Below are 576716 nucleotides of genomic sequence, written 5' to 3'. Positions count from 1 at the left end.
TTGATACCTATTGATAGTGAGGATCCTGGATTTTCATGCAACCAGAACCCAAGAAGTGTCCTGATATGTGTAAAGTGCCTCAGGCTTCTTAATAAGGCCACTTCTCCTCTCATTCACTACTGCTGCTAATGCCAGGACTTTGTTGATTGCTCTGTAGAACATATTTGGATACCATGTTACCAAGCTACTTGTGTAAAGCAACCCATTAATATTGCTGCAGTTCTACTATGTATTAATGGTAATTTCCGGAGAAGCAGATGAGTGTCTTCATTAGTTTCTACTTATTTGTCATTTGAGCGGAGGACTGGGGGTTGTTAAACTGGCCACGTCATGAAATAGCAGCTGCAGAGCGGAATAAAATATATTTTAATTTTTTAATTGCACATCTTTGTTGTCCAGATATTAGCTTGTAAAGTTTAGATTCTAATTTATGCTAAACCCAAGAGGATATTAGCAGGGATTTGTCTCTGCGGGGCAGTGACTATTTTTTTTTGGAATGACGTTGACCAATCATAAGCAGGTGTCAAGCTATGGAAGCTTGCTCTCCTCCAGGATGTCAGAGCATTGTAGAGCTTTGTGTCATTAGAAACATCTCCAGCTTTCATTTCACAGCAGTTAGTGTGGTTGGAATAAGAGTACCATTATGTGGCCAGTTTAACATGCTGAAACTGGTAAAGGTCCATTATAACAACAGATGCTATTGAATGTGCCACTGATCACTGGCCAATGTAAAATGTATTCTGATATAACATCCTTGTAAAACAAAACAGAATACATACTACAACCATGGCATTTAGTCATGATACTAGTTCCAGTGATGCATGGCACTATAGGACAGCATTTTACCAATGAACTTCATTCACAACTGCTTTCTTCATTTTGTTTTCCAAGCAGAACAATCATAACAGAGCCCAATGGAACCCGTCAGATCTCCACATTGTTGCTAGCACTTTAAAATCATACGTTATCATCATGCTTTTACTGATTTGGATCATCACTATATATGATAAATTCGCTTTATAATATCTGTATTTATTGATATCAACTATTATTAGATTTTTTTACATTCATTTTAACATCATATGGACAGATCATGGTTGTGTTGAGATTGTCTGAATTGTTGTGGCATTGGCACAATAGTGACACTCCTTTCTGGATTTTGCGACAGCACTTCTGTTCCTCTAGTCCTTCTTTCTTCTCTTGCTGACCTCCTTCTAGTTTTATTTATTGTAAAGGGAATGTGTCACCAGGTATTTGCTGCCTAATCTGAGAGCAGCATAACATAGAGGCAGGGATCCTGATTCCGGCAATGTGTCACTTATTGGGCTGCTTAGTGTAGTTTGATAAAATCACTAGTGATGAGCGAGTACTAAAAAGCTCGGGTGCTCGAAGCTCGGGCCGAGCCTCCCAAGATACTCGTGTACTCGGCCCGAGCAACGAGCCCAATGTTATCCTATGGGAGACCCGAGTATTTTTGTGAAATGACCCCCCGGCAGCATGGAGAAACCCTAAAAATGTCACAAAAGTCTCAGAAGAGTGCTCAAATGACATGGCAACAGCATGGGGAAGACCCCTTGAAGCATTTATCACTGAAAAGTCACAGCTGTGAACAATTTTGTCCGCGTTTTACGCCATTTTTACGGACTCACCAGAAAACCTTCCAAAATGACCCCAAAATGATTTTTCATGGCGGAAATGTTAAGGGCACATACCCAATAGTGAGATAGAGCTGGTGTATGTTACTTTTTGAGATTAATACATGAAAGATTTTACGTGAAAACATTGTGTGGCACTCCGATGTCCCTGAGAAGAGACGTACATGAAGGCCTCTTGAGTCTAATGTGCCCATTTTGAGGAACTGAGTCTTTGTAGTATTTTCCTTTGCCAGGGCAGTCCAAAATTGTGAGGTTCACCAATGCCCCTGCATACAGACGTGCATGAGGGCCTCAAAACATTAAGTGTCCATTGTCAGGAAGTGGGTGTATTATAGTATAGCCCTTAGGCAGGGCAGCCAAAAATTGGGAGTCTCCACATTGTCCCTGGATAGAGACGTGCATGATGGCCTGTAAACCTGAAGTGCCCATTGTAAGGAAGTGGGTCTATTGTAGTATAGCCCTTAGGCAGGGCAGCCAAAAAATTGGGAGGCTCCACGTTGTCCCTGGATAGAGACGTGCATGAGGGCCTGTAAACCTGAAGTGCCCATTGTAAGGAAGTGGGTGTATTATAGTATAGCCCTTAGGCAGGGCAGCCAAAAATTGGGAGGCTCCACGTTGTCCCTGGATAGAGACGTGCATGAGGGCCTGTAAACCTGAAGTGCCCATTGTAAGGAAGTGGGTCTATTGTAGTATAGCCCTTAGGCAGGGCAGCCAAAAATTGGGAGGCTCCACGTTGTCCCTGGATAGAGACGTGCATGAGGGCCTGTAAACCTGAAGTGCCCATTGTAAGGAAGTGGGTGTATTATAGTATAGCCCTTAGGCAGGGCAGCCAAAAATTGGGAGGCTCCACATTGTCCCTGGATAGAGACGTGCATGATGGCCTGTAAACCTGAAGTGCCCATTGTAAGGAAGTGGGTCTATTGTAGTATAGCCCTTAGGCAGGGCAGCCAAAAATTGGGAGGCGCCACGTTGTCCCTGGATAGAGACGTGCATGAGGGCCTGTAAACCTGAAGTGCCCATTGTAAGGAAGTGGGTGTATTATAGTATAGCCCTTAGGCAGGGCAGCCAAAAATTGGGAGGCTCCACATTGTCCCTGGATAGAGACGTGCATGATGGCCTGTAAACCTGAAGTGCCCATTGTAAGGAAGTGGGTCTATTGTAGTATAGCCCTTAGGCAGGGCAGCCAAAAATTGGGAGGCTCCACGTTGTCCCTGGATAGAGACGTGCATGAGGGCCTGTAAACCTGAAGTGCCCATTGTAAGGAAGTGGGTGTATTATAGTATAGCCCTTAGGCAGGGCAGCCAAAAATTGGGAGGCTCCACGTTGTCCCTGGATAGAGACGTGCATGAGGGCCTGTAAACCTGAAGTGCCCATTGTAAGGAAGTGGGTCTATTGTAGTATAGCCCTTAGGCAGGGCAGCCAAAAATTGGGAGGCTCCACGTTGTCCCTGGATAGAGACGTGCATGAGGGCCTGTAAACCTGAAGTGCCCATTGTAAGGAAGTGGGTCTATTGTAGTATAGCCCTTAGGCAGGGCAGCCAAAAATTGGGAGGCTCCACGTTGTCCCTGGATAGAGACGTGCATGAGGGCCTGTAAACCTGAAGTGCCCATTGTAAGGAAGTGGGTGTATTATAGTATAGCCCTTAGGCAGGGCAGCCAAAAATTGGGAGGCTCCACATTGTCCCTGGATAGAGACGTGCATGATGGCCTGTAAACCTGAAGTGCCCATTGTAAGGAAGTGGGTGTATTATAGTATAGCCCTTAGGCAGGGCAGCCAAAAATTGGGAGGCTCCACATTGTCCCTGGATAGAGACGTGCATGATGGCCTGTAAACCTGAAGTGCCCATTGTAAGGAAGTGGGTCTATTGTAGTATAGCCCTTAGGCAGGGCAGCCAGAAATTGGGAGGCTCCACGTTGTCCCTGGATAGAGACGTGCATGATGGCCTGTAAACCTGAAGTGCCCATTGTAAGGAAGTGGGTCTATTGTAGTATAGCCCTTAGGCAGGGCAGCCAAAAATTGGGAGGCTCCACGTTGTCCCTGGATAGAGACCTGTTAGGTTCTTAGTGCCTCCGTGCTTGCATTTAAAAACCGCACGTGTGTGCCTGTTGGTGGCAGCTTTCCGCTGCATTTGTGTGAGTTTTGCAAAAACTTGGATATAACGCACAAGTCTAGTGAATACACGTCAGCACAGCATTGCAAAATGCGCAAGGGCGTTGTCAACGAACAAGGAAGTGGACGTGATGGTGGTGCAGGCAGAGACCGAGGTTGTGTGCAAGCTCTAATTTCGCCACAACAAAGGGCCACATCTAGTCGCTCGCATGTCCTGTCCCAAATTCTTGGGGACCGCAGCAGTACACCGCTCTTGAACCAAGACCAGTGTCAACAGGTTGTTAGTTGGATAGCGGATAATGCTTCCAGTCAGATTGGCACCACCACAAACACTCTGTCTTCCACACGGTCAAGTGTCAGTAGCCGTGATACTGCACCGCACATTTCAGAACCTGATCCTCCTTCCTACCACCAGGCCGAGTACACGTCCACGCTCCACGGACATTACTGATCCCACACTTGGACACTCGGAAGAGCTGTTCGTTCACGTTTCCATTCACAAATTCTGGCCTCTCGCCAGCTCCTGTTGAAGTGGGCCATGACGAGATTGTATGTACAGATGCCCAAATATTTGAGCAGCCACGTTCTCACGAAGTTGGCAACGTGTCTCAACAAGGGGTGGACGATGATGAGACACAATTGTCAGGAAGTCAGGAGGAGGAGCAGGGTGCGGAAGAGGAAGACGACGTGGTGGATGATCCAGTAACTGACCCAACCTGGCAGGAGGATATGCAGAGCGAGGACAGCAGTGCACAGGGGGAGGGAGGCGTAGCATCACAACAGGCAGTAAGAAGCAGAGTGGTGGCCCCAGGCAGACGTCAGGCAACTGTTCCCCGGAACAACACGACACAAGGTGCCTGTACAAATGTTAGGTCTTCCCGAGTCTGGCTGTAATACTATTGTATGTATTGAGGATTTCGATTGCGTTAGGGCAATGACAACCAGAGACGAGTTCTTGGTGCAAGACGTTTATAATATGCAACCAGCAAATATGTACATAAACGGAACAAAAACACAGTAGAACATAAATACAGGAAATACCTTCCAGGGACGGAGCGAAAGGGAATTCCCGGGACCGCGCACCGGACTCCCCCAGGGAGACCACCAAGAGCGAACCCCTATACAGGGACTGTCTGGCAATCACCCCAGAAGCCCTAAATGCGCAGCAGCCGGGACACAAAAGGGCAATAGGTAAGTCCAAAAATGTCCGTACGTGATGTGAGTCCAGAGTGGTATTAAACGGAAGGAACCGGGCAGAAGTGCCGACCAAAGACGGCAAACGGAGTCCGGGCACAGCTAGATGATACCAGATGAAGTCCAGAGTCGGTGTCGGTTGTTTTCCAAGAGGATCCGAATAACAATCAGGAACCAAAAGCAGCAGGGCAGGAGCACACAGGAAGCAGTATACTCAGGCACTGGACTAAGCTTTAGGGGCGGCTTTTAAACAGATGGACAGGAAGTAGGGCAACAGAACAGAAAACTCCATGTTAACAAAGGGCAAGCTCTTTCAAAAGAAAACTGGAAAACCCGGAACTCTGACACTGGCAGTTTTTTAAGTTGGCTCCAGATGATTCTAAAAAGGCCATTTGCAACACCTGCCATGCCAGCATCAGCAGGGGTACCAAAACTAGCAGCCTGACCACCACCAGCATGATCAGGCACATGTCAGCCAAGCACCCGACTTTGTGGGAAGTACAACAGAGTCGAGGAGCAGTGCTTGCTGATGTCACTGCTACGTCTTCGCTGGTTGTGCATGCGAGCCAATCCCCTGTCCATGCTGCCTGCGAACAAGCCTCCTCCACTCCTGCACCTGCAGTTGCCTACGCAGAAAGAACACCATCATCAAGCACGTCCTTGTCCCAGCGCAACGTTCAGTTATCCATTCAGCAAACCTTTGAACGCAGGCGCAAATACACTGCCAACACCCCACATGCCACAGTTCTAAATGCTAACATTTCGCGACTGCTTGCGCTGGAAATGTTGCCTTTTAGGCTGGTTGAGACAGAAGCATTCCGCGACCTGATGGTGGCAGCTGTCCCACGTTACTCGGTCCACAGCCGCCACTATTTCTCCCGGTGTGCCGTCCCCGCATTGCATAACCACGTGTCACAAAACATCACACGTGCCCTGAACAACGCTGTTTCAGCCAAAGTCCACCTAACCACAGACACGTGGACAAGTGCATGTGGGCAAGGCCGCTACATCTCGTTGACGTCACACTGGGTTAATATTGTGCAAGCTGGGACCCAGTCTGAGCGAGGGACGGAACACGTCCTTCACACACCAAGTTTTGCAGGCCCTACCTCAGTCAGGGTTTCACACACACTCTACAGCTCCGGAATGTCATGCTCCTCAGCCTCCTCCTCCTCCTGCGCATCCTGATCCACTTTACCCTCCACACCAGTCCCAAGCTGGAAGTGTCGCGGGCGGAGGAGGGGACGGTGCGCTCTCCCACTGCTCGGGTCCGGCTGACGCTGCTCTACGGCTGCTGCTCGTTGGCTCGAGCGATGGCCGGATCCCGGGGACTCGAGCGGCGCTACTCGCCCGTGAGTGAAAAGGGGTGGTTTGGGTTTTGGGGATATTGTCCGTGACGCCACCCACGGTTGTGGTGATTGTGTGGACACCACCGCTGCTCTGGACGGGGATCCCGGGAGCCTGTGACAGGGAGCAGCTTTGTTGTTATTTCTCCCCTCCGTGGGTAGGGGGGTTGGTTGTCCCGGGGCCTGGTGATGGGGTAGACATGGATGACAGGCGGGTTGCGGGGCCTGATGAGGTGCAGGGTCGCAGGGGCAGCGCTGTGCTGCACGGCACGGAGGTACTCACTCAGCCCAATGATGATGACACAGTTCACGGTAAAACAAGTGGCTGGATGGATGGGTCACTCGGACGGCTGCGGTTGTTCCTCCCTGCAGGTTAGTGATGACTGTCTCTCCCTGCACCTAAGTTAAGTGTTGGTAGTGATGGTTTCCCAACGGTAACCCGCTCCCCGACCTGGATATGGGCCGGAGGAGCCCCTTTTGCCCACAGGCGCTGGCCCTGGGAGACGGTTGCCCTTGGCGGTGGCTGTGTCTCCCCTTCACGGTTGTACGGTTGCCTTCTATCTGGACTTGGCTGTTTGGAAACCCTGAGGTTCCCTTCAGTAACGGATTTGTCAAATTCACGGCGACACCAAGCCTTGCCGGGATCCGAAAGTCCTCTGCCAATGGTGCTGGCTTCTCTTTGTATACCGGTCCGGTACGGCCGGGTCACCACCCGTCCACGGTCCTTACGGCAGACTCCAATCGGCCTCCACTGCAGACGGTCACCACATCCTGCCAACCTTGCTGTCCTGTCCGGGCCACACACCCGGACCAACTTCAGGCTCTTTGCTGTCACTTTTCTCCTCTCTACTACTTTCCTCCTTCCACTTCCTTAGCTTAACTCTCACTGCCTGTGTTTTCCCTCCTCCTCGGTGGGTGGAGACCAACCGCCTGGCTCCACACCCTGGTGTGGACAACAGCCCCTGGGGAAGGCAACAAGGATTTTGTGTTTTGACTATGATATGCCTGCAGGGAGTGTGGGGTGTTTAAGTGTTGTGCTCTGTGGCCCCTGGCTTGTCCAGGGCGACACAGAAGCACTGCAGCACTGCCTCGGCGAAGCGGCAACAGGCAGTGCTGAAGCTAATCTGCATAGGTGACAAACCCCACAATGCAGAAGAGGTGTGGACAGCTCTGAAACAGCAGGCAGATCACTGGCTTACAACTCTGAACCTAAAGCCAGGAAAGGTCGTGTGTGACAATGGCCGGAACCTGGTGGCGGCTTTGAGGTGAGGCCAGCTGACACATGTTCCATGCGTGGCCCATGTGCTCAACCTCGTGGTTCAGCGGTTTCTAAAGTCATACTCAGAGCTGTCTGATCTGCTGGTAAAAGTTCGCCGCCTGTCTGCACATTTTCGAAAGTCACCTACTGCTTCAGCCGGCCTTGCCGGCTTAAGACGCCGTTTGCATCTTCCGGCACACAGACTGGTGTGTGATGTCCCCACGCGTTGGAATTCAACTCTGCACAAGTTGGTCAGGATATGTGAGCAGAAGAGGGCAGTTGTTGAGTACCTGCATCACCTAAGCCGTCGGGAAATGGGTCAAACTCCACACATAACACCTGAGGAGTGGAGATGGATGTCCGACCTATGCACCATCCGCCAAAACTTTGAGGACTCCACCAAGATGGTGAGCGGCGATGACGACATTATTAGCATCACCATACCGCTTCTCTGCCTTCTAAAATGGTCTCTGCTCAAAAAACAACCATGATGCATTGCAGGCGGAGCGCGATGAGTTTGAGCAAGAAACAGTAGTGGGTGTGGGTGATGATAACACACAGCCCAGCCTCGTCTCATCACAACGTGCAGTGGAGGACTATGACGAGGAGGAGGATGAAGACATGGAGCAACTCTCTGGCCAAATTGAGGATATGACATGCAGTCATATCCTCGGTTCAGCGTGGCTGGCCAGAGGACAGGGTAGATGATGAGGAGGAGGAGGAGGAGGACAGCATGTTCAGTCATCGTGTTGGTCAGGATACTGAAGTGATGGCTGTTAAGAGTCTGGCACACATGGCTGACTTTATGGTAAGCTGCCTGTCTCGTGACCCTCGCGTTAAGAACATCTTGGCCGACAATCATTACTGGTTGGTAACACTGTTAGACCCACGCTAAAAGGAGAACTTTATGTCTCTTATTCCCGAGGCGGAGAGGTCAGGCAAAATGCAGCAGTTCCAGAAGGCCATAGTCACGGAAGTAGGCAAAGCATTCCCCTCACAAAACGCTAGCGGCATAGGTCATGAATCAGTGGACAACCGAGGCGTACAGCCGAGAGAGGCACAAGTCCAATCCGCCAGAGGTAGGGGAACAGTCTTTAAGATGTGGGACAGTTTTCTCAGCCCCTCACGTACCACAGCCCCTGAGGTGCGGGGTAGTGCCACAAGAAATCCTAAGTTTGCCCAGATGCTGAAGGAGTACCTTGCAGATCGGAGAACTGTACTCCGACATTCCTCTGTGCCTTACAATTATTGGGTATCCAAGCTGGACACGTGGCATGAATTGGCTCTCTACGCCTTGGAAGTCCTGGCCTGCCCTGCTGCTAGCGTTTTGTCAGAGCGTGTTTTTAGTGCCGCAGGTGGAATCATTACAGATAAACGCACCCGCCTGTCAACTGAAAATGCTGACAGGCTGACTCTGATCAAGATGAACAAGGGTTGGATTGGGCCAGACTTCACCACACCACCAGCAAATGAGAGCGGAATTTAAAGTTTGCCATGTACCTCCACTCACCCATGGGTACACACTTCTGGACTTTGGATAATCGCTGGACTGCTCCTCCTTCTCCTCATGCGCAACCATGATGATGACCGTTACAAATTGCAATACTTAGGCCTTTGTTTCAGGTATACCCCCAGTGGTAAATTTTTTCGCCCATTCTTTGCAGAATGGACATTACAACGACAGGAGACCCGCTCCTTTGCAATGGGAACAATGTTTTGAGGCCCTCATGCACGTCTCTACCCAGGGACAACGTGGAGCCTCCCAATTTTTGGCTGCCCTGCCTAAGGGCTATACTACAATAGACCCACTTCCTTACAATGGGCACTTCAGGTTTACAGGCCCTCATGCACGTCTCTACCCAGGGACAACGTGGAGCCTCCCAATTTTTGGCTGCCCTGCCTAAGGGCTATACAACAATAGACCCACTTCCTTCCAATGGGCACTTCAGGTTTACAGGCCCTCATGCACGTCTCTATCCAGGGACAACGTGGAGCCTCCCAATTTTTGGCTGCCCTGCCTAAGGGCTATACTACAATAGACCCACTTCCTTACAATGGGCACTTCATGTTTACAGGCCATCATGCACGTCTCTATCCAGGGACAATATGGAGCCTGACGCTGCCACCGACTGCCACACACATGCTGTTTTTAAATGCAAGCACGGACGCAATAAGAACCTAACTGGTTTTTAGGAGCGACAATTACTGAGAAGTCTGACACTATCAGACACTGCTAACTGACGTGTATTATACACTAGACTTGTGCGTTATATAATAGTTTGTGCAAAACGCGCACCTGTACCCTGCCACCGACTGCCACACACGTGCTGTTTTTAAATGCAAGCACGGACGCAATAAGAACCTAACTGGTTTTTAGGAGCGACAATTACTGAGAAGTCTGACACTATCAGACACTGCTGACTGACGTGTATTATTATACACTAGACTTGTGCGTTATATAATAGTTTGTGCAAAACGCGCACCTGTACCCTGCCACCGACTGCCACACACGTGCTGTTTTTAAATGCAAGCACGGACGCAATAAGAACCTAACTGGTTTTTCGGAGCGACAATTACTGAGAAGTCTGACACTTTCAGACACTGCTGACTGACGTGTATTATACACTAGACTTGTGCGTTATATAATAGTTTGTGCAAAACGCGCACCTGTACGCTGCCACTGACTGCCACACACGTGCTGTTTTTAAATGCAAGCACGGACGCAATAAGAACCTAACTGGTTTTTAGGAGCGACAATTACTGAGAAGTCTGACACTTTCAGACACTGCTGACTGACGTGTATTATACACTAGACTTGTGCGTTATATAATAGTTTGTGCAAAACGCGCACCTGTACGCTGCCACTGACTGCCACACACGTGCTGTTTTTAAATGCAAGCACGGACGCAATAAGAACCTAACTGGTTTTTAGGAGCGACAATTACTGAGAAGTCTGACACTATCAGACACTGCTGACTGACGTGTATTATACACTAGACTTGTGCGTTATATAATAGTTTGTGCAAAACGCGCACCTGTACGCTGCCACCGACAGGCACACACGTGCTGTTTTTAAATGCAAGCACGGACGCAATAAGAACCTAACTGGTTTTTAGGAGCGACAATTACTGAGAAGTCTGACACTTTCAGACACTGCTGACTGACGTGTATTATACACTAGACTTGTGCGTTATATAATAGTTTGTGCAAAACGCGCACCTGTACGCTGCCACTGACTGCCACACACGTGCTGTTTTTAAATGCAAGCACGGACGCAATAAGAACCTAACTGGTTTTTAGGAGCGACAATTACTGAGAAGTCTGACACTTTCAGACACTGCTGACTGACGTGTATTATACACTAGACTTGTGCGTTATATAATAGTTTGTGCAAAACGCGCACCTGTACGCTGCCACTGACTGCCACACACGTGCTGTTTTTAAATGCAAGCACGGACGCAATAAGAACCTAACTGGTTTTTAGGAGCGACAATTACTGAGAAGTCTGACACTTTCAGACACTGCTGACTGACGTGTATTATACACTAGACTTGTGCGTTATATAATAGTTTGTGCAAAACGCGCACCTGTACCCTGCCACCGACTGCCACACACGTGCTGTTTTTAAATGCAAGCACGGACGCAATAAGAACCTAACTGGTTTTTAGGAGCGACAATTACTGAGAAGTCTGACACTATCAGACACTGCTGACTGACGTGTATTATTATACACTAGACTTGTGCGTTATATAATAGTTTGTGCAAAACGCGCACCTGTACCCTGCCACCGACTGCCACACACGTGCTGTTTTTAAATGCAAGCACGGACGCAATAAGAACCTAACTGGTTTTTCGGAGCGACAATTACTGAGAAGTCTGACACTATCAGACACTGCTGACTGACGTGTATTATTATACACTAGACTTGTGCGTTATATAATAGTTTGTGCAAAACGCGCACCTGTACCCTGCCACCGACTGCCACACACGTGCTGTTTTTAAATGCAAGCACGGACGCAATAAGAACCTAACTGGTTTTTAGGAGCGACAATTACTGAGAAGTCTGACACTATCAGACACTGCTGACTGACGTGTATTATACACTAGACTTGTGCGTTATATAATAGTTTGTGCAAAACGCGCACCTGTACGCTGCCACTGACTGCCACACACGTGCTGTTTTTAAATGCAAGCACGGACGCAATAAGAACCTAACTGGTTTTTAGGAGCGACAATTACTGAGAAGTCTGACACTATCAGACACTGCTGACTGACGTGTATTATACACTAGACTTGTGCGTTATATAATAGTTTGTGCAAAACGCGCACCTGTACGCTGCCACTGACTGCCACACACGTGCTGTTTTTAAATGCAAGCACGGACGCAATAAGAACCTAACTGGTTTTTCGGAGCGACAATTACTGAGAAGTCTGACACTATCAGACACTGCTGACTGACGTGTATTATTATACACTAGACTTGTGCGTTATATAATAGTTTGTGCAAAACGCGCACCTGTACCCTGCCACCGACTGCCACACACGTGCTGTTTTTAAATGCAAGCACGGACGCAATAAGAACCTAACTGGTTTTTCGGAGCGACAATTACTGAGAAGTCTGACACTATCAGACACTGCTGACTGACGTGTATTATTATACACTAGACTTGTGCGTTATATAATAGTTTGTGCAAAACGCGCACCTGTACCCTGCCACCGACTGCCACACACGTGCTGTTTTTAAATGCAAGCACGGACGCAATAAGAACCTAACTGGTTTTTAGGAGCGACAATTACTGAGAAGTCTGACACTATCTGGACTGTTTTACACTGTGTACACCAGCCCCAGATATGATGAAGGCTGGTATACGGTCACCACTACCCTGCCTGCCTGCCTGCCTGTATACTGCTACAATAGTCCTGACAAGGACTCTTCTGGTCACTAGCCTGTATTCCGACCTGGCTATACCCTGCCTGTATATAGCAACAATAGTCCTGAGAAGGACTCTGCTACTGTACTCCGACCTGGCTATACCCTGCCTGCCTGTATACAACTAGAATAGTCCTGAGAAGGACTTCTGGTCACACTGTTTGCAGCCCTGCTCCGGAACTAACTATAAAGGGCCGCAAAGCTTTCCCTGAATCAGCGACACTCTCCCTGCACTGACTGTCTGGATAGTTGTGAGCAGAGCACAGCGCGCCGGCCGATATAAAGGCTCGGTCACGCTGTGCAGGCCGGCCAATCACTGCAATTCCACAACTAACAGGGCTGTGGCATTGCAGTGGTCTGCCAGCCAATCCCTGCATGAGGGCTGGCTCTCAAAAGAGCGCCAACATGCAGAAATGAAGACCACGAGTAAAGCACGAGTATCGCGAGATTACTCGGTCCCCGCCGAGCAGCCCGAGTACAGCGATACTCGTGCGAGTACCGAGTAGTGACAAGCATGCTCGCTCATCACTAAAAATCACGTATTAATCAGCAGGAGATTATCATTAGACAATTACTTGGCGTCCTGCGGTAGTCCAACATATTTATGAGCTCTGTATAACTCCACCTACACCACTGATAACAGTTTACACAGAAACCTGCCAATCAGTATTGTGGGCGGGGTTACAGAGCTCAACATTCAAATAACTGCTAGATCTGCAGCAGAGAAAACAGTAATTTTATGAAAATGACAGGAAACAGCCCAGTAAGGGACACATCATTGGAATCAGGGTCTCTGTCTCGACGTTATGCTGCTCTCAGATAAGGTAGCAAAAACCTGGTGAAAGATTCCCTTTAAATATAATTTTCAACAAAATATTGTATGTTATTATTATTTAGTGGGTGATTTTGTGTTTATCCAATTGTTCTCTTACACATTCTCTATGTTATCTTGAGTACTTCACCTTGTTACTTTATTAACTACTTATGGGGAAACTCTGTATTCAATTTATGTTTCCAGCCGATAACAATGATATGTGCTATGACTATTTTCTGATTATTATAAAACACAATATTGGGTTTTCACCATAATGAACCAACACTATTTCAATCTAAAACTCCCTCTCATATGTATGCAAACTAATAAACCTGCCTTATTCCCAAGCACAGGGGGGACATATCATTGGTGGACCTGTGCAGCTGCACAGGAGTCCGAGAGGTAAGAAGCCCACTTCTACATCCAAAGCAGGAGGAATTGTGCATTATGACAAACTAAGGGCCCATATATTGTTCTTACACAGGGGCCCTCGTCTGTCAGTGTCCGCCAGTGAGCCCATATATTGTTCTCGCACAGGGGCCCTCTTCTGTCTGTGTCTGCCACTGGTCCCATATATTGTTCTCACACAGGGGCCCTCGTCTGTCAGTGTCCACTAGTGGTCCCATATATTGTTGTCGCACAGGGGCCCTCTTCTGTCTGTCTGCCAGTGGGCCCATATATTGTTCTCGCACAGGGGCCCTCTTCTGTCTGTGTCTGCCACTGGTCCCATATATTGTTCTCACACAGGGGCCCTCGTCTGTCAGTGTCCACTAGTGGGCCCATATATTGTTCTAACACAGGGGCTCTCTTCTGTCTGTCTGCCAGTGGTCCCATATATTGTTCTCGCACAGGGGCCCTCTTCTGTCAGTGTCCGCCAGTGCACCCATATATTGTTTCCGCACATGGGCCCCCTTCTGTCAGTGTCCACCAGTGCGCCCATATATTGTTTTCGCACACGGGCCCTCTTCTGTCAGTGTCCGCCAGTGCACTCATATATTGTTTCCGCACATGGCCCTCTTCTGTCTGTGTCTGCCAGTGCGCCCATATATTGTTCTCACACAGGGGCCCTCTTCTGTCAGTGTCCGCCAGTGCACCCATATATTGTTTCCGCACATGGGCCCTCTTCTCTCTGTGTCTGCCAGTGCACCCATATATTGTTTCCGCACATGGCCCTCTTCTGTCTGTGTCTGCCAGAGGGCCCATATATTGTTCTCACACAGGGGCCCTCTTCTGTCAGTGTCCAGCAGTGGGCCCATATATTGTTTCCGTACATGGGCCCTCTTCAGTCTGTGTCCGCCAGTGCACCCATATATTGTTCTCGTACAGGGGCCCTCTTCTTTTTCTGTCCACCAGTGGGCCCATATATTGTTCTCACACATGGGTCATCTCCTGTCTGTGTCCACCAGTGCACACATATTTTGTTCTCGTACAGGGGCCCTCTTCTTTCTCTGTCCACCAGTGGGCCCACATATTGTTTCCGCACATGGGCTCCCTTCTCTCTGTGTCCGCCAGTGGGCCCATATATTGTTTTCGCACATGGGCCCTCTTCAGTCTGTGTCTGCCTGTGGGCCCATATATTGTTTTCGCACACGGGCCCTCTTCTCTCTGTGTCCGCCAGTGGGCCCATATATTGTTTCCGCACACGGGCCCTCTTCTGTCTGTGTCTGCCAGTGGGCCCATATATTGTTCTCACACAGGGGCCCTCTTCTGTCAGTGTCCACCAGTGGGCCCATATATTGTTTCCGTACATGGGCCCTCTTCAGTCTGTGTCCGCCAGTGCATCCATATATTGTTCTCGTACAGGGGCCCTCTTCTTTTTCTGTCCACCAGTGGGCCCGTATATTGTTCTCACACATGGGTCATCTCCTGTCTGTGTTCACCAGTGCACACATATATTGTTCTCGTACAGGGCCCCTCTTCTTTCTCTGTCCGCCAGTGCACCCATATATTGTTCTCGCACACGGGCCCTCTTCTTTCTCTGTCCACCAGTGGGCCCATATATTGTTCTCACACACGGGCCCTGGGCCCTCTTCTTTCTCTGTCCACCAGTGCGCCCATATATTGTTCTCGCACACGGGCCCTCTTCTTTCTCTGTCCACCAGTGCGCCCATATATTGTTCTCGCACACGGGCCCTCTTCTTTCTCTGTCCACCAGTGCGGCCATATATTGTTCTCGCACACGGGCCCTCTTCTTTCTCTGTCCACCAGTGCGCCCATATATTGTTCTCGCACACGGGCCCTCTTCTTTCTCTGTCCACCAGTGCGCCCATATATTGTTCTCGCACACGGGCCCTCTTCTTTCTCTGTTCACCAGTGGGCCCATATATTGTTTTTGCACACGGGCCCTCTTCGGTCTGTGTCCGCCACTGCCCTTGCACCATGATGCTCTCCCTTTCCGTTCATACAGGTGTTTCCCCTCTCTGTACTTCCTTGGCTTGATATCATTAGGCTGTTACTGTTTTGGATGCATTCTGCATTGGATCCTGTGCTGAAAGCAGCAGCCCCTTCTCCCCACCTCTTATGACCTCAGCAGCTCCAGTGAGATGGGGAGAATAGTGCCCAGCACTTACTAGATAGAGAAGCTGGCACAGCATGCTGAATCTGCACTCCACCACACATGTAGGCATCCAGTAACACAGGGCAGGCACATGAACAGATCTGCATGCCTTCATGCTGTGCCCCCAGCCTGGCACACTCATCAGGAGCCTGCCACCCTGCTGACAGCTTCCTGAGATGCTGCTGCTATAATCCTCCTGATTGGGATCTGCACTGGGTCGTCCTGCATTGTGGAGACAAAGACTAGGAGGGGATCTCATGGTCTGTCATTACTGTAATCTCACTGGAGGGAGGGGAGACATTCACTATTCCATGCAGCAGAGAGGAGGTGGGGAATTAGAGGAATGGGGGATCCACAAGGCTGATCTCATCTATCCAGGAGCTCCGCATCTACAAGGGGCACATCTGCTTATTCTGAGGCCATCCTGCAAGATCACAAAGGTGAGAAAGAACATAGTCATCCATGTGATGATCCATGGACAGTGGGGCTATTGATGGCAGATTCATCTGCTGCAGCCATTTGTTGCTATCTCATACATGAGGGGGCTGTGTGCCTGCAATGCCACTCTGCACATACCAACATGGGCAGGGTACCCTGTGATATGTGTGCATGAAGGAGGGGGGATCTCTGCTAGATTTATTGTATGTATACTGTATTATGTGGATTACTGTCCCCATAATGGAAGAGGCACTGCATACTGTGCTGTGTGCATGATACCTAGCTGTAAATGAAGGGACATTCATCCCTGTGTAATGTGGTACTGTTCTGGGAACACTGGCATATAAGGATTGTGCCCTGTCCTATCTGCATGTGGGCATATGTATGTGTATACTACAGTGGGCATAAATGAAGGGACATGGTACTCCTTGGTATATTGCCATGTGTAATGTGGTACTGTTTTGTGAGCACAGGACAGCATATAAGGACTGTGCCCTATCCTATATACATGTGAACATATGTATGTATACACTACAGTGGGCATATATGGGCGGACATGGTATTCCCTGGTATGTTGACATATGTATGTATGTATGTATACACTACAGTGGGCATCTATGGGCGGACATGGTATTCCCTGGTATGTTGACATATGTATGTATACACTACAGTGGGCATATATGGGCGGACATGGTATTCCCTGGTATGTTGACATATGTATGTATACACTACAGTGGGCATATATGGGCGGACATGGTATTCCCTGGTATGTTGACATATGTATGTATACACTACAGTGGGCATATATGGGCGGACATGGTATTCCCTGGTATGTTGACATATGTATGTATACACTACAGTGGGCATCTATGGGTGGACATGGTATTCCCTGGTATGTTGACATATGTATGTATACACTACAGTGGGCATATATGGGCGGACATGATATTCCCTGGTATGTTGACATATGTATGTATACACTACAGTGGGCATATATGGGCGGACATGGTATTCCATGGTATGTGGACATATGTATGTATACACTACAGTGGGCATATATGGGCGGACATGGTATTCCCTGGTATGTGGACATATGTATGTATACACTACAGTGGGCATATATGGGCGGACATGGTATTCCCTGGTATGTTGACATATGTATGTATACACTACAGTGGGCATATATGGGCGGACATGATATTCCCTGGTATGTTGACATATGTATGTATACACTACAGTGGGCATATATGGGCGGACATGGTATTCCCTGGTATGTGGACATATGTATGTATACACTACAGTGGGCATATATGGGCGGACATGGTATTCCCTGGTATGTTGACATATGTATGTATACACTACAGTGGGCATATATGGGCGGACATGGTATTCCCTGGTATGTGGACATATGTATGTATACACTACAGTGGGCATCTATGGGCGGACATGGTATTCCCTGGTATGTGGACATATGTATGTATACACTACAGTGGGCATATATGGGCTGACATGGTATTCTCTGGTATGTGGACATACGTAATGTAGTACTGTTCTGAGAACATTGGCATATAAGGCCTGTTCCCTGTGCTATATACATTTGAACATATCTGTGTATACACTACAGTGGGCATATATGGGGCGACATGTATTCCCTGGTATCTGGACACACAGTATTTATGTATATACTACAGTGGGTATAAATAAAGGGACGTGGTATTCCCTGGTATATGGTCATGTCTAATGTGGTACTGTTCTGTGAACCCTGGCATATAAGGACTGTTGCCTGTCCTATATACATATGGATATATGTATGTATATAGTACCCTGGGCATAAATGAAGGTGCAGGATATTTGGTGTCATGCCCATGTTATGTCTTCTGCACATAGGAAGGGGCAGGATATCCTGTGCGTGGTAATAACTTCACGGCCTCCATGCAGAATAGTCCTATATTGTTCTCCACCTCCATTCTGTTGTTTTCTCAGCTCATCTGCGATGGATTCCCCTGCTGGGCAGGCTTCAGTGACTGTTCTTGTATCAGGCAATATGATTTGTGCCAGTCACTCAGCTGTATACCCAGACCTGAGGCATGCCAGGCTGTGCCCACGAAGGAGATACACGATGTGACAGGCCATACCCACTGGTGATACACGTGCTCCATGATGCTTGTAAATACATATATAACCTAATAACACACAGTCTGTTGTAGTTAGATGGATACGTTACATGTAGACAATAAACAACACGTGGCAATTGTAACGTGGCCTTGTTTATCATCACTTGTTACATAACACTTCATCTGCCTTTAATCTATTGCTTTAAATGAGGGAATATTTACAATAATCAGTTCCATCAAATCCGTTCCATACGTAGCAATGGGATTATTTCTGAAGCTTGTGCATGGATTCCACAGTGTGAATATACCCGAATAGTAGTGGCCATTAGTAATCACTTTTTCCAGACAGAGGAGGCTATAGGTCATATAAATGGTGTATTCATTTGGCCAAACAATACAAATGGCCATTTTATTAGTTTAGGGTAGGACCAGAGTGCGAAGCGCGGAGATGTTTTTCATTTCGTAGTAGAAGATTAACTAGAAATGCACATTTCAATAGAAAGCAATCATTTCCATGGTAATGTGATGCCTCTTCACCGAGTGACACAGACTCTTCTTGCGGTAGCTGTCAGGGGGTGGGTTACCACGGCAACCGCAGAACATTGAAATGAACAATTCCAACTACGTTGTTAAAATTCTGAAGGATCCCACAAAATAATTGATATGTGGGGACAGATATGGTGCAAACGGAATTTTTTCAGAGCTTTCTCTCACTAATGATCTAGTTTAAATATAGCTAGGGAAAGATATTGTATAAGATAGTAAGCAGGTTTGTTATAATCATCTTCTAGTGAATACGTCAGGCCTTTGTAATTTGTAGTGTTTTGCGTTGTGTAATGTCCAAAAATACTGGTCAGTGTCAGGCCAGTAACAAGTGCGGATCAAGTACATTCCAGGCATTCAGCACTTGTTTACAGGCCTTTATACTCAGGACAATGTGCACTAATGTGGACGGAATGATTTCTTTTACATTCTTTTTGACCCATATACAGCACATTTTATTAGTAGCTGATATTGATTATTTTTTGGCTGGCATACACTGTCTCATCACCCAGCCAATGAAAATTTGGATCATTCAACAGGTGATTGCCTACATGTTTTCATAGGCCCGTAATTGGGACAAGCTTTCCTATGAATGCTTGTCATTGGCTTGGGTAAAAGGTTGTGGTGGGATGCATTCAGACCTACGCGCGTGTGAAGCACAACAATAAACACCAGAAATGGGGGGGGGGCACCAGGGACACACAAACAACTGGCCCTGGAACTAGTGAGAGGGGTAGGTGGGCACCTCCTAACCTCACTTGTAACTGTCCCTTCTCTCTTCACCAGTCCCTATACAGTCTCCACAACTGGCGCAAAGCAGGAACCTGGGACCCTATAAAGGCCTTATGGTAACTCTGACTAGTGAGGGGCAGGTGGGGTTCACTATCCTCACGGCTACACTAACAACACAACAACACAGGGAAACAAAGACAAACAGGGAAAAAGATAACAACAAAAGGATATAGCCTGAACTCAGAAACCAAACTAGTAGAACCTTTCTCAGAGGCAACCAGGATACAGATTTTGTATCTTCAGCAGGGAATGCTGGGATACATCACCATTTAAAGCTGAAGGGCATGACTACTGAGTAAGTGCAGCTGATCACTTAGCAAGGAGCTGCTTAGGAAAAGCAGCACTGATCCTGTTTACACAGGGACATGTGCTGCCGAGAACGTTACTTTTTAAGTAAGCTTAAAAATAATTTTACCCTATGATTAAGTGATTTACTCATTTGTTGGGTTATTGCCAGCCTGTTTACATAGGCCAGATATCAGGAAACAAGCATCCCTGAGAATCCTTGTTCACAATAATCATGCAGTGTAAGTGTACCATAGTTAGTTAAGTCTTTTGTTTGTAATATATTGACACATTTTTTAAAAACGATTTGTAGCTTGGTTAACAACTTTAACTCTTCAGTTTTGTAGTATAATTTTCCCTTTCTGTTAACCTTATGTTTCAGCAAACCTGCAACAGTTACTTTTTGACGCTGGAAAGAAAATAATAAAATGATCCTAAACATGCACTACTTTTCCGGAAGGCTTGTAATCGACATCTTCCCATTAACAACAGTCAAAGCTGCCGTGTAAAACATGGGGCAATTTGCATAATCAAGAGCTTTCTGTTAGGCAAAGGTGACTTTCCGTTTATGGTTGACTCCTTTAATACACTTTAGGCCTCGGTTCCACTTGCACATAGCTTCCAAAGCTAGAGCATCAAAAGCGATATGCTAATGATCCTCTGCTCCGAGTATGATCCGAGGGTCATGCGACTGTGATCTGATCACAACTGCGGAGAAGAAGGGGAGGGAGGACTTTCTCCCTCTCCTCCACTGACTGTCTCTGCGTACGTTGCACTGCGGTTTCAATGACATGCAAGTGCAGTGCAATATTTCACATGCACCCATAGACTTGTATGGGTACGTGTGAGCCAAGACTCTGACAAACGCAGCGTGCTGCGATTCATTTCTCATGCCGCTATGGCATGAGAAATCAATCGCAGATGGACACTCGCCCATAGTTTTGCACTGGTCTGATGTTTTATCGGATTGCACTCGTCTGTGCAAAATGCAGATGGAACTGAGGCCTTATGCTGAGTTCAATGTCTTGAAAAACATCGGAGTTATCATGTTTTCAGGTTTCATCAATTCTTCTATCCCAGTGTTTTCCAAGCTCAAGTCCTCCCGTCCACCCCACTCCCTGACAGATCATGTTTTCAGGATTTCCTTAGTATTGCACAGGTGATGGAATTATTTATTATCAAAGCCTGGAAATTGTCCCAGGTTCTCTCTCCTGTGCAATACTATGGAAATCCTGAAAACATGATCTGTTTGCGATTGGTGGGGGACGTGAGGACTAGACCTTGGGTAACATTGGTCTAGGAAAACAATGCAATGATCTATACACACGTTTTGAATTTTACAAGGATTTCGGGGCAGATTCTGTGTACTGATAGCCGAGTCAATGTGAGGACAGTCTGCACCCCATACATAGGATTGGTCTTCCTGCTACCCCACCCACATGCAGTGGCAAAAAACATGGCCATGAAGTGGTAATGCATGTGCATCGAATTGGTGCATGTGGTTCACAAAGTTTTTTCAAAGTATAAAAATGTTATTTTTACCATCACATTTTTTGATGGCTTTTTAAGAGTATTGGGATAGCTGAGTCGTAATGTGAGGGTTGTTTTTTACCTTTTGCCGGCCCTCTATGATTCAGCAAAATGGTGGCCAGCTGTGCTTTTGTTGACTTTGCACAGAGCGAATTGCAAAAAAAACCCATATTCTAGAAATTGCAAACTTTGGTAAAATTCGAGAAGAACAATAATATATGGGTTATATTCTGTCCAATAACTCATCATAATGCACAATTCCATCTGCTTTGGACCTGGACATGGGCCCCCTTATCGCTTGGGCCTCCGTGGGCTGCACAGGTTGCACCGATGATATGTCCACCCTGGTACACACATGTATACAGTACAGACCAAAAGTTTGGACACACCTTCTCATTCAAAGAGTTTTCTTTATTTTCAGGACTCTGAAAATTGTAGATTCACATTGAAGGCATCAAAACTATGAATTAAAACATGTACAATGAAATACTTAAAAAAAGTGTGAAACAACTGAAAATATGTCTTATATTCTAGTTTCTTCAAAGTAGCCACCTTTGATTTCTGCTTTGCACACTCTTGGCATACTCTTGATGAACTTCAAGAGGTAGTCACCGGAAATGGTTTTCCAACAGTCTTGAAGGAGTTCCCAGAGATGTTTAGCACTTGTTGGCCCTTTTGCCTTCACGCTGCGGTCCAGCTCACCCCAAACCATCTCAATTGGGTTCAGGCCTGGTGACTGTGGAGGCCAGGTCATCTGGCATAGCACCCCATCACTCTCCTTCTTAGTCAAATAGCCCATACACAGCCTGGAGGTGTGTTTGGGGTCATTGTCCTGTTGAAAAATAAATGATGGTCCTACTAAACGCAAACCGGATGGAATAGCACGCCGCTGCAAGATGCTGTGGTAGGCATGCTGGTTCTGTATGCCTTCAATTTTGAATAAATCCCCAACAGTGTCACCAGCAAAGCACCCCTACACCATCACACCTCCTCCTCCATGCTTCACGGTGGAAACCAGGCATGTAGAGTCCATCCGTTCACCTTTTCTACAAAGACACGGTATTTGGATCCTAAGATCTCAAATTTGGACTCATCAGACCAAAGCACAGATTTCCACTGGTCTAATGTCCATTCCTTGTGTTCTTTAGCCCAAACAAGTCTCTTCTGCTTGTTGCCTGTCCTTAGCAGTTGTTTCCTAGCAGCTATTTTACCATGAAGGCCTGCTGCACAAAGTCTCCTCTTAATAGATGTTCTAGAGATGAGATGGTGTGTCCAAACTTTTGGTTTGTACTGTATACATACTGTATATAGTTATTGCTATATATCTGTGTGTGTTCTCTAAGAATCCTAAGATGATCTAATTAAGTGAAATTACAATTATGATATAACAATAGGTTTCCTAGAGAAGAAAGCTGTGAGATCTCTGCAGTTACAATAGCGTTTATACAAATGATTATCATGACACTTTATTACTGACTGAAATAAATATAGCTCTTGCCTTCTCTCAGCTGGAATAGTTTTGAGTTCAGCTATAGATTATAGTGTACGGCCTGGCAATCTCCATGCAGGGAAGGTCTGATTCACACATGTATAAATGTGTAATGTGATACGCGGCTCATACGGCTTTAGCTACGTAAACTAGAAGCTCTATTCATTTTCAGCATAAATCTCTTAGTTCACACTTTATAAAATACCAATATGTGAAAGTATAATAATACTGACTCATTGACTGCAGGCAGGGTGCAATTTATATATTAAAATAACACTTATGCTTTTTCTTCTGAGTTCATTATGCAACCAACCATTGGTAAATTTCGAGGCATGAAACATGTGGTTGAGAGAACAGGAAAAGTAGATTTTTAGCTATCCCCTGTATCTTGGTACAGTATCTGTGTGTGGCGGACATGTTCTCTGATGTTCTATGAAGTCTCAAAAGGAAGCTAATGGATCCAAGGTTTCGGCACCAAAAAAAGTGCAAGCTAATGGTTATCCTGGCCTTGATAGACAACGGTGGGGAGATAAGGTATGCACACCAGTGACTATGTAAGGGGAATACATGAAATAGCAGAAACTGCTGTGTGAATACTGACTTGAAAAATCCAATAGCTATATGTAAGAGTGAAAATGTGAAAATGGAATCTGCATTACTGCCATGAACATATGAATCAAGAGAAATTTAGCTACTGAATTGATCAATGCAATAGAGCCCCAACACTACGCCAAAGTATTTCTCTACGTTGGGGTCCCTAGCTTGTGTGTGTCCTCTCATGCAGTTAAAAAACTTACCGTGTATGGGAAGCTGAGACCCAGGCTATTTGTGCGTATGATATGGATTGGCAATAGGTGTGGTTGGGGAGGGTTCACAAACGAAAAACTACTAACAAATAAGGAATAACGTTTGGAACACCATTCTAAGTCTGAACTGGGTGCAAAAACCTAAAAAAACATCACTATGGGGAGATAAGGTATGCACACCAGTGACTATGTAAGGGGAATACTTGAAATAGCAGAAACTGCTGTGTGAATACTGACTTGAAAAATTCAATAGCTATATGTAAGAGTGAAAATGTGAAAAATGGAATCTGCATTACTGCCATGAACATATGAATCAAGAGAAATTTAGCTACTGAATTGATCAATGCAATAGAGCCCCAACACTACGCCAAAGTATTTCTCTTGATTCATATGTTCATGGCAGTAATGCAGATTCCATTTTTCACATTTTCACTCTTACATATAGCTATTGGATTTTTCAAGACAGTATTCACACAGCAGTTTCTGCTATTCCATGTATTCCCCTTACATAGTCACTGGTGTGCATACCTTATCTCCCCATAGTGATGGGGTTTTATTTTAGGTTTTTGCACCCAGTTCAGACTTAGAATGGTGTTCCAAACGTTATTCCTTATTTGATAGACCATGGGGCAGTGCAACCATCAGAGCTACAGAGATAATATTTATTAAACTAACACATAAGTACAATATCAGGATGTAGAAGTTTATTTTTTCACACTTTACATAACAAAATTCATTGAATTTGTATAGTTAGGCATTGAGTTAAGCTTTTATGCTTTGACATATGTTTCTGCATTGTGATCATTGTCCTTTTAGAAATGGTTAAATCTGACGATTTAAAGGCCAAGCCCTTTTTATCTAGCATTAGTAGTTGTGTTTTCCTAACATTATTGTCCTCGGGTCTATAATTTAATTGACAAAGTTTTCACATTAACAGTTTGTGTTTACTTAGTACTCCATGGGATCTATTTAGCATACTTTGTATGTAGGGGATCAGTGGTAGATCTTGTACTTGATCCTTGCTTGAAAACTTTCTTACTAACGTGTCATTCGTGGACGGTTTTTAAAAGTTGACCTTCTGGACGACAATGCCATAATTATTTGTCTGACTATAGTCAGATTAACTCCATTGCCATTTTAGTTTTTTTTCATTTCAGTTTATTTCCTCCCTGTTTTCCAAGAGTTATCATTATTTTTAATTTACCGTCCATATAACCTATAAGGATTTGTTTTTATGGGATGAGTTGTACCTTTGAATGACACCATTCATTTTACTTGTACTTTAAAGGCACTGGAAAATGGGGGAAAAAAATTCCAATTGCGGAAACATTACAAAAAAAGTGCAATTCCCAATTTTTTTTTTTTTTAAATTTACCATGTTGACTATATGGTAAAACATTCTCCAGGTCAGTACGAGTACGCAATAGCAAACTTATATATATTTTTTTACATTTAAGTGCTAAAAAAAATTCTGAAATTTAAAAAGAAATTAATTTTGCTTTTGTCATCTTTCTTCGATACTCATAGCTTTTTCATTTTTCGGCATTTGAGGTTATGTGAGGGCTTAATTTTCGGATGTTGAGCTAATGTTTTTACTGATACCATTTTGGGTACAGTGTTTTGATCGCCTCTTCTTGTATTTTATTGCAATTTTGCAGCAACCTAATAAACGTTATACTGGTGTTTTTAATTATTTTTTGTTACGCTGTTTACTAATCAGATGAATGTATTTTATATTTTGATAGATCGGACATTTATAAACTCAGCAATACTAAATATGTGTATGTTTATATTTTGTAACTGTTTTATTTGCAATGGGGTAAAAGGGGGGTGATTAGAATATTTGTGTTTTTTTTATTTGTTTCATATTTTTTAAAAAGTGTTTTCATTTTTTTACTGGATTTAATTATTAAGAGGTCTTGAACCTGCAATCATCGGATGATCACTTGTGCTATACAGAGCGGTACATTAGCTCTACAATGTACAGCAGAAATCATGATTTCCTATTAATGCTGGTTCGCAGCCAGTGTTCACAGGTGGCTCTTAATAACAGACACAGGGGTCATCAGCTGACCCCTGGCTGTAATGACAACCCATCAGCCCCTGCAGTCACATCATGGCGTGCACTGACGACCACATGGAATGATGGCCACCCATGCCAGTGCTTCTTAAATCCCGCTATCAAAGATTGACAGCGAGATTTAACCTGTGAACAGCTGTGGATGGATCTCTGATCCACTCTTGGCTGTTAGAGGCACATGGTGGCTGAATAAATCAGATGTCATGTATGGGAAAAGATGCAGGCTCGGTGTGCAAGCTCTCATCTAAGGCAGGGATAGGACATATGACGTACGTTTGGGTCATATGTTGTGAAGACGTTGATCACTGATTTCTGTTGATGCTGTCATGTAGTTAAAGGGGTTATTTGGGTCTTTAACATTGATGACCTATCATTAGAAAAGGCCTGGTTGTTGAGGGGGTGACACCTGGCACATCTCCGATAATCTGTTCCCGGTGCCGCAGGTGGCTGGAACTGCTCGGTTGTGGAGCTACGCAGCACAGCTCCGTCAAATATATAGTTCTGTAGAAGCACTATGCCTTGACTATGCAGTGGTAATGGTAGGCATCATGGTGCGGTGGTATTATTTTAGCCTAGCAAAGTGGTATTATTTGTAATAATGGTCTTTGTATAGTGTGTTTTGTATGTAACAGTGTGTACAGTACCTTGAAAAAACATTCATACCATGTGAACTTTTCCACATTATTTCACGTTACACCTGCAAACTTAAATAGTAACAGTCATTTTAATTTTTATTTCATAAATCAACAGTACACATGAAAATAAAAAACTTTATAATATATCTTATCAGACACATGCTTCTTTCTCTGCCAGAATGGATCAGTCATTATCAAAATTCTCAATTCTGAGGTAAAATCTGTATTCAGTGAAGACTTTCCCATTACTGAGATAGGAGATGGCAGCTGGTACTGATTAGATTCTATGAGGACAGGAGGAGGGAGGAGCTAGAATCAGAGGGAGGAGCTACAGGCAGAGGGATGAGCTATAGGCAGGGGAGGAGCTAGAGGCAGAGGTCCTCCTCCCTCTTCTATCTACATTGTGGGTATAACGTGAAATAATGTGGAAGTGTTCACGGGTATAAATACTTTTTCAAGATACTGTAGATAATATTCAGTCCTGGTGTAGCTACAGCTATGTTCTATGATAAAATAAAATGATATACATATAAGTTAAAGGAAATCTGTCAGCTTGGAAATGCAGTGCAATCCTCCAGCAGCAGGTTCTAGAAGAGAAGCTTGAGCAGAATTATGTATAGTTTTGTGGGAATATATTCAGTATAACTTGTATTTTATGCAATTAAATCTTTCTGTTTCTGTACACTAAAGGCCACGTCTCACTAAGCAACATCGCTAGCAACATCGCTGCTGAGGCACGACTTGCTAGCGCTGTTGCTGTGTGTGACATCCAGCAACAACCTGGCCCCTGCTGTGAGGTCGCTGGTTGTTGCTGAATGTCCTGGGCCATTTTTTAGTTGTTGCTCTCCCGCTGTGAAGCACACATCGCTGTGTGTGACAGCGACAGAGCAACAACTGAATGAGCAGTGAGCAGGGAGCCGGCTTCTGCGGACGCTGGTAACCAATGTAAATATCGGGTAACCAAGAAGCCCTTTCCTTGGTTATCCGATATTTACATTCGTTACCAGCGTCCGCCGCTCTCACGCTGTCAGTGCCGGCTCCCTGCTCCCTGCACACATAGCCAGACTACACATCGGGTAATTAACCCGATGTGTACTCTGGCTAGGAGTGCAGGGAGCCAGCGCTAAGCGGTGTGCGCTGGTAACCAAGGTAAATATCGGGTTCGTTACCCGATATTTACCAAGCGCAGCACTTCCACGCGTCGCTGCTGGCTGGGGGCTGGTCACTGGTTGCTGGTGAGATCTGCCTGTGTGACAGCTCACCAGCAACCCGTGTAGCGACGCTCCAGCGATCCCTGCCAGGTCAGGTGGCTGGTGGGATCGCTGGAGCGTCGCTTAGTGTGACGGTACCTTTCCTGTAGGTCTAGTGGGAGATCCTAATCAGTGATTGACAGGCTTCCCTTTGTAAGTGTACAGATCTAGTCATTGATAGAACCGAAAACTGGACCTGAGTGCAAAGAAAGAGCAGATTTCATTAATAAAACACAAGTATTCGCACAAAAACTGTATATCAATCTGTTCAGCTCTTCTCCTTGTATAATATTCTGCTATCACATTGCACTGCATTTCTAAGCTGATAGGTGCCCAGAATGTCAAGGGTCAGTCATCAGGTGCCCTAGTGTTTCCAGCAAAGTCGCCACAAGGTTACATAGAAGAGAAGACCTTACTCAATAAGCCATTTTTATTAAAGGGGATTTCCATTTCTTGGACAGCCTTTCTCATGGCTCATGTGTGGCCCCATTAAAATAAAAATACTTATACTTACCTATGAAGCCGCAGCTCTCACTTCCTGTTGATTAATAATTTGTGCAAAGGTGGGGAGAGAGAAGCTGGCAGTGATTGGGCGCTTGGCTCGCTTGACGTCATAACCTCACTTGGGCCTCGGGAATACGAGCGCCAACACCATTGGAATTATGCCGGCCCGATAGGTGAGTATAAGATTTTTTTTTTTTTTAATGGGGACAAACATATTCAATGAGAAGAGTTTGTCTCCGAGTAGTGGACAACTCCTTTAAACAAAAATGAATGAGGCTTATCATCAATATATCCTTTTTCTAATCAAGGAATGCTGCTACCTGCCAAAAATAAGGACAAACACATAGCATTGCAATAAAAAACAAGAAGTTGTTCTGTACATGCACAAACTTAGTCCTAAAGAATAGAGGTGAGCGAACCCGAGGTTCCGTGTTCGTACCAAACACAGACTTTACAAAAATAACAGATTTCAGGTTCAGAGTTCAGGTGCTTTACGTATGCAAACCACTCGCGCCAGCATCGCTGTACTCGGGTACACTAGGTGTTTGGTCCCGCCGCTTGCGGTGTTTGAACTGGTCGCACTGGGGTAACAACAGCATGATTGGATATAGTATGCACCTAAAAGAAAAAAATGGAAATACCTCGCTCACCCGCCCCTGGAAGTTATCTGTTTATGGCTGGCTGCATGTATGAGGAGACCTGAACTGCCAATCAGTGACTTCCATTGGGGTTCAGGTCAAGTCCGGGCCCTAAACCGAAGGTTATCTAAAGTCTGGCTGAACCCGCCAATTGAACTTCCATGGGTCCGCTCATGTCTACTGAAGAATAGTCATGATCATCGACTTCCACCAACACAATGTTCATTTCAGCAACATTGTCCGCAGTCACACATTACAAATCCAAGTATGAAAAATTGATTCTGGTTCTCATGGGCTTGTCTGAAACACAAGCTCTTTTACATATTCTGGAGACTCCATTAACGTAGACATTTCCCTTCATCTGCAGAAAACTGCTGCTTATATTAAGTGATTGGTCAGCACTGGATACCAGGAGCACAGGAGCCGCGGAGGTATTGGAATTTGAACCCCCCTCGATAAAACATTTTGTGATACAATTTAGTGAGTTGCTTTCTGGGTTATTTCCTCGGCTATTGTGCGACTTGAAAAGTCTGCTATTCACAGTAGGTGGACAATAAACAGAGGCTCTCTGTTTCCCATAAAGAAGTGGGTACATGGCCTTGGCTCCGACTATAAGACAGTATTTTACTTTATTGAAAACGAAAACAATTCTATCTCTTGCAAACATTATTGTTACAACCTAATTTATGAGACAATGTGAAAGATCTTAACTATTAGATCATGAAAAGGACATTAATTATAGCTCCGCGTACAGTTAATATAAAGAGGTCAATGCTGTCTAGCAAAGTTTACATCATCTTGTAGATTCAGATATAGTCAGCATCTAAAGGCCACTTTACACGCAGAGATAAATCTGCGGCAGATCTGTGGTTGCAGTGAAATTGTGGACAATCAGTGTCAGGTTTGTGGCTGTGTACAAATGGAACAATATGTCCATGATTTCACTGCAACCACAGATCTGCCAAAGATTTATCTCTGCGTGTAAAGTGGCCTTTACTCTAAGAATCAATTCTAGATTTAGAATTAGAAAATGTCACCTTGTTACCCAATAGATTCATTCAGTATGCTATATACATTCAGTATGCTCTACAGTCATATGAAAAAGTTTGGGCACCCCTATTAATGTTAACCTTTTTTCTTTATAACAATTTGGGTTTTTGCAACAGCTATTTCAGTTTCATATATCTAATAACTGATGGACTCGGTAATATTTCTGGATTGAAATGAGGTTTATTGTACTAACAGAAAATGTGCAATCCGCATTTAAACAAAATTTGACCTGTGCAAAAGTATGGGCACTTCAACATAAAAGTGACATTAATATTTTGTAGATCCTCCTTCTGCAAAAATAACAGCCTCTAGTCGCTTCCTGTAGCTTTTAATGAGTTCCTGGATCCTGGATCAAAGGTATATTTGACCATTCTTGTTTACAAAACAATTCCAGTTCAGTTTGATGGTGGCCGAGCATGGACAGCACGCTTCAAATCACCCCACAGATTTTCAATGATATTCAGGTCTGGGGACTGGGATGGCCATTCCAGAACATTGTAATTGTTCCTCTGCATGAATGCCTGAGTAGATTTGGAGCGGTGTTTTGGATCATTGTCTTGCTGAAATATCCATCCCCTGCGTAACTTCAACTTCGTCACTGATTCTTGCACATTATTGTCAAGAATCTGCTGATACTGAGTTGAATCCATGTGACCCTCAACTTTAACAAGATTCCCGGTGCCGGCATTGGCCACACAGCCCCAAAGCATGATGGAACCTCCACCAAATTTTACTGTGGGTAGCAAGTGCTTTTCTTGGAATGCCGTGTTTTTTTGCCTCCATGCATAACGCCTTTTTGTATGGCCAAACAACTCAATCTTTGTTTCATCAGTCCACAGGACCTTCTTCCAAAATGTAACTGGCTTGTCCAAATGTGCTTTTGCATACCTCAGGCGACTGTTTGTGGCGTGCTTGCAGAAATGGCTTCTTTCGCATCACTCTCCCATACAGCTTCTCCTTGTGCAATGTGTGCTGTATTGTTGACCGATGTACATTGACACCATCTGCAGCAAGATGAAGCTGCAGGTCTTTGGAGGTGGTGTGTGGATTGTCCTTGACTGTTCTCACCATTCTCATTCTTCTTCTCTGCCTTTCTGATATTTTTCTTGGCCTGTCACTTCTGGGCTTAACAAGAACTGTACCTGTGTTCTTCCATTTCCTTACTATGTTCCTCACAGTGGAAACTGACAGTTTAAATCTCTAAGACAACTTTTTGTATCCTTCCCCTGAACAACTATGTTGAATAATCTTTGTTTTCAGATCATTTGAGAGTTGTTTTGAGGAGCCCATGATGCCACTCTTCATAGGAGATTCAAATAGGAGAACAACTTGCAAGTGGCCACCTTAAATACCTTTTCTCATGATTGGATACACCTGCCTATGAAGTTCAAAGCTCAATGAGGTTACAAAACCAATTTAGTGCTTCAGTAAGTCAGTAAAAAGTAGTTAGGAGTGTTCAAATCAAGAAATTGATAAGGGTGCGCATACTTTTGCACCGGTCAAATTTTGTTTAAATGCGGATTGCACATTTTCTGTTAGTACAATAAACCTCATTTCAATCCAGAAATATTACTCAGTCCATCAGTTATTAGATATATGAATCTGAAATAGCTGTTGCAAAAACCCAAATTGTTATAAAGAAAAAAGGTTAACATTAATAGGGGTGCCCAAACTTTTTCATATGACTGTATATGGCCACAGTGAACTGACTCCAACCCTATCTTTTGTATTAAAATGTCTGAGTGTGTGAAAGGTCATTGTGAAGGGAGAGGGAGCAGGGTCAGCTGTAATATAGCTTTCAATTAATGGAGGAACCTCATGTTGTCAGCTGTGTTTAGAGGTGTTACCTGTCACTGTAGTCCTGCCTCTGATAATAACGAGCCTATATAAAACTCCTCCTGAAAGACAGGAAGTATGAGTCTAAAAAAGCCCCATTGGCCAGTGTGAAAATTGTAAGATTGCAAATTTTGTTTTTCAACAAACATCTAATATATAAAGCTCAGTGTATGTGTGTATGTATGTGTGTGTGTGTGTGTGTATGTCCGCCAAAGGAATCCGCACCGTCGCATTTACAATCATGACATTTTGCACAGACACCCCATGTGACCCAGGAAATGTCATAGACTATGTTTTGACGAGAAAATTAACCCCGAGCTTTACAGTTACTCTCAAAAATCCTGCCTCCATTAATCTGAATGGAGCTGGGAGATACGGGCTATTAATAGCAACTGTCAGTGGTTGCTATAGGAACAAAATAAACTGTTAGTATAAGAAGCTTATGTGTGAGTGAGAGACAGAAAAAGACAGACAGACAGAGACACAGACAGAGACAGACAGGGAAAGAGACAGAGAGATAGAGACAGACACAGCCTTGGAAAGAGACAGCCTTGGAAAGAGACAGCCGTGCAAAGAGACAGCCCGGGAAAGAGACAGCCCGGGAAAGAGACAGTCCTGGAAAGAGACAGCTGGGCAAAGAGACAGCCCTGGAAAAAGACGGATCTGGAAAGAGACAGCCTTGGAAAGAGGCAGCCCTGGAAAGAGTCAGCCGGGCAGAGAGAAAGCCCTGGAAAGAGACAGCCGGGCAAAGAGACAGCCCTGAAAAAGACAGCCCTGGAAAGAGACAGCCCTGGAAAGAGACAGCCCGGGAAAGAGACAGCCCGGGAAAGAGACAGCCCGGGAAAGAGACATCCCTGGAAAGAGACAGCCCTGGAAAAGAGACAGCCATGGAAGACAGACAGCCCTGGAAAAGAGACAGCCCTGGAAAAGAGACAGACAGACACAGAAAGAGAGAGACACAGAGATAGAGACAGAGAAACTGATACAGACAGAGACAGACACACAGAGACAGACAGAAACTCGAAGGAAGATAGTTACTATCCCGGGCAACGCCCGGGTACTACAGCTAATTTATTATATTTTTAAGCTGTTTTGAAGATCATTAAGTAAACCAGTCCCATGCTTTAGCTGAATGCCAATGATGTCCCTTTTTCTGATGGAGTAGCCATGATAGAGCCATACAGACAACTCCCTTCAACATATAATGAATGATACACAGAGGAGGAACATAAGGAAAGGGAAGATAGGAATAATATGTGAATAATAATTTTATTTTATTAGTTCAAGTTTTTTTTTGTGTATAAGAGGATGTATAAATGGTGATTGAGTTCCTCCCCCTGGATACACCAACCATGTTGTTTTACAGCATATAGAGTGTGCCATATAGAGTGTAATAAGCATAATGATGCATAGTGTTATATATAAGGTATGGCGTATAATGTAGTGTATATTATTCTAAGCAATTTAGAAATGTTTAAGAAGTAGCAGTATTGATGATGTAATGTATGTGTATTGGTATAAGGTGTAAGGTTATGTAGTATATAATGTAGGATGCTTAAAAAGGTATGTGTTAAAGTACGCGCCCATGATCCGGAGATACATCGTTTAAGATGCAATCTCTTCCCTCCTCTGTAGAGGCGAATGCTCTCCGTAGGAGAACGTAGTGTTCATGTCCATGATCAGGATTCTTTCGCTGTGTTCTCCCCCTGAAAACACTCATGCCTCTGCAAGCATAATTTAACAAACTATGGCTCAGAAATCCACGTCGCATGTCATTTTAAGCTGCGGAAAAAAGAAGCACAGTGGGCATGGGATTTCTATGAATCCCATCCACTATGCCTTTACTATACAATGCAGCGTTTTGGACTCAGGGAAAACATACTGGGCCCAAAATGCTGCTAACCCTGATCGTGGGCACATATCCTTATAGGTATGCAGGGGAAAGGTTAAATCTGCACGGCAGCACACAATTGAGAGTTGGGATTAGCTTATAGGGGAGGAGCTAGTGGTGAGGGAGGGAGACAGTTTCAGTGGGAAAGTGAGATAGGGCCCAGCCTGTGACAGGGACAGACTTGAGGTCTGAGGAGCTGCAAAGCCGCATGTTATGGGTGACCTGTAACAGGAGAGAAAACCGTGAGTCATGAAGGCAAGATTCTGACAGATGAAAGAGCCATCTACAATACAGAGGGACTGGAGTTGAGTCTGAATCCACTGAGTGAGTGACTGAGAGTGAGTGATCCCTTAGAGAGATGCTCAGCATTATGGCCCTTAATGGCTTATAGCTCAAGAAGGGATGGGCCTAGAAGAAACAGTACGCAAGTCGAATAGAAAGTCCTGGCCAGCATATCCGAAAACATCAGGAGGTGATTAGCCTGATTCAGCCATATTGGCACAATCTCTACGGGAGAGGAATATGACGCAGAACCGCAGTGAGGATAGAGCGACTCTAGAGGACTGTGATGTCAGGTTGAGCTGGGTGGTGTTGAATTGCTCAGACATATGTGAAAGTGTAAAGACATATGAGAATGAACACGCTTGAGTTAAGGGTACTTTACACACTGCGATATTGGTACCGATATCGCTAGCGAGTGTACCCGCCCCCGTCGGTTGTGCGACACGGGCAAATTGCTGCCCGTGGCGCACAACATCGGTTACACCCGTTACACATACTTACCCGTCTAGCGACATCGTTGTGACCGGTGAATCGCCTCCTTTCTAAGGGGGCGGTTCGATCGGCGTCATAGCGACGTCACTAAGTGGCCGCCCAATAGCAGAGGAGGGGCGGGCGGAGTCGAGCGTGCGTAACATCCCGCCCACCTCCTTCCTTCCTCATTGCTGGTGGACGCAGATACGGGGAGTTTCCTCGTTCCTGCGGTGTCACAAATAGCGATGTGTGTTGCCGCAGGAACGACAAACAACCTCGCTACTCACCTGTCAACGATTTTTGGTGTTGGAGTGACCTCTCCAATACCAACGATTTTTACCTCTTTTGCGATCGTTTTAGGTCGCTCAGAGGTGTTACATGCTGCGATGTCGCTAACAACGCCGGATGTGCGTCACAAACACTGTGACCCCGACGATATATCTTTAGCGATGTCGCAGCGTTTAAAGCACCCTTAATTCTTTAATGGATATGAAACATCTGATAAGCAATGTGCCCGCTATTGTGTGTGTAGAGTTATCATCAGCCATCTGTTCAGTAAAGACTTTGTGTTTCTAGCGGAGTGGTGGCTTAATTTCTGAAGTGAAGCAACAACTAGTCTTGGCAAGCCAACATGCGGCCTGCACCGGCGTACCATCCACACTACACAAACTCACACACCCAGCCAGGACAACATCTTTAATGTACTGTGCCAGGGCGACTAGAATCAATCCGTCGCCCACGACTACCGTCCCGTTCATCGCTACACTTACATCAATCATAAAATTAGACGCTATATCCTAGAAAAGCTTTTTTGAAAATGCAGGACATTTGAGGATAACATAATAAAATAATCTATATTCAAAGTCTCTAACCTCCAGCCAAATTGCTGTGATGGTCTCTGCTGGAACATGAAGCCATAATTTTCCTTCCTTGAGTCAACTGACCCCTGAAGTCTGTGATTGGCTGTAGTGTTCAGGGGACTGGAACAGATGGTCATCAAATGTGCCTAGGATGGTCTCACATTCTGTCACTTGACCACTGCAGACAATCACAGGCCTAAGCAGTCAGGTACTGAAGAATGGGACATCATTGCTTCCTTTCCCATCAATCTGCTAGAGCCTGAACTGAAACCACCAAAGTTACAACAGGTGAATATAGCTTCTTTTAGGCTATGTGCCCACAGGACTCTGTATCCGCGGATTTTTCTGCAGCTAAATCCGCAGCATTCCCCTGGAAACCGCACCTTTGCATAGGTGCGGATTTGGTGCGGATTTGACGCTGATTTGACGCGGATTTCGTTGCGGATTTTGCTTTTTTTGACATTCACTTACATGGGCAAAATCCGCAGGTAAATCCGCAGGAATAATTGACATGCTGCTGATTTTTCCGCAGGGAAATCCGCATTATTTCCGCTGCGGAAAAAAACACAGCGTGGGCACAGCAGTTCCCAAATGCCATAGAAATCGCTGGGGAGTAGCTGTGCTGCAGATTGTTGAAAAATCCGCTGAATTTCCGCAACAAATTCCACACATTTTCCGCAGCATGGGCACATAGCCTTACAATTTTATCACATGCCCTGCCTCTTTAAAGTTATTTGTCTTTGTATATGCTGCTACAATTAAACTGTCAGTGTTAACCAATAAAAGCCTTGAAAAGAGCAGCTCTGAGATCTGCATTCATTGTCTTCGCTCTTGAAAGTAAATATTTTGTAACTAGAGAACTGACAGATAGGGAAGTGATAGTTTTTCTCTTTTCGGAGATTATGCAATTCTTCCTGACAAGGTGAAGATGTTATATATTTGAATGACAATGCAAAACTGGCTCATATGCTGCCATAGCAACAGCAGCATGCTGCGAGCCATGGGAGAGAGCGAGCTGCTGCAGCACTCATTTAACCACCTATTTAAGTGAAAAGTATATTTAGGCTGGTTTAATAATGATAATTATAATATAGCACCAGAGTTATTTGTAGGTAAATAAGACCGGGTTCATACCTATTCTAACATACTCTTAAAACGTAATGTTTTTAGTTATGCAAATGTATCATGGAAACTGGATGCAACAGGACACAAAACTGATGTAGCCTGTATTTCTATGCCTAATGGATCCTGGTTTTAGATAATAGAAGTCAATGTCAACAAGAGGTAATAGAGTAAAGGCTGTTTTACATGCAACGACATATCTAACGATATGTCGTCGGGTCACGAAATTCGTGACGCACATCAGGCATCTTTAGCGACGTCGTTGTGTGTGACACCTACAAACGAGTGCTAACGATCAGAAATACTCACCTAATCGTTGATCGTTGACACGTCGTTCATTTTCAAAAGATCGTTGCTCATTCTGGACGCAGGTTGTTCGTCGTTCCTGAGGCAGCACACATTGCTATGTGTGACACCCCGGGAACGACAAACAACACCGTACTTGTGTCCTCCGGCAACGAGGTGGGCGTGATGTTAATGCGGCTTCTCTCCACCCCTCTGCTTCTATTGGTGGCCCGCTGTGTGACGTCGCTGTGACGCCGCACGAACCTCCCCATTAAAAAAGTGGTTGTTTGCCGGAAACAGCGACGTCGTTAGGATTGTAAGTACTTGTGACGCTTCCTAGCAATATTGTTCGCCACGGGCAGCGATTTGCCCTTGACGCACAAACAACGGGGGCGGATGTGATCGCTAGCAGCATCGCTAGCGATGTCGCAGCATGTAAAGTGGCCTTAAGACTAAAGCGGGCTTTACACGCTACGATATATCAAACGATATGTCGTCGGGGTCACGTCGTAAGTGACGCACATCTGGCCTCGTTTGACATATCCTAGCGTGTGACAGCTACGAGCGAGTGTGAATGAGCAAAAATACTCACCTTATCGTTGCTCGTTGACACGTCACTCATTTTCTATAAATCGAACGTCCGGTTGTTCGTCGTTCCCCAGGCAGCACACGTCGCTCCATGTGACACCCCGGGAACGATAAACACAGCTTACCTACATCGCGCCGGCAATGCGGAGGGAAGGAGGTGGGCGGGATGTTACGTCCCGCTCATCTCTGCCCCTCCGCTTCTATTGGCCGGCCGCTGTGTGACGTCGCTGTGACGCCGAACGTCCCTCCCCCTTCAGGAAGAGGATGTTCGCTGCCCACAGCGACGTCGCAGGGCAGGTAAGTACGTGTGACGGGGGGTTACGACTTTGTGCGACACGGGCAAAACATTGCCCGTGCCGCACAAACGATGGGGGCGGGTGCGATCGCAAATGATCAGATATAGACGCATGTAAAGCAGCCTTAACAATGTATTCCTGTATTTTTCATGCACTTTTTTTAAATCTTCAAATAACACAGTACCTTGCAAAAAAAAAGTGGTGTGAACAGGGCCTTAAATGGCCTCTGTCCTTTCTATAAACTCTGTATAAATCAATAGTACCCGCAATATAATTTAGTGTAGATAATGTATGTAACAAACTTTGTATTACATCTTATCAGAGATGTTTGTTTCTTTCTCCACTTATGAAACACTTCTTTCACTCCCTTCAGTCTCTTGATCATACTGAAAATAGCTTAAATTCCTTTGTTCTAAGGAAGAATGGCTGCCAGTTGAGTTGTCAGGTGAGTTGTCAGGTGATAAAGTATATTGAGGTCTTTGGAGAGGAAAGAGAGGGTAGGGGATCATCAGCACAGTCAGGTTGAGAGATAGACAGATTGTACTGCAGCTTCTAGCAAATTTATTTTACTTGAGTGTTAGAGTCACAGCAGCACAGCTCAGTTCATGCATGTTTTTCTGTCTGTGTGCTAAAGAAAAAGATAAAAAAAAAATCAAAACTCAAATTTTTATTTTTATATAGTGCTAACATATTCCGCAGCGCTTTACATACATCAGGAACACTGTCCCCATTGGGGCTCACAATCCAAAGCCCTTATCTGCATGTCTTTGAAGTGTGGGAGGAAACTCAAACATGGGGAGAACATACAGACTCCTTGCAGATGGTGTCCTTGGTGGGATTTGAACCCAGGACCCCAGTGCTGCAAGACTGTAGTGCTAACCACTGAGCCACCATGCCACCCGATGGACAGTAATCTATCTCTTTGTACTGTATTTCGGAAACATAAGCTGCTAGTGTCCACTGACCAGGTTATATACAGTCAAAAATTACAGATGGAGCATGCAGAGGGGAAAACTTTTGAAAATGCAGGATACAAGCTATCTGAAAGGTCAGGTACATTTTAGAATATCTATTAAGTACTTTAATAGGTGAGTATATAAAGAAGATGATAATATACAGGCACTGTGACTCTCCCAGGATATCTTCACATATGAGAGGAATCTCAAACCAGATAGGTTCCTTTATTGTAACATCAGTTATCCATTTTTGGGACTATATGTCCTTCATATTCAGAATATACAGATTGCTTTGGTATATACACTCAGTCTGATGAAGAGAATATATCAATGAAATGAAGAACTCATTTAACATTAAAGAAAAAACCTTTTTAGATTAAAGTAAACCTGTCAGGCATTGTGTACCCAGAACCATGAGCAGTTCTGGGTGCATATTGCTAATTCCTGCCTATCCGTCCCTGTATCTAGTAGCATATGACGCGCCCACGAGGTCGGGGGGGGTTTCTTGTTACCGGGCCGCGGTGCTTCTGCTGGGTCGCCGCGGTGGCCTTGCCCGGTTCCGTGACCCCGGCTGTGTTAATAAAGATGGGGATGGAGGATGATGGGGTAGTTGTTCGTGACGCCACTTGTGGTGTGCGGCCAATATTAGCCGCCTCTGTAGGTGCTTTCTCTGCTGGGACGGTTGGAGAAGCATCTCGTGTGTTGCAGCTCTCCACAGGTAGAGCTAAGCCCCAGGAAGAATGAGGGTGGTTGTAATCTCTCAGGCGCTGTTAGCGGCGCTGGGGGCTCGATAGTGTGGGTGTCAGCAGTAACGGGACGACACAAGTGGTGTAGTTCAAGGTCTCTTTACTCACTGCTCACGCATGCAGTCGTTGAAAGTGCCGATCCCCGCTGTGATGGGCTCCAGCTGATCCCGGATACTTCGGAGGTCGCGATCGAAGGTCCCTTCCATTAGTCTCCTTTCAATGGTCTCCCTCCACCCAAGCTCCTGGGCTGTGGAAAGGGTCACGGGTTCCTGCTGCACTCCCCGCGAACCCTGGGATTCCCCTTATCTTCCTAAGAGCCCGGATCGAGCCTCCAGCTCCTGACCTCAGGCTCCGAACTGTTCATTGTCTGCCTGATCCTCCAAAGTGTGACCTCACACGGACACTGTCCGGTGCTGACTGCTCAGTGTGTGTAGGATGACTCATAACTTCCCCTGTGGGTGCCCCGCCTCCCGAGTTCCTGACTAGTGGGCATTAGGTCCCATACCTCATGATGGCCACCCCAGCACCTACCCTAGCCCGGTCCCAGTGACAGAACCCCCCCGTGTTGGTTGAGTCTGGTTGTTACCGGTGACGACCTCCTCTGCATCCAAGATGAATACTGCACCTTAAGTGAGGTGCAGTACCCTGTTGCGCCTGAAGCCGCAAGAGCGCCACACATACATAAAGAAAAAATATTTCTAAAGATCTTTTATCATATGCTAGTGAGGCCAGCGACTAGTCGCAAGGGTTTAATCTTCCCATGGGTAATCGACTCCCTTAGCACATAAGCACACCCCTTTGGGCATGCTGACATGCTAATGAATGCGCAGTGTCAGAGGCATGATTGATCTCACTGCTCTCTGTTGCTAATGCGCCCAACGCTGGATTTCGGCTCAGTGCGCATGATCAGAAATCCCGGACTTCCAGTCATGTGTACTATGAAGCTTGGTGTATGCGTCCCGGCTTCAAACTGGTGTAGTGCGCATGACTGGAATTTGGAAGTCTGGGGACATTCTGATCATGCACACTGAGTCGAAAACCAGCGGTGACAACAGAGTTGAGGAAAGCGACCATATCTCTGATGCTGGGCATTCATTAGCATGTTTGTACGCCCACAGGGGCGTGCTTACATTCTAAGGGTGCCAACTAGCCAAGGGGTAATGCTCTTGCAACTAGTCGCTGGCTTCATTAGCGCATTAAAAAGGATCTTTACAAATATTTTTTCTAAAAATCTCTTTATGTGTGCTACTAGATATAGGGACGGTTAGGCAGGGATTAGCAATATGCACCCAGGACTGCTCGTGGTTCTGAATGTATATTGCACCGGACAGGTTCCCTTTAAACTTCCCATTGGTGAAGATATTCCCTTAGGATTGGCACTGCTGAAAAGCATCATCTTCATTTAATTTTTCATTAGTATGTAATGAAGACGATGCTGTGTTTCTTCAATGTAACTTGGCCTCAAATGCTTTGGATGAGTGAACCTCACCAGGACACGGGTCATAAGCAGCTGAATTCAAATTCTCCGCTCTAGTGGGATTCATACTTGGATATCTTCACAACCAGTTGACGACCCCCTTGGCATACCTTGAGTGGGAGCGATCATTCACCTAAACATACATTATGAGGCACTGTCCTTGTCTCTTATTTTATCGAATAAGGTACTATAAGACATTGAGAACCATCAAAATACAAAGCTGATCTTGTATTTTGGCTTTATGCTCCATGATCAGTGCCCCCAGTGGTTTCCTACATTGCTGCAGGCTCACCATGAGCATAGTGAGCCTGCAGCAACTCATCAGCATGATTGTCAGGACAATTTTTCCTTGCACCAGTGTGAAAAAAAAATATTTTTTTAATTAACATTATTTTTTTTTTTTAAGCCATTTGATGATATGGAAAAGAAAAAAAAAAAACCATTTAACTCTAAGACCCGATTTAAACAATAAGTCATGTTGTAATAGCTTCCCCTTAACATATTGTACACATCTTAGAGTACTCATTATTCTATTGGAGATTAGCTGCAAGTCCTCATTAAATACTTTTTTACTTGCTGTCTTTAACAATAAGGACAGGAATGGACACACTGAGTCATGCTCCAGACCATTAACTGTGGAGCACAAAAGCGAAATTCTCTTAATGGTTACAAAATATGAGTAATAGCAAAGTCACTTCCTAATATGTGAGCTCTTCCAATGAAACCAGCAGGAGAAGAGAACTCCTACCCATTGTGTCCGCGGGAATTACAGGGTCTCAATGAGTAGAAGTCACAACCAATTTAGTCAGAGCTTTGTTTATTGCTCGCCCCCCTCTTCTATTGTATGAAGAACTTGTCACAGAACAGTGGGGGTTATTCGGAGGTGGACACCCTTATTAAAGGGAAAAATCCTGGGCTCTTTGTACATTCTGTTCTGCATCAGTAAATTGGGCCGAGACTGATGTCACATACACTGCAGGAAAGCAAGTGATGGGTGAATTGTCCCATCTAATGATATTTCTGGAGGCTAATGTATAAATTAGGGTGGAGGTCTTCGACAGGCCTTTTAATGCCATACCACTCATAATCTAAAGTACAGAAAACAGTATGACCTTCAGCGGAGTTTACTCATTGGAGATAAAGATTATATTCCAGATAAAGTACAGTAATTGTATCACAGTGGCTCATATGAATATTTGGCACATCTTTAGACTAGGAAGTTTAAAGGGGTATTCCCATCTCCAAAATCCTATCCCAATATCTAGTAGGTATAATAATAATAATTTCAAATTCCTCCAATTAGAAATGTAGGATAATTCTTCTGATATAGCAATGTTTCTTACATCATGTGCAGGGCATTGCAGCTTAGGTATCCATGGTCAAGACCAGAAGCAACTAACTGTCACTGTATGAGTGGACGTAACCATGGATACCTAAGCTGCAATTCCCTGCACATGAGGTAAGAGATATGGTTATACGACATTTCTAATTGGAGGTATTTGCTAATATTATTATTATATCTACTACATATTGGGATTGGATCCAGGAACTCGGAATACCCCTTTAACTTTGCACCACATATTAGTTGGTTTACTTTGTGCCATTAGTTGGTTTTCTTTGTGCCACTGATCTGCAACAGTTTTTTGGTGTATCCATGATGTCGCACCTATTTTCCCAAGGGCACAAAATCATTTAAAGGGAATCTGCGGACATCATGAATCACAGCCCTGCTACATGATTACAGCCAGGTATATTACTCTATGAAACGGTTCTGAGTCTCGGAGGAAATAGACTTTGAAGATCCTTCCAGGGACTGGAGACTAGACTAATCTGGCGCCATCCCTGGCCGGCTATTCCCGCTGCAGGTGATTGACAGGACTCTCATTTGCATGTACATAGGGAGAGACTTATCAATCAGCTGCAGCAGTCCTGGGAAGATCTAGCCAAGAATTGTGCCGGAATAGTCCAGCTGTGATTGAAGTGTATTTCCTTTAAAAATGTTAGATCATTTCAGAGACTGATATACCGGGCTACAATCATGCAGCCAGAAAAAAACGCAGGTGAACACATGTTGACGCGAGTCCATTGCAAATGCATTGAAATGAAAACGCATTTGCACTGGATCCGTTTTTGCGTTAAAAAAATGTTCAGGACGCATGTTAAAAAAACGTAGTGTGAAAGCAGCCTTACATGTCAGAGTATTTAAATCTTGGGATACATTGAAGGAAATTACTAAATTTAAAGCTAAATGTGCCAGAACTTTGTCCTAATTTGTGCCACAAAGCTATTTACCTTGCATTACATTTATTAAAGAGAACTTGTAAGGTGATTCATGCTGCCCAAACATCAAGAAACCGGAATCGCAGCCTGGCTGCATGATTGTACTTATAGCAGGATAAGGCACAGCCACAGTGTAGGAGATGTTGAGGTGCACTCGTAGGTTTCCACACCATATGTCCAGAGAATTAGAAACAAGGCACTCTCAAATGGTGATACAAACAAAGAATTTATTCCATAAGTCTTAGGCTATGTGTCCACGCTGCGGAAAATGCGCGGATTTTGCTGCGGATTTCTCGCGGAAAAGCCGCAGATTTTCCGAAAATCTGCAGCAGCGGCACTTCCAAGCCATTTCAATGGCATTTTGGAAATGCTGTGTCCATGCTGCGGATTTTTCCGCGGCGGATTTGCCGCGGATTTTGATCCGGAAAAATCTGCAGCATGTCAATTATTGTTGCGGATTTTGATCCGGATTTTGGCTATAGAATGGGGAAAAAAAAAAAATCCGCATCAAAATCCGCGGCAATTCCGCGGTAAATCCGCGGCAAAAATAAGGTGCGGATTTGCCGCGAAAGTCGCGGATTTTCATGCAGAAAAATCCGCAGCAACATTCTACCGTGGACACATAGCCTTAAAGCAGCATGTGATGTTTTGGCCAGGTGGCCTTCATCAGCCAATTTGTTATTAAGACTGTCAGGGTAGTGGTAAAGCACACCAATGACTATGTAAGGGGAATAAATGAAAAGCAGAAACTGCTGTGTGAATACTGACATGAAAAATCCAATAGCTATATGTAAGAGTGAAAGTATGAAAAGTGGAATCTGCATTACTGCCATGAACATATAAATAAAGAGAAATGTAGCTACTGAATTGATCAATACAGCAGAGCCCCAACACTACGCCAAAGTATTTCTCTACGTTGGGGTCCCTAGCTAGTGTGTGTCCTCTCAAGCAGTTAAAAAACTTACCGTGTATGGGAAGCTGAGACCCAGGCTATATATGCGTATAATGTGGACTGGCAATAGGTGTGGTTGGGGAGGGTTCACAAACGAAAAACTACAAATCAATCAAGAAATAACGTCTGGAACACCATACTGCGTCTGAACTGGGTGTAAAAACCTAAATAATCTATACTATATGGAGAGACGGTATGCACACTAGTTCACTGGTTCATCTGGATTGATTTGTAGTCTTTCGTTTGTGAACCCGGCCCCACCCACACCTATTGCCAGTCCACATTATACGCATATATAGCCTGGGTCTCAGCTTCCCATAAACGGTAAGTTTTTTAACTGCATGAGAGGACACACACTAGCTTCACTGGTGTGCATACCTTCTCTCCATTTAGTGTAGATTTTTTAGGTTTTTGCACCCAGTTCAGACTCAGAATGGTGTTCCAGACGCTATTTCTTGATTGATTTGTAGTCTTTCGTTTGTGAACAAGGTTCAAAGTTCTGGCACATTTAGCTTTAAATTTAGTAATCTCCTTCAATGTATCCCAAGATTTAAATACTCTGACATGTAAGACTGCTTTCACACTACGTTTTTTTAACATGCGTCATGAACGTTTTTTTTAATGCAAAAACGGATCCAGTGCAAATGCGTTTTCATTTCAATGCATTTGCAATGGACTCGCGTCAATATGCGTTCACCTGCGTTTGTGTGCGTTATAGTAAGGATACAGCGACTTGCAGTTTTTTTACTTTTTTCAAAAACGCTACTTGTAGCGTTTTTGAGCTGCGTCCAAATACTGAAAATTGCTGGATCCTGACTATACTGCATGCAAACGTATGTGAACACTGGCATGCTGATAGACAGGATTCTGCTTGCTCTACTGAGCATGCCCAGAAACCAGCCTCGCGTGATCATTCTCTCTCCCCCCTCCCTCTCTCCCCCTTCCTCTCTCTCCTCTCTCCCCCGCCTGAGAGTGGAGGACGCTCGTAACCAAGGTAAATATCGTGTAACCGCGGGCTTAGTTACCCGATGTTTACCTTGGTTACGTATGCAGGGAGCAGGCAGCCCTGCTCCTAGCAGCTGCAGATGCTTGTAACCAAGGTAAATATCAGGTATCCAAGCAAGTTACCCGATGTATACCTTGGTTACGAGCCTCCGCAGCTGTCAGATGTCGGCTCCCAGTCTTTCACGTTCAGTTCCCCTCACTCCCGATCACATGACTCCAATGCTCGCCCATAAACTTAAAGTGACAGAATCCTGCAAAATAACACATGCGTTTGCATGCGTTTTTCTTTGCAAAAACAGGATCCACTTTTGCAGCAAAAAAACGTTCATGACGCATGACTAAAAAAACGTAGTGTGAACGCAGCCTAATGTAGTCGTTTCAGAAGTTTATAATGGTAACCGATGAGCTCAGAACTGTATTGTTACCTATAGTTAAGGGTCTAAAGAGCTATACATTTTTACTTTGATAAGTGCTAGCTTTGAAAAGTCTTTTTTACTCCACATGTTCATCCCTAGCACTAAATCACATCCATAGGGATCGCTTTGTTTGGAGAGGTCTTAGCCTCCTTTGTTTTGCACATTGGTGGGGGGCCCAGCTCCCATTACAAAGAAAATGGGGTTTTACCCATATTTTATATTTATTGCATATCCTTACAAAAGGCCATCAATGTAGAACCCCGGAAACAATAAAACTTATAAACTCCCTTCATTACTACATCTTTATGTCTTTACTGGAGGTTTAGTTGTTAATTTATAGGAGCTAGAAAATAACATTTAGGCCCTGTGCTCACGCTGCGGTTTTTTTTTTTTGCTGCGTTTTTGCGTGTTTTTCGGGTGCAGTTTTGGTCTCAAAACTGCATGAATTTCCTTCCCCAGCAAAGTCTGTGAGGTTTCATTTTTGCTGTGCACACGTTGCAGCTTTTTTTTTTGGCTGCGTCCTTGTGGTGACCATAAAGATGCAGCATGTCAATTCTTTATGTGTTTTTTTGCCAGTGTTTTTGAGCCCTTCCAGTCAATAGATTTGACTTAAAAAACGCATTAGGCAAAAACGCGGTAAAAAAACCAGCATCAAAACGCATGCATTTTTTATGTGTTTTTGACAAAAACACTGCATCTTTGTGATCATCACAAAAATGCAGCGTGCACCCATAGCCTAACTGTAGTTATTCAGAATAGTAGAAGGTAATTCAATTAGATACAACAATCCCCAAAGTGATCTTATATTTCTTATAAAATTCAGAATAGGCTGCTGTCATCAGCATTAGAATATTTGATAAAGTGCACATTAATTAATACGATTTCAATCTTATATATATTTCTGTACTTGAAGAAAATGTAACATGAACAGAAATGTTAAGGGACTTGGCAGTAGGGTGGTACAAATTGGAGATTGAGGAACTTAAATATTGATAATAATATCAACTAATAGATGTGTTTGTCAAATTTGTTGATTAAGTGGAACCTATCAAGTTTAATAGCACTACAGACCTGCAAATATCCCGTGTTTCCCCGAACATAAGACACTGTCCTATATTATTTTTATTATATTTTCAGTGTAAGGCTTATTCCTGGGGAAACACGGTTGAGGGTAAGTTTATCCCCCAAAAAAGGCAGAACCACCCCAGGAGAATCATACTTACCAGACCCCAGACGTCTGCATCTCTCCCAGGTCCTCCTGCAATCCTCGGTGGATGCTCTCAGCAGGTATGCTCCACAGTGATCCTCCCCTGCTTCTGGCTGACACTCACACACATCAGATCACACACACACACACACACACACACAAACACACACACACACACACACACATCAGATCACACACACATCAGATCGTGCACACACACACACACATCAGATCGTGCACACACACACACACATCAGATCACATACACATCAGATCACACACACATCAGATCACACACACATCAGATCACACACACATCAGATCGTGCACACACACATCAGATCACACACACACACACACACACACACAACATCTGGTAATAGAGTTATGAAGATGCCCGGCCGAAGTACTGAAAGCACAGCACTCAGGAAAAAATTAATTTTATTCCTGCTGGGAGCCGCCAGCTTTCAGTTATGCATGTGAACACAGCGCAGCTACAGACACTGCTCATAGCACTTAGAGTGGAGGCTTTAAGCACTCTCCGGCACTTTGACTAATAGCCAGCTCGGCACTGATGCACTGCAGAACAAGGTGTCAGTCAGTGCTAGCGCGCGCTTAGTCGCCATTCATAGTGTTTTTCAAAATAAAGCATGACTTTTTGTGTCATTAAAAATGATATATATATATATATATATATATATATATGTACAGTCAGGGCCAGAAATATTTGGACAGTGACACAAGTTTTGTTATTTTAGCTGTTTACAAAAACATGTTCAGAAATACAATTATATATATAATATGGGCTGAAAGTGCACACTCCCAGCTGCAATATGAGAGTTTTCACATCCAAATCGGAGAAAGGGTTTAGGAATCATAGCTCTGTAATGCATAGCCTCCTCTTTTTCAAGGGACCAAAAGTAATTGGACAAGGGACTCTAAGGGCTGCAATTAACTCTGAAGGCGTCTCCCTCATTAACCTGTAATCAATGAAGTAGTTAAAAGGTCTGGGGTTGATTACAGGTGTGTGGTTTTGCATTTGGAAGCTGTTGCTGTGACCAGACAACATGCGGTCTAAGGAACTCTCAATTGAGGTGAAGCAGAACATCCTGAGGCTGAACAAAAAGAAAAAATCCATCAGAGAGATAGCAGACATGCTTGGAGTAGCAAAATCAACAGTCGGGTACATTCTGAGAAAAAAGGAATTGACTGGTGAGCTTGGGAACTCAAAAAGGCCTGGGCGTCCACGGATGACAATAGTGGTGGATGATCGCCGCATACTTTCTTTGGTGAAGAAGAACCCGTTCACAACATCAACTGAAGTCCAGAACACTCTCAGTGAAGTAGGTGTATCTGTCTCTAAGTCAACAGTAAAGAGAAGACTCCATGAAAGTAAATACAAAGGGTTCACATCTAGATGCAAACCATTCATCAATTCCAAAAATAGACAGGCCAGAGTTAAATTTGCTGAAAAACACCTCATGAAGCCAGCTCAGTTCTGGAAAAGTATTCTATGGACAGATGAGACAAAGATCAACCTGTACCAGAATGATGGGAAGAAAAAAGTTTGGAGAAGAAAGGGAACGGCACATGATCCAAGGCACACCACATCCTCTGTAAAACATGGTGGAGGCAACGTGATGGCATGGGCATGCATGGCTTTCAATGGCACTGGGTCACTTGTGTTTATTGATGACATAACAGCAGACAAGAGTAGCCGGATGAATTCTGAAGTGTACCGGGATATACTTTCAGCCCAGATTCAGCCAAATGCCGCAAAGGTGATCGGACGGCGCTTCATTGTACAGATGGACAATGACCCCAAGCATACAGCCAAAGCTACCCAGGAGTTCATGAGTGCAAAAAAGTGGAACATTCTGCAATGGCCAAGTCAATCACCAGATCTTAACCCAATTGAGCATGCATTTCACTTGCTCAAATCCAGACTTAAGACGGAAAGACCCACAAACAAGCAAGACCTGAAGGCTGCGGCTGTAAAGGCCTGGCAAAGCATTAAGAAGGAGGAAACCCAGCGTTTGGTGATGTCCATGGGTTCCAGACTTAAGGCAGTGATTGCCTCCAAAGGATTCGCAACAAAATATTGAAAATAAAAATATTTTGTTTGGGTTTGGTTTATTTGTCCAATTACTTTTGACCTCCTAAAATGTGGAGTGTTTGTAAAGAAATGTGTACAATTCCTACAATTTCTATCAGATATTTTTGTTCAAACCTTCAAATTAAACGTTACAATCTGCACTTGAATTCTGTTGTAGAGGTTTCATTTCAAATCCAATGTGGTGGCATGCAGAGCCCAACTCGCGAAAATTGTGTCACTGTCCAAATATTTCTGGACCTAACTGTATATAACTGTAAAAATGTTCAAAATAGTGATCCAAAGGTGTATAGAAAAAAAACATTGAATCATTAAAAATGTCACTTCACAGAATGCGGCCCCCCTCAATTTTTTTTCTATGTGCGGACCATTCCCCCAGCTGAGTTTGAGACCCCTGCTCTAACCTCTGTGAGTCCAGTGTTAGGGGCACTTTGCACGCTGCGACATCGCAGGTGCGATGTCAGTGGGTCATGTCGAAAGTGACGCACTTCCTGCGTCGCTCTCGACATCGTAGTGTGTAAATCCTAGATGATACGATTAACGAGCGCAAAAGCGTCGTAATCGTATCATCGGTGTAGCGTCGGCGAATTCCATAATTACGCTGATGCGACTGTCCGATGTTGTTCCTCGCTCCAGCGGCAGCACACATCGCTGTGTGTGAAGTCGCAGGAGCGAGGAACATCTCTACCTGCGTCACCGCGGCTCCCGTTGGCTATGCGGAAGGAAGGAGGTGGGCGGGATGTTTACATCCCGCTCATCTCCGCCCCTCCGCACCTATTGGCCGCCTGCCGTGTGACGTCGCAGTGACGCCGCACGACCCGCCCCCTTATTAAGGAGGCGGTTCGCCGGCCAGAGCGACGTCGCACGACAGGTGAGTGCATGTGAAGCAGCCGTAGCGATAATATTCGCTACGGCAGCTATCACAGTAATATCGCAGCTGCGACGGGGGCGGGGACTATCGCGCTCGGCATCACATCATCGGCTTGCGATGTCGTAGTGTGCAAAGTACCCCTTAGGCGGGCTTTGCACGTTGCAACATCGGTAACAATGTGTTACCGATGCTGCAGCGATAGTCCCGCCCCCGTCGCACGTTCGATATATAGTGAAAGCTGCCGTAGCGATTATTATCGCTACGGCAGCTTTACACGCACATACCTGCCGTGCGACGTCCCTCTGGCCGGCGACCCGCCTCCTTCCTAAGGGGGCGGGTCGTGCGGCGTCACAGTGACGTCACACGGCAGGCAGCCAATTGAAGTGGAGGGGCGGAGATGAGCAGGATGTAAACATCCCGCCCACCTCCGTCCTTCTCATTGCAGCCGGGAGGCAGGTAAGGTGAAAGTCCTCTCTCCTGCGGCTTCACACACAGCGATGTGTGCGGCCGCAGGAACGAGGAACTACATTGTACCTGTCGCTCCCCCGGCATTATGGAAATGTCGGAGGCTGCAGCGATGATACGATGACGACGATTTTGCGCTCGTTCATCGTATCATCTAGGATTTACACACTACGACATCGCAAGTGACGCCGGATGTGCGTCACTTTCGATTTGACCCCACCGACATCGCACCTGCGATGTCGTAGTGTGCAAAGCCCGCCTTAGAGTCAGCATGTAGTAATGTGTACCTCTTGACACTTTGCAGCTTTCTACCAGACAAACAGTTATTCCCATTTTTTCTGTAGCGCTGATTTACCTCTGCCCTAAATTCTTTGACATTGACAGAGGGAACAGTTAGTGATATTGTGGAATTGCAGTGTCACATCATGGCCTTCAGTTGTGTCTGGTCTGGTGTGATTATTATGTTAACATTTAGTTTTTAAATTATTGTTTGGAAATAATTCAGGGAAGACAATTTGCAAATTTCTAGTTCTATTAAACCATGTTCCCACAAGGAGTATTTGGTGAGTTTTTGATGTTACAGATTTTCTGCAGTATTTTTGCACCTATTAGGTAAATTAGGTTACTCACGTTGTCCTTTGCATTTTTTTATCTGCATTTTTTACGCTGTGGTTTTTGTTTCTTTTTGTTTTGTCATGTTTTAAATAAAGCTGCTTTGTTTTAGATACATCCTGGTATTTGGTTTTGACAAAACTTTGATATACTTATGTGTAGATCACATGCGGTTTTTACCTGATTTTCTGCTTCTAATTCAAGTCTATAGGGAAAATCTGCAGAAAAATTCAGTGTACCCACAGGAGACATTAACATGTTGCGGGTTCCAAACAAGCACAGCAGGTTAATTTCCGCTGCGTAATAAAAAAGCACACTGGGCAGGAGATTTCTATAAATCACAGTCACTTTTCTGGAACTGTAAGTTGCTGCAATTTTTGCACATCAAAAATATGCAACTTCAAAAACTCACCAACAACTCATCGTGGGAACATAGTCTTACAGACATACACACGTGGTCAAAATTGTTGGTACACCTCGTTTAAAAGAAAAATCCACAATGGTCACAGAAATAACTTGAATCTGACAAAAGTAATAAAAAAAAAATCTATGAAAATGACCAAATGAAAGTCAGACATTGCTTTTCAACCATGCTTCCACAGAATTAAAAAAAAAACAAAAAACAAAAACACGTGAAATGATGGTACCCCTGAAAATAATGTGACAAAAGGGACATGTTAAATCAAGATGTGTCCACTAATTAGCATCACAGGTGACTATAATCTTGTAATCAGTCAGTGGACCTGTACATAGGGCGACAGATACTCAATGTGCTGTTTGGTGACATGGTGTTTCCCCAGTGCGGACTGGCTACTGGAGGAACCGCCAGTAATACCAGTCCTGGCTGCAGTTACTATTGATATTTAAGTGAACTTTTCAGTGGGGATATTCATCCTTTATTATTGGTGGTTATGCACTTGGTCCACTGCATTGTATGGTTGTTGTTACTTAAAAGGAACCTGTCAGGTGCAGTATGCACCCAGAATCAGGAGCAGTTCTGGGTGCATATTGCTAATCCCTACCTAACTGTCCCTGTAATTAGTAGCATACATAAAGAGATCTTTAGAAAAAGTATTTCTAAAGATCTTTTATCATATGCTAATGAGCGCAGGGACTAGTCACCAAGGTATCCGCTGTGACCGCTGATCTGAACTCACTTCTGATCATGTGCAGTATGAAGCTTGGTGTGAGCGTCTTGGCTTCAGAGAGGTCTAGTGCGCATCACCAGAAGTGCCAGGGACTTCTGGTCAGCAGTCACAGCAGACACAGGTACCCGCTGGCGATGTTGCATTGAATAGCATGTTAGCACACCTTTCTGGGCGTGCTACCATGCTAAGAGGGCAGAATGAGTGCAGCAACTAATGCCCTGGTCACTAGTCCATGGCCTTAGTAGCATGTCATAAACGATCTTTATAAATACTTTTTATAAAGATCTCTTTATCTATGCTAGAGTATACAGGGACAGTTAGGCAGGGATTAGTAATATGTACCCAGAACTGCTCGTGGTTCTGGGTGCTTATTGCACCTGGCAGGTTCCCTTTAACTCTTTCACTATCTCTGTTACTCCAGGCTATGTATGGGTCTCCTCTTAGGAAGTTTTCCCTATTTTTCAGTTTTTATTTGTATGCATTTTTGCAAAGAGTTTCTATTTACCTAATGATTATTCACATATCCTGAGGTTGTGGTGTATAATATTTTATAAATGTCTCAGATCATAATACAGCTTTAGTTTTTATTGCTGCTTGTCCAATTGATTCAATGTGACATTGTAGCCCTTGGATCTGATTGTGCATCCTTGCATTAGACTATATTCCAATCGTTTGATATTTTTTTGGACAACTTTAGTTATGAGACATTCTGGCCACCTAATAGTTAAGCAGTGGCAACCTAGTAACAGGTGTATTTTTATTACAACCATTATTGAACCTGTCAACAGTGTTCTGAAGCACCAACCCGAGGTAGAAATGTATGGGTCATCATTGTTCAACAATTACAAGGATACCTATTGCTGCATTGCAGAAAATTCCTTTGAAACACATAAATTTAAGTACACTTGGCTTTGCAGTCACCTTTACCTTTACAGAAACTCTTGGTGAAAGATAACTTGCCGGAGAGATCACTTACTAGCATTGCATTACCTTTCCACTTTACTATGTTAACCTGTCACATAAGGCCCTATTAGACAGGAAACATTTTGATGAGAGAATAGTTATCACGTTATCGTGCAATCAAGCTCATTATTACACAAACAAATGTTAACTCAAAAGATCACTGTTGCAGTCAATGGAAAGTTTCTAGTCTTTCATGAGTAGAAGCACCCTTTTGAACTAGTACAGCCACAAGTCTTCTTGGGAATGATGTAACAAGTTTTTCACACCCGGATTTGGGGATCCTCTGCCATTCTTCCTTAAAGATCCTCTCCAGATCCGTCAGGTTGGATGTTGAATGTTCGTGAACAGCCATTTTCAGGTCTCTTCAGAGCTGCTTAATTGGGTTCAGGTCAGGACTCTGGCTGGGCCAGTCAAGAATGGTCACAGAGTTGTTCTGAAGCCACTTCCATGTTATTTTAGCTGTGTGCTTAGGGTCATTGTCTTGTGGGAAGGTGAACCTTCGGCCAAGTCTGAGGTGCAAAGCACTCTGGAAGAGGTTTTCTTCCAGGATATCTCTGTACTTGGCTGCATTCATCTTTCCTTCAGTTGCAACCAGTCGTCCTGTCCCTGCCGCTGAAAAACACCCCCATAGCATGATGCTGCCACCACCATGTTTCACTGTTGGGATTGTATTGGGCAAGTGATGAGCAGTGCCTGTTTTATTCTACACATACCACTTAGAATTATCAGCAAAAAGTTTTATCTTCGTCTCATCAGACCAAGAGTCTTATTTCTCATAGTCTGGGAGTCCTTCATGTGTTTTTTTGCAAACTCTATGCTGGCTTTCATATGTCTTGCACTGAGGAGAGGCTTCCATCGGGTCACTCTGCCATAAAGGGCCAACTGGTGGAGGGCTGCAGTGATAGTTGACTTTGTGGAACTTTTTCCCTACTGCATCTCTGGGGCTCAGCCACAGTGATCTTGGGGTTCTTCTTTACCTCTCTCACCAAAGCACTTCTCCCATGCTTGCTCAGTTTGGGTGGACGGCCAGGTCTGGGAACAGTTCTGGTGGTCCCAATCTTCTTCCATTTAAGGATTATGGAGGCCACTGTGCTCTTAGGAGCCTTGAGTACTGCAGAAATTCCTTTGTAACCTTGGTTAGATCTGTGCCTTGCCACAATTCTGTCTCTGAGCTCCTTGGGCAGTTCCTTTGACCTCATGATTCTGATTTGGTCTGACATGCACTGTGAGGTCTTATATAGACAGGTGTGACTTTCCAAATCAAGTCCTGTCCGTTTAATTAACCACAGCTGGACTCCAATGAAGGAGTAGAACCATCGAAGGAGGATCACAAGTAAATGGACAGCATGTGGTCTGAATACTTATGACCATGTGATATTTCAGGTTTTCTTGTTTAATAATTTTGCAAAAATTTCTACATTTCTGGTTTTTTTTTGTTAGGATGGGGTGCACAGTGTACATTAATAAGAAAAAAATGAACTTTTTTCGAATTTTCCAAATGGCTGCAAAGAATCAAAGAGTGAAAAATTTAAAGGGGTCTGAATACTTTCCGTACTCACTGTAACCTCTAATAATTCAGCAAAGGATGACACATTGTAATTTAGTAGGCACACCATTTTTCACGCCTACAAAGAGGAATCCACTCCTTTAGTGCAATGTGTTGATGAGGTGGCACGTGACTCATTACACCGTGAAATTTTATGCCGACAAGCGATAATTTTTAAGCAAGTTGAAAGATCTGGTTTCGTAATAATCCAACAATATTATGATCTCTAGCAGCTATTACACACTGCGGATATCACTCTGCTTTGAACCATATTGGGATTTTCCACTTCATTTTTGCCCTGTTTAATAAAGGCTTTAGCGCTTGGACTTTATTTTACTGGAATGCTTCCTATTTGAGCCTTGGAGAGTGAGTTGACATATCTTGTGTACCTATTTTTAAAGGGTTGTCACATGTTTAAAACATTTTTTTTTGTAAGCATATATGTTTTCCAACAGACTGCGGGCTCTGGAAGTGATGCATGTGCTGCCATGAGATGTTTCTTGGATGATGTTCTCTTATAGTCTCCTTATTGCTGCAGGCTTCAGAAGTCCAGATAGCATCTGTACGGCGCAGACGTTGCTTCTGGAGTCATCGCAGCCTCCAGAGCAACCTGTACTGGGGTTAAGAAAAGCGAGTTTGTCACTTTTTATTATTTTTAAAACATCTCTGTGTGCTTACACATTACTTTACGTGTTCAATAAGACCTTCAAGCTGGCAATATGATTTATTGATACTGCAGACGATGGCACACAATATTGCCCAAATCTATTGCTCATAGGAGATATAGGTTTCAATATCTCTTTTCAATTATAGGAAATTATTTTGTAAATTTATTAGGTTGTGTGACGCATAATAAATTTCTTATATTTCACTCCCTATCATTTTAGATAAAACTCTCCTTCTGCCCTCTCCTTTAATATCTCCCACAGTGAAAATATATTTCCAAAAAGAATCATAGAATCATAAAATGGTAGAATTGTAAGGGACCTCAAGGGTCATGGGTCCAACCTCCTGCGAGTGCAGGTTTTCCTAAATCATCTCAGTTATTTGTTTATCCAGGCTCCGCTTGAAGATTTCCATTGCTGAAGAGCTCACTACTTCCAGTGGTAGCTTGTTCCACTCCCTGACTGCCCTCACTGTCAGAAAGTTTTTTTCCTAATGTCTAATCTGAATCTCCTTCCCTTTAGTTTCATTCCATTGCTTCTTGTACTTCCTTGTGCTAATGAGAATAGGCTATTTCCCTCTGCACTGTGACATCCTTTCAGATATTTGGAGACCACTATTAAGTCTCCTCTCAACCTTCTCTTTTGCAAACTAAACATTCCTAGTTCTTTTAGCCGTTCTTCATGTGACATGGTTTTTCAGAACTTCTACCAACTTGGTTGCTCTTCTCTGGACTTGCTCCAATATATCGATATCTTTCTTGAATTAGGGCACCCAGAACTGTACACAGTATTCCAGGTGGGGTCTGATCAGGGCAGAGTATAGGGGAATTATTACCTCTCTTGATCTAGATTAAATGCTTGTCTTCATACATGCCAAAATGTTTGCTTTTTACCTGCAGCACCACACTGTTGGCTCATGTTGAATCTGGGATTTACTATTATGCCCAAATCCTTTTCCCCTGTGCTACTGCTTAGTTCTATTGTTCGAGTGTGTTTAGATCCTTTTGAATACGCTCATTTTCCTCTGTAGTGTTGGCTATTCCTCCTATCTTAGTATCATCTGCAAATTTTATGAGTACCCCAATAATTCCGTTTTGCAGATTATTTATAAAGATATGAAACAGTACTGGATCTAGGACAGAGCCTTGCGGCACCCCGCTTTTGACTTTCCTCCAGTTTGATGTGCAGTCATTTAGTATTACTCATTGTGCATGATCATTAACCTAGTTTTGAATCCATCTAACTGATATGCTTGATCATTTTTTCAATGAGGATGTCATGTGATACTTTATCGAATGCCTTACTGAAGTCACAGCACTCCCTGGGTCCGACCATTCAGTGGCTTTGTTGTAGAAGGAAATCAGGTTTGTCTGACAAGATTTATTGGTCATACGATCATGCTGGCTAATTGATGCCTTCACATCCAAGTACCTAAGTGTAGTTCCTTCACAATTTGCTCAAAGATTTTTCCTGCTATGAAGGTCAGCCTTACTGGCCTGTAATTCCCTGGATCTTCCTTTTTCCCCGGACACGAGCGTGCAGCTGCATAGAAATACATGCAGATGCATGCTCCTGTCAGGAGAGTGTGTGGTTGCCAGGTGATGCAATCTGATACTTGTGAGAGTCATAGGCTCCTATGAGCGCATTGTAAAGCCGGAGTCACACTTGCGTGAGTCTCGCATCTCATCACCCGGCAGCCGCACACTCTCCTGACAGGAGTGGGTCGGCTGCACGTATTTCTATGCAGCTGCACGTTCCTGTCTGGAGAGCCTTATTTTGATACACAGCCACGATAAAGCCCGACAGCTGGCTGCAGCCGTGGGCTTTATTGGTGCTGGTATTAGAATACGGGACCCTGCGCTGATTGTTTTATTTATTCATTTATTTTTACACCACCATACTGACCCACAGAGACTTGCACTGCTTTCCCCAGCCACGGGCCATTCTGGTGCCTGTGATTGGTTACAGTCAGCTGACACGCTGACACTCAGGGTGGGAGCGTGTCTAACTGCAACCAATTACACACTTCGGTGGGCGGGGAATGTGAGCTAATTGTCGGCTCCAAAAGGGAAAATGTGACCTGGAAGCAACTTGCCGCTATGACAGAGCATCAGTGAGTACACCGCACGCGCTTCTACCTCCCTATCGTTTCCACCAACACTTTTAATCTACAGATTCAGGTTCCCATGGACTTATATGGGTACCAGATTCCGTACCGGGTCCATTTTGTTCTTAAAATTTAGCAGGGACCCGCCGGTCTCGGTTTTCTGCGAGTCCGCCCAGCTCTATTCCCTAGGTATAATCCCCATGTTCTACTTGTTGCATGTTTCCATTTTGTTAGTTTTTTTTTTGCTGTTGATGTAATATTTTAGTCATCTATCCTGGTTTGTTCTGGTCTTTCCCATTTTTCTTCCTTTTAGGTGGTGTTAGTTTTTCTGCATTAGTCATTTCCTTAAAGGATTCTCATACTTTCTGTGCACTTTTGCGCTTAAGAATTGTGTGCCCTGGAATTTTACCAAATGTTGTCTTCAGGTCTTTGAAGTCTGATGTGCTAAAGTCAAGCCTAGAGTCTGTGTTTTCTCAGGTCTTCTTTCTCTTGCAACCCCAAATTCAAATATAGCATGATCACTGAGTCCCAGTGTCCCTGCTACCCTTAGTCCCTTAATCATATTCTCTTTGTTGGTTAGGACTAGATCCAAGATGGCTGTTCCCCTCTTATTTTCTTCATCAGCTGGGAGATTAAGTTCTCTACAAGATAGGATAAAAATTGGATGGAGAATTTACTCTTACCTGTGAGAGTTTCCCAATGAATGCCCAGGTAGTTGAAATCGTTCATGATCACTATTTCTTGTATTTTTTGAGAACGTAGCCATTTAGTGTTAAAATTCCCATCCATATCCTCTATTTGACCCAGTGGTCTATTATAAACGCCTATTAGGATGTCCTTCCCGTTGTATACCAAATATTTTCTAATAGATTCTCATTCTCTGAAACTTTAATTTCTGTGGAGATGTGTTTTTTTTTAACATACAATGCAACTCCTCATCCTCTTTTGTTACTTTTATTCTTTTTGAATAAGTTGTATCCTTCCTTCTGTATGTTCCAATCGTGTGTGTCACTCCACCAGGTTTCTGTGATTCCAATAATGTCGTAGTTTTCATACTGTATTACTAGATCTAGTTCTCCTTGTTTGTTTCCCATACTTTGCACGTTTGTGTAAAAACATTTTAGTTTGTGCTCTGTTGCTCCCCTTTTCTTATATTCCTTCTGAGTATCCTTTCCAGGGTCCTCTTTACCACATCTAGTATCCTTGTGTAGTATGTCCTTCAGCTGCACGATCTTGTCTGGCATTTTTCTTCCTATCTCTTGTTCCAGTTTAAAGCCCTCCTGATGAGTGTGTCAAGTCTTCTGGAAAAGGTGTGTTTTACAGGTTTTGTGAGGTGTAACCCATCGCTAGCGAGGAGTCCATTGTAGAGGTAATTTACGCCATTGTCCAAAAATCTGAATCCTTGCTGTCTGTACCACCGTTGTGGCCAGTTGTTCACTTCTAGTATCCTATTCCATCTCCTGATGCCATGACCATCAACTGGGAGGATTGATGAGAAAACTACCTAGAAATCCAGTTCCTTCACCTTCTTCCCCAGATTTTTAAAGTCTTTGCAGATAGTTCGTAGGTCATTTTTTGCGGGGTCGTTTCTGCCTGCAGGTATCAGTAGGCGTGGGTAGTCTTCCTTGTAACTTAGGAGGTTTGGAGGTTTGGAATCCTGTTGGTTACATCATTGATTTTTTGCTCCTGGGAGGCTGTATACCTCTTTTGCGGATAAGTCCGGCTTGTAGACAGCTGCCTCCCTGCCTTTTAGTAGTGAGTCGCTCACAACTACCACTCTTCTTTTCTTCCTGGAACACTATTTTTTGACACTCCTGAGTGTTTCTGGGTGACTTTTGTTTCTTCTTTTGGTCTCATCTTGAGATGTGCCATTTTCGTCCTTCTGCATAACGGTATCTTATTTGTGTGGGTGGTGCTGGCCTTGTGATCTGCTGGCTTCTTTTGGTCATGTGTATCCATTTTTCTACCTCTGCCACGTGTAACCTAATTGTACTGTTTTTTTTTGTAGAACTGAATGAGATGACACTCTGGTGGAGCATCAACTGTGCACTCTGTTTCCATTACATTTATGGCCTCCATTTACCCTCTATATACTTTATAGCACTCCAATTGATGGCATATAGGGGTATACATCATCAAAGGGTTTCACTGTTCAAAAAAAACCCCAAAAGACTATGGATGTGGTTTTTTTTATATATATGTCAGCAGCTTTCTCTGCTTCAACGCTTAATGTACTTGTTATGTAAGCATAGTCTTACTTACCACCTTCTTCTTTTACATACTTAGATAATCCTTCTCACCTGTGCATTTAATGGGTTTATTACCTCCATTTGTGTTTGAATACCACTGTGTGAAAATTGATTGCTTGACATCCCATTGCTAGTATGACCATTGATTCTTAAAACTGTGCAGTAAAATAAATAGTTGAAATGGAACAGTGGTGTCAATATACAACATACTCAGCTATCTCTGGTAGTCGAGCATGCAGTGGGGAATTTTTGTTTTTGGGTTCCAACTAGGTTCGTTGGTATTAAATAGCTACTGTTTGTTGGATTCAGACCCCTTCACATTTCAGACAAATTAACTAGAGTAGCCATTTTTTCCATTTTGTTATCTATTCAATTGGTCAAAAAAGTTTAATAGATCTATTAACAATAATTGTCCAATAACTGTCTGTGTATTCACCTAGAGCTTTTTTTTGTGAGGCTAGGGTTTTCTATAATTTGGTATTTGACAAGTATCCATGTGCATGTGAAAAATACAGTATATGACAGTACAGTTCACTATGTAGGCATGTAAATTATGCAACGTGATAAGTTCTACATTTCTGTTAGTGATAACAGCTTACTAAGGCCAAGCTAAATCTATACCTGGTCGATAGGGGCAATGTTCTGACCTGTAAATCAAATTTTTTCTTGATAACGTATCTGGTTAGGATTGCGTGTATGTGGCGCAATATATTACCACTTCATTAACCTGTCAATTTTATCTTGCATGTACGAATGTACCAATAGTTTGGCTCTGGGAGGGTGTGTAAGCTAATAATGACCTTGCCTTTGGATCATTAACATAAACTATTCCTCATCAGTATAACATGAGTTAATCAGATTAATGTTATTTTAGTCTGTTTCCACGTAATAAATCTTTTTTTTTTTTTCTATTACAGACCGGAGCCAATAACTGAAAAATGAATAAAGTCAAATAAAAGACAAATATTTTACCAGCGTGATGCATCTTGTACATTGGAATAGATGTGATGAACTCTCTAATTGAAAGCTGCTTAACCTCCAAAGGGAATTATATCCGTCCTTCTAGTGTCACCTTAAAGATAATCAAATGTGACTGGTGTGAGATTTCTTCAGCTGAAAGATGCATGCATAACATACATTGATCTAATAATCAGCAGTTCTGAGTCTAGAAGATACTGAATACTCCTCGATGAAATATCCCAGCCATGTGGATTAAAGCTGAGTCACTTTCCTAAGAATTTGCAGAACATGACTAGTTAACTGTGAACTGTAATTTTTCTATATTGTGGAGCTGAAGGCATTTTTGAGAGGAGAATTCTGATGCAGTATGAGACTAACTCTGCTCTAATTGGAGTTGGAAAGTAATAAAAATAAAGCAATCCTCTCTGAGCAAACATTAGAGGTTGAACATACCGAGAAGTTCAAGAGTTCAATCTTATGTGAAACTGGTGCAGTTCCGACACACCTCTCAGCTCTCAGAATCTAGATCAGCAGTTTGTGATAGGCGCAGTGTTGAAACAAACCGTATCTGGTGTAATGCCAGAATAACAACAGTGACACAACATAATCGACAGCAGAAGCCCAGAGGTTATGTGACTTCAGTCTCAAGACACCACGAATATGGATACCTCATTGTCGATTGCTCCTTATCCCAGTGATTTAAAAGGAAATGATGGGAACACCGGGATTTCTGCAAAGAGGACATGTGAGTACAGTGTGGGCACTAGAGATGGATTGGAGGCAAGTGGAAGCTCTGGAAAGCATGAACATGGTGGAGAAAAAGACAGCTTACCCCACTCTAATGGTGGCTACAATATTCAATCTGACACTGTTGTGCAGCCTATGCATAGTTTGGAAATTTCAAGACCAGTAACTTATAATGATGCTGAGGATGTGTCAGTTTCTGAACCAATAAGTGAAGGCAGCATAGCGCTGGGTGGAAGTCAATGGGATATGAACAATGTCTCAGAATTGGAAGAGGATGGTGAAGAGCGAAGTTTATCTGAATCCATCTCAATCAGTGAGTATCTGCAATCTCACACAACACAACCCAACACAGACTTAGAGAGAAATATTTTACCTGAACCCCTGGGTGAACCAGACCTGGTGATTGAAGTAACTGGAGGGCAAAGAATTAAAGCACATAAGTCCATGTTAGCTGAAAAAAGTGATTATTTTAGGGCTCGATCATCAAGAGACATTCTTAAAATTAAGGGTGTAAGTTATCAGACTTTGCAGTTGCTTGTGGATTATATTTACAGCTCACAGCTGGAAGTGAAGCAGGAAAATGTTGTAGAAGTAATAAGTGGAGCAAAGTTCCTACAGATTCCATGTGCTGTGCAGTGTGCCATGGATAGTATGAGGTCTCAGATATCACTCAAGAACTGCTATCAAGTACTCTATATTGCAAAAAAGCAAAGACTGAATGAGCTCAAGGAAGCTGCCTACAAATTTATGAGTGACCATTTTCTACAGGTTCTTAGAGATCCAAATGTCTACGGCAGACTAACAGGTGCAGAGAGAGACTTAATTTTACAACGCAGAATGGATGGTAAACAGTGTTTGGTGGTGGCGGAAATCAATGATGCTTTTGAACGAATGACCAGTAGTAGTAGACCTCAAAGCCGAGAGAGCAGTAGACCCCAGAGTCCTTCATCAATTGTGTCTACTGAAGATGATGGAACTACTTACCAGGTACATTGCTTTACTGAATCCGCCAGGGGATGGCGGTCTTTAACAAAGATTCCAGAAGAAGCAAATACTAAAGGTTGTGGGGTCTGTGTTCTATATAACTATTTGTTCATTGCAGGGGGCATTAAAGGTAGTGGAGAAAAAGCAAAACTTTCCGACCAGGTATTTTGTTACAACCCTTTGACTGACACCTGGGATAAAGTTCGGCCCCTCTCCCAGGCACGCTCTCAGATGAAATTAGTAGCTCTTGATGGATATTTATATGCTATTGGTGGAGAGTGCCTCTTTACCGTGGAAAAATATGATCCTCGTCTGGACCGTTGGACCTCAGTAGCATCATTACTTAAGGGTGCTTTTGCAGTGGCCCATGAAGCTACAACATGTAATGATGAGATATATGTATCCGGTGGAACGCTTTTTTACCGGCTACTCAAATATGATCCCAAACATAATGAATGGCAAGAATGCCCTTACAACAACAGCCGCCGACGCTCTGCTGGTATGGTATCCCACAAGGGCTGCATCTACAGATTTGATGTCAGTCGTGAGCATGGCCTTAGTGTTTTCACTTACAACTCAATGGCCAGACACTGGAGTGAGGGAGTCAACCTACGTCCTGGTACAGGGCCTACACCTCCCAGTTTGCCATTTCGCTGCACTGTCATGGGAGGCAACATCTATTGCTTGAACAGAGCTGTAACACTGAAAGTGCCACTACCACCAGAAGGAACTGGAGGAGAAATGGCTAGCTGTGAGCTTGACCTCTTTCCTTCCCCAGAAGACGTAAAAGGAGTCTTATTTCCATTCGTTCTCTCTTTACCTGAGAATAAGTCATAACATTGAGACCAAGGTTATATTCCATATGTGTTTTACTTTACTGGCATGTTTTTAAATGTCTGTTCGTTTCAATGACTAAAAATACATCGATGTCGGGTTCACAATATTTCCCCACATGCATGTCTATCACTGTACTAAAATGGATATGTGAATCCTCATATTATGTGCATTTATTTTCTGGAAATGCTCTTGTAAATTAGAACCAGCCTACAGGCCTTTACCGAGGAAAATTTTGCATGTAATAGTTATTGTTATGTGTTTACAATATAATGACATCCAATATGGTGAAGACAACAGGAGTCACCAAGGATAAGTTCAATCGCATCTCAAAACTGCTAAAATTTAGAACTCAATCCTAATATAAATAGTAATACAGTTCAGTTACCAGCGTAATGTTATATATATATATATATATATATATATATATACACACACACACACACATAATGAGACTGAAGAGTGTAGGTGAGAAACAATAGTGCAGCGATCATCATCGGTGAAGGCTTAACCTGTAGAGTGACGGTGACTATGAATGTTTGCCATAGACAACATGAATGTTGTTATGCGTTTCTATTCAGTACTTTATTATATAGTCTCATGACACTACTGTAGTTCTTAAATTAGAATGATTACATATTACAATACTGAATGTATACTTATGAAAACGAGACAGAATCCCTTTTTCTTACCCTCATAACTTGACGCCCACTGTTCATGCGTCTGTCCTCTTCTGTGGTTTTAGACCTCCCTTAGGCACGGGGACCAGGGAGCCATTGCTGCCTCTACACCACCTCTTACTCTTCTAATCTGAGTTGTTTCTCAGTTATGTGCAGCACTATTGTTTCTTCTTTACAGTTTTATATACATGACCCATAGTACATTTTTATTATCAGAGCATGTGAATTGGAAGCATGCTTCTTCTAATGCCCTGTACCACAGAACAGACTGAATGGATCATGTTTCATTGTCTTGTAACCTCCATGCATGTTATTTAATGCCTTCATTAGGACGTGTTCACACCCTGCTTTTGTCTTTTGTCAGACTAGATCATTCTATGCTTAAGGCCTTGTTCCCATTGGGCATAAATGCTTCATTTTTTTCTGCAGAAAATCTGCTGCGTTTATCTGTCCATGCAAAATGGATGTTATTTCTTAAAAATTCATGCCCATTGTTCATCTAAGGGTATGTCGTTTTTACTGCGTTTTTTTATGCAATGTATTTGGTGTGTAAAATAGGCAGCATTTTACAGTTACAACATAATCAATGAGATTTCTGACATTTAATGCACACGCTGTTTTTTTTCCCTTGAGTAATTTCAGCTCTAATGACAGACATACCCTAAGGATGTCATTGAGTTTCAAGTTTTTTTATGCCTTTTTTTATCTTTAGAGTTCTATCTGCGAACCTGACAACAAGCACGTACAACTTAATATAACTAATGCATGTAAGAAAAAAAAACCTCAAGTTCAGAATGAAAGATTTTCTGTACTAAAAATCATATTCATCAATGAGCTTTAAATCTGCACCAGAAATGCATTAAATAAAGAGGAAAACGAATAAAAAACACAGCAAAAACGCAATAATCACAGAAAATTGCTATTGCTTAGTTTAGTATGGACTCCTTCAAAAAATATGCGGATAAAAAGCAGCAGAAAAAAGTGCAGCATTTACTCTACTTGTGAACGCAGCCTTAGATTTTGGCATTCGTTTTGTAGGTTGATATCCTCATTCCTTTCTCTATAAAGTGGTGTAAACCACATAGATCTAGCGTTTTCTAAGCATATTTTTGCGCTATGTAGTTTGTGTAGGCAATCTATGGTTATTTGGGCACGGGGTGTTTTTTGCGGCATTTTTGCACGTTTTTTGGGTGCGTTACTGTGCGTTTTTGGGGTCAAACTTGCATGACTTTGCTGCCCCAGCAAAGTCTATGAGTTTTCATTTTTGCTGTCTGCACACAACTTTTTTTTTTTAGCTGTGCTTTTAAGCTTAAAAAAAAGGGACATGTCAATTCTTTCTTGCGTTTTACTGCGTTTTTCACCCATGCAATGCATTGGAAAAACGTAGCAAAACACAATGATCAAAAACGCAGCAAAAAGCAGCCAAAAACGTACTGAAACGCAGTAAAAACGCATGCATTTTTTACTGGTGCGTTTTTGCCGCTGGTGCGTTTTTTGCGTTTTTGCGCATTTTTTGAGGCCAAAAATGCACAAAATAACGTAGTGTCAAAAAAATGCTGTGTGCACACATAGCTTAAAGGCCCCGTCACACGCAGCGACGTATCTAACGGTATATCGCCGGGGTCACGGATTACGTGACGCACATCCAGCATCGTTAGCGACGTCGTTGCGTGTGACAGCAAGGAACAACCGTTAACGATGGAAAATACTCGCCTTATCGTCCATCGTTGACACGTCGTTCCTTTTTTTAAAAAAATCGTTGATTGTTGAGCACGCAGGTTGTTCGTCGTTCCTGAGGCAGCACATATCGCTACGTGTGACACTTTGGGAACGACGAACTACAGCTTACCTGCGGTCGCCGGAAATGAGGAAGGAAGGAGGTGGGCGGGATGTTACGTCCCGCTCATCTCCGCCCCTCCGCTTCTATTGGGCGGCCGCTGAGTGACGCCACTGTGACGCCACACGAAACGCCCCCTAGAAAGGAGGTGGTTCGCCGGCAACAGCGACGTTGCTAGGCAGGTAAGTACGTGTGACGGCTCCAAACGATTTTGTGCGCCACAGGCAGCGAATTGCCCGTGACGCACAAACGACGGGGGCGGGTGCTTTCACCAGCAATATCACTGCGTGTAACACCCCCTTTAGTCTGGCACATGGTGGATCTTTATGTGATTTGCATCGGTGCACCGAACCTTTGCTCGTGGCCTGATACATCTGTAGGTTATGAGGATTTTCTGAAGAAAGACAGCCAATGATTTCCCATTTCAATAAACTATTAACTCAATATATATGTAAGTTGTATAGTACAAACATATTTTCATTGCCATATTTCCATGCATTTGAAGTGACAATTTTATGGTAGTCGGTCTCCAGAATTGTTCTGCACAAATCAATTATCCAATTCTCATTTTATATGCATTTGCTAACATTGACAATTACTGCAGCCCTGTAATTCAATTGTGCTTATATTATTTTTTAATGAATAGTGAGTACGTAACTGTATTAGTACCATCATCATTTGACAGAATAGTCATTTTTGTAACGGTGAATTCTTCCTGTTTTCCTGGCATTGCCTCCTGTCCTTTTTGACCCTATTGCAATGACTGAGATAACTGGATTCCTTGGATTAGGTATAACTATGGTAAATTCCTTTAATGTCATGTTCCGCAGTCTTCAAACATTTATTTTTCCTGTTTCCCTCGTGACTAGTATAACATGTGAAGTTACCGCAGGGAATACTTATCTTTTGTTGGGAAATTTCTAAATGCCTTTATGGTAATGGAAATGTAATGAAAAGCTCTCTCCATGGAAAACAAATATAATGGAAAGTCAATTTACCATTACATTACAACGAGATTTTCTTTAATGTGCGCTTTGATGATATTGGAAAAACACAACATAGGTACAATAGCATAAATAGCGTCTTAACGTTAAACATCAGCTGTGTTCATTCCATGAGAAATGGTGTCTGTAATAAATGTTTGGGGATAGATTTGTATGAAAATATTAATTATTGTGATTTCATCCGAACCAAAAGGTGTTTTGGTCAAAGTCTTTCTAAAGTTTAGCTTGCACTTACTAAGACCGGTATATAATCAGCCGGCTAAGAATGGAGACAGTTGGAGTGATTGCAGTGAAATTTATTAAGAGGCACATGCCTTCTCACAAATTTGGTGCCTTTGATGTTGTCTAAAAGATAGAAAATTAAAGCTATGTTTACACCAAAATTTGTGCTATTAACAGACTTTGAGAAAATATTTGGCCATACTCACCTAAGATTTCAAGTCAAAATTCATAATTTTGAATCAAAGTTGCTATATGTCATGATTGTTTTGGGGGTGTAGATTATGTTAAATGTATTATAAATTGCTTGGTAAATGTGGGCCTTTGTGTTTTTCCAATCTGGTTATATGCAAAAGAGCAAATCGGTTGAGCTAGACCAATGATCTATTGTGTATATGGACCTACTGCTTCTACTGCGACAGCAAATAGTTAACAGTGAGCGCAGAAGTTGGTTTTGAACATGTCCCATCCTTTTTTCCGACAGGAGAAAAACACTAAGTCAGCAATTTATTCCTTTCTCTTTGATAAAAAAAAACTATTTACAGAAGGAACCAGAATGTCAGTGTTTGTTCTCCTTGGACACGTGTGGTCTTCAGAGGAAGAGCTGTATATTACTCAGGTTTACCTAATAGACAGGGAGCCTGAATCCCTTTTTTTAAATAGAAACTAAGGAGAAATTGTTTACAGTGTCTAATTGTGGTATTATATGTAGTAAAATGACCTGGTAGGCAGACAATAAGGCATGTAGACCCAGTACCAGAGTGGAAAAGAAATGTTATCCATACATCTGATCAGTGCTAATAGACCATTGGAAACAAAGTCTGAATGTAATTTTTAAAAAATTCTGTTTTAGTAACATATATCAGGAAGACAAAATAGAAAAGAATGCCGGTCAAGTTCTAACAGAACGGAGTCTTGGAAAGTCTCACTTTTCCTGCACAAACTGGCTTTTTATTCTGCAGTGCTGTAGGCAAGCCACAGTTCATGTATTGCATAACTTAATGGATCAGCAGCACACCCATGATCCCTCCATCATTATGTGTTTAAAGCTTTTAAACTGCGGCCAAGAACATTTTATGATTTGACAAGAAATCCCTTCCGTACATTTCTTTCTGCTGTGAACCGGTGAATGCCATCATTGATAGTTTATATTACAGACTATTATGGCCTTTGTGCATTACATAAGCTGTGCTTTATATTCCTAATAATAATCTAGATGTATTTTATCCCTACTTACAGCCCTGATATACCTCTGTAACCCGTTGTGATGTACGGTCTCCCACTCTTCCAACACAATAATGAGGGTCTTGGGAATTGTGAAAATGAAAGCTGCATTATTTTGAGAATCTATGCTCTGATGAACACTATTCATCATTATCCAATTGTATTTGTCTTTATATACCTGTATCACTGCTATCAGGCTATTCTTCGTATTTCCATTGAGAATCCTGCGCTTTTGAAGAGAACAGATCAGTGTTAGGTAATCATTAAATTTAACATCTTATGTGTCATCTTTTTATTGTTTTTTATATTAGTATCGACATGTATAGTTATGTCCTTATTTATCAAGAGCAACCATAGCTTGACTTGCACATTCCATAAGATTTCCTACTACCAGTAGAGATGAGCGGATCAATTTGCGGGACTCCGGTCCAAGTCAGTGATATCCGGTGGCTAACAGGGTGGCTCACAAATCTCTTACTTTCCAGCTTTTGATTATCCAGGGGTCTCACAACATCATCTTTGCATCACTGATGATGTCATGTCAGCCCTGACATATAAAATACCGCTCTGGGGATGCCGGAAGGTAAGAAATTCAGTGGCCTCCCATTTAGCCACCACTGACCTGGACCAGAGTCCCGCAAATTGATCCACTCATCTCTAGCAGAGAAGTAACATAGAAAATATCATTTAAAGTACTGTAACATGCTTGAAGATACCAGGCACACTTTCAGCTACCTTCTCCTACTTTCACTACCTAATGTAGATGGAATCAGCAAAGAGTGAGCAAAACACTCTCATTATAGCCAGTATGTAAGTGGTGAGTACAGGAGCAAGTGTGCATGGTGCAGCCTCCGCCAGTAGCTCCAGAGCAGATAGAACCTGAGCCAATAGCTCCAAAGCAGCAAGTGTGCATGGTGCAGCCTCATCCAATAGCTCCAGAGCAGAAAGTGTGCATAGTGCAGCCTCTGCCAATAGCTCCAGAGCAGATAGTGTTCGTTGTGCAGCCTCAGCCAAAGGCTCCAAAGTAGCAAGTGTGCATGCTGCAGTCTCATCCAATAGCTCCAGAACAAAAAGTGCATGGTGCAACCTCCGCCAATAGCTCCTGAGCAGAAAGTGTGCATGGCGCAGCCTCAGCCAATAGCTCCAAAGTAGCAAGTGTGTGAATTGCAGCTTCACCCAATAACTCCAGAGTAGAGTGCATGGTGCAGCCTCAATCAGTGGCTCCCGAGCAGAGACTGTGCATGGTGCAGCCTCAGCCAATAGGTGATGATCAGAAAGTGATGTCAGAGAAGTGAGCATTGTTTTAAAAACTTGTGTACAGTTCCATCAGATGTAGAATTTCCATTTTGTTATTTTCTGTAGTTGTGAGGGCCGATACTTTAAAGAGCACCTTAGAAACTTGAGTTCGAGCAACGAGAATTAAAGAATTAGTGGGCTAGCCTGTCTTATATTGTTGTGTGGTGGTGGCAAAGCCATTGATGTATGAGTTATGTTTGATGATGATAATGAATCTGTGAAGACATTTCAGTAAAAAATGTAAGTAGTAACTATCATTTTAGTTTAATATATCAATAGTTTACATGAAAATAAGAAACTTTGTAATATATCTTAGCAGAGAAATCTGTTTCTTTGTTCTCCTGGAATGATTTTTCACTCTCAATTCATGGGTATAATCCATAATAGGCGAAAACAGATTTTCCCATTACTGAGATAGAAGATGATGTTTGGTGCTAATGATATTTATTGCAGAGGGAAGGAACATGGAGGTAGAAGCAGACATAGACATTCTGTTGCAAGTTCTACTAAAACAACAGTTTACACTTCTCCATAGAATTTTATGAGCACTAACGTTCATCTCTTAACTGCATAATGTGAAAATTTGTATTCACTGGAAACAAATTTTACCCATAGCTTAAACATTTTGAGAATTAATAATCAGTCCTCGAGGAGTAAAAAACAGAAATTACAAATTTCTTAGTTTTAAAGGTCTATTGATTTATTAAAAAAACAAAAATAAAATGACATACTGTTTAAATGAACAAAAATCAACTTATCTCCCTCATACATCGGCCAATTCTTGCTGATTATTTTAAGGGAGTCTGAGCTGGCGTTGTATGTCCATTATCTAAGTCTACTATTTTAAAAGTCATTAGATCAACATTAAGATCTATATTGGATAAGGCTGACAAATATCCATCATTTTTTTGACAATACAATAGGTGTTGTTTGCATGTGGTGTACATGTTTGCACTGCCATATTCCATGTTTGCTTATTTGTTGTGGTCCAAACCAGGAGTGCACAACCTGAGGCTGATTGACTACTAGTCACTTTCATGTTATGAGTCTCTTGGCATTCGTGAACACAGATGCTTGAGAAAAAAATCCAAGCAAAGCTATGACAACTCTATACATCATGCAGACCTGAGGGGCAAAGAATAATTGATATTATCTCTCATGAATCCTTGTTGTGCTCAACCCCTCAGGGCCTCAATTTAATAGACACAGTGAGTTTTGATTGTTTGAATGATTTATGCCATGCTCACATAGTTGGTGGGGACACCATCTCTGTGACCCCTACATTTTTAAAGAATGAAGATCCTTCTGATATAATGAGATACAATGGACAGTTGGCAGTACATGTGTGTAACCCTCTCTGGTGGTTTGTGGGAAATGTGAATCTCTCTTGTATTTCCATAGCTTCCATAAACTACTTTGGTCAGGGCTATTGTGGGAGTTCCAGAAGTGGAATTCCCCTATTACGCCTACTTGACCTATCCTGTGGATATGCTAGAACTATCTTAAATTAGAACTCCCCATTCATGTTTTGCCATTGGAAATAATGCAGTCTGACAATTTGGTCTTGGCTAAGTAGCGGTTGAGCACTTAAAGGGGTATTACCATCTCCAAGATCTTATCCCAATATGTAGTAGGTGTCAATCATGATATTAGCAAATACCTCCAATTAGAAATGTAGTATAGTTCTTGTGATTCACTATGTTGTTTACCTCATGTTAATTGCATTGTAGGACCTTAGGTATCCATGGTTATGACCATGAGGAACTAACTGTGACTATATGCGTGGTCACAACCATAGATACCTTAGGTCCTGAAATGACCCGATCATGAGGTAAGTGACATTGTGAATCAGAAGAACTATACTACATTGTTAGTTAGAGGTGTTTATATTCTTATTATTACACGTACTACATATTAGGATAGTATTTTGGATATGGGAATACCCCTTTAACCTTCTGCTATCACCTTGAATTTCTGTGACTCCCACCAGCATTTATATCAATTCTATAGTCTGCTGTTAAAATCTTAATATTTTTCTTTTTAATGCATAATTTACTAAATCAAACTCAACCAATTATTTTGTTAAAAATAATCTTTCAGTTTTTCCGCTTTAGGCTTCATTTTGGGTAGATTTGGCCAATTAAGAAATGAAAGCTCTCTATTTTTCACAGCAAAATTGCACATTTCCATTGATAAAGAGAGTCACTGAAGACCGTAAGGGATTCTGTCAAGTCGTTTTGATTTTCCCGAAACTTGGCTCACAAGACTTCATTTATTCGGAAGTATTGGGCAATATCTTTTGGGTCAAAAAGGAATTTGTTACTCCAATCAGTAAATACTACACATGAAGAAAAATGTTTTATTCATGCTAGAAAAATAAGTAATGCAAATAAGATATATAATCTATGCTCGGCAGAAGATGTAATAGTCAACAAAATTATATATGGGCACTTTAACCGCAAGTAATTTAGTCCGTCTTCTGAAATATATAACAAATATATAACTGTGTATTAAGATATTTTTATACACAAGTAACTACTAATACTATACGCACTTTCACTGGCAAGAGATAATACCGGTCGCAATTCCTTCCAGTGATGAGCATTTGGGAATTTTATGCCTACAAAAATTGAGATTTAGATAAGCCAATATTTTGTATTGTCTTCCCATCTGACACAGCATTGGTAGATATGATATGACTCTGAGGTTTCTTTAGCTTCATACCTCAGCACAAGGTAGAACAATTCAGATATGTTCTTTGCCTCACCACCTAGGCAAAGCAATTCTCATTTACTGCTTATCACTATGTATTGTGTAAATAATCGTAGATAGGTTTTGATCTTGTGTTTGCTGTCCATGTCCATCATGCTAGTATTCCACAGTTATAATGCTATTGTTTACGCCGATGCATTCAAATTGTTCAACAAAATCAATTTTTTACACTCTAATAATGTACATTTTTGAAAAATGGAATTTTAATACTAATTTAGTTCAATGAAACTGGAGATATTTAGGTAATTTTCGATAATTATTTAATTCAGTTGATGAGTTGATTTGGCCATTTCTTGGCATGTTTTGTATTTTTACTGTTCTGTGTAGCTGCACAATGCTATGCATTTAATACTGGTTGAGCATTTTAATATGCATTGTATATTCTCTTTGTACCTGCTTTTGCACTTATTAACTTTTCCTTGGAATTCTTAAAATGTTTCTGCTAATTTCCAACCTTAGAGGTTAAAAAAGCTAAGTATTCAGTCTTTGTAACTGACAGCTAAGCTGTCGTTGCCATTACAGAAGTCACCTATTTGCACATTATTTTACATTCCAAGAATTGTTAAACTGAGTATTACTTTATATGTGGATTATAGCAATCAATATGTACATGACTCGTTGAACATGAATTTTAGCAAATCTGAAATATGTTTCTGCGCTTTTTTCTCTGTATCTTAAATTTGATGGGATTCTGATAAATGTTATTACAGATTAAAGATGAACTTGTACTATTAAAAAGTAGTGTTATAAAACAAGTCTCAAGTTGCTTTTTTTATGTCTTGAAGTTTCACACACAAACTTATTTCATTATTTATATATCTGGAAGGTTTACAACTCCACGTATTTTTTCACTGCAGTTAGTAAACCTCAATTGGCTCAATAAATAAAATATGTAAAATATGAGGCATAAAGGGAATCTGTCAGTAGGATCAACTTTCGTCCATATGAACATTCAAGTCCTAGAAAGTTGAATAAAATAATACCTTGATAGCTTTACTCTGATGTTTTGTTCCAGAGAAAATCTTGATTTTCTTATATAAAAATGAGTTATTAAGATATATGGACTTGTGCTGCCCCCGCGTCAGCAACCGGGCTGCTTGAATACGGATCTGCGCTGGCTCAAGGGGCGTCCCCCGGGTCAGGGTCGTGCGGCCACTCAAATAAAAGGGGGTATTTACATGGGGCTGTTTGGTTAAAGTTCGTGACGCCACCTGTGGTGTGTGCTAAGATGGAGTACCATTGCTGCAGCTGGGGAGTACCCGATGGCGATGGAGTGGGCAGCTAGGTGTTTAACCCCTCCACGGGTAGGGGGAATGCCCCGGGACTCGGTGATGGTAACGGGGACGTGGCGTTGGGGAGGTAAGGGTCACTTGCGTACTCACTCAGTCCATAAAGCTGACACCGACAACTTAGTATACCAAAGTTCTGAACACCACTGCCGCTGAAGGGAGCACATTTGGGTCCCGTTCCCTCTGGTGTTGCCTGATGATCTGTGACCTTTCCCTTGGCAAATTGTTCTCTTCTTAGTTGGCCCCTATAGCTTGAAACTAATCGGGTCCCGCTCCCCAGTATGGCTAACTGAGGGAGCTTGCTCTCAGGGTTCACGCTTGGGATTTCCTGGACCGTTTCAGTGGAAATTCCTATCCCCCTCGTTGCGCTAGTACCCCGATTTTGGAGCGGGTGGAGAGCGGATCTTGAAGGCTTCGTTCTCGTCGGGTCAATTGTCAGGTTGCCTGAAGCTACTCCCTGACCTAGGGTCCATGTACCCCGTCGTGCCCTGGTCCCAGCCCGGTGAAGGTACAAGGCCACTGGCTGTCCTCGACAATACCGTGCCTCTTGTCACGATCCCCTGCGACCGGGGGTCCAGCTCCTACCAGGTCCAGACCACCGTCTGCTACCTAGTACTTCCAAGGAGCCCGGCTCCTGACCTCCTCTCTCCTTCACTTCCTACACTTCACTGACTTACTCCTGACACTCCTTACCTCCCCTTAAACAACCCCCCAAGTGGGTAAACCTATTCCACTTAGGCCGTCTACTGGTGTGTCTGGTGGGTGTGCAGAGTGTTCCTAGGATTTTAATTAGCTGCTGTTGGTAACACCATTGGTTGGGGACCTGTAACCAAGGAGGAGATGGATATTGCACAGAAGGGCAGATTGCACAATATCCTGTGACGACCTGATAGGCCAGGGTGTCACAGACTGCAGATCTCCTCAAAAATCTGTCTTCAGAACTTATTATAAATGAAAGGAGGAATACCAGTATGAGATATGTAATGCCAGACAGGCAGACGGTGTTGCCAATTTAATCATTGGGATCAGCTGTAGTTGAATTAAAGTTGCCACTGATCTATGCCTTATTTATTGTGACAAATGCTGTTTTTTTCAAACAGGCAACCTGGTCCCTTGGGTGTGACAAAAAAACAAGCTGGGCTGAATACTCTCTGACGTTACATTAGAGGCTAGACCTGACAATATGCCAATAGCAAATTGAGCCAGTTTTTGCCACTGGTCCAATCTGCTGATCCAGATGCCCCTAGAATTAGGGCTTAGGATATATGCCTGACAAAAGTACTGGTTCATCTCAGTTTGCTGAAGTATTTCATGTTGTCACAATGAAAAATAAAACATCTGGCCTATCATGACAAAGAAACTGTAGCTGTTGCTGTTTCTTTAGCTGTTTGCAGTAGATCTAGCAAAGGTGTGAGAGCATTGGATCTGTAGAGATCACAGAGGGGTGTGTTCGAAGGTTTTGTGGTTAGCATGTGTCCATTAGATTAAAGCTATTAAACCTTTGCAGAGCAGGTAAGACAGCTTTTCCTGGTAGTAAACCAATTTGGACTATGTTTTGGAAGCCAAAAAAAATCCTTCATTTTACTTTATAATGAGGGTCTAAAAGTATGGTTATCCAATAGTCATCTCTTTGGTTAATGGTAACAGTATACGTCTTCCAACAAGCATTCTGACATTCAACTTGGCAAGCTGACCAGCATGACAGGAGCCCTTGTTGGTTAATTTACATCATGCTGCTGCAATGGTTGATTGTCATTGCTAGCATAATTTTCCCTATGACTATCAGCCTCATCCCTTGCCTAAACAAACTTTATTGCAGCAAAAAGTGAACAAGTCCTGCACCGCCTGCCCTCAGATTACCTCCAGGTCCAGTGGCTCACGTGCTGATGTTTGCCAAATAGCGCTGGTTGCAGGCGCAGCGTGCTGGTCGGTAGTGAGCAGCTAGGAGATCCAACAACAGGGAGATGAATAATCGACCGCAAACAGCTGCTATGCCAAACAAATTCTTTTTTATTCAAACGTTCTTTTCATCGGTGCAGATAAAATTGCGGGAGGTGGCTTGGATGCGAGTCCCTCCAAAGGACCTTGCGGTCGATTTTTCATCTCCTTGTTGTCTAAACAAACTTTATGTCCTCTTCCATGTTCACCTGCTGCTGTTCTTCTTCCTTCTCCTCATCTTCCTCCAAATCCTGCTGCATTTAACATGGACCTTGAAGGTCCCAAACAGACACAGAGTGGCGGAGAACATATGCAAGTTGCTGTTCTTCCTTCTTCCCTTCTTGCAATCTGGTAAGTAGTTTTTCAATGATAAATAAGAGGGTGATGACAGTCACCTCTTAAATGGGCTTCAGGAGGTGATATGCATCAGTTGGCAATGGTGTGTCTCAAAGTAAACATTGCTTCAGTTTGGCTGCTGCATGAAATACTCTGTCATCGATTTACGCTGCTCATGCAAATGCTCCAACATTTGCAGTGTCATATTACAGTGTGTTGTGATGTTACAAATCATGTGTCTCTCTTTCAAACTGTCCGTTTTTTGTAGAGCCATAGACAACACCTCAAGTAGGAGGACATCTGTCATGCAAGTAATAACATGAGTGGCTTTGCCCAACTGTAAGGCAGTCAGAATGTTCTGGGCATTGTTGTTTATTTATGTATGGCTTTTGTCCCTCAAGCTTTCAATCTATAAAACTGCTTGGCAGCTCTGTACCTTGCATGAGTGAAATGAGCAAGGCCAGGGGATTAGCTTTTGGGGATGAGGCCATGACTGGTGATTACGCAGTGTCCCCTAGGCTTTCAAACTGTAAAATTGCTTGGCAACACTGTACCTTGCATGAGGAAAAGGAGAGAGGATAGTGTGTGGAATGAACGCTGTACTCTGTGGTTCTTGGGTATTAGATCATGACTGCTGATTAGGAGATGTAGGAGGAAACACCAAATCACCATTTGTTCTGATTGTAGTGGTAGCATACCAATATTCATGTATTATCCTTACACACAGTTCTCCAAGTGTCTATGGTACAGTGGACTTTGGAGCTCAAAAACAAACAAGAAAGCAGCTGACATTCTCCTCATTGTCAAAGCAGAGAGCGAGCACCCTGCATGAGAAAAAGTCATCAATATATTCTCCATTATGCAGAACATACACCATAATTTCTGGAAAGACAGCTGACTCCACAAGGTGGTATGTCATCAGCTGCACTACCAGCAACTTGACCAAGTAAGAGTTTAGTTGGCAACTGAGCAAACTCGGAGAGTATGCCTATTTCCTTGACACACAATCAGGAATGTGTAATTGCAGGGGCAAAGGAGAAGGAGGTATATTGTGACAATGATAAACAGCAGTAGTGGATGATAATGGTAATAATGACAATGACCAGGTACTACACAGGGGTGTGGCCTGTGGTGTCAAGAAGAGGATAATGACAACTTTAGGCTACATTACTTTTCCTGAATGAGCAGCTGATGTCACTTCATGTGCTGAGGACTATCATGGTATAAAAATAAACAAATTGGCATAGGTTGCCCACGTATTATGATACCCAGCACAGATAAAGCATACGGCTACAGGTTCCAGCCCCCAGCTGTGTGCTTATCTTGGCTGTGTATCAAAATAAGAGCAACTGCATGTGTTTTTTTAAATATTATAATAAATAAGTAATAAAAAAACGGCATGCAGTCCCTCGCCATTTTGATACCCAGCCATGATAAAGCCCGACAGCTGGTGGCTGGTATTCTCAGGTTGAGGAGACCCATGCTTATTGGGCCACCCCAGCCTAAAAATAGCAGCGTGCAGCTGACCAGGATTGTCGCATCTATTAGATCCGACAATCAGAGAACTTTACTTGGTTCTTCCCAATTGCCCTTGTGCAGTGGCAATCAGGGTAACAAGGAGTTATAACAGCTCACAGCTACCACTAAGCCCTAGATTAGTAATGGGAGGTGTCTATGAGACATTACTAATCTATAAGTGAAAAGAAATAAACACAAACACTGAAAAAATCCTTTATTGAAATAAAATACAAAAAAAACACCCTCTTTCACTAATTTATTAACCACCAAAGCACCCAGGTCCAATGTAATCCACACAGGTCCTATGACGATTACAGCTCTGCTACATCTGATGTGACAGCGGGTGGCCATAGAACATGACCACGCGCTGTGGGCTTCAGACAGAGAATTATTGAACCACATGATCAGTGGTGATATCACTCAGGTTATTTGCGGTAACAGCTGGAGGTTCTCACAGTCCTCCACCTCCACCTGTGATCGCAAGTAACCTGAACTCAGGCGACCTCAGTAAAGTCAGTGACCTCATCTCAGTGACCTCAGGTGAGGTCACTGAGTTCACAGACCTGAATCTCCTTGTAGAAAACCTCAGGGTTTTTGCCAAGAGATGCAGATTTTGTGTGGACAGTTCAACAGTCTACTCCGGTACCCAATCTACACGTCCTGGCAAAAAACATTACTACCACATGCAGTAAGATGCAGTAGTGATGACATTTTTTTTGCCAGGAGGTATAAAATGTTTGCAAGAATATGGTGTGAAAATTACATAACCAAATTTGCATCTCTTGGCCCAAAAATGCAAAAAAAAAAGGTTTGATGCCGTTTCAGTGCAGTTTTCTGCAAGGAGGTGCACATTTGGTGCTGAAATCTGGTGCAGACATTTGAGCACCAAATGTTCACCTCTTGGCAGAAAACCGCACTCAAATGGCATCAAACCGTGGGTTTTTTACATTTTTGGGCCAAGAGATGCAAATTTGGTGATTACATTTTTTTACACCCTATTCATGCACCCGATTTACATCTGGCAAAAAAACTGCATGAAAACCACACGCTTTATGATCGGGTAGCAATACAATTTTTTGCCAGGAGGTGTAGATTGGGTGCAGGAAAATTTCAGCACCAAATCTGCATCTCTTTTATGGGGACCGGTATCCAGACAAATATCTGGGAACACTTCTGGGCCAAACGCGGGGGTTTTCTTAAGTCCAGTTAGTCCCACCGATCCCAAATATCTACAAGTTCACCCATCACTAGTCACCACACATCTATATACGTTCATTGAGGGGTCTAGTTTCCAAAATGGGGTCACTTGTGTGAATTTCCACTGTTTAGGCACATCAGGAGCTCTCCAAATGTGACATGGTGCTTGCTAATGATTTCAGCCAATTTTGCGTTCCAAAAGTAAATGGTGCTCCTTCCCTTTGGAGCCCTGCTGTGCGCCCAAATAGTACTTTAACATTACATATAGGGTGTCAGGGTACTCAGAAGAAATCACACATTAAAATGTAAGGTGTATTTTCTCCTGTTACCCTTATGAAAATGAAAAAAAATTGGAGCTAAAATAAAATGTTTGTGTGAAAAATGAGCCAGATCAGACACCCCATACTTTGCACTGACGAGGGGCAAGCACTCCGAAACACCGTGTCTGCAAATTGGGATTCTGATCTGGCTCGTATATCCTAGGTCATATGCAAAGGATTGTTAAAAATCCACATTTAACTTTTAGGATCGCTCCTTCCAATAGGTGGCGCTGCGCTAGAGTTTGTCTCCTTTGCTGGAGAGACAATTTGTGTGAAAAATGTAATTTTTTTATTTTCACAGCTCAACGTTTTAAAATTCTGTGAAGCGCCTGGGGGTTCAAAGTGTTCATCACACATCTAGATAAGTTCTTTGAGGGGGTCTAGTTTCCAATATATAGTCACTTGTGTGGTTTCCACGGTTTAGGCACATCAGGGACTTGACAAACGCGACATGTCGTCTGCTATCAATTCCAAACAATTTTGCCTTCCAAAATTCAAATAGTGCTCCTTTCTTTCCAAGCCATGCCATGCTCTCAGAAAGTAGTTTTCCACCACATATGGAGCATTCTTGCTCAATTTTCTGGTGAAATTTTGTGGAAAAAATGTGATTTCTTATTTTCTTTGCTCAAAGTTATAAGATTCTGTGAAGCACCTGGAGGTTCAAGGTACTTACCACAGATCTAGATATATTCCTTGAGGGATCTAGTTTCTAAAATGGGGTCACTTGGTTGGGGGAGTTCCTTTATTTAGGCATATCTGAAGCTCTGAAAATGTGACATGGCGTCTGCTATTGACGCCAGACAATTTCGAGTTCCAAAATTCAAATAGTGCTCCTTTCCTTCTGAACCCTGCCATGCGCCAAAACTGTAGTTTTTCACAACTTGTGGGGCATCAGCATATTCAGTTGCAAAACAAATTGTATGGTCCACTTTCTTCTGTTACCCTACTGAAAATAAAAATGTGCAACATTTTAATGCTAAAAATGTATTTTTTCATTGTCACGCCTTAACGTTATAATCTGTGAAACACCTGTGGGTTCAAGGTGCTCACCACACAGCTGGTATTCCTTAAGAGGTATAGGTTCCAAAATGGGGTGACCTGTGGGGGATTTCCACTATTTAGGCACATAAGGGGCTCTGCAAACATGACATGGTGTCTGCTATCAATTCCAGCCACTTTTGGGCTCCAAAATTCAAGTAGTTCTCCACTTCACATTGGGTATTTTTTTTACTCAGGAGAAATTGCACAACATATTGAATGCTCTATTTTCTCCTGTTAAGCTTGCAAATATGCAAAATTTGGGGCTAATGTAATATTTTTTCTAAGTAAAATAAAAATTTTCACTTTTTCCTTCCACATTGTTTTAGTTCCTGTAAAGCACCGGAAAAGGTTAATAAACTTCTTGGAGTTGGTTTGATGAGTGCAGTTTTTAGAATGGTGTCACTTTTGGGTATTTTCTTTCACATAGGCCTTGGAAAGTCACTTAAAATGTGATGTTGTTCCTAAAAAATGGTTTTGTAAACTTTATTTGAAAATTGAGAACTTGCTGATAAACATTTAAGGCCGGTTTCAAACATCTGGCATTTCGCTGCTTTGCGGGATCTGTCACACTCCAGTACAGTGCAATACAGTACAATCTCATTGCGGCAAGCTCCGGTCACATGCTGTCATTTGAACTAGACTGAGGACGGACAGTCCGAAACACGTATCCTATGATACACACTGTTTTAGGATTTTAATGGATTGAATAAATTTGGATTTTTATTTTTCTGGATGCTGTGCTGGATATCCTTCCTTTTTTCTTTTGTGCTCCATGTGAACTTGGCCGTTACATCTTATCCCTGCACCGTCTGGAGACTACAGGCTTCCTGGAGTTGGTGAGCTGGTTCCTTGTTTTTTTCTGTATCTTAATATATATGTATACAGAAATCAATAGACGTACCTAGGTGGCTTTATATAATGTACTGTACTTATTCATATAAGATTAGCATATTACACTTCATGATAGCAATAAATATTTAAAATACAATCCCATTTTGGTAGACAATAATTTAATTTTCTACCCACTACATGTCGAGACTTTAAGTGGATCATAGCTGGGCAACAATAAATTAATTCTGTTTGGTGCATAACAGTGATCCATGACATATTTAGTCACTCACTGACATATAGTGCTAAATTTTAATTTTATATGAGCGTACTATTTTTAACATAATTAGTAAAAGTTATATTTTATCCACATAATACCTCAACTTTCCACTTCCTCCATACTGACAGCCCTACATCTTGATAATATAAAATACTCTTATAATTGTCAGTGATGGGTACATTATCACATATATGTGATTTCACCTCCTGGCCTTAAATACAGTTAGGTCCAGAAATATATTGACATTGAGACAGGTTTTGGTATTTTTGTTGTTTACCAAAACATATTCAAGATGCAGTTATACAATTAATATAACTTTAATTAATTTATTATTATTAATTATTATTAGTATTATTAGTAATAATTAATAAAACTATGCTTAACGTGCATCCTAATTGAAAGTAAGGGTTTAGGGAATTACAGCTTTTTAATTTGTAGCTTCTTCTTAATCAAGGGACCAAAAGTAATTGGACAGTTATCTAAAAAGCTTTTTAATGGCTGCATGGGCTATTGCCTTGCTAATCCTTCATCAATTAACACTAGAACTACTGGACTCGTGACACCTATATAGAAATACATGGTTCAAAGTAGTCAAAATGACTACCTCAGTAGTTCTAGTGTTAAGCAGGTAAAAGGTCTGGAGCTGATTCCAGGTGTGGGACTTGTATTTCGAAGCTGTTGCTGTTAATGCACAACATGCGGTCAAAGGAGCTCTCCATGCAAAGATACAGACCATCATAGGTTGAAAAAAAAAAACAAATCCATCGGAGAGATAGCAGAAAAGTTAGGAGTGGACAAATCAACAGTTTTGTACATTCAATAAAAAAGTGCACTGGTGAGCTTGGGAACTAAAAAAGGTCTGGACGTCGATGGAAGAAAATAGTGGTGGATAATCATGGAATCCTTTCCATGGTGAAGAAAAAGACCTTCAAAACATCTATCCAAGTGAAAAAACTAAATCCAGGAAGTATGTGTTTCAGCATTTAAGTCTACCATAAAGATAAGATATCATGAGAGCAAATACAGACGGTTCTCCACAAGGGGCAAAACATTAATCAGTAGTGATGACACTGATGAGTGAACTCGTGGATATTCCAGTTTGCCAAACCATCACGGACTAAAAAAAAAAAAAAATCAGATTTGGCATCAGAACTTGACCCTGGGCAGTGACCCCATACAAGTCAATGGGGATGAGAAGTTGTGGGCTGTAAAATGGCTTTAGTGAGTCGCAACAAATAGAAGTTAAATTGTAGTAATAGCAGGATAGTTATACATAGCGTGTTTTCCGGAGGATCACACTGCAGTCAGACTCTTTTCTGGGCCCACTTATTAAGGTTCATCAATATTCACTGCTTCCCCTGCCCACCCTCTGTGCCAATGTCTGTGATTTGCCAGTGTCTGCGATTGGTTACAGACTGCTATACACATCCCCCACCCTATGTCCACGTCTGGGATTGGTTGCAGTCAGTTTGCTGTATGGTAGTGTAAAAAGCAATAGATAAATCATTTTAAAAAATGACGTGGACTCTCGCCATATTATCATAGCCAGCACAGGTAAAACCTACAGCCTTCATACACCACCTTTGAGCTTTACTGGGGCTGGATATTAAAGTAGAGGGGATCCTACGGTGTTTTTTTTAATTATTTAAATTAATAATTTAAAAAAAATGTGTATGCCTCCCCCCATTTTTGATAACCAGCCACAGTAAAGTAGACAGGGGGGAGCTGCTATTATCAGTTTGGGAGAAGCCATGGATATTGCCCCCAGCCTAAAAATCCCAGCCCAGAATTGGCACATCACATTAAATGTTCCAATCCTGGTGCTTTACCCGGCTCATCCCAATTGCCCAGCTCAGATAAAGCATGCAGCTACAGGATGCAGCCCCCAGCCTTGCGCTTTTCTTGGCTGTGTATCAAATAAGAGAGACTGGATGCGGCTTTTTAAACATTATTTAAATAAATAATTTTTAAAATCGCATCGTTATATGTGACAATCCTGGCACTTTACCCGGCTCATCCCAATTGCCCTGCTGCGATGCTAATAAGGGATTGATGACAGCTCACAGCTGCCTCTAAGCCTTAGGGGTACTTTACACACTGCAACATCGCTAGCATCGGCTAGCGATGCCGAGCGCGATAGTACCTGCCCCCGTCGCACATGCAATATGTGGTGATTGCTGCCGTAGCGAACATTATCTCTACGGCAGCTTCACACGCAAATACCTGGTCGGCGACGTCGCTGTGACCGCCGAACAATCCCTCCTTCAAGGGGGAGGTGTGTTCGGCGTCACAGCGACGTCACTAATCTGCCGGCCAATAGAAGCGGAGGAGCGGAGATGAGTGGGACATAACATCCCGCCCACCTTCTTCCTTCCGCATTGCCGTCGTGACGCAGGTAAGGAGATGTTTGTTGCTCCTGCGGGTTTACACACAGCGATGTGTGGAGCTGCAGGAACGACAAACAACATCGTACCTGCGGTCGACCCGACATTATGGAAATATACAATGCTTCACAGATCACCGATTTGCGACGTTTTGCGTTTATCGTCGCACCTAGGATTTACACTTTGCGATGTTGCTACCAGCACCGGATGTGCGTCACTAACGACCCCAACGATATTTCGGAAGCGATGTTGCAACGTGTAATGCCCCCCGTAGATTAGTAATGGAAGATGTCTTTTTTCACTAATCTATAAGGGAAAAGAAATAAAACACAAATCAGAAAAAATCCTTTATTTTAAATAGAATAGAAAAAACACCCTCTTTCTCCCCTTTATTAACCCCCAAAACAATCAGTTCCGACGTAATCCACATGAAATCCCATGACAATTGCAGCTCTGCTACATAATGAAGTCACAGCACGTGGGCACAGAACATGTCTGCACGTTGTGGCTTCAGGCAGGGACTGAGCCACAGGGATGAGCGGTGACTTCACTAAGTGTTTTTGCAGTCACAGCTGGAGGTTCCCACAGTCCTCCACCTTGCTCTAATCCCCCTATCCCTTCTACCACCATTTTAAAGAGCCAGATTCTGGATCATAAAGAGTTATATGGGGACTGTAAACCAATTTCAATTTATAAAAAAGAGGATCACCTGAAAACCAAAATATACTCTCTAAAACGTAACATTTAATGATTCCATTAAAATACTAAACCAATACTGAAAACTGGAATAATACCCAAATATATAAAAGAGGACATCAACAAGTCGTGATTTGTGATAATTCAGTGAGGTCCTGATATAGGGCAGTGGGCAAAGGGTGTACACCACCTGTTGTATTAAAACGGGTATTATAATGATGAAATAGGGGGATCTAAAATTCCCTGATGTTAACCCTACCTGGCAATGGAGGTCAAATACACCTTAATTTTTTGGGTGCCCCCCGTTCCTCGGCGGCTATCCCTAATTGCCCCTGTCACTATTGCTGACCTTAACCCACCACCAGGTGCAAAGTGCTGGAGTGCAACCTCAGTCATGTGTCATGAGTCATAATCATAATGGTAATGACAATTAAGCCCAAATTTCATGTAATTATTTAGAATTTCAATTCTCAGTTTCTAAAAATTACCTATATGGCTATTTAACTGGGAACATACATGAATTAAAGGTCTATGCAAAAGATGATGGACCTGTGGTCCTAGTACTTATCCTGCCAGGACTAACTTGATATATGGGGACTGGCATCTGGGCAGAAATCCAAGATCAATTCCATTTTTTTATAAACCCAGTTGTAACCGCCGATCCCGGGTATCTGGGGGTAAAAGTCTGTGTTTGAGTCCGGTATCAGGACACCTGGTGTTCTCTGCGAACCTCTAACATTTCAATTTGGGTTCCCTCATCCCTATTAATCAGCATTAAAGATGAAAAATTTGAATTTTCCCAAAAAAAATTTCACAGTTATGAAAAAGCATTTTTTGGACAAATGAAACTAAGATCAACCTTCACCAGAATCATAGGAAGAAGAAAGTATGGAGAATATTTGAAATGGCTTATGATCCATTGCACACTATATCCTCTGTAAAACATGGTGGAGGCAGTATGATGGCATGGGCGTGCATGACTTTCAAAGGCAAGAAGTCACCAGTGTTTATTGATGATGTGACTGAAAACAGAAGCAGTTGGATGACTTCTGAAGTTTAGAAGCCTAAACTTTCTGCTCAGATTCAAACAAATGCAGCAAGGTTAATTAGACGGCACTTCATGGTACAGATGGACAATGACCCAAAACATGCTGCGAAAGCAACCCAGGAGTTTTTAACCCATTAATGACCAATAACGTACTGGTACACCCTTGTTCGCCTACCTCCGGTTACTGTGGGCTCTGGCGGCGAACCCATGGTATTCCCTGCCCATGTCTGCTAATCTGATCAGCAGACATATTTGGCTAACAGGCGCAGGTTGATTTCCAATCCACCCGCACCTGTTAACCCCTTAGATTGAGCTGTTAAACACTGACAGCACAATTTAAATGGGCGCAAATAGGATTGTGCAATCACGGGGGCGCCAATGTGTTGCCATGGTATCGCGGGCTCAGCTGATGACCCCTGATGCTGCCGTGATTCACATCCTTTGAGAGCCAACTGAGCATCGGCACTCACAGTAGAAGAGCATTTCTCTACAGTATCGCTCTGATCAGCAGAAACGATTGGAGTGTTGAGTCCTAAAGTCCACTAAGGGGACTAGTAAAATCAATAAAGAATGTTAAAAAAACCTCTAAAAGTTCAAACCATCCCCTTTTGCTCCATTGAAAATAAAACAATTAAAAAATAAAACAAATACACATTTGGTACCGCCGCATTCAGAATTGCCCACTTTATCAAAATATAAAATTAATCTGATCGGTACACAGCGTCCCAAGAATTAAAAATGTCGGCTCAAGATGCAAAAAATAACCTGTCACTGAGCCCTAGATCCTAAAAAATGAGACTGCTACAGGTCTCGATAAATGGTGACAAAAGCGCTATTCTTTTTTGGACAAACTTCTGAATTTTTTTTTCGCGACTTAGATAAAAGTAAAAGTACGAATGGTTGGTATTTACGAAATTCATACTGATGTGAGTCATCTTATTGATATGTCCGTTTTACCATATAGCGAACGTGGTAAATAAAAAACCCCAAAACAATTGTGCAATTGCACTTTTTTGCAATTTCACCGCACTTCAAATGTTTTCCCCATTTTTAGTACACTATTTGGTAAAACTAACGGTTTCATTCAAAAGTACAACTTGTCCTGCAAAAAACAAGCCCTTTTATGGTAATATTGACAGAAAAATAAAAAAGTTATGTCTCTTAAAAGGGGAGGAAAAAATTAAAATGGAAAATGGAAAATCCCCTGGAGGTGAAAGGGTTAAGGAAAAGAAGTTTAATATTTTGCAATGGCCAAATCAATCACTACATCTCAACCCCATCAAACACGCATTTCATATGCTTAAGGCCTCTTTGACACGTCAGTGAAAAAATAAATGTTTTTCACTGACATGTTAAAAACGCGTATGTCCCTCCGTGTGCCGTGATTTCACGGCACACATGTGTTCTCCGTGTGCTATCCGTGATCCGTGATAGCACATGGAGATGAGGTATTCCAAACTCACCTATCCCCGCTCCTGCTCTCCGTGGTGCCGAATCTCCTGCTCTCCAGTGACCGGCCGCCGCTGTCTCCCCTCTGCAGCTACTTCCGGGTCGGCTGTGCAGTGCATAACTGCATATTGATGAGCATAATTAGCCGGCCTGGAAGTAGAGACAGCAGCTTCTTAAGACAGCATCGTTGGAGAAAGGTGAGTATAAAATGCTTTTTATTTTAAATGTAAGTGTTTTTCCTGGTACGTGTTTCACACATCACACCATAGTGTGGTCCATGGGACATCAGTGATGCCAGAAAAAATGGACATGTCTCCGTGTGGAAACACGGACACGAGTGTATGCCACACAGAGACACAGTCAGTGAAAAATCACTGATGTGTGCGCAGACCCATTGATTTTAATGGAGCTGTGTATGTCCGTGATTCTGGTACATATAAAAACTGTCACATACATACCAGAATAACTGACGTGTGAAAGAGGCCTAACACAAAACTTAAGATAGAAAGACCCACAAACAAGCAACAACTGAAGTCACCCATCGTAAATACCCAGCAAAGCATCACAAAGGAGGAAATCCAGTGTTTGGTGATGTCCATGAATCTAGACTTCAGTCAGCCATTGCCTGCAAAGTATTCTCTATGAAGAATTAAAAATGAACATTTTATTAATGTTAAGTAAATTTGTCCTGTTACGTTTGAGCCCCTGAAATGAGGAGGGTTTGTAGAAAAATGGTTGCAATTCCTATACTTTTCACAGGATATTAATAATAATAATAATAATAATAATAATTATTATTATTATTATTTTTATTCACTAATATAGTGCCATTAATTCCACAGTGCTTTACATACATCAAAAAACTATCCCCACTGGGGTTCACAATCTAAAGTCCCTATCTTTTATTTAACCCTTTTAATTAAACCTGAAAGTCTACACTTCAATTGCATCTCAGTTGTTTCATTTTAACTTATAAATAGTGGCATACAGAGGCCAAATCACGAAGATTCAGTCACTGTCCAAATATTTCTGGACCTGGAACTGCTGATTGGCTACTTTGCTGATCAGTGGTAATTTAATAGCCTATTTAGACAGGCAGAACACATTTTCTTTTGTTGCACAGAACAAACAATAAAAGCTGATCGTTCTGTGCATAGAGACTACCATGTTTATTGGCAGCACAGGTCCTGTTTTTACTACACAATGTGGTGCTGATAATGATGATTTTGTCAGCCTGAACGATCATTTTGCTTGTTTATCGAGTGATGGACAGCCCATTTTATACTGTTTGATTATTGTTTAATGAGCATTCCTAAGAACGATCGTTCACAATATTCGGCCAGTGTAAATCCATCTTTGGTCTCTGTATTGTACCAAAGCCATCTTTACAAGAACCGATATAAAATGGAACAAAGATAAAATACTACAGAACTCCATTCTGGAGGACAGCACGCTGAGCAGATGGTGTAATTATGTGATTAATCCTTCTGTTTAACTAGTGATTAGTCTTTTTCGTTAACATTCAGTTGTATTGGTAATAAAATAATGTTTTTGTGACTAATGCACAGCCAGAAATTAAAACTGCTTCAATATGACAGTGCAGATGAGTCAGACACCCCAAATCTGTTTTATTCTACACCACTGAAAAGGAGATTTTATCGCAGATAAAGAAAAGTAAGACAGCCAATAAAAAAGCATATTAAAGAGTAAGACATCAAAAAGTAAGTGCATAAAGTATATTTTTAGGAGTTAAGGAAAATAAAGCAGATTGTAATGTGTGCATTGTGGTTTATGCTGTGTGCCCTAGTAAATTGTAGATGGATGCAATTACTAAAATACACTGCGGCAGACGTAGAAAGCAAAATGCACGACAATCGGGGCTCATATATTATGTGTCAGATTTATTACGAGGTTTAGAAAAGAAGACTTAGCTTTTTTAAAGGGGTTATCCTGTGGGACACAGCTGAAACGCTAGTTGGCATGTGACCACAAGTATGCAAAACGGTTACAAATTCTAACAGTGTGTGCATTACATACCCTTAGGATTCCGCCAGTTGCTGTACTTGCTGAAGATGGATTAGCAGCAACAGTCATACTGTGTGGAGGGTTGTGCTAACCATCATAATGTTTGGAGGCTTGTACTGTGACATTCATACTGTGTGGAGGGTTGTACTGACAATCATATTGTGTGGAGTGCTGTGATGACCATCATACTGTGTGGAGGCTTGTACTGACAATGATATTGTGTGGAGTGTTGTGATGACCATCATACTGTGTGGGAGGTTGTGCTGACTATCCCATCATACTGTGTAGAGCCTTGCGATGACCATCATACTGTGTGGAGGGTTGTTTTGCCCATCATACTGTGTGGGGGACTGAGGTGACATCACACTGTGTGGAGGGTTGTGCTGGCCATCACATTGTATGGGGGACTAAGGTGACCATCATACTGTGTGGAGGGTTCTGCTAGCCATCATGCTGTGTGGGGGGCTGAGGGGACCATCATACAGTTGGGGGGGAGTAGTTTAAATTCCAGGGGTGAATTTTAGTCCCAATCCACCCCTAGTTGTGAGGTATACAGCACATTGGGAATACTTTTTAGCTTTGTGAAGTAGCTCAGCAAATTGTGCTTTTCCATACAGAGCCACCCAGTTAAAAAGTAACATATGATATATATTTTATTCTAACATGAGAGCCAATGAGGGAGGAAGGTGTAGAACCCACGGGGCAAGGGGTTAAACGTACTCGTCGCCGGGCCGGTGATGTCGGGTTAGGGGGATGTCACGGGTGGCCATTACCCGGTTTTGTGGTGTACAATAAAAGGAATGAGGATGGGAGGATGGGTGATGATGAGGATGATAGGAGTTTGTCTCATGACGCCACCTGTGGTACGCGGCCAGGGATTAGCCGCTGCTGCAGGTGATTTCCTCAAACGCTGGTGGTGTCACAGCAAGGATGGTTTTGCTCCCCACAGTTGGAGCGGCCGTTGGCGCCAAAGCGCGGGGCGCCGCTGCTGGCAATAAGAGGCTGAGTCAGCTGCTGCGGTTCCAGGTCTTTTTACTAACAGTTCAAGTGCTGCCTCAGGGTACTGGTCTCTGCTGTGATGGACCCCAGCCAATCCCGGATAAGTTGAAGATAGCCACTGGTATTTGGAAATGTGCTTTCCTAAGGGTTGTCCCTGTGGAAGTGAGGAACCCGGGCTGAGCTTTTCGCTTCAAGCCACAGGCCCTGTGACAAAGAAAGAAGGAAGAAGTTGGTGTCATGTTGCCAGAAATATAGTCCTGACTTGACTGAAGTTTGTGTCAGAGTTGCTCCTACTTCTACCCCAAGTGGTGCCTGCCCCCCAGGTGGTTGTCCTAGTGACTGGGAAAGTATGATGCATCGTGATGACCACCCCCCAGCCTACCCTAGTCCAATCCCCAGTGGGAAGGTACCTAAGCTGCATGTAAGGTGAAATGTGGAACCACCGGTGATTAACCCCCCCCTTACCCGAGATGAATACTGCACCTTAAGTGAGATGCAGTACCCTGTGGCGACTGAAGCCTCGGGGGGGGCCACAAAGGACAATCAGTAGTATCTAACAGCACTGATATTTTTTGTATTTTCGCTACAATGTTTCTGTTCCGCTAATTTGTTTCTTTTTATTATATTTCTCAGGATAAGTTTTAGTTTGGAATGGCGCCATTTAATTTACTGTATAGTGCTTTGATATAATGTTGGAGCTGTGTAAGGGCGTGTTTTTGTGGAGCAAGTTATAGTTTTATTGGTGCCATATTAATGTGCTTACATGTTTTCTATCTCGTTTTATTAAATTTTTTTATGAAACAAGGTGGCATTTTACTTAAGTTGTTCAATGTACAGACTAAATCACTAAGTTTTGTGATATTCAGGTTTTTTCAGACTTAGCAATGTCCATTAGTAATTTTTATATATGTTAAAATTGCAAAAAGAGTCATTTGAATATTTATATTTTATGGGACTTTTTTTTATATACGGTACGTATATTTTCCATTTTTAAAGCTATTTTAAAGCTATTTTTTACTTTTTCTTAAGTCCGCTAAAGGAATTGAACACGCAGTCATCAAAGCTCAGGCCTCTCTCTGTGTTACTGTCAGGTTTGCCAACTTGACTTATTATTTTTTCTGGACAGCTAAAAAAAAAATCACAGACAGACAAAATACTTTACGTGTCATCTTTATATTTGTAAAAAATTTGGACCGGAGCTCCATCTTCTATAACAATGTATTAAGAAATATATCAGCTCATAAATTTGAACGTATTGAAATAAAAATGTAAAATTATGCTAAAGAAATACATACAATATTAAAGGGAATCTGTCAGCAGGGTTTTGCTATGTAAGCTGAAACCAACAAGCTGTAAGGGTTAACACAGAAAATTCAGGGCTGCCTGTTTTGTCACAGTTTGATCTGTTGTTTATTTGCTGTTTGTTTAAGCATCAGGACTTATCATTGCTCGAACTACAAAGTCACAGACATGACAGTCTGACACCCCCCCTCTGATTGACACTTCACTGTCAATGTACAATCTCTACTGAGAGCCTGGTATGGGCGGGAACAGCTCTCTCTGCTCTGCTGAATGACTAAAGCTAAAATACTGATTGTGTCAGAATGGCTACACCCAGTAATCTAAGTCATACATCAGTGGATTCAGGATCTCTTTGCTAACATAATGCTGGTTTCAGATTAGATAAAAACCTGCTGACAGATTGCTTTTAAGTCGGTCACTTAGATATGATTAGGCCAGTGTGCTTACTTTTAAAAGTTATGTCAGAATGCCTGTATAATCTTTTATGAATGTATAACCTTGAACTTCATCTATCTAACTTGACAGGCTGCTTAGTATCTCTCCTTCCTGCTACTACGAGTTCTCAACCTGCTCAGTACAAGCCTCAACTATAAGGATGGGTGGCTGGAGATTAAAGTGGTTTTCCACTACTTTTACATTAATGCTCTATCTTTAGGATAGGTCATCAATGTCTGATTGGTCGGGGTCCAACACCCCGCACTCCCGCTGATCAGCTGTTTTCGGTGCTGGTAGGGGCAGCAGGTAGCCGGAAATACTCAGTTCCGGAGTCACCTCATTTTCTGATAGTGGCCAAATACTGCACATCAGCTTCCTATTGATTTGAATTGGAGGCAGATGTGCAGTACCTATGGCTGCTATCAGAAGACAGGGCAGATCTGGAACTGAGCATTTCTGTCTGCCTGCGGCTGTAATGAGAGTAACTGATCAGCGGGGGTGCCAGCTGTCGGACTCCGGCTGATCATACATTGATGACTTATCCTAAGGATAGGCCATCAGTGTAAAAGTAGTGGACAATCTCTTTCAATACACTTGCACTCATGAGTTCTCTTTCTTTTTCTATACTTATAAAAGGTTTATTTTAATGTCAGAATCATACAAACACAGCCATTGTAAAATGGATTTTCTAACTAAGTGCATCTGTGACGCCCTGGCAAAACCAGGTAGGTCACACAGTTTTAGGCCCCCGCACAACACCTCTTCCACACAGTGTTAAAGCAGCCGACCTGAAATCCGAGTCACCCCCTCAGGGTAGGACAGAAACACCAGTGGGTGGGACCAGGCAGATGGAGAATGCCCACCCAGGGGTCTGGAGAACCCGGGGCGGGAAAAGCAGGGAGTTGAAGCCGAGTTCAAGTTGAGTGAAGGTGGAGCTCAGGCAGTCAAGGTCTGAAGTTCAAGCTGACAGGCATCGGGGTTGGAGCCCCGGCGTGCTGGCTAGGTGGCAGACGATGACCAGTGGCAAGACGAGACGGGAAGACGGCTGCCGGAGATCCGAGTTGGACCAGGGCAGGGTTGTAGCCCGCTGGTACCGACACCGGAGAACCGACCCGGAAACCATGCACACAAGTGGGTACTGGGACCATGAAGCCAGGACCGGCACCAATGGCATAGCTAATTAACCAATTGAGGGCAGGATTATAGGTCCTGTCCCAACCTAAGTCTCGAAAAGTAGACAACCACCCACAGAGAGGGATAGGGCATCCACCAAGGCCCGGTAGATCCCACAGGTCAGCGTCAGATGGGCACGGCTCCCAACCAACACACCAGGAAGTCCACCACAGAAAATACAGAGTGCAGAGGAAAGAGTCATTGATCACCAGCCCAGGTGTGGGACCAGATACACCCGTCTGCGGAGGCCGGCCACCATCACCTTGGTTTACCAAAAGAACTATATGTTTATTGACTCCACACATCAGTGCAACCTCATTCAACACCAGGACAACCGAACTGTAAGTGTGCTGATCCCTGCAACCCTGCACAACACTTGGCCCCAGGGCATCCACCCCTACCCATGGAGGGGGTTAACATCCAGCTGCCATCACATCTTCCCCGGGTGTCCCATAACAGCAGCGGTGGTGCCACAGCTCACCACACACCATGGGTGGTGTCACAGACAGTTTACAGCAAGTCCCGTAAAATTACGTCCCCTTTTTATTCGAAGTGTCCGCGGGTCCGATAGAGTCCCTCGAGCCATACCGCAGATCTGAATCCGAGCAGCACTGGCTACTGGCACAGGGGCGGCACACATCAGCCTCATCAGAAGTTAGTTCAATATATTTCAAAATCTGGTAACAGAATGCCTTTAGCTAGGGTCACACCAGTGTATATACAGACAATGGGATCGATTATGCAAATTACACTTTGACCTTATGCTGATGCGACCTGATTATCTCAGATGAGGAGAAGATGGAGAAATAAAATGTCTCCCACTTCTCCATTTTGTCAGTCTGTGTTACCCAAGTGTGGTGCAATGTTTTCCACAGACTCATTGACTTGCATAGCCGAGTTCAATTGTATAATCGGATCAAGCTTGGACATGCTACAATTTTTTCCTCGGACTGTGCACGACCCCATATAATAATATTGGTCTGAGTGCTACCCATGCCCTAGGTCATGCAAATTCACTTTAAGCAATAACATCAGATATAACTTTACTGCTTTATTTTCCAGTGTAGCTAGCTCTCAATATGGAATAAGTATACAAAAATACTGTAGAATTATCTTGAACTTATTACTTCAGTGTTAATGTCATCCTGCCTGGTAATTTTTATCAGACAATAAAAATGTGAGAGAGTTATTATATAACAGGAGGTCAGTGGAGGTGCTCACTGAACACTACACAGGGGACCGCTGCATCAAAAGAAGAAGTAATGAGTGGGCAGATCAGACACTCAGTAGCGGAATTAAAGAAAACTAAAAATTGTCTGAAGGGGATTGGAAAATACCCCAAGCTTTGTGCTTTTGAAGTAAGGCTCAAGTGAGAAAAATGAACAATCAATTATTCAGTTATTGGCTACAGATGTGTCCTCCTTTCACTGTCTGAGTTTTATTAAGGATTCAAATTTCTCAAAATACAAATTTACTGCAATATTGTGACAAACTAGTAGTGATGAGCGAGTACTACCCTGCTCGGGTGCTCGATACTCGAAACGATCGTCTGGATAAAAGCTTACTGTCGAGCTGCCACCAGGGGGAGCCGGAGCTCTGCAGCAGAAGACACTACACGGAGCAACAAGAACCAGGAAGTAGATACACAATGTGTGCTTGTACACTATCTCACAGCACAGCTGGGGAGCAGAGCTGCGGGGCATGCGAGGAATGGTCAGGTGGGCCGGGTCAAGCACAGTACAGACAGAAGGAAGACTGGAGGAAAGAGCAGAAGCGGAGTCAAGGTCAGGCCGAGGTCACTACCAGAGGAAGAAACCAAGTGGGGAGGTAGAAAAGGGGACAGAGGACTGGGGGGGACGACTAGGGGACGGAACACAGACAGGGCACGGGTGCACAGACGGATCAGGATAACACTTACAGGACCAGCAATCACAGGCAAAGCAGCGCTAAGCTTATAGCTGACGCTGGTTCAATGGAGATGTCAGTATTTAAAGCATCCAAGCTCCGGAAGTGAGGCCCGGGAGAAGGCTCCGCCCCCTAGCCATGTGGACGGGGAGGCGGAACCGTGACACTTACGTTTTCCATTGACTTCCATTATACTCGGTACATCAGTCAAGCCTATCCGAGTGTCCTATTTGCTTGTTTCCAGTACTGAGTCACCAAGCATGGTAGTGTTCGCTCGTCACTACATGCTAGCAAAACTCCTGACAGTATGCAATTCAATAACACTGCCAGGTGGCCACACCGAGGTAACATAGCACATACAACATATGGGCAGCACATACAACATATGGACAAAGTAACGTGACAACTTTTGGGCTAAGTTCTCACAATGGGTTTTTTGTAGTTTTTGACAATGTGTACGGTATATTCACTGTGCAAAACACACTTTGCCTTACAGTTCCAGAAAAAGTGAATGGTATCATATAAAACTTATGTCCATTCTCCTTTTTTTGTAAATTAACTGGTGGTGAGTTTTTTAAATATGTAATGCCAATTTGTCTTTGGTTAATATGTGGTTTATTTATATATTTACCCTATGGATGTGAATTAAATGAGGAAAATTGAGAGGTAAAAATGCATATGTGCTTTTTGTGCATTTCTGCAGTAGAAACACACTAAATCTCATGTAATCTGAACATGATTTTATCGGTTTATTAAGACCAAGTAACAAAAAGTATCAAAAACAAAGCATTTTTATTTTAAATATGACTTATGAAAACCAGACAAAAAGCAGAGTCAAAAATATGATAAAAATGCATGTAAAAAAGCACTTAAAAACGCAACGAAAAAATGTAAGTAATAGTAGGTGTGGAACTGCTGCATAAACGCTTGTATGCAAATTTGAACAGGCCATGCAATTCCCCCCAAATAATACTCACCTCATTACTCATCTCTCACTGGTTGCTGCTCATTGGGCAGAACACATCTTTTTGCTGTAACGCACCACATCTCTGGCCTCATTTCACTCATCAAACTATTTATATGCAAATGTAGCTCTTTCAAAGACAAATCCAGTAATTCAATTACATGGCCAGTTCGTTCTTTTATTACTGAAAAATAAGTGTTTGACTTGATTTGCAAATGAGTTTGTAGATCTTAAGCCTTAGGTGGGCTTTACATGCTGCGACATTGCTAGCATCGGATAGTGATGTCCAGCGCGATAGCACCCGCCCCCGTCGCACATCCAATATGTGGTGATTGCTGCCATAGCGAACATTATCGCTACGGCAGCTTCACATGCACATACCTGGTCGGCGACGTCGCTGTGACTGCCGAACAATTCCTCCTTCAAAGGGCAGGTGCGTTCGGCGTCACAGCGACGTCACCGCGACGTCACCAAATGGCCGGCCAATAGCAGCAGAGGGGCAGAGATGAGCGGGACATAACATCCCGCCCACCTCCTTCCTTCCGCATAGCTGGTGGACGCAGGTAAGGAGATGTTTGTCGTTCCTGCGGCTTCACACAGCAATGTGTGGTGCTGCAGGAACGACAAACAACATCGTATCTGCAGCAGGAGCGACATTATGAAAATTAACGACGTGACACAAATCAGTGATTTTTGTCACTTTTGCGCTCATTCATCGTCGCACCTAGGCTTTACACATTGCAATGTCGCTACCGGCGCCGGATGTGCGTCACTAACGATGTGACCCCAACGATATATCAGTAGCGATGTCGCAACATGTAAAGCCCTCCTTAGTCACTCTAATTCTATTCCCCACCCAACACCGCCTCCTCGTGCTTGGCTGACAGCCTCTATGCTGTGTGACTTCAGACAAAGGAGCTGTAACAGGGCAATTAATAGAGCTGGAGTGACAGAGGCTTAGATCTATAGCTCCATTGGCATAATAATTCATACTCTGATTTCTCAGTAATGGCCATACTAAGGCATATAATGGCCATATTAAAGCTATCTGGACTTGTCTTTGAAAGTGCTACATGCACATATACTTAGGTTGGAGTGGGAAATCCTGATGACAGATTCTCTTTAATAGTTTATTTTTGTCAATTAATTTGCCAAGTGACTGAACAAAAGAGAAATCTAAGTCAAATCAAACCATCAAGTCGGGAGTTTTTGAAGGAACTCTGTAGGAAGGTTGTATCAAACATCTTGGAGACCTAACCACAGATCTTCTGTGGATGTAGGCTTGTGTAAATTCAAATCCTTCTGTCTTTTTATGTAATGATGTTGAGATACGGGCTCTGTGGGGGCTTTATCATCACTTCCTAGACTCCTTGTTCTTCTTTCCATGGAAGATCATTCTTAATGACAGTGGCTGTATGTTTGAGGTGTTTGTCCTGCTGCTGAATAAATTTGAGCCTATCAGATGCTTTAGTGATGGAATTAAATGATGAATGTAATTTGTGGAATCCTAACTCTTTTCCGACAACAGATGTCTAGAAAAAGAAGGATTGTGGACATTAGATTTCCACATAACTGATTATGTGTTCTTACAGTAGATACAGTGTCAAGGGAGAAATTTGGGTAAGACTGCTAATGGAGTCTTCATACAGGGTATCCAGAGACTGGTGCCGTATTAGCTGTATATCAGTGCCGATATTAATGAATCAGACAATGAACACATGAGACATGTTCTCTCTTTGAGTCAGCGTCACCAACTGAAAGTCGTGTATTGGATACATTAAATTATACAGTATGCATCATTAACCTTGGTACTAAAACACAGAGTCTAGGGAGGATTCCACTCCCCAATTTCTCCCAGCATGTTATGAAATACATCTCTTGTTCGTTATACATTCTTTCTGTGTGAAAACTACTGATAAGACTTTTGCTCATCATTATAAAAACTTCCATGTTTGTACATCTGTTCACTTATCCTTGGTAACCCCTTCAAGACTATACAGCTTAGAATCATATTATAGGTCTGTGCAATTGCTATATAGACACACAGATAATTATGCAACTACATCTACATTTTGATTATTTACATACACAGATATTCTTATTACGTTTGAACAAACAAGCTATAGCTCAGGCCACCTCCACAGTCCCCCCCTTAATAAGATATCTGTGAATGTTGTCAACCTTACATTTTAAAATTTTTCCCATTTAGATATATATTTTATTTGGAGCTTATTTGTGACCTACCCCCCTTGGGACTTTAATTACATATATATATATATATATATATATATATATGGGCCTTAGATTATTGTTTAATTTAACACTACAGGCTTTAGCTCCCCCCTAAGTACTTATTCTATTTATTAAAAATAACTTCATGATTTATATGGGCTATTAGGATTGGCGTTATTACTTTCATTAGGGCACATTATCCTGACCAAGGAAAATTGAATTTAGATCTTATCTTAAAATTAGCATATAACTAAAAAAAACATTTCCTGCAGATTGTCTGTGGTTCTTTTTCCGGATATGAAACAAAAAGGAGGATGCTTGGTCAGTGCTAGTCCGCTTAGGGCCACTTCGTGAACCTGGATGATCTGTTCTTGATAAAAAAAACAAAACATGATGAGGCTTCATGTAAACAGTTTGTGGCGCTGAATTGGAGAAATCTTCTGGGATAATGGGTAGAATAGCAGGCGCTTTCTGCTTCAGTTGTTTCAGGTCTGTTGGTTTCTGAGATGTGACGTTAACTCACATGACACTGCCAGTGCTCAGCAGACTAGGCCGGGGAGACATCAGCCTGATGGGATAGGCTCTTCCAAAACTTTTCCCGAGATGAGAGAGTCCATAGCTAGCATTTTGTATTAAGGAAAATCACTGAATATATTCATGAGTTAGTAGGAGAGAAAAACATTTATAAATTGTTAGGCTACATTAACCAAACTACATTTTTGGATCTATGAAATGGCTTAATTAAGTATTTTAGATTACTCAATTCGTACCCTCAACAGTCCCACCTTTGACTCACTTCTGACATTTCCAAATACCAAGGGTACTGTGTTCCCTTAGGAGGAAAAGAGGAAGAAAGATCTGTTGGGAAAGCCTGCCTGACTGAACGTTGAGGCATGGGTGGAGAGGGGAAAGAGGTTTCTTCACCGGTTTGAGACCAAGGACCCTTAGGCGAGTCCTTACCCTTTGTAGTTAGACTTTCCCATGTCTCAAGGCTCTCTAAGTCCTCTCTTCTAACTGTTTTGGCAATGATGGTCTGAGACTGTACAGGTCTTTTTGAAAAGGAAAAATATGAGCAGGACGCTCAGTGCAGCTCCGGTGGATCGACCCTTCTGCAATGCGAGGCATGAATCCATGTTGTCCTGCCATTGAGCTTTATCAAAATTTCTGTGGTGGGGACAAGCTGGATCAACTCATCTAATCTTGACTCATGGCTCTTTCTCGCTTGTCCTTTTAGGATCAATCAGTCTTCTGACTGAAAACCATATACTACTAACTCTGATTTAGAATCTGAAATTAGAAAATACACTTGTTTATTTCACTATTTAGTCAATCATATGAAAATTGTACGTGCTTTGTGCTAAACCAAAAAACATTTTACATAGAAACCTGTTTGTTACTAAAGAGAAAGAAAACACGCATTGGTTCACAACTTGTTAGTTTTTTTTATTACATACCACTTGCGTTATGTGGATTTTCAGCAATGACGTCGTTTTCTGCACTGGAATACCTCTGACCAAACCTGGAAAGAAATCTACACAACACGCACAGACTTGCACACAACGTGCTTATGATATACATCTATAATCAGTTTGCAGTCTCTAAAAATGGGTAGAGCAGGTGCAGTGTGTTTCTGCAGAGTCTTTACAGGTTTTTCCTTTTTCCCTTCACACATTGGTTTTAAGAACGTGTTTTACAAGACTGGGTGAGTTTGCCTACCTAGGTACTGAACCCTGGCGTCACCAAAGCACACACTGATATTCGTCTTTCACAGATTTTAGTTCATAAGTTACTTGGGCCATCATTAAGAAGAGATCTCATGGCAGAGAAAGCTTACCGCCCTTTATCCACAGACCTTCCTCAGTCACTGGCTCCCTGTGTCTCGCACTCCACTCCTCATTGATTCGCTTGTTCCTGTAGGGATTTAAGAACACAAGGAGTGACAGAAGTCAGTGATGTGACAGGTGTCACCGAGGTATGGTACTGGTCTGCATTGGTAAAGGACTACTCAAACCTAGGCCCGTTCACTGCTTCTTGGTCAGCTGCACCTGGGCGGGAATCTCCATCCGATTCCATCAGCTCAGCTCTAGACTTTATCTTCAGCATACCTAGCTCATTTGATAACAGGAAAGATCTATATTCTTCATACACATTTTGACTCTTCAATGAAGAAAAAACAAAAAGCCAGCACTAAATGTGGACTTCAGCACTAAACATTCCAAACTGTACTTATTATAAAAATTTTGAGATTTTTGGCAAAAAATTGCAATTTCTTGAGCTGCCTCGCCACGTCACGGCAAATCTCATTAGAGGCAGTCCTACACTAAAATATTTTTATAAAATGTGCCATACGGCCTCACATATGAATAGTAGAACTGCTCTTAGCAGCACTCACCTGGTCTATTTCAATCCCGTACCCATGACTGAGTCATGGCTGTGGGCGGGACAGGTCCAAGCAAATGCTGCATGAAGTAAATAGCCTGTGGACAAGGCCTGATGACTTAATGTGAACAGTCACCAACCGCCAAAATCTAGACAGATGGAATACATCCCAACTTGGGGTGCATAGCAAGGTGGAGGTCAACCACCGACCAATTCAATGAAGAAAAAACAAAAAGCCAGCACTAAATGTGCACTTCAGCACTAAACATTCCAAACTGTACTTATTATAAAAAAATTTTTTGAGATTTTTGGCAAAAAATTGCAATTTCTTGAGCTGCCTCGCCACGTCGCGGCAAATCTCATTTGAGGCAGTCCTACACTAAAATATTTTTATAAAATGTGCCATACGGCCTCACATATGAATAGTAGAACTGCTCTTAGCAGCACTCACCTGGTCTATTTCAATCCCGTACCCATGACTGAGTCATGGCTGTGGGCGGGACAGGTCCAAGCAAATGCTGCATGAAGTAAATAGCCTGTGGACAAGGCCTGATGACTTAATGTGAACAGTCACCAACCGCCAAAATCTAGACAGATGGAATACATCCCAAATTGGGGTGCATAGCAAGGTGGAGGTCAACCACCGACCAATTCAATGAAGAAAAAACAAAAAGCCAGCACTAAATGTGCACTTCAGCACTAAACATTCCAAACTGTACTTATTATAAAAATTTTGAGATTTTTGGCAAAAAATTGCAATTTCTTGAACTGCCTCGCCACGTCACGGCAAATCTCATTTGAGGCAGTCATACACTAAAATATTTTTATAAAATGTGCCATACGGCCTCACATATGAATAGTAGAACTGCTCTTAGCAGCACTCACCTGGTCTATTTCAATCCCGTACCCATGACTGAGTCATGGCTGTGGGCGGGACAGGTCCAAGCAAATGCTGCATGAAGTAAATAGCCTGTGGACAAGGCCTGATGACTTAATGTGAACAGTCACCAACCGCCAAAATCTAGACAGATGGAATACATCCCAAATTGGGGTGCATAGCAAGGTGGAGGTCAACCACCGACCAATTCAATGAAGAAAAAACAAAAAGCCAGCACTAAATGTGCACTTCAGCACTACACATTCCAAACTGTACTTATTATAAAAATTTTGAGATTTTTGGCAAAAAATTGCAATTTCTTGAGCTGCCTCGCCACGTGACGGCAAATCTCATTTGAGGCAGTCCTACACTAAAATATTTTTATAAAATGTGCCATACGGCCTCACATATGAATAGTAGAACTGCTCTTAGCAGCACTCACCTGGTCTATTTCAATCCCGTACCCATGACTGAGTCATGGCTGTGGGCGGGACAGGTCCAAGCAAATGCTGCATGAAGTAAATAGCCTGTGGACAAGGCCAGATGACTTAATGTGAACAGTCACCAACCGCCAAAATCTAGACAGATGGAATACATCCCAAATTGGGGTGCATAGCAAGGTGGAGGTCAACCACCGACCAATTCAATGAAGAAAAAACAAAAAGCCAGCACTAAATGTGCACTTCAGCACTAAACATTCCAAACTGTACTTATTATAATTTTTTTTTTTTTTTTTATGAGATTTTTGGCAAAAAATTGCAATTTCTTGAGCTGCCTCGCCACGTCACGGCAAATCTCATTTGAGGCAGTCCTACACTAAAATATTTTTATAAAATGTGCCATACGGCCTCACATATGAATAGTAGAACTGCTCTTAGCAGCACTCACCTGGTCTATTTCAATCCCGTACCCGTGACTGAGTCATGGCTGTGGGCGGGACAGGTCCAAGCAAATGCTGCATGAAGTAAATAGCCTGTGGACAAAGCCTGATGACTCAATGTGAACAGTCACCAACCGCCAAAATCTAGACAGATGGAATACATCCCAAATTAAGATGCATAGCAAGGTGGAGGTCAACCACCGACCAATTCAATGAAGAAAAAACAAAAAGCCAGCACTAAATGTGCACTTCAGCACTAAACATTCCAAACTGTACTTATTATAAAAAATTTTTTGAGATTTTTGGCAAAAAATTGCAATTTCTTGAGCTGCCTCGCCACGTCACGGCAAATCTCATTTGAGGCAGTCCTACACTAAAATATTTTTATAAAATGTGCCATACGGCCTCACATATGAATAGTAGAACTGCTCTTAGCAGCACTCACCTGGTCTATTTCAATCCCGTACCCGTGACTGAGTCATGGCTGTGGGCGGGACAGGTCCAAGCAAATGCTGCATGAAGTAAATAGCCTGTGGACAAGGCCTGATGACTTAATATGAACAGTTACCAACCACCAAAATCTAGACAGATGGAATACATCCCAAATTGGGGTGCATAGCAAGGTGGAGGTCAACCACCGACCAATTCAATGAAGAAAAAACAAAAAGCCAGCACTAAATATGCACTTCAGCACTAAACATTCCAAACTGTACTTATTTTTTTTTATAATAAGTACAGTTTGGAATGTTTAGTGCTGAAGTGCACATTTGGTGCTGGCTTTTTGTTTTTTCTTCATTGAATTGGTCGGTGGTTGACCTCCACCTTGCTATGCACCCCAATTTGGGATGTATTCCATCTGTCTAGATTTTGGCGGTTGGTGACTGTTCACATTGAGTCATCAGGCTTTGTCCACAGGCTATTTACTTCATGCAGCATTTGCTTGGACCTGTCCCGCCCACAGCCATGACTCAGTCATGGGTACGGGATTGAAATAGACCAGGTGAGTGCTGCTGAGAGCAGTTCTACTATTCATATGTGAGGCCGTATGGCACATTTTATAAAAATATTTTAGTGTAGGACTGCCTCTAATGAGATTTGCCGTGACGTGGCGAGGCAGCTCAAGAAATTGCAATTTTTTGCCAAAAATCTCAAAAATTTTTTTTATAATAAGTACAGTTTGGAATGTTTAGTGCTGAAGTGCACATTTGGTGCTGGCTTTTTGTTTTTTCTTCATTGAATTGGTCGGTGGTTGACCTCCACCTTGCTATGCACCCCAATTTGGGATGTATTCCATCTGTCTAGATTTTGGCGGTTGGTGACTGTTCACATTGAGTCATCAGGCTTTGTCCACAGGCTATTTACTTCATGCAGCATTTGCTTGGACCTGTCCCGCCCACAGCCATGACTCAGTCATGGGTACGGGATTGAAATAGACCAGGTGAGTGCTGCTGAGAGCAGTTCTACTATTCATATGTGAGGCCGTATGGCACATTTTATAAAAATATTTTAGTGTAGGACTGCCTCTAATGAGATTTGCCGTGACGTGGCGAGGCAGCTCAAGAAATTGCAATTTTTTGCCAAAAATCTCAAAAAATTTTTTTATAATAAGTACAGTTTGGAATGTTTAGTGCTGAAGTGCACATTTGGTGCTGGCTTTTTGTTTTTTCTTCATTGAATTGGTCGGTGGTTGACCTCCACCTTGCTATGCACCCCAATTTGGGATGTATTCCATCTGTCTAGATTTTGGCGGTTGGTGACTGTTCACATTGAGTCATCAGGCTTTGTCCACAGGCTATTTACTTCATGCAGCATTTGCTTGGACCTGTCCCGCCCACAGCCATGACTCAGTCATGGGTACGGGATTGAAATAGACCAGGTGAGTGCTGCTGAGAGCAGTTCTACTATTCATATGTGAGGCCGTATGGCACATTTTATAAAAATATTTTAGTGTAGGACTTCCTCTAATGAGATTTGCCGTGACGTGGCGAGGCAGCTCAAGAAATTGCAATTTTTTGCCAAAAATCTCAAAAATTTTTTTTATAATAAGTACAGTTTGGAATGTTTAGTGCTGAAGTGCACATTTGGTGCTGGCTTTTTGTTTTTTCTTCATTGAATTGGTCGGTGGTTGACCTCCACCTTGCTATGCACCCCAATTTGGGATGTATTCCATCTGTCTAGATTTTGGCGGTTGGTGACTGTTCACATTGAGTCATCAGGCTTTGTCCACAGGCTATTTACTTCATGCAGCATTTGCTTGGACCTGTCCCGCCCACAGCCATGACTCAGTCATGGGTACGGGATTGAAATAGACCAGGTGAGTGCTGCTGAGAGCAGTTCTACTATTCATATGTGAGGCCGTATGGCACATTTTATAAAAATATTTTAGTGTAGGACTGCCTCTAATGAGATTTGCCGTGACGTGGCGAGGCAGCTCAAGAAATTGCAATTTTTTGCCAAAAATCTCAAAAAATTTTTTTACAATAAGTACAGTTTGGAATGTTTAGTGCTGAAGTGCACATTTGGTGCTGGCTTTTTGTTTTTTCTTCATTGAATTGGTCGGTGGTTGACCTCCACCTTGCTATGCACCCCAATTTGGGATGTATTCCATCTGTCTAGATTTTGGCGGTTGGTAACTGGTCACATTGAGTCATCAGGCTTTGTCCACAGGCTATTTACTTCATGCAGCATTTGCTTGGACCTGTCCCGCCCACAGCCATGACTCAGTCATGGGTACGGGATTGAAATAGACCAGGTGAGTGCTGCTGAGAGCAGTTCTACTATTCATATGTGAGGCCGTATGGCACATTTTATAAAAATATTTTAGTGTAGGACTGCCTCTAATGAGATTTGCCGTGACGTGGCGAGGCAGCTCAAGAAATTGCAATTTTTTGCCAAAAATCTCAAAAAATTTTTTTATAATAAGTACAGTTTGGAATGTTTAGTGCTGAAGTGCACATTTGGTGCTGGCTTTTTGTTTTTTCTTCATTGAATTGGTCGGTGGTTGACCTCCACCTTGCTATGCACCCCAATTTGGGATGTATTCCATCTGTCTAGATTTTGGCGGTTGGTGACTGTTCACATTGAGTCATCAGGCTTTGTCCACAGGCTATTTACTTCATGCAGCATTTGCTTGGACCTGTCCCGCCCACAGCCATGACTCAGTCATGGGTACGGGATTGAAATAGACCAGGTGAGTGCTGCTGAGAGCAGTTCTACTATTCATAGGTGAGGCCGTATGGCACATTTTATAAAAATATTTTAGTGTAGGACTGCCTCTAATGAGATTTGCCGTGATGTGGCGAGGCAGCTCAAGAAATTGCAATTTTTTGCCAAAAATCTCAAAAATGTTTTTTATAATAAGTACAGTTTGGAATGTTTAGTGCTGAAGTGCACATTTGGTGCTGGCTTTTTGTTTTTTCTTCATTGAATTGGTCGGTGGTTGACCTCCACCTTGCTATGCACCCCAATTTGGGATGTATTCCATCTGTCTAGATTTTGGCGGTTGGTGACTGTTCACATTGAGTCATCAGGCTTTGTCCACAGGCTATTTACTTCATGCAGCATTTGCTTGGACCTGTCCCGCCCACAGCCATGACTCAGTCATGGGTACGGGATTGAAATAGGCCAGGTGAGTGCTGCTGAGAGCAGTTCTACTATTCATATGTGAGGCCGTATGGCACATTTTATAAAAATATTTTAGTGTAGGACTGCCTCTAATGAGATTTGCCGTGACGTGGCGAGGCAGCTCAAGAAATTGCAATTTTTTGCCAAAAATCTCAAAATTTTTATAAGTACAGTTTGGAATGTTTAGTGCTGAAGTGCACATTTGGTGCTGGCTTTTTGTTTTTTCTTCATTGAATTGGTCGGTGGTTGACCTCCACCTTGCTATGCACCCCAATTTGGGATGTATTCCATCTGTCTAGATTTTGGCGGTTGGTGACTGTTCACATTGAGTCATCAGGCTTTGTCCACAGGCTATTTACTTCATGCAGCATTTGCTTGGACCTGTCCCGCCCACAGCCATGACTCAGTCATGGGCACGGGATTGAAATAGACCAGGTGAGTGCTGCTGAGAGCAGTTCTACTATTCATATGTGAGGCCGTATGGCAAATTTTATAAAAATATTTTAGTGTAGGACTGCCTCTAATGAGATTTGCCGTGACGTGGCGAGGCAGCTCAAGAAATTGCAATTTTTTGCCAAAAATCTCAAAAATTTTTTTTATAATAAGTACAGTTTGGAATGTTTAGTGCTGAAGTGCACATTTGGTGCTGGCTTTTTGTTTTTTCTTCATTGAATTGGTCGGTGGTTGACCTCCACCTTGCTATGCACCCCAATTTGGGATGTATTCCATCTGTCTAGATTTTGGCGGTTGGTGACTGTTCACATTGAGTCATCAGGCTTTGTCCACAGGCTATTTACTTCATGCAGCATTTGCTTGGACCTGTCCCGCCCACAGCCATGACTCAGTCATGGGTACGGGATTGAAATAGGCCAGGTGAGTGCTGCTGAGAGCAGTTCTACTATTCATATGTGAGGCCGTATGGCACATTTTATAAAAATATTTTAGTGTAGGACTGCCTCTAATGAGATTTGCCGTGACGTGGCGAGGCAGCTCAAGAAATTGCAATTTTTTGCCAAAAATCTCAAAATTTTTATAAGTACAGTTTGGAATGTTTAGTGCTGAAGTGCACATTTGGTGCTGGCTTTTTGTTTTTTCTTCATTGAATTGGTCGGTGGTTGACCTCCACCTTGCTATGCACCCCAATTTGGGATGTATTCCATCTGTCTAGATTTTGGCGGTTGGTGACTGTTCACATTGAGTCATCAGGCTTTGTCCACAGGCTATTTACTTCATGCAGCATTTGCTTGGACCTGTCCCGCCCACAGCCATGACTCAGTCATGGGCACGGGATTGAAATAGACCAGGTGAGTGCTGCTGAGAGCAGTTCTACTATTCATATGTGAGGCCGTATGGCAAATTTTATAAAAATATTTTAGTGTAGGACTGCCTCTAATGAGATTTGCCGTGACGTGGCGAGGCAGCTCAAGAAATTGCAATTTTTTGCCAAAAATCTCAAAAATTTTTTTTATAATAAGTACAGTTTGGAATGTTTAGTGCTGAAGTGCACATTTGGTGCTGGCTTTTTGTTTTTTCTTCATTGAATTGGTCGGTGGTTGACCTCCACCTTGCTATGCACCCCAATTTGGGATGTATTCCATCTGTCTAGATTTTGGCGGTTGGTGACTGTTCACATTGAGTCATCAGGCTTTGTCCACAGGCTATTTACTTCATGCAGCATTTGCTTGGACCTGTCCCGCCCACAGCCATGACTCAGTCATGGGTATGGGATTGAAATAGACCAGGTGAGTGCTGCTGAGAGCAGTTCTACTATTCATAGGTGAGGCCGTATGGCACATTTTATAAAAATATTTTAGTGTAGGACTGCCTCTAATGAGATTTGCCGTGATGTGGCGAGGCAGCTCAAGAAATTGCAATTTTTTGCCAAAAATCTCAAAAATTTTTTTTATAATAAGTACAGTTTGGAATGTTTAGTGCTGAAGTGCACATTTGGTGCTGGCTTTTTGTTTTTTCTTCATTGAATTGGTCGGTGGTTGACCTCCACCTTGCTATGCACCCCAATTTGGGATGTATTCCATCTGTCTAGATTTTGGCGGTTGGTGACTGTTCACATTGAGTCATCAGGCTTTGTCCACAGGCTATTTACTTCATGCAGCATTTGCTTGGACCTGTCCCGCCCACAGCCATGACTCAGTCATGGGTACGGGATTGAAATAGGCCAGGTGAGTGCTGCTGAGAGCAGTTCTACTATTCATATGTGAGGCCGTATGGCACATTTTATAAAAATATTTTAGTGTAGGACTGCCTCTAATGAGATTTGCCGTGACGTGGCGAGGCAGCTCAAGAAATTGCAATTTTTTGCCAAAAATCTCAAAATTTTTATAAGTACAGTTTGGAATGTTTAGTGCTGAAGTGCACATTTGGTGCTGGCTTTTTGTTTTTTCTTCATTGAATTGGTCGGTGGTTGACCTCCACCTTGCTATGCACCCCAATTTGGGATGTATTCCATCTGTCTAGATTTTGGCGGTTGGTGACTGTTCACATTGAGTCATCAGGCTTTGTCCACAGGCTATTTACTTCATGCAGCATTTGCTTGGACCTGTCCCGCCCACAGCCATGACTCAGTCATGGGCACGGGATTGAAATAGACCAGGTGAGTGCTGCTGAGAGCAGTTCTACTATTCATATGTGAGGCCGTATGGCAAATTTTATAAAAATATTTTAGTGTAGGACTGCCTCTAATGAGATTTGCCGTGACGTGGCGAGGCAGCTCAAGAAATTGCAATTTTTTGCCAAAAATCTCAAAAATTTTTTTTATAATAAGTACAGTTTGGAATGTTTAGTGCTGAAGTGCACATTTGGTGCTGGCTTTTTGTTTTTTCTTCATTGAATTGGTCGGTGGTTGACCTCCACCTTGCTATGCACCCCAATTTGGGATGTATTCCATCTGTCTAGATTTTGGCGGTTGGTGACTGTTCACATTGAGTCATCAGGCTTTGTCCACAGGCTATTTACTTCATGCAGCATTTGCTTGGACCTGTCCCGCCCACAGCCATGACTCAGTCATGGGTACGGGATTGAAATAGACCAGGTGAGTGCTGCTGAGAGCAGTTCTACTATTCATATGTGAGGCCGTATGGCACATTTTATAAAAATATTTTAGTGTAGGACTGCCTCTAATGAGATTTGCCGTGACGTGGCGAGGCAGCTCAAGAAATTGCAATTTTTTGCCAAAAATCTCAAAAAATTTTTTTATAATAAGTACAGTTTGGAATGTTTAGTGCTGAAGTGCACATTTGGTGCTGGCTTTTTGTTTTTTCTTCATTGAATTGGTCGGTGGTTGACCTCCACCTTGCTATGCACCCCAATTTGGGATGTATTCCATCTGTCTAGATTTTGGCGGTTGGTGACTGTTCACATTGAGTCATCAGGCTTTGTCCACAGGCTATTTACTTCATGCAGCATTTGCTTGGACCTGTCCCGCCCACAGCCATGACTCAGTCATGGGTACGGGATTGAAATAGACCAGGTGAGTGCTGCTGAGAGCAGTTCTACTATTCATATGTGAGGCCGTATGGCACATTTTATAAAAATATTTTAGTGTAGGACTGCCTCTAATGAGATTTGCCGTGACGTGGCGAGGCAGCTCAAGAAATTGCAATTTTTTGCCAAAAATCTCAAAAAATTTTTTTACAATAAGTACAGTTTGGAATGTTTAGTGCTGAAGTGCACATTTGGTGCTGGCTTTTTGTTTTTTCTTCATTGAATTGGTCGGTGGTTGACCTCCACCTTGCTATGCACCCCAATTTGGGATGTATTCCATCTGTCTAGATTTTGGCGGTTGGTGACTGTTCACATTGAGTCATCAGGCTTTGTCCACAGGCTATTTACTTCATGCAGCATTTGCTTGGACCTGTCCCGCCCACAGCCATGACTCAGTCATGGGTACGGGATTGAAATAGACCAGGTGAGTGCTGCTGAGAGCAGTTCTACTATTCATATGTGAGGCCGTATGGCACATTTTATAAAAATATTTTAGTGTAGGACTGCCTCTAATGAGATTTGCCGTGACGTGGCGAGGCAGCTCAAGAAATTGCAATTTTTTGCCAAAAATCTCAAAAAAAATTTTTATAATAAGTACAGTTTGGAATGTTTAGTGCTGAAGTGCACATTTGGTGCTGGCTTTTTGTTTTTTCTTCATTGAATTGGTCGGTGGTTGACCTCCACCTTGCTATGCACCCCAATTTGGGATGTATTCCATCTGTCTAGATTTTGGCGGTTGGTGACTGTTCACATTGAGTCATCAGGCTTTGTCCACAGGCTATTTACTTCATGCAGCATTTGCTTGGACCTGTCCCGCCCACAGCCATGACTCAGTCATGGGTACGGGATTGAAATAGACCAGGTGAGTGCTGCTGAGAGCAGTTCTACTATTCATATGTGAGGCCGTATGGCACATTTTATAAAAATATTTTAGTGTAGGACTGCCTCTAATGAGATTTGCCGTGACGTGGCGAGGCAGCTCAAGAAATTGCAATTTTTTGCCAAAAATCTCAAAAAATTTTTTTATAATAAGTACAGTTTGGAATGTTTAGTGCTGAAGTGCACATTTGGTGCTGGCTTTTTGTTTTTTCTTCATTGAATTGGTCGGTGGTTGACCTCCACCTTGCTATGCACCCCAATTTGGGATGTATTCCATCTGTCTAGATTTTGGCGGTTGGTGACTGTTCACATTGAGTCATCAGGCTTTGTCCACAGGCTATTTACTTCATGCAGCATTTGCTTGGACCTGTCCCGCCCACAGCCATGACTCAGTCATGGGTACGGGATTGAAATAGACCAGGTGAGTGCTGCTGAGAGCAGTTCTACTATTCATATGTGAGGCCGTATGGCACATTTTATAAAAATATTTTAGTGTAGGACTGCCTCTAATGAGATTTGCCGTGATGTGGCGAGGCAGCTCAAGAAATTGCAATTTTTTGCCAAAAATCTCAAAAAATTTTTTTATAATAAGTACAGTTTGGAATGTTTAGTGCTGAAGTGCACATTTGGTGCTGGCTTTTTGTTTTTTCTTCATTGAATTGGTCGGTGGTTGACCTCCACCTTGCTATGCACCCCAATTTGGGATGTATTCCATCTGTCTAGATTTTGGCGGTTGGTGACTGTTCACATTGAGTCATCAGGCTTTGTCCACAGGCTATTTACTTCATGCAGCATTTGCTTGGACCTGTCCCGCCCACAGCCATGACTCAGTCATGGGTACGGGATTGAAATAGGCCAGGTGAGTGCTGCTGAGAGCAGTTCTACTATTCATATGTGAGGCCGTATGGCACATTTTATAAAAATATTTTAGTGTAGGACTGCCTCTAATGAGATTTGCCGTGACGTGGCGAGGCAGCTCAAGAAATTGCAATTTTTTGCCAAAAATCTCAAAATTTTTATAAGTACAGTTTGGAATGTTTAGTGCTGAAGTGCACATTTGGTGCTGGCTTTTTGTTTTTTCTTCATTGAATTGGTCGGTGGTTGACCTCCACCTTGCTATGCACCCCAATTTGGGATGTATTCCATCTGTCTAGATTTTGGCGGTTGGTGACTGTTCACATTGAGTCATCAGGCTTTGTCCACAGGCTATTTACTTCATGCAGCATTTGCTTGGACCTGTCCCGCCCACAGCCATGACTCAGTCATGGGCACGGGATTGAAATAGACCAGGTGAGTGCTGCTGAGAGCAGTTCTACTATTCATATGTGAGGCCGTATGGCAAATTTTATAAAAATATTTTAGTGTAGGACTGCCTCTAATGAGATTTGCCGTGACGTGGCGAGGCAGCTCAAGAAATTGCAATTTTTTGCCAAAAATCTCAAAAATTTTTTTTATAATAAGTACAGTTTGGAATGTTTAGTGCTGAAGTGCACATTTGGTGCTGGCTTTTTGTTTTTTCTTCATTGAATTGGTCGGTGGTTGACCTCCACCTTGCTATGCACCCCAATTTGGGATGTATTCCATCTGTCTAGATTTTGGCGGTTGGTGACTGTTCACATTGAGTCATCAGGCTTTGTCCACAGGCTATTTACTTCATGCAGCATTTGCTTGGACCTGTCCCGCCCACAGCCATGACTCAGTCATGGGTACGGGATTGAAATAGACCAGGTGAGTGCTGCTGAGAGCAGTTCTACTATTCATATGTGAGGCCGTATGGCACATTTTATAAAAATATTTTAGTGTAGGACTGCCTCTAATGAGATTTGCCGTGACGTGGCGAGGCAGCTCAAGAAATTGCAATTTTTTGCCAAAAATCTCAAAAATTTTTTTTATAATAAGTACAGTTTGGAATGTTTAGTGCTGAAGTGCACATTTGGTGCTGGCTTTTTGTTTTTTCTTCATTGAATTGGTCGGTGGTTGACCTCCACCTTGCTATGCACCCCAATTTGGGATGTATTCCATCTGTCTAGATTTTGGCAGTTGGTGACTGTTCACATTGAGTCATCAGGCTTTGTCCACAGGCTATTTACTTCATGCAGCATTTGCTTGGACCTGTCCCGCCCACAGCCATGACTCAGTCATGGGCACGGGATTGAAATAGACCAGGTGAGTGCTGCTGAGAGCAGTTCTACTATTCATATGTGAGGCCGTATGGCACATTTTATAAAAATATTTTAGTGTAGGACTGCCTCTAATGAGATTTGCCGTGACGTGGCGAGGCAGCTCAAGAAATTGCAATTTTTTGCCAAAAATCTCAAAAAATTTTTTTATAATAAGTACAGTTTGGAATGTTTAGTGCTGAAGTGCACAATTGGTGCTGGCTTTTTGTTTTTTCTTCATTGAATTGGTCGGTGGTTGACCTCCACCTTGCTATGCACCCCAATTTGGGATGTATTCCATCTGTCTAGATTTTGGCAGTTGGTGACTGTTCACATTGAGTCATCAGGCTTTGTCCACAGGCTATTTACTTCATGCAGCATTTGCTTGGACCTGTCCCGCCCACAGCCATGACTCAGTCATGGGCACGGGATTGAAATAGACCAGGTGAGTGCTGCTGAGAGCAGTTCTACTATTCATATGTGAGGCCGTATGGCACATTTTATAAAAATATTTTAGTGTAGGACTGCCTCTAATGAGATTTGCCGTGACGTGGCGAGGCAGCTCAAGAAATTGCAATTTTTTGCCAAAAATCTCAAAAATTTTTTTTATAATAAGTACAGGTTGGAATGTTTAGTGCTGAAGTGCTCATTTGGTGCTGGCTTTTTGTTTTTTCTTCATTGAATTGGTCGGTGGTTGACCTCCACCTTGCTATGCACCCCAATTTGGGATGTATTCCATCTGTCTAGATTTTGGCGGTTGGTGAATGTTCACATTGAGTCATCAGGCTTTGTCCACAGGCTATTTACTTCATGCAGCATTTGCTTGGACCTGTCCCGCCCACAGCCATGACTCAGTCATGGGTACGGGATTGAAATAGACCAGGTGAGTGCTGCTGAGAGCAGTTCTACTATTCATATGTGAGGCCGTATGGCACATTTTATAAAAATATTTTAGTGTAGGACTGCCTCTAATGAGATTTGCCGTGACGTGGCGAGGCAGCTCAAGAAATTGCAATTTTTTGCCAAAAATCTCAAAAAATTTTTTTATAATAAGTACAGTTTGGAATGTTTAGTGCTGAAGTGCACATTTTGTGCTGGCTTTTTGTTTTTTCTTCATTGAATTGGTCGGTGGTTGACCTCCACCTTGCTATGCACCCCAATTTGGGATGTATTCCATCTGTCTAGATTTTGGCGGTTGGTGACTGTTCACATTGAGTCATCAGGCTTTGTCCACAGGCTATTTACTTCATGCAGCATTTGCTTGGACCTGTCCCGCCCACAGCCATGACTCAGTCATGGGTACGGGATTGAAATAGACCAGGTGAGTGCTGCTGAGAGCAGTTCTACTATTCATATGTGAGGCCGTATGGCACATTTTATAAAAATATTTTAGTGTAGGACTGCCTCTAATGAGATTTGCCGTGACGTGGCGAGGCAGCTCAAGAAATTGCAATTTTTTGCCAAAAATCTCAAAAAATTTTTTTATAATAAGTACAGGTTGGAATGTTTAGTGCTGAAGTGCACATTTGGTGCTGGCTTTTTGTTTTTTCTTCATTGAATTGGTCGGTGGTTGACCTCCACCTTGCTATGCACCCCAATTTGGGATGTATTCCATCTGTCTAGATTTTGGCGGTTGGTGACTGTTCACATTGAGTCATCAGGCTTTGTCCACAGGCTATTTACTTCATGCAGCATTTGCTTGGACCTGTCCCGCCCACAGCCATGACTCAGTCATGGGTACGGGATTGAAATAGACCAGGTGAGTGCTGCTGAGAGCAGTTCTACTATTCATATGTGAGGCCGTATGGCACATTTTATAAAAATATTTTAGTGTAGGACTGCCTCTAATGAGATTTGCCGTGACGTGGCGAGGCAGCTCAAGAAATTGCAATTTTTTGCCAAAAATCTCAAAAAATTTTTTTATAATAAGTACAGGTTGGAATGTTTAGTGCTGAAGTGCACATTTGGTGCTGGCTTTTTGTTTTTTCTTCATTGAATTGGTCGGTGGTTGACCTCCACCTTGCTATGCACCCCAATTTGGGATGTATTCCATCTGTCTAGATTTTGGCGGTTGGTGACTGTTCACATTGAGTCATCAGGCTTTGTCCACAGGCTATTTACTTCATGCAGCATTTGCTTGGACCTGTCCCGCCCACAGCCATGACTCTGTCATGGGTACGGGATTGAAATAGACCAGGTGAGTGCTGCTGAGAGCAGTTCTACTATTCATATGTGAGGCCGTATGGCACATTTTATAAAAATATTTTAGTGTAGGACTGCCTCTAATGAGATTTGCCGTGACGTGGCGAGGCAGCTCAAGAAATTGCAATTTTTTGCCAAAAATCTCAAATTTTTTTTTATAATAAGTACAGTTTGGAATGTTTAGTGCTGAAGTGCACATTTGGTGCTGGCTTTTTGTTTTTTCTTCATTGAATTGGTCGGTGGTTGACCTCCACCTTGCTATGCACCCCAATTTGGGATGTATTCCATCTGTCTAGATTTTGGCGGTTGGTGACTGTTCACATTGAGTCATCAGGCTTTGTCCACAGGCTATTTACTTCATGCAGCATTTGCTTGGACCTGTCCCGCCCACAGCCATGACTCAGTCATGGGTACGGGATTGAAATAGACCAGGTGAGTGCTGCTGAGAGCAGTTCTACTATTCATATGTGAGGCCGTATGGCACATTTTATAAAAATATTTTAGTGTAGGACTGCCTCTAATGAGATTTGCCGTGACGTGGCGAGGCAGCTCAAGAAATTGCAATTTTTTGCCAAAAATCTCAAAAAATTTTTTTATAATAAGTACAGTTTGGAATGTTTAGTGCTGAAGTGCTCATTTGGTGCTGGCTTTTTGTTTTTTCTTCATTGAATTGGTCGGTGGTTGACCTCCACCTTGCTATGCACCCCAATTTGGGATGTATTCCATTTGTCTAGATTTTGGCGGTTGGTGACTGTTCACATTGAGTCATCAGGCTTTGTCCACAGGCTATTTACTTCATGCAGCATTTGCTTGGACCTGTCCCGCCCACAGCCATGACTCAGTCATGGGTACGGGATTGAAATAGACCAGGTGAGTGCTGCTGAGAGCAGTTCTACTATTCATATGTGAGGCCGTATGGCACATTTTATAAAAATATTTTAGTGTAGGACTGCCTCTAATGAGATTTGCCGTGACGTGGCGAGGCAGCTCAAGAAATTGCAATTTTTTGCCAAAAATCTCAAAAATTTTTTTTATAATAAGTACAGTTTGGAATGTTTAGTGCTGAAGTGCACATTTGGTGCTGGCTTTTTGTTTTTTCTTCATTGAATTGGTCGGTGGTTGACCTCCACCTTGCTATGCACCCCAATTTGGGATGTATTCCATCTGTCTAGATTTTGGCGGTTGGTGACTGTTCACATTGAGTCATCAGGCTTTGTCCACAGGCTATTTACTTCATGCAGCATTTGCTTGGACCTGTCCCGCCCACAGCCATGACTCAGTCATGGGTACGGGATTGAAATAGACCAGGTGAGTGCTGCTGAGAGTAGTTCTACTATTCATATGTGAGGCCGTATAGCACATTTTATAAAAATATTTTAGTGTAGGACTGCCTCTAATGAGATTTGCCGTGACGTGGCGAGGCAGCTCAAGAAATTGCAATTTTTTGCCAAAAATCTCAAAATTTTTTTTATAATAAGTACAGTTTGGAATGTTTAGTGCTGAAGTGCACATTTGGTGCTGGCTTTTTGTTTTTTCTTCATTGAATTGGTCGGTGGTTGACCTCCACCTTGCTATGCACCCCAATTTGGGATGTATTCCATCTGTCTAGATTTTGGCGGTTGGTGACTGTTCACATTGAGTCATCAGGCTTTGTCCACAGGCTATTTACTTCATGCAGCATTTGCTTGGACCTGTCCCGCCCACAGCCATGACTCAGTCATGGGTACGGGATTGAAATAGACCAGGTGAGTGCTGCTGAGAGCAGTTCTACTATTCATATGTGAGGCCGTATGGCACATTTTATAAAAATATTTTAGTGTAGGACTGCCTCTAATGAGATTTGCCGTCACGTGGCGAGGCAGCTCAAGAAATTGCAATTTTTTGCCAAAAATCTCAAAAAATTTTTTTATAATAAGTACAGTTTGGAATGTTTAGTGCTGAAGTGCACATTTGGTGCTGGCTTTTTGTTTTTTCTACATTTTGACTCTTACCTACTACTGCTCCACCCATCTAGAGAGGCATTAATACATCACTTCCTCCTGTACCGATAGGAGGGGAGGGAGTGGTTCAAATTTAGACTACCTCATGTTGTGTAAACCTTAGCATGTCCAGTGCAGAATCGACCAGCATCTGGTTTCATCTATAAAAACAAAAACTAAAAGAAATATGCATTAGATCAATCTTATAACAGACATATTTCATAGTAGTCCAATAAACATGACATAACTGTTGCAAAAGAAAGGCCAGCTTTAAAGCCTATTCAATATGTCTGCTGCACCTTCTACTACTGGAAAAATATAATAGATATCATCTCCCCCCCTTTATTTTTTGTTTTTATGTACTACTTTGGCAAAATGTATAGTTTTATAACAGCAGACAATATGATTAAATAACTAATAAATATAACTTATACACTGCTGGGAATTTTTAAACCTTACAACACGGTTCGTATATATTCTGTATCTACAAAAGAAAGTAAACTAATTAATAAAATATTGGCAGTTTGTATGCAAAAATACAAAACAAAAACATAACCAGAAAAACAAAAAAAACTAATTTGTATATTTTAAGAAATATAATTTTCCCTGCAAAATTAATTTAATTATTTAAATTGTCTCTCCAGGTAAGGAGACAAACTCTAGCGCAGCGCCACCTATTGGAAGTAGCGATCCTAACTCTAAAGGCTGCTTTACACCTTACAATTACACATGCGATCTCATATGCGATCGCACACGCCCCCATCGTATGTGTGGCACGTTCAATTTGTTGCCCGTGTCGCACAAATCCCGTCACACGTACTCACCTTCCATACGTCCTGGATGTGGGCGGCGAACATCCACTTCCTGGAATGGCAAGGATGTTCGGCGTCACAGCGACGTCACACGGCAGCCAGCCAATAGAAGGGGCGGAGATGAGCGGCACGTAAACATCCCGCCCACCTCCTTCCTTCCGCATAGCCGGTGGGAGCTGCGGGACGCAGGTAAGCTGAGTTCATCATTCCTGGGGTGCCACACACTGCGATGTATGCTGTCTCGGGAACATTGAACAACCGGATGTTCAATTTTTAGTAATTGAACGACGTGTATGCGATCAACGTTTTTTCGTTCAATCGCAATCGCACCTAGGTTTCACACACTACAATATCACTAACGATGCCGGATGTGCGTCACTTACGACGTGATCCCGCCAACACATCGTTAGATATATTGTAGCATGTAAAGCCCGCTTAAGGGTTAGACAAAACTCACCCTACCAGCCGAGAAAAGCACTTATCAATAATAATTAAACCACATGCAGTCCTGCAAATCTCTGCAGAAACTATTTTTTTTCTTTTTTCTACTTTGTCAGTTTTTGTTTTTTTTTAGGAGCTGACTTAGCCCCCACCTTTCCCTGTTACTCCTACGTCTCGCTGCAGGCAGCCAGAGTCAGGGTGCGTGGTATCAGAACGGCTGGTGGGGAGAAACAGAGATACAAGACGGGCCATGGGCAGAACTTTCATTTCAGTCAAAGTAAATAACTTTTACTACAGAAACATATATGACAGGAACTGTAAGATTAATGGGGTGGAATGGAAGGCATCATTATAACGGGTGGCTTGGGACTGGATATCACTGCAGCAAGGGGGCAAGCAGTCCGGGGCTCCACTTTGTGTCATTAGGGAAGTTGGGGCAGACTCGTGGGTGCAGCCCGGACTGTGGGCAGTATCTTGGGAGATCTCCTGGAGCTGATTTAAAGGGATACTGTGATACTCTGGGAAAAGGCACACCTGGCTTCAGGTAGATCATTACTGGATGTACAGGGAGTTTACCCACAACATTAGGCCCTTTTGACTATAATAGTCCACATCAGATTTATCAGCACATGGCATAGAGAGCATCACAGTAGGGAGTGCCCATAGGGGGCAAGTCTCCTCATACCCTTCTGGGAAATATAATTTAGTTAGGGTGAGAGTAATGCCTCCTTCTCCATCATAATTTATGGCAGCCTTTAATCTATTTAACAAATCACATTTTGGTAAATTGACTGGACAGATTTTTTGACAACACAAACTGGTTGTAAATTACTGGGAAAGATCCTACTGGTAGAAAAATGGTCAGAGTATGCGTAGTGATTAATCCATCTACGTCCATCAGGGTAAGGACGTCATTAGAAAAGGGCAGGGTGTAATCAGGTGGTATATAAAATATTTTAACAATAGAATTGGCCGCCTTAGTGTCCACCATGAATTCAATAGGGACCCCTGCGACATCTAAAGTTACAGATATTGAAAACCCCTGGTTTGAACTGACCATCATGGTAGAATCTGGTTGGCCACACCTTCATTGTGGATTTATATGCTGCAGGTTTTGGTTATAGTTTTGAGGGTACCTGGCCAAACACTGAGATTGGGGGAATATGACACTTTCTTTGATAGTGACCATGCTGACCACAACACCAATACCTCAGATATTGGCTTTGTTAGCCACGTTGATTATTGTCAAAAAGCTGATTGGATCTATTATTGGACTGGTGCTGATTCACAACAAGGTTTGGTTGCTGTTGGATACGCTGTGGCTTTAAGGGACAAAAACTGTCTCCCGCTTTTACTTTGGTGAGATTAACAAGGTCCTTCAGAGCAGCTGAATACAACTGGTGGACCTGTAGCATTTCCCTATAAAATCGCATAGGGTTAATTTCGGGATCTGGCAGGCAGTGGATTATTGCCGCTGACTGGGTGGGGTTGAAAGGGACATATTTGAATGAGGGCTGTTCCTCGTCAGGTTCGGGGTAAGGCTCACTATGTGTCCTAGAGGAAGGAGGGGGATCCAAGGGGAGGGGATTGGTGACTGAGGAGCGTGGCTTCAGACTGGCCGGTGGGGGGAGAGATGGCATTGCAGGTATGGGAGGGACCAGGGGTATGGATGTGGATAACGGCTCCTGAGTCTGTTCTGTTGTTCTCTGATGTAGAGGAGGCACATAGTAACCTCCTCCAGGAGTTAAAACAGGGAGGATTGGGACAGGCTTATGGCCAGAACTCAGGTGTGGGCAGTGAGCTGTACAATTATTACAACCATCTCTCCAGTGTGTGTTTTGGTAGCCATACTAGTAACATGTGCAGCTGGCCGAGTCGTATGGGGGTGATTTCTCAATTGGTACTTCTGGATGGATAGAGGCAGGAGTGGGCGGTACTGAAAGAGTTAAGGGATTCTGGCTAGTGGGTGAGACTGCAGCATCTGTGAATAACTCCGTAACTTGTCCAGGATCAAGCTGCAAAGTGGCAACAAAACAACCTTCCCAAGTGCCCCTAAAACCATCCTCAGACTTGGGTGACCTATATGAAAACACAACATCTCCTTGCTCATCTTCATCTTTGACCTCAATATATCCTTTTGATAGCAATATCTGCGTTATTCTGTTAAACAATTCAGCATCAATTAACAATCTCTTGTTACCTTTAGGCCTCTCAGCTTTCTGTCTGAACATTTTTGCTATCTTGGTGGTGTCCGTATTACACTAATTTATGACTATGCGGCGTGCGTTAGAGTCCAGCCGGCACCTAAGGCTCCTCCTCTATACTAGCTGCCTCCTCAGCTATATAGTAATAAGGGTATCCTGCGCACGGAGGAGGGGTACAAAATGTATTCCCTCCGGACTTGATCAGCTGCACCAATATTTTTTTATTGTCCTAATCCCTATCTTCTTTCACTGAGGATCTGTCTCATGAAAGGAGGAGGACGTACAAAAATGTACATGCACACACAAGAATGTCCCACCCTCCGGACTTGGTCAACTGTATCAAATTTAATGTCCTAATCCCTATCTTCGGTCATGGGAACCCCCCGCGTCTTTAATTACAGACCGGGTCAGTCTAACTAGCTATATCCAGCCACCACCGTCTTTCCTGCCCTAACAACCGTCCTCTGGATCCCGTGTGACACTCTCAATCCACACCTCAGGGCTGGAATCGTGCTACTGGGCCCCAGCGGGCATCACCCCTGAGTCACAATCAGGTACCTTTTAACACCGATAAGGACACACAGCCCATCACTCCCTCCTCTCCAAAACCAACCACAACGGTATTAAATACACAGTATGTAACACTCACCCGTGGGATGGAGGTGATCAGCCTGTTTGGAGGAGAGGGAGATCTCAGTCCGTGACCTCCAAACCATCGGTATTTCCAGGTCGGCAATTCATCCGTGGAGGGGCCCCACGTTGGGCGCCAAACTGTCAAGGGAGAAATTTGGGTAAGACTGCTAATGGAGTCTTCATACAGGGTATCTAGAGACCGGTGCCGTATTAGCTGTATATCATATTAATGAATCAGACAATGAACACATGAGACATGTTCTCTCTGAGTCAGCGTCACCAACTGAAACTCGTGTATTGAATAGATTCAATTATACAGTATGCATCATTAACCTTGGGACTAAAACACAGAGTTTAAGGAGGATTCCACTCCCATATTTCTCCCAGCATGTTATGAAATACATCTCTTGTTCGTTATACATTCTTTCTGTTTGAAAACTACTGATAAGACATCATTATAAAAACTTCCATGTTTGTACATCTGTTCACTTATCCTTGGTAATCCCTTCATGACTATACAGCTTAGAATCATATTATAGGTCTGTGCAATTGCTATATAGATACACAGATAATTATGCAACTACATCTACGTTTTGATTATTTACATACACAGATATTCTTATTACGTTTGAACAAACAAGCTTTAGCTCAGGCGACCTCCACAACAGTACATCACCACCAGAGGTGTTTGCATTAGCCTATTCTTTCCAAATTAAGAACGTCAGCTCCTCTCACAATATTTAACACATTTATAGTAGAGGTGCAACTTGTTCACCTTTCTAGAAGCCTAATACCTGTTAGAACAGTGTTATATTACACTCCTAATAATCTCACAAAGGCCACCTCATTGAGAAAGCTAACCTATCTACACAATTAGTCAATCTTAGATTCTTTAATGAGCTTAAAATATGACCAACAACATTAGGCAAGGCTTAAGGCCCAGTCACACACAACGACTTACCAGCGATCCCGAAAACGATTCCACCTGATAAGGATTGCTTGTAAGTCGCTGGGAGGTTGCTGGTGAGATGGCAAACAGTCAGACCTTACCAACGACGCAGTAACAATACAGGTCGCAGTATCGACCTGTATAACGATCTCGGCAGTCACTGGGACCCTGTCACACAGTGTCAAACACAGCAATGCATCCTACCCAGCAGGACATCACCTTTGAAGAATATGGTCCAGACCATTCGGCAACGACTAGCAATCTCACAGCAGGGGCCTAATCACTGGTAGGTGTCACACATAACAAGATCGCTAACGGAATCGTTACTGCGTCACAGAAACTGTGACTCAGCAACGATCTTGTTAGCGATCTTGTTGTGTTTGACGGGGCCTTAATTCATCTCTGAATGAAATGTGTTGGGAAGGTAGCCAACCACAGAGCTCAGGTATTTCTGGCAGTCACATAGACAATGAATGAATGTTGCTGCACATGCATGGACACGGTTTCATTCCAATGGGGAATTTAAGATCTCTATTCTTGGGATAGGTGGGGTCCCAGTGATCTGACCCAATTTTGGCCTTAGGGTGGCAAACTGGGAAATTGCCCAAGGTCCCATCCTCAAAAGGGCCTCGGACCCACAACTTATAACTTTATCGGTGTGCACTGCATGAAAAGATAGGTAGTTTGTAGTAGAGCAAGGAGGTATAGTTTCCCTGCCCTACCACTCTCTGTTCTGTAAGTAATTGGTCACTTTAGACCTATGGCCTGCACAACGGCAAGAACACACACACTCGAGAAAAAATTTTTAATGGTATGTTGGCACCTAAAGGGCATTACCACATTTTAGGGGCTCTCAGGGTAATAAAATAATCAAAGAAACACACATTGGGCAATATTTCTTCCAGTGGGTGCAAAATATGAGCACTATTACTTTCAGGGACTCTTAAAGAGGGCATTAATATTTTCTAAGAGGCAATTTTACCATCAATAGGGCGCAAAAAAGCATTTTACTATGTAAGGTTACATAATGGTGGGCATTATTACGTAAGGCATTAAGAGAAGTACTGTTACCTGTTGTCACACAACAGTTGCAGTAGTAGGTACAAATATGGCAGCAGCAGCTCACAATAGGGATTAGATGAGAACAATACTTGTAATGTGAGAAGTCAAATGTGTGTGTTGTAAACACAGATGAGTAGTGGATGTGATTGGAGAAGTTGTCATGGCAGTCTGAGTCAGCTGGAAAAGGTGGCAAATGTGAACAACTCCATCAGAAAGAACATCAGCAGTAAGTCACCTATTATAACTTTACTGTAATCTCTTATATGTTCTGCACAACTGGTGTCTACCGGTATATGGCAGTATTGGTCTTGGTCTTTGTATAGTGATGTTTTTTTCAGGAAATAAATGGTCATTTGCTCAGGTTCCCCTTTAACCATTATGTAGTTGTCAATATGGTTACCTGGCCAAGGGGCCTTCTCTGATCTATTTTATCACTCTGTGCTTAACTCCAAGCATGTTTATTGGCCCTAGCATTTAAAAGTCAGAAGCTGCTCAGATAACGATGGTCTTGTAATATTTGGGCAATTTCCAAGCTTTGCCATCTGGAAGGATCTTTGCTGACAGCATGGACATGTGACCAAGTTTTTTATGCTGTTGGAATTTGGAAGATCTGAAGATAAGAGAGAATGGTAAGCCCTCTACAGTATATGGTCTGTCTTATATATTGATATCTGTGTGATGTATCTGATGTATGTGTGCAATAGGTGTATGCGTACTTACTGCATGTGTATGTTATATACTTATTTGTGTCTGTGTGTCTTATATACTGATGTATATGTTATACATTAATGTGTGTGTTATATACTTATGTGTGTGTTCCCCAAGAAACATGTTTATTTGTAACATACAGCAGGAGCGTATCTATAGGGAACAGGTGGGCATTTTTCTTTGGTGCAGGCAGCAGATGGCCATCATCAGGTCACCTAATACGTACAGAAGTACAAGTGCATTTTGCTGCCCCCCCCGGGAGTGGGAATCGGAAGTTCTCTTCTTTGGCTGTTAAACTGACATGCAGTGTGAACATGTCACATGCTATCTTCCTATACTCAATTATATATGTGGTTTTCAGGTGCAAGTAGAATTGAATATTTAACAGATGGCACTTCCGGGGTCAGAGCGATGTAAGCAGCATGATCATGTTGTCTGATCATGCTGCTGATGTCACATCTGCATAACAAAGGAGTAAGTGCTCTTCATGTGCTGGCAATGAGGTAAGCATTCGGGTTGTAGCTGAACATACAAAGTACATTTTTTTTATAGAGGGGGGGATTAATGACCTATGAAAATGCAATATGGGATGGAAGGTGAGGGAACAGTGTGGTGAGGTGAGGGGACAGTTTGGAAGAATGTGCAAGGAAAAAGTATAGACGGGGAGGGTAAGGAGGTGATATGGGTATGAAAAGTGTGAATGGGCACACTGGATAGTGTGGGAAAGGGCAGTATAGAAAACAGAGTGGGCAACAAGAAGGTGACAGTATGCAGAGGAGGGGGTGGGAGGAGGGTGCACAGCATAGTTACTGGGCACTATAAGTGGAAATAGGGCAGCGTGAAAGGAAGCGACACTTAAAGGGAATCTGTCATGCCACCACATGCTATTAACCTATAGATATAGGGTCAATATGCAGGTTAATGTTTAGTGTTCCAAACCTGCCTGGCCTCTGCACTGAAAGTGCAGCTAGCGGCTGGAAAGGAACCTCCAGCTGTGGCCGCAAATCACCTGAGTGACATCACTGCTGATTACGTGGCTTCCTCAGCCTATGCCATTATATGTATGAGGACAGAGAAATCTGCTACTGATCATTCTACCCCATCATCCTTCGTCAGTCTGTATAATAAGGTTGCAAAACAAGCACTGAATGACTTGAATATTGTTGATCGCCGCTTAAAATTCTGAAATCAGCCTGTGTTAATGTACTTTAAATCTTTCTTTGTCATGGGTCAAATATGTTAGCTTTCATATCCCCATTTTATACTTTTGCCCAGAGCCACACATTGTCAAAAACTGACCCTGTCTGACTCCCCCTAGTGATCAGCATGTTGGTAATAACACTTTAATAGAGATGGGCGGACTCGTAGATAACCTGTATCGGCGGGTTGCTGCTAAATTTTTTTTTAAAAATCCAAATCCAGTCCGAAATCCAGTACCTATATAAGTCTAGGGGGACCAGAATCTGTAAATTAAAAACATTGATAGGACGGATGGGGTAGGGGGGGGGTAGGAGCGCGCGCGGTGAACTCACTGAAGATCTGCCATGGCGGCAAGCTGCTTCCAGGTCATGCATTCCTTTCCGGAGCCAAAAATTAACCTTCATTAAATATTAACTGCTTTCCCCGCCCACCGGTGCATGTAATTGGTTGCAGTCAGATGCGTCCCCACCCTGAGTGTCAGCGTGTCAGCTGACTGCAACCACTCACAGTCAACAGGATGGCCGGTGGGCAGGGAAAGCAGTACAAATGTCTGCGGGTCAGTATCGTGGTATAAATATAAATGAGTAAATAAAAGAATTGGCGTAGTGTCCCACTGTATTATGATACCAGCACAGATAAAGCCTACGGCTGCAACCCCCAGCTGTCGGGCTTTATCTTGGGTGTGTATCAAAACAAGGCCGGAGTCACACTTGCGAGGGACTCTCACGAGTCTTGCATCGCATTACCCATCACGGCCGCACACTCTCCTGACAGGAGTGTCTCAGCTGCATAGAAATACATGCAGCTGACCCACTCCTGTCAAGAGAGTGTGCGGCCGTGTCGGGTGATGCGATGCGAGACTCGTGAGAGTCCCTCACAAGTGTGACTCCGAGCTAAGAGGAACTGTATGTGGCATTTTTAAAAAAAAAAAAAAAAATTAAATAAATAATTAAAAAAATCTACATGCGGTCCCCCCCAAATGTGATACCCAGCCAAGATAAAGCCTGACAGCTAGGGCTGGTATTCTCAGGCTAGGGAGGTCCAGCCTAAAAATATTAGCCTACAGCTAATTGTTGCATCCATTAGATGCATCCATTAGATGCATAAAAACAGGGGTTTTCAGTGTACTCAGTCCAGGAATAACAACACTGACAGCTTGTAAACCAAAATTCTGAGCACCACTGCAGCTTGTAGGGAGCACGCTTGGGTCCGTGCCCTTGATGTCACTGTTAGCCTGTGGCTCTGTCCTTGGCACCTTCATCACTGTTGGACCCTTGGGTATAAAACTCCTCGGGTCCCGCTCACCCATATGGCTAACGGAGTGAGCTTGCTCTCAGGGTTCACGTGTAGGATTTATTTGGACTGTATTGGGAAAGTCCTATCCCATCGGTGCGCTAGTACCCTGATTTTGGAGTGGGTTGGGGATGAATCTTGAAGTCTTCGCCCCCGTCGGATAAATTACCGGATGTGTGAAGCTACTTTCCGGCCTAGGGTCCACGTACGCCGTCGTGCCCTGGCCCCTGCCCGGTGATAGCTCAAGGCCGTCGGCTGCCCTCCTCAGCTGTCCGTGCCCCCTGACACTATCCTCTGTGACCGGGGTTCCAGCTCCTACCAAGCCCAGACCAATGTCTGCCACCTAGTACTCAGGAGCCCTGCTCCTCCTGTGACCTCTCCACACGAGAGTCACTTCCTCCTCCTCTCCTTACTTCAGCTCAACTCTCCAACGTTTTGCTCAACTGCCACTTTGCTCACCTTCACCTCACCAACCCCCCCTGTGGGCGGCCCTATTCCCTTCAGGCACCCCAATGGTGTGTCTGGTGGGTAAAGTGTAAAGTGTTCCTAGGATTTTGATTGGCTAAGCTGTTAGCAACACCAAAGGACCAGGACTCGTAACCAAAGAGGGTGGATACCATGCAGAAGGGCAGATTGCACAATACCCTGTGACGACCTGATAGGCCAGGGCGTCACAGTAACCTGACTTCAGAAGACCTCTGATGACCTGATTAAACTCAATGAACTCACCTGCATCTGCTGGCACAAAAACAGCATTTTTTTTGCCAAGATATGCAGATTTGGTGCTGAACTTTTTACACCATATTCCTGCACCCAATCTACAGCTCCTGGCAAAGAAAATCACATTGCTACTGCATCATACCTCATGCGGTTTTGATGCAGGTTGTTTGCCAGAAGGTGTAAATTGGGTGCATGAATATAGTGTCAACATTGTATCACCAAATATGCATCTCTTGGCCCAAAAATGCCAAAAAAGTTCTTTTTTCCAGGAGGTGCAAATTTGGTGCTGAAATCTGGTGTAGACATTTCAGCATCACATTTACACCTGGCAGAAAACTGTATCAAAACCGTGGCATAATCCACCGCAAAAATATGTGTAAAAAAACCACGTTTTTTTCCAGGAGGTGTAGATTGGGTGCAGAAATGTGGTATAAAAATCCCATCACCAAATTTTAATGTCTTGGCCCAAAAATGCAAAACAAAGGGTTTTTTTCTGACAGGAGGTGCAAATTTGGAGATGAAAACTGCTGCAGAACGTTTCAGCACCAAATGTGCACCTTCTGGCAGAAAAAAACCTTATTTTTTTGCATTTTTGGGCCAAGACATACAAAGACAGTGAAGACAAAAATCCGTGGTAAAAAAACGCAGCAAAGACCATGACAAAAAAATGAGTCAAAAACCCCTTTTTTGCCATGAAGTGTAGATTGCGTGCAGGAATATGGTGTAAAACTGTCATCACCAAATTTGCATATCTTGGCACAAAAATGCAAAAAAAAAATTTTTTCCTGCCCGGAGGTGCAAATTTAGTGTTGAAATCTGGTGCAGACCATTTCAGCACCAAATGTTCACCTCCTGGCGTAAACACCCCTGCAGGTCCGATGTAATCCACATGAATCCCACGGCGATTACAGCTCTGCTACATCACAGCAAGCGGCCATAGAGCATGACTGCAAGGTAGAGAGAGACTGAGCCGCGATGAGCGATGACTGATTGCAGGCAGATGCTTTCACACAGGCTGGGGGCACGTCTGACTGCAACCAATCACAGAGGCCAGGCAGGCTGATGGGTGGGGAAAGCAGAGAAAGCAGTGCATATGTATGAGCATTGATGAGCATCTTGGAGAGACCGCAGGAGCAGTGTACAGCGGTGCAAGAGCAGCTTACAGTAGCGACGGAGCCTCGGTAAGTATGAAGCACTTTATTCATTCTTTTTTTCTTTCTTTTTTTTTAAATTTCTCGAGTGCCGGATCCAGATCAAACACCTGCAATACTGGGCCCGGCACCCAGGCGCCTTTGAAACCACGTGATTCCTGACTTTTACAGTCTGGGTCCGCCCATCCCTACACTTTAACATTTGTTTACAAATGTGCAGATTTATGGAAATAAAATATATATTTTATTCAATAGTTTATTGCCGACATATTGTATATGCCTTTAAATATGCAATCGCATTGTGATTAGAGTAAAGGCAGAACCAAAATGATAACAGTTACCGAGGAAACTCTAACAGAATGTGGAATGCATAATGCAACATTCAAGGACAAATGCTAGATGAATTGCATAAGTAGCAATGATTTGTTGTTATCTAAACTAACATAAACTAACAACTTCGGAGCCAGGAACACAGTGAATTGTGCCTGTTAGCATTTCAAATTCTGACAAGCCAATTTAGATTTTTCCATAAAATGGCCAGTCTTTATTACATCAGGAATGCTTTCAGCAGTTTCATTGTAATAAAATCATGGCTGATGTTGTTGCTGCATTGTGGAGAGCGCTGTAAATACATGTATATGTATGAGCTTTCCTGGATGAGAGACTTGGAATTGAATGCACTTTGCGGCAGAACACAGAATTGCAAAATGATAAATGTGGAATATCTGATGTAGAACTATTCCATAGTTGATTGAAATATGTATGAGCAATGAGCAAGGTGTGGGAAAGCAGGTGTAGATGAAGCCTGCAAAGTTTAACCCTTTAACATCTCTCAATACGTTAGGGCTATGTGCGCACGCTGCAGATTTTACGATGGATTTGCTGCAGAAAATGTGTCTAAAATTTCTGCAGTTATTCCCCAGCAAAACCTTTGGGTATGAAAAAATGCTGTGCGCACATTGCGTTTTTATTTATACCTGCAGATTTATCCGCGGAATTAATGAGCAAGTCACTTTTTTTCTGCAGGTACCTACGTTTTTTGCCATAGATAATGGTAAAAAACTGCAGGGACCAACCCGCAGCAAAAACTGCTGCAAAACCGAGGCAAAAGCGCGCAAAAAAGCAGCTGCGGTTTTACCTTGGTTTTTGTCGCGGGTGCGGTATTCTGCCAGAGGGTGTGGATTTTTCTTAAGAAAAGTCCATTTTCTGGTGTGCACATAGCCTTAACGGCAGTCATTAAGGGCCTTATTCCTCAGGGTGCTCAGGAACAAGTGATTAGTGCTCACCGATGAATTAAAATGCAGAGGGTGTCAACTATAAAATGCCTTGCCTGAATTGGTCCCAATTGATTTTACAACCAATATGGTTGTACTATGTAAAAAAATAAATAAAAAAAAATAAAAAAGTTATAGCTCACATAATAGGCCATGCAAAAACAATAATTTATTTTGTAAAATATTTTTAGGATTCAAAATTAGTTTAGCATAAAGAAAATTAAATCTGGTATTACTATAATCATATTGAATCATAGAATAACACTGTCTTATGGCTTTTAACGCACAGCGAAGGGTGCAACAAATTAAAAATAACTGAATTGCTGGCTGTTGTCAATTATGCATCTAAACAAAAATCAATCAAAAAATAGTATTTACTCCAAAATGGTATTAATAAAAATTTCAACTCAACTTGCAAAAAAAAGCTGTCATACTGACAAAAATACGGAAGACAAAAATAATAAAATTATAACTCAAAATATGGCAATAAAAAACAATTTTGTTTGCTAAAAAAGCATTTCTAGTGAGTTAAAGTAGTAATACATAAAAATAATATATAAATATGGTGTTGGTCTAATTGTATTGACCTGAAAGACAAAGCTGTCTTACGACATACAGTACCACACGGTGAATAGTGTAAAATATAAATTCAACAATTCTTAAACTGCTGTTTAGTTGTTTATTGTGTTCCCTCTCTCGGTTCACATTTACCCCAGATGAAATCATGCACTGCAGTGAGGCACATGGATCACTTTGGACTCTGGCCTTTGTTCTGGTGGTGAGCCATCATTCTAGGCATGCAAAGAACTGTTTTTCAGCCACACTTAAGCCTGCTTTACACGTTGCAATTTCGCATACGATATCGTATGTGATTTGCAACGCCCCCATCGTATGTGTGGCACGCTCAATTTGTTGAATGTGCCGTACATACGAGTAACCCCCGTCACACGTACTTACCCGTCCATAGACCTCGATGTGGGTGGCGAATGTCCACTTCCTGGAGTGGGAGGGTCATTCGGCGTCACATCGACGTCATGTGGCAGCCGGCCAATAGAAGCGGTGGGGCGGAGCTGAGCGGGATGTAAACATCCTGCCCACCTCCTTCCTTCCGCATTGTGGGCCGGGAGCCGCAGGACGTAGGTAAGATCTGTTCATCGCTCCCGGGGTGTCACACACTGCAATGTGTGCTACCCCGGGTACGATTAACAATCTGACGTGCAATTCTACAGAAAGGTACGATGTGTATGCGATGAACGTTTTAACGTTCAATCGCAATCGCACATACCTGTCACACACTGCAATGTACCTTACAATGCCGGATGTGCGTCACTTACGACGTGACCCCGCCGACACATTGTAAGATACATTGCCGCGTGTAAAGCAGGCTTAACATGCACTAAAAAGACGGCTACTTCCAGAACAGATGCCAGATGTAGTCAAATTGGCTCTATCTGCCTCATTACTGTGAATGGCTCCATCAGTGGTTACATCGGAACTATGGGTGGAGCACAGGATAAATGTGAACCTTCCCTTTTACTGAAATCAATGAAAAAAATGTTATGTACCCCAAAATTCTACGATTAACTTTTTTCCCGAAAAAAAGCCCCCATTTAGATCCATTGTCTGTCAACAGAAACACTGTATGGGAAGTTTGCACATCACAGGTAGTTCAAATTACTTGAAAAAGAGACATGGCTCCCTCCCCAAAATACAGCTCTGTGAAGTCTGTGCTTTCAAATCCAAGTGCCCCTTCTTTATTCTGAGCACCACACTGTGCCTACATTATACTTAGCATCAGGGCCGCCATCAGGGAATTACTACTGTGACTTCTGTACTGGGCCCGGTGAGCAGCAGGCAGGAGGGGGGCCCGAACACGCTGACAGGCCCCTCCCCTTTCATTCCCCTGCGCACCGGGCCCCCTGGGCAGGGGGCGGGGACGTTGCACTGACAGCACCTGCAGTCGCACAGGGGCTCCAAGCGGGAGCGGGCCCCTAGAGCCTGAAAACGTGTTAACCCCTTAGTGACCTATGACGTACTGGGTACGTCATGACTCCCTGGTACTTAAGGACCTATGACATACCCAGTACATCATGGCGAGATCGCAGCCCCGGATTCGGGGAGGAGGGGCCCTCTGCCTGACCTCAGGTGGGGTGGTGTCTCCTCCCCGGACCTAAGGAGGCTGTGATTGGCTGACGAACGCCGCTCAGCCAATCACAGCCACTGTAATGTTTCAACCATTGAAAATGGATGACACATTAAAATCCAGGCATGGTCAGTGCAGCTATAGCACCTATCATTGGCTGAAGCTGGGTGACCTCAGTTTCACCCGCCCCCAGCTCTGATTGGAGAGACCGGCCTTGTGACCGATCTGTCCAATCACTGTAGATCTGGGGCCGATGACCGCTCCCCTCAGCTTCACTCCGGCGTCTGTGGAAGGTGAATGGAGTGATCGGTAAGTTTAAAGACACTGTCTCCTTTCAGCTGCCGCCATTGCCCCAGCCCCCACCAATCAGCCGCCGCCATTGCCCCAGCAGTCACTGCCCCTGATCCAGCGTCACTGAACCCATCTGCTGCATCCCCTCCATCTGCCACCGCTCCCCCCATCAGCCGCTGCCCCCTCCCTCATCTGCTGCCCTCTCTCCCACCTCACCTTCCTCAATCTGCTGTGATCTCCCAACCTGCTGTGACCCCCACCTGCTGTGACCCACCCCCACCTGCTGTGACCCCCACCCCCACCTGCTGTGACCCCACCCCCACCTGCTGTGAACACCCACCTGCTGTGATTCCCCCACATGCTGTGATCCCCCACACCTGCTGTGATCCCCCACCTGCTGTGATCCCCCCACCTGCTGTGACCCCCCCACGTGCTGTGATCCCCCCACCATCTATCCGTCTATCTGGCTATCCGTCCCTCTGTCCATCCATCCCTCTGTCCATCCGTCCCTCTGGCTAGCCGTCTCTCATCTACCTGTAGCGCCCACGGGGCAGGGGTTAAATGTTACTCGTCGCCGGGCCGGTGATGTCGGGTCAGGGAGTCACAGGTGGCCCTGCCCGACTTCATGGCCCCAAGGTGTACAATAAAAGGGAATTTAGATGATGGTGGGGGAATGATGAGGATGATAGTCTTGTGACGCCACCTGTGGTACGTGGCCAAGGATTAGCCGTCGCTGCTGTCGCTGTCTTTCGGGTCGGATGGTGTTGCAGCAAGGATGGCTCTGCTCCCAACAGGTGGAGCGGGGCCCCGTGGAGGATGATGAGGAGAGTAATGGCCGTTGGCGCCGAAGCGCGGAGCAATGGCAATCAAAAGGCTGAATCAGCTGCTGTGGTTCCAGTCGTGATGGGCCCCAGACGATCCCAGATCCGTTGGAGGTTAGAACCGGTATGGTGGTCGATAGGCTCTTCCTTCTTGCACCTTTAAAGATGGATCCCCGTGGCCTAATGCTGCTTGGGGACACCGATTTGTGTAGTGTTAGCTCCTGTCCCATGTGTAGGTGACGCGGGGCCGCTGTGGGGCTTGACTGTAATCACGACTCGGGACCCTATGTGGCACTGTGCTCCGGGATCTTGTGGTGGTCAGAGGGACATGCAATCCCCCTGTCCCGCAGATTCTGGTGATACAATGTGAAGTCTGTTCCACCCTAAGGTTCTGCACCCTGAACCACACCGGTCCTGCTCCTGTTCTCTCCCTAACCCTAACTGTTGTGTAAGCTCCTAACTCCCCCTGGTGGCTGCTCCTCTCCCTGTTCCCTGTCACTAGTGAGTGGCTGCCCCCCATGTTTGGTGACTACCTAAAGACCCGACCCTAGCCTGGTCCCCAATGGAGAGGGCAACCTGGTTGTGTATATGAGTTTGTGTTGTGGAACTGGTACCAACCTCCTCTGGATCCAGGATGAGTACTGCACTTTAAGTGAGGTGCAGTACCCTGTTGTGACTGAAGCCACAGGGGCGCCACATATCCATCTAGCTATCTAGCCATCTATCTATGATTCTATCTATCTATCTATCTATCTATCTATCTTTCTATCTATCTGCTGAAAGAGCCTTAAAGTGAATCTGTCAGCAGATTTTTGCTCCCCCATCTGAGAGCAGCATAAAGTAGAAACAGATATCCTGATTCCAGCGGTGTCACATACTGGGCTGTTTGCTTTCATTGTGATAAAATCAATGTTTTCTCTGCTGCAGATCTAGCAATTATACAGAGCTCATGAATATGCTGGACTACCTGCAGCATGACGAGTAGCCCTATAATGATAATCTCCTGCTGATTAACCAGTGATGTTATCAAAACTATACTAAGCAGCCCAATAAGTGACAATTGCTGGAATCAGGATCTCTTCCCCTATGTTATGCTGTGCTCAGATTAGGTGTTAAAAACCTGGTGACAGATTCCCTTTGAAGGGGTTGTCAGGTCTAAATCCACAAGTCTGCATTATCACAATTTGGTTTCAATTAGTTTAAAAACTGTATGTGACACATTCACGTAAAGAAAAAAAAAATAGATATACCAAAAATAAATATATACCAAAGAAGTTAGATTTAAAAAGAAAAAAAAAATAAATTAAAGTAGGGCCTTGCCAAAAGAGTCTACCTTGTCATGGTGGCAGGCTTAAAAAAATGTTTTGTCCAAAACAAAATCTGATGGCTGCGTGTGTGATATGGTGTTCAATGTAAAGAGTTAAGGGGGCTTTACACGCTACGATATCGTTAATGTTTTATCGTCGGGGTCACGTTGTTAGTGACGCACATCCGGCGTCATTAACTATATCGCAGCATGTGACACTTACCAGCAACCTTAAGTGACCTCAAAAATGGTGAAAATCGTTCACCATGGAGAGGTCGTCCCAAAACCAAAAATCGGTAATGGTTGATTATCGATGTTGTTCGTTGCTCCTGCAGCAGCACACATCGCTGTTTGTGACACTGCAGGAGCGAGGAATGTCTCCTACCTGCCGCCAGCCACAATGCGGAAGGAAGCAGGTGAGCGGGATGTTACGTCTCTGCCCCTCCGCTTTGATTGGCCGGCCGCTTAGTGACGTCGCGGTGATGTCGCTGTGATGCCGAACGTCCCTCCCCCTTGAGGAAGGGATTGTTTGGCAGTCACAGCGACGACGACGACCAGGTAGGTGCGTGTGACTCTGCCGTAGCGATAATGTTCGCTGCGGCAGCGATCACACGAAATCGCATGCACGATGGGGGCGGGTGCTTTTGAGTAGCTTTTGCTAGCAATATCGTAGCGTGTAAAGCCCACTTAAATGTGTGATTGGTGAGACTGTAGTGCAGAAGTGAAGTTTTTCCAAGAGTGGCGGTGGGACTGTGGAAGATTCCCGGAGCTGGGGCGGAGGTGGAGCTGGGGTGGAGCCTCAAGGGGGCCCTGAACTTTTGCCAGTATGGGGCCCTGAAATTCCTAGTGGCAGCTCTGGTTAGCATCACATGTTTGGCATTAGTGTAATGGTAAGAAACCACTTAAACATTTGCGGGGTACAGAAGTATAAACTGGTCACAATGTCTAAACACTAAACTGGCACATTTGTAATTTTTCAGAAAATGCTGTTGAGTGAAAATGTAGGGCCAAAATAACCATTGCAGCTACAGATGAATTCATCCAGAGGTGTAACTTCCAACATAAGGGTTACTTTTTAGTTGTTTTTGCTATTCTATTGTAGCACCCCTGAAGCCATCAGGGTGCTACAAGGTTCTGCATCCCCACAAGGATTTAGGGGCTACCACCTTAAGGACCCAGAACCCCAGTGCCGGTAACATCAAAAACCCAGGTAATGCCAGTTTTCCCCAACAATACCCCATATAATCGTACTTAGCAAGGGTGGGACCAATGGATGGCTGCCTAGAGGTGGAGCCACTCCAGTCCACTAGTTGACCAGGTGGGAGGGGCAGACTGTGGAGAGTAGTCAGTCGAGAGTTGACAGTGGAAGGGTGAAGGTGTGACTGAGCAATGTCCTGACTCAGGTTGACAGTGACCTGGTACTCAGGAGAAGTGGTTGCCGGTGGAGTACGGTGGTGTACTCCTGGATCTACACACCAAAGGGGTACAGGACCCTAGGACAGGAAAGAGCTTCAAGCCCACCTGTTAACACCTGCACAGCAAAGGGGACTATCAAGGACCTTGCTGACCCTAAAGAATCCAAAGACTCAGTAGCAAAGGGAGAACCAGCGACAGGACCAGAGACTCCAACCCCACAGAGATCACGCTCCCATCAGGCGGACAGAAGTGGACAAACCACAGACCTGGGACCCCCATTGTTCTATACCACGGGGACCCGCTTACCAGAGACAGGTGCAGGGGAAGAAGGTAACAGAGAACCAGAATGGCACTGGAACGAAGGGGACCTGGAGGTGAAACCAGCTTGCCTCGGGCAACCAGTTAACATCTCAGCAGTGAGTAAACCAGTTGCACTGAATACCTGTCTGGACTTCTTCTTCCGACGCCCACCACACCATACACCTGCTGGGGCAATACCCTACTTGCGGAGGGACTACCATACTAGCTGCTAATACCATCAGCCCTTGTAGAGATATTTTGCAGCGGCGGCTCCCTACATATAGCCCCAACACTGCAAGTAGTGTCACGAATAAACTTTATTCACCAATCCCCTGTAAATATCCCCATTACAAAAAGGACCCAGGGCACGGAATTGGGTGACGGCCACCATCATGACATTCCCAAGGCGTACACTGCCTGGAACCCGGTGCTACACTATCACTTTATGGGATCTGCAAGGGTGGCCTATGCAAACCTCATCTGTTTTCATTTTTAAAACTAGGCAACCACCCCCTCTATGAATTGGTAGGTTTTTGAGTGGTTGTTTCATCAGTATTTTGCACCTATGCTGTCCTCACCTTTATCATGGGTTCTACTGCACACTGCTAGTGCATTTGTAATCTGACCTGGTGATAGTAAGGCTGTTTCTTTTTCTGCAATGTCTTTTTAAATGTACTTACTTTTTCTGTGAGCCATTTTTGAATTTAGTGTAGAGACTTGCAAGTATGAGGAACCTTGATGTGGGTTGTGAGCTTGCGTATTTTCGCCAAAATATCAACCAACATCTCATGTATTTTATACATCATTTTCAATCTTTTTATTGTATATTTTTTTTATTTTTATGCAGGATGTTGCCAGGTCCTTTAGTGTTTGTTGGGTAAATTGGGGTGTCTTTCCTGTCGGGAGCAGTTATATAGTGCTGGGCAGCCTGCCTGATCCAATAGCATGGGCATCATCAATAGGCTGTAAGCCAGATACTATGATGATAAAACTGGAGGACAAAGTGGATACTCATGCAAAAAATAATTTGATATTTATTAAATAAAGAAGTAAAAAATGGTAGATAAATAGTACAGTGGAGAAAGTGATAAGACAATGAATTACTGGCACATATACGAGTTAGAAAGGTTACAGGTAGTAAGTGAACACTTACATCACAACCACTGACAAGTAGATTAGACAAATCAATAGTATAAACCAAATGATTGGAAGGAATACAATGGAGGCAGTGGCAGTTTACAAGTGCAAAACATACCCAATTAAACCTTGTTCCAGAAGTGGAAAGTTAAAGTACCAGCAGTGCTAAAGAAGGTCTGGGAGCCCCCCTAGGGTACCCTTCCTAGGGGGGCTCCCAGACCTTCTTTAGCACTGCTGGCACTTTAACTTTCCACTTCTGGAACAAGGTTTTATTGGGTATATTTTGCACTTGTAAACTGCCACTGCCTCCATTGTATTCCTTCCATTCATTTGGTTTATACTATTGATTTGTCTAATCTACTTGTCAGTGGTTGTGATTAGTGATGAGCGAGTACCAAAAAGCTCGGGTGCTCGAGGCTCGGGCCGAGCATCCCAAGATACTCGTGTACTCGGCCCGAGCACCGAGCCCAATGTTATCCTATGGGAGACCCGAGTATTTTTTCTGAAATGACCCCCGGCAGTATGTAGAAACCCTAAAAATGTCACAAAAGTCTCAGAAGAGTGCTCAAATGACATGGCAACAGCATGGGGAAGACCCCTTGAAGCATTTATCACTCAAAAGTCACAGCTGTGAACAATTTTGTTGGAGTTTTACGCCATTTTTACGGACTCACCAGAAAACCTTCCAAAATGACACCAAAATGAATTTTCATGGCGGAAATGTTAAGGGCACATACCCAATAGTGACATAGAGCTGGTGTATGTTACTTTTTGAGATTATTACATGAAAGATTTTACGTAAAAACATTGTGTGGCACTCCGATGTCCAAAACGCACGTTTTGTGCTTTTTACTATCGATGTCGGTCATTTTTTTTTTCATTCTATCTCCCGTCGGTCGGTCTCGCTCTGTCTGTCTTGTCTGTCCCCCTCTCACAGTCTGTCGGTCAGTCTCCCCCCTCTCTCATACTTACCGTTCCCTGATCACTGCCGCGGCGCTGCACAGCTGTTCACTAAACTCCGGCGGCTTTTCCTCTTTTGAAAAAGCCGGCCGCTCATTAATCAATCTCGTATTCCCTGCTTTCCTGCTTTTCGGCGCCTATGATTGGTTGCAGTGAGACATGCCCCCACGCTGAGTGACAGGTGTCTCACTGCACCCAAACACAGCAGCCGGTGGGTGTGTGTATACTGTACAGTGAAATAAATAATTAAATAATTAAAAAAAAACGCCGTGCGGTCCCCCCAATTTTAATACCAGCCAGATAATCCATACAGCTGAAGGCTGGTATTCTCAGGATGGGGAGCTCCACGTTATGGGGAGCCCCCCAGCCTAACAATATCAGTCAGCAGCCGCCCAGAATTTCCGGATACATTATATGCGACAGTTCTGGGACTGTACCCGGCTCTGCCCGATTTACCCTAGTGCGTTGGCAAATCGGGGTAATAAGGAGTTAATGGCAGCCCATAGCTGCCACTAAATGCTAGATTAATCATGTCAGGCGTTTCCCCGAGATACCTTCCATGATTAATCTGTAAATTACCCGGCTGCTGTGATTGGGTGCAGTGAGACACCTGTCACTCAGCGTTGGGGCGTGTCTCACTGCAACCAATCATAGGCGCCTGTGGGCGGGGAAAGCAGGGAATATGAGATGGCTGTGTGCAGAGCACAGCGCGCCCGCCGGTATAAAGGCTCGGTCACGCTGTGCGGGCCGGCCAATCACTGCAATTCCACAACTAACAGGGCTGTGGCATTGCAGTGGTCTGCCAGCCAATCCCTGCATGAGGGCTGGCTCTCAAAAGAGCGCCAACATGCAGGGATGAAGACCACGAGTACAGCACGAGTATCGCGAAATTACTCGGTACCCGCCGAGTAGCCCGAGTACAGTGATACTCGTGCGAGTACCGAGTAGTGACAAGCATACTCGCTCATCACTAGTTGTGATGTAAGTGTTCACTTACTACCTGTAACCTTTCTAAAGGCCACATCTCACTAAGCAACATCGCTAGCAAAATCGCTGCTGAGGCATGACTTTTGTGACGCAACAGCGATGTTGCTAGCGATGTTGCTGTGTGTGACATCCAGCAACAACCTGGCCCCTGCTGTGAGGTTGCTGGTTGTTGCTGAATGTCCTGGACCATTTTTTAGTTGTTGCTCTTCTGCTGTGAAGCACACATCGCTGTGTGTGACAGCAAGAGAGCAACAACTGAATGTACAGGCAGCCAGCTTCTGCGGACGCTGGTAACCAATGTAAATATCGGGTAACCAAGAAGCCCTTTCCTTGGTTACCCGATATTTACCTTTGTTACCAGCGTCCGCCGCTCTCACGCTGTCAGTGCCGGCTCCCTGCTCCCTGCACACATAGCCAGACTACACATCGGGTAATTAACCCAATGTGTACTCTGGCTAGGAGTGCAGGGAGCCAGCGCTAAGCGGTGTGCGCTGGTAACCAAGGTAAATATCGGGTTGGTTACCCGATATTTACCTTAGTTACCAAGCGCAGCATCGCTTCCACGTGTCGCTGCTGGCTGGGGGCTGGTCACTGGTTGCTGGTGAGATCTGCCTGTTTGACAGCTCACCAGCAACCCGTGTAGCGACGCTCCAGCGATCCCTGCCAGGTCAGGTTGCTGGTGGGATCGCTGGAGCATCGCTTAGTGTGACGGTACCTTAACTCGTATATGTGCCAGTAATTTATTGTCTTATCACTTTCTCCACTGTACTATTTATCTACCATTTTTTACTTCTTTATCTAATAAATATCAAATTATTTTTTGCATCAGTATCCACTTTGTCCTCCAGTTTTATCATTATTGTATTTGTGGTTTGCAAAAATTTCCATGGGTAACCTGACAACTTTTTCCATGTTTTTTTTCTATTTTGATTTAACTATCTTGTGACTGTATACTTATGGATTGCTTTTGTATTCTAAGCCAGACACTATGCATCAAATATACCTGTGTGACTGGTGCCCTACGCAAGCCTCATCTAGGTGCATTTTTAATGTGAGGCAACTGCTCTTCCATAAATTGGTAGGTTTGTAAGTAGTTGTTTTTTCAGTTTTTGCACCTTTGCTTCCTCCACCATTACCATTGGGATCTGATGCATCCTACTGGTTAATTGGTAATCTAACTTGGAGTTGTATAGATTTATTTTTCAGTGATGTGCTTAAACTACTCTATCAAAATCTGCACTCCAAAGGCCAAATAGCACTTCTTTCTTCTATGCTGTGCTGTGTAATCAAACAGTAGTTTCTGATAACTAGAGGGATTCACTGTATTTGGGAGAAATTGCCTAATAAACAATAGAGTGGTCCATTACCACCTATTACCCTTCTTAAAATGAAAAATGTGCAGGTAATATAACATTTCAGTAGTGTAAATATATATATTTATTTACAATTTTTATGGCACCCTAGGGGCTCAGGCAAGACCACAATCTATTTAAACAAAGTCTATTTTGCCAAAGCATTCCCTTATGAGCTCAAGCATTAATGTCCAACCACATATGGAGTATTGCCAAAAATAACATAACAAATTATGGTGTTAATTGTCTTCTAATACCACTTTTGTGAATTAAAAAATTGACACCAATGTAACATTTTAACAGAATATGTTCATTATTCGTACCCCTTTACTTTTCATTAATTTACAGAGATTTTATCCTTTGCTAATGGCAGGGGTATTTCTACGGTGTTAAAAGATCAGGGGCACAAGACCCAAGTACATGTCTCTCGATTCAAAGGCCTCAACACTTTAAAATGGATATACAGTATATTGGGAGGCTGTGGTCATTGAATGTGATAGGGGATACTCGCTTGGCTGCTAGACTGAAGCACACACAGGAACGGTTTCTATTCAAACAGTCCAGTTGGTTTATTAACTCATATAAACCGGCACTCCAGCAACATAACATAGGCTTCTTGTTGCTTCAAATTAAACACAAACAAGGTTTATGACTCACAGTGTGTTTCACCCGCTGGTACGCACGCACAGCTTTGGATACAATCCTGCAGAAGTATCCCAGCGAAAGTACTGAAATGGTCACTCGCTGACCTCGGTCAGTACACAATCCATTTTCCAGTGAGGTTACTTTCCAGTAGCTATGCTCCTCACACTGACTCCTGTCAACCTACAGCTCTGTAAACCTGCTTCTTTCCAAGCACAGCACTCCTGCTATCAGAGACTGTGTCTCACAGCACAGTCTCTCTATCCTGGCTGCACTCTCCTCTCCAGTGTCTTCCAGGAAGTCTGCAGCTTCCAAACACAGTGCTCAAACAGTCTCATTATAACACACATGAGAAACACCCATGGATGGAGGTATGTGAATAGCCAGACCCACCCAGCTCTCTTACTATTCAGAACTTGGCCCTGAATGTACTAACAACCCTTGTGGAACTGCAAGTCCCAAAGTAAACATTCCAGGTTAATACTGTAGGGGACTACCACCTCTGTGATACACACTGGCCATTCACTATATAGACTGTTGCTACCTCACTATATATATATATATATATATATATATATATATATATATACATGCAGGGGGTGAAAGAAGTATTGAACACCTCACCGATTTTAATTGGTAAATGTGCTATTCACATGAATTTCCCAGTATCCCAGTAGTTGTCTGTGTCAACCCATCCAATCCACACGAACAAAGAAGTCTAACCGTAGAAATGACACAGGGAAAAAGTATTGAACACATGGAGAAAAAGAAGTGCAAAAAGTCATGGAAAGCTGAAATTTACCATGGTTCCCCGAAAAAAAAGTCACTGTTCTTTATTTTTTTTGCCCCGGGAAATGTGCTACGACTTATTTCTGGTGAAAAGCGTAGAACAGTAAAATTGGACCTTAACATTAGTAGGAGGCAAAGACTTCTGGGGACATATATGTATACAAAAAGAAAGGAAGTCATTCATTTTTGCCAAAATTGCTCCATACCTCATAGCTAAAAAGCTTTAAGAAATAGTCATACGCACGAGTGTGCAAATAAGAGATTCTTTAATGAACAAGCAATGATATAAAGCAGGGTATGGGTATATAACAGTATACAAAGGTTTACAAAGACATGGAGGGTGATTAATTCCCCAAATGTGACTGCATACAAAATCACACCAGATTAATCATATATAGCTCACTGGCATGGTTAGTGCTAGGAATCAGTTACTAGACAAGTTAGTGTAACCAGGAAGGTCAACAGCTGAAAGATCAATGTCATATACCAGCTACACTTAGAGAATAACCATATTGCACAAAACCAGAGACCAGTCCAGAGCTTACCAAGGTAGCAGGGGAAGCAGGCACACAAGGGGGCAGTCCCAACACGTGTTTCGTGTGGTGACTTCTTCAGGGGACCGTGAAGAAGTCACCACACGAAACACGTGTTGGGACTGCCCCCTTGTGTGCCTGCTTCCCCTGCTACCTTGGTAAGCTCTGGACTGGTCTCTGGTTTTGTGCAATATGGTTATTCTCTAAGTGTAGCTGGTATATGACATTGATCTTTCAGCTGTTGACCTTCCTGGTTACACTAACTTGTCTAGTAACCGATTCCTAGCACTAACCATGCCAGTGAGCTATATATGATTAATCTGGTGTGATTTTGTATGCAGTCACATTTGGGGAATTAATCACCCTCCATGTCTTTGTAAACCTTTGTATACTGTTATATACCCATACCCTGCTTTATATCATTGCTTGTTCATTAAAGAATCTCTTATTTGCACACTCGTGCGTATGACTATTTCTTAAAGCTTTTTAGCTATGAGGTATGGAGCAATTTTGGCAAAAATGAATGACTTCCTTTCTTTTTGTAGACTTATTTCTGGTGTTGGGCTTATTTTCGGGGACACACAGTTGGAGGAAAGTTTTCCCCTTCCCAGGAAAATCATACTTATCAGACCCTGAGCATTGGCGACACTCCCAGGTCCTCCTGCGATCTTCAGCGGGCGCTCCCAGCAGGTATGCAGCACGCTGTCCTTCCCCGCTTTTGGCCAACACACACACACACACACACACACTCGCATGCACATGCACATACACAACACGCACCCACATAAGATCGCACATACACACTGACAACATCCAGTGATACTGATTGCTGCCGGCCGGCAGTTAATCCTGATACGCAGTGCAGTGGAGCGTGAAGACCTGCAGGTCAAATGCACACAGGACCTAAATGGAATGCATCGATGCTGTTGGTTGCGGTGTAGACTGCTGTACTGGTGCCTGACTGTAGCCTAGTTGTTGGAGTTATTCTGTTTTGTTTTCTCCCATCAGTCTTTTCTTCCCTTGATGTGTTGTCTTAGTGCAGTGTGGGACTAGTGATCCTTACCTTTCCATGGTGAGAAACCTGTATAGGGTCTGGCTAGGAGTGCAGGGTACAGTTGAAGGTAAGTGGAGGAGGTGTATATCATCCCTCTCACTAGCATCAGGGCTCACCATTGTTAATGTGTCCCTTGTGTACCCCTTGTTTGTCTTGGTAAAACCCTAGTCTGTTGTGTGTTTTACCTCATGCCGGATCTTCCCTAAGTCTGTGCCATGACATTAAGCCCCACAATGTGCCTAAGCTACATCTAGCATCCACATGGGCACAACAATGGCAGATTTTCACTCAGCAGCACCCATTGCTGCTTGTTTCAGGAAAACGCCCATGGAGTAAAAAATCATCACTTCACCTGTAGATACATTTGCAGAGAGGTGTAATTTACAAAATGATTTCACTTGGAGGGATTCTGCTTTTTTGGAGCTTAGGGGCTATGTATATGGTGTCTGCAAACTATATACACCCATATGAGGTATTGCCACATTCAGCAGAAATTGTGTGACAAATCTTGATCCCATTTTTACCCATTTCCCAATGTGAAAATGTAAAATTTGAGCTAAAATGTTTTTGTGTTAAAATTGTAATTATTTTTTCTTCACCACCCAAAGGTATAAAATTCTGTGACATACTTATGGTGTCAATATGATCACTGCGCCTCAAGATGAATTCATTGAGAGGTGTGCTTTGTAAAATGGGTTGGGGGGGTCTTCTGTTCTGGCACCTCAGGGGCTCTGCCAATGAAAACCATAGCAGCAAAATTTGTGCCATGACACTCTTTCCCTTCTGAGCTTTGCACTGCACTTGAAAAGTAGTTTCCGACTATATATGGGGCACTGGTATACTCAGAAGGAATTGCACAACAAACTGTGAGATCTATTTTTCCTATTAGCCATTTTAAAAATTAATAACTTGGCACTAAGACAACATTTTAATGAAAAATGTTATGGTAAAAATGTAATTATTTTTTATTCACTGTCCAATGGTATAAAATTCTGTGAAGTACCTGTGGTGTTAATTTGCTCACTGCACCCTAAAATGAATTTAATACGAGGTATAGTTTGTAAATGGCATGACTTATGGATGACTCAGCTGTTCTGGCACCTCAGGTGCTCTTACTAATGGGACATGGCACTTTCAAGCCATTTCAGCAAAATATGAACTGTGGCACACCTTCCCTTGTGAGCTCTGCACTGTGCTTCAAAAGTAGTTCTTAACCACATATGGAGTATTGACATACTAAGGAGAAATTGCATAACAAATTTTACAATTTGTTTTCTCCCATTACCTCTTTTGAAAATTAAAAACTTGGGGCCAAAGCACCATTTTATTGGAATACATAATGATTATACATTTACTGAGCCCAATGTTACAGAATTCTGTGTATTACCTTAGAGTTAAAAATACTCAATTCTCCCCTAAATTAATTCTGCGAGAGGTGTAGTTTCCAACATGGGGTCACTTGTTGGGGTTTTTGCTGTTTTGGCACGTTAGGGGCTCTTCATATGTGACATTGCATCCACAATCTATTCCAGCAAAAAGAGCGAACCAAAATTGAAATATTGCTTCTTCCCTTCCAAGCCTTGTTATGTGTGAAGTGGAAGTTTTTCCCTCACATATGGGGCATCATTGTACGCCAGAGAAATCACACAACAAACTGTATTATTAATTTTCCCCAGTTTCCCTTGTAAAAATGGAAAATATGGGGTAATGTTACATTTTTGTGAGAAAAATTTAGCATTTTCATTGTTCAAGATAAATTCCTTGAGGGCTATAGATTAAAAAATGGGGTCACTTGGGGGAGTGTTTCCACTCTTTAGGCAGATCAGGGGCTCTAAAAATATGACATGGCATCTTCTAAAAATTCTAAGCAATTTTACTCTCTAAAATTCAAATGGTGCTGCTTCTAGTGATGGGTGAACTAGAACTGTAAAGTTTGGGGTCCGTATCGGACACCTGGTGTCCGTGAATGGACCCTGAACACGGACTTCTCAGGGAAGTCCATGTTACTGTTCAAGTTCGGCCTCCTAGATAAAAATAAATAATTAAAAAAGAAGCAAAATATTGATTAAAGCAGGACATTTATAATTACCGAGTCTGTCACACTGCTTCCGGATCCGCTCATTTCTGCACCAAATCTGCATCTCCTTAAAGAAAAACGTATAAAAAACCGCATCACATTTTCAGTGCTTTTTTCTGCCAGGAGATGTAGATGTTATTATGCAACCAATTCTCAATGTCATACCTTAAGCTGGTAATCCGGCATTGAGATCACCTCATGTGACTTCATAGAGTTTACCTGAGGTGAGTTCACTGAGTTCATTGAGTTTGTCAGAGGTCACAGCTGGGGTATCGTGGGAACTAACAGCTGTGACCTCAAGTAAACTCACTGATGCCACCACTCTCACAGCAGAGGCCCTTCGGCCACAGTGACCAGTAACATTTTCTAATGTGAACTTGCAGTGCGACCTGAAGAGCAGAGCCAGGATCACCATGGGATGTTGTTTTTGTGAATTATGTTGGTCCTGCAGGAGTGTTTTGGGGGTGAATAATGATGGTTTTTTTTTAAACTAAATGACTTTTACCTGTGAGTTGTATTAATTTTTACTTAGACGATTAGTAATGGGTGGTCTCATAGACCTCTACCCATTACTAATCCAGGGTTTGTGGCAGCTGTGATTTTTTGACAAATTACAGCTGTCATTTACCCCCTATATTACTCCGATTGCCACAGCTCCAGGGCAATCGGGATAAGCCGGGTAAGTGCCTAATTGTTGTGCAAAATCTGGGGCAGCTGCGAGCTGCTATTTTTAAGCTGGGGAGAACCCCAAAACCATGGGCCTTGCTAGTCTGAGAATACCAGACCTAAGCTGTTTGCTATATCTTGGCTGGGTATCAAAATTGGAGGGAACTACACAACATTTTTTAAATTATTTATTTGAATAATGTTAAAAAAATCCACATGGGATCCCTCATATTTTGTTATACAGCCTCTTGGCTCTTGGCTGCTAATGCACACAGCTGGGGCTTTAGCCTCCAGCTGTCTGTTTTATCTGTGCTGGGTATCAAAATACGGGTGACCCTACACCATTTTTTCCAATTATTTATTTATTTTACACTCCACTTCGGGGACTCAGACAGCTAGTGTGAGGGAAACCAATGCACGCTGGCAGACTGACTGCAACCAATTACAGATGCTCTCATAGGGGGTGGGTGGGGAAGCAGTGAATATGCATGAGACTCGATGAGCAGACCCAGAAGCAGGTTGACAGTCGTGTGGAGACTTGGTGAGTATAATTGTTATACTTTAATCCCCATTTTGCTCCCTTTTGCATCCCCCTAGCCATTTTATAGCATGCAAGTTCGGGCTCTTTTTATTTGTCTTAAGTCTAGCTGAACCCGAACATCTGCAGGTTCACCCATCTGTACCTGTTTCCCTTCTGAGCCCTGCCATGAGCCCAAATAGTATTTTTCTACCACATGTGTGGTATCAACATAATCAGGAGAAATTGCACATCAAATTATGTGGTCCATTTTTCTCCTATTACACTTGTGAACATCAAAAATTTGGGGCTAAAGCAATATTTTTGTTGGAAAAAATAAAACTTTAATTTTTTCATTCCACATTGCATCAATTCCTGTGAAGCACAGAAAGGTTAATACATTTCCTGAATGTGGGTTTTATACTCTTCTAAAGGTGTAGTCCATAAAAAAACTTGTTTTGCAAATTTGGTGTAAAAATTAGAAATTGCTGATAAACTATTGAACTTCTAACTTCATATATAAGAAATATGTTTTAAAAATGATGCTGATATAAAGTAGACATGGGAAATTTTATTTATTAATGAATTTGTGTGATATAACTGAAAACAGGCTCTGGTGCGAAAATGTTAATTTTTGCAGGACAAACATGAATTTTTACTGTGTTACCATTGGGTACATGACAATTCTTGATTCCATTGTTTGATAAGAGTAAAAACTTGCAAAACAAACACTGTAATTCTGGCTATTTTATGGCAATCACCAAGTGGAATTAGTAATATGTACTAAATATACACTATGTCACAAAAGTGAGTACACCCGTAACATTTTTGTAAATATGTTATTATATCTTTTCATGGGATAACACTAAAGATATGACATTTTGATACATTGTAAAGGAGTCAGTGTACAGCTTGTATTACAGTAAACAGTGTAAATATAGTGTGCTCACTAACTAACTCACAACACAGCCATTAATGTCTAAACCGCTGGCAACAAAAGTGAGTATACCCATAAATGAAACTGGCCAAATTGTGTCCAATTAGCCATTTTCCCTCCCCGGTGACATGCAACTCTAGTGTTACAAGGTCTTAGGTTTGAATTGGGGACTGGTGTGTTAAATTTGATGTTATTCCTCACACGCTCTCTCATACAGGTCACTTGAAGTTCAACATGGCTCCTCATGGCAAAACTTTTTTGGAGGATCTGAAAAAAAGAATTGTTGCTCCACATAACATGGCGTACGCTGTAAGAAAATTGCCAACACCCTGAAACTGAGCTGCAACATGTTGGCCAAACCCAAATAGCAATTTAATAAAGACAGGTTTCAATCAAAACAGACCTCATGATGGACGACCAAAGATGTTGAGTGCACATGCTCAGTGTCATATCCAAAGGTTGTCTTTTCAAAATAGATGTATGAGTGCTGCCATCACTGTTGCATAGGGGTGGGGGGATGAGCCTGTAACTGCATAGACCATACGCCACACACTGCATCAAATTGGTCTGCATGGCTGTTGTCCAAGAAGGAAGCTTTTTCTAAAGCTAATGCACAAGCTGACTAAGGACATAGATTACTGAAACCATGTCCAGTGATCTGATGATCTGATGAAAGCTAGATTAATCTATTTGGTTCAAATGATGTCAAGCGTGTGTGGCGGTAACCAGGTGAGGATTACAAAGACAAATGTGTAGTAAATGTCCGGGTCTGTGCGGTTTCAAACGTACCCGAGTGCCAGGCCCGGAGTTCTCTGGGAACTCCAGGTAATAATCCGCATCTGGCAACTTGGGAAATAAAAAATAAAATAAAGGAAAAACAAAGAAATTAAGACTGAAGCAAGTGTGTTATACTTACTAAGTCTCCGGCTAGGCTGTAACTGCTTCTGTTGCTCAGACTACTTCTGGGGCAAGTCATTATCGCTCATCCATATGCACTGCTTCCCCCACCCACTGGAAGTCCCCACAACTGTGATTGGTTGCATTAAAACGTGCACCCAGCTTGTGTGACAGCGTGTCTGACTGCTTGCAATCACAGACCCTGTCTGTGGGTCTATAATGTGATTTAAAACTAAAGAAATAAAAAAAAAAACAAAAAAAACCCAAATAAACTGGCATAGGGTGATGTCACAGACCTGCATCTCCTAGCAAAATAATTGTGTTTTTTTGCCAAGAGATACAGATATGGTGCTGGAATTGCAACACCATATTCTTGCACCCAATCTACACCTCCTGGCAAAAAAAGCATCACTACTGCAAGTGGTATGATGCGGTAGTGATGTAATTTTTGCCAGGAGATTACCAGGAATATGGTGTAAAAATGTCATCACCAAATTTGCATCTCTTGGCCCAAACATGAAAAAAAAATGTTTTTTTACGCAGTTTTGATGCGGTTTTCTTCCAGGAGGTGCGAATTTGGTGCTGAAATTTAGTGCAAACATTTCAGCACCAAATTGGCACCTCCTGGCATAAAACTGCACCAAATGGAAAAAAAATGTAGTTTTCTGCAAGGAGATGCAGGTCTGATCTCACCTGAGGTGTGGTCATTGAGGTCAATTTACCTGTGATCACAGATGAAGGACCGTAGGAACCTCCAGCTGTGACCGCAAATAACCTAAGTGACATTACCGCTCATATTGCGCGGCTCAGTCTTTGCCTGCAGCTTACAGCGGGTGGAGATGTTCTATGGGCACTCACTGTCACTTCAGATGTAGCAGAACTGGCATCGACATGGGACCTTATGTGGATTACGTCAGACCTGGGAATTTTTGGAGCTAATAAAAGGGTGACAGAGGTTGTTTTTTGTATTTTATTTCAAATAAAGGATTTTTTTCCTGTGCTTGTGTTTATTTCTTTTCACTTACAGATCAGTAAGGGGGAGTCTCACAGACGCTTCCCATTACTAATCTAGGGCTTAGCAGCAGCTGTGAGCTGCCACTAACCCCTTATTACACTGATTGCCACCACACCTGGGTAATTGGGATGAGTCGGATAAAGTGCCCAGATTGTCACATCTAATGGATGTGACAATCCTGGGCAGCTGCAAGCTGCTATTTTTAGGCTAGGGGGGCCAAATTAGCATGGGTCTTCCAAGCCTGACAATAACAGCTCCCAGCTGTTGGGCTTTATCATGGCTGGGTATCAAAATTAGGGGGGACCACATGTTGTTTTTAAAAATTATTTATTTATAGAATAAAAAAAAAAATCCGCATGCAGTTCCTCTTATTTGATACACAGCCAAGACAATCACATGGCTGGGAAGTGCAGCCTTTACCCGTATGCTTTATCTGTGCTGAGTATCATAATGTGGGGGGACCATACACCAATTTTTTTATTTATTTATTTTACACCATGATAAACCCGCAGACAGGGTCTGTCATCGCAAGCAGTCATTCATGCTGTCCCACAGGCTGGTGGCACATCTGACTGCAACCAATCACAGACACCATAACAGCCAGTGGGCAGGGAAAGCAGTGCATATAGATGAGCAATAATGAGCAGCCTTGGCAGTGGAATGAGTGGTGTGGAAGCAGGTACAGCTTTTCTGAGACTGGTAAGTATAATGGACCTTTTCCAATCCCCCTATCCCTTTTACCACAATTTATAAGCACTGGATTCTGGCTCCCACAAACTTATATGGGGACCAGCATCCGGCCAAATATCTGGGATCAATTCCGGGCTGGAACATTTTTTTTTAAGCCAGTTAGACCCGCCGATCCTGATTATCTGCGAGTCCGCCCATAACTACAAGTGTGTCTTGCCTACAGGAAAGTATTCTGATGGGAGTGTCATAGTTTGGGGCTGCATAAGTGCTGGCAACTGTGGGGAGTTCATTGAGGGAACCATGACTACCAACATATACTGTGATATACTGAAGCAGAGCATGATCCCCTCCCTTTGTATTCCAACAGGATCATGACCCCTCACACACCGTCAAGGTGACCTCTTCCTTGCTATGGAAACTGAGAGTAAAGGTTTTAGACTGGTAAAGCATGTCTCCAGACCTAAACCCTATTGAGAATCTGTGGAGCATCCTTAACGACCGCGAGCCATAACATTATGTCCTAAGCAGTCATAGTGTAATCACCGGCGTCTGCTGCAGGCAGCTGCCTGTGATCTGTGCACATGTCAGCTTATTTGAACAGCTGACATGTATTGCTACAATACACTCGCACCTGTTAATCCTTTCAACCTCAATGTCAAATTAAATCACCGTCTTCACTAACCCAGCTCCATCGGCGGCGCGTTGACGTGATCCCTGTGAGCCGATAGTTGTAATGGTAGCACAGGATCATGGTAGCACAGGGCCATGTGATGACTCCTGTAGCTATCATGACTCACTTCCTGTTTCACCCGGCCGAGTGCTGCCAGTGACAAGAGGTGAGTATTCCTGGTGATCACAATGATCACAGCTGTGTAGCTGTGATAAAAAGAAATGCACAAGCAACCAGACTGCTGATCCTTATAGTCCCCTAGGGGGACTAGTAAAATAAAAAAAAGGAAAAGAAAAAGTTTTAAAAAATGAAAAAAAAATGAATAAAACCCTAAAAGTTCAATTCACCCCCAATTCGCCCCATTGAAAATGAAAGGATTAAAAATATATACACACATTTGGTATCACCACTTTCAGAAGTGCCCGATCTATCAAAATATAAAATCAATTAATCTGATTGTTAAATGGTGTAGTGTCAAAAAAATTCCAAATGCCAAAGTTACATTTTTTGGTTGCCACAAATTTTGCACAAAATGCAATAACAGGCGATCAAAACGTAGCATCTATGTAAAAATGTTACCATTAAAAATGTCTGCTCGAGATGCAAAAATAAGCCATCACTGAGCCATATATGGATCCTGAAAAATAAGATCATTACGGGTCACGTAAAATGGCGCAAAAAGTGCGCCACTTTTTTTGGACAAACTTCTGAATTTATTTTAACCCCTTAGATAATAGTAAACCTGTAGATGTTTGGTATCTATGAACCTGTACCAACCTGAGGAATCATACTGATACATCAGTTTTATCATATAGTGAACACAGTGAACAAAATATTCCAAAAATCATCATGTAATTGCACTTTCTTTGCAATTTTTCCGCACTTGGAATTTTTTTTGCAGTTTTCAATTACAATAGATGGTAAAACTTATGGTTTAATTTAAAAGCCTCATCATGTCATGCTTGTCATGCAAAAAACAAGCCCTCATATGGCAAGACTCATCTAAAAGTAAAAAAGTTACGGCTCTTGAAAGAAGGGGAGCAAAAAAAAAAAACCTGAAAAATGGAAAATCGTCCGGGGGTGAAGAGGTTAAATGGAAGGTGGAGGAGCGCTAGATTTTTAACATCCACCAGCTCTGTGATGTCGTCATGGAACTCCAAACCCAAGAGAGTTAAGGCAATGTTTGAAAGTAATGGTGCCCACAGAAAATCTTGACACTATTGGGCACTATTTGGTCATTTTCAGTTAGAGTTCTACTCACTTTTGTTGCCAGCGGTTTAGGAATGCAAGGCTGTGTGTTGATTTGTTTAGAGAGCACACTATTACAAGCTGTACATGGACTACTTTTCATTGTATCAAATTGTCATATCTTCAGTGTTATCCTATGAAAGATATAATAAAATATTTACAAACAGGTGAGGGGTGTACTCACGTTTGTGACATACTGTAGGTCTTTTTTGTGGCATTTTTATTACAGATTAAAATACATTTTTATTGAAAAAAAAATGGTTTTTTTTTCTATTTCAAAGACTTTTTAATTGTATTTTTAATTTATTTTTACAATAATTACTAGTTTAACATGGCAATTAATGCAGTACACTGTTCACCCTGATATTAGTATACAGACAGCCAACCTCGTAGATCCTGCTTATGGCAGGATCTAATAGGCTTTGGGCTAAGGCAGGCCTGGGGGCCATAGGTAGGACACTGTTTACCAGTGCAACCCTTCGGCCCGCCATTATCACATTGCAGGGAGTGATAGAAAAAATCCCAGTACTCAGGTTTAGAAAGACAGGGCACCTACAAGCTTATTATGACTAGAAAGTTTTTGGTACATGTCTCGGGTCCGAGCCTTCTGGGGTGGTGGCTCAAGGGTCTCGCGGACACGCCGAATAAATGGGGGGACGTAGATGTACGGGCTAGGTCCTACTAAGTTCGTGACGCCACCCACGGTGTGTGGTGAGGTGGGACACCACCATTGCTGTTGTAGGGCACCCGGGGGAGACGTTATGCAGCTAGTTGTTAACCCCTCCATGGGTAGGGATGGTTGCCCCAGGACCCAATGGCTCTGGTGCAGGGTTTAGCGACCGCAGGAAGTGTTTACTCACAGTTAATAAACCACACAAGTCTCTGGTAAACCAAGGTGCTGGTGGCCGGTGCCGCGGCCGGTTGCATTCGGGTCCCCCACCCGGCTAGTGGTCTCTATCCTTTTCCTCTGTACTGTTTGTGTAAGGTGAACTTCCTAGTCTGAAATTCAGAAGTCCACTCCCGGCTGGATGTGGCCTAAGGAGCCGTGCCCGCAGACGCTGGCCCGTGGAATATATGGGCCCTGGCGGTGACCTCCTATCCCCATTGGTGGGCTGTTGTCTTCTATGAGGGACTTTGGGTGGGACAGGACCTCTAGTCCTGGCCTCAATCAGTGAATTAACCAGTCCGCTTGTTTCCGGTTCTGGCTTCAGGGTCCTAGTACCCCCCTTTGTGCTATGGTTTCCGGGTCGGTTCCCCGTTTCGGTACCGGCGGGCTACAACCCTGTCCCGGTCCACCTTGGTTCTGCCGAGCCGTTTTCTCATCTCCTGCTGATGGAGACCACCGTCTGCCTCCTAGCCAGTGGCACCAGGGCTCCTACCCTGGTACCGTTCAACTTGAACTTTCTTGCTGAAGCTACACTTAGCTCCAGCCCACACTACTCTCCAACTTGAACTCCAAACTCAACTAACTACTGTTCTCCCGCCCCGGGCTGTCTGGACCCCTGGGTGGGGGTGTCCAACCGCTTGGTCACGCCCACTGGTGTGTCTATCTTTCCCTAAGGAAACTAGGGTTTATAGGTTGGCTGTGTGTTTCCTAGTGAAGGAAGGTGTTATGCGGGGGCCTATTTGTGACTACCTGGTTTTGCCAGGGCATCACACATGTGCTATCTGTGATTGCAACAGACAACATACCGACAATATACACACCAATTGTAGCTAATGTGCTAGTGCACATGAGCATTTTTCTACACAGACTAATGGTCAGCATGATAAATATCACAGCATGCACTATGCTGGTCCATTTTACATAGCAGAATAATGGATGCTGCAGATGACATCCAAAGCCAATCCAAGCACTGCATTTTCATTTAATGAATGAGACTGGTCATTTACTGTCACAACTGTCTGAACACGACCTAATGGAATGTGCCTTATTCCATTGAAGTGATCCTGTCACCAAGTTTTTCCCATATAAAGTACGGCCAGCACCTGCCTTCTTTTACAGCATTTTATTATATTCGGGCGGTCAGGTCTGATGGGCGTCTCTCATCTTGATCTAGTGCATCCTCTCTTCCTGCAATTTACATCCTCCTTCCTTGCTTAGTGTGGATGATGCATCCTATTTCATCCACATTGTGTCCGAACCTACCTCTGCCATACTGAGGGCAGAGAAAAGTACTGTAGTGCTCATGCAGAAGCACACTTTGGCTTTTTTCCCAAATGCTAATGTTGTACTCCAGTGATCCAGTTGCCACAATAGCAATGCCCTCCTCACAGGGAGTAATGCTATGCCTGGAAGCAAGAAGGGAGTCCCCCATGCTAGGTAGCACCAACACTCAACACTTTCCTGACTCCAGACCAGAAGGGGGAGCTTAAGAACCTAGTTTAAGGGGCGCTTCCCTATGGATTCTGGCCTGGGGAGTGGTCAACTGAAAGGGAAGGAGAAGAGACAAAGAAGTGGATAGAGTCTAGAGGAAGAGAGCCTAAGGAGCAGAGTAGTGTCAGCACTCCCCAGAGCAGAGCGCATAGACATTGGACGCCGGAATCCAAAGATGTTCAGGTACTTCTCGCCACACAGAACACCTGGCAGCACAGCAGCATATGAGAGCACTGAGCAGCTACTAGAGGAGCAGCACCTGTAAAAAGGCTCATGCTGCCTGCCATACAAGTGGGAAACAGTACAAACACCATGAAGAGGGCTGCAGCATAGCTTTAAGCAGCAGGGACCTATACAGGACAGCGCAGAAGGAAGGCCTCCGAACCCACCTGGCTAGGTGGAACCCCAATTGCTTCCAGGCTGCTCGGACCACCGTTACCATCTGAACCAGTTACCCTGGCCTGCACCATTCACTTCCAAGTAAAAAGGTAAAAGAAACTACAGTCCCTGTGCCGTCCAGTTATTGCCTGCATCTTTGGTCCTGCACCCCAACGATACCTCCATCATAGACTATACAAGTTGCTCTGGGGTCCTGCTCCACCTGTGAGGAGCTGTACCATCATTGCTGCATCACCATCGGCCCTAGCGGTCCCATCCCAATACCACAGGTGGCGTCACGACTCATCCCCCTGTAAATATCACTCATTTAAATGACACCACCAGGGTCACGGAGTCGGCCCCGCCACCGTGACCTCCTAACAGAACCGGCCCAGTTCTGAGTGCCCCACGGCCCTGGTGAACGTGTCAATTACAAGTGATGGTTGTACATTTTATGGTGAATAACGTGAAAACAGAGTGCTATAAAGAGAATCAGGTAAACATAATTTACATTTTTGTTGATTTTTATTAACTTTCCATTAAGATGGTGGCTTAACCTCTTCAAGACCCATGACGGATATATCCGTCATGGATCGTGTGAGGTTAATCCCCGCCCCCTGCCGCAGGCAGGATGCGGCGATCCACGCACATATCAGCTGATTTCAACAGCTGACATGTGTGCCTGCAAGTTACGAGTGGAATCGCTTTTCACCCGCAGCTTCTAACCCCTTACATCTCACTACCAAAATCTGGAAGTGAGATGTATATGCGCGCAGCCATTACTTTTACTTACCGCTGCCCCCACCAGAAGTCACATGCATGAACACGTGACTTCTGGTGGTTGCCATAGTAGCACAGGGTCATGTGATGACGCCTGTAGCTAACATGAGTCACTTTCTCTCAGTTATAGTGCCAGCACTGAGAGTAAGGCGGGCTTTGCACGCTGCGACATCAGTAACAATGTGTTACCGATGCTGCAGCGATAGTCCCGCCCCCGTCGCACGTGCAATATCTAGTGAAAGCTGCCGTAGCGATTATTATCGCTACGGCAGTTTCACTCGCTCATACCTGCCGTGCGACGTCCCTCTGGCCGGCGACCCGCCTCCTTCCTAAGGGGGCGGGTCGTGCGGCGTCACAGCGAGGTCACACGGCAGGCGGCCAATTGAAGTGGAGGGGCGGAGATGAGCAGGATGTAAACATCCCGCCCACCTCCGTCCTTCTCATTGCAGCCGGCGGCAGGTAAGGTGAAGTTCCTCGCTCCTGCGGCTTCACACACAGCGATGTGTGCTGCCGCAGGAGTGAGGAACAACATCGCACCTGTCGCTGCACCGGCATTATGGAAATGTCGGAGGCTGCAGCGATGATACGATAACGACGCTTTTGCGCTCGTTCATCGTATCATCTAGGATTTACACACTACGACATCGCAAGTGACGCCGGATGTGCGTCACTTTCGATTTGACCCCACTGACATCGCACCTGCGATGTCGTAGTGTGCAAAGCCGCCCTAAAGCAGCATATCTGCAGTTCTCAGCTCTGTAGCTGAGATCTATAGATATGGAAGAGCGATCAAATTGCTGATCCATATACTCCCCTAGGGGGACTAGTAAAATAAAAATAAAAGTAAAACAAAAGTTTTAAAAAATAAAAAAAACAAAGAACTAAAAGTTCAAATCATCCCCTTTGAAAATGAAAGGGTTAAAAAAATAAAAAATATACACATATTTGGTATCACCACGTTCAGAAATGCCCTATCAAAATGTAAAATCAAATAATCTGATCGGTAAACGGCGTAGCGGCAAAAAAATTCCAAACACCAAAATTATGTTTTTTGGTCGCAAAATGTAATAACAGGCGATTAAAACGTAGCATCTGTGCAAAAATGGTACCATTAGAAATGTCAGCTCGAGACACAAAAAATAAGCCATCACTGAGCCATAGATCCCAAAAAATGAGAACGCTATGGGTTTTGGAAAATGGCGCAAAACGTGCGCCACTTTTATTGGACAAGCGTGTGAATTTTTGTAACCCCTTAGATACAAGTAAACCTATACATGTTTGGTGTCTACAAATGTGCCGCCCCAGCAGCAGATCGAACCGCTTGGCTCCGGGGGTGGTGTTCGTTCGTGGCCCAGGGTCTCTGAACCTGGGGGTTTAGGGGCCACACTCAAATGTAAAAGGGAGTATTTACAGGGGATTTGGTATAATTCGTGATGCCACCCGTGGTATACGGTATTCGGGACTACCACCGCTGCCGTTGGGAGTACCGGGGTAATGGAGTGGGGCAGCTAGGTGACGTTGCCCTCCACGGGTAGGGGTAGGCATCGGGATTCTGGATAGTGATACGGGGATACAGTGCAGGGGTCAGTCAGGTACTCACTCAGCAATGAAGCAGATGCTGACAACAGGGTAAACCAAGTCTCAGAACGCCACTGCCTCTCAAGGGGAGCTCGTCCGGGTCCCGTCCCCTGCAGTGCTGCTGGTGGTCTGTAACCTGCCTCCTGGCACTAAGTTTTAGCTTGTCCGTTGTGGTCCGGTAGCTTGGAGCTATCCGGGCTCTGCTCCCCACTGTGGCTCACACTTGGGACTCAGTAGGCTGCTTGCTAGGAAAGACCTATCCCCTTCGTTGCGCAAGTGCCCCAATTCTGGAGCTGGTGGGAACAGTCCATAAAGGCCCCGTTCTCCTCAGGTTAATTGCCGGGTTGCCTGAAACTTCTCCCCAACCTAGGGTCCGTGTACCCCATCGTGTCTTAAGTCCTGGACCTGTGATAGGACCAGGCTGAAGGCCGTCCTCCTCGACGGGTAGCAGACACCTAGTCTCAATCCCCTGTGACCAGGGGTCCGACTCCTCTAAGTCCAGACCACCGTCTGCAACCTAGTTTTCCTCTCCCCTGGGAGCTCCAACTCCCAGCTTCCTCAGAGCTCCTCACAGCTCGAGGGTCACTACTCAACTGACTGACCTTGACACCTCCCACTTCCCTGTCTGACCATTAGGTGGGCGGCCCTATTCCTGCTTAAGCAGCCCACTGGTGTGCCTGACATGTGTGGTGGAAAGTGTATCTAGGATTTGTGAACGCTGATGGAGGCAGCACTGCAGGATAGAGACCCAGAACCATGGGGGGGTTGAATACTGCACGGGTAGGGCAGTTTGTGCAGTACCCTGTGATGACCTGAATAGTCCAGGGGCGTCATACAATCTCACACCAACCTCAGGCATCACAACGACACATCGGTTTTACCATATAGTGAGCATGGTGAATAAAATATCCCAAAAACTATTGTGCGATCACACTTTTTTTGCAGTTTTTCCACAATTTTTTTGCTGTTTTTCAATACACTATATGGTTTAATTTAAAAGTACAACTCGTCCCGCAAAAAACAAGTCCTCATATGGCAAGATTGACAGAAAAGTAAAAAAGTTACGGCTCTCGGAAGAAGGGGAGCAAAAAAGAAAAACAACGGAAAAACGCCCTGGGGCTGAAGTGGTTAAATAATCAAGTAGAAAAAAGCAGGGAAGAAAATCTGCAATTAAAAAATAAAAACATATTAGAAGAATTATGATTTAGCAACCTGGTGTGAATACACTATTAGCAATGAAATTCAATAGCATTCTTATTGTCAAAACTGTACATCATGTTGCTTGTGTTGCCCCTTCTTGACACTTCCCTACAGTTTCATGCTCATTAGAATAAACAGCTCAAACTAATTTATATACAGGGAGATGAGAACAATGTTTTAGGCTTTTTCTTGTAATGTTTGTTGAATAGTACAATCTTTTGATTGACTTGAGCCTAGATGATTGAGTTTCTTTTATTAAAAAAACAAGTGACTTTCAAAAGGAGAAGAACTGAAGAGTCTATTCTTGGTAGAGCCATCTGTAACAAGTTATTTTAACCACAATACTCTAATTTTAGCGCAGGATTCTTTTAATTAGTAATATTTTAACTTGAAAATAATTATTTCCACTGCATTACAGGATTGAAGGAACATGTGACAAAGCAGAGAGGCTGCTAATGAATTCTTGTATTGAAACAAGCAGGAAATTTTGAATGTAAGTCATTAAACAAAAATAAAAATAACATGTACAATAGGGTGTTAGCTGAAGCGTGCCTTTCCCTGTCCTTGCTGCAATTTCCACTGATTTCTGTGGCAACAAACTTTGCATTTGATGGTTAATGTACCACAGTTGATCTGATAATGTCTTTTTTATATTCAACAGGAAGGCAAATATAGTTGCAATCAAAATTATTCAATAACATTGCAAAGTAGGTTTAAGAGGAAAATTTACAAAAGAACAATTTAAATACCACAACACAACTAATATAATAAGCTGTGTCTACAATTTCAACATGAGGTAACTTGGGCCTAGATCATAGCCTAAATCTTAGGCGGGCTTTGCACGTTGCGACATCGCAAGCCGATGCTGCGATGTCGCACGCGAAAGTCCCTGCCCCCGTCACAGCAGCGATATCCTTGTGATAGCTGCCATAGCGAACATTATCGCTACGGCAGCTTCACATGGACTCACCTGTCCTGCGTCCGTCGCTCTGGCCGGCGACCCGCCTGCTTATTAAGGGGGCGGGTCATGCGGCGTCACTGCGACGTCACACGGCAGGCGGCCAATAGGAGCGGAGGGGCGGAGATGAGCGGGATGTAAACATCCCGCCCACCTCCTTCCTTCCGCATATCCTACGGAAGCTGCAGTGACGCCGGTAGGAGATGTTCCTCGCTCCTGCGGCTTCACACACAGCGATGTGTGCTGCCGCAGGAACGAGGAACAACATCGGACCGTCGCGTCAGTATAATTATGGATTACGCCGACGCTGCACCGATGATACAATTGTGACGATTTTGCACTCGTTAATCGTATCATCTAGGCTTTACACACTACGATGTCGCATGCGATGCCGGAAGTACGTCATTTTCAATTTGACCCCACCGACATTGCACCTGCGATGTCGTAGTGTGCAAAGCCTGCCTTAGCAGATATTTTCCGATACAATGATGAGCAAAGGGGTAACAATTAGTGATGAATGAACCGGAGGTTTGCTGTTTGGTGTTCGTACTGAAAACAGATTTTACAAAAAAAGAGAGTTTAGATGCTTTACATATGCAAGCCTATCGCGCGAGCATCGCTGTGCTTGGGTACACTCGGTGCTCAGCCCAGTTCAAGCTGCTTGCAGTGTTTGAACGGCTCGCACTTGGACAAACAAACATAAGCATGTTCGCATGTAGTGTGCACCAAAAAAAGAAAAGGAAAAACCCCGCCCACTCGCCCCTGGAAGTGATTTGTTTATGGCTGGCTGCATGTAGGTGAAGACCTGAACTGCCCAATTACTGACTTCCATTGGGGTTCAGGTCAAGTCTGAGTCCCAAACCAAACTTTATCTTAAGCCTAGCTGCACCCGCCGAACCAAACTTCCACAAATCCGTTCATCTCTAGTAACAATGTTTTGAACTTTTGACTTTCAGGCACTATGTCTCACCATCCACTACAGCTTTAAGGCTGGACTCACACGAGCGTATGGCATCGGATGCGAGAGCATCGGATGCGATATGCTAATGACCCCCGGCTCAGGCTCTGCTGCGAGCGTGAGCCGATGGCATGCGACTGTAACCCGATCTTGAGATCGGGTCACAGCTGTGAAGCTGAGTGCGGGAATCCCCCCATCTCCTCCATTGTAAGCCTGTGCGTATATCGCACTGCACTGGGATAACATTCGAGTGCAGTCCGATGTATCTGTCGCGGGCGGGGAGGAGGGTGTCGGCACACTACGCTCACCCCTTCTGCTCGGGTCCGGCAGCTGCTCAGTGGTGGCTCGAGCTGTGGGCCGGATCCCGGGGTTTCTCGAGCGACACTCCTCGCCCGTGAGTGAAAAGGGGTTTGTGGTTGGGTGTGGGGATTGTTATAGTTCGTGACGCCACCCACGGTTGTGGTGATTTCACCACCGCTGCTCTGTACGGGGCTCCCGGGGATGGTGATGCGGAGCAGCCAGGTGTTGTGTTGCCCCTCCGTGGGTAGGGGTTGGTGATCCCGGGGCCCGGTGATGGAGAAGTAGGTGCGGGGCCTGGTGGGCGCAGGGACGCGGGGGCAGCGCTGTGCCTTGCGGCACTGTGGTACTCACTCAGCCTGAGACGTGGACACAGTTTGTACGGTAAACCAAACGGCTGGTAGGACGGTCCCACAGACGGCTGCACCTGCACTCCCGGTAGGTGACGGTGATGTCCCTCTTCCTTGCACCTATGTTTGACTTGTGGTAGCGGTGGATTCCCTCCGGTTACCCGCTCCCCGACTACAATCTGGGCCGGAGGAGCTCTACACTTTGCCCGCAGGCGCTGGCCCTGAGAAACTGGTGCCGTGGCAGTGTCTCTCTGCTTCAGGTTGAGCTGTTGCCTTCAATCGGGACTTGGTTGTTGGGGGATCTGCGTCCCCGTCACTGACGGATTCGGCAAATTTGGCGACTCCTAGCCTTGCCGGGGTCCGAGAGGCCCCTGCCCTGGTGCTGACTGTCCTTCGGAACACTGCTCCAGACCACCGGGCACACAGCCAACGGGGTCCTTCCAGGAACTTCCAAACGGTCCCCCTCCAGACAGTCACCGCCGTTGCTGACCTTGCTGATCTGGCCCTACACAAAGCTGGACCCTTCAGGCTTTCTTTCTCTTCTGTCACTTCACTTGCTTTCCTCCTTTTTCCACTTTTCTACTTTCACTTTCTTAACTCCTCCACTTAGCTCCTCACTCCTGCTCCTCCCTGAGCTATCTCTCTTCTGTTCTGCCTGGTTTTCCCGCCTCCAGAGTTGTGAGCTCCTCGGTGGGCGGAGCCAACCACCTGGCCCACCCCCTGGTGTGCATCATCAGACTCCTGGAGGAAGGCAACAAGGATTTCTGGTTAGCTGTGATGTGCCTACCTGGAGTGTGGGGTGTAGTGGTGTGGGACCTGTTTCCCCTGGCTTGCCCAGGGCGACACATTCCCCCTTAGCAAAATGCAGACCGTCCGCGGGCTGCCGTCCTACACCGGTTTTATTTTTCTGAAAAAGATAACATTTGAAAAATCAACATATTTACATTTTTAATCAAAACTCTTCCCAAGACGGGAGGCACATTTACTTTTAACGTTGCAACGGTTTACGGCTACGGTTTCCGCTCTCTCCCACCCAAGCAACCTGGCCCTGATGCTGCCCCTAAAACCCAGGCAGCACCCCTTGACCCACAGTCCAGCACAAGTTACCCGAGCGGGATCTGTCCTTCCCCTCCAGAGGGTAGCCACCGGTTCCTTTGGTGGCTGGGCCCTAGCCTGCTCTGCTCAGGGCCCTCCCTCCAACCTGCCTCTCCGGAGGCGGCATAGCGGAAACGGTAACGGTAACCAACATATTTACAAACCACTTAACGTTTGTGGTGCCCTGCAAGTTCACGGACTTGTCCATGGATAGTTCCCATGCAAATAAACTTTAAACAGTCCCCACGGGGACAACGGTGCTGGCTCCTGCCGGTTCAATCACAAGCAAATCAGGTAAAACTTCGGTAATTTTCATTTTCCTTATCATTCTTTCCAAAACTTTTAAACAAACAGCAACTAACAACCACTCCTTCACTTTTGCGGACCCCTTTTACTTATAGAACGGTCTCTCTGCACCTAAGCGGGGGTCTACCTAGGTTGGAACGGGTGGACCTTCGGGGCCCAGTGTCAGTGTTGCTAGACAGTGGGGTAGAGGGAACAATCGGTTCCTCCTCCCTGCTATAGTGTGGAGCAGGCGGAGGGGTAGGGGGACTGGGTACAGGTTCGTCCCTGGGCACTGGCACTGGTTCTGGCTCACGGTTAACCGCTTCCACTACTTCTTCATCCACGGGTTGTGGGAACAGTATCACTGGAAGTATCACCGCGCCGTTCTGTGTAGGCCAGTTTGCTGGGAAGTAACCCATCACAGTGTGGATTACCTCTGCTGCCTTTTCCACTGGTGGAGGAACCGGTACTTCAGCCTCTGCCTTCAACGCTGGGGGGCATTTTTTTAGATGGTCCCGAGAAACTGTGGCCAGGGTGCCCCCTTGGTCACGACTGATCTGGTAGGTCTTCCCATCGTCCCATTCTGTGGGTTGTACGACGTAAGGGACTTGCTCCCACTGGTCGTCCAGTTTGTGGGTTTTTCTCTTCCGTTTCAGCACCACATCTCCTGGCTGGAAAGGACCGGTGCTCTTGCTGTTCTCGGCTTCGACTGAGGTTTTTCTCCACATACTCCTGGATTTGCCGGTACTGGGCCCTCCTCCGACTTTCCCACTCTGCCGTTGAAGGGAGTGCTTCCGGGGCCTCCAACCCCATCTCCAGATCCACCGGCAGGCGGTCAGGACAAGCCCTCATCAGATACGCTGGGGTGCACTTCGTCGAGCTGGACGGGATATTATTGTACATGTCGACCAAGTCGGGTAACTTTTCCGGCCACATGTTCCGTTCTTCCAGCGGTAGCGTCTTGAGGAGCCCCAGGACCAAGTGGTTCATTTTCTCGCACATGCCGTTGGTTTGGGCGTGGTACGGAGTGGTCCGGATCTTCTTGCAGCCGTACAACTGGCAGAATTCGTGAAAAACTTCTGCTTCGAAAGCCGGGCCTTGGTCAGTCAGCACCTTCTCGGGGTACCCATGGGGTCGGCAAAAATAGGTCTGGAACGCTCGAGCAGCGGTTCGACCAGTTAGGTCCTTAACGGGGACTACCACCATAAATCTTGAGTAGTGGTCTACCATGGTCAATGCGTAGGTGTACCCACTTCGGCTAGGGGGAGCTTGACATGGTCTAGGGCGACTAGCTCCAGCGGCTGATTAGTGACTATGGGATGTAACGGTGCCCTCTGGCTAGTCTCGTCCTTTCTTCTCAGCGTACAAGGACCGCACTCTCGACACCAGGCTTCCACCGATTCACGCATCCCACTCCAATAGAACCACTCCCTCAACAGCATCTCCAGCTTCTTCCACCCGAAGTGGCCAGCACCATCATGGTACGCCTGTAGGACAGTAGCGACATCAGCTTGAGGAACGATTAACTGGCATATTTTCTTGTGGGTCTTCGGGTTGATCAGCTCACGGTACAGCCTCCCTTGGTGTAGGTAAAGCCGTTTCCGTTCTTTCCACAAGCGTTGGGCTTCGGCTGGAGCGGCAGGGTCTATTCCCATAGCACCTTGTTCCACCAGGGTCTTGACAAGACGGACAGCCGGCGCTTGGTCCTGGGCGTCCTGCCACTCTTGACTGGGCCGCGGGTCCAGATCCACCCTTTGCTGACATACTTGTACCCTCTCAGTAGGCGGCTGGTGAAACGCAGGCAACTCGATCTCCTCGAGGTCGTCATCCTCGCACCCCTCTTCTGACAAATGGGGCATCCGGGAGAGTGCATCTGCATTGATGTTGACACGACCAGCTCGGTACTTTATGGTGAAGTCATAGTTGGCTAACCGGGCTACCCACCGCTGCTCCAGCGCGCCCAACTTGGCCGTGTTCAGGTGAGTCAGCGGATTGTTGTCCGTGAATGCGGTGAATTTTGCTGCCGCCAAGTAGTGACGGAACCGCTCCGTGATAGCCCACACCAACGCCAGTAGCTCGAGCTTGAAGGAGCTATAGTTCTCAGGGTTCCTTTCGGTCGGCCGGAGTTTTCGGCTGGCGTAGGCAATCACCTTCTCCTTTCCACCCTGGACCTGGGATAGGACCGCTCCTAGCCCCACGTTACTGGCGTCCGTCTGGAGGATGAATGGGTGCCCATAGTCAGGGTACGCCAGGACCTCTTCTCCGGTCAGGGCCGCCTTCAACTGGCAAAAGGACTCTTCATGCTTGTCCTCCCATGACAGTGGGGCTCCAATGGGTCTACCACCTTTGGTCTGTCCCACGAGGAGATCTTGCATGGGGGCGGCCATCTTCGTGTACCCCTTTATAAAGCGCCGATAGTACCCCACCAGACCCAGGAACTGCCTTACCTCCCTCACTGTAGTTGGTCTCGGCCAGCTCTGGATGGCAGTGATCTTCTCAGGGTCGGGGGCGACACCATCCGCACTCACCACATGCCCCAGATACTGCACCCTGGGTTTCAGCAGGTGGCATTTTGAGGGCTTCAACTTCATCCCGTACTTGGCAAGGGACGCGAACACCTCGGCCAGGTGCTCCAGATGGGCTTCATACGTCTGGGAATAAACAATCACATCGTCCAAATACAGCAGGACGGTCTCGAAGTTTAAATGTCCCAGACAGCACTCCATCAACCGTTGGAAGGTCCCAGGGGCATTGCACAGCCCAAACGGCATGCTGTTGAATTCGCAGAGCCCCATCGGGGTGGTGAAGGCGGTCTTCTCCCGGTCCTCTGGAGCCACGGCCACTTGCCAGTACCCGCTGGTGAGGTCAAGTGTTGAGAAGTAGTTTGCAGTCCTCAGTGCGGCCAAAGACTCTTCAATACGAGGTAATGGATAGGCATCTTTATGGGTTATCTGGTTGATCTTCCGGTAGTCCACACACATCCGCATGGTACCATCCTTCTTCTTAACCAGTACCAACGGAGCGGCCCAGGGACTACAGCTGTCCCGAATGACCCCCGCCTCCTTCATATTCCTCAACATATCCTTGGCACACTGGTAATGTGCAGGGGGAATAGGTCTGTACCTCTCTTTGACAGGGGGATGTTCACCTGTGGGAATGTGGTGTTGGACCCCCTTGATCTGCCCGAAGTCTAGGGGGTGCTTACTGAAAACCTGTTTGTACTCCTGCACCACCCTGTGTACCCTTGCCCTGTGATGTGTAGGGGTATCATCAGTGCCTACATGTAGCTGTTGGTGCCACTCTTTTATGTCCCCCTGGGGTGGGGGAGTGTTGGTGGCAGGTTGGAGTGTGGATGGACTGGCTTCATGGATAGTGTGAGGGTCCAAGGTAAGCAGCTTGGCAATGGTGGCATACCGGGGAAGCCTGACTTCTTCCTCCCCACAGTTCAACACTCTCTTGGGCACTCTCCCTTTCTTCACATCCACCACCCCTCGGGCGGCTATTACAGTGGGCCAGTGCTCGGAAGGCATGGGCTCCATCATTGCGGGGTAGTCACGCCCCTGAGGCCCTACTGCTGCCCTACACCAGATCATCATCTCACTCCTAGGGGGCACAGTCAATGGAGCAACATCCATCACTCTCACTCCACCAATCTCCCCTCCTGTTGAGCTTACATGCTGGCGGTACATCAGGGCCCGGATTTCACGCTGCACAGCCCTCTGCCGGCTCCCCGCCGCTGTGGCGGCCAGCTGTTGCAATAGGGTCAACACATCAGCCATGCAGTGTTCCATCACATTGGTTCCCAGCACTATCTTTGGGTTATGATCACTGGGTTCATTCATGATCACAATCATACCCTGGTGTTGTAGTTCAGCTTGCCCCACTGTCATAGCCACTTGTTTATACCCCACCTGGGTCAATGGGAGTCCATTAGCGGCTATCAACGTTATACTATTGTCTGGAGGCGCCAGCTCATCTACGGCCCAATACCGCTGGTACAACTTGTACGGTATAGTAGTTACCTGTGATCCAGTGTCCAAGAGAGCCATCACTGGTATGCCGTCCACAGCCATGGGGATGATAGGGCGGGCCCCGATATATCGGTCTCGCCAGTCCGGGGGGCCACGATGTTCTACTCCTGAGGATTGGCCCGTGGCCCCAGGGGTTGCTCGTTTAACGGGCACTGTCGGTAGTAATGGCCCGGTTTACGGCACTTGTAGCAGATTGGAGGTCTGCTCCGCGGGTTGTTAGCACTTCTCTGCTGCATCCAGCGAACATCCTCGGGACTGTCAGCAAGCTGTATCTGCGCTGGAGGCTGGGATCGGGTCAAAGGTTGCAGTGCAGCGAGGATTTTGGCAAGGTCTCCGTCCATGCGACGAACCTGGGCTGCCAACTCTTCGACTGTGCTGCTCGGGACTGCAGGTATTACAGAGGTTGGTTTGGCTGAAGCCGCCACAACAGGAGCTGTCTCGACGGGCCACGGGACGGGTTCCAGAACTTCAGCAGCTGGGGGCTGGAGTGCTTTGATAGCCCGCTCTTTTAACACAGCAAAGTCCACATCAGGGTGTTCCAGGGCCCACAGCCGGAGTTGTTTACGATCCTCAGGGGACCTCATCCCCTGCGCAAATTGCTCCACCAACATCTTGTTGCTATCCGCCTCATTAATAGAGTTCACCCGCTTCAGCGTGCGGAGGGCGGTCTGCAGACGCAGAGCATAGTCCCGAATGCTATCCCCGGCTCGTTGCCGGCACTGGTAAAACTGCATCCTCAGCTCAGCTTCAGTCTGGGTCTCGAAGGCAGTCTGTAGCTTCTCAAAGATGGTGGCTACAGAGAGCCGGTCCCCCTCGGCCCAGGTCTCCGCTTCCTGCTTCGCCGCCCCCTTTAGCTGGCCTAGCACTATCGACGCTCGTTGCTTATCAGTCAGGGGGTACAGCTCTAGCAACAGGTTAATCTTTTTCCGGAAGGCCTGTAGGGCATCCGGTTTCCCATCATACTGCGGTAGCCAGGCAGCTCCGGGCGCATAGGGCAAGGAGAACGGCATGACCTGAGCGAGCGCGGGGGCCGTGGCACCTCCCGCCGGTACCGCCGGGACTGGGGCAGGCCCATTCCCATCCGTGGGTGCCGCTGCGGCTGCGACCACCGCTCCTACAGCGGCTCCGTCGGGCGCAGACATCTTGTTTCCGTCCCCCTTAGCTCTTTCCGGCCCCTCCTCTCTCGGGGCGGGGTTTCGGCCTTCGCGCCTCTACTGCTCGAGAAGACGCTCGAGCGGGAACTTTTCGCACCAAAGATGGCGGCTTCTGAAATTTTTCTGCCGGATACCTCCGGCGGTAACAAGGCGCACCTCTACCTGACGGCAGAGCGGTAAGATCCTGTTCGTGACGCCAAGTTGTCGCGGGCGGGGAGGAGGGTGTCGGCACACTACGCTCACCCCTTCTGCTCGGGTCCGGCAGCTGCTCAGTGGTGGCTCGAGCTGTGGGCCGGATCCCGGGGTTTCTCGAGCGACACTCCTCGCCCGTGAGTGAAAAGGGGTTTGTGGTTGGGTGTGGGGATTGTTATAGTTCGTGACGCCACCCACGGTTGTGGTGATTTCACCACCGCTGCTCTGTACGGGGCTCCCGGGGATGGTGATGCGGAGCAGCCAGGTGTTGTGTTGCCCCTCCGTGGGTAGGGGTTGGTGATCCCGGGGCCCGGTGATGGAGAAGTAGGTGCGGGGCCTGGTGGGCGCAGGGACGCGAGGGCAGCGCTGTGCCTTGCGGCACTGTGGTACTCACTCAGCCTGAGACGTGGACACAGTTTGTACGGTAAACCAAACGGCTGGTAGGACGGTCCCACAGACGGCTGCATCTGCACTCCCGGTAGGTGACGGTGATGTCCCTCTTCCTTGCACCTATGTTTGACTTGTGGTAGCGGTGGATTCCCTCCGGTTACCCGCTCCCCGACTACAATCTGGGCCGGAGGAGCTCTACACTTTGCCCGCAGGCGCTGGCCCTGAGAAACTGGTGCCGTGGCGGTGGCGGTGTCTCTCTGCTTCAGGTTGAGCTGTTGCCTTCAATCGGGACTTGGTTGTTGGGGGATCTGCGTCCCCGTCACTGACGGATTCGGCAAATTTGGTGACTCCTAGCCTTGCCGGGGTCCGAGAGGCCCCTGCCCTGGTGCTGACTGTCCTTCGGAACACTGCTCCAGACCACCGGGCACACAGCCAATGGGGTCCTTCCAGGAACTTCCAAACGGTCCCCCTCCAGACAGTCACCGCCGTTGCTGACCTTGCTGATCTGGCCCTACACAAAGCTGGACCCTTCAGGCTTTCTTTCTCTTCTGTCACTTCACTTGCTTTCCTCCTTTTTCCACTTTTCTACTTTCACTTTCTTAACTCCTCCACTTAGCTCCTCACTCCTGCTCCTCCCTGAGCTATCTCTCTTCTGTTCTGCCTGGTTTTCCCGCCTCCAGAGTTGTGAGCTCCTCGGTGGGCGGAGCCAACCGCCTGGCCCACCCCCTGGTGTGCATCATCAGACTCCTGGAGGAAGGCAACAAGGATTTCTGGTTAGCTGTGATGTGCCTACCTGGAGTGTGGGGTGTAGTGGTGTGTGACCTGTGTCCCCTGGCTTGCCCAGGGCGACACATATCTCTCGCATCCATTCAATTGAATGGGTGCGAGAGATACGGCTGTAGCAGAAAATCGCAGCATGCTGCTGCTTTTCTCGCATCCAGAATCTGGATGCGATAAAAGCTGCCCAACTGCTCGCCCTCATTGCCTAACATTGGTCAGAGTGCAATGCGAGATTCTCTCGCATTGCACTCATCCGATTTTCATGCTCGTGTGAGACTACCTTCATTTTATAGACAATCATCTTGGCTGTATCATACATAAATTTGACTTGCAACTATTTAGCATATGATTATTTATACAGATTCTTGTCATTTACTGCATTGTTACTATTTTGCTCCTGGTGTTTGATTTTTTTTTTCTTCCTGTATACTACAAATTACAACCTGTTCTCACATTCCTTAATAGCTTAGTGTGTTCAAATTGAAAGGTTACAGTTTCAAATCGAGGAGCAGCTATAAGGAAGATTTCCCAAGAAAATAGAAGTAGCATTATCCAGCTCTTCGATAGCAATCTCTCAGCCACGAAAATTGCCAAACTGCATCATGTAAGTGCCATGACAGTTGGATGAATATGAAATTAAGTCCATCCATCCATTCAAAAGCCAAGAGATGGACATAGAGGCAAATATTGGAGTCAACAAGTCAGCTCATTACAAGGTTTATCATTTCTGGAGCAACAAACATGGCAGTGGAGGTGGCTTGTACGCTTCGTAATACCGAGATCACAGATGTCCATGCAAGCACCAAGCGACAAAAGGTAAACAAGTCTGTAATAATGGTGACCCAAAAAAAGATGAAGAAACTTCAGCTTCAATATCATCATAAGATGCGTCATTACAAGTTTGCAAAAAAGTATGATAAGTGGACAATAGAAGATTGGAAACTAATTATTTGGAGTGATGGGATGAAAGCCAATAGGCTAGGCTCTGATGGGTGCAAATGAGTCTGGAAGAAACAAAGGAAAAAGGGGCTATTGGATCGAGAAATTGAAGTAACCGTCAAGTTCACTGTAGGAAGCCTGAAGATATGGGGTTGATTGACAGCCAAGGGCATTGGATACTTATCCGGGATCAATGGTTGTCTCTCAATTCTGATATCTGAGTATCCTACAAGATGAGTTACTTTGTACAGTGAATTACTATGGGTTTGAAAAGGATGACAGTGTTCCAGCAGGACAAGGACCTGAAGCATACAGTGAGACTGGTGAAGAAATTGTTTAATGGCAATTAAGTAGAGGTGCTGGATTGGCCCCCACAGTTGCCAAACCTTAACCATATCAAATACTTGTGGTCCGTTTAGTTGAAGAAAAAGTTGTATACATACCCAAGTGTGTCGATCAGTATACAACAACATTGGGGACATTTAGAAGACACCTGGGATCAGATTTTGGTTAAGACATGCTTGAATCTGATCAAAAGCATGCCCAGAAGGATTTAGGCAGTGTTGAAAGTCAAAGGTGGTTAAACAAAATAACAAAAATTTAAATTTAGATTTTTAGGAGGAATACAATAACAAAGAAGTGACATGACAAGAATCTGCCTAACTAATCATATACTAAACAGTTGCAAGTCAAATGTATGCATTGGATAGCCAAGATGATAGTTTATAAAATGAAGGTAGTCTCACGCTCAAAGTTGTGTTGGGTGGTGAGATATGGAGCATGAAAATGAAAAGTTCAAAACAATGTTACCCTTTTGCTTGTCACTGTATATTTAAATGTGGCTTAGGGAAATCATGTGTGCTGTGAGCATATGTGCAACATCTTACTAAGTGCAATATCATTGAAGTTCATGCAGTTTAATATGGCAGTCTGACAGGAAAGGAGAAAGGTAAGCAATGGAAGATATTCAAACAAACATGCTTCTTGTTGATTTGTATTGCATTATTTATTTCCCATGTCTCTTTGCTTCATCTATGTCCAAGCTTCTGCTATCTTTCACATGTACCCTTTCACTCATTCTGTGCACACTTCCATATCAGTCCCTGGTCACTCTAGCTCATGGTCAGTGTGTAGCAAACTACACTGCATTTTCCTTTCCAATTCCGTTAACCTTCTGTCTCTCACTAAAAGCTGAATCCTGAAGTTGGACATCACCATCACTGCTGCTGTCTTGTATGGTAGACTACAGTTTCCAGATACCTACAGGTCTCAGAGCGTACAAGGTAGAGGTGTTGAGCTGCTCCTTTCATGACAATGTGCATTCCAGGTTATTCCCCAGTATCCTTTCTTAGGTATGTTTCTTTTCTTTGAGGTGCACACTATTACACTCTTGAAGCCCTTCTCACTGTAAGTGGTAGTTATGTACCACCCTCTAGGCAAAAACAACCAGTTGATCGAGTTTTCAGCTTGGATTCCACACTTTGCATTTTATGGTATTTCCGCTCTCATCATGTGTGAATTTAACATCCCAAATTATAATGCATTCTCTTCAGCTACCACCATCTTTTTCTCTTACTTCCTCTCTCAGCCGTTTCCTGCTTAATAATTCACATTCGCATGAAGATAAAGATACACTGGACCTGGTCTTTTCCCAGCTCTGCTCAGCGCATAACTCCCCTCTTCTGCCCTCCGACCACAACCTTCTATGTTTTTCTGTGAAGAACTGTCACCACCACTCAGGACACCCTCACTTACCACACATATAGAAATCTATGTGCTATCAATACCCAGCAATTTCTGAACAATCTTCAGTCATCTTTAGCTCTGATTTACTCCCTCTTCTGTCCAGACTTACGATTGTAACATTTTAATTAGACATTGGAAAGTTCCCTGGATCAAGCAACACCTGCTACATGCAGAACAACCCAACATGAATGGTGACAACCCTTGCACATGCTGCAAACACATTTTCTATAGCAGTGGTCTAGGTGTGATGAGGGTCAGTGGAGAAAATCACTTTCAGCAGAAGACTCCATCCACTGTGGAGTGTTCATGCTCATATTTTGTAACGCTGTTCTCCATCTGGCCAAGCAAGCGTACTTCACCATCCTCATCACATCACCAACTAACAGTCCAAAATGACTTTTCAAAACTTTCCATTCCCTCCTATGTCTTAATATACAGGAGGGAATGTAGATTGGTTTAAAAATAAATCAATAAAAAAAATTGGCATAGAGTCCCCTCATATTATGATACCCAGCAAAGATAAAGCAAATGAGGAAACACCACCACCAATTTCAGCACTGATGATCTGGCTGCTTATTTCCAAAAAAAAAAACCCAGCCATATCTATCAGGACAGTTTCTGCCAATTACCTCACAGCTTGAATTCCCTTCCCTCCTGCACCTCAAGTTATGTATTCACCTTTGAATATGTCACAAAAGAAGTTAACAGGCTCCTCGCTTTTACACCCTACAGCTTAAACCAATAACTACAGTTAGGTCCAGAAATATTTGGACAGTGACACAATTTTCGCGAGTTGGGCTCTGCATGCCACCACATTGGATTTGAAATTAAATCTCTACAACAGAATTCAAGTGCAGATTGTAACGTTTAATTTGAAGGTTTGAACAAAAATATCTGATAGAAATTGTAGGAATTGTACACATTTCTTTACAAACACTCCACATTTTAGGAGGTCAAAAGTAATTGGACAAATAAACCAAACCCAAACAAAATATTTTCATTTTCAATATTTTGTTGCGAATCCTTTGGAGGCAATCACTGCCTTAAGTCTGGAACCCATGGACATCACCAAACGCTGGGTTTCCTCCTTCTTAATGCTTTGCCAGGCCTTTAAAGCCGCAGCCTTCAGGTCTTGCTTGTTTGTGGGTCTTTCCGTCTTAAGTCTGGATTTGAGCAAGTGAAATGCATGCTCAATTGGGTTAAGATCTGGTGATTGACTTGGCCATTGCAGAATGTCCACTTTTTTGCACTCATGAACTCCTGGGTAGCTTTGGCTGTATGCTTGGGGTCATTGTCCATCTGTACTATGAAGCGCCGTCCGATCAACTTTGCGGCATTTGGCTGAATCTGGGCTGAAAGTATATCCCGGTACACTTCAGAATTCATCCGGCTGCTCTTGTCTGCTGTTATGTCATCAATAAACACAAGTGACCCAGTGCCATTGAAAGCCATGCATGCCCATGCCATCACGTTGCCTCCACCATGTTTTACAGAGGATGTGGTGTGCCTTGGATCATGTGCCGTTCCCTTTCTTCTCCAAACTTTTTTCTTCCCATCATTCTGGTACAGGTTGATCTTTGTCTCATCTGTCCATAGAATACTTTTCCAGAACTGAGCTGGCTTCATGAGGTGTTTTTCAGCAAATTTAACTCTGGCCTGTCTATTTTTGGAATTGATGAATGGTTTGCATCTAGATGTGAACCCTTTGTATTTACTTTCATGGAGTCTTCTCTTTACTGTTGACTTAGAGACAGATACACCTACTTCACTGAGAGTGTTCTGGACTTCAGTTGATGTTGTGAACGGGTTCTTCTTCACCAAAGAAAGTATGCGGCGATCATCCACCACTGTTGTCATCCGTGGACGCCCAGGCCTTTTTGAGTTCCTAAGCTCACCAGTCAATTCCTTTTTTCTCAGAATGTATCCGACTGTTGATTTTGCTACTCCAAGCATGTCTGCTATCTCTCTGATGGATTTTTTCTTTTTTTTCAGCCTCAGGATGTTCTGCTTCACCTCAATTGAGAGTTCCCTAGACCGCATGTTGTCTGGTCACAGCAACAGCTTCCAAATGCAAAACCACACACCTGTAATCAACCCCAGACCTTTTAACTACTTCATTGATTACAGGTTAACGAGGGAGACGCCTTCAGAGTTAATTGCAGCCCTTAGAGTCCCTTGTCCAATTACTTTTGGTCCCTTGAAAAAGAGGAGGCTATGCATTACAGAGCTATGATTCCTAAACACTTTCTCCGATTTGGATGTGAAAACTCTCATATTGCAGCTGGGAGTGTGCACTTTCAGCCCATATTATATATATAATTGTATTTCTGAACATGTTTTTGTAAACAGCTAAAATAACAAAACTTGTGTCACTGTCCAAATATTTCTGGACCTAACTGTATATTCCCTTAGATCTCCCAAAGTCCCTTTCCTTGGCTGTCAGCACTCACTAACAAAAATATTTAACATTTCTGTTTCTTCTGTCAAGTTTCCCTCCCTCCTAGGCCCCCTCTTCTTCTTTTTATGCACCACCCCTATTGGACAAACCATCCACAGATTTGTTTCCAGCACCATATCCATGCTGATGACAAGTGATGGGCGGACTCGCAGATACCCGAGATAGGTGGGTTCTACCGAGTTTTAAAAAAGCCAGATGCTTCCTGTTACTAATCTAGGTCTTAGTGGCAGCTGTGATCTGTTATTATCTCTTTATTACCCTGATTGCCACTGCACCTGGGCAATTGGGAAGAGTCCCGGAAGTTCTGGGACTATCACATCTAATGGATGCCACAATTCTGAGCAGCTGCAGGCTGCTAGTTTTAGGTTGTGGGGGGCCCAATAAGCATGGGTTTCCCCAGCCTTGCAATACCAGCCCTCAGCTGTCAGGCTTTATTTTGGCTTGGTATCAAAATTGGGGGGATAGACCGCACACATTTTTAAAAATTATTTATTTAAATAATTAAAAAAAGTTGCATGGGGTTCCTCTTATTTTGATACACAGCCAAGATAAGCGCACGTCTGGGGGCTGCAGCTTGTACCCATTTGCTTTATCTTTGCTTGGTATCATAATATGAGGGGACTCTATACCAATTTTTTTATTGATTTATTTTTAAACCAATCTACAGTGACCCACAGACAGGTTCTGTGATTGCAAGCAGTCAGACATGCTGCCACTCAGGGTGGGGGTACTGCCTGACTGCAAACAAACACTGACGCCGGGACTGCCGGTGAGTGGGGAAAGCAGTGCATATACATGACGTTAATGAGTGGCCCTGGAAGTAGAATGAGCGACCCGAAGAAGTGTTACAGACACAGTAAGTATAACGCGCTTGCTTTATTCTGTTTTTCTTTATTGTTCCTTTTTGTTTTTTCATTACCTAAGTTGCTGGAACCGGATCGTTACCTGGAGTTCCCTTAGAACTCGGGGCCCGGCACTTGGGTACTTTTGAACTCGAGCGGATCTGGACTTTTACAGTCCGGGTCCGTTCTTCACTACTGATGACACCCAATTATACCTGTTATCTTAATACAAAAAACAGGGATTGTCTGCCCACTGTCTCTAACATGATGCCCTCCCTCTATCTGAAATGGAATCTTTCCAAAACTGGTTAATGACTTATTCGTGAAGCATTATTTGAAAACCCTTGTTTATTATAATGATGGCTGGACTATACATGACAAGCACTTTTTACCTTTTGTGTGTCTCCTATTTGTTTAGAAATTATAAGCTTGTTCTGTAGATTGTAAGTTTGCAAACAGAGCCCTCACTACTCTAATAACTGTTGAACTATGTGTAACTTTGTAATTTCTTTAAGGTCTGTACATGTCGCTGCTTAATTGTATAGTGCTGCTAAATGTTGGCACCATATTATTAAAATTCTAATTTTTATAATTATTACTGCAGTCTCAGAATTATTCAACCCCTCCCTGACAAATTTCTTTATTACCATACCATGATGCATAGAGAGACACCAAATTTTAGCAGTCTTTCCAAGATATTTTATCTCACTCATTATAGGTAATTCCAGTTTACTATAGTTCTAGGGTTTGCGTGCTGCAACTGCCAAACCCACCTAATATTTTCTATAGGGTTCAAGTCAGGTGACTGTGACAGACACTCCAGAATCTTCCAGGACTTCTTAAACCAAGCCCTGGTGGACATTGAGATATGCTTGGGATCATTATCCTGTTAGAAGGTCCAATGATGCTTATGCTTCACCTTTCTCACAGAAAGCATGATGATACTTCTTAGGCTGCTTTCACACTACGTTTTTTTAACATGCGTAATGAACTTTTTTTGCTGTAAAAGCGGATCCTGCTTTTACAGCAAAAAAACGCATGTGTTATTTTGCAGGATCTTGTCACTTTAAGTTTGTGGGCGGGCATTGGAGTCATGTGATCGGGAGTCAGTGGAACTGAACGTGATAGACTGGGATACGGCTTCTGACAGCTGCGGAGGCTCGTAACCAAGGTATACATCGGGTAACTTGCTTGGATACCTGATATTTACGTTGGTTACGAGCATCCGCATGTGCTAGGAGCCGGGCTGCCTGCTCTTTGCACACGTAACACACGTAAACATCGGATAACTAAGAGAAGCGCTTTGCTTGGTTACCTGATATTTATCTTGGTTACGAGTGTCCACAGCTCTCAGGCGGGGGAGAGAGAGAGGAGAGGGAGAGGGAGAGAGAGGCAGAGAGGGAGGGGGAGAGACACAGAGAGGGAGGGGGAGAGAGGGACAGATCACCCGAGGCTAGTTTCTGTGCATGCTCAGTAGAGCAAGCAGGATCCTGTCTATCAGCATGCCAGTGTTCACATGCGTTTGCATGCAGTATAGTCAGGATCCAGCAATTTGCAGTATTTGGACGCAGCTCAAAAACGCTACAAGTAGCGTTTTTGAAAAATGTTAAAAAACTGCAACTCGCTGGATCCTCACTATAACGCATGCAAACGCATATGAGTGCATGTTGACGCGAGTCCATTGCAAATGCACTGAAATGAAAACGCATTTGCACTGGATCCGTTTTTGCGTTAAAAAAACGTTCAGGACGGACGCATGTTAAAAAAACGTAGTGTGAAAGCAGCCTTAGGATTTCCTAATTTTTTATTGACGGTATCTTGCCCTCGATAATATTCTGCTGTTTTCAAAAGCAAGAGAAAGTGAAGCATCTCCAGAATGTCACCATCACGCTTTATTCTGTTACAAGAGTGCTTTCTTCAGTACATGTTTCATTCTTTATCAAACATACCACTGATCCATATGCCCCAAAAGGATTAGTTTTGTTGGGTCAGTAGAGGTTTAAAAGCCACTTTACATGCTGCGACATCTCTAGCGATGTCGCTAGTGATCACAGACACCCCCGTCGCTTGTGCATCATGGGCAAATCGCTGCCTGTGGTGAACAATATCACTGGTATGCGTCACACGAACTTACCTTCCTAACGACGTTGCTGTGGTCAACGAACAACCTCTTTTTTAAGGGGGAGGTTCATGCGGCGTCACATCAACGTCAAACAGTAGGCCACCAATAGAAGCGGAGGGGCGGAGAGCAGCCGGATGAACGTCACTCCCACCTCGTTGCCGGAGGATGCAGGTACGCTGTTGTTCGTCGTTCCCGGGGTGTCACACGTAGCTATTTGTGCTGCCTCAGGAATGACGAACAACCTCCGTACCAAACGAGCAATGATTTTTGGGAAACAAATGATGTGTCAACAACCAACGATTTTTGGCATTCTTCGGATCATTAGCGGTCGCTGGTAAGTGTCACATGCAACGATGTCGCTAACGAGGCCGGATGTGCGTCACGAATTCCGTGACCCAACGATATCTCGTTAGCGATGTCGATGCGTGTAAAGCGGCCTTAAGTCTTGCCGTCTGGGCATGGAGACCTTCAGTGTTCAGGATGTGCCTTAATGGGCAAACAAACCCTCAGCATCTTGCAGGTCTTTAGCAGTCACCCAAGAGTTTTGGACAACCTGCGTCCTCAGAAATCTGGTGGTAGCCGATGATAACTTTCTTTTTTTCTGCCACAGTAGTGCAATCAATGTTCCCCTGTTAAATTATTTTCCTCATTTATGCAAAGCAGTAATCTTTTTTCTTAACTTTTTGAACCACTGTTTTGACAAGAATATTAGTGAGTTACAAGCCATTGCTCATAAGGAATGGGTTGATTTCTCAGAAATACTGCCAGAAGATGATGTCTGGTTATGGATCATGTTTGCAACAGGTAATGAAAGTAAATGGTGTCCTATTAAGTTCTAAAGATGTCATGAAAGGGTAGAATATTTCCGACACTACACTGGCCATTAAAAGTGGCATTTTGTGCTTCATTTGAAGGAACAACTTTTTATATTAGCATTGCTCAGGGATGTAAATTATTCTTGTTTCATAAATTTATTGCAAACAATACAAAGTTTTGAATAAATGAATGACACATTATTAAATACAAACTAATCGACTTCATAAATATTAATTTACTTTCTATAACACATCTATGTAAAAAGCTGAAACAGGCTATTTGTTTTATAAATTACTGTATATTTTTGGTCAATTGAATTAATCTATGTACCATCAAGGGGTTTCAGGGTGGTTACAGGATAGACAGCTATAAACAACACTAAAGAGAACTGTCTGCATATATATTTATGTTCAATCTATTTTTATTGGAAGTTATCAGGATTACAAAAAAAAACCAACATAGAGTCATATAACAAGTTATGCAAAGAAAGCAATCTGCAGAGAGCAGCCTGCCGGTGTCCCGTACAAGCAGCATATCGATTCTTAGGCATTTTCAAAACCTTTGAAGCGTATGTAATGATGAACACAACAAGTTCGTGGATTTGCAGTACCAGAATTGAAATTCAGAGAATATAGGCAAAGAACGTATTCTTATTCAAAACTTCAAAAATTTAAAGATTATGCCGATGTTCAAACTGCTAGTATTGAGAAAAGCAAGCTCAGGAGTAGAAATGTCAAGTTTCAAATTTAGAAGCGGGGATCAAGCAAGCCTAGTAAGTTAATACTTTAGTATTCCCTCGCTCAATGGAAAAAACTTGCTGACCGGAGCCATTAAAGTTATGAATGAAACAACAAAAATATTTATAAAATAATATATACATATCTCTCATTATTCCAATATAAGACTGCATATATATTTATAAGAAGCATTATCCTAAATAATATAATTAACAAAATCTGAATATTTATATATGTACATTTTTGTGGCCTTTTTACATATTTTTTTTTACCAAACTTAATGCTAAACAGTTGCAGCTTTGCAAAACCACTAAAATTTTGGAGTTTATTTATTTCACCATACTATTGTTATGCTCATTTTTTGATAGTTGCTGCTGCACAATTGACAGGCCAACTAAAGATGAGACATCTTCCTGACAAAAACAGCTCCATGAAGACAAAACTGGAAATGAGAAAAGAGAAAATTGACACAAGAACCCTGTACAGTTAAATTCATTGAAAAAAATTAAAAATGAAAAAATTTTGAACGAGACTACCTTGATTTTATGGACAATCATTTTGGCTATCTCATAGATATATTTGACTTTCAACTATTTAGCATATGATTAGTTATGCACATTCTTGTCATGTTACTGCATTGTTAGTGTTTTGCTCCCAAAAATGTAAATTTAAATTTTCATTAATTAGTATTTTGCAACGCCACCTTTGGCTTTGAATACTGCCTGAATCCTTCAGGGCATGCTCTCAATCAAATTCAAACATATCTCGACAGATATCTGATCCCAGATCTCTTCTACACGTTCCTAATGTTGGGGCATACTGGTCGACTCACTTGGGTATGTATAGAGCTATTTCTACAACTCTACCCACATGTTTTTGATTGGGTTGAGATCTGGGGACTAATGTGGCCAATGTAACACCTTTACATCGTTGTCATTGAACCATTTTTTCACCAATCTCGATTTATGCTTTGGGTCATTTTCCTGCTGGAACACTTTGTCGTCCTTTTTAAACACATAGTACTCTAGTGTACGAACTAACTTGTCTTGTAGGATACTCACATATAGCTCAGCACTGAGACCACCATTTATCCTAGTCAAGTATCCAACACTTTTGGCTGTGAAACAACCCCATATCATCAGGCATCCTCAGCCAAACTTGACAGTTCCTTCAATTTCTTGATCCGTTAGCCCCTTTTTCTCTTATTTTTACAAACCCATTTGCATCCAGAAAAACCTAGTTTATTGACTTTCATCTCATCACTCCAAATAATTAGTTTCCGATCTTCTATTGTCCACTTTTCATCCTTTTTTTGCAAACTCAAGCCAACACTTCTTATGATATTGAAGTCATAAGACGTTGAGGCTTTTTCATCGTCTTCACCTTTTTTTGAGCCATCATTCCAGACTTGTGTGCGGTGCTTACATGGAAATCTGTAATCTCACTATTATGAAGTACATGAGCCCCCTCCACTGCCATGTATCTCATACCACAACTGATAGACCTTATGATGAGCAAATTTGTTGACTCTGATATTTTGCTTGGATATCCACCTCTTGCTTTTTGAATGAATGGATGGACTTTATTCTTCCAACTGTCATGGCACCCACATGGTGCAGTTTGGCAATTTTCTTTGTTGAGCTTCATGATGCCGTTTTTCTTTTCTTTCGAAATCTGCTTCATGGCTGATACTCGATTTGAACCAGGGCCCTTTCGCTTAGGAATCAAGCTAACAACACACTGAACTATTAGGGAATGTGAGAGCCAGTTTTAATTTGTAGCATGAATAGGGTAGATATCCAGCAATCTGGTCCAAAATAGGTTAAAAATAAATTCTTTCTTTATTTCATGTTCAAGTTAAAAAAAAAATTCCATCATGAATTCATAGGAATACAGGTGAGAGGACGCGTTTCAAACAGAGTTAGTTCTTAGTCTGTCTCTAGTAAATGGACACTGACAGAGTGATTAAAAAGACATGAAACCGGACATGGAATCGGAAAAGACTGCACAGGTTCAAGGTGATTAATTGGAGTAGTTCACTCCCATGGGAAATAAGTGGTCATATCAATACACATACAACATATCTTTCTTTAAATTCATACCCAGAGGAGTTCTAGTGTCCATTGTAAAAATCCACTTGATTTCCTTGCGACAAAGAATATCCTTAAGATTACCGCCTCTTTTTGGTAGACACACTTTCTCAATTGCATTAACCTGCAGTGAATCCATATTGCCCGCATGCACATTGAGAAAGTGCTGCGATGCTCCAGATAATCCTCTAGTGGTTGCGTTATTTGCATCATATATATGTTCAGACAGCCTCTTTCTCAATGTGCGTGTCGTGCTGCCTATATACTGCAGATGACATTTAGCGCATGAAATCAAATAAATAACATTGCTAGTACCACAATTAATCATTGAATTTATAAAAAAAAAATTCCATTACAATATGATGTAAAATTATTGGTACTAACAATATGATGTAAAATTATTGGTACTAACCAAAGCCCACAGGTTTTATGGCCACATTTATAAGATCCCACTGTTGACAGCCAATTGCCCGCAGTACATCCATCTGTTTTTTTCGCAGATTTTTTATTTTTATTTTGGGACATTTTATTTTTATGGTTACTTGGTGAAATTAAAGCCCCCAGTGTTGTGTTTCTCTTTGATACAAATTTAACCCCTACATCAAGGATTTTAAATAGAGTCTCATCTGCTGTCAAAATAGGAAGGTATTTTTTTATTATTCCTACTATTTGATGGTAATTTTTGCTATACCTGGTGGAAAACACTAGGGTCAAAAGGCTGTCAGATCCAGAATGGAGATTATTTGTGTTTTTATTTTTATTATTAAATTGGAGATAATCCGAACGTTCCCTCTGGTGAGTTTTGATCTTTGCTCTTTCTAGAGTGTTTTTTGAATAGCCCCGTGCTAAAAATCTTTTGTCAACCAACTCAAATTCTTTTTCCAAGGTTTCCTGGTTACTGCAACACCTTTTGGCTCTGATATATTCGCCAGTGGGTATATTCTCTATTACATGCCTGGGGTGGCAACTGTTGGCATGCAATAGAGAATTGCCCGCAGACGGTTTGCGATATAATCTGCAATCAACAGACCCCCTATTGCTATTACCTGTGAGGATCATGTCCAGGAAATTAATTTCACTTTTTTCATGTGAGTGGGTGAAGGATAAATTATAAGGATTATTGGCGATATACAAAAAGAAATCTGTGGCCATATCATCAGTGCCCCGCCAGATCATGAGTATATTATCAATAAATCTCAGATAGATAACAATATCTGAAAAAAATGGATTTGAAAAATTAAAAATAAACTCCTCCTCCCACCAAAACATGAAAATATTTGCGAGCGAGGGTGAAAACCTAGCGCCCATAGAACATCCTTGTTGCTGCAGATAATACTTGCCCAGGAAAGAAAAATAGTTGTTGTTTAATAGGAAAGTGGTGACTTCAAGAATATAATTTTGTAGGTCAGGGGCATATTCTGAATATCTCTCCATTTGTTTTTTCAAAGCCAATATGGCCAAATAGTGGGGAATGGATGTATATAATGTTTGTACATCACAAGAAATCCAACTACAATCACTCCGCCACTGTATATGGGAGAGAATATTCAGGACATGCTTGCTGTCCTGGATATAGCTTGGGGACGCTTTGGCTAAAAACTGCAGGTGATCGTCAAGCCACTCAGAGAGGTGTTTGGTTATAGATCCAATACCTGAGATTATCGGTCTAAATTTGGGTGGAAATGAGTCTTTATGGGACTTAGGTAAAGCATGCAATAAGGTTGTGAGTGGGCATGTAGGATAGAAAAATTCTTTCTGTTTGCTTGTAATTAACCCTAAATGGGCCCCCTCATCTAACAATTTTTCTAGGGATTTTTTTATATCATTGATAGGATCAAATTTCAATTTTCTATAGATATTACTATCATTAAGAATACATAACAATTCTTTTTCATAGAGTCCCACATCAAGAATCACCACCGATCCCCCCTTGTCAGAATTTCTGACAACAATGTTCTCATTGTCCATTAACGATTTCAATGCGTTTTTTTCTTGTTTATTCAAATTTTGAAGGATAGGTTTATTGTTGTTATATAATTTAGTGAGATCCTTTTCAACCAAATTCTGAAAATCATCCATCTGAGTACATCTGGATTGGACCGGGTAAAATTTAGGATTTGGGATTTTTTTCACAATAGTGTCATATGGATTTGTAAGTTTGCAGGCTTCATCAGATAAATCTCTTAGATTTTGCAAAGTCATTTGTTCTTGAAAAGAGGACAAGATGGAAATGTCCTGAGTGACAGGTTGAGTCAAATGTTGTTGTTCTTGGTGAAAAAAATGTTTTTTCACTGTAAGCTTACGTATAAATTTATTCACATCCAAGATTGTGTCAAATAAATTGAACTTCGCGTTTGGAACAAAATTGAGCCCTTTTTCTAATAGCCGGATTTCTGGACTGGTAAGGATGCCATAATTTAATACTACATTTAATTTGTAGTATGCAGAGAGAAATCTATTTTTCCACCACGAGGCGCAAAACAGGAACTCAAAAGGCCCTAGCTGTCCAAGGTAGACAAAAGTGGTGGATGAGAGCAGATTCCTTTTCACGGTGGAGAAAAAACCCTTTACAACATTCACCCAAGTGAAAACCACTCTCCAGGAAGTAGGTGTTTCAGTATCTAAGTCTATCATAAAGAGAGGACTTCATGAAGACAAACACAAAGGGTTAACTAGCAAATACAAACCATTCATTAGCCTTTAAAATAGAAAGTCAAGATTAGACTTTGCAAATAAAATATCAAAATACAGCTTGACCAGTTCTGTAAAGGCATTTTTGGCCAGATGAAACAGCTGAAACTAAGATTAACCTGTACCAGAATTGTGAGAAGAAGCTAGTATGGAGAAGGCTTGAAATAGCTTATAAGTTATGATCCAAAGCATGGTAGAGACCGTGTGATGGCCGAGCATGCATAGCTTCCAATAGTACAGGGTCACTAGTGTTTATTGATGATGTGACTGAAGACAGAAGCAGCCACAGTAATTTTGAAGTGTACAGGGCTATATTTACTGCTCAGATTTAAACAAATAAAGCAAGGTGATTGGGATGGCGTTTCACAATACAGATGGACAATGACCCAAAACATACTGCAAAAGCAAACCAATAGCTTTTTAAGGTAAAGAAGTGGAATACTCTGCAATGGCCTAGTTAATCACCAGATCTCAACCACATTGAGCATACATTTCATATACTTAACCCCTTAACAACTGAGGATGCACCACGGTTAATAATCACTAAGACTTCTACGGCGAGCCGGCCGTGATTCCCGCTCATGTCAGCTTATTTGAACAGCTGACATGTGCCTCGCAGGTACAGGTGGATCCTCGATCCAACTGCGCCTGTTAAGCCCTTAAATCATGCTGTCAAAATGTAATAGCGTGATTTAAATTTCCGCAGCGGGTAACGTGCACTTACCTGCCACCATCGGATCACGTGATTGCATAGAGCCGAAGGTTGCCATGGTAGCACAGGTTCATGTGATCACTCCTGTGCTATTATGACTCACTTACTGTAACAACCATAAAACTAGAAAACTGAAGTGCTGATTCGGTCTTACCTGATAAACAGAGGAGTAATGTATAACAGTATACACTCACCTAATGTGGTTGTGAGAGTCACAACCACCACAGATAGCATGAGATATTGGTGGCTACCGCAGCCCCACATGAATGTGTCTTCAAACAGGAGAGGAAAATGCCACGCATTCGCCAGAAAAGATGTAGAATTGTTGATTAAATAATAAATCTTTTATTCCATAGGTCTACACGTTTCAAGGTATGAAACCTCTTCCTCAGGACCAGAATATCAACAATACATCAATGTTACAAGACATGAGCATTTCTGGTGATCTGAGCTGTATAGCTGTGATCAACAGAAATGAAAGCGCGATCAGACTGCATATCCTTATAGTCCCCTAGGGGGACTAGTATTAAATAAAAAATTTTTTTTACAAAATTAAAAAAAACAAAAAAACCTAAAAGTTCAAATCACCCCCCCATTGAAAATTTTAGGGTTAAAAAAATAAAAATATATACACATTTGGTATTACCGTGTTCAGAATTGCCCAATCTATCAAACTATAAAATCAATTAATCTGTTCAGCAAATGGCACAAAAAAATTCCAAATGCCAAAATTACATTTTTTGGTTGCCGCAAATTTTGTGCAATAACAGGCAATCAAAACCTAGCATCTGCGCAAAAATGGTATCATTAAAATTATCAGGTTAAGATGCAAAAAATAAGCCATCACTGAGGATCCTGAAAAATGAGAACGCTATAGGTCGCGGAAAATGGTGCAAAAAGTGGGCCACTTTTTTTGGACAATCTTCTAAACTTTTTTAAACCCTTAGATAAATGTAAACCTATGTTTGGTGTCTATGAACTCATACCAACTTGACACCAACACATCTGTTTTACCATATAGTGAACACAGTTAATAAAATATCCCAAACTAACACAAGCCCTCATATGGCAAGATTAATGGAAAAATAAAAGAGTTACAGCTCTTGGAATAAGGGGAGTAAAAAAATAAAAAAATAAATAAAAAATGGAAAATCACCCCGGGGGGTGAAAGGGTTAAGACAAAACATAAGGCAGAAAGACCCACAAACAAGCAACAACTGGATTCAGCAGCAGTAAAGGCGCCTCACACAGGAGGAAACCCAGTATTTGGTGACATCCATGGTTTCCAGACTTCAGGTAGTCATTTCCTGCATAGGATTCTCTGCAAAGTATTAAAAATGAACATTTTATTTATGGTAAAGTAAAATTGTACAATTGCTTTTGAGCCCCAGTCATGAGGAGGATTATAGAAAAATAGTTGCAATTCCTAAACATTTACAGGATATTTTTCTTCAACCTCTTTAATTTAACCTGAAAGTCTACACTTCAATTACATTTTAAATAAAAAAATAGTGTCATAAAGAGCCCAAATCATAAAGATTCAGTCACTGTCCAAATATTTCCAGACCTAACTGTACATGTGTATGTTCACGCTATGTATACATAAATGTGTGTGGCGGCTGGGAGATCCTGTGCACGGTTTACCTGTTGAGGTACTGGGCGGCGGAAAACGGCAGTCCCCATACAGCTCCGCCCCCCGGCCGCATTGCCACCCCCCTGAATATAGTGCCGCCTGAGCAAACTGCTCAACTTGTCCAATGGACGGTGCGGCACTGTTTCTCATTATTCAGTTTTGTAGTGTGTACGCTAATTTCAATCAAAAACTATGTCATTCAGATTTCAAAAGTAAAATAAAAAATGACTAATACTATATAATCGTTTTTTTCACTTGCAAAATATGGTTTTCGACTTACCTAGGCTGTATTCTATAAGAAACGCCAAATTTCAACCAAATTCATCAGGATCATTAACACTAGCTGATGCAGGTTCGATAGTTGAAGAACCGGTGGCCACGTTCTTCTCTATCATCTGATTTGTTTCTGTCTCCACGTCTGTTCGGGGTCTTTTGCATGCCGGAGCCACACCGACTGAGAAATAGTGCGTTATTTTATCCATCTAAGACAAGTTTGATGAAACAAAACTCAATGAACCCTGCTCCCTCCATTCTCCATCTCCTGCTCCCTCCATTCTCCATCCCCTGGTCTCTCCATCCTCCATGCCCCTGCTCCTTCCATCCTCGATCCCCCTAATCTCTCCATCCTCGATCCCCCTTGTCTCTCAATTCTCCATACCACTGATCTCACTCTATCCCCCCTGCATCCTTCTTCCCCCTGCACAGCCTGTCGCCCTCTGCACCCCTCCCTCTCTCACATACCCTGCACTCCTCGATCTTCTCCAGCTTCTTTCCCACTGGGCAAAACTCCATGGCTCCGACCACCGGATTCACATGTCTGTGACATCATCGCAGGTCCTGCAGCTCCAGTAGCTGCTCTGCTTGTGCCTCCGCTCCACACATGGCTAATTTGTATAGTTTATAAATTAGCCATGTGGACAGAGCCAGAGGTTCTGGCCCTCAGTGCTTTTCAGATTTTCCGGTACGCCGTACCTGCACGTACCGCCGCAAAAAAAGCACTGCATATGTGTATGTACATTTCTGCCAGAGTTGCATTGCATTTGTAAGATTCCTAATTCATGAAGTGGTGTGCAAATTTTAATACTAGTTTTAATGAATTAGGACCATTGTTCTTGGCAGCACATGACACAATGTAACTGTCGCGCCCAGGGAATGGGGTACTCGGTCACGGGCGGTAACAAATGGGAATGTCACTCTGGTGGCCGTTGCCCGGTCCCGTGCCCTGGGGCTTCTTTTGTAAAGGGACGTATTTACAGGGGAGATAAGAGTTAATGTTCATGTGATGCCACCTGCGGATTGCGGTTAAGGGTAAAGAACCACCACTGCTGTATGTGGGTACTTCCAGGGCTGGTGGTGATTGCAGCAATGGTGTTAGGCCCTCCGCAGGTAGGGCCGGGCCTCAGAGATGTAATGGGGGTAATAACGGAGACCACACCAGGTTGCCTTTAACAGTCTCTACTCACTTGGACCCAGGGATTGCTGGTTCAGGTCCCAGGAGTATCAGTGCCAATGTAGTGACCCAGGTTGCTCTGTCCCCAGGCTGTTTGAATCTGGCGCCTGATCTAGGGCCCTGTGCCCCGTTTGTGCTCCGGTCCCAGCGGTATCTCTGGTACCCGTCCTGGCAACTTCTTTCCTGTGCCCCAGGGTCACCGTTGCAGGGACCCAGCTCAGGCATGTCCGCACGCCTCTTCTGTGTGCTACACTCTCCTAACTACTACTGACTGACTGCTGACCCCTCCCACCAGGCTGGCTATACCCAGGGATCCGTTCCAATGGCGACCATCCCCTTATATGGTTAACTCTCTATGCCCAGTATGGAGTGGAGAACTAGAATTTTGGGTGTGCTTTGGTGGTATCGGCACTGCTACTCCAGGTCCCAGGGGGTAGGTCTTGCATCCCCAAGAGGATGCAGTTCCCTGTAGTGATAATAAATATCAAAAATACCTTCAGATAAAAAATTCGTTAGAATTAAAAAAATAAAGGGAATGATGGTGCAAGTATCATTAAAATTATTATTTTTATTCAACAATTAAAATAATAAAATAATAATAAAAAATAATTGTTGAATAAAAAATAATAATTTTAATGATATTTGCACCATCATTCCCTTTATTTATTTAATTCTAACGAATTTTTTATCTGAAGGTATTTTTGATATTTATTGAAATTTAATGGTGATATTTATACGGAAATTTTGATTATTATAGTTCCCTGTAGTGGTCTGAGTGTCTCAGGCGCGCTACATTCCCCATTAATTAAACACAGCACGTCCTCGGGCTGTAAGCAAGATAGAGTTTTATTGTAACCGGAAATAAAAGGTAACAGTTAAGCAATATATAACCTTCTTCTCGCGCAGGGCAGACAATTCTCTTAAATGTTGCAGCGAGCATTCCCCTATCAACCCACCACCCAAAAAGGTCCTGCTTCCCCAAAACCCTCTGAGGAGGCAGGTCACCGGTCCCTTTGGTGACCAGGTCTGGGCCTCCTCTATCCCAGAACTTTCCTTCAACCTTCCTCTCCTTGGTGGCGGGATCAATATCCTGATGGTGACGAGGATCACTCTGGGAGGCACACTTGGTGCAACTAGTTGCAAGACACAAGTTTGTGTTGGCTGCTGCCAGTCCTACAGCCATGGTCCATATTTAAATTAACTCTTTAAACAGGTCAATCAGGTTACTGTTCCATATATGATTCAACATTTTTCAAAACATTTTTCAGATTATTATGTAGAGATTTTCAATAAGAATAACAAATTCAACATTAAACAGTTCAACATTAACAACTGCTGGGGTAGCCTAGTTCCGCTACTACAGCGTGGAGGACCTTGGAAATGGTGGGGGAGTAGCAGGAGCTGGCAGGCACAGATCACGGACCTTCTGGACAACAAGAGCATACCAGCCCCTCTCTCCATGATGCCTGGTGTACGTGACCACGTCACCCAGGTGCAGGTTACAGTCTGGATGTCCCTGTATCAGGAGGTCCAGCACATCCCTGCGGGACAAGAATATGCCAGCCTGCATTCTGGGCTCCTTTATAAATCCCTAACCTTTTTGCGGGTCGAACTTATCAATGGTGCCCTGGTACAGGATCCCGCGGGCACTCCAGGTACCTCTGCGCAGGCTCTGTTTTTCCTGCAAATGTCGGGCGACCACTTGCCTTTTCTTGGCAACCCGAGCCTTTCGCTCCTGGTTCAGCTGCCGGATGGTGGCTTGGCAGGCCTCCTCATTCGTGACAGCTCTCTGTGCTGCAGCAGCCATACCGGACCCCCTCTCGAACATACGCTCCCCGAACCCGAATAATCTGCATCCGGATCACTGTTAGCGGGTTTCAGGTCAGGCTGGTCACCGGCGCTTTCTCTTGTGGTTGTCGGGTCCTCCAGGGCTGCGTCCCGCAGCCTAGCCAGGTCCGGTCTGGTTGTGGATGGTGGCGTTGTGGCCTGGTCTGGTCTGCCCGTGGACGGAGGCGTTGCGGCCTGGTCTGGTCTGGCCATGGATAGAGGTGCCATGGTGGGAGGTTCCGGTGTTACCGGCGGGTCAGCAGGCACGGGTGTTACTGGTGACCGTGGGAACTAGTGAGGCTGAGGATGTTGTCTATCTTACCGGCTCTTGGTGCTGCTCCTCATGCAGGGCCCATTCTACTTAGGTCCGCATCGCCGCCACCATCCCCATCATCTCCCTCCGCCAGTCCTCTACATGCTGAATCATCTGCAGCCGCATCCAGAGACACAGCCAATCCAGCTCCACTTCAATCCATGGCATGGTTCCGTGGGCTGGAGGGACAGATATCTTGTCTTTTGCAGATTTTCTGCTTTAGTGCTGCAGAGCTGGTGTCACTTCCGCATACCAGGGTACATCCTGCTGGCGCACCTTCCGGCTTCCTGTGATTAGTTTCACTTTTGCATGTTGCCACTCCCAGGGGCCAGGGTCGGCTTTTCGCTCTCTTTTTGGCACAGTGATGGCACAGCCAATTTTCAACGTTAAACATGGTGACAGTCTTTGCACAAACAGTCCATTAAAATACAGTTGTTAAGGCACACATCACCCGTATTAATGGGCCTTATCCGTATCCTGTTCATGATGCCAGGAAAAGAAGCTGTCGCACCCAGGGAAGGGGGTACTCGGTCCCGGGAGGTAATAAATGGGAATGTCACTCTGGTGGTCGTTGCCCGGTCCCGTGCCCTAGGGCTTCTTTTGTAAAAGGGACGTATTTAAAGAGGAGATAAGAGTTAATGTTCATGTGACACCACCTGCGGGTTGCGGTTAAGGGTAAAGAACCACCATTGCTGAATGTGGGTACTCCCAGGGCTGGTGGAGATTGCAGCAATGGTGCTAGGCCCTCCGCAGGTAGGGCCGAGCCTTGGAGATGTAACGGGGATAATAACGGAGACCATACCAGGTTGTCTTTAACAGTCTCTACTCACTCGGACCCAGGGATTGCTGGTTCAGGTCCCAGGAGTATCAGTGCCAATGTAGTGACCCAGGTTGCTCTGTCCCCGGCACTCTGTGTTGGTTGGGTCCCCGTAGCGTGGAGCATTTGAGGCCCGACTGTCCCTTTTGGGGTACAGTCTCCTTCTCCGTACAGCGGGCAGTGCGGACCCTGTGGGGAGGTAAGTGTCCGAACCCCTGATCCTAGTTTATTCCTGATGCCCCCGAATTTTTTTGTTTGGTGAAGTCTGTGAAGGTGTTCTCACCGGGGAGGTATTTACCAGGCCGTTTCAAACTGGCGCCTGATCTAGGGCCCTGTACCCCGTTCGTGCTCTGATCCCAGCAGTATCTCTGGTACCCGTCCTGGCGACCTCTTTCCTGTGCCCCGGGGTCACCGTTGCATGGACCCAGCTCAGGCATGTCCGCACACCTCTTCTGTGTGCTACACTCTCTTAACTACTACTGACTGACTGCTGACCCCTCCCACCAGGCTGGCTATACCCAGGGATTCGTTCCCATGGCGTCCATCCCTTTACATGGTTAACCCTCTATGCCCAGTGTGGAGTGGAGAACTAGGATTTTGGGTGTGCTTTGGTGGTATCGGGACTGCTACTCCAGGTCCCAGGGGGTAGGTCCTGCATCCCCAAGAAGATGCAGTTCCCTGTAGTGCTCTGAGTGTCTCAGGTGCGCTACATAACTAGGAGATGTGCCAATGATAACATGATATGCATAGGTTCAGAATGATCTATTAGTGATTGTTGTACCCCAATCATTATTTTTCAGCCTATGTAAAAAAATCTGATACACAATGTTATAGATGCACCCTAAATGTTTGTGTGATGGTGCCATATGTTAGCAGTTGGGGCCCCATTTTTAAGTTTTGCACAAGGCTATGCTTTATTTAAAACCAGCTCTGTGTAGGAGCCATAGTCAAAAGGAAATCAGCCAATCAGTGAGAAGTCACTGGCAGAGCTCATCTACACGGATCTGTCTTTACCAAGGCATGCAGAGCCACAAAGATACTGGGGCAGAGACCCAAATTCAGGAAAATCCTGCTATATCCAGGATGGTTGAGACCTATGATGATTCTGTTCTAGCAATATATATGCTATCGCTACAAATACGTGTTAATAGAAAATAGCTATTCTACTTGTAGATGTTTTCTCACGTAGCTCTGCTGACATCTAGTGTTGAAATGATAAAATAATTTAATAAACTCTTCAAAAGAAATTTATATACAGGTCTTAAACCAAAGTTTTGGTGTAAAATGAATCAAATGTATTATCACGAGCCCGCATCGTAATACATGTTGTGCAACTTAAGCTACATGTGATGCAGGAATTGAAATCTATACATTCTAAAAGCAGATCTCGATTTGCGCTATAAATTTTGCCAATGACTGGCATAAATGATAACATATATCTTGGATTGACTCGGGCTCGCCTCTTCCCTCCTTACCTTGCCAAGTTTTTTCACCTTTCAAAGAGGTGAGAAAGTAAAGAAGTTTACATTTTTAGCGCAAATATGACGGGCCATAATCTACTGCTTTTTTATGCTAGAAAATTAGATTTTTTAAAAATCTTTTTACAAAATGTATTTTTTAATTAAGAGCATGTTAAATGGAATATGTCACATGATATATTCTACTTGAGCCAAGAACACCATAGGTTTTACTCTGCAAGTTGGGCTCTCAGTGTAGTAACCACACTGTGTGAGAAACCTATTAACCTGTTGATTAACCCCATATCTGCAGGTTTATAGTGTAATTTGAGATATGTTCTCTTTAAATCTTGTTGACACGGACCGTTTGGCGGTAGTAAATGACTGCCAATCGGTAAATATTTAACTATTGTCGGTCATTTTCACAGGTATCCGTAATCTGAATGATGTGAAGTAGACTTCTCAGTGCACATAGGCTGTCCTTGCTCTCAACAGCACAAGTCCTTTCAGAACTTTTGAGATGATAAACGATGATATTTCAACCAATGTACGAAGGTTTTGCTCATTCGTCAGGTGATTGGCAGCTTGTTTACATGGAACAATTGTCATAAAAGAGTGTTCCTAATAATAATAATAATAATAATAATAATAATTTGTCAGTGCACCTTTAGACTAAGAGACAGGTCCCTCAAAGCTTCCCCAACCTTCACAGCTAGATTTACAGGTCTTTGCCTCCGTGAGTATGTGAAGAGGCCTGTCCATATTGCTATGTGTGGGGGACGGGGTTCCAGCAGGGACATACCTCTCGGACTAGTTAACATATTCCCAAGTTCCCTGCATCAACACTATGATGTTATCTGAAATGTTGCTGTGCTTCATAGGAAAATATACACATTTGTAATAAAAGAGGAAGGCTCTGATTCATGTTACCAATGGTTTGCACTGCATTAAAGAGAACCAACCACCAGGATTTTCCTATGTAAACTAAAGCCAGTGCTATACTCGCGCTATCATGTTGATTCTAAACATACTTTAGTTGTGACATCGGGTGTACTGTATACTTTTTGAAATACAGGCAAGTAAAGTTTGTGAAATACACTGTTACTTGATTTATATGTGCTGCAGAATATCTAACAGGTGGGTCGGATTTTGATAATGATTCGTGCCCCTGTCTGCATCACTGGCCTTCCTTCCCTGTCTCTGTTATTACAGGTGGAGGGAGCAGGTAGGAAGTACAGGGGATGGAAGACCAGGCAGGCAGACAGGGGCGGGAATAACTAAAATATAACTTTTATTAATTCCTCTAAAATAGGGAAGGATCACCTTGCCTCTGAATTAAAAAATATATAGTCAGCTTCAGAATTTAACAAGTCGCAAAGTCCTCCAATATCAGCAAGGAGACTGGCACACCCTGTCGCATGACATTACACCAAATCACAGATGGTGCTAGCAGGTGTTACACTTAACAGAGATGGCACAAGTTGATTCACTCAAAAAAACTGCTCACTTATTCCAGTAACTCCACTGTGGCAGTATTTATAATAACATACAGCACCACCCTCAGATTGGTAAAGAGGGGGGTAAATGACCATGACACTAACAAGTGTTCAATCCAAATCAAGCTAGTGCTCCAAAACACAGAATGCAATCAACAATGTCCAGGGATTATAGAAATAAAATCATTACCCTAGCATTGTTTGATTAAAGAAATGGAACAATCTCACCCATTGCTGGTGTGTCTTGTTTCCAAGAGGTCAGTTTGTCCTCATAATCGGCGTTTCCACAGACCCTCACAAACTGGGTCCGGGACCCCCTTAGAATGGACTCACTGTCCTTTCCCAGATTCTCCTTCTCCCAACGCGTTTCCTAAATTGTATTCATAAGGGGAGCATTAAATGAGGAGAAACCTCTAATGGGTTAATCAGACGGTGACAGCACGAGTCTTATCAGCTGTCAAGGTGGCAAGGTGATCCTTCCCTATTTTAGAGGAATTAATAAAAGTTATATTTTAGGTATTTTGCTGTATTTGGGTCCTTCATCTTATATACCATACCAGTGGCTGTATTATATTGCGGGAATAACTAGCAAAACCCAACCCACCTATTAGATATTCTGCAGCACCTATCAATCAGGTAACAGTGTACTTTACAAACTTTACTTCAGAAACTATACATCCGATCTCTCTAAGGTATGTCTAGAATCAGCACGATAGCACCAGTATAGCACTGGCTTTAGATTATATATGAAAATCCTGGGGGCTGGTCCTCTTTAATCATGTGATAGATTCCTTTTAATACCTTTCACTGTAATGTAGTCTGTTAGTCTGTTTTTAATTTCAACTGGCTTATATTTAACTGCTTTGTGTGTGTGTGTGTGTGTGTATATATATATATATATATATATATATATATAGATATATATATATATATATATACACTTGTGTGTGTGTGTATATATATATATATATATATATATATAGTTCATGTGTGTTTGTGTATGTATATAGAGTGAAGGAAATAATTATTTGATCCCTTGTTGATTGTGTGCATTTGCCCACTGACATGAAAAGTCTATAATTTTAAGGATAGGTTAATTTTAACAGTGAGAGATGGAATATCCAAAATAAAATCCAGAAAATCACATTTTATAAAGTATATAAATTTATTTGCATTTCGCAGATAGAAATAAGTATTTGATCCCCTACCAACCATTAAGAGTTCTGCCTCCTACAGATCATTTAGACGCTCCTAATCAACTCGTTACCTGCATTAAAGACAGCTGTCTTAAATATACACCTGCATAAAAGACTCCTGTCCACCGACTCAATAAATTAGTCAGACTCTAACCTCTACAACATGGGCAAGACTAAAGAGCTTTCTAATGATGTCAGGGACAAGATCATAGACCTGCACAAGGCTGGAATGGGATACAAAACCACAAGTAAGACACTGAGTGAGTACGAGACAACTGTTAGTGCAATAGTAAGAAAATGGAAGAAATACAAAATGAGTGTCCTCCGACATTGATCTGGGGCTCCATGCAAAATCTCACCTTCTGAGGTATCCAGGATCATGAGGAAGGTGAGAGATCAGTATAAAAAAACACAGGGGGAACTTGTTAATGATCTCAAGGCAGCTGGGGCCACTGTCACCAAGGAAACCATTGGTAACACATTATGTCATAATGATTTAAAATCCTGCAGTGCCTGCAAATTCCCACTGCTCAAGAAGGCACATGTGCAGGCCTGTCTGAAGTTTGCCAATTAACAGCTGGATGATTCTGAGAGTGATTGGGAGAAAGTTCTGTGGTCAGATGAGACAAAAATTGAGCTCTTTGGCATTAACTCAACTCCCCGTGTTTGGAGAAGAGAATTGCTGCCTAGGACCCAAAGAACAACATCCCCACTGTTAAGAATGGAGGTAGAAACATTATGTTTTGGGGATGTTTCTATTCTAAGGGCACAGCACTACTTCACCGTATCAATGGGTCAATGGATGGAGCCATACAATATAAAATCCTGAGTGACAACCTCCTTCCCTCCGTCAGGATATTAAAAATTAGTCATGGCTTGGTCTTCCAGCATGACAATGACCCAAAACATACAGCCAAGGCAAAAAAGGAGTGGCTTAAAAATAAAACACATTAAGGTGATGTAGTGGCCTAGCCAGTCTCCAGACCTTAATCCCACACAAAACGTATGGAGGGAGCTGAAGCTCCAAGTTGCCAAGCGACAGCCTGAAAATCTCAATGATTTAGAGATGATCTATAAAGAGGGGTGGACTAAAATTCCTCCTGACATGTGCGCAAATCTCACCATCAACTGCAAAAAAGTCTGACTGCTGTTCTTGCCAACATGGGTTTTGCCACCAAGTATTAAGTCTTGTTTGCCAGAGGGATCAAATACTTATTTCTCTCTGCAAAATGCAAATACATTTATATAATTTATACAATGTGATTTTCTGGGTTTTATTTTGGATATTCTATCTCTCACTGTTAAAATTAACCTACTCTTAAAATTATAGACTGTTTATGTCTTTGTCAGTGGGCAAACTTACAAAATGAGTAAGAGCTCACTTTACGAGGTCGGAAACACTTTCATTTTAAGAGTCCAGCAAGTTTACAGTATATCTGACACATAAATCAGCTCTACGGAAAAATACCATAGGTCCTGTTGTGGCTTCAAAGCAACACAAATGTACCGCCCCGGCGCTCGGCCGGCTGCCGAGCCGCTCGGATCTGTGCTCGTCGGTGGGTGGCTCAAGCTCCTCCCAGACTCGGGGGTCACGTCACTCTGGAGGGGTGCTGGCGATACGTGAGGGGTGGTGTTCGGTGGGGAGGTTCACGTCCGGGGGCCGCGGTTGTTTGGGGGTTAATTTCATGACGCCACTCACGGGTTGTGGTGAGTGAGTGGGTACCACTGCTGCCATTGACTAGGCTCCCGGGGATGGTGTTGTGCAGCTTGGTGTTGATCCCCTCCGTGGGCAGGGGTTGGTGGCCTCGGGGGCCCGATTGGGGGGCTAGAGGTGCGGGCGGGATGGTGCAGTGCGATGCGCTGCCCAAGGGCACTGTTGTACTCACTATTATAAATACACCAGAGTCTCTGGTAAACCAAAAGGATGGTGGTTGGTGCCCGCAGCCGGCTGCGCTTTGCCCCTTACTCAGGTTGGTGGTCCCCGCCTTTCTCCTGCACCTCTGTGGTAGAATGCTGACTTCCTTCACTTCAGCGACAGGAGTCCGCTCCCCGGCTAGTGGATGTCGGGGGAGCCCGTTTGTCCGCAGATGCTGGCCCATAGGATCTCTATGCCTGGGCGGTGGCTTTCTATCCCCCTCGTTGAGCTGTTGCCTTCAGTCGGGACTTGAGTGGGAAATCCATACCCCAATCAGTGAATTTGACACGGTCCAGTGGCTTCTGGGCCTCGTACTGGGTCTGAGTACCCCTCCTGGTGCTCCGGTTTCCGTTCGGTTCCCCGGTTCGGTACCGGCGGGCTATTACCCTGTCCCGGTCCCTGACGGTTCCACCGGCTGTCTTCCCAGCTCCTGCAGGCCACCACCACCGTCTGCCTCCTGGCCAGAGGGTATCCGGGCTCCTACCCAGATCCCTGACAGATGCTACTCCTCTCTACTCCACTTCACCTCCTCTCCTTTTCACTTCCCTAACAGATCTGTTGTGTTTTCCCGCTTCAGGCTATCTGAACTCCTCGGTGGGGGTGGCCAACCGCCTGGCTCCACCACCAGGTGTGAACGTCAAGACCTGAGAGGGGTGACTCAGGGTTTTTAGGTTGGCTGCTGATACCTTTTTAGGGGCTGGTGTTTGTGCAGGGGGCCTAACTGTGACTACCAGGCTAGTCCAGGGCGTCACACAAACACAAGGTATGGCTTTCATTCCTGTCAGGACAGCTAATATCCCTCTCTCAAACAGGCTACAGATCATACTTCTAGAGCACATTAGTACTACTCTATATGCTGGTGGATAGTGTGCTCTATCCGCACACCATATGGACTAACCGGAGAATGCACACTGCTCAGCCCTTACTAGGATGAGAATATGTGATGTAATACCAGTATGTGTCTAATCACACATTTGGGTGAGAAGCATACCTGTCTTGTGCATGAATATTATTAAACATACTTTATTGCCATGCACCATTTAGGATATGTGCCCGCAGTATACCCACATATATTCTTTAATATGATTTGGGGATATACACGTTTATGATCGACATAAAAATCACTAAAAAACTACTAAAGGATACTCTAATGCTATTTTGCTAGTTAGTCTATATGCCTTATGTATACCCCCATACATTCTCCGGTAAGACCTGTGGTTGTGGGTGATAGTAGCGCGGTATCCATACATCGGTATTATCCTCTACAGGGGTGGATATCTTTAATATTGCATGTTAGCAGAGAAATCGCATGGTTAATATACTGTTATTTTCCTGCTACAATCAGCGTAATCCATGGTGATAATGCATGCATGAAATGAAGTATGATCTGTAGCCTTTTTTTGACTGAGATTCTATATATATTGTGAGTAACATTTCCAATACTTGAGTGACAGGCAATGCAGTATAATTTTTACATACAGATTAATGATCCCTATTTATTTGCTATTTCGATATTGTTACTGTTATGAGGGACTTCTTTGGTAGTTCTAAACCCACCTTTTCCCCAATGTTTGGGAGTCGCAGTTGCATATCTCCTTACCCTATGTGCCTTTATGTTTGTATGTGCAATCTTATGCCTTAATTCATTTTCTAATAAAATGTATTTATGTAAGGAACATCAGCACCATATGTATTCTTGAGTAAGGGTATAAGTGGTTCAAAAGGCATAGGAGCCTCCACATATTGACCGTGTGTCAAACAAACAGACACCATTTTAAAAACATGAGACGCACACACGGGCAGAGGTATGTGGATAGCCAGACCCACCTGTCTCTCCAGATATCCGTAAAACGTGTCCCTGGAAAGCCCTAATAAACCTTGTGACTCTACAAGTACCAGAGGAGACATCTAGGTTTACACCGCCTACGTGATACATACCCTCCACCATGTTACATTTGTTCCTCTGTCTAAAGCCATGAAGCTTGGTACCTCTCTTTTCCAAACCAGAAAGACTTCTCTGGTGACTTTGAGCTTCCGCTCCTTAGACACAGTCTGTCACTGTCATTATACCCTTTATGGTAAGCGCTGCACTCTCTGACTCAGTCATCCTATCTATTTAGTAAGCACCATTATCAGACCTTTCACTTTGTGAGCGTCTCCTATGGTTAGTATGGTAGTGAGGTTCATTTACACTTGAATCTACTTTCTGGTCAAACTCTGGGTTACCTAGTACCTTATAGGGGCCACTGTCTGGGTCTTTCAGCAATGAACTTGCAGAATATTTGCCACTTCTAGATCTCCACATCCTGTGTTTGCAGACCTACCATGGCCTCTTCTCTCAGGGCATCTTTGGATGTCTCTCTGTTGGTGCATTTTCATATCACTGTAACTAGCTAGAGACCAGTCACTCAATTTATCCCTTCTTTTGGTTTTAGTTTCAGTGGGCTTCAACAGTTCAGAGTTCATACTATAGCTCGATGTGTAATTGGGTCCTCTATGACCTCGATTCCTTTCCCTGTAAGATCTGCTTCCCCTTACATATGAGGAAATGCATTCCTCAGATGCATAACCCTTCTCTTTCTCTGGGCCCTGGCCCAAAAACAGTCACCACCTCATACCAACTTGATGATCTTGATCCTTACTTTTCCATCCATCCAGTTTTAACTGCTTCACCTCTTCCAGGTATGCAATATGATATTCTAGAAATACCCATACATATACAACATTTTCTTTAATTCCTGCAATGAGAAATGGAACCATACCAACTTCATAGGGTATCTTGGCTTCATTATACCTTCCAATTCTCACTTCACAACTCTGGCTTTATCCATGAACTCCTGGATGAGTTTTCCATGCTTTCCAACTATATTCTGAGCAAAATTTCTGGAGACCTGGATAAAATCTTCCACAAGTTCCAATAAATTCCAAGCTCTCTTCAAAGCTTCTGCAGTCTCTCCATAAATTCTGAATGTTCCTTTATCTTCTTCAAATTGGATTGCTGGGATATCCAGGATATTTTTGGCTTGTTGAAAGTCACTTTGAGTGTACGTATGGCATGCCCTATTAAATCTTTTCTCACCACCATAACTACTTGAAACACTGCCATCAGTTGCTTTGTCCACTTTAAATGTCTTCCGACTTTTTCTTTTCCTTACCATGTTCATCCGCGTCAGAGCCTTTGGGTTTCTCGTCAACTTTGAACTCTCGTATCTCACAGTTCTTTGCCGAGTCAATCTCTACATCTTCAGTCTTGGCCTTATCAGCAGGTTCAGTTAAGCTCTCAGCTCCTGATGAGACCTCTGGTCTAGATTTCACTTCCTCAGTGGCTCTTTCCACTTCTGCAGCTTCAGATGTCTCTTGGGTCTCCACTGCATTACCTTCAACTTACTGTTGGCTCTCTGCAGTATCACCTTCAGTTTTCACTTTTGTCTCTTCAGCATCACCTTCTCCCTTCTCTTGGGTCTCTGTAGCATCACTTTCACTTTTCTCTGGGTTCTCTGGAACTTCAGAGGTTTTCTCGCACTCCAACTCCTCAGCCTCAGGTTCTTTGGAGACTTCACCATTTTCAGAGCGCGATACTCATTTCCTTCTAGAGAAGTTGGTATGGTTCTATTTGTCATTGCAGAAACTAAAGAAATTGTTTCCACTTTCAGCCACCCCAGACATGGGTGTATCACTGGTCAGCTCTTTCTGATCCTTGAGGATTGTTCATCCACCAATGCTCCCTAGGATTCCATCTCCTACAGCACTTCACGGATTTCCATTCCTACTTTCCTACAGCACTCTTGTGGAATTAATTTCCTAGAGCACTCTTTTGGATATCTTATCCTATAGTGCTCTCCAGGATTTTAATTCCTACAGCGTCTCCAGGATTTCTTCTCATATAGTGCTCTCCCCCCCAGATCATCAGCTTTATGTTTGCAAATCGCAGAGGACATCAACACTGCTTCATCAGTCTGCTCCTTTTCCGTGATTTCATTCTGCTGATTTCCGTCATCAATATGTGTCAGTTCCAGCCCCAAATCCTTTTGTAACACATCATTCTATGTCTCTAACCCAGCGGTTGTGACTGACAACATGCCTTCCTCAGCAAGGTATTCAACCTTCTCTGCACACTCAGATGGTGCACCTTCTTCCATCTCTCTGCGTCTAGTGCGTCTCTGGCTATAGGAGGAGGATTTACCCTCTTTCGTGGCACTTCGTTACTTCACTCTCTTTTCACTTTAATAGAGTCACAGTTTGCATTGAAGTCATAATCACTCCCCTGGTACCATGGAACAAGTCCTCATTTAACCAGGTGTCTGCCTTTTTTTTCTGGAGCTACCCTGTTTTCAATGGTCATACTACTTTTACCATTTTATCAATCTGATAACTAACTTGGGGTGACCCAGAATCCTTTTTGGTCACCCCCAACTCAGGACTGTCAACCTTACGAGTCAATTATTCCTCCTGATTACACACCAACATACCAGTAGGAAGCTCTTCAAGCTCCCTTTATGGTGGGGCTTCTTTATCTGAGCAATCTGACACTTCCCCCTTCTCTCATAAGTCCCAAAATAATTCAAAGTAACTGCCTATTATAATGGGATCCAGTATGTCCAGGCTACACCAATTTCTTGGGACTCCATACCTTTCACCGTGTCAATAACCACTCTGTTCATCAGATATTTTTTAGTGTCCCCATAAATACAGCTGACTTCGATCTTCCTTCTGGGCATCAGGTAGACATCGGTGTGGTCCTCACCAGGGTCCCCAAGCTACTTGAGTCTAAAAGTTCTGTCACTTTTTCTCTGTGTACGTCTACAGAACACCTCTATGGTGACTGATTGGATAAGGAGGCTATACTGGATACCGGACATGCTCAGCATGAATCCTATTATCCCCTGCTACAGCTTATCGCCCCCACTGTCGCTGCCCCTTTGGACTTAGGACACTCTGCCTCCTTTTGGGCCATGACCCCTTTTGAGTAACCACCCCCTTTTGGGCAACCAACCCCTTTTGAGCACCCCAGTATAGAGGGGTACATTCCGTGGACTCCCCAGGGAATTATCAGGCACCAGTCCACAGTGTTCCTTGGTGCTAAGGGCATCTCTTTGGGCACCCCGTACCTGTACTGGCCCTACAAGGGATTGCCCTAACCAGTCCATTTCCCCTCCTTGACATGCTCCAACAGCTCCTGCTGTTGCTGCCACAGCTCCCACTGCTTTTAATGGACCTCCGTGCATATCCATATGCCTATCCCTTGCTGATGCTGTTGCTCCTGCTGGTGTTTCTGGACCTTCTGGCACCTCCAGCTGCTTATCCCCTACCACTGCTGCTTCTGTTGCTGCTGCACACTGACTTGCACCAGGTACTTTAGTAGCTCCTCTCTTTCACCTCAGTACACTTTATTTCTTACACATAAACCAACTCTCAAGCAAAATAAAATATGCTGTATTGTGACTTTAAAGTTATACAAAGAAAGTTATGTCATCTGTTCCTGGACAGGACAAGCTAATCACCCTCTCTCATGGATTACTTCCAAAAAGAGTAACAGACTCCGCGTAGTGACCATGTGTCAAACAAACAAACAAACAAACAGCATTTAAAAAACTTGACACACCCATTGACAGAGGTATGTGAATAGCCAAACTTGCCAGTCTCTCCAGCTATCTGTAAAACCTGTCATGCCCTAACAAGCCTCGTGGCTTTACAAGTGCTAGAACAGACATCCAGGTTTATACCACCTTTGGGATACATATCCTCCACCAACAGTACAGTGGATCCTTGGATTCCGAGCATAATTGGTTCTGGGAGTGTGCTCTTAAACCAAGTTACTCATATCAAAGTGAATTTTCCCATAGGAAATAATTGAAACGCAGATAATTCATTCCACAGCCAAAAAATATTCACTGTATTTATACAAACATATTACAGTAATAGAATATAATGTATTGTATTCATATATTACAGTACACTAATACAAAATACTGTGCAGTACAGTAAAAGCATATAAAACAGATTAAACTGTACGTTAGCTTACAATGGAATTGTTGGTGTGTGAGAGATACAATACAAGCAATGTGCTGTACTGGTTATCAATAAGAAAGTACAATAATGCAAATTGATAGATATGCTATATAGTATATACTGTTCCGAATTTTTTATTATTATTATTATTATTATTTATATTATTATTATTTTTATCCAATCAATTTTTATTGTAGGAAGTTACATTACAAAAAGGAGAAATTCAGGTATCATTGGCAATAATACACAAAGAAAACAACGCTGTAACATGTGGTAGTATCACCTTTGATTATGATTCACATTTCCTGTCACACCACCAACAATCATGTCTGATGCAAGTTGCAACTTTTTTTTTTTTAGGTTATTCAATACCCAATACGTATAGAGTCAACCTACCAATTTACTCTTTAATCATCAAAACGAGGGTTCCAAACAACCAGAACCAGAGAGTAAGAAAGGAAGATAAGAAAAGGGAGGGGAGAGAGGTGGGGGAGAGGGGGAGAACCATGGATGGTTGCAAGGAGGCAACTAGGGAGGGGGAGGGGGGAGGGAGGGAATTGGATGGCGTTTCGGGGTAGCCCGAGCAGTAACAACAACAGAGATTTAAACACCTTGAATATTGACATGTGGTATGGGTGAACTCCCTGCGTAACACTCTCTTTGACCCTATTTGACCCATTTTTAATTATCAACAGTTTGCCCTGGAAACAGATGCCTGACAGGGGATGCATATACAGAGTTTAGCCACGTGTCCCAAATCTGAAGTATTTTGTTTTTGGCGTGGATGGTGTGAGCCAGACAGAACTCGTATTGGCATTGGAGATTAATTCGGTTATATAGTTCAACTAATGTAGGCGTCTTTGGGGATTTCCAGTGCAAACTTATGCAGTATCTGGCAGCTACTAGAATGTGAACTAATAAACCCCTGGATTCCCAAGAGAACTCCTCTATACCCACGTTTAGCACTGCCAGACCTGGATTCGGATTAATAGGATTGCCAGTCAGCTCACCCATCAGGCCAAACACCTCCAACCAGAACGAGAAAACCTTGGGACAAGCCCACCAGCAGTGACCAAGAGTAGCCCTTTGGAGGCAGCCCTTCCAACAATGTGGCGAATAATTTGGGAGGAACTGTGCTAAGTTGGCTGGGGACCGATACCATTGCAGGTGTACTTTTTTTAGTTGCTCCAGATGATTTATACACTTGGAATATTTTTGGATATTTGCTGATGCCGTGTGCCAGTTTGAAGGAGAGGTAGAAACACTCAACTCCACTTCCCATTTATTCATATAAGGAGATTTTTGCTCTTCGGGGGGGTTATTGAGCCATTTGTATGTCGAGGAGATACCTTTGGATTTAATTATCTTTTTAAATACCAAAGCCTTTGTTGTAGGTAACAGAGGATTCGACTTTGGAGGAAATTTAGAGGCCAGAAAATGACTAATTTGGATGTGTTGATAGAAACAGCCCTTTAAAGAGGGGTGTTCCCGTACTATTTCATTAAAGGGGTTAACACCCATATCAGAGTATAGATCTGCCAGCACTGTAATGCCCGATCCCTTCCACCTGGCCAGATTCAAAAAGGGGATTTGAGATTCCAACGACTTGAGGGAAATCTCTGAAAGAGGAATCTGAATCTTATGAATCAAGTCATTTCGCCAGAGCTCCAGGGAGGCTGACATGGTGGGAACACACGGGGAGAACCGTGAACGGTTCAAATATTCTGCTTCCATCATTCTTCTGACCGAGCCCTGGCGGGACAGGAAATTTTCAATCTGAGCCCATCTATGTGAATTACCTGGATGCCACCATTCCTTTAGTGATTCAATTAGTAAGGCTTTATAATATGCCGATATGTTTGGGGTGCCCAATCCCCCTAAGTCATATGGGGGGTATAACACTTTACCTGCGACCCTAGCCCTTTTATTACCCCAGACAAATTTGTTAGTCAACGATTGAAGTTTCATCAGGGTTTTGGGAGAAATTTTGATGGGAAGGCATCTGAGCACATACAATATTTTGGGTAAAAAAAACATTTTAAAGGACTGTATCCTGGCCATCCAGGACAATAATATTTTTTCATACCTTCCCAATTCCTTTTCTAAATTTTGGATAAGAGGTTCCAAATTTTCTTTAATTAACATCTGCGATGGTGTCAGCTTAATACCCAAATAAGGTATCCCCCTGTCGCACCATTTGAATTGAAAGGCCCCCTCCAGCGCACTCCTGGCCTCCACCGGTACATTAAATGGCAGTATCAAAGACTTTGCCGCATTAAGCTTATAATATGACACTTTAGAAAAGTTCGATAATGTGTTCACCACTGTTGGAATCGACACTGCAAGGTTGGAACAGGAAATTATCACATCGTCTGCGTATAAACCAAGTTTATGTTCAAATTCCCCAACTCTTATACCAGAAATGGCTATGTTTTTTCGTATAGCTTCCGCCAGAGGTTCTACCACTAAAGCAAAAATAGCGGGAGACAATGGACACCCCTGGCGGGTGCCATTACTTATTTAAAATTTAGATGACAGAAACCCCGATGCCAACACTGACGCATTTGGGTAAGAGTAGAGGGCTAGAATAGATGACTTGATTTTCCCAAAGAACCCGAATTTTGTTAGAACTCTCTCCAGGTATCCCCAGTGCACCCTGTCAAAGGCTTTTTCAGCATCAAGAGACAGGAATGCACTGGGTTCACCCGATATCTCCACCAGTCCAATCAAGTCAAGCATCCGTCTGGTGCCATCCTTAGATTGCCTGCCTGTCACAAACCCAACTTGGTCTGGAGCCACTAAGGTCGGGATCCCTTTATGAAGTCTATCTGCCACTAGTTTGGCATAAATTTTAACATCACAATTTAGGAGTGAAATGGGCCTAAAATTACCCGGGGTGTCTGCAGGTTTCCCTGGCTTGGGTAGCGTGATAATAATCGCTTCTAAGTTGTCTGGGGAAATTGACCCTTTATTTTGCCAAAAATTGAAGGTTTTGACATAAAGGGGGACAGAGTGGATGTAAATTGTTTGTAATATTCGTATGGCAGCCCATCGGGGCCCAGGGCGGAGTTAGACTTAGTCATTTTGATGGCACCTAGGATTTCATGTGTAGTAAAGGGAAGATTAAGTTCCTCTAATTGCTCATCTTAGACCCGGGGAAGATCCAGGGTGTCTAGGAAACCCTGTATATCCACTTGAGTCGGCTGTGACGTATTGGAATCATATTTTAGATTATACAGGGCCTCATAGTATTTCGCAAATGTTTCTGCTATTTCAATGGGATGTCTAGTGATTATTCCGTTTGGGTCCCTCAGGAATTCTATTTTAGATTGAATCTCACGTTTTTTCGTCCTTCTTGCCAATAAGGACCCCGCTCTATCCCCCATAGCATAAAATGTCGATCTATTTTTTTTAAGATTATGTTCGTATTTTTGCAGGAGTAGGGATCTTAGTTGGAATCTATGGGTTACAATTTCTTTAGTCAAGTTAGGGGTTGCTTTGGCTTTATTCAGGGATTCAAGGTGATGAATACGGGTTAATATATATTTAATATCTGCGTGTTTTTGCCTTTTTTGGATGGAGGCTATTTTTATGAGCTGCCCTCTGACTACTGCTTTATGAGCAGGGTCTCGTCAGAAATGTCCCCATTATTATTAAGTTTAAAATATTCTGTTAACACTGACTCTACTTCATCATGTACCTTCTGCCTACCAAGCAAGCTGGTATTCAGTCTCCACCTAGGGGAATTTTGAACATTAAAGCTACCCTGAACAGACAAAGAGATTGGCGCATGATCTGTCCAAGTAATTAAACCAATATCAGCTGCCACACAATTACTTATAGATTTGCTGTCGACCAAAAAAAAAATCAATTCTACTGTATGAGCGATGCCTGGAAGAGAAGAATGTATAGTCTCTTTCTGATGCGTGCAAATATCTCCAGATGTCATGAAAATGGAATTCATTGATGACATGCTTAAGTTCCTTAGCATGTGGGATGCTGATGTTGGAGCAATCCATGGAGCGTATAACAGGTATATTAAAGTCTCCACAGATGATTTCCGCCCCTGTAGCAGTATCTTTGAATGCTTGGAAAAATTTCCTAGCAAAGGTCAATTGTGATGAATTTGGGGAGTAGACCGTTGCCAAGGTATAAGGGACGCTGTTGATATAACAAGACAAAATAATATATCTTCCATCCGCTCCATAACTGACATTTATCAATTTAAATGCCACTGAGTTCTTTATTAAAATGGCCACTCCTCCTCTTTTTTTTGAGTCATTAGCAAAAAAGGTGTGTTGGAACCTTGGATGAAGTAGCCGTTTATTATCTGTGGAAAGAAGGTGGGTCTCCTGAATGCACGCTATATCACAGTTAGATGCCTTCACCTCTCTCCACATCATTGACCTTTTTACTGGGGAGTTGAGTCCGTTCACATTAATAGACAATATCTTAATTCTCATATTGGAGCCGCAGGGGGGTTTGAATTCCTAGGAACGCCATCAGGGATGAGAGGGGCTAGACCAGCAAGGAATTGAGAGAAATTTCCAAAAAAAATTAAGGAACATTTGTGAGAAGAGGAACAAAAGCAAAAAAATTCCAACAACACCGGTTTGCCCCGAGTAGGGTGCTTGGTGTATAACCGCTCGCCATAGGCGAGAACATCAGGGGGGCTACGTGACATCCCGTGTCACAGGAGCAGGGACAGCAGGCGCCAAAAGCAGGAAGGAGTCCCAGCTAAGCTACTGACCATTCAGGGTTAATTCTGTCTGGAGGGCCTCTTTGATTCTCCCGCTCACCAGGGTTTGGTGGGTGGGCTATTCCCCAGTCATCCAGCAATTTGCCCAGCTGAGAAGGAGTATGACATATGTGAGTGCCTCCATCTTTGAAAATTATCATCTTTACCGGAAAACCCCACTTGTACTTGATGTCTTGATCTCTAAGGAGTTTAGAAAGGTGGGCAAATTTTCTTCTTTTATTAAGAGTTGCAGCAGAAAGATCTGGGAAGATTTTTAGTCCCATGAAAGTGTCTGGCAGGGCTGAATTTCCCCTCAGTGTGTGAAGCACAGCTTCTTTTGTTTTATAGAAATGAAGTCTAGCCAGGACATCTTTAGGCAGAGCTGGATCTATGCCTTTGGATTTAGGGACTCTATGAATTCTGTCCACTATCAGGTCTCTGATGTCCCATCCAGGGAGTATAAGCTGCAGAAACTTGTGGAAGTATTCCTGGAGGTCTTTATCTGCTACTGATGAGGGAATCCCTCTGATTTTTAGGTTATTTCTTCAGGGTCTGTCCTCTATATCACTGATTTTAAGTTTTAGTGCCTCCACCTCCTTTTCCAAAGCTGTGTTAGCATCTATCAGATTGTTATGTGATGTTGCAAATTCAGCCATTTTAGTTTCTACATTCTCTGTGCGATCACCCAGAGACCTGATCTCTTCCTTCAGCTCTCTTACTATTTCTCTGAGATCAGACTGCAGGGAAGCCCTCAGCGTTTTCAGCAGAGATTGCATTGTTTCCTCTGTCAGAGGAATGCCTGTGCAGCCTCTCAAGCAGCCTGTATCTCCTTGTGAGGAGTGGGAAGAAGCTGAGTGGGAAGCCAGAGCCATCTTGCTTGGTGAGGAGAGATCCCTATCCCGGGGGTAGAAGTCTGTCAGTTTGGCTGGAGTGCCAGTTTTTTTAGGTCTCCCCTTAGGCATCGCTGGGGGCTGGGGTTACTCACATCTCCTGTAGCTGGTAATCCTGTTATCTGTGAGCTGATTAGAGCCGGTTTATCCTGCTTCAGCACAGAGCTCTCCTTTCAAGCAGCCCTCGCCATCAGCGTGCAGGCCACGCCCCCTTATATTATTATTATTATTATTTATTTATAAAGCACGATTGATTCCATGGTGCTCTACTGTACAATGGTATACTGTGTACAGTATACAGTACATATCTACAGAAATTTACCTTCAGAGGCGGTCACAGTGCTTTGAAAGGACAGAACCAGAAGTGTGCATGGTGAGTATTTGCACTTATTGCAAAGCATTGCTCTTAAACCAAGTTACTCTTAATCCAAGCTTCCACTGTATATATATGTATACACTGAACAAAAATATAAATGCAACACTTTTGTTTTTGATCCCATTTTTCATGAGCTATACTCAAAGATCTAAGATGTTTTTATGTATACAAAAGACCTCATCTCTCAAACATTGTTCACAAATTTCTCTAAATCTGTGTTAATGAGCACTTCTCCTTTGCTGAGATAATTCATTCACCTCACAGATGTGGCATATCAAGATGCTGATTAGAGAACATGATCATTACACAGGTGTGCCTTAGGCTGGCCACAATAAAAGGCCACTGTAAAATGTGAAGATTTACACTTCTTGGTTGATCCGGGGAAGTTAGAAAACCAGTCAGTATCTAGTACTAACCACCATTTTCCAGTCTGCCATCTGTCCTGTACAGTGAAAACCGGGATTCATTAACAAATAGAACAGCTCTCAACATACCATATGCCATACAATGTGAGCATTTGCCCACTCAAGTAAGAAACTTCTCAGAATGAAGCTCTATAGGAAGCGTAGGATGTTGTGGGCCATTACTCTTTGGATTACAGTGGATCTTTCAGGGTTTATTTTGAAGTAATAAATTGGTGAATGAGGGAGCATGGGGTTGTTATTCAAATGAACTTTTTTCTTCTCTGTGCCTGTGTTTTTTAACTGTATACTTGCTGCATTAGTACTGGGGGTGTCTAATAGAGGCTTAGCCATTACTAACCCCGGAACTTGATGTCAGCTGTCAATTCACAACTACCTTCAACCCCACAAGTATTACCCTGATTGCCAATACACTAGAGCTGGGTAAAGGGCCAAAATTGGTGCATCTAATGGATATGCCTCTTTTAGGGTTGCTGTGGTCTGCTATTTTTAGGCTGGGAAATGCCAAATTACCATAGGCCTTTCCACCATGATAATACCAGGCCCCACCTGTCTGCTTAACCTTGGCTGGTTATCCAAAATAGGGTGGAATCATGTATATATACAGTTGAAACCCAAAGTTTACATACACTATCTAAAAAGACACATATGCATGTTTTTCTCACTATTTGACATTAAATCAGAATAAACCTTTCCCGTTTTAAGTCAATTAGGAACCAAAATTATTTATATTTGCTCAATGCCAGAATAATGAGAGAGAGAATGTTTTAAGGCATTTTTATTACTTTTTGCAAAATCAAGAGTTTCCATACATTTCATTAGTATTTGGTACCATTGACCTTACACTGTATGACTTGGGTCAAACATTTTGGATAACATTTCACAAGGTAAACAACATAAAAGGGGGGGGCAGCACTGCTTGAGAATGGCATGGAAACAATTAAAAGGGAAAATTCACATATTATTCCAGCTGTACTATCATGCAAAATGAAATTTTTAGCAAATAATTGATCAATTTTTTGAGCCGCCCCTGCCATGTCACGTCAAAAAATATGTGTTGCTTCAATATGGTTCTGCTTTTATTGCCTTTCCTTGAAAACATGGAAGCGGTTTCTGAAATGTTACACGTATATGTGTTGCTTCAATATGGTTCTGCTTTTAATGAATTTAGGAGGCTGCATGGCACAATGTAAATATTAAATATAGAGTAGGACCCCCCCTATCGAGATTTGCCGTGACGTGGCAGGGGTGGCTCAAAACATTTATTATTTGCTAAGATTCTCATTTTGCGTTATAGTACAGTTGGAATAATATGTGAATTTTCACTTTTAATTGTTTGCATGCCATTCTCAAGTAGTGATGGCTCCCCCCTTTTCTAATGTTTCCGAAGGTTCTCACAATAGTTGGTAGGAATTTGGGCCCATTCCTCTTGACAGAACTGGTGTAACTGAGCCATGTTTGTAGGTCATCTTGCTCACACCTGCCTTTTCAGCTTTGCCTATAAATTTTCAATAGGATTGAGATCAGGACTTTGTGTTGGCTACTCCAAAACATATGACTTTGTTATCCTTAAGCCACTTTGTAACGAGTTTGGCAGTATGCTTTGGGTCATTGTCTATTTGGAAGACCCATTTCCGCCCAAGCATTAAGTTCCTGGCTGATGTCTTGAGATGTTGCTTCAGTATTGCCACATAATCTTTTTTCCTCATGCCATCTATTTTGTAAAGTGCACCAGTCCCTCCTACAGCAAAACAACTTCCCAACATGATGCTACCACCCCTGTGTTTCACAGTTGGGACGAAGTGCTTTGGCTTCAAAGCTTCTCATTTTTTCCTACAAATGTAACGATGGTCATTATGGCCAAACAGTTCAATGGTAAGTTTCGTTAGACCACAGGACGTCTCCAAAAATGAAGTTATTTGTTTCCATGTGCATTTGCTAACATTAATCTGGTTTTTTTTACATTTCTTTTGGAGTAATGGCTTCTTCCTGGCAGAGTGGCCTTTCAGCAAATGTTGATACAATATTCATTTCACTGTGGAAAATGACATGATTATACCAGCTTCCTCCAGCATCTTCACAAAGTCTTTTGATTCTGTTCTTGGGTTGATATGCACATGTCTGACCAAAGCACGTTCATCTCTGGTACACAGAACCTGTCTCCTTCCTGAGTGGTATGATGGTTGGATATTCCTATCTTGTTTGTACTTGCGTATAAATTGTTTGTAGAGATGAACCCTGGGGTAAAATTAGTGTGATCAGATGTAATGTGCACACAAAAAAAAATTTGAGAACCCCACCTACCCTCCCCCAGAAGTGTTCTGCTTATGGATGACAGCATGTGGGTGCCCAGTTACTGACTTCTATTGAGGTTCGGGTCAAGTCTGGGTCACAAGCCAAACCTTATCTAAGGTTTACCTGTACTATCCGAATCGAACTTCCGAAGCTTCTCTCATCTTTATTTATGTTAAGCTGTAGCGTCATGCAAGCCCAACACCTAATCAAGGTCAGATCCTCTCATCACACTTTCAAAAGTAGTGTGGTCAGTCACAACTCCCACTTCCTGTTCATTACTTATTTCTGAAGGTAGAGAGACAGAAATCGGTGCTGATTCGGCGAGGGACTTGCATGATGCTACAAACTACCATAAGCCCTGGGAACACAAGCGCTGGCACTGCTGGAGTGACATCTGCACAGAGGGTGAGTATAAGGTTTTTTATTTTAATAGGGCCATATATATCCAATGAGAAGGGGTTGCCTTAATAGTGAACAACCCCTTTAATTTCTCAGCATTAGGACATTGTATTCATACAAAAGTGGTATCATATTTAATGTTGTTCCAGGATGAATATAGTCATACCACTGTTTCCAGCAGTAAAATGGAAGAGCTTTCTATTTCTGTTGAATAAATTGGTATTGGTTTAGCACATAACCAACCATTGCAATAGGTTCAGTCCCGGACATCTTTCTTTGTTTCAGTAGAAGCAGCCCATCTGGAGAGAGTCATCTGCCTAATCAATCCATGCGCTTAGCCTTCCTTCCTGCATGTACAGTATGTGCTTTTTTCACATGAATTATGTGAATTTCCTCATTGCAAAAAAAAAGCTATGAAAAAATGGAGATAATATATAATCAACAGTTATAGGCAGTAAGCGAGAAGTAAATGTGTTGTTATGTGGAAAATAGCATTAATTTATGTTTTCAAAACGACACAATGGTCACTAGGGAAACTTGAGAATTTACAATGCTTTATTCTATGGTAATAAAAAAAGACTGTTTTAGACTTGATATCGTAATGTGTATAAAATACATACCATTGCATCAAATTAATATATAGGCAGAAAATTGCTAAAATCTATATTGTCTCTTACTGCAGCTATTTTTGTTTAGTGAAGCATTTCTTGTGCTCTTTATATGAACAGGCAGGTGGTGGCACTGTTGCTTTTTCTATCATGCGTTTCATGAGCAGGGATGTGTGGAAGACAAATGTCACATCTGTTGCTAGAAAAACTTTAAACTGTCATTTTGACATGGCTATATTCTTAAATTAAGTTCTGCTTTTTTTGCATGCATTTTAACAAATTTATTGAATATAATTGTGAGTGTATTTTAAGGTGTTGCCAATTTTTATAAAATTTTAATCTCTTATTTGTTTAAAGAGGAATTTTCATCACTTTTAGCCCCTTTCAGATGTCCATTTTTAAACACGTACAAGCCACATGTATGTGTGGTGCCCCTGAGGCTCTGGTCGCCACAGGGTAGTGCACCTCAATTAAGGTGCGGTATCTATGTCAGGTAAGAGGGGAGTTAATCACCGGTGTTCCACATTTCCACGTTACATACAGCTTAGGAGCCTTCACACAGGGTGGAATGGCTCAGAGTAGGCAGGGGGGTGGCCATCACGATTATGGGACTTCCCCGGTCACTGAAGCCAGCCACCTTCCGGCTGCCATAACACCTACCCCGGCGAGCAACTCTGCAACAGTGGCTACTACTGACTGCATTCCACAGGTGGCGTCACGACAAACTCAAAATATCCCACTTTCTCACCATTTTCTGTACGCTTGGGGCAACGGAACCGGGTAAGGCCACCCATGACAGCGCCTGACCCGACCAAAAATGGCCCGGCAACGAGTAGGTTAACCATCTTCTCCGTGGGGCGCTACATATATGTGACGCCCTGGACTAGCCAGGTAGTCACAGTTAGGCTCCCGCACAACACCCTTCCCCTAAAAAGGGTACCATCAGCCAACTTAAAACCCTGAGTCACCCCTCTCAGGTTCTGACGTACACACCAGGGGGTCAGAGCCAGGCGGTTGGCGCCACCCACCGAGGAGTTCGGAGGACCCTGAGGCAGGAAAAACAGAGGAGTTCCCATTGGGGAGTGAAAGGGAGAGGAAGGAGAGGAGTAGGGAGAGTGACAGAGGAGAAAAGAATGTCTGTCAAGGGTCCGGGTCGTAGCCCAGACACCCTGTGGCCAGGAGGCAGACGGTGGTGGCCGCCTGCAGGAGCTGGGATTACAGCTGGTGGAACCGTAAGGACCAGGGACGGGTGGTGGCCCGCCGGTACCGAACCGGGGAACCGATTGTAAACCGGAGCACCAGGAGGGGTACTCAGACCCAGTACGAGGCCCAGAAACAACTGGGCTGAGTCAAATCAACTGATTGAGGACTGGACTTGAGGTCCCTTCGCATCCAAGGCCTGACTGAAGACAACAGCCCACCCCAACAAGGATAGAAAGCCACCGCCAAGGCATAGAGATCCAAAGGGCCAGCGTCTGTAGGAAAATGGGTTCCTCAGCACACATCCAGCTGGGGAGCGGACTACCGTCGCTGAAGCGTAGGCAGTTGAACACATACACAAAAAGGTGCAGGAGAAAGGAGGCAGCCACCTGCCCGAGAAAAAGGGGAGACACGCAGCCGGCTGCGGGCACCATCCACCATCTTGTTTGGTTTACCAGAGATTCCAGCGTATCTGTGATAGTGAGTACACCAGTGCCCTCGGGCTGAGCATCGCGCCGCACCGCATCAACACTGCCCTACACCAACAATTTACAGCGACCCCTCGGGCCCCCGGGATTATCATCACCCCTACCCACGGAGGGGTTAACACCAAGCTGCGCAACACCGTCCCCGGGAGCCTAGTCAACAGCAGCGGTGGTGTCCATCCATTCACCACAACCCATGGGTGGCGTCACAAACTCAAATCCCCTTACAAACAACCGCGGCTCCAGCTGTGGACCTCCCCACCGAAGTCCCTACGTGTAGCGCCAACCCCCCTTCAGAGCGACGTGACCCCCGGGTCCATGAGGAGTTCGAGCCACCCACCGATGAGCACGGATCCGAGCAGCTCGGCAGCCGGCCGAGCCCCGGTGCGGTACACATCGTCATCTGTTTGACGTCTGTGGTTGCATACATGTGACATCCGTGTGACTGGTAAAAAATGCACGATACTGAAAATACTGTTTTTTTAATGTGTAAAAGATGGACAAAGCCTTAAAAATTATAGATAGACATAGAAAGATAGATAGATAGAACAGATAAAATAGATAGATAAACACATAGAATAAAAGAACAGATTAGATAGATATAAATAGATAGAACAGATAAATTAGATAGAGAAATATAAAGAAAGAAAATTACAAAGAAAATATAAAATAGACAGAAAAAAAGAACAGATAGAAAAAAATGATGTGGGGTCAATTTTCATATCCAGTACAGGAACAGCAGCAGCTGCGGGCTGCAACCCTCAGCTGTCTGCTGTATCTTGGCTGGTTATTAAAAATAGAGGGTATCCCATGCTTATTTTTTAAATATTTTGATTTAAAAAAAAAAAATGACGTGGGGTCCCCTCCATTTTAGTAAAACCAGCCAAGGTCTAGCAGACAACTGGGTGCTGATATTATTAGGGTGCGAAGGGCCATGGTTATGTGGCCCTTTCCAACCTAACAACGGAAGCCGACAGTCGCCGCAGAAGTAACGCATTCATTAGATGGACCAATTCTGTCTCTTCCCGTTACCCTGGTGTGGTGGTAAACGGGGAAATATTTGTGGGGTTGATGCCAGCTCCACCTGGCATCAAGCCCTGGAATTAGTGATGGTGGCATCTAGCAGACACCCCCATTACTAAGCTAGTAGTTGAAAGGAGAATAAAAAAGTTTATCTGAACAAAAATCCCCCGACTCCAGCCCTCGTTCACCAATTTATTTATTTATTTTTTTAAAAATAGATAAGGTATGCCGTTATCCATTGGGAGGTCTCTCGACGTTCCCCAAAAGTGAACCTGAAAAGACATAGAAAGAGAAAAGTATTCAATAAATAAAGACAAGAGACACCCTCTAATCCTGGTCCGCTTAAACCAATTGGGGGAGCCCATGTTGATACCATACTTCTATTATATAGAATGACACGGCACTTCTATTTTGAGGAAAGGGTGCTCTCGTAGGGTCCAAATCCATATCCAATAATAAGATAGACCAGGTACTCCAAAATGGATGCAAAAAGAAAAACTTTATTCAAAATATAGAAAACTGTTCTATATTTTGAATAAAGTTTTTCTTTTTGCATCCATTTTGGAGTGTCTGGTCTATCTTATTATTGGATACCATACTGCTGGCATATTCAAAGGAGAACCGAAGTTTCCCATTGATCGTGAGAGCAGCCCCTGTGGGCACACACACACTGCTGTGTTTATTTCCCTGCAGTGACTTGGACCTCATACGGTCAGTCCATGTCACCAAAGGGGCGCCTTCAGCAGTGTGTGCATGGCAGCAGCAGTGACGTCACACATTCATCAGAGTATCCAATGACCTTGGATGACCTCCTGATGACACCCTAGTGACACCCATACTACCGCGGGTGTCGCGGAAGTAATGTCATGGGTTTATTGGATTATCCAATGAACTCGGATGAGCTAAAGATGACACCCCAGTGACACCTATGCTATCGTGGGTGTCGCAACAATAATGTCACGGGTCCATCGGCGTTCCCAATGAACTCTGATGTACCTGTGAAGTCACCATCGCGACACCCACGGTAGTGTGGGTGTCACTGTGGTGTCATCAGGAGGTCATCCGAGTTCACTGGATATTCCGATGACCTCCTGATGTTACTGCACACACAGCTTGCTGGATACTCACCTGTCCCCGATGCTGATGTCTTCGGCGGTGCTGCTGCTGCACTTCAGGTCTGTAGTTCAGTGAATATGCAATGACCGTAATGAGCCAGCAGCACTGGAGACAGGTGAGTATAGAAAATAATTTTATTTTAAAGACACATGTTTTCTCCGATACATTTCACACTGATGTCACACAGATCACAACAGTGTGCGATTCATATGACACCCGTGCTGCCGGAGAAAAAATGGACATGTCTCCGTGTGTATGTGTGGGGTCACACGATCTGTGTGAGTAACACCACAGAATAACCTGGGTATGTGTGGTATCCATGTTAAAAACTGATGTCACACATACCTGAAACAAGGACGTCTGAAAGAGGCCTTATAATGTTAAACTGGCCACATCATTGAATATTGGCTACAGAGTAAAATAAAATGTTTTTTCTTCTTTTTTGATTCCTCATTTTCTGTTGTGGAGATATGAGCTTTAAGGTTTATATTGCAATTTATACTAAACCCAAGGTGGCTTTAGTAGTGATTACTGGAGGTATGTACTTTTTTTTCTGTATGATGTAGACACATCATAACCAGGAGATAACACAAAGGAGAAATTAGCACACAACCCCAGATAAGAACAGTGCAGCTTTTCCCCTGTAAGACATGCAATGATAGCCATGTTCTCCTTCGTTAAGGGAACCTCTCACCAGATTTGGCCCCTATAAGCTGCAGTCACCATCAGTGAGCTCTTATATACAGCACTCTAGAATACTTGTATGAGAGTTAAGGCCGCTCTGTATGATGTAAAAAACACTTTATTATACTCATCTAGGGGGCGGTCTGGACCAATGGATGTCGCTGCTCTCCAGTCCAGCGCCTCCTCTCTGTGGCAATCGTTTTCCTCCTTCTACCCAGCCCAGTGTGGATGACATGTGTTTCATCATCCACACAGGCCAGCATTGTGGTCCTGCACAGGCACACTTTGATCTGCCATGCTCAGGGCAGATCAAAGTACTGTAATGCGCAAGTGCGAGGAAAGATTAAAGACTGATTGCGCATGTGCACTACAATACTTTGATCTGTCCTTAAACACAACTTTTGGACATCTATGGATGACCAAATCAAAGGAGTGACACAAATGGCAATAAAAAACAATCTTTATTCATATTTCATAAAACAATTAAAATTTTAGCATAAAGGTACCGAATAGATAGAGAGACACTAGCAGGAAATCAACTGAGTCCCTATAGTTATCACAAAATGGCAACTGGGACATTCACACCAAAACCAGGTAAATATATATTTTAAATAAATCTGTGCCAAATGTCCATTCATCAATATACAAGTGCAGTTCTATGGTCCCGTTTGCGCTAACAACCATGTAAATTAAGTAGATTTAATTTTCACTTATGGGCACCCCATCCATAAATAATTCCCATATAAATAAATAAATAAAAGGGTATGTGGATATAAGGTTCCTCACACAGCAAAAAAGTGCACAGGATACACGTGTGCTGGGCACAATATGTAAATACACGGGGAGCGCAAACAGAATGCAGAGAAAATGCACAGGTCATTTAAATAAGAATGGACAGACAGGGAATAGAATAATGTCAGAATAGATTACATCACCTGGAAGATAGTGTCCTGCCGTGACCCTCACACTCCGACACGTGTTTTGCAATGGCAATTTCAAGGAGCTGGCATCCACACAGGCCAGCATTGTGGTCCTGCACAGGCACACTTTGATTTGCCATGCTCAGGGCAGATCAAAGTACTGTAATGCGTAAGTGCGAGGAAAGGTTAAAGACTGATTGCGCATGCGCACTACAATACTTTGATCTGTCCTTAGCAGGGCAGACCAAAGTGCGCCTGCACAGGAATGCAATGCCGGTCTTTGTGGATGATGTAGGACACGTTATCCACACTGGGCTGTGTAGAAAGAGGACGGTGTTCGCCGCAGAGAAGAGGCAATACCCATCGGACCAGACTTTCCCCTATGTGAGTATAATAAAAGTATTTTTAATGTTATGCAGAGCGGCCTGGACTCTTATATACAATATTTTAGAATATTTTAGAATGGTGGTGGACACAGCTTATAGGGGCCAAATATGGTGACAGGTTCCCTTTAATCTCTGCACTATTGTGTAGAGTACTGCAAAACTATGTGTCATTGCAAACACCTGTTGCAGCTCTCATCTCACAACACTGTCGGTATCTGCAGAGAGGAGTTGAGAAGAGCTGAAGGGGTGATTCTAAGGACACACAGCTCAGCTCTATGCCCCTCACTCACTTGAAATAATATTAATTGGTAGCAATGAAATACGTGCTTTACATGACTCACAGGAGAAAGCATTTTCTAAGCTTCTCTGGAAGGAAGAATCTCTGCTAAAGTCCCCTTGGGTCTAGCATAAATTAGAATTTAAACTTTAGAATCTAATATTTGAACAATGGAGAGGAGAGATTCAAAAACAAAACCTATGATTTTTCAGCTCTGCAGCCATTATTCCATGGTTTTAACCAGTTTAAAGTTGACAAAATGTTTTATATAATTAAAGTTTGTATTTTGTTGCCAAAATACACCATGTATGAACTATGATCCCTATTTGCTGTTGTAGGTTAATATATATACTGTGTGCAGAATTATTAGGCAAGTTGTATTTTAGAGGATTTTTTTTATTATTGATCAACAACTATGTCCTCAATCAACCCAAAAGACTCATAAATATCAAAGCTTAATATTTTTGGAGTGTTTTTTTTTTTGATTTGGCTATCTTAGGAAGATTTCTGTTTGTGCAGGTAACTATTACTGTGCAGAATTATGAGGCCACTTAATAAAAATAAAATATATTCCCATCTCACTTGTTTATTTTCACCAGGTAAACCAATATAACTGCACAAAATTTAGAAATAAACATTTCTGACATGCAAAAACAAAACCCCAAAAAATTAGTGACCAATATAGCCACCTTTCTTTATGATGACACTCAACAGCCTACCATTATAGATTCTTTCAGTTGCTTTACGATCAACATTGCGTGCAGCAATCACCACAGCAGACACTGTTCCGAGAGGTGTACTGTTTTCCTTCCCTGTAGATCTTACATTTTATAACATACCACAGGTTCTCTATGGGGTTCAGATCAGGTGAACAAGGGGGCCATGTCCTTATTTTTTCATCTTTTAGACCTTTACTGGCCAGCCACGCAGTGGAGTAGTTGGATGCATGTGATGGAGCATTGTCCTGTATGATGTTTTTCTTGAACGATACTGACTTCTTCCTGTACCACTGCTTGTAGAAGTTGTCTTCCAGAAACTGTGAGTAGGTCTGAGAGTTGAGCTTCACTCCATCCTCAACTTGAAAAGCTTCCACAAGTTCATCTTTGATGATACCAGCTCATACCAGTACCCCACCTCCACCTTGCTGGTGTCTGAGTCGGAGTGGAGCTCTCTGCCCTTTACTGATCCAGCCTCTGGCCCATCCATCTGGCCCATTAAGAGTCACTCTCATTTCATCAGTCCATAAAACCATTGAAAAATCAGTCTTAAGATATTTCTTGGCCCAGTCTTGATGTTTTATCTTATGTTTCTTGTTCAAAGGTGGTGGTTTTTCAGCCTTCCTTACTTTGGCCATGTCCCTGAGTATGGCTCACCTTGTGCTTTTGATACTCCAGTAACACTGCAGCTCTGAAATATTGCCAAACTGGTGGCAAATGGCATCTTGGCAGCTTCACGCTTGATTTTCCTCAATTCATGGGCAGTTATTTTGCGCCTTTTTTGCCCAACACGCTTCTTGCGAACCTGTTGGCTATTTGCCATTAAACGCTTGATTGTTCGGTGATCATGCTTCAAACATTTGGCAATTTCAAGACTGCTGCATCTTACAATTTCTTACCTCTGCAATACATCTTACAATTTTAGACTTTTCAGAGCCCGTCAAATCTCTCATCTGACACATTTTGCCAAAGGAAAGGAAGTTGCCTAATAATTAAGCCCACCTCATAGGTTGGCTCATAGGCTCATAGGGTGTTGATGTCATTACACCCCACCCCTCCTCATTACAGAGATGCACATCACCTGATTTACTTAATTGGTAGTAGGCTCTCAAGCCTATACTTCTTGAAGTAGGACAACATGTATAAAAAGTATCATGTGATCAAAATACTCATTTGCCTAAAAATTCTGCAAACAGTGTATTTAAAAAATAATCTAGTGAGGTTTGCTGACACTTCATATCATATAGTGTAATTACAGTATATAGTTTTCAGTACATTTTTTAGGATCATTAATAAAGGAGTGTGGGGAAAAATTAAATTCTAATTAACTAATATGCTTCAAAAATGTACTCACATTCCTTCATTCCCACGGACGTAACCTGCTGGACAATTAACTGCAAACAATATTCTTGGAAAAGGAGCTCAGCATTAATATGAAAAAGTTTTCAAGCTTTTTATAATATGCGTAACAGACTATAAAAGATCACCTCTGACGCATTTCCAAAAAATAATTTTTCTTTGTTCTTAGCTTCTGGAAACTGGAACCTGATTGCAGGAAATGCTAGTTGCTACTAATCACAATTAATGAGAAAAGGTCCCAAGGGACTATATGGATGCACCATAGATAATGATCAAAATAGGTTCAACTTTAATCAGCAGTAATATATTTAGCTTCTGACTATATGGATGCATCATAGATAATGATCAAAATAGGTTCAACTTTAATCAGCAGTAATATATTTAGCTTCTGACTCAAAATTAACTTATTAGTATCCGGTTGGCCCATTATTTGTCTGCACGAGATGTACTCGTAGAACATAGAAATGAGAACACAATAGTGTGAACACACTTCTACAACAATAAATTACATGTGCAAAAAAAATCATAAACCATAATAAATATAATGATCAGGTGATATTAAAGAGGTTTTCCACTACTAATTGAACCCCTTCTCATATGACCTAACTCTTCCAAATAATAATTTTCCTAATATACTTCTATTACCTTCCCTGCTTCTGTAAGCTTATGTCAGTGTGGCTGTGTAGGAGGTAGTCGAGTTGCCCCCAGATCTGAGTATTGTGCTGTATCATTGTATTTTTTGCAAAGTGTTTTATATATGTGCTGAACGGCGCTGCTGTGGAAGGATGTGTTTCCCTAACATAGCAGAGCTGACTTGCTGTAGCAACTGGTGCCACCTAGCGCTGAGGCCTGATAAGACAAATGTATGTTTTATGGTATTACTGCATAATGTGCATTTAATATAATTGGTTCCTTTCCCTGAAAAAGGAGACAGTTGGGGTCTCCGAAACGCGTAGGAATGAAATAAAAGAATTCTTTGCCAGACACTGATGTTCGTGGTTTTCAGCGCGGCAAAAAAACTGTTTTTCTCCAGTTTCCTCTTTGATAATCCACTTTGCAACAGGGCTGCTGCTTGACCGCTTAGGCACTCACTTATGCCATTGAAGGAGTTGTGACTGGCACAACCCGACCAGGTGAGTGCACCACTTCTTTATTACTTTCACCCAGTAAATCAGGTAAGACCCTATTGCGCCTTTTCTGTCCCGTCTTATAGTTGTCCAGAAGATTGAAAGCCAAATAAAGTGTTTGTTGTAAAGAATCTCTCTGTGTGATGTGTTGCCCAGCTACGTATACAATGGTGACCGGCAGTAGGGTGGCTGACCCACTCCAGAAGACCTAAGTAAGTGCTGCACCCCCCGGCTGGGGTGGAACATATGCACAAGTTCAGTCTGGTAGAGTAGAAAGGAGCCTCTACAAGTGGCACTGCAACCAGGGTTGATCTTCGTATAATCAAGACAGACTGTGGGGTTGATGCCCAAAGGAAACAAGGTACACAAAAAACAAGAAAAAAGGACAAAACATGTCCAGGACCCGAGTGCCAACTTGATATCCGGCTGAAGCAAGGTGGGTCTTGACAATTCATTATATCTAGAGTTCATCCTCTGATTCGAGCACCACAAGGAAGGGGTAGAGCACATCTGAATATATTTCTGGGTTATCAATGGGAAGAAGAGGAGAGAAGCCTAGGAGTGAGCACAGCTGGTTCTGCCGAGTGGTGGTGCTGTTGGTGGCTATGTGACCCACGAGATCTAGGGAGACCATATCCGCTTCATAAATGAGGATGGTCTCCATGGGTGGTATGCGGTTGCCGTGGTCCACCAAATCGTGGAGGGAGCATACCGGAAAGTGCTGCGAGTAGAAAACATGTGCCCCAACATGAACCAGTTTGCCTTGCTTGTGTTGAACGTTAGACAACCCAGCGGTGAGTTGGAGGCTACCCCGCCAGGAGCAGATCTGGAGCTGTGACCAGAATCGGGCAGTTCATCACACCCCCCAGTTGTAGTGAATCTGGTCCAAGGGGCAATCTTGGCCATGACTGTAATGCTGGCGTCACACGGTACGATATATCGGGTGATATGTCGTCGGGGTCACGTCGTTAGTGACGCACATTCGGCATCGTTAGACATATCATACCATGTGACACCTCGGAACGACTGTGAAAGAACAAAAAGACTCACCTTATCATTGCTCGTTGACACGTCGTGCTCCGGTTGTTCATCATTCCCGAGGCAGCACACGTCGCTTCGTGTGACACCCCAGGAACGATGAACTGCAGCTTACATGCGTCCAGCCGGCAATGCGGAAGAAAGGAGGTGGGCGGGATGTTACGTCCCGCTCATCTCCGCCCCTCCGCTTCTATTGGCCGGCCGCAGTGTGATGTCGCTGTGACGCCAAACGCCCCTCCTCCTTCAGGAAGAGGATGTTCGCTGCCCAAAGCGAGTTCGTCCGGGAGGTAAGTGCATGTGACGGGGGTTCACGACTTTGTGCACCACGGGCAACTAATTGTCCGTGACACACAAACGATGGGGGCGGGTACGATCGCTCGTGCGATCGCACGATAGATCATCCCGTGTGACGCCGGCATAACAGTGGCCGAGTCTCAAAGTACCTGGCTGTAGAAAGTGGCTGCAAGGTTGCAGTGTAAAGGAGAAGAATCGGACCCAGATGATTTCCCCCAGTTGTGCCACTTGCACCTCTATTACGGGACTGTTCCACATCGTGTGGGGACACATCCGGAGATCTGGTCCCTGAAGATGGACTGAGCAGCCAAAAGGTACTTTTGTTTGTTTTCCTACTCCTTATCTTTTGTTGCTCATGTGGTGCCCCCTCTGCTGAAATGCCAAAAGGCAAAGTCTTTGCCCCGCTCTGTGGACACTGCCCCATGTTCCATAGACTTTGCCTCTTGTTTCATGGACTTAACCCCTTGGCCCGAGGACATTTCCCCTTTGTCCCAAAGACTTTTCAGTCTTTTCCCCAAGGACTTGTAACCACAGAGCTTTTGTTTACCTCTAGTGCTTTGGGACAGTTATCCAGTACTAATTAAAAATGTACGTCTGGAACTCCAATGGTGTGAACAAGGTGCAAAACTCAAAAACATATAACTATACAATAAAGTAAAGAGTTGCACACTAGTCACAATGTATGGGGAAATAATGAAAAGCAGAACTGCTATGGGAATACTAGAATGAAAAATACAATAAACTATCTGAAAAATTGAAAAAACTTGAAAAGGGAATATGTATAACTGATATGAATAATAGGAATACAAGAGATATTTAGCCAGTGTATTGATCAATGCAAAAGAGCCCCAAAACCACGCCACCTTGGATGTGTATTTATATATATATGTATTTGAACATAAATATGAATATGAGATTTTTGAAGAGCATTAAGGTAAGGGGGGTAATACCTACATGATACAAAATAACTTGTAGGATTCAGGAGGGTTAGATTTATATCACATACCCCTACTGGGGGACTGGATTGGGTATATATAACTTGTATTTAAATGGTGATCAATTCAGATATATTCATAAATAACACTGCCAAATTGTGATAGCTTGTGGTGCGCACACTATTATGATTTTCTGATGCAGGAAAGTGGCCGATAAAATGTTTTCAGCTTCTCTCAATAAATAAGAATTGAGGAAAGCCAGCTGAATCTAGTAAGGCACATGACTGAAAGTATGCAAATCACATGTATGAGGTCATGTGACCGCCAGTTCGCACGGAGAATCATGATAGTGTGCACACCACACGCTGTACAATTGGTCAGTCTGTGTCTTGCTGCCCACCTCAACTATGGTTATATGGCAGAAAATGATATCTGACATCACACTGTGACTCCGTCTGCACCATTACTGTGAATGAGCACTTCAGTACATTCTCCCGAATCTTGTTTTCCTTTGGACACAGGTCCCAACAGAGCTACTAAGTGTAGGCTCAAACCCTATCTGAATATAGCCTTAGTAAACTTTTGGGAGATTTTTTAAATTTGTTTTAGGCCTTTTCATTCTGAGCAGGTCGGTGGAGATCCGGGTCCTGAGACACCTACAAATTTGCTCAGAATAACAGATTCCAAAAAAAATATTAAAAAAATATACCAAAATGTAATTTACATGTGCACTTTAAATGTTTAACAACTCTATCTTTCTTTCCAAGTTACTAGGTTATATTGGGGGTTATAGGCTCATGCAAAACAAGTGTATGGGGGAAAGTGACCTGTCTCTGCAATTCATCACTGTACTAAACTTGAAAATAGATAATTTTAGTGTCAATGGCCTGTCCATTCTTCATGTACATGGACAACACAAAGACTAAAAACACAGCCGTACTGTAAAAAACGGACATGTCTCTGTGAATTTTGCACGACCATACTGTCCATGAAAAAACATGAACTGCCCCATAGACTATAATGGGTACGTGTTGTTTCTGTGAAAAACACGGATATCAAACTTTTTGTGAACAGATATCTGCATGAAGCTTTAGTCTGACTTACTAGTAGGGATAATGATCAATTTAGGTACTTAGGGCAGCACGAACACCAACTACGGCCCTGCCGCTACACTTGACTGTATTAGTGCACGCATTCATGCTGACATTTTTTTCTTCTCGATGCACTTGATCCGAGGACAAAATTGAACATGTACATTGGCCTCATTGGATAAGATTGGTCTGAGTACGATCCAATGTTTTGTCAGATCGCACTCGGAACAAAAATACGGTAGTCTGCACAAGCCCTTAGGGTGCAATACCATAATTGAAGATATGGTTACCTGGTTAGGGGCCCACTCTGAAGCTTCATCCCCCCCGAGCTGAAACCCTAGCTATGCCACTGATACATATATACCAGAATGTACCCAGGAGGGGGATATATTTACCAAGAGGATCCCAGGAAGAGCCATATATACCAGGATGGAGACTGATTAACCAAGATGGGGACATACATACAAAGAAGGGCCCAGGATGGGGACATATACAGTATATTGTGAGGAGGACATATGCCAGGAGTATATTATACAGAGGGTTATGTGGGGGTGACAGTATACAGAGGGGTAGTATGTGATGGGCGATATACAGAGGGGCAGTGTGTGTGAGAGGATATTATAAAGAGGGGAAGTGTGTGGGGAGATAGTATACAGAGGGGCAGCATTTGTGAGGCATATTATACAGAGGGGCAATGTGTGTGGGGGATATTATATTGGGGGCAGTGTGTGGGCGATATTATATAGAGAGGCAGTGTGTGTGGGAGAGATATTAAACAGAGAGGTAGAGTGTGTGTGGGGATATTATTATTAGAGGCAGTGTGGGAGAGATAATGAAGAGAGCCAGTGTAGAAGGTGGTTATAGAGAGAGGTGGGGTGGAAGGTGTGTGATGGAGAGGGGCGGTGCAGGTTGTGTATTGAGAGTGGTGGTGTAGAAGGTGTGATATGGAGAGAGGTGGTGTAGAAGGTGTGTTATGGAGAAGGGTGATGTAGAGGGTATATTATGGAAAGAGACGGTTTACAGGGTGTATTATGGAGAAGGGGCGGTGTAGACGGTGTATTATGGAGAGGGGCGGTGTAGAGGGTGTATTATGGAGAGCCACGGTGTAGAGGGTGTATTATGGAGAGGGGCGGTGTATGGGGTTATATTATGGAGAGGGGCGGTGTAGAGGGTGTATTATGGAGAGGGGCAGTGTAGGAGGTGTATTATGCAGAGGGGCGGTGTAGGGGGTGTATTATGGAGAGGGATGGTATAGATGGTGTGTTATGGTATGGTTATGATATATGATTTGTCCTGAGGAAGAAGCCATAAGGCTTTGAAACATGTAGACAAACAAAATCATTCCTTCTACATGGATCCTCCTTTCTACGGCAGCGCAGTTTATTAACCCTTTTCTCTATAAATTTGAAATACATCTCCACGTGGGTTCTGCTGAAGCCATATTTACGCCATTACAGTGGTTGTGTCTCTCACAACCACACCAGGTGAGTGTACCCTAATAGCACCTTTGCTAACAGTGTTTTAGGATAAGACCCTATTTGTGCTTACTGTCTCTCCCAGCACTTTTAATCGTGGGTGTGCTATGGAGAGAGATGGTGTAGAAGTTGTGTTATGGAGATCGGCTGTGTAGAGGGTGTTTTATGGAGAGGGGCAGGGTAGAAGGTGTATTATGGAAAGAGGTGGTATAGAAGGTGTGTTATGGAAAGAGTCGGTGAAGAGGGTGTATTATGGAAAGAGGTGGTGTGGAAGGTGTATTATGGAGAGGGGTAGTGTCGAGGCTGTATTATGGAGAGAATCTGTGCAGAGGGTGTATTATAGAGAGAGGCAGTGTAGAGGGTGTGACGAGTCCGACATGGACTCTCATGGGTTAAAGTTTCTTAACATTCAGCCAGACAGGATGATAGATTGTTTATAGATGGGGGGATAAGTTCCTCATTGTTTTTACAAGACTCTTGTTGACTCATGTAATTGTGTTGGCCACTGAAAGCCAGATGTATTGTTTCTCCAGACTCTTCCAGTAATCATTGTATTGTAGTTGTGTATTGCTAATGTAATTACCTTAGTAGTCATTGTCTAGTCTGTGCATTCCAGACTACATGTATACCCTCAGTCTTTCTGTAGACATCATTTGGATGAACATTGTCCATGCAGCTTGAGATTCTTCCAATGGGAGAGGCGATCTTGTCCAACCAATCGATGAGGACGCAGTGTATCCAAGTGGAAGGCTGTGGCTATAAAAGGGATTTCTTTAAGCCACCAGGTGGTTGTTGATGGATGCTGATGGATCCAGTCTAAGCTCTTAGGAGCTGACTAGAGGATCAGGATACCTTATGGCTTCAATATAGGGACTCCGGTTCCGGTTGGAGACCATATCCACAGTCTAGGGATTTCGACCCCGGCTGCCAGGATTGTATCATCATATCAGGGCTACCTAAGGAGGACACTCAGGTTGGGACAATCCGGTCACCTGGCTACAGACTTTGCAGACCTCACACAGCTTCCTAAATCTGGTGCTATTCCTATCTCGGTGGGTGCCCGCCGAAAGCGGGGTGCTGCTGGATTGGAGTAAGCGGCTCTGGAAGCTCTGAGGCATGGACATTCTAAATCCCTGATGAGCCAGCGGAAGGGTGAGACTCTGTTGCCTGTTACATTTGTGTTTTACTGGTTATGTGTTATGTGCCGTTAATTGTTTGGGGATCCAATAAAGTCTAATTATTGTGGTTCCCTCACCCTGTGTTGTCTGAGTAGTGTTACGCCCACAGTTAAGGAGGCCGGCGTTCAGTTGGGATGAGCCCTGAGCCACGCTGTCTTTCTAAAGGCGGCTGGTTCAGTGGACGAGAGCACCCACTGAGCCCCGTGTCTCCACAGAGGGTGTGTTATGGAAAGAGGCAGTGTAGAAGGTGTATTATGGAAAGGGGAAGTGTAGAAGGTGTATTATAGAGAGTGGCAGTGTAGACGGTGTATAATGGAAAGAGGCAGTGTAGAAGGTGTATTATGGAGAGGGGCAATGTAGAGGGTGTATTATGGAGAGAGGCGGTGTAGAGGGTGTATTATGGAGAGAGGCGGTGTAGCGGGTTTATTATGGAAAGAAGCTGTTCAGACGGTGTATTATGGAGAGAGGCGGTGTAGAGGGTGTATTATGGAAAAAGGATGTGTAGAAGGTGTATTATGGAGAGAGGTGGTGTAAAGGGTGCATTATGGAAGAGGCGGTGTAATAATTTTAATTGATAACTCAGGAATCTATTTACGTGGAACAAAGACACAACTAAACTCAGTTTATAGGTGATAAAGTTTGTATTGTAACACACGGTGATTAGCAAACAAGTGCAGAGGGAAAACAATAAAGTCCATAAACACACAGTGAAAATATCAAATGAGCCTTTAAGGAAAGTCTCTTGAAAACCTCACAGGATAATGTGATTAAGCAATGCAGTCTTTGAAGCACTGTAAGGAAGTCTCTGAAAGTCCAAAGCGAGATGCAGAGTACTATACTATGTTCAGAAAACAAATGCAGAGCAGTTTCTAGTGTCCAGAACAGTCCCGTGCTCTGGTACTGCATCAGTTCAAGGGTGTATTATGGAGACAGGCGGTCTAGAAGGTGTGTTATTGAGAGGAGCGGTGTAGAGGGTGTATCATGTAAAGATGTGCTGTCGAAGGTGTATTATGGAGAGGGTCGATGTCAAGGCAGTATTATGGAGAGAGGCAGTGTAGAAGGTTTATTATGGAGAGAAGCAGTGTACAGTAGAGTATGGTTATAGTATATGATTTGTCCTGAGAAAGGAGCCATAAGGCTTTGAAAGGCATAGACAAATAAAATCATTCCTTCTACATGGATTATCCTTTTTGTGGTTCATTAACCCTTTTCTTTACAAATTTGAACTGCATCTCTACGTGGATTCTGCTGCAGCCGTGTTTATGCCATTACAGTGGTTGTGACTCTCACAACCATACCAGGTGAGTCTACCCTTACAGCACCTTTGCTATCAGTGTTTTAGGATAACACCCTATTTGCGCTTACTGTCTCTTCCAGCACTTTTAACTGAGGGTGTGTTCTGGAGAGAGATGGTGTAGGTGTGTTATGGAGAGGGGCGGTGTAGAGGGTGTATTATGGAGAGGGGCGGAGTAGAGGGTGTATTATGAAGAGGGGCGGTGTAGAGGGTGTATTATGGAGAGAGGTGGTGTAGTAGGTGTGTTATGGAAAGGGGGAGTGTAGAAGGTTATTATAGAGTGGTGGTGTGGAGGGTGTATTATGGAAAGAGGTGGTATAGAAGGTGTGTTATGGAAAGAGTCGGTGAAGAGGGTGTATTATGGAAAGAGGTGGTGTAGAAGGTGTATTATGGAGAGGGGCAGTGTCGAGGCTGTATTATGGAGAGAAGCTATGTAGAGGGTGTATTATGGAGAGAGGCAGTGTAGAGGGTGTAAAACCTCAGGAATGTAATCAAGATGAAGATGGATAGTCACAAGCTATCAAACAGAGAAGAACCGCTTACATTTTTTAATCAGGAGTGGCATAAGGTCACCCAAAAGCAGTGTGAAAGACTGGTGTAAAGCATGCCAAGATGCATGAAATATGTGATTAAAAATCATGGTTATTCCACAAAATATTGATTTCTGAACTCTTCCTGAGTTAAAACATTAGTATTGTTGTTTCTAAATGATTATGAAACTATATTCTTTGCATTATTTGAGGTCTGAAAGCACTGCAAAATTTTTTTGTTGTTGTGATCATTTCACATTTTTAGAAAATAAATACAAAATTTATTGATTGGAAATTCGGAGACATGTTGTCAATAGTTGATAGAATAAAAGAACAATTTACATGTTACTCAAAAATATACCTTCGAAGAGAAAAATCAGAAAAACTGGACATTTTGCAGTGCTCCCTTAATTTTTACCAGAGCTGTATATATATACAGTACAGACCAAAAGTTTGGACACACCTTCTCATCTCTAGAACAACTGTTAAGAGGAGACTTTGTGCAGCAGGCCTTCATGGTAAAATAGCTGCTAGGAAACCACTGCTAAGGACAGGCAACAAGCAGAAGAGACTTATTTGGGCTAAAGAACACAAGGAATGGAAAATAGACCAGTGGAAATCTGTGCTTTGGTCTGATGAGTCCAAATTTGAGATCTTTGGATCCAACCACCGTGTCTTTGTAGAAAAGGTGAACAGATGGACTCTACATGGCTGGTACCCACTGTGAAGCATGGAGGAGGAGGTGTGATGGTGTGGGTGTGCTTTGCTGGTGATACTGTTGGGGACTTATTTAAAATTGAAGGCATACAGAACCAGCATGCCTACCACAGCATCTTCCAGCGGCATGCTATTCCATCCAGTTTGCATTTAGTTGGACCATCATTTATTTTTCAACAGGACACTGACCCCAAACACACCTCCAAGCTGTGTAAGGGCTATTTGACTAAGAAGGAGAGTGATGTGGTGCTACGCCAGATGACCTGGTCTCCACAGTCACCAGACCTGAACCCAATCAAGATGGTTTGGGGTGAGCTGGACCGCAGAGTGAAGGCAAAAGGGCCAACAAGTGTGAAGCATCTCTGGGAACTCCTTCAAGACTGTTGGAAAACCATTTCCGGTGACTAACTCTTGAAGCTCATCAAGAGAATGCCAAAGGTGTGCAAAGTAGTAATCAAAGCAAAAGGTGGCTACTTTGAAGAACCTAGAACATAAGACATATTGTCAGTTGTTTCACAATTTTTTAAGTAGTGCATTCCACATATTTTCATTCATAGTTTTGATGCCTTCAATGTGAATCTAGAATTTTCAGAGTCATGAAAATAAAGAAAACTCATTGAATGAGGTGTATCCAAACTTTTGGTCTCTACTGTATATATATAATGTGTGTGTCTCTCTCTCTCTATATATATATATATATATATATATAGAGAGAGAGAGAGAGAGACACACATGTATATATATACATTAGAGACCAAAAGTTTGGACACACCTCATTCAATGAGCTTTCTTTATATATATATATATATATATATATATATATATATATATATATATATGTAATATATAAATCTGGATGTGTGTACACTCACACTTCTGGACCCCAACAGCGTCATAGGCTATGTTTTGAGGGGAAATTTTAACCCCGCACTTTACAGTTATTCACCAAAAAACCTGCCTCCATTAAAGCGAATGGAGTGGGAGCCACAGTGCTGCCAAAACTTCAGAAGAATGTGCAGCCACGCCCTTATATGGAATGTTGACGTGTCACAATGCAGCCAGGGAAAGAGACAGACACAGACAGGGAAAGAGGCAGACACAGACTGGGTAAGAAACAGACATAGACAGGCACAAAGAGACAGACAGACAAAGAGACAGACTGACAAGGAAAAAGACAAACAAGGAAAGAGAGGGAAAGAGAGAGACAGGTTAAGAGACAGACACAGACAGGTATAGAGACAGACACAGACAAAGAGACAAAGACAGACACAGGGAAACGGACAGGGAAAGAGAGGGAAAGAGACAGACAGGGTAAGAGACAGACAAAGACAAGTAAAGAGACAGACAAAGAAACAGACACAGGGAAAGATACAGAGGGAAAGAGGGAAAGATACAGACAGGGAAAGAGGGAAAGAGACAGACAGGGTAAGAGAGGGACAGAGACAGACAGGGAAAGAAACAGCGAAAGTGACAGAGATAGATAGACAGACAGGGAAAGAGATAGATAGACAGACAGGGAAAGAGATTGAGACAGGCAGAGAAAGAAACAGAGACAGTCAGAGACAGACAGGGAAAGAGACAGACAGACAAAGAGATAGAGAGAGAGACAAAGAGATATATATAGAGGGGGAGACAGACAGAGAACGGGAGAGAAACAGAGAGACAGTTACTATCCCGAGCAGGGGATATTGTGTGCAGAATAAATTTTTGTTAATACATTCTATTTTGTTAACAACAGTTATTAACCCAGGCGAAGCCGGGTAGTACAGCTAATATATATATATATATATATATATATATATGTATATATATATATAATATATATATATATACTGTATATATATATATCTAATATATAAAGCTCAGTGTATGTGTGTGTGTACACAGGCAGACAGGGAAAGAGAGGGAAAGAGACGGACAGGGTAAGAGACAGACATAGACAGGTAAAGAGACAGACAAAGAGACAGACACAGGGAAAGAGACAGAGGGAAAGAGGGAAAGAGACAGACAGGGAAAGAGAGGGAAAGAGACAGACAGGTTAAGAGACAGACACAGGTAAAGAGACAGACAAATAGACATAGACAGGCACAGGGAAACAGACAAACAGGGAAAGAGAGGGAAAGAAACAGACAGGGTAAGAGACAGACAAAACAGGTAAAGAGACAGACAAAGAGACAGACACAGGGAAAGAGACAGAGGGAAAAAGGGAAAGAGACAGACAGGGAAAGAGAGGGAAAGAGACAGACCGGGAAAGAGACAGACAGGGAAAGGGACAGAGATAGATAGACAGATGTTGGCATGTCACAATGCAGCCAGGGAAAGAGACAGACACAGACAGGGAAAGAGGCAGACACAGACAGGGTAAGAAACAGACATAGACAGGGTAAGAGACAGACACAAAGAGACAGACACAGACAAAGAGACAGACTGACAGGGAAAGAGAGGGAAAGAGAGAGACAGGTTAAGAGACAGACATAGACAGGTAAAGAGACAGACACTGACAAAGAAACAGAGACAGACACAGGGAAACAGACAGACAGGGAAAGAAAGGGAAAGAGACAGACATGGTAAGAGACAGACAAAGAGACAGACACAGGGAAAGAGACAGAGGGAAAGAGACAGACATGGAAAGAGAGAGAAAGAGACAGACAGGGAAAGAGAAGGAAAGAGAGGGAAAGAAAGGGAAAGAGACAGACAGGGAAAGAGACAGACAGGGAAAGTGACAGAGATAGATGGACAGACAGGGAAAGAGATAGATAGACAGACAGGGAAAGAGATTGAGACAGATGGAGAAAGAGACAGAGACAGTCAGAGACAGACAGGGAAAGAGACAGACAAAGAGATAGAGAGAGACAGAGAGATATATACAGAGGGGGAGACCGACATTATAATTACATTTATATCTATTTGTTTTGTGGTTTTTGTGTTGTGGAGAATACATTTTTGTTAATACATTCTATTTTGTTAACAGCAGTTATTAACCCGGGCGAAGCCAGGTAGTACAGCTAGTATATATATATATATATATATATATATACACACAGGGTGGTCCAAAAGCAGGTGGACAGAAAACAATAACAAAGTAAAACTGACTCAGTTTCCCTTAGCAACCAATCAGGTTCCACCCTTCATTTTCCAAAGAGTCTGTGAAGAATGAAAATTGGAATCTGATTGGTTTCTAGGGGCAACTGAGTTGTTTCACTTTACACCATGTTTGATGAATCTCCCCCTCCATAACCCTATTACACATACTGTCCATCTACTTTTGGGCCATATAATGTTTTTCCAAGAGTGGTGGCAGACTGTGGAAGGTTTGTGAGGTAGAGCCTGGGCAGAGCCTCAAGGGGGCCCCAGAATTTTGCCAGTATGGGGCCCTGAAATTCCTAGTGGTGGTCCTGGCCATTTGGCGAGCAACACAGCACTAAATCTGGGAGCAAGGGAATTTAACTGATGAGAATGTAGGTTCTATTGATATCTTAACAATTGTTTGCCTTTGTCCAATTTTTATGGTCTTATAAAATCCGCTTTCCTGACAATTTGTATATTCTATATACTTGAATTCCTCAAAAAGTAACAATTCTGGTGCATGTTTTCTCATAACACTGTGCTGTGTCATTTCTCTAAAAAATTATGAATAAGATTCGGAATTGCAACAGTGGTGATGAACAGTGCCAGAGAGTTGTCCCCTCACCCCCCAACTAGGGCTGGTTCCTGGGGATGTTGAGGTAGGGATAACAGAGAATAGTTCAGCCAGAGACAGGGAGCATTTACCTTTTACTGGAGCTCTGCAGAACTTTCCAGAGCATTTCTCAGAACATTCACAATGATGATGGTTCTTTCTATCCTAATGAGAGTTTGGTCTCTGTGCTGTGTGGTGGTAGTGTATTCTTCCTGTTACTACTTCCCTACCTTGGAATAGTTGTCTTGAAGTCCTGGGATTTTCAAGACAAGAACACTGAGGATCTTTAACTGCTTCCTGCAAGCAGGCGACTTGAATCCTGAAAGAAAACTCACTATTTCTTCAAGAAGTTTCCAGACTCAAACGTGTCACTGTGCTCTAAGGCAATTCACTGCTCCTTATGAAAAGGCGAATAGCAGTCTCTCATTTTGCCACTGACCTTGAAAGTACTGGTGACCTAGGGACTGATAAAATGCCAATGTGTAGCTGACCACTCCAGAGGTTTTAGCAGTCACCTCAGCACAGGATTATCTCCATATTACACTCTTTACTTCACCTCATACTGAATTCAACTCCTACCCTCTGAATTTACCTTACAACTAAGCTCCTCCTCTGTCTCCTTCTAGGGCGCGCACTCCAGCTATGTTTTTATTTCAAGTGAGCAGCCCCAGCATGGGAGAGGGGGCAAATGTGTGTTTGTAGGGAACAGCAGAGAAAACAGAGTTCATTAAAGTTGACAATACATGTTACACAGATTGAAATCTCATGCAGCCATTCTTTGTGCTGAAAGACTTAGATAATAGGTTAATGTCATCAGACACCTTTGCACGGGCTTCCCTCTAATGCCCTATAGCTATCACAACACATAGTCTAGAGCAGTTACTCAGGAGGGCTATAACATGCAGTATAAAATATGGGGGCCGGTGAAGGAGGGCCATATTATGTTTAAGTGTATAGTGTAGGGATAAGAGGTCGGAGTGCACAGCTTAGTCCAACTTCTGGATAGAAAAAGATTTGTACTTTACTACCTTCAGTGCTCAAGTGGGTTAAAAATGGGAGTGGCCTCTGAATACTAATCCAAATAATCAAATGATACATAACTTGTATAGTCACTTAGTGTGATGGTGAATTGTTTGCACTTAGATATACTGCAGTTACAGCATCTGGAAACCTGGAGGGCAGTATTAACCCCTTTCCAACATTGGAAGTACATTGTTATGCCCTAGTGATTATGCAGACACAGGAGCAATGCACTCATGATCGTCGCCGATGCCCACCCTATCCCTGGCTATTTAACACGCTAAATACCACAATTAATAGCGATCACAGTATTTAAATTAGTGAGAGAGTAATGGGGCTTTCTCTCTCATTCCGGCAATGAGATCATGGAGACCTAATGTTTGTCAAAACAGCTGGAAGGCAAATAATCACCTCCTGATCTTCCAGTTATGGTGGCCTGCTAGATCATCCCAATAGTAGAGTCTAAAAGATGTTTTGTCAGTGTTATACTTTGGAATAAAATACAATAAAAAAATCTAATGTAAATAGAAATTGGATATCTGGAAATAGCATCTAGTCTAGCAAAAAAAGAGACACCATTCAGCTCCGTCAGCAGAAAATCAAAAAAGCTATGGCAATGCAAAACAATTATTTTTCTATAAAATAGTTTTTGCTTTGTAAAATAGGCAAAAAAACAAACAAACATATAAATGTAGTATCACTGTAATCATTCTGACCCAAAGAATAAAGCTGTCTTATTAATGTTACCAAACAATGAACAACATAACCATCCTTAAGAAAACTGTTTCTGAATTGCTGTTTTCTGTTAATTCTATCTCCCTAAAATCATAATAAAAAGTGGACCTGAAAATGGTATCAATAAAGATATCAACTCATCCCGCAAAAAATAAGCCCTCACATGACTTTGTCAAAAGAAAAAATGAAAAATTATAGCTCTGAAAAATTGTTGATGCAAAAACTTTTTTTAAAATTTTTTTAAAAAAAAAATCCAATTTGTATGTGTGTGATAATGGCCAAGCATAAAAAAATGATGTAAATCTTGTATCGCTGTAATCATAATGATCAGAAGAATAAAACCATCATCACTTTTACCATATGGTGAACAGTGTGAAAAATAACTAAGAGTAACTCATGATCTTCTGATGTGATCATTCTGCCTCCCAAGGATCACAGTAAGGGTACGCTCACACGAGCGTATAAATCGGACGAGTGCAATGCAAAAAAATCTCGCATTGCATTTGGACCAATGTTAGTCATAGAGGGAGAGCGTTGGTCAGCTTTTTTCTCATCCAGATTCTGGATGCGAGAAAAGTCGCAACATGCTGCGATTTGCTGAAGATTGAGCAATACAAGTCAATGGGTGCGAGAAAAAACGGACAGCACACAGACCATCCTAGTGACGTCCGTTTTTATGGATACATTACTATTATGTAGCACAGAACACTGTAAATGGCCCTGTAAATGACTAACAGCTTCTGAGAAAAAAACGGATTGCACAATTTTTTTATACATTCGTCTGAGACCAGTCTAAGGTGAACTTACATTTATCGTGCACTCTACGCTCAGCATTTACATCAGGTTTTCGAGTAAATCTCTGACATTAGTGATTCAGACGAAACCTCAATGGAAAATTCACCATCAGGAAGAGGGAGTCACTTTGGACTGTGTCTGGCCTATTATTCATCGATTTCCGTCTTTTTAAGCATTCATGCAAGTGCGGTTGGCCACAGTTTTGTGCATTACTGAAAAGAACACCGGCGAACTGAGACCAGACAGAGTCGAAAGTATCTCTGCATGCCTTATTTTAGAGAATGGATCGGTTGGGGGTTTCATCTGAATCACGTCATTTAGAGATTTAGATGGAAAACCCCAATGTAAGTGTACCGCCCCGCGCTCGGCTGCAGCCGAGCCGCACGTATCCGGGCTCGTTGGTGGGGATGCTCGAGCGCCTCCGGACACCGGGGTCACTGTGCTCTGAAAGGGGATGCTGGCGCTTTTGGTGGGGGTTAGGTAGGTGCACGGCCGGAGCCACGCTTGAGTTCGTGACACCACCTATGGGATGTGGTGAAGGTAGACACCACCTCTGCAGTTACGGGGCACCCGGGGAAGATGTTTATGCAGCAAGCTGTTAACCCCTCCGTGGGCAGGGATGGTGGTCTCGAGACCTATTGGGGGTAGCTGGGCGGTGCAGGGCGGTGCGCGGCCGGATGGCACTGTTGTACTCACTGTTATTGACACACACAAGACTCTGGTAAATCAAGTGAATGGTGGTCGGTGCCCGCAGCCAGCTGCGTCTGGTCCCCCACCCGGTTCGGTGGTCTTGGCCTTTCTCCTGCACCGTGTTGTGTATTTGGACTACCTGCGCTTCAGTGACGGGAGTCTGCTCCCCGGATTTGTGTATGTCGGGAGAGCCCTTTTGCCCAGAGACGCTGGCTCGTGGGATCTCTCTGCCTGTGCGGTGGCTTTCTATCCCCCTCGGTGTCCTGTTGTCTTCAGTCAGGACTTGTGTGGGAAAGGACCTATAGTCCAGACCGTAATCAGTTAATTAACTCAGTCCAGTGGATTCTGGACCTCGTTTGAGGGTCTGAGTACCCCCCTGTGTGCTCCGGTTTCCGAGTCGGTTCCCCAGGTCGGTACTGGCACGCCACTACCCTGTCCCAGTCCACCACGGTTACACCGAGCCATCTTCCCGACTCCTGCAGGCTAAGGCCACCGTTTGCCTCCTAGCCAAAGGTGCCCGGGCTCCAACCCCGGCACCTGTCAGACTCATTCACTCCACTTCACTCAACTCCCTAAACTGATCTGAACTGACTCCTCTATTTCCTGCCTCAGGCCCTCTGAACTCCTCGGTGGGCATGGCCAAATGCCTGGCTCCGCCCCCTGGTGTGCTCATCAAGCACTGAGGGAAGTGACTAGGTTTTAATGGTTGGCTGATGACACCTTTTTGGGGGGCAGGTGTTGTGCAGGGGTCTATCTGTGACTTCCTGGCTAGTCCAGGGTGTCACACTCCCCCTTGTTTAACTACAGACCATCCGCAGTCTGTCCGACCACCACCGTTTATTTTGTAACTGAAAAAGATAAAAGTTTTAGAACATTTACAAATATAAAACATATTTACATTATGAAGGTTTAGGATTCATCCCTTGATGGGAGGCATTCTGCTTAAATGTTACAGAACATTTTTATTAACCGGGAACGGGACGGGACCGGGTCCTTCCATTTGCCCACCCAAGCAAACCTAAACCTTGGTGCTGCCTCTAAAAACAGGTCAGCACCCCTTTTCCCCAGTCCAGGAAATGGATTCAGGCCCGGGTATTGCCCACACGGGCCGGGTAAAAAGTTCCTTACCCGGCAGTCTCTCAGAGGCCCCACGTCCAGGGGACCCCTGGTCCAGAGGGTAGTCACCGGTCTGTATGGTGACGGGACCTCATCCTCCTCTGTCGCAGGCCCTTCCTCTAACCAGCCTCTCCGGAGACTGTAGGACGGGAAAGGTGGTCCGGGACTATTTACAAACCCAAAAGTTATTGGGTGGCCTGCAAGTTCTCATATTTGTAAAACGGGGTATTTAATGGGGATCAAACAAAGTCCCAACGGGGACGGGCAGTATGGTTGCTGGGAACCGCTACCTAAACACTCAGAAATGCGGGCATGCACATACGCTTTACCCTCCTGCTCAGGAGCCAGACTTCCTAGGGAACCCTCGGCGCCGGCTACGACCGGCCTCATGTTTCTATGAGAATCCTGCACCCACAACCACAGTCAGTGATCCATTACAAGGGCCACTCTAATGCGGGCATCACACAGTACGATCTATCGTGCGATCGCACGAGCAATCTAACTGCCTCCGTCGTTTGTTTGTCACGGGCAATTAGTTGCCCGTGGAACACAAAAAAGTCGTTAAATCGCTGTCACACGTACTTACCTGCTGAGCGACGTCACTGTAGGCGGCGAACATCCACTTCCTGACTTCGGCGTCACAGCGATGTCACACAGCGGCCGGCCAATAGAAGCGGAGGGGCAGAGATGAGTGGGACGTAAACATCCCGCCCACCTCCTTCCTTCCGCATAGCCGGCGGGAGCCGCAGGACGCAGGTAAGCTGTGTTCATCGTTTCCGGGGTGTCACACGGAGCGATGTGTGCTGCCCTGGGTACGATGAACAACCGGCGCAAAGAAAAATAAACAACTTTTTAAAAATAAACGATGTGTCAACGATACACAATTTGCGAACTTTCTGCGTCACTCGTAGGTGTCACACGGAACAGTGTAGTAAACGATGCCGGAAGTGCGTAACGATTAACCGTGACCCGACAACATATCGCAGGATAGATCGTCTTGTGTGACGCCCGCATTAGAGCTGCATCGCTCTTCATTGTTTTCTCAGCTGGGAAACACTTTCAATTCACTGGATTCCCCAATATTGGCATACTACATTCTTGGCTTCATTCCCACAGGTTTCCTTCAACTTGCATGCCAATGTGACCACTATCACTCCAACAGGCTCCGTTTAACAGTTTCTTGCTGTTTCTGAGCTATTTGCTTCACACCACACTAACTTCACTAGAACAACCCCTTCCTTCACCAGTACTCCTAACACACTAACTCCTGAATCAGGAACTTCTTTTCCTCTTGTGCTCCCCCCCTCCCCACTGTGGGCTGGCCCTAAAGATAACTCTATCACGTCTGAACAGAGGACCCTGCAGCCCACATGGAAATCTAAACATATAAACAGGGAGACAATGACCTCTTGTGTCCAGTATTAGTACTGCAATACTCATAACATCCATATTATGCACTATACATTTAACATCACATTACGCTATGTTATACTGCAATTCATATGATATGCTGGTCAAGTTAGTGGAGTAATTGAAGAAGCGCAGAATGGCACATTCAGTCAGGGCCAGAAATATTTGGACAGTGACACAAGTTTTGTTATTTTAGCTGTTTACAAAAACATGTTCAGAAATACAATTATATATATAATATGGGCTGAAAGTGCACACTCCCAGCTGCAATATGAGAGTTTTCACATCCAAATCGGAGAAAGGGTTTAGGAATCATAGCTCTGTAATGCATAGTCTCCTCTTTTTCAAGGGACCAAAAGTAATTGGACAAGAGACTCTAAGGCCTGCAATTAACTCTAAAGGCGTCTCCCTCGTTAACCTGTAATCAATGAAGTAGTTAAAAGGTCTGTGGTTGATTACAGGTGTGTGGTTTTGCATTTGGAAGCTGTTGCTGTGACCAGACAACATGCGGTCTAAGGAACTCTCAATTGAGGTGAAGCAGAACATCCTGAGGCTGAAAAAAAAGAAAAAATCCATCAGAGAGATAGCAGACATGCTTGGAGTAGCAAAATCAACAGTCGGGTACATTCTGAGAAAAAAGGAATTGACTGGTGAGCTTGGGAACTCAAAAAGGCCTGGGCGTCCTTGGATAACAACAGTGGTGGATGATCGCCGCATACTTTCTTTGGTGAAGAAGAACCCGTTCACAACATCAACTGAAGTCCAGAACACTCTCAGTGAAGTAGGTGTATCTGTCTCTAGGTCAACAGTAAAGAGAAGACTCCATGAAAGTAAATACAAAGGGTTCACATCTAGATGGAAACCATTCATCAATTCCAAAAATAGACAGGCCAGAGTTAAATTTGCTGAAAAACACCTCATGAAGCCAGCTCAGTTCTGGAAAAGTATTCTATGGACAGATGAGACAAAGATCAACCTGTACCAGAATGATGGGAAGAAAAAAGTTTGGAGAAGAAAGGGAACGGCACATGATCCAAGGCACACCACATCCTCTGTAAAACATGGTGGAGGCAACGTGATGGCATGGGCATGCATGGCTTTCAATGGCACTGGGTCACTTGTGTTTATTGATGACATAACAGCAGACAAGAGTAGCCGGATGAATTCTGAAGTGTACCGGGATATACTTTCAGCCCAGATTCAGCCAAATGCCGCAAATTGATCGGACGGCGCTTCATAGTACAGATGGACAATGACCCCAAGCATACAGCCAAAGCTACCCAGGAGTTCATGAGTGCAAAAAAGTGGAACATTCTGCAATGGCCAAGTCAATCACCAGATCTTAACCCAATTGAGCATGCATTTCACTTGCTCAAATCCAGACTTAAGACGGAAAGACCCACAAACAAGCAAGACCTGAAGGCTGCGGCTGTAAAGGCCTGGCAAACCATTAAGAAGGAGGAAACCCAGCGTTTGGTGATGTCCATGGGTTCCAGACTTAAGGCAGTGATTGCCTCCAAAGGATTCGCAACAAAATATTGAAAATAAAAATATTTTGTTTGGGTTTGGTTTATTTGTCCAATTACTTTTGACCTCCTAAAATGTGGAGTGTTTGTAAAGAAATGTGTACAATTCCTACAATTTCTATCAGATATTTTTGTTCAAACCTTCAAATTAAACGTTACAATCTGCACTTGAATTCTGTTGTAGAGGTTTCATTTCAAATCCAATGTGGTGGCATGCAGAGCCCAACTCGCGTAAATTGTGTCGTCACTGTCCAAATATTTCTGGACCTAACTGTACATTCCACACTGAGGCCCACTCGTTGGTCATGAAGGGGTGTTGTTCTACACCCGTGTGTCCTGCAGCTGAAACTCCACTATTGCCTTCTGCTGCTCACACAGTCTCTTCAGTATATGCAAAGTGGAGTTCCACCTAATGGGTACATCGCATATGAGGCTGTGAGTGAGAAGGCAAAAGTTATGCTGCAGCGCAGACAAGCAAGCAACAGCAGGGTGAGAATGCTGAAAGCGCACACAGACAGCCCGCTCTTTCTGCAGCAGGTCTGACATCTCGGGGTAACTTTTTAGGAATTTCTGCACAACCAAATTCAACGCATGTGCCAGGCAAGGGATGTGGGTCAAATCAGCTAAGCCCTGAGCTGCTATGAGATTTTGTCCATTATCGCACACCACCAAACCGGGCTTGTGGGGTACCACAGGGATCTGTGCTAGGACCGATTCTTTTTAATCTCTTTATTAATGACTTTGTTGATGGTATGGAGAGTAAAGTGTCAGTCTTTGCTGACAACACCAAACTATGTAGGATATTAAAAACTGACCTTGATAGTACAATATTACAAAACGATCCAGATAAGATGTCAGAATGAGCAGACACTTGGCAAACGAGATTTAATCCTATAGTTCTGCATACATTAAATGGAAGTAACCTCGGGACTACGGACCAGGAGAATGACTTGGGTATTATGGCTACATGTAAGCTGAGCAGCAACACTCAATGTCAAGGAGCAGCTGCAAAAGCAAACAAGATCTATATTAGGATATATAAAAATAGAGAGTAGATCCCATGATCCCAACATATTGTTACACCTCTATAAATCACTTTCTAAGGCCACATCTGGAATTTGGAAACCAGTTTTGGAATCCACATTTCAAAAAGGATATTCAAAAGTTAGAGTCAGTTCAAAGGTGGGCAACTGGATTATTGCAGGAAATTATTGCAAGGCCTCCCATATGATGAAAGGTTGAAAACGTTGGATTTGTTAAAGTTATAAACAAGACCTCTCAGAGGATATTTCATTTATATGTATAAATACATGTGTGGCCAATACAAAGGACTGGCACATGACGTATTCCTTTCAAAAACAATACTAAGGACCAGGGGGCACTCACTGATAAATGGGAAAGGGTTCTTTACAGTTAGAGTAGTCAGATTATGGAACACCCTACCACAAGAGGTAATAATAGCAGATACTATAACTGCTTTTAAGAAAGGGCTGGATGATTTCCTCAGTACACACAACTTTGTCGATGATAAATGATTTAGTGACAAAAAACAGGTGGAGGAAGGTTGAACTAGATGGACCTAGGTCTTTTTTCAATCTATGTAACTGTGTAAATTATGTAACTATGTAACTATCAGGCAACACGGACAGAGAAACGTCCAGCATTCCTCGATGGTGGGAGGACATATGCCAAAATGCTTTTTGCCTTTGGGTCCAGCCACCTCTACATTTACCCAGTGGGAAGTTAGTGAGATATAATGTCCCTGTGAGTGCTTACTGGTCCTAGTATCGGTGGTTATGTGGATGTTGCCAGTTACGGTGCTGCGCAATGCACATCTGATTTTTTTCTGCCACCTGTTCATGCAGAGCAGGGATGGTCCACCTGGAAAAGAAGTGGTGGCTGGGAATCACATACTGTGGGACAGCCACCGCCATAAGATTTTTAAAAAAGTGTCCGTCTCCACCAAGAGGAATGGCAGCATTTCAAAGGCCAGGAATTTAGAGATGCTGCAATTCAGGACCCGGGCTCGTGGGTGGGGAGCGGGAAATTTCTTCTTTCTCTTGTGTTTGGAGGACGGACAGCTGAACACTTCATTGGGAACGTGTGAAGATGCTAGGCGAGGGACTGCATAAGTCTTTGGCTTTGTGATCTTTTTTTGTTTCTATGGTAAGGAATGTTACATCACAGGAAAGCCTTTTGTGTCTAATATATGTTTTCAAAATTTTGTGTTTGTTGCTTATGTCAACAATGTTTTACGCACTATAAACCCGGAGAAAAAGGTGGTACAAACCCAATGTTCAATAACACTATATAATCTTTATTAATACACATCATAAAAACAGCAAAAAGTCCAAAGAATTGATGAGCTATACCACATAAAGTTACAAAAATTCAATTAGTAATTGTTTTACAGATACATGTATACAGTTAATTAATATACAGGGATAAATAGTTATAATAATATCAGCCAATAGATCTAACATAGAGCATGTTAATACTGCAAAAATCTCTAAATCCCTGATTTAATCATGTATCTGCATAATTATGTATAGGTGATTGCTTCCAATTAATGATTATGGGGGGAAAAAACGATTTTTTATAGTGTCACATAATGGGGTAACCTTTCAGTAATAATGATAAATCATATCTAATGATTATCTAGGTAAATTTCCATTGTGGCTATCAGATGGAAACCAATAATGATAATCCTCCCACACCATTAAAAAGCAAGAAAAACAATACTAACCAGTCTACTAATGGTGATCGCCACACCAACAGTCCCTACGCGCGTTTCACCTCTTCATCAGGGAACGTATGTTAGACTGAGTGAAAGTAGGGGGTATATATCCCTGATAACTAGCGTGGAATGAGAAGGGCGTGTAATCCTTAATTAGCCGGATCACATGAGTCTGCCAGTGAGTGGAGAGCAAGATGCGGTTCACAGCAATGAACATACAGTATAATAGGTTTGTACCACCTTTTTCTCCGGGTTTATAGGTTTGTACCACCTTTTTCTCTGGGTTTATAGGTTTGTACCACCTTTTTCTCCGGGTTTATAGGTTAGTACCACCTTTTTCTCCGGGTTTATAGTTATTATAGTGGTCCCTAATACCTATGAGCAAGGTCTGGGTTGTGACCTAGTATCAAATGTTTTGCGCACGCAGGAAAACAAAATGGCAGAGTCACATGCGATATTCACAGCAACTGAGAGCATAGAAGTGATGAAATTCTTGTTTCTGCAAGGAAAGTCCGAGAAGGATATTCATGGTGATATGTCGCAGACATTGGGGGATCAATGCCCTTCATATTCCACAGTTAAGAACTGGGTTGCCAAATTTAAAACAGGCCACTTCAGCACCAATGATGAAGAATGTCCTAGACGACCAAGAGAGGTGGTTGTTCTTCCGGAGATCGTCGATGCTGTGCACAACTTCATACTGGAGAATCGACGAATTTCAGCTAAAGCAATAGCAGACATCATGGGAATTTCCCGTGAACGTGTTTATGTCATTACCCATGAACATTTGGACATTAGGAAGCTATCTGCAAAGTGAGTCCACAAATGTTTGACAACAGATCAGAGAAGCATGTGAGTGAAAACTTCCCGGTCCACTTGTCAGCGTTTCTGGACTGGTAAGAACTTCCTGGATTGACAGGTCACTATGGATGAGACCTGGATTTATTTGTATGACCCTGAAAACAAGGAACACTCAAAAGAGTGGAGGCACACTGGTTCTCCTCGTCCAAAGAAGTTCATGGTGCAAAAATCAGCCAATAAGGTGATGGTGTCTGTGTTCTGGGATAAGGAAGGCGTGCTTCTAGTGGACTACCAGGGTTCCACCATCAATGCAAGGTATTACACTGAACTTTTGAACCAATTGAAGGCAGTTCTCAAGGCCAAAAGGCATGGCAAGCTGTCCAAAGGAATCTTGTTCCTGCAAGACAACGCCTCTGCTTACACTGCACAAGCAAAACTGGCAGAGCTGAGCTTCCAACTGGTTGACCACCCACCTTATTCACCAGATCTAGCTTTCTCCGACAATCATCTGTTTACAAACCTAAAAAAACAGCTCAAGGGCACCAAAGTTTACATCATTTCTGATGCCATGGCTCCTACGGATGTCTGGTTTGAAGCACAACCGAAATCCTTCTTTTTGCTAGGCTTACAGAACTTGGAATACCGATGTAAGAAGTGTGTTGACATCAGTGGAGAGTATGTGGAATAAATGTAAAGTTTCATCATCTTATCTTGTTTCTTGTTGGGTAAAGCCAAAGACTAATCATCAGCCCTTCGTAATAGTGGTGCTGTCAAATCCTCTCTTTGTGGGGAGCCAGGTGGCCCTGTTGCTCAGGAGGGAATGAAGAGACCGCGACCAGAGCAGAAGAGGTAGCATAAGGAGCCTTAGGTTTTTTTTTTGTGTGTACTCCACTGCAGCTTGTGCTTTGCATTCAGATGCCTGTTCATGCAGGTGGTGCTCAGATTAAGAAAATTTATGCCTTGCTTCAGGCACATGTGTAAAGCACATTGCCTAAAGAAATGCCATGCCAGGGAGCTCCTTTGAGCTGCCTTTGGTATGTTCAGTCTGTCTGCGCAGTAGGTAGTAGCAGCCAACATACTAGATAGGGGTCGGCCACTGTGTTTTTGCATCCTGCTCCCTCTAATGCTTTTTGCTGTTCAGCTGTGGCAGCATGACCGCCACCTCTACCTCCAAACTGGGCACATCAATAGGATGGCCATGACTCCATGTGGGGTCTAGGACCTCATCTTCTACCCACCCCTTAACCCGGCCTTCCTTGTCAGTCTGCACACTACAGAAAACCACAGCAGTCTGCACCTGTGTTTCATCATTATCATCATCAGGGATGTGCTGTGGAGGCCCACTGACCATGTGCACTAGCCCTCCCTCATCCTCATCCTCAAACTGAACAATTTGTTGGGCATCAATACACTCAATCTCTGCCGTTTCTAGGGCAGAATCATATGGATGGCCTACAAAATCCCAGCCAGAAGAGTCATCAAAAAGCAGAAGCGACGGCTTTATGATTTGCTATTCAATTGAGGTATATACAGCATGTCCACCTATATCCTGTCCACTGCCATTAACTTGAGAACGGTGGCAGCTATAGGCATAGAAGTGGTGTCTAGGTATAGTAAAGTAGCCATGTGCTACGCAATGAAACCACCTATAGTGCCACCTGGTGGAAAACAACGGAGTTAGCATTTTTATTTTTAAAACGGAACGAGATAAAGAAAAAAAGTGAATTATAAAATTGTAGGGCATCATCAATTCAATACGAATCGACACCTTGCATACAGAAATGCTATGATATGAAACCCATGACCCCCCCAAAACATTGAATGCTGGTCATGCATATGGCACTCATTTAACGTTGATGCTCAAAGTGGCCACCGTCAGCTGCAATGCACATCTGGACTCTGGACAGCATACTGTACTCTGCTGCATGTTGTGCAATATGGTAGGTGACACATTTACACAAGCATCTGTCATACATCGTCGTAGGTCCTGCAATGTTGGTGGAGGGGTCGCATACACCTTCTGTTTGATGTGACCAAACAGAAAAGAAGTCCAATGGGGTCAGGTCAGGTGAGCGTGGAGGCCACTCCACGCAGCCACCATACCCAATGACTTGTAGGAAGGTCTCCATGAGTTATCGTTTTATGTCCGCAGCCTTGTGAGTTTTACACATTCTAATCATAGCATGTCTGTATGCAAGGTGTCGATTCGTATTGAATTGATGATGCCCTACAACTTTGTAATTCACTTTTTTTCTCTATCTCGTTCCATTTTCGAGATAAAAATGCTAACTCTGTTGTTTCCCCCCAGGTGGCGCAATAGGTGGTTTCATTGCATAGCGCATGGCCACTTTACGATACCTAGACACCACTTCTATGCCTATAGCTGCAGCCGTTCTTAAGTTAATGGCGGTAGACAGGATATGGGTGGACACTGAGCGAGCGAGGTGCTGAATTCAAGTAAAGGGCTGAATTTAAGATAAGTGCATAGTTTCAACACAATTACATAGTGGTGATAACTGTAATTGTTGAATTTCATTAGGGAATTGTGTGTCTGTTTGTGATTCTGTGAAAAGGGAAAAAAAAAAAAAAAAAGGTTAGTCTTGTGATTTAATTAGTAGGATTAGTCACACCTGTTTCTAGAAGCTTCCAGCAGCTTCTGATACTCATTGTACATCTATATAAACCAGCCAGTACTAGCGAGGGGGCTGAGCGAGCGAGGTGCTGAATTCAAGTAAAGTGCTGAATTTAAGATAAGTGCATAGTTTCAACACAATTACATAGTGGTGATAACTGTAATTGTTGAATTTCATTAGGGAATTGTGTGTCTGTTTGTGATTCTGTGAAAAGGGAAAAAAAAAAAAAAAAAAAAAAGGTTAGTCTTGTGATTTAATTAGTAGGATTAGTCACACCTGTTTCTAGAAGCTTCCAGCAGCTTCTGATACTCATTGTACATCTATATAAACCAGCCAGTACTAGCGAGGGGGCTGAGCGAGCGAGGTGCTGAATTCAAGTAAAGTGCTGAATTTAAGATAAGTGCATAGTTTCAACACAATTACATAGTGGTGATAACTGTAATTGTTGAATTTCATTAGGGAATTGTGTGTCTGTTTGTGATTCTGTGAAAAGGGAAAAAAAAAAAAAAGGTTAGTCTTGTGATTTAATTAGTAGGATTAGTCACACCTGTTTCTAGAAGCTTCCAGCAGCTTCTGATACTCATTGTACATCTATATAAACCAGCCAGTACTAGCGAGGGGGCTGAGCGAGCGAGGTGCTGAATTCAAGTAAAGTGCTGAATTTAAGATAAGTGCATAGTTTCAACACAATTACATAGTGGTGATAACTGTAATTATTGAATTTCATTAGGGAATTGTGTGTCTGTTTGTGATTCTGTGAAAAGGGAAAAAAAAAAAAAAAAAAAAAAAAGGTTAGTCTTGTGATTTAATTAGTAGGATTAGTCACACCTGTTTCTAGAAGCTTCCAGCAGCTTCTGATACTCATTGTACATCTATATAAACCAGCCAGTACTAGCGAGGGGGCTGAGCGAGCGAGGTGCTGAATTCAAGTAAAGTGCTGAATTTAAGATAAGTGCATAGTTTCAACACAATTACATAGTGGTGATAACTGTAATTGTTGAATTTCATTAGGGAATTGTGTGTCTGTTTGTGATTCTGTGAAAAGGGAAAAAAAAAAAAAAAAAAAAAAAAGGTTAGTCTTGTGATTTAATTAGTAGGATTAGTCACACCTGTTTCTAGAAGCTTCCAGCAGCTTCTGATACTCATTGTACATCTATATAAACCAGCCAGTACTAGCGAGGGGGCTGAGCGAGCGAGGTGCTGAATTCAAGTAAAGTGCTGAATTTAAGATAAGTGCATAGTTTCAACACAATTACATAGTGGTGATAACTGTAATTGTTGAATTTCATTAGGGAATTGTGTGTCTGTTTGTGATTCTGTGAAAAGGGAAAAAAAAAAAAAAAAAAAAAAAGGTTAGTCTTGTGATTTAATTAGTAGGATTAGTCACACCTGTTTCTAGAAGCTTCCAGCAGCTTCTGATACTCATTGTACATCTATATAAACCAGCCAGTACTAGCGAGGGGGCTGAGCGAGCGAGGTGCTGAATTCAAGTAAAGTGCTGAATTTAAGATAAGTGCATAGTTTCAACACAATTACATAGTGGTGATAACTGTAATTGTTGAATTTCATTAGGGAATTGTGTGTCTGTTTGTGATTCTGTGAAAAGGGAAAAAAAAAAAAAAAAAAAAAGGTTAGTCTTGTGATTTAATTAGTAGGATTAGTCACACCTGTTTCTAGAAGCTTCCAGCAGCTTCTGATACTCATTGTACATCTATATAAACCAGCCAGTACTAGCGAGGGGGCTGAGCGAGCGAGGTGCTGAATTCAAGTAAAGTGCTGAATTTAAGATAAGTGCATAGTTTCAACACAATTACATAGTGGTGATAACTGTAATTGTTGAATTTCATTAGGGAATTGTGTGTCTGTTTGTGATTCTGTGAAAAGGGAAAAAAAAAAAAAAGGTTAGTCTTGTGATTTAATTAGTAGGATTAGTCACACCTGTTTCTAGAAGCTTCCAGCAGCTTCTGATACTCATTGTACATCTATATAAACCAGCCAGTACTAGCGAGGGGGCTGAGCGAGCGAGGTGCTGAATTCAAGTAAAGTGCTGAATTTAAGATAAGTGCATAGTTTCAACACAATTACATAGTGGTGATAACTGTAATTGTTGAATTTCATTAGGGAATTGTGTGTCTGTTTGTGATTCTGTGAAAAGGGAAAAAAAAAAAAAAAAAAAAAAAAGGTTAGTCTTGTGATTTAATTAGTAGGATTAGTCACACCTGTTTCTAGAAGCTTCCAGCAGCTTCTGATACTCATTGTACATCTATATAAACCAGCCAGTACTAGCGAGGGGGCTGAGCGAGCGAGGTGCTGAATTCAAGTAAAGTGCTGAATTTAAGATAAGTGCATAGTTTCAACACAATTACATAGTGGTGATAACTGTAATTGTTGAATTTCATTAGGGAATTGTGTGTCTGTTTGTGATTCTGTGAAAAGGGAAAAAAAAAAAAAAAAAAAAAAAAGGTTAGTCTTGTGATTTAATTAGTAGGATTAGTCACACCTGTTTCTAGAAGCTTCCAGCAGCTTCTGATACTCATTGTACATCTATATAAACCAGCCAGTACTAGCGAGGGGGCTGAGCGAGCGAGGTGCTGAATTCAAGTAAAGTGCTGAATTTAAGATAAGTGCATAGTTTCAACACAATTACATAGTTTGACACAAGAACATAGTTTGAATTTATCCTTATACGTTTCCCATTGGGTTTCTTTCGTTTTTTTCTCTTTGTTTTTCTACTTTACTGTTGATCCCCATTTGATAGGTGCTCCATGGACAATGCTACCAGGTGTGTATCTTGTCAGATGTATGCATGCCTTGAGCAGCCGTTCGAGGGTGAATATGTCTGCACTCGATGCAAGCATGTTGCGTATTTGGAAGCCAAGGTAACTGATCTAAATAAGCAGCTTGCAACACTAAGGGGCATTGCAAACCTGGAGAGGAGTTTAGAGCTCACTGAGCTTTCTCTGGCTGGGGCCAGTGATATGGAGGAGGGTGGAAGTGGGGAAGATCAGGACCCAGAGGTAGGTAGCTGGGTAACAGTTAGAAGAAGAGGTAGGGGGAAAAGTGTCAGGGAGCCTAGTCCTGACCTGGCACAACCTAGTAAATATGCCTGTTTGGCTGATATTAGGAATGAAGGGCCTGGACTAGAGTCACTACAGCAGGACGTTGCTCCTAGCAACCAGGAAAACAACTGCTGTAGGAAGGAGGGAAATAGGAGTGCAGCAAAGCCCAGACAGATGTTGGTGGTAGGGGACTCTATAATTAGGCGGACAGACAGGGTCATCTGTCGCCGAGACCGTGAATGCCGAACAGTGTGTTGTCTGCCGGGTGCTCGGGTTCGGCATATTGTGGATCGGATAGACAGATTGCTGGGTGGGGCTGGGGAAAACCCAGCGGTCATGGTGCACATTGGTACTAATGACAAAGTTAGAGGCAGGTGGAAGGTCCTTAAAAATGATTACAGGGAACTAGGAGAGAAGCTGAAGTCCAGGACCTCCAAGGTGGTGTTTTCAGAAATACTACCGGTGCCACGAGCGTCACTAGAAAGACAGCGGGAGCTTAGGGAGATAAATATGTGGCTTAGAAATTGGTGCAGGAAGGAAGGGTTCGGGTTCATGGAGAACTGGGCCGACTTCTCAGTCGGCTACAGGCTCTACGGTAGGGACGGGCTGCACCTCAATGGGGAAGGTGCAGCTGTGCTGGGGGAGAAAATGGTCAGACGGATGGAGGAGCTTTTAAACTAGGATCGGGGGGGAGGGAGGGTAGTGGAGCAAATAAGGGGATAGATAGAGCAGATAGAGACAGGGAGACGGTAGGGGTCAATGAAGGATTAGGGGGGGATGGGACATACAAGGAACGTAGGGAGGCTAGGAGTAATAAAGGTGTTAATAGGATTAAATGTCTACTGGCAAATGCAAGAAGTCTTGCAAACAAAATGAATGAATTGGAGACTCTTATGTCAACCATGGATTATGATGTGGTGGGCATTACGGAAACCTGGCTGGATGAAAGCCATGACTGGGTGACAAACATACAGGGTTATAGTACATTTAGGAAGGACAGGAAAGGCCAAAAAGGTGGTGGGGTGAGTATATTTATCAAATCTAACCTAAAACCTGTGTTGTATGATGACATTGAGGGGAACAGCAACAATGTAGAGTCAGTATGGGTAAATGTACATGGGGAGGGGAATAATGGAAAAATGCTAATTGGAGTTTGCTATAAGCCTCCTAACATACCTGAACAAATAGAGGGTGAAATGCTGGAACAAATTGAAAAGGCAGCTAATAATAATAATCGGGTTCTTATTATGGGGGATTTCAACTATCCAGACATACAGTGGGACATAGAATCTTCTGGTTCTGCTAAAAGCTGCAAGTTCTTATCTACCATTCAGGACCATTTCCTCTCTCAGATGGTAGATGAACCGACCAGGGGAGATAATTTGCTAGATCTGGTCCTGTCAAATAGACCGGATACAATTTCAAATCTACAGGTCCGGGAGCACTTGGGCACCAGCGACCATAATATGGTAAGCTTCGACATACTATTCAATAGAACATTTCAAAGGGGGAATGCTAAAACCTGGAATTTTAGGAAAGCTGATTTCAACAAATTAAGGGAAGAGCTTAAATGTGTAGATTGGGACAGAGTCATGGTAACTGGGGATACCGAACATAAATGGGGTAAGTTTAAGGATATACTGCTAGAGTCCTGTAAAAAACTTATACCCTCTGGTAATAAAATGTCCAGGAATAAAAAGAAACCACTATGGATAAATAAGACTGTACAAAGTATAATAAAACAAAAACAAAGGGCGTTTAACATCTTAAAGGCTGAGAATACAGAAATAGCATTGCAGGAGTATAAAGATATCAATAGGCAATGCAAAAAAGAAATCAAACAAGCAAAACTAGCTACTGAAACAAAAATCGCCAATGACATTAAAATAAATCCCAAAATCTTTTATAAATACATTAATGCCAAAAGGAAAACAAAGGATAGTATCGGACCCTTAAAATATAATAACAAGTTAGTTATAGAGGACAAACAAAAGACTGAGATATTAAATAGGCATTTCTCATCTGTATTCACCAAGGAACTGACTGTACCAGGGATCATTCAACAAGTGAAAAATCAAAGTCCACCACCCGATATAATTAATTTAACACAAGATGAAGTACGCCTACGTCTGAGTAAATTAAACATTGACAAATCCCCAGGGCCAGATGGCATTCATCCACGAATATTGAGGGAATTGAGCTCCGTAATTGACAGACCGCTGTATCTCATCTTTTTAGACTCACTTGTAACAGGGTTGGTGCCTCAGGATTGGAGGATTGCTGATGTGGTACCGATATTTAAGAAAGGTAAGAGGGTAGATCCAGGCAACTACCGTCCAGTAAGCCTGACATCAGTAGTATGCAAAGTTTTTGAGGGCATTTTAAGGGATGACATGCAAAAATATATTGCAGAAAATAATATGATAACTGACAAACAGCATGGATTCATGAAAGATAAGTCGTGTCTAACCAACCTGTTGGGGTTCTATGAGGGGGTAAGTGCAAACCTGGATATTGGTAATGCAGCTGATGTGATTTATTTGGACTTTGCAAAGGCATTTGATACTGTACCACATAATAGCCTTATACTAAAGCTCCAGAAGCAAGGACTAGGGGACACAATATGCAACTGGGTAAGGAATTGGCTAAAAGATAGGAAACAAAGAGTAGTCATAAATGCTACATTCTCTAAATGGGCTATAGTCAGCAGTGGGGTGCCGCAGGGATCTGTGCTAGGACCAATTCTTTTTACTCTCTATATTAATGACCTTGTGGATGGGATTGATAGTACAGTGTCAGTCTTTGCCGATGACACCAAACTATGTAGGATATTAAAAACTGACCTGGATAGTACAATATTACAAAAAGATCTGGATAAGATGTCAGAATGGGCAGATACTTGGCAAATGAGATTTAATGTTGATAAATGTAAAGTAATGCACCTAGGACGGAGTAATCCTATAGCTGCGTATACATTAAATGGAAGTAAACTCGGGACTACAGAACAGGAGAAGGACTTGGGTATTCTCATTACAAATAAGCTGAGCAGCAGCACTCAATGTCAGGCAGCAGCTGCTAAAGCAAACAAGATTCTAGGGTGTATAAAAAGAGAGATTAGATCCCGTGATCCCAACGTATTGTTACCCATCTATAAATCACTTGTAAGGCCACATCTGGAATACGGGATCCAGTTTTGGGCTCCACATTTTAAAAAGGACATTCAGAAGTTAGAGTCAGTTCAAAGGCGGGCAACTAGACTATTACAAGGAATGGAAGGCCTCCCATATGATGGCAGATTGAAAAAGTTAGATATGTTTAGCTTAGAAAAAAGACGTCTCAGAGGAGATCTCATTTATATGTATAAATACATGTGTGGTCAATATAAAGGACTGGCACATAACTTATTTCTTCCGAAAACAATACTAAGGACCAGGGGGCACTCACTGCGAGTGGAAGAAAAGCGATTCCGACACCTAAATAGGAAAGGGTTCTTTACAGTTAGAGCGGTCAGACTGTGGAATGCCCTACCACAAGAGGTAGTAATGGCAGATACTATAACAGCTTTTAAAAAAGGGCTGGATGATTTCCTCAGTACACAAAACATTGTTGGTTATAAATGACTTAGTGACTAAATGTAGAACTGGTGGAGGAAGGTTGAACTAGATGGACCTAGGTCTTTTTTCAACCTAAGTAACTATGTAACTATGTAACACTGTATATATACAGTGGAACCTTGGTTTAAGGGGTACTTTGCACACTGCACACTGCAACATCGCTAGCCGATGATAGCGATGCCGAGCGCGATAGTAGCCGCATCCCGTCGCACATGCGATATCTTGTGATAGCTACCGTAGCGAACATTATTGCTACGGCAGCTTTACACGCACTTACCTGGTCGGCGACGTCGCTGTGACTGCCGAAGAATCCCTCCTTCAAGGAGGCGGTGCGTTCGGCGTCACCGCAATGTCACCGCGATGTCACTAAGCGGTCAGCCAATAGAAGCAGAGGGGCGGAAGGCCCACCTTCTCCCTTCTGCATTGCCGGTGGATGGCGGGCGCAGGTAAGGAGATGTTTGCCGCTCCTGCGGCTTCACACACAGCGATGTGTGGAGCTGCAGGAACGACAAACAACATCGTACCTGCGGACGCACCGACATTATGAAAATGACCGACGTGACACAGATCAACGATTTTTGACTGTTTCACGCTCATTCATCTTCTCTCCTAGGCTTTACACGTTGGGACGTCGTTACCAGCGCTGGATGTACGTCACTTTCGATTTGACCCCGACGATATCGCAGTAGCGATGTCGCAACGTGCAAAGTATCCCTAAGAGTAACTTGGTTTGAGAGCATTTTGCAAGACAAAGTTTTTTCCAAATTTGTAACTTGGTTTAAGAGCTGAGCAAAGCTTTGCAATAAGAGCAAACACTCACCAATCACATGTCTGGTTCTGTCCTTTCATCATGCTCTGACTTGCTCTGGAGGTAACTTTCTGTACATACTGTATGTACTGTATACTGTACACAGTATACCATTGGACAGTACTGTATTGTACTTTCGTATTGATAACCAGTACAGCACATTGCTTATACTGTATCTCTCACACACCAACAAATTTATTGTAAGCTAAAGTTTAATGTGCTTTATATGTTTTTTACTGTACTGTACAGTGTTTTGTATTCGTGTACTGTAATAATTTTATATGAATACAGTGCATTATTTTGTCTTAATCTAATACATTTGTATAAATACAGTAAATATTTTTGGGTTGTGGAACAAATTGTCTGTGTTTCAGTTATTTCCTATGGGAAAATTCACTTTGATATAAGAGTAATTTGGTTTAAGAGCACACTCCGGAACCAATTATGCTCGTAATCCAAGGTTCCACTGTGTGTATACTGTAAATATATTCTGTATATATATACTGTATATATATATATATATATATACAGTCAGGGCCAGAAATATTTGGACAGTGACACAAGTTTTGTTATTTTAGCTGTTTACAAAAACATGTTCAGAAATACAATTATATATATAATATGGGCTGAAAGTGCACACTCCCAGCTGCAATATGAGAGTTTTCACATCCAAATCGGAGAAAGGGTTTAGGAATCATAGCTCTGTAATGCATAGCCTCCTCTTTTTCAAGGGACCAAAAGTAATTGGACAAGGGACTCTAAGGGCTGCAATTAACTCTAAAGGCGTCTCCCTCGTTAACCTGTAATCAATGAAGTAGTTAAAAGGTCTGGGGTTGATTACAGGTGTGTGGTTTTGCATTTGGAAGCTGTTGCTGTGACCAGACAACATGCGGTCTAAGGAACTCTCAATTGAGGTGAAGCAGAACATCCTGAGGCTGAAAAAAAATAAAAAATCCATCAGAGAGATAGCAGACATGCTTGGAGTAGAAAAATCAACAGTCGGGTACATTCTGAGAAAAAAGGAATTGACTGGTGAGCTTGGGAACTCAAAAAGGCCTGGGCGTCCACAGATGACAACAGTGGTGGATGATCGCCGCATACTTTCTTTGGTGAAGAAGAACCCGTTCACAACATCAACTGAAGTCCAGAACACTCTCAGTGAAGTAGGTGTATCTGTCTCTAAGTCAACAGTAAAGAGAAGACTCCATGAAAGTAAATACAAAGGGTTCACATCTAGATGCAAACCATTCATCAATTCCAAAAATAGGCAGGCCAGAGTTAAATTTGCTGAAAAACACCTCATGAAGCCAGCTCAGTTCTGGAAAAGTATTCTATGGACAGATGAGACAAAGATCAACCTGTACCAGAATGATGGGAAGAAAAAAGTTTGGAGAAGAAAGGGAACGGCTCATGATCCAAGGCACACCACATCCTCTGTAAAACATGGTGGAGGCAACGTGATGGCATGGGCATGCATGGCTTTCAATGGCACTGGGTCACTTGTGTTTATTGATGACATAACAGCAGACAAGAGTAGCCGGATGAATTCTGAAGTGTACCGGGATATACTTTCAGCCCAGATTCAGCCAAATGCCGCAAAGTTGATCGGACGGCGCTTCATAGTACAGATGGACAATGACCCCAAGCATACAGCCAAAGCTACCCAGGAGTTCATGAGTGCAAAAAAGTGGAACATTCTGCAATGGCCAAGTCAATCACCAGATCTTAACCCAATTGAGCATGCATTTCCCTTGCTCAAATCCAGACTTAAGACGGAAAGACCCACAAACAAGCAAGACCTGAAGGCTGCAGTTGTAAAGGCCTGGCAAAGCATTAAGAAGGAGGAAACCCAGCGTTTGGTGATGTCCATGGGTTCCAGACTTAAGGCAGTGATTGCCTCCAAAGGATTCGCAACAAAATATTGAAAATAAAAATATTTTGTTTGGGTTTGGTTTATTTGTCCAATTACTTTTGACCTCCTAAAATGTGGAGTGTTTGTAAAGAAATGTGTACAATTCCTACAATTTCTATCAGATATTTTTGTTCAAACCTTCAAATTAAACGTTACAATCTGCACTTGAATTCTGTTGTAGAGGTTTCATTTCAAATCCAATGTGGTGGCATGCAGAGCCCAACTCGCGAAAATTGTGTCACTGTCCAAATATTTCTGGACCTAACTGTATATATATATATATATATATATATATATATATATATATATATATATATATGTATGTCACATACTTTGATAAAAGTTCTCAACAGCTTCAGGTACCAATGGCGGAACAAAAAGTATAAAATAATGGGATTATGTGGCATATATAATAGGGAACCATACATTTTTATGAATGGGGATCCTGGAAAATTGAAGCTTGCTAAACGTACTACAGATCAGAATGATGTCCTACACACTTTTAATCATTAATTTAATTTTATAGCTAATTGATGTATACTTCCTGACTATTTCTTTGCGTTAGGCTAAAGTCACAGAATAGTATTTTTGGTCTGAGTGCAATTCGACAAAATATCAAATCGCACTCAGACCAATATTATACTGCGAGGCCAGGGTCATATCTGATCTTTTTCCTTATGTTAACCCTGTCCGAGAAAAATGCATGCACAATTTGCATCTGTAAATCGTATTGCATTTGGTCATGCTAGTCTTTGGTACTGTTATGCTCAGACTGGCGAGTGTCTGACACATGGCGTGACAGATGCGCATGGACCAATGACTGTCCGGTGCCCAGGGAAACACATGAATATCAAACAGGATGGTATACGAGAGCAGGACCCTGATGATAGGGAGTGAGGAAACTGCCACTTCCTGACACTTACCTGTGTCTGGTCCCTGAGCACCCCTATCATCCCTGTACGAGTCCTTCCCCTCATCACCATCACATGCCTAGTCCCTACCTGTCCCTCCATTCACCCTGGATAGTGAGAAGGCTGGTGAGTATGCTAGATGTGAACTCTATGGTAATAGCAAGACAAAAGCCAGGATAATTGTGGTGTACTCCACGCTGCTGTACAAAGAAACACTCCAAAAAATAAAAGCAATGTCAATGGTTTATTCTATATGCGTTTCGAAGAGATATCCCCTCTTCTTCCTCAGGAAAATACACCGATCAAATTCTATCGTAATGACACACAGGGTAAGGAGGTCAAACAGGGGAATATAGACAAATGTACATAGAAACAAACTTCACTGTTGCAGACAGACACCAAGGCTGGAGCCGACTAGGCTTTAAAATGTAGCACTGCAACAGCTAAGCTCTGGCTGCATAATACCAGCAGCTAAAAGAAAAAGTCCTCTCTACATGGTGGTCAGAAACAGAATGAGATTCTATTACCTACCTCAGGTGATTGGCCATATGAATATTTAAAGGAGATGGGAGTGGTCACAAAATCACAGAGCAATGTCAAGCTCTGGTCCCAGAATTGTCACAAGGTTCTCAAGCACGAGAGACACTCATGACAGATACAGTACATGAAAAAAATTGCACCGCACTCAGATCACATCTTCTCTACATTTGACAAAATCAGATCACACTCTGATCACAGCCTGATCAGAGTGCGATTAGCATAATCAGATTGATTTATTTTGCATGAAAGAAGATACAGTTGTATACACCCAGCCTTTGTAAGCAGGTTTTAGACACACAGTAATTTTTAATTACTTGCTGATACAGTGCTGTAAAGTTCCTTACAGAACATTTCATTACATTTGAAGGTCATAGATGGTAAACACTTTCTTCATAATTGGCAAAGGAAGAAATGGAGAATGAAAAATTACAATGACTTTTGCTAATCTTAACTCAACAGCTCATTATTCTAATGGATGCTTGATCCTATAACAGTTTTTACAATTTGACCTTCTGCATAATTTACTTACCCTGATAGGTCATATACTGCTAAACTTTATTGACGTTTTATAGGCTGAAATAAAACTAAACCAACCTACAGTGTGCAAATGACAAGCTGCACAAAAGTATATGGGCATACATCTTAAATGATTGAATTCCAGTTTTTCATTGCCACATGCAGTCTGCATTGACAAACATTTGGGAAAGGATGGCACATTCTAAAGAGCTCACTGAATTCCAGCATAGTTCTGTAATAGGAAGCCACAATACAAGCAAGCCGGTTCATGGAATTTTTTCCCTCCATAATCAACTGTAAGTGGCATCATTGAAACGTAAAAAAGTTTTGGAACCACAGCAACTCAGTATTAGACCAGTTAAAGTTAGAGAGCGGGGCAATCATGTGCTGAGGAATACAGGCCGTGACCCATCAAAGCAGTCCCAAAAAAAATCGCCCCTTGATGAGGGGGCATGTAGGAATTAGACGCTCTTTATTCATTAAGAGACACACGAGTGGGGTGCGCCTCCATGCATCCCATTAGAAATCTTACTCCAGTCACTGTATGGAGTAATATTTTTGGCATAAGTAACACCACAGCTCATTGTAAATTAGACAAGCTGTAGCATCATGCCCCCGATGTACCATAGCTCTGCTCGACCTGAGGTAACAACACCAAAATTCACAAACTTTGGCGTAACTAGTAGTTGCACAAAAATGTTGCCACTTTTCAAAGCAAATAAAAAAGCAACAAAAAGAGGGATAACATTCTCCTCCAAAAATTCAGCAATTGCTTACAGCAAATAGAGGGAAGCAGTTGTAATCTGCCCAGGCCAAGAAACGAATGCATTTTCAAAGCAATTTACACCAGAATTCTGCCAAAGTTGCTTTGGCGCCATAGAGCACAAAATTTGTCAACGTTTCCAGAGGAGGTTCATGCCAGACCTTCCTTGCCATTAACATCACAACAAAAATAAGGCATTGAGAGCTTAATGGCATGTGTTACTGAGCACAATGCCAAAAGTTGGATGGAGTGGTGTAAAGCACAGTGCTATTGGACTGTGGAGCAGGTTTAATGTGGTCTGTGGAGTGGAGAATTTTGCTTCTTTATCTGTCACTTTAATGGATGAGCCAGGAGAACAGAGTAATGCTATATGGTTAGTTTTGAATAGTTGGTCTAGGCCCTTTAAGTCTTATAAAGGAACATACATATATTTATAATTGTGGGGGTAGATATTGTTGTTGAAAACCAGCACAACTTTTGAAATTGGCCTCTACAATTATTTAGGACAGCCTCCCTGTAAAATCTAAATATGTTTACTCCCAAATGTATCCAGTTTAGCTGTAAAAATGCAATGGATGACAATATGCATATTTATAAGTTTAATATTAACAGAAACACCAATACAAAAGTTAGAACTCATCTGATCAAACTTCTGTGACTAAGTCATTAATGCAAATTTATGTATAAATCTGCAATTCTGAGAAATCCCTCTGCTTTTCTTCTAAAGTTTTGTGAATGTATTTATCTTAGTTGGAAATACATAAACCAGAAACTCATCTTTTTACCTTGTTTCACACTGTATCGTTAGATGTGGCTTCCACTCAAAGACAATATAATATTTGGAATGGATATTTTAAAGAACATTTTAAGCTAAAAATAAATATTCATGAATTGCCCTCTTCTATCAAGTTGCTGAAAATTCTTTTCACTGGTTTCTTAGTTATATCAGCTTCTTGTAAATCTTGGTGACATAAGTATGGCTGCTATTACATCTTCTGCAAAGAGCCAGATATATTGCGGTCACATATTTAATCTCTTAAGAAAAAAATTTGACCAAGAAATAGCTGAATAAATGTTTTAACAATTTGACACAAAGGGGTAATTTAAGGACATATATTTACTGGTTGCTTTTATGAAAATCACTGAAGAGGAAACTTCATTATGCACTTCCACAAGATGTCTTTGTTGAGCGAGTGGAAGTATCAGTGCTCAATCTACGCTTCACTCATTTTCTATGGGACTGCTGTAAATACAACCCCTGGCAAAAATTATGGACTCACCTGGCTCTGAGGATGTTCATTCAGTTGTTTACTTTTGTTTAAAAAAAGCAGATCACAGACATGGCACAAAGCTAAAGTCATTTCAAATGTCAACTTTCTGGCCATAAGAAACACTAGAACAAATCATGAAAATATAATGTGCTACCCAATAACGGTTACTTTTCAAGACCAATCGGGGAAAAAATTATGGAATCACTCAATTATGAGGAAAAAATAATGAAATCACCATGTAAATATTCATTCTCAAAACTAACACCTGCAACAAATAATATCTGCTTGTTAGTCTGCATCTAAATAGGAGTGATCAGATCACACCTTGGAGAGCTTTTGCACCAAGTGGACTGACATGAATCATGGCTCTAATGCCGGCGTCACACGGTATGATATATCGGGTGATATGTTGTCGGGGACACATCGTTAGTGACGCACATCCGGCATAGTTAGACATATCGTACCGTGTGACACCTAGGAACAACTGTGAATGAGCAAAAATACTCACCTTATCGTTGCTCGTTGACACGTCATTCATTTTCAATAAGTCGGTCCTGCTTCTGTGCTCCGGTTGTTCATCGTTCTCGTGGCAGCACACGTCGCTCCGTGTGACACCACGGGAACGACGAACACAGCTTACCTGCATCCCACCTGCAATGCGGAAGGAAGGAGGTGAGCGGGATGTTACGTCCCACTGATCTCCGCCCCTCCGCTTCTATTGACCGGCCGCTGAGTGACATCGCTGTGACGCCGAACGTCCCTCCCCTTCAGGAAGAGGATGTTCGCCGCCCACAGCGAGGTTGTCCGGGAGGTAAGTGCATGTGACAGGGGGTTCACAACTTTGTGCGCCACGGGCAACTAATTGACCGTGACGCACAAATGACGGGGGCGGGTACAATCGCTTGTGCGATCGCACGATAGATCGTCCCGTGTGACGCTGGCATAACATGAGAGATGTCAATTGAAACAAAGGAGAGGATTTTCAAACTCTTAAAAGAGGGTAAATCATCATGCAATGTTGCAAAAGATGTTGGTTGTTCACAGTCAGCTGTGTCTAAAATCTGGACCAAACACCAACAACATGGGAAGGTCGTTACAGGCAAACATACTGGTAGACCAAGGAAGACATCAAAGCGTCAAGACAAGAAACTTAAAGGAATATGTCTTCAAACAGGAAATGCCCAACTAAACAAATGAGGAGGGAATGGGAGGAAACTGGAGTCAATGTCTGTGACTGAACTGTAAGAAACCGCCTAAAGGAAATGGGATTTACATACAGAAAAGCTAAACAATAAAAAGATGACTGCCTGAAGAGAACATGTAAATTTCCACAGCCATTGATGATATGAGGCTGCATGTCAGGTAAAGGCACTGGGGAGATGGCTGTCATTACATCTTCAATAAATGCCCAAGTTTACATTGAAATTTTGGACACTTTTCTTATCCCATCAATTATAAGGATGTTGGGGGATGATGAAATAATTTATCAAGATGATAATGCATCCTGCCATAGAGCAAAAACTGTGTAAACATTTCTTGATAGAAGACACATAAGGTCAATGACATTGCCTGCAAACAGTCCGAATCTCAATCCAATTGAAAATCTTTGGTGGAAGTTGAAGAAAATGGTGCATGACAAGGCTTCAACCTGCAAAGATGATCTGGCAGCAGCAATCAGAGAAAGTTGGAGCCAGATTGATGAAGAGAACTGTTTGTCACTCATTAAGTTCATGCCTCAGAGACTGCAAGCTGTTATAAAAGCCAGAGGTGGTACAACAAAATACTAGTGATGTATTGGAGTGCTTTTTTGTTTGTTTGTTGTTCATGATTCCCTAATTTTTTCCTCAGAATTTAGTGATTCTGTGGCACCCCTAGTACATCAAGGTGCCACAGGGTACTGCATCCTTACCCAGGGTGCAGGGCCTACCCCCCATGGTTCCATGTTCCTAAGAAATTGGTGTCACTACCATCAGCACCACATATCCCAATCAACACCTCACATCATGACCTGTTAGACACACCACTGGGTTGGTCCACCAGTCAGGCTACCCACCTAGGGGTCAGGCAGACTGGTGGGAGGGAGGAAGCAGGAGAGTAGTGAGAGCCCTCAAAGAAAGAAGAGCTGGGGAGAGTGAGCTCCCGGGGAGCTAGACCAAGGTTGGGTCACAGACGGTGGTCCGGGACCAAAGAAGTCGGGGACCGGTGGCAGTGACATTGGAGGAGGGTGCAACGAACATAGTCTAGGAGGACTGTCGGCACCAGCAAGCCCAAAGGAAATTGACAGGTACCGAGCATGACGGGGTACAGGACCCTAGGTCAGGAGCTGATTAAAATGTCCAGGCAATTAAACTGCAGAGGAAGGAGACCTTCAGGGACCTTCCCACAGAGCTCAGAGATTGCGGGCATCAGCACAACGCGAGGGACAGGGTTTTCCAGCCAAAAATCAGCCCACTGAAGTCCCAAGTGTCAGCCCTCAGGAGCACAGCTACACTGGTGGGAGAGGATACCTGGACGGGCTCCCCGCAGTGACTGTGATACACAGAGACTTTGGTTTACCTGCAGTGTGTGTGTGTACTTTATAAAACTCATCCAGCACCACGGCTACCGCAGTGAGTACCCTGATCCCCTTCACCCTGCTCTCCCAAACAACCACCAACACCCCTGAGCCTGGGGCCATCCCTACCTGTGGAGGGACTAACATCAGGCTGCTTAACTCTATCTTCCCCGGTCCTCCTTGCAGCAGCGGCGGCACTCCCATTACCGCAACCTACAGATGGCGTCACAAACTTCTCCCCTGTAAATACCCCCTTTTCACGGATTAAAGTGTCCGCCAAACCGGGTCCGAAACCCTCAAGCCACCACGATCCCGGATCCGACCAACACCGGGGCGGTACATCTTGACTCTTACCTGGTGTCTCGAAAAGGATAAGGACTGGACCCATTAAACCGGGTGACGTACGCCTTACAGAACTGTTCCAAACTATTCTGTGACTATCCGTTTGAGTTGCCGCCATTTTGCTACCATTTTCCGCCATTTTGATGCCTAGAAACAACAATTGCGCCATCATCCTCAGCAAAAAGGCGCAAAGATGAAGCCCCGCCCTGTGAGAGTAACAAGATGTGAAGGTGGAGATTGGCGCAGGGACACCAGGACTGTGCACAAAAGTTCCTGGAAGTGAGAGCAGCAGGATGTCAGTGCCAAGAGACTGGTCACCTGAGTTCCTGGGACGGCTACCTGGATCGAAGAGGAGACAGGCTCTGCAGGAGGATGCGGACGCAGTTCCTGTTCCTGCTGGATGACTGGAGGATCTAGATGAGGAGTGTGGCCGCAGCGGTGCGGGCCCGTGTAGTGGAAGCCCAGCGTGTGGAGCGGGTAAGCAGAAGCCCAGTTTTGGTTGATCCGGCCTACCCGGCCGCGGAACACGGTATGCCCCCGGCCACCGCGACAGCCATATCATCTCCTCCACCCTCGGCTGAAGCTATAGCTGAGCCGCTGCCCCTGACACCGGCAGTGGAGCCTCCAGCCCCCGCGGAAGACGAGCAGACCAGAACAGGTCGCAACGTCTCCGGTACCATCCCCGGACAGACCAGAGCAGGCCGCCTCACTGGGCCTGTACCTCATTACAGAGCACCTGGCCACTTCTACCCCGGCTGTGGAACAGACGGTATGTCTTATTGCTGCTGCAGGGGAGGAATCCACCGACATGCTGGTTACACTGCAGTCCGGCACCCCAGTAGTATCCGGGACCATGGGAATTCGAATGCTGCTGGTTCCTCTGGAGGAGGCAGAAACTAAAGTCCACGTCCCATACTAGGAAAGACACCATCAGCAGCTGCTCGCGAAGATGTCCGCCAGGGAGCACTGTTGGGCAGAGGTTGCCGCTCGCACGCCTAGAGAAAAGTAGCATTTGAGGAAGGCTACCTTTTGGGTCAGAGGGCTGCGGTACTGGGGCCTTGTTGAGCGGTTTGACCCCATCAAGGGGTGGGCGTTCATCTCTGAGCCAGGCCTTGCTGCTGTGGTGTTTGTCTCCAGAAGGGATGTTGCAGAACATCTCAAAAAGGGGCACCCCAACTGAAGCCTGAAACCAGGAGATATGGTTTCATATAGCCGGCATTGTGGAGAACGGGCTGGTATGCCCTAGAAGTTAGCAGGCATGCCATGCAAGATGGAAAAATAGTGCCAGTCTCTACAACTGCCCAAGCTTGCCCACGAGAGTGATGGTAGCGGAACCCAGCTGTCTTAGTAATTATTGTTGTTTATACTGTATTTGTTATTTTTCTTGAAAATCTGCATAATTGAAAAAGCTAATTAACCGTGAAAGTCACCTGATTTTCTACCAATCATTAAAAAGTTAATTATGGACCACGGCTGCAGGACTGGCAGCAGCCAGCACAAACTTGTGCTCTTTGTAAATAGTTGCACCTAATGTGCCTACCAGAGTCGTCTCCTGAACCATCAAGACTTCAAACCTGTCACCATGGACACTGCAAGGAACTCGGGGTGGTGCGACACCATGGCTAGCATTGGCACCAGGGGGTTCAGGTGTTTGGGTGGCGGGTTGAAGGGAAAGGGACAATGGGAATGGACTGTCGCAGGAAGGGGCTGCAGCAGAGTAGGCTGAGTCCCCGGCTACCGCTATAACAAGTAGCGTTCCCAAGTGTCCTAGTGTTGGACTGTGTGAGTTTGTAACATTTAGGTGTATTGCCTCCCCTGTGTGGGAAGAGTATTTCATATTTAATATGTTATCCTTTTTTCAGTTCCAGTTCAATAAAAACTCTGTGTCCTGTAGCTCGGGGGCGAGCTACGTTTAACCAAGGGAAATGGGGTGCCCCTGAGTACATCAGGGTGCCACAGGGTACTGCATCCTTACCCATGGTGCAGGGCCTACCCCCCATGGTTCCAGGTTCCTAAGAAATCGGAGTCACTACTATCAGCACCACAAATCCCAATCAACACCTCACATCATGACCTGTCAGACACACCAGTGGGTTGGTCCACCAGTCGGGCCACCCACCTAGGGGTCAGGTAGACTGGTGGGAGGGAGGAAGCAGGAGAGTAGTGAGAGCCCTCAAAGAAAGAAGAGCTGGGAAGAGTGAGCTCCCAGGGAGCTAGAACAAGGTTGGGTCGCAGACGGTGGTTCAGGACCAGAGGAGTCGGGGACCGGTGATAGTGACATTGGAGGAGGGTGCGACGAACATAGTCCAGGAGGACTGTTGACACCAGCAAGCCCAAAAGAAACTGACCGGTACCGAGCACGACGGGGTACAGGACCCTAGATCAGGAGCCGATTCAACGTCCTGGCAACTAACCTGCAGAGGAAGGAGACCTTCAGGGACGTTCCCACAGAGCTCTGAGATTGGGGACATCAGCACAACGTGTGGGACAGGGTTTTCCAGCCAAAAAGCAGCCCACTGAAGTCCCAAGTGTCAGCCCTCAGGAGCACAGCTACACTTCACATAGTGAGTGGGGCCCTAACAGCTTCAAGCCACGGGGCCACAAACAGACAACTAAATTGTGCAGGGAGGTAGGCTCCGGACTACCAAGTGACACCGGTGGGAGCGGATACCTGGACGGGCTCCCCGCAGTGACTGTGATACACAGAGACTTTGGTTTACCTGCAGTGTGTGTGTCTACTTTATAAACCTCATCCAGCACCACAACTACCGGAGTGAGTACCCTGAACCCCTGCACCCTGCTCTCTCAAACAACCATCAACACCCCTGAGCCCGAGGCCATCACTACCTGTGGAGGAACTAACATCAGGCTGCTTAACTCCATCTGCCCCAGTACTCATTACAGCAGCAGTGGCACTCCCATTACCACAACCCACAGGTGGCGTAAACGAACTTCTCCCCTGTAAATACCCTCTTTTCACAGATCAAAGTGTCCTCCAAACCGGGTCCGGGCCCCTCGAGCCACCACGATCCCGGATCCGAGCAGCCTTCCCAACACCGGAGCGGTATAATTCCATAATTTTTCTCTCTGTTTGGTCTTGAAAAGTAATGCCGGCTTCACACGGTACGATATATCGGGCGATATGTCGTCGGGGTCACGTCATTAGTGACGCACATCCGGCATCGTCAGAGATATCGTACCGTGTGACACCTCCGAACGACTGTGAACAAGCGAAAATACTCACCTTATCGTTGCTCGTTGACACGTCGTTCATTTTCAAAATGTCAGTCCTCCTTCTGTGCTCTGGTTGTTCGTCGTTCCCGTGGCAGCACACGTTGCTCCGTGTGACACCTCAGGAATGACGAACACAGCTTACCTGCATCCCGCTGGCAATGCAGAAGGAAGGAGGTGGGCGGGATGTTACGTCCCGCTCATCTCCGCCCCTCCGCTTCTATTGGCCGGCTGCCGTGTGACGTCGCTGCGACGCCGAACGTCCCTCCCCCTTCAGGAAGAGGATGTTCGCCGCCCACAGGGGGTTAACGGCTTTGTGTGCCATGGGCAACTAATTGCCCATGACGCACAAACGACGGGGGCGGGGACAATCGCTCGTGCGATTGCACGATAGATCGTCCCGTGTGACGCCGGCATAACAGTTACTGGCTAGCACATTATGTTTTCATGATTTTTTTTTAGTGTTTCTTAAAGCCAGAAAGTGGACATTTGAAATGACTTTAGTTTTGTGCCATGTCTGTGATCTGCTTTTTTTTAAACAAAAGTAAACACCTGAATGAACATCCTCAGAGCCAGGTGATTCCATTATTTTTGCCAGAGTGTTGTAGTCAAATGCTATACTCGGCAGTCCCATAGAAAATGAATAGTTTCGAGGCCGATCATAAGCACCTCCACTTCAATGAACACAGTGCCGAAGAGCCCCATTCTTGGGGTTCCAGAGGCTTGATGTCAGAATTGCTGAAGGCCACGGCGGTTGAACACATTTAGCAATCAGCAATTAATTCTGTATCTAGGGAATACCTTGCTTTTTTGGGAATAAGACTTTAAATCAAACATTCCATTAAGTGAAAAAAAGTGTTTGATTTACAGAAAATATAAATTTGACAGTGAAAAAGACCTCAATAAAAAAAAAGATTGAATTTGAGTACACACTTTTCTGTTACACAACCCCAATCCCCAAAAATCGTTAGAGGCAAAGACTTTTAGAATCATAGATGGTCAGACATTCACCAATCTGTTATTAACAACTGCCTTTAAGAATTGTGGAATAATTTCAGAAAAATGTTCTTCAATATGAAATTGCAAATACTTTATCTTTCACCATCTACAGCACATATCATCATCAAAAGATTCAGATATACTGGAGAAATCCATGAGCACAAGGGAGAAGGATACTGGTTAATATTGGATGCTAGTTATCTAATTGTCTCTCACACCACATTGCATTAAAACCAAACATTATTCAGTTTACAAATCACTATATGGGCTCAGAAATACTTACAGAAATTATTGTCTGAGAACTCAACTTTTCATGCAGTCCACAAATGCAAGTTAATGCTTTATCATGCAAAGAAGAAGTTACATATCAACACAATTTAGAAACGCTGTCTATTCTGGGTAAAAGCTTATTCAAAATGGACTAAAGGGCCATTTACACGCTGCGACATCGTTAACGATATATTGTCGGGGTCACAGTGTTTGTGACGCACATCCGGCGTCGTTAGCAACATCGCAGTGTATGACACGTACGAGCAACCTTCAACGATCACAAAAGAGGTAAAATTAGTTTTTTTTGGAGAGGTCGTTTATTTACCAAAAATTCTTGTATGTGCAGTAACAAGGTTGTTCCTCGTTCCTGTGGCAGCACACATCACTATGTGTAACACCGCAGGAACGAGGAACATCTACTTACCTGCAGCCGCCGGCAATGAGGAAGGAAGGAGGTGGGCGGGATGATACGTCCTGCTCGTCTCCGCCCCTTCGCTTCTATTGGGCGGCTGCTTACTGACGTTGCTATGATGCCGAACGAACTGCCCTCTTAGAAAGGAGGCGGTTCGCCGATCACAGCGACGTCGCTAGGCAGGTAAGTATGTGTGACTGTTCCTAGCGATGTTGTGCACCACAGGCAGCGATGTGCCCGTGACACACAACCGACGGGGGTGGGTACGCTCGCTAGCGATCTCGCTAGCGATATCGCAGCTTGTAAAGTACCCTTAAAGCTAAATTCAAAACTGTCATTTTATATAGAATCCATGGTAATCGTATCCTTCAAACCTGAGAGGAGAAGGACCATTCAGCTTGTTATCAGCACACAGTGAAAAAGCCTGCATCTCCAATACTATGGGGTTACATTAGTGATTATGGCATGGGCAGCTTATATCTTGAAAGGCACTATCAGTGCTATACATTATTTAGAGGTTTTAGAGCAAACGTATGCTTCCATCCAGACACCTTTCATTTCAACGAAGACCTTGCATATTTCAGCAAGACAATGTTAAACATATCCATCACAACAGCATGGCTTTGCAGAAGCAGAGTTTGGGTGATGAACTTACATGCCTTTCAAACCCTTTACCAGTAAAAAAACATTTGGTATATTGTGAAATGGAAAATACAGAAAAGAAGACCCTGGACTGTTGAGGAGCCAGAATCCTACTTCAGACAAGATTGTGACAACAATACTCTTTTAAAACTCCAACGATTGTTCTCCTTACTTCTCAGATGTGTGCAGACTTGTAAAAAGTCACAGTGGTAGACATATTAGAACTTTTTTGAGATATATTGCTGCCATCATTTTCTATAATAATAACTTTCAACTACTAATGTGTAATATGTTTTTTTTGTGAATAAAGTATGGCTTGAGGAGATTTCCAAATTACTGGTTTCTTGTTTTCTATACATTTGACACAGAGTCCCAACTTATTTGGTATTAGGGTTTGTATAAACAACGGGTAGAAGACATTGTAGAAAACAGCATTGCACTAGAACAGGCCTGCACAACATATGGCCTGTAAGAGAATAGATGTGGCCTGCAGGACCTGTTGACGCTAACTCCCTTACTACTATATTCAAAAGCATTTGTGTCTCTCATATACAAATACATTTGAAACTGTGGCACCATGATTAAAGCAGAGGATTGCAAAGCAGAGGAGTGCCCATTAGCCCAATAATGTCCCATGTCCTAGCCCCCATTCAGTAATAGTGTCCCCTGTTCTGGAACCCGTCTATAATAAAATCTCCCTTCTTGTAGTAATGTTCACCTTTCTTCAATAATGTCCGGTAATAATGTCCCCCATCCTGGCCACCATCCTATGATAATATCCTCCATAATAATCTCCCCCATTCTAGTCCCTATCCTAAAATAATATCCCTTAATTCTGACCTTAATCTGTAATAATGTCCACATCCTATAATTATGTACTCAAATCTGGCCTTCATCTGTAATAATAACCCCCATACTCTTCTCTAACACATAAAAAAGATTGCTCTCAACTGCCCTTGCTGTCCCATTGCGCAGTGTCCTTTTCATACTCCATAGCCAGCACACAGGAGTGGGCAGTACAAGGAAGTGATGTTACTTGCCTCTTGCAACATGATGACACCAGCTGCCAGCCCCTGATTGGCTAGCAGGCTGTATAACAATTGCACTGCAGGGAGCTGGTGGTTCTTTGCACCACAATAGATTTCAGATGAATGTTCAGTAAGTCCAAGGATTCACATTCAGCTGGAAACATCACTGACATCAGCAGGCCCTCAGTCCAGGGGCCTTGTAGTCGCACCCTCTGCAACCACAATTGTTACACCGCTGGTTACTTGTGACAGTGTTGGACTCCACACATGAAACATATGGCTATTTCTTGTGGTAGCTGGTTATTTGGTCTATCTGCATGTAAAATGGTAAACTCTTAGTGGTGAAAACATTACAGTATTTTGATTTTTGTAACAGAATTAATTAAAATAAGGACAAATGATAAACCTATATACCATGGATATGTAGCAGGGGGGCTGCGCCCCACTGTATTTGTACTATGTTTTATAGACTGGTGAATATTATAAAATATATATGTTTGTATCAACAGCTGACACCTAGAGGCAAGTCACATTTAGATGAGATAAGTAGATAATAAGATAGGGTTAAGGTAGTGGAAGGCAGGAGTACCAGATGGAGGGAAAGAGAACAAAAGGAAAGGTTCAAGAAGGGATCAGTAGAGAATAGGGTTAAAGTTTGAGAAGATGTGGCCTTGGTGCTATGGCCAGTCAAGGAACTCTGAGGTAATTTCGAGATGTCTGGAGCCTATGGTTCACACCGATGTGCTTAGAGAGTCGTCCGGCTAGAGAGCTGTCGGGGCACAGACACAAAGGTGAACAGAGTTGGGGAAGGAGACACAGACCCCGAAGCTTGAGGATGAGATCCAAGATAGGGGGAAAGCTGAATAGGGGGGTTGGTTGTGGAGCAGCACCCCACATGGAGAAAGGAAGGAAGGAAAGGAAGGCCATGTCTGTCATAAGTGTGAAGAATGAAAGTGAACTATTCTGGTTGGCTAAGCAAGTACAGGAAAAAACGCTAAGCACTCACATCAATCTGCTCCCAAAGGCATCCATACACCAACCACTTGTTGATACACAGGTAAGTGCAGAAAAAGAATGGGTTGGCATCTGGAGAAGTAAGATCTTCAAATTTTATTAAAAATCCATTTGATTGATCCATTGCAGTGATACCTCGGTTTTTGTTGATAATCTGTCTGAATACAATTGGTGAAATACGAAACCAATGAAAAACTAGGCAATTGTGTCCGTAGGAATCAATGTAAATGCAATTAATTCATTTTAGACACTCCAAAATACATACCAAAAACACATTTTATAGCGAATAAAGATAGTGTTGAATATTAAAACCAAAAAGAAATTAAAATAAAATGAATATAAAATACTATTATTAAGAATAAATACATTTTATCTTACATTTGTTAGATACATTTTGAAACTGACGAGCAGGGTGATACTCAATGCTACACAAAGCAAGAGAATGTGTGGCTCACCCTTTGTTGTCACAAAATTTGCAGAGTAGTCATATGGCATGCCAACAAAAATCAAATGAAATCTGAGGCAACCAAAGAAAACAGAGTCAAACTTTCAGTGGAAAAAACAACAAAAACCAAAACCACTGCGGTGGACAAGCAACACTTGCGCATTTCGGAAGCACTTTGTGCTCTTAGTTATAGATAATACAACACAAAGAGCCAACATTCTGTTGCAGGGTGTCATGTAATTGTATCCCAATGTAAAAAAGAAAAGACATCATGTTTATTTACTGATGGATTTAGGGGTACTTTACACGCTGCGACATCGCTACCTATATATCGTCGGGGTCACGTCGTTAGTGACGCACATCCGGCGCCGGTAGCGACATCGCAGCGTGTAACACTAATGAGCGATGATCAACAATCGCAAAATCGTTCCAAAACGGTGATCGTTGACACGTCGTTCATTTCCTTAATATCGCTGCTGCCACCAGTATGATCTTGTTCGTCGTTCCTGTGGCAGCACACATCACTATGTGTGACACCGTGGGAGCGACGAACATCTCCTTACCTGCGTCCACCGGCAATGCGGAAGGAAGGAGGTGGGCGGGATGCTACGTCCCACTCATCTCTGCCCCTCCGCTTCTATTGGCCGGCCGCTTAGTGACGCCGCAATGACATCGCTATGACGCCAAACGCACCTCCCCCTTGAGGGAGGGATTGTTCGACGATCACAGCGACGTCGCTGACCAGGTATGTGCATGTGACGCTGCTGTAGCGATAATGTTCGCTATGGCAGCGAGCACCAAATGTCTCACGAGCGATGGGGGCGGGAGCTATCGCGCTCGACATCGCTAGCAATCGCTAGCGATGTTGCAGCGTGTAAAGTACCCCTTAAGATTTAACGCCCATCATGAATCTAAGATTTTGTTGCAGTGTGTCATGCAATTGACTAATTTGTTGTAATCTGCATGTGCAATTTATTCCAAATGATCTAATCTGTTTTATAAAATGTCGGCTTTTTTGTATTGTATCTTCTATAACTAAGAGTGTAATGTGCATTTGAAATGAGTAAGATGCTGCTTGTCCACCACGGGCAAATATTTTAAATGGATTCTTAATCAAATTTGAAGATTTTACTTCTCCGGATGCCGACCCTTTTCTTTTCTGTTTTCTGTTTGGCTAAGGGAACTCTTGGTGTTGCATAAGGTACTGATTGTCCACGAACTCGACTGCCATTGGGCTGATGGATACAAGCCTGAAGAAACCAGTAAGTATCATGCACACCACCCTATGTCACATCTGGACACAGAGTCTCATTGACGAAGGAATGCAGCGCATGTGCAGCCTGGCACTTTCCTTCTAATGGTGCTACAAGCAGGGTCATTTCCCTCATAACCTGACAAAGAAGGCTCCTGTGAAGATGCCTGAGAGTAAAGGACTACTGGCCCTGAAAACAAAGATGGCAGGACATGGCATGGGACAGGAAATTAACTCCACCCATAGTTGATCGTGCAGTGGAAAAATAGCGCAAAGCTGGAAATTTTGTGCTCCCAGGCTGGGGATTAAGAAACATCTTGTGGGTGTACTGAAGAGAGATAGCCTGTCATATTCCTGCACCAAATCTGCATCTCCTGGCAAAAAAATCCCGCCAATACTGCATCAAAACCACATTGTGATTGATGTGTTTTTTTTGCCAGAAGATGCAGATTTGGTGCAGAAATATGGTGTATTAATTTCAGCACCAAATCTGCATCTCTTGGCAAAGAAATACAATTTTCTGCCAGGGGATGCAGGTCTGTGAACTCAGTTCATCTGAGGTGACTTCACTGAGCTCAATGAGGTCACCAGAGGTCAGTTTACCTGCAGTCACAGGTGAGATACCATGGGAACCTCCAGCTGTGACCGAGTGAGATAAACTGAGTGACGTCACCACTCACAGCCTGAAGCTACAGAGTGCGGTCATGTTTTCTAATGTGCCCATGCACAGTGACTTTAGTATGAGAGCAGAGTCGGCATCATCGTAGGACTTCGTGTGGATTACATCAGAACTGGGTGTTTGGGGTTAATAAATTGGAGAAAGAGAGTGTTTTTTGTATTCAGATTCAAATTATGGATTTTTTTGGTGGTTGTGTTTATTTCTTTTCACTTATAGTACTTGTAATGGGGTAGGTGGGTCTCATAGATGTCTCCCATTACTAATCTAGGGCTTAGTGGCAGCTGTGTGCTATCATTAACCACTTATATTACCCTAATTGCCACGGCAATCGGGATGAGCCAGATAAAGTGCCGGGATTTTTGCTTCTAAAGGCCCTGTCACACACAGAGATAAATCTTTGGCAGATCTGTGGTTGCAGTGAAATTGTGGAAATCAGTGCCAGGTTTGTGGCTGTGTACAAATGGAACAATATGTCCATGATTTCACTGCAACCACAGATCTGCCAAAGATTTATCTCTGTGTGTGACAGGGCCTTAAGAGATGTGACAATTCTGAGCGACTGCAGGCTGCTATTTTTAGGCTGGTGGGCAATAACTATGGGCCTACCCAGCCTGAGAATACCAGCCCCCAGCTGTCGGCTTTATCATGACTGGGTATCAAATTGGAGGGGACCACATGCTGTTTTATGAAAATTATTTATTTAAATAATTAAAAAAAAAGCTGCATGGACTCCTTCATATTTTAATACAAAGCCAAGATGAGCACATGATTCGGGGCTGCAACCTGTAGCCGTATGTGTGGCGCCCCTGAACTGGTCAGGCACCACAGAGTACTGCACCCATGCTGGGACAGTGCTTCCAGGTAATTCCAAAAGGCCAGAATGAGGTGTGTACACACAAACACATAGTAACCAGGTCTCCCACACCTTAAGAGGGGACCCTTGGGTAGCCCTGAAGGGGTTAACTTTCAATTCTCAGCAAGGGGTGTAGTGGAGAAGCTGTAAGCTAGATGCAGTGGCAGACAGGAAAAGGAGGAGGAGCAAGCCAGTCTGGGCAGAGTGTACAGAAGTTGCTGAAGGGAGCAGATGTACAGCCACGCTAGCCAGACCCTGCTTGTGTGGTAGCTGTTAGCGGGGGAGTACAGTGACCAGAAAGTCAGCCTGAAAGACCCCTGAAGAGGGGCAGTTGAGTATGGGGATTGCTGGTAACTACGCACGCACAGGGAACAGGTCCCTAGAACCAGATATCGATCTACTGATCTGCTAAACCTGCCGGTGAGGGGACTAGATGTTCCTCACTAAAGATACAGAGCTCGAGTCTCAGCAACAACAGGGGGACCTATAAGGAGATAGGGCCAGAAGCCATCTCACCAGGTCCACGCTGCCGGCAAACGGGCCAGAAAGGGAAGGAGAGGCAGAAGCAACTTTCCCTGGATGAATCCCATGATACTGCAAGTAAGGGTTTATCCAAAACAAAAGAAGTGCAAGGAAGGTGAGTTAATAGCTACCCTCAGAATGGCCTGCAGGAATTCCTGGTTCCACCTGGTATAATCTCAGCATCGCCCGGGTTTCTCACCAACCAACTAAAAGTGAGAAAACAAGTTAAAAGACTTTCTGGACTGTGTTTGAGTTACTCTGCGACCTGTGGTTCCACACACATATACCCGAGCCCCTGGGTCAGCCTCACTCTCAGGAGGCCATACCACCAGACTGCTGACACCATCAGCCCCAGACGCTCGTTAAACTGCAGTGGCAGTCCCCCATGACCCTGACAGCAAAACCGAGAGTGGCATCACGACTCCTATACAAGTGAACCTGACATTCCTGTTGCCAGAAGGGTCCCTACAGGGAAGTCCCTGCAGTGCCCCGCAGGCGACCGCTGCAGCGCTGTGGTGGCGACTCATTCTGGCGTCATGAACAGGATAAGGACTAGATCTGTTAAGACAGGTGACCGTGCGCCTTGGAGGTCCGTTTGAAAAGTTTGAAACACCGCCATATTGCCACCGCAGAAAGCACGCCAAGGAAACAACAGCAGCCCGCGCAAAAAGAAGTAACCACCCACGAAGGGGTGGGATTGTCCCAGAACCCCCCGGAGCATTCTGACCCCAGAAGAGGAGGGAGTAACCTGCAGAAGAAGAAGAAGCGGGACTCTGAGGGAAGATGGATGCCGGGAGTACTACTGCTCCCAGTCAGGGTGATGCACCCCAAGCGATGCCTGTCCCCAGCGCAGTGAACGCAGTAGCGCCTAGTTCCGGTGCAGCAGTCGCAGCTGTGCCGGCCAAAGTCTCCCCGATTATGCCGATCTCCTTGCCGTACGTCCCCGGGGCAACCTGGCTGCCCCAATATGCTGGCAAAGCAGACACCCTGACTGGATTCAAGAAGAAGATCAGCACCCTGCTGGACATGTATGCAATGACCAGTAAGCAGAGTGCCGCCGTGGTTCTGGGGCAATTGACTGGAGCAGCAGAACTAGAGGCTACCCAGTGGTGCTGCCTGAAATCCACCTGGTGCAGAGGTGGCTGAGTAAGGAGACTACCGGTAGACCAAGCCCGCATGGGGAAACAGGTCACTAGAGCAGGAACCCATCTAATTGGCCTGCTAAATCTGCTGGTGAGGGTGTTGTATGTACCTCACCAAACCACACAGAGTCCGCAGCATCAGCAGCAAGGGGGCCCATAAGGAGGATTGAGCCTGGAGCCATCTTAACCTTGGTCTATGCTACCAGCAAACGGGCCAGAAAGGGGAGAACGGCAGTTGCGACTTCCCTGGGTGATCCCCGCAGTACTTCATGTAAGGTGTCACCCCAAACAAGTAGGGCTAGGAAGGCGTGTCAGCAGTCACCCCTACATCAGCCGAAAGGATACCTGGTTCCATCTGGTTCATCATAGCATCACCTGGGTTGACTCACAGCTACCATCTGAAAGTGAGTAAAAACCCTGAAAGACATTGCTGCCTGTGTGTGAGTTCTTCTGCGACCTGTGGTACTACACACTTACACTGGGCCCTGGGGCTAGCCTCAATCTTTGGAGGCCACAACAACTGACTGCATTTTGTTAGGACCAGGAGGATGGGTAGGCCCAGGAGGTGGATCCACTGGGCTGAACACCTCACCAAGGGCAAGGTGCCCGGTAGCCGGAGCACCACGGGTAGCAGGACAGTCCGTTCAGAGGAGTGGAGTGAAGAAGTCCCTGGGACCACAGAGTCTCTGAAGGTAGCCCGGGTGACGGAACTCAAGTTCGGAGGCCGAGATGATGTCAGGCAGAATCCGGAACCAACGGAGCGAGGAGGTGGGTCACCACACGGATCCAGGGATCGGAGATGGTAGGGACTGACGAAATGGCGGACAGTCGCCGTTCGGGGTTCTGGAATCGTCAGGACCAGTTGGCGAGACAGGAGTTACTCTACAAGAGAGATAGGTAAGTATGGAACAAGGCACAGGGAGACCTGACTCCTAGCTTAGCAAACACGAAGAACAGGCCCCGCCCACTTGGAAAGGAACCCCCTATATACCCTGTACCTGATTCTTCAATATCCTGTTGAAGGACGCTGGCCCTTTAAGAGAGGGTCAATGACCGCGCAAGCGCCCTAATGCGCATGCGCGAGGCCTGGGTGCCAGAAGCCAGAGCAGGGAGCGTTGCACATGGAGGCAGGAGTGCCGGGCTGGCTCAGCGTTGCCGACGGGCGCCGGGAGCGGGGACCGGGTTGCCTGGAGGACGCAGGTGAGGGAGCATGGAGGCTGTGGAGCGGGGGACCGGGAAGCATGGCACGGGAGCAGCGGAGCGTGACATGAGAGCGGGGAAGCGTGGCAGGGAAGCCGGGGAGCGTGGCAGGGGAGCCGGGGAGCATGGCAGGGGAGCCGGGGAGCATGGCAGGGGAGCCGGGGAGCGTGACAGTACCCCTTCCCCCACGCCCCCCTCCCCGCAACCGGGACAGGAAGGCACGTATCAGGGGAGTACCCACATTCTCCCGGGGTTCCCAGGACCTATCCTCAGGACCATACCCAGCCCAGTCCACCAGGAAGAACTGTCGGCCCCGCACGGTCTTCATGGCCACGATATCCCTTACCGCATAGATGTCATCGTCAGCAATAGGACGAGGAGCAGAACTGGGAGCAGCGGAGAAGGGACCAAGGACAACCGGCTTGAGCAGGGAGACGTGAAAGGAGTTGGGTATCCTCATCGTGGCCGGGAGCTGCAGCTTGTAGGAGACCTCAATTATCTTGCCGATGACTTTAAACGGCCCGATGTAGCGAGGGCCCAGCTTGTATGATGGTAGCTTCAATCGGACATATTTGGAAGCAAGCCAGACCAGATCTCCTTGAGAGAAACACGGAGGATCCAGACGCCTTTTGTTCGCGTGTCTTTTCATCCGCAAGGAAGCACGTCCAAGGGACGTCTTGACAGAGTCCCAAATCGTTGAAAAGTCACGGACTACGGTATCAGCAGCAGGGACATCCGAGGAAGAAGATACAGGTAAAGGGACGGAAGGCTGAAGTCCGTAAACGACATGGAAGGGAGAACTGGAGGAGGACTCGCTGACGTGATGGTTATGGGAGAATTCAGCCCAAGGAAGAAGCGTGGACCAGTCGTCGTGATGGGCGTTAACGTAGTGACGTAAGAAGGAGGTTAGGATCTGATTGACTCGTTCCACTTGGCCATTCGACTGAGGATGGTAGGCTGAAGAAAAGTCCAGAGTCACTCCCAGATGTTTGCAGAGGGCCCTCCAGAAGCGGGAGGTAAACTGAGTTCCTCTGTCGGACACAATGTGTGAGGGAAAGCCATGCAACTGGAAGATGTGCTGTATGTAGGCGTCAGCGAGTTCCTGGGCAGAGGGCAGTCCAGCCATAGGGACGAAATGAGCCATTTTGGAGAACCGATCCACCACAACCCATATGACTGTGTGTCCGGCGGACAAGGGCAAGTCTGTAATAAAGTCCATTGCAATGTGTTGCCACGGAACGGAGGGAATTGGCAGCAGCAGAAGGCGACCATATGGCAGGTGTTTGGGCGTCTTGTTCCGGGCACAAGAGGAGCAGGCTGAGACAAAAGACGCGACGTCTGTGCGAAGGGATGGCCACCAGTAGTGACGTACAATTGTACTCCATGTTCTCTTCTCACCAGCATGGCCGGCTGTTTTCGAGGCATGGCCCCAATGCAACACTTTTTGTCTGTCAGTTTCAGAGACATAGGTCTTCCCGGGCGGTATCTGGGCCAGAGTGACAGGAGCCACCGGAATGATTTTACTTGGGCAGATGATGGGCTGGGATGTCTCCTCCTCCTGTTCCATGGGCACGAATGACCTGGACAAGGCATCTGCTCGCACATTCTTATCTGCGGGCCGAAAATGGAGCTGAAAATCGAACCTGGCAAAGAACAAGGACCACCTGGCTTGTCGTGGGTTCAGTCGCTGAGCAGACCGCAGGTATTCCAGGTTCTTGTGGTCCGTGTAAATGATCACGGGGTACACTGCTCCCTCCAGAAGGTAGCGCCATTCTTCCAGAGCCAGTTTGACTGCTAATAGCTCTCGGTCACCGATGGTGTAGTTGCGTTCAGGCGCTGAGAAGCTCTTGGAGAAGAAACCGCAAGTAACCATCTTCCCGGAGGAGGACTTCTGCATGAGCACTGCTCCGGCTCTAGAGGAGGAGGCATTCACCTCCAAGGTGAATTGTCGGTTTAACTCAGGACGGTGGAGCACAGGAGAGGAAGCAAATGCCCGTTTCAGGGAGCCAAACGCGGCGTCGGCCGCAGGTGACCAGTCCTTTGGATTAGCCCCCATCTTGATCAAGGCAGAGAGAGGCGCAGTCAGGGCAGAGAAGTGAGGGATGAACTGACGGTAATAGAAACCAAGAAACCGTTGAATTGCCTTCAGTCCGGAAGGAGGGGGCCAGTTGAGAATGGAAGAGACCTTCTCTGGGTCCATCTGCAGGCCGGTATCGGAGATTACGTAACCCAGGAAGGGAAGAGAAGACTGCTCGAAGACACACTTCTCGTACTTGGCGTACAGACGATTCTCTCTCAGTCTTTGTAGTACCAGCTGCACGTTCTCTCTGTGGGTCTGGAGGTCCGGAGAGAAGACCAGGATGTCATCCAGATATACCACCACACAGACGTAGAGAAGGTCCCGGAACACGTCGTTCAAGAATTCTTGAAAGACTGCCGGTGCGTTACACAGGCCGAAGGGCATCACACAATACTCGTAGTGCCCATCGCGAGTGTTAAATGCGGTCTTCCATTCATCCCCAGAGCGGATGCGGACCAGGTTGTAGGCACCCTGAAGATCCAACTTGGTAAACACACGAGCTCCTCTAAGCCGATCAAACAGTTCGGGGATGAGCGGCAGGGGGTATTTATTCTTTACGGTGATTTGGTTCAATCCCCGGTAGTCAAAGCATGGGCGCAGGTCGCCCTCTTTCTTCTTAACGAAGAAGAAGCCTGCTCCAGGAGAGGAGGATCTCCGGATGAATCCCCTTGCCAGGTTCTCAGTGATGTAGGCAGACATGGCTCTTGTTTCAGCAGGGGACAAAGGATATATCCGTCCTCGAGGTGGTGTAGTTCCCGGGAGTAGGTCGATGGCACAGTTGTAAGGACGATGTGACGGCAGTACCTCTGACTCCTTTTTATCAAAGACGTCCGCGAAGGACCAATAGGCCGAAGGCAGTTTTGGTAGGGACTCCGGAACTGGAGGTCGTCGGATGGGCTGTATGGACTTCAGGCAGTTCTCATGGCAAGAGAAGCCCCATCGGGTAATTTCACCAGTACACCAGCTGACCGACGGTTCGTGTGTCCGTAACCAGGGGAGTCCCAGCAGGATTTGATGAGACATGTGTGGGAGGACGTAGAGAGTGATGTTCTCGGTGTGCAGGGCACCGATACGTAGTTCTACTGGCTTGGTGATCCACGAGATGGTGTCAGAGAGGGGTCTCCCATCTACGGAGGCAATCACGAGGGGTTTGTCGAGTGGAGTAACCGGCACCTGGTACTTGTCCACCGTGGCCTGCTGGATGAAATTGCCTGCTGCCCCGGAATCGAGGTACGCCTCGGCCGTGAACCGCGTCTCTCCCGTTGTCACTTGAACAGTCCACGTAACCGGGTCTGAGAGAGTCCCAGCACCTAGGGTGGCCTCTCCTACCAACCCTAGGCTTTGGAGTTTCCCGGCCTCTCTGGACAGGAACGTAGCAGGTGTGTGCCCTCTCCGCAGTAGAAGCAGAGACCCTTGGCGAGCCGTTCTGCTCGGCGTTGTTCGGACTGCCGCAAATGATCAATCTGCATGGGTTCGTGGACAGAGACGCCAGACGATGCCGACTGAGGTACGACGGGCTTCTGCGGAGGAGAGGAATGCCGTATCGGACGTCTCTCGCGGGACACCTTTTTGGATCGTTCCTGAAAACGGAGGTCAACGCGGGTGGCTAGTGCAATCAGGGCATCCAGAGTGGAAGGAACAGTGCGGCCTGCCAGCTCGTCCTTAATACGACTGGAGAGTCCTTCCCAGAAGGCGGCGGTGAGGGCCTCATTGTTCCACCCCAATTCTGAGGCCAAGGTGCGAAAGCGGATGGCATATTGGCCCACCGTCAAGGTCCCCTGATGTAACCTGAGGAGTGATGAGGCGGACGCGGCGGCACGTCCGGGTTCGTCAAAGGTGGTTCTAAACGTCTGCAGGAAGTCCTGGATGTTAGCAGTTACAGGGTCCTCCCTCTCCCACAAGGGGTTCATCCAGGCCAGTGCCTCACCCTCTAGATGGGACATCACAAACGCCACTTTGGCTTGGTCGGAGGCAAACAGGTGCGGAAGCAGCTTAAAGTGGAGGGAGCACTGATTCAAGAATCCTCTGCAGGTCTTAGGATCTCCGGCATATCAGGGTGGAGAGGCCAAGCGGAGTTTAGAGGCTTCCGAGGAAGCTGCCATGGGAACTGCGGCCGTGGACTGTGCTGTTGAAGCCTGAGATGCCAGGGACGTGGCAGTTGCTTGCAGCGTGTTCAGGCGGGTATCCACCGAGGACATGAAGGCCAGCATTCGGGACTGGGTCTCGCGCTGTCGTCTGAGTTCCTGCTGCAAGTTGCTCAGCTGGGCCGCTAGTGCTTCGGCGGGATCCATGGCCTGTTCTTGCTGTTAGGACCAGGAGGACGGGTAGGCCCAGGAGGTGGAACCACTGGGCTGAACACCTCACCGAGGGCAAGGTGCCCGGTAGCCGGAGCACCACGGGTAGCAGGACAGTCCGTTCAGAGGAGTGGAGTGAAGAAGTCCCTGGGACCACGGAGTCTCTGAAGGTAGTCCGGGTGACGGAGCTCAGGTTCGGAGGCCGAGATGATGTCAGGCAGAATCCGGAACCAACGGAGCGAGGAGGTGGGTCACCACACGGATCCAGGGATCGGAGATGGTAGGGACTGACGAGATGGTGGACAGTCACCGTTCGGGGTTCTGGAATCGTCAGGACCGGTTGGCGAGACAGGAGCGACTCTACAAGAGAGATAGGTAAGTATGGAACAAGGCACAGGGAGACCTGACTCCTAGCTTAGCAAACACAAAGAACAGGCCCCGCCCACTTGGAAAGGAACCCCCTATATACCCTGTACCTGATTCTTCAATATCCTGTTGGAGGACGCTGGCCCTTTAAGAGAGGGTCAATGACCGCGCGCGCACCCTAATACGCATGCGTGAGGCCCGGGTGCCAGAAGCCAGAGCAGGGAGCGGTGCACAGGAGGCAGGAGTGCCGGGCTGGCTCAGCGTTGCCGATGGGCGTCGGGAGCGGGGACCGGGTTGCCTGGAGGACGCAGGTGAGGGAGCATGGAGGCTGTGGAGCGGGGGACCGGGAAGCATGGCACGGGAGCGGCGGAGCGTGACATGAGAGCGGGGAAGCGTGGCAGGGGAGCCGGGGAGCGTGGCAGGGGAGCCGGGGAGCATGGCAGGGGAGCCGGGGAGCATGGCAGGGGAGCCGGGGAGCATGGCAGGGGAGCCGGGGAGCGTGACACATTTACCATCAGCCCCAGGCGCTCCCTAAACTGCAGTGGCGGTCACCCCCTGACCGCAAATACCCAGAGTGGCGTCACGATTCCCATTGAAGTTAACCTGACCTGCCTGTTGTCAGCAGAATCCCAGCATGTGGAGTCCCTGGAGACCCTGAGGCGACCTGTAGATAATAGGGCTCCACATCTGCTTTATCTGTACTGGGGATCATAATATGAGGGGACTGTACACCAAATTTTTTATTTACTTATTTTTACACCACTATAAGTACGAGGACAGTGTGTGTGATTCTAAGCAGGCAGACACGCTGTCAAACAGGGTGGGGGTGCAGTCTGACTGCAACAAATCAGAGATGCCAGGACTGCCGGTGGACGGGGAAAGCAGTAAATATGTATGAGGGTAATGAGTGGCCCTGAAAGTAAAGTTACCACTGCATGGGGGCTTAGGTAAGTATAACGTGCCTGCTCTAATCGCCCTAGCCCTTTCTAATACCATTTTAAAGCACAATATTCGGTCCCCATAGACTTATATGGGCATCGGCATCCGGTCAGATATTTGGAATTAATTCGGTCCCGAACCGATTTTTTATTTTAATGTGGCTAGACTCGCCGATTCCAGATATCTACGGGTTCGCTCATCACAAATGATAAACATATATACCATATATGTAATAAAATATGCAGGTATTAACCCCTTTGCTCCCTACAAAGAGGCTCATCTATTTCTGGAAATGCATTATCTCCAGCAATAGAAAGTAGATTGCTATATTCATGTGAAGAGTGATCTGTTACTGAAAATGGAATCCTATATATAGAACACACACCATTTGCGTCTAGATAAAAGTGATTGTAAAAAAAAATGTTACTGTTTGCCAGCAGAGGGTCATAGTTTTATAAGTAAAGGTTGTAACAGTAAATTGTGAATGCTCCTCAGATTTACCTTACAGTTAGATGGCAATTATAATACTGCATACAAATGTTTCCTAACAAAACATTCCAAAAAGGGTATTCATTAAATGTAGTTGACCTCTCTAAAGAAACAATTTGCATATGTAGTTGACAGGCATGAGTATAATAATGTTGTCACACTGTCCAATTTACAGTTTAGATAACCAATTCATTTTTATACAAAGTGGACAGGTAGCCCAAATTCAGCTGATGTATATATTTATTAATCTTAAAATAATATCAGCATCAATGAAACCAAGGAAAGTAACATACAATGAACCCTCTGTGCAGTGGCACAACATAGTGAGTCCACAGGGGTGGCTGCCAGGGTGCAAATACTTTAGAGTAGCAAGACTTCAAAAGAAGAAAAAGAATGTAGCAATGACATCATCAGCACTGAAGATCTAAGACAGAGCACATTTCCTGCATTTTTGGCTGGGTCCCCTGGATGCAGCAATTTGACTGCATCAACATTAACAGATGCCAGTAGTTGGTTTTTTTTGCTTTAGAGGCATATATAACAGGAAGGATCCCAGGAAGGGGATATGTTTACCAGGATGGGCCCAGGATTAGAACATATGTACCAGGACGGGGGATATATTAACCAGCAAAGGGCCCAGGATTGGAAATATATATATATATATATATATATATATATATATATATATATATATATATAGATGGTGCCTAGGCAGGGTCCCCTGGATGCAGCAATTTGACTGCATCAACATTAACCCCTTCAGCCCCAAGCCTATTTTGACCCTCAAGACCAGGCCATTTTTTGCAATTTTGACCAGTGTCACTTTATGAGGTTATAACTCTGGAACGCTTCAACGGATCCCGGTGATTCTGAGATTGTTTTTTCGTGACATTTTGGGCTTCATGTTAGTGGTAAATTTAGGCCGATATATTTTGCGTTTCTTTGTGAAAAAAAACGGAAATTTTGCGAAAAAGTTGAAAATTTTGTAATTTTCAAACTTTGAATTTTTATGCTCTAAAACCAATGAGACATATGACACAAAATAATTAATAAATAACATTTCCCACATGTCTACTTTACCTCAGAACAATTTTTGGGAAAAAAAAAAAATTAAGGAAGTTATAGGGGTTCAAAGTTTATGAGCAATTTCTCATTTTTACAACAAAATTTACAAAGCCACATTTTTTAGGGACCACATCACATTTGAAGCGATTTTGAAAGGTCTACATGACACAAAACACCCAAAAGTGACACCATTCCAAAAACGGCACCCCTCAGGCTACTCACAACCACATTCAAGAAGGTTATTAACCCTTCTGGTGCTTCACAGTAACTAAAGCAATGTGGAAGGAAAAAATGAACATTTTACTTTTTGCAACAAAAATGTTAATTTAGCCTCAAATATTGCATTTCACAAGGGTAGCAGGATTAAATGAACCCCCAAAATTTGTTGGGCAATTTCTTCTGAGCACGCACATACCTCATATGTGGCGAAAAAACACTGTTTGGGCGCACGGCAGGACTCGGAAGGGAAGGAGCGTCATTTGACTTTTTGAACAGAAAATTAGCTGGAATCGTTAGCCGCACCATGTTGCGTTTGGAGAGCCCCTGATGTGCCGAAACAGTGGAGCTCCCCCACATGTGACCCCATTTTGGAAACTAGACCCCTCATGGAATTTATCTAGATGTTTATTGAGCACTTTGATCCTCTGGGGGCTTCACAAAAGTTAATAGAGTTGAGCCATGAAAATATTTTTTTTTTTTTTTACCACAAAATTGTTACTTCAACCAGGTAGCTTTTTTTTTTCACAAAGGTATCAGGAATAATTGCACCATAAAATGTATGGTGCAATTTCTCCTGAGTACACAGATACCTCATATGTGGTGGAAATCAAATGTTTGGGTGCACAGCAGGGCTCGGAATGCAAGAAGCGTCATTTGACTTTTCAAACGAAAAATTGTCTGGGATAATTAGCGTATTCCATGTTGTGTTTGGAGACCCCCTGAGGTGCCGAAACAGTGGAGCTCCCCCACATGTGACCCCATTTTGGAAACTAGACCCCCCATGGCATAAAAAAAAAAACAGGGCGCACGCACGAATGTTCTGCAAAAAAGGGGGGGGACTAGGTGGGATGGAAAAAAGAAGTCCTGTCCAAAGTCGAGTACGACTGCAGGACGATTGCTGATCAGGTACCTAATTGTTCAAGTTTTTTTTTTTTTATTTGGGGTGCACAAAAAAGCAAAAACTAGAGCAACAATTACATACCTGATCAGCCAATCACGTAGCTGATCAGCACTTGGCGGCAAGCAGGTGGGGGAGGAGGAGAGGGAGGGAGTGGGAGATGCATTTGGGGATAGTTAGAAAAGAGCCACGAACAATACTTACATGATGGATCAGAACAGCGGCAGATGGGGGTGGCAGATGGGGGGGCAGCGGCATATAAAGGGAGCATCTGTGATTGTGAGACGGAGGTGGCTGGGATAGGGTGGAGCTGCTGGGATAGGGTGGGGGCAGATGGGAGAGGGCGCAGTGGATGCAGGAGCGGCAGAGGATGGGGTGAAGGAGGATGGGGGGATGGGAGGGAAGGGGAGTGGGAGGTAAGATTGGGGATAGTTACCTTACAGGATGGATCTAGGCAGCAGGATCACAGGAGATGAAAGAGGCAGCAGATCGATGAGGGTGAGAGGTGGGAGAGGGAGCGCAGCGCAGATCACGGGGGAGACAGGTGAGCAGAGCACAGATCATGGGGGTGAGAGGTGAGGGAGCACATATCATGGGGGTGAGAGGTGAGGGAGCACAGATCACGGGGGTGAAAGGTGGCGGGAGAGTGGACAGCAGATCACGAGGTGACAGGGGAGGGAGCACAGATCACGGGAGTGACAGGTGAGAGAGCACACATCACGGGGGTGACAGGGGAGGGAGCACACTTCATGGGGGTGACAGGGGAGGGGGCGGGTAGCCAATCACGGTGGTGAGAGGTGGGGGGGAGTGGGCAGCACATCAAGGAGGGGAGTGGGCGCCAGCCGATCACGAGGGGGAGCGGCGGGCAGCACATAACGGAGGGGAGGGGGCGCGCAGCACATAACGGAGGAGAGGGGGCGTGCAGCGCATAACGAAGGAGAGGAGGCACGCAGCGCATAATGGAGGAGAGGGGGCGGGCAGCTGATCACGAGGGGGAGGGGCCTGGCAGCAGATCGGGGAGAGCGGTGACACTGTGGTAGACGGAGGAGGACAGCGGTGGATCGGGAGGGGTGGGGGTGCGGGCAGCAGATCACGAGGGGTGAGGGTGCGGGCAGCAGATTGGGGAGACAGGTGGCAGATCGCGTAGGGCAGCGGCGGATCGGGAGGTGTGGGGGTGGGGGTGTGGGCAGAAGATCAAGAGGGGTGGGGGTGCGGGCAGCAGATCGGGTGAGACAGGTGGCAGATCGTGGAGGGCAGCGGCGGATCGGGAGGTGTGGGGGTGGGGGTGTGGGCAGCAGATCACAAGGGATGGGGGTGCGGGCAGCAGATCGGGGAGACAGGTGGCAGATCGCGGAGGGCAGCGACGGATCGGGAGGTGTGGGGATGGGGGTGCGGGCAGCAGATCATGATGGGTGGGAATGCGGGCAGCAGATCGGGGAGACAGGTGGCAGATCGTGGAGGGCAGCGGCGGATCGGGAGGTGTGGGGTGGGGGTGCGGCTGGCAGATCACGAGGGGTGGGGGTGCGGGCAGCAGATCAGGGAGACAGGTGGCAGATCGTCGAGGGCAGCGGCGGATCAGGAGGTGTGGGGGTGGGGATGGGGGTGCGGGTGGCAGATCACGAGGGGTGGGGGTGCGAGCAGCAGATCAGGGAGACAGGTGGCAGATCGCGGAGGGCAGCGGCGGCGGATTGGGAGGTGTGGGGGTGAAGGTGCGGGCAGCAGATCACGAGGGGTGGGGGTGCGGGCAGCAGATCAGGGAGACAGGTGGCAGATCGCGGAAGGCAGCGGCAGATCGGGAGGTGTGGGGGTGGGGGTGGGGGTGGCAGATCACGAGGGGTGGGGGTGCGGGCAGCAGATCGGAGAGACAGGTGGCAGATCGCGGAGGGCAGCGGCGGTGGCGGATCGGGAGGCTTTTCGCTGGTTTCATACAGTGCAATGGCAGCGTGGCAACTTCTGGGTCCCATGCTCCGGTCTCATAACAGCATGGGACCGGAGCTTGTCGCCCTGCCATTGCACTGTATACACTCACTCATGGTGATTGGAGACATCGGTCACAAGGCCGATCTCTCCAATCAGAGCTGCTGGAACTGGGGGAGGGTGATCCAGTGAGGTCACCCAGCTCCAGCCAGTGGCCAGTGCTACAGCTGCACTGGTCAGGGTTGGATTTCAATGTTTCAGTCATTTTAAATGGCTGGAACATTACAGTGGCTGTGATTGGTTGAGCGGCGTTCGTCAGCCAATCACAGCCTCCATAGATCCGGGGAGGAGGCACCACCCCTCCTGAGGTCAGGTACAGGTCCCCTTCTCCCCGAATCTGCGGTTTATGTTAACCGATCGCAGTCACCAGAGGCTCCGGTGCCGCGATTACGCCATGACGGAAAGATCCGTCCTTGGTCTTTAAGGCCCTGGGCACCATGACGGCAAGATTCGTCCATGGTCGTGTAGGGGTTAACAGATGCCAGTAGATTTTTTTTTTGCTTTAGAGGCATATATAACAGGAAGGATCCCAGGAAGGGGATATGTTTACCAGGATGAGCTCAGGATAAAAACATATGTTATGTACCAGAATGGGGGATATATTAACCAGCAAAGGGCCCAGGATTGGAAATATATATATACCTGGATGGTTCCTAGGAGGGGGAACATATACATTGACAAGCAAAAGGGTAACAATGTTTTGAACTTTTGTCTTTCAGGCTCCATATCTCTCCACCCACTACAGCTTCAAATGTGAGGCTACCTTCATTTTATAGACAATCATCTTGGCTATCTCATATGTAAATTTGACTTACAAAAATTTTGCATATGATTATGCTGATTCTTTTTAGGTCTCTTCATTGTTACTATTTTGCTCCTGATGGTGGAAAAATATTTTGCTTCCTGTATACTACAAATTATAACGTGTTCTCACATTCCTTAATAGCTTAGTATATTATTAGGTTCACTTCCATGCGAAAGGTCACTGGTTCAAATCGAGGAGCAGTCATGAAGAATATTTCCCACGGAAAGAGAAACCTCATCATCCATCTCGTTGATAGCTCTCTTTAGGCCAGGAAAATTTCCAAACTGCATCATGTGAATGCCACGACAGTCAGAAGAATACAAAACAAAGTCCATTCATCCATTCAAAAGACAAGATAGGGAAGACCAGGTAAAATTTCGTTGTCAACAAGTCAGCTCATCACAAGTTCTATCAGTTGTAGTAAGACAAACACAGCAATGGAGGTGGCCAGTGTCATGTGACTCATTAGTGTTACAAGGTCTCAGGTGTGTTAAATTTGATGTTATTCCTCTCACACACTCTCATACTGGTCACTAGAACTTCAACATGGCACCTCATGGCAAAGAATTCTCTGAGGATCTGAAAAAAAGAATTGTTCCTCTTTATAAAGATGGCCTAGGATATAAGAAAATCTCAGACACAATGAAATGGAACTGCAGCATATTGGCCAAGTCCATACAGCGGTTTAACCAGGTTCCACACAGAACAGGCCTCACAATGGTGGACCAATGAAGTTGAGTGTACATGTTCAGCGTCTACCTAGAGATTGTCTTTTCAGTTTGTATAAGAGCTGCCAGCATTGCTACAGAAATTAAAAGGATGGGGGTCAGCTTGTCAGTGCTCCTAACATGTCTTTATTGGATTTAGAATGCTACTAGGACCCATGAATCTGACCAACACTCAAGCATGGGTGTGACTATGGTCCAAATTTTGCACCGGGGCCCATTGGACTCTTGTTACATCACTGACAGATGTTGATGTAGTTAGATACACTTTTTCCCCCAAAATAAGACCTACCCTGAAAATAAGCCATAGCAGGATTTCCGGAGCTTTATGATTAACATATAAATTCTACTCCAAACGTAAACTCTAGTTGCGATTCCATAAGGAAGTGTTCAAGCGGCTAAAATAACTTAAAGAATACAGCAGGACTCTTCAGCGAAGAAAGCAAACACCCCAAAAATAAAGCAGACAAACCCCAAAAGAAGAAAAGAAATCGCACTTACCAGATCGCATACAATTACAGTTGTCATGTGCTGATGATGAATGGGCTCACATACAGAGATCTGCGTCACTATCAGGTTCCTGGCTGTTCCAGCTGTATTGCACTGCAGCTGTCGCAAACAGAACGACTACCAATATCACTTTGCGCGAGTGATACTGCTTGCAGTCACCAGTGGGAGCCAAGTGCTGTAGAATGCAGGGAGATCTGACAGCGATGCAGATTTGTATGTGAGAGCCCATTCACTTGCCAACTCTAATTGTTTGGGGTCTGGTAAGAGTGATTCTTTTAGGGGGTGTCTGCTTTCTTTTCCGGGTAGCAGTACATACAGAATAATAAATTTAAGCAGGTAATTTAAACCTTTGTAAATATGGTATATTCCCACCACTACAGGACTGGTTCAGCACCATGAGAAGAGCAGATCAGATAAGAAATCAGATCAGAAATGTGCATCTGAACCAGTTATAGGAGTAACACAAAATGTTGATGTTCCAGAATGTGATGACATGATTAAATTTGAATAAATGTTGATTTTTTTTGTTCAATAATAAATATAGATTGTTGTTCATGGGAAAATATAAGACAACCCCTGAAAATAAGCTCTAGAATATCTTTTGGAGCAAAATATATTATAAGATCCTGTATTATTTTTGGGGAAACACGGTACTAGCGTAGTGCAGGGAACCCAATAGTCTCTGTACTGAATTACGTGGAAGCCGATGCAGGCCTGTGACCTATCAGTCTTTAGCACCCAGGTATATTTGCTTTGTTCTACTTGTGCCAACCCACTTTATGTGTAGGGGAGAAGAGGATTTAGTCACTTGGATTAGGTTAGTCTAAATGTTTTTTTTTGTGGAACTTGGCAGAAAGGTGGACATTATTATTTTTGAATAGCTTCAATATTTTTTTCATGGAGCACAATACTTTCTAAAAGGGCACTAGTAGTGTAATTATAGAGGCATTAATACTTATATTATTTGTTTTAAGAGAACACTCATTTGGCATTATTTTGTTACAGAACACACAATACCGGCCTTGTCCCAGACTCTAGCATGTCACACAACTGCCTCCAGTAAGATGCATCAACAATACTGAGGTGTGGAGCCTAAGGAAAACCCTGTTCTGTTCTCATGACTTTGCAGAGACTGGGATTCGGACTCTACTGTAGGGGAGTTGCAGGTCAAAATCCTGCTTTTATTTAATTAGGGCTGTATATAATGGACAAAGAAACAAGATGAATGTAACAGATGGGGAATTCCCAGCTAGGGAGTAGTCAGAAATGTAGAGAACAGAGTGAGAAGACAGACCAGAAGAAATAGGAATCTGATTAGTGACCAAAGTGCAAAGTGCAAAGTCTCCTTAAGGAGAATAGTGTTCCCCCGTGGTCCCCACATAGCTTTCTCATGAGCCAGATCAGACACCCCCATACTTTGCACTGACGAGGGGCAAGCACCCCGAAACACCGTGTCTGCAAATTGGGATTCTGATCTGGCTTATATATCCTGAGTCATATTGCAAAGGATTGTCAAAAATCCACTTGTGACTTTTAGGATCGCTACTTCCAATAGGTGGCGCTGTGCTAGAGTTTGTCTCCTTTACTGGAGAGACAATTTGAATATTTCCCAGAGGGGCATTGCAGCTATAAGTCCCCTTACCTGGCAGCCAGACTGGCTTGCAAAGTCTCCTTAAGGAGAATAGTGTTCCCCCGTGGAATTTTAGGGGCATTGCAGCTATAAGTCCCCTTACCTGGCAGCCAGACTGGCTTGCAAAGTCTCCTTAAGGAGAATAGTGTTCCCCCGTGGTCCCCAAATAGCTTTCTCATGAGCCAGATCAGACACCCCCATACTTTGCACTGACGAGGGGCAAGCACCCCGAAACACCGTGTCTGCAAATTGGGATTCTGATCTGGCTTATATATCCTGAGTCATATTGCAAAGGATTGTCAAAAATCCACTTGTGACTTTTAGGATCGCTACTTCCAATAGGTGGCGCTGTGCTAGAGTTTGTCTCCTTTACTGGAGAGACAATTTGAATAGTGACCAAGCATGAGACAAGTGAGAAACCAGATACCAAGACAGAGTCATAACATCTAGGGACTAACTTTTGGTTAATTTTGTTAGAACTACTTCTTTTAAGCATTGAAGACCTCCTCCTTCAGATACATTTGTTTCAATTTTGAGACTATTTGAAGCCAATCACAGGTCCTCGAATTGTTGCAATTTTGAGACTATTTGAAGCCAATCACAGATCCTCGAATGATCTGGTATTTGTTTACATGCTGCATTTCTGGTCAGCAGCTGTCAACTGTCCTCTATACTTTACTATTCTCAGAGTACATGGCGCTGGTATCACTCTCGTGATAGTTAGCTCAGAAGCAGGATCTCTATTCTATGTGGCAGTTTGAATTAAGATCACAAAATACAATTTGACCCAGTTCAATGTAAAAGCAGTAAGACATTTTCTGAATATAAAACTTGCTTCAGCTCATCTTGGATTAGAGTGAGAAACGTGACCGTTGCCCAGAGTCTTTACTTAGTGCAGTTTTATCACTGTTGTATTACTTACTAAATTAAATATTCTGATGCTGGGCTACTATATGAGCTGTATTGTACCCTAATATCACTGCCTATTAATCACTCGAAATAAATAATATGGATCTTTAGAGTCATGTTGAGCGGGCAGATGCTAAGGAAGCCTGGCTGAAACATTGATTTTGTACTGTCCAATATTAAAGGGGTATTCAAGTCTTTAAAAGTCATTAGCTATACCCTTTTAACTGCTAAGTACAGGGTTTTAAGTCTTTAACTAAAGCTTTCTGAAAATCTGTGCTGTACAGCGTTCTATTGCAAACCAGAAAATTAGGATGCAGTCACAGATCACAAATGTGTCATACAGGTGTAGAAAACAGTAACCAGTTAAGCAACAATGGAGAAAAATGGGGTTTATATAGAATACTGTCCCCGGTTTTATCTAGGAAATGTGAAAGGTGCAGGAGTCAACTTCCAATTGCCTTAGCTCTTGGATAATGTAAGTCCTTCCACTACCTAATGCTAGAAGATGACAATCTCTAACTTCATAACAACATAATGGTGGTTAATGGCCCCAAGCTAAGTAACCATTTTCCTCTAAGAAGAGGATAATTGTTTTGTCGGAAACTATTATATGTAGTGATGAGTGAATGTATTCGTCACTATTCACTATTCGCAGAATAGTACGGTATTCATCATATAGCGAGTAATGGTGTATTCGTCTCGCTATATTCGGATGTCCCACCCAGCATGTTTGGCGCCTGATTTGCAGCCTCTAAACATGTTGGAATTCTTAACCAATCACAGTAATGTTGTAGCCATCTTGGTTGGGGCATTTATATGATTGGCTGGCCGTGCAGCGTCATATGGTCTATAAAAGACCTTCCGTCGCCATTTTGCACACATTGCAGCCAGTGTTGTATGAGTATAGGGATAGAGAGCAGCTACTTGTGAGAGTGTAGGCTTCTTAATAACACAAAAAGCCCTTTTCAGGGCTACCTGCAGTGTAGGTCAGTGTAGTGTAGGGAAGGGCATAGGCAGGGACAGTGTGTAAAGCAGCATGTGTCACTACCTCCATAGTACCATCCAGAAATCAGAATACAATAGCTCTTAGCACTGAACAAAGTCACATCAGGGAGGGAGAGATTGTGGATTAGGTAGGGAATCGTGACATGTTTCCACAAAATTTAGGGGTTCACAACCTGCCTTGTGGTGTCCAGATCAGCCACATTAATATGTTACTAGTGGCTTTTGCAAATAGTTACAAAGCAGAACTCTAGCATTCAATGCTGCCTGATACACTAAGAGCACTGGTCCAAGACAGAGGGCACCCACGATGTTATTTGATATTAAATTAAATAAATAATTTAAAACAAAAACGTGGGCTCCCCCCCAAATTGGATCACTAGCCAAGGTAAAGTGGACAGCTGTGGTCTGGTATTCTTAGACGAGGTAGGTCAATGGATTTTGGACCCTTTCCAGCCCAAAAATAGCAGGCTGCAGCTGCCCCAGAAGTGGCACATCTATTAAATGCGCCAATCCTAGTGCTTAACCCCGGCTCATCCCTATGGCCTAGTTCGGTGGCAAACAGGGTAATATATGGGGTTGATACCAGCTGTGTAATGTCATCTGGCATCAAGCCCTGGCATTAATGATGTCACGGCATCTATCAGATACCTGACATCATAAACCCAGTCAGTAATAAAAAAAATAGACAACAAAAAATGTTTTATTTCAAAAAACGCTCCTCAACACATTCCCTCTTTCACCAATTTATTGAAAAGAAAAAACAAATCTGGGTCTGGTGTGATCCAATAAGGAGGTCCCACGACGATCCATACTCACTGTCCCAGTCAATGAAGAATAGAATGTTCCCCATTGTCTGGGAGAGCAGTGCACTGACCTAAGATAACATCATTAGGTCATGCCAGGTCACTGCAGGGCATGACGTGTGCCGATGTCATGAAGTTAGCTGAGTTCATTAGTCCCTGGAGATCAGAAGACAACGGCACAATCCATTCGATATCCAAAACATGCTTTATTTAATCCAAGAAATGCATTAAAAAGCGGGGAGAGAGCCGAGTGCAGGCCCCCTGTGGGGGCACCTCCTATTGAGTGTAGTGGACCCATGGAAGGACTAGTTGGTGCGAAACAGCCGTCGTCACCTGGGGGCCTGCACCCGGCTCTCTCTCTGCTTTTTAATGCACTTCTTGGATTAAATAAAGCACGTTTTGGATATCAAATGGATTGTGCCATTGACTTCTGATCTCCTGGGACTCATATTGGAATTCTTTTCCCTCTTCAACGTTCACCCATGACCAGTGTGCTATTGGATAAAGACCCGAGCATTACCTACTCCTTTCCTACACCATTTCAAGGTATAAAGCGGTGGTGCAGAACTGCATCTGTTTTTGTATATTAGCTGAGTTCATTACCTGCGGTGATGAACGCTGCTGAACTTGTGACGTCAGTGCTCATCACTGAGTTCCATGGCCACCGCGTTCACAAGTGAAGTATCGTGAGTGGCCTGTGACTTCACCACAATTCACAGTCTCGGGCCGCCCACGAGACTTGATGTAAGAACGCAGCATCATGAAAGTCAGTGACGAGCGCTGACATCATGAGTTCAGCAGAGATCATCACAGCAACTAATGATTTGAAATAACCTCCTGATGGCGGCACTTGTCATCCCTGCAGCTGCTCACACACTGCTGTGTTAGTCACTGCGGGGCTGGCCAGGGCAGTGCAACATAGACTGCAGGGGCACCAATAGACGGAAGACACATGGAATTGCTTCTGTTTGGCTTCGGGGATCCCAGAAACCATATGTGAGTCAAAAATGCATGCAGGCATATTCTTCAGGTTCCCTCATTCAGTTTAATCACTTTCCCATTCATTTCAGCCTATTCCTCAGGCCCCCAGACCTCTTTGTTGGGTCTAGAAGAAAATTTCTCGCATTTCCCATTGACTTACATTGTACACGTTATTCATAACGAATACACGAATATTACAAAGTATTCGTTACAAGTTGAGAGAATACAAATATTATGGTATTCACTCATCTCTAATTATATGGCTTATCTGTGTTAAAACAGTTGTCCACTTAGAATGCTCAAAATACTGGCGGCCTTAGTAAGGGACTTTATTCTGTGAGCAAAAGTGGAAAGCCAATGTGAAAATTGGCTTAAATATCAAAGAATAATTACATGGTTGTTCTCTTAAGTGGAATGGTTATCAGCCATACTAGGTGACATGGCTGATGGCCATTGTTTAAGCAGCTGAATAACCAGCTTTCGTGGAAGAGGGAAACAACACATTCAAGACTTTCAGTTATACAACTTACCTTAACTTATTATGAGACATGCCTTGAAACTGTTTCATGATCACTTACATCAAGCTCAGTTATGCATTTCTTTTACACTCCCTTGCAGTATGGAGCCAAGTTATGTGTTGTGCTCATGTAGCAACTCAAAAGTTATAAAGTTAACACACTAGAAACTGCAACTGACCCTGCCAGTTCCTGTACAGACTAAAGATTCAAATCACGCAGCCCTTACTAGTTTCTTCAGGAGTTGGAATAGCCTTGACCACAGACTAGTCAATGGAAATTTGGTCCTATTCAACCTGTGCTCCACATTCCTCCTAAAAAATGAAGGGCAAAAAAAACTGCAAATTACCTACATTAGGGAAGGTGTGCTGAAGTAGAAAGTGATCCCAGGGTGAGAAAGGCAAACAACAAAATACAAAAGAAGGTGTACACTGCTAAAAAATATGCTGTCTTCTTGCTAACAACAAGTGGGTGATAGATGCAGCGTAACGAACATGAACAGCAGAGAGGTATCCTAGCTGGTCTTTCACTGACTGGCATAAAAAAAACAGCAATGCAGCTGGACATCAAAATGAGAATATTGCCAACAGGACATACCAGCAGGAGGAAAGTATGCAAAGCCACATAAAAAGGTGATTGGGCAGATAAACGAGGATCTGAATACACTTGTTACCATAATAGACTAAAGCAAGGATAACAGAAACTAAACACCAGAAGAAAATGTGTATCTACTGTGGTGGACAGGGCACTGACTCAAGGGTTCGAAATCAGACACATAACAGTAACCCTCTTCTATGAGGGGCCAGTGGACCCACAGAGATCTCCAAGCCCTGAAACCACCTGGCAGCTCTTTCTCAATATGCTATTTACATACGAATATCTGGCATCAACCCAGGAATTGTCTTCCGGACAAAAACTCTTCCATTTAATGAGATACTACAGATGACATCCTTGTCAACCTCAATGATATCCTGAGGACTCGGCATCCCCTCAAACATTTTAGGAAAAGAGAAATGGAAAGAATAATTTATCCTCCACGCAACCTTGAGTTGGAGCTCGACCGTGACAGGATTAATTAATTTAAATGCATTTAAATACAGACCGATAATTTAGGACCAAATTTCCTTAATTTTTTGAGGATAGCCACAAAAATGTCCTATCTTAAAGACAGGAGTCCTCTTACATCTTAGTGTGGTTTGTAGTTTTCTTAGTCCGATAGCAAGTTATCAAAAGACCTTTTTCAACTTCTCTCCAGACCGTAATCAAAATAGAAGAATATTTTTTCTTCTCTGGTACCGCTGACTGCAAACCACAAAAAATATCAAAAACTGGATAAAGCCCCCAAAAAAGGTGAGGTACTGGTAGCAATAGAGGTGCAGTTATTGAGAGCAAACTCAGCCAGAGGAAGAAAATACACCCAGTACTCTTGATTGAAAGAAACAAAACATCTTAGATAGTGTTCTAAATCTTGGTTCATTTTCTCCATCTGACCAATAGCATTAGGACGATAACCTGAAGATAATGAAATTAGTGATGACAGAGTGTAATCATTACTATTTGCTATTCGCAGAATAGTAAGGTACTCGGGCTATTCGTTATATTGTGAGTAATGATGCATTCGCCTCGCTATATTCGGATGTCCCGCCCAGCCGTTTTGGTGGATGATTTGCAGCCACTAAACATGTTGGGCTTCTTAACCAATCACAGTAATGCCACAGCCATCTTGGAGCTCCTCCACAAGTGACCATATATTGACAACTATACCCCTCGAGGAATTTATCTAGATGTTTGGTGAGTACCTTGAACTACCAGGTTTGCCACAAAATGTTATAACACTAAGCCGTGAAAATGAAAAAAATAAATTTTTAACTCAAACATGTTGCTTTAACCCCCAAATTTTCCTTTTCACGAGAGTAGTAGGACAAAATGTACCATACAATTTGTTGTGAAATTTCTCCTGAGTACGCCAATACCCCATATATAGTTGAAAACTACTTTTGAGGCACAGTGCAAACTTAAGAAGGGTAGGAGTGCCATATTTGAGTTCAGATTTAGTTGGAATGGTTTGCATGTCACATTGGCAGAGCCCCTGAGGTGCCTAGACATTGCAGCTCCCCCATAAGTGACCCAATTGTGGAGACTAGAACCCTGAAGGACTTTACCTAGATGTTTGGTGAACACCATGAACTCCCAGACGCTTCACAGAATTTTATAACATTGAGACGTGAACATGAAAACATATATTTTTAAACATAAAAATGTTGCTTTAACCCCAAAGTTTTCCTTTTCACAAGTCTAACATGACAAAGTAGACCATAAAATTTGCAATTTTTACTGCATACGCCAATACCCCACTTGTGGTCAAAAACTACTTTTGAGGCACAGTGAAAAGTGAAAAAGGGAAGGAGCGCTATATTTGAGATCAGATTTAGTTGGAATTCCTTGCAGGTGCCATGCCACATTGGCAGAGCCCCTGAGGTACCAGAACAGCAGTAACCCCCCAACAAGTGACCCCATTTACAAACTGTATCCCTCAATTAATTAATTTAGGGGTGCAATGACCATTTGACATCAAAAATATGTAACAAAATTTTATATTGGGTCATGAAGAAAAAAAAATTAAATTTTTACCACTAAAATGTTGTTTTAATCCCAGATTTCTAATTTTCACAAGATGAATAGGTAAAAATGTCCCAATCATGGGTTACATAATTTTTCCTGAATGTCGCAATGCCCACATGTGACTTTACAGTACTGTTTGGCTGCACGGTAGAGCTCGGGAGGGAAGGAGCGCCATTTGATTTTTGGATCACTGATTTTCCTAGAATAGTTTGCAGACTGACTCCATTTGCAGAGCTCCTAAGTGCCAGAACAACAAAAAACCCCTCAAGTGACCAAAATTTAGAAATACACCCCTCTGGGAATTTACCTATGGTGTAATGACGATTTAGTCTTTGGAAAACACCCATGGTGTCAAACGCAGTGCATGTTGCGGAATTAAAAAATGCAAATAAGTTTTTTTCATGCCCATAACATTGTTGTGCCCATACAGTGTGCCCAGCTTGTGCTCTTGTAAACCTGTAATCCGTAAAATAAGTGGGCTCTCTTCACTACAACAATGCCAAACATGTGGACGATAACTGTGGTTTAGGCACATTATGGTGTTCAGAAGGGAGGGGGACATTTGGGAGTGCAGATTTTGCTGGATTTCTTTTTTGAGGGAGGGAGCCATAGCGTTGTTCCATAGCGTTTGTGTTACCAGTAACATAGAAGACTCCTATATTTCCATCAACAGTTGATGGACCTGAGTGGGGGCTTGTGTTTTTGTGGGTTGAGTTGAATGCTATTTGGTGGCAATATGAGTACAGCACATTTTGTAACAGTTCCCATTTATCATGTGATCTATTCTGAGGACTTATGTCAGGGTTTCCATTACATCTCCAAAATACAAGATTCAGGTGAAACCCCCAATGAATCCATTCACTATAGTGAGGCAACAAAGTTACTGACTCTGTTTGCCCTCTGTTCAGCAGTGTCCATCTTTTCAAAGGTGAACAAAAAAATTGATGACCACTAGTGATGGGCGATCCCCCTGATGGTTGGGATCGGGAAGCCTCGCCCGATCGTTTTGTAAAGATTTGGATTGGGTTTATGATAACACGATCAAGCGTCCAATCACCGATCTTGGACTTTACAGTTATGGGATGGGGCGGGGGAGCTGTAAAATAAAGAATATAGTTAATGATAAACATTGTCATTATACTTACAGGTCCTGCGATGCGTCCTGCAGACTCTGCTTCCAGGCCACTTCTGCTTCCGTGTCCGATCATTGCTGTGTCCTCCCGGTAATCATCGCTGACTACAGGACCTTCTGTGACGTCATAACCATGTGACCAGTCAGGTGTGAATGTTGTATTACCCCATTGGCAACACACTGGTCACATGGCTATGACGTCTCGCAGGTCCTGTTATCTGAACTTGGATTGTCACTGTGCGAGTGTCGCATTTGCAACGCATCACAGAGCAGAATCTCCTAACAACAGTATTTTTGATTTTCAGCGCAGATAAAGCAGACGGCTATGGGCTGCTGCTCCCATCTGCCTGGCTTCACCTTGTCTGGCAATCAAAATATAGGGAAAAGCTTTCATTTTTTTTAATTATTTAAAAAAAATAATAAAAAACAAATATGTGGGCTCCCGCATATTTTGATCGGCAGCCAGATAAAACAAGGCAGCTGGGGGCTAGGATTCTCGGCAGCCCGCAGCTGCCCCTAGAAATGGCGCAGTGTTTCTTAGTGCCATTTCCAGGCGCTTTACCCAGCTTGTCTAACTACCATGATGGTGGGTGGCACGCTGAGTAATAAAGGGGTTAATACCAGCTTTGTATTCTCAGATGGTAGTTAGCCCGAAATTCATGGTGTCATGCCAAATTAGACATGGCCACCATGAATTTCTAGTAAACAGTAAAAAAAACCACATCACATAGAATTTTTTTTTATTAGAAATAAAACAAAAATAATTTAGAGACTCCATTTTTATTATTAAAAACTTCTTAGTCCGACGTAATCCACAGGTAGAACATAGCTTCATCACTCTGTACAGACAGCATCCAGACAGTGAGAAGCATATAGAGCCATGTCAGCTCTGCTACATCAAGCAGGCTGGCAGTGGGCATCTGACTCGTGTAACCTCAAATTGCATCACCCCACACCTGATGCTCTCCGGACTGGAGCGCATCAGCTGCATGGAAATACATGCAGCTGACCCACTGCTATTAGGAGATGGTGCGCCGTGATGCATTGCGACACTCGCACAGTGACAATCCAAGTTCAGATAACAGAACCTGCGAGACGTCATAGCCATGTGACTGGTCTGTAGCCAATGAGGTAATACAACATTCACAACTGACTGGTCACATGGTTATGACATCACGGAAGGTCCTTTTAATCAGCGGTGATTACCGAGAGGGCACAGCAATGATCGGACTCGGAAGCAGCGGCTGGGAGGTAGCGGGTCTGCAGGACGCATCGCGGGACCTGTAAGTATGATCATAATGTTTTTTAACAATGTGGGTTTTTTTACAGCCCCTGAACCCGATCTGGCCCGATTTGTAACACCAGCTTCCCAGGAAAGCTTGTGATTGGGATCGTGTGCACGAACACTATGTATATAATCACCAGGCATACACGTATAAAGGGGGTCACCATGGCCGGTACTCAGTAAGGAAGACCTACAAAGCCAGGATAGAGAGTTCAGGCATCAGGAACGGCTGAGTGAAACTTGATCCAGAATACAAAATATTTGAGAGACGGAGTTGACAGTAGAGGTAAAGTCCAGGCCATAGATGAGCAGAGAAATATTTGAGATTGGGCCGGGGTCAACAGCAATATGGAGGGCAAGCCCAGATGGAGTGGGGCTTTATCCGTTATATATCCAAACAAATACGTTCAGGCGCCACTATAAAAAGCAGTAATCACTGCCTAGCGTTGACTTCCGGAGGTAGCACAGATGGAAAAGTTCACATTAACAGCAGGTTAGGTGCCAGCAAACAGCATTCAAAGTAAAGTCATCAGAGGACTATGTTGAGTAGAAGAATATGGCAAGCCAGAGTCTATTCACAGCTGTTCATAGAAGGAAGAGTCACAAAACAGAGGCAGCCCCTAGAGAAAGCTTACCCCCTGGAGCAGAAGTCAGATGGAGCTCTGATGTCTGGCAGGAGCACAGCAGGCAGAGGTGTAGTACAGCTCTGGATGCAGGCACAGGAAAGGCCCCGGCTTCAGATGGTGCAAGTAGGCCACATTGATAAAGAGCATAGAGGGGGTACAAAAAACCGTCCACAGATAGCTGTGAGGTGCCCCACACAGACTTTGGGGTTTATAGTTACCAACAGGCCAACTAGCCCCAGAAAAAAACAATAAAGTAGCTGTTAGTAGCAGGAGCTCAGCAATGTGCTTCCTGCACTGACTGCTGACAAGCTCCACCTCCTTTTCCACGAACACTATGTGAACGGTATGATCCGAAAATCTTTACAGATCGGGATTGCCCATCACTAATGACCGCACTTTTTTTACAGAAAAAAAAATAGTTTTTGCATTGCTGTTTTGTGAGAGCTGTATGGCAGCTTGCTCTTTGCAGGACAAGATGACGTTTTCAGCTGTACAATTTTTATTTATGTATGACTTTTTCATTGCGTTTTATTCCACTTTTTTGTCATTTTTTATTCCACTTTTTTTTTCAGCTATATGATGAAAAGACAGCTTTTGCTACTTTTTTTATTTACTTTTTTTTACCAAATTCATTGAAGGGGTTAACTAGTTTGACAGCTTTATAGATCAGGTTGTTTCGGACACGGCGATACCAAATGTGTACTTTTTTTACATAAATTTAATATTTACTGGAATATTATTTTTCATTATTTTGTTTTCAGATTTTTTTTAAATATTTTTACCATTTTTAACTGTTTTTTTTACTTATTACTTAGGCTATTTATGGAACATTACTTTTTATCACTTTGATCACTCATATTGTCCAATGAAATGCACTATCATTGCAGTGGATTATATGACAGTTTACCTCACACACTATGCATCTGGCATGGTGTGTGAAGCTTTAACGTAGCTGGGTAACCCGTGATTCACCATGGTGATTAACCAGGGTTGTCGTGACAGAGATCTTGTGATTGTGATCGCTTTACAGGGACTCGATCACTCGGGATAGGAGCGCAATCCTCTTCCTGCCAACTAAATGTTATGATCACTATTGATCGCAGCATTTAGGTGGTTAAACTGCTGTGAACTGTGTGGTTACTGCTCCTGGCAGTGAGAGCTGGATCTCAGCTACAAGATAAGCCGCGATCCTGAACCCCCGCGATCGCCAAGACGTATGGGGTACGTCATATGTCGTTAAGGCATTGACAATCATGACATATCCTTTACGTCCAATGTCGGTAAGGGTTTAAAGTAGAGTGCCATCTAAAAGAGGCCATCTTGTCATTGGTGATGGGCTCAAATACTTTGTCAATTGGAAGACAAATAACTTCACTTTTTTATGCAGCAACCAACAGTTTAATACTTGTATTAAATATTTGCAATGGACTGTAACATTTGTGTTGGTATTCATAGGACCAAGAGGTGCAGCCCACATCCATCAGTCATTTATGCACTATACACCCTCATACCGTTCACACGGGGCCAATGCTGCCTATTTTCACCTCTTCATTGAATACAGTATATAAGCAGTCTACATTTTGTTGATACACCTTATTCTATCAAGAAATCTGTATTCTGAGCTATTTGAGAACATTTGGCCAATATATACTCTTTTTCGAACTATAAAACACACTTTTTAATAAGATAATGTCTAGCTAAAATTTATGTGCATCTACTGTTAGGGCGGCGTTACACGGTATGATATATCGTGCGATATGTCGTCGGGGTCACGGAATTCGTGATGCACATCCGGCATCGTTAGAGATCTCGTACCGTGTGACACCTCCGAACGACTGTTAACGAGCAAAAATACTCACCTTATCGTTGCTCGTTGACACGTCGTTTATTTCCATAATGTCGTTCCTCCTTCTGCATGCCGGTTGTTCGTCGTTCCCGAGGCAGCACGCATCGCTACGTGTGACACCCCGGGAACAATGAACACAGCTTACCTGCATCCCTCCGGCAATGAGGAAGGAAGGAGGTGGGCGGGATGTTACGTCCCGCTCATCTCTGCCCCTCCGCTTCTATTGGGCGGCCGATGTGTGATGTCTCTGTGATGCTGAACATCCCTCCTCCTTAAGGAAGACGATGTTCGCCGCCCACAGCGACGTCATTAGGGAGGTAAGTATGTATGACGGGGGTTTAACGACTTTGTGCAACACAGGCAATAAATTGCCCTGACTGCTTCCTTAAATCTTCGTGCAGAACATTCATAAGCTCTCTGCTCCTATTGTTGAGCTGACTAAGCGGCTGCATAGTTTTTTTTTACCATGTTAAGTTTTCTTTTTCTTCATCCCGTGCACCAAAAATCCACTGTTTTAACACTGATGTAAACACAAGCTTTCTCCAACCTGATAGAAGCTTAACTCAGTATTAATGGGGTGGTTCACTACTCAGTATTAGTGGCCACATCGCTGTAAAACTCATAGTAAAGGCTTTTGTCAAATACCTTGTGTAGTGCATTCTGCCTCTGAGCAGCGCTATTGCGGTCTGCTCATCCCCATCAAGTGACCCCCTTGGGCTGCATGATCTGTGAGATCCGGTGATGTCATGTCAACTTCCAGCTGATCCGACATCACTGAGGTGGACCCAAGTCTTCCTTAGTGACTGGGCTGTGGGTGGAGTGTCACCGCTTGTCATAACACAGCATCACAGCCCAGCATCTCGCATGCTCTCTCCTCCGCTACAGAGTGCCACAAGCAGGAGTTATGCTTGGCTGTGACAAGCAGTGAAACTCTGCCCACAGCCCAGCCACTCAGGGAGACTGGGGCCAGCCTCGGTGATGTCGAGTTACCTGGAAGTTGATGGGACATCACCGGATTTTAGAGGTCACAGAGCCCTGGAGTCACTTGATGAGGATGAGCGGACTGCAATAGCACCACTCAGAGGCAGAATGTACTATACAAGGTATGTGACAAAAGCCTTTACTATGCGTTTTACAGTGATGGGGCCACTAATGCTGAGTAGTGAACCACTCCTTTAATACTGAGCAGGAGAGACTGAGCTAAACTTTCTATCAGGTTGAGGAAAGTTTGGGTTTACATAAGGGTTAATACAATGGATCTTTGGTGCACAGGCTGAGAAAAAAGACATGGTTATAACAAGTTCATTTACACTTATGAAAAGAGTTTTGGTCTACCAAGCAAAAGCCAATCTCCTACATTTCCACGTGTTGCCATACAGGATTCATATGGGATGCCATCTTTGTTTGCCCATATGTATGTGTGGTCATGAAGGACACTGGACTGCTTGAAATAAAATCTAAAATAGGCCTCTTTTATAGAGTGAAAATTAGAATAACTTCAATTTAAGTGTACAGGTGGCTTAATCAAGTATACGTTATGCACAACTTCTCTCTGCTGTGTATGTTCCCCAACCATTTGACCTGTAGAATTTCTTTGCTTCTTCATATTTTTTCAACCAAGCTAGTATAACTACAATCTTGTGGTTGTCTACCCATTCTACCAGTCATCTATTCAATATTTTTTTTTTTAGGTTTACTATATTTATACATGTTTTATTTAAATGTTAGCTTTATATATCACTTTCCCTGTATGCTGTTCTGTTCATTCACTTATTCTGTCTATTTTCCAAATATAGGTCATCAAAGCACACTGATTCCTAATGCCTACGCTGTGAATGACCTCTTAAAATGTCAAGGAGATGACAACACATATGACCCATACGTGAAATGCTGGAATGTATGGTTGAGTTAATTACATCAGGGCCATAATAAGAAGAGAAGCTGCTGTCGGTAAACACACCAAAACCTTGCTGTGGCTGATAAACATTTGGGAGTAATGTTGGAAATGTATAAATACCGGTTTTCTAGTGGAAAAAGAATCACTCATTTTAGTGTGGAGCTGTTTTTACACAAAAAATTGCAACTTATTTTCATTTTTACGCTGCACTCAATACTTTTTTAGGGCTTAACCACAGAGAACTTTTCCACAAACGCAGATGCAGCACCCACGGGGCAAGGGATTAACTTTACTCGTCGCCGGGCCTGGTGATGTCGGGTCTGGGGATGTCACGGGTGGCCCTACTCGGCTTCGTGGCCCCTAGGTATACTACAGTATAAAGAAGGGTTCAGTATGATGATGGTGGAGGAATTATGTCGTGATGCCACCTGCGGTACGCGGCCAGGGAATAGCCCCCGCTGCTGTCGCTGTCCTCTGGGGCAGATTGTTATAGCAGCTAAGATGTTTCTGCTCCCCACAGGTGGAGCGGTCCTCGGGGAGGATGATGGGGGTTGTAGTGATAGCGGGCGCTGGCACCGGCAAGGACAGGCGTACACAGTCTCTGCGGGTTCAAGGTTTTCTTTAATCACAGTCTTGGTTTTACCCAGAAGATGCCGGTCACCGTCGTGATGGGTCCCAGCTGATCTCAAATCGGTTGGAGGTCAGAACCGGTACAGTAGATGGTGGGGCCTTCCTCATTGTGCTTCTAAATGTGGATCCCCGTGGCTTGCAGCTTCTTGGGGACCCCGGTTTTTGGTAAGTGTTTACTCCCGTCCCATATGCAGGTGATGTGGGACCGTTGTGGGGCCTGCCTTGGAGCATGACCCAAGATCCTGAGTAGCACTGTGCTCTGGGAACACTGGGGGCCGGAGGGATGTGCAATCCCCCTGGCCTGCAGATTTTGGTGGACAGCCTGAAGTATAGTCCACTCTAGGATTCTGCACTCTGCACTCTGCACTACGCCAGTCCTGAGGGAGCAATGAAGCTTTCCCCCTGGCGACTGAATTGTCTCCTGCGTCGCACCAGAGCCACTGGTAAAACCCGACTCCTCTCTTCCTCTCCTGCTGGAGAACTCCTAACTGTGGTGTTGCTCCTAACCCCCCCTGGTGACTGTTCCTCCACCAGTTCCCTGTTGCTAGTGGGTGTCAGCCCCCCCTGTTTGGTGACTGCGTTAAGACCGAACCCTAGCCGGTCCCCAGTGGAAAGGCCAACCTGGTTGTGTGTACGAGTTGGTGTAACATGAAACCGGTACTGACCTCCTTTGGATCCAGGATGAGTACCGCACCTTAAGTGAGGGGCAGTACCCTGTGACCACTGAAGCCTCATGGGCACCACATTCCCCCACAGCAAATGGCAGTACTCCTGGACTGCAACCAAACAAAGTTAGTATACCGCAATTTTTTTTAATATGCAATAAACGGATAACATTTTTCCCTTTATGGGAGGAACCATACATTAACGTTGCTAAACATATTAACTCTGCGCAGTTCACTGGTTCAACATGGTAATCAAAGCATTTTTCAAGTACTGGTCATTAGCAGCAAAAGATCACCGACATTATAAAACTTGTTCGAATATCAAAAGCATAAAAGATTTTTGTCAGTTTTATGAAATTTGTTCACTTATTAAACAGGTAAAACATTCTTACTATGACACAATACAAGGATGCAGAACAACGGAGTCCATTTGTGCCACCCGTCAGTGCACTGCTCCCAGTTAGCAAACATCCTCTGTAAAATCACAAGTCACCCTAATTCTGGTAGTGTGCACAACAGGTGCAACTATTTACAAATCAGTTCCGACCACTCACAGTTCCGTGACCTGGTTGTCCATTGAATGCAAAACTCAACCGATAAAAAGGAAAAGAAAACAATTTACTGGGAGTATGGGAATTCCCAATCAGCAGGTCTCGGGAAACTTTCTCCCACAGTTTGGGTGCATTTGTCCCTCTTTTCCGGTGCACAAGTTGCTTGGCGGGAAGCGGCTCAGGACATACCTTTGGAGTGGGTTCCGGTGCTGCTGCTGTCGCCTCCGGGCGACACAGTCCCACGTCCAGGACATACCAGCCCCGCTCTCCCTTGTGCCGGGTGTAGGTCACCTTGTCTCCTGGGTGTAGATTCCGTCCAGGGTGACCCTTGTGGAGGTGGGACTCCACAACTCAGTGGAACACAAAGATCTCCTTGGCCAGTCCCTCCTCCGAGATAATAATAATAATAATAATATTTATTCATTTATATAGCGCTATTAATTCCACAGCGGTTTACATACATTGGCAACACTGTCCCCATTGGGGCTCACAATCTAAATTCCCTATCAAAATGTTTTTGGAGTGTGGGAGGAAACCGGAGTACCCGGAGGAACCCACGCAAACACGGGGAGAACATACAAACTCCTTGCAGATGTATTTAGTGGGACTAGAACCCAGGACCCCAGCTCTGCAAGGCTGCAGTGCTAACCACTGAGCCACCGTGCCGCCCGAGATAAAGCCCCACCTCCGCTCCAAATCAAAGTGGGTAACAGTGCCCAACCGCAGCGGTCCCTGGTCTGATGGTTTGGCTTTCCGGAGCCGCTGTTTAGCTGCCAGGTTGTGGACCTCCACTTCCACCAACCGGGTCTGGCACTACCGTTCCTCTTCAGCCAGCTAGGCAATGGTTGCCTGGTACACAGTTCACGGCCGGTCCTCCCCACTGCTAGGCATGACGAAGGGGAACTCAGATTTGTTATGCACTCCCCCCAGGTTATCCCCAGGAAGACACCTTCCAGCTCACCGGTCTGTGTTCTAGTCCCTGGCTCCAGGTCAGAGGCAGCCAGGTTCAGGGCCGCTAGAGCCTTCATTTTCTGTGCCCTGTCGGCTGGTTCTTCAGCTGCCTGGGGGTCGGTAGCCGAGTCTTCGGCTGCTTGGGGGTCCATAGCCAGGTCTTCGGCTGCCTGGGGGTTGGTAGTCGGGTATTCGGCTGCCTGGGGATCGGTAGCTGGGTCTTCGGCTGCCTGGGAGTTGGTAGCTGGGTCTTTGTCTCTGGCCTGGTCTGAGACCGGGTCAGACAGAACTACCACCGGGGGTTGCTGGAGGCTTGGTGGAGCCTGGAGGGTGTCACCAATGGCGGGGGTGACCAGGATCCCTGCTCCTTCCATCACAGGTTCTTCTTCCTCCAGGATTGGCAGCTCCCGTTTTTTGTGGGCTCTCATGGCTCCCACCATCCCCATTATGGATGCCTCCCAGTCATGGATGGTGTTCAACTGCATATGCCACAATTGCCAACTCACCTGAGCCACCTCCGCCTCCATCTCCCTGGCACTCCAAAATAGAGGGTACACTGGTGTTGCCCCATGACGGCCAGGGTTTGCCATGGTTGACACGCTGCGCCTAAGGTGGTCCCAGTATGTCTGCACTGTTTGAGCTTTGCAATCTGACTCCCTTTCTGTTAGTTTTGTTTCTCCTTCTTGGTGCCTGGGAGGGGGCGGGTCTCGACTTTCGCGCCACTCTCCCCACCAACCCACAAAGGGTGGGCATTCTTCATCCACCTGTTGTTCTATAATGGTCACCGTGTTCACACTTTCAATTAAACAGTCCTTTAGGCATTCAGTTCGTAAGGCACACAGTACCCATTTAGCTTGGGCATGATATACTGTTCGTGACACCAAGTTGTAGCACCCACTGGGCTAAGGGTTAAATTTACTCATCACCAAGCCTGGTGATATCAGGTCTGGGGCTGTCACGGGTGTCCCTACCTGGCTTCGTGCCCCGTGGTGTACAATAAAGAAGGGTGGGGTATGATGATGGTGGAGGAATTATGTTGTGACGCCACCTGCGGTACGCGGCCAGGAAATAGCCGCAGCTGCTGTTGCTGTCCTCTGGGGCAGATGGTTATAGCAGCTAAGATGTTTCTGCTCTCCACAACCAACAGGCCAACCTGGTTGTGTGTACGAGATGGTGGGTTGTGAAACCGGTACCGTCTTCCTCTGGATCCTCCTTAAGTGAGGTGCAGTACCCTGTGGCCACTGAAGTCTCAGGGGTGCCACACAGACATATATTTTAATTTGCAGTGCACAGACAGCTGATGTCCCAAACTTATTAAGAAATGTACAACCCTTCAATTGGAGCTAAGTTTCAGTGCCCCAAAATGGCCACGAAACAGTGTACAGTTAATGTCAAGGCTCTGAACATTGTGTACTTTTGGCATCCATATCACCTAGTAGTGCCTAATCAGTTGGGTGTCCTGCTGTTAGACTGATCTTAAGGCCCCCATACACATTAGACTAATGTCATCTGAACCTGTTGATATTGATGGGTCAAGCCTACAGTCTATCTAATGTATATGGAGGAGCTGTATGATTGATGATTGGTGGAGATATTAATCACACATGTTCAATCTCGAATTGCTGATTTCATTGTTCTCCTGGAGACAAGCCGCTGGTCAACATGTCAGTCAGCGTTTTTTCATAGGGAACATAGGATTGTTCAGTTGAGTATTCCTGTGCATGGGTGAGTTGGCTAAGATGGCTGTCAGCTGACAAATCGGCTAAAGTATCGTTTGGCTGACAAGCCATCTATTGTGTATGGCCAACTTTAGGATCTTAGTACTGGAAACCTCATTTAAGCTTGTTGCTGTATATCTGACACTTAGCTAGTTAAAGGACTAAAGGGGGCTTTACACGCTGCGATATCGGTAACGATATATCGTAGGGGTCACGTCGGTAGTGACGCACATCCACCGCCGTTAGCAACATCGCAGCGTGTAACACAAATGAGCGACGATCAACGAGCACAAAAACGTGAAAAATCGTTGCTCGTTGACACGTCGCTCATTTCCTTAATATCGTTGCTGCTGCAGGTATGATGTTGTTCAACGCTCCTGCAGCACCACACATCGTTATGTGTGATACCACAGGAGCGACAAACATCTCCTTACCTGCATCCATCGGCAATGCGGAAGGAAGAAGGTGTGCGGGAAGTTATGTCCCGCTCATCTCTGGCCATCCGCTTCTATTGGCCGGCCGCTTAGTGACGTTGTGGTGACATCGCTGTGACGCCAAACGCACCTCCCACTTGAGGGAGGGATTGTTTGGCCATCACAGCGACGTCGCTGCCCAGGTATGTGCGTGTGACACTGCCGTAGCGATAATGTTCGCTACAGCAGCGATCACCACATATCGGCCGTACGACGGGGGCGTGTGCTATCGCGCTCCACATCGCTAGCAATCGCTAGCAATGTCGCAACGTGTAAAACACCCTTAATCCCTGAAATGTTGTGAATTTATGGGTCACTCACCATACAGTGATGTTTATGTCCAACATGTACTTTAATAATGATCATATGTGAAGGGTATAATCTAAATTGGAGTGCCAAGCCTCTATGTTTTCTTATATGTACTGTTCTTAATCCATACACATTTTTGGATGTGTCATACTCCTAGCCAATTATTTCATGTTTTGAGTGCATTAAGTGGATTAGCTACAAATGATATATTAATATACGTGATATTCTAATATATGATAATAATTGTATTAATATAAACAGTTCACCACTTAAGTGCAGTTATTTGTGGTCCATTATGTCAGTGATTATGTTACTATCATTTGTAATTTGTAAGCACAGGTCATTGACTACTATAAATTCTCTAGTGATTACATTACAAAATAGTAGAGTGGGTCAGATTGTCATTTCAGGGAAGCTAACATTTGGGTATGTGCCTAAAGCTTACTCAGGAGTGGAACACTTTTGTAATGATGAAGGAATATTACAGCGACTTAAGGCTGCTTTACACGAGTCGATCTATTGTGCGATGCATCGTTGGGGTCACGGATTTTGTGACGCACTTCCGTCATTCGTAACGACATCTCCTCATGTGACAGCTCCTTGCGAGTCCAACCGATGCCTAATCGTTTGAAATTCGGCCATCGTGTACACATCGTTTAATTCCATAAAATCGGTCAGTTTAGTCTTAATGAACGACACATTGCAAAGTGTGACACCGTGTAATCGGCCATCCTCGTAGTTGTTTGTGACGTCAGTAAACGTTCAGGGCGTATTTGTGGTTTTAAATAATCACGCCTAATCTAATCGGATTGGTTGTAGCAGATGCGTTGTGATAGGTTATTACTGTTATAAAAGACGGCGCAGAAGCGAAACTATATATATGGTATGTAACCAATCAACCACATTAGCAGAACTGGATTGAGCAGGTCAGAAGAATTCAGGGCGTGCAACAATCCAGACAACGTCACGGAGGGCTGTATAGTTTGCCTAATTACGCCCATGCAAAAGACAGATTGACCAAAGGAAAACATGTGTGAAGCCTTTTGGACGTCCGCCATGGCCAATCAATATATCGATGAGCGCTTTGTGGTCGTTTGACAACACTCAACGTGTGACACATGGACAAATACCTATCAGTGATACAAAAAAAAAAAAGACTTTGCCAAATAAATCGCACGATGGATTGACTCGTGTAAAGCAGGCTTAAGGTTCAAGGTTCTTTTAGAGCAGGGCTTTGGTTAAGGGTCCAGAACTCACTAACATCTCAGTTGTAAGTATAGAGCTGGGGTTGTAAATTCACTGCTTAAATTGATTTTTAAGTACTCTGAAAACAGGACTGTGTTTGTCCAAGCAGAGATCACTATTTTAGGCTTTTTTTGCCACCAAAGTATTTTGTGATAAAATTTTGCAACAAGGTATGATGTTTTGTAAGAAGTGTATAAAAATATACTTTAGTGGCTAAAAGTCTAACCAAAGCAGGCTCAAAAATAGAAATAATTTTTTGCAATCTTGTTGTAGGTAACCATTTGAGTGACAGATTCGGCAAGAAATCTGATAAGGTCAGGGATGGTTAGATTTGTAAACGCTTATCTTCATCTTCTCTCTCTTATAGTAGAGAGAACTTCCACTGCCACAAATGCAATAATTAAAGATCACAGATGCTCTCTTATTGCTCAGAGGGGTGAGAACATTGAAAAAGGTTTCAACAACCCAACTGAGGTCACTGAAGGCCATGCAGGAGAGATGAGTGTAACGGTGATCAGACAGTCATCTTTTTCCTTCCATTACTTACAGCTTTCTCCCTCCTCACTGTTTTTACAGACACAGAATCAAGAAGGAAACATTTTCACGCGGCTTCTGGGCTGAGGTCTGTAATCCCAGAATACTGACGTATCACTGTACACTATTATCTGTAGCGTCAGATGTCTTTAGTTATCATTTCATAAAAAAATTAATAGTACAAATCCGAATAAACTTTATAATATATCACATCAGATAAATCTGATTTGTTCTCACATATGAATCACTTTTCCCCTCTTCTCTACCTCCTGAATTTAACATCTAAAATACAGCTCAATTCCAAGATGAACTGCCAACACAGTGAGGTGTCAGGTACACTTTCTATTATCTACAATTGAAAGGAAAGGGGGTAAAAGGACTGAGGACTGAGTAAGGGAAAAAGCAAAGGCAGAGACAGGCAGATTGTGCTGCAGGTAGTGACACATTTAGCTTATTCCAGTGATGTATTCATCACTATACAGCTTACTGCTGATGTATTATGTCCCAAATACTGATGCTACTTTTGAATGTGTCCTAAGCAGAGACAAAAGATTGTGTGTGCTGTGTATAGGAGACATCATAGCAGTTATTCGGGCGTCACACGAGACGATCTATCGTGCGATATGTCGTCGGGGTCACGGTTTTCGTGACGCACATCCGGCATCGTTTGCGACGTCGTTTCGTGTGACACACCTCCGAGCAACGCTGAACGTTCGCAAATCGGTTACAAATCGTGAGTTGTGTACACGTTGCTTATTTTTAAAAAATCATTTATTTTTCTTTGTGCCGGTTGTTCATCGTACCCGGGGCAGTACACATCACTCCATGTGACACCCCGGGAACGATGAACACAGCTTACCTGCGTCCCGCGGCACCGGACGGCTATGCGGAAGGAAGGAGGTGAGCGGGATGTTTACATCCCGCTCATCTCCGCCCCTCCGCTTTTATTGGCCGGCAGCTGCGTGACGTCGCTGACGCCAAACCTTCCTCCCCCTTCAGGAAGAGGATGTCGCCGCCCACAGCGAGGTCGCTCAGCAGGTAAGTACATGTGACGGCGGTTTAACGACTTTGTGCGACACGTTAGGCGATTTGCCCGTGACGCACAAACGACGGGGGTGGGTACGATCGCTCGTGCGATCGCACGATAGATCGTACGTTGTGACACCCGCATTAGTCTCCATCAATAAGTTCAGAGAGAATTGAAAATTGAAGATACAACCTGCCGATGGGAAAACTGGTGAAAAATACGGCATACAAGTCAAAATACTAGAAATTATTTTATTCTCATGTGAAATGACAGGTACACTGTAAAGAACACAGTTATCCAATGCACATACCAGATATGTGAAAAGTAACCACTGTTTGCACCACCTTAAACAGCAAAACCTCCAGTTAAATGGTCTCTAGATCAGGGCTTTTTGAAATGTTGCTATCATGCCTACCAGGCAATCCATGGTGATGCCAATCCTGACAAGTAAATACTACCAAGCACAGCCAAATATCACCATGTAGCACCAATATCTTCCAAAGTAGGATCAAACAAAATCTACCATATAGTGCTCATGATACCATTAAGCAGCACCACATACTATAGTGCTACAGAATATACCTTCCCAGAGGCACCAAACAGGTTTCACAGTGCAGTATATGATACATGTCACCAGAAGCAGTGATTACCACAGTGGAACACAACATAACACCCTAATGACACCAATCTATTTTTACAACACACAGTGTACAACACAGTACCTCCAGAGAAGCACCAAATACCACAGTGCAATATGTCCCCAGATGCAGTGATTACCACAGTGAAACACAACATAACACCCTAATGACTAGAGATGAGCGAACCAGCCGCGGTTCGGCTCGAGCTCGGTTCGCCGAACCGAGGTCCCGTTCGAGTTCGGTTCGGCGAACCGGTTTGGCGAACCGCTCGAACCAATAGGAAACAATGGGAGGCAATTTACAAACACATAAAACACATTATAAATGTACACATACAGTTAATAAACATTGCCATAACACTTACCAGTGCCCATGATGCCTCCTGCACTCTGTCTCCTGTTGCTATTCCTTCCGATGATCGCTGCGTCCTCCCGATAACCAGCACTGACTGTCAAAATAGCCATGTGACCAGTCACGTGGCTATTATCTCATTGGCTACAGACTGGTCACATGGCTTTGACGTCATGTCCTGTCCTAGGTCCTGTCATTGCACTCTCCGGTACACGGTGCACGTTTGTGTATCGCCGTGTACCGGCGACATGCTCTAGAACACGGTCGACTCCCCGTTCTGATTCCCCGTTCTGTTAGGGACTGGCTGACACAGCCGGTCATTAACGGAGATCACCGTTGCCATAGCAACGCAGTTAGCGGTGACGTCACCGCTAACCGGGGCTCTGGGAATCACATGATCGGAGCACCGTTGCTATGGTAACGCGTCTGTCAGCGTTACCGCTGTTACCCCCTAACAGCCAGCAGCACTGATCACTCAGGGAGTGAAAGCTGCACGGGAAGCAGCGTCTTCCCCCATGCAGCAGTGATGGAGCAGAGCTGCAATTGTTGAACGAGAAAGACAGAAGACCATAGATCGTGGAGGGCTGACAGTGAGTAATAAACATGGAGTCTCTAATGTGTCTGTGTATTTATTTCTATTAAAGTATTTTTTCTCTGTGTGGTGTCTTTTTTTTTAACCCTTTATTGGAGATTATTAATGGCCGGGTCAAACGTGCCTGACATTAAGAATCTCTGGCTTAATACTAGCTAGTAAAACAAAGCCAGTATTAACTCATTATTACCCAGCAAAGCCACCGTCACCAGGGCTGTTGGAAGAGTTGGATACAGCGCCAGATGATGGCACTTCTATGAAAGCGCCATTTTCTGGGGCGGCTGCGGACTGCAATTTGCAGCAGAGCTACCTAGAAACCTCGGGCTAACCTGTGCTGCGGATTCCAATCCCCAGCTGCCTAGCTGTACCTGGCTGGACACAAAAATGGGGCGAAGTCCACGTCATTTGTTTTTTAATTATTTCATGAAATAAGTGAAATAATTAAAAAAAACGGGCTTCCCTATATTTTTGATTCCCAGCCAGGTACAAATAGGCAACTGGGGGTTGGGGGCAGCCCGTACCTGCCTGCTGTACCTGGCTAGCATACAAAAATATGGCGAAGCCCACGCCATTTTTTTGGTGGGCAAAAAACTTCTGCCTACAGTCCTGGATGGAGTATGCTGAGCATTGTAGTTCTGCAGCTGCTGTCTGTCTGTATGGAGGAGAGCAGACAGCAGCTGCAGAAAAATGACGTAGCGCTCCGCAGTATTTTTGATTCTCAGCGCAGATAAAGCAGACAGCTATGGGTTGCCACCCCCATCTGCCTGGCGTTACCTTGGCTGGCAATCAAAATACAGGGAAGCCCATTAATTTTTTCTATTTAAAAAATAGTTAAAAAAAAAATGACGTTGGGTCCCCCCATTTTTGATAGCCAGCTAGGGTAAGGCAGATGGCTGTTGCCTGAAAACCACAGCTGGCAGCTTTACCGTGGTTGGGGATCCAATGTGGAGGTCACCTCAGGCTCTTTTTTTATAATTATTTTATAAATATTAATAATTACAAAAAAAAAGTAGGGTCCCCCCCAAAATGGATCAGGTCAAGCGAGGTAAATCAGGTCAGCCAGGTAAAGCGGACAGCTGTGGTCTGGTATTCTCAGGGTGGGAAGGTCCATAGTTATTGGGCCTTCACAGCCTAAAAATAGCAGGCCGCAGGCACCCCAGATGTGGCGCATCCACTAGATGCGCCAATCCTGGCGCTTCACCCCAGCTCATCCCGTGCCCTTGGATTTCTGGGAGGGGGCCGGGGGGGGGCACTTTGGCGACACTGGCAGACCGGAGGGGACCGGGGAGGAGATTTATTGTTCATGCCAGATAGGAGATAAATAATTTTTTACCGACGCTGTCATTTACTATAACGTGATCATTGGTATATGGTGTATACCGGTGATCACGTAAGCGGGGACCAGAAAAACCATCCTGAATCATGATCTCCAGGGTCTCAGCTACCCCTGAAACCCCAGAGATTTTCTGACGCTGGGGGGCGCTATTCACTTATTTCTGCCTGCTGTTTATAAACGGCAGATCAGAATAAGGCTACATTAACACGACCGATCCATTTTTGCGGTCTGCAAAAAACAGTCCGTTTTTTCACGGGTGCATCCGTGTGGCATCCGTTTCCGTTCCGTAGACGGTCCGTATGTCTTCTGTTTGTCATCCATGTGCCTTCCGTTTTTCTGGCGTACTGCAAAAAAAACTGAGGAGGGAAAATACATAAATTTACCCAGGATCCATAGCTTCAACCTACATGAGGCGGTCACATGTTCAGTCCAGTGCTATTTTCTACTGCTTTTCACAGCGTAGAGAGCTCTGGTGATTTTCTTGTGCTTGTACACTTCATATCAGTTTTTTCTGTCATTATAATGGCAGAAAGACACATAATGTCCCACTCTCCTGCATTTTGTAATTTTGCACCCTTTGGTGCCTTTCATGTGGCACTAAGGGGTGCTTAGCCTTGTATTTACAAAAAAACAAACAAATACATTTAAAAAAAAAAATGACGTGGAGTTCCCCCTATTTTTGTAGCCAGCTAGGGTAAAGCAGACGGCTGCAGCCTGCAGACCACAGCTGGCAGCTTCACCTTGGCTGGTAATCCAAAACTGAGGGCACCCCACGCTGTTATTTTAAATTAAATAAATAATTAAAAAAAAAAAAACACGTGGGGGTCCCCCCAAAATTGGATCACCAGCCAAAGTAAAGCAGACAGCTGGGGTCTGATATTCTCAGACTAGGGAGGTCCATGGTTATTGGACTCTCCCCAGCCTAAAAATAGCAGGCCGCAGCCGCCCCAGAAGTGGATCATCCATTAGATGCGCCAATCCTGGTGCTTCGCCCCAGCTCATCCCGTGCCCTGGTGCCGTTGACAAATGGGGTAATATATGGGGTTAATACCAGATGTGTAATGTCACCTGGCATCAAGCCCTGGGGTTGGTGAGGTCAGGCATCTATCAAATACCCGATATCACCAACCCAGTCAGTAATAAAAAAAAAAATAGACAACAAACACATTTTTATTTGAAAAAACACTCCCCAATACATTCCCTCTTTAACCAATTTATTAGAAAGAAAAACAAATCCAGGTCTGCTGTAATCCAAGCGGTTCCCATGACGATCCACATTGTCCCAGTCAATGAACAGCAGGATGTTCCCCATTGGCTGGGAGAGCAGTACAGTGACCTGAGCTAACATCAATAGGTCAGCCCAGGTCACTGCAGGGCATGACAAGTGCTGCTGTCAGCGAGGTACATTACCTGCGCTGATCTCCTGCACTGCTGACAGCACTTGTCACTGACTTCAATGACCGCCGCCTTCACAGCCAAGTATCGCGAGCGGCCCGTGACGTCACCGCTAATCAGTCTCGGGTCGGAAGCGAGAGAAGGTGATGTGACAAGCGGCGGCCATGGAGGACAGTGACAGCGCTGAGGTCAGGAGGCCGGGACTTCATCACCGCAGGTAGGCCGAGCGGGACCATGTGTGCAAAGTGCCAGGTGGGCGGAGCCTAGTGGGGTAATGTGTGCAGAGTGCCAGGTGGGCGGAGCCTAGCGGGGTAATGTGTGCAGAGTGCCAGGTGGGCGGAGCCTAGCGGGGTAATGTGTGCAGAGTGCCAAATGGGCAGAGCCTAGCGGGACCATGTGTGCAGAGTGTCAGGTGGGCGGAGCCTAGCGGGGTAATGTGTGCAGAGTGCCAGGTGGGCGGAGCCTAGCGGGACCATGTGTGCAGAGTGCCAAGTGAGCGGAGCCTAGCGGGACCATGTGTGCAGAGTGCCAGGTGGGCGGAGCCTAGCGGGGTAATGTGTGCAGAGTGCCAGGTGGGTGGAGCCTAGCGGGACCATGTGTGCAGAGTTCCAAGTGGGCGGAGTCTAGCAGGACCATGTGTGCAGAGTGCCAGGAGGGTGGAGCCTAGCGGGGTAATGTGTGCAGAGTGCCAGGTGGGCGGAGCCTAGCGGGGTAATGTGTGCAGAGTGAAAAGTGGGCAGAGCCTAGCGGGACCATGTGTGCAGAGTGCCAGGTGGGTGGAGCCTAGCGGGACCATGTGTGCAGAGTGTAAGGTGGGCGGAGCCTAGCGGGGTAATGTGTGCAGAGTGCCAGGTGGGCGGAGCCTAGCAGGACCATGTGTGCAGAGTGCCAGGTGGGTGGAGCCTAGCGGGACCATGTGTGCAGAGTGTAAGGTGGGCGGAGCCTAGCGGGGTAATGTGTGCAGAGTGCCAGGTGGGCGGAGCCTAGCGGGACCATGTGTGCAGAGTGTAAGGTGGGCGGAGCCTAGCGGGGTAATGTGTGCAGAGTGCTAGGTGGACGGAGCCTAGCGGGGTAATGTGTGCAGAGTGTCAGGTGGGCAGAGCCTAGCGGGACCATGTGTGCAGAGTGCCAGGTGGGCGGAGCCTAGCAGGACCATGTGTGCAGAGTGCCAGGTGGGCGGAGCCTAGCGGGGTAATGTGTGCAGAGTGCCAAGTGGGCGGAGCCTAGCGGGACCATGTGTGCAGAGTGCCAGGTGGGCGGAGCCTAGCGGGGTAATGTGTGCAGAGTGCCAGGTGGACGGAGCCTAGCGGGGTAATGTGTGCAGAGTGTCAGTTGGGCAGAGCCTAGCGGGACCATGTGTGCAGAGTGCCAGGTGGGCGGAGCCTAGCGGGACCATGTGTGCAGAGTGCCAGGTGGGCGGAGCCTAGCGGGACCATGTGTGCTGGTGGCGGAGTGCGAAGTGGGTGGAGCCTAGCGGGGCCATGTGGCACTGAGGACGTCAGTGTCGTGGACTGCATGGCTGGGGACAGGTGAGTGTGAGTGTGTGTGTGTGTACATGCCGCGTGCAAGAGGGGGCGGAGCGAACTGAGCGGGGAAGTGTCGGCTCCCTGCACACATAACTAGGATAAATATCGGGTTACTAACCAAAGCGCTTTGCTTGGATACCCGATGTTTATCTTGGTTACTAGCTTCTGGCAAGCTGCCAGCGATGGCTCCTGCACACTGTAGCTGTAAAAAGCCCTGCTTTTGCTGCTATAACCGTTCTCGAACGTAACTAGAACTATCGAACTTTAGCAAGAAGCTCGAGTTCTAGTTCGATCTAGAACAGCCCCCAAAATCACTCGAACCGCGAACTGGAGAACCGCGAACCGCGAACCGCGCTCAACTCTACTAATGACAACAATCAAATTTCACAGTGCAGAACACACTTCCCTGGAGGCAGCAAACAAATACCACAATGCAGGGTAAAATACCTATAACAAGCAACAAATATAGTACAGCACAATATATGTCCCCAAAGCAATTAGTGCCACAGTGCAGCACAACCTCTCTGAAAGCTTTTCATACCGGGATGCAGCACAAAAAAAGAAATCCCAAATACCAAAGGTCCTGCTGTAAGAGGGAAAGAAAGCTCAAATAGGGTCTTACCCGGTATGAGGGTAGAAATGATGAAAAGGAATACAGTCACCTGGTGGGGTTGTGCCAGTCACAACCCCTTTCTCAAGCTTGTGAGTGTCTAGTGGTTTAGCATAAATAAGCAAGGATGGTTGACCTTAGGGATATCAACATCTAACACCACGGAGACACCATCACGTGTTTCTCAATGCAGTGATTCTAGAGCAATGCCCCCTGGGAAATATTCAAAACAAGAAAGCCTGCGGAGACACCATCACATGTTTCTCAACGCTGGCAGGAAACGAGCCAGGTCTTTCACCGGGAGGGACCAACTACCGGAAGGGCAGTCTCCAGTCAAGGAGACCACCTATGCCAAACATGGTATTCATCCACAGACAGCTGTTTCGGGGTATTTGCCCCTCAACACGTGATGGTGTCTCCGCGGTGTTGGATGTTGATCTCCCTAAGGTCAACCATCCTTGCTTATTTAGTCTTCTACTAGGCAATACTCCTACTAGCCAGTTTCCTACTCCACACTGATGAGGGGTAAATACCCCGAAACAGCTGTCTGTGGATGGATACCATGTTTGGCATAGGTGGTCTCCTTGACTGGAGACTGCCCTTCCGGTGGTTGTTCCTTCCCGGTGAAAGACCTGGCTAGTTTCCTGCCAGCGTTGAGAAACATGTGATGGTGTCTCCGCAGGCTTTCTTGTTTTTTCTAGTGGTTTAGCAGCGGCCCCGGAATTAACATATAGTATATATAGAGAAAAAGAAACGGGTTTAATATCGAGCTAAAAACCACAGATACTGCAGATTAAAAAACTTCCTTTTTATTTTTACAGTTCTACGCGTTTCAGAGACATCTCCGTCTCCTTCCCCAGGAAAAAGAAATCATCATCATTTTACAATTTACAGTGAATGCAGCTGATATCTTCATATCAGAATTATGGTCTGTAGACCTGCATAACTCGTAATCATAATGATTTATCATGATTTTCCATTGTGTCAGTAAAAAAATATTGTCTGTCCATGACTTTTAGAAAAGCTGTAGGGAAAAAGTAAAAAGTAAAGTTGGCAACCCTGGTAGGGAATGATATTTGTTCATCAGCAGATAGGTTCCTCCAGCTTCAGGATATTATTAGTTCTGAAGACAATGAATATGTTAAGGGGCAATTCTTTTGATTGTAAGGGCATTTTCAAGTTTTCCCAATTTTCGACTGGATTTTTTTCCAGTAAACATTGGTTAACATATCTTTTCCACATTGTAAAAGTGTTATAGTCACAGAAGTGCACACATGGTAGATAATGTAAAATAAGGTTTTACTTAAGACTACTACACCTGACCTGCTTGATTCTTGTACAGCACTTGCGCAGGCTGAAACACCCCTAACTGGATAACTCAGATGACCACTTGACCAAGTGTTCCCTAAGCAGCCAATGGAGGCTTACACAGAGTGCAGCGTAAAATAAGGCAAACCAAAAGTAATAATAAACCAGGAGAAGCCTAAAACCAATAAGCTGCAGTTCCAAGAAGGGTCCACTTTAGAAATATCACAAGTGGGGAATGGTAGGCCGGGGAGGCTTTAAATAGTTACATTCGCTGAGTGATAGTGCAGACCAAATTACATAATAGAAAACACTTGTTGGCAGAAAGGCAAGGAATACCAAATGTATAAAAACAGGGACAAATAGTTCAGGACCTGTACAGCAACAAACCTGACTGTGGTTCAGTGAAGAGGAAAATGGACCACAGCACAGGAGGCAGCTGGATCAAACCCAAGGCATGACAAAAAGTATCTTGCTGTGCCTTAAAGCTAGGACTGTGTATAGCCAGGTTAAGGAACAAAAAGTGTCCAGAGTACTAATAAAATAATGCAAATAGATATCATATCTGTCTTGGGGAAAGTACATTCCCACAGCTGTATACCTGGTATTTTACTATATAGCAGGACATCATAATAAGCTATACAGGATGACAACCCAGCCCTCCCCTACTTTGTTTGAAATGAGTGCCGTGTAACTTGAGAGGATAGAAACAACCATGAGAAAAGCAATGCACTCATGTCTCCAAGGTCATCCATTTACAGTGTACTATTGTAAGGAAATGGACATTAGCGACCTACAGAACTGTAAATGGAATGTCAGAGTCATATATCTTATCTTACCATTAGCAAATGGTGTTTTTAGAGGAATTAGGGGTGCTTCACACACAGCGAGCTCGCTGCCGAGATCGCTGCTGAGTCACGCTTTTTGTGACGCAGCAGTGACCTCATTAGCGATCTCGCTGTGTGTGACAATGAGCAGCGATCTGGCCCCTGCTGCGAGATCGCTGCTCGTTACACACAGCCCTGGTTCGTTTTCTTCAAAGCCGCTCTCCCGCTGTGACACACAGATCGCTGTGTGTGACAGCGAGAGAGCGACAAATGAAGCGAGCAGGAGCCGGCATCTGACAGCTGAGGTAAGCTGTATCCAAGATAAACATCGGGTAACCAAGGTGGTTACCCGATATTTACCTTAGTTACGAGCCTCTGCAGCTCTCACGCTGCCTGTGCTGCCGGCTCCGGCTCTCTGCACATGTAGCTGCTGTACACATCGGGTTAATTAACCCGATGTGTACAGCAGCTAGGAGAGCAAGGAGCCAGCGCTAAGCAGTGTGCGCGGCTCCCTGCTCTCTGAACATGTAGCTGCATTACACATCGGGTTAATTAACCCGATGTGTACTGTAGCTATGGTAGGAGAGCAAGGAGCCAGCGCTCAGTGTGTGCGGCTCCCTGCTCCCTGCACACACAGCTGTGCGCTGGTAACTAATGTAAACATCGGGTAACCATACCCGATGTTTACCTTAGTTACCAGTCTCCGCAGCTTCCAGACGGCAGCTCCGTGCAAGCGCAGCGTCGCTTGCACGTCGCTGCTGGCTGGGGGCTGTTCACTGGTCGCTGGTGAGATCTGCCTGTTTGACAGCTCACCAGCGACCATGTAGCGATGCAGCAGCGATCCTGACCAGGTCAGATCGCTGGTCGGATCGCTGCTGCATCGCTAAGTGTGAAGGTACCCTTACACTATTCTGTTCATGGTCTTTCCCACATACAATGTGCCATAATGCTTAATTAAAAAGAGCAAATGCTTATAAGGGTTAATTAACAGTGGCTTTAATGTATATTTATAGTCTTAGCTGGTAATGCCCAGAGGGATGCACTTAATCCAGAATATCCAAAGCAAATAATTCATGCATATTCCAGATCATTTGACGGAGACAGCGGAGATGAGAGATGAGAGAGAGATGACAGACAGATATTGATATAAATGCAGATAGATAGAACATAAAGATATATATATATATATATATATATATATTAATAGATTTTACATAGAGATAAATATATTTTTAGACAATACATACAATAGATAGATTGAGTCAATGATAACACATAGTTGCATAAGTAATGCAGCTAGATATATTGATAGTATAGATTTATAGATAGTATATAGATATTTATAGATATTAGATAGACAGCCAGATATGTATATGTTCATAGTTAAGTAGAAAATACAGATAGATCTCAGGAAAGATGATAAATTTACAGATAAAATACAGAAAGATGATGGTGAAAGAAAGATGCAAAGATAAATGTATAGATAATACACAGATGAATAAATGAATGAATGAATAATACAGATAGATAGATACATACATAGATACATAGATAGATAGATAAATGTGTAGATCGATCGATCGATAGATAAATAGATATGTTAGATAAATAGATAGACAGATGATAAATAGAAAGATAAATAGATTGAGATATATACAGTATACATATATATGTATAGAGATATATGGATATGTATATACACTATATATCGGTGTGTATATATATATATATATATATATATATATATATATAGATGGTAGATAATACATAGATGGACAGATAATACAGATAGATACATAGAAAGATGATATCTAACTTTATAAATAGAGAAATGACAATTAAAATATATAAAAGGATAGATTAATAATAATTGATCATTGAAAGATAGATAGATAGGTAGATAGATAGATTGATAAATAGATCATAGAAGAGTTAGATAAATAGATAGACAAATAGATGATAGATAGATAGGTAAGTAGAGAGAGATAGTAATCAGAATGATATTGATATCTTTTTCCATGGTAAGGAAAGCGATAATCTAAAGCCTGAATACCAGATCACTGTAAACCTGAAGTAGCACAGCAGATTACACTATATTTTATAAAATAAGAAATAATATGTTGAGTGTTGAGTCCAGATATACTCTGTCAGGGTGACCTAAAGCTGTGGTAGCCCCTCTCCACGCCGGCTATATATAGCCCCATGGCTCGCCATACATGGGATGGAAGGGCTGCAGCATTCCTTTACAGTAGATATTATTTTTGTTTTCATCACTCTGAGTCTGGTTAGAAGGTAACTCAGATCCTGCTCTACTGGGAAGGTTTAAGTTCTCCTCTATAACTGGTAAGTAATTATTCATTTCTCATAGCTATATTAGTATCACACATACTAACAATGGGATACATCTACTGTATATTCTATATACATACATATTAAGGAGTTTATACACCAAAAATACAAGGTCAAATTTTGTTGGGTTCATTCCTGATTTTCCGCTTAGTTACATTTCTTTAAGAGGGGAAACTGTGTAAATTCTTGTAGTTGGCTGGTTTGACTTCGAGCCAGAGAGCTAATAAACCTTCCATCCAGAGTGGCATTAGAGGCATTACATGGCAGTAGCTCTCTCGCTGGGTTTAGGGCAGTGACATGCATGCAAAGTATGTCTTCTGACAGCTCACAAGCTTAACAATAAACCCATTGTGATTTGTTGAATATAGCAGCTCTGTTGCCAAATAAACCAGGAAGATAGGACATTCTGTGGGTTGTACATATGTGTGAGATGCAATTCAGGCTCCTCTAGGTTTTATTACTGTAATTTCCTAACCTCTCTCTATATAGTGAATGTGACTATAGGTGGCATGTCTTATCATATAAGGCAATACTCTATTTAGTTTATCTTACTATATTCTCTATGTGATTTTGGATATCTATTTTACTTAATGCAGCTGATGCACATTAATATTCATTGAGGTTCTGTGTAAATGGGTCAGTTTGCTGCCCATTAACATAGTGTATCAGTATAAGGGCAATTAAGGATATTTTAGGCTTCTGTCCATGGTGTCATGAACAAACCTAAGTTTTCATGAAGAAATATGTCGCTGTAGAAATAAGAAGAAATAAGAAATAAGAAGAAGAAATAAACACGTTCACCACCCTATAATGCTACAGCATTAGCAAGATGCCTTCCTTTATATGAAATGTGTACTGACGTGGGTAAGAATGCATAACCTAAAATATGACATATTAATATATTATTCTGCTATCCTAAAGCACCCCAGGACTTGTGTGCCATAGATTCCTTATGGTTATGGATATTATTCTGTGAGAATTGTACAAGCTTAGAAAAACATGGCTCCTTTGCTCAAAAAATCATTGGCACCCACATATCTTCCTTTCAGCTCCCTTGAAGTAAATTGGACTGAGCTGCAATACCACACACAGCCTGTGGAAAGGTGTGGCACTGTTTAGTGGACAGTCTTGTTTTTCTAAAACATTTTCCTGACACCATTTTCTTCTCTGCGGACTTAGAATTAGAGTTGCTTGTGTAAATTTGCTGTTGGGTTGAGTAAAAGAGCCTTACGGTGGCCACATAGATTGTACATGGCTTCGGCTGGACCCCTCTCCTACCTGCCAATGTAACACACAAATGACATGACGCTGGACCTACTAATTAATATAAGCACCAAGGATGCCGGCCTGTAGGACGAGGTTTTAAGGGCTCTTTTCTGACAACCTAACTGGCCACTGTTGGGTTGAGTGAAAAAGCCTTATGGTGGCCACATGGATTGTACATGGCTTCCGGCTGAACCCCCTCCTACCTGCCGGTGTAACACACAAATGACATGACGCTCGACCTACTAATTAATATAAGCACCAAGGATGCCGGCCTGTAGGACGAGGTTTTAAGGGCTCTTTTCTGATAACCTAAGTGGCCACTAGACCAGGGTTTTGAGAAACTTTTTGCTCACCTCTAATATGCGCTAAATTATGTGTATTACGTTAGACATCTTATAATACAGACTTCTTATGGCAGATTGTCATAGCACATCAACGTTAATAATAAACCAAAATGAATCAAGCAATTTAAAATTGAATTATTGATGATCTGATATGAAAAGCAGATTGGAAAATATTGCAGAACTTTTTAGACATCAGCTGAGACTGTAACAGAATCTCAATGTTGATTTCCAAACCAGCTGATATCAGTGACATAAGGAAATGCGGTGACATTTTCGGCTGGAGACATGTCATGAGTGCGCTGGCCAGACACAATCGATCATAAAGTTTTCTATATTTAGCTAGATTCTAAATAACAATAAAATGACCTATGAAAAAGATAAATCTGCCATTGTAGAGAACCATCCAAAGTGAGATAGATTCTCTACAGGAAAGAACTCAAGAAACTGGTTCCTAGAATACTTTTGTTATTTTTAGGCATAAATGTATATACATACATTTTTCTGGCTAACATGGTACCACAATATAATTTTGTATAGTAACCAAAGTCATGTTTTTTAAGGAAATTTAGCTGAGCATTTTGTCTCATAGTTATTTAAAGAATCAATGTGTTATAAACAAGCAACTGTATATAAACCTTATACTATGAGTTCCAAATACTATGTAACTACCTTATACTATGTCTATCAAATACTATGTAACTACCATTGTCTAACTATAGATACATAGGATGAAAAAAGACAGGTTCACCCGAGTCCAGTTTGTGGTTTGCTCTCGGAATGCCATGTATGTCATGTATACTGCTAACATTTGTTCTTACTGTATTGGTTTTATGGCTTGATGCAGCTCAATTTCTAGACTATGCTTTAGCTTTATAGTGGAATGGCAACATACAAACCTCCCTAGCAAGCTTATCAGTACATGCTTAAGTCAGTCTCTTGTGGCGGAGAGGGATTTGCTGTAAGCGGTTTTGTAGATGGAAGTCTTAGTAACAGTGCTGAATGTTTGGAACAGCTGCGAGGCTGCTCGGATATTATCATGTCTGACACATGGTCCTGGTGGAAGAGGCTCGGCAGCAGAAAATAATTTGATCTTTATAAATCCAGCACGTATACATTCCAGATATCTAAACCATATATGAAGATTATTATTTAGCTAGTTTAGTATTATTATGATGATTATTATTATTATTACTACAGTATTTTTGTTCTTATCTATTTATCCATTCATTTGTTATTCTCTCTTTAACTGTTTAGATTTACTTGTTTTTATGTTTGTTATGTTAGCTATAAAAGATAGATCATGAAATGAATCAGGATCTTGGGTCCAGTTAATGGAATCTGTCAGGTTTTTACTATGTAAGCTGAACCAGCATGTTGCAAGGGTTAACACAGAGAATTCAGGGATGCCTGTCTTGTCAAAGTCCAATTTGTTCATTGTTATATTTGTTAAAGTAGCAGGATGTATCATTGCTCGGACTACAAAGTTATTGCCACGCAGTCCGACACGCCCCCTGCAGTGCTTGGCACCTCAGTATCAATTTCTATTGAGAGCCTGGGGCGGCTAGGATAGCTTCCTCAGCTTTGCTGGATGGCTAAATCTAATAATACTGCTTATGTCAGAACGGCTGCACCCAGTAATCTAAGTGATACATTGTTAGATTCAGGATCTCCTCAACTATATCATGCTGCTCTCAGATGAGGTAGCAAAAAACATGAGGACAGATTACCTATAAAGGGTATTATTTTCATATGTTTTTTTATATGATATAAAGACTGAACTGGGTAGCTTATCGATTGGGTTCTTAGTCCTGAGACTCCTACCAAGCACTGCTCTGAAGGGCACAGCTCCTTAATAAGCTGCACGCACTGTGTAGTGTATGGGCTCAATAGAAATTATATATGTTTATTCACCACTCCCATAGATTTTCTATTGAGCTCGTACAGTGTTCTTTACGAGCATTCATGCAGAAAGTACCCAGTATTTTGTGTGATCTTGGAGGTCACAGTTCACGGACCTCCACTGGTAATCCTCTTAGTTCACCATGTGAAATGATAGTCATCTTTTAGCCAACAAGGATTGCCAAGGATTGCATCAGTACCTTCCTCTAGCATTATTGATTATGCGGGATATTCAGCTGGCCCTGGGTGCTTTCTGCTGGCTGTGAAGGTGTTATTAACTCAGGTGGCACTGTAAAGAAGGCACTCTGAAGCTTGTTGATTCTTTACTGTATAGTGCCACTGTCTATTTTATAGTGTATTGGTGTTATTTATGTGTACTATTTGGTGGCACTATTTATGCAGCAGTAATGTCTATTGTATATCATGACGTTATTTATTCATCAATGATCACTTTATAATATGGGCACTAATTGTATCTATGCAGTTAGAGTTCATTCATTTTTAAGTGTATGAGCATTACAGATTCGTGCTACATATATTATCTCATGCAACGTACAGTATTATTACCTGAGTTGCTTAATATGCAGCTTATTGATATAGTTAAAACCTTTACATTGGTGGATTTGCTTTAGAAGTGTAAAAAAGCCTCAAAGCAGCAGAAACCAGAGTGTTCTTTTTTTTTTTTTTTAGCATTTCCTACACTAACCCATCTGCCTTTTATTGCATCCTCTCCATTATAATGTTCACACTTGATACTGTTCAGATTCTACATCAGTTGATTTTAGGAATGGCAAAAGGGAATGCGGAGATGGTTTGGGAAGGCATTCTGGGATAACTATTTTGCCAAGCAAACTATTAATAGAAGGAAGCACTGGCCATGGTTTTCAGTCCATCGATGCCTATGGGAAAGATACAAGATTTTCTGTCTTTGAGTCTAAGGGGTACTTTACACGCTGCAACATCGCTACCAATATATCGTCGGGGTCATGTCACTAGTAACGCACATCCGGCTCCGGTAGCGTCATCGCAGCGTGTAACACTAATGAGCGATGATCAACGATTGCAAAATCGTTCCAAAACGGTGATCGTTGACACGTCATTCGTTTCCTTAATATCGCTGCTGCTGCCACCAGCACGATGTTGTTTGTCATTCCTGCGGCATCAAACATCACTATGTGTGACACCGCAGGAGCGACGAACATCTCCTTACCTGCGTCCACCTGCAATGCGGAAGGAAGGAGGTGGGCGGGATGTTAAGTTCCGCTCATCTCAGCCCCTCCGCTTCTATTAATATTTAAAAAAACTGACTTGCACATCCTACAAGTGTGTATAGGTGCCAGCTGAAGAAACCTAGCAAATACAAAATGGATACAGCCGCACACTAATTTTGTATTTGCTAGGTTTTTTAAGCTGGCACCTATACACACTTGTAGGATGTGTGGGTCAGTTTTTTAAAATATTTGCAGTGAGTTTTTTTCTGACTGAACACTCCGCCCTATAAACCAGGCTGTGTTCATAATCCTTATACCAGGAGTCCTAGCTGCCCAGACATGGAGGTTAGTCCAGATAGTGGCATTTCAAGTTAGATTTTTAGTCTAGCTGCCCAGACATGGATGGTTTTAACCTAGATAGTGGCATTTTAGTTAGGGATCCGGAATATTGAGATTTACTTTGCTGTTGGTTTCCGGGCTTACATGCATTGGCTAATTCATAAACTAAAAATCTCATTTTTTCATATAGCAGTAATGCAGTACCAGAGTTCCCTTATACATTGATGGCATTTAGTGTGCGGTTGTATCCATTTTGTATTTGTCTCCGCTTCTATTGGCCGGCCGCTTAGTGACGCCGCAGTGACGTCGCTATGACGCCGAACGCACCTCCCCCTTGAGGGAGGGATTGCTCGGCGGTCACAGTGACGTCGCTGCACAGGTATGTGCATGTGACGCTGCCGTAGCGATAATGTTCGCTACGGCAGTGATCACCAAATGTTGCACGAGCAACGTGGGTAGGAGCTATCAAGCTCGACATCACTAGCAATCGCTAGCAATGACGCAGCGTGTAAAGTACCCCAAAGTTTGACTTTGGTACGGAACTTTGGTCCCAATCCGATCTAGTCGCCTTCACTTCCTCTACATTTTGCTCATATTACCAGGATTGGATACATCTCTTGTTTTCCTGAAAATGTCTTCTCAAGTCATTGATCTACAGATTTTTTAGGAAGTTTGTGTAGACTTCTTTCTCAGCATATATCTCCTCTTCTTTTTAATTCTTACAGCTTTTTCATAGTCTGACCACTTGTGATCTGCTTCACTGCAGTTATAATAATCATTTTCCTTGTAGACAGAGAGATTTTTTCCTTAGAAATAAAGGTAGATTTTCGGCACAGGTACAGTATATATTTTTTTCTATATTCTTTACTTAACAATTCATAGAAAAAAGACATTTGAGCAGTTAATTCTGACATAGTTCAGATTTTCAATAATGTCTTTTTTTATATAAATGTCCAACAAATTTAAAGGGGTTCCCAAAATATAGCATTTTTTTAAAAAAAAAACGGTTGCCTGGCTATTTTGAAGAATAAAAAAAGCATCAGTACTAACGTATTCTCTCACTCATCAATCGGATGTTGAGCTTCCTGCAGGGTTTTTCGTGTTTGTTTACAAGCAGCTGACACGTGACCGCTGCAGCCAAACAAATACTGGCATGCAGGAAGAGGGTCAGCTCTAGATTACGAATGGAGAGAATGAACTTTTCCAGGCAGCATTATTTAAAAAGATTCAATGTGGTATTCTGTTGGTGGTTTGGTGGTTACTGGTACCTTTACCCATCTATAAGTCAGGACCTGACAACCTAAGGCCTCCTTCACACATCAGTGATTCTGGTATGTATGACGACAGTTTTCAGACGTACCGGAGACACGGACATACGCAGACCTATTAAAATCAATGGGTCTGTACACACATCAGTGCTTTCTCATGGATGTGTGTCTGTGTGTTCCGCATGGAGACAAGTTCGTTTTTCTCCGGCAGCACTGATGTCACATGGACTGTGCACTGATGTAATCCATTTGACATCAGTGAGACACATACCAGAGAAAACACGGTTTTAAAATAAATGATTTTCTATACTCACCTGTCTCCAGCGATGCTGTCTTCGGCGCTACTGTCACTTGCTCCTAGGTCCCACTCATTAAGCTCATTGCATATTCACTACACCACAGACCCAGAAGCAGCAGCGCCAGAGACATCAGAACTGGGGACAGCAAGTGCTGAGGATAGGTGAGTAAAAAGTTTCGCCTCTCCGTGTACTATTCGTGATAGCAAACGAAGAACACACCTGTGCCAAAATCACAGCACATGTTTTGGCCATACGCAACTTCAACACGACTGTGCAAAACACAAAACGTTTTTCACGGACGTGTGAAGGGGGCCTAAGGGTGGTTTCCACAGAGTCTAACTCAGGAGTGTATTAAAAATAATCTCTAAATAAAAACTAGAAGGACAAACAGCGCAATAGGGTCTTACCCAAGTATGCAATAGAGTGTGTGAAATCAGATGTGCCTACGTGGTGAGGTTGTAGGACCACAAGAACTATTGTATAGTACAGATAGGCTGCTGCAGACCCCCAAATCATAGGGACATCAAAGACTGGAATGAAAGGGTTAAACTGCGCTGCCTGATGATCAATGACTGTGATTTGTCCTGATAAATAAATGTGCCTACTTCAAAATGCATGGACTGATAAACTGGACCATCTATACGGATATTCATTCTCTATTCATTGATCATCAGACAGCGCAGTTTAACCCTTTAATTCCAGCCTTTGATATTTTAAATCTCTATAGTACAGGTTCACAATACATTGTGTATAATCTTTTAAGGATCCACTAGAACAAATCTCTGGTATGCTTTACTACAGACAGCACAGTGTTAATGACTCTGTAATATGTCTCTTTTGGTTCTATTGTATATCATATCTGTGTTTGGCAGTGTTGTGGTCATGACCTAATCTATGGAGATCATTTTAACACTTGTAGAAAAATTATTGATAATAGTTAACACCTAATAAACCGGTAATAAAATATTCTACTTACTATCTCACACTTATGAGATATATATTATGCATAACATGTGGTGCATGACTATAACAGAGTAGGATTCTTTTGGAGATGAGTCGTCAAAAACATATCAGGTATTTCACAGCTAAATATAACCCCTCACCACTCCAGAAATCACCTTCTGGACGTCAATGCCAAAGATTTATCAGTGGAATACAGAATTCATGATGGCACAAAGTTGGTCATCAGCTACATCTCAGGTGTCCTCTTTCCTTGTGTATTTAATTTTTTTAAATATAATTTTATAAAGAACTAGTTAATTAGTTTGGATGGCTTAAATAACCCCAGAGATGAGCGCAACACGGCCCCAACTTTTATCAGGGAAACTCACAAACTGCAATGATTTTGATACTCGAAAATCCATTTATATATAATTATCAGCAATTTGTTTGATTTTTTTTCAATTTTCTATGTTTCATTCTTGTGTTTATTTTTTAGTGGAAGTCATAGCATTAGACGTTTCATAAAAAATTGAGTTGGTAGTTCTGTAAACACTTTCACAATTATTGCAATTATTGCAGGAAACACACGTTTCTTAGCTTGGGACCAATATACAGCAGGTGGAAAAAGTATTGATCATGTCACCAATTATGGACATCTATGGTTTGATTTCTTTGCCTTAATGGATGGGATAGATTGTTAGCAACATCTAGTGAGAAATAATGTGAATAGCACCTTATATATTTACTTAGAAAATTAGTGATATGTGCAATACTTACAGTTAGGTCCAGAAATATTTGGACAGTGACACAATTTTCGCGAGTTGGGCTCTGCATGCCACCACATTGGATTTGAAATGAAACCTCTACAACAGAATTCAAGTGCAGATTGTAACGTTTAATTTGAAGGTTTGAACAAAAATATCTGATAGAAATTGTAGGAATTGTACACATTTCTTTACAAACACTCCACATTTTAGGAGGTCAAAAGTAATTGGACAAATAAACCAAACCCAAAAAAAAAATTTTATTTTCAATATTTTGTTGCGAATCCTTTGGAGGCAATCACTGCCTTAAGTCTGGAACCCATGGACATCACCAAACGCTGGGTTTCCTCCTTCTTAATGCTTTGCCAGGCCTTTACAGCCGCAGCCTTCAGGTCTTGCTTGTTTGTGGGTCTTTCCGTCTTAAGTCTGGATATGAGCAAGTGAAATGCATGTTCAATTGGGTTAAGATCTGGTGATTGACTTGGCCATTGCAGAATGTTCCACTTTTTTGCACTCATGAACTCCTGGGTAGCTTTGGCTGTATGCTTGGGGTCATTGTCCATCTGTACTATGAAGCGCCGTCCGATCAACTTTGCGGCATTTGGCTGAATTTGGGCTGAAAGTATATCCCTGTACACTTCAGAATTCATCCGGCTACTCTTGTCTGCTGTTATGTCATCAATAAACACAAGTGACCCAGTGCCATTGAAAGCCATGCATGCCCATGCCTTCACGTTGCCTCCACCATGTTTTACAGAGGATGTGGTGTGCCTTGGATCATGTGCTGTTCCCTTTCTTCTCCAAACTTTTTTCTTCCCATCATTCTGGTACAGGTTGATCTTGGTCTCATCTGTCCATAGAATACTTTTCCAGAACTGAGCTGGCTTCATGAGGTGTTTTTCAGCAAATTTAACTCTGGCCTGTCTATTTTTGGAATTGATGAATGGTTTGCATCTAGATGTGAACCCTTTGTATTTACTTTCATGGAGTCTTCTCTTTACTGTTGACTTAGAGACAGATACACCTACTTCACTGAGAGTGTTCTGGACTTCAGTTGATGTTGTGAACGGGTTCTTCTTCACCAAAGAAAGTATGCGGCGATCATCCACCACTGTTGTCATCCGTGGACGCCCAGGCCTTTTTGAGTTCCCAAGCTCACCAGTCAATTCCTTTTTTCTCAGAATGTACCCGACTGTTGATTTTGCTACTCCAAGCATGTCTGCTATCTCTCTGATGGATTTTTTCTTTTTTTTCAGCCTCAGGATGTTCTGCTTCACCTCAATTGAGAGTTCCTTAGACCGCATGTTGTCTGGTCACAGCAACAGCTTCCAAATGCAAAACCACATACCTGTAATCAACCCCAGACCTTTTAACTACTTCATTGATTACAGGTTAACAAGGGAGACGCCTTCAGAGTTAATTGCAGCCCTTAGAGTCCCTTGTCCAATTACTTTTGGTCCCTTGAAAAAGAGGAGGCTATGCATTACAGAGCTATGATTCCTAAACCCTTTCTCCGATTTGGATGTGAAAACTCTCATATTGCAGCTGGGAGTGTGCACTTTCAGCCCATATTATATATATAATTGTATTTCTGAACATGTTTTTGTAAACAGCTAAAATAACAAAACTTGTGTCACTGTCCAAATATTTCTGGACCTAACTGTATTTCACTTTCTTTATATGTGATGATAAATCTTTTTGCCACTAAGATGTGGAAGATATATCAGTTGTACCAAAGTGTCTAGTTATTACTGAGGAAGCTGCAGTTAGGCAAAATTACAGAAGTCTTTGTTTTTGGGATCTGCCCTGCTAAACCACTGTTATATAGTGTTATTTTATTTTGTTACTTGACTTATATGTAAACATCATGCTAAAAAGACACATGATACAAAATAGTGAAAAAGAAAGGAGTTGCCCAGAGAAGTCTATCAGTAGCAGTTTCCAGTCTCCAAAGTTTCACTAAGAAATTTAAATCTGTTTGGTAATAAACTTCACCACACATGGTGTATTTGAATGCCAACAATCACTCGAATAAGGGTCCAAAGCTTCCCCATTCCTCCTCACTGGATTAGATGCTTCAATGGAGTGGTGGTCAAGCATGTACCCTCTATTCAATATCTGATTGTGGTTAGAAACTCAGAACGGTGGTCAAGCATGCAACCTCTATTCCATATTTCACTGTAGTTAGCAGCTAAGAATGGCTGTCAAGCATGCACCCTCTATTAAAATATCTCACTCTGATTAGAAACTTCAATGAAGCGGTGGTAAAGCATGCACCCTCTTTTCAATATCTCACTGTGGTTAGATGCTTCAATAGAGCAGTGATCAAATATGCACCTGTAGTGCCCCATGGGGCAAGTGTTTTAACCTACTCGTCGCTGGGCCGTGGGTGCAGATCCTCTGCGTCATCACGAGGTTGCCTGGCCTGGGTCCGTTACCCCGAAGCGTACAGGAAGGAGGGTCGTAGGGTGTCAGGGAGGATGGAGGTGGTAGTTGGAGATTAGGAAAGTCTTTTTAAGGATCTTGACGCCACCTGTGGTACATGGCCTGGGGTGGCCCACCGTTGCAGGGTCTGTTACTGGGGAGATGTCGGGTGCAGCCGGGATGGTATCGCTCCCCACAGGTGGAGCGGGCCCCGGGAGGATGGCAGAGGATGGGGGTGGTGGTAGTCCCCATTGGCGCCGCAGCGCTGGGTGACGGTGTTGGTAAAGGAGAGGCAGAGACAGGGGCTGCGGTTCCAGGGCGTTTTACTCACAGGTAATTCAAGCGCTGCCCCAGAGTACCGATCTCTGCCACAATGGGCTCTAGCTGATCCTGGATAGTCGTCGGTCACCGCTGGTGCCTGTGAAAGTCTTTTAGTAAAGTGTCCCTCAGTTGCTATCCGGAACCCAGGCCGAGCCTCCTGCTCCAAGCCACGGGCCCATGAAGAGAGAGAAACACTAACTCATGTTGACAGTGCTAGATGTTATCCTAAGCTGTGCCCAAAAAGGTTCAACAGTCAGTGTGTTGGTTGCACCTACTTCTACCCCATGGGGTGCCCGCCCCCGGTGGTTGTCCTAACGACTGGGAAAGTCCCATGCTTCATGATGGCTGACTCCCCTGTGTGCCCTAGTCCAACCCCCTGTGAGTAAGCACCTTACTGTTGTTTGTGTGTGTTTTGTAAAGGCACCGGCAGGTTAACCCCCTCCTGACCTGGGATAGATATTACTGTCGCAGGTGGAGGAGGGGACGCTGCGCTCTCCCACTGCTCGGGTCCGGCCGCTGCTGCTGCGGCTGCTGCTGCTCGGTGGTGGCTCGAGTGGTGGGCCGGATCCCGGGGACTCGAGCGGTGCTCCTCGCCCGTGAGTGAAAATGGTGGGAATTGATTTGGATGGTGGAGATTTGGTGATTGTCCGTGACGCCACCCACGGTTGTGGTGAAGTTAGTGACACCACCGCTGCTCTGGACGGGGATCCTGGGAGCGGTGACAGGGAGCAGCTTTGATGTTAGTTCTCCCCTCCGTGGGTAGGGGGTTGGTTGTCCCGGGGCCCGGTGATGGGGTAGGGATGGATAGCAGGCGGGTTACGGGGCCTGGTGAGGTGCAGGGTCGCGGGGGCAGCGCTGTGCCGCACGGCACGGTGGTACTCACTCAGCCAATGATGAGGACACAGTTCTCGGTAAAACACACGGCTGGATGGACGGGTCTCACAGACGGCTGCGGTGTTGTTTCTCCCGGCAGGTTGATGGTGACTGCCTTTCCCTGCACCTATGTACTGTAAACGGTTCCAATGGGTTCCCACCGGTAACCTGCTCCCCAGCTTGGATGGGAGATGAAGGAGCCCCTTTTGCCCGCAGGCTCTGGCCCTGGGAACGGTAGCCTTGGCGGTGGCTGTGTTTCCCTCTCACGGTTGGACTGTTGCCTTCTGTCGGGACTTGGCTGCTGGGAAACCCAGGAGGTTCTCTTCACTGACGGATTTGGCAAATTCACGGCGACTCCTAGCCTTGCCGGGGTCCGTAAGCCCCTGCCAGATGGTGCTGACTTCTCTTTGTGTACCGGTCCAGTACCGCCGGGCCACCGCCCGTCCACGGTCCTTACGGTAGACTCCGATAGGCTACTCCTGCAGACGGTCACCACCGCCTGCCAACCTTGCTGATCCGTCCGGGCCACACACCCGGACCAACTTCAGGCTTCTCTACTACCACTTCACTTCCTCTCACTTTCTCCTCCAAAACTAATCTCAACTCTCTGCCTTTCCCGCCTCCAGGACTGTGTACTCCTCGGTGGGCGGGGCCAACCGCCTGGCCCACCCCCTGGTGTGGACATCAGCCCCTGGAGGAAGGCAACAAGGGTTTGTGTCTGACTTCGGTGTGCCTGACCGGGAGTGTGAGGTGTGTGGGTGTTGTTCTCTGTGGCCCCTGGCTTGTCCAGGGCGCCACATTCCCCCATAGAAGTGGTGTTATACCCTCTGGCGCCTGAAGCCCAGGGGCGCCACAAGCCGCCAATTCAATATCTCAGTGTGGCTAGAAGCTAAGAGTGGCGATAAAGCATGCACCCTCTATTCAATATTTCACTGTGGTTAGAAGCTGAGAGCGGCGGTCAAGCATGCACCCTCTATTCAATATCTCACTGTGGTTAGACGCTAAGAGCGATGGTAAAGTATGCACTCTTTATTCAATATCTCGCTGTAGTTAGAAGCTATGAGCGGTGGTTAAGCATGCATCCTCTATTCAGTCTCTCTGGGATGGATAATTAGAGCTGAGCACTATACTTGAATTGTCTTGTTTTTCAAATAATCAAAGCATCCATCCATTACTTTAATGACGGTCATAAATAGCTTGAATGGTTACACCCATTCTGGCAATACTACAATTAATTCTATATCGGTTTACTAGATATCAGAAGAGTGTGTCTGCTTTCTTTCAAAAACAGTGCCGCACCTGTCTAAGTTGTATGTGGAATTGCAGCTCAGCCTCATTTACTTTGGGAACTAAGCTGTAATGCCACAATCCATAGACACTTGTGGTGCTTTTCTATAAGAAATAATCCATGTTTTTATTTAACCCATTATTGCTTTAATAACCATATAGTGAGTCAATAGGAGTGTGTGAAACAGGCTCAAGAACAGAGCCTGCTCCACTAGGACACATGCCAGCTGTGTTATACAGCTGTCATTGTCCTACAACAGAAACAATTGGAAATGTCAGCTGTAATCAAAATGTTGAATGTACCCGTAAATGTACCATTACAAATTACAGATTAGCGCTCAAAAAACAAGCTCTTATACAACTCCATCAACATGTTGATGAAAAATGTTGTCTCAAAAATAAGTTTACAATTTTTCCAAGCCAGTGAAATAGTGCCTGTACATTGTTACTGAATGATACAGGTGATAAAATAAAAATCTAAAAAAAATTACAGAATTGTCTTTTTTCATAATTTCTCCTCAGTTTATATTTTGTTTCCAATTTTCCGTAAACTTGTTGGAAAAGTCCATTTGAAACTTCAACTTGTCTTGTAAAGAAAGAAGCCCGCATGTCGCTGGAAAAACAAAAAAATTGTGTCTCTTTGTAGTTGGATAAGAGTAATATTAAAATTCAGAAATGAAATTTTGCTATGTTAGTACAAAATGAATTTTGGATATTTTGGTTAAGTGATATGAAATGACAGGAGTTGTGGGGGGGGGTTCTGTTTGTTAAACTTTTGATCTAGAGGCATTGTGCTCAGTAAAACCCAACTTGCTGCAGTTATCATACATTATTTCATGGAGGCGAAGCTCCATATCCTGCTTCTGACACTCTACATAATATACGTAGGTGCTTCTAAGCTTGTAGCTGATTAAAATAATAAATTATTGCCATTTCTTCCTCCAGGTCTAGGGACAGGCTGCTGCCATGTCTTCTAAGGTTGTTCCGTATTATCAAAAGAGACAGAAGCATTATGATCACTCTTACCGCAATGTTCAAAGCAGATATGTAGTCCAAGAATATTCAACCCAAAAGTAAGTGGTGCTTGCCTATAAATAATTGAATTGTAATGGTAAAGGGCTGCATTTTTTTAAATATGCTAATTATGTCATATTTATGATATATTCATTTGAATGGGTAAAAGAACACAGCAAAAATGCTGAAAGAATTGCTATGCTGCGGTTCATATGCAGCTCAAAGAAAGGACCTTGTGAATGACTTAATGCTGATGCTACTGTAAAACACTATTTTTTTTCCCCACAAAAAAAATGCAACAAAAATGTTACATGTGGACAAGCCCATATACTGTCCAGCATCATGGTCAGTGTATTACAGATAATTTTTGCCTTCTATTACATTTTGTTTGCTTGTCTGAAACTATTAAAGATAAAGTGCTCTTTCAAAAAACTTTTGACTTCACAAATACAGATCTGTAGGGTCTTGGTGTTGAGACCCCTCCGATTGCAACAAAAAAGGAGTAGAGGAGCTCAGCAGATCTCTGTTCCAAGACTGAAGCCAAGCTCAGTAGCGAGAGGGCCAATGCACATTAGATTATACTTGTCTTAAAGGGATGATTGTGAGCATAATCCATGGTCATCAGCTGGTTTGGTGAAATGAATACCAACAACCAATAAGTGTTCATAATTGTTCCAAACGCTGGTCGAAAATGAAAGATTTTTTTGGATGGTAATCAACACTGGCTGCATCATGGCATGAAACAAAAAAAACAGTATTAGCCGATGTAGTGTGTTGTGTGATTGAGGAAAGACCAACAATTGTTTGTTGGAATAATTTTCACCTAATGTGCATGGGTGCCTTATGTCTGGAAGAGCAGCACTTGGTTGATAATTTCTCCTTCTTTTGAGAGATTTCAGCACATGGACCTCCAGTGATCAAAATGTCTCTTTCACATGACTGTATTTTTGGTTAGCGTGAGTTTGAAGTTTTTTCACATTGAATATTCACACAAAAAAAATTGCCACGTGTACTATTCTCTTCCATAATTGAGTTGAGCGCTGTCAATTCAAGTCTAAGGTACTGTACATAGATTTTTACAGAAACATTACAATTCTTAAAATTATGTCTTGTATGTTTTTCTTAAAGCACACCAATCACCAGGATTTTTTGATATAAACTAAAGCCAATGCTATACTGGCTCTATCATGCTGATTCTATACATACCTTTAGTTGTCAATTGGATGTATAGTTTTTGAAATACAGGCAAGTAAAATTACAGCAATGTACAGCTTTTTGATTGGCAACAGCTGCAGAATAGCTAATAGGTGGGTGGGATTTTGTTATCTATTCCCGCCCTTGTCTGCTGCCTGGCCGCTGTAGATGTTAGACTGTATGGGCTCCTTCCTGGTATGAGTCACTTCTGTCACGTGATAGGGGCGTGTTAGAAATACAGCCCATACAGTCTAACATCTACAATGGCCAGGCAGGCAGACAGGGATGGGAATAGATAGCAAAACCCCACCCCCATATTGGCTACTGCTGCCAATCAAAAAATCTGTACATTTCTGTAATGTTACTTGCCTGTATTTCAGAAAGTATACATTCAATTTGACAACTAAAGGTATGTATAGAATCAGCATGATAATGCCAATTGTTATGATATAGGTCTGTATCAGCCACTGTGGTTTCCTTATTTCACCCAGCTCTGGTATGATCATGTCAGGGGTTAACTCCTCCCTGCTTCACTCCGGTTTCCGGGACACTATATCCTGGTGCTGCACCTCTGGTTCAGTGCCAGTGATAGTTTATGTTCTGCAGCATGTGTTACAGGCTCTGGTGAGTTATCTGATCTGTCCTGCCTCCCAGCTACCTTGTTCTGAACCGTAGTCTCCTCCATTTGTCTGTCTGTCCCGGTCCCTGACTATCTGCTCCTGTCTACTGTGTACCCTTCCCTGTCTGTCTTATCCCGGTCCCGACTTGTTTGTCCTCCTCTCTTGTTTGCACTTAGACTTCCCGGCACCTGACCTGTATACTCGTTCCTAACTTCGGCTCCGTCTTTCCCCTCTGTTGCATACGTGACTTCCCGACTTCCAACCCTCGGCTATCCCCTGACCATGATTTGGTTATCCCTGTGCTATTGATAGACCTCCTGCTGCTGACTTGGTTTATTGACTACTCTACTGCCCTCTGGTGGTTTGCCTACTAACTGTATTCTGAAGCTACACTGCTTGTAGCTTTAGTGTCTCCCTTATTACAGTGTGACACCAATATAGCACTGGCTTCAGTGTATATAGAAAAATCCTGCTGATTAGTGCACTTTAATTTATAATATATAAAAACAAATGCCGTACGGATACGTATGTACAGATATTAAAAATGGATGAAAAATCATGTATTTGTTCTAGCTGAAAATTACACTATTTTTTTTTATATGGATGTTTGAACTCCTTACACACGAAAGGTTTTCTGAAAGCGCACGTTCACATTAAGTTTAGAAAGAAGTTGCTTTAACAGTGTGGTACACCAAGAAATGTCAGCATTTGATGAAAGATCTGGTTGTTAGAAGTGTTTAAATGCATAATTTGAATTAAATTAATAAATTCACCAAATAATGAATACAAATGTTTTGTACACTATTTCTGTATAATATAATAGATTTTCTTTCTTTCTTTCCCTCCAGTTCATTTTTTCTCATACATTAGGAATACCTTAATTTTGTGTTTTCATTCAGTGTATTTTTTCCTCCATAATTACGTAGTGACCACCTTTATTTTTATCCAGGAAAGAAATAAAATTATCAGCCATAATCAGGCTGCTTTGCTTCTGGTCACAAACAATTTACTACTTGACTGTTTTGTTCTTCTTTCGATATTTCTGAATGGGTTCTGACTTTTAAAACAACTAAAGAGAGAGGTTCCTTGTTTGTACATTTGGGTATGTTCACATTGCGTTTGAGGCGGGTAGAAAAGAATGGTTAACCACACTTTTGTGCCTGCCTCAGAAAGGCGGATGATGCCGAAACAGGCAAGACAAAGTAAGGGAGGGGTTTCACCTGAATCCCATTTTTTAGGGCATCAGACAGAAGCCCTGATGAAGCAACTGACTTATGGCCCAAACGCACATAGCCTTACTGATTTATGACTACATTACAAAAAATTGTAAAGAAATAATTTTCACACATACACAGAGAAACCAAACAAAAAGGGAAGAATAGACATGATCTCCTGCTCAGTAGCCTCATATATTTAAAGGAAACCATCATATTCAGGAATAATTCATTTGCATTCAATGTTTGTGTTCCTTATATCTCCCTACATTATTAGCCATTAATGGGATTGGCTCTCAAAAAACATGTTTGTTCAACCTCCGAGGCCCACATTGAAGTCCTGTGTACCCGATTGAAAGTAGACATCTTCATTCACACTACTACCAATCCAATTATTGTTGAGCACAGTGCTCAGCTATTCTTATCTGTCCCACAGACATTGACTGGAATTGACCGCAGCTCTATTCTGACTGGGGACATACAGTAGGACCCCCAGTCTAGTGATCAGTGCGAGTGTCATTGTATGTACCAGGAACATATATCTATTATTAATAAATGTTGTGTCCAATACCAATTTGTACAAAAATATGGCGGCAAATTGAGTCACAATGCAAAATCTTTATGAAAACCTCCGACCCACCTTATGCTGTTCTATATTACCAGTGACAGAAGAATTATTTGGCCTGTTACCTTTGCATGATTTGGTCAGTATTTTACCTCAGTATTTATAAGCCAAAACCAGGAGTTTGTGAAAATGCAGAAATGGTGCCTGTATTTCTATTATACTTTTCCTCTGATTGTCCCAGTAATGGGTTTGGCTTACAAATACTGATGACCCGTGTGAACGTTTCCTTAAAGGGGTATTACCATCTCCAAGATCCTATCACAATATCTAGTAGATGTAATAATATTAATATTAGCAAATACCTCCAATTAGAAATGTATTATAGTTCTTCTGATTCACTATGTCGCTTACCGTTCAGGTCATTGCAGGACCTTAGGTAACCTTGGTTACGGTCTCGAGTAACTAACTAACTGTGACTGTATGTGTGGTCATAACCATGGATACCTAAGATCCTGCAATGCCCTGAACTGAGGTAAGCAACATAGTGAATCCGAAGAACTATACTACATTTCTAATTAGAGGTATTTGCTGATATTATTATCATTACACCTACTACATATTGTGACAAGATCTTAGAGATGGGAACACTCCTTTAAAGAGATAAAATATCCAGGACTAAAGAAATCTTGTAACTTTATTCCATCAATAATGAGGACCTGTCATTTGCTATGAATATGTACTTTGTTGAACGTTCTCCTGACTTTGTAATTGATTATTCACTTCCTGCACCTCTACATTCTTGAGAAATGGCCATGTTTCCTTCTATGTAAATCTATTATTGTCAGCTAAGTAGGTGTGGTTCTCAAGATCAAGAAAACAGAAAGTAGAGGTAAGAAAACAAGAGAAAACAAAACCCAGAATAAGGGTTATAATACACAACCGTATGTCTCGCGCAAGTCTTGCATCCGTCACATGACACGGCCGCGCACTCTCCTAACAGGAGTGGGTCGGTTGTGTGCCGGCCCCCGTGCCAGCAGCCGGGCCGCTGCTTCTCGGATCCAGATCCGCGGTGGCCCGAGGAGTCTCTGGACCCGGGGGTCGCGCGGCCACTCGATGAAAGTTTGTGATTCCACCCACGGTGCGTGGTAAGGTGAGGGACCACCACTGTGGTTGGGGAGCCCGGTGACGATGGTGTGGAAGCCTGATGTTTTAACCCCTCCATGGGTAGGGGGTTTGTGTCCCGGGGCCCGGTGATGGGGATGAAGGGGAGCCGTGGGCTGTAGGCCTGGGAGACAGGGAGCAGAGAAACTTACAGTGGTTGTCGTTGTGCTGGATGAGGCTGTGCTGATTTGTGAGGTCAATGAACACACAGGCTGTGATTCAACCAAACGTCCTGCAGTACCACTGCCGCTGAGGGGGAGCACGTCCAGATGACTGTTCCCAGTGATGTTACTAGTGTGCTTTGGTCTAGTCTGACCCTCCGGGAGCCTTCACTTCCCCAACCCCTCACTCTCTGAGGCTGCTCTCTCACGCTGCCTGGGAGCTCCAACTCCCCAGACTGCTCTCCTCACTGAGAGCTACTTGAGAGCCATGACTCTCTTTGCTCCCCAGCCGACGACTAACTAGTTTGCTTAACCCTACGGTGGGTGGCCCTTTCCTCACTGGACCTGCCCCCTGGTGTGTGTGTGTGGGATTTGCATGCTGGTCTTAGCGAGATATGGATACTGCACAGAAAGGAAAATTGTGCAACACCCTGTGATGGCCTGATAGGCCAGGGCATCACATTCCCCCTTGGTTAAACGTAGCTTGTCCCCGAGCTACAGGACACATCAGGATTTTTTTAAACTGCTCCCGTAAGGAGAAAAAAGGGATAACATGGTATAAACAGTTTCCATCCCTCACAGGGGAGGCACACTTCCCAACACTGCAAAAATACTTAAGAGTCCACACTCCCAATGTCCCGGATCCCGTTAACCCGCCACCCAGACAACCTGACCCTCTGCATACCTATGGTGGGTCCGTGACCAGGTTAAGAGCCCAGGTGTTGTAACAGATGACTCTGGTAACAGTCCTGAGCAACCTGGTAGCTGTTGCCCCTTTGCACCGACCCCCACCGGGGCCTCCTGGTGCCATCTACCAGCACAGCACCGTCCAAGGCCCTTGGCAGGCTTTCTCCTAAAACAACGGGTGGAAAAAGGTTCAACAAGGAGGGCGCAGTCTAATTATAGCAGAACTTTCCTGTCACCCATCGCCTGGGGATCCAGATGCTCTTCTCCAAGGAATACGGGAAGGTTCAACAAGGGTGACAGTCCATATAAAACTGATAAAACTTTTTATGAACTTGCAGGTAATGTACCAACTGCTCCGCAGCCGTGGTTGCAGGGCCCGGGTGCTCCGCCTCTGAAGACGGGCCCGGTGATGCGGCCGGGTCTGGTCTGGCCAGGGCTCGGGTCACCGCTGTCGTGACTGGAGCAAGGGACAGCAGCGGGGTTTCTGCAGCTGGAGCTTTCTCTGTAGACATTGAAAGTTCCGCTGCTGGGATTGGTATGGGCAGCTCGGCGTCTGCCGAGGACGGGGTGATCGGTAGTGGAATGCTCACCGCGAGCGCGGACGGTCCGGATCCCTCAGCCACTTTGGCCGGATTTGTTCAATCAGCAGGGACTGGGTAACCGCTTACCCTCTTTTCACGTGGGAATTCAATCTCACGGGCTCGCACCGCCACCGCCAGGCTCCTCATCTCTTCCCTCCAGTGGTTCAGAATGAAGAGGAATTGCATACGCATCCTCCGGCACAGCTGCTCTGTTTCCTTCTCTATCCATGCCGCGGTCCCAGGGACAGCACGCTCTGGGGACCAGTCTCGCTCCGCCATCTTGCCACTGCGTCTTCCAGGAACGTTGTAACAGAGTCCTGGCATCCCTGCTCCACTTCTGCTAGTACCACATTCTGGCCCGCCCCCTCGGTCTTTTCGCAGCACTCTCTCGCTGACCGTGGCCCTCTGGGAATTTCCGGTTCCAGCCTCACTGGGAAGACGAGGGGCTGGGCTTAAAGCTTTGTGCGCTTTCTCGGAGAAGACAGGGTATTGGCGCGAAAACATGGTGGAAAATGGCGGAATTGGCGAGAAACAAAATCTTGACTCATGGCCCTCGGCTTTCAAGGCGCACGTCACCCAGGTAAGTGGGTCTTGCTCGTATCCTGTTCGTGACGCCAAGTTTTTTGAGGTGTGCCACCCCCTGTGCCAGCAGCCGGGCCACTGCTGCTCAGATCCGGATCCACGGTGGTTCGAGGGGTCTCCGGACCTGGGGGTCATGCGGCCACTCGATGAAAGGGGGCTATGTACAGGGTTTTTTTTGTAAAGTTCATGATGCCACCCACGGTGCGTGGTAAGGTGAGGGACCACCGCTGCGGTTGGGGAGCCCGGTGACGGTGTGGAAGCCTTTTGTTTGAACCCCTCCGTGGGTAGGGGGTTTGTGTCCTGGGGCCCGGGTTAGTGATGAAGGGGAGCCGTGGGCTGTAGGCCTGGGAGACAGGCAGCAGAGAAACTTACAGTGGTTGTCGTGGTGCTGGATGAGGCTGTGCTGATTTGTGAGGTCAATGAACACACAGGCTGTGATTCAACCAAACGTCCTGCAGTACCACTGCCGCTGAGGGGGAGCACGTCCAGATGACTGTTCCCAGTGATGTTACTAGTGTGCTTTGGTCTAGTCTGACCCTCCGGGAGTCTCCACTTCCACAACCCCTCACTCTCTGAGGCTGCTCTCTCACGCTGTCTGGGAGCTCCAACTCCCCAGACTGCTCTCCTCACTGAGAGCTACTTGAGAGCCACCACTCTCTTTGCTCCCCAGCCGACGACTAACTAGTCTGCTTAACCCTATGGTGGGTGGCCCTTTCCTCACTGGACCTGCTTCCTGGTGTGTGTGTGTGTGGGATTTGCATGCTGGTCTTAGCACATCACTGGGTGACACCTGGAACAAAGGGAGAGATGGCTGCTGCACGGAAAGGAAAATTGTACAACACCCTGTGATGGCCTGATAGGCCAGGGCGTCACAGTTGCATGTGTTTCTATGCAGCTGACACGCTCTTGTCCGGAGAGTGGCAGGCCGAGCCGCGTGATGCGATGCGAGACTCACGCGAGTCATGCACTCGTGTGAGCGTACCCTTAAAAGAGCAGTGGCATTTAGACCAGATAACATTCAAAATTTATGACAAATGACAAGAAGTGGGTACAAATAAATAGCTGATGCCATCGGATTTCCAGCTTGCCTAATCTTCATTGCCATGAGGAAGCGCTGAATCCTGACCATGACAGCCATTTATTTGGAATAAAGATACAAGTTTTTACGGTATAGATTTCTACAGTGCTGGATAATGTTCTGTGTTCTCTGAAGAAAGTGTAAGATATCAAGCCAGGCTTGCAGTGTATAAAGTAATGATGGTGTGTTGTATGCATAGATAATGGTAGGTAACGTCATGGAGCTCCAACAAGTATGTGCAACATCATCTCTTCTCTATGTCACTACAGAAGAAGTAGCTCTGCTTCTACTCAAAGAGTTTCATCAATTTCCTCCGGCTCCAGAGTAAAATGTGTTTGTGGGGCTGATAGAGATGTTCCAGAATACTATGTCCCTGCATTTAAAAGAAGGTACATGCTATGGTGTACCATGCATGGGTAGTTAGAGCGTATGCTTAAAACATGACCTATTAATGTGTTTTTATAGTATAGTATCAATTAATATGCAATGATAATATATAATAATAATATGTAATATCCATGTCATCCCATCACATCCACAGGTAACAAGCATGATAAAATACTACAGCTCATGCAGTAGTATAGCATAACCCTACTCATTCATTGCTGTCAAATTACTCTTTCATATACATCTCATAATGGAATAAATTAATTAGTTAATAAAAAAGTATATTAATGAGTATTCTAATTATCAAAGAACATAATTCTCCATAGATTTACAAGATGTTTGTTGATATGATGAAAGTCTATCAAACAATGCCAATAACCCTGTTTTGGCATGTGTTTGGCCAATAAAAGTCTACAGGGATGTTAGAAAATCCTTTTGGACACCTTACAGATGTATACATTGATAGTTAGCTTCCTATTAAAAGAGCCTTAAAAGGGATGTTTGGGATAGGGTTTTAGAATCAGATCAATAGTGATACCATATTTGGCTCCTCACTATTTAGCTATTAGCAAATAATGTGGCTGCTAGATGTGCACATCTATGGAACTGCAACACGATAGCTCTGTATACTCTACAGTGTGTGCACCCATATCCTGTCCATCCCCATTAACACGAGAACGGCGGCAGCTATAGGCATAGAAGTGGTGTCTAGGTATAGGAAAGTAGCCATGCGCTATGCAATGAAACCACCTATAGCACCACCTGATGGAAAACAACGGAGTTAGCATTTTTATCTTGAAAATGGAACGAGATAGAGAAAAAAAGTGAATTACAAAGTTGTAGGGCATAATCAATTCAATACGAATCGACACCTTGCATACAGAAATGCTGTGATTACAACGTTTAAAACTCCCAAGGCTGCGGATGTGAAGCGATACCTCATGGAGACCTTCCTACAAGTCATTGGGTATGGTGGCTGTGTGGAGTGGCCTCCACACTCACTTGACCTGACCCCATTGGACTTCTTTCTGTGAGGTCACATCAAACAGCAGGTGTATACTTATTATTATTATTTATTTATAGAGCATCATTGATTCCATGATGCTGTACATGAGAAGGGGGTTACATACAGAATACATATACAAGTTTCAATAGACAGACTAGTACAGAGGGAAGAGGGCCCTGCCCTTGCGGGCTTACATTCTAAAGGATTTTGGGGAGGAGACAGTAGGTGGGGTGTAGGTTGGGCGGCAGCACCGCATGGTGGTGGTGCGGCAGCTACGCACGGTGGTGGTGGGGCGGCAGCTATGCACGGTGGTGGTGGGGCGGCAGCTCCGCACGGTGGTGGTGGGGCGGCAGCTCCGCACGGTGGTGAAGCAGTGAGGTCATTGTAGATTATAGGCATTTCTGAACACATGAGTTTTCAGGTTCCGTTTGAAGCTTGCGAGTGTAGTAGATAGTCTGACGTGTTGAGGCAGTGAGTTCCAGGAGACTGGGGATGCTCGGGAGAAGTCTTGGAGTCGGTTGCGTGAGGAGCAAATGAGAGAGGAGGAGAGAAGGAGATCTTGGGAGGACTGGAGAGTACGTTTTGGAGTGTAGCGAGAGATAAGTTCAGAGATATACAAAGGAGACAGATTGTGGATGGCTTTGTAGGTCAGTGTTAGTAGTTTGAATTGGATACGATGGAAGATTGGGAGCCAATGGAGGGATTTGCAGACAGGAGAAGCGGGGTGGTATTGAGGAGAGAGGTGGATCATTCGGGCAGCAGAATTAAGGATGGACTGGAGAGGGGCGAGCGTGTAAGCAGGGAGACCACAGAGGAGGATGTTGCAGTAGTCGAGGCGGGAGATTAGGAGAGCATGCACTAGCATTTTTGTAGATTGAGAATTGAGGAAAGGGCGGATTCTGGAAATATTTTTGAGTTGAAGATGGCAGGGGGTCATCAGGGATTGGATGTGTGGTATGAAGGACAAGGCAGAGTCAAAGGTCACTCCGAGGCACCGAACTTTGGGTGATGGGGAGAGCGTGATGTTATTTATTGTAATAGGTAGATCAGGTAGAGATAGAGAGTGTAGGTGAGACGGAGGAAAGATGGTAAGTTCAGTTTTGGCCACATTGAGCTTTAGGAAGCGAGAGGAAAAGAAGGAAGATATAGCCGATAGGCACTCTGGGATTCTGGACAGCAGAGAAGTGACATCTGGACCAGAGAGGTAGATCTGAGTGTCATCGGCATATAGGTGGTACTGGAAGCCATGGGACTTTATGAGTTGTCCCAGGCCAAATGTATAGATGGGAAAGAGTAAGGGTCCCAGGACAGAGCCTTGAGGGACGCCAACAGAGAGATGGCGGGATGAAGAGGTTGTGTGGGAGTGTGAGACACTAAAAGTGCAGTTGGAGAGGTATGAAGAGATCCAAGAGAGGGCGAGGTCTCTGACACCAAGGGAAGAGAGGATCTGTAGTAGCAGGGAGTGGCCGATAGTGTCAAAGGCTGAGGATAGGTCTAGAAGTAGGAGTATAGAGAAGTGGTTGTTAGCTTTGGCAGTAAGTAAGTCATTTTTGATTTTAGTCAGGGCAGTTTCAGTGGAATGATGTGGACGGAAGCCGGACTGTAGGTTGTCAAAGTGAGAGTTAGAGGAGAGGTGGGAGGAAAGTTCAGTATGGACGTGCTGTTCCAGGAGTTTTGAGGCAAATGGGAGTAGTATACGACCCCTTCACCCAAATTGCAGGACCTACGATGACGTATCACAGATGCTTGTGCAAACGTGTCACCTACCATATTGCACAATGTGCAGCAAGATACAGTATGCTGTCCAGAGTCCAGATGTGCATTGCAGCTGACATTGGCCACTTTGAGCATCAAAGTTAAATGAGCGCCATATGCGTGACCAGCAATCAATGTTTTGGGGGGAGTCATGGGTTTCATATCAAAGCATTTCTGTATGCAAGGTGTCGATTCGTTTTGAAATGATGATGCCCTACAATTTTTTAATTCACTTTTTTTTTTCTATCTTGTTCCGTTTTTGAGATAAAAATGCTAACTCCGTTGTTTTCCACTAGGTGGCGCTATTAAAGAAATATTTTGATGACTGACTTAGCAAAGTAGTGTATGGATATATCCGAGTGAAAAATAGATTGTCGTGAATAAAATTCTTCAAGCGTTATTCAACTTCCATTAAAAATAACATATACCACCTGGGTGGTAAATTAAAAACATGTTGACAGACTGAGATTTCAATACAATTGTAGGAAATAAGAAGCCTCAAGTGAAAACAAGCAGATTCATCATTCTCTTTTTCCCTGTTCACCTTTCCTTACTATTTTCCTTCCTAGTTCTTTCACTTTTTCATCTTTCTTCTTTTTTGTTCTTTCTTTCTTTCTTTCTTTCCACATTCTCCACTATTTATTATTTATCCACTTCCTAGTCTTCCCTTTTTCCTTTCTCTATTTTTCTTTCTTTCCTTCCTTCCTTCCTTCCTTTCTTTTTCTTCCTTAATCCTTTCCTTTCTTCCTTCCGTCCTTCCTTCCTTCCTTTCTTCCTTTCTTCCTTCCTTTCTTTCTTCCTTCCTTCCTTCCTTTCTTTCTTCCTTCCTTCCTTCTTCCTTCCTTCCCGTATCTTTTGTCTTCATGTTTGTCTTCTATCTTTTTAACCATTGGCAGTCGTGTAACGTGAAGTGAGAACATTACAAAGCAGAGCTGACTGTTCACATTATATACTTTTCATGCTGAAATATAAAAATTATGCAACCATGCTTTATGTGTTGATGAAAAATACCTATTGCTGGTACAATATAATAAAATAAGAACACTAATGCATTGTGGAGCTGTAATAGACCAGTATTTATTATAATACTGTTGCATGCTAAAATTAAATTATTTTGGATCCTTCTTTCCTTCTTTCTTTCTTTCTTTCTTTCTTTCTTTCTTTCTTTCCTTCTTTTTTTCTTTTTTTCTTTTTCTTTTTGTCTTTCTTCCTTCCTTTCTCTCTCTCGTTCATTCTCTGTACGGCTTACACTTTATTTACATACAGCTGGTCATAACGGTTTCTTTGCCTCAATACTTTCATGGTATACATCATTATGAAGATTTCCTTTATACATTAAAACCATTAACTCTAATTTATGTAGAGTTTGTGTCCTGCGCTTCTTCACTGTCTGGCTACTTCAAAGCATGGAAAGCAAACTTGGAATTTAATGAAGCTTTCTGTGAAATAACAAGAGCTATATACAATTGTTAGTGTTTATTTCTAATTGCATATTCCTTAATATAGGACGCAGGAAAAACGTACCGAGCAGCGCTCTGAGCAGCACGCTGAGCAACAAATTGAGCAAAGATCTCAGCAGCAACACAGAAGCTATGACCGAGGTGCTCATTATGCCACAGAGCTTGCCTTCTTGGAAGAAGATGTTCGTATCGCACGGGCCCTGGCAAGAGAACAGATTGATAAAGTTTCAATTCAGAGGATGGTAAGATAGTAATTTATTTTTTCGTTTATACACTATTTCAATTCTATGTCCTTATGATTTCGAGTTGCATAGACTCACTGTTAAGTGCACACCATAAGTGTATATAATAGTGCGGCAGAGACAGCAGTCACATAGGCCCAGCTTCCTTATGAGCTACAAAAGACTATCTACCAGATATCAGTATTATAAGTATCCTTGATAGGTGGTAATTGCATTTGGGACCAGAAGTTTCAAGTTACAAATCAATTGACATACTAATATGGTTATAAGGAAGCTGCCACTGGGTTTTTACCACATAATCTGAGAGGAGCATAATGTCATGGAAACCCATGACACTAACCTTCCTACATATTATACACTTGCACCCTTTAGTACATTCATGTGGCACTAAATGGTGTTTAGCCTGGTTTAACCTAATACAGAAATACAAATTTTTAAAAAATGACATGGAATAAAGGCAAAGGAGATAGCTGGGGGCTGATATTTTCAGGCAGAGAAAATGTATTTATTGGGCCCTTCCCAGTCTAAAAATACAAGCCTGCAGTTGCCCCAAAAGTGGTTGCGTCAATTCTGGCTCTTCGCCTTGGCTCTTCCCGATTGCCCTGGTGCAGTGGCAATTGTGGTAATGGTAGTTGGGCTTAATGTCAGCTGTGTAGTGTCAGCTGGCATCAAGCCCATGGGTTAGTAAGCCCCTTACTAACTTAATAGGTAAAAAGAGAAAAACACACACACACGAAAAATAGTTTATTTGAAATAATAACTCCCAAATCTCTCCCTAGTTAACCAATTTATTTAAACCTCCCCCAAAAACATGCAGGTCTGATGGAGTCAATGGATTCTGATATAGTCCAGGGAATCTGCGTAGTCCACAAATGGAAACCTGAAAGACATAATAAAGAGAAATAAAAACAATAGACAGTTGGTCGTTCACCTGTTTATTAGAAATCAAGATTCCCAAGTGTGACGCAGTCCAGTGGTTCCCCCAATGCTCCTCAATTACATAGATCAAAGGTTATGGAGCCTCAGAATGAGGAGACCACTGGACTACGTTGGTGAGGCTCAATGCCCCCCACTAATATCCCATCCCTCAAGTTACTCTTTGAGCAAAGAGTTGGCTCACGTTTTTCTTCCTCATATACTTGAAATAGAAACAGTTCATGAGCATTGTATAAGCTTTATTACTGCTTCATACAGGCAGATGCATTTATAGTCACTATAGTGAAAAATAAAAATAGCCTTAAAATTGATTTTTGTGGAGAGATATTTGGCTTATTACCAACTTTACTATTTTTTTCCATCAGGTAGAGGAAAAATTGGCATTACAGAGACAAATTCATGAAGAATGTGTAAGCCGTTCACCAGATATATTAGTCCGCCTCAGATCACATACTGTTTGGGAAGGTATGCCTGTGAAGCTGTTCTTTACTGTCCAAGGATATCCAACACCAGTGGTACAATGGTAAGAAAAAAAATATTCAACTCAATTATCACACCTAGTTACAAATGTAATAAATTTGTATTAGAAAAATATAAAAGAGCTGACCGTACATACATTTGACTAAAGACTACACTATATGGAGAAAAGTATTGGAACAACTGTACATTAAACGTAAAGAAGTTTTATGACATTCCATTCTAAACCCATGGTCATTAATATGGATTTGGTGCCCCCTTGACTAAACACCTTTCACTTTTCTGGAAAGTCTATCTACTAGATTTTGGAATGTGCCTGTATGAATTTTTGAACATTTATCCAGAAAAGCATTTGAAAGATCACAAACTGATGGTGGATGAAGGGGTTGGTTCCCCATCCAAGGTTTTTGATAAGGTTTAGATCAGGACTCTATGCAGGCCAGATAGGTTATTCCACATCAAACTTACCCGACCTAAACCTTGCGTTCTGCACTGGGAAACAGTCATGCTGGAACAGGAAAAAGGGCCTTGCCAGAAATGTTTTTACAAGGTTGGACGCATACAAATGTCCAAACTGTCTTGGTATACAAAAACATTTAGATTTTCCTTTACTGAAACAAACCACCAATCTTCACAGAACAATGCAGTCAGGCAGAGAAAGTTCTCTGGGCATTCACCAAATTCAAACTCATCAATTAGACTGGGAACCAGAGACATGTGATTCATCACTCCACAGGACACATTTCCACTGCTCCATACACCACACCAATGGCAGCATACGTTACGCCACTCCATCTGGCTTTTGGCACTGTGCTTGGTGATGTCAAGCTTGTAAGCTTCTTCTCGGCAATGGAAACCCATACTATGAAGGTCCCAGTGCAAAGCTTTTCCGATGATGTTAATGCCAGAGAAGGTTTTGAACTCAGAAGTTATTGAGTCAAGATAATTTTGGGACTTTTATCCATTATGCACCTCAGCAATCAATGACCCCATTCTGGAAATTTTCATGGACTATTACATTTTAGTTAAGCTTCTGAGGTTCATGAGTGATTCCACTTTTTCAATAATAAAATTATTATTATTATTAATAATAATAATAATAATAATAATAATAATAATACAACTCATAGATAATAGTGGAATATTTAGGAGGGAAGAAAAAATTGACATGTTACAACAATGGCATCCTATTACAGGACCACAATAAAATTTAGTGGATCCTTTAGAATGACCCATTTCTACAAAAATGTTGGAAAAACGAGACTGCATGGCTTAGAGCTGGATTTTATATACCTGTGGCAATTTGACTAAATGGAAAACCTGAATTTAATGATCAAGAGGTAGCCTCAATAGTTGTGTCCATGCAGTGTATTTCTCCAAGTTGGCCAGACATGCATGGTTTTTAATGGAGAGAGGAGACTAAGCAGCTGGAAGACACCTCTGTAGGTTGTTCATGTCCTCTAAGAACATGGTCAACATGTAAACGCAGGTATGCACAGGTATGCAACATTTGAGTTCACTAATTTTTTTTCAAATTTAATGACTAATTCTTATTTATTCTTATGCCCTGAATTTTCTTTTTTAAAAACACTTCTATTTTTAACCATCACATATGGATTTTGCACAAAAGAGGCGTGAAATGATGTACAAGTGAGGTGAACAAGAAAAATCTTTATTGTAGCAAAAATGTACACAATATGATATAGAAAAATATATTGAACATTCATTCCTCAACTTTATTGGAAATTAATTTTTTTCTCTTCAAAGCTTCACTTGATACCTTTTCTCTCATAGCAGGCCTGCGGATCTTTTCTGTGAAGCATCCAGCAGTGATCCACGATCATGTTCACATTCCATCTACCTTGGTATCGTCATTCCATCTTCTTGACATTTTAATTACACCTTTCTCCTTGCTCTTCCCTAACAGCACCAAAGATTTCATGAAAAGCATCTTTAGGAGAAGCTTTTATTTTTGTTTAGAACACGTCGTCCTTTATGAGTTTTGGAATATCCGGACCCACAAAATTGCCTTCCTTCAGACAGTTTCTGAAAGTTGGTACACAGGTACTTAAAGGTCTCTCCTTCTTTGGGTAGAGCTTTCACAAATGGCTTTATCAATCTAAGCTTAATGTGGAGTGGTGGCAGGAGACGTTAAGTGGGATCAACTAAACTTTCCACAACTATGTTCTTGAGTCCAGGTTGCAAAGATCTCGTTCTCATTATCCAACTTTTTTGGCTCCAGTGATGAGTTCTACCCCGGATATCCCATTCACACAAAAAGCATGGGTGCTTTGTGTATCCTCCTTGCTGCCCAATGAGCAAAGATAAAACTTTGAGATTACTACATGTTGACAATCCTTCATTCACGTAGTTAACTTTCTTAAGAATAAAATTTAAATTCTCATAGCTTTCATTGAAGAGCACAGAAAGTCCTACTGGCACTGAAGCATCCTTGCTGCTATTGTGCAGTAGCACAGTTTTGAGACTTCTTTCCAATGAATCAATAATGAGTCTTCACTCTTTTACATTGTACTTAATGTTAACTTTTTACATAGCCCGGGAACATCACTGCAGTACACTAGACCAATGTCTTGAGAAAAGCATGGAAGGAATTTCTTTTCTCTGCTTCTGTACCATGAAAAACAGGTATCGGAAGCTAACAGATTCTTTGCCTTTACTCTAGAGCATGAAAGTTCTGCAGAATATTTAGGAAGATCCAAGTTCCTGAATAAATAATTTAATTCAAACCGTGAAAAACGCTGAGTCAGCGTTTGTGAAAACACTTTACGTGATGGAATTTTTTCAATATTTCTACTGAGTTCAGTGGTTTATAATATATAAAAATCACCTCTTACTTTTCAAACAATATTACCCTTGCAGACCTGGGGGAGTCAGCACATTCTCAAATAAATAGAAGGCCATGCATTATATGGACACCCCAGGCACATCAATATTTGTACAGTAGCTCATCAAATAGGTTTATAGAGGGTGCCCCATTGATATTTTAATTTAGGCTAAGCTTTTTTGTTATAAATGTAACTTTACTGCTGTTAACTCAATTTACTTGACTTCTGAAACTATAATAAAAATGTTTAAAAAGTAAATTGAATATCAATTTTCCAGATTAATTTCCTATGTAATTTGTTTTTGCACTGTCGGAAAGCCTGGATATTTACTATTTAATGCTATCTTTACATTTCATTTTGACAAGCATTAAAAGTTGACGCAGACTCTTGTAAACTAGCCATTATCTATAATTAAATTGTTTGTTGCAATGAAATACAAAAGCAACTTACTTTATCCCAAGTAATGTCAAGGCATCCTGAGACCGTGTGAAATTAACTTGGCTGTGATTATAATACTATTGACTTTCCGGAAATGAATCTGCTCTTTCCATTAGGTATAAAAATGAAACTTTGATTAGCCCAGCAAGTGAACCAGGAAAGTACAGAATTGAAAGCAAATATGGAGTAAATAGCTTGGAAATATACAGGTAAATAATGTTTGTCAGTAATTGTTTGCATTATGGAGTGTATTATAGTTATCATTATGTTACTCGGGGTGAACAAATTACATCTTGTCAAGTCCAAGGCAGCAGAATCTCGTATTATCTTTTATATACATGAGTAGATACATGGTGTGCATAGACGTTAGTGGTGATGTTACTGTAGATTCCCTATACAAGTTTCCTTTGGTAAACCTATCTATACTATCATTACTGCAAAATTATATCTTTATGTGTATATAATCTGGGTTAAACCCAGGAGCAAAGTCAAAGATTACCTACCTATCCTTTTCCTTCACCTTCCATAAGGACCTATAAATTTGGCTTCCTGGTCACAGTATATAAAGTAGACCCTAATGGGCAACAGATAATGGCCACATAAAAGTGATGTATTAGTTGTACAGATTGAGAAAATGCTAGTTTAATATGATACCTATGATCAATGATGTTGGCCATTGAAAGGGGGTTTCTCCCAAATAAAGTTTATTTCAAAGTACATTTTAATCACTAGATTTTGAAATAATAATAAGTTCCACAATTGGACATGTCTAAAAAATATTTATTTGCTGAGATAATCTTATATATGTGCCCCTGCTATGTACTGTGTAATGGCTGTGTCTGACCATTCAGGGAGATATTCTGATCATAGCACATATCCTGGGCAGGGGAGCACACAAAAGAGAGTATACAGACATTAGAACACAGGATCATAGCTGCTTTTTTTGTGAGGTAAAACATTTTCCTGCCTGTTTATAAAAAATGTTTTATCGCAAAGAAAGAATTATTTGTGATTCAATGCTGTACTGTCTGTGTGGAACCGAGAGGATACGGCGGGTCACGAACGAGGAACGAGACCAGGCTCAGTGCAAAGTCTTTTCCTTTATAGGAAATACAGCAAATGTGTTCAATGCCACTAATGATATAAATATCAAAAAGCAAATAAGAGGCTAAAAGATAACTTTTAATAAAAGTATGTAAAAGACCTAATACTTAGGCCAATGTAACCAAAAGCATCCCTGACTACTGGTTACATTGGCCTAAGTATTAGGTTTTTTACATACTTTTATTAAAAGTTATCTTTTAGCCTCTTATTTGCTTTTTGATCTTTTCCTTTATAAAACGATTTGGGAAGTAGGAAATGCAACACGGCATCAAAGTAAGATATATACAAACAAATGTGCATACACCCGGCTCAGAAAGCCAGGAACAAATAAGCTAGTCTAGAGACCCTTTCCAATATCTCAGGAACTATCGGGAAACAATTTACCTAGCAGGAAAACCCAATCAATGCTGAAACAAAACTTATAGACTAATAAGTAGTGTAAATTACTGAGTGCAACGAGGATCTGTCTCTGGACTAGCACAGTGATTGACAACCTTAACTATTCCATTATTCCCCTCCCTCTCCCCTCATTACATATGCACATTAACAGATCACCTGGGGTTAAACACTTTATAACAAGCCATACGACAGTAGCTCAAGCTCAGTCCAGTGTAACTGACTGCAGTGTACGTTAACCAATTTAGCACCAAAGTACTACCATGTATGCGCACATGTCCTGCAACAATAGAAAAAAAATATGTGCGGGGCCTGAGCTCAGGACTTTCTGTACCCATGGATGAATCCAGGAAAGTATCAGGTCCGGGGAGGGTCCTGGCAGCTTTCAGCACCACAGCAAATCCATAAGTCACCTGCAGTCACCAGGACAGATCACCTCAGGGAAAAATTACCTCAGGGATGGATCACCTCAGGAACGGATAACCTCAGGAACGGATCACCTCAGGGACAAATCCGCAGGCCGTGAGAAAGCCAAGGTAACCAGGGAAATCACTTTGATCACAGTTTTCTCTCGCTCTCTGGCAGCAGTCTATGAATTCCGGCACTCAGCTGCTTGGCCTCTATTCACACAGCAATCAGCAGGCTGTCTTTAACACTTCAGGTATTGCAGACTAAGGCAGGGAAAGGCAATCACCACACTTCATGATCTCTCTTGCTCTGTCCTTCTGCTCTCTCTTGCTCCTCACAGAATCCTCATCCCAGATTGCACAGACACCCCTCTATTGGACGGGGAGGAAACACTGCAGCTGCACAGACAACCTTCTGGTGCACAGGAGGAGACACTGCAGCTGTAACATCAGAACTCTCAAATCTGTATACATATATATACATATACATACACACATATATATATATATATATATCTATATATATATATACTGTATATATATGATTATCTCAACACAGGAACATTTTTTTAAACACATCCTGTTGTTCAATTATTATTTCAAGATCTATTGATTAAAATTAACTTTGTGGAACCCCCCCTTTAAGTCCAGCCCCTAGTCCTGTAATGGAATGCCCCAAACCAAGCCTCACTCTTACAGGTGAGTTTGTGTAAACCACACAATATTGTTGCCATGGATATCTACAAATTTGCCAGGATTGTTTCAGAAAAATATGGATAGTCTTTGCAAATTAAGGACTGTTGACAGCTATGTGGCAAATGTTGGAGCAACTATATTTAATGGTTTGTGCTATGTTTAGGGAAAAATTAAAATTTGCTGCATAATGGTATGAACCATGTTTTTTTCTCAAATTAGCTTCTTCTACATCTGTATATACAGCATTATTGTTGACTTTACTAATTGTTAGTCAGAAGAATTACTTTGGGTTACTATGCTGGTTAGAACTACTGTTGAGAGAACACAGTTTACAAAATTGTCCAAGCCACACCACACTTAGAATATAAAAAAAATACAGCTCACTGCTGCTTATTCTATTATAAAACAAAGTACAGGGCCAGAAAATACATATACTGTATCTGATATCATAAATAATCAAACAGGACTATTTTTCATTAAAAAAAATAACTAAAGTGCATCTAAGCAGAGGAAGGAAGAAGCAACCGGAGTAGAACACTAGAGATCTCCCGTAGGCACTTGGCATTGCTTGACACTAAGGCTCTGTTCACATTACATGTCTCTAATCCTTTGCAGATCTCCATTTCCTTTTCCATTTTTAACTTGAAATTGAGAATAAAGTTATCTGAGTGAAAGGGAATATGATATTATTTATTTATTTAGACATTTTTGCATGGATTGAAACAGTGAGTACATTATATTATCCTTCTGAATTTGTGTCAAAGCCTTTCGTAGAATGTACATATATATTAGAAATGTATGGTTAAGGGCAGAATAATTGAATAATATGGTATATTTTAGTTTACAGCTTCAGCACCTACGATATCTTTTCTGTAAAAGACTATACATTTTTTTTTTTAAATATGTGTATTTTAATATTGCACCATTATTGGCTATTGGTTTTTTTTTGGCAATACTAACTCAGAATTGTTAGCTTATCATTTGTTAACTCCTTGGCAGAGGTGACTAAAAGTGATAAGTTATTAAAATGATTTGTTTCCCAGTGTGTCTCAGACACAATTTTAATTGTTGGATTTTCTATATTTTTTCACAAGATTTATGAAGCTAACACCAAATATATAGATTACTGGAAGCTATTCTGGTAATATAGGAATGAATGATAACAAAACTACAAAACTGAATATTAATTAAAGATAAACTTACATTTGAAGAATACTTTTCAGTGAGACAGTTCTACTCAACTAAAATTCAACATATAAAAAGCCCCTAAATTCATTATCTGTTGACCATCTTGTTTATCCTACCATGAGACCTATTGATCACTATAAAGGCTCCACACTTTACAGTCTCTCTAGTCTGAGGCTTGGACTCCACCCTATCCTTTAAAAAGCACATTCAAGCCATTATTACCATTTGTCGCCTCTGACTCATAAAAGAAATTTTGAACCAGTTTTTCAATCCGCTTTTAATCAAGAAAAATATTAGTAAATAACCTTATACACTGAAAAAAATATAAACACTGTTGTTTTTGATCCCATTCTTCATGAGCTGAACTTAAAGATCTAAGACTTTTTCTGTGTACACAACAGGCCTTTTTCTCTCAAATATTGTTCAGAAATTTAAATCTGTGTTAGTGAGCACTTCTCCTTTGCCGAGATAATTTATCTACCTCACAGGTATGGGATAACAAGATGCTAAGTAGACAGCATGATTATTGCACAGGTGCCTTAGGCTGGCCACAATGAAAAACAACTCTAAAATGTACAATTTTACATTATTGGGGTGGATCCAAGTGTTGCGTTTATATTTTTGTTTAGTGTATTTTTCACCTAGATTACTGCAACATAAGGCCACTTATCTAACAGCCCTGCACACCTCAAATCCATTGTTTACTCTGCTGTTCTAAGAAATCAACTCCTCCCTTAATATTTTTCTGACTTTGCAAATTTCATCACTGACTACCCATTACTCAGATAGTTTAGTTAAAAATCTGAAAAGTAGCATAGAAGTCCATCTACAACATGTCCCCTCCATACATCTCTGACTTAATCTTACACTACCTCCCCATATGTAATCTCTGCTTCACACATCTTTCTTTCCTTTCTTCCTGTATGTTCCTCACACAACTATCTCCAGGATTTCTCCTGTATGTTTATCATACAATGTAACTCACTATTATCCAAACTGGTCAGACTCTACCTTAAAACTCAATCTGAAAACCAATCTTCTAACCTACAATAACCAATAAGCGTGGTGTCATCACACTGGTCATCACCCTGTAGATGATAAGCCATCATGGGCAGTGCCCTCTCATCCTATTTACTGGTCTATCACTTGTTTAGCAGAGTTTATATGTATTGCTTTTATACCTTATGTTACCTATTGTGAAATGAATGGTAGTTACTGTCAACCCTGTTTTTACATGTACACTGTTTTTGGCTGAAATGGGAATAACTATGTCTAGGTGCTGGCCACAAGGACTGTGTCTACAAAATGAGCTGAGCTACACTGTTTGTATCACTCAGGAGCTACAGAAAGTGAGCAGATCGCCTTTAAGAGTGTTTTATTATTAAGGCTATGTGCCCACGGGACATTAAACCTGTGGAAAATCCACGGATTTTTGGGATTTTTCAGATAAATCTGCAGGTTTCAGCATGTACAGACACCCCCCATGTTATCCTATGGGACATGGGGAGTGCTGTGTCCATGCTGCGGATACGTGCGGCTGTGGAATATGCTGCGGATGTCCTGCAGCCACACGTAATTGCATGTCAATTCTTTCTGCGGAATTACCTGCGGAAATCCCCACTCTCCACTATGGAGATAGGGCCGTGACTTCCGCAGGTAATCCGTATGAATGTCCGCAGGTTTACCGCAGCTATTTCGCTGTACTACCACAGCTAAAAATAGCTGCGGATTCCAGGGAGCGGCTGCGGGAAACCTGCGGCCGTACCTGCGGATATATCTGCAGGTGCGAGCTCCCGTGGGCACATAACCTAATTATGTTATATGATATAAACATTGTTATATCTGGAAATAAGAAATAACACAAATAACCCTATTTCTACTATACAATTCATCATATTCTGGTAAACCTCTGCCATGTTCCAACTGTACTGTATTTTCTGAGCATCAATCTAAGAGGACCAAGTTTATTGAATGATTTTTGGGAACATTGACCTAGTTTGGCTGTCTTCGATGCATTGATATATGATGTTTTAAAAAAGTTTTTGCTCTTGAGTAAACTAAGATGTTTAAAAACACCTTTTACAGTTGTCACTACATTAGTTATTTAAGTATAAGGCTGATTAGAAGATTTAAATACTCAATCATGTTATTTTCTATTCTGTTAAGCTTCCATTGCCTTTTGATGGGCAGAATAACATAACCCATTATTTTAGCACACTATTTTGTATGGTGAAAAACAGGATTCTTTATAACTTGAATCAAAACAAATTCACCATATTTTTTTAAAAAAACAGTAAAAAAAAATGAAACAAATGATGTCAGTTCCAAAAAAATTCCTTTACCCTAGTATATCACTTGAGGATCCCTTGTAGTACCATATTTTTCCTAAGTAGAGGCCTCTATGGCATGCAATTTTAATTCTTAAATAGATTCATGCAGCTTACAGGAATTAACCTTTGTAGGCCTCTTTTTTGATTAGAGGCAAGTGTGTTGGGCCATAGCAGACCGCGGGTGTTGGATTACAAATATGTACAAAATGCATCCGTACTACGACCACCTACGAGTCTTAGCACCCTGTCTGTAGTGCATGGTTTATGAGTCCGTTGTCATCACAGGACATAACTGTACTACTGCAATGCAGCTGATAAGGCAGTTATGTTCTTTGTTTGGATTACCATATATACCTGGTGAAGGCTCCTGTGCAGAGCCGAACACCACTTTGTAGTAGTATTCTTATCTCCTGTGATGACAGCACACTTCTTCTACCCAGATCTATAATTGAAGCAATTTATATCCCAGTGATCCACTAAGCCATTATGAAAGAGCTACTGAAGAATCCATTACCGTCACCACCTAGACTGACTTCAGGTTACAGTACATCTTTCATCCATTCCATGAACACTGTTTTATCCAAGATCTCACCACCTTCTCATCTCTTTGCATCTTTTCCTAAAATAAATTCTATGTTGAGGTGTACCCTTCTTCTTCAAAGTCAATCCCTCGTTAAAATACCACCAGCTGAAAGTGGTATGCAAACATCCTGACTAATTCTATAAAAATTCTGCTGCAGTTCTTTAGCTGCTTTCGAGGAACATGTTTCTGAAACACAGTGAGGACATCTTTGAAAGTGTCTAATTACCAGAAGGGTGAAGGTGAAGTCAATCCAATTGCGCAAAGCCATATTCTGAATTAATATTAAATTTCCAGTACTTTTTCACAAATCTGCAGGAGGCATTTTCATTAGGGTCATGTCTATGTTAATAGAGACTCTAGTGATATGAGGTTACTGAGGACCCTGTTTGGTAGGATCTAAAACACTGCAACAGAGTTATTTGACATTGTAAAAAGGCTTTCTGAGAATCTCTTTACAGCTCTTTGATGCTGAAGCTTAGTGCCCCCTTTTGCCAAGTTTGCAAGGTATGAAACCGATTCTCAGAATTGATTCATTATTCCATCCTAATCTTTTAACCCCAATAAATGCTTCATTTTATATTAGAAAACAGGGTTTCCCTTTAATAGAATAATTAAAATGTGAATGTTTCCTGCAGTAACAATGTCAAAGCTGAAGAGTTTAACGTGCAATTGTTTGTTTGCAGAAAACAATTATCTTTTTCAGTTTTGTAGAATGTTGAGCAGAGATTAGAAAACGAGTATTTCTCAGTTACTCATCTCTTTTCTCCCTTCGAGAGTCATCTGATGAGTTAAGGGTACCGTCTCACTAAACGATGTCCCAGCAATTCCGACCATGATATGACCTGGTCAGGATCGCTGGTGCATCGCTACATGGTCGCTGGTGAGCTGCCAATCAGGCAGAGCTCACCAGCGACCAGTGACCAGCCACCAACCAGCAGGACTCGTGGAAACGATACTGCGCTTGGTAACCAAGGTAAATATCGGGTAACTAAGCAAAATGCTTAGCTTGGTTACCCGATATTTAACCTGGTTACCAGCGCACACCGCTTAGCGCTGGCTTCCTGCACTCGTAGCCAGGGTACACATCGGGTTACTAAGTAAAGCACTTCACTTAGTTACCCGATGTGTACTCTGGCTACATGTGCAGGGAGCCAGCACTGGCAGCCTGAGAGCGGCGTACTCTAGTAACCAAGGTAAATATCAGGTAACCAAGCAAAGCGCTTCGCTTGATTACCCAATGTGTACCTTGGTTACCAGTGTCCACAGCTTCTAGGTGCTGGCTCCCTGCTCCCTGGACATTCAGATCGTTTCTCTCTCGCTGTCAAACACAGCGATGTGTGCTTCACAGCGGGAGAGCAACGAGCAAAAAATGAACCAGCACTGTGTGTAGCGATCAGCAATTTCACAGAAGGGCCAGGTCGCTGCCTAGTGTCACACACAGCAAGATCGCTGATGAGGTCGCTGGTACGTCACAAAACCTGTGACTCAGCAGTACCCCTCAGCCAAGAAGGGCCTTGGCCCCCATACACATTAGACAATCATCAGTACTATCCACCACTAATAATGGATTCAGAGTACAGTCTAATGTGTATGGGGGGTTCTTCCTCTTATCTCATAGAAAACACAGGAGCACTCGGCAGCTGGTATGTTCCTGTGTATGGAATAGTCAGGCGAGGTAGCTGTGAAAGAATGATTAGCCAAAGCATCATTGGGCCAACACCTGTCTAAAGTGTATAAGAAGTTTAGAGACTTAGCACAGTCAGACATGAGTGATCTTTACGCACACAAAAAATGACTGATTTTCATTAGGCTAAGCTACCAAAATGAGTATTTGGTGCATAGATGATGCTGCATATTACCGATGTGCAAAAAACGCAGCATCTCATAGTTCCATCAAAGTGAATGGGATTTATAGAAATATCATACCCAGTATTTTAATGCTATGGAAACTGTCAAATTCTCTCATGTCAAAAACTGAGGTTTACTTGCATATTTTCTACATAGACCTTTCTTTTCAGACTTAAATGAGATGAACTACAAAAGGAAAGAATAAACAATCAAAAAGCCCATATACTGCAAAAGATTATATTTTATTGACAGAATAAAGAAGATAAATAACAAGGTTTGGGTGGATGTGCAAAATCAAACAGAATTTACATAAAATCAGGAATTTGGACCTATTTGCCATATAAGGCAATGACATATAGTTGTAAAGAACAATAAGTTGCATTATACCACCACTAGGGGTCACCAAACACCGAGCAGATGGAACTTGTGCTGCAATAAAGCTATCATTCCATATAAAGGTGACCAGCAATTGGCTATACACCCATTAATTAGTATATAGAGCACAGATCCAAAAAATGCTTACATTAAGAGAAAGATTGTAGCTGTGGCAATATAGCAGACCAGGTCAAGAAGCCGCACTCCTACGTACGTTTCGGTAACATGGGTTACATGGAAAATACTTATATAACCTTATATAAACTTTTATAACTTAGCTAATCAAAAACTTATTAAGTACTCATTGTGGGAACTTAGTCTAAGTATCTTAGATAACATTTTCATCAGTTTGGTTAGTGTGGTAGTTTTATTTTTTGGGCTTTTAAAAAGCTTTATAAATAAATTCTTTAATAATCTGAATCAAGTTTATTTTCCTTTAAAGGGTTGATAGACATGGAGTAATGGTATCAGGAATGTTTTCTTGGCACACTTTGTGTTCTAAGATACCTGTATACTTTATATTTATTTGCTTGGCCAGTAGGATCTAATCATTGTGTCCAATTAAATTAATCTCATCATGGTATATGTTCTTTCTGTGGCAGAATAACTCTTTCTACAGGACAATGTAACATGCCACAAATGGTTTTAGTAACTTTAGAGACTGTTCTCCTTACTTTTTTGATAATGCTGAAAAAGAGAATATATATTGAAAATGGTGGTGTCCTATAAAGCTCAACAAGTGTTTGAGCTTCACAGGAGTAATAAGATGGTAGCTATGAGGGTTTCCAGCAGGCCAATGACTACTATCATGACTCATCGCTGTGGTGTGATGATGTTGTAGGGCAGATGAAACCTTGTGTGCATAGGCACCAGCAAACGCTCTGTTTACATGGAGCTGTCAGAACTTGACAATGGCATCTAAATGGTTAACAGCAGCGATCAGAGCTCAGTGCTAATTGCTTAGAGCTAGAGACAGCTATGCAACATAGCTGGAATTTATCGCTTGTGAAGGGAGCTCAGCTACTTAGCCCTCTCCTCTTTCATTGACCCCAGGTCTAAGGTACATGTACGTCATTTTAGGTTAGGATTGAATCCTACAGAGCATTACTGGGATGAGGAAGAACAAGTTATGATGACATCCATCTAATTTGTTATAGCTGCTAGACGTTCTCCTGCTCACAAAAGTCAATATTCTTTCAGAATAATTTCAACACTTTGTGGAATCTCTGTTATGAATTGTGGCTTTGAGGGCCAAAGAAGATCCAACACACTACAAAATGGGTTTCTCTGATATAGTGGTCATGCAGTGTACATAGATTATATTCTTTTTCCAGAAAGTAAATGATAGTGTTTCACAGACTAGCATCATTGATACTTGGAAGAAGTAGACGGAAGGACATACACACTGCTCAGTTTAACCAACTGACTATAGAAACGACCTAATACATTGTGGTTTCAGAGTAGGGAGTCTAGTATGTGAATGAACCCGGAGGGTAGAAGCACTTGTTAATTTAGCATTTTGATCCTTGGGATGATAGCGTCTCTGAACATCTCTAGTATTCTCAGCTGTTCATACCATGTTGCTGAGCTGTCTGCAAACTGATCTGATTCTTAAAACAGCTTGGAATTTCTTGGCTGTCATCTTGAACGTACTGTGTTAGGGAGCTCTTCCCTGGTGACATTTGTCTATCTGTATGTAATGGCCAATCTTTGGAAAATACTCCAGGTGCCGAGATGAGAACATCATATTTAATTTTAAATGCCAATCCTAATGTTCCCAACAGTTTATATATTTGCTTCTTCAGCACTATTTTTTTCAGTAAATATGATAGTGTAGTAATATAGAGGGAAAAGAAGAGAAAGCAACTAGCAAAAAAATGAGAAAGAAAGGAAAAATAATTGAAAGTAATTAAGAAAGGAGATGTTATTAGTAGGTAATATACTGTATTCATATAGATAAAAAGGTACAGTTTAGAAGGTAGTAAAATAAAGTCTATGATTTCCTTACCAAGGATAAGAGTCTCAGAGGATTTACAGGGTTTCCAGGATTAGAAAACATGTCTGATTTCTTCCAGAAACAGCTCCATACCTTACTGTAGTGTCTTGTAGTACAGCTCCGCTTATAGTCAGTAAAGTACAAGAGCTATGAAATCTCTTATATTGCTGAAAGCATTCTTTAAGTTTTCAATCTCATGTTATACAGTGAAGAGTATTTGATAAGGGCTTGGTAAGGTCCCTTTGCAGTGAAGTCCCTTTAGAAATTACTCTTTTCACCCTCTCAGGACCCCAGCCCCAAGCAGACTTTAAAGTATGACTGTAATTCAAGGTAAAGGAAAAAGCTTTGTAACGTTATCTCTGGTTATTGTATGACTAGTATCCTGCATTTTTCCCTACTTTCTCAGAATGCATTGACCTGTCTCTAAAGCGGGCTTTACACGCTACGATATCGTTAATGAATTATCGTCGGGGTCACAGTGTTTATGACGCACATCTGGCGTCATTAACAATATCGCAGTGTGTGACACTTATGAGCGACCTTAAACGATCGCAAAAGCGGTCAAAATCATTTGCTGCAAAGAGGTCGTCCTGAAATAAAAAATAATTTTCTGCTTATTAGCGATGTTGTTCCTAGTTCCTGCGGCACCACACATCGCTGTGTGTGACACCGCAGGAGCGACGAACATCTCCTTACCTGCCTCCACCGGCAATGCGGAAGGAAGTAGGTGGGTGGGATGTTACGTCGTGCTCATCTCCACCCCTCTGCTTCTACTGGATGCCTGCCGTGTGACGCCGCATGAACTGCCTCCTTAGAAAGGAGGTGGTTTGCCGGCCAGAGCGACGTCGCAGGGCAGGTAAGTCCGTGTGACGGGGTTAAGCGAGGTTGTGCACCACGGGCAGCGATTTGCCCCTGTCGCACAACCGACGGGGGTGGGTACGATCTCTTGCGATCTCGCTAGCGAGATCGCAGCGTGTAAAGCCCGCTTTATTGTCAGTTGTCAATGAACTGGTCAGTGGAGATTAGCTGTTATGTTGAGTTCTATAAAAAGCATCCAGAAAGAGAGGGATTCATGCTTTTCTTTCTCTGTGTAGCTCATGTTCAGAAGCTGCATGGAGGATATTATACAGCAGCACGGAGCAGTGTAGCTATGAATCCAGCACTGCATGTTCAGAAGCTGCATGAAGGATATTATACAGCAGCACTGAGCAGTGTAGCTATGAATCCAGCACTACATGTTCATAAGCTGCATGAAGGATATTATACAGCAGCACTGAGCAGTGTAACTATGAATCCAGCACTGCATGTTCAGAAGCTGCATGGAGGATTTTATACAGCAGCACTGAGCAGTGTAGCTATGAATCCAGCACTACATGTTTAGAAGCTACATGGAGGATATTATACAGCAGCACTGAGCAGTGTAGCTATGAATCCAGCACTGCATGTTCAGAAGCTGCATGGAGGTTGTTATTATACAGCAGCACTGAGCAGTGTAGCTATGAATCCAGCACTATATGTTTAGAAGCTACATGGAGGATATTATACAGCAGCACTGAGCAGTGTAGCTATGAATCCAGCACTGCATGTTCAGAAGCTGCATGGAGGATATTATACAGCCGCACTGAGCAGTGTAGCTATGAATCCAGTGCTTAATGTTCAGAAGCTGCATGGAGGATATTATACAGCAGGGCTGAGCAGTGTAGCTATGACTCCAGCACTGCATGTTCAGAAGCTGCATGGAGGATATTATACAGCAGCACTGAGCAGTGTAACTATGAATCCAGCACTGCATGTTCAGAAGCTGCATGGAGGATATTATACAGCAGCACTGAGCAGTGTAACTATGAATCCAGCACTGCATGTTCAGAAGCTGCATGGAGGATATTATACAGCAGCACTGAGCAGTGTAACTATGAATCCAGCACTGCATGTTCAGAAGCTGCATGGAGGATATTATACAGCAGCACTGAGCAGTGTAACTATGAATCCAGCACTGCATGTTCAGAAGCTGCATGGAGGATATTATACAGCAGGGCTGAGTAGTGTAGCTATGAATCCAGCACTGCATGTTCAGAAGCTGCATGGAGGATATTATACAGCAGGGCTGAGCAGTGTAGCTATGAATCCAGCACTGCATGTTCAGAAGCTGCATGGAGGATATTATACAGCAGCACTGAGCAGTGTAGCTATGAATACAGAACTGAAGTAAGATTAATTAATTTGCTAGAAGATGCACTACAGATCTCTCTCTGTCAGTTTCTGTCGCCACTCCTTATTCCTCTTCCCTCTCCTAATACAGTAGAGTTACTGTAATATGACATGGAATCTGATATATAAGTAAGCTGGTAATTCCTCCTGCTTTCACCAGGAAGTTTCTCAGCCTTAATTTTCAGAGTGACTAATGGATTCAGGTGGTAGGGGGAAACGAAGAGGCTCATGGGTGAAGAAAGAATCATAATCCTCTGATAAGATATATTACATTTTTTTTCAAGTTCGTGTATACTATTGACTTATGTGTAATTTATTGATCGTATAAATTAACCATTATTTTTACTACAGCCAAAAATACACCATACAAAGAGCCAATAAACTGCACAGATTATTTCACATCGCAATCTGTGAAGATGCAGGGCACACCCAGATATCCACATAATGTTTTTACTTTCTTGGGCTTTTCAGCGGTACTGTGCTTATATACAGTATATTTGCTTATGGTAGGGCCCCTTATATTTTCAAAAACAAACTATTTACAACATTATATCATTTAGTTAAAAAATAATATTACTTTCCTAAAATATCAAGAAAATATTGTCTGTCCAAATCCTGATGCTCTCAATGAAAATACCGACAGTTAAAGGGTTATACAGGTTATACAGGACTTTTCATGTCTGCTGACACAGAGTAGTGTCTTCTTTTCTGCTCTGCTCTGTTGACATGGTGTGACTGCCGATGTCATGCTGATTGACAGCTCCACACTGTATAACTGCTGGAAGATGGCTGTCAATCAGCATGATGCTGGCAGTCACGCGCCGTCGACAGAGCAGAGCGGAAAGAAGAAGAGCTTCTCTGTTGACACGGAGCAGCTGATCACTGGCACGAGCAGTCAGTGATAGCGCTATGCCGATGTTGGGTACAACAGGCTGGTAATTGCTTCTGTCAGGCCTCATTCACACATCAGTATTTTCCATCAGTGATCGTCTGCCAAACACAGGAGTGGAACTTACAGAGAAACACTGCAATGGAAAGATTGACGTCTGTTCTGTGTTAGGCTTGTTTCACACTTGCGTTGTGCGGCATCCGTCGCATTGCATTGTGTGACGGATGTAACGGATGTGTTGCATATAGTGGTACAACTGATGCGATGGATGATGCAAAACAATGGAATCCGTTGTAGTCTTTTTTTCAACAATTATTCAACTGAGCATGTGTAGTTGTGTAAAAATGGATGCGTCACAGGAATCCATCAAATGACGGATTCCGACAGACTGCGCCACAATAGGCTTCCATTATAAAAATGACGGACGCCGACAGAATCCAGCACATTGCGTTTTTTGACGCTCAGGGAAGAGCAGAAAAACGCTACATGCTGCGTTCTTTCCACCTGGCGCATGCAACGCAGCGTCGGTCGGCAGATGCAACGCAGGACCATCAGTCGCAATCCGTCGCCCATACAAGTCTATGGGAAGCAGCGGAATCCGTTAACGGATTCCGCTGTTTTCCAAAACGGCGGATTGCGACTGAAGGAAAAAAACGCAAGTGTGAAAGCTCCCTTATGGAGACACTCCTGGTTTTGGCATACAAATACTGATCAAGTATACTGATCAAAAATACTGCTGTGTGAATACGGCCTTACCAACTACCTGCCTGTTAGCTTTTAGGCACATTATACAAAAAAAAGAAAATTCCCAGATAAGTCCTTTAACAATTGTGTTTGTATGAGAACACAAATCACAATGTATAGACACCTATTAGAATATTGTAGCCTCCTATGTTGTTAGGTCACATTATAAGGAGCACATTCTTGCTTCTGTCTCTTGTTCACTTACTAAACATTGAAATGATTCTCTTCTATGCACTGCCACCATGTGGAATGCTCAATAATTGCAGTTATTGTTTCTTTTTAAACATCACTTCTTAATAATGCTTTTTATCTTGTTTTCCAATATTTTGTACCTTATGTATGAATGTTGGCTTTTTAATTATATTGATGAATTTTAAGAAGGAGTGAGTTATATTCTTATAGCACTCAATGCTTTGTGTAAAGTAAGAATTTAATGGAATATTTTTTATTCTGCATCATCAATTAGTAATGGTATTTTATTATTCTTTCTAGGACTAATACTGATGACACCTCTACATACACGGCAGTGGCTAGAAATGTGCATGGACAGTCATCCACTAATTCTGCTGTGATTGTGAAACGTAAGTGGAGCTCTAATGGGGAAGACTTTCTTGGATGCATTTGTAAATAATGAAACTCTTACACATGGTTCTAAATATGATACACACTCAACTCCTAGACTGTCTTATGTGGACCCCTCGCATCATCCTGAGTTAACGATAGGGCATTTATATTGGCAGTTGCTTTTTTTAATATGACACTTGGGTTAAAATAAATCCCTTGCACTACTTTTTATGATGGATATATATATACATACTGTATATATATATATATATATATATATATATATATACTAGAAGGTGGCCCGATTCTAACACATCGGGTATTCTAGAATTTATTGTGTAGTTAATGTATGATTTTTGTTATATATATAGATGTTGTTGTGTGTAGTTGCCAAGTGTTTGTGTAGGGCGCTGTAAATGTTCTGGGTGTTGTCTGGGTGGGGGTGTGTGAGAGCGGTGTTGTTTGTGTGGAGCGCTGTGCGTGTGTAGCGTTGTTTGTGGAGCGCTGTGTGTCTGCAGTGTTGTCTGTGTGTGGTGCTGTGTGTGTTGCGCGGTTTGTGTGGGTGTGGGGTGTGTGTGTGTGTTTTGGGGGAGATATGTTTTGTGCAATGTGTGTGTGTTGCGCGGTATGTGCGTATATTTGTGTATGCTGCGGTGTTTGTGTGTTGGGTGTTGTGTGTGTGCGGCGTTGTCTGTGTGTGTGGGTGTCTGTGTAGGGCGGTGTTTGTTGTTCCCAGTGTGTGTATGGTGTGTTGTGCGGTGCGCGTGTGGCAGTGTGTGTGTTTTTTTAGGGGGAGGTGTGCACCCCCATCGTGCTCCATCCCCCATGCTGCGCACTCCCCATCGTGCTCCATCCCCCATACTGCGCACTCCCCATCGTGCTCCATCCCCCATGCTGCGCACTCCCCATCGTGCTCCATCCCCCCCGCTGCGCACTCCCCATCGTGCTCCATCCCCCATGCTGCGCACTCCCCATCGTGCTTCATCCCCCATGCTGCGCACCCCCCATCGTGCTTCATCCCCCATGCTGCCCACCCCCCATCGTGCTTCGTCCCCCATGCTGCGCACTCCCCATCGTGCTCCATCCCCCATGCTGCGCACTCCCCATCGTGCTCCATCCCCCATGCTGCGCACTCCCCATCGTGCTCCATCCCCCATGCTGCGCACTCCCCATCGTGCTCCATCCCCCATGCTGCGCACCCCCCATCGCGCTCCATCCCCCATGCTGCGCACCCCCAATCGCGCTCCATCCCCCATGCTGCGCACTCCCCATCGTGCTCCATCCCCCATTGCTGCGCACTCCCCATCGTGCTCCATCCCCCATGCTGCGCACCCCCCATCGTGCTCCACAATCAAACATCAGACAGTATACACGCACACATCTGATCGCATACACTCACACCCCACTTCTGCCTGTGCCCTCCGGTGCTGCACGCCGTGCTCCTCTGCCTTCTGCCGACACGCACACATCCGATCGCATACACGCACGCATCCGATTGCATACACGCACACATCCGATTGCATACACGCGCACATCCGATCGCATACACGCGCACATCCGATCGCATACACGCGCACATCCGATCGCATACACGCGCACATCCAATCGCATACACGTGCACACCCGATCGCATGCACGCGCACACCCGATCGCATACACGCGCATATCCGATCGCATACACGCGCACACCATATCGCATACACGTGGAAACACATTGACGATATCGCACATACGCTCTCACACACTCACAACATCCGGAGATACCACATGCTTCCGGCCATGTGATCCTCTGGCAGGTCCTGGAAGGTCACTGCATGCACAGTATCACCGCCAAGAAGTAAGCGATATCACTGGATGTTGTTGTGTGTGGATGCGATCTGATGTGTGTGTGAGAGTGAGTGAGTGTGATCTGATGTGTGTGTGTCTGTTCTTATGTGTGTGCGTGTGTGTGTGTTCCGCCGCTGCAGGACCTTGATGCGCTCACCTACTCCCGCTCGGCTGCTGGTGAGTATGATCGGGGGTCTTCTTTCTTCGGTCTTCTCTCTTCTGCACATGTGTACCGAGAGCCGGTGTATGCTGGTAATCATGCTACACAATATTACCCGATGTGTACCATGGTTACCAGCGTACCCCGCCCCCCGCACACACGGGAGCCCACACCAGCGTACGCCGGCAACCCCAGCAATGCAAGGGTATGTGTCGGCTGGGTTGCCGGCGTACGCTGGTGTGGGCTCCCGGGGATACAGCACTCACCTGGGAGTCGGGGCTTCGTGTCGGGGAATGCGTGCGGGGGGCGGGGCCAGGGTGGGTGTGCAATGCGTGAGGGGGGAGGGGTGTGGCCGAATTGCCAATGCGTGCAGGGGGCCGGGGCGAGAGGCCAATCCGTGTGGGGGGCGGAGCCTGGGCGAGCGGCCAATCCGTGCGGGGGGCAGAGCCGAGGTGAGGCGAGCGGCCAATCCGTGCGGGGGGGCGAAGCCGAGGCGACAGAATTTTGGAGCAAGACAGACAGACAGACAGACAGACAGAATAAGGCAATTAGATATATATATATATATATATATATATATATATATATATATATACAAACACACACACACACACACATATATATATATGCCTGCCTGGAACTACTCTTGTTAGCATCTTCCTATAGCTGCTCTCCTCCTATCAGCTGAATTTATCAATTATTTCCAGTCTATTAGCTTCATCTTCTTCACTGCTGCAGTTGTTCAATAGATCACTGACTGGAGTAGTTGGCCAATGTTTTAGGACTTTCTCTTCTGTATTGCTGAACTGTGAGCTTTAACAAACTCTGAGTATCTGAAAATCAGCTTAAAATGGCTGAAGAACTTTCTGCCTAGGCTAGTATACAAGTTATGATAGTCCCTCCTGATTGGCTGTGCTATATCATATAATGTGATATCTACAAGGCATTATGGGGAATCCCACACAATCGTGCCTGAGGATTATTCTGTGTTTAAGGCAATCATCTGCAATGTGTAAAAAGATGACAACATTTTTTTGGATGATTTGTGTGAATCAAATTGCAAGTTGTTACAATTTGCCAAGACCTAACAATTTTATAAAACTCAACGTACATTTTATTTGATGATCTCTAGTGTCATCACATTCAAAAATAATATAACCTTTACAGTTATCATGGTGTTTATATTAAATGGTGAATGCCCGAAAAAAAATGTCAGAATTACTATTTTTTGAGCAGCTTGCTTTAGAAATAATGGTTTAAAAAGCAACTATAACTTATATGTATCCCAAAATGGTAAAAATGAAAAGAACTCATAATGCAAAAAAGATCTCAAACAACTCTGAAACAGTAACAATAAGGTTTTCTTCTAAGATTATATTGATGAACTAACCTTCTTATATAGGTCGGTGGGGATCTGATACCCTACAATCCCACTGTTACAAGCACAGCACAGCACAGCACTCTTTAGTCACTCCTGCCTGTTACTGCAGATCAGGTCCTATTATTTATTAATTTAATAGGAGCTGATCTGCAACACCCGGCAGCTGCGGTTTTTATTCCATACACTGTTTACATCCATTCGCTGTCAGAGCTTCTAACTGATGATATGTGTTAGTGCTGGGTGTCAAATCAACTTCTATTCAACAGTCCAACCGCGCCATCCTTTGACTGCCACTTCTGACTGGATGGATGTAAGAAGCTACGTCATGTACTCCCAATGCAACTCTATGCAAGCCAGAAGGAGGCTATCATAGATTTGTATTGCGTTGCACTCCATGAAACACTGGCGCCACCGGCAGGTCACAAACCACTGGAGTGCGACCGGAGCGACAGTGATAGAAGGTGAAGATGCCAGAGAGGGAGGATAAGAGAAGGGGCCGAGGAATTAGACTTAAAGCAGCACTAACATTTTAAAAAAGTTGGAGTGGTGTTTTAAAGGTTAGTAATGAAACAAGCCTTGTTTTTGCATATTTTTTGCTATCATGAAAAAAAGTTGGAATTAACTGTAGTGAGCAATAATCCCTGCAAATATGTTAGAGTAGATACATTTGCTATTTTCGTTTGCTGACTGCAAAATACGGAAAAAAATGTCTAAATAGAAAAAGATTGCCCCTTGTTGCGAATGATACATTTTTTTTTTATTTTTTTTTTTAGGATTCCGATCAGAAGATGAACCTTTGCACCCTGGTTTCATGCCACACTGTAAGTAACTCTTCTTTCACGAATGTTATTAAAAAATATGCACAGCTTTAAGTCTGTACTGAAAATTATGTTTAAAAGTCAAGAAAACTTGTAATGTGTAATGAAACATATGGAAATGCTGTTATGAATAGTCAATGTATTGATTCAGAAGGCTTCAGAACACAGCAGGAATTCTTAGTATAAAGAAATATATGTATACCATAATAAAACCTTTTAAATGAGTATGACAGGGCTGATTTCTTCTAGAAGCAATGCTACATCTAGGATTTGTTTCTTGTATTGCAGCTCAGTTCCACTTGTGGACTGGTGTGGCTGTACTACAGTATCATGTACTACTTGTGGACTGGTGTGGCTGTACTACAGTATCATGTACTACTTGTGGACTGGTGTGGCTGTACTACAGTATCATGTACTACTTGTGGACTGGTGTGGCTGTACTACAGTATCATGTACTACTTGTGGACTGGTGTGGCTGTACTACAGTATCATGTACTACTTGTGGATCGGTGTGGCTGTACTACAGTATTATATACTACTTATGGACTGGTGTGGCTGTACTACAGTATCATGCACTACTTGTAGATCGGTGTGGCTGTGCTATAGTATCATGCACTACTTGTGGACTGGTGTTGCTGTACTACAGTATCATGCACTACTTGTGGACTGGTGTGGCTGTACTACAGTATCATGCACTACTTGTAGATCGGTGTGGCTGTGCTATAGTATCATGCACTACTTGTGAACTGGTGTGGCTGTAGTACAGTATCATGCACTACTTGTGGACTGGTGTGGCTATAGCACAGTATCATGCACTACTTGTGGACTGGTGTGGCTGTAGTACAGTATCATGCAATACTTGTGGACTGGTGTGGCTGTACTACAGTGTCATGTACTACTTGTGGACTGGTGTGGCTGTACTACAGTATCATGTCCTACTTGTGGACTGGTGTGGTTGTACTACAGTATCATGTACTACTTGTGGACTGGTGTGACTGTAGTACAGTATCATGCTGTTACGAGGGGGACCCACGGAAGCGTGCCAAGATGGGAAATGGACTGCTTCCGCCGGTCAAGGTCCACTGTGCGGTGTAAGGGACCGCCGCTATGGTGGGTGAAGAGTGAGCGGGTTGCTGCTAGCGATCGTCTGGAATGTCACAGACGATCTATGTACACCGATCTGCCCTAACCCGTGAGGGTTGTATGGCACAGATCTCACGGCTCGGTGTACCTGTTGCACGGGGAAGCACAGAGGTGCCCACGCACGTGTGCCAGTGGAAGTCACGAGAATATGGCACGAGGGTAGCACAGAGGTGCCCACGCACGTGTGCTTTCAATAACCAGGTGAGTCCAATGGAGACTTGAGGAGCTCACCTGAGACAGGAACACGGCCTGCAAACGAGGTACTGCCGGAGCAGCAAGGGCCAAGCCCACAAGAGACAGTAATGCCTGAGCAGTGGCGTGGCAGCACGCTGCCAGACATCCAAACATAGAAGGACGGTCGCGCGCCGCCATGATGGCAGGGGGAGCTTTTAAGGAGGTGCAGCTCCACCCGAGGGCGGGCGCGAGGCGGAGATGACGGACTTGACCCAATCAGGGTCCACGACGTCCCAGCCTGGCCAGTCAGGATTCACCACGTCACCAGCCTTGTCATCAAGCCGTGTGACGTCAGTGAGCGAATCAGGACCCACCACGCATTGCACATGCTCACCCTCCTGCCTCTGGGAAATAGAGGCGGGATCCTCGGTCTCACAATGTTGAGAGATAACGGGAATCTCACTGCTCCCCTGAGCAGTAAACCTCTGCACATTGCGCAGCCTCGCAGACCTTCGGGGCCGCTGAGCAGGAGAGTCTGCGGCAGGCCAGGAATGGGAGACCGCTTAACTCCTTGTAACAGGAGAACCACTAGGTGTCACCCTTCTGCTGCCTCTCTGAGAAGGTATCTCCTGCACACTGCGCAGTCTGGCAGACCTTCGGCGCTGCTGAGCAGGAGTGCTCGTGGCAGGCAAGGAATGGGAGACTGCCTCAGTCCTTGCCTCAGGAGAGCCACGAGATGTAACATGGCCCCCCCCCTGTCCGTGCTCGAAGGCCGCTATCAAACCCGGGGCGCGGATATGATCCTCCAACTCCCAGGATCTATGCTCCGGACCACGGCCGGCCCACTCCATGAGGTAGTACCTCTTCCCCTGTATGACTTTTGTCTCCACAAGTTTTGCCACCTCAGGGTCGTCGGACGGGGAGTCGGTTTGAGCCGGCAGGGACCCCGAGAATTTATTAAGTCGTACGGGTTTCAGGAGGGACACGTGAAAGATGTTGGCTATAGCCCAGCGTGGAGGGAGCTGGAGTCGATATGCCACTGGGTTTACCTGCTGTAGTACTTTAAACGGACCCAGATACCTAGGGGCGAATTTGGCTGCCTGTACCCGTAGGTTAACATTCTTAGAGGACAGCCATACTAGGTCACCAGGGGCGAAGGATGGTGCAGGGTGGCGGCAAACATCAGCCGTTGTCACCATCTGGTCTTTAGCCCTTTTAAGAGCCTCTTGGGTGTCATCCCAGATCTCCCGGGCCTTGGTCGCCCAATCCTCCACTCTAGTATCGGGTGACGTAATGGGCATCGGAACCGGGATTCTGGGATGTTGTCCGTTATTGAGTAGGAACGGAGTCTGGCCAGAGGATTCATGGACCGAATTGTTAATGGCAAATTCGGCCCAAGGAAGGAGGTTAGCCCAGTTGTCGTGGTGCGCGGATATAAAATGGCGGAGGTAAGTTACCAAGGTCTGATTAGTCCTCTCCACTAGTCCATTGGTCTCGGGATGGTATGCGGAGGAGATGTTCAGCTCTATCTGCAGGAGCTTACAGAGCTCTCTCCAGAAGCGAGACGCAAACTGGGGACCCCGGCCGCTCACCACCTTGTCAGGCATGCCATGCAACCTAAATACATGCCGAATGAACAAGGTGGCGAGAGCACGTGACGTCGGGAGTCGTGGGAGAGGCACCAAGTGGACCATTTTAGAGAAGTGGTCCGTGATGACCCATATGACCCTGTGCCCTGCTGACCTGGGCAGATCTCCCAGGAAGTCCATCCCCACCACTTCCCAGGGACGATCCGGCACTGGCAGTGGGTGAAGAAGACCTGCCGGTCTCTGCCGGGACGGCTTATTCCGAGCACACGACATACAGGCTCCCACATATTCCTGTATGTCCTGGGGTAGTCTCGGCCACCAATAATGCCTGGTCACCAGGTCTCTGGTCCTTTTGACCCCGAAGTGCCCCCCGACATTGGAGGCATGGGCCCACGATAGCACCTCGTTCCGTAGTTCAGGGGGAACGAGGGTTTTGCCAGGTGGCACCTGGTCCAAAGAAGTGGGAGTGACCATCCTCAAGCTGTCCGGGGGTAGTATAAGACGAGGCTCCTCCTCGTCCTCCTCCAACACAACCATACAACGTGACAAGGCATCGGCCCGTACGTTCTTCTCACCGGCCAGGTGGCGGATAATAAAGCGGAACCGGGAGAAGAATAAAGACCAACGGGCCTGTCTTGGGTTCAGGCGTTGTGCTGTCTGGAGGTATGTGAGGTTTTTGTGGTCAGAAAAAACTTCAAATGGATGCTTCGCACCCTCCAGGAGATGCCGCCATTCCTGGAATGCTAGTTTCATCGCCAGTAACTCCCTATCCCCTATGGAGTAGTTCCTCTCGGCCGGAGAAAAGGTCTTGGAGAAAAAGAAACACGGATGTTTCCTTCCTCGTTCGTTTTTCTGGTACAGGACTGCACCTGCACCGACCGAAGAGGCGTCTACCTCCAGTAGGAAGGGTTTGGAGATGTCTGGACGATGAAGGATGGGAGCTCTGGAGAAGTGAGTTTTGAGAGTGTGAAATGCCTCTACCGTTTCCCGTGTCCATGCTTTGGGATTAGCGCCCTTGCGGGTAAGGGCAATGATGGGTGCTGCCACTGTCGAGAAGTTGGGAATGAACTGGCGATAATAATTGATAAACCCCAAGAATCGCTGGATCGCCTTCAGCGAGCGGGGCTCAGGCCAGTTCATCACTGTCTCCAACTTCCCCGGATCCATTGCTAACTAGAGTTGAGCGCAGTTCGTGGTTCGTGGTTCTCCAGTTCGCGGCTCGAGTGATTTTGGGGCATGTTCTAGATCGAACTAGAACTCGAGCTTTTTGCAAAAGCTCGATAGTTCTAGAAACGTTCGAGAACGGTTCTAGCAGCCAAAAAACAGCTAAATCCTAGCTTGGTTTCTGCTGTAATAGTGTAAGTCACTCTGTGAATCAAACTATTATCACATTTCAGTGTATAGTGTGCGTGAACAGCGCCTTCAGATCACTGCTGTTTCTATAATGGCGATCGCCATTTTTTTTTTTTTTTTCTTGTCTTCCTTCCCTAAGCGCGCGCGTCTTGTGGGGCGGACCAGCATGTCAGCCAATCACAGACACACACACACCTAAGTGGACTTTGAGCCAGAGAAGCAACGGCATGTGTGATAGGATCTGCATGTCACATGTCCCTGCATTATAAAACCGGACATTTTCTTCACGAACGCCATTATCTGCCTTCTGCGTCTTTGGTGTCAGACATCAGTGTCGCAGCTCCGTCCTCCTGAGTCCTATAGCCGATACAGCTGTATGCGCTGCATACACAGCGTTAGACAGCTTAGGGAGAGCACATTCTAGCAGTCCTTTTAAGGGCTCAAAGCGGCAGGGTCAGAGAGCCATAAGTGACAGGTCCTGCAAACAGCAACAGCGTCTGTGTAGCCCAGGTCAGGGATTTCCTCCCTGCATTTCACCATTAGGAGGGAATAGAAAGGCAGGCTTCCATTCCTCTACCCAGAGCACCACAATCCTGCCACTGTACCCTCTTGTCCTCTGCACACTCCAACTCATTCTAAGTAAGCCATTATACTAGCAAACACTCAGTGTACCTAGTGGCATCCTAAACGTGGCTATTGGACTTTGCTATAGTCCCACTAGTGCAAAGACATTAGCAGAGCACATCTGCCTGCATTGCACACTCCAAGTTTTTTAAACTAAGCAATTTTACTAGCAAACACTCAGTGTACCTAGTGGCATCCTATACGTGGCTATTGGACTTTGCTATAGTCCCACTAGTGCAAAGACATTTGCAGAGCACGTCTGCCTGCATTGCACACTACAACTTTTTTAAACTAAGCAATTTTACTAGCAAACACTCAGTGTACCTAGTGGCATCCTATACGTGGCTATTGGACTTTGCTATAGTCCCACTAGTGCAAAGACATTTGCAGAGCACGTCTGCCTGCATTGCACACTCCAACTAATTATAACGAAGCCATTATACTAGCAAACACTCAGTGTACCTAGTGGCATCCTATACGTGGCTATTGGACTTTGCTATAGTCCCACTAGTGCAAAGACATTAGCAGAGCACATCTGCCTGCATTGCACACTCCAAGTTTTTTAAACTAAGCAATTTTACTAGCAAACACTCAGTGTACCTAGTGGCATCCTATACGTGGCTATTGGACTTTGCTATAGTCCCACTAGTGCAAAGACATTTGCAGAGCACGTCTGCCTGCATTGCACACTACAACTTTTTTAAACTAAGCAATTTTACTAGCAAACACTCAGTGTACCTAGTGGCATCCTATACGTGGCTATTGGACTTTGCTATAGTCCCACTAGTGCAAAGACATTTGCAGAGCACGTCTGCCTGCATTGCTAACTACAACTTTTTTAAACTAATCAATTTTACTAGCAAACACTCAGTGTACCTAGTGGCATCCTAAACGTGGCTATTGGACTTTGCTATAGTCCCACTAGTGCAAAGACATTAGCAGAGCACATCTGCCTGCATTGCACACTCCAAGTTTTTTAAACTAAGCAATTTTACTAGCAAACACTCAGTGTACCTAGTGGCATCCTATACGTGGCTATTGGACTTTGCTATAGTCCCACTAGTGCAAAGACATTTGCAGAGCACGTCTGCCTGCATTGCACACTACAACTTTTTTAAACTAAGCAATTTTACTAGCAAACACTCAGTGTACCTAGTGGCATCCTATACGTGGCTATTGGACTTTGCTATAGTCCCACTAGTGCAAAGACATTTGCAGAGCACGTCTGCCTGCATTGCACACTACAACTTTTTTAAACTAAGCAATTTTACTAGCAAACACTCAGTGTACCTAGTGGCATCCTATACGTGGCTATTGGACTTTGCTATAGTCCCACTAGTGCCAAGACATTTGCAGAGCGCATCTGCCTGCGTTGCACACTCCAACTAATTATAACGAAGCCATTATACTAGCAAACACTCAGTGTACCTAGTGGCATCCTATACGTGGCTATTGGACTTTTGTCAATTCACAGTATTGGAACGTTATTTGCATGACATCTGCCTGCATTGCACACTCAAACTTTTTTAAACTCAGCCATTATACTAGCAAACACTCACTGTACCTAGTTGTATCCTAAACGTGGCTATTGTACTTTTGTCAATTCACAGTATTGGAACGTTATTTGCAGGACGTCTGCCTGCATTGCACACTCAAACTTTTTTAAACTCAGCCATTATACTAGCAAACACTCACTGTACCTAGTTGTATCCTAAACGTGGCTATTGTACTTTTGTCAATTCACAGTATTGGAACGTTATTTGCAGGACGTCTGCCTGCATTGCACACTCAAACTTTTTTAAACTCAGCCATTATACTAGCAAACACTCACTGTACCTAGTTGTATCCTAAACGTGGCTATTGTACTTTTGTCAATTCACAGTATTGGAACGTTATTTGCAGCACGTCTGCCTGCATTGCACACTCTAACTTTTTTAAACTCAGCCATTATACTAGCAAACACTCACTGTACCTAGTTGTATCCTAAACGTGGCTATTGTACTTTTGTCAATTCACAGTATTGGAACGTTATTTGCAGCACGTCTGCCTGCATTGCACACTCAAACTTTTTTAAACTCAGCCATTATACTAGCAAACACTCACTGTACCTAGTTGTATCCTAAACGTGGCTATTGTACTTTTGTCAATTCACAGTATTGGAACGTTATTTGCAGGACATCTGCCTGCCTTGCACACTCAAACTTTTTTAAACTCAGCCATTATACTAGCAAACACTCACTGTACCTAGTTGTATCCTAAACGTGGCTATTGTACTTTTGTCAATTCACAGTATTGGAACGTTATTTGCAGGACGTCTGCCTGCATTGCACACTCAAACTTTTTTAAACTCAGCCATTATACTAGCAAACACTCACTGTACCTAGTTGTATCCTAAACGTGGCTTTTGTACTTTTGTCAATTCACAGTATTGGAACGTTATTAGCAGCACGTCTGCCTGCATTGCACACTCAAACTTTTTTAAACTCAGCCATTATACTAGCAAACACTCACTGTACCTAGTTGTATCCTAAACGTGGCTATTGTACTTTTGTCAATTCACAGTATTGGAACGTTATTTGCAGGACATCTGCCTGCCTTGCACACTCAAACTTTTTTAAACTCAGCCATTATACTAGCAAACACTCACTGTACCTAGTTGTATCCTAAACGTGGCTATTGTACTTTTGTCAATTCACAGTATTGGAACGTTATTTGCAGCACGTCTGCCTGCATTGCACACTCAAACTTTTTTAAACTCAGCCATTATACTAGCAAACACTCACTGTACCTAGTTGTATCCTAAACGTGGCTATTGTACTTTTGTCAATTCACAGTATTGGAACGTTATTTGCAGGACATCTGCCTGCCTTGCACACTCAAACTTTTTTAAACTCAGCCATTATACTAGCAAACACTCACTGTACCTAGTTGTATCCTAAACGTGGCTATTGTACTTTTGTCAATTCACAGTATTGGAACGTTATTTGCAGGACGTCTGCCTGCATTGCACACTCAAACTTTTTTAAACTCAGCCATTATACTAGCAAACACTCACTGTACCTAGTTGTATCCTAAACGTGGCTATTGTACTTTTGTCAATTCACAGTATTGGAACGTTATTTGCAGCACGTCTGCCTGCATTGCACGCTCTAACTTTTTTAAACTCAGCCATTATACTAGCAAACACTCACTGTACCTAGTTGTATCCTAAACGTGGCTATTGTACTTTTGTCAATTCACAGTATTGGAACGTTATTTGCAGCACGTCTGCCTGCATTGCACACTCAAACTTTTTTAAACTCAGCCATTATACTAGCAAACACTCACTGTACCTAGTTGTATCCTAAACGTGGCTATTGTACTTTTGTCAATTCACAGTATTGGAACGTTATTTGCAGGACATCTGCCTGCCTTGCACACTCAAACTTTTTTAAATTCAGCCATTATACTAGCAAACACTCACTGTACCTAGTTGTATCCTAAACGTGGCTATTGTACTTTTGTCAATTCACAGTATTGGAACGTTATTTGCAGGACGTCTGCCTGCATTGCACACTCAAACTTTTTTAAACTCAGCCATTATACTAGCAAACACTCACTGTACCTAGTTGTATCCTAAACGTGGCTATTGTACTTTTGTCAATTCACAGTATTGGAACGTTATTTGCAGGACATCTGCCTGCCTTGCACACTCAAACTTTTTTAAACTCAGCCATTATACTAGCAAACACTCACTGTACCTAGTTGTATCCTAAACGTGGCTATTGTACTTTTGTCAATTCACAGTATTGGAACGTTATTTGCAGGACATCTGCCTGCCTTGCACACTCAAACTTTTTTAAACTCAGCCATTATACTAGCAAACACTCACTGTACCTAGTTGTATCCTAAACGTGGCTATTGTACTTTTGTCAATTCACAGTATTGGAACGTTATTTGCAGGACGTCTGCCTGCATTGCACACTCAAACTTTTTTAAACTCAGCCATTATACTAGCAAACACTCACTGTACCTAGTTGTATCCTAAACGTGGCTATTGTACTTTTGTCAATTCACAGTATTGGAACGTTATTTGCAGGACGTCTGCCTGCATTGCACACTCAAACTTTTTTAAACTCAGCCATTATACTAGCAAACACTCACTGTACCTAGTTGTATCCTAAACGTGGCTATTGTACTTTTGTCAATTCACAGTATTGGAACGTTATTTGCAGCACGTCTGCCTGCATTGCACACTCAAACTTTTTTAAACTCAGCCATTATACTAGCAAACACTCACTGTACCTAGTTGTATCGTAAACGTGGCTATTGTACTTTTGTCAATTCACAGTATTGGAACGTTATTTGCAGGACATCTGCCTGCCTTGCACACTCAAACTTTTTTAAACTCAGCCATTATACTAGCAAACACTCACTGTACCTAGTTGTATCCTAAACGTGGCTATTGTACTTTTGTCAATTCACAGTATTGGAACGTTATTTGCAGGACGTCTGCCTGCATTGCACACTCAAACTTTTTTAAACTCAGCCATTATACTAGCAAACACTCACTGTACCTAGTTGTATCCTAAACGTGGCTATTGTACTTTTGTCAATTCACAGTATTGGAACGTTATTTGCAGCACGTCTGCCTGCATTGCACACTCAAACTTTTTTAAACTCAGCCATTATACTAGCAAACACTCACTGTACCTAGTTGTATCCTAAACGTGGCTATTGTACTTTTGTCAATTCACAGTATTGGAACGTTATTTGCAGGACATCTGCCTGCCTTGCACACTCAAACTTTTTTAAACTCAGCCATTATACTAGCAAACACTCACTGTACCTAGTTGTATCCTAAACGTGGCTATTGTACTTTTGTCAATTCACAGTATTGGAACGTTATTTGCAGGACGTCTGCCTGCATTGCACACTCAAACTTTTTTAAACTCAGCCATTATACTAGCAAACACTCACTGTACCTAGTTGTATCCTAAACGTGGCTATTGTACTTTTGTCAATTCACAGTATTGGAACGTTATTAGCAGCACGTCTGCCTGCATTGCACACTCAAACTTTTTTAAACTCAGCCATTATACTAGCAAACACTCACTGTACCTAGTTGTATCCTAAACGTGGCTATTGTACTTTTGTCAATTCACAGTATTGGAACGTTATATGCAGGACATCTGCCTGCCTTGCACACTCAAACTTTTTTAAACTCAGCCATTATACTAGCAAACACTCACTGTACCTAGTTGTATCCTAAACGTGGCTATTGTACTTTTGTCAATTCACAGTATTGGAACGTTATTTGCAGCACGTCTGCCTGCATTGCACACTCAAACTTTTTTAAACTCAGCCATTATACTAGCAAACACTCACTGTACCTAGTTGTATCCTAAACGTGGCTATTGTACTTTTGTCAATTCACAGTATTGGAACGTTATTTGCAGCACGTCTGCCTGCATTGCACACTCAAACTTTTTTAAACTCAGCCATTATACTAGCAAACACTCACTGTACCTAGTTGTATCCTAAACGTGGCTATTGTACTTTTGTCAATTCACAGTATTGGAACGTTATTTGCAGGACATCTGCCTGCCTTGCACACTCAAACTTTTTTAAACTCAGCCATTATACTAGCAAACACTCACTGTACCTAGTTGTATCCTAAACGTGGCTATTGTACTTTTGTCAATTCACACTACTGCAAATCTATGTGCAGCACCTCTGCATGACAACCTCGTGCTCTGTTTTTAATAAGCTATAATGATAGCACAAAATACTGCCATTTTTGTGGCATCATAGAACTGGCTGTTGTATTCCATTAGTGCCCCACTGGTGACAAGCTATTTCTAGCACCTCTACATCACACCCTCATGCACATTTTGCTACGCTAATGTTATAGCAAACTCATGGAATTCATTGCTGCATTTCATAATTCGGAGGGATAGAAAGTCAGGCTTCCTTTAGCTTTTCCTTCTGTTCATAGACAGCATCTCCAAGACAAATTTCCCCTCCACGTCTAAGTGTGGAGAGGCAGCTAGTGCGCATGCGTGTGCCGATGTACCCCAGCTGCAGCATAATTACAGTGTTTCGCCTAGTGAGTATGCTCAGCCTGACTGTGCCATTCCTGACGCTAAGTTTTCATTTCGGGATACAGCGCATGCTCCCACACTAAGTGTGAAAAGCCTCTTTGCACAGGTGCTTGCATTCCGTGCCGGGTATAAGTCCTGTTTTGGGCATAGACACCATGCTAAAGCTGATAGTCTTTTTTCAGAGACTGTATTTCATGCTACTGAGCATGCTCAGGCACTTCCTGCATCAGAGACTAGGTCCGGTAATGAACTCTTTGGCCCTGGCCCTGATGTGGGGGTCCCATATAGACCACAGGGCATCAGGTGTCCTCCCAAATGGCTTGCAGAGGCCCACACCTATGACTTGTCACCGCATTATTGATGCTCAGACGATGACTGGTGAGGTGTTTGGGTCATGGCAGCCATGAGGTCATCATTGAAGTTGCGTTTCCAAATAGGACGCTAGTTATGCCACTCATGACGTGTCACTCTACTTTTGTCTCCAGGAGGTGCATTGTGGTTCACCCTGGTTTGGGGCGGACCCAGGTTATAAAAGGGGCTGGAGCCAACAAGGAGGTGCGCAGTCTTCTATTATGCTCCGAAAGAGCACACCTCCATGTGTTGAACCCATTGCGGCTTTAGGCCAGAGGTAGGCAGGGATCGGGTGGTGGATGCAGGCCACCACCACAGTTGGTAACGCAGAACGGTTAAGACCAGCTCCTGTCCTAACAGTCCTGCTTGTGCAGCCCAGTGGCATTAACAGGCCTGCTGCTGCTGATGCGCCTGCTGTCCACAGGTGTGGCCCCTACGCACACGGTCAGCGTACTCAATGGCCCCTGTGTTGTTAACAGGGAGTTCCTGGGCTGGGTGGGCATGTGGACCCTGTGACGCTAACAGGGCTCACAGTCTCCAGATCCGAATGGCGTCTAACTCGGTTCAGGCTACTATTAGTTTCATAGCCACACAGCTCTGTATCCTCCACCAAACCTTCAAGTTGCCAACCTCTCCTTTTCCAACTGGGAGCACGGTGGACACTGACTGCTGATGGGGATATATACCTTTCTCTTTCTTTTCTTATTAATTTTCGTTATATAGCGGTCACAGATTATATACCACTTTATCCAAATCTGCCAGTCCCACTGTAACAGATGTTGTTTCTTCAGCAAATGTTACAGTTGCTTAACCACCAAATCCACGGACCAAAACTTTTTTCCCCTTTCCAACACACCTGTTCCCCTTTCCAACAGCATCTGTCCTTTTTCAACTCATTTTGGGATATGACCAAAAGTGCAACTGTGCAGGGACACCGTACTCAACGCCATCTCAGCACAGCAGCCATCCCTCGGTCCCTCCGATGTGGACAAGTAAAAGACCATTTCCTCCTATCCATGACAAAGCGTTGAGATTCACTCTGTGCAGCACTGGTGTTTAGTGGACAAGTAGATCTAAGATTGCGTACCACATTCTGCAGATACTCCTGTATACGTGCGTCTATTTCTATGGCAGGAATTAGTTCGCCAAATTTTGTCTTGTACCGGGGATCTAACAGTGTGGCAACCCAGTATTCAGGATTAGTTCAAATTCATACAATCCGAGGGTCATGTAGGTAGTGCAGCAAGAAGGCGCTCATGTGTCTTGTGCATCCAGGAGGACCAAGTCCTTGGTGTGTTGGTGGCAGAGAGGTGAGAATCGTGCATCCTTCCTCTGCCCTCTCCCCCCAACCTCGCACAACCGAAATGTGAGCAAGCTCTCACTCATCTGCTGAGTCTTCCATGCCCATCGCCAGTTCGTCCTCCATTTCTTCATGGGCTCCTGCACTTTCATCAACACTTTTTGCTGATACTATGCGCCCTTGTTAATCCCTCTCCCTCACCATGACTGCCGCATAGGTGCCGCTGACCATCTGGACCTCGTAGATCTTGTTATCCCTTCCGCATATGACTCCTCCTGTACTTCCTCCCCTTCCTCTTGTCCCAACACCTGACTCCGAATAATAATTACAGTGTGCTCCATCATGTAGATGACCAGAATTGTCACGCTGAGAATGACATTGCCAGTGCTAAACATCTTCGTCGACATTTCAAAACTGTGTAGCAGGGTGCATAGGTCCTTGATCTGACACCACTCCAGCAGCGTGATCTGCACCACCTCTGGATCAAGTTATCCCAGGCTATATGTCTTACCGTATTTCAGCAGGGCTCTGCGGTGCTGCCACACACGCTGCAACATGTGCAGATTCCAATTCCTGCGTGTCGAAACATCGCATTTACGGCGTTTAACTGCCAGACCCTAAGACTTCCGGAGTGATGAAAGTTGTTGAGCTGCTGTGTGCGCACGATGGAAGTGAGCACATAGCGAGCGTGCCCACTGCACAAGGCCATGTAGGCCGTGATGGTGTTTTAAAAATTGCTGGCGAATTCGGTTCAACACGTGAGCCCTAAAAGGCACGTGTGTCACATTGCCCTGAGGATGGCCCGCAGCCAGGTTTGCATCATTGCCGCACACGGCTGTTAAGTCACCAACGGAGTCCGCTCCGTCAATTTGTACTCCGGTCGCCAGGTGACAACGTGTTCCTTTCATGAATAGTGCTGATGATGGGAGAGTAGTCGATGCCAGCGGCGCAGGTGGACGCAGGTTATGCTCACCCACTGGGCTGCATTACCTTGACAGATGCAGAATCTCTGGCTGAATGTAGCTGGTGGGTATCTCACAGATGAAATACCATCATTCAGCTACAACCAATGGGAAGACACCACACCCTTTTTTATGCCCATCCTGTCTGCAGACCACTGCCAGACATAGCTATGAACCTCTGGTTAATTTTACCCCCAGTTCAGTTTTATGATTTTGTGTGCTTGTTACCTGACTACTTTTCCTGCTTGCTGTTTATGTACCTTGTTGGCCGATACGCATTTCACCTCTGCTTGTTTTCTGATTCTTTCCTGGCCGTCCCATTCTGTTCCTGTTCCTCAATTAATGTTTTGACCCTGCCTGACTACTATTCTCTGTAATAGCGGTGTGACTCACATTTCCCATACATTTCAAAGTAAAACTTTGACCGCCTGATGGCATTGAGCTCTGCTGCCAGCATAGTAAGGAGGTGTGTGGTAGTCCTTGTGCGCAGTTGCAAGGAAGGGTGGCCTGACCACACAGGGTTTGCGCCAAGGTAGAGGACCCACACGAGGTTGAAGAGGCAGAAGCAGTGTATTAACTTCTACATACAGAACAAGGATTGAAACAACTCGTGGGGACGGCAAGACTTGTACAGCAGACCCTTCTCCATCTCTCACCATAGTTTGCCAGTGCCCAGTCAGTGACATGTAATGACCCTGTCTATGCTAACTGGTCCAAGTATCTGTGTTGAAATGCACCCTGTCGCACACAGATTTTCTCAAGGAAGTGGTGATGTTGTGTGCGACATGCTGGTGTAGCGCGGGCATGCTTTTCTTGGAGAAGCAGTGGTGATTGGGCATCTGGTACTGGGGCACAGCGACAGACATAAGGTCTGTAAAATCCTGTGTGTCCACTACGCGTAAAGGCAGCATTTCGGTAGCCAACAGCTTACAGAGGGATAGAGTCAACCACTTAGCTTTGTCATGGGTCGCAGTAAGTGGCCTTTTATTTGACCACATCTGAGGGACAGAGATCTGGCTGCTGTCTGTAGACGGTGTTGAGTAGGGTGTCCCTGGAAAAATGCAGGTTTGTGAGAAAAGTGCAGGCGGAGACATGATGTTGCCTTCATCTTGCCTTCAGATCTGTTCATCTTGTATCATTTTTAAAAAACACAGCAAGCAAGGGTTACTCCAAGCGGAGTCTACCTTTTTTCCCCAAATTGGGCACACAGACACCCCATCAGTGGCAGGACTTGTGCCCTAGTTGCAAACAGGATGTTTTGATTTGCATCAAGCACATTCCAAATCCACAAGCATTTACTCTCCCCAGGATGACACAGGGGTAGTAAATTCCTTCTGGATCCATGACTTGTTCATTTTGATGAACGTCAGTCTGTCCACATTGTCACTGGACAGACGCGTGCGCTTATCTGTCAGCACACACCCAGCAGCACTGAAGACACGTTCAGAGACAACGCTGGCAGCTGGACACGACAAAATCTTCAAGGCGTAACTGGAGAGCTCTTGACATTTTTCTAGATTTGAAGCACAAAAGGAGCAAGGCTCCATTTGCAAAGTCATTGCATCGATGTTCATTTGGAGATACTCCTGTATCATCCTCTCCATCCGTTGACTATGTGACACACTTGATGTCTCTGGTGGCCTTGCAAAGGAGGGTCTAAAAAAATTATGAAAAGATTCCATAAAATTGCTGTTACCAGCACCAGATACGGTCCTACTGGTACGGGTAGACTGTTGAAGATGACGAGGCCGTCCCATGTTTGTCAAGTTACAACTGGGAGAATCACTCCCTTCACCTGCACGGTTGTTTGGTGGAAAAGCCGAGCTAAGATCGAGTAACAGCTTCTGCTGATACTCCTGCATACGTGCGTCCCTTTCTATGGGTGGAATTATGTCACAAAATTTGGACTTGTCCCGGGGATCTAATAGTGTGGCAAGCCAGTAGTCATCATCACTTCTAATTTTGACAATACGAGGGTCATGTTGGAGGTAGTGCAACAAGAAGGCACTCATGTGTCTTGCGCAGCCATGCGGACCAAGTCCACGCTGTGTTTGTGGCATAGAGGTGCTAACCGTTCTTTCTTCCTCTGTCATCTCCCCCCAACCTCTTTCAACTTAAATTTGACCAAGGTCCCCCTCATCAGCTGAGTCTTCCATGTCCATGGACAGTTCGTCCTCCATATCTTCATGTCCTCCTGCACCTTCCTCAACATCTCGCCTGCTACCATGCGCCCTTGTTGATCCCTGTCCCCCATGGTCCCATGCCTGCCGCGTTGGTGATGATGAACGTCTGGACCTTGGTGATGTTGTTGTGTCTTGCGCATATGAATCCTCCTGTAGTTCCTCCCCTTCCTGTTGTCCCACCCCCTGACTCCGAATAGTGTTTAGCGTGTGCTCCAGCATGTAAATGACTGTAATCGTCATGCTGATAATGGCATTGTCAGCGCTAAACATATTCGTCGCCATGTCGAAACTGTGCAGAAGGGTGCATAAGTCCGTGATCTGAGATCACTCCATCAGGGTGATCTGCCCCACCTCTGCATCTCGTTGGCCCAGGCTATACGTCATGACGTATTGCACCAGGGCTCTGCGGTGCTGCCACAGTCGCTGTAACATGTGGAGAGTTGAATTCCAGCGTGTCGCCACATCGCATTTCAGGCGATGAACCGGCAGGCCGAAAGACTTCTGGAGCGATGCAAGTCGCTCAGCTGCGGCGCTTGAACGGCGGAAGTGAGCACTGCAGACAGTTTCCGTGCCCTGGTCAGAAGGCCATCTAGGCCGGGATAGTGTGTTAAAAATTGCTGGACAACAAGGTTCAACACGTGAGCCATACAAGGCACGTGTGTCACCTTGCCCAGGCGAAGGGCCGCACCCAGGTTTGCAGCATTGTCGCACACGGCCTTACCAGGCTGCAGGTTGAGTGGAGACAACCATTTATTAAACTCGGACCGCAGAGCTGACCACAACTCCTCAGCTGTGTGACTCTTATTCCCAAGACATGTCAAGCTAAAGACCGCCTGATGCCGTTGCGCTCTGCTGCCAGCATAGTAATGAGGGGTGCGTGATTCCTTCTGCGCAGTGAGAGCGCTGGTGGCCTGACCAGGCAGGCTTGGGGCGGAGGTGGAGGACCCAGATGAGGTGGAGGATGCAGAAGCAGTGGCGGAACTTGGACAGACAGAGGATTGACACACAAGTCGTGGGGACGGCAAGACTTGTGCAGCAGACCCTTCACCATCTATCACCATAGTTACCCAGTGCCCAGTCAGCGACATGTAACGTCCCTGTCCATGCTTACTGGTCCAAGTATCGGTGCTGAAATTCACCCGTTCACACACAGAGTTTCTCAAGGAAGCGGTGATATTGTGTGCGACATGCTGGTGTAGCGCGGGCACACCTTTCTTAGAGAAGTAGTGGCGACTAGGCATCTGGTACTGGGGCACAGCGACAGATATAAGGTCTCTAAAATCCTGTGTGTCCACTAGGCGGAAAGGCAGCATTTCTGTAGCCAACAGCTTACAGAGGGATAGAGTCAACCTCTTCGCTTTGTCATGGGTCGAAGGAAGTGGCCTTTTATTTGACCACATCTGAGGGACAGAGATCTGGCTGCTGTGTGTAGACGGTGTTGAGTAGGGTGTCCCTGGAAAAATGCAGCTTTGGGAGGAAAGTGCAGGCGGAGACATGATGTTGCCTTCATCCAAAGTTGGTGCTATCGATGTCTGAGAGAGCTGTACACACTCACTTGTTTCCCCTTCCAAACCAACTGACGACCTACCAAGCAAACTGCCTGTTGCGGTTACAGTGGTGGAAGTTGTGGGTGGAAAAACAGGTGTGACAGCTGTCCCCACAGTCCTAGAAGATGACGAGCGCGCGGATGCCCTGGAAGGGGCAGGCGGTGGATGGTTGGCTCCACTAGGCCGCATTGCAGCACGGTGAGCTTCCCATCAGGCCATATGATATTTATTCATGTGACGATTCATGGAAGAAGTTGTCAAACTGCTGAGGTTTTGACCTCTACTAAGATAACCATGGCAAATGTTACAGATCACATAATTTGGCCGATCTTTTTTTATGTCAAAAAAGGACCAGGCTAGGCAAGGCTTAGAGGCCATGCGACCTGTTGATCCACCCCGAATAATGCTCAGAGGCAGAGTGGTGGCTGAGGATGCAGTTGTAGACGTGCTACCAGTGCTCCGACTGTGTCCAGGAAGGCGCCAGGTTACTTCGACGTCGGTTGCATCCTCCTCCACCGCCTCTATTGACCTCCTCGAGTGTCTGACTGTGGGTTGACAGTAGGTGGGATCTAGAACTTCATCATCAATTGTTGTGTTTGCACTCCCCTCCCCCTCAGACCGAGTTTCTTCTTGCCCTGACCGAATATTTAAGTTGTCATCCCAATCGGGTATCTGCGTCTCATCTTCATCAGTATGTTCCTCATTGCCTATAACCACAGTTGTTGGAAAGGCAGCATTTTGGTAGCCAACAGTTTGCATTTTATGAAAGTCAACCTCCAAGCCATGTCATGCCCTTCTAAAAGCATGTATAACACAGCGAGGGGACTCCAACCACAGTCTCCCTCGTTGCCACTCACTGGGCCACACACACCCCACTTGACTGGCATTGGTTGAGCCCCCTTTTGAAAAAGAAAAAGATGCTTTGCATGAAGCACTCTCAAAAATACGCGTGCCTTTCCCGTCCCCTGGCTGACCCCGGGGAAGAAAAGTCCTCTGAGAGCCATGACTTGTTCATCTTGGTTCTTTTAGAAACACAGCGAGGGGACTCCAACCACAGTCTCCCTCGTTGCCACTCACTGGGCCACACACACCCCACTTGACTGGCATCGGTTGAGCCCCCTTTTGAAAAAGAAAAAGATGCTTTGCATGAAGCACTCTCAAAAATACGCGTGCCTTTCCCGTCCCCTGGCTGACCCCGGGGAAGAAAAGTCCTCTGAGAGCCATGACTTGTTCATCTTGGTTCTTTTAGAAACACAGCGAGGGGACTCCAACCACAGTCTCCCTCGTTGCCACTCACTGGGCCACACACACCCCACTTGACTGGCATCGGTTGAGCCCCCTTTTGAAAAAGAAAAAGATGCTTTGCATGAAGCACTCTCAAAAATACGCGTGCCTTTCCCGTCCCCTGGCTGACCCCGGGGAAGAAAAGTCCTCTGAGAGCCATGACTTGTTCATCTTGGTTCTTTTAGAAACACAGCGAGGGGACTCCAACCACAGTCTCCCTCGTTGCCACTCACTGGGCCACACACACCCCACTTGACTGGCATCGGTTGAGCCCCCTTTTGAAAAAGAAAAAGATGCTTTGCATGAAGCACTCTCAAAAATACGCGTGCCTTTCCCATCCCCTGGCTGACCCCGGGGAAGAAAAGTCCTCTGAGAGCCATGACTTGTTCATCTTGGTTCTTTTAGAAACACAGCGAGGGGACTCCAACCACAGTCTCCCTCGTTGCCACTCACTGGGCCACACACACCCCACTTGACTGGCATCGGTTGAGCCCCCTTTTGAAAAAGAAAAAGATGCTTTGCATGAAGCACTCTCAAAAATACGCGTGCCTTTCCCGTCCCCTGGCTGACCCCGGGGAAGAAAAGTCCTCTGAGAGCCATGACTTGTTCATCTTGGTTCTTTTAGAAACACAGCGAGGGGACTCCAACCACAGTCTCCCTCGTTGCCACTCACTGGGCCACACACACCCCACTTGACTGGCATCGGTTGAGCCCCCTTTTGAAAAAGAAAAAGATGCTTTGCATGAAGCACTCTCAAAAATACGCGTGCCTTTCCCGTCCCCTGGCTGACCCCGGGGAAGAAAAGTCCTCTGAGAGCCATGACTTGTTCATCTTGGTTCTTTTAGAAACACAGCGAGGGGACTACAACCACAGTCTCCCTCGTTGCCACTCACTGGGCCACACACACCCCACTTGACTGGCATCGGTTGAGCCCCCTTTTGAAAAAGAAAAAGATGCTTTGCATGAAGCACTCTCAAAAATACGCGTGCCTTTCCCGTCCCCTGGCTGACCCCGGGGAAGAAAAGTCCTCTGAGAGCCATGACTTGTTCATCTTGGTTCTTTTAGAAACACAGCGAGGGGACTCCAACCACAGTCTCCCTCGTTGCCACTCACTGGGCCACACACACCCCACTTGACTGGCATCGGTTGAGCCCCCTTTTGAAAAAGAAAAAGATGCTTTGCATGAAGCACTCTCAAAAATACGCGTGCCTTTCCCGTCCCCTGGCTGACCCCGGGGAAGAAAAGTCCTCTGAGAGCCATGACTTGTTCATCTTGGTTCTTTTAGAAACACAGCGAGGGGACTCCAACCACAGTCTCCCTCGTTGCCACTCACTGGGCCACACACACCCCACTTGACTGGCATCGGTTGAGCCCCCTTTTGAAAAAGAAAAAGATGCTTTGCATGAAGCACTCTCAAAAATACGCGTGCCTTTCCCGTCCCCTGGCTGACCCCGGGGAAGAAAAGTCCTCTGAGAGCCATGACTTGTTCATCTTGGTTCTTTTAGAAACACAGCGAGGGGACTCCAACCACAGTCTCCCTCGTTGCCACTCACTGGGCCACACACACCCCACTTGACTGGCATCGGTTGAGCCCCCTTTTGAAAAAGAAAAAGATGCTTTGCATGAAGCACTCTCAAAAATACGCGTGCCTTTCCCGTCCCCTGGCTGACCCCGGGGAAGAAAAGTCCTCTGAGAGCCATGACTTGTTCATCTTGGTTCTTTTAGAAACACAGCAAGGGGACTCCAACCACAGTCTCCCTCGTTGCCACTCACTGGGCCACACACACCCCACTTGACTGGCATCGGTTGAGCCCCCTTTTGAAAAAGAAAAAGATGCTTTGCATGAAGCACTCTCAAAAATACGCGTGCCTTTCCCATCCCCTGGCTGACCCCGGGGAAGAAAAGTCCTCTGAGAGCCATGACTTGTTCATCTTGGTTCTTTTAGAAACACAGCGAGGGGACTCCAACCACAGTCTCCCTCGTTGCCACTCACTGGGCCACACACACCCCACTTGACTGGCATCGGTTGAGCCCCCTTTTGAAAAAGAAAAAGATGCTTTGCATGAAGCACTCTCAAAAATACGCGTGCCTTTCCCGTCCCCTGGCTGACCCCGGGGAAGAAAAGTCCTCTGAGAGCCATGACTTGTTCATCTTGGTTCTTTTAGAAACACAGCAAGGGGACTCCAACCACAGTCTCCCTCGTTGCCACTCACTGGGCCACACACACCCCACTTGACTGGCATCGGTTGAGCCCCCTTTTGAAAAAGAAAAAGATGCTTTGCATGAAGCACTCTCAAAAATACGCGTGCCTTTCCCATCCCCTGGCTGACCCCGGGGAAGAAAAGTCCTCTGAGAGCCATGACTTGTTCATCTTGGTTCTTTTAGAAACACAGCGAGGGGACTCCAACCACAGTCTCCCTCGTTGCCACTCACTGGGCCACACACACCCCACTTGACTGGCATCGGTTGAGCCCCCTTTTGAAAAAGAAAAAGATGCTTTGCATGAAGCACTCTCAAAAATACGCGTGCCTTTCCCGTCCCCTGGCTGACCACGGGGAAGAAAAGTCCTCTGAGAGCCATGACTTGTTCATCTTGGTTCTTTTAAAAACACAGCGAGGGGACTCCAACCACAGTCTCCCTCGTTGCCACTCACTGGGCCACACACACCCCACTTGACTGGCATCGGTTGAGCCCCCTTTTGAAAAAGAAAAAGATGCTTTGCATGAAGCACTCTCAAAAATACGCGTGCCTTTCCCGTCCCCTGGCTGACCCCGGGGAAGAAAAGTCCTCTGAGAGCCATGACTTGTTCATCTTGGTTCTTTTAGAAACACAGCGAGGGGACTCCAACCACAGTCTCCCTCGTTGCCACTCACTGGGCCACACACACCCCACTTGACTGGCATCGGTTGAGCCCCCTTTTGAAAAAGAAAAAGATGCTTTGCATGAAGCACTCTCAAAAATACGCGTGCCTTTCCCGTCCCCTGGCTGACCCCGGGGAAGAAAAGTCCTCTGAGAGCCATGACTTGTTCATCTTGGTTCTTTTAGAAACACAGCGAGGGGACTCCAACCACAGTCTCCCTCGTTGCCACTCACTGGGCCACACACACCCCACTTGACTGGCATCGGTTGAGCCCCCTTTTGAAAAAGAAAAAGATGCTTTGCATGAAGCACTCTCAAAAATACGCGTGCCTTTCCCGTCCCCTGGCTGACCCCGGGGAAGAAAAGTCCTCTGAGAGCCATGACTTGTTCATCTTGGTTCTTTTAGAAACACAGCGAGGGGACTCCAACCACAGTCTCCCTCGTTGCCACTCACTGGGCCACACACACCCCACTTGACTGGCATCGGTTGAGCCCCCTTTTGAAAAAGAAAAAGATGCTTTGCATGAAGCACTCTCAAAAATACGCGTGCCTTTCCCGTCCCCTGGCTGACCCCGGGGAAGAAAAGTCCTCTGAGAGCCATGACTTGTTCATCTTGGTTCTTTTAGAAACACAGCGAGGGGACTCCAACCACAGTCTCCCTCGTTGCCACTCACTGGGCCACACACACCCCACTTGACTGGCATCGGTTGAGCCCCCTTTTGAAAAAGAAAAAGATGCTTTGCATGAAGCACTCTCAAAAATACGCGTGCCTTTCCCGTCCCCTGGCTGACCCCGGGGAAGAAAAGTCCTCTGAGAGCCATGACTTGTTCATCTTGGTTCTTTTAGAAACACAGCAAGGGGACTCCAACCACAGTCTCCCTCGTTGCCACTCACTGGGCCACACACACCCCACTTGACTGGCATCGGTTGAGCCCCCTTTTGAAAAAGAAAAAGATGCTTTGCATGAAGCACTCTCAAAAATACGCGTGCCTTTCCCATCCCCTGGCTGACCCCGGGGAAGAAAAGTCCTCTGAGAGCCATGACTTGTTCATCTTGGTTCTTTTAGAAACACAGCGAGGGGACTCCAACCACAGTCTCCCTCGTTGCCACTCACTGGGCCACACACACCCCACTTGACTGGCATCGGTTGAGCCCCCTTTTGAAAAAGAAAAAGATGCTTTGCATGAAGCACTCTCAAAAATACGCGTGCCTTTCCCGTCCCCTGGCTGACCACGGGGAAGAAAAGTCCTCTGAGAGCCATGACTTGTTCATCTTGGTTCTTTTAAAAACACAGCGAGGGGACTCCAACCACAGTCTCCCTCGTTGCCACTCACTGGGCCACACACACCCCACTTGACTGGCATCGGTTGAGCCCCCTTTTGAAAAAGAAAAAGATGCTTTGCATGAAGCACTCTCAAAAATACGCGTGCCTTTCCCGTCCCCTGGCTGACCCCGGGGAAGAAAAGTCCTCTGAGAGCCATGACTTGTTCATCTTGGTTCTTTTAGAAACACAGCGAGGGGACTCCAACCACAGTCTCCCTCGTTGCCACTCACTGGGCCACACACACCCCACTTGACTGGCATCGGTTGAGCCCCCTTTTGAAAAAGAAAAAGATGCTTTGCATGAAGCACTCTCAAAAATACGCGTGCCTTTCCCGTCCCCTGGCTGACCCCGGGGAAGAAAAGTCCTCTGAGAGCCATGACTTGTTCATCTTGGTTCTTTTAGAAACACAGCGAGGGGACTCCAACCACAGTCTCCCTCGTTGCCACTCACTGGGCCACATACACCCCACTTGACTGGCATCGGTTGAGCCCCCTTTTGAAAAAGAAAAAGATGCTTTGCATGAAGCACTCTCAAAAATACGCGTGCCTTTCCCGTCCCCTGGCTGACTCCGGGGAAGAAAAGTCCTCTGAGAGCCATGACTTGTTCATCTTGGTTCTTTTAGAAACACAGCGAGGGGACTCCAACCACAGTCTCCCTCGTTGCCACTCACTGGGCCACACACACCCCACTTGACTGGCATCGGTTGAGCCCCCTTTTGAAAAAGAAAAAGATGCTTTGCATGAAGCACTCTCAAAAATACGCGTGCCTTTCCCGTCCCCTGGCTGACCCCGGGGAAGAAAAGTCCTCTGAGAGCCATGACTTGTTCATCTTGGTTCTTTTAGAAACACAGCGAGGGGACTCCAACCACAGTCTCCCTCGTTGCCACTCACTGGGCCACACACACCCCACTTGACTGGCATCGGTTGAGCCCCCTTTTGAAAAAGAAAAAGATGCTTTGCATGAAGCACTCTCAAAAATATGCGTGCCTTTCCCGTCCCCTGGCTGACCCCGGGGAAGAAAAGTCCTCTGAGAGCCATGACTTGTTCATCTTGGTTCTTTTAGAAACACAGCGAGGGGACTCCAACCACAGTCTCCCTCGTTGCCACTCACTGGGCCACACACACCCCACTTGACTGGCATCGGTTGAGCCCCCTTTTGAAAAAGAAAAAGATGCTTTGCATGAAGCACTCTCAAAAATACGCGTGCCTTTCCCGTCCCCTGGCTGACCCCGGGGAAGAAAAGTCCTCTGAGAGCCATGACTTGTTCATCTTGGTTCTTTTAGAAACACAGCGAGGGGACTCCAACCACAGTCTCCCTCGTTGCCACTCACTGGGCCACACACACCCCACTTGACTGGCATCGGTTGAGCCCCCTTTTGAAAAAGAAAAAGATGCTTTGCATGAAGCACTCTCAAAAATACGCGTGCCTTTCCCGTCCCCTGGCTGACCCCGGGGAAGAAAAGTCCTCTGAGAGCCATGACTTGTTCATCTTGGTTCTTTTAGAAACACAGCGAGGGGACTCCAACCACAGTCTCCCTCGTTGCCACTCACTGGGCCACACACACCCCACTTGACTGGCATCGGTTGAGCCCCCTTTTGAAAAAGAAAAAGATGCTTTGCATGAAGCACTCTCAAAAATACGCGTGCCTTTCCCGTCCCCTGGCTGACCCCGGGGAAGAAAAGTCCTCTGAGAGCCATGTCCACATTGTCAGTGGACAGACACGTGTGCTTATCTGCCAGCAGACCCACAGCAGCACTGAAGACAGGTTCCGAGAGAACGCTGGCTGCAGGACACGACAAGATCCCCAAGACGTACGTGGCGAGCTCAGGCAATTTATCAAGATTGGAAGCCAAGAATGAGCAGGGCTCAAGTTGCACAATAATGGCATGTTTCCTTGCATATACTCATATATCTGTGTGTCCTCCTCTTTTTCCTTGTCCAGCTCTTTTGTTTTCGCATGAGTATATGTCCTTGTCACTTTCCCATGTGTTGTGAGTTGTTTTTGACCTTTTGGACACCTTTGAGGGTGTTTTCTAGGTGTTTTTCTGTGTTTGTGATTGCCTGCCATTGTTTCCTATGCAGTTCGAGTTCGGTTCGTCGAACGTTCGACGAACCGAACTCGAACGGGAGGTCCGTTCGGCGAACCAACCTCGAGCCGAACCGCGACCGGTTCGCTCATCTCTATTGCTAACCCCTGACTGGACACTATGTACCCCAGGAACGGCAAGGATTCCTGTTCAAAAACGCACTTTTCCAGCTTAGCATATAACGAATGGGTGCGGAGCCTCTTAAGTACTCGGATGACATCCCTCCGATGGGTGGTAAGATCGGGGGAGAAGATAAGAATGTCATCCAGGTATGCAACCACGGAAAGATACAAATCCCGGAAAATGTTATTCACAAAGTCTTGAAATACGGCGGGGGCATTGCAGAGTCTGAAGGGCATTACTAGATACTCGTAGTGACCGTCCCTGGTGTTAAAGGCGGTCTTCCACTCATCGCCCTTTCGGACTCGCACTAGATTATACGCCCCGCGTAGATCCAGCTTTGTGAAGACCTTTGCCCCGCGGAATCGATCAAATAGCTCAGTAATGAGGGGCAAAGGGTATTTGTTCTTGATTGTGATTGCATTTAATCCCCTGTAATCGATACAGGGGCGCAGATCCCCTTCCTTCTTCTGCACAAAAAAGAACCCTGCACCAGCCGGTGAAATAGACTTGCGAATGAACCCCTTCGCCAGGCTGTCCTGAATATATTTGGACATAGCCTCCGTCTCTGGAGCAGAGAGTGGATACACTCTGCCCCTAGGGGGCTCGGAGCCTGGCTTCAGGTCTATTCGGCAATCATATGGCCGGTGGGGAGGAAGAGTATCTGCGGCCCTTTTGGAAAAGACATCCCTGTAGGCCTCATAAGGTGTCGGTAAACCCGGCCCCTCAGTATTCCCTGAGGACCCAACCGACCTAATGGTAGCGGGTGGTTCGGTAGTCACGAGGTGCTCTCTACAGGATCCTGCCCAGGATGAGATCTCCCCTGTTGCCCAGTTGAGTATAGGAGCATGCTGTCTCAACCAGGGAAGGCCCAGTAGGATCTCATCCGTCCCCCCTGGAAGCACCAGGAAGGACACCTGCTCATGGTGTCCCGGTGGTACATCCATCCTGAGAGGGATGGTGATCTGGGTGATAGGATCGAGTAGTATGGACCCGTCGACTACCCGGACCCTGAGTGGCTTGGGCAACAGAACCAGGGGAACTGAGTATCGGGTTGCCAGGGAGGTCGAGATGAAATTGCCTTCAGCGCCTGAGTCCAAGCAAGCCAGGGCAGAGAAGAGAGTAGTGCCGAACTGCAACTGGGTGCTGATAGTCAACCTAGAGGGAGACGTAGCGTCTAGAGTCCCCCCTCTGATAGAAACTAGACGCTGTCTTTTCCCGACGGTTTGGGACATAGGGTAGCCATGTGTCCCCTCTGCCCACAGGAAAAGCAGATGACACGAGACCGAGAACCTGGGGCAGAGGAGACCACCTTGGACACCTCCATTGACTCCACGGAGTCGCCTACAGGACTGGCTGGGGGACCTGTCTGATGGAAGACGGGAGTCAGACGCTTTTTAGGCCGAGAAGACGTGGGTGCTGAAGAGACCTCGAGCCTTCGCTCCGCCTGGCGGATGTCTATGCGAGAGGCAACCTGAATCAAGGACTCTAAAGTGGCAGGCACCTCACGTGTGGCCAGTGCGTCTTTGACAAACCCTGCCAGGCCCTCCCAAAACACAGGGACAAGGACCTTATCCGGCCAGTCCAGCTCTGCGGCCAGTGTCCTAAAGTGTACAGCAAAGTCCCCGACTGAAGCAGACCCTTGCCGAAGTCGTAGGAGGCGCAGAGTGGAATCGTGGGTGACTTGAGGCCCGAGGAACACCATTCTCATGGCCCCAAGATAAGCTGCTAAGTTATTCACCACACGATCTCCGCGCTCCCACAACGGCGTGGACCACTTCAGCGCTCTCCCTGTGAGCAGGGACTGGACGAAGGCTACCTTCGCCTTCTCGGTAGCGTAAAGAGTCGCGGACAGCTCTAAGTAGGTGGTAACCTGGTTTATAAAACCACGGCACTCAGAGCTGTTGCCGCTAAAGCGCTCTGGAAGCGCAAGGCAAGGAGACCTTCCGCCCAATAGCACAGCCTGGGTAGCCGCCTGGGTGGCGACTGTCGTCAGAGTAGTCTTATCGGAGGAAGACTGCTCCACTGCTGCCAATCGTGACTCCAACTGCTGCACATAACGCAGCAACTGCTGCTGCTCTTCAGCCATAGCCAGACCTTTGGCGCGACCGTAATGTTACGAGGGGGACCCGGGGAAGCGTGCCAAGATGGGAAATGGACTGCTTCCGCCGGTCAAGGTCCACTGTGCGGTGTAAGGGACCGCCGCTATGGTGGGTGAAGAGTGAGCGGGTTGCTGCTAGCGATCGTCTGGAATGTCACAGACGATCTATGTACACCGATCTGCCCTAACCCGTGAGGGTTGTATGGCACAGATCTCACGGCTCGGTGTACCTGTTGCACGGGGAAGCACAGAGGTGCCCACGCACGTGTGCCAGTGGAAGTCACGAGAATATGGCACGAGGGTAGCACAGAGGTGCCCACGCACGTGTGCTTTCAATAACCAGGTGAGTCCAATGGAGACTTGAGGAGCTCACCTGGGACAGGAACACGGCCTGTTGACGGGGGTACTGCCGGAGCAGCAAGGCAGGAACACGGCCTGCAAACGAGGTACTGCCGGAGCAGCAAGGGCCAAGCCCACAAGAGACAGTAATGCCTGAGCAGTGGCGTGGCAGCACGCTGCCAGACATCCAAACATAGAAGGACGGTCGCGCGCCGCCATGATGGCAGGGGGAGATTTTAAGGAGGTGCAGCTCCAACCGAGGGCGGGCGCGAGGCGGAGATGACGGACTTGACCCAATCAGGGTCCACGACGTCCCAGCCTGGCCAGTCAGGATTCACCACGTCACCAGCCTTGTCATCAAGCCGTGTGACGTCAGTGAGCGAATCAGGACCCACCACGCATTGCACATGCTCACCCTCCTGCCTCTGGGAAATAGAGGCGGGATCCTCGGTCTCACAATGTCGAGAGATAACGGGAATCTCACTGCTCCCCTGAGCAGTAAACCTCTGCACATTGCGCAGCCTTGCAGACCTTCGGGGCCGCTGAGCAGGAGAGTCTGCGGCAGGCCAGGAATGGGAGACCGCTTCACTCTTTGTAACAGGAGAACCACTAGGTGTCACCCTTCTGCTGCCTCTCTGAGAAGGTATCTCCTGCAGTCTGGCAGACCTTTGGCGCTGCTGAGCAGGAGTGCTCGTGGCAGGCAAGGAATGGGAGACTGCCTCAGTCCTTGCCTCAGGAGAGCCACGAGATGTAACATCATGCACTACTTGTGGACTGGTGTGGCTATAGCACAGTATCATGCACTACTTGTGGACTGGTGTGGCTGTAGTACAGTATCATGCAATACTTGTGGACTGGTGTTGCTGTACTACAATATCATGTACTAATTGTGGACTGGTGGGGCTGTACTACAGTATCATGCACTACTTGTGGACTGGTGTGGCTGTACTACAGTATCATGCACTACTTGTGGACTGGTGTGGCTGTACTACAGTATCATGCAATACTTGTGGACTATTGTGGCTGTACTACAGTATCATGTACTATGTGGGGACTGGTGTGGCTGTACTACAGTATCATGTACTAATTGTGGACTGGTGTGGGCTGTAGTACAGTATCATGCACTACTTGTGGACTGGTGTTGCTATAGCACAGTATCATGCACTACTTGTGGACTGGTGTGGCTGTAGTACAGTATCATGCAATACTTGTGGACTGGTGTGGCTGTACTACAGTGTCATGTACTACTTGTGGACTGGTGTGGCTGTACTACAGTATCATGTCCTACTTGTGGACTATTGTGGCTGTACTACAGTATCATGTACTACGTGGGGACTGGTGTGGCTGTACTACAGCATCATGCACTACTTGTGGACTGGTGTGGCTGTACTACAGTATCATGTACTATTTGTGGACTGGTGTGGCTGTAGTACAGTATCATGCAATACTTGTGGACTGTTGTGGCATTGTTCTAGCAAGGATATAGACTTGTCAAGTTTCTCCAATCCTAGTCCACCTAACTCTTTTAACTCTTCAATTTCAATACATTTAAGATGTAGCTTCACTGTATCCTGAATAATTTTGTTAAAAATAATCACAACACACAATTAATTCCTACTTTCTACTTATGGAACACGGTAGTTGCAGAATGAACAGAGCACCAAAGTTGATCTCTTCCCACTCCCAAAAAGTACCAACCATGGTCCCATCAGCATCAGAACCAAGTCAAAGTGTCCTGATGTATGGCTGATTTCACATAATATGGAAGGAAAAGATGGAAGAAGGCAAGCATGCGGAGGAGTGTAATGCTCTGTCCAATGTTTTGATGGAAACCTTTGAGCCTTGATATTAAGATGAATGGCATTTTGACAAGTACCATCTGCCAATAGATTTTTCACAGACTAAGAACGCCCACCATAGTAATGGTATTTTCTAAACTCAGTAGTCTTTTACTGGAATTTGCCTTGCCACACTTTTAGAACTATATGATTTAAAGTTGATGTTTCGGCTTCCAAATTACCCTGGTCTTAATCCAATAGAGTAAGTATTTGTGGGATGTAATGCAAATTCAAATTTGGTCCAAGTAGGAGGCCTTTCACAAATCACAAAGCTGAAAGAATCCACAGGTAATGTCTTGTTAACAGATGTGAAAAGGCTCTTGCAAGTTTGATGTGAAGTTAATTTCATGGTGCTTAAGAGCTGTTTTAGTGACACAATTGAGACCTACAAAATATTGGGCAGGTGGCTTTATGTCATGGCGGAAACTGACAACGAGCTATAAAATTCAATACATAGTGAGCCTCCCCGATAGCAGCTGAAGACGAATTCTAAAATACGATTTCTTCTACTTTTGCAGTTGCAAGTGACTGCTGTTCATCACAATATTTTACATTAAAGAGCTTGTCCACTACTTTTACATTGATGTCCTATCCTTAGGATAGGATTTATTGATTTGAATGGGCTGTGGATGTGTCGTACGCATCTGCTGCCACTATCTGTTGATGGACAGTGCCAAAATTGAGCATTTCCAGCCGCCTGCTACCTCCATTGGGACCTAGAACAGCTTATTGGCTGGGGAGCCGGGTTTTCGACTCTGGTCAATCAGACATTGATGACCTATCCTAAGGATAGCAATCAATGTAAATGTAGTGGACAACCTCTTTAACATGTAGTGAAGTACAGTGCTGCACTAATTAGGTAAAATTACTTTCCTACTGAACTGTTCACACTTTACTCCATTTGACTGATCTTCATAAAGATATACTCTATGGCCCCAATTCATCAAAGAGATTGCATGGAGTAAATTGCTTTGAAAACTCGCAAAAAATTTTTTGCAGCTCAGAGCTTATGAAATATTTTTGTGACTTTCGGTATTTTAACACTAGAAGTCCCAGAAATTTCGAGCTTCCCTCTGAAGTCCCGAAAGAGGGTCAAATGACCCTTAGTCAAAACTGACAGAACTAACTAGAAACTAAATGGCTAAACTCAATGGAAAACAACAACCTCCTGTGGTGCGACAGTAATGGCCTTAATTACAGAACTAAAGATGGTGATTATAGGATGTTAGCTAAAATCCTTCAGGTCATTCGACCCGTCTCTGGGTTCCAAAGGTAGAAATGTTAAATGACCCCTCTCTGGGACTTCTAGTGTTAAGGTATGTTTTGCCCAACTCTGCCAAAATATGCCGGACAGAAGCGGAATGGTGGGATAATGGCATGATGACAAGCTGTGGCGTACTTTACAACAAGCATCTTACTCCACGACACACACGGAGACCCTTGCCACTTTTCAGAAGAATCATTAATGAATCATGAGAGTCTCACTCCAACATGTCCGTTTATCAAGACCTGCGAGAAAATCACCAATCTTGTTGAATCTAAATCTGAAAAATAAATGTATACAAAAGCAAAAACAAATATTATGTAAAGTTTGTCTCAAAATCTATCAATCAAAATCTCAAAAGTCAAAGAAGCTTCACAATTACATTACAGTGTAATAATACAATACATCAAAATACATAATTGGAATATTTTTTATGTAGGCAATTACACAGTTCAAATCTATGTACTTATTCAAATAATCAATTCTAAGAAGCTAGATAGAAAAATAGATGAATGTTTTCCATGTTTACGTCACCAATAATGCTTTTCGTGTAATTGCAGTGCCTTTGACAGCAGCAATTTGTTTCACCCACATTGACGTAAAATTCCTGGAAACGTTTGGTGTAACATTTGGAGTAGAAGGTGACACCGTTACTCTGTCTTGCGCGGTGCTTTTAACTCCTGACATCAGCAGACTGCGACCTGAAGCCGAGTGGTACAGGGACGGTGAGTGACTTCTAATCAAATGAACATATTAAATGTTAAATGTCCAATTTCAGATTCTGACAACTGCAGATTAAATGAATCAAAGTTTAATCATCGGAATGTCCTCTGTTGAACTTTGAGCATTTCTAATCGTTGTGAAAATGTTTCACTTTAGACAACTTAAAATGATAAATTGCCATTGTTTAGGATTTCATGCTAATATGTGCATTGTTCATGGGATCTAGATAGTTCTGGAGAAGTGGTCCTAGAGAAAAAGTACTGCTATTCCCCATAATTAGGCCAAAATGAGATATTAGTGACATAATTGGAAATATTTTAATATTGGTGAGGTCATGATGGAATGAGAGCTCTGGTTCTCCTTTCAGGACAGCCTGTTCTTTTATGTCATTTTACAATTTACTATGTGGATCTCCAGAAATGCAAACTACATGGAGAATGTTTGAGGCAGATGTGTTTTATCTGTTTGTAACAATCTCCATTGACTCCTTCGTTGGCAATTTGGAACCAGTAACATGGAGAACGTTTTTCTTTGATTAGTCTTGAACTTCCAAATGGAAGCTTTTATGGATCAAGGTACATGGCGGGACATATGTTCCCCTCATAAAAATTTTCACAATATTTGTTAAAATTATATCTTGTAGACCTATCATGTATTGCACGGTTGTGTAGGCCTGATTTAGGAGTGGGTCATTCAGACAAACAGTGATGGGTTTACATATATTACTAGGAATCCACCAGAAGTCCAAGTACGATGCAGGCTGTCTGTCCTGGCATTCTGTTCAAAGCCATAATGAGACCCTCAGTCCATAACTTTCTATGTCACTGTTTTAATTACATAAGTTGAAAAAAGACCTAGGTCCATTTAGTTCAACCTTCCTCCACCAATTATACATTTCACCACTAAATCGTATATAATCGACAATGTTGTGTGTACTGAGGAAATCATCCAGCCCTTTTTTAAAAGCTGTTATACTGTCTGCCATTACTACCTCTTGTGGTAGGACATTCCACAGTCTGACTGCTCTAACTGTAAAGAACCTTTTCCTAATTAGCTGCCGGAATTGCCTTCCTTCCACTCGCAGTGAGTGCCCCCTGGTCCTTAGTATTATCTTTGGAAGGAATAAGTCATGTGCCAGTCCTTTATATTGACCACACATGTATTTATACATATAAATCAGATCTCCTCTAAGTATGAGAACATACTTTAGTGAATGTTTACATAATACTGGAAAATTACAGTACTTTAGTTCCACCTGACATGAATATAGTATTTACATTTAAAGGGATTTTCTAGTACTTTTGTATTGATGATTTATCTGAACTATACAGTAGTTCATTGAATATTTAAAGAGGTTATCCACTACGTTTACATTGACGGGACAGGTCCAGAACTGAGCATTTCTGGCTCCCTGCTGCCACCGCCGGCATTGAGGTCGGCTGATCAGCAGTTGGGATGGGTGTCAGACACTGGCTGATCAGACATTGATGACCTATCATAAAGATAGACTATCAATGTAAAAGTTTTGGACAACCTCTTTAAGACTTGGCACCCTCACTGATGAATTGCTATCATCTTCAGGGACAGCATGATTTGAACAACGCATGGAGTGGGACAGCACAGCTTTGTGCACTGTTTAGCACCCACTGTCGTGTACTCTTCAATAGCAGTTGATTTGCACTATCTGCTACTAAACAGTATGTGAAAGTGTCTTGTTCTGCTCTATACAATGTTCACTGCTCTATACAATGTCCGACTGCTGCTGGAGATAGCTCATTGACCATGACTGATCTTATATTGATGAGCTATTCTAGAAATAGATATTGAATAGTAAACAAACCCTTCAATGGAAAGAATTATACTATAGCATCACCTTGTTAGATTGCTGGGTGGACCTCGGCTCCCCAGATTGTTGGATTCCATGTACGATTGAGACCTTTGATACCTCTATATCTCCTAATTTAGCAGTTTAGTTTAATTCATATGACCCAACACAACCATCAGATGCCAGCTTTCAATACCTTCAGTGGATGCCATGTGTGTTATATGATATAGCTGAGCACCCTACTGTAACGGGGGGATAAGGATGGCAAGCAGAGTAGGGATGGAGGGCACCAGTTCCCTTAAATGGGATCACATCAGCACTATAAACAATTGTAAGACAAGAAAAAGCAAAGAAAGTGCCAAAAAAGAGGAGATCAGGGCACCTTGGCTGACCCTAAAACTGGGATCCCTGTTCTGTCTCTTATCCCAACTGTAGACTTAATGGTAATCAGGGTCAAGCCTCCAACGCGGTCCAAGAAAAGAGTCAACCTGGCTTCACTAACTGTAATGGAGAGGTGCACAGAAACAAAGTCAGGTCCAATAAGAAAGAAAAATTTCGGCACACTCTTAAAAAAACATGGCCCTGTCTCCTGTCCTGGGCATGATGACTAAGTCCCCAAGACCCAGGGAACTGACCGGGATGGAGATTCCACAAACCCACCAACAAGGAATGACTAACAGGGGTAAAAAAAAACTCATACACACCAAAAACCCTGCACCAGGAGATAAGCAAAGGTGTACAGGTAAGGGTACAAAAAAGGGGGTAGTTGACACAACTACAACAATCACAGTAGATAGCAGCAGCAGAAACTACATGTCCTCTCTGCTCCCTGGCTAGCTCCTAACTGAACAGGATAACCAGCAACCTCTCCAGGAAGAAGAGGGATTAAATACAGCCAGGAAGTGCTCAACTGATGACAGCTGAGCAAATGTGCTGCTGTATCAGGGAAGGAATTAAATATAAAGTGCCCAAAGGAAAAAAAGGAATGTTTAAATGTGCATGGTCTAAGGGGTACTTTGCACATTGCGACATCGCTACTGCGATCTCATCGGGGTCAAATCGAAAGTGACGCACATCCGGCGCCAGTAACGACGTTGCAACGTGTAAAGCCTAAAAGCACCGATAAACGATCGCAAAAGCGTTGAAAATCGGTGATCTGTGTAGTGTCAGTTATTTCCATAATTTCGCTGCAGCGACAGGTATGATGTTGTTCCTCATTCCTGCGGCAGCACACATCGCTGTGTATGAAGCCGCAGGAGCGAGGAATATCTCCTTACCTGCGTCCCGCCTGCAATGAGGAAGGAAGAAGGTGGGCGGGATGTTTACGTCCCGCTCCTCTCCGCCTCTTCGCTTCTATTGGCCGCCTGCCGTGTGACGTCGCTGTGACGCTGCACTACCCGCCCCCTCAGGAAGGAGGTGGGTTGCCGGCCAGAGCGACGTCGCAGGGCAGGTATGTGCGTGTGAAGCTGCCGTAGCGATAATGTTCTCAGCTATCACAAGATATCGCATCTGTGACGGGGCGGGGACTATCGCGCTCGGCATCGCTACAATCAGCTAGCGATGTCGCAGTATGCAAAGTACCCCTAAGATGGTCTTAGATGGTAAATGAGAAAGCTAACCCTAAGCCTGTCCTAATACGCGTAACACCTGCTAGACAAATCCGTAATACTATAAAAAAATGTTACCAATATCTGAAGTTGTACATTGAAATTAAAGTTCCATTGTTACTTTGTTATTTCATTTGTATCACCAATTTGCAAGAGGAATACAATGCACAATGTAGTCGGGGAGGTGGGGGGTTATACCCGCATCACACATGGATAACACGGAATGCCCAGTCACCATCTTTCTGTAGATTGATATAAATAAAAAAATAAATGGGATAGAACATCAGTGTGAATGAGATGACATATTTTGTCCATAGGAATAGTCTGGCCAAGGTTGTTTGCTTTTTTGTGATGTGATATGATTTCCTTTTCACATTCTTGAATATTAACACGCACCATGAGAATAGCTATTCACTTGTTTGCAATTGAATTTCCTTTTCAGATGTCCTGATAAAAGAATCCAAGTGGCACCAGCTGCATTTTGGAGAGGGACGTGCTTCCCTGACATTGACACATTTGAATAAGGATGATGAAGGATTGTATACTGTAAGAATGGTCACCAGAGCAGGAGTCAATCAGCACAGTGGATTTCTCTTCGTAGCTGGTATTTATATCATTCATTTAGAGTGTATATGGAACACCAACATTCCGGAAGTAGTACATTTTTCAGTAGTACTGTATTTTTTCCCCTCAGAAATTACCAGTGATATGGACAACTAAGAATGTACTTACATATGCTGTAGTGTTTTATAATAAAAGACATGTTAAACAAAACTAAGTAACAGATGAGTAGTTTGGGAACGGGGAGATACAGACAGACATTTGCCATCTGCTCCAATTTCTCACCTGGAACAGAACTCTTAGGATATGTGGATATGCACACCGTGTCTTATAGAAGCCGGCTTACTCATATAGTTTTTGCTATAGGAAGACACTTCAGGAAAATGCTGTTGGTGTTTATTGTGAGGCATCTTCCTTCCCCCCAGAAAAATTTACTGGTCACTTCTTCTTGCCACTTTATGGCTTTTTAAGCCTAAATTGGTTAAAAGTAAATATAAAAGACAGAACATATACACTGCAAATCTCTTTAACATTACTGTTCATATGTTCATTCTTTTTAGGGGAATTTAGCTTTTCAGGTCAGTTCAAAGCAGAATCAAGGGGCCATAAAAAGTCAAATGCCCTTAGAGGGAATTTGTCAGCAGGATTTTGCACTCTCAATTATTTATATGCATATATAGATCTTTCAAAGGCAAGTGCAGCAATGCCTTTACATGGCCAGTTCATTCCTTCATTCTTGAGAATTAAGCATGTGATTTAATATGCAAATAAAGCTGTATCTATGAAGCCTTTGTCACTCCAGCTCTATTCCCTGCCCAATGCCACCTGTTCCTGCTAGACTAATGGCTAATTTGACTGAAGTCACAAAGGATAGAAGCTTTCAGAAAAGTAGGAGGAGGCGGCGCTGGGCAGAGAATAGAGCTGGAATGATGAAGGTGCACCTTATGCACTTCGGACAATGAATAAAAACAAGTCCTTAATCATAGGTGATTAAGGACTTGTTTTTATTTATTGTCCGAAACGCGTAAGGTGCACCTATCCGTCTTCTCTCAAGTTTTGGATCCATTGGATTTTTAATACCTAATATATTTTTGATATTTTAACATACTGGATTGTGGTGCTGGGTCCACCCTTCACGTCTTTTCAGTTAAGATATACAGTACCAGAGGAACAGACCGGCCATGTAATGGTATTGCCTGACTTGTATTTAAAAGAGCTACAAGCACATAAAAAAATGTTTGGGGGTTGAAATCCTACTGACAGATTCTCGCTAGCCTCTTCCCAACTGGGTGATTTTCCATGTTTGTGCTTTTGCTTTTTCCTCCTCTTATTTTGGTTGTGTTATTCTTAACATTGCTCTGTTTTATTTTTCCGTCGACATAGCTCTATTATGTTTGGAACACCTATTTTTTGTGTTGTTGCAGCCATTATGCTGTTTATCAATTGGATTAATTTATCTTATATTTTGATAGATCAGACATTTACAAACTCAGTCATGCCAAATATATGTATTTATTTGTTCGTTTTAATTAGAGGAAAAGGGGGTGATTTAAATTTTTATATATTTTTTATTTTTTTTTTCACTTTTCACTGTTTCACTTTTGTTAGCCCCTTAGGGGACTTGAACCTGCAATCATCTAGAAATAGCAGTCACATTGGGTAGCGGGCAACATTGGCGCTGGTAGAGGGGGTGGTGCTGTCAGGGGTCCACTATTTTCAGCCCTTTGGCTGATTTGGTCCGTGGCCCTGTCTGGAACAGCTAGAGGGCCAGATGTTGCCTTCGGGCCGCACTTTGACCAGCCCTGATGTAGAGCATTGCTTCTCAAACTGTGAGGCAGGCAAGATTTTACAAACTGATCACATTCTTGTATCTAGCTATATCAATTTCTGGTTTAGTGACATAATAAGTAACATAAAAGGCCCTACTAGAAAAAGATTGAGAAGCTCTGATCTGAAGAGTGAATAGACTGAACTTTATTAAAAAGAACCTGTAAGGTAATTCATGCTGCACAAACCGCGGGCAGCATGAATAGGATCCTGGCTGTATGATTGTAGCCAGGTATGCTAGTTTTTTAATTGATCTAGCATGTCAGAGAAAATATACTTTGAAAATCCAGCTGAGAACTTAATATGGAGACCAGACTAGTCCAGTACCACCCCATGCCAGTTCTTATCTTATCTGCTGCTGGTGACAGACAGGTCTCTCTATTGCTTGAACACTATAAGAGACCTGTCAATCATCTGCAATGGTGCTGGGAAGAGCCGGCTTAAGGCCCCTTTACACACTGAGACTTTCAGCGATCCCACCAGCGATTCCAACCTGGCCGGGATCGCTACAAAGTCTCTGGTGAGTCTCTGGTGAGCTGTCAAACAGGCAAACCTGGCCAACGATGCAACAGCGATCCGGACCTGCAGAACGACCTAGCTAGTCAAACACTGGAAACGAGTGATGTGTCACAATATCTGTCAATCATTATTCTCTGTCAGTCGGTCTCTCCCTCTCGGTCTCTATTCTCTCTCTGTCGGTCCGTCACTATCTCTGTCCCTCTCTCACAGTCTGTCGGTCATTTTCCCCTCCTCTCTCATACTCACCGATCCCCGATCCCCGGCGCGGCGCTGCACGGCATTCACACTGCTGCGGCGGCTTTTACTATTTTGAAAAAGCCGGCCGCTCATTAAACAATTTCGTATTCCTTACTTTCCCCACCCACAGGCGCCTATGATTGGTTGCAGTGAGACACGCCCCCACGCTGAGTGACAAGTATCTCACTGCACCCAATCACAGCAGCTGGTGGGCGGGTCTATACTGTGCAGTGAAATAAATAATTAAATAATTTAAAAAAACGGCGTGCGGTCCCCCCCCAATTTTAATAGCAGCCAGATAAAGCCATACGGCTGAAGGCTGGTATTCTCAGGATGGGGAGCTCCACGTTATGGGGAGCCCCCCAGCCTAACAATATCAGTCAGCAGCCACCCAGGATTGCCGCATACATTATATGCGACAGTTCTGGGACTGTACCCGGCTCTTCCCGATTTGCCCTGGTGCATTGGCAAATCGGGGTAATAAGAAGTTATTGGCAGCCCATAGCTGCCAATAAGTCCTAGATTAATCATGTCAGGCGTCTTCCCGAGATTCCTTCCATGATTAATCTGTAAATTACAGTAAATAAACACACACAACTGAAAAAATCATTTATTAGAAATAAAAAACACAAACACATTCCCTCATCACCAATTTAATCAGCCCCAACAAGCCCTCCTTGTCCGGCGTAATCCACGGACCTCCAGCGTCGCATCCAGCTCTGCTGCATGCAGGTGACAGGAGCAGGAGAATACACCGCCGCTCCTGTCACCTCCACGCAGCAAATGAAGGCAAAAGCACGATCAGCTGAGCTGTCACTGAGGTTACCTGGATCCAGCGGTGGATGCAGCGGTGGCCGCGGGTAACCTCAGTGACAGCTCAGCTGATCACGCTACTCACCTCAGTTGCTGCGTGCAGGTGACAGGAGCGGCGGTGAGTAGCGCGATCAGCTGAGCTGTCACTGAGGTTACCCGCGGCCACTGCTGCATCCACCGCTGGATCCAGTGACAGCGGGTAACCTCAGTGACAGCTCAGCCGATCGCGCGGCTGTCTTCATTAGCTGCGTGGAGGTGACATGAGCGGCGGTGTGTTCTGCTGCTCCTGTCACCTGCATGCAGCACAGCTGGATGCGACGCTGGAGGTCCGTGGATTACGCCGGACAAGGAGGGCTTTTTGGGGCTTATTAAATTGGTGATGAGGGAATGTGTTTGTGTTTTTTATTTCTAATAAAGGATTTTTTCGGGTGTGCGTGTTTATTTACTGTAATTTACAGATTAATCATGGAAGTAATCTTGGGGAGACGCCTGACATGATTAATCTAGGACTTATTGGCAGCTATGGGCTGCCAATAACTCCTTATTACCCCGATTTGCCAACGCACCAGGGCAAATCGGGAAGAGCTGGGTACAGTCCCAGAACTGTCGCATATAATGTATGCGGCAATTCTGGGCAGCTGCTGACTGATATTGTTAGGCTGGGGGGCTCCCCATAACGTGGAGCTCCCCATCCTGAGAATACCAGCCTTCAGCCGTATGGCTTTATCTGGCTGGTATTAAAATTGGGGGGGACTGCATGCCGTTTTTTTTAATTATTTAATTATTTATTTCACTGCACAGTATAGACACGCCCACCGGCTGCTGTGATTGGGTGCAGTGAGACACCTGTCACTCAGCGTGGGGGCGTGTCTCACTGCAACCAATCATAGGCGCCTGTGGGCGGGGAAAGTAGGGAATACGAAATTGTTTAATGAGCGGCCGACTTTTTCAAAAGAGGAAAAGCCGCTGCAGCAGTGTGAATACCGTGCAGCGCCGCTCCGGGGATCGGGGATCGGTGAGTATGAGAGAGGAGGGGAAAATGACCGACAGACTGTGAGAGAGGGACAGATATAGTGACGGACCGACAGAGAGAGAATAGAGACCGAGAGGGAGAGACCGACTGACAGAGAATAGTGATTGACAGATATTGTGACACATCACTCGTTTCCAGTGTTTTAAGTCCCCTTTACACACTGAGACTTTGCTGCACAGCGGGAAACAAAGGACCAAAGAATGGTCCTGAACGATTTGTAGCGATCAGCAACTACACAGCAGGGGCCAGGTCGCTGATGTGTTTCACACACTGCAATGTCGCTGGGGAGGTCGCTATTATGTCACAAAACCGGTGATGTTACAGCGATGTCGTTTGAGACGTTGCAGTGTGTAAAGCCACCTTAAGGGTACACTGGACTAGTCTCCTCTCTGGCTATGGTTCCCGGCCTGATCTTCAAAGTATACTTTCTTTAAGACTCCATCATGGTGATAGTGCTTTGGGCAGCATAAAACTGACAGGTTCCTTTATACTTTTAAATTAAAGAAATGCAGAATGCTAACATTAAAAAAAATAGTATAACTAATATGTAAATGGTATTGCTCACTGAGTAATATGCAGCACACTTGTTTGTACTTAATCTTCTTCTAATACTTAAATCCCTTGATTGCAGATGCGGCAGCCCTGGTGGCTGGGGCACCCGGTGCTCCAATGGATGTGGAATGCCATGATGCCAATAAGGATTACGTGATTGTCTCTTGGAAGCCACCGAACACAGCCAGCGAAGAACCAGTAATTGGATACTTTGTAGATAAGTAAGTATGTAAGCATTGGCATGCGCTCACACCCTGATTCCATGATATTGGATTCCGCCAGTGATGAGAAATATCAAATTTATTTAAGGAGCAGGAGTGAAAAAAAAAAATCTCCACTTTGTTTTTGTGCCGGGCTTACCCTTTGGCTTTAGTAGCAGTTCCAGTATTGATTTTGGATTGACATGCGGATTGACTTTAGCATCACGATCTATAACTGAGGTCTAGATTTATTTGTGTTTTGCATATATTCTGTTATATCATGTGCAAGTACATAATAAGGCTATGTGCACATGTTGCTTTTTTATGTGCTTCTTTTCTGCACATAAAAAGAATGTTTTGGCAGTAAAAAAAAGAAACTGAAAAAACATGGCGATCGAGGGGGTTCAGGCATTGTATCCCCGCGATCGGTGCCGAATCTCTGGCTGATGTTACAGCAGGAACCCGACTCTCACTGCCCGGAGTGGTGCCCCTGACTCTCACTGCCCAGAGCAGTGCCCCCTACTCTCACTGCCTGGTAGTTTAACCCCCTGAATACTGCGATCAATGCAATGGCAGTATTCACTAGGCAAGGAGTCCAATCGCTTACTTCTCCCTGGATATCGGGTCCCTGTAATGTGATCACAGGGACCCGATCACTGCCATGACAACTCTGGATCATCACCATGACAACCCTGGGTTAATGAGCTACAGAGATCCTCACACACCATGCTATAAGCACAGTGTGTGAAGTGAAGTGCTTCACTATAATCCCCTGTAGTGATAAAGCATTATAGTGGATTATAGAAACACAGAACAAAAACACAGAAACAATGGACAAACTACTTGTTTTTTCGGCAACAAAATCTGCAAGGAAAAAATAAGTAGCATGTGCACAGCAAGTCACGATTCTGAAAGGCTTTGCTGAGATGCTTTTTTTCCTGCCGTATTGATTAAAATCTGTAAGGAAAAATTCATGAAAATACGCAAAATAAATGTAACGTGCACATAGCCTAAAAACATCCATATTTACATGACTTGGGCTTCTTTTTATTAACACATGAAGTATTATTAATTACTTTCATGTGGTTTAATGCATACATTTAAGATAAAGTTTTATATTTTGTATACTAATTTTTAAATATTTTTTTTCTTTAGTCTGTCCAGTTTGTATTGTTTGTGGTAATGAATACAATATAAACAATATTGGTTGCACTTTAGTGTGATTAGGTACCCCAACTGATATATGCATTATAACTATTGTTTTTCCTCAAAGATGTGAAGTTGGCACAGAAAACTGGATTCAGTGTAATGATTCTCCAGTAAAAATTTGCAAATATCCTGTGACTGGCCTGTTTGAAGGGCGATCTTACATTTTCCATGTTCGAGCAGTTAATAAAGCTGGAATCAGTAGGCCATCAAGGGTCTCAATTGCTGTTGCAGCTCTGGACCCTGCTGATCTGTCACGACTTCAAAGTAGGTGCACACATTCTCATTAAATAGTTGTGAATTATTTAATGTTTTTTCTTTTGTCTAATTGGTATATGTGGGTGTATATAATGTAGAAGAAATCTTTCCAAGACACAGCAGGATGTTGTGTATCCAAGAAAGTAGCACACATGATAAAATATATCACTTAGCTAGAAAGCCTTATGTGTTAAAATCTCCGGATTTCAAATCCTATAATGAATAAGTCACAATCAAGCTCAATAGGCAAAATTTCTGCTTTGTAGCAAACATTACTTTCTTTGGTATACATAATGTAAAATGTAACTAAAAATGCACCATAGGAGTGCACACAAATTCTGTTTGTTGAATTGATGTCTTCTTCAAACTTATTGGTGCCCAACATTTATATATTTCAACTCAGCTGAATATTCATGTATTTACATTAGGGAGAGTATAGGATGGCTTTGACAGACAGATCTAGCATTGCCTTTTATCCTCTAAAAATGAATGGACACAGTAGCATAGCTGCCAGGAGGGCAGAGGGTGTGGTCTCCTTGGGGCCCATGATCACAGAGACCCACCTGGAGCTATCGCTACTGTAAACTGTACGGCCATGCGCAATATAGTTAAACTTTGCGGTAGATCAAAGAGACATGATTTCCCTGCACTACCGCTCTCTGTTCTATAGGCCGCAGGTTAATTTAGGCCTTCCACCTACAGAATAGCAGGGAAAATCACTGACAAGGCGTGGACATAGAGTGGCGTGATGGTGTCATTACTCTGCTTGCCCCAGAGCAATGACATCACTATGCTGCTCCTGTTTGCTAGTAGACTCCTTAGGATCCATGGGTAGGTGATTATAAGATGTTTTTGTTTGGGGGGAAGTATACCGTGTGGGGGAAATGCTGGAGGCAATTATACAGTTGGGGTGCTACTGGGGCCACAAGAAAATGTGGGGGGGCCCTAGGGGCCATGATATAGTGTGGGGATACTGCCAGCCATTATACAGTGTGGGTACATACTGGGGGCCATGTTACATGGTAGAGGGGGGAACACTGGGGGCCATGATACACTGTGGAGAAAATACTGGGGTCCATATTATAGTGTGGGGGAAATCCTGGCAGCTATATTACAGTGTAAGTAAAACTTTGGGTCATATTACAGTGTGAGAGATACATTAGGGGATATATTACAGTGTAGGGGGAATACTGGAGGCCATGATAAAGTGTGGGAAAAATACTGGGGAACATATTACAGTGTGGGGAAAATACTTGGGGGCCATATTACAGTGTGGTGAAATACTGGTGGCCATGATACAGTGTGGGTGAAATACTGGAAGCTATATTACCGTGTTAGAAAAACCTGGGGACATATTACAGTGTGGGGGAAATACTGGGGGCCATATTACAGTGTGGCAGAAATGCTTGGAGCTTTATTACAGTATGAGAAAAACGTGGGTTCATATTACAGTGTGGGTGAAATGCTGGGGGCCATATTACAGTGTAAGGGGATACTGGGGGTCATAGTACAGTGTGGGGGAAATACTTGAGGCCATCCACACAGTGGGGGGGAATACTGAGGGCCATTATAGAGCGTGAGTAGGGCTACTGGAGGCCATCATTCAGTTGGGGGCTACTGCAGACCATAATACAGTGGAGGGCTTCTGAGGGCCATGATACAATGGGGAGGCAACTGGGGGCCACCATACAGTGGAGGAGGCTACTGAGGACCATTATACTTATACAGCGGGAGACTACTGGGGGCCATCATATAGTGGGAGGGGGCTACTGTAGGGCTCATCATGCTGTGTATAGAGAGATGTGTATCTATCATTCTGTGTATGTGGGAGCTTTGGAGGGAATCATACTGCGCAGAGGTGAACCATATATAGGGGAATAAAGAGACATTATTAAATGTTAAGTGGACACTTAAGAAGCATTGTTATTATAGGGCACTCAGGATATTGTGATATCTATTATATGTTCTGCAGGGCTGATATCTACCACTATATGATATGGTCACTGAATGGCAGTAATATTGGTGTTAATTAGTGATGGTCAAATAGTAGCGACCGTATTTTTCGGACTATAAGACGCACCGGACCATAAGACGCACCCTGGTTTTAGAGGAGGAAAATAGGAAAATAAAAGTTTAAGCAAAAAATGTGGTCATGACACATTGTTATGGGGCGAGGATCTGCTGCTGACACTGTTAATGGGGGTAATCTCACCAAATTCTCTAACTCAGGTACCCTATCCTGGTAATGATCCTCCTGCCTTGTATATATATGTGCCTCATCCTGGTATAGCCCACATCCTGCTATATACTGCCATCCTGCTATATACTGCCATCCTGGTATGTGCTCCCATCCTGCTATATACCCCATCCTGGCATATGGCCGCATCTTGCTATATACCCCATCCTGGCATATGGCCGCATCCTGCTATATACCACATCTTGGTGTATGGCCATATCCTGCTATATACCCCCACCCTGTATATACCCCCATTCTGGTATGTGCTCCCATCCTGCTATATACCCCCATCCTGCTATATACCCCCATCCTGCTATATACCCCCATCCTGGTATGTACTCCCATCCTGCTATATTCCCCCACCCTGCTATATACCCCCATCCTGCTATATACCCCCATCCTGCTATATGCCATCATCCTGCTATATACCCCTATCCTGCGATATACCCCCACCCTGCTATATACTCCCATCCTGCTCATAATATACCCCCATCCTGGTATATGCCGTCATCTTGCTATATACCCCTATCCTGCTATATGGCCGCATCCAGTGGCACACAAAAAATAAACGTTTATACTCACCTTTTCTTGCTCCACGCAGCATTGCTCCTCCTCCCGTCTGTGCCAGCAGCAGCGCCGCTAACTTGTGTGGAGCCGGCCACACTCCCTGCAGCATCGTGATGTCCTCCTGTCTGTGTCGGCTGCGACTACGTGTGGACACGTGCGCACAGCGATGACGTCATCCCTGTGAGCACCGCTAGTCTCCACACACAGCCGTGGCTGGCAGACAGGAGGAGATCGCGGTGCTGCAGGGATCGTTGTCGGTGAGTGTACTGATTCACTGCACCCCGTGCTGATGATGATGCGTGGGGAGCAGTGAATACAGCTGCACATGATCACACCAGGCTGTAGTTGCCAGGGGTGATCATGCGGGCCGGCTGTTTACTATGCGCGCATCTCCCGCCCATCACCCCGCCCACCTGTCAGCGCCGACTTCAGCGCTGAGAGATGGGCGGGAGGATGGGCGTGCATTTGAAATGAGCGGGCCCACGTGGTCATGGCAGGCTGCTGCAACCTGCTCATGCCCCCAATGACCCGCTCCACCACAGCACCCTCATTCCCCGCCCTACATTCAGACTATAAGACGCACCCCCGACTTTCCCCCAACATTTGGGGGAAAAAAGTGCGTCTTATAGTCTGAAAAATACGGTATTCGCTTTTGGATAATGCTTAGCTAATACTGAGTTCTAGTCCAGTATTCGCCACGACAAGAAACATGCTCGGGTTCCTCATTGACTTGCATTAGGTTCGTTATTCATGATGAATTTTGGAATAGTTTGGGATTTTGGGATTCGGTATAATTAATCTAAACATAAATAGTTACTATTCGGCCATCACTAGTGTTAATCTATGTATAATGATTTTCAGTAACAGTGTGCTCATCTGCTAAGATTCTCCTATATTTATGGATAGGCTGCGCCACACTTAATGGGGCTTAAAATGCAACGACATCGCTAACGAGATGTCGTTGGGGTCATGGAATTCGTGACACACATCCGTTCTCGTAAGGGACGTCATTGCGTGTGACAGCTACGAGCGTCTGTTAATGATCAAAAATACTCACCTAATCGTTGATCGTTGACACGTCGTTCATATCCCAAATATCGTTGCTGTTGCAGGACGCAGGTTGTTCATCGTTCCTGAGGCAGCACACATCGCTATGTATGACACCGCAGGAACGACGAACAACAACATACCTGCGTCCTGCCGGCAACGAGGGCATGTCATTAATGCGGCTGGTCTCCACCCCTCCGCTTCTATTAGCGGGCTGCTGTGTGACGTCGCTGTGACGGCGAACAAACCTCCCCCTTATCAAAGAGGTTGTTCGCCACCCACAGCGACGTTGCTAGGAAGGTAAGTATGTGTGACGGGTACTAGCTATTTTGTCCGCCACAGGCAGCGATTTGCTCGTGACGCACAAATGACAGGGCCGGGTGCTTTCACGAGCGACATCGCTAGCAATGATGCTGAATGTAAAGCAGCCTTTAGTTGTAATCAGGGTTATGTGATTGGGGGCCACTCAGATGTTTTGCCCCTTGAGCTGAACCCCTAGCTATGCCTCTGACTGGACATATAGGTCTTATCTGCCCCATTATCTTCCATTTCTCTCATCTGTATGGAGTGCAGAGGTAGTTGGCTGAGATGTCCCCGTACAGATGCAATCAAAGGGCTTGGATAACATTAACTTACATGAGCGCCTTCTGACGGGTAACAAAAAAGTGATTGTAGATAGATGGACAGAATACACTATAATTATACATTTTTAAGTGAAGCTTATAGGTATTATAAATTTTGTAAAAAATAAATCCAGATTATCATTAGATTCTGTCTTCTAAACACCTATGCATATTTATGTGTTTAAATCCTTGTGCCATATTGAACATTTAATCAATATACTGCTTTATTACCACTTACTGCAGAAAGATGAAAAATATATTGAACATGGCTCCCACAAGACTAAAATCTAAAAACAGATGTCAGAGTATATTCCACCACAGTAGAACATAAAAAAGCCTTGTTCTACCTTTATGTCAATAAATCAAAGGGCTCTATCTAAAGGCAAGAACACAGAAAGCTTTGTTCTTTATTCTACTAAAATTCAATTTTAGCTCGAGACTTATTTAAATAACACACAAAACATAGACTATGTAACATAAAAATGTAAAACTAAAAAGTCTTTCATACACAGTCAAAACAATATACCCATCATAAAACTAACAATATAAAACTGTGACTGTGTATAATGTGATGTAAATTATTCTGTCTTTACAGCAATCCATCTGGATGGAGGGCGAAGCATTGTCATCTGTCAGGATGACCTAGAAGGTATAATAACCTTAATAATCTGAATCAAGAATCAGAATAATGTGATGTTCATTTTTCTTTTACATGAAACAGTGTGAGATAGACAGCAGTAGCTTCCTATGTGCGTCAATATATAGCATTAAAGGTTATTGGGCCTCATGATCTATTCCCACATTGCATTTGCTTCATCTAAAAACAACCCTATTGAGATGATTGGAACTGATATCTCGTAGAAGACATTTCGGCAATAAAATATGCACTGTGAGAATTCACCCATAACCTGTTAAAGCATGTAAAAGGGGTTACCACTACTCGGACAACGCCTTCTCAAAACACCTATGTTTGCCCCCAGAAAAATAAGAACACTTATACTCACCTCCGGTGTCGGCGTTGTTCTCACGTTGTTGGCACTGCTTCTCCCAGGATCAAGTGGCGTTGTTTTATCACTCATTCTCTATGGCCAATAGGCGGCCAAGTTACTGTCCCCAACTTTGGGCAAATTACATACATCTGGAGGAAGTGAGAGAGTAGCAGCTCGGGGCAGTACAATCAATGGTTACAGTGAGTGTGGCTGTCATTATGATTGACAACCTGCTCTTCAGCATATGTTCAGTGTCTGTGTGCAGAGTAGGCTGTCAATCAATGTTCCGGAGAGTGATTACAGCACACGCACATTATAGTGTATGGTAACTGTAACCACACCCTGCACCTTCCGATGACTGGAAGTGAGTGGCTTCTGGCAGGGTTGACAACTTTATTTATTTATTTTTTTTTTTGTAGAGTAGAGGTCCCCAGCCTTTCAAAACTTGAGAGCCACAATACTCTCTAAGAGAAGGTCGCAAGCCACACCTAGCTCACACCACTCACAGTAGTGACATCCAAAACCATCATTACCAGTATATTGAAAGCCAAAACCTTTCCACAGAAATCACAATGAGGTAGTATACAGAGATCGAGAGATTCCTAGATTATACCCATCCAGATCTGTTCTTTTGTGTGCGGCTACTCACAAAAGCCACCATCTGAAGATCTGCTCTTCATAGTCATTTGCTAGACATGGTAATAAGGCACTAAGCTGTCAGACAGCTGCGAGGCACACATCATGGGCCCCTGAGCCACATGTGGCTCCCGAGCTACAGGTTGGGGACCCCTGCTGTAGAGCTTCTAAAAAAATCATGTACAAATAACTTTTTTACCAACACATTAGATGACCATAATAAATTAATAAGACTATAAGTGATACAGGTCTACAGGCCATAAATCCTATATGAAGACATTAGCCATCTTTACTGGGAACTGTAAGAGGGTGATAAATGCAGTCATAAAAATCTGTACAAGTCTTCCCAGCTCCACAATTCATTGACACATCACATTTCTTATGGACAGGGGAAAAAAGTGCCCTATTTTTACGGACTGTCCAGAAAGTTTTGGATAGTTTGCAACTGTGGCTGCAGGGAAAATGAAACTTCATTTTCTCCCTGTAGCTGCTGCTCCAGTAAAGTGGCTAATCATGATTTAAATGCTATTTTCTTTTAGATTACCCCTCTATGTGCAGATAAATTGTGCTTTTGGATGTGTCAGGTTCCCTTTACGAGTTATTTAAAAGATTGCTCCCTACTACCAATGTGTATTGATTTGAATAGGCTTCATGTAGGTTTTGTTTTCATCTAAAGCATGATATACTCCCTATAGGTTACATTATAATGTTTATTATTATTATTTACCTATATAGCACCATTGATTCCACAGTACTGTACATAAGAAGGGGTTACATGGAAAATACAGATATAAATTACAGAAAACAAACTAAGAATGACAGATCGATACAGAGGGGAGAGGGCTCTGCCCTTGCAGGCTTGCATTTTAATATTATGATTATCAGATAATGTCAGGTGGGTCTCAAGGAACTCTCAATTATAGTTGAGTTTGCGATGGTATCAAAATCATATTAAAGTAATTTAAGAAATTGATGTCATTGACATTATGTCACTGATATTATTCATACTGTGGAAATGATGTAATTTACATTGTCACTGATACTATTCACACTAGGTAATTGATATCATTGACATAACACATTTCAGATCCTTCAGGTACTATTACCAAAAATGGAAAAAAGTCTAAGAAATTATAGAAAATAGCAGAAAAGCTTGAACTATTTTTGAACTTCTTAAATTGGAAAAAAAGCAAAGAGGATTAACACTAGAACTACTGGACTTTTGACACCTAATAGAACTACATAGTGCGAAGTAGTCAAAATGACTACCTCAGAAGTTCTAGTGTTAAAAATCCTTTGCATTCTCAGAAACAGAGAGATTTTAATATATATAGTGTACAGGTCATTACTAAGGCTGCTTTAACATTGCGTTATGTCCTACGTTCACTGGTCCTGTCGGAGCTTCCGTCTGAACCCCCCCTGCAAAACGGGTTTCGGATGCATTCGCCAATGGGGCCATTGACTATAATGGAGCAGATAGAGTCACTGTGTGCTGTGTCTTGCACCATTTTCAGGCGTATATACTTTTCTGTAGGCGGACACTCAGATGTAGTCTGCAATGTGAAGGGGCCTTCCACAAATCTGTATCTGCTTATGTAATGGGAGAGCGCGCAGCTAGGACCAGCAGCATATACAATCCGTTGCTCTGATCTGTCAATCTTTAGGAGCACACTGCCCACTGGTTAGAAGGAAGCTGTGGCTCATGGAGAATGGTATGCTTCTGTAAAAAGATTACACAATGCAAAAAATGCTAAGAAAGTATAAAGTAAGTGGTTGATTCGTTCTGCCCAAACCACGGCCAGCGTAATAAGGAGCCTCACTGCACGATTACAGCCAGGTATGTTTTTCTCTCAAACACTCAACAGTTTCTGAGAAAACATAGTTGATGTGCCTGATGGGGAATAAAAGGAGAGACAAAACTAGTCTAGCACTGCCAAACCCTGGTTTCCATCAACACAGCATGTATTGGCTCACAGGTTATCTTTAAGTACAAATTATGTTCTTTTCAAATATGGTTTTCATTTAGGTGATGTTAAAATTCCGGGAGCACCTACCAATGTCCAGGCACTGGAATCAAGCAAAACATATGTTGTTCTCAGTTGGGATCCACCTGTTCCTCGTGGCAGAGATCCACTTGTTTACTACATTGAGAAGGTAAATGATTGCATGATAGTAAAGAATAGCTATATTCCACTACTATATTTTTAGAGATCTGCTACAATTATTGATATTTTAAGATCTTATAACAATAGTAAATGTATTTACCTTATTTCCGTGATGAAAAGCTGTAAGGGACTTAGAGACTTTTAGCATACAAATATTTTCGAAGATCTTCGTTTAACATTCATTGGCAGAAATTCAATATTTAATGGAAGTCTGTCAGTACAAAATGGCTGTCACTTGGTGCACCTTGGTATGACCAAATAATTCAATGCAACTTTCCTCACTCCTTTCAGAATTTTGTAAACACAGAATTATCAACGAAGTGAGAGGAAGGGGAGAGAGATTTAAAAGAAATACCAAAGGGGCAACAAGTGCCTGTGCTATCATTTATTTAGATCAGGGCTGTCAAAATCATTTCTACCAAGGGTAACTTTTCAGGGCTCATGCAGCTCTCCATGCAACATTGTACGAGCATGAACTGCCATGCACAAACTAGCCAGGGGCTGTATGAAAGCTGTCCATGGCTAGTAGGGATACACAAAAGCTGGGTAGTAGGGCTGTACCACAGCTGTCTCTGAGCAGTAGGGCTATAAGAGAGCTCCCTGGGTAGCAGGGCTATTCAACAGCTGTTTCTGGGTGTAAGGGTATATGACAGCTGTCCCTGGGTTGTATGGCTATACAACAGTTGTCATCGAGTAGGAGGGTTTTAAGAGAGCTGTTCCTGGGTAGTAGCGCTATAAGAGAGCTGTCCCTGCGGGGTAGGCATCTAATAGCAGTGTGAAAGACTGGTGGAAAGCATGCCAAGACGCATGAAAGCTGTGATTATAAATCATGGTTATTCCACAAAATATTGATTTCTGAACTCTTCCTGAGGTAAAACATTAGAATTGTTGTATCTAAATGATTATGAACTTGTTTTCTTTGCATTATTTGAGGTTTTAAAGCAATGTAGTTTTTTGTTATTTTGACCATTTGTCATTATCAGAACTTAAATACAAAATTTATTGCTTGGAAATTCGGAGACGTTGTCAGCAGTTTATAGAATAGAAGAACAATTTACATTTTACTCAAAGATATACCTATAAAGAGAAAAATCAGAAAGACTGAAAATGTTGCAGTAGTCTCTTAATTTTTGCCAAAGCTGTATATATATATACTGTATGATACAATGTACAACTCTGCCACTTTTGTAAACCTCCTCCTTTTTTTAAAGAAATATAGTGGGGTTGAATAAGGACAAATAGTTGATAAACTTTGGTACAATTGCCAATTACGTCAAATTTGCCAACTTTTTGCGGACATAAAACTAGTACAAAATGGATGGTAAATTCTCCCCATTGATATCTAGATATGTTGTGTGATCTATGCAGAGATCATTGTGCAGAGAGGAGGAAGAGGTGAACTATTACAATCACCTATTGTGAATGGGGTATCCTATGTTATCCAAATAGAGGTATTATCTCCGATTGTTATCCTGTCTGCGATGATAATGAGACTACTGAGCAGAAATATAATATTGGACTTATGCCTGCTTTACACGAGATGACCGATCGTGCAATTTCACGATCGATCATACCCACCCCCATCGTTTGTGCATCATGGGCAAATCGCTGCTCGTGTCGCACAAACTCGTTTAACCCCCGTCACACACACTTACCTTCCGGACGACCTTGCTGTGGGCGACGAACGTCCACTTCCTGGAGTGGGAGGGACGTTCAGCGTCACAGAGACGTCACACGGAAGCCGGCCAATAGAAGCGGAGGGGCGGAGATGAGCGGGATGTAAACATCCCGCCCACCTCCTTCCTTCCACATAGCCAGCGGGAGCCGCAGGATGCAGGTAAGCGATGTTGATCATTCCCGTGGTCTCACACGGAGCAACGTGTGATGCTACGGAAACGATGAACAACCGCTGCCATTTTAATTAAACAATTTTATGAAACCTAGCGACGAGTACACGACTCACGATTTGTGAGCGATACTGCGTCGCTAGGAGGTGTCACACGAGACGACATCGTGTACGATGCCAGATGTGCGTCATGAAAACTGTGACCCCGACGATGCATCGCACGATCAGTCGTCTCGTGTAAAGCCCGCATTAGTTGCAAGTGTTAAAATTGTAGGGTTTTTTCCCCACATATTTTAATAAACATCAACAGTAAAAACATAAAGAAAACTTGGCCATGGGGAAATCCATCTCATAAATGAAAAAGAAGTACTTGTCTTGTACTATAGATTTATGCAGTTTGGTGACTATTTGTGTTATGTATAAAGACAATGACGAAGGTTCAATAAAATGTATCCAGTTCTCTGTATCTAATGTCTGGCCACAGTGAATCGTTTTTTTGCTTTTTCACAGACAATGGTTGGCAGTGGGAGCTGGCAGAGAGTCAACTCACAGATCCCAGTGCGCTCGCCACGCTATGCAGTGTTTGATTTAGTGGAAGGGAAATCATACAATTTCAGAGTTATTTCTGTCAACAAACATGGTGTCAGCGAGCCCTCTGAAGTGACTCCTCCAATACAAGCGTCGGAGCGTCTGGGTAAAAGAACTCATTTTTAATGATGAGACTGTTGTTTTATTAATATCACATTAGTGTACATTGCAGCAATATATGCACATACAGATTTATCAGAGGATTATTGTATTTTTTTCTTCTATAGGACCATAGATAAATCTATTCAGTAATGTTCCCTTAGAAAGTTATTATTATGTAAAACTTAAAAACTTAAATAAAAAAACAGCCCTGCTACATCTGTATATACAGTCATGGCCGAAAGTTTTGGCACCCTGGAAATTGTTCCAGAAAATTAAGTATTTCATCCAGAAAATTATTGCAATTATACGTTTTCATTTCCGTTGTGTGTATTACAACAAACCAAAAAAAAACAGAGGGGAAAAAAAGGAAAACTCCCAAAATGGGCTGACCAAAAATGTTGGCACCCTCAACTTAATATTTAGTTGCACCCCAGTTTGGAATAAATATCTGCAATGTATCGCTTCCTATAACCATCAACAACCTTCATACACCTCTGAACTGGAATTTTGGGTCACTTTTCTTTTGCAAACTGCTCAGGTTTCTCATAATTGAAGGGTGCCTTCTGCCAACAGCAATTTTAAGATCTCTCCAGAGGTGTTCAATGGGATTAAGAACCAGACTCATTACTGGCCACTTCAGAACTCTCCAGCACTTTGTTTCCATCCATTTCTGGGGGCTTCTTGAAATATATTTGGAGTCATTGCTGGAAGACCCATGACCTAGGAAGCAAACCCAGCTTTCTGACACTATATTGAGATCCAAAATCCTTTGTTAAAAGCTCTATCTTGATCTCATCTGTCCACAAGATGAGTTCCGAGAAGGATTTTGGCTTACATACGTACATTTTGATAAACTGCAGTCTAGCTTTTTTATGTCTCTATGTCAGCAATGCGGTCCTCCTGGTTCTCCTGCCATAGCGTTTCATTTAATTCAAAGTTCTATGGATAGTTTGCACTGACACTGATGCACCCTGAGCCTGCAGGACAGCTTTAATTTCTTTGGAACTTGATTGGGGCTGGATATCCACCATCTGGACTATCCTGCATTGCAACCGTTCATCAATTTTGCTTTGTCGTCTACATACAGGGAGAGTATCTACAGTGTCCTACCTTGAGACTGGTGACGTTTTTCAACAATTTTGGTTCTCAAGTCTTCAGACAGTTCTCTTTCCCTCTTTCTTTTTTCCATGCTTAGTGTGGCACATGCAGACACACAATGCAAAGATTGAGTGAAATTCTCCGCATTTTATCTGGTCTCAAGTGTGATTTTCATATTGCCCACACTGGTTATTTGGCACAGATGAGCTTGAACAAGCATCACATGGTTGGAACAAAGCAGTTTCCCCGACAATTTTGAAAAAGGTTCCAACAATTTTGCCAGCCTATTTTTGGGGTTTTGTATTAAATTATTTTCAATTTGCCTTTTTTCTCTGATTTTTTTTTTCATGTCATTCACACAAAGGAAATAAACATGTTTGTAGCAAAACATGTAATTGCAATAATTTTCTGTGAGAAAAAATTCATTGTCTGGAAAAACTTCAAGGGTGCCAACACTTTTGGCCATGACTGTAAGTAAATGAGTTATTTAACATGTATACATAAAGGGCTTTAACACTCTTAGTTCATGATTTATTTGGCTGGCATTGTTATGTGCTCTGGTTTATTTACTCCAGATTTATATGCTTGTCTTTTTCTTTAAAGCTGTGCCATCTGCTCCTGGTCGTATATTGGCAACTAGAAACACTAGAACATCAGTTGTTGTACAGTTTGATAAACCTAAGGTAGAGGAAGAATTACTCGGGTACTATATAGACTCATCTGTGGTGGGCTCTAATCATTGGGATCATTGCAATCACAAACCAATTAATTATAACAGGTAAACTTCTTATTTATTTAGTATGTTTGTTACTTAACAAAAAAAAAAATTTTCTTTTGATTATTTTTATTCTTCATTTTGAACTAAAGGGAACTTGTTATTAGATTCTTGTAGCCCAAACCAAGGGCAGAATGGATCAGAGCCTGACTGCACTATTGCAGTTATGTATGTTTTACTCAAATGCTGTAATGTTTCAGAGAAAACATAGATTGAAAAACCTACCAGGGATTCTAAAGAGAGACGTGACCAGTCTGATTCAGTCTCTGGCCTGGATTCTCCTCCTGTGTGGACATAGGAGGAAACCTGTTAATCAACTGGAGAGGGACGGAGAGGCGCCAACCATGAACACCTACCCAGCCTTAGTTGACATAGTCAATAATAGTTTCAATTTCCCATGGATTAACAATGTAGTGGCAGGGAGCTAGATTATAGTGTTGTATCACTTACTAATTATTTGGTGCAGTTTTGATAAAATCCCTGTTTTCTATGCTGTAGATATAGGAGTGCTATGAATGCTGTGCTGTGTACATCCCCACCCACGACCCTGATTGGTAGCTTCCTGTATACACTGTACATTGGCAGAAAGCTGCCAATCAGTGGTGTGGGTGGGGTTACACACATTAACAGGACTGCCTTGCACACACCTAGCCCTGAAGGAATAATCCACCTTCTTATAAAACACTGATTGTATAGAAACTACAGGAAACTGCTGAGCAAGTTACACATCCCTGTAATCAGCTCTCTGCCACAGTATTATGCTGCCTATACATTAAATAGTAAAAACCTGTTGACAGATTACCGTTAATGGATCAAACAATTGACTAATGGTTCTTGGTTCTGGATGAGTGGACCTGTGGAAATTCGAGTTCGCTGGGTTTAGCCGGACTTTAGTTAAAAGTTTGGCTCAGGACCCGTACTTGACCCCAAACCCCAAACTCCATATAAGTCAATGGGGACCAAACTGTTGTGCTGTAAAATGGCTGTAAAATGGTCATAGCAAGGGCTAGGTGGTGCAAAACTTCCCAAAAAGGGGGCAATTAACCCTGCAAATGTGGATATGGAACACATTTTTTTTTAAAAATGACTCTTATTTTTGTTTACCAGGTCAGGTAAAACAGACAGCTGAGGGCTGCAACCCTCAGCTGTCATCTTTACCTTGACTGGTTATCAAAAATATAGGGAATCTCACAGCGTTTTTTCAATTTATTTATTTAAATAATTTAAAAAATGGTGTGTGCGCTGCCTTATTTTTGATAACTAGCCAAGATTAAGCAGATAGCTGGGAAGACTAATGGTTATTTTGCACTTCCCAGCCTAAAAATAGCAGCTTGCAGCTGCCCCAAAAGTGGCACATCCATTAGATGCGCCAGTTCTGATGTTTTAACCACCTATTCATAAGTGCCCTGAAGCATTGGTAATCACGGTAATACTTGTGGGGTTTATGTCAGCTGTGAATTGTCAGGTGACATCAAGCCCATGGGTTAGTAATGGAGAGGCATCTATCAGACACCTCCAATACTTACCCAGCAAGTATAAAGTTGAAGAAGACATAGACACAGGGAAAAAAAAGTTAATTTGGATAAACACTCTCCACAAACTCTTGGTCACCAATTTATTACTTCAAAATAAATTCTGGAAGTTCCAACATACAGTGCCTACAAGTAGTATTCAACCCCCTGCAGATTTAGCAGGTTTACACATTCGGAATTAACTTGGCATTGTGACATTTGGACTGTAGATCAGCCTGGAAGTGTGAAATGCACTGCAGCAAAAAAGAATGTTATTTCTTTTTTTATTTTTTTTTTAAATTGTGAAAAGTTTATTCAGAGGGTCATTTATTATTCAACCCCTCAAACCACAAGAATACTGTTTGGTTCCCCTAAAGTATTAAGAAGTATTTCAGGCACAAAGAACAATGAGCTTCACTTGTTTGGATTAATTATCTCTTTTTCCAGCCTTTTCTGACTAACTAAGACCCTCCCCAAACTTGTGAACAGCACTCATACTTGGTCAACATGGGAAAGACAAAGGAGCATTCTAAGGCCATCAGAGACAAGATCGTGGAGGGTCACAAGGCTGGCAAGGGGTTCAAAACCCTTTCCAAGGAGTTGGGCCTACCTGTCTCCACTGTTGGGAGCATCATCCGGAAGTGGAAGGCTTATGGAACTACTGTTAGCCTTCCACGGCCTGGACAGCCTTTGAAAGTTTCAACCCGTGCCGAGGCCAGGCTTGTCCGAAGAGTCAAGGCTAACCCAAGGACAACAAGGAAGGAGCTCCGGGAATATCTCATGGCAGTGGGGACATTGGTTTCAGTCAATACCATAAGTAACGTACTCCACCGCAATGGTCTCCGTTCCAGACGAGCCCGTAAGGTACCTTTACTTTCAAAGCGTCATGTCAAGGCTCGTCTACAATTTGCTCATGATCACTTGGAGGACTCTGAGACAGACTGGTTCAAGGTTCTCTGGTCTGATGAGACCAAGATCGAGATCTTTGGTGCCAACCACACACGTGACGTTTGGAGACTGGATGGCACTGCATACGACCCCAAGAATACCATCCCTACAGTCAAGCATGGTGGTGGCAGCATCATGCTGTGGGGCTGTTTCTCAGCCAAGGGGCCTGGCCATCTGGTCCGCATCCATGGGAAGATGGATAGCACGGCCTACCTGGAGATTTTGGCCAAGAACCTCCGCTCCTCCATCAAGGATCTTAAGATGGATCGTCATTTCATCTTCCAACAAGACAACGACCCAAAGCACACAGCCAAGAAAACCAAGGCCTGGTTCAAGAGGGAAAAAATCAAGGTGTTGCAGTGGCCTAGTCAGTCTCCTGACCTTAGCCCAATTGAAAACTTGTGGAAGGAGCTCAAGATTAAAGTCCACATGAGACACCCAAAGAACCTAGATAACTTGGAGAAGATCTGCATGGAGGAGTGGGCCAAGATAACTCCAGAGACTTGTGCCGGCCTGATCAGGTCTTATAAAAGACGATTATTAGCTGTAATTGCAAACAAGGGTTATTCCACAAAATATTAAACCTAGGGGTTGAATAATAATTGACCCACACTTTTATGTTGAAAATTTATTAAAATTTAACTGAGCAACATAACTTGTTGGTTTGTAAGATTTATGCATCTGTTAATAAATCCTGCTCTTGTTTGAAGTTTGCAGGTTCTAACTTATTTGCATCTTATCAAACCTGCTAAATCTGCAGGGGGTTGAATACTACTTGTAGGCACTGTAATCTAAAAAGTAACGTTCCACTATGCCCATCGATTCCTATGGAGCTTTGTTCTGAGAACTTTGTAGTAAAAAAGGCGATGAAAGGATTAAAAGCCTCACTACCATATAAGGAGACAATCAAGGTAAAGCCAGAAAGTGATTTATTGTGAACATGTCTTTAGAAATTCCATCTCTTTCATCAGACACATCATGTGATATGATGTGTTTGATGAATGAGATGGGATCTCTGAAAATGAGTTCACAATAAATCACTTTCTGCATTTACTTGGATTATTTTTTTACATGGCAGTGAGGTTTTTAACACTTTCATCACCTTTTTTACCTCTGGTTTTAAATGGGGCTGCGGCAGCCTTGCCTTATATGCATCATCAGTTGGTTGGGACTCACACAACCCTCCAAGGTAAGTAGTACCTGTGATTGTTCCTTCTTGTCCTCACTTAGATGAGACCCTATTTGTGTTTCTTGTCTTCCAGCCTTTGCTATTGGTTCTGAGAACTTTCTCAGAACGATGCTCCATAGGTCATTGGCGGGCAGCTGCAGGTACAGAGTTTCTCACTAGCGTGAGAAATTCTATACATACAGCTGTACAGTAGGGACCTGTGGAGCCTCATTTTGAGAAGGTTTTTAAAACGAGACTCCAGAAGTCACTGCAGTGACTTATGTTAAATTATTCTGAGAAGGTTCTCAGAACAAAGGTTCATAGGCATCAATGGACCCTGTGGGACATTACTCTTTGGATTATGTCAGAACTTCCAGGATTTATTTTGAAGTAATAAATTGGGGATGGCGAGCATGTGTGTCTTTAATGTAAATAAACTTTTTGTTCCCTGTGTCTGTGTGTTTAACTCTTTAATTGTCGGGTAAGTAATGAAGGTGTCTGATAAGTGATCCCTCGGCTTAATTTCAGATGTCAATTCACAGCTGACATCAACCTCACAAGTATTACATCGATTGACAACACACCAAGGTAATCTGGAAGAGTCAGACAAAGCGCCAGAATTGCTGCAACTAATGGATGTGCCACTTCTGTGGTGCCTGTGGGCTGCTATTTTTAGGCTGGGAGCGGCCAAATAACCATGAGCTTTCTTCGCCTCATAATACCAGCCCTCAGCTGTTTGCTTTACCTTGGCTGGTTATCCAAAATAAATAATTTTAAATAATGTTGTGGTATCCCCTCAAATTTTGATAACCAGCCAAGGCAAAGCAGAGAGTTGAGGGTTACGCCCCCAGCTATCAGTTTTACCTGAGCTGGTTATCAAAAATGGGCAGCAGCCCACGTCATTTTTTTAAATTTATAATTCAAAGCAAAGTACAGTCATCTTTAGCAATCAATGAGGATTGTTGATTGGCTGTGCTGCAGCCTTTCAACACACTTTATTTACATACGAACATTATCCGAACTCAGAAACAGACTCCAAGGCCCAGTCACCCAGTGTTCGGTACGAAAACTGAACTTTAATGTTCAGGTTTGCTCATCCCTATTCCTGGTAAATAGGAACGAGTCAACCCGTGGTTCAGTGCTCGTACCAAACACAGACTAAAATAGAACAGAGTTCAGATTTGGAGTTTGGGTGCTTTACGTATTAACACTACTCGTGCGAGCATCACTATGCTCGGGTACGCTTGGTGCTCAGAGCAGTGTGAGCTGCTTGCAGTGTTTGAGCAGCTCACAGTGGGGTAGCAACAGCGTGATCAGGTGTAGTGTGCACAAAAAAAAGGAAAATCCCTGTTCACCTGCCCCCATAAGTGTTCTGTTTATAGCTGGCTGCATGTGGGCAGAGACCCAAACTGCCCAGTTAGTGACTTCCATTGGGGTTCAGGTCAAGTTTGGGTCCCAAACCGATCTTAATTTAAAGTTTTGCTGCACACACCGAACCGAACTTCAACGGGTCCGCTCATCTCTACTGGTAAATAATAATGGGATCTTTCAGCCTTTTTTTTACCACAACAGCTATAAATCTGTGTAACAAACTTGTACCTTATGGGGTGATCACAGAAGTGATAAAACAACAAATGCTTGAATATTTATTAACAATATTTGAATGTTTATTCAGTCCTATAAATACTTCATTTTGGGTCAGTTGGGAAAATTTTCTCTTCTAGTGCAGAACTGCTTATAATTAAAAAATGAAACATTCTAAAATGTACTAATATCCCATCCCTTCATCAACAGTCTCCCTCATCTTTTAACAGTAGCGTAAGATTTTGAACACTGAGGGTTTTTTTTCAAGGTGGGTAAAACAGCACTTTGTGACGTGGTTCTGAAGAGCTTTTCCAAGGGTCTAGGAGATATTTTTCCTGGATCCTATATTGCGGCCTTTTGATTGGACAGGGCCTAGTTTTGATTGTATTTTTACATCAGGATATGCTTCAAACAAGGCCAGAGTCCAACTTGCGAGAGACTTGCGCGAGTCTCGCATCGCATCACCCGAGACGGCCTGACACTCTCCGGACATGAGCATCTCAGCTGCATAGAAATACATGAAGCCAATCCACTCCAGTGAGGAGAGTGTGCAGCCGAGTTTCTCAAAAGTGGGACTACGGCCTTAGTTACATCCACTTTCTTTTTCCTCCCTCTCCCTGCTCTGAAGACTAAATTCTGTATATGAACAGCAAGTCAATATTATAGAAATGAATAGGAAGAGTCATATTTTTCTGGCCTCTTTTAGAAAGAACCTGCTCTAAAAGACTCCTCAAGAAACACTGTGTGCATATACTTTAAGAAAATGAGTTATGCTATTGGTATGTTTTCATACAATGCTTTGTAAAGATGAGAAGAAACTGTTGTATTGTAATTTATACAAAAAAACTCAACAAACTTGTGCAAAAAATGTACTTCTTCTACAATGACTAATAAAGTAATGATGCAATTTAAAGGGTACATTTCATGACATAGAGAAGTAATTTTTGAGATAATATATTCGCTATCCAGCATAGTCTCATTATAGAGTATCTGGCAGTATGAAGTAATTGGCACCGCGTTTCGTTGACACACCAGGCATCTATCTTTGCCTCTGACACTATGCCGAATATAACTTTGATTATTTTAGATTTAAGTTCCTGGATGAGAAAAGTAAGATTAGCTCAGTCTCTTAGGCTCCTGACACAGATATGTGCTGTCTCACACACAGACTTTGACAAGTTATTCAAGATATTAGCTGCATTTAAGCCAAATTTTTTAATAAATATTTGACTCCGACTATAATAAGGCAGTTACATGAAGAATTGAGCAGTTCAGTGAGCTTGTAATAATATTACCAAATGCCTTTCCTCAGATTCGTAGTTCATGGTCTAACAAGTGGAGAACAGTATATTTTCCGAGTGAAGGCTGTTAATGCTGTCGGTGTCAGTGAAAATTCTCAAGAATCTGAAGCCATAACCGTTAAAGCTGCTCTAAGTAAGTATCCAGTAATAAATGAATTTCTGTCCTTTAAGGCTTTTTTTTTCCGTCAATTTTTAGAAAAGTTTCTAAATCACACGCCTGCTTGGCATTGATCAAATACAGGTTTTGGAATCCAAAACGAAATGTTATAAATGAGATAAAAATAAGATATTTCACACTCATATATCTTGTTATGCCTAAGATTTAGTGTCTTTTAGGGCTTTGTGCATTTTTCTTGTTTTTGTTAAAAAGAAGTTATAGCATTGGTAAGAAAAGAGCATAACATCCATACTGCAAAAAAAGATCAGAAAGGTAATGGCTAGAGATGAGCGAACCCGAACAGTAAAGGTCCGTGGTCGAATCAATTACAGACTTTACAATAAATGAGTGTTCGAGTTTGGAATTCGGGTGCCTTACGTATGAACACCACTCAAGTATTGCTGTGCTCGGGTACACTCGGTGTACCAGTGTGAGCCGCTTGCAGTGTTTGATCAGCTCTCACTGGGGGAAATAACAATATTATTGGATAAAGTGTGTACCAAGAAATTTTTTTTTAAAAAAACCTCCCTCCCCTGGAAGTGCTTTATTTATGGCGGACTCTATGTGGGTGTCCAATCAGTAACTATTAATTAGGTTCTACTAATGGCCAGTAAAGAATTTCTCTCTAGTTGCACCTGTTTGAGACAATTGTATCCAATCTAGGAAGTCATATGTGAGTTAGGGTCGCTTTACACGCTGCAACATCGCTAGCATTTGCTGGCGATGTCGAGCGCGATAGCACCCGCCCTCGTCATACGGCCGATATGTGGTGATCGCTGTCGTAGCGAACATTATCGCTATGGCAGCCTCACATGCACATACCTGGTCAGCGACTTTGCTGTGACTGCCGAACAATCCCTAACTCAAGGGGGAGGTGCGTTTGGCGTCACCACGACGTCACCGCGATGTCACTAAGCAGCTGGCCAATAGAAGCGGAGGGGCGGAGATGAGCGGGAGGTAACATCCCACCCACCTCCTTCCTTCCTCATTGCCGGCGGACGCAGGTAAGGTGACGTTCCTCGTTCCTGCGGTATCACAGATAGCGATGTGTGCTGCCGCAGGAGCGACGAACAACATCGTACCTGCAGCTGCAACGATAATTGGGAATGGACCCCCATATCACCGATTAGCGATTTTGAACGTTTTTGCGACGATTCAAAATCGCTCATAGGTGTCACATGCAGCAACATCGCTAATGCGGCTGGATGTGCGTCACAAATTCCGTGACCCCAACGACATCGCTTTAGCCCCGTCATTGCGTGTAAAGCGGCCCTTAGATCTCATTCAGAAGGACCGTTTTTTTTGCACATGAAAAAGCAGACCAATTTTTACCGTTGTGCTGAATCAGATTTTCATCAGGTTCGCGGGATGATTTGCCATCAGTAATTTTCTCTATTCAGAAAACAAACAATACATGGATTGGAATTGGATGGCGTTTCTGTGCTGTCCTTGACTTTCATATACCCTTAGATTTGTATAGGTAATTCTAGACATGGATCAAAGCCAGAATTATCTGCAAAAGTATATAGACATGTAAACAGAATTATAGTTTACAATGGGCACAAGTTCTAGCTGCGATAATTACGGATAGGGAATGTACATGAAAAACAGACAACTAAATGAAGTCTCAGGCTGGGTTCATATACGGCCGATGGTAACTGATGGGGGAACTGATCTCATTGTCTGGAAAAGAATTGTGCCCACTTGGCTGGTGCATCAGTTTTTGTTACAGTCAGATACAAATGTCAGTCCAGTGGCATTTTTGCATCAGTTGCAAATTATATCAGATAAAAATACTGAGCCTATAACAGCAGATATATATGAATCCAGCCTTAAACAGCATGGATAGCTTACACTGTTACATCGGGGTTGATTTACTAAAACTGTCCAACATTTAGGGTGTTGCATATTTGGTAAGGCTTTTCAGAGTGGATTTACATACATAAAATCTGCAACATAAAACCGTTCTATGTGAGTAAATGCAATTTCAACAAATAGCATCTACAAATTGCTGAAAATTTCTGCCTTAAAAACTACATGTGATGCAGATCTTAAAATGGTCAATTCTTTGAGTGATATTCAGTGAAGGTTTCTCACTAGGAAATGCAATAGAAAAAAAATGTTGCAGATATGCTTCAGAAAAATTCACGCCAAATACAGAAAGTGAGAATTTACTCTTAATGGGTGCAAACTAAAGCCCCTCAATAAACATTAGACTTCCATTAGCCCAACCCGCTAATATCGGCAAGAAAGGTCGACTGGCTAATGTAAATGGAGGCCTTCTGACCTTGCGCCTGATTTGGGGAAGAAAATAATTTTACATGTCCAATTTTGGGCCGATGATCCTTTGTTTTACTTGAGCCACCAGACGACTCTGGCAGTTCTCTAATAAAGAACACATTGTGCATTGCTCAGGGGACTGCTGCTTTGTATAGAATAGTCAGGAGAGTTAGCTACCAGCATTTTGATTTTCCAAATCATTGTTTTGCTGAAAGCTATGTATCGTATTTGGGAGCCTAAAATTAGACAGTCATACAATGAGAAAAATTATGACCCAGTTTTGGTGCAATTTCAGCAGTATTTTGGCATATGGTATTGCAATTTAGGTAACCACATTTTCAAGCAGAACTACACCCTTGTCTGGTGAGCCACTGCAGATTTTGTCAGGATACTACAGATTTTGTCAGGATGTGCTAAGAATTAGTGATGAGTGGGCAATACCATGCTCAATTGCTCGGTACTCGTAATGAGAAATTGGATGCTCGGATGGGTGCGACTTGAGTACCCGAAATAATGGAAGTAATGGAAGTCAATGAGGAAGCTCAGCATTTTTCTGGGATCTCTTCTGGAAAAATGCTCTGTTTCCCACTGATTTCCATTATACTCGGGTACTCGAGTTGCCCTCATTAAACTGCTGGTTACGAGTTCTAAGCCCTTTAGCATCGTAGTGCCTGCTTATGAACACTAGTAACAATCTTAATTTTCGCTTGTAGTCTCTCATCTAGTCTTTGGTCTTCTTGTTTGCATTCCTTTAAAAGAACATGCTTTTTGGCAGAACCAAATGGAAATAGTTAATAAGATACTTGCTAAGAGAAACTACTTTGTCTAAAGCCATTGCAAGTAGATAACAAACATGGCAACTTTACATGCTAATGCTGCGTTTTTAATATTAACTTTATGTCCATTGTTTTAGGAGGAGGTGTACCCCATGGTAGGTCTTTTTAAACAGTGTGATCCACATGCACAGTTCACTGTCACTGGGTGTTTTCTACCACAAATCACCTTGCAATCACCTTAACTGTCCATAATGCCACCATGAACAGCTATGTTAGAGCATATGTACATACAGTAATATGATGATTGGTAAGGATGCAGAATGACATATGAAGATTTACAAGAATTTGGCTTCTTTATTTCAAATGCAGCACTTTAGCTGTGTGTGTTGTTGCAGCTCTGTCCCATTCACATAAAGCAACCCTCCACCCTGTCACTGAAACGTGACTATATATTTCTCTCCTTACCTAGTCCCCCGTATTTACTTCCTTCAGATTTCTCCAATGAGACCAGCATTCTGGTCATGCAGCATCCGAGATGGCCAGTACAGTGGCAAAGGGAGTGGTGACACGTCGCCAATACACAAAAGAGGTGTCACGCTGTACTCTAAGATGTACAATAGCAGTACAGTGCAGTAATGTGGAACAGAGAGGATTCCTGAAATTACCTGATAAGGTAGTTAGCTGGTAAACCACTAGGGGGCGATAGAGTGGAGAAAACATATGAGCAGAGAATTCCCTATCAGAGGTAATACTAGTCAAGCCCCCCAGATGGCAGTAGAATCGTCAGAATGCCTATAACAGCATGAGATCTTGTATATACATAGGGGCAAAGTCTAAACGTAGTCAGAGGGAAGCAGTCAGTAGCCGGGAAATCAGAACTCAGAAGTGAGGGAGAATGGGAAGACAAGACAGAATCAAGGTAAACAGATAAGGAACGACAGGGAAACAGTGGGAGAGACACTGACAAAATGGAAACAGAGAACAGAGGAGGTGAACAAAAGGTCAGGTGAACACGGAGGTCAGGTGGGGGGCAGGGCAGACAACAGGTCACTCAAGAGCAGAACACAGCAGAGCCAGAAATATCACTGGCGTAGTCCCAGAGAAACAGTGCTTTAATAAAGCAGCCTGACCTCCAGAACGAGGCAGAAAGGATTAATCCCTAACGTGACCTGTATTAGAAGTGAAACTAAAAAAAAAAGGCTCAGCTGCAGCTGAGCCAGGAGTGAGTCATGACAAGAGGTGGTTCAAACTAAAAAAGGCACTCCCTTTGCCAAATTGGCAGTCATCTTGGATGCAGGAGAATTGAAATGAGGAAAAGTCAGTGATAGGCAACTATAAGGCCCCTTGTAGGGTGAATATACTTGACAAATGTTTACTTACTGTTCATTGTCAGTGTGAAGGGTCGATTTAAATAGAGTCAAGCTTCAGTACAAGTATAGATCCTATAAGGACTTTTTTACAGCATCAAAATGGAACACTGTTTACCTAAATTGATAAAGTTCATTAAAAGTGTGTCCTTTCTCTTCTCAGCAACTCCTTCACATCCATATGGAATTACCCTCCTGAATTGTGATGGACTATCCATGACCCTAGGTTGGAAGTTACCTAAATTCACTGGAGGATCCAATATCACTGGATATTATATTGATAAGCGAGAGGCTCATCATCTGAATTGGCATGAAGTGAATAGCAGACAAGTTACAGAAAGGATCTACAAGGTTGGTTAGACCCTAAACCTTAATGTTGTACGTAAGGTAAAACATGAAAGTCCAGAATATTTCAGTAACTATTAATTTATTATTATTTTTTTATTATTATTATAGTGACATTTATTTCATGGTGCTGTGCATGTAAAAAGGGGTGTACATAATAGGGACAGTTATAATAATCATGAACAATACAAGGCACAGACAGGTACAGGCGAAGAGAAGACCCTGCCCGTGAGGGATCACAGTCTACAAGGGATGGGTGAGGATACAGTAGGTGAGGGTAAAGATGATCGTGCGGCGCTATAGCGGACTGAGGGTTGTTGCAGGTTGTAGGCTTGTCAGAAGAGGTGGGTCTTCAGGTACCTTTTGAAGCTTTCCAAAGTAGACGAGACTCTGATAAGTTGTGGCAGAGCGTTCCAGAGTATGAAGGATGCACGGGAGAAATCTTGGATTTACCTCACTTAACTAATCTCCAAGACAATCAGTCAGCAGTTATTTGCTATTTAATCTGTGAGCAGTATGATGTAGGGGCTGAGACCCTGATTCCAGTGATGTGTCACTTACTGGACTGCATGTTGTAGTTTCAAAAAAATCAGTATTTGAACAACAGGAGATTATCACTAAAGGACTTGTTGTCTCTTAACATGGGATCCTCCTCTTCTTTGTACCCGGCCACTATCAGTAGTAAGAAATATCATGCTTATGTAACATATAAAAAAGGTGCCTAGCAGCATTCAGAGCACTGCTATATCTGCAGATGAGAAAAAAGTGATTTCATCAAAACTATACTAAACAGACCAGTAAGTGACACAGCGGAAAACAGGGTCTCTCTATCTACACCTTGTTACTCTCAAAAGCATGGTAACACATTGATATGAAAGGAAAACAGGATCAATAAATGATTTTTTTAAATTAAACAAGAATTATAGCTCTCCTCAATGTTTGTTTGTCTGTATCCTTTCCTGTATAATCCTGATATAGTCAAATTTAATAAATCCTGCAGAAAATGATGGCGTAAATCTCCTGTTGATCAGTTCCATCTTTGACTGGTGAATTATTTATGGCTTGTTCCTTTTGCCAAGGGTGCGGGGATTAGTGTTATTTAACTGGATGAAGACAGCCAGTTACTGCTCTAGCCAATTACTTTATAACTACACATAGATCGAATATAAAACGTCTACACACTTCTGTTACATTGATTGCCAGGTTTTTGTCATGTAAAAAAATCATACTAATCATACTACATCTGTACAAGTCAACTGAAAGAAAAAATTCAGGTAGAAAAGAAAAAAGGAAAAACTAAAATAATGTGCTGGCATAAATATGCACACCCCTAATATTCTTTTTTTTTGGGTGCGAGTCTATTAGCATGGCTCATCTAGTATTTGCAATCTTTTCCAGCTCTCCCTTGCAGTAGTGCTTATAATCTATCAGATTGTGAGTGCATCACCTGTGTACAGTGCCCTTAATCAATAAACAGATTTTCAATTGGATGCAGGTCGCGGCTCTGGCTGGGCCATTCCAAAACTTTGATTTTCTTCTGGTGAAGCCCTCCTTTTGTAAATTTAAATGTATACTTAGGGTTGTGATCATACTGAAATGTGAAATTCCTCTTTATCTTCCGCTTTATAGCAGATGCTTGAAGTTTTTGATGGAAAATTAACTGGTTTGGAACTTTTTATATATTCCTCCAACTTAACTAAAGTCTCTGTTCTAGCTTCCTAAAAACATCCCTGCACCATGCTTCACTGTGGGTATGGTGTTCTTTTAGTGATGCACAATATTGATTCTGCGCCAAACATATTAATTGGAATCATGGCCAAGATGATTAATTTTGGCATTAACTAACCATAGCACATTTTCCCACATGGATTTTGCAAACTTGCTGCAGGTAGGCAAAGGATAGCTAGACATGGATGTTTTTTTTTGTAAGAAAAGGCTTCCATCTTGCCACACTACCCCGCAGAACAGACATATGAAAAATATGAGTGATTGTTGCACATGCAGAATGCAACCAGCAATTACCAGAAATTCCTGCAGCTCCTTTTTGTTGCTGTATAGCAAAATCCCGGACTAATATTCTTATTGTCTTTGTGTCAATTTTTAGGGCCATCCAGTTCTAGGAAATGTTAGTTGGGCAAAATTTAAAATAATCTCACAGAAAACCATACAACCTTACCAACACAAGGACAGTTTAGACATGCACTAGCAAATGTAGCTGACCCCAATGATAAAGGTGAGAAAAGCACAGGTGCAAAATACTGATCAAGAAACTACTCACAAACCTACTAATTAATGTAGGAGGTTGTTGCATAATATTAAAAATTCCCACAGACGAGACTTGTATAGGGTACCAGTCAGAAATGACCAATTTAAGCCACTCTTTGATGATTATTTTCACAGTGTTCCATGGTAAATCTAATGCAATGGAACCTTGTAACCTTCTCCTGACTGATAACTGTCAACAATGAGATCCTTTTGATGTGTTGTAAGTTGTTTATGGACCATGGCTTTTTCTATAAAATGCAACAAAGAAATTGTTAGGAAAACAACAACAATCATAATCTTATATGGAGTTATTCAGAAATACTTTGAAGGGTGGCAGCTGTGTATTGATTACTATTTAAACTGTAGAGGCTAAAAACTAGAAAAGGGGACAAACACAATAGGCTTTTATCTGGGTGATAATGGGGTTATCAGTTAAGAAATACCCTCACTTGGTAGGATTTGTATGGTCACAACCAAGGAATGCAATTAGTATACTGCTACTGTGGCTCCACAATAATTGAATGACAGTATACCAGGAAAAGAGGGGTTAACAATCCATGCTGGATGAAGGAGAATGAGCCAGACATGTACGACAAGTAGTTTTTTAGCCAAATAAACTACTGAATAAACTACTTGGAGTACATGTCTGGTTCATTCTCCTTCATTAGCAGCGCAGATTGTTAAAAGAAGAAAGGATGTCCAGCTCTTCAGGCAAAGAAAACCAAGGTCTTTATTTTATCATGCAGATGCAACGAATGACATGACCATCACTACGCGTTTCAGGTGAAATACTCACCCTTAATCATGATTTCACCTGAAATGCATCTGCATGATAAAATAAAGACCTTGGTTTTCTTTGCCTGAAGAGCTGGACATCCTTTCTTCTTTTATGCTATATCGGGCTGGGGCAGTGCCTGTCCGTGCTCCAGGACGAAACCGGGATTGAGCTTCTACACGGTGAGCTGATACACATATGCAGATTGTTAACCCCACGCTTCCTGGTATACGGTAGTATTTAAAATTAATTTAAATGTTGTTGACCAATTTTGAACACAACTATATTCTCAATTTATGAGGGTGTTCACACTTATGCAACCACATTATTTCAAGTATGTGCAAAAGATTTATTAAAACCTTAATGACCTATGACCTGCTATGTACATAATGGGTCAACTCTCTGCCTTTGATGTGGGCTCGCATGCTTTCACCTCACATGATGGCTTATTTAATCAGCAGACATGTGCCTCTAACACCCACAAGGGATATAAGAACCGCCAGTGATTAAATCCGGGTGTCAATCTCTGGCTTAACATACTCCGGTAGGGAGTGCGTCATTCCCTGCTCCTTTTGGCACTCTCGTGATGTGATCGTAGGGTGCCGATGGGTTGTTATGACAGTCATGGGTCAGCTGATGACTTTGTGTCTGTCATGACGATCGTCCTGTAAAGGTACCTTCACACTTTAGCGATGCAGCAGCGATCCGACCAGCGATCTGACCTGGTCAGGATCGCTGCTGCATCGCTACATGGTCGCTGGTGAGCTGTCAAACAGGCAGATCTCACCAGCGACCAGTGAACAGCCCCCAGCCAGCAGCGACGTGCAAGCGACGCTGCGCTTGCACGGAGCCGCCGTCTTGAAGCTGCGGAGACTGGTAACTAAGGTAAACATCGGGTATGGTTACCCGATGTTTACATTAGTTACCAGTGTGAGCAGGGAGCAGGGAGCCGCGCACACTGAGCGCTGGCTCCTTGCTCTCCTAGCTGCATTACACATCGGGTTAATTAACCCGATGTGTAATGCAGCTACATGTGCAGAGAGCAGGGAGCCGCGCACACTGAGCGCTGGCTCCTTGCTCTCCTAGCTGCTGTACACATCGGGTTAATTAACCCGATGTGTACAGCAGCTACATGTGCAGAGAGCCGGAGCCGGCAGCACAGGCAGCGTGAGAGCTGCGGAGGCTGGTAACTAAGGTAAATATCGGGTAACCACCTTGGTTACCCGATGTTTATCTTGGATACAGCTTACCTCAGCTGTCAGACGCCGGCTCCTGCTCCCTGCTCGCTTCATTTGTCGCTCTCTTGCTGTCACACACAGCGATCTGTGTGTCACAGCAGGAGAGCGGCTTTGAAGAAAACGAACCAGGGCTGTGTGTAACGAGCAGCGATCTCGCAGCAGGGGCCAGATCGCTGCTCATTGTCACACACAGCGAGATCGCTAATGAGGTCACTGCTGCGTCACAAAAAGCGTGACTCAGCAGCGATCTCGGCAGCGAGCTCGCTGTGTGTGAAGCACTCCTAAATGTCAGCTGCTATCCAGCAGTTTGTTTGCCAAAGGACTGCAGAGCAGTACAACAATGACGTTCTGCAGGCAACTGTAAAATGGATTTAGTGATTTGATCAAAATTCATGGGATGCTCAATGCTGAAAAATACAAAATACAAATACTTAACCATGAAGCAAAACCAACAGGGAGGTGTCTCATTGGCTCAAAATTTATTCTCCAGCCCCAAACATTCACCTAGTGTCAAGTGTGTGCCTAGTGTTAAGAACTGTCTTCAGCGTAAATAAAAAAAGGAACTCTGAAAGTTAAGATATGGCCCCCACAGAGATCTAGTCTTAATGTCATTAAGTCTGTCTAAAGACTACATGTAGAGTCAAAAAGAAAACCTACTTCCATAGAAGATCTGTGGTTAGTTTCCCAAGATGTTTGGAACAATGTTGCTGCTGTGCACAAGTGTACCTAGAGGAATTGATGCTGATTTGAGGGCAAACGGTCAGATCATATATAGAATTGATTTAGACTTTATTTTTGTTCTCTGACTTTCTAATTTAATTGAAAAAAATAAACTACTAGTATTACTATATTTAAAAGCATTTTTACTTTGTAGCATTTTTTCCATACTGGTCTAAAGGTTTTGTACAGTACTAACGTGTTACCCGATAGTAAGACACCCCCGATAGTAAGACGTAGTGGGAGTTTTAGGGGGGTCGGCTAAGACGTACCCCGAAAGTAAGACATAGTAAACTGTACATTGGAAAAATAAAAGCCATAGTACCGGTACCTTTTGCTGCATTAACAGCGGGATGTGGCCGGTAAGAGCAGGATGCGAACGGTTAGAGCGGGATGCGGACGGATCTGGAGCGGAATGAGCGGAGGGATGTGGAGGCCATGGTAGACGCAGTAATGTTGTTTGTGGTCCATCAGGACCACGGACAACATACAAAAACACGCAGCCTCAGTGCCCTCATGTGCAGCCGCTGGTGGCCCCTCTGATTGGCCCAGCGACTCCTGCATGAGGAAGAAGAAGCCACACCTCTACCCAGCACCGCAGAGGAATTGATCCGATCGCCATTATGGTACCAAGTAAGCAATTCATAAAATGCACCATGTAAAGTTTCCTTAACTTGCGGTACAATTACGGCGCAATCGCGGCAAGTCCCCATACGGTACATTGAATGGAGACTTGCTGCGATTGCTGTGGGATACTGTATGGGGCTGTTACCCTATGGGAGGCTGTGTGGGATACTGTATGGGGCTGCAACCCTAATTTTATAGTTAAAACAAAAATCGACATTTTTTTTCCAATATAAGACATACCCCGAAAGTAAGACATAGTGGGACTTTTGGGGGTAAAAAGAATGTATGACACTGTCTTACTTTCGGGGAAACACGGTATATATCTATCTGTCTACAATATATACAATCACAATATACTTATAAACTCCCAATAAACCATGGTTATTTAATGTTTAATCATTGATTTTATCATAATGATTGCTATATGAATGAGATGACAGAGGTGAGCTATCTTTATGTATAAACAAAAGGTGCTTTAAATTACATTTTCTAAGATCAAAGCACTGGAACATCATCCTAAACCTGTTTGTATTCATTGCGCAAGTTACAGTAGATTAATAATGGCTACCAAATGATAGATATTTTCTCTGTTCTTACAGTTAGCCCCCAGCTACATTTTATGAGCTCCATAACAAAAAGTAACTGGAGTACAAAAAAGTGTATAAACTCATTTAAAGTTCTTGTAAGGTTGCTCTGTAACTTCATTGTCCATATTTTGGGAAATGTTAAATAATATTATATAGAGTTGTACAATTTCAGGTACGGCTAATGGATAGCTAAGCTAATAAAAAGGTGCCTTTAAATATTAAATATTTGTATCACTTAAGGGTTCATGTGAAATTCTCTGTGTTTTGTTTAAAAATCGATTTTTAATATTTTGCGGCCACATATACAAGTTACCAGGACCAAACTATGAAGAATGTTCTCATCGCTGTACAATGTCTCTTCTGAGATATTATATCCACAGAGGTGTGATTGATTTCTAAGTCACGTCCTCACCAGATCCTCCAAAGTGAAAATACGTGTCCCCGAGATATCTTCTCATAGCACGTTTAATCCTTGCATTGAATTTGCAGCTGATTATAAACATTGTTATGGATGTCTTACTAGACGTTGAGTGCTGAAGAACAAAGGAATAAGGCGGCAGCATCCAAAGTGTGTTTGATAATAATAATAATAATAATAATAATAATAATAATTTCCCAACAGTAGGCAATGTTGCATCTTTTTCTGCAATGTCAGGAAAAAAATAGAAGAGTTTCCAGCAAGGAAGTAGATATACATATATTCTTCAAAACATGACTTTTATTTTTTTGACTAAAAACAGATGTTTTTAAGCAAGAAATAAAAGTCATGTTTTAAAAATAATATATGGATATCTACTTCCTCACTGGAAACCCTTCTATTTTTCCTGATTTACTGTTGTGGTAGGCTGCTCTCCTACTTCTGTGCGGGACTGCAACCTGGAGAATCGCAAGATCTGTGAGCTGGTACTAACCTTTTTTTTTTTTGCAATATGTTGCATACTTCAAGAAAAGCTTTAAAGCATCATTCTAGCAGTTTTTTTCAGGTAATGCATTGGCGCTCTAAATCTAAGTCCTTTGCCCCTTTCATATTCTCACCTGCTTCATCTTTTACCAATGTTGCTCCGGTACTGCAGCGCCATCTTATGCCCGTAGATTGCTACTTACCAGGAGTCGCAAGTTATGTCATAATGTCTCAGTGCAACTGTATGAGAGCCAGAATGAGGCCAGAACAAGGTTCTCACAAAGTCACATTGAGTTGTGACCTCCGTTGAGCTCCATAAAACACTGGAGCTGCTGGCAGGTCGCAAATCACAGAAGACCAACCGGAGTGACTCTGGAAAAAGTTCAAGATGCCAGAAGGGGAGTATAATACAGGGGGCAGGGGACTTACATTTAAAGCACCACTTCAGCATGGGGGGAAAAAAGCTGGCGTGATGAATTAAAAGCATATTTGTGCATGATTAATTTATCACCTATTCATTTACTTGCAGATAACTTGATGATTTTTGAGTAGAAATGAGCGAACTTGAGGTTTGATGTTGTTTCCAAACATAGACTTTACAAAAAAAAAAGAGTTTGGGTCTTTTATATATGCAAACCACTAATGCAAGCATCAATGTGCTTAGCCCAATGCGAGCTGCTTGCAGTATTTGAATATCATGATCAAATGTTGTGTGAACCAAACAAAAAAAAATGGAAAAACCCTGCCCACACTCCCCTGGAAATGTTCTGTTTATGGCTGGCTGTATATGGCAGAGACCTGATCTGTCCAATCAGTAACTTCCATTAGGGTCCAGGTCAAGTCCAGGTCCTTCTTTGAACTTTATCTAAAGTTCAGCTGAACCTGCCGAACTTCCATGGGTCTGATCATCTCTATTTTTGAGAGGTAGGACCTCCAGTGATCCCTAAATTATGGCTCTAGAAAACCCTCTACAGTTTATTTGTGACTGAAGTGAAGGTGCATGCCTCACCCCCAATCATTGTCAATGGGACTTCTGGAAGTAGCCAGGTACAGAACCCGGCTTTCACTAACAATCCCATAGAGAATACACATCACTGCTTCATTCAAGACAGGGCAGAAGAGCATGTTCTTGGGGTTTTGGAGCCCTGCTCTCGGGATTGTTGGGATCCCAGCTGTCAGACACCCAACAATCAAAGCGTTTTTCTCTGTACAAAAGATAAGGGTTAATGTCTTTAGAGAATAACCAAATATCTTATATAAAAAATAATTACTCATAAAAATTATTCCAATTCAACAACTGATTTGGAAATGTGTATGAAAAAATAGTAGAATTTGGAAATTTCACTTAAATGGGAACAGTTATAATGTATGGTTTACATAATGTGAACTGTACTGATAAGAGATGAGCAGATCTTTTGAAATTTGACTTTGGCAACTTTGCCAAATTTCCTCTGAAAATTAGATTTGTGGTGAATAAAATTGCATGAATTCCATTGTTAAAAAGTCTCTAGTTTTTTGGAAAATATGTGTAGTAAACTGTGAGTTCTCTTTAGAATCGACTTTAATATGTTTTGAGCTCTGTAATGCAAACGCAATGTTTTTAATGTCCAAATGATTTCTAACTATCTGGATAGAGAAAAAATGGATGGAAACCAGAGGTAACCAAGAGCGATTTTAACCAAACACTGCAATAGCAGACTTTTTAAGCGACCTAAATTGGCTAAAAATTATCCCTTTTGGGTAGGCAGAGTTCATTGATGTAGTTGGTGATGCAAATGAAAGAAACTATGGTATTTTCATATGGTTGGGTTCAACAATTATCCCTGTTTCTGTGGATATAAAGCTTTACACTAAATGAAACTAAATGAAAAAGAGAGAGCTTTTATAGAAGCCGTCCAAAAACTATACCTTTTAACTCCTTCACCCCCAAACCTGTTTTCACCCTCCTTACCAAGCCAATTTTTACAATTCTGGCCAGTGTCCTTTTATGAGGAAATAGCTTTGGAATACTGCAATATTTTCCAGTGTTTCTGAAAATGTTTTTTTCATGACACATTTTACATTGATGTTAGGGGTACATTTTGGTCGATATGATTTGCATTTATTTATGATAATATCTAAACTTTACAAAAAATCTGAAAATTTAGCAATTTTCAAACTCTTTAAATTTTTATGCCCTTAAAACAAAGTTATATCACACAAAATCATTACTATATAACATTTGCCACATGTCTAATTTACATAATCACTATTTTTTAATCATAATTTTTTGTTAGGAAGTTGTAAGGGTTTAAAGTTTATCAATAATTTCTAATTTTCTAACTAAATTTACAATCCAAATTTTTTAGGGGCCACATCACATTTCAAGTCACTTTGAGAGGCCTATAGAACAGAACATTTCCAAAACTGCCAACATTTTAAAAACTGCACCCCTCAAACTGCTGAAAACCACATTCTAGAAGTTTATTAACTTTTTAAGTGCTTCACAGTAACTAAAGCAATGTAGAATGAAAAAATGAACATTTTACTTTATCCAACAAAAATATTGCTTTAGCCCCAAATTATTCACTTTCATAAGGGGAGCAGGAAAAAGTAGACCATACAATTTGTTGTGCAATTTCTCCTGAGTACAATGATACCACATATGTGGTGGGAAAACTACTGTTTGGCTACATGGCAGGGTTTGGAAGGAAAGGAACACTATTTTAATTTTGGAGCGTAAAATTGGCTGGAAGAGATAGTGGATGCCATGTCATATTTGGAGAGCCCCTGATGGGCCTAAATAATGGAAAATAATACGTGACCTTATTTTTAAAACTAGGCCTGTCAAAGGAATTGATCTACAATGTTGGTGAGCCCCTTGAACCCTCAGGTGCTCTAAAAAATTTTAAAACATTGAACTGTGAAAGTGAAAAAATACAGTTTTACCACAAAAATGTTGCTTCAATGCCAAATTTTCTTTTTCACCAGGGTAACAGTAAACTAGACCATAAAATTTGTTGTGAAATTTGTTCTGAGTACACCCATACCCCATATGTGGTGGAAAACTATTGTTTGGGCAAATGCCAGGGCTCAGAAGGGGAAGAATGCTATTTGAATTTTGGAGTGCTATTTGGCTGGAATAGATTGCGGACCCCATTTTACATTTAAAGCGCCCATAACATGCCAAAACAGCAGAAACTCCCAAATTTTGGAATCGACACAGATTAAGGAATTCATCTAGGGATGTAGGGAGCATATCTAACCCTTCGGTAATTCACAGAATTGTATGACAATGAGCTGTTAAAATAATGTAAATACAATTTTTCCACTAAAATGTTTCTTTGGCTTCATAGTTTTAATTTTTAAAAAGGTAAGAACAGAAAATGGACCATACACTTTGTTACACAATTTCTACTGATTTTGCCAATAACCCATGTTGTCGAAATCTACATTTGAGGCACAGAGCAAAGCTCAAAGGCTAAGGAGCATCATATTGGACTTGAGAATTTGATCAAATTCTTTGGGGGTGCCATGTCACATTGGGAGAGCCCCTTAGGTGCCAGAAAAACAGATTCACCATAAGTGACCCCATTTTAAAAATACAATGAATTTATCTAGGAGTGCAGTCATCATACTACTGAGACTGCAGGTGTGCCACAGAAAGTTATAACATTGAGCACTGAAGAAAGAACATTTACATTTTTTAATCCCTAAAATTTTAAGTTTTATAAGGGCTACTAAGAAAACAATGGACCACAGTTGTTGTGTATTTGACAGGGCCAATACCCTCTATGTAATCAGGAATTATTTTTAAGTTACAGTACAAAGCTGAGAAGTGAAAGAGTACCCTATTTGACTTTGGAATTTGCTGGTGTGGTTTGTGGGTGCCATGTCACATTGGCAGAGCCTCTGACGGGCTAGAACAGTAGAAGTCTCCCAGAAGTGACCCAATTTTACAAGCTACTCTCCTCTATGAATTCATCTAGGGGTGCACTTAGCATATTGGCACTGCAGGTGTAACGCATAATTTTATACCATTCTATGGTGAAGAATTAGTAATTGTATTTTTATCACCAAAATATTTTTTTAACCTATTTTTTTTATTTTCAAAAGGAGAAATGGCTAAAAGAAAGGGCCAAGTAATTTGTTACACAATTTCTGCTTCATGTGTATACCCCATATAAGGCTGTATGCTGTTCGGCCACATGGTATGGCACGAGAGGGAAGGAGCACTATTTGACTTTTGCGGCACAGATTTTTCTAAAATAGTTTGTGGACTCCATTTGCAGAGCCTAAACAGTGAAACAAAAACCTCAAGTGACCCCTTATTAGAATTTACACCCATCTGGGAGATGTCGTATGATCAGACCATGTCCCTATAGAGACACATCCATTACACAAAACATAGAAGAGGCGCATATATAAGATTATCTCAGCATAGGAACATCGTTTTTAACACATAAAATTGTGGAACTTATTATTATTATAAGATCTTTTGATTTAAAATAACTTTGTTAATGGGAAAACCCCTTTAAGGTAATGATGCTTCTGTATAACACAGATGTATTAATTCACAGTCACATATTAAGTGGTGATGATGAGAATACTACAAAAGTTCACTGTATATTGCTTGAATCTTGGATTTCTAGACACAGATATTGACTATCAGTCCCATTTTCAATATAGTACATCAGCACTGACGTAGTACACCACAATTGCATTAGGCTTATTTCTATCCCTATACTGTGAGCTGAGAGTACTCCTACCCATAGAGAGTACAGGCATAAAATGTCGTTCTTTGGCCAGCATCTATGTATTATACTACCTGTGATAGCCCACTGATTGGCTGTGCTACACCATGTGATCGGAATACTGCAGGGCATTATGGAAAATCCTAGCAGCCATGCCAGATGACATTAGTCCGGTTGAGTATGTGGGAAATGGCCATGTATATTTTGATTTTAGTTGTGAACCACGAATCATTGCAGATCATTTGAATTCATGAGAAATATCAGATTTCAGGAAATTCAAATTGAATTCAATCATCTACGGATCAATCTGCTCATCTCTCCTATTGATAGGTCTCATGGAAGGAACAAAAACTTAGGGGTACTTTGCACGCTGTGACATCGCTAGCCGATTGTAGCGATGCTGAGCGCGATAGTCCCCGCCCCTGTTGCAGATGCGATATCTTGTGATAGCTGCCATAGCAAACATTATCGCTACGGCAGCTTCACACACACTTACCTGCCCTGTGACGTCACTCTGGCCGGCGACCTGCCTCCTTCCTAAGGGGGCAGGTCTTGCGACGTCCCAGCGACGTCACACGGCAGGCGGCCAATAGAAGCGGAGGGGCGGAGATGAGTGGGACGTAAACATCCCGCCCACCTTCTTCCTTCCTCATTGCAGGCAGGACGCAGGTAAGGAGATGTTCCTCGCTCCTGCGGCTTCATACACAGCAATGTGTGCTGCCGCAGGAACGAGGAACAACATCGCACCTGTCGCTGCAGCGAAATTATGCAAATGACCGACACTACACAGATCACCGATTTTCAACGCTTTTGCGATCGTTTATTGGTGCTTCTAGGCTTTACACGTTGCGACGTCGTTACCGGCGCCGGATGTGCATCACTTTTGATTTGACCCTGACGAGATCGCAGTAGCGATGTCACAATGTGCAAACTACCCCTTAGGCAATGGACAGTAGTGTCAATGAAAGACACTGTTTTTGCCATTGTTGCTTGATATTGCCAAGTGTATGTTCTCACCATATGAGATAAATATAAGCTGTTTTTACATTTTGGATTTTGCCTCCAGTAATTCTGCCTTCTAAGAATGGGAATGGGTTGTTTTTTGTTTCATTCATAAAGTAAAAAAATGCAGATTGATTAATTACCATGGTTACACTCAAATTGTGTTTATGTTGGAAACATTGGACGGGGCCAATGGGAGGGACTACAATCTACTTATAGGGCTGCAGATATTATATGAGCAATGGGAAATAAATATTTAGAATCAAATGCATTTTTGTGAAGTAATTCTGCACAATATATAACTGAAGGCAGCTGGAAATAGCACTTTAAATTTAATGGGATTTAGTATAATTGTGGCCCTCTTTTAGATGACAGACTGATGCATTTAGAGTTCATATGCCAGGATTACTGTAACTAGTAGATTTTAACAGTCATCAATCTGTCAGAACTCAATGAGATAATATACCATTGTTCGTTCATGAAACAAATTACATCTGCAAGTGATTTGGACAAAGCAGATCTAATAGTACTTTCAAACAATTATTTTAGAGCTTACTCCATCTCCAAGTGATGAATCTTTATCTTTTCAACAGCTCTTAGTTAATGGAATGGCGTCCTTAGTTTTTAATCCTTTCAATTTTTTTCCTATAATTATGCATTATTGTAATAGTACATACTATAAATCGCAAGGGTCTGGGTTAATTTTATACTTCTTCCCTATTTCATTTTGTAGTAAATTGAATTATAATACTATACATGGTAACGAGATGACATTCTTGTTTTACATATTAATACGTCACTAAATGTCTTTAAGACAGGTTTCTATTTAATACATTACAACCTTTTAAAGGCTGACATTTTCAGTCTCTAGTTATCTATCTCTATCTATCTATCTATCTATCTATCTATCTATCTATTTCTATCTATCTATCTCTGTCTATCTATTTATCTAGCTATCTGTCTGTCTGTCTATCTATCTATCTAGCAAACTAGAAAAACATTTGGCTTTCAAGGAAACATGGTAAAGTCTACTTTTTTCTTCCCATGAATGACTCAGACTAACATTCAGAATAAAAGAAAAAAAGATTAAAGTCTTAGTTTACATTTACATGCCATGTTAAAGCCCCCCAAGTAAATTTAAGCTAGGGGGACATACCGATTTTAACAGGACAAGCAGACTGCGTAACATCTGTTGTGGTCTCTGATTTCGCCTCTACAGATGATGTAGGGTGAGATAAGAATTAGAGATGAGCGAATCTTTGGAAGTTTGGTTTGGCAGGTACAATCAAACCTGTAAAATATTTCGTTTTTTGACCCCAACTTGATCCAAAACTCAACAGAAGTCAGTAATTGGGCTGTTTGTGGCTCCACCCACATGCCACCAGCCATAAGCAGAACACTTCCTGGGCAGTGTGGGTGGGGTTTTTAATTTTTGTTTTGTGTGTGTGCATATACATCTGGCCATGCTGATTTTACCCCAGTGCAAGCAGTTCAAACACTGCAAGTAGCTTCTAAGGACAGCGTTGCTCACTTGAGTGGTTTGCACTCGTAACTCACTCAATTGTCAAACCCGAACTTAGTTTTTTTGAACGTCGGTTTCCAAACCCAAACTCTTCAGGTTCGCTCATCTCATCTCTTATTAAGGATCAAATCATTTGATCTTAGTCATCAGATCCTTTAGTTCATCTGGAAGTCTGGCAGCAACTTTCTCCAGTGTACCCATTGATAACATAAGAACACTCAGCCAAGATGACTATTCATGTGTATGTGGGGATCAGCAAAGATAGTCATTGGCTGAACAAATCCCACAGTTGTGAAATGTGGCCAAACACATTAAACAATTGTTTGGCAAACTTATTGATAATAGATTTGACCATCTATCTAATGTGTCTAGGGGTCTCCTAAATCTTCCTTGGCAAATATCCAATAGAATAAGTGTAAAAAAGGTGTGGGATGAAATGAAGAGATAATGAGGAGTCAATGGTAACCCAACCAAAAGTGGCTTATTAACTTTAAGAACAGAAGAATTAGCACTTTAGATGATAGCTAATGGTATGGCACAAGTAACAGTGATAAATCAGAGTACTTCACATAAGATAAATTAGCGACACAGTATTATTTGCACACTATTACTCATTTCACTAATGGTTACCATTAGCATTATTGTACTTTAAATGCCGTTAGTAGGGAATTGTCAGTGTCACTTTTTTCGTAACTGTAGTCTACTTACAGCTGTGCTAATAAGTTTGCATACCTCGGCAGATTTTTTGCTTTTTTGGCCTTTTTTCATACAATATGAATAATAACACAAAAACTTTTTTTTCCATTCATGGTTAGTGGTTGGGTGAAGACATTTATTGTCAAACTACTGTGTTTTTTCTTTTAAATCATAATGACAACCAAAAACATCCAAATGACCCTAATCAAAAGTTCACATACCCTGGTGATTTTGGCCTGATAACATTCACAGAAGTTGACACAAATGGGTTTGAATGGCTAATAAAGGTAACATCCTCACCTGTGACCTGTTTGCTTGTAATCAGTGTGTGTGCATAAAAGCTGACTGAATTTCTGGGATCCAGACAGACTTCTGCATCTTTAATCCAGCCACTGACGTTACTGGATTGTGACTCATGGGGAAAGCAAAAGAATTGTCAACGGATTTATGGGAAAAGATAGTTGAACTGTATACAACATGAAAGGGATACAAAAAGACTTCTAAGGAATTGATAATGCCCGTCAGCAGTGTTCAAACTGTGATTAACAAATGGAAAATCAGGGGCTCTGTGAAAACCAAACCACGATCAGGTAGACTGACAAAAATTTTGGCCACAACTGCCAGGAAAATTGTTTGAAATGCAAAGAAAAACCCACAAATAACATTAGCTGAAATACAGGACTCACTGAAAACGAGCAGTGTGGCTGTTTCAAGATGCACAATAAGGAGGCACTTGAAGAAAAATGGGCTGCATGGTTGAGTAGCCAGAAGAAAGCCATTACTGCTCAAATGCCACAAAGTATCTCACCTGAAATATGCCAAACAGCACATAGACAAGCCTCCAAACTTCTGGAACAAGGTAATTTGGAGTGATAAGACTAAAATAAATCTTTTTGGCCACAACCATAAATGTTATATTTGGAGAGATGTCAACAAGGCCTATAATGAAATGAGCACCATTCCTACTGTAAAGCACGAAAGTGAATCACTGATGATGTGGGGACGTGTGAGTTAGAAAGGCACAGGAAACTTAGTTAAAGTTGAAGGAAAGATGAATGCAGCACATTATTAGTAAATTCTGGAAGCAAATTTGCACTCATCAGCTTGGAAGCTGCACATGGGACATACTTGGACAATGCAATATGACAACAATCCAAAACACAAGACCAAGTCGACCTGTCATTGGCTACAGCAGAACAAAGTGAAAGTTCTGGAGTGGCCATCTCAGCCTCCTGACCTAAATATCATTGAGCCACTCTAGGGAGAACTCAAGCGCACAGTTCATGCAGGAAAGGCCAAAAATTTACAGGAACTGGAGGCTTTTTGCCAAGAATAGGCAACTTTACCATCTGTCATTGATGTTAGAGGGGGCAATACATGGTGTATTAAGAACTGGGGTATGTGAACTTTTGATCATGGTTATTTGGATGTTTTTGGTTGTAATTATGATTTAAAAAGAGAAAACAGTAGTTTGACAATAAATGGCTTCACCCAACCACTAACCATGAGTGGAAAAACATTTTTTGTTATCATTCATATTCTCTGAAAAAAGGCCAAGAAAGCAAAAAATCTGCCAGGGTCTGTAAACTTTTGAGCAGAACTGTATCTAAACATTACTAACAGTGTACAGGCCCTAGCGAGGTTTGCTAGGCTGCAAGTTCAAGTTAGGAAGAATTTCCACTTACAATATCAGCTGGTCATCTCCACTCTCTAAAGCATGATCCAAGCCCTCAAAACCATAAATCTCCTCAGGAAGCAATGACCCGGCTCACTTGGATTCTGAGTAGGTGACTACATTCTTTTTTTAGGGCTTCACCTTTGGCATTTGGTATTCCATGTTCGAACTTCGGGTTCCTCTGGCAATTGTATTCAGTGTTAGGTCTTTGGGTTCTTCTGGAGATGGTATTTGGTATTCAGGTATCTACTGGCATAGATTACAGGCTTCAACTGGTTTTGGTCACAAACTTTTAATAGTGTTTTATTAGAATTAAAATTTAAAACACATTTAAAACCAAAAAACCCACACAAGGGTATCTCCAAAAACCACATCAATTGTGCACTAATCAAAATACAATTGTGCAAATGTGCAGGAATATAAGTATATCACAATATCATAATACAATATATGTGAAGGAATGAAGCATTGGTCACCATATCACACAATGTATCAGGGACTATAGCCATATCACTTAAGGCCGCTTTACACGTTGCGATCTCGCTAGCGAGATCGCTAGCGTGCGTACCCGCCCCCATCGGTTATGTGTCACGGGCAAATCGCTGCCTGTGGTGCACAACATCGCTCGGACCCGTCACACTCTTACCTGCCTAGCGACATCGCTGTGACCGGTGAACCGCCTCCTTTCTAAGGGGGCGGTTCGTTCAACGTCATAGCGACGTCACTAAGCGGCCGCCCAATCAAAGCGGAGGGGCGGAGATGAGCGGCCGTAACATCCCGCCCATCTCCTTCATTCCTCATTGCCGGCGGCCGCAGGTAAGGAGATGTTCGTCGTTCCTGCAGTGTCACACATAGCGATGTGTGCTACCGCAGGAACGACGAACAACCTGCGTCCTGCAACAGCAACGATATTCGGGAACTGGACAATAAGTCAACGATCAACGATTAGGTGAGTATTTTTACTCGTTAGCGGTCGCTTGTACATTTTACACGCAATGACGTCGCTAACGAGGCCAGATGTGTGCCACGATTTCTGTAACCCCAACGACATTGAGTTAGCGATGTCACTGCGTGTAAAGCGGCCTTTAGAATAACAAATACACCAATAATATAAATAATACACTCTGACTACAAAAAGGATTCAAGGTATGATAGATAATGCCATAAAATAGGACACAAGCTGTCCAAGATTGACCCATCTTCATTATTCCTGCTCCATGTAGGGGAAACCCTGGAGTATACCCACACGTATCGCCTAGCAGGCTTCGTCAGGGACAAAAATGATGCAGAATTCAGTGAAAATTCATCCTATATGGATGGATTTTCACTGAATTCTGCATCATTCCCCACATGGAGCAGGAATAATGCAGATGGGTCAACCTTGGACACCTTGTGTCCTATTTTAGGGCATTATCTATCACATTTGCACAATTGTATTTTTATTAGTGCACAATTGATGTGTTGTTTGGAGATAGCCTGGTGTGGGTTTTATGGTTTTAAATGTGTTTTAAATTTGAATTCTAATAAAATCCGGTTTATTAACATACATGTCAGGTGTGTTGCCCTCCTTTATGCAGTGTCTTTTCTCTTTTATTCATTGTTGTTTATTGCATGTGGCGGCACCCTAGCTTTAATATATGATTTATATCCTTGCTGTGCGCCTATCTTTTAAACTATTGATGAACTTTTAATAGTGTTGATAATGGTTCTTCTACCTAGCTCAGGTCACTGATTTTCCTCTCAGCTTAGGTCATGGATGTTCGTTTCAATTTAGATATTCTCCTTTGGGATCTGACTGCTCTTGGACATGTCTGGGGTGATGGGGCTATAAGCCCACTTCACTACTGCATGACCCTCCTGGAACAGGATCTGGTGCCAACTCTTCCCCTTCTTCACCATCTTGGCCATTTATATTAAGTAACAGCACCATAAGAGTCAGCTGACAAAGTATCTCCTCCAAAATCCTCCGCAGAGGAAACACATTTTTCAGTATTTAGTTCCTGTTTGTTCTTATCGCCTCATCTGGCCAGCAGATGGCGATGTTCCACTGTACTCTCTGTCAGAACTCACTTCAGTATATCTTCTGCTGTCCAGCTCCCTTACATAAGGATCAGGCATTTTGAATTTCAAACCCTGTCATTTGTTCCCATAGGAGATAAACTATTAACAAATGTGTCTGAGCCTTTAATGCTGATGTCAAATGTTTCCTGTCCCACTAGACACCACCAAAGCATCTGTGTCCTAGTCATGGGGGTTGAAATGGTGGATATGTAATATTTTATTGTTTGGTTTTACCATTTCTTGCCACTGCAATTTTTTTTACGGTTAGACAATACTTTAAAATTGTCAAGAATATACTGCATTATGCATCTCACATCAAGAAAACGCTTTCCAGGCCAGATTCATTTATACATCAAGAAGTGCTTCATATCATAAGTACAGACAGAACACACACCGCTGGTTGTTGCATATCACTCCTTCTTTTACCCATAAAAACACCCTGTTCTTTATACACAAGATTATTAGGGGTGATTGTATACCTCAAATATTCGGCTTCGCGAATATCCAACGAATAGGTCGCCACTATGCGAATATTTGATGTGCAATGTAAGTCTATGGGAAGCCCGAATAGTTCCAAATAGTTGTTATTCAGGTTTCCCATAGACTTACATTGCGCATCGAATATTTGCAAATAGTCGAATAGCGGCGACCTATTCGGAAAATATTCGCAAAGCCGAATATTTGAGGTATTCGATCATCCCTCAAGATTATCATTTGTATGGAATTTCAAGCCATCTTTTGCGTGACAGCTGCTTTTGATGGGGCCCCATTTCTTGAAGAGATATCAGTCTCCTGCATCTAGTTTGTGTTTGTGGCATATCATGTGGATATGTTATATGAGAAGGGCATGCCCCACTAATTTTCATATATTAAATTGCACACATTTATATACATTCCAAATTTTATTATTGGATAACAAATTTAATGTGACAACAGGTGTTTGTTCGCTGTGACCGGGAAAGTTTTAATTAATGAACAAATTTCTCCCAGTTCACATATTAATAGTGTTTCTCAATAATCTTTAGGCCTTTTTTGTGAATCAGCCACTCACAAGGTTTTACTCTAAAATAGGTGTGGGAGAATTGTTTCTCAGAGACCAAATTTCTCAGTCAACAAGAATATTTTTTTTTCAAATAATCTGTGTTGAAAGGTTTACTCATTTTTTGATTAATGAATAAATTATTGAAATGTAGTTTGTTATCTCACACTAGGCATTGAAGCTTATCAGAACAGACCTTGGGCTTAAGGCCCCGTCACACTAAGCAACATCGCTAGCAACATCGCTGCTAACGAACAACTTTTGTGACGTTGCTAGCGATGTTGCTGCGTTTGACATCCAGCAACAACCTGGCCCCTGCTGTGAGGTCGTTGGTTGTTGCTGAATGTCCTGGGCCATTTTTTAGTTGTTGCTGTCCCGCTGTGAAGCACAGATCGCTGTGTGTGACAGCGAGACAGCAACAACTAAATGTGCAGGCAGCAGGAGCCGGCTTCTGCGGAGGCTGGTAACCAATGTAAACATCGGGTAACCAAGAAGCCCTGTCCTTGGTTACCCGATATTTACCTTTGTTACCAGGCTCCGCCGCTCTCACTGTCAGTGCTGGCTCCTGCTCTGTGCACATTTAGCTGCAGGACACATCGGGTTAATTAACCCGAGTTAATTAACCCGATGTGTGCTGTAGCTAGGAGAGCAAGGAGCCAGCGCTAAGCAGTGTGCGCTGCTCCCTGGTCTGTGCACATGTAGCTGCAGCACACATCGGGTAATTAACCCAATGTGTGCTGTAACTAGGAGAGCAGGGAGCCAGCGCTCAGTGTGCGCTGCTCCCTGCTCTCTGCACGTGTAGCTGCGTGCGCTGGTAACCAAGGTAAATATCGGGTTGGTTACCCGATATTTACCTTAGTTACCAAGCGCAGCATCTTCCACGCGGCGCTGGGGGCTGGTCACTGGTTCCTGGTGAGCTCACCAGCAACTCGTGTAGCGACGCTCCAGCGATCCCTGCTAGGTCAGGTTGCTGGTGGGATCGCTGGAGCGTCGCAGTGTGACATCTCACCAGCAACCTCCTAGCAACTTACCAGCGATCCCTATCGTTGTTGGGATCGCTGGTAAGTTGCTTAGTGTGACTGGACCTTTACTGAAAATATATTCTTGTTATAATCCTTAGGGTCAGCACACACGGCGAGTAATACGGAGTGAGTGGAATGTGATAAGAAAAAATCACATTCCACTCGTACCAATATTACTCTATGGGGCAGCCATAATCGGATCGAGAAAACAGTCATAGCATGCTACAGGTGGAATGCGATCCTGTTTCACTCGCACCCATACAAGTCTATTCGGTGAGTAAAACATCGCATTGCACTCGCGTTACATCAGTGTAACCCGAGGGCAGTGCGATTCTTGTATCAGCTGGCAACGGAAGAGATAAGGAAATAAATCCCTCCTTCTCCTCCACAGCACTGGCCCTCCCCTCTGCAACTGTAGTCTGAATGCATGATTGGACCACAGTCGCATGACACTTGCATGACACTCGGCTCCCGCTGTGCTGCGAGCGTAAGCCGAGTGTCATGCAAGGACTAGCATTAATCCCCGTGTGGCCTCAGCCTTAGAATTTTCATTCAGTGGAATGCCATGATACAGTGACTTAAGATTACACACAACCATGATAATTTCCACCAGTATTTCCTGGAATATTACAAAGATTTTGCTATTATTAAGACCGTAAATTCACAAATTAGATATCATATACTATGATTGCTCCCACAGTAAATGAATTGTGTTAATGTTATTTGTTCATTATTGCTTTAATTGTTTAGCGGCTCATGGTTTACAAGCTCATTATAGTATCAGTCAGAAAAGTACCACTGAACCAGCATGTTATTATTGATTACATTTCCCCTCCATGCTTTCAAATAGAGTGATTGTAAGAATTAGGCAGAACGCAAGAGTTACATTGTTTTTAAATTTTCTTTAACAGAAGACTTAAAGAGTAATTGGTGCGCATAAACATCAAAATCTAAAAAAAATTGGTTTTATCTAGTCTTGACTTAGGAACAATACTTCATGACTTAATGTAGTTAAATTAACCTTTTATTTATCAGTCTTTATAGTTCACCTTGTTTTATTAATTTGTCACCAATACACATACCTTTAAATAATAGAATTTCTAAGACAACCTGACAAAAGTAATGCAACATGTACATGCTAAATATCTTTAGACTGAGAATGGGACCTTTAAAGTTCTTTGTTAAACTGTTTTCTTTAAAATTGAATTTTACAAATCCCTAAAAACCTACAGGCATGCATACATGTTTGTACTATTGACTAATGCAAATTTTATTAATATGTCAGCGATCATTTTAATTGCATTATTAAACCTAACACTAAAGTTGCATAAATACATATACAGCTTTTCTTTACTCCCTATAGTTAGCATTGCTCCCTTTATTAAATGAAGTCTTCTGATATTGCAGAGAAAAGATATAGGAAATTCAGATTTTCTTCAATTGCCATCTAAATATGTTTGCAGATTACCAACAATAGTAGTTTTTATTCTGTGAAGAGGACACCTGCAAACATAGAACAATTAATAGTTTGCTGATGATCTGTTTCAGAATCCAATGTGGTGTACATGATGCAAAATAAAAGGTGCCACAGGGGAACCTATATTGGGGAAACTAAACAACTATAAATTGGGATGAATCTACACAGGCACACTATAGGGAATGAGATGGACACACCTGTGGGAAAACATTTCTCTGGATCTGGACACTGTATGATAGATTTAAAAAAGTTTTATTACTGAAAGAGAGAAAAGCCTGGGAATTCAAGTAGTTTAGGAATGGATGCTCAAGTCTTTGACAATAGGACTCAATCTAACACCTTGATTTATGACTCACTACATGGACACTTCACACCTCTACCAGATTGACTCCAGATCACTCTCACTATCCCTCCATTTGTAACAAAAATCTTAATTTTATAACTGGCTTATCTTTAGAAAGCATCACCCTATGTTTCCTGTGCACAAATATCCTGTTGTAACATGTCTTAAAGGGAAACTGTTATGTGTCACTTTATTCATCCCCGCAGCATTCCGGTTTCAGTCATAGCCACTCAGCATTAGAGGAGGTTGTCAGTTAGTGAGGGGAGCGTGGTTACAGCTGCCGCTCTCCATACACAGACTGGTGACTGAACTCGCACTTGTGCCGCCCCTGTGCCTGAAACTCAAATTCTGCCAGGAGGAATATAATTAATTTCCTCCCGGCAGCAGGATTTAATGTGGCGGCGCTGGGCAGGTTCAGAATCCTTAACCTTCAGATTAACCCCATATCTGCAGGGTAATATAATTTTTCAACTTGACAGGTTCCCTTTAAATGTTTTGCTCTTAACTCAGTCATTCATTTGCATACCTGCCCCATGAAAAGCCTCTTTGCTCTGAACGTTTGCACATATAATTTTTCTGGTTAGCCAATAAAGATATCACTGCTTTAATACTTTTGTCTATTTGGGCATAAAAGTATTTACATCAATTTTTTTTGCTAACAGTACACCACAATAAAATTTCATTGCACATCAGAATCCACGAGATAATTCCTCCATCTCGACTGCATCACTGGTGCATTACTATAGGGGACATCTGTTTATGCAGTTAATCAGTGCATTTGTGTAGGAGTATAACTGAAAACACACTTTATATATGTTGTAGAACAGAAAAGACTTTGATCTAAAATTATGTGTTTTTAATATGCATAGGCAAGCGCAATGAAAATGTCTAGAAGGAAGTCTCTTGTGTTTGGTAAAATTTCAGCTTTGATGCGGACATAAAGTCCTGTCTAAGTCTTGTCTTTAATAAAGTTCCACATCACGCATCCTTTTATTCAATCTCTTTATCAAATCTCTTTAAGTACTTTACAATGAATAATACATTACTGTTTTGAATCATATTTATTGAAAACACCTTGAGGAGGAAGATAAAGAAACTTATGGGCTTCATTAAGAATCTTATTTGATTTTTCTGCTGCCATCCTCAATTCAGTGTTCTTTGTATACTAAACCTTGTAAGAATAATGATGACAAACATTTCTTTGTTCACTGACTTAAGCGTAGTTGGTTTAGAAATCTTCTCCGAAGGAAATCTGTAGCCTATTGAAGTATTGTACTTTACTGCACATTTCTTCAGTAAATCCCATTAGTTTTATGAAACTCATGACTCACTAGATATTAAGGGGTATAATACTAAATCACTAAATTTTTATATAGTTGTATTGTATTTTTAAGGATTTATAAGTTTTCTCAGATTCTGTGACTTCTGTGCTATGTTATTGTTATTCATATACAAACGTCTTACCAATTATTGCCCACAGGTTGAGAACCTAGAAGAAGGAGTATTTTATGAATACAAAATTATTGCGAGTAACCTTGCTGGCCTTGGTCTTCCTTCTGAACCCAGCGAACACTTTAAGTGTGAGGCTTGGACATTTCCTGAGCCAGGTGAGTCACATATACTATTGTATGAAGTTTTTGAGATTCAGCAATGGATAATGTGAGCCTGAAGGTACATGTTGAAAAATTTACCATTTTTTACTGTTGAGAAAGTTTCAGTCTTCAGGAGTATATTGAATTGTGAATTATATGCATCTCGCTGTATCCCTTGAACTACAGGTGTCCCTTGACATGTATATTAAAAAATCTGCTTACAAAAATGTCTGTAATTAGCATTAGGCTATGTGCCCACGGGACTCTGTACCTGCGGATTTTGCCGCGGAAAACCTACGCATTATCCTATGGGACATGGAGAGTGCTGTGCCCATGCTGCGGTATGTTCGGCTGCAGAACATGCTGCGGATGTCCCGCATCCGCATGTAACTGCATGTCAATTATTCCTGCGGAAATACCTGCGGATGTCCCGCCTTTCCACTATGGAGATAGAGGCCGGGACTTCTGCAGATAAGTTGCACGAATGTCCGCAGGTTTACTGCAGATATTTTGCTGGAATTCCACAGCTATGGATAGCTACAGATTCCGGGGATCAGCTGCGGGAAGCCTATAGACGTACCTGCGGATATATCCGCGGGTAAGAGTCCCGTCAGCACATAGCCTAAAGGCCCAGTCACACGCAGTGACGTATCTAACAATATATCGCCGGGGTCACGGATTCCGTGATGCACATCCGGCATCGTTAGCGACGCCATTGCGTGTGACAGCAACGAGCGAGTGTTAACGATGGAAAATACTCACCTTATCGTCCATCATTGACACGTCTTTCATTTTCAAAATATCGTTGATTGTAGAGGTCTCCGGTTGTTCTTCGTTACCGAGGCAGCACACATCGCTACGTGTGACACCTCGGGAGCGAAGTACAGCTTACCTGCAGCCGCCGGGAATGCGGAAGGAAGGAGGTGGGCAGGATGTTATGTCCCGCTCATCTCCGCCCCTCTGCTTCTATTGGGCGGCTGCCGTGTAACGTCGCTGTCACACCGCACGAACCACCCACTTAGAAAGGAGGCGGTTCGCCGGACACAGCAATGTCGCTAGGCAGGTAAGTCCATGTGACAGCTCCCAACGATGTTGTGCGCCACGGGCAGCGTTTTTCCCGTGACGCACAACCGACGGGGGCGGGCGCTTACACCTGCTATATCGCTAGCGATATCGCTGCGTGTAACACCCCCTTTAGTCTAGGGATATTTTTAAATATGCAGATAATCTGTTTAAATTTTCTTATAGCAGTTGTCTGTATTGTGTGTGAATGATCATGTGTTCCCCTTCATTTAACATATCTTTTATTACTGTTTCTAGCATATCCCAATGGATTACACGAAGGACAGTGCTACCGACAAACCATAATTTTTATGACTTACATAAAAGATACTTTATGACAAACAAATGTCTTTTTATATGCTGGTTATACTGGGCATGTGTACATTTGGCAATGACCAGAAGAAACAAACATTCAAACAAATTGTTGTTCTGCCAATCATTACACTATGTAATAGGCCATTATCTTGATAGTTCCTGTGTCTTAAGCCTTAGGTCTCAAAGGAAAAAAAATCTATTGCAACACAGCAGTTTAGCATTTCTATAAATATCACTGTTGCAAAGATGAAATACTGTTATCTCCAGAACACAAAAAAGAATGCTATAGAAATACAAGTCGAATGTGTAATTAAAGTGACCCACAATTATAAACAATTTTAATCTGACAAATCACAAGACAATCTTTGCATTACAATTTATACATCATTTAGATACACAGAAATGGATTATGTACAAGGCATTATTCCTCTGGTGATACACCATGGTTTTGTTGAACAACATTCTAATAACAAACCATGGAGAGTTGTGTGTCTCCATGGTAACAGACAACAAACAAATCTGTTGTGTAGTCTGATTCTGCAGTCAAATTGCAATTCATATATATTTCTGCTTTGTGCTAACATACCTGACATATGTAAACTTAGAACGTAGATTATGGCTACAAATTATACAGTTCTTTTTTTAACCAATGAGACACATAAATCCTAATACAAAAAAACACCCAAAACAATATAAAATGCTTTTTTCCATTACAATCTCTTTTTGAAATTAACAAGGAAAGTTCAACAGAAAACAACAGCTAAACTAAAAACTAGTAATATTTTATAGGCTGGAAAAGGAAAAAGGTGTCTAAAAATGAAAAACAGAGTAGAAAAATGACTTTTGTGTTTCTAAAATCAATAGGTAGGGTCAATGACATGAAATTGGTCATTAAGAATCTAGAAACAACCTTAATTTTTAAAACATAAGGACAGAAAAGGGAAATTTTAGTCTCAACAATATTCTTAACAGATAAAACATTTTCATTAGGGAATCCATGGACTTTTGACATAAGTGTATTTAATAGATTTCCTTATATAAAAGAAATCCCTACCCGTTGATTGTTATAATTTTTTTTCTTGTCTACCTTTTTACTGTTCATCAGTTTTGAAATGTGATGTTTTTCTTGGCCAAACAAGATGTTTGAGCAGAATATTCTGCATTGGCGCTCTTGTTTATTAACAATATATAACTTGTTGATGCGGTATACACACAAGGATACTTCATTTTTTGTTTTAGCTGCATTATTACAATATAAAATGGAACAAAAGGAAAATGTTTATTTAATGAGAAATGCTCAGTTTTTTGGACTTAATCTGCACGACTGACATTTTTAGTCAGTAGATCCAATACTGGTTGCCCTTTATACTATGAGATATCACATTTCCAACTTTCCAAATCCAAATGCTCACGCTCTCTAAATTCATTTTTAATTCATTTTAAATTATTTGACTTTTAAATAAATCTAATGACTGGCATATTTGGCAGTGAATCCAGTGTTGGGTGCCATTTATATTATGAGAAAACACATTTCTGAATTTCCAAATACAAAAGGTCATACATTTTAAGTCATTTTTATTTTTATTAATTTAAAGTATTTTTTGGGTTTTTTTATTGTTGGATAACATTTTAGTTATTTTAAGCTGTGAAAAAAATAGATTTACTTTGCTTTGTTTGAGTTGAATTTAGTGTGAAAACAGGTTATCCTTTTCAGTTATTGTTTCAAAACATTATGGTTATGTTAAAATAGGCTTTTTTGCTTTGAAAAGCAATTTTCTGATATTCTTGTGGCGCTCTGAGCTAATAGATGTAGCTACCCCATTCAGAAGCATTACTTTTCAGCCGGATTAAAAATCAGCTACAAAGAGTGTTTCGTGTTCTGGCGGACCAAGCAATTAAATAGACCAATGACATAAATTAGAACTGTTTAATGCTTGAAGGAATTCTGCTATTAGAAAAATGACCCATTCGGTGAAATCAAGTCTTTATGTAAATTTGTTCTTTTTAAATTGTTGTTAATTTTGAATTACTTTTCACACCATGTTCTATAATATATATACTGTATATAGTAGGGGTTCACACAAGTAGGCATTAGGTATTGGGCAGCATTGGCAACGTTTTAGTCCAACAAGGGTTTATTACTAGGGATGAGCGAATGTATTCACAACTATTCGGTATCTGATGGATAACAGGCTATTTGTACCATTCGGTATCTGACAGATAAAACAACATCCGCTCCGATACTTTCATTTTCATTTCTGACTTTTTGGCGCCTGTTTTCCAGCCAATGAACACATCTGATGTTGCTTGCCCTCACAATAACGCCGCAGCCATCTTTGCTGTGGTGTTACTGTGATTGGCTTGGCCGCACAGTGTCATAGGGGCTATATAAGCCAGCGGCCATTTTGTGAACACGCAGGGTGAGAGAGGGAGCTGGTGGTGGTGATAGACTGTATTGTATGCGGGAGAGCGTTCGTAGATCCAACTAATAAATAGTCCTTGTAAGAGCTGAACACAGTGTCCAGAGGCTTTTAGCAGCTCTGTAAATAGCTTTCTTTACAAACAGAACGCAAGTCTTTCAGTCTCTCTCTCTGTCTGTCGGTCTTTCCCTCCCCCCTCTCTCATACTCACCGATCACTGACCAATCACCAGCATGGCGCTGCACGGCTGTCACACTGCTCCGGCAGCTTCTCCAGCTTTTGAAAATGCTGGCCGCTCATTATTTCATCTTGTATTCCATGCTTCCCACGCCCACTGGCACCTATGATTGGTTGCATTCAGACGCGCCCCCATGCTGAGTGACAGCTGTCTCACTGCAAGCAATCACAGCCGCCAGTGGGCAGGTCTATGTAGAGCAGTAAAATAAATAAATAAAAAAATATGGGTGCGGTCCCCCTCAATTTTGATACCAGCCAAAGTAAAGCCACACGGGTGAAGGCTAGTATTCTCAGGATAGGGAGCCCCACATTATGGGGAGCCCCCCAGCCTAAAATTATCAGCCAGCAGCTGCCCGAAATTGCTTCATCCATTAGATGCGACAGTCCTGGGACTCTTCCCCTGCTCATCCAGAATTGCCCTGGTACGGTGTCAATCGGGGTAATAAGGAGTTAATGGCAGCCCATAGCTGCCACTAAGTCCTAGGTTAATCATGGCAGGCGTCTGTGAGACACCCCCAATGATTAACCTGTAAGTGAAAGTAAATAAACACATACACCCAAAAAAATCCTTTATTTGGAATAAAAGACAAAAAAAAACCCCTCTTTCACCACTTTATTAAAATCCCCAAATACCCCTCCAGGTCTGACGTAATCCACAAGAGGTCCCACGACGCATCCAGCTATGCTACATGAAGCTAACAGGAGCGGCTGTAGAACACTGCCGCTCCTGTGAGCTCCACGCAGCAACTTAAGTGAGCTGCGCGATCATCAGTGATGTCACTCAGGTTACCCGTGGCCACAGCTCTCAGGTGGAGGACTGCAGCTGGACGCAGGTAACCTTAGGGACGGCACTGCTGATTGCACTGCTCACTTCAGTCACTCAGGGTATTTGCGGTCACTGGTGAGTCCTTCACCTGTGATCGCAAATCAGGCCGTAGCACACATACAGAGCCGCGCGATGGTAATGAAGTCAGGTGAAGTTCATCTGAGTTCATTCGGATTGTGCGGCTCTGTTTCGCAGCCAGCCATGCTCTATGGGGATGTAGCAGAGCCGAGTGGGAGCCGCACTGTCAAAAATGCATCCAAGATGCATGCAACGTGCTGCGCTTTGGATGCATTTTGGATGCATTTTTGACAGTGCAGTCCCACTTGGCTCTGCTACATCCCCATAGAACATGTGACTCAGTGATGTCACAGTTCACAGCTACAGCACAGTCAGTGTCCGCCTGAAGCCGCAGCAGGTGGTCATAATTTCTAATGTGCCTGCAACTTCAGTATGTTGCAGATCCACGATTATTGTGGGACTTTGTATGAATTACGTCGGATCTGCAAGGGTGTTTATTGGGTTAATAAAGGGTGAAGGAGGGTGTGTGTACTTTATTTCAAATAAAGGATTTTTTCAATGTTTATGTTTTATGTATTTTCACTTACAGGATTATTAATAGGGCGGTATCATTTATGCTTCCCATTACTAATTTAGGGCTTGATGATAGCTGTCATTTTTTGACAAACCAGAGCTTGAACTAACTCCTTATATTACCCCGATTGCCACCACACAAGGGCAATCGGTAAGGGCTGGGTAAAGCTGCGGGCAGGTATTTTTAGGTTGGGGGGCAATAACCCCATTGCTCTTCCCATTCTGATAATACTAGCCCCCACCTCTTTGGTTTATTGTGTTTGGATAGCAAAACTGGGGGGATCCTACATCTTTTTTCCTCTCTATTTTGATATCCAGCCATAGTAAAGCTCAGAGTTGGGGCTTCAGTCTACAGGTGTTATTTTACCCACGCTGGCTATCAAAATATGGCTGGAGCCTAAGTCATTTTTATTTAATTATTTATTTATTTTTACACTACTATACATCAAACTGACTGCAGGCAATTGCAGACACAGACACAGAGGTTGGGCACGGGAAGCAGTGAATATTCATGAACCTTAATTAGCGGGTCCAGAAGATAGTCTGACTGCAGTGTGATTTTCTGGGAAGAAGAGTATGTATAACTATCCTGCTCTTACTACCATTTAACTTCCATTTGCACCCTCTTAGCGCTTACTATGGCCATTTTACAGCCCTGAATGTTTCCTCCCCATGGACTTTTTCTGGGTCAAGTTCGGCATCAAGTTCGCTTGCCAAACCCGATTTCTTTTTCCCTTTCTAGTTCGGTGAACCCGAATATTCACGAGTTTGCTCATCACTACTTGCTAGATTTAAGTTCCTCTGAGACAGTTTTGCAGAGCAAACGGTCACTTGTTCAGTTAACAGCCAATTGCGAGAAATTCTTGCACTTTTAGTTAGAAAAGTTCTTCAAAATATACTTTTATCATGACAAAAAATAGATTCTATAGCTACCAGAACTTTTGCCTTAATAATCGATTTTTAGTGGTCAATTGAACTTTTACTAAGCTTTTTGTGTACTTTTACACAACACAATTGTTACTGTGGAGTCAAAGTTGTATGCAGGAGCCTCACCTCTGAAACTGATTGCTGTAATTTATGTTTGATGTTTCAAGGTCATCTCTAACACATGTTGTGAATGAAGCCACTTAACAAAAAAATAAACTGCTCATTTAATTTTAAAATTTTAGAATAATATATTATTGGTTTAAAATACAGCATTAAACTGCATAGTAAAAAGTGAATTTGTATATTTATTCTGAGTACTTGGAGAATCACAATGTAACACACTGCATGACTTGCGGTTGTACAGAATTTAAAATAGAGCAAATCAATTCATTCCCATCTAGTTTTATCTCTCACATGGCAACATATGATTGTAAAACCCTGTATTGTGCATAAATGAATAATGTAAATACCGTCTGTGCTTATCTTCCTACTAAGCTGCCATATGTGATATGATATATTACATCCTTGAGAAAGGCTGCAATATCTAACTTTGAGGACCTCAAAGAAATGTCAGAGTGATACTGAAATGGGAGCTCAGAGATATTATTCAACATTTTGATCAAAATCTTATTCGGGTTTTCTGTTTTAAACATAAAAATTTTGTTTGTATGATGAAACATCAAAAAGTACTATCTATCTACCTATCTATCTATCTATCTATCTATCTATCTATCTATCTATCTATCTATCTATCTATCTATCTGTCTGTCTGTCTGTCTGTCTGTCTGTCTGTCTGTCTGTCTGTCTACCTACCTACCTATCTATCTATCTATCTATCTATCTATCTTTCCAATATCTAGACAAAGCAGCTTCTGCACATCTCCTGTGTGCACACCATAACTGGAATGTACAATCAATTAGGGTAGTTTGCAATAATGTGGTTCTTTGGTGAAGACAAGTTATCGCCGATCCACAGATTAGGTCGGTGATAAGTTATTGAGCGATGAAATCCGACCTTTGGAAACTTCACTGATCAGAAGAATGTGGAACTTTTATGTCTGACAGAGCACTTTAATCCCCACTTTAAAATGCAGGAGCAAGTGGGATGTGTGACTGCAGCTCTATTCATTCTTTTTGGGGTGGCCAGAAAAAGCCAAAAACAGCACTCACAGCCACTGAGGGAATGAATGGATCAGGGAACGAGTCCTACATGAGCTCCAGTCTAATGGGGATAGAAGTAGCACATTCTGCTGATTAGTATGGGTCCCAGCAGTTGGACACCCAACAATCAATAACTTATCACTTATCGTTAGGCCACATTCACATGTCCAGTATTTGGTCAGTATTTTACATCAATATTTGTAAGCCAAAATCAGGAGTGGAACGATGATAGGAAAAGTATAATACAAACACAGGCACCACTTCTCTATTTTTCACCCACTCTTGGATTTGGCTTACAAATACTGATGTAGAATACTGAACAAATACTGAACATGTGAATGTGGTCTTAGAAGATGTGATTATTTGTTTTCACTGGATAACCTCTGTAAGTGCATACTGCGAAATAGTCACAGCACAGGGAAGTGTTAAACATCCAAATATTTAATCTCTATTGGAAATAAAGCATCTTCCCCTTATTGATATCAGAGAGAAAAAGTGATCTCCATATACAACACAATCCACTATACCAAGACCAATAATAACACATACAAGGGAGAAATACCGACACACCGTGACCAGACCATATGTTACATAGTAATCGAATAATACTAAAATGATGATCATGAATAAGAACCACAACACTAATAACACTAATATTACCACCATTATACACATGACCTTTGTACAGTATTTACTATTTAGTGTCAGTGTGCATGTAATAAAATGATCACTAGTGACATTATACAAAGGAGCTCTGTATACAGTTAGGTCCAGAAATATTTGGACAGTGACACAATTTTCGCGAGTTGGGCTCTGCATGCCACCACATTGGATTTGAAATGAAACCTCTACAACAGAATTCAAGTGCAGATTGTAACGTTTAATTTCAAGGTTTGAACAAAAATATCTGATAGAAATTGTAGGAATTGTACACATTTCTTTACAAACACTCCACATTTTAGGAGGTCAAAAGTAATTGGACAAATAAACCAAACCCAAACAAAATATTTTTAATTTCAATATTTTGATGCGAATCCTTTGGAGACAATCCCTGCCTTAAGTCTGGAACCCATGGACATCACCAAACGCTGGGTTTCCTCCTTCTTAATGCTTTGCCAGGCCTTTACAGCCGCAGCCTTCAGGTCTTGCTTGTTTGTGGGTCTTTCCGTCTTAAGTCTGGATTTGAGCAAGTGAAATGCATGCTCAATTGGGTTAAGATCTGGTGATTGACTTGGCCATTGCAGAATGTTCCACTTTTTTGCACTCATGAACTCCTGGGTAGCTTTGGCTGTATGCTTGGGGTCATTGTCCACCTGTACTATGAAGCGCCGTCTGATCAACTTTGCGGCATTTGGCTGAATCTGGGCTGAAAGTATATCCCGGTACACTTCAGAATTCATCCGGCTACTTTTGTCTGCTGTTATGTCATCAATAAACACAAGTGACCCAGTGCCATTGAAAGCCATGCATGCCCATGCCATCACGTTGCCTCCACCATGTTTTACAGAGGATGTGGTGTGCCTTGGATCATGTGCCGTTCCCTTTCTTTGCCAAACTTTTTTCTTCCCATCATTCTGGTACAGGTTGATCTTTGTCTCATCTGTCCATAGAATACTTTTCCAGAACTGAGCTGGCTTCATGAGGTGTTTTTCAGCAAATTTAACTCTGGCCTGTCTATTTTTGGAATTGATGAATGGTTTGCATCTAGATGTGAACCCTTTGTATTTACTTTCATGGAGTCTTCTCTTTACTGTTGACTTAGAGACAGATACACCTACTTCACTGAGAGTGTTCTGGACTTCAGTTGATGTTGTGAACGGGTTCTTCTTCACCAAAGAAAGTATGCGACGATCATCCACCACTGTTATCATCCGTGGACGCCCAGGCCTTTTTGAGTTCCCAAGCTCACCAGTCAATTCCTTTTTTCTCAGAATGTACCCGACTGTTGATTTTGCTACTCCAAGCATGTCTGCTATCTCTCTGATGGATTTTTTCTTTTTTTTCAGCCTCAGGATGTTCTGCTTCACCTCAATTGAGAGTTCCTTAGACCGCATGTTGTCTGGTCACAGCAACAGCTTCTAAATGCAAAACCACACACCTGTAATCAACCCCAGACCTTTTAACTACTTCATTGATTACAGGTTAATGAGGGAGACGCCTTCAGAGTTAATTGCAGCCCTTAGAGTCCCTTGTCCAATTACTTTTGGTCCCTTGAAAAAGAGGAGGCTATGAATTACAGAGCTATGATTCCTAAACCCTTTCTCCGATTTGGATGTGAAAACTCTCATATTGCAGCTGGGAGTGTGCACTTTCAGCCCATATTATATATATAATTGTATTTCTGAACATGTTTTTGTAAACAGCTAAAATAACAAAACTTGTGTCACTGTCCAAATATTTCTGGCCCTGACTGTATATTATTTAGTGTATAGTGTGCGTGTACATGTAATACATTAACTTACCAGTGACGTCTATGGGTGAGAACATTCACCTTTGCTTTTCCTCTTCATCCATTGCATACTGCTATCATGTCTTTGAGCCAGGAATTGTCTCTGCAAAAAATAACAGTCATCTTTAGCTGATTACTTGCAGAGCACATTCCCCACTTTTTCCTCGATTTCTACACTATGTCAGATGAAAAAATGTTATTTAGTGCCACACTTTCCAGCAACAGGACCTCCATGTTGTTCCCCCCATGGAAGACAGTGTCCTCAAAATTAAAATATATTAGAGCAGTACTAATATCCTGCAATTGGTGCCTACAGTAATTGTGTCCCCCACTTGCCACCATAACCTAAAAAAGTATGTTCTTCATTCTAACCCCCATATAGCAATTATGTCACCTATTGTGGCCCCTTTATTTAATAATGTCACACATCATGGCCCTCTTTATTTATTAATGTCTCCCATCCAAGGAACCTATGTTCCTCCATCCTAGGCATTTACATTGCCCCATCCTAGGTCCCTATGTTCTCCATGGCTTCATATCCATCGCAGTCGTTGAAATGTCTGCCAACCCATCAGAGGCCATGCGCTGATGTCAGTATGAAGCGCATAGCCGTGATGTTCAATTGCTGTCCACTTTTAATAGGCCATCGGACATTTTAATGTCACTTGTTTGTACTAAATGTCATTGATTGGCCTGTAGACATTCTAATGACCGCAGTTACTGATGGGCCCAATCTATATCCAGCACGGGGGCTCACCAAAGACCCGACGCCCACCAGAGGATCGTCCTGCTGTTCCTGTCTGATGGTGTATGTATTAATCAATCTAATCTATCTAATATCTGTCTTATCTGAAAGTTCACCACATCGACGTGCCTCAGAAATAAGTGCCTGCACTGCCAGCATAGTAGGCATCACAGTTCCAGTTATAAAATTTTATAGGACTTAGACCCAAGGAATGTTTTCCTATTTGCATCTATGCATATTTTTAGTGGACTTTTACTGTAGTGTCAATTCAAGACTGGCATTGTGTCAAATCACAATATGCCTGTCTTGAAGGAGTGGAACCTACCAAATTCATTAGGAAGTGCATGTCAATTTATGAATTTGGTGCCTTTTTTAACTCATATGTGCCTCCATGTGTTACACCAGAAATGCATTTCTGTAGAACAAAAGCAGTCAGCTATGATGAATTTAATTAGTTTGAACCATTTTGTAAGAGCTGATGCAAACTCAACTAAATCACCAAAAGTTTCAATATTTTGGGGCAACTTTTTTATACACCTTTGAAATAATTGTTTCCGCAATGATTGTAATGTGTCTAGGACCTGAAACATCAAAATGGGCGAAAAACATAATGCTCACTCCATGATGCTTTGAAGTTGTGATAAACTTTTGGTGTTAGTGTTAAGTATTCTTTTTCTCCAAAAATAGCAGTACCTATTTGTTCTAAAAAGTCCAACTTTAGTCTTGTCTGTCCATAAAACATTTTCCCAGAAGCATTATGGGACAGCCACATATTTTTTAACAAACACAAGATGCGCAACTTTTTTGGGGGACATCACTGCATCGGTTCTCTTATAGTGTTTTCTGTGAACAGCATTCTTGTTGAGATTTTTTGTAACAGTGGACACATGAGCAGAGGTTGTTGGCGTTTCTAGAGTCTTCGGGAAGTATTTTTCTGTTACCATTGGGTTCTTTGTTATCTCATTTAGAATTTCCTTTTGTGCTCTTGGAGGATGCTGGTTTCTTCAAAGCGTATCAATAGTTCTAAATTTTATCCACATAATGTAGCAATGCTTTTGTAGCCTTTACTAGCTTCAGATTCTAAATAGCACGTCTTCCCTAGGCATGGGTCACACTTCCCAATATTTCTTTAAAAGAACAGATTTGTCAGTAACCAGACTTTGAGCATCATTATTTATAGGATAAATTAACCTGAGAAATTCAGATTTCCAAGATCACTTCCTTAATTGAAACACATATTGCAATGAGCTCTTGGAAAGGTCATCAAGGATGAGCAAATTGATTGTAAGCAAAAGTGAATTAGTTTCAAATTCACCAAAATTTACGTATTTTAGCAAATAAAATTTTTTTTAATAGAATTTTTGGAAATCATGTCATATGATAGGCAAGGGTAAAAAATATAAAATCTTACTCACCTTGCCCATCACCTGGAAGTGCAGACCCCTGCTGGACCAGGGTTGGCTTGCTAAAAAAACAGTTACTGTCCTCTTGACTCATTACTGGAACGTCTGGCTTCAACTAGGCCTCAATGTATGTTCTAACATCATGACATAATAACTAGGGATGATCGAAAATCACAAATATTCGGCAATATTTGGCTTCTCGAATATCCACCGAATAGGTCGCCGCTATGCGAATATTCGATGCGCAATGTAAGTCTATGGGAAGCCCGAACAGTTGCTATTTGGCAACTATTCGGGTTTCCCATAGACTTACATTGTGCATTCAATATTCGCAAATAGTCGAATAGCGACGACCTATTCGGCGAATATAGGCGTTGCCGAATATTTGAGGTATTCGATCATCCCTAATAATAACGTGTGGCCTAATAAGGTCACATGGGGCAGCATGTTGTGTATCCAGGATTATTCACTGTCAAAAGCACCATTAAAGGGTATAGATGAGCCCAAAGAGGTGGGTATCTTAAGCAGCTATGCGTATCTTAAAAAGTCATTGAAAGACTGGCATGGAGCTGAAGCAGCCGGGATAAATGATGGGTGAGGTGAGTATAATATTTTATGTTTTAACCTTTTCGTGACCCAATTATTTACAATGCTTTGGGGTGAGGAGACCTTAGAGAATAAAAACAGGTTGCTTTGTTTTATACAGTAATTGGCTCATTCGATTGGCATGGAATAAATTGCAAATTGTACTTCTTGGTGAAATTTGTGCAAATCTTCTGAATTAAAATTTGCCAGTTTTGCTCATTTGTAGTAACCAGCACAAAGGTTTACTTACTCAAAAAGACATGAACACTATTAGGGGTACTTTGCACGTTGCGACATCGCTACTGCGATCTCGTCGGGGTCAAATCGAAAGTGACGCACATCTGGCGCCAGTAACAACATCGCAACGTGTAAAGCCTAGATGCACCGATAAATGATCGCAAAAGCGACGTAAATCGGTGATCTGTGTAGTGTCGGTCATTTACATAATTTCACTGCCGCGACAGGTACGATGTTGTTCCTCGTTCCTGCGGCAGCACACATCGCTGTGTATGAAGCCGCAGGACTGAGGAACATCTCCTTACCTGCGTCCCGCCTGCAATGAGGAAGGAAGAAGGTGGACGGGATGTTTACGTCCCGCTCATCTCCTGCCCTCTGCTTTTATTGGCCGCCTGCTGTGTGACATCGCTGTGACGCTGCACGACCCGCCACCTTAGGCGGGTCGCCGGCCAGAGCAATGTTGCAGGGCAGGTAAGTGCTTGTGAAGCTGCCATAGCGATAGTGTTCGCTGCGGCAGCTATCACAAGATATTGCATGTGCAACGGGAGCAGGGACTATCGCGCTCGGCATCGCTACAATCGGCTAGCGATGTCGCAGCGTGCAAAGTACCCCTTACTTTTTGAATGATATGAGTTAAGGAAGATTGTGTTTGTCTCAGATCACCATTGTTTGACTTTATGCAGAATACAATGAAGGAACTAAGGGAAAGAGACACAGAACAATGACCATGATAATCATAAAAACGCCTTCCTTTACACATACTTGCTACTGTTAAAAATGATTGATAGAATATACTATACCATTACTAAAAATAGCTTTTTACACTCCTTATGCATAAATTGTAATGTGTGCAATGATAATTATGTTGTAAATAGATTTGTGTTCATTGGATTACACATGCTATGGGATTTAGTGTCTCAGAAAATAATAGAACACATGTTAGATAGCTTGTAGTCTTTGGATACTGCATATTAAGTAAGGGCCCAGAAAGAATATCCATTTGAATGTGACATAATGTTTCAATGAATGGGAAGGCAAAAGATATATACATTCAATTATATGCTGGGTAAACTTTATTACTAATTTTAGTAGGTGCACATAAAACCTGATCGCAGTTTCAATATTTGTGGCATGAATTCAGTAAAGAACATAAGAGTTTATAATATTTTTCCAGTAAAATGTCCACTGCAAACAATTATTACTAATATACACAACATATACACTGTGTGCAGAATTATTAGGCAAGTTGTATTTTAGAGGATTTTTTTTATTATTGATCAACAACTATGTTCTCAATCAACCCAAAAGACTTATAAATAACAAAGCTTAATATTTTTGGAAGTTGGAGTGTTTTTTTTTTAGATTTGGCTATCTTAGGAGGATATCGGTTTTTGCAGGTAACTATTACTGAGCAGAATTATCAGGCAACTTAATAAAAACCAAATATATTCCCATCTCACTTGTTTATCGTCACCAGGTAAACCAATATAACTGCACAAAATTTAGAAATAAACATTTCTGACATGCAAAAACAAAACCCAAAAAATCAGTGACCAATATAGCCGCCTTTCTTTATGATGACACTCAACAGCCTATCATCCATAGATTCTATCAGTTGCTTGATCTGTTTACGATCAACATTGCATGCAGCAGCCACCACAGCTTCCCAGACACTGTTCCGAGAGGTGTACTGTTTTCCCTCCCTGTAGATCATCTCACATTTTATGAGGGACCACAGGTTTTCTATGGGGTTCAGGTCAGGTGAACAAGGGGGCCATGTCATTAATTTTTCATCTTTTAGACCTTTACTGGCCAGCCACGCTGTGGAGTAGTTGGATTCATGTGATGGAGCATTGTCCTGCATGAAAATCATGTTTCTCTTGAACGATACCGACTTCTTCCTGTTCCATTGCTTGAAGAAGTTGTCTTCCAGAAACTGGCAGTAGGTCTGGGAGTTGAGCTTCACTCCATCCTCAACCTGAAAAGGTCCCACAAGTTCATCTTTGATGATACCAGCCCATACCAGTACCCCACCTCCACCTTGCTGGTGTCTGAGTCGGAGTGGAGCTCTCTGCCCTTTACTGATTCAGCCTCTGGCCCATCCATTTGGCCCATCAAGAGTCACTCTCATTTCATCAGTCCATAAAACCTTTGAAAAATCAGTCTTAAGATATTTCTTGGCCCAGTCTTGACGTTTTATCTTATGTTTCTTGTTCAAAGGTGGTCGTTTTTCAGCCTTCTCTACCTTGGCCATGTCCATAGGTATGGCACACCTTGTACTTTTTGATACTCCAGTAACGTTGTAGCTGTGAAATATGGCCAAACTGGTGGCAAATGGCATCTTGGCAGCTTTACGCTTGATTTTCCTCAATTCATGGGCAGTTATTTTGCGCTTTTTTTGTCCAACACGCTTCTTGTGACCCTGTTGGCTATTTGCCATGAAACGCTTAATTGTTTGGTGATCACACTTCAAAAGTTTGGCAATTTCAAGACTGCTTCATCCCTCTGCAAGACATCTCACAATTTTGGACTTTTCAGAGCCAGTCAAATCTCTCTTCTGACCCATTTTGCCAAAGGAAAGGAAGTTGCCTAATAATTAAGCACACCTTATATAGGGGGTTGATGTCATTACACCACACCCCTCCTCTTTACAGAGATGCACATCACCTGATTTACTTAATTGGTAGTTGGCTCTCAAGCCTATACAGCTTGGAGTAGGACAACATGTATAAAAAGTATCATGTAATCAAAATACTCATTTGCCTAATAATTCTGCACACAGTATACAAATATGGAAACCTTTTAAGTAAAATAATTGACCCCGATCATCTTTATTAAAGGTAAGAATAATATTTACAACTTTACCCCCTTTAAGATGATCTTTCAGTAATCTGAGCATGTTAAACTTGCTACATTATGGAATAGTGGCAACGCAACAGAAAAAAACAAAATTTTTATCTTTTCATTACTCCTCTCCATTGCAGAGATGTTATCTTGGAAAGTTTAGGTTACCATTTATAAGAAGCCAAGAGAGGAGATGCCAGAGTTTTTTCTTTGGAGACGTGTACTTCTTCCACTGCATGACATTGACCAATCATAAGCCAAAGGCATCATACAGCTGAAAAATGAAAATGCCCCCAACAATAGCTTAGAACAGTCATTGTTCTGTGAAATGTGTAATGACAAACAGTCTGCTCTCAATACAGAGCTCTGTGTGATTGCAAAGTGCAGGAAGCAGAGCAGAGATGAGTGTGATTACTAACATTTCTTCTGCTTGCATTTCATGGCAATCAGAGTGAGCGTGGGTAATACAGCAACACTGTGAGAAAAGAACTATTAGAAGTGTTTGTAATTAGACAAGGCTCAGCTCAACTGTTCTGCCCCCTCCTACCACAATGACTACCTAGGGATGAAAGCTCAAAACTCTTTATATAGGATGCATCCGAGATATGATTGGTCAATATCATAAAGGGTAAAGCCCGCTTTACACGCTGCAATGTATCTTACAATGTGTCGGCGGGGTCACGTCGTAAGTGACGCACATCTGGCATCGTAAGGTACATTGCAGTGTGTGACAGGTATATGCGATTGCGATTGAATGGTAAAACGTTCATCGCACGCACATCGTTCATTTCTCAAGAATTGAACGTGAGGTTGTTCAATGTTCCCGAGGCAGCACATATCGCAGTGTGTGACACCCCAGGAACATTGAACAGATCTTACCTGCGTCCTGTGGCTCCCGGCTGGTAATGCGGAAGGAAAGAGGTAGGCGGGATGTTTACGTCCCGCTCATCTCCGCCCCTTCGCTTCTATTGGCTGGCTGCCGCGTGACGTCAATGTGACGCCGAACTTCCCTCCCACTCCAGGAAGTGGACGTTCGCGCCCACATCGAGGTCGTATGGAAGGTAAGTACGTGTGACGGGGGTTAATCGTTTGTGCGGCACATTCAACAACTTGAACGTGCCACACATACGATGGGGCGTTGCAAATCGCATACGATATTGTATGCGAAATTGCAATGTGTAAAGCAGGCTTTAGACGTACAATCTCCCATAAGAAAAATTTCTTTTAGCTCCCAGTGGAACTTAACATAAATTAAAATCTAAACATAAATTAAAATCTAAACTTTACTAGCTAATATTCCTGCAGCATAGAGGAGAAGTAAAAAAATAAAAATGTGTGTATATATATATATATATATATATATATATATATTGTAATATATATATATATGTTTTATCTACCACCACAATCTCCTGATATTGCCAGTATAACATGCTCAAAGTGTGAAAGGTCCTTATGTAGCTGTTCTGCTCTGGCTCAAGGGTCAGATTACGGGATCACCAATGAGATCCTCGTTAATATCAAGCACTTGGAGAAAAGACCTGCGTTCTTGTGAGCACGATCAGTTTCTGTTTATTAACCAGTGCACAGATAATTTATACCATTTACAAAGCAAGTTGATATTGCATAAATGCTTCTAGTGGAATTTTACCAGTTGATCATATGACCTTATGTCTGAGAAATACAGAAATGTAGAGTCTTGCATATAAGATATGAAAATATTTTAGACAAAAATAAGTCCTTGAATTTTCAGACAGACTACACTGCGGCTATGTACTTATACAAGATGGACTAATGTAATAAAAAAGTATTTAAAATCTAGAAATACAGAAACCCTTCTATATCAGTCCTTTTTAAGACCGGGGCCAATATTTCATTCTTGCACTTTCATTTTTTTCCTCCACTTCTTTCAAGAGTCAAAGTTTTTCCCCCCACTATATAATGACTTATTTTTTGCAGGATGAAGTGTAGTTTGAATGCCACCTTTCATTTAATCATATAATGTGCTAAAACAAAACACACAGTTTCTGTTCAGTGAAAATGTAAAAAAAATGCTTTTCTACCATGGTTTGGTTTAGTGTTTACTGCTATCCTTCTGGTAAAAACAACCTGGCAAAATGAATCTCCAGGTTAGCCCAAACTTATACATTTTTTACATTTTATAAGTTAAAAAGTTCAAGAATTTGTAAAAATAAATAAAAATAAATTGTTTTTTTCTGACCATTTTCTCAGATCCATAAATTTTAATATCTTTCCATCAACGAATCTCTGTAAGGGCATGGTTTTTTGTGTGCTGAGCTGATATTTTAACTGACACAAGGTTGCATCAAGCTGACTGATGTGTTTAGAGAAGTAGTACTGGTAGAGGGCCACTAGATGGCAGCACTGTATTGAAGATATGAGAGAAAACATGGAGGATTAACACTGACAGTACCGGATAAACTCTGAGCTTGCTGGTGATCTTGGACAGCAACCAGGCCTGTGAAAAGGTGTCACTCGAATGCTGCTCACCCACCTCATAAGAATCCCTCCAGAATGACTCCAAGGTCCCCAGCCAAAGCTCTACCAGCATGCTTCAGTGATGGAAAACTACAAGGAGGCCACCACCAGATTCTCAGTAGGGCAGCCCCAATTTTATTTATTTATTTGTCAAACTTGTATGCTGCCCCTCTCCAAAGACTCAGAGTGGCTCACAATATATATTTGACATTGTGGGGAAGACAGGTGCCTAACCTCAAAACCCCTCAGCCATGGCATTTTGATGTTGGTTCATGCTCTATCTGGCTACGAAGGGGAAGTAGCCATCCCTAAAAAATTGCCAAGAAGCTCCCCACCACTGAACTCCTACAGCACCAGTTCTGACCCCACTGCACACAGCAGGCAAGGGCTGCCACCTGACTCAGCTGCAGCGATTTACTGCCAGCAAGGCAAGTCCAGGGCTTCAGATCTTCAGGTAGCTCTCAAATTGTGGCAGCACTGCAGGACCATGATGTTGGGCTCAAATTGCTCACCTTAGTATAGTAGGGCCAAAAAAACGTGCAAATGGACAAGGATGGTGTAGCTAATGACTTGGATAGTGGGGATTCAATCATTTTTTGTTTGGAGCTTTCCTAGACACTTGTGGCACCTACAATTTCCTGTGTCACCCCAAAGGTATCATTTTATTCAGCTTTCTATGACCTGCTTGCCCATATAGAAGGTTGTGCCTATTGACATGTTCCCTGTACACCTCTTTGTGTCCGGCTTAGGCCCTGTGCGCACTGGAAAATGGAATTTTCTGAAGAAAATTCCACAGGGTCTGAAAGATTACCGCATCTGCGGTAAAAAACCGCGGCAAACCGCACCCGAAAACTGCATGCTGTTTTACCGCGGTATTGTTCGCGGTATTGCCGCGTTTTTTCCGCGTGCGGGTTGGTACATGTGTTTTAATGCATTCAATCCAATAAAGCACATTGAAAATAAAAAATAAAAAAAAAAAGTTCCTTTTGAGATAGATAGTAGATAGAGGGATAGATAGATAGATAGATAGAGGGATAGATAGATAGATAGATAGAAGAATAGATAGAGGGATAGATAGAGGAATAGAGGACAGATCACTGCATTTCTCCCGAGCGGTAGTGTGTTCACATTACTGGCCATGGGAAATGACCTGTGGTTACCTCTCTGCTGTCTCGTTGCGAGGATGCATTCAGTGTAGTGTCAGTCGCGGCTGGAGGAAAGCATCGCAGGACGTGGATTACGCCGGAGCTGTGTTTCGGGGGGGGTAATAAAGGGGTGAAACAGGGGCTTTTTTGTGTTTTATTTAAAATAAAGGATTTTTTCGGTACGTGTGTTTTTTCACTTTACTTACGAGTTGATCACGTCAGCTATCTCATAGACGCTGCCATGATTAAGCTTGGACTTACTGGCGGCGATCTGCTGCCATTTAACTCGTTATTACCTGGATTGCCACCACATCACGGCATCTGGAAGAGCCGGGGACACTCCGGTACTGCCGCATAATGTATGCGACAGTCCCGGGGCAGCTGCGGGCTGATATTCTCGGCTGCGGGAGGGGGCATTAACCCTGGCCCTTGCCTTCCCCAGCCTGAGAATACCGGACCACTGCTGTGTGTTTACCTCGGCTGGAAGGTAAAAATACAGCGGAGCCCACGTGTTTTTTTATCTATATGTCCGTTTGATTTGTATGTGTATTCTATATGTCTGTGTGTATGTGTGAGTGCGATGTGTGTGTTTTCTATGTCTGTGTGTGTGATCTGTGTGTGTGTGTTTACTCTCTGCTCCGCTTCCTCTTCCTGTCATAATGACATCCCTTCCCTGCAAACCGCAGGCAGCAATGAACATTATGTCCCGAAACCGCGAAATACCGCAGGGAATAACGCAGGAAAACGCAATGAACCGCACAGAATTTGCTGCCTGCGTTATTCCCTGCGGGATTTCACAATTACATTGCAGTCAATGGAGTGAAATGACGCAGCGACGTGCGGAAAAGAAGTGACATGCAATTGTTTTTGCTGCAGGAATCCCGCAGCAAAACATGCAGCTGTCAAAATCCGCATAGTGCGCACAGCATTTTTTTTTTTTATAGGTTTTGCTGGTGAATCACTGCAGAGATGTTATTATAAACATAACATGCAGCGAAACATGCAGCAAAACCGCAGGAAATCCACGGCAAAAACCGGCAAGTGTGCACAGGGCCTAAGTTCAGTTCTGAACCATAAATAGATCTTATTCTGCTGGAGCTTATCCAATGTAAAGGCTCAATACTGTAAACTAGGGTCTTTTATATATCCATATAGTATCATGTTATTTTTTCTACACACCACCATTATATCTTGTTAAATCTTCTATAATACACTATATCTCTTCTTATATCTTCCACATACCACTAATGTATGTATGTAGTCCTTCTATATACCACTATTTATTCTACTAACCACCATGGTATCTTATTTTTTTTCTACACACCACTATTGTATTTTATTTCTTCTACATACCACTATTGTATCTTATTTGTTCTACATGCCACTGTTGTATCTTATTATTTCTTCTACACACCACTATTTTATCTTATTTTTTTCTACATATCCCTATTGTATATTATTTTTCTTTACACACCATTGTTGATTCTTATTTTTTTGTACATACCACTATTGTATCTTATTTCTTCTACCACTATCATATCTTATTTTTTCTTCATACTACTATTGTATTTTATTATTTCTTCTACATAGAACTATCTCGTGTTATTTCCTCTACATACCACTACTGTATCTAGTTTTTGTTTGTTATTTTTGTTTCTGTTTACAGAACTTGATCCGGTCAGCTATTTGTTCTCTTTATACCATGCTAACAAGCTATTTTTCCTTACAGAGCTGATCCTAAAATGGGCTTTACACGCTACGATATCGCTAGCAATTGCTAGCGATATCGAGCGTGTAAGCACCCGCCCCCGTCGTGTGTGCGATATCGTGTGATCGCTGCCGCAGCGAACATTATCGCGATGGCAGCGTCACACGCACATACCTGGTCGGTAGCATCGCTGTGACTGCCGAACAATCCCTCCCTCAAGGGGGAAGGACATTCGGCATCACAGCGACGTGACCACGACGTCACTAAGCGGCCGGCCAATCAAAGCAGAGGGGCGGAGTTGAGCGGGACATAACATCCCGCCCACCACCTCCCTTCCGCATTGCGGCCGGCGGCAGGTAAGGAGACGTTCCTCCCTCCTGCGGTGTCACACACAGCGATGTGTGCTGCCACAGGAACTAGGAACAACATCGATAATCAACCATTACCGATTTTTGGTTTTGGGACGACCTCTCCATGGTGAACGATTTTCACCATTTTTGAGGTTGCTTAAGGTCACTGGTAAGTGTCACACGCTGCGATATCGTTAATGATGTTGGATGTGCGTTTCTACCAGCGTGATCCCGGCGATAAAACATTAACGATATCGTAGCGTGTAAAGCCCCCTTAACACTTTTTCTTATAAATCACATTATTGACTGACCAATAAACTATCTATATTTTTTTTAATTAGGACCAGCATATGACCTTACATTCTGTGAGGTCAGGAATACCTCCTTGGTGATACTCTGGAAGGAACCTATTTATTCAGGGAATAGCCCTATCGTGGGCTATTTTGTAGAATACAGAGAAATTGATGGTGAACAATGGACAAGAGTGAATGAGACTGCAACAGCCAACCGTTACCTGAAGGTAGGTATTCAGATCAGTCTTTGCAATAATAAACAATGTATAAATAATTATCCAACCAAAATAATATTACAATGAATCTATGCTGTATTCATCTAAGCACATCATAATTTATACCTGACTTTCAATAAGCATTATACCAGTCACCAACAAGGACACTTTAGGTAACAGATGAGGCCTGACTGTAATTGTTAATAACATTTTGAAGTTAGTAAATCTTTTCTATCATATTGATTCAAATGTCATGTTTTTATTTTGATCTGAAGGTCAAGGAACTGGAAGAAGGCAAAACATATGTTTTCCAAATCCGTGCTGTGAATGCATCAGGCATTGGTAAAGCATCTGACATTTCAGAGCCGGTACTTGTCCAGGCAAGACCAGGTAAGGATGTATACAAGTGGTATAAAAGCAAAGAAATATGAAGAACAGTTCTGCTTGCTTAAATCAGAAGTATTTGTATACAATCATTTGAAAATCTGACAAAGTTTATTATTTCATGTTACTGGAAAAACTAATGCAAATACTTAATATTTATATTTAGGTTATGTTATATACATTTTTTTACTACTTTTGTAAATTATTTGCCTAGGACTGCTGTGCTAAAGCACAGATATATCCTAAGATTGCTTTATTCCCTATATATATATATATATATATATATATATATATATATATATATATATATATATACAGTTAGGTCCAGAAATATTTGGACAGTGACACAAGTTTTGTTATTTTAGCTGTTTACAAAAACATGTTCAGAAATACAATTATATATATAATATGGGCTGAAAGTGCACACTCCCAGCTGCAATATGAGAGTTTTCACATCCAAATCGGAGAAAGGGTTTAGGAATCATAGCTCTGTAATGCATAGCCTCCTCTTTTTCAAGGGACCAAAAGTAATTGGACAAGGGACTCTAAGGGCTGCAGTTAACTCTGAAGGCGTCTCCCTTGTTAACCTGTAATCAATGAAGTAGTTAAAAGGTCTGGGGTTGATTACAGGTGTGTGGTTTTGCATTTGGAAGCTTTTGCTGTGACCAGACAACATGCGGTCTAAGGAACTCTCAATTGAGGTGAAGCAGAACATCCTGAGGCTGAAAAAAAAGAAAAAATCCATCAGAGAGATAGCAGACATGCTTGGAGTAGCAAAATCCACAGTCGGGTACATTCTGAGAAAAAAGGAATTGACTGGTGAGCTTGGGAACTCAAAAAGGCCTGGGCGTCCACGGATGACAACAGTGGTGGATGATCGCCACATACTTTCTTTGGTGAAGAAGAACCCGTTCACAACATCAACTGAAGTCCAGAACACTCTCAGTGAAGTAGGTGTATCTGTGTCTAAGTCAGCAGTAAAGAGAAGACTCCATGAAAGTAAATACAAAGGGTTCACATCTAGATGCAAACCATTCATCAATTCCAAAAATAGACAGGCCAGAGTTAAATTTGCTGAAAAACACCTCATGAAGCCAGCTCAGTTCTGGAAAAGTATTCTATGGACAGATGAGACCAAGATCAACCTGCACCAGAATGATGGGAAGAAAAAAGTTTGGAGAAGAAAGGGAACGGCACATGATCCAAGGCACACCACATCCTCTGTAAAACATGGTGGAGGCAACGTGATGGCATGGGCATGCATGGCTTTCAATGGCACTGGGTCACTTGTGTTTATTGATGAAATAACAGCAGACAAGAGTAGCTGGATGAATTCTGAAGTGTACCGGGATATACTTTCAGCCCAGATTCAGCCAAATGCCGAAAAGTTGATCGGACGGCGCTTCCTAGTACAGATGGACAATGACCCCAAGCATACAGCCAAAGCTACCCAGGAGTTCATGAGTGCAAAAAAGTGGAACATTCTGCAATGGCCAAGTCAATCACCAGATCTTAACCCAATTGAGCATGCATTTCACTTGCTCAAATCCAGACTTAAGACGGAAAGACCCACAAACAAGCAAGACCTGAAGGCTGCGGCTGTAAAGGCCTGGCAAAGCATTAAGAAGGAGGAAACCCAGCGTTTGGTGATGTCCATGGGTTCCAGACTTAAGGCAGTGATTGCCTCCAAAGGATTCGCAACAAAATATTGAAAATAAAAATATTTTTTTTGGGTTTGATTTATTTGTCCAATTACTTTTGACCTCCTAAAATGTGGAGTGTTTGTAAAGAAATGTGTACAATTCCTACAATTTCTATCAGATATTTTTGTTCAAACCTTCAAATTAAACGTTACAATCTGCACTTGAATTCTGCTGTAGAGGTTTCATTTCAAATCCAATGTGGTGACATGCAGAGCCCAACTCGCGAAAATTGTGTCACTGTCCAAATATTTCTGGACCTAACTGTATATATATATATATATATATATATATATATATATATATATAGGGAATAAAGCAATCTTACGATATATCTGTGCTTTAGCACAGCAGTCCTAGGCAAATAATTTACAAAAGTAGTAAAAAAATGTATATAACATAACCTAAATATATATAATATTCCCTAGCTATATGATAGGGATATCCTATTTGTCACTTTTAGTCTGACGGCTGGGACCTGCATCAATCTTCAGAAAAACCCAATCAGATTGGAGTAGAAGTCGAGCATGCACACCTCCGCCCTTCAATCTCCATAGTACTACCATAGATAGCCAAATGTGCTGTTGATCCCTGGAGGACCAAGTGACTACACATCCGCCAGACCAGAATATGGGTCTCTGAGGATCACTTGGTTATCTTTGATACAAGTAAAATATATCTTTGTACCGTGTTAGCCAGTAGAGATAAAAAAAATTGTTTAAAAGAACAGAGAGTCCTCAGTGGTTGATACCTTTTAATGGCTAACTGAAAAGATGGTAATAATTGCAAGCTTTCGAGACTACTCAGGTCTCTTCATCAGGCATGGTATAACACAAAATCTGAAGAGTCACATATTTATACACAACAGGACTGTTGTGTATAAATATGTGACTCTTCAGATTTTGTGTTATACCATGCCTGATGAAGAGACCTGAGTAGTCTCGAAAGCTTGCAATTATTACCATCTTTTCAGTTAGCCATTAAAAGGTATCAACCACTGAGGACTCTCTGTTCTTTTAAACAATTTTTTTTGGTTATCTTTGGAAGTCCTATAGAGAAGGAATGGAGGTGCACATTCTGAAAAGCCCTTTTCTTGGGATTATGGAAGAGAGTGGGGAACATAAAATTACAATACGGTCTTATCCGAGATAATTGGGTACTAAATAGTACAGTAAGGATTTCCTCACCGTGAAGGGTTGTGTAATGCACAACAGAAAATATAACTTTTGTGGTACTGTAGTATCCTGAGGAAGAAGTCAGATGACTTTAAAACACATTGATAATAAAAACTGCATTCAGTTCACTGAGTGTCCCGGTTTACTTTCCTTCAGAATACCATCAGAAGCGCAGAAGGACCACATTAGTTTCCCTTTTGATTATTCTTTAGATTAGTGGAGCTCCCAGTGATCAAACCCACATTGATCAAGATGTCCTTCATAATATTGATAGGGAATAATATACTAATTTGGGAACCTCTTTAAGCATAACGTTTTTAGTATTTAAAGCAATATTGCTAATGGGAGATCCTACCTCTTTACATTGACTGTTTATATTTTATTTGCAATTTAGCACAGATATCTCTTAAGCTTCTCCTTTTCTGTTTATGCTTAAGTGAGTATTCTGGTCTAAACACTGAATGGATGATAAGTGCTAGAACTCGGTGGGTTCCCTACCAATTATGAGAATGAAGAACCTGTGCTCCCCCCCCTCCCTAGTTTTCTCTTGCCTACAAATCTACAACCAGGAGGAGATGAATTGAAAGGCAGGTGGTTCTTCTCTTGCTGCTTTATTCTAGTTCATGTACAGATCCATATACCCTAGCGCAGTAAATATTAGCATATCGCTCCCTTTTCCTTGCAGTGCAATCACTCATGATCACTCATGTACATTGTGACTGGTACATCTCCTTTCCTAGAAAAATGATCAAGTTTACATGACACAGAGAGGGAATGCAATTTTGCAGCCTGAGATCAATAAGATCTGTTAGCGGTATACAGAATGTGGCCAACTTATTTGCAAATTTATTTTGTATATATATTAAGCTATTTAGAAAAAGGGCTTGCAGTATCCACACTGTTATTGAGGATAAACGTATATGTAGCCTATTGTGTATTAATGCAATTTGCAATAGGAACAGATTATCAATGCATGTGCAAGGACTAATTAAAAAAATTGGGTTACTGTTTCTTTGAAAGTTCCTTAAATTCGAGAAAACATACTTGCATAAGTTTACTATCATAATTAAACAAAGTATAACCGTTGTTGCCATTTTTTGATCAATTATAGGAGTTGAGGAGATCACTGCAGGAGTGGATGAAGAAGGGAACATTTACCTTGCTTACAACTGTACTGAAATTTCTGAAGCCTCTCAATTTACGTGGTGTAAAGCCTATCAAGAAATCTCTGATGACCAGAAATTCAGGGCAGAAACTATTGGAGAAAAGTATGTGTTTATTGTGATTTACATTATTTCATTGGCAAACGTTTTGATGTATCCATTTATGTATAACTTTGTCCACCTTTTCCTTATTTTAGCTCCAAACTATACTTTAAGAACCCAGATAAGGATGACCTGGGGACATACTCGGTGGCAGTTAGTGACACTGATGGCATTTCATCCAGCTATGTGCTGAATGCAGATGGTAAGAGCGGGAAAGGGAGGGAGGGAATTATTCTATTTTTATGAAAATATTATAAAGCTAAATCTAACATTCATGAGGATGTATGATCTGATCATCTGCTTTTGTTGGTGTCTGATTGTTGCCTTTGACAGCAGGGCATAGTAAAAGTTTTTAAAAGAATGGAATTGATGATGGCTGCACAGTGAATGCACAGCCAAAAAATAATTGGCTTGGAACTGAAGAAGGATGCATGTGATTAGCGACTTCGTTCAATAAATCACATGCTTGTCTCCTCTTCAGCAAACTACTTCCTGCTAAATTGGCTTCAAAGGCATTAATTATATTGGGACATCTGTGCTTTATTCTTCTTTAAAAGATAAAATTATCTGTCTATCTATCTATCAACCTACTATCTATCAACCTATCTATTAATTATAGAATACAATATGAATAACTGTTTTTTAAACTTTCTAGAACTCGAACGTTTGATGGCTCTAAGCCATGAAATTAGGAATCCAAGTAAGTGGACCTTTTTTATATTTATAATCTTAAGCTATATGTTTTATTTCTTGTTCTCCATCCCTCATCTAAGGAGCAAGTAACCTGCTACACATAACTCACCATATATGACATAGTATAGCAAATTGCATTGAAGAGAATGACCATACATTCCTTTCTGTACTTGCTACCACTTGTAATAAATTAGTATGATATAGTGATATATGCCAGGGCTCTCCATAATAGAAAGCATAGAACAACATATAACTCAATGAATCAGGAACATGGCATTTCTCTGATAAATGGCAGTGACCTGAGATAGAAGCAGCCTGATCTCCCAACTTAATATAGATTTTATCAAGGTTACTTCTATCTCCATTCCATCTGATTTTCTGAAATAGGTCAAGTGTCTATTGGCATTAGTGTTATTGAAAAAGTGATCTAAATTAGCTTTGATGATTTAGAAGGTCTAATCCCCATTAGTTATAGTGATATCCAGTAGAAGCTCTGACCTCTTTTCGCAAAAGAGATACATATCAACTACAGTGTAGCAATTTCAAGGTTATACAAGTGATGTTCACTTATCACTGGTGTAACACAACATAGACCTGATTATCTTTCTGTGACATGAAAGCCAAAGAGAATGTATATAGACGTCTGGTACAGGTGGATGAATATTCAGTTTTTGACACCTATTAGTCAGACCTTTTAGAGAGACTAGTGCATGTCAATAATTAACAAATTACATTTAATGTAGTTGTTTCATCTTCTGAAATTGCTGAAAGTGAAAAATTCAAATATTCAATTTACCTCTCAATAACGGAGATATATTTTTTTCTATACCTTACAGCTTGTTAAAGTTACCAGTCATTTCAAAACTGGCTGATTTCCTAGACAAGGAGCATGTGTTTGCCAGCTGGTTACAAAATAGCTAACCAGCACTGCTCTGAAGCTGGTCAGATCACTGGATCACTGGATCCAGACATCTCCAGTTCCTCTGCCTTCCTCTAATGATACAGAGGCAAATCTGCCTCTGCTGGCAGCTTTAGATAATACATTGTTCGAGCCAGTGGCTCAGCCATGCCATCGGCCCAAACTGTCAATCATCAGGAATGTACCACCTCCAGCAAAAAGAAAGCCATAAGGAAGAAAATGGTGTCCTTCTGAAGACAGAACATGGGAAATCCCTTTAACACTAGAACTACTGAGGTAGTCATTTTGACTACTTTGCACCATGTATTTCTATATAGGTGTCACGAGTCCAGTAGTTCTAGTGTTAAAGAAGACCAATCAGCAGGATTTTGCTATATGAAATAAAGGTAGTGAAATACAGGCACTAAGATGCTGAATCCAGGCATACCTGTTATAGAAAGACCCAATGCTTGGTTGATTAAATATCCTTAATCAAAGGTGCATAAAAGCACTGAACTTTGATTACTATCTGCAACATGAGCAGGTCTTGCTGTGTCGGGTCTTTGAGTTTATTCCTCCCCCTTCAATGTCCTCTGACACGCCCTCTTATCTGTATTTGAATATGGCTGTGCCACCAGTGCTATTGTTAGCAGTGGATGCGCATTGCTACAGTACTCAGGTCTTCATTAAAATGGCACTGGGTTGAGAACCAAGCATACCTGAGCACAGTGATGCTTGCTCCAGTGGTTTGCTTTTGTAAAACACCAAAGTCTCACTCTCAAACACCCAAACACTCAAACTCGAACACTGACTTTTTGGTAAAGTCCTTGTTTGGTGCAAACACCAAACTTTACTTTTCAGGTTTGCTCATTGCTAGTATTTATCAAGGGTAGTGGCTCACAGAGTAATAATGTTGAGAAACCTAAATCCATTTCCCCAGAAAATCCGGTGAGGCATGCCCCTTTGGTAAAGATCATAAAAATTAGAACTCAATGAAAAGAGCCAAATCTCTAGAACCGTATGGTGGAGTAATAAAAATGATTACTGGAATACTAGGAGCACAATTTGGCCACTTTTGACCTAGGGAGTAGTAACAGGTGGACCCAGACTGTAAAAGTCTAGATCAGTTTCAAAAGTATCCAGGTGCCGAGCCTGGAGTTCTCAGGGATCTCTGGCTAATGATCTGCATCCAGCAACTCAGGAAATAAAAAAAAATAAAAAATAAAGAAAATAAGAATCAGGCAAGCGCACTATACTTACCGAGTCTCTAGCACGGCTGTAACTGCTCCCTCGGCCACTCACGTTTCTTCCATGGCTGCTCATTATTACTGATCCATATTCACTGCTTGACCCACCAACCAGCAATCCTGGCGTCTGTGAATGGTTGCAGTCAGATGCACCCTAATCCTGCAGTTCCTCTTATTTTGATACACAGCCAATATAAGCGCATGGCTGGGGGATGCAACATGTAGCCGTATGCTTTATCTGTGCTGTGTATCATAATATGGGGGAACCTACTACAATTTTTTTATGCAGTTTTACACCATGATAGGGACTTGCAGAGAGAGTCTGTGATTGGTTGCAGTCCGACACTGTCACTCAGGTTGAGAGGGGTGTCTGACTGCAACCAATCACAAACTAGAAAAATTGCCGGCACTTCCTAATCTCATAGTCTGAACTGATGCAAACTGAACATGACATACAATATCCAAAAATAGCAGTTGCACTCAAGTAAAGGGAAGGAGAAAAAAACAAGAATGTAGATGGTGAATTTTGAAATGTGAATATGAAATACTGCTAAGAAAACATGAAAAAAAAATTTGAAAATATTTTTTTGAAAAATACAAGTTACTTAGCAAATAAAGGTGGCCAAATTTATCCGTGCTCAGAAACCAACTTCAAGGTGTAACTCTTACCTAGCTCCTACTCTAAATGCTATGCCTCTCTTGTCCAAACTGAACTATTATTTGATGTGTAAAAAGAAAAAGACCGGGGCACCACTCCGCACCATACACAAATGTCAAGTCCATACGGCCATATGAATCAGAACAGCTCTGGAGTGCACATGAAAAAAGACGATTCAAAATCCAATTGTAAAGAGAATGGCACTCACCAGATTTTTGCTGTATAAAATCGTGTTTATTCGGGTTTGGAGGTTACATGTGCAGGGCAGGTGAGTGGGGAGGGAGAGCTATACACGTTTGGACGTGTATAGCTCTCCCTCCCCACTCACCTGCCCTGCACATGTAACCTCCAAACCCGAATAAACACGATTTTATACAGCAATAATCTGGTGAGTGCCATTCTCTTTACAATTGGATTGAACTATTATTTGGGCTACAATAGAACCTGCAAAAGGAAAATTAAAAACACCTGAAGTAACTGGAAGGAGTGCACAGACAAAGGACATGACTCCATAAATACAAAATAGAAAAATTGCCGACACTTCTTAATCTCATAGTCTGAACTGGTGCATACTGAACATGACATACAATATTAAAAAATAGCAGTTGCACTCAAGTAAAGGGAAGGAGATAAACAAGAATGTAGATGGTGAATATTGGAATTTGAATACGTATTACTGCTAAGAAAACAGGAAAAAAAAATTTGAAAACATTTGGCCACCTTTATTTGCTAAGTAACTCATATTTTTCAAAAAAATATTTTTTTTTTCATGTTTTCTTAGTAGTAATGCATATTCAAATTCCAATATTCACCATCTACATTCTTGTTTTTCTCCTTTCATTTACTTGAGTACTCCTGCTATTTTTGAATACTGCAACCAATCACAGACACAGGGACTGACGGTGGGCGGGGGAAGCAGTGAATATGGATGAGCAATAATGAGCAGCCACAGGAGCAGTTATAGCCATGCCATAGACTACATAATTATAGCGCTTGCTCCAATCTCTTCTACCACTATCTTTAAGCCCCGGATTCTACCCCCATAGGCCTATATGGTGATCGGCATCCGGCTAGATATCCGGGATAAATTCCAGGCCAGACTGGATAAGTTTTTTGTTTTTTTTTAAATCCGATTAGACCCGCCGGTCCCGGTTATCTGTGAGTCCGCCCATCACTACTTGTGACAGGTCTTTTTTAAATGAATGGTCTTGACTGAGCTGCAATATCACAAAAAGGACAATGACCTAAGTGGTACAGTTTCTGGGGAAAAACAGTCTATATTTTCTAATCTCATACAGTCCATTTTAGGGGAATTTTAAAAGGTCAATAAAAGACATATTAATGTATCTTAGGTTTGAATGTTGGTAATGCTTATGCTTGTGTTCTTCTTGCCTCCTTGACCTCCATCATGTGTATTTACTTTTAGCTATTCCACTGAAGGCAGAATTGACCTATGAAATTTTGGAAAAAGGCAGAGTGCGTTTCTGGTTGGAAGCCCCCAACTTGTCTGCAGACGCAAGCTTTAGATTTGTTGTGAACGATATGGAGGTTAAAGACAGTGAGGTTTGTAGATTTCTTTTCCTGGCTGGATTTTTTCTTAAGAGCTTCAGTGTAATGTTATATAAAAGGAAATGTTCATCTACACTTACCTTGCTACTTCTTAATATCATAGCTTATTGCAACCGAAGGGAAAATGGGTCCCTTAAGAAGAATTACACCAATTGCTGTTCAATATAACAATATGATTCAGAACACAGCTGCATAGCGCTAGCAGCAAATTAATCCTGTCTTCCAAAACCCAATGTCTTTTTCCCAACAATATAAACAACTAAAATGTATCCGTATATAAAAAAAATATCATTGTAATATTTCCTATTGCCGAAAGGAAATGTGTGGGCATTTGGATATTGATCTGTATAATAATCCACAACTCGTATTGATCTGTTACATAATCTCTAAATATATTTATGTTTTCCCCTTAAGGAGCAGATACAATTATTGTTTTTTCTTCACTGAAGCAATGTTTCTATAACATAACAGCATGAGTTTCTTGTGCAGTGGATTGGTTGAAAGTACTATTGTGTTCCACAATAGATAAAAAGCTTTCCAATTCTTACAAATACATTGTCAGTAAGATCAACAGAATTAATGGCAGAAAAAGCTTTATAAGCTTCCATAGCCTAATAATGACAGAGTCAGGAAAACATGCACTACTTTAGATATTAGGCTGTTATTGTACTTGTCCTTAGTATTGTTAGGGTAAAAAAATCAATGTTTATGAAGAAATATGTATCAATAATACATGTATCTGTCTGTGATAAGAATTTATGCAGTTTTAAAATCAGGTACTGTAAAAAAAAGGATAGAGCGTTAGTTAAAAAGGAAAAGTAAAACTGGAAACAACTCTTAGGTGGGCTTTGCACACTACGACATCGCAGGTGCGATGTCGGTGGGGTCAAATCGAGAGTGACGCACATCCGGCGTCGCAGTCGATATCGTAGTGTGCAAATCTTCTTTGATACGATTAACGAGCGCAAAAGCGTCGTTATCGTATCATCGGTGTAGGGTCCGACATTTCCATAATGCCGGTGCAGCGACAGGTACGATGTAGTTCCTCGTTCCTGCGGCAGCACACATCGCTGTGTGTGAAGCCGCAGGAGCGAGGAACATCTCCTACTTGCGTCCCGGCAGCAATACGGAAGGACGGAGGTGGGCGGGATGTTTACATCCTGCTCATCTCCGCCCCTCCGAAGGCCTGCCATGTGACGTCGCTGTGACGCCGCACGACCTGCCCCCTTAGGAAGGAGGCGGACCGCCGGTCAGAGCAACATCCCAGGGCAGGTGAGTGCATGTGAAGCTGGCGTAGCGATAATGTTCGCTACGCCAGCAATCACAAGATATCGCTGCTGCGACGGGGACGGGGACAATCGCGCTCGACATCGCAGCATCGGCTTGCGATGTTGCAGCGTGCAAAGTACACCTAAGGCTATGTCCACATGTTGCCGACTTGGTTGCAGACATTTCTGCACCAAATCTGCATCTTTTGGGAGGAAAAATGTTGCGGCACAAATGTGATAAAAATGCACTGTGTGCACACAGCGTTAAGCTGTGTGCCCAAAATGAGTGTTAAGCCCCTTCACATGTCCGTGCAAAACACTAATGTTTGCACGGTCCATGGTGAAGATACGGATGTGTGTGTTCTACATGTGCTGTCCCTGTGCTATTTGTGTGAGATACGGATAACACACGGAAAGCAGGATCTGGTATACTTATCTGTCCCCGATGCTGCTAACTCCCACGCTGCTTTTACTTTCGGGTCCAAGGTCAGCATAGTTCATATGCATGAGCATAATGAGCAGGACCAAAAGCAACAGCAGAGGCAGAGACAGCAGTGCTGGAGACAGGTAAGTATAATTCTTTATTTTCATGTCACCTGTATCTTTTCCGGTATATGTCACACTGATGTCATACTGATCACATCAGTGTGCAGTCTGTGTGACCCCCGTGTTGCTCGCAGAAAATGGGCATGTTGCCTTGTAGAGCACACAGACACGCGTGTGTGCCACATGGACACACGGTGCATGTCAAAACACGGATGTGAGAGCAGACCCACTGATTTTAATGGGTCTAAATGTGTCTGTGTCTCCAGTACATGTGAAAACAGATGTCACACGTACCGGAGACACGGATGTGTTAAGGAGACCCTAGGTGAGTTTTTGATGCTGCGTATCCGCAACATGTCAGTTTCCCTTACTGGTAGATTGTGTAGATTTTCCTCATAGTCTTGTATTAGGGCTCATGCGCATGTAACTGCTGAATATTCTTCAGCAATTTGACAGCACATGTGCGTGTCAAATCGCTGCAGAAACACTGCATAATGAATGCAGTTTTTTTCTACAAAAAAGCCAATTTCATGCGCTATGGCTGCTGCCCCTACCATAGACAGAGTGGGAGCCGCATCCACAGCGCACGGAATAATTGACATGCTGCTTTTATAAACGCACGGATTTGGGTCAAAATTTTAGCACCCAAATCGCTGCGCTCATAAATGCATCGTGCGCACGTATCATGCATAATCTACATAGATTGTGCAGGGGATGCAGTACACATGCATTTACGCTGAGTGCAATACGCAGCGTAAATGCAAGTAATTACGCAACATGCGCATGAGCCCTTAGATGTGGAAAATCGGCAGGTAAAAAATGCACTTCCTCCATGGACATGCATCAAAAACATATGCAATCCGCACATGAAGTTTTGTCAAAGCCAAATACCAGGTCAGATTACAATGCTATACCAAGATACTAAAGTTAGTAAACTATTCGAGGCATGTCCATCTGCTAAGTTCACATAGTTTGCTGCAATCTGTGATGGAACATGGCAGCAAATGGTCAATATTTCTACAGGACCCCCACAGAAAAAAAATGAAGGATTATACTCTTTGGATTGGCTAATAATAAAGGGCAGACTCTTTCAGGCTAGATTTTCATGATGAGGTTTTGGTGAGATTTTGGCGCTGTATATTTTTCCTGCATCAAAAATGCAGTGTCTTACAGTTCCAGCAAAGTGGATGGGATTTGGATAAGGCTCTGTTCACACGCTGCATCTTTTTGTCAGTGCATCTTGAGCGCATCTTAAAATGCACAAAAATGCACTACTGCAAAAATGCAATGCATTTTACCGCGTTTTTGACACGTTTTTACTGCATTTGCCCAATGTATTTTTTAAGTCAAATTAAATTTATTGACTAGAGGGCTCAAAATGTGGTAAAAATGCAAAAAGAATTGACATGCTGCATCTTGTAAAACGCATCCAAGGGGCAGACACAAAAGATGGCCAGTGTGGACAGCAAAATAAAAATCTCATAGACTTTGCCGGGAGAAGGAAATGCATGCATTTAGGTGCATCTTTGTGATCTCAAAACTGCACCAAAAATGCAGCAGAAAATGCCCTGTGTGAACATTGCCTTAGAACACACTTGAAAAAGTTATACCTAGAGCATCCTGCGTTTGGCAAAATTCTAATCGATTAATTTTTAGTTAATTTTATTAATATACTTTTGTGTGGATAACATGTGTTTTTGATGTGTATCCATAGTGCAAATTAACTAAAAATATGTAGTTAGAATATCTGCACATAAAACTAAAGGCCGCTTTACACGCTACGATATATCTAATGATATGTCATCGGGGTCACGTTGTTAGTGACGCACATCCGGCCTCGTTTGACATATCTTAGCGTGTAACACAAATGAGCGACTGTGAACGAGCAAAAATACTCACCTTATCGTTGCTCGTTGACACGTCGCTCATTTTCAAAAAATCGAACATTCGTCTGTGCTCCGGTTGTTCATCGTTCCCGAGGCAGCACATGTCGCTCCGTGTGACACCCCGGGAATGATGAACTGCAGCTTACCTGCGGCCGCTGGCAATACGGAAGGAAGGAGGTGGGCGGGATGTTTACGCTTCTATTGGCCGGCTGCTGTGTGACGTCGCTGTGACGCTGAACGTCCCTCCCCCTTCAGGAAGAGGATGTTTGCAGCCCACAGCGAGGTCATTTGGGAGGTATGTACGTGTGACGGGGGTTACCGATTTTGTGCGACACAGGCAACAAATTGCCCGTATCGCACAAACGATGGGGGCGGGTGTGATCGCACATGCGAACGCACGATAAATTGATACGTGGAAAGCGGCCTTTAGTGTACCTACAAAAGAAATGACATGTTGCGGATGTCAATCACGCACCACAGCTCAGTTTGCAGAGGGTAAAAAAGAAGCACAGTGGGCAGGAGATTTCTATAAATCCCATCCACTTTGCTGGAACTGTAAAACGTTGCTTTTTTATGCAATTAAAATACGCAGCGTAGAAAGCTCACAATACCCTCATATGGGGCACACAGCCTGTTACTTGCTTTTTTTGCTGCTTTTTTTACTACAATGTTTTTTATGTGTCTTTCTCGTCTTCTTGACACTACGGTTTTTGCTGTTTTTTACCTCATTATTTGTAACCAAAACCAGGAATGGAACTATCAGAGGAAAAGTATAATAGAAACACGAGTGCCACTTCTGTATTTATCACCCAGTCCTGGATTTGGCTTACAAATACTAAGGTAAAAAACTCACCAAATATTCAATGTGTACATGTGGCTTATCATGGAAGAAGAAAAGCAGCACACCATAACTGTTTTGATAACTTTATTAGATCTACTTACAGCACCAGCATTCTCCCATATAATGTAAGATGATGGTAGTTTCGCACTATCATGCTCTTCATCTGGCGATATAACATGAAGACGCTACGACATGACAAGAAGCTGAATTCTAATGCTTTACCTTTCTCAGAGTCACCGTATTAAGTTTGACAGAGCTGCTGGCATTATTGAGATGGTAATGGACCGATTTACAGTAGAGAATGAGGGCACCTATACAGTACAGATTCATGATGGTAAAGCCAAGAACCAGTCCTCATTAGTTCTCATCGGAGACGGTAAGTTGCTGGCTTTTATATTAAGATAGTATTTTTAGTTTAATACAGTGATGTTATATAATGTTACATTTGTTCTTCAGAATCTAATATGAAGAATATTTACTGATTTTAATTGTTTACATTTTTTAGCATGGTAACTACTTTTTTTGTTACAAGACATCACATATATTTATTTATATATTTGCAGCATTTAAGGCACTTTTGGCTGAAGCTGAATTTCAGAGACAGGAATATATCAGAAAACAAGGTAAAGTATAATAAGTCCCCAAGTAATTTAGTTCACTATCTGAAAATGAAGCATTCAGTTGCATAAATGTACTCATATTGGATGAATGTGTGAGAAGCTCCCCAGTATGTTCTCCTTTACAGCATGATTGTTGATAGTGATACATGGTGGCATGCAAACGTTTGGGCACCCCTGGTCAGAATGACTGTTATTGTGATTCGTTAAACCAGTTGAAGATTAAATGATCTCCAAAAGGCATAGATAAATATTTCATGTTTCATTTGTATTTTAGGCAAAACAAAAATATTTTTTCATGTTTTACATTTACAAGGGAACCAACCACCAGGATTTTCCTATATAAACTAAAGCCAGTGCTATACTGGCGCTAGGATGCTGAATGCAAGCAAAGCTTTAGGTGTGAGATTGGATGTATAGTTTCTGACATATAGGCAAATATATAGGCAAATATAGGCAAATATAAAGTAAAGTTTGTGACATACACTGTTACTTGACTGATAGGTGCTGCAGAATATCTAATAGGTGGGTAGGGGTTTTCCTAGTTATTCCAGCCCTTATTTGCCTGCCTGTCCTTTTGCTGCCCCTGCAAAGGATCGAACTGCGAGGATCCGGGGGGGGTGATTACCCGTGGCTCGAGGGTCTCCGGACCTGGGGGCTAGGGGCCACACTCAAATGAAAAAGGGAGTATTTACAGGGGATTTGGTATAGTTTGTGATGCCACCCGTGGTGTATGGTAATTGGGAGTACCGCCGCTGCTGTTCGGAGTTCATGGGGTGATGGAGTGGGGCAGCTAGATGACGATACACTCCACGGGTAGGGGTAGGTCCCGGGACTCTGGATGGTGATGCAAGGATGCTGTGCAGGGGTCAATCAGGTACTCACTCAGCAATGAAACAGACGCTGACAAGAGGGTAAACTAAGTCTCTGACTGCCGTTGCCTCTTGAGGGGAGCTCGTCCGGGTCCCGTCCCCTGCAGCACTGCCTGGTAGTCTGTAACCTGCCTCCTGGCACAAAAGTTTAGATTGTCTGTTGTTGCCTGGTAGCTTGGAGCTTTCCGGGCTCCGCTCCTCACTATGGCTAAGTGAAGGAGCCTGCTCTCAGGAGCTCACGCTTGGGATTTCAGTGGGCCGTTTGCTAGAAAAGCCCTATCCCCCTCATTGCGCTAGTGCCCCCGATCTCAGAGCTGGGTGGTAACAGTCCATAAATGCCCTGTCCTCCGCAGGTTAATTGTCGGGTCGCCTGAAGCTTCTCCCCGACCTAGGGTCCGTGTACCCCAACTGCCTTTGGTCCCAGACCGGTGATAGGACCAGGCTGCTTACCGTCCTCCTTGATGGGTTCCAGACACCTAGTCTCAATCCCCTGCGACCGGGGGTCCGACTCTTCTAGGTCCAGACCACCGTTTGCGACCTAGTTTACTTCTCCCCTGGGAGCTCCAACTCCCAGCTTCCTCAGAGCTCCTCACAGCTTGAGGGCTACCACTGAACTGAACTTGACACCTCCCACCTCCCTGTCTGACCCCTAGGGTGGTGGACCTATTCCTGCTTAAGCAGCCCACTGGTGTGCCTGACAGGTGTGGTGCAAAGTTTATCTAGGATTTGTGAATGCTGGTGGAGGCAGTACTGCAGGATGGAGACCCAGAACCATGGGGGTTTGAGTCCTGCACGGGAAGGACAGATTGTGCAGAAAACTGTGACGACCCGAATAGTCCAGGGCGTCACATCCTTCCTCCCCATGTCCTTCCTTCCTCCCCCTGTAATAACAGAGACAGGGGGAGGAAGGACAGGCAGTCAGACAGGAGCGAGAATAACTAGCAAAACCCGACCCAACTATTAGATATTCTGTAGCACCTATCAATCAGGTAACCGTGTATTTCACAAAGTGTATTGACTGTATTTCAGAAACTTTACATCCGATCTCACAACTAAAGGCATGTTTAGAATCAGCATGATAGTGCCAGTATAGCACTGGCTTTAGTTTATATAGGAAAATCCTGGGGGTTGGTTCTCTTTAAGCAGCACCAGACTGTTTGTCTCCTGACTTTACAGTTAGTGTCAGAAAAAGGATTTAATAAATGTAGCTTTCAGCCCAAATGCAGTTTTTTCAATGTATTTACACCTAAAAAGAAGATAAATCTGTCTTACTGTGTTTGCAAAATTAATTCCAAAACAAAAGCAAATACCATTGTAAATCTGTATAAATATTAATGAATTTCTTTAGAGTTACATGGGTTAAGTTGTTATCTATATTATACCTGCTTTATAAAGGCGGGTTCATTAACATGGTACAATTGGCAGTAAATTCCAAAAAATTATTCTATAAATTTCTCATTCAATAATTGCAGAAATTCATCATTTAAAATGGAATTTGAACACACACCATTACACTTAACGGAAAGTGGAAAAGTAGTGTCTATTCATTCCTTTATGCAAATAGCTCTGATTAAAGTGTTTCCTACAATCTCATCATATCAAGCCTTAGAAAATTATTTTCATGCCGTTTTATAGGACATAATCATTCATACAGTTCACATATTTAATATAACACAGTTGATCATTTTAATGTGATGCTGTTACTGTGCAATACATTACTTTGCTAGTAGTGGAAAACATTATTCATGCAAATTGTTTGGAGATCTTTAGGTCGAAAAAAAAGGATCATTGCCAAGTCAATCCATATGTCTAATGGTGTCGGACATAGCATTGGTGCAACCTGTGTAGCCGAAATCTATCTGTACAGTATATGTAATACAAGAAGTTGATGTCAGAGACCCTATTGTTTTAGTTTTACTGTCACTAATAGTCACATAATGAAAGGTCAGGTCACAGCCTCTTTTGTGTGAGATTCCAGCAGGTGTTTCCATACACTATCATAAAATGGGAAGTTGGCCCTAGTAAGATTGAGAAAATAAAGGTATCACAGCATTGTTGTATTGTTTCATGCACAGCAGTGCTCCAGGACTTCCGGCTCTGCAGAGATCTACATCAAGTCCTATTCAATTGAACTAATATTATTTATTGTGCCCTTCAAGGGTTTTTCTGGTTTCATAACCCACTTTCCCGAATTGCAGTATTATTTTAAAACGACAAACCTCACTTTAACCGGGTCCAGAGCTGAGTCAGTGAGCTTGGTTACTCTGAGTGGCTCATGCGTCAACTGTGGAGGCGCTGCAGATTGTATTGTTTGCAGCGATGTCAATGTAACATCAGTGCTGCAGACAACAACAGATTCCAGAAGAGCTAGCAAACATTCAGCTCTGGACCTGGGGAGGTTGATTTTATTTTTAAAACCAACCACAGCCAAGGAAGAAGGTTTTTCTAAAACCCCTTTGATGCCAAGGCACTGTACATGTGAAAATAGGGTTTATAATACATAAAAATAAGTAAACAATACATAACAAAGTCCAAAAAAATATAACTAGCTAGGTAAGTGACTGACAGGTACAGTAGAAGAGAGGACCCGGGAAGACAATGCATGCAATATACAGGGGAGGTGGAAGGAGATAGTATGTGAGACTGGAAGATGCTGATAGGGCAGTATAGTGAGAGCAGAGTTATTGCAAATTGTAGGCTTTTTTGAAGAGGTGGGTTTTATTTTGGAAAGTTTCAAATGTGGAAGAAAGTCTGATTGGCCATGGCAATCAATTCCAGAGAACAGTTGAAACACTAAAGAAAACTTGGGAATAATTGGGTGAGAAGCACAAACGAGGAGAGCAGAGAAGGACATCTTGTGAGGATTGGAGATAATTTGTGGGCGGTATCTGGACATTAAGCCACAGATGGGGTTTAGTTAATACTTTACATTGAAATATTTAAGTATTGAGGAGCCACTTAAGGATTAGGCAGATGAGTAATGAAAGAAGAGTATTTGGCAGCAGAGTTGAGGATGGATTGAAGGGGCACAAGAGTGGAAGTTATAAGGCCGCAGATACGCCAGTTGCACCAGTTTAGGTGAGAGATAAATAAGACATACAACAATATTTTCATATTAAAAGCTTACTCAAGAGCAGATTATTTTTAAGATATAGGGGCAAGACTTAGTAAAGGCATGATTGTGTGGTTTGCAGGACAAGGAATAAGGCTAGACTGCAGTTTCCTTCAGGGATGGTGACCAGGGCATCATAGTGTAGGTAAAACCTGTGACAGGAGTGCAGCAGCACTGCACCAGCAATATGGTCACTTCAATTTCAGGTTTGGTGTTGGTTTGAGAAGTCGGACAACCACTAATTAAAAAGTGATAGCATTATGTTGAAGTGAAGTATAAAATACCTAAAATATATTACAAAGTTGCACTTAGAATAATGTCAACCACAAACATCCTCATGGAATTGAAATGTTCATACATCTTTGTGCATGACAGAAATGACTTTTCATTACATTTTTTAATGTATACTTAGCCGCCTCCAATTTTTGGGCAGGTTTTCTTTTTTTTCCCACCACTCTAAAGTTATGTCATGCACTAATTAAGGTGCAAATTTTCCCATGAACTCTTTGGGTATACACAACAGAACTTTTATGTGGTCACAACCATGTTGTGACTGACCAGTATCAGAGAAGAAAAAGCTAATGACCACAGAAAACATCTGTAGTATACGGCCAGTTAGTTGAAGGAAAAATGTGCATCTTTATTTCTGAGGGACATAGCTTTGGAATAGAGGGACACCAAAAAAAGAACTATTGTTCCAGAATCATAGGAGTATGCCCAATTCACGGAGGTACTCAGTTTAAAATAATAAAATCAAGTGAAAGGTTATTTTTTTAAAGCCAGAATACTTCTAATTTCTACACTGCAAAAACATACCAATAGGTTATTAGACTACTATGTAATGTGTCGTGCTGTGTATTTGAGAAAGGGAAACTAGATGGTAAGTCCCACCGGAAACACTAGCTGATGACAATATGTAGAGCACTATATAAGCACAGAGAGATAAAGTATATAATAGCTACATTCTTTTACATAAAACAGAAAAACTCATATAAAAGACCTAGGAATGTGAATACTTGGATTTACTAGAGAATGATTATTTCAATTTAATATTGTGTTAATGTCCTAGGAGAATAGTTATCTCAGTTATTCATTTGAAATCAAATCGCTTCCCATTATTAGGTGATGTTTCATAATACACGACTCTCACTCTTTATTTGTAGGACTCGGTAATCTCTATCTCTTCAGGATTACTCCCACAGCCCGTACCTCTTACTGTAGAACACAATAAATGCAAATTATTATGAGCATATATCAAAAATATTCACAGTAGATGTATTTGTGTAATCAACAGGTCCTCATTTCCTGGAATATTTGTACTGGGATGTCACAGAGGAATGTGAAGTATTACTTGCTTGCAAGGTATGTATCTATTAAATCATTGTCTACCAATGAAATTGTATAATATACTAAACATTATTTATATATAAAAGATACTTCGCAGTGCTTTACAGTTTAGTGGGTAAATATACTGATTTATTCAGATAGCAACTAGTTAAAGGGTTTGTCCACTCCATTTTTTACTAGTATAAATGAAACCAAGAGGAAAATCTCCTACCTGACCCCCACTGCTCCACTGCACCATCGCCGGTGTCCTCCGCTGGTCTCTTCTTCTTTTGGTGCCAGATGCCACAGTCAGTTAACGACCACTACCTGGCTACTACACTATTTCTCATTTCTAAGTTAAATATATTTTCCACCATTAAATTGAATAAAGTCATCATACTGAAACTATGGTATTTGTTTTGAGGCCAGAACACTAAATATGCAACTAAATTGTGCTGTGGGGTTTAGGATTGGTGGTTTTACCAGTTGGTGCAGTTATAAGAATATAGGCAGAATATGATGTTGTGACACACCAAGGCTTGACACAAAAGGAGTGATGCCTGAGAGTCACTTGTTACTGTGATGAGCTCAAAGTGACTCTGTGAGTAGAAACAGTGTACTGAAATTCACATGATAGCAGTTGAATGATGCTATTCTCTTGTGAAGGAGCCTAAATTTAAAGCATGACTATTAGGAATGATCTAATACCGCAAATATTTGGCTTCGCGAATATTTGCCGAATAGGTCGCCACTATTCGACTATTCGCAAATATTCGATGCGCAATGTAAGTCTATGGGAAGCCCGAATAACAACTATTTGGAACTATTCGGGCTTCCCATAAACTTACATTGCGCATCGAATATTCGCATAGCGGGAACCTATTCGTCGGATATTCATGAAGCCGAATATTTGAGGTATTCAACCATCTCTAATGACTATTATTTAAATTTTTTATTTCAAAAGTCAATAGTACACATGAAAATAGGCAACTTTCTAATATATCTTATCAGATTAACCTACTTCTTGCTCCTCCTGGACTGATTTTTAATTTTCAAAATTCTTGGGTAAAATCTGTCTTCAGTATATACAGATTTTTATATTACTGAGATAAGAGGGAGGGGCATATAGGAGGGAGGAGCTATATCCAGAGGGAGGAGCTAGAGGCAGAGGGAGAAGCTAGAAACAGAGGGAGGAGCTACAGGCAGAGGGAGGAACTAGAGACAGAGCTCTTCCTTCTGCCTCTCCTATCTGGATAGAATCTTATTAAAACCCTCTCAGTAATATAAAAATCTGTTCAGTGAAGACAGATTCTACCCAGGAATTGAGAATTTTGAGAATGAAAGATTAATCCAAGAGGGGCAAAAAGCAGATTTGTCTGATAAGAAATATTACTATATTACAAAATTGCTTTTTTCATGTGTACTTTTGATTTTTTAAATAAAATTAAAACAATGGTTTTGCTTTAACTCAGTTATCATCAGTGTACTCACAGATTAAATGAGATGGCTGCACAAAATATAGATTTAGTCATTTAACAAGCTCTGGTAAGTAACTAAGTTCATGATCCTCTTTTCCCTTAAAGATGCACCTGAAAATATTCTACTTATAACACATATTGTGAATGAATGAATGAATGAATCATTTAAAGTATAGTTGGAAATTAGTGTAATTCTACTTTTGAGAAATTCATTAATAATGCTATTGCTTTTACAGGTAGCAAACACTAAGAAGGAAACAGTATTTAAGTGGTTTAAAGCCGAGGTTCCAGTTGATGCTCTGGATGTCCCAGATCTGCAGCAAGGAGTGTGTGTATTCCGCATTCCAAAGGTACATACTTAGCTCATTAAATCCTGAGTAGGTTAACAATTAATAGGTTAATAATAATGATAATTTATTCATTTATATAGCGCTACTAATTCCATAGCGCTTTACATACATTGGGAACACTGTCACCATTGGGGCTCACAATCTAGAGTCCCTACCTGTATGTCTTTGGAGTGTGGGAGGAAACTGGAGAACCCGGAGGAAACCCACACAAACACAGGGAGAACATACAAACTCCTTGCAGATGGTGTGCTTGGTGGGAATTGAACCCAGGACCTCAGCGCTGCAAGACTGCAGTGCTAACCACTGAGCCACCATGCCACCCAAATCTGATGTTCTTACAAAAAGGGCATCCAGAGAAGCTGTCTTTGAATAGCCCGGATGTATGTGGTAGGGGTCGATCATGCGCACTGCTCTGTTCATTTTAATGAGAGTGCTGAAGACCTCCTCGGCGCTGCCCTCTGTAATGTCTGGCACTCCAATTATGAGTTCACTCACACTAGTGTTTAAAAATTTGGTGCAATTTTCATCCAGAAAAGGACTTTTTTCTCAGTTGTCATCCGTGTGCTGTCCCTATGCAATCTGGGTTTTTTTCTCAGCAACTATTAAGCTTTTATAGCACCATGTACAGTTTCTTATGTTACAGAATTGTAATGTATCTATAAAAAGCGGATGCCATACTAAGTGTCTGTATGGCATTTGATTTTTTTTTCTCACACTTAATGATATCGAAGTCAAATCGCAGCATGCCAAATACAGCTGAGAAAGAATACACAAATCAGCACTGCCTCATTGAATAAAATTGGTCTGAGTGCAATCCCTTCATTTCTCGGATTGCACTCATTGTATTTATGCGCTAGTTTGAGTGATCCCTAATAGTGAACAGTGTACATGATTCATTGCTGCTCAACTCACTAGGCACCAAAACCATCAGACCCTCAGCCATTGGAAATATATCCCCATCCTACGGTTAGGGGATCATTTCCAAACATTCAATACACCTTTAATACCAAGCTAATTCATTATAAAAACATAATTCATCAGTAAAATATGTTAGAAATATAACACCTGAGGATAACTATTTATGTAGCCCATAGGGTGTGGCAACTCCCACTAGCAAAACATGCAAAAGAAGGAGGAAATGTGGAAACAGGTTGCAAAAAAACAACAATTGTAAATGTATTATCATATCAGTGATGAAATGGACTGGATAAAAGACACCACAAGCCCTGGAGGCTTATCACGGCATAGTACAATGCATATTCCTTTAAATACATACAGCGCCTGTGATCTATACAAATAACATAGTATAATAAAGACACAATGTCATCAGACAATATATAAAAATGATCAGAGGAGCAAAGAAACAATCATAGAAAAGGACATACCTAAGTATGACAAAGTTCCTAGATGCAGTTAGAGTGCCAGCAGTGCAAAGGCATAGGAGTCCCACAAAGGTTTATGAGACTCCTTTCCCCTTTGTTGGACTCCTATCTCTTTGTACCTGTCTTGTATCAGTTTGTTAATTTTAATCCACCTATCTTCTTGTTGTTATGCCTTTTTGAATTGAATAAAATGGAAAAAAAAATTTTACACATTTGTGCAGCTACTGTTTCTATTTTTGGGTAAATTTGGTGTGGCTGCTAAATAACTCAACACTCTAAATAACTAAACCGATAGTAAAAAGTGAGTACAACCCTAAGTGAAAATGGCCAAATTGTGCCCAATTAACCATTTTCCCTCTCCAGTGTCATGTGATTCATTAGCCTTACAAGGTATCAGGTGTGAATGGGGAGCAGATGTGTTAAATTAAGTGTTTTCGCTCACACATCCTCTCATACTGGTCAATGGTAGTTCAACATGGCCCCTCACAGGCAAATAATTCTCTGAGGATCTGAAAAAAAGAATTGTTGCTCTACATAAAGATTTTCTAAGCTACAAGAAGATTTCCAACAGCCTGAAAGAGCATACAGTGATCAAACAAGATGGGATCCATTCAGAACAGGCCTTGCCATGGTTAATCAAAGAAGTTGAAGGCACGTTCTCAGCATTATATCCAGAAGTTGTCTTTTCAAAATAGACATATGAGTGCTGCCAGCATTGCTGCAGAGGTTAAAATTGTGTGGGGGGGGCCTGTCAGTGCTCAGATCATATGCCACACACTGCATCAAATTTGTCTGCATGGCTGTCATGCCAGAAGGAAATCTCTTCTTAAAATCATGCACAAGAGAGCCTCAAATACTTTGCTGAGGACAAGGAGACTAAAGAGATGGATTACTGGAACCATGACCTGTGGTCTGATGAGACCAAGAGAAACTTATTTGGTTCAGATGGTGTCAAGCATGTGTGGCAGCAGCCATGTGAGAACTACAAAGACAAGTGTGTCTTGCCTATAGTCAGGCATGGTGGTGGCAGTCATGGTTTGGGGCTGCATAAGTGCTCCCGTCTGTGGGGAGCTGAGGTGTGTACTCACTTTTGTGATATACTGTACCTAAAATCAGTAATTGAGCTTTATACCAGCATTACCAATTTTTTTTTTCTTTTTTAATCACCTGAAAAAAATTCACCTGGGCAATTGCTGTAAAATGATAAAGGAAAAAAATAGAAACAGTAAAGAAATTCAAATGCATTTTCATTGCAGTAAGCCACTGTAATACTCCTTGTCTTAAGATTTTCATGCTTTTGTTTGCCATCTTTCGATCATATTCATTTGTTTTTTTATTCAAATGTAAAAATATCTAAATATTCTATTATAATTTTTATATATAGCTGACTAAAAAAGATCAAGCTGAATATAAGGCTACGTTGAAAGATGATAGAGGCCAAGATGTATCTACTCTTGATCTCTCTGGGAAAGGTAAGCACACAGATTTTTCTTTACTGCAACATTCTTAGGATAAGAAAATAGCCTAGTGATGCTAAATAATCCTGACGGTAAAGGACAGAGATATACTACTTAATTCTACCATGTACAATGCTCACCTTGGTCTATAGACTGTACATTGATTATGGCTATATGCCCAAGCACACAAGGACACATCATTCTCCAAGGACATCATTTACTCTCTTATTCATTATATACAATGACACGGAAGTAAAATAAAAAATATTGGTAGTGGTTATTCAGCTGTATTATTCACACAATATACTAAGCGTATTTGTATTAGGGCCTTAATCATTTAGCATGTCTCTGATGGGCACTAATTTACTGGTGAAATGAGATTAAAGTTCGACATATGGATTAGGCTTGGACTAATGATGCATTATGATGCATGCACAGCTTCTGCGCTTGTGTAGTTATTGCAACACATCACAGTCCTATTCAATACTATTGAGCCACTCAATGTGCAGCTCGATGCAGCCGCAAGACAAATTATGGTCCTGCCTCAGTCCAGTAATCTGCTTTTACTGTGGACACAGCCATCGTGCCTACTGGAAGGCGGTGACAGCAAATTGACATGTACCACAGACCTTATTCTTGTCTGCCAGTGAGGTCAATTAGGAGATTTTATGAGGATGACTGAGGTTAAATAGGTCATTCTTGAATGGTTTGCTCTGGAAGGACAAAGTTGCCATTAATCATTGCATCACTATGGGTTTTTCCACTAATACGCCAGATGATCTGTTGACAGAAGCAAGAGAAGGTGACGACACATTAAATCTTTTATACCTCTCAATAAAATAATTTAAAACATGGTCACATTAAGTCCTCCAGAGAAAAAAAAATGAATTCTGCAGCAGCTTTCACTTGTAAAAGAAATGGTGTCCTGAGCTATGGTTTCATTAGGAATAAATAAATGGACCTTTTTTGCCCTGCCCTTTAGAGATGAGTAAACCTGAGGTTTGGTTTTTGAACTGAACACCAAATTTAAAAATCAAGGTTCATGATCAGATGCTGTACGTGCATACAAATCTCATGTGAGCAACGCTGTGCTCAGAAACGCTTGGTGCTCAGCCCTGTGAAAGCTGCTTGCAGTGTTTGAATGGCACACACTGGGGTTAACAAGAGGGTGATCACATATAGTGTGCAACAAAAAAAAAAAAGATTGCAAAAGCCCATCCACCCTCCCCTGGAAGTGATCTGCTTATGGCTGGCTGTATGTGGGCAGAGACTCAAACTGCCAATCAGTGACTTGATCTAGGGTTTGGGTCAAGGTCGAGCCTGTGGCTCATTTGCTGTCAGTGGATTGAGCCTCTAAATTTTCACTCCTCTTTACTACCCTTCTAATGTAAGGTAGAAGAAGATGAGTCCACGATCAGGAGTTATTAGCAGCTGTGGTTTATTTTAATGTTTGTGGTCTTTTCCTGATGAAGAAGCCAGCATAGGCTTTGAAACGCGTTGACATAAACCACAGCTGCTAATGATTGATTGTGGGCTCATCTTCATCTACTTTACATTAGAAGGGCAGGGCAATAAAGGTCCATTTATTTAGTCATCATTCTAATCTCCCTTGCTCTTGGACCTTCAGCAGCCCAACATTACATGAGCTTTTTTATGTCTACCAAAGGAGCATACCTATTATCTCTTTTTCCTATTCACCACCAGATAAGACCCTATGCACTCTTTTTCATTCCCCACCATATCCAATTGATGGATTTGAGAAAACAAAAAGGTTCACCGGGCACTACTAATCCTCCTAGTCGGTCACTATGCAAGGATCATCTCGAAACCACAGAATGTACGGGTGCACCATCCAAATGAACAGTCCATGTACTAAGATCCAATCAAGGATAGAAAAAGGCAGCAATCACCGTATCTTCTTTCATGGATTTTTATTTTTACATGTGGATCGGGTACAGCATAAAGGGAGGAGGTGAGGAGAGGCAAATGGGGTAGGATGACGGCTGACCGTTTCGCACAAAATGTACTTCGGCATGTCTACGAATGAATGGTGATTGCTGCCTTTTTCTATCCTTGATTGGATCCATTTATGGATTCATTATAGCTCTAATGATATAATCGAGCATAGTTGTTGCGTCCGGGTGGTGGATCCTCTGGGCCATGCCCCGGACACCTCCGGCGAGGCAGCTCAGAGCTACCCCAAGACTGGGATAATCCAGCAACCTCAAAGGGACCATTGACACGGTTGCCGGAGCACAGAGCGGACTAAGATCGAAGTCCTTTCCAGAAGCTGGAATGAGTGAGTCCCTGGGGACCTAGAGTTCCTGGTGCCAGGTTAGATGACGGTGCCCAGGTACCGGTGCCGGGTAGAGCCGTTAGACGAGAGCAGAGTCCAACCGGTAGAAAAGGCAGAGGTCACCGGTTGAAGCCGAGGTTAGGAGACAGGTTCAGACTGGAGAAGGTGGTGGAGTCTCAGCTGACAGTTCCCGTAGAACCACTCGGACAGGTTGTGATTAGGACCAGGTTTAACTTTGCAGGACAGTCCCCGTAGGACTTCTCGGACAGGTTGTGGACAGGACCAGGTTAGGCTTGGCAGGACTGGTTCTGTGGAAGACAAGGTTAGAAGGAGACACAGCAAGGAGGGACCTAGACTCCTAGCTACAGAACTCGTAGAACAGGCACCGCCCATATGTCAGGAAGCTCTTATATACTCTAATCCTGACTCCAGCAATATCCTGTTTCAAGGGCGCTGGCCCTTTAAGAGGAGGTCAATGACCTCTCACACGCCCTAATGCGCATGCACACCACCCGAGTACCGGAGGCCAGAGCAGGGAGCAGTGCCGAGGATGCAGGGGAGCAAGACAGGGTGTCCAGGGTCGCAGAGGTGCGCCGGGAACGGGAGACCGGGGGCCTGGAGGGAGCAGAGGAGGACGTATGGGTGGAGACAGGAGGCCCGGGGACCGGGGTGGTGAGTGACGGACGGCGTCGGGACACGTGGAGCATGACAATAGAGTATGGAAAGTGGTCATGTTCTTTCAGATCAGCTTTTTAATACTTTTCTTCTGCGTATAAACAATTTAGCCATACTAATAGTAATTTATATTTCTAAATCTCTGGGTCATTGACAACATAAAATAAAGGCAAAACAGTGCAAAAGTTATAAGAGAAAAGTGCACGTACCACATACATATTGATCGGTACACGTGCAGTATATATCACTGATGCATTTTCTTCAGGATTTTATTGAAAACTTGATGGCAGATCTCAGGAAACTTTAAAGGACTACGCATCATGTCACTTCCCATAAAAATATTCATTTATGTATTTCTATCTTAGTGTTCAATTTCCAGCTTAACTGTTTTTGCAGCACTGTAATAACCATTCAGTCTATGAAGAATTATCTTTTTGTTGACATTTACCTGACTAAACATTTTTCTTGAAACAACAATTAGGGTTTTGCTGTGTAAACAAAGTCTAATAAGAAATCTTGCACTTTTTTCTTGTGAATTCATTGAGGAAGATTAATGCATGACTTTTTTTGCATGTCACACTCATCACATGCTTGACTAAAACAGAAATGTTCTTTCTGTAGATATACAATATTTCTTACTTATGGTTATGGTTATTTTCATTTGTAGCCGATTCTGTATCTCATTGTAAAGATGGAATATATTATATTTGTTCTCACTTGTATGTGACGGAATGTTTTGCTTTATCACTAGTTTATGAAGATATTGTCCTAGGAATGAGCAAAGTCAGCGGTAAGTTTATCTTTACTTTATTCATTAGAAGACTTTCACAGTTTAAGAATAGAGTATACTTATAAAAACTTCTGGGAAGAATCTGTATTTCACCTGGTTTTTTTGGCCCATTTTGTGTCAATTTTTACTTTTTAGATATATTTTTTAAAGTTGTGCAGCATTTTTTGCAAATGTCTCATTATTATTCGGAGCTTGTTCAATATTGTGCAAATATTTTGAAATGTCACACAAAAACTTACAAACTAATTCCAGTGTGGGAGTGGTGTAAAAGTAGAGTAAAATTTTTAGACAGAAATATAACATCTTAAGATGTCAAATTTACCAAATCACATGGGACACAATAAATTTAGTGCCAATAAGTACAATACAGTCGCATGCAAAACTGACTGCAAAATTTCTCTTTAGAGCACAAAATAAGAAACACTGTGAAAATGTAGCGTGGCACGGGGCGATAGTCGTGGGTGAGGTGCTATTCTCTCGTTCTCCAGCAGGCAACATGAAAGATGGGGTGCTGGCTAGGTGCATTGACTAATGTCATGGAAGAAACATGTTCGTGCAGGCAGCGTGATGCCACTGGCTTTGGCTGGCCAGTACCAAATGTCAATCCCTTCAAGAAGAGAGACAACCAGTTCTCTAAAAACAACATAGTTTTACTTAGCCCTTTGCGGACAAATATGTAGACTAGATATTGGGGAACAAAATTTCTAGGACGTTTCATTGTCACAGAGTAAATTCAGACATTCTGTCTTTACTTCAAGCTCAGTTGTCCTGTCTCCACTGCTCTTGTACATTTCACCACTACCCAACATAGCATCACAAAACAGTTTCTGAAAGTCATTTTGTCTTCTCGTGGTTCCATGACTGATTCTCCTTGTAGAAGAGGGAGTTTGCCAAGGCTTCAAGCCCTCTGATGCCTAGGGAACTCCAACCCGGGGCACTCTTTTGTCTCCTGTTCTAGTCTGTCTTGGCCCCTTACCTTTAGAAGCTGTAAGCTACTCAGGGACTTTCTGCTCAATGTTGCTTCTCTGAAGCTTTCCAAATAGGTCACTCTATACTATGGTCAGTCATTTGAACTAACGCTATCCTTCAGCCTGGATCTCTCAGACTCTCCTTGTGTCCCGGTTTCTACTTCAGGGTCACCCTATCTATGTCCCAGTCTCCTCTCTCCCTCTCACCACAGGTCACCCACTGCATGTGGCCTTGGTGACCAATTAGACAATAGGTCTGTTTCTGTCTCTTGCTGTGCTCTATTTAATGTGCCACAAGAAACCTTCACCTACACTGCACCCTAGTCACTCCCACCATGGGTCAATACCAACTATCAACTTCCTCTGACCCTCCTTTCAGCTTAGCACATAAAACACTGGTGCTCATTATTCATTACATAATAGTTCACATGGCAGACTACTTCCACAATGACGCAAGACATAATTCACATTACAACAACGTGATTGGTGTCTTTTAGGGGGGAACGTGACCACAAGTCCACCTCCTTACAAAAACATAATGACATTTTCTAAGAGATATTAGGCTCCTTTTACAGTGCATTTACATTACTACCTGACACAAAACTCACATGTTTCTATTTAACAGATGTCCATTAACAGCGTTGACAACTTGACTTTTTTCGGGACAGCTTATTAAAAAATCACAGACAGAACATATTTTTTATGGACACATAGGAAAATGACAATAAATCATTAAGATTACAAGGGATATATGTCTACAGCCAATACTTCTGATATGAAAAATCAGTTGCATTCACTCTAAACTGTAAAATAATGATAATGCAGTCAAGATAATCTTAACATTTTTTTACAGACAGGGCAAAAAGGTGCCTTATTTTTACAGACTATCCAGGAATTTCTGTACGGTTGGTAACAAAGCGTCTGAATGGCATCAATTACACATAGACTTCCATAGTACTGAGTGGTGTATGGATGGTATACTTTTTTTAGTCCGGATGCACAAACTGCTGCATTATATAATACAGTGATAAAGGGAGACGCCCAACAAGGCCAATTCTACGTGCACATGTGGTGCCCCTGAGTACTGCACCCATGCTGGGACAGTACTTCCAGGTAATCCTAAGGGCCAGAACGAGGTGTGTACGCACAGACACATAGCAACCAGTTCTCCCACACCATTAGATGGGACCCTTGGGCAGTCTCCAGAGGGGTCTGGCCTTCAATTCTTGTCAAGGGGTGTAGTGGAGGGGCTGGGAGCTAAAGTGCAGAGGTTGTCAGGAAAAGAGTGCAGCGAGCCAGTCTGGTAGTGGTGTGCGGCGGTCGCTAGGGGATACGCGCGCGGCCACTAGTCAGACCCTGCGCGGTGTAGTGACAGTTGGCAGGGGGAGAATGGTCATCTGGTAGTCAGAGTAAAGAGGTGCTCTTGATGACTAGGCACGTATGGGGACAGGTCCCTAGAGCAGACTCCAGTTTAACTGCCTGCTAAAGCTGCTGATGAGGGGAACTACAAGTACCTCACCAACCACATAGAGTCCGAGCCTCAGCAGCAACACAGGGACCCATAAGGAGACAGAGCTTGAAGCCATCTCAACTGGTTCACGCTGCCGGCAAACGGGCCAAAAACAGGGGAGAAAAGGCAGTTGCGACTCCCTGGATAGACCCCCCCATGGTACGTCAAGTCAGGGGGTTATCCGAACATCCGAACACAGAAGTGCTAGGAAGGCAAGCTAACTGGTTACCCTCAGACTGGCCCGAAGGAGCCCCTGGTCCTACATGGTTCATCACAGCATCGCCCGGGTCAGCTCACAACAACATCTAAGTGAGTACAAAGCATTTGAAAGACTTTTGGACTCAGTCTGTGTTATTCTTGGACCCGCTATCCTACTCACCCGAGCCCCTGGGGTCTGCCTCACTCACGGAAGGCTACATTACCTGGCTGTAGACTCCATCAGCCCCAGACACTCATAAAACCTGCAGCGGTGGCCATCCACATCCCTGACCACAAGCCGTGAGTGGCGTCACAACACATAAAATAAAAATGACATTACCTGTTGCCATATTGAAGAAACCCTGTGGCGTCCCTGAAGAGGCTCAGCATCCCTGGAGCGTCACACACACATTGCATTTTTGTTGTGGTTTTGATCCTTTTTTAAAGTTCAGATTTGTCACAAAACTGGTGTTTGCGTAGGTTTCCTCCCACATGTCAAAGACATACTGATATTGAATTTAGATTGTGAGGACAGTGATGATAATCAGTGATGGGTGAATAGTAACTATTCGTGTTTGGATAATGCTTACCATACACTGAGTTCTATTCCAGTATTAGTCACAAGAAGAGAAATACACAGGTTTCTCTTTGACTTGCATTAGATTTGTAATTTGTGACAAATACCGAAATAGTACTTTGGGATTCGTTACAAATAATACTAACACATTTGCCCATAAATGATGATAATCTCTGTAATGCGCTATGGAATATGGTGGCGCTATATAAGCAATGTATAATGAGTAAATCTTGAGTCTCATGCACATATTGCTTATTTTCTCCTGGCAGATTTGCTGCAGATTTAAATCTGCAGCATGTCAATTCTGTCAGCACTTTTGGTGCAGATTTCACCCTTACTAATGTTCGATATTAATCTTTGAATTATAATATCCTGAAGTAAGAATATATGGCGACACATGCAATTTAAATATATAGCTCAAAGTCTCCCCAACATGTTTTAACTAACAGATATCTTCAAGGGGGTGAAGGTATAATTCTTTATCATTGATCAATCGGGCAATACATTATACCAAAGCAATAATATATACCCAAATCTGTGCTTTTAATAGTTAGGATAAACTTCTATAGATAGATTTGTTTTCCGCTTTGGACAATTTGTTAATTGGAATGTATTCATCATTGAGAAGTTGTTTAATACAACTGGTACCTTATCCTAGAGGTGGAATTCTAATCTACCAGACATTTAAGATAACTACCCTTTTAAGTTATATTAATCCTCTTAAAGAGAACCCATCACCAGGATTTTCCTATATAAACTAAAGACTGCTTTACTGGCACTGTCATGCTGATTCTAGACATACATTTAGTTGTGAGATCTGATATATAGTTTCTGAAATATAGGTAAGTAAAGTTTGTGAAATGCACTGTAACTTGATTGATAGCAGCTACAGAATATTTGATAGGTGGGTTGGGTTTTGCTAGTTATTCCCACCTTAATCTGCCTGCTTGTCCTTCCTCCCCTGTCTGTGTTATTACAAGGGGAGGATGGAGGGAGGAAGGACAGGCAGCAGAAAGGGGTGGGAAAACCCAACCCACCTATTAGATATTCTGTAGCTGCTATCAATCAAGTATGCATTTCACAAATTTTACTTGCCTGTATTTTAGAAAGTATACATCTGATCTCACAAATAAAGGTGTGTTTAGAATCAGCATGATAGCGCCAGTATAGCACTGGCTTTAGTTTATACAGTGTGTCCACCCATATCCTGTCCACCGCCATTAACTTGAGAACGGTGGCAGCTATAGGCATAGAAGTTGTGTCTAGGTATAGTAAAGTATCCATGCGCTACGCAATGAAACCACCTATAGCGCCACCTGGTGGAAAACAACGGAGTTAGCATTTTTATCTCGAAAACGGAACGCGATAGAGAAAAAAAGTGAATTAAAAAATTGTAGGGCATCATCAATTCAATACGAATCGACACCTTGCATACAGAAATGCTATGATATGAAACCCATGAACCCCCCAAAACATTGAATGCTGGTCACGCATATGGCGCTCATTTAACTTTTATGCTAAAAGTGGCCACCGTCAGCTGTAATGCACATCTGGACTCTGGACAGCATACTGTATCTTTCTGCACGTTGTGCAATAAGGTAGGTGACATTTTTGCACAAGCATCTGTGATACGTTGTCATAGGTCCTGCAATGTTGGTGGAGGGGTCGTATACACCTGCTTTTTGATGTGACCTGACAAAAGAAGTCCAATGGGGTCAGGTCAGGTGAGCGTGGAGGCCACTCCACGCAGCCACCATACCCAATGACTTGTAGGAAGGTCTCCATGAGGTATTGCTTCATGTTTGCAGCCTTGTGAGTTTTACACGTTCTAATCATAGCATTTCTGTATGCAAGGTGTCGATTCGTATTGAATTGATAATGCCCTACAACTTTGTATTTTACTTTTTTCTTTATCTCGCTCTGTTTTCAAGATAAAAATGCTAACTCTGTTGTTTTCCACCAGGTGGCGCTATAGGTGGTTTCATTGCGTAGCGCATGGCTACTTTACTATATCTAGACACCACTTCTATGCCTATAGCTGCCGCCATTCTCAAATTAATGGCGGTGGACAGGATATGGGTGGACACACTGTATATGAAAATCCTGGTGGTTGGTCTTCTTTAAGTGACTGTATGCATGGGGAGGCTATGGGATGAATAGTAGGAAGGATTTTTTGTGGGAATATCATATGCTGTGTATTTTTAATTGAAGAAATTATTGGGAGTTTCATACTCTATAATGGTTATAAAACGAGTATCATAAGTGAGAACACTAAAGGGCTTCAATAGGGCATTATTACTGTGTACATATTACAATACATGCTACATGTCCCTTTCCCTGTTTATAAAAGTTGGGAGGTATGACCTCACCTTCTCCTCTGAATAGTTTTGGGGAGAGAGAGGAAGCCAAAAAATATATGTATACCCCTGGTTGTGAGTAATAATAACCTATGCTACGTCTGTAACTGTAATGGCCCCCCCCACACATGTATATGCCACCAAACATGACTTATGCAAATATTATTTTTTGCTTCTGTACTGGATAGAATAAGTATAAATCATACATATTCACATAATATAAATTATTCAGCATGTATGGTGATGATCTCTATTCAAATTGTCATTCCACGGAGTCATTTTTTTTATATCAGAATATGTGCTACTTTGCTATTACATAAAAAGATTTTTAAAGGACCTTAATGCCTTTCAGTCTGTATGCAATTTTAGAAGACAAACCTTTATTGCTGCAGCGGTTCTGCCGACCCTCGAATATAAACTGTATCTTATCTTTTTAATTTTCCTCTCCTACTCTCTCCCTCCTCTGAGTAATTACAAAGCTCTTCCTCAAAATGCATTTTAAAGTGTTTCATCTCACTCTATTTTTTTTTCACTTGGACTAAAAATGAATATGCTAATGCTTTTTAACTCATCTGGCTCTAAAAGTCTTGCTGACTAATGTGTATTTTTATGTTCATTTTTTTCAATGAGATATACATATGTGAAGAGAAGCCAGAGAACGCACACATAAATTGCAGACAGAATTGTCCACCGAGTTGATAAAGGAAAGGCTTTTAGAATACATTTTATGATAAATGCCGTGGATATGTTAAATCCGGATTAGGATGTAATCCAAACAGAGAAAAATAAGTTTAAAATGAATAGTTGACCTAAGATTTCAAAACATCTGTCCAGTCCCACCCACATAAACACACACACCTGTACATTTATATTCATAATAAGCATGATATAATTAATAATGCACAAGCACATTTACACATTACACACATGTTCATAGTACACACATGCACAAAAGAATATATATGTATACATATATATACATATATATATATATATATATATATATACACATATATATATATATATATATATACATACACACTGTATATATATATATATATATATATATATATATATATATATAATATGCCCATACACAATTACATTTTTTCTGATAAGCGGGCTTTACACCCTACGATATCGTTAATGCATTATCGTCAGGGTCACGGTGTTTGTGACGCACATCCGGCTTCATTAACAATATCGCAGTGTGTGACACTTATGAGCGACCTTAAACGATCGCAAAAGTGGTCAAAATCGTTTGCCGTGGAGAGGTCGTCCTGAAACAAAAAATCGTTTTCTGCTTATTAGCGATGTTATTCCTCGTTCCTGCGGCACCACACATCGCTGTGTGTGACACCGCAGGAGCGACGAACATCTCCTTACCTGTGTCCACTGGCAATGCAGAAGGAAGGAGGTGGGCGGGATGTTACGTCCCGCTCATCTCCGCCCCTCCGATTCTATTGGACACCTGCCGTATGACGTCGCTGTGACGAGCACGAACCGCCCCTTTAGAAAGGAAGCCGTTCGCCGGCCAGAGCGACGTCGCAGAGCAGGTATGTGCGTGTGACGCTGCCGTAGCGATAATGTTAGCTACGGCAGCGATCATCACATATCGCATGAATGACGGGGGCGGGTGCTATCGTGCTCGACATCGTCAGTAAATGCTAGCGATGTCGCAGCGTGTAAAGCCCGCTTTATTCTTGTTCCCATCAATAGATGATTTTTTTCTATTTATTCATTTATATTTGTAACTACCATATCTTTTATTTATGTATATTTCAATATATAAGGACTGGTTCTTTCTGAGACGAGCTGTGATTGGGCTAAAGCATAACCATCATTTCATTTTTATTCTATAAAAATTCTATAGTGGACATGAAAATAAGCAACTTTGTATGATATTTTAACAGACACATTTTCTTTTTTCTCCTCCTGGACTGCTTTTTCATTCTCAAAATTCCAGGGTAAAATCAATTTTCAGTGTGTACAGATTTTTATTTGACCAAGATAGGGAATAGCAGTTGTTTTTATAAGATTCAAAGCTGAAAGGCAGAGAGAGGGAATAAGAAGCTCTGCCTCTAGCTTCTACCTCTGCCTCTTGCTCCTCCCTCTACCTCTCACTCCTTCCTCTGCCTCTAGCTCTTCCCTCTGCCTCTAGCTCTATCCTCTGCCTATTGCTCCTTCCTTTGCCTCTAGACCCTTCCTTTCCCTCTAGCTCCTCCCCCTCTCGCTAGTTCATCTGTCTGCCTCTAGCTCCTTCCTCTGCATCTAACCCCTCGCTCTACCTCTAGCTCCTATCTCTGCCTATAGGTCCTCCCTCTGCCTCGAGCTTCTTCCTCTGCCTGTAGCCTCTTGCTCTACCTCTAGCTCCTACCTCTGCCTATAGCCCCTTGCTCTACCTCTAGCCCCTTCCTTTCCCTCTAGCTCCTCCCTCTCTGTCTAGTTCATCTGTCTGCCGCTAGCTCCTTCCTCTGCCTCTAGCCTCTCGCGCTACCTCTAGATCCTACCTCTGCCTATAGCTCCTCCCTCTGCCTCTAGCTCCTTCCTCTGCCTGTAGCCCCTTGCTCTACCTCTAGCTTCTACCTCTGCCTATAGCCCCTCCCTCTGCCTCTAGCTCCTTCCTCTGCCTCTAGCCCCTCGCTCTACCTTTAGCTCCTCCCTCTGCCTATAGCTCCTCGCTGTGCCTCTAGTTCCTCCCTCCTCTCTGCACCTTCCTTCTACAATACAGTAAAATCTTATCAGTAACAACAGCCATCTCCTATCTCAGTAATATAAAAACCTTTATTCACTAAAGACAGATTTTACTCGGGAATTGAGAATTTTGAGAAAGACAGATCAGTCCAGGAGGAGAATTGTCTTATTGTCATGTGTATTGTTGTTTTATTAAATCAAAATGAAATGACAGTTATACTTTAAGTGCCATTTTTACAAACACACATATGTAAGTGTTACAATTCTATTACCTTTTTTTATAAATGAAATGGAGAAAAAAAGCAATCACCATTTATAATGCTATTTACCAATCACTGTAAATATACTGCTATGTTTACTTTATTAAAACAAAAAAACAAAAAAGTGAGCCGGAGTATGAGATGGTATACATGGAACTTGTGAGACCATGTTCACACTGGCCATGAGACTAAGAGAAACCAAGGAAAAAAATTGTGAAAACATACCCTGCTGTAACTAAATAAAAGCATAGTGCATATAAACATAGGGTACTTAGTAAACACTGTTTTTGATAAAAAAAAAAAAAAAAAAGCATAAAGCTATCCCACCAAACGTCAAGGTGTACCCAGTTGGGATAGTACCTACACTCTCTAATATTAAAACCTTACCATGGGTCTAAAATAGGCCTCAATGTGGCTAAGGGCTGAGAGCGACCGGGTCCCAACAGGACACACACAGTCAGGGGGATTCACAGAATGAAATGTCCAGCTCGCTGAGAAGGGGGCCACTCCCTGTTTGTACTGAATACAAAAAAACTACATAAAAACAAAAAAGTGAGCCGGAGTATGAGATGGTATACATGGAACTTGTGAGACCATGTTCACACTGGCCATGAGACTAAGAGAAACCAAGGAAAAAAAAAATTGTGAAAACATACCCTGCTGTAACTAAATAAAAGCATAGTGCATATAAACATAGGGTACTTAGTAAACACTGTTTTTGATCAAAAAAAGCATAAAGCTATCCCACCAAACGTCAAGGTGTACCCAGTTGGGATAGTCCTGTTGGGACCCGGTCGCTCTCAGCCCTTAGCCACATTGAGGCCTATTTTAGACCCATGGTAAGGTTTTAATATTAGAGAGTGTAGGTACTATCCCAACTGGGTACACCTTGACGTTTGGTGGGATAGCTTTATGCTTTTTTTGATCAAAAACAGTGTTTACTAAGTACCCTATGTTTATATGCACTATGCTTTTATTTAGTTACAGCAGGGTATGTTTTCACAATTTTTTTTCCTTGGTTTCTCTTATGTTTACTTTATTGTACAGGTTGCTACAATTACAGGGATGCAAATGGGTCCATTTTATTTCCTGGTTTTTGATGCAACGTAACATAGTCCAGAGGAAACAGGTAGAATCTAGCTCAACTGTGGTAGTGTTGGTGTCCTAGAGTAAAAAATAGTCCCAGAGAAAAAGAGTTTAGACTCGGGCACACAGAGTACAGGACACGAGAAAAAAAAAGTGAGAAGAATGGTGTTGGACAATTTCTGTTCTGCTATTTATTGGTGTAAAGACATATTCAAGACATATTCCAACATTTCGGCCCTCAAATATAGCTCGTTTTCAAGGAATCAGATCTATGTAAAAAAGAATGCAACAAACGTGTGGTCACTTGTACTCGTGTATATTGGTTATATTATATGCCTTTATTGTACCATAGCATCCTATGTGCGAGTGATTGTTTAGCATGGTGCAGTGAAGGCTACACACTATAGGAGATAGGAGCATAAAATGTATGTGTATGATATCTAGTGGATGCACTACACGGCGGTCGCTGGAGTGGCAGGAGGATACATCTAAGCATTCACAGTAGGAGAATACACACTAGGCCCTGCTGGGAATAACTGTAAAGTGCTGGAATCCCTGTGACCTTGTAGTTCATATGGTGAGGACCATGGTACCATGCGAACCAGATCTCATTACGCTCTTTACCGATAAGACTACTCTATTTTATATTTTCAAACATCAGGAATTTATGAATGTAGGGATACCAAATGTGTGTATTTTTCATTTTTTTAATTGTTTTACTTTAATTGGAGCAAAAGGGGGGATGGTCTGAACTTTTTTTTTAATTTTTCATGCTATATTTTTTTCCCCACTTTTTATTGATTTTATTAGTCCCCATAGGAAACTAGAAACTGACACTGTCTGATTATTTCTACTGTTCAGAGGGATGCTTTAGCAAAAGTGATTTCCTGTTCACAAAAAAAATTTGTTTAAAAGAACAGAAAGTCCTCAGTGGTTGATACCTTTTAATGGCTAACTGAAAAGATGGTAATAATTGCAAGCTTTCGAGACTACTCAGGTCTCTTCATCAGGCATGGTATAACACAAAATCTGAAGAGTCACATATTTATACACAACAGGACTTAGAATAGTGCAGTAAAAAAAAACAAAAAAAAAAAAACAAGTTATATGAAACAGAACTATCACTATGGCAGGGGGGCAAACTGTTGTGGGGCCATAAATACTGCTGCAGTTCAGTGTGAAAGTTTTATTGTCCTTTGATAAGGGTCTGGTCCGGGCTGTGACACGCTCGGATGGTCAGAGGAGCACATCTTTTAACTGATGTAAAAAGACATGAATCCATGAGACACATTCATTCCTTCTCTGAATGTGTCAAAGGTCATCATAAGTTTGTACTCCCATAGTCTCCTATCTCTCTGGGACTTGAAGTTTCCTTTCAATACCGGCAATTTCATGTCCATGATGCTGTGGTTGGGGTTACAGAAATGTTTGGCCACAGGTAGATCCATCCTTTTTTCTCTAATTGTGTGGCGGTGAGAATTCATCCTTGTCCTGAGCTGTTGTCCGGTCTCCCCTACATACAGATCCCCAGATCTACCTTTTTTTTTATCTCTACTGGCTAACACGGTACAAAGATATATTTTTCCTGTTCACAGTAATTATGTCATAACAGCGACTGAGGTCATCAGCTGAACCCCTGCTGTCATGACAACCCATCGGCATCCCGTAATCACGTCATGGGACTGCCGATGGCAGGTGGGAATGTGCCGCCCCCGTGCCAGCAGCCGGGCTGCTTGGATCTAGATCCGCAGGGTGGCTCGAGGGATCTTCCGAACTCGGGGGTCGCGCGGACACTTCGAATAAAAGGGGACGTATTTGTACGGGATTTACCATAATCACTCTGTGACGCCACCCACGGTGAGTGGTGAGATGTAGCACCATCGATGCTGTTATGGGGTACCCAGGGGCGATGGCATGGCAGCTGATTATGAACCCCTCCGTGGCTAGGGATGGATGCCCCGGGGCCCAGTGTCTCTGTGCTGAGGATGGTGATTGCAGATCGGGGGATATTGGTGTACTCACAGTCAATGAATCACACAAGTCCAATCGGTAAACCAAGGTGTCGGTGGCTGGCCGCCACGGCCGGATGTATTCTGGTCCCTCACCCGGGGTGATGGTCTGTGTCACTTTCCTCTGCACTGTTTTTGGTGTTTGTGGACTTCCCGGTATGGAATACGGGAGTCCGCTCCCGGTACTTTTGTTGGGAGCCTTGCCTGCTGACACTGGCCCTTTGGATCTACTGGGCCCTGGCGGATGCCCTATTCTCCGTGGTGGGCTGTTGTCTGCTTTTGGAACTTTGGTTGGGACAGGACATAAAATCCTGCCCTCAATTGGTTAATTAGCCAGGCCATTGGTTCCGGTCCTGGCTTCAGGGTCCAAGTACCTCCACTGTGCACAGTTTACGGGTCGGTTCTCTGGTGTCAGTACCGGCGGGCTCCTACCCTGTCCCGATCCACCTCGGATCTCCGGCAGCCGTCTTCCTGTCTCCTGACAGACACGGACCACCATCTGCCACCTCCAACCACGACGCCTTTCTTTTCTGTCTTCAACTTCACTTTCTCCTCTCAACTACTCCACTCCACTAGACTCACACCTTTCCACTTGAACTACAATTTTCAACTCTTACTGACTCTTTTCCCACTCCGGGTTCTCTAGATCCCTAGATGGGCGTTCTCCATCCGCCGGGTTCCGCCCATTGGTGTGCCTTTCCTTCCCTGGGGGAGTGACTAGGGTTTTTGTTGGCATGATGTAACCTGGTGAGGGATGGTGTTATGTGGGGGCCTATTCTATGTGTGACCACCTGGCGGCGCCAGGGCGTCACAGGAATAACACACTTTCTACCAGGGCTTTTTAGATCATGCTGCCAAAGTTTGACAGCATGATTTAACTAGTTAACAGGCGCAGTTGGATAGCTCATCCACCTGTGCCTTTTAGCTGCAGATGTCAGCTGATCAGATCACCCAAGATGTGAGGAGAAAAATGCGGGTTCGCCACACAAGCCTGCAATAAATATGCCGATAAGGCCTTGGATGTGGTGTGTCCAAGGTCATGAAGGGCTTAATGGTTGGTGATATGTTCTTTTCCTAAAATTTTGCACCATTTTTTCTTCCGTGCTCTCTTTTTGGTCCACAGGACTTGATTAAAAAATGCACAAGTCTTTTTTAGATGTTATTTTGTATACTTCTTCATTTTATGATGAGGATGCAGCAGTTTTCTTCTAATAACTCTTCCATGAAGGTCATATTTTTGCAGGTGTCTCTGAACAGTAAATGAATGTACCACAACTCCAGAGTCTGCTAAATCTTCTTGAAACTCTTTTGTAGTATAGCAATCCTATGAACAGCTCTCACAGAAATTTTGCTTGGTCTTCCAGACCTTATCTTGACCTCAACTGTTCCTGTTAACTGCTATTTCTTCATTAAATTTTGTACTGCGGAAAGGACAACTTGAAAATGCTTCACTATCTTCTTATAGTCTTCTCCTACTATGTGAGCCTCTTTTGCAGTGCTAGGCAACTACTAAGAAGAACCCATTTTTTTGGCATAACGATAGAGGAGGCTGAGTTTTTATGTAAAGCTGTGAAATTTGCATCACCTGGCCTTTCCTAACGATGATAGTGAAGACGCCATTAGCCTAACAGGCTAATTATGGTCTGAAATCTTGGTCAAAGTTATCTGATCGCACAAATCTCCAAGGGTGCACAAACTTTTGCATCAGCCCATTTTCCTTTTTGTAATTTTTAAAATGTAAAAGATGAGTATATATTTTTTTTTCCTAAAATACAAAGGAAACCCATCATCCTTATCTTTATACTTTTTAGAGATCATTTAATCTTCAATTTGCTTAAGGGTGGCTTTACACGCTACGATATCGGTCTTGATATCGCTAGCATAAGACCTGCCCCCATCGTTTTTGCGAGAGGGGCATATCGCTGCCCGTCGCGCACAAAATCGCGCATGCCCATCACTCGTACTTACCTGCCCTGTGACGTCGCTGTGATCAGCGTACCGCCTCCTTTCTAAGGGGGCGGCCCGTTCAGCGTCACAGCGACGTCACTAAGCAGCCGCCCAATGAAAGCGGAGGGGTGGAGATGAGCGGAACAAACATCCCGCCCGTCTCCTTCCTTCCGCATTGTGGCCGGCGGCAGGTAAGGAGATGTTTCTCGTTCCTGTGGCGTCACACGTAGTGATGTGTGCTGCCGCAGGGATGAGGAACAACTTCGCCCCAGCGACAGCAGCAATAATTGGGAGTGGACCCCCATGTCAACGAGGAACAATTTTGGACGTTTTTGCAACGATCCAAAATCGCTCCTAGGAGTCACTCACAACGATATCGCTACAGCAGCCGGATGTGCATCACAAATTCCATGACCCCAACGAGATCGCTGTAGCGAAATCGTAGCATGTAAAGCTGTTCACAGTTGGTATTGAGAAAGTAGTTAACTATTCGTACTCGCTATGCTGTTAGTGAATACTGTCTGCTACTCGCATATTCGTTACGAGTAGTGGGCACAATGTAAGTCAATAGGAAATGCTTGCTAAGTAGCTATTACCAAAAAGACGTACTTTTCATGCGAGTAGCGAATAGTATGGCTTTCAGGTTACTCACTACTTAGTGAGTATTTCCCATTGACTTACATTGCGCCCACTACTCATAAGAAATATACGAGTAGCAGACAGTACTCACTAACAGCATAGCAAGTGCGAATAGTTAACTACTCGCTCAACACTACTCACAATATCAGTAGTTTTGACCAGGTGTGCCCAAACATTTGCATGCCACTGTATACAAGAGATGTGGAACGGAGTGGAAGATAAATAATTAAATGATTCTTAAGGAAGTATTGCAAATAAACATTTTTAAGTTTCAAAAGATAGTAAACTGATTTAAATAGCAATGGGTGTCTGGTAAAAGAAGAAAATATTGCTGTCATGGAAAAAAAATACTGCATAATTAAATATAAAGCTTAAGCTATTCCTGCAGAAGAAAATCAATGGAGGGAATGCTCAATTTGTTGGCTACTATTTCTTGCAAATGCTGAAAAATCGAATCTAGTCATATGAGTCATTTTCTCTTGTTAGTAGAGCATTGTCTACTTTTTACCATTTTAATTGGCAATATTTTACAATTTTGTTATACACAGCATTCCAGCTATTATAATGCTAGTACAATTTAGCTTTTCATGGTGACATTGCCTTTTCACACCCTAGATTGATTTCCCAGTTAACTGATTCAGAGTTACTAATGGAATCAATGCTCAGATACAACAGGAGCTTCTGTCTGTAGCTTCCCCTTGTAGGCAGAGTATTTTCCTCATATTTCAGAGTCATTATTTCTGACAAAATACCCTCAATATCAACTGAACAGAATTGAACACTGTCTCCCTGCCAAATACGCACCATTAATCACCTCTCTGTCAAAATCATGTCTCTCACTCCTGGTGCATTTGCCAAAAACGTTGGGTAATTTGGCCGTCATAGCCTTTTTCGAAATGATCTTAAGGAGTATAACTTGTACATGATTTAACTAATGGGATGCTGCATCTGTACAAGACCACTACTATCTTACGGAATAAGGAATATTCCTCTTACCTATTTTACTCAAGGCGTTCTATATTTTGGACATATTGCAGGTGAATAACACACATAGAAACCTGAGTATTTGGCTAAAAATATTTTTTATTAGAATTTTTTTTTAAAATAGTGTTCAATACAAAAAGCTGCTAATAAAAAGCCATGATCTGATGGAAATTATTCAAAGAAATTACATTCATATATTAGACAAATAGTCAATGCTATATAAGTCTGCTTAATATAGCACTGACTATTTTTCTTATCAAGATTAATTTGCACTTTTCACTTTGATTTTTGATGTTTTCATTACAACTTTAGTTATATATTTATTATATATTTATATATACTTACTTTTTAGGAATTCATATCAAATTATATGTATTTTTCTACACCAGTACTGCACTTGTTATATAATGGATGGTGTCTAATATATGTATGTAATTTATTTGAATAATTTCCATCAGATCATGGCTTTTTATTAGCAGCTTTTTGTATTGAACACTATTTTAAAAAATAAAAATTCTAATAAAAAATATTTTCAGCCAAATACTTATGCCAGCGTCACACGGTATGATATGTCGGGCGATATGTTGTCGGGGTCACGTCGTGACGCACATATGGCATCGTTTGACATATTGTACCGTGTGAAACCACCAAACGACTGTGAACGAGCAAAAATACTCACCTTATCGTTGCTCGTTGACACGTCGTTCATTTTCAAATTGTCGTTCCTCCTTTTGTGCTCCGGTTGTTCATCGTTCCCGAGGCAGCACACATCGCTCCGTGTGACACCCCGGGAATGACGAACACAGCTTACCTGCGTCCCGCCGGCAATGCGGAAGGAAAGAGGTGGGCGGGATGTTACGCCCCGCTCATCTCTGCCCCTCCGCTTCTATTGGCCGGCCGCTGTGTGACGTCGCTGTGACGCTGAACGTCCCTCCCCCTTCAGGAAGAATATGTTCGCCGCCCACAGTGATGTTGCTCAGCAGGTAAGTGCATGTGACGGGGGTTAACGACTTTGTGCGCCACGGCAACAAAATGCCCGTGACGCATAAATGACGGGGGCGGGTTTGATCGCTCGTGCGATCGCATGATAGATCGTCCCATGTGACACCGGCCTTAGGTTTCTATGTGTGTTATTCTATGTGATTGAGTTTATAGGCTATTTTGAAATTTGTTATATTAAGGAGTTTATGCTTAATATTGTAGGTGAAATATACTTATTTGCATTTTCCATAGTTTTGCTTTTGAAATTCTTTTGCTGCACAGATTATTGGGGTTTTGGAGCTAGCTGTCTGGTATTTTTATGACAGCGAGACCATTATAAGATGATAACATTTTCTATCCCCATCAAAAAGCTTTTTCTTTATCCTTACAACCTAATGAATGAACACAGTTGATAATTTACTTCTATTCTTTGTTTACAGCTAAGATACAGAGTGACCATTTTGCTGTTGCAAAGTCTGAAGTAATATAAGTGAGGAGCGACACATAAGTACTGTCTGCGTAAACACAATTACAGTCTATCCATTTAATCTATAGTGATATATAATGCTAATAAAGTCTTTGCACCAGACGGTACAGTTTGAAATATCTGGCTTTGGTTCTCACTAGATAAAGTGAAGAGTCTATTATAAAGATAATTACTGAAATTACTGAGTGTTTATCATTTGAAGAGAAGAATGCATCAAGACATGTTGTGTCTAAGAGCTCATTGTGAAAATACTAAAGTAAAAGTAGGTTGTTTCGAAAGAAAAATACCCTTCAAGACTAAAAACCCATAATGTCTTATTATAGCTGTCTGCATCCTTGTAGGAGGATTGTCATAAAAATGCATCAAAGTCAGTAATTCAATCTATTTCATATATAACTGGAGCTCACAGATAATAAGTCTCAATAGTATCCAATATAGATTTTATTTTTGTACAGATCTAAAGAACAACTATATTTTTTTGGTATGTCAAGGAATTTGTTTTTTTTTACCCGTGCTCAGGAAACATAAACTCATGTAGAATATGCTGCCCTTTGTTTTACAGGATCGTCTGCCTCTGAACTGAAAATCCAGTGCACACCTGAAGGAATACGATTCCATTGTTACATGAAGTACTTCTCGGAAGAAATGAAAGTTTCTTGGTATCAAAGGTATGAAATTAGCTGTGTCATATTTATTGTTGTTATTATTTATTATTATAGCACCATTTATTCCATGGCATCTTACAAGTGAAAAGGGTATACATAAAAACAAATACAACAATCATGAACAATACAAGGCACAGACGGGTACAGGAGGAGAGAGGACTGCCCAACAGGGCTCACAGTCTACAAAGGATGGGTGAGGATACAGTAGGTGAGGACAGAGATGGTTGCACAGTGTTGTACTGGACTGGGGGTTATTTGTTGGTTGTAGGCTTGTTGAAAGAGGTGGGTATTCAGGTTTCTTTTGAAGCCTTCCACGGTAGGTGAGGGTCTGATATACTGGGGTACAGCATTCCAGAGATTGGGGGAGGCATGGGAGAAATCTCATATGCAATTGTAGCAAGAGGAGATCTTGTGAGGATTTTAGGTTGCGTGAGGGTTGATACCGGGAGAGTAGGTCACAGATGTATGGAGGAGACAGGTTGTGGATAGCTTTGTATGTCATGGTTAGTATTTTGGACTGGACATGTTTGACATGATTTGGCAATAACGTAGATAAGTACGCTGGCTGGGGTGCCATGTGCCCACAAATAAAGATGACCAAACCTGAGGTTTGATGTTCGGAGTTTAGGTTTGGAAACCGACTTCCAAAAAACAAAGTTCGGGTCCGAAGTTTGAGTGAGTTACGAGTGCAAACCACCACAGTGAGCATCGCTGTGATGGGGTATGAGTGATGCTCAACCCTGTGCAAGCCTCTTACAGTGTTTGAACAGCTCACACTTGGGGTAAAATCAGCATGATCAGATGTAGTGGGCACATACACACAAAAAAATGCAAAAAACCACCCACCCTGCCCCAGATGTGTTCTGCATATGGCTGCCAGCATGTGGGTGGAGCTATGAACTGCCCAATTACTGACTTCCACTGGGGTTTGGATCAACTTTCCTCGAAAATCAAACTTTTTTTTAAGGTTCGACTGTACCTACTGAACTGAACCTCCAAAGGTTTGCTCATCTTTATCCACCAATAACATTGATCCTAGAGACCAACTGTTCATCTACATGCAAATATTACATTAGCCTCAATGAAATGTTTACCAATGCTTCTATGTAATAAGAAACTGGATAATTTGTTAAATGAATGCTGCTTTTGACTATACATAGGAAATCAAGCATATTGTGCCAATTACTATTTAAATAGAGGTGCCAGCTCCTGCAGAGGGCCCACCAGGGAATTCACCTTTTCCCCTACGTGCCAGTCCGAGCTGGATATGTTCCTTTTTATTATAATAATAGACTTGTCCCACTATTCTAGTCTCACTTCAATTTTTTTTTTGCACAATTTTTTTTATTTATCGTGTTTACTATTTTGAAGAACTGACTTAACATTAAGATTTCCCAAGTCAGAACGAGTTTGTAGATACCAAACATATATAGCTTTATTTTATCTAAGTGTAGAAAAAAAAAATCAGAACTTTGTAAAAATAAAGAATTGCACTTTTGTCGTCTTTTGTCGAGACCTATAGCATTCTCATTTTTCGATATCTATGGCTCATTGATGGCTTATTTTTTCTTGCATTTATAATGATTCCCTTTTTGCATAGATTCAATGTTTTGATTGCCTATTATTACATTTTAATGCAATGTTATGAGGATCAAAAAAACATAATTTTGGCTTTGGAATTTTTCTCGCTATGCCATGTACCAATCAGATTTATTGATTTTATATTTTGATAGATCGGGCTTTTCTGAATACCAAATATGTGTATTTTTTATTATTGTTTTATGTTCAATGGGGAAAAGGGGGGTGATTTGAACTTTTATTTTTTTATATTTTTTAAAATTCTTTTGTTTTAATTAATTTTACTAGTCCCCCTAGGAGACTACACTGTCTGATCTCTCTGCCATCATACAAAGGAAGTGAGCCATGGCAGCAACAGGTGTCATCATCTTACCCCGCGCTGCCATTCCAACACATTGACACTCCGTGATCACATCACGGGGCAGCAGATGGTAGCAGGGAATGGTGCGATCCCCACCAGAGCATATTAGATCGCGGTGTCAGGGCTTGATAGCATGATCTAAGGTGTTAAAAAGCGCTGTTGGATCTCCTGTTAGCCTCACATATCTGCTGATCAGATCGCCGTGGGAGCCCGTGGTAATAGGACAGACACGGCCAAGGATGAATCACTACGTCCTTGGTCGTGAAGGGGTTAATGATGTTTGAGCATGCTCGGTACTCAATTGAGCATCTGTTTGCTCAGGTAAACTGAGTGATTGGCCTAGTAACATGGGTGCTTGGATGTGTCATTAGAGAAAATTTGAACACAAAGTGTCGGCTTTCTTCACTGAATGATGCGAACTGGAATCCCAGTGAAAGCAACTTGTAGTCTCTGAATGGCTTTCACTGGGGGTAAAAACAATGTTTTTGGATGTAAAGTGTAAAAAAAAAACAGTAAAACAAATTTGCCTTCCCTTCCCTCGGTAATGCTCTGTTTATGGCTAGCTGTATGTGAATAGACAGAAGAACTGCCTAATAATTGATTTTTATAATATTCATTACTTGAGTTGAGACCATCCAAGCACCTGAACTGTTCAACTCAAGGAAAGAGCACCCAAGTATCTGTATCTTCACCCATCCCCTGTAGACTGTGAACCCTCGCAGGCAGGGTCCTTTTTCCTCCTTTGCTAGTTTCTGATTTGTGTTATTCAAGATTATTGTACTTCTTTATATATGCCCCTCTTACATGTAAATTACCATGGGATAAATGGTGCTATAATAATATTATTAATAATAATACTAATAATAATAATACTAATAATAATAATAATTCAGTTTTGTAGCAGACCATGAGGCAGCCCTCAATCAACTTTTAGAGGACCATCAGGCATTTCCGCAATGTCATTGCACTGGTTGTCCCTCAGTAGTCGGTCCCCAGCCACCACTATATTTCCTGGTGTGATGTCCCCACCTTATACCAGCATGTGTGCCATAACATCACCCATGTCTGGACCAATGCAGTTAGTTTGCAGCAGAAGTATAACTATAGAAAGACTGTAAAGCATATAACGTGCCTATATGTCTCTAATCCCTCCTTCAGCAGGTAATCATACACTGAATGCAGCTAACAGTGGCATTTAATAGTGGAATAGAATTGATGAAAACCTGAAAATGACTTTTTGGTTAACAAAGTGGGAGCAAGGTCTATAAGGCTAGAATCCCTGCCTACCTGCTGCTAATAAACGCTCCTTTCTCCAGCAACTAGCCCAGCACTAAGCACAGCAAAGTAATATTGTAGAATAGACTAGATTTTTTTTATTGCAGCATTAAGGGCTGTAGAGCTAGAATCCTTGCTTACATGCCTCTAATACACGATCACTTTTTCAGCAGCTTGCCTTCCACTAATGCAGAGAAAAGCGGTGTTATTATAGAATAGATTTTTACATAGCATCACCAAGGTCTGTAAAGTTAGAATCACATGCCCCTAATTCACTATCCCTTCTCCAGCATCTTGCCCTTTATGAAATGCAGCAAAGAGCAGTATTATTATAGAATAGAATATATTTTTTCATTGCAGCAGTAAGGGCAGTAAGGCAAGAATCCCTGCTTATATGACTCTAATACATGATCTCTTTTTTCCCCTATACTAAATGCAAAGCTGAGCGGTATTATTATAGAACAGAATAGATTTTTCCATAGCACAACCAAGGTCTCTAAGGCTAAAATCCCTGTCTACATGCCTCTAATGCACTATCCCTTCTCCAGCAGCTAGCCCTACACTAATTGCATGTAAAAGCAATTTTATTACAGAATAGCATAGATTTGAATAAGCTCTGAACAGGACTTTTAGGTTAATGTAGGAGCAGCAAGGTCTGTCAGGCTACAATCCCATCCAACATGCCTCTAATACACTTTCCCTACATTAATTGCTATTAAGAGCGGTATTATCAGTAAATAGAATACATTTGAATTAGACCTGAAAAGGACTTTTGCTTTAATGTTGCAACAGCAAGTACTGTAACGCTATAACACACCGTACCTTCTCCAGCAGAATCTCTCCCTACACTCTTTCCGGGTACAGTGCGCCGAGCATAGCATTACCTGGTCTTATGTATGATACTATGCGTCTGGCCAATCAAAGTAATGCCAGTAGCCAACATGGCTAAGGTGTTACTGTGATTGCCAGGTAATCCCTACATGTTTAGTGGCTGAAAATCAGCCGCAAAACATGTGTGGCAGGGACTCAAGCATGGCGCCTGAGTACCAGGATACTTGATTAAGTTTCAAGCGTCTCAAGCACCCATATGCCCAATGGAGTAATGAGTAGTGCCAAGCACGTTTGTTCATCACGAGTCATTATGAATATACCAATTTTTATTATTGATCTTTTATGTCCCACTTAAAACTTCATGTATAACAGTAATTTTCAAGTTATTTTGTCTGTTTTGACTCTGACGTAATCTTGCTCCACCTCTTCCCACCTTCCCTCTGCATAGGATTTTATGAGCAAAAACTGTCATATTCTATAGTAATGTGAAAATCTGTGTTCATTGAAGACGGATTTTATTAAGGAGTTTAAAGAGAATGATGTCAAGGAAAATAAAAAAAACAGATGTTTCTAATCAAATATATTACAAAGTTTCTTATTTTTACTTGTACTGTAGACTTAGAAAAACATATATATATAAAAATAAAACAGTTACTCTTTCAGTTTGTTATTGTCTGATCAGCTTTATAATACATTTCAAAATATTTATACTGCAATGTATTTTGCTATTTGCCTGTCAGTTGTTATACTGAGTCACAGCCTATTAAGGCAGAGCCTAATGGGCACACATATATGGCAGACTTTGAGATCTATGTTGGTTGTTAATTGTCTTATAGAGCTAAATATTTTTATTATTATTTATTTATAGAGCACCATTGATTCCATGATGTTGTACATGAGAAGGGGGTTACATACAGAATACATATACAAGTTACAATAGACAGACTGGTACAAGGGGGAGAGGACCCTTCCCTTGCGGGCTTACATTCTATAGGATATTGGGGAGGAGACAGTAGGTGGGGTGTTGGTGAGGCAGCAGTTCTGGCACGGTGGTGAAGATGTGGGGTCATTGGAGATTATAGGCATTTCTGAACAGATGAGTTTTCAAATTCCGTTTGAAGCTTGCAATTGTAGCAGATAATCTGACGTGTAGCAGAGTTAAGGATGAACTGCAGAGGTGCGAAAGTGTTAGCAGGGATGCCACAGAGGAGGATGTTGCAGTAATCGAGGTGGGAGGTTATGAGGGCATTGAGAATTGAGGAAAGGACAGATTCTGGAAATATTTTTGTAGTTGAAGACGGCACGAGGAGGTGAGGGATTGGATGCATGGTATAATGGACAAGGCAGAGTCGAATGTCACTTAGAGGCAGCGAACTTTGGGTACTGGGGAGAGTGTGATGTTATTTATTGTAATAGATAGATCAGGTAATGAATGTAGGTGAAATGGAGGAAATATGATTAGTTCAGTTTTGGCCACATTAAGCTTTAGAAAGCGAGAGGAGAAGAAGGAGGATATGGCCAATAGACACTTCAGGATTCTGGATAGCAGAGATATGACATCTGGGCCAGAGAGGTAGATTTGAGTGCCATCAGCATATAGGTGGTACTGGAAGCCATGGGACTTTATGAGTAGTCCCAGGCCAAATGTATAGATGGAGATGAGTAAGGGTCCCAGGACTGAGCCGTGAGAGACTCCAGCAGAGAGAGGGTGGGATGAAGAGGTTGTGTGAAAGTGGGAGACACTAAAAGTGTGGTTGGAAAGGTATGAAGAGATCCAAAAGAAGGCAAGCTCTCTGACACTAAAGAAAGAGATATAATAGGAGGGAGTGGTCGACAGTGTCAAAGGCTGAACACTGGTCTAGAAGGAGAAGTATAGAGAATTGACTGTTAGCTTTGGCAGTAAGTCAGTCATTTGTAATTCTAGTCAGGGCAGTTTAAGTAGAATGATGAGGATGGAAACCGGATTGTAGGTTGTTAAGCAGAGAGTTAGATGAGAGATGGGAGGAAAGTTGAGCATGGACATGGTGTTTGAGAAGTTTTGAGGCAAATGAGTGATATGGGGCGATATCTGGGAGTAGAGGCTGGACTGAGGGAAGGTTTCTTTAGGATGGGTGTGACTGTTGCATGTTTGAAAGCATATGGGAAGGTACCAGAGGTTAAAGATAGGTTGAAAAGATGGGTTAAGGCTGGGATAAGCATAGTGGTGAGGTTGGGGAAGAGGTGGGATGGGATGGGGTTAAAGGCGCAGGTGTGCTTTCAAGAGAAGATGTGCTAGCTCTCCTTTAGTGATGGTGGGGAGGAAGTTTATGGGCGAGAGGCAGTGATCTGATATATGAAAGGGTTGTGGTGATTGAGCAGAGAAGACTTGCATTGTTTGGTCAATACTATCTTTGACACATGTGGCAAAGTCTTCAGCGGAGATGAGGGAGTTCAGAGGGGGCAGCGGTGGGGAAGGAGAGAGTAAAAAGTATTGAATAACTGTTTGCGGTTATGGGATAAAGAAGATTTGAGGGTTCTGAAGTAGTCCTGTTTAGTAGAGGTAAGGGCCAAACAAAATGTGTGGATTGCATTTTTGAATGTGGTGAAATCTTCCTGGGATTGCGTTTTCTTCCACCGCCACTCAGCAACCCTAGACCTTTGCTGAAGTTTTTTAGTGAGGCTGTTGTGCCAGGGTTGTCTATTGATTTGTCTCACTCTGCCATGCACAAGAGGAGCAACCGAATCAATAGCTGCTGTGAGAGTGGTGTTGTAGAAAATGGTGGCACTGTCTGTGTCATGAAGTGAAGACATGGAGGACAGCTGGAGGATAGTCAGAGAGGTTGTGACTGATGATATGTGCAAGTTTTCTGCGGGGGAATGCTAGGTGCTGGATGGGGGGGTAGGTGAGGAGGACAGGGCTGAAAAGGTCAGTTGGTGGTGGAAGAGGGGGAAAGGGGAGGTTGTGAGGTTAGATAGGGAGCAGAGATGGGTGAAGACAAGGTCTAGAGTCTGTCCATCTTTATGGGTGACAGAGGAGGACCACTGAGTTAGACCAAAGGATGAAGCGAGGGACAGGAGTTTGGAGGTTGCTGACTAGCGGGTGTCAGTCAGGATGTTGAAGTCCCCCATGATGATAGTGGGAATGTCAGCAGAGAGAAAGTGCAGAAGCCAGGCAGAGAACTGTTTGATGAAGGCAGTGGCCGGGCCCAAGGGTCGGTATATGACTGCCACTTGGAGGTTGGAGGGAAAATAGATGAGGACAGAGGGCACTTCAAAAGAAGGGAGGATAAGTTAGGGAAGAGGTGGGATTGGGTTAAAGCTGCAGTTGTTAGAAAGAAGGAGACCCACTCCTCCACCCTGTCTATTGCCAGGGCAAGGCATGTGCGTGAAGTGTAGGCTGCCGTAGCATATCACAGCGCAGCAGAGGAGGCAGTGTCAGAGGGTGTCAGCCATCTTTTGGTGAGGCCAAAAAAGGATAGATTGTTAGAGGTAAAGAGATTGCGAATGACATGCAGTTTATTACAGACAGAACAGGCATTCCAGAGCGCTCCAGAAAAAGGGAGCAGTTGAGTGGGCATCAAGGCAATGGATTTTATATTGGAGAGGTTGCAGCAGTTTCTAGTAGGTGGGGTGGGATAAGGGGGTGATAAAATGGTGGGTATCATCTATAGGGGTCCAGGATTGGGAGATATGTCTTCAGCAGTGAGGAGAAGTAGAGAAAGGGAGAGGAGTTGGAAGAAGGGGGGCGGCTAGCATGTTCTGCATGTTATTAGGAGAGATCTGAGGCTTAGGAACAGGTCAGCAGATGAGGACAGTTTGGGAGGTAAGAAGGAATGGGAGATAATTGTTTGGAGAGTTCTGGAGTTTGGGGATAGCAAAGGAGAGTGAGGATTAGTTTAGCAAAGACTGTAAGGGCATAAGTACGCATGATGAAATTAAGTTTGTAATAATGCAAGCGGGAAGCACATTTAAAGAGATAGCTTTTACCTTCTGGTCACTTCTGATATACTTTTTAGTATATTTCTGATATACCACTTAAAAAGTCTCACTTCATAAAGTCACACCAGACCAAGGTCATAACAGACCTGGGCAATCACATTTATACAAATGCACAGAAGAAGTCTCAGGTGTGAGCAAAAGGGAGGAAACACAGGAAGACAGGTCACAGAACCACAGCAGGGGGTGAATTAGTAGGTAGAAGCTGATAGAAAACATTTGGGCTGCTTCACAGCAAGAAAGGTAGACACTTATGATAGGGAAGAAATACACAGTGTGAACTAGGATCAAAGAGTTAGGCCTAAGACACCCGGCATGAAAATCAGAGTGAGTGGAATGCGATAACATATCGCATTCCACTCGAACCAATATTAACCTATGTCCCAGCACCCATGAGCGATTATTTTCACAGCCCTAATCAGACTGAGAAAACAATCGCAGCATGCTGCGACTCTAATGCGATCCTAGATTCTCTCGCACCCATTCAAGTCTATGGGGTGAGAGAAAAATTGCACTGCACTCGTGGTACACTGGTGTACTACGAGTGTAGAGAAAAAATGGCAAAAGCCGGCAACAGAGGAGAGAGGGGGATAAATCCCTCCCTCCTCTCCTCAGCACTGGCCCGCCCCTCCTCAGTGCCGGCCCATCCCCCGCAGTTGAGGTCCGATCACATGATCAGACCTCAGTCGCAGTGACACTCGCATGACACTCGGCTCCTGCTGTGCTGCCAGCGTGAACCGAGTGTCATGCGAGGATCGCAGTAGTCCCCCGTGTGGCCCCGGCAAAGCGACATACCAGTAGAAATAGAGATACAGGGGAAAATAGACTTCAGTGGATGTGGCAATTATTGTAGCACATATATGACAGACTTTGAGACCTTTGTTGGTTGTTATAGTTCTATAGAGCTAAATATTATTGAATCTGATGGGTTACTGGCATGAATTGGAGTCTTCTCAGCTATGGACTGCTGCACAGTGTTGACTGTTAAGAGGTTAAAGAAGTGGATAAGGAACTCTTATAATTACTATCTGTTAGAAAAATGTTTATTATAAAAGTAATTATAAGTAATATTTAAGTTCTGTCATTTTCAGGTGACAATTCTAAAAATACTTTCTTATTCAAAACCCAATTATTAGAACTGCAAAGATTTAAATTCCCTGTAATTGACAGATTCCAACATCATGTTAAAATAATTAAGATAAAACTTCTGCTAAGTAAATGACATACCTTGGCTTTTATGAGAGAGATGAATTTTAATTGTATCTACTGATATTTAGCACTTGAACATACATAGGAACACCTGGGAAATAGTGATTAGTTATGAAATGACTGTGAATATTTTATGGAGACTTTCTTCATTCTGTTTTCTAAGTCTTTCCTTAATCTAATTTCCTTTTTTAAATCTACTGAAGCTTTAGAATCTTAAAATTATTTGTGCAAATAGTTCAATTGTAGTTAGATTTAAAAGGCTGTTCTCATGTTGCGGCTTCAGCACCACACAGCTCTCCAGTCTCTTTCCCTTTCTTGTTACCAGAGGCAGGCATTACTCCTTAACACTAGAACTCCCAGAGAGGGGTCATTTAACATTTCTACCTTTGGAACCCAGAGAGAGAAGGAATGACCTGAAGGATTATAGCTAACATCTAATAATCACCGTCTTTTGTTCTGTAATTAAGGCCATTACTGTCGCACCACAGGAGGTTGTTGTTTTCCATTTAGTTTCTAGTTAGTTCTATTCAGTTTGGACTAAGGGTTATTTGACCCTCTTTCGGGACTTCAGGGGGGAGCTCGAAATTTCTGGGACTTCTAATGTTAAGTGACAGTTGTAATTCAGTAGCTATGTCTCACTGCTGATTTTCTTCTTGCTACATTTTACTTTTCTACTATGAAACATTACCAGACTGTCAGTGCTTGTTCTAAAGTATAAACTGTCATCACTATATTTGCATATACGGATAAGGGAGCATTTGTACAAGTGAGCTGTTGTCAACAGTGAGCAATGAATAAGAGAACTGCTTTGGAAATAAGCCAATGGCAGGGTTTGAGAATTGTGATTTTGCAGGACTGATATCAGCTCAAGAACTGAGAAGAAGAGGAAGGTAAGCAGTTAACTGCTGTATAAAATCAATGAGCTGGAGGATGTTGACTGTTATCTCATGAATTAACCTCTCTGTCTGGAATGTAGCTACTACATATACTTGGCCAGGCTTTTATGGTTAATCTCTTCAACAAGTTGTTGTACACTTTGCAAGATAAAAACTAAAATAGCATAAAAACCACAGCAAATAGAAAAAGGAAATCATTTGCAAAACTGCTTATATTCATGTTATCGAATTATACCAATTTCATAACATGCAAATACCCTTTTAAACTTACTAAAGATCAATATATAAAAAAAAAAGATGTGAATCTCTCATTTTTAACGGGAGTGATCTCCACCAGTCTTACATTCAAATGAACAGGATCCCGTCGGCCTCTAAGACAATGTGATTCCAGAAAGAAACGATTTGTGATGAATTCCAGAAAAAAGCTTAAAACTTTATTAGATACATTTTAAAAACATTGTGCAAACAGTTTGTGACTACGAGGAAAAGAGATTCCTCTCCAATATATTTTAAACACACTTATTCGAAGGTGAGAAGAGCAGGTGTGTTTGAAATGCATTGGCAAGGAGGCTATGTCCCTCATACTCATACTGTTTGAACCATGTTTTTAATATTATTTTAATAAAATATTAGCATTTTTACTCCGGGACTAGAATGCTACACCACACAGTTTTCTTTGTATAACATACCAATGAACTCTCTGTAGCTGTAATGACTCTGTAAGCCAATCTCATATACAGTCACATTATCATGATCTTAATATTGTCTACTTACGGGGCATCCTGTACTCTGAACCTGATTATCTCCTCTCGCTATACTGTTAAATGTCACCCATTATTACTTATATTGACTGCTCCTTGACACTCCCCCCTCTATTCCTACAGTGCCTACAAGTAGTCTTCAACCCCCTGCAGATTTAGCAGGCTGATAAGATGCAAATAAGTTAGAGCCTGCAAACTTCAAACAAAAGCAGGATTTATTAACAGATGCATAAATCTTACAAACCAACAAGTTATGTTGCTCAGTTAAATTTTAATAAATTTTCAACATAAAAGTGTGGGTCAATTATTATTCAACCCCTAGGTTAAATATTTTGTGGAATAACCCTTGTTTGCAATTACAGCTAATAATCGTCTTTTATAAGACCTGATCAGGCCGGCACAGGTCTCTGGAGTTATCTTGGCCCACTCCTCCATGCAGATCTTCTCCAAGTTATCTAGGTTCTTTGGGTGTCTCATGTGGACTTTAATCTTGAGCTCCTTCCACAAGTTTTCAATTGGGATAAGGTCAGGAGACTGACTAGGCCACTGCAACACCTTGATTTTTTACCTCTTGAACCAGGCCTTTTTTTTTCTTGGCTGTGTGCTTTGGGTCGTTGTCTTGTTGGAAGATGAAATGATGACCCATCTTAAGATCCTTGATGGAGAAGCGGAGGTTCTTGGCCAAAATCTCCAGGTAGGCCGTGCTATCCATCTTCCCATGGATGCGGACCAGATGGCCAGGCCCCCTGGCTGAGAAACAGCCCCACAGCATGATGCTGCCACCACCATGCTTGACTGTAGGAATGGTATTCTTGGGGTCGTATGCAGTGCCATCCAGTCTCCAAACGTCACGTGTGTGGTTGGCACCAAAGATCTCGATCTTGGTCTCATCAGACCAGAGAACCTTGAACCAGTCTGTCTCAGAGTCCTCCAAGTGATCATGAGCAAACTGTAGACGAGCCTTGACATGACGCTTTGAAAGTAAAGGTACCTTACGGGCTCGTCTGGAACGGAGACCATTGTGGTGGAGTACGTTACTTATGGTACTGACTGAAACCAATGTCCCCACTGCCATGAGATCTTCCCGGAGCTCCTTCCTTGTTGTCCTTGGGTTAGCCTTGACTCTTTGGACAAGCCTGGCCTCGGCACGGGTGGAAACTTTCAAAGGCTGTTCAGGCCGTGGAAGGCTAACAGTAGTTCCATAAGCCTTCCACTTCCGGATGATGCTCCCAACAGTGGAGACAGGTAGGCCCAACTCCTTGGAAAGGGTTTTGTACCCCTTGCCAGCCTTGTGACCCTCCACGATCTTGTCTCTGATGGCCTTGGAATGCTCCTTTGTCTTTCCCATGTTGACCAAGTATGAGTGCTGTTCACAAGTTTGGGGAGGGTCTTAATTAGTCAGAAAAGGCTGGAAAAAGAGATAATTAATCCAAACATGTGAAGCTCATTGTTCTTTGTGCCTGAAATACTTCTTAATACTTTAGGGGAACCAAGCAGAATTATGGTGGTTTGAGGGGTTGAATAATAAATGACCCTCTGAATAAACTTTTCACAATTTAAAAAAAAAAATAAAAAAAGAAATAACATTCTTTTTTGCCTGCGTGCATTTCACACTTCCAGGCTGATCTACAGTCCAAATGTCACAATGCCAAGTTAATTCCGAATGTGTAAACCTGCTAAATCTGCAGGGGGTTGAATACTACTTGTAGGCACTGTATATCAGGAAGGATTATGTTACACATGTTAAGCAGCAAATAGGGTAGTATACATTTAGTAGGCAAAATTAAACAAGCAAATTGTCAATAGGAGATCTGTGTTGTATGTGCATTACAGAAGCACTTTAACAATTTATAGAGGCATGCAAGAATTATGAAAATTGTTGTCCTTTACATTGGTAATCCCACCCATATGAAAACAAAGATGCTATACAAAACTACAAAATAAAGAAAAATAATTATCTCAGAACTACAGTGCCATCATCTGATGAGGTTTTGGAAACATTAAGGCACTTTACTGTATTTGTATAAGCTTGGAAAACATGCTTATGCAGCATTTACAAGTCAAAATACTGTAGTTTTGGTACATCTAATATATAAAGCTGAGTGTATTGTGTGTTTGTGTTTTTGTGTGTGTGTATGTCCGCTAAAGGAATCCGCACCGTCACATTTACAATCACGAAATTTTGCACAGACGCCTCATGTGACTCAGGGAATGTCATAGACTATGTTTGAATGGGAAAAATGTAACCCCGAGCTTTACAGTTAGTCTCCGAAATCCTGCCTCCATTAATCTGAATAGAGCTGGGAGATATGAGCTATTAATAGCAACTGTCAGTGGTTGCTATAGGAACAAAATAAACTGTTAGTATAAGAATCTTATGTGTGAGTGTGAGACAGAAAAAGACAGACAGACAGAGACACAGACAGAGACAGACAGAAAAAGAGACAGAGAGATAGAGACAGAGACAGACGGGCAAAGAGACAGACGGGCAAAGAGACAGATGGGCAACGAGACAGCCGTGGAAAGAGACAGCCGGGCAAAGAGACAGCCCTGGAAAGAGACAGCCCTGGAAAGAGACAGATGGGCAAAGAGACAGACGAGCAAAGAGACAGACTGGCAGAGAGACAGATGGTCAAATAGACAGACCTGGAAGAGACAGACGGGCAAAGAGACAGACCTAGAAAGAGACAGACCTGGAAGAGACAGCCGGGCAAAGAGACAGCCGGGCAAAGAGACAGACCTGGAAAGAGACAGACCTGGAAAGAGACAGAAGGGGAAAGAGACAGAAGTGGAAAGAGACAAAAGGGGAAAGAGACAGATGGGGAAAGAGACAGATGGGGAAAGAGACAGATGGAGAAAGAGACAGATGGGGAAAGAGACAGACGGGCAAAGAGACAGGCGGGCAAAGAGACAGACCGGGAAAGAGACAGACCGGGAAAGAGACAGACCGGGAAAGAGACAGACCGGGAAAGAGACAGACCGGGAAAGAGACAGACGGGGAAAGAAACAGATGGGAAAAGAAACAGACAGGGAAAGAAACAGACTGAGAAAGAGACAGATGGAGGCAAAAAAAGAACCTGTGGAAAAGAAAGCGCATAGGGTCTTACCCTGACAAACAGGGGGTAAAGAAGAGTGACAGAGGCAAAAAAAGAACCTGTGGAAAAGAAAGCGCATAGGGTCTTACCCTGACAAACAGGGGTTAAAGAAGAGTCAGAGGCAAAAAAAAAGAAACAGACTGAGAAAGAGACAGATGGAGAAAGAGACAGCCCTGGAAGGAGATAGCCCTGGAAAGAGACAGACGGAGAACGAGACAGACAGATAGAGAGAGACAGACAGACACAGAGAAAGAGAGAGACACAGAGATAGAGACACAGAGATAGAGAGACAGACATAGAGACTGATACAGAGATAGACAGAGAAACTGATACAGACAGAGACAGACACACAGAGACAGACACACAAATACAGGCAGAAACTCGAAGAGAGATAGTTACTATCCCAGGCAACACCCGGGTACTACAGCTAGTTTTTAATATATGTAAAGTTACTGAAACATAAACTGAAATCATCCCTTACTAAATCACAACTGCTGCTGATTTCTTGTCTATACACTCGTCTTGCAAAACATTCTTCCTATTAAATTTATAAGGAATAGAAGTATGTTTCTTCTGTAGGTTTTTGGACTACACCAAACAATTTTATATTTATTGATCCTGATTAGCCCTCTGTTATTTAATCCGCACCTTCAGAGATCAATTACTTTTGTCCTCATTGCCTTGTCTTATGAGGGCTTGTTTTTGTGACACAAATCACATTTTTAGTGGCGTAGTTTTTAGTAGTAGTGTGGAACCTTTGCTTTTTTGCAGGATGAGTTAATATTTTCATTGGTACCATTTTGAGGTACATTTATAACTTTTATTATTTGTTGCTATTTATTTTTTTTTGTGATTCGGAATGTACAGAAAAAACATTTTTTAACATAGTTTTCAACCTATGGGTCAATTTATATTTTATTTTTTGAGCTAAGCGAGTAAACTTCCTTGATCTATTCAGTATCTTAGGTGCTGCAGTCACCATTGACTGTGACATACTAGGGGTTAAATGGCCGTGATCACAGGTATTTGCAGCCCCTGAAGTTCCAGTGAGGGGATAGTTGTATATTACAGTTGACAAACTTTGCGGATTGTGCTGGCTTCTGAGCCCTTGCCATTCATAAGTAACAAGTGGACAATCCATACAGATGTACAGCCACATCTTTATGTGGAATGGCGGTAATCTATGACAATTTTGATTTGGTACTAAAGTATGTAATCTATACTGGTGAATTATTTGTACAATATTATAACATTTTCACCTGTTTACACTCAATGCCATGTAACACCATCAATTTGTCAAATTTATCCCTCTATTTGACAGTTCAACAGAAAATAAGAATTATCATATGACTTTTTATGCAAAATTTTGCAGGTCTATTCATATTTCAGCTTCAATTTACTATACTTAGCTAATAGATGTGGAAGACCATCATGAAATTTTTTAAATATTCCAGGTTAATTACTGTAGGTTACTGCCATCTACGTACAGTATCTGTCATCTTGGATTATCCTGAATTTGCTGACTTTTTTTATTGGGAAGCAATATCTAATCACTCATCTGAGGTTTTAAGATTAAGGTTTTAAGATTCTTTTTGTGTTTCATGTATCATTTTTAGTCACTTTAGTGATTGAGGTGCATAATATAGGAAGATCTGCGGATTGTAAGACTATAAAAGCAACCCGTTAAAATCCAAAAATGATTTAATCCTGGAAAGTACTAAAATCACTTCCCTTTCAAATATGTAGTTTGACCTTTTAACTGCTCTTTATGTTTTTTTTATAATTTGAGATACTAGGATGTGTTGACTGGATATTAATCAGTGTACATGTATTCTTTATAAAGTAGTCACTGAATATACATTAAGATAATATAACATTACTATTATTTTTAACGGCTTTCGGTTCTATCTCAAGACATGATGACTTGACGGATGAATGATCTTTTGGAAGATCGATCTTGTGCAAGTCCAGATACGTCCACCTGGGTCTTCACCATTATTTTGATTGTACCAAGCCATCAAGTTGCTGGTCTTCTTCATCTTGTTCCTTTTAGTCTTTCAAACTTGAGGTCCTTCACCAGTGATTGCTCTCTTTGTATGACATTTCAAAAGTTGGCAAGCCGTAGCTTGGTGATTGTTGCTTTGAGTGATGCTATTGAAATGACCCAGAGGTATCATATATAGGAGCCGTACGATAAAATGATTATAAATTGTTGTTTCTGCTTTGGTGATAAACTTAATGTATCTGTGATGCTAGACACTACGAGCAGTATGAATAGAAGGGTAGTCAGACAAGCCAGGATCATAAGCCAGGAGGTAAATAAGATTCAGGGAGCAGAAAGAGATGCCCTCAGGAAGAGGTCCGAGGTCACAAGCCGGGAGGTAACGTATAAGGTTCAGGGAACAGACAAAGACGTGGTCAGGAAGAGGTCCGAGATCAGAAGCCGGGAGGTAACATATAAGGTTCAGTGAGCAGACAGAGATGTGGTCAGGAAGAGGTCCAAGGTCAGAAGCCAAGATCAGAACACTTACACCAGACAATAGCGAAGAGCACACTCAGCAAACAGGAAGTATGACTGGTGAATTTCAGACAGAGCAAGACCAGTAAAGAAACAGAGCAATCACCAGGAACAAAGTGTATCTGTGAAGGCACCTCCCAAAACCAGCATGGATGCTAGTGCTGAAAGACAACCTGTAAGCAAGTGCTTAGATACCTAGCAGAGCATTTTCAAAGGCAAAATGCTCCACACAGCGGAGCCAAGACAAAAGCAATCCAAATGCAAAATGCTCTGCACAGCGGACAGTATCACCAAGCTTTTGCTTCCTCATCAAAAAGAAGCATGATATATGGTTAGAGACCCTGATTCTATCAATGTTTAATTTACTGAGCTGCTTGCTGCAGTTTTATTCGTAGCACGTCTCTGAAAGCTTAGCTCTTTATAATCCCATTCACAACATAGGTTGACAGTTTTCTGTGTTCACTGTGCTTGGCAGTAAGCAGACAATCGGGGGTATGAGCAGGTCTATTCATGAATACGGAGGAGTACACTGCAGCAGGTTTACTAGTCTTCTCTATTGATAATCTCCTGATGATAAAATAGTGATTTTATTAAAATTCCAGAAAGTAACCTAGGAAGGGATGCAGGGGTGATATGTTCACTGTAATGTATAAACTTTGAAAATGCTTGTGTGTCGCCCTGGGCAAGCCAGGGGACACAGGTCACACACCACCACACCCTACATCCCAGCTAGGAACACCACAGCTAACCAGAAATCCTTGTTGCCTTCCTCCAGAGGCTGATGATTCACACCAGGGGGTGGGCCAGGTGGTTGGCTCCGCCCACCGAGGAGTTCACAGCTCTGGAGGCGGGAGAAACCAGGCAGAACAGTTAGGGGAGTGAAGCAGTAAACAGCTAAGATGAGCTAAGTAAGTGAAAGTGAAAGTAGAAAAGTGGAAAAGGAGGAAAGCAAGTGAGGTGACAGGAAAGAAAGAAAGCCTGAAGGGTCCAGCTGTGTGTAGGACCAGGTCAGCAAGGTCAGCAACGGCGGTGACTGTCTGGAGGGGGACCGTTTGGAAGTTCCTGGAAGGACCCCGGAGGCTGTGTGCCCGGCGGTCTGGAGCAGTGTTCCGAAGGACAGTCAGTACCAGGGCAGGGGCCTCTCGGACCCCGGCAAGGCTAGGAGTCGCCATAATTTGCCGAATCCGTCAGTGAAGGGGACGTAGATCCCCCAACAACCAAGTCCCGATTGAAGGCAACAGCCCAACCAGAGTAGAAGAGACACCGCCACCGCCAAGGCACCAGTTTCTTAGGGCCAGCGCCTGCGGGCAAAGAGTAAAGCTCCTCCGGTCCAGCTTGAAGCCGGGGAGCGGGTTACCGGTGGGAACCCATCGCAACCAACAAGTACACATAGGTGCAAGGAAGAGGGACATCACCGTCACCTACTGGGAGAGCAAGTGCAGCCGTCCGTGGGACCGTCTTACCAGCCGTTTGGTTTACCGTAAAAACTGTGTCAACGTCTCAGGCTGAGTGAGTACCAGAGTGCCGCAAGGCACAGCGCTGCCCCCGCGTCCTTGCGCCCACCAGGCCCTGCACCTCACATCTCATCACTGGGCCCCGGGATCACCAACCCCTACCCACGGAGGGGCAACACAACACCTGGCTGCTCCGCATCACCATCCCCGGGATCCCCATATTGAGCAGCGGTGGTGAAATCACCACAACCGTGGGTGGCGTCACGGACAATAAACTATTCCCACACCCAACAACCCCCTTTCACTCACGGGCGAGGAGTGCCGCTCGAGAACCCCCGGGATCCGGCCCACAGCTCGAGCCACCACTGAGCAGCAGCCGCCGGACCCGAGCAGAAGGGGTGAGCGAAGTGTGCTGACACCCTCCTCCCCGCCCGCGACAACTTGGCGTCACGAACAGGATCTTACCGCTCTGCCATCTGGTAGAGGTGCGCCTTGTTACCGCCGGAGGTATCCGGCAGAAAAATTCCAGAAGCCGCCATCTTTGGCGCGAAAAATTCCCGCTCAAGCGTCTTCTCGAGTAGTAGAGGCGCGAAGGCCAAGACCCCGCCCAGAGAGAGGAGGGGCCGGAAAGAGCTAAGGGGGACGCGATGGCGGCTGGCTGCATGTAACTGCAGCTATAAAAGCAGGGACGCCAGGACTCTGCGGACATACCGTTCCTGGAAGAAGAAGCCATCATGTGGATGCCGTCCCGTGACACCGTAGCCCCCGCGCCTGGAACCGCGGCGTGGGTAGAGATCCGGACCGCGCAGCTCTACCAACGGCTGCAGGTGAAGATGCAGCTCCTCATGGAGGAGTAGGAGGCCGACATGGCGGACGTTGTAGCCACCGTGCGGAGACGCGAGGAGGAAGCGGAGAAAGAGAGGGTGAGTGACCCACGTCCCGATGCCCTGGAAGGGCCGGTCATCGCGGCTGCGGGGCCCGGTCCAAGCCCTCTCCCTTCGCTGCCTCCCTCGCCACCCGTCCCAGAGGCTGTGACCCCGCCATTAGGCCTGCTACCACCGCAACCGGTAGCAGTACCCAGCGTCCTCGCCCAGGCGGGCCAACCTGTAGCCGGAGCCCGCAGTAAACCGGAGGTGTTACCGTGGAAGATTCCGAAGGTTGAACCGGAGGCATCCCCTGAAAAATCCCCCTAGCCGGAGCTGATGACCCGCTCCGAGCCAAAGGCCCAGCAGCGGAAAGTCCCTATGCCCATCCCCCACACCTCGGCTGAGGTAGCGCCGGGTTGTTGCTGCAAGGCAGCGCCCAAGGCCAAGACACCGCGGGACATGCCGCCCAGATTCCTGACAGTGGGCAACGTCCAGGATGTCCCGCTGGGCCCGACCCGTGCGCCGGAGCTCGCAGCAGCGCCGTATTGGGATAGGGAGCCGGTACCGCTGGGCCTGGAGATCGCTGAGAGGGAACGGAAGAAGGCCGAGCTGGTGGCCAGGGCCATTAGGGAGAAAGAGAATCTCCGGCAAGCAACATCCCGTGTCCGGGGACCGTTGTACGAGGGGCAGGTGAGGCGGTTTGATGTCCGCCGGGGCTACGGGTTTATCTACGAACCGGGCCTGGAGGCCGAAGTGTTTATAGCCCGGCGGGATGTGAATGCCCACCTGCCTGAGGAGCATCCCGGCCGCAATCTGATGCCGGGTGACATCGTGCAATACACCCGGTACTTTGGGGAGCGGGGGTGGTTCGCGCTGGACGCTAAACTAAGGGGAAGCCCAGAGGCCCGAGCGAGTGCAGCACTCCCTCCCTTGGCAGCACCAGAGCCTGAATATCTGGAGTAGGGCAGCAGATGCCCGTTGCACCGTCCCCGTTGGGACCACCATTTTGGTTGTTTGTTTAAAAGTTTTGAAAAATGATAAGAAAATGATTACCGAAGTTTCACCTGATTGTCTGTGTGATTTGCAACCGGCTGGAGCCGACACCGTTGTCCCCGTGGGGACCGTTTAAAAAGTTGTTTTGCATGGAGGACTATCCATGGACAAGCCCGTGAACTTGCAGGGCAACCACAAACGTTAAGTGGCTTGTAAATAAGTTGTTTGCCGTTACCGTTTCCGCAATGCCGCCTCCGGAGAGGCAGGTTGGAGGGAGGGCCCTCAGCAGAGCAGGCTGGGGCCCAGCCACCAAAGGAACCGGTGGCTACCCTCTGGAGGGGAAGGACAGATCCCGCTCGGGTAACTTGTGCTGGACTGTGGGTCAAGGGGTGCTGCCTGGGCTTTAGGGGCAGCATCAGGGTCAGGTTGCTTGAGTGGGAGAGAGTGGAAACCGTAACCGTAAACCGTTTGCAACGTTTAAGAAATGTGCCTCCCGTTAAGGGAAGATTTATTAAAAATGTACATATGTTATTTTACCATGTTATCTTTTACAGAAAAAAAAATAAAACCGGTGTTGGACGGCAGCCCGCGGACGGTCAGCATTTTGCTAAGGGGGAATGTGTCGCCCTGGGCAAGCCAGGGGACACAGGTCACACACCACCACACCCTACATCCCAGCTAGGAACACCACAGCTAACCAGAAATCCTTGTTGCCTTCCTCCAGAGGCTGATGATTCACACCAGGGGGTGGGCCAGGTGGTTGGCTCCGCCCACCGAGGAGTTCACAGCTCTGGAGGCGGGAGAAACCAGGCAGAACAGTTAGGGGAGTGAAGCAGTAAACAGCTAAGATGAGCTAAGTAAGTGAAAGTGAAAGTAGAAAAGTGGAAAAGGAGGAAAGCAAGTGAGGTGACAGGAAAGAAAGAAAGCCTGAAGGGTCCAGCTGTGTGTAGGACCAGGTCAGCAAGGTCAGCAACGGCGGTGACTGTCTGGAGGGGGACCGTTTGGAAGTTCCTGGAAGGACCCCGGAGGCTGTGTGCCCGGCGGTCTGGAGCAGTGTTCCGAAGGACAGTCAGTACTAGGGCAGGGGCCTCTCAGACCCCGGCAAGGCTAGGAGTCGCCATAATTTGCCGAATCCGTCAGTGAAGGGGACGTAGATCCCCCAACAACCAAGTCCCGATTGAAGGCAACAGCCCAACCAGAGTAGAAGAGACACCGCCACCGCCAAGGCACCAGTTTCTTAGGGCCAGCGCCTGCGGGCAAAGAGTAAAGCTCCTCCGGTCCAGCTTGAAGCCGGGGAGCGGGTTACCGGTGGGAACCCATCGCAACCAACAAGTACACATAGGTGCAAGGAAGAGGGACATCACCGTCACCTACTGGGAGAGCAAGTGCAGCCGTCCGTGGGACCGTCTTACCAGCCGTTTGGTTTACCGTAAAAACTGTGTCAACGTCTCAGGCTGAGTGAGTACCACAGTGCCGCAAGGCACAGCGCTGCCCCCGCTTCCTTGCGCCCACCAGGCCCTGCACCTCACATCTCATCACCGGGCCCCGGGATCACCAACCCCTACCCACGGAGGGGCAACACAACACCTGGCTGCTCCGCATCACCATCCCCGGGATCCCCATATTGAGCAGCGGTGGTGAAATCACCACAACCGTGGGTGGCGTCACGGACAATAAACTATTCCCACACCCAACAACCTCCTTTCACTCACGGGCGAGGAGTGCCGCTCGAGAACCCCCGGGATCCGGCCCACAGCTCGAGCCACCACTGAGCAGCAGCCGCTGGACCCGAGCAGAAGGGGTGAGCGAAGTGTGCTGACACCCTCCTCCCCGCCCGCGACACTTGTATAAACAAGAAACTTTGCGATTCATCATTTTAAAAATTGTCTCAATTCTCAAAAATGGGAGCATTCTTAATTCTTAAGTCTACTGCTTGTTGCCTAGGTCCACAGTTTTCCCTTTATCAGAGCCGATCTCTTCATATGCTATTGAGCTTGCCATTGGCCAGCTTCATTGTAACTGCCCTGATTCCTCTGCTTGCAGCTTGGGAGAGCACAGCATTTGGGCTTGCAGCTCAGGAATGCTGCTGGTCCAAACTGTCAGTAATCAGGAGCTCACCGCCCCCAGGTACGCTGGAAGCACCACAGATATTGCTGTAACTAGATGCATGTTTATCCTGCAGTTTTGTACATTAGCATAAAGCTCTACTCAGCTCATTAATCTAATAAAGATTGGATTACACACAGCACATTTTAATGTTGGTTATTTAATTTTGGTTATCTCTAATAGTAGACATAGGAAAAATAAATGAAGCATCTGTTTACACAATGACTTATGCCTTTCACCGAATGCCTTGCTTATTTCTTGGAGCTTTAGTTGTGCTATGTTCATTCATTTACAAGAGTTTGTGGTTTCTCATCTCACGAAATGATGATAGGTTCAGATCATCTCTTTCAAAGTCTGCCATTATTGCAGTGCTGAACGCTGAACACAGCACTGCCAATTAGGGAGGAAATGACTGCAGGGGTGACATTTTGTTTTCAAGCAACAATTTTATCTTTTTGCTGATTAACTCTGTTGCTGCTGAAAAAGTGAACTCATATTGTGTGCTCTTCAGACAAACAAAATGTGCCTTTACTTATAATTAACTTTATTAAAAGTTTTCAATACTTGCAAATGTAGCTGAATTGTTCTGAAGCGCAATACAAAGGATGTCATTATATCAGTACCTGAACTAGCAGAAGGTACAATTGCATTTCCTATGAAGTAGGCATAAGCACGTGCAGAAGTGTTAATATACCAATGTTTTGTATAGTTTGGAAGCAGATTTTCCTGAAGACTACAGACATCTTTTGAGACATTTATATTAAAAATGTTTTTTTTTAAATTGCGTACTAAAAATCATGAACACTTTGTCTTCCGTAGCTTGCACGTTCTCACATACAATTCAGGCTGCTCAGTCCTGTTCAGTGAGAAATGCATCCGAAAAGCCCTCTGATGACTTGGTCTTGTAAGGCTGGTTTCACACAGCGTTTTTTTTGCCGGTTGGCAAAAAAACGCAAAACGCATCTTACCGGATCTGTTGTCTGCTCAATACAATGTCAATGGACTTGCGGCAACATGCGTTTGCATGCGTTTGCATGCGTTTGCATGCGGTGGTGTCAGGATTTGGCGAGTTGCAGTTTTTTACCTTTTATCAAAAACGCAACTTGTTGCATTTTTCACCTCCGTCCAAAAACTGCAACTCACCGGATCCTGTACATTGCGGCAGTAGCTGCAGTGTATTTCAATGGGCGCCGGATCCGGTTGCGGTTGTATGCTGCAGGAAGGATCCTGTTTGCTGTAAAGAACATGGCCTGAATATCACTCTCACACACTCACTCTCACTCACACACTCTCAATTACACTCACTCTCACTCACACTCACTCTCACGCACACTCTCACTCACTCACACACTCACTCTCTCACTCACACTCTCACTCGCACTCACTCACACACTCACTCTTGTCCAGAGCTGCATCCACGCTTTCATGGCAGATTCAGCTCACTCCCGATCACGAATTTAATGCCCGCCCAGCCCCATTCAGCTCATTCCCGACCATATGACTCATAAACTGCAAGTCACAGGATCCAATAAATAAGGCTGCTTTCACGCTACGTTTTTTTAACATCCGTCATGAACGTTTTTTTAACGCAAAAATGGATCCAGTGCAAATGCGTTTTCATTTCAATTCATTTGCAATGGACTCGCGTCAACATGTGTTCACCTGCGTTTGTGTGCGTTATACTGAGGATCCAGCGACTTGCAGTTTTTTACCTTTTATCAAAAACGCAACTTGTTGCATTTTTCACCTCCGTCCAAAAACTGCAACTCACCGGATCCTGTACATTACGGCAGTAGCTGCAGTGTATTTCAATGGGCGCCGGATCCGGTTGCGGTTGTATGCTGCAGGAAGGATCCTGTTTGCTGTACAGAACATGGCCTGAATATCACTCTCACACACTCTCACCCACTCACACACACTCACTCTCACTCACACACTCTCAATTACACTCACTCTCACTCACACTCACACTCACTCTCACACACACTCTCACTCACTCACACACACTCACTCTCTCACTCACACTCTCACTCACACTCACTCACACACTCACTCTTGTCCAGAGTGCATCCACGCTTTCATGGCAGATTCAGCTCACTCCCGATCACGAATTTAATGCCCGCCCAGCCCCATTCAGCTCATTCCCGACTATATGACTCATAAACTGCAAGTCACAGGAGCCAATAAATAAGGCTGCGTTCACACTACGTTTTTTTAACATCCGTCATGAACGTTTTTTTAACGCAAAAATGGATCCAGTGCAAATGCATTTTCATTTCAATGCATTTGCAATGGACTCGCGTCAACATGTGTTCACCTGCGTTTGCGTGCGTTGTAGTGAGGATCCAGCGACTTGCAGTTTTTTAACTTTTTTCAAAAACGCTACTTGTAGCTTTTTTGAGCTGCGTCCAAATACTGCAAATTGTTGGATCCTGACTAAACAGCATGCAAACGCATGTGAACGCTGGCATGCTGATAGACAGGATCCTGCTTGCTCTACTGAGCATGCACAGAAACCAGCCTCGCATGATCAGTCTCTCTTTCCCCCTCCCTCCCTCTCTCTCCCTCCCTCTCTCTCCTCTCTCCCCCACCTGAGAGCGGAGGACGCTCATAACCAAGGTAAACATTGGGTAACCACGGTCTTAGTTACCCGGTGTTTATCTTGGTTACGTGTGCAGGGAGCACGCAGCCGGCTCCTAGCAGCTGCAGTCGCTCGTAACCAATGTAAATATCGGGTATCCAAGCAAGTTACCCGATGTTTACCTTGGTTACGTGTGCAGGGAACCGACTCCTAGCAGCTGCAGACACTCGTAACCAATGTAAATATCGGGTATCCAAGCAAGTTACCCGATGTTTATCTTGGTTACGAGCCTTCACAGCTGTCAGATGTCGGCTCCCAGTCTTTCACGTTCAGTTGCCCTCACTCCCGATTACATGACTCCAATGCCCGCCCATAACCTTAAAGTGACAGGATCCTGCAAAATAACACATGCGTTTGCATGCGTTTTTCTTTGCAAAAACAGGATCCGCTTTTGCAGCAAAAAAACATTCATGACGCATGCTAAAAAAACGTAGTGTGAAAGCAGCCTAACACTTGCGTTTGCATGCATTCAACTCAAATTCAACAGGATCCCGTCACATGCAGTTTGTGTTTTTTTGCCTCAAGGCAAAATAATCCTGATGTGAAACCAGCCTAACCCATCTAACTGCTCACCTGAACTAAAATTTAGACTGTCATTCTTACAAACAAAATAAATAAATAAATAAATAAATAAATATAAATCAAAACAATTGTCAGCTTTATAAGCATGTAGGAGAGAAACGGGGTACACAGCAGAATTCACACTCATTGCAAAAGGGCAGCACATAATTTACAAGAATACATTTAGGAAGAACAATATCCATAGACAGTTGTTTAAATGGAAATATTCATGTAAAAAAATGCTATTAACCTGCAGATATGAGGTTAATCTGCAGATTAATAGCATACTGAATATGTGCGGCTGCTGCAATGGGGCCCAGAAATGTTCTTTAATCCTCGTCAGCATTGGGCTTTCAGTCATAGGAGTGCGACTTCAGTTTCGCTTTGTGCATAGTGAGTGGCGGCTGTAACCACACCCCGACACTGACTGATAGCTAACGCTGTACTGATGCAATGCAGAAGAACAAAGGAGAGATGACTGCTCTGAACCATCACTGGGCAGAATAGGCAGGTAGTTAACGTCTACCTACATGTTTGTTCTTAAGGCCCCGTCACACACAGAGATAAATCTTCGGCAGATCTGTGGTTGCAGAGAAATCATGGACATATTGTTCATTTGTACACAGCCAAAAACCTGGCACTGATTGTCCACAATTTCACTGCATCCACAGATCCGCCGCAGATTTATCTTTGTGTGTGACAGGGCCTTTAGACACATAGTAAAAAAACCCTAGCCCCCAATAACCTCTATAATTTATGATAGGGTACTGCACAGGATGATCTGCCTGCGGTAAAAAAAAAATTAAAGTATGTCAGTATACTATGTTTTAGGCCCGCAACACATATCCGTGCCTCCGGTACGTGTTTGGTACGTTTTTGCACGTACCGGAGACACGGAGACACGGAGACCCATGTTATTCTATGGGTGATGGCATACACGCGTAAAATCACACGTAACGTGTGTCCGTGTGGTAAGTACGTGTGTGCGGTTTTCTACACGGACGACATGTCCATTTTTGGCCAGCAGCACGGACGCATGGACCCGCTATAGTCTATGGGTCCATGCCTGCACGGACCGCACACGAAGTATGTCCATGTTCAGCACGTTTCGTCCGTGTGTTTTTAAACAAGCGATCTATTTTTTTTTTCTTTTTTATTAAAGTCAGTCTACTTACCTTTTTTTCTGCTGTTCTCAGTCATACTTACATTGGCGCTCGGTCTTTTTCTCCCCCCGACTCATACTTACCAATCCCCGATCACCAGCGCGGCGAGGAACAGCTGTGCCGAAAATACTGTGGCTTCAATTCAATTGAAAATGCCGGAAGCTCATTAATCAATCTCGTATTCCCTGCTTCTCCCGCCCACCGGCGCCTATGATTGGTTGCAGTGAGACACGCCCCCACATTGAGTGACAGCTGTCTCACTGCACCCAATCACAGCTGCCGGTGGGTGGGTCTATACTGTGCAGTGAAATAAATAAATAAACCCCAATTTTGATACCAGCCAAGATAAAGCCATACGGCTGAAGGCTGGTATTCTCAGGATGGGGAGCCCCACATTATGGGGAGCCCCCCAGCCTAAAAATGTTAGCCAGCAGCCACCCGGAATTGCCGCATACAATAGATGCGACAGTTCTGGGACTCTACCCGGCTCTTCCCGATTTGCAATCGGGGTAACAAGGAGTTATTGGCAGCCCATAGCTACCAATAAGTCCTAGATTAATCATTGCAGGCATCTATGAGACACCCCCAATGATTAACCTGCAAATTAAAGTTAATAAACACAGTGAAAAAATCCTTTATTTGAAATAAAAAACAATAACAAATACCCTCATTCACCAATGTATTAAGCCCCAAATACCTATCCATGTCTGGCGTAATCCACGGAGGTCCAGTGTCGCTTCCTGCTCTGCCACATGAAGGTGACAGGAGCTGCAGAAGAACCCCGCTGCTCCTGACAGCTCCACGCAGCAACTGAGGTGAGTAGCGTGATCAGCTGTGCTGTCACTCAGGTTACTTGCGGCCACCGCTGGATCCTCCACCTGTGACAGCAAATCGCCCAAGTGACAGCGATGAAGTCACAGGTGAGTTGCGGTCTCGGGTGGAGGATCCAGCTAGCCGCGGGTAACCTGAGTGACTGCAGCGCTAATCGTGCTGCTCACTTCAGTCACTCAGGGGATTAGCAGTCACCAGTGAGTCCTTCACGGGTGACCACTAATCAGTACGCGACACCCAGACAGAGCTGCGGGATGACAATGAAGTCGGGTGAAGTTCATCTGACTTCATTATGATCGTGCAACTCTGTCTGCTGTCTGCCGACATGTATCAACGACATTTTACCACACACACGGACATTACACACGGACATTTCATGTACACATACACGGACATTCCACACACACACACACGGACATTCCACACGCAAACACGGATAGCATACGCCATCACACGGATGTCATACGTACCGGAGAAACGCCCAAAAAAACGGAACACGGACCCGAAAAACGGACCGTGTCACACGTACAATTTTTATGCGGAAGTGTGTTTTTGGCCTTAAATGGGCTGTTACTAATAGACTACTATTCATTTCTATGGAAAGGTCACTTAAATATTACTAAGGCTGTGCTTGTGTTAAAAAAAATAAACACACATAGGGATGGAAAGAGGTCTAAATCTGACTATGGTATACTACTACACTGCTGAGGCACATTGAAAATAAGAATAGCAGTCACCATCTGTAAATAATAATCCAAAGAATCAAGTGGTAGGAAGTCACTCAGTGTGACTATGGACTGATTGATCTGTGATATACTGTAGTAACAGCACCATAATAACAGAATTTTGGTTCTTCACACACTTCAAACAAGATCTGTTAAATACCACAATGTCCTACTGATGCTACTAAAGAAAAATTCTGAAACTAAGGCTTGTGTGTCACAGAACTTGTGCTTTCTCGTTTGCGAGACAGATAAGTCATATAAGACTAAAGATAAAATTCCACAATCTAGAAATTAAAATAAAACTGATATCATCTGTGTGCCGTACATGTTTTTCCCAGACTTACAGACTTGTATTGGCTCTTTTCATCCATGCTGCCAGAAAACAACAGACATCGCCTTGTGTTTTGCAAGAACACACCATCTATGTAAATAGATGGACCTGTGAATAGCACCATAGGTTATAATGGATATGTTTGGTATCCTTGAAAAAGACACATAGGAGACGGAAGTATCTCACATGGAAGTGTGAATGGGGCCTAAGGCTGTATTTGTATTAAAGAACTTAAAAGGGATTCAAAATGGTTCTAATTGATTCAGAATTCTTTACACCTCTTTTCCAGACAATTAGAGGCTTTGTAGTATTGAGATCCACAGTAAACTTTTTTATTTTAAATCAATTTTTTTCGGGGTGAAGTCAATGAAGCAAGAGAATTCAAGTTTCCAAAACTTTACATATCTTGAGTCAACTACTATGCTTAGCTAGCAGATTATTTCAGAAATGACTTCTGCAAGCAGGTCAGACAAAAGTACTTAAATATCCAATAGGAGAATCAGGCACCGGAGAAAATGACACTAAGCCCGTGTCTCAAAAAGAAGACCACTAGAAGCTTTTTGGAAATACAAACACACTTTCTATTACAAATAATAAATAAAAAAAGACATAATATAATAAATGCATAAATAGAGACACTATAGGGAAAAATAGGGAAGGAAGGGGAGGAAAAACCCTTCACCACCTAAAAGAGGCACCACAGTTGAGGTGAAAAATTAAATACAATCAGTATCATAAAAATGGAGCGCAATAAACATGGCTATAATACAATGAGGTACAGTGAAACATGCTAGGAGGCAAACAATGGCCACAGAACAGCACTAAAAGCAAAGGCCCCGTTGAGCTAAAAAGTAAAAGCTGTCTATGCATGGAAATGTAACATCAGTAATACCAAACAAAATCTAAATACCCTAAATAAAGGTAACAAATAATTACTTTGAGCCATATCCTAAAGTGTAGGTGAGACACCTGGAGAGCAGAAGAGAAGAACCCGACGTGCGTTTCACCACACTGGGCTTTGTCAGGAGGGGTCAAAGTACTTATCTAAGGATTTGTCATTTCATGTTAAAAATACAGGCAATATGGCTGGAGTCACACTTGCATGTCGCTCACGTGAGGATCGCATAACGCTGCCTGGACCAGCTGCCTTTTCCCCTGACAGGAGAGTGTCAGCTTCCTGTATTTCTATGCAGCTGATATGCTCCTGTCAGGAGAGAAGCCAGCCAGTCCGGGCAATGCAATCTTCACATGAATCATACCCAAGTGTGACTCCAGCCTTAAAGAAATTATTCTGCTCACATCAATGAAGAGTTGTCCTTTGTACATACTTCACCTCCTTTCATTTTCATTGTTGTTTTTATCCCTTTTTATTAGAAATCTTTTTTTCTTTACATTTTTAATAATTCATTTTTATGACATTAAATGTATACGTCTTTACTGTAAACATTTATGATATTTCTAGATACCTACATTTTAATTAGTATTCCTGGGATATCAGTTTTTAGAATATCTGAACATATACAAGTAAACATAAAATAAACACCTGATAATTTTGTATATTTGTTTATGTAACAGGGAAACAAAGGTTTCTTCAAGTGAAAAGATGAGAATTGGAGGCACGGACGAATTTGCCTGGTTGCAGATATGTGAACCCACAGAAAAGGACAAAGGAAAATATACATTTGAGATATTTGATGCCAAAACGTCTTATAAAAGAACTGTTGATTTATCAGGACAAGGTAACGCTTATAAATCTTGGGTATTTTAAAAGATTGACTGATTTTATCAGCTCTGCGAGAACAAATAAAACCATGAGCTGATATTTTTACCTTCTTTTTGTCTTGAGCCCTAATGTTGTCATGGAAACCGAATGAGACATCTTCTTTTTAATTTCAGCTTTTGATGAATCCTTTGCAGAATTCCAGAGACTCAAGTAAGTTTGAAGTTCATTATCGTGTATGCAAAATAAGATGCATAAAATATTATATTAAACAATTACTTTTCTTTTCCTCCCACAGGGCTGCAGCCTTTGCTGAAAAGAGTAAGTATTTATAAAAAATGAATAAATGCTCTACGCAGGATAATGCCGGCATACACAATTCTCACAGTCTGAATATATAGTTTAAAATTGTTGTTGGTTTGGACAAAGCTTTTTCTAATATGGATCAAGGCAATCGGCTAGAACCTTATAAAGCTGCATAATACTCTCAGAAATAATGTGCTATTTGTTTATTGTTATGGCTGTCAGGGTCATCTAGAGAAGAGAGCAATGCTTTATGCAGATCTTACTTGTATGGTGGGTCAGATGTGGGAAAAATTCATTTTTATTGTCATTTTGTGCTGGAAGTTAAGTAGTGTTAAAATAAATGTGTTACTCAAAGCACCCCCTAGGTTTTATTAATTCACCGTGCGGTACCTCTTAGGCAATGTTCTTATTGAACTTTTTGTAGTGGGTTCGGTCCAAAACCTTTTTCCAAAATTTCTAAGAAAGCTTTTCATATTACTTTCTATAGAAAATCCACTTTTATATCCCATGACATCAACCACCATGATGGTTGAAGAAAGTGACTTAAGGTCTAATTATATGACTTGAGCATATTTTAATTCCAAGAAAAATAGATACAACAAAAGGTGCTTCAAAAAATAGTAATTAGGGATGATCGAATACTTTGATTACTCGACTTTGCGAATATTTTCCGAATACCTCGCCGCTATTCAACTATTCGCGAATATTCGAATACTTAGTGCAAACACACTAAAGGAGACTTATTCCAATATAAAAACTAATTTTTATTGAAGAATAAACATACATTAATATGAATGTGCATTCTCCATATAATCAATAATGAGGTAGGTGGATTTTATCACACCCACCCACCTGGGAAACTAGCCACATTAACCCATCTTTGCTCCATGAGCTGAGTAGTAAATATTAAGTCTAGTGAGCCATATAACAGAGAAACACCACAGGGTCAAATAGTCATAGTGTAGAAACAAAGTAAATCAGACTTACCCATAGTGTAAAAAATAGAGGGTTTAAGCTGGCAGTCCCAGAGTGGGTGAGTGAGCAACCTTTTCTCCCGGACGCGCGTTATCGCAAATGCTTCCTCAGTGGGGTGCAGGCAAATGGAATCCACATTCATATTAATGTATGTTTATTCTTCAATAAAAATTAGTTTTTATATTGGAATAAGTCTCCTTTAGTGTGTTTGCACTAAGTATTCAATTTTCCGGGAGTATATTTTATAAATATTGTCAATACAGGGGATTGTGACTGTTTTCACTATGACAAAATTGCAAAACTTTATTTTCCCCCTTTTGTCTATGACCTATTTGATGATAATATTCGCGAATATTCGATGCGCAATGTAAGTCTATGGGAAACCTGAATAACAACTATTCGGTACTATTCGGGCTTCCCATAGACTTACATTGCGCATCGAATAGTCGAATAGCGGCGAGGTATTCGGAAAATATTTGAAGCCGAATATTTGAGGTATTCGATCATCCCTAATGGTAATTATAACACTAGGGAAGATTGGACCTGTTACAGGACCAAACAAAAAGTGTAATTACTATTGCAGACAAATAAAACTGTATGCTCAAAGTATCAAAATATATCTACATGAATGTCGAATATATATACATGCATAAGGGAACTGGAATAATACTGTGCAGGTATACATGCATGAGAGGGTATGAACCAAGTGGTAAAAACCAACAATGATTATCAACAACCTAAATGCAGACCAGATAAATGGATTACAGAAAGAGGCTGTCTGAATGCAGATCAAGTAAAATGGATTATACACACCAGCAATTAGCTAACAATAGATTGCCAAAATACAGATAAGATATGTAAATGCGCATCATGCAAGGCACATAATAATACACATTGCATGAGGTGTGTAACAAAAAACTGCAGGAATAGTCATTCAAAAGAGAAGGAAAAACTGGGCACAGCTTCCAGCCGGCAATTAGTGCATGTCTTCACCTGTCTCGGTCTGGTGTTCACTAGTGTGGATCTGCCAAAAGGGGTGCACCTCACAGGGTAAACTGAGAAGCAATATGGCAAAAAAAAGAACAGAGGGCACTCACCATATCAAGGCAGAAATCTTGTATTAGATTTTTAAAGTGAAACAGACATAACAGGACAAGGGGAGAGAGAGACCGACCACTCACAGACGATAGCTGTTTCGCACCGCCAGCCGGCGCTTTGACAAGTCCCTCTTGTCAAGTGTCAAGGGTCCCTCTTGTCAAGTGTCAAGGGTCCCTCTTGTCAAGGTGAGTGCCCTCTGTTCTTTTTTGCCATACTGCAGGAATAGTTACTGTTTGTGGTATACATAAACTGAGAGCAAATAACCATTGGCTGAAAAGCATATGAATGACTATCAGAGTATATGGTCCTGGTGCCACGTCCACGTCCCGACCCCAATCCACTTTGCAGCTCACATGAGGATTATGTTTTGCTTAGTTTTTCTCTGAAGAAGTGTTATTTGAAAATAGCTTAGCGCAAATAAAAGTACATGCCACTTCTTAGAAAGGGATCCTGCAGGAAACTGCATTGTCAAATCAAAAAGATACAAAAGCACCTCAGTAGAAAAAAGAAACACTTCCAAAACTCTTCTCAACCTCTTTAGGATATGTGCACACAATGTTTTCTTCAAGTGAATTATACCAGGAATGTGTGGGTAGGGATGGTAGCAATCTGTAATGATGACAGTATAGAAAGAATATGGTGGCTACATAAAGTGAAAAGAAAAGGAAAATAATCATCACAAATTTACAAATGGCTGGAGGATTACAGTGTTTATTCCGAAATAGGAAAAATTATTATAAATTACATTATTATAATTGACAGTTCACAAAAGTAAATATAATATATATTAGTGTAATGTAAATTGCCTCATTCCATATAGGAGAACATGCAACAAATGACATCAATGCATAAAATATGTCCATATCATACAATATGAAACATAACAAATGATGGATACCTCAGCATCTAAATGGTAAAAAGCATTTATAAGAAGAAAGTATTACCATATAACGTCAAGTATACCTAACCACACAGCAAACACACCCGACGCACGTTTCACTTCAGTTTCATCTAGGGTCATTTTTTGTTTTTCACTTTATTGAATAATGGTAAAACAGATAGTGCTTTTTAAGCAAAAACAATGGCAAAATTCACCATAAAAACGTCTGTCATCATCTGTGTGTCTTTTGAACTTTTCTATTGCCTCATATTGTAACGTACAGAGGATTTTCTGAACAAAAAACACCAGATTAAGGCATTTTTAGAAACGTGAAGCAGTTAAAAGACGATCAAAAGACTGACCATTTGTACAGCAAGTCAGTTTTACATATGTCTTACTGAAGAATTGTTAGCTCATTCATTTTAACTGGTTTGTGTTTTTGGAAACCTGAAGCAAAAAGAAGACACATAAACACTGAACATATGCACAGGAAGTTGTTTTTACATAGAATTGCACATGTTCATTCTTTTTAACATTTATCTCATGCTTTTCCAGGTGGGTTACAGGGTATACTGGTATGAAAAAGATATTATGTGCACGTATCCTTGAGGCTATGTGCACATTAGGTCTTTTCTAAGTGTATTCTGTCTTATGGAACTTCTAATTACCAGTTCAAGGTTCAAAAAACCTGAAGCGGTTTAAAGAAGTGCTCATTCTTTGGGCAGCTTCTTACCTCATAGTATGGAGTAAAAGATGTTGGCGATGAGGCCACCACATGACCACAGCAAACTACCGGCAAAGTCACTTCATGAAAATGTTCCAAAAAGGAAGTCTCTTGAAGCAGCTTTTACTTGAAAAACTAATTATATTTGTCTGCCTCAAAAAGCTATAGCTAAGTCAGCACAACTTTAAGAAAATGCAGTTGACCAATAGAGGCATCGTGTGTTCCACCGGTCTACATGAAACGTTGCTGAACAATCTGTGGTCTATAGATAACAACCTATTTTTACTGTATTAGAATTAATATAATTTTGAGACACTTTATAGTGATATGTAGATTTTTTCCTGAATGTACCCATTTACAGATCAAACAATTTTTAAATGAACAATTGAAGTACTATAAACATTGTTTCACACTGATCACCATCATGCAAAATGCCTAGCATGACTGCTCCATTATAAAGTAAATGTGCACCATACAAGTCAATATAACAGTTGTTACATCAGTAGTCTCAAAGTTTTATTATAATCTTGGAATTTTATTGAAATAAATCTAGCATGTGAATGCAGCCACTCACAGTATAATTTCACTAATCCTCAAGGTATTACCTTTTAATAAATTGAAATAAATATCTAGCTTTTTTATATTTCACAGCTACAATAAAGTTTTGCAATAATGGACTTGTCCTGCTTTTTCTCTAGATCGTGGTAAAGTGATTGGTGGATTGCCTGATGTGGTAACTATAATGGAAAGCAAGGTAAGAGTAGTGCAATGCTGTATGCAGGACTTTGTTTTACTTTTAGAGCTTATATACAAAATGTTACAAGTGTCTAAATCAAAATCAGACATGGGCAAAAAGCAAGCTTCGGACCGCGACAACCTGAAGGGCTGAAAACAGTGCAATGCTGTTGCTCTCCACTTTCTGATGTCACCACTATCTGCATCCTCAAGTTGCAGACAGCAGTAAATACAGTGATGGAAGTCAAAGCCCCCAGCCCCTTCTTCCACCAATCAGTGTGTGAGACAGCAAACACTATGACGTTACTTCATCGTGTCTGCTGTATGGAAAGTCAGTGCGCTGGGGACAGGAGCAGAGCAAGGTGAGAATATATATTTTTTGCCATGTGTATGGAATGTTTACATGTACAGTATATAAGAGGCTATGTGGGGCTCATACTGCATTTGGGAGGCTATGTGGGTGATCATATTGTATATTGAGAGGCCATGTGGGGGCTCATATGGTATTTAGGAGGCTATGTAGGGGTTCATACTTTATTTTGGAGACTATATGGGGTACTAACTGTACATAGAATTGCTATGTGGGGGCTCGTACTATATTTAGGAGGCTATGTTGGGGCTCATACTATATATAGGAGGCTATGTGGTGGCTCATACTATATTTAGGAGGCAATGTTGGGGCTCATTCTGCATATAGAGAGGCTATGTGAGGCCTTATACTGTTTCTAATAGGCTATGTGGGGACTCATACTGTATACTGGGAGGCTATGTGGGAGTCATACTATATAAAAGGCCAATTTGGGGGCTCATACTGAATATAGGGGCCAGTGTGGGGGCTCATACTGTATGTAGTGGGCTTTGTGGGGCTCATATATTATATATGGGGATGTGAGGATACCTAATTCTGCTCAATATTAACTTATAATATTAAAATAAAATACTAATTATAATTGAAATTAATATGTTAATATTTACCCATTCACCACCTGGGGATTTTCCATTTTTGCACTTTTATTTCTTCTTCCCTTTCTTCGAAGAGCCATACATTTTTTATTTTTCTGTCAGAATAGCCATATTAGGGCTTGTTGTTTTGCAGGACCAGTTGTACTTTTGAATAAAACCATTCATTTTACCATATATACTTGTGTACTGTAAAATGGGAAAACAAAAAATCCAATTTTTGTGAAATTGCAAAAAATTCCACAATATTTTTTTTTTGGGTTATTTACCATGTTCACTACATGGTAAAACTGAATTTGCAATCTAATTTTCCAGGTCAGTACAAGTACGTAGATATCAAACATGTACAAGTTTCTTTCAATTGAAGAAGTGAAGGAAAATTCAAAAATTTGTAATGAGACTTTTGTTGCCATTTTCAAGACTTGTAATGTTTTTATTTTTTGAGACCTGGAGCTAAGTGATGGCTTAAATTTTGCTTCCTAAGCTGACATTTTTGCTGATACAATTTTTGAGCATAAATAATGTTTCAATCGTCTCTTATTATATTTGATTGCTATCTTGCATTGGCCCTAAAAAATGTAATTCTGGCATTTTGTTATTGTTACGCTATTTAGCGATCAGATTAATTTATTTTATATTTTGATAGAGCTGACATTTCTGAATGCATCAATACCAAATAAGTGTATTTTTTATTTTCTATTTTCAATAGGGCAAAAGGGGGTGGTTTGAACTTTTTTGGTTTTTTTTCCATATTTTTTAAAACTTTTTTTCCCACTTTTTCTTATATTACTAGTTCTATTAGAGGACTTGAAGTTGCAATCATCTGATCGCTTGTGGTGTACACTACTGATGCACTGCTCTGTATAGCACAAGTGATCAGCTGATCACATGTTCAAGGCACCTAAGGGGACTATTAAATAAAAAAAAATAAAGAAAACACAAAAGTTACATTTTCCACAGCAACATTTGTATAAAATGCAATTAAAGGGGATCAAAACATGGCATCCACCCCAGAATAGTATCAGAAAAAATGTCAGCTTAGGTCAAAACAAATAAGTCCTTACACAGTCCCATATTCTGAAAAATGGAAATGTTAGGGTTATTGGAAAATGGAGACAAAAGCAAAAACAAAATATATATAATTATAGATTTCCATTATTTTTTTCACCACTTAAATAAAAGAAATATTATACATGTTTGGTATCTGCGTACTTGTAATAACCAGGAGAAAGAATCATATTGCCAGGTCAGTTTTATCATATGATGATCATGGTATGTAAAAAAATTCAAAAAACAATTGTGTAATTGCACTTGTTGTGCAATTTCACTACACTTTTTTTTTCTAGTTTTCCAGTACACTATATTATAAAAACAAATGGTGTCATTCAAAGTACAACACATCATACAAAAAGCAAGCCCTCATATGTCTATATTGATGGAAAAATAAAAAAAGTTGTGGCTCTTAAAAGAAGAAGAAAAACATGACAATGAAAAAATGGATATTCGTCCGAGGGTGAAGAGGTTAAAAGAAACCGTAAAATAGGCAAAGCCTAGTATCAGGGTATAGTAAAGTGAATTTTGTTATATAAAGCTCATATGTATCATTGGGTTTGTTTTGGTATTAACATGAAGCACGTAGGTTAAACTAATATACTTAATTGGAGAAATACTGGGCAATTATGAGTGTATGCGCTTGGTAATTATGACAAAAGGGACACAATGTAAAAATAATTATGTAATAAAAAAAAATAAATTATGAGCATAGCATAAACTAAATCCACTGATACAAATGTTTTCTTATTAATGTCAGTGTGAGGTTCCAATACTAAAATAAAAAATCTGGTATTACAGTTTCTAAAAATATTGACAAGGAATAACTATGTCCTCACGATTTCAGACACACATTGACATTGTATTCATGTGCTAAAATATTCTTTACTGCCTCTAAAATTTGGCTTGGCAGGAAAATGTAACAAGGGAAGAAGCCTGTTTTATTTGAAGTATTCCGAGTCTCGCTTTTAAATTATTTTGTACAATATATTGCCTTTAGGGGATTCTTGTGAGCATACATAAAAGCTTTAAAGATATCAGCTGAGGCTTATTATACAATGTTAAGGAACATAGGACCTTTTGGTATTAACAAAAACTGAGCTAGATGGAAATGGCATTAAAACGCAAATATGTAAGCTACAAAGAAAACAATATGCTAAAGTACAGAATTCTCAGCCACAAACATACCTTTCATTGTACGATTCTATGCAAATAATTGCATTTTAAACTTTGATCTGTTGTGTTTTACAAGAAGTGGGAAAAAACACTAGCTAACATGTTTAAAATGCATTATAAGAAAGACAAATGTAATATCAAATCCTACAAAAAAATAACAAAATACATTATCAACTACACAGGCAGGCAGTAACAAAAAATATAGAGGATTTCCTTATAAAATAAAACAAAACCCAGGTTTTTCTGTTTTGTAATTTTGGTAAGTAAAAATATTCTGGTTAACTCTATTATCAGACGTAAATCCCAGCAGAAAAGTGTTTTAAAATTCTTTCAGTTTAAATTAATTCCTAATTTTTCTTCTATAAATATATCAGCAAAATAGATACATATTAAATGGAGTCCTGAAATGGGTACTCCAGTCACAAGAGGTTATTATTTATTCACTGCAGAAAATGGAAAAATCATTCAAATGGTCCAAGTAAAAAATGTGGAGGTTTTATTTTAGATGGGTGAATACACTTTTTCTCATGGACCCATTGTGTGTTTTGAATTTATGCTTTTCTGTATACTCCTGATGTTTTTTCTAAACTGAAGGTAGTGGTGGTGAGGTGACCTCTGATATCACTAGCAATAACCAGAAAGTCGCAAGAATGTGACAGTCGAGCCCAGCATGCACACTACCACTCTTTTAATTCTCTTTGGGGACTGATGGAAATAAAACAGGTTCTAAAGCGGATGGTTCCCCAACTCCAGTCCTCAGGAGCCGTCAACAGTTCATGCTTCAGGATTTCCTTAGTATTGCACAGGTGATAATTCCATCTCTTGTGCAATGCTAAGTAAATCTTGAAAACATGCACTGTTGGGGGGCCGTGAGGACTGGAGTTGGGGAACACTACTATAGCTGACTATCTCTGTAAGTCCCATAGACTAGTGTTCCCCAACTCCAGTCCTCAAGATCCCCCAACAGTGCATGTTTTCAGGATTTCCTTCGTTATGCACAGGAGATAATTCCATCACTTGTGCAATGCTAAGTACATTTTGAAAACCTGCACTGTTGGGTGGCCTTGAGGATTGGAGTTGGGGAACACTGCTATAGCTGACTATCTCCTGAAGTCCCATAGAGCAGTGTTCTTTGACTCCAGTCCTCAAGGCCCACCTACAGTTCATCCTTTCAGGATTTCCTTAGTATTGCACTGGTGATAATTTAATCCTCTGTACAGGTCATGATTCCAACACCTGTGCATTACTAAGAAAATCCTGAATACATGCACTGAAGGTGGGGCTTCAGAACTGGAGTTGGAGAACTCTGCCATACAGAATGAATGGTGTGGCAGTGTGTATGCATGACTATTCTGGGAGGAAGATCTAGCAGGCAGACCTCCACTGATCTAGAGATTATCAATTATATTACCCCTTTAAAGTAAGAGAGAAAAAGAAAGAAAAAAAGCTGTAATTTTTCTACATTAGAACTATATAATGTAGAAAAAACTATACCATTTTTGTAATTTTTCTACATTACAACTGTTATGTTGAAAAAACTATGTAATTTTTGTTTTAGGTCATACCAATGAGCTATGCTGTGCAAATATTACTTTACCATTTTACTAGCTGAAGTTTTATGTACCATATTTTTTGGATTATAAGACGCACTTTTCCTCCCAAAACTTTGGGAGGAAAATGAGGGGTGCGTCTTAAAATCCAAATGTAGCTTACCGGGGGTTTGGTCAAAGGAGGCAGGGAGATGCTCCGAGCAGTGCACTGTGCTGACCGTGCTGCTGGTCTCTGCGACGCTGTTCTTGATCGGGCCTCGCCGCTCTGTTCTGTTTGGAGCCGCTCCGCTCTGCTCTGTGCACGGCTGCTCCGTTATGCTCGGCTGCTCTGTGCGCAGCTGCTCCGTCCTGCTCGGTTGCTCTCTGCACGGCTGCTCCGTCCTGCTCGGCTGCTCCATGCACAGCTGCTCCATTCTGCTTTGCTGCTCCATCACCAGCCCTGCACAGAGCAGAGCGGCATCTCTGGCCCTGCACGGAGCAGCACCCGAGTCTCTGGCCCCGCACAGAGCAGAGCGGCGTCTCCGGCCCCGCACAGAGCAGCACTTGAGTCTCTGGCCCCGCACAGAGTAGAGCGGTGTCTCCGGCCCGCACAGAGCAGCACCCAAGTCTCCGGCCCCGCACAGAGCAGAACCCGAGTCTCCGGCCCCGCACAGAGCACAGCGGCGTCTCCGGCCCCTCACAGAGCAGCACCCGAGTCTTCGGCCCTTCACAGAGCAGAGCGACACTGGCCCCCGCACAGAGCAGCACCCGCAGTGAGTATCTGGGCCCCCCCTCTATACTACTTGCAGTACTCCAGTACCGCCCCTGCCTCCTGTGACCCCTGCTCTTCTGCAGGCCCCCCTCCCTGGTAAGACACTACCAGATTATAAACGGACCCCATATTTTTTTTTTTACCTTTTTTTTCCTTCCAAATTTGGGGTACGTCTTATAAAACGAAAAATACGGTATATTGTATCAGAATAAACACTTATTTAACAATTTCTAAATTGCTAACATTACATTGCTGACAATAATGAATATCTTAGAGGAAAAAGTATTTTTTTGATTAATGTATATCTACAATTTATTTGGATTTTTACCGTGAGAAAGGCACCGGTGCGGCAACCAAATATGTTGGGAAAATAAGGAAACATTTTGGAACATAAAAGGCTTCTCATTTACCACAGCACAGCCTGCACAACCATGATATTGTCCTCCTTTATTACAATTGAATAACATTGCCATCTCCTAGTTCAGGGTTACACCTATTATTAGGACTCTTTGGTCCATGAACTTGCACTGAAGTTCATAGTGTTAATTGCAACTGAATGAAATTTTCTATATAGCGACTTAAAGGGAACCTGTCACCGGATGTTAATAATACTCACGTAACATTCGTCGATGAGCAGACTGGTCGGATAGGCATCTCTGTTCTCCCAGTCCGTGCCTCCTCTTTCGGCCATTTTTGTTCTCCTTCTGAAGCTAGTGTGGATGACGCGTTCTATGTCATACACACAAGCCGACATTGAGGTCCCTCGCAGGCACACTACAATACTTTGATCTGTCTTACTCAGGGCAGATCAAAGTGCGCCTGCGCAGGACCTCAATGTCGGCTTGTGTGTATGACGTAGAATGCGTCATCCACACTAGCTTCAGAAGGAGGACAACAATGGCCTAAAGAGGAGGGGCGGACCCAGAGAACTGAGACACCCATCCGACCAGTCTGCTCTGCACCCGACTGTTAGGTGAGTATTATAAACATTCAATGACAGATTCCCTTTAAAGACTTCAGCCAACTGTGAAGTTTTGCAGACCATGATAATGACCCTTAAGAGATAGTAGTTTGCTATATTGATTAAGTACAATATAAAAAGGTAAAATAACAGGTGCCATATTTTAACTTTGTATAACTGGTACTGTACCAGATAAATGAACGTAGCTAGATAATGTGTGAATGTGATAAAAGCCTCACTAGTTTTTCTATGTTGTCATTGTGTTCTTAGACTTTAAGTCTGACCTGCACAGTGTTTGGAAACCCTGATCCTGAAGTAACATGGCTGAAGAATGACAGAGATCTAGAGAAAAGTGATCATTATTCTTACACACTGGAACAAGGAAAGTTTGCAAGTCTTACAATTAAGGATGTTTCTTCTGAGGACTCAGGAAAATATGGCATCAACGTTAAGAACAAGTATGGTGGCGAAACAGTCGATGTCACTGTAAGTGTGTACAAATTAGGTGAAGACGTACCTGAAGTAAAACCTGGCCAGCTTCCTAAACCTACACCTGCACCTGCTCCCGCACCTGCACCCGCTAAAGCACCTGCTGCACCAGCACCTGCACCTGAAAAACCAAAATCTACTTCCAAAGTGGGGAAGTCAGGAAGGAAGTAGAGTTGTAGCTATTTAGAAAAGTGTAATATGAGACATTTATGACAAAGTAGTGTATAGTAATAGTGGAGGTATTGACCATTGGGTTGTTTAACACTAGAATCGAGCTTCTAGGATTGGTTTCATCTCTATTTCTCTCTACACTATTTTCCATAAATAAGGCCCAATATTAAATTAAGAAAATATTACCATGGTTAATAGGTGCTAGCCTTGCTTAGTATGCATACCAAACCTTTTAGTGATGAATATGAATCAATGAAAGACCATGATAGTATGTGATAAAACAGGTATCATCTCTTATATACTACTTCCTTTTAGTATAGCCATAAAATGGCTGACAAACTACGGAATATCACTAATAACTTTCTGAAATCCTTAGTTTAATTAACGCTACTTATAGAAATTATTAAAAAGCAATAGATTAATATTATTCAAATCCATGCTAATAAGATGTTTGGCTATTGTAACATTTGGAATTGAAAATACACAACTTACCTTTCAACTTCCAACCGGCTGTGAATGTGATTTATGTAGTCATAACATAATGCCTTTCTAGCCCGGACAGTACTTGCTGTCGAATAAACATAGCTGGCAGGAAATAAATCCTGACCCTCTGGAGGTAGTTTAAAAAGTTTTGTGCTTTACTGATATCAGCAATGCAGCTGGAGAAAAACAAGCATCAACTTAATTGCAATGCTGTCAGTGCGAAACTTTATAATCTCTTCCTTAGCCACCCAATGTGTATGTGGATTTAATTCAAAGGTTTAATTTATTCTTATCTGGTCTTAGTTTAATATAAAGCGATGAAAAGCAGCACACAGCTTTCATGGATTTTAGGAGAAACAAGCATAGCCCATAGCTAAGATTACCAGATGTGTTATTGTCATATCAATGAGTGCAAATATCAGATTATGTGTATTTATGCATCATTGGAAATGACACGTTTCCCTGTAATGCTGGTATCATTTCGCCACATTGGAATCATCTCATTTTGTTTTCCCCTGCTTTGTGCTAATAAACTTAAAAAGACACTGGTGCGTTTGTCTGCTTTCAATCACAGCAAATCTGTGTCCTTTTTATTACACAAATCATCATTGCACTGATACACAAACTAACTAGCACTATGTGTAAGTGTGTTTATTCCATCTTGTTCAGTAAGAAAAGTTGTATTGTGAATGCAGTGAATTTCCAACTATAAAAACCAAAAAAAAAGAAATCAACAAAGAAAAATCCATAGAGATTGCATTACTGGGTCCATAATAAGGGAGACAATGGAGAAGGAAGGGTTAAAAACCAAACTGCCATTATAGAAGGTCAACGCAGGATACCAAGAAAGGGATTTATTCAACTCATTTCAGATTGGATACTTCTTGGACAATTACAATGTAGGAGTGAAGGAGTGTCCACTCTGAAGCACATTGAGTAAGGGTATGTGCGCACGTTGCTTTTTACCTGCTTTTTACCTGCTTTTTTGCTGCTTTTTCTTCTGCGCTGTTTAATGCCAAAATGGATGTGTTCTTCTATTCAAGCAAAGTCTATGGGAATTTGGGTTTCTTGTTCACACTATGTTGTTCAAAATGCTGCCTTTTTGAGGCAGAACTTTGGTCAAAAACTCAGCTTTTCAAAGAAGCAACATGTCAATTGTTTTTGCCATTTGGGTTTTGCACTGCAAAGCTGAGTTTTTGACCAAAGTTCTGCCTCAAAAAGGCAGCATTTTGAACAACATAGTGTGAACAAGAAACCCAAATTCCCATAGACTTTGCTTGAATAGAAGAACACATCCATTTTGGCATTAAACAGCGCAGAAGAAAAAGCAGCAAAAAAGCAGGTAAAAAGCAACGTGCGCACATACCCTAAATCACTTTCCCTGCGTTAATCTCCTATAACATCAGCGCGGCTTTTAACCCTTCTCTCTCAATTTTATGCCTTTCCGCAAAGTTGGGGCTGCTGCAGCTGACATTTGTTTATTTCGGTGTTTGTGTCCTCCACAACTCATCCAGGTGAGTGACTTTTTGCTTTTGATCATTTTCATCATCTTCACAGACAAGACCCTATTGCCCTTGTGTTTCCATATTTAGTGGGTCTGTAATAAAAAATACTGTTAGTTTACAAAAAAATCTGGGTCTAAGTTATGTTTTAAGTCCATTGATTTGGGCAGACATTGTTAAGAAAATATCTCTCTAGTGCCCTGCCGGGACCTTCCTCCTTAATCAGTTTACTATAACACTATAATTCCGTGAGCTTTTTGATACTGGTGAGCTTTGGTAATCCTGCATATAGATGCATCTTGTCTCTTTATATATACTGCTCAAAATAATAAAGGGAATACTTAAATACAAAATCCTTGTTTAAGTGTTCCCTTTATGTTTTTGAGTAGTGTATATACCTACACACAATGGTAGCAGGATGGATGTGACATTGTGTGGCACATGAATTGGCTGATAAAGACATGAGGAGGAGAAATAGGAATCCAAGGAAAATCACGGCTTTCTTTAAACTTCTCAGATAACAAGGGTTTTGCAGCACACCTAGAGGTATAACATATGTCAATGCAAAAGTGGCAACACAATCCCTATACTATTAGATCCTATTTTTAATATTACTATCTGTAAGATCTGTAGGTCACAAAAGGGCTTTTTAACCCACTCAGCATCGGGGATTGCCTACATCTTCTACCTTTTCACCCACTGTAGCTACGCCTCCTATAAGAACACAAAAACACCATGTATAACCTTTTATCCACTTTATCACTTGGATCATTAGGCATGAAATGTTGGTAGACAGAATGGGTGATATGTCGTAACCAAGGAATAGGTGTAAATCGTAAATTAGGAATATTTTGAAGATTACTACAACTTTGTGCAAAAAAGGCAAGAACACCATTTAGATCAGTTTCAACAGTATCACATGTATTTTCTGATAACTGCCATACGTCTCAGTGATATGCTGAAGTCAAACACTACCAAGTGACATCATTTTTTACAGGATCTCAAAAATAAGAATTTGCCAGAGATCATTTAATTGTAAAACCTCTGAAATCATTTAAGTGGTTCAACCTGTTTATACATTAACCCTTTCCTTGTAGGGTATCTATATATGTATTGTTTACATTAAAGGGAATCTGTCAGCAGGTTTTTGCTATAAAATCTAAGAACAGCATGGTGTAGGGACAGAGAGGAGAGCTGGAATCCAGTCATGCATCACTTACTGGACTGCTTGGCATAGTTTTTATAAAACCCATGTTTTTTTTTCTGCTGTATATGTAGCAGTGCTAGGAATGCTAAGCTTTGTGTAACTCCACCTACAAAACTGATTAGTAGTTTCTTGTGTACTCTGTACATTATGCGCAAGCTGCTAATCAGTGGTAGGAGCCAGTTACACAGATTAGCTAGACTGCCTGGCATATGACACCTAGTCCTGAAGTGATAATCTCCTGCTGATAAAACAGTGATTGTACTGAAACAACAGCAAACCCCTGAGTTAGTGACATATCCCTAGAATAAGGCTCTCTGGCCCTACATATGCTGCTCTCAGATTAAATAACATAAATCTGCTGAGAAATTCCCTTTAAATGATTACTCTAAACTGATTA

The 576716-nt window shown here is 43.2% G+C and overlaps 2 protein-coding genes across 3 annotated transcripts; both read left to right on the top strand.

Annotated features, from left to right (window-relative positions):
• The first annotated feature begins 15790 nt into the window (after positions 1–15790).
• KBTBD11 (kelch repeat and BTB domain containing 11) lies at positions 15791–72732 on the top strand. The gene is made up of 2 exons (XM_075340318.1): positions 15791–16303; positions 60344–72732. Exon 2 carries the CDS (start codon positions 61047–61049, stop codon positions 62952–62954), a length of 1908 nt encoding a protein of 635 aa, XP_075196433.1. The 5' UTR covers positions 15791–16303; positions 60344–61046; the 3' UTR covers positions 62955–72732.
• Positions 72733–322020: 249288 nt separating this feature from the next.
• MYOM2 (myomesin 2) lies at positions 322021–574178 on the top strand. 2 transcript variants are annotated; one of them, XM_075340316.1, is made up of 37 exons: positions 322021–322124; positions 336313–336440; positions 344494–344613; positions 348879–349074; positions 350376–350533; positions 353888–353980; positions 369028–369116; positions 373241–373288; positions 404371–404535; positions 408408–408569; positions 413587–413728; positions 414981–415180; positions 420240–420293; positions 423296–423423; positions 425791–425974; positions 427672–427846; positions 434367–434488; positions 439099–439286; positions 463441–463567; positions 485398–485576; positions 485840–485954; positions 489935–490091; positions 490184–490290; positions 490744–490788; positions 495011–495147; positions 499926–500070; positions 500258–500317; positions 505590–505657; positions 507336–507449; positions 510216–510303; positions 514011–514049; positions 531309–531414; positions 561157–561320; positions 561478–561514; positions 561600–561622; positions 565983–566038; positions 572738–574178. In XM_075340316.1, the coding sequence occupies exons 2-37, from the start codon at positions 336334–336336 to the stop codon at positions 573125–573127; spliced, it is 4488 nt and encodes a 1495-aa protein (XP_075196431.1). In that variant the 5' UTR covers positions 322021–322124; positions 336313–336333; the 3' UTR covers positions 573128–574178. The 2 variants fall into 2 exon arrangements, with proteins under 2 accessions (XP_075196431.1, XP_075196432.1); XM_075340317.1 differs by lacking the exon at positions 344494–344613.
• Positions 574179–576716: the final 2538 nt, after the last annotated feature.

The sequence above is a fragment of the Anomaloglossus baeobatrachus genome, chromosome 3, assembly GCF_048569485.1.
Source record: "Anomaloglossus baeobatrachus isolate aAnoBae1 chromosome 3, aAnoBae1.hap1, whole genome shotgun sequence".
Classification (NCBI taxonomy): domain Eukaryota; kingdom Metazoa; phylum Chordata; class Amphibia; order Anura; family Aromobatidae; genus Anomaloglossus; species Anomaloglossus baeobatrachus.
The sequence above is the reverse complement of the archived record's forward strand: the minus strand, read 5'-3'. Positions and strand labels throughout refer to the sequence as shown.

Excerpts from the sequence above, each read along its gene's own strand:
- KBTBD11 (XM_075340318.1), top strand. The coding sequence starts at position 61,047 with ATGGATACCTCATTGTCGATTGCTCCTTATCCCAGTGATTTAAAAGGA.
- MYOM2 (XM_075340316.1), top strand. The coding sequence starts at position 336,334 with ATGTCTTCTAAGGTTGTTCCGTATTATCAAAAGAGACAGAAGCATTAT. Across the intron at positions 485,955-489,934 it reads ACTTGTCCAGGCAAGACCAG|GAGTTGAGGAGATCACTGCA; the intron begins GTAAGGATGTAT and ends GATCAATTATAG. Across the intron at positions 561,321-561,477 it reads TGTTGATTTATCAGGACAAG|CTTTTGATGAATCCTTTGCA; the intron begins GTAACGCTTATA and ends TTTTAATTTCAG.